Source organism: Dermacentor andersoni, chromosome 6, assembly GCF_023375885.2.
Source record: "Dermacentor andersoni chromosome 6, qqDerAnde1_hic_scaffold, whole genome shotgun sequence".
Lineage (NCBI taxonomy): Eukaryota > Metazoa > Arthropoda > Arachnida > Ixodida > Ixodidae > Dermacentor > Dermacentor andersoni.
This window is the reverse complement of record NC_092819.1, coordinates 9,091,146-9,558,537: the sequence shown is the minus strand read 5'-3', so window position 1 is coordinate 9,558,537 and position 467,392 is coordinate 9,091,146. Positions and strand designations below refer to the sequence as shown.

The 467,392-nt window shown below is 45.8% G+C and overlaps 1 protein-coding gene and 3 long non-coding RNA genes across 5 annotated transcripts; 1 reads left to right on the top strand and 3 right to left on the bottom strand.

Moving 5' to 3' along the window:
* Positions 1–40,553: 40,553 nt before the first annotated feature.
* LOC140218928 (uncharacterized) lies at positions 40,554–43,212 on the bottom strand. The gene is made up of 2 exons (XR_011895077.1): positions 43,038–43,212; positions 40,554–40,720 (listed from the first exon to the last, which is right to left on the bottom strand). It is a non-coding gene; the product is annotated as an uncharacterized lncRNA (long non-coding RNA).
* A 6,140-nt stretch (positions 43,213–49,352) lies between these two features.
* On the bottom strand, positions 49,353–58,619 carry LOC140218726 (uncharacterized). The gene is made up of 2 exons (XR_011894896.1): positions 58,533–58,619; positions 49,353–50,816 (listed from the first exon to the last, which is right to left on the bottom strand). It is a non-coding gene; the product is annotated as an uncharacterized lncRNA (long non-coding RNA).
* Positions 56,508–57,653, bottom strand: LOC129382331 (uncharacterized). Its single transcript, XR_008610410.2, has 2 exons — positions 57,122–57,653; positions 56,508–57,081 (listed from the first exon to the last, which is right to left on the bottom strand). It is a non-coding gene; the product is annotated as an uncharacterized lncRNA (long non-coding RNA).
* A 700-nt stretch (positions 58,620–59,319) lies between the features above and the next one.
* Positions 59,320–442,510, top strand: LOC126521661 (structural maintenance of chromosomes flexible hinge domain-containing protein 1-like). 2 transcript variants are annotated; one of them, XM_055065801.2, is made up of 50 exons: positions 59,320–59,775; positions 60,383–60,458; positions 61,521–61,597; positions 72,482–72,563; positions 73,631–73,713; positions 89,005–89,147; positions 96,278–96,395; positions 98,624–98,743; positions 112,853–113,016; positions 136,762–136,861; positions 137,605–137,815; positions 154,284–154,458; positions 159,441–159,564; positions 162,246–162,440; positions 163,410–163,523; positions 163,759–163,865; positions 171,505–171,587; positions 200,981–201,085; positions 202,401–202,478; positions 213,352–213,471; positions 231,452–231,596; positions 231,833–231,932; positions 232,055–232,127; positions 232,242–232,384; positions 245,337–245,477; positions 246,237–246,399; positions 264,009–264,222; positions 271,646–271,775; positions 272,204–272,284; positions 275,638–275,796; positions 285,157–285,282; positions 292,016–292,098; positions 311,417–311,622; positions 324,705–324,817; positions 324,951–325,006; positions 325,096–325,180; positions 332,065–332,196; positions 340,806–340,958; positions 345,061–345,184; positions 353,937–354,056; positions 364,969–365,054; positions 365,133–365,252; positions 369,420–369,521; positions 375,535–375,614; positions 396,391–396,494; positions 413,601–413,671; positions 421,790–421,961; positions 426,538–426,639; positions 439,888–440,160; positions 440,639–442,510. In XM_055065801.2, the coding sequence occupies exons 1-50, from the start codon at positions 59,656–59,658 to the stop codon at positions 440,752–440,754; spliced, it is 6,168 nt and encodes a 2,055-aa protein (XP_054921776.1). In that variant the 5' UTR covers positions 59,320–59,655; the 3' UTR covers positions 440,755–442,510. The 2 variants fall into 2 exon arrangements, with proteins under 2 accessions (XP_054921776.1, XP_050026335.1); XM_050170378.3 differs by lacking the exon at positions 426,538–426,639 and having other exon boundaries at positions 59,322–59,775.
* The last annotated feature ends 24,882 nt before the right edge of the window (positions 442,511–467,392 follow it).

The following is a 467,392-nucleotide window of genomic DNA, read 5'->3' as shown; positions in this document are numbered from 1 at the left end:
ACGACTGCCCCTACTGGATCTGCGCACGTGTGTGATCGTGTACAGTGCGAACAGACGTTTTAGCACAGACAGTGCCATGCCGCGCAACTGCTGTGTGCCGCTGTGCAGCACCAATGCAAGAAAAGATCCGACGATCCGAAATCATGAATTTCCGTGCGATCCTAAACGGCGGGCTGCATGGTTGAAGAACATGGTTTCGCCATGGTTGGCGAAAGCAGCATTTAACATTCCCATGCAGGATGGTGAAACTTGTCTTGCCAGCTGCCATCTCATCTGCAGCCAGTGAGCTCTCGAGTGAGCTTGAATTCATCACTATGTGGAGTGAGCTAGTAGCTGATATAGAGTTAGCACCGGTTAGCACCAATTGCATGGCCGGCTACGTACGTTGCACGTGCATGTGAGGAAAAGGTACAATTGTTTGACAAGTTTAAAAAATTGAATTAGGCTTGCATTATTTTATCCGTTGTTTAAGTGACTAATTCATACACACACAAACATATATATATATATATATATATTGAAATATGTCTGTGGTTGATTTCATTACGTATATAATAGATTATGTTCTTTTAGTACCGTTTTTCAAGCTAAATTGCTATGCTTGTCCTCAAGTGGCTTGCAATTCCTGCAAACTCCTTCTTCAAGCAGCGAGGCCAGCTGAAGCAATTTATGATTGATCCGCAACGTTGATAATGGATGGCTAAGGTACCCAACAATAGAAGCAGTTGGCCTGTGTAAGCTTGTACGCACCTTCGTCAGCAAGGTCGAAGTGCTCAGACGTGAGACGAACCAGCAGGCTATGCAACACCTTGATGTCAGCACTACTTCCTCATTTCACACAATGTCCGGCGCTGACTTGTGAAAAAGAGGATCGCAACCACGCTGAGGACCTCTCCAGAGTATTTTTGAGCAAGCTCATATAAGACCATTGTTGACGAACTGCGCTAGCAGCCTGAATTCGACAGTGGAAAAAATTTTGCTTACACATAAACCTCTCTCGAGGAAAGTTCTGCGCTTGTAACGCTTTCCGATTCTGTGTACATGAACTTTGAAATATGAAAACAAAAACTGGACTCAAGCTACTGACTTCTGGCTTTATTGTTTTCTTTCCGACCATTGATGCAGGCTAGTAGTGCCCATTTGCAAAGTATTTCCCGCACATACCCGTGAACCGGCTGAACTATAATGCAGTAAATTTCTGCATGTCCAGAAACGGAAAACAGCGTTAATCATCGGCTCTAAATGTGGACCAGACTGAACAGAGTTCGGGCTTCTTAAAACGAGCATTTTTATGCTAACCAACTAATTATATGCAACAAGTTAATATAGCGGATAACCGGCTTCGTGTGTGGATAACCGGCTTCTTGTGCCACAAGGCACAAGAAGCCGGTTAGAGCTGATATCGTACTTGACCTAAAGGACAAAACATTCATTCTGGATGTGGCGGTCGCCTGGGATGCCAGGACAGATACACTGGAGAAAATGTGCACGCACAAGAGGGACAAATACGAACCCCTTGTGTCCGTTCTGAGCGACCTAACATAGGTAGATAGATAGATAGATAGATAGATAGATAGATAGATAGATAGATAGATAGATAGATAGATAGATAGATAGATAGATAGATAGATAGATAGATAGATAGATAGATAGATAGATAGATAGATAGATAGATAGATAGATAGATAGATAGTACTTTTATTCGTATCAATTCTCATACCCAAAAATCAGGCCTACCAAAGCCTCACAAGGGCTTGAGTGGCAGCGCCTGGCAGACAGCGAACATTAGCAAAACAAAGGAAGAATAGAGGTATTGCAACAAACTCGACAAGCAAAAAGAAAAAGAAAATTTAACAACTCAGAGAGACAGATATGGAGACATAACTATTACAACATCAAAATGGATGACAGCAATATGAAATTAGGATAGTAACACTCGATTAAATAATTATGGGGTAGGAAGCAACGCAGAGACATACCGCAAAATTTTTTTCAGGGTGTATTTTGTTCTTATGCGGAATACACTAGGTGGCATACTATTGAAACAGGCAGGTACATAGTATTGACGTGTGCGCTTTCCGTACCGGGTTGAGGAGCGAGGAATGCAGTAACGGTATTTTGGTCTTAAATCTCGTGAAGGAACATATGGAATGGTGAACTGACTGCACCAAAAATGTTTAAGCACAATGGTTTCTGTTAACCCTTTCGCTGTCACCGACGTACCGGTACGTTCTCTATCGTGTGTTCAAAATTTCGCGCCTGAGCGCAAAGCAGGCGCTCCTGGATTGGCCATGCCATCTGTTGACTCTTTCTACAAGTTCGTATATTCGCTCCGACCTGTGTTAGTCCATGTATTGAAGAGTACGGTGCGACTGCCACTCCCCACTTTCTCCTTGCTCAGTGGCGCGGTGGCGCGGTGGCTCCGCGTTCGCTGGATCATGCGTCGCGCACGTGTGGTTATGGGTTCAAGGGTTGTTCTGTAATCTCCGCTGGTTTGAAGGTTTTTATTTTTCTTCTGTTGGTGTGCCTGCTACGGCGCGTCAAGTTCAGGTGCACGTGCCGTTGCCTCTCCAAGAAGGGTGACTCGATTGCTGCTTTTGCTCTCTCGCCGCACCCTCGCTTCCGACTTGCAGCAGTAAACGTAAAGCCCTTCGAACTTTGTTTAGCCTTTTTCCATCTGCCTCTGTCTTCTTGATCACGCAACGTCACATATCTCTCCGTTGCGCGGGCGACTGAAAGCGCATCCTCCCTGCGCGCGGTTACTTTCGGATGGCTCGGCGCGCGGGACCTTCGTCTGCTCATGGGAGCGGTGGCTGAATTCCGATTCAGAATACGAGCTGAGCTCGGATTCGGACTCGGACAAAGTCGCATGAGAGGAAGAGGGTTCCGCATCGTCAGATTCGGATATTGAACGGATTTTATAGTCAGGCTGATGATGATGATGATGTTTACTAACAACAGCTGCAGAACACTGAAATGTGCATATTGCATTGACTATGTTATTTGTATACCAATCATAATCAAAAATAAATTGCTATGTTCATTCCCTGTTATGCTCGTTCCCTGAAACCAAGCCGACACTGGGGGTGCGTCACGGCCAGAAACATCCGACAGCGAAAGGGTTAATAAAGCGTTAAAATTTGGAAACTTTAATCTTCTGAAAATATCAATGTTATTACCGATGGGCAGGTCGTAGGCAATATTCTTTAAAAGTAAACGCAGAAGCGAATTCACCCTGCGCTGCCAGCGAACAGTGCAGTGACCATAAACAGTGATTCCGTATCTTAGTACACTATAGGCTAGAGCGTGTGTAACACATTTACGGACAGAAAAAGGCATAAAATATCTAATATTATACAGGACACAAGATACAGCACGAAGTCTTTGACAAACGAAAGAAAGGTGCGAGTTCCAAGAGAGATCACTGTCGAAGATCAGGTCAAGATATTTGACCGAATGCGCGTATATTACTGGAACACAGTAATGAGAACAGGAGGAAGTGTGCAAATAAACAGGATATGACTCAACTCAAATTTTTTTAAAGGGTTATGAAAACATATAAGTTGTGTTTTAGAAGTATTAACATTAATAAGGTTAGACTTAAACCAGTCCATAGCTTTAACAGCTGCCGTCTGTAACACTGTTACAGCATCAGTGTATTTCTTTGCGCGCGCAAAAATGACAGTGTCGTCAGCATACTGGAACAATGAAACAGGCACATTGTTAGCAAGATCATTAACGTATAGATTGAATAACAAAGGACTCAATATAGAACCTTGCGGGACTCCAGAATTAATTGCCGTGAAATCGCTATGGAATCTTGAAATCGACACATATTGGCGCCTATCTTGTAAAAAGTTAGTAAGTAAATGTAAAAACGAACCTCGAAATCACAATGTAGAAAGTTTATCAAGCAGAAGAACGTGGCAGATGCTATCAAAGGCCTTGCTTACGTCAAGAAAAAGAGAGCATACGACTTCATTCTTATCAAAAGCGGAATTTAGTATGTCAGAGAATTCTTCAAGAAGATCTGTTGTTCCTTTTCCTGGTATGAAGCCATACTGACAGGGTGATAGAACATTGTGCGTATTCAAAAAATTCGTCATGATAAGTAGTAGATGCTTTTCAAAAATTTGGCCAATGCTTGGCAAAATAGAGATAGGTCGGTAATTACTCATCATGTTTCTGGAGCCACCCTTATACAAAGGTATAACTTAGCAGTTTTCATTGAAGTCGGTATTATACCCCTGGAAATGATACTATTAAGGATAACTAGTAGGACACCTTTAATCGCTTCAAAATTTCTGCACAATTCAGAAACAGTGAGGCCGTCATGACCAGGAGATTTGCTGCGTTTAAGACTGAAAAGTATACACCTTAAATCACTTTCGGTAATGTCAGGAAGGAAAGCAGATTCCATCACACTGGGAGGCATAGGACAGTCGTTAGGCGGGGTACCAGATGCACCAGAAACCAGAGAAAATAGTTTGTTAAAGTCATTCGCAATGCTCTGTCCATCTTTCTGGAAATGAGATATAAAATATGTATCATTATAAATAGCAGCGCTCGCTCCTTTCAGGTTATTTACCAATAACCATGTTTTCTTGCTGTTAAAACGTGCGTCTTCAAACTGAGACCTAAAGTGGTTGCGCTTGGCCAGACGGATCATGGCATTAACTCGGTTTCGTTCATGCTTAAACTGCAGTCGTAGTTCAGAACAGTTTGGAGCACGTCTCGTTCGAGCCCAGAGCAGATCTTTTTCTTTAATGGCTTCCAGTATTACGGGCGACATCCACTTATTGTCTAAATTTCCTTGCTTAACGATCACCATGCGTGAAGATTCGGCTTTGTGTGAACGAAAAACCTCGACGAAACTGTCATATAAGTCTGCAGGGGACACATTGTAAATAAAAGAATCCCAATCATACTTTGCTATTCTTTCATCGAAACGCTTATAATCAAGGTGACTTCCGACACAAACTGTCGCTGACAACTGCAGCGATGCTGACGTACTGCTATCAGTAGCAAATCGCCATTTGGCATTACCATTCATATTTTGTGAAACACCGCTACACAGCTCTTTATCGGAACAAATGAAGCCCTGACCGCGCGGCCGCGGCGGGCGGAGAGCACAGCTCTCCCCCCCGCAACTGTCCCGGAGCAGTAGCGCTGCAGCGGTGGCGATGGGAGCTAGGCGCGTCACGCCTCTCTCGGCTGACGTCATAGAGTTTCTCACTATAACACCTAGAGGGTAATCTGGCGCCACTGTCTATGGGAGTTTCTTAAGGGGGCACCGTGCCGTCATGGGAATGACGGTATATGTGTCTGCGAGGATCGTGTTGGCTGGTGTTGTAAGAGGCTTCGTCTAAATCGTGGATATGGCTACACAAATAACGCGTTCTCAAAGTAAAATCTTCATAAAATGTTTCCATTCACGCATATTACATCTTTACTCACCCACGATGCATGACCAAGCGAAGGAAAGCAAGAACAGACGACCAACTGTTTCAAAGCGAGCGCGAACCTTGTCGTCTGTCCTCCAACTTTAGCGGCCCGCTGATACTTCTTACGTAACATGTAGTCGTACACACAATAACAAGTTCTCATAGTTAAACAAAATATGTTTTCGCGTAATAATAAAGCTAAAACAGCTTTTTATGTGCTGTTCTAGTAGAAAATGAATCATTGTGACAGACGGAACGGTACTTGCCAAGCGCGTCTTCAAGGTGTCCCGTCTCTACGAGAACGATGCCAATCCGAATCCACAACATACCGGCATTCCCATGCATACCACAGCGCAGCAGCGCCAGATTTCCCTCTAGGTAATATAGTGAGAAACTCTATGGCTGACGTGACGGGCCGCACCAAGTGCGTTCCATTGAGCGGCCGTGTGCATGCTATACCTATGTATTTACTCCTTTACTTTTGCGTTGATATTATACACCAATCAGATAGCCTCCGTTTAGTTATTTCTACCTGTTCAAAGCCCATTTTACTTTCACTGTCTATTTAAAACCCAAAGCTTTGAATAGTTCCCCGTTACATTCAACTGCAGGGTGAAGTTGTTTACAAGCAAGTATCAGGGGTTCAGCCGTTTCCTCCTCTCCCCACGCCCCGCAAAACAAATCTATCTCCTGGTATCTGGCTAGGTACGTTTTTTTCTTTTTTTTTTAACGCTGCATCGCTAGAGTGTATTCTACCCAGCGGTCGATTAAGGCACCACTGGCTCCCTTGAAACCAGTGCTTGAAACCATAAAGTCTCTAAATAAATACCCTAGAGGGAAATGTGGTGCTAGTGTCTACGGGGGCTCCCATAGAGTTTCTCACTACATTACCTTATGGACGTCAGACTGGAGTTTTGCAAGACGCGTAGCGCTACCTGCCGGTGCGAAGAGAGAGTAATTGAGTAGTGCGAAGCCCGACTCCCTTGCTAAGTTGCCTATGCAGCTAGCGACTGCGAAACCACGATTTAACTAGATTTTGGGTCATATGGCGAGTGTTTTGCGCATTTAACATCCAGACAGAGTGCTATGAATTTCTAACTCTAGTCGGACGCGCCGCCGAACTGCCGTAAAGCGCTTGCTGGCTCACTCATCAGACTGATGACGAAACAACGGCAACCGCGATAGCTCCGCGCGCTACGAAGAAACGCCGCAATCGACGCTACTGTTGTGTTGTAAAGTGGCATGAACGTGAAGGACGGAATAACAACGTTCAGTTTTACCGATTTCCTTCGCGATCGTATGAAGGGGAAAGGCGAGAGCGCTGCATGGATACGGGCCGTTCAACCTGTTGGGTAATCGGATTAATTACTTGCATTCCCCACAACACAGCGGCTCGCATGAGAAAGTGCGACAATTTTGTTCTTCTGTAATTGTGTTGCGTAGCCCTGACGGAGGACCGTACGTGGTAACCAAACGACAACTCAAGAATCTGCAGCCACCACTTCGTTGGTAACAGAAAAAAAAAAACGTTGCGAACCATCCTGCTTATGTGCCATCGATATCTCCGCCTTTTAACAGACGTCCGCCTCCACTTGACTCAACAAGTGGAACGGAGAGATTTGGCAGGTCAGCTTAACCAAACATTTTGGTTCGTTTATGAATTCAAAATCCTGTTCTGGAGCATCGTTGTATCGCGAGCTCATTTCTGCTTTCGGTATTTTGGATGTCCTGCGCCGATACAAGCACGCTTCGCAATTTGCCGAGCCTGCTCGACTGCGTTTTTCAAATGTGAGCAATAATGTTGCTGTAGGAGCACTGGATGAGTAACTGCGAAATAACGTACGTGTGTAAAGAAAAAAAAATGTAGCGTTTATATACATTTATGTGTGCGCGCTTGCTGCTCGAAGCGTCTGCAAAAAGTTCAAATTAAGGTACTGAGCGATGCTGTAGCTCCTGCGAGAAAGAAAGATGCAGCGCGTAGGCACTGTAGGAAGCTTACTTTCGTTATGATCGCACGCAATTTGCTGCCTTGGAAAACGTTTTCTGTTTGCTGCCCTGGAAAAGACTATGAATCGATTTACTCTCTGTAAATAATTGCGAGACAAAATAATACGATAAAATACCTAAAAATATAGGAGATCCTTAATAAGTCTTGTATTCAGGACATATTCAATATGAACCAATTTGAAATGCTTAGATCTTTATGCTGATATGCCTATAGACAAACTTGATGCTCTCTGTACTTGCGAGTTGCAGCACGCCGAAATAACGTCACTTGAGACTTTATTTTATATTGTACACGTACTTCGCCCTGCTGAGCTTCCTTTCCGAAGCGTGGATGGGCGGAAGAAGCTTTCCAGGCCCTTGATTTTAAGAAACCGTGCCTCAACACAAACGAAAGAGAAGGGTCCATTGTGGCCTATGCACCTTTGCTTGCGGACAGCTCTCCTTGCACTACTCAGTTCGCGCCAAGGCTCCGATGGGGGCGCTGGTGACGGGTTTTTTCGCAGCGCCGCCTGGGCAGAGAGAAACTCTATGGGGGCTACCATGAGCATAGAGTTTCTCACTATAGAGATACTCTATGCCCATGAGCGTTGCCTCAACTCATAGAGCTAGCTAGCGTCATAGAATAACTAGCGTCTCGCTATAATATATAATATCGCGAGAAACTCTATGCCTCAAATAGCCACTGTCATAGAGTTTCTCACTACATTAGTTATAGTGAGAAACTCTATGCCTCAATCCATTTCCTACAACCTCAACCTACATGGGAATGATGGGAAGTACAGAATTCGGATTGATTTCGATCTTTAGACTAGTGGCGTTTGCTTGCGGCGCAGTAAAAGAAGCTATACTCAACTATTATAGCGTAAAATCTATTTTATATTGCAGTATGTTATATAATGTACAACACGTTACATAAACTTTGTATGACTTTGAGATGGAAGCACGGTTTCTATGGTTTATGATCAGGACACACCAGGGTGAATCGCACAAGAATGTGCGATTCTGTTCCTGATTTAACGCCAGAGAATAATTATTTATTTATTTTTGCAACAGCAATAACAACCGTGCATGCACTTATATAAAGATACTCATCAAGTATTTATGGAAATAAAAATGTTGTATTGCGAGAAAGTGTTGCGCCCTTGAGAGGAATGCTACATGTGTCGTCTGCTACGACGCCTGCTCGCTGCAAACGCGAGACTTTTCTCGCAGACGACAGGCACTTGCGAACTCTCTCGCTCTTTCGAACGGCTGCGTCGGCTTTCACGATTGCTGAACGTCTTCAAGTACACTTAAGCACATCTGCTGCAGTGCTAGCTATAGGACGTGGCCTCCTACGTGTATGCTTCATTATATTTTATGTTGACGTACCGATCCCGAAGCGTTATGGCGTGGCCTTGCACTTACCCATTTTGTGACACTAGACTACAGCCAGGAAGCAGCAAGCTTTCCTACCACAAGTAAGTTTGTGTTGTCAAAGTCCTAAAACACGCATTTCAATGAGCACGTAAACGAGCAATGTATAATATGAAGCCCTCAATAAACTTTGATTGTCAAGCCACTATGTACAACTGTATATGTCTTGTATCAGTAGTGCCTTCTTTTTCCTATTCTGAAGTTTCTTAAAGCACGTAACGCTACAGAATGCCAACCTAACACACTTAACAAACCAAGGTCCAAACGGTCAAAACATGTTCTTTCAACGTTTACGATGTCGTCGCTTTCTCGTCAGGGCTTCGACACCACACCGCGACACCAACATCGTCCCAGCCGCTGGCCCAGTGCGCTATCGCCACTTCGAGCAGCAGAACAAAGGCAGAGAGCTTTGCGTTGCACTGCCCGACTGCAGGTTATAGCAATTGCGCTTGGAGCGAAACCAAAATTGAAAAAAAAAATGTAGACTAGTTTGCCAGTCAACAGAATGGCAATCCGTAGTTTGTACTTCCCCTCATTCCCATGATGGTTGAACGATCGCAGCGCCAGATTTCTCTCTATGAAACTCTCGTAGAGTTTCTCACTATAACACCTAGAGGGTAATCTGGCGCCACCGTCTATGGGAGTTTCTTAAGGGGGAACCGTGCCGTTATGGGAATGGACGACCGCACGCCAAGTTTCATCCTAGACGCCAGCGCTCGTTTCTCCCCTGGCGGAACGATTTCATCTCCAACGGGTGTAGGTTTCCGCCGCCGCTTCCCTTAGCGGTCGCGCCCGCGTTCAGTTCGCGCTGCGCGCGAAACGTCTCTTGTTTGCGACGGTGCCTCTTCGGATGACCGGAAATTATTATTGTGTTGTTAACTGTCACGACAGCAATGTAAACACAAAGGGTTGATGCCACCAGTGAAATTTTGCCGATTCACAAGAAAATGGTACGAAAAAAGCAGACGACACGCATGGATTACTGCGGTGCGCCGAGCGAAGTAAACAACTGACAAACGAAGCGAGCTCGTTCATTGATCACTCCTGAGTGTACGACGGTTTTTATATGTAACCCACATGAATTTAATAATTACTCGGTACATAATCCTATCATTCATATAAAAACTTTAAGTTGTTCGACGAGTGCTTGTCCTGTCTTCTTTCTCGAGTTTCGTTTATGTGTGCGCTGCCCAAGAATGGAAACCACTTCTGTTGTATGCACTAGTAGTGGCCAAAGTTCACGCGTGCCGAGAAATTGAATATATGCACGATGCATTGAACATGACCGGAGTTCATTCCCGCTTCACCACTGCACCGATCGATCGAGTTACTGGACGATACACACCCGCGTCTTGGTCGCGCCGGCATTGCTGAAGCAGAAATGATTACTAATACTTTCAACTTCGGTCTCTTGAGCACTGTTAAAAAAGGCCAAGCTGTCTACATTGCTGCTTCTATTCCATATTGTAGGGGACGCACTAGTTAAAGTTGTGTGCGCATATCGTACTTGTGCTATGCAGCGATATATCTTGTTTATTTCCGCACAGTGTCGATGGAAGTCCGTTGTCGCCATCAGAGACAACACGGATTTGTAGTAAACATGTTGTGAGAAACTGCAAAAATGACTTTAGCTCGTATGTGCCGTATGTATGTGCCGCATCGTATGTGCTGATGATTTTTCCGGCGGTACATACGATGTCGTTTCCAATCACCTGCTCAGCGTCACTTACATGGTTAAGCAGACGCTGCCCTTTCGCCGCATTGCAGCCATAAAAATAATCGTCAAGCGTACCGAACTTCTTAAAGGCAAATAGAAGCGTGTACAGTCTGTTTCACACTTAGGGGAAAACTCGGAACGTATTGCATCGCGATGCGGCAAGCAATGGAGTCGTGCGGTGGCAGCAGCTCGAGCAGGCGCAGACGCTCGAGGGGCGGAGTCGTGATCTGCGTCGTCTGCTACGGCGGCGCGCGCTGGCCGCATTGTTGCGAAGCGTGTTACTGTCAGGGGCAGTGCACGTATATTTCTTCACTGTGTGTGCTACCGTAATAAGCAGCGACAAGACGCACCAAGATGTGCGCGCAACGTGTTCAGTCTTTGTTTGACTCGAAAGGAAAACAAAGCACTCAACAATGATAACTATGGGAGTCGAACACGATGAAACAAACGAATACGATTAAATGAATGTTTTAGGTTCAGACAATGAGCTGGAAATAATTTTTCTCGACAATCATTTGCTGCACCAGACAGACTCTGCCCGCCGGCGGGGACATGGACACGTCACGCTCGGAACTTCAGTTAGCATCTCGTCATGTCCCCCAGCGGCAGCGATGACAGCGCTCATCCTGGAAGGCAGTGAAGTGCGGAATGACTTGATCAGGTATGAGTTCATTCGCAGCGCGTCTCAGTCGCTGACGATGGTGGATCGAAGCCTATCCTCGGGCGACTGATAGAGGGGGTGGTGCGCCAGCGATACTTTCAACGAGCCCCAGACGTTTTAAATGATGTTGGCGCCCGGGGATTGAGGCGGCCACTCCAAGAGAGTAACTGCGCGCTCTTCTAGCAGTTGTTGCACAACACGAGCAGTGTGGATCGGCGACCTACCGCGTTAGAATATATAGTCGCCTTCCAGAAACTGGCCGTCAAGAATGTATGGAATCAATAAGTCGTCTATGACTGCCCTGCAGCGATGAACTTACCTTCGAGGCGTATCAGTTGGCGTCGCACAACGCATATTAAAGGGCCCCTGAAACGGTTCGGACAAATTTTGTAGGCGCATAGGGTACAGCTTAAGTAGAACATTCGCACCACAACTTAAGTGAAGCGTTACGTATTAATAGAGTTACAAGCGATTAGAAGTTACCCTCCTCCCTAGCCATGCCTTTCCTCCTCAACTCGCTCGCCGAGCGAGCGGCGCTAAGCTCCGCCTTCACTGGTCCTGCGTCACGATGCAACGTCACATCGTCCACTTCCGGTTGTTGGAGCACGCCTCCTCCCGCGCGAGACCTCTCCGCTGGCCGCTTGGCCGTCGACCGAGGGCCATCGAAGCAGCGTGCGTTGCGAGCATTCTGTCGTAGCGCCGAAGGTGGCCGGTATTCCGGTAACCACAGGCAAGCTGGTCATTTCGGCAAATGACTGGAGGCATAAACTCAAGCTGATGAAGGAACTTCAGAGTAGACGTACGTGAGCATGCAGCCTGATCGGTCTGCACGGTCCAGACACTTGTTGGCGCAGCGCTTAACCAGTCAAACGAAGCGCTAATATTGCTCTAACCAAGTGTAAAACATTTTAAACATTTATAAGAACAACGTGTTGATGATTACACTCCTGCGAAAAATACACACCAGCAGCAAAGAAGAATGCACTTCGTTGCTGCTACTGTGTATGGTTGAGCTTTGTGCCACCAGGTGGCTGCACCGTGCAGACCATTCACATTTACCTTTCTGCTCATCTCATGGCTCATCCCGGCACAGTCAAGCGGCCAGACCCTGTCCCCTTGCGCTTGTGTTTGCCCTAATACCGGACTTGCGAAACGCTATTGCGTTAGTAATCTTCCGCTGTAAAGTGACGGCCACAAACGCGCAAACCCTGGCGCCTATCGGATAGCCGCAGTCCGATGCGCAGCAGCCAGTTCGCTCGTATGCTGCCTTGCAGAGGGACACGATTTCGCAACTTCACATCTTTCCAGTCGCTACGTCTGCAGCCCACAACGCAACAAGGGTGATTCATCGTGCTCACGAAAAGACTGATCGACACTGACGGCGGAGCTCTCGTCAAAGACTGCGCACGTTGTAACACAAGCAGACGACACTTGCTGTGTGCCGGAAGTGCTCAAGTGTACTAAAAAACTATTCTTGTGTATTCTCTTTAAGTTATTTTCTTTTTACAAAAACAAAGTAACTAACATTCCAACTATTACGAGCATCATTTGTTCACCATAAAGTTGGAAAAATTATCGACCACGCGCCCTGGTCAGCCAATCAGATAGCTCGCCCATGTGACGTCATATGGGTTATTTGCATCATATGGGTAGGGGCGGCTTAAAATTCCGCCGAGCAGTGCGCTGCGATCGACAGCGATGTGTATTTTTAAAACCTTATAATAAATTACACGCTTTACGCAGAGCACTTAGATGTGTCAATTAATGATCAGAAGGACCTACTCTAACGACTCAGTACGTTTGTAGAAAATCGCCAAAATCGTTTCAGGGTCCCTTTAAAGAATACCGGCTCATTTCACGCCGTAACGATGAGATCGGCGCCCTGCAACTGACAGTAGAACGTTTCCCGACAATGCGGCCAGCGCGCGCCGCCGTAGCAGACGACGCCGTTCAACATCCCGCCCCTCGAGCACCTGCGCGAGCTGCTGCCGCCGCCTGACTTAAGCGCTCGCCGCATCGCGATGCAATGCGCTCCGAGTTTTCCCCTAAATGTGAAACAGACTGTACGCCGCCCTTCGAAGGAAATCTCCAACGCGCACACGCGTAGGCACACACCGCACGCGGCGCGAAACGTGCCCAAACACGCGCAGTGCAGGAGGCAATCAAGGCGGCGCGAACGAGAGATGGGAGAGGGGTACCACCCGCTAATAGAATTTTGCTTCGCGTGCGGCGCTCTCAACGCCGGCGCAGCGGCCGGCGTTGCGCGTACCCGGTGGTTCGAACGGGTGCGTTGCGTTCACCCAAATAGCCAACTAATACTGATTTGGCTTGGCTCCCGTTGGATTTTTAAAAGGCAGCGGTAGTGCGCTTTGGACATTTCTTGTGAGCGACTGTGAAACAGGGTGTAACCTTTCTCTATGGTGAAACCTTTACGAGGTGTTTCTGCGTTGTATTTTCGATTTAAGTGGTCTTCACTGCCGTGGTTAGTTTGTTTGGCTGGTTAGTACATGTGCAAACGCTCTTTTGTGATGTTCTGGAGTTGTGGAAGGTCGTCGCCCCTATTGCAAGTACTTGCGTTGTCGCGACATCATTCGAACACTATACAATCAGAGCAGAAACAAGTGCTATAACGTACCCCGGTGGTCGTGTAGGCGTCAGCTCTCGAAGTATTGGGCAATGCACGGTGGGAGCCCGTTTTATCTGCGGATGCGTGCTTGCACCAGCTCTGACGAAACTCTGATCATTTGGGACCTATGAAAGCAGTGCTGTGTTGTTTTTGTTCCCTGCTTAGTTCGCCTGTTTACATACTCGCCTGAATGTGTGATATTGTGATTTGTAAGTTTTCCCCCGTCGGTCTGTACCAGATACCTCGCATTCAGCTGCTTGTCACCTGTGGTCGTTTTATAACTTTGCTGCAAAATTTTGTCCTTAAGTCGAATAAACTTGGGAAGGAAATCGTGAAGCTTTACTCCCGGAAAGCGCTTGTACGTCCATAGAATTTACAGTTCAAATGCAACACATATCCTCATTTAAATTTTAGAAGAATTTATGATTTCAGTAAATTGAAATTGCAGTTAAACAGAATTCAATAAGTTGAAGATTTCTATATGCACACCAAATAAGTTCTGCAAAGTAAAACGGTTTGTTACATTAAAGTTCAATATATGGAGGTCTAATTGTACAAAATTGATTGATATAGGGGTTGATTGGATACAGGGTGTGCATATTCACACGCCTGCTCCCTTAGTCAGTCGTTACGTGCCGGTCTACTTGGGCAATAAACCAAGCAACAATGTTAATGTTTTCGAACTGTTCATATATCGGGAGCACACCAAGAAGGTGATCTAAAACCTCCAGGCATATGGTGACTTTCTGTTTCAAAAGAAAAAAAAAGTAATAGTAATAATGTGTACAGTGGCATAGCAGAGTAAACAAACAAAAAAGCTGTCTTTTTAAGGCAATGCTACATTTTTTTTTTCCTAATTACAGCAGCCGTGCAAGGTATTCTAGATCAGTTACAATATTTGAAAATTCATTGTGATGGGCCAGTCTGTTTCCCTTAGTGTTATAATGGCCTCATATTCTTGTGAAGTTAATCATATTACTCCTGTATCCTTACCACATTGAACTCCTGAAATGTTTTATCTTGGCCACTCCTCCTCATCCACCATGCTTCTTCTGCTTAATAGTTCTCAAGGCAATTATATTGCCCTCCTCTCCCTATTATTAAGGCAAAGAAACAGATCCACATGGCCATCACAAACTAATTTTCACTTGCACATGCCCTGACGTTCAAAACATTGCAGTTGAGCTAGAAGCTAGAGGGAAGCTAGAATTAGCACTAGTGAAATGTGAAGGTTGTTAGCAAAGGTGCCCACAGTGTGTGAGGCCACAGTTTATGCGAAGATAAAAGTTTTGAGAAAAATTATATAAATTTTGCAGTTGATATTGTTGTTTAATTAATGCTGCTCTTGCTTTAGTTATCTTTTTTTTTTTGTCACCATATGTGTTAAATGTCACAGCATTTGATATTATAGCACTGACATATATCAGTGGGGGGGGGGTCCTCATCTGGATAGTTCATTTCTAATGCATACACTTTGCATGGCTTGTTCGCGTTGCCAACACCTACTGTATTACTTTGCAATTAAAACCTTCACAATTGTTTTTCACACAAAAATAAAACAAGCAATCTAAAAATGTTCCTTTGTATCATGCAATATAGCGCTCCTCTCACCTAAAGCTGTATGTTCTCGAGACACAAGTAAACAGCTACATGTTAGCTGCAAAACCTCTTAAATTTGCAACAATATCGAATATATTGAGACAAAAAAAATACCTTGGTGAACATATTGCTGCAGATGCTGACCAGCACATGAGTAGTGCTTCTTTTATTACAAACATTTAATCACCTTGCAGAGAGTGTCTACCACTTAAATCACAATCATTTTATTGAGATATTTTTGTGTCATTTGCATGTGGCAGAAGCAGGAAATGGTAAGCTGACTCTGCCTTAAAGCAAACATATGCATGAGAGAGCGCTTAAAGCATTACTTGTTCAAACCAAGGCTTTGGTGTCTAGACTTCACGACGAAGAGAGTAAAATGTGAGGTCACTTGCCCTGTATTCTGAAACCATCTATGACTGGAAGCTTCATTCCACTGAGCTGAGCGCAGTGCCACCCCTCGACTGAAGCCGACGCTGTGTTTCACAGTAATTGACATGAAGTTTAATTAAAGCTAAGCAACCACCTCTGTCAAGGAGCGGGGATGCTGTGCATTTGAATCCAGGTGGAGTGGTGAGTGGAGAATACAGGAGTTAGTCATCTTTACCTATCCTCGAGCTTCTTAAGAGATTTCCTACAACATTTAAGCTCAGCCTTTCTGTTTTCTTACAGCATGGTTATTACAGGTGGTACAAAACATTCCATTGTACAGTTTCTATAATTCTTTGGGAAAACATCCATCACCTCACTAAACAGGAATAGGCTCAATAGGTTCACTGGTATCATCTATAGTGTCTCCATCCAAGACCTATTGCTATTACAAGGCATTGCAGACATTCAGTGACGTAGCCAGAAATTTATTTCAGGGAAGGATTCTCCACTGGCCATTACCACTCCCCCATCACCTCTCTCTCTCGCACTATATAAATGTGTGGAGGGTTTTACATCACACCAAGACAAACTCCTAGCACTCCCCGGACAGGAATGCTTTAGCAATGAGGATGCACATTTTTACGTTGTCAAAACAACTTTGCTTAACTTCTGACAAAAGTTTTTCATTGCTAAGGCATGCAGCCACTATGCTTAAAATTATGCTATCATCCTTGTGCTGTTTTTAAAAATGATTAAATTAAAAATAACATTTTGTTTACAAATTGATGTACTTATATAATGTATATTATGACCTAGTTGGTACATTACATAGGAAAGCAAACTGTGCTAAAAACATGACAGCGCTCTGTCTTGTGTCTTCTTGTTTGCAGCCCAGACTTGTTGCAGCCCAAGTAACAGTGGAGGTCAGCGTTATTTTCTTACCAGGTTTGCTAGTGAGTGGTTCAGCCATGGCTGTGTATGGAAGAGAGCGGGCACTATTTTGCAAGTCGCCTATTACTTAATTGCAGACATTAGGGGCATGCTGCCCTGACACGTGGCTATTCTAAAGACTGCAGAGCAGCAAGCACAGCACATGCTATGACAGGGTAGGCGAATCTCGGCTAAGGCAACTGGCCACGGCCATCTGGTGTTGAGCGATCGAGCAGTGATGAGACAATCCCCCTATGTTCCATAATTTTTCACTTAACTTCATTCTTGACTCCCTTAATGCGCATCACCACCCTAGCCCCCTTACTTTATCCACCTCCCACTCCCTGGAGCTCTCTGAAACTCTTTTCAGCTAATCACTGTCGCACTTTTCAACATTCATGGGGTTGTTGAATGACACAGCATTCTCTAACATTCCTATATTTATGTTTCTGTGTGGACATCGAAGCCATTCACCTAGCTCCCCTAGTTTGTTGTGGCGGCTTCTTAGCTTCCCTGGTCCAGCACCCCATCCTTGATATAAATTGCCGCGCGCAAATCAACATTCTGTAGGCCTTTCTTTCTTGTCCTGTTTTCTCTCCATTTTTTCATTCTTAGCAGTGTGTACAAACTAGCCTGAGAGCAAGCTCTTCTGAAGTTAATTAACATACTGAAAGTCAGAGTCAATGGAAAGTAAAAGAAAAAAAAAGGGGGGGGGAGTGTTTTTTATGAGTTTTCTAAACAAGCAAGTTGTAATATAAGTAAGTTGTATAATAGCAAGCACAAAGTATGAAAGAATAAAAAACACATTTGCACTTCTCGTCTGACGAAATTTACTGTGCTTTTACAGAAATGAAAATCATTGAAAAGGAAGTAAGAGTTCACGTTGAGATATGAGCACGTAATCTGTAAGCCTTGTAAGCTTATGTCAAGTAAAACAACATGAAATCCTGAGAGATTGAGCTTCTTAAGTACACGTGTTATAATAGGAACACCAACCTTCTTCAGGATGATAAAAGCACTGTAGATCAAGGTTCTCCACGTAGTGGAAACATTGTTAAATCTGTTAAGATGTGAATGTGGGCAAGTTGGTAACAAATTTCTAACTTGCTAAAGCACATTACTGTCCTCATCGAACTAATAACTATAGTTTCTTGTACATGTGTCTTGATCACATTCAGCACAACATTATGCATTTTTATCTTTCTTTAATACATTCTGCAGCCCCTCAATGGATTCAAGATGCTAGAAATTTATGTTGAACCACAAAGTGCTTGCCATTAGAAAAGACAAGAAGTCAGTTCCTGTGTTAGAAATATGTATTAGTTAGAGAAAGGCTAAAATTTAGTATGAACATTAGCCATGTTTTGAAGTTTTCATCCTACTCATTTTACAGTTGAAGCTAGCTTGCTTCTCAGGTTACTTGTGCTTAGAATTAAAGCAGATGAATGGCTTGCCGGGGTGTTATCCACAGAAAGTGGTCACTTTTCTCACTCTCACCGTAGTGTTTGGGCTACTGCTGGTACTGTTTGCCGCATAGCAGCCAGTGCAGTGCCACTGAGTGTCGTGTGCCGATGTGCCAGTTTTTCTTAGCATGTGGACACTTCTCCCACGAGTTTCTTCGATGTTGTCTTGACGAGGGCCGAACAGTGAATGAGCCAGTTCATCTTGAAATTTTATAATTGGCGTAGAGTTTCCTTCAAGGATGCCATGGATGTTCCACGCATTTATGATGGCTTTTCCAACAAGCAACTCAACAGCTACCTTTCTGTACCACTTGAGTCCTTTTCTAAGGCAGTTGTGGTATAACGTCATTTGTTCACTATAGTCGACGCCCTTTTTTGCTGCATTGCAATCGAGACCGGCCTGATGTTTCATGATTGGTGCGCCGTCCCTTGTTTTCTTCCCACTGTCCACCAAAGTTGCTTCATATTTGGCGACAGATGTGAGTATCAGAACAGGCCTCTTGTCCATCCACTTCAGTGCCTTCACTCCATTTTTGGACTGAAGTCCGGTAACACTGCCATTTGCAACCTTTACTTCAGTGAGATCTTTTGGCAGCCCTTTCCTCACTGAGCGAACTGTGTCACGAATGAAAGTGTCTTCCTTTAGAAGGCGAAGAGTGAGCGGCAAGCTCATGTAGAAGTTGTCTACGTACAGCGGGCACACGACTTCCTTGTAATTTTGCAGGAGTTTCAAGCATACATCTTCGGCATGTCCGATGCCAACTGTTCAGTCACACTTTCCGGCATATTGACACGTGTACTTATATTTATCGGGCGACCACGTTTCGCCGTCTAACAAATCTTATCGCACAGCGCGGGACGCGCTTGCATGTATCCGAAGTTTCTGGAAAGTTATCGATGCTTCTATCCGCAGTCTGTTGTCGCGGAACCTTGTGTTATCTGATTTATTCGCCTGACGCGAATGGTGTAGAACTTTGTGGAAGGCACGCGGGTCCCAACGATTAGTCTGGAACATTCGACGATTCTGTATAAAAGCCGACGCGCTTGACCCGCTGATCAGATTTTCGACGATCGCCGACTGTGTTCGCCGCTTTCGTTGTGCTATAAGTGTAGCCTGTTTTGTGGGCACAGGTTCGCCCAATAAAATCTAGTTTTGCCTTTCACAGTATTGCCACTGTGTTCTTAACGTCACCACCACGTGACAATATACATCAACCTTTAGCCTGTAACCGTCTTTGGTACATGCCTTGAACAGCCCGACTCTGTAAGAACGAAAGTCTGCCACGCCATGGCACTATTGTTTCATCTATCACAACCTCCTTTCCCGGCTCAAGCACAGTGGCAAAAATTTTGGTTCAATTTCTCTACCAGAGGATGGATCTTAAAGACATGATCCTGCAACTCTGCAACCAGTTAATTGTCCGCAAAATGCCGGAACCTCAAAAGTAGGGAAAAGGCGGCCACGGCTCATATTTTGACGAATGAGTTCAACACCATACAGGTTACTTTTTGCCCAGTAGTGACTCAGATAGGAAGATGGACGAGATTAATACAAATTGGTATTCCAACAAATGCTTTCGTTTGTTGGAGATTGGTTTCCATCCAATTTTCCAACTTTGATTTAGATTTGGGAGTAGGAAGACAGAGGAGACCAATACAAATCAGTTTTCGAATAAATGGTTTAATTTCTTGGGCATTGGTTTCCGTCCAATTTTTCAACCGTGATTTAGATTTAGGAGTAGTTGACTTCAACACTTGTTGTGTGAACCTGTTTGTTTCATTGACCATCATTTGCGAAATGTCATCCGTAATAAACAGTGAACATAAAGATGGGGCATAACGGCTAGATGGCAACTGAATGATAGTGGGCGGCCTAGAGTGCGGTGTCGCACTAGGCGAAGTGGTTGTTGCCGGTGTCCATTTCTCTAGGGCCGCCGTTCCTGCGACCCGGTCGACGGAGTGGAAAGGGGGGCTAAGCGTTATAGTGCCCTGGTCGTTCGAACGCTTAGGGCCCAAAAGCGTTAGGTTCACCCAAATAGACGCTAAATAATGGTTTGGCTTGGCTCCGTATATTATTTTTAAATAGGTGGCGCTAAAGCGATGAACGCTACGAGAGCCCTGAATCGGTGCTTCCGTTCTGCCCGTGCGGTCTTCGCCTGTTTCCGTGGCTGTAGAGAAGTGATTGTAGCTGTTTGATGTCGATAGATGTGAGAGCTTGTGGCGAAGTGATTGAGTATGGCCGTAGTGGTTCTGCCCATGTAGTGTTTTGCGGACTTCACCTGTGCCTGTGACTGATCGTGTTGCCCAATAGCTTTGTGGAAAGCGACGTGGTTTAATTGTGTGGATGTCATCGCAGCTTTTGCCAGCTCCTGGGTGGCCCCTGTGCCAGTTATTGATGGCGTTGCCCAGTAGCTTTGTGGAAGTTGATGTATCTTGTGTGGATTTCGTTGCCGCTTATGACTGCCTTAATTATAGGTGGTCACGCTGCTTTTTGAAGCGCGTCCGAGCGCGAGAAACTTCACCGATTTTTTTTGTAAACAACGTGGACGTCTCGAAATGTTAGCTAGAAATCAACTAGCAGCAAGCCAAGTCTGTATTTTGTGGTTTTTCGAGCTTAAGCTCATGCGAGCAGCAGAAGAACAAAAGATCCGTTACATAATGTCAGTTCCATAAAATTAGCTTTGCCGCAATACAGTCATGATATGCGGTGAAGCATACGTAATGTATTGCGGTAAAGTATACGAAAAAGTAGGCAGGGACCACTGCGTTACTGGGGCGATTTTCTTGTATTATGGTCATGGCCGTGCACGAACAAGGAAAAATCACGGTCGATGCGCATGGCATAAACCTTGCCAAAGCTTCAATTGAAAAAAAAAAAAAGAAAACGAATTGGAGTGGGTGATGCCAAAAACAAAGCCTTGACTTTTGTATTATCAAAGCAGTTCCGAGAATAGTCTATCATATTCCAAGCTCCTGCATTATTTGATTGCTTAAAGTATATGCATATATTGTGCACCAGCCTTAGCACCATTTCTAATGTACTTTAATGATGTAAGTTTAATAACACGTGGCAAATATATAATTTGTGCTGTTTATAAGCTGCTGCTTTCATGTGGTAATGTGTACATTGGCTGGAAGAGTTGATGCATCCTCCTTATAGAACTCAGTGAAAGGTGAACCACCTGTCAAGCCATCATTGTTCTTGCGGTTGTACACCAGATTTCACAAACATGGGGATAGTTATGATATAGAAAGAGTAGCTGAGGTTTAACATATCCACATGCATGCACAGGAGTGCGGGAGTCGACCATCTATCTCTCTAACTCAGGTTGAATGTGCATACTTGAGTAACGTGTAACGCTTTTTTGGTGTCAGGTTTCTTTTATTGTTAGCCTAGTTTGTGTGTTTCTCCCATTTGCAGGCTTTAGTGTGTGTTGCTGTGTATGTATATAATTGCTTCCAGAGTGGCTTTCTTGTTGCTAATAAATTTAAAGAAGGCAGCGTTCTTCATTTTGTGCATCAGACAGCAAGTGAGCATGTTTCAAAGGATGTCGGATTTTGTTGCCATAAGCAGCAAAAAGCCATAAGCATATAGACTGCTTGCTGGAGGTACTCTTTATAGCATTAAGGATATTATCATGCTGATAACTCTGTGCACAATAATTAGAAAGATCACATCATGTCTGATATGTCTTCTTTCCACCATGAAATCTTGTCAGATGCATAACGCGGGACATACACCACAGATCTTGGCCAACCATTCTCATTTGTGGTCTCGACCTCCTACCATTGAGCAGACTGGTCCAAGAGACAAAACATGCAACTTTTATCTGATTAAATGTAGTGCATGTTGCACAAAATTAGATGTCAGGTGTTATTGTTGACACAGATACATATCTATGAGCCTCATAAACTAATGTCAAAAGAAAGAGAGTAATACCCATGAAATGCACTCTTGGTAGGATGGCAGGACCATTCTCTTGCAGAGTTAAATAACAACCATGCAGCAGTATAATGATATCAAGCTGAACAATAATTCATTCCAAGAATAGGTTTCTTCATGCAACATTGCACTGATAGTCTTGAAATACAATACCCATTGCTAACAGAAGGCCTTCCAAATTATGCATGACAGGAGGGCATAATTTAGGAAGCAAGAATGAAAACGGAGCCGGTTAACTATGAAAGTTGTGAATGCAACTCTGGAGAAGTTAGAAAAATGAACCAAATGGAATAGTTTAAAAGTAAGCGGTTTAGAGACAAAAGGCCATTTTATTCCATGCCAGAAAAGCAAGCAGAGGTTGAAATGCTTTCCACATACATACCTTCAAGGTGCATGTACAGGGTCTGTCCTGAGAGTAATGTCAGTAAGGCGATTAAAAATCATTTATTGAATTTGTTGTTACAAAAATTTTAAAAATCTTCAAATACTCTCCTTTTGCGTCAATACATCGGCTCCAGTGAGACTTCCAGCTCTCAAATGCGTTGCGGTAGTACTCCTCCAGAATGGCCTTTAATGCTGTGGTGCTAGCTGCTTTGATCACGTCCACTGTCCCAAAATGATTGCCTTTCAGGGGTGTTTTGAGGCATGGAAACATAAAAAAGTCGGGGGGGGGGGAGCCAAGCCTGGGCTGTACGGGAGCTGGGGGATCGTTGGCACCCCTGCTTTAACCAGGTGGTCGGTGACGATGAAGGCAGCACATTATCGTGGTGCAACTTCCAGTTGTGTGAAATGTCCGGCCGGATATGTTGAACCATGCGTTTCAGTCTTTCGAGGACATCCACATAAAATTTGGAGTTCACAGTGGTTCCAGGTTCTTCAAACTCATGATGAACCAGTCCGTGGACGTAAAAAAAAAAAACGATGAGCATGATCTCGATCTTTGATTTGCTCATCCTCACTTTCTTCTGGGGAGGGGACGAGTGTGTGTGCCACTCAGATGATTGCCTTTTGGTCTCCAGGTCATATTCAAATACCCAAGTCTCATCTTCTGTAATGACGTTGTCCAAAAATTTTCGCTCACGTTTGCACATGTTGAGATTTACTTGGCACGTTTCCACGCGGCGTGACTTTTCGTTGTCAGTGAGCACTTTTGGAACCATTTTTGTGCACGCCTTCCGCATGCCGATATCGTTTGTAACAATTTCATGAACTTGAGTTTTCGGAACGTTTAACATATCGGCCATTAAACGAACACTTAATTATTGGTCTGAGTTCAACAGTTCCCTCGCTCGTGTCACATTGTCAGTCGTAGCGGTCGTGGATGGCCATCCAGCGCAGTCCTTGTCGTCGCCCTCTTCCCGGCCTTCCAAAAGGCCTTGTGCCACCGAAACACTTGCCAATCTGACAGGGCATGTTCTTTATAAGCAGTCTTGAGCATAGTAACAGTTTCCGCAGCGGTATTGCCAAGTTTCACTCAAAACTTGATCGCAAATCTTTGTTCTAATGAGCGCTGCATTTTCACTTGCACAAGAATAAAAAACAGCTCTCACGGACAGGCCCGTCCAACACTCTCCAATGTTCGGAGCACACTGAGTGACGGACCGCTGCTTAGCTGGATTCCGTCACTACTAGTTTCAACCAGTTAGACCGCTCTGACATACAGTCACATCACAATAAATTTACTGACATTACTTTCAGGACAGACCCTTTTTAAATATAAATGTTGGGAACCTGGATGGAGGTGAGGGACATGTACAGTAAAAACAAGATGTATAAGGTCAAAAATTAATTCTTTTAAAAACAAGATGTATAAGGTCAAAAATTAATTCTTTTAGTCAGAAATTGGTCAGTGGTGTCTGGCTTCTCTTGATCCCTGGCCCTGGATGGTGAATACAAAGTACATATATATATATATATATATATATATATATATATATATATATATATATATATATATATATATATAATTGTGTACAATCAAGCATAGAATCATGGCCTTCTACCTGTGCTAACGTATGGGGCAGAAACTTGAAGGTTTCTTGGAGACAAAAAAGGACATTGTGTTGTCAAGTTGGAAAGCACTTTTCCGGAGGAGGGTGTGTCAGCCACTGACATAAATTTTAATGAAATTTATACCAATATAGCTGACATAAAATGTTGAGCTGTCACGAAGTTGAATCAGTTTGGTTTGACAACAGTCTCAAATGATTTTAAGATGGAAAAAGGTCTTCTTTTATGCGCCTTCTTCAGTGCAAAACACACAAGCTTAGGGAATCCATTTCAGAACCATTGTGTCGGAATATAAATCATGGCTTCATGTTTCAGAATTTCTGCAGACCCACCTTGACAGGCTGGGAATCAACGACCAATTCCTTGCTGCCAGCTCTCAGACTGTTGTACACTTCCTGCAGGAGCATAATCTGGGAAAATGGACAGGCTTTAGTATAGATGCAGAAGATCTATACAATTCTTTGCCGCAGGTGCGTCTCTTGCAGTTTGTTAAGGACTGCATACACAATCAAACAGGTTAGCTGGAATTTGCTGAAAGGTGTAAAATTCTTGTTGCAAACTTTCTGGAGCTTCTTGATTTCTATTTAAGGTAAATTTTGGTCTAGTGAGAAGGTAAAATATGTGTCCAGAATGCTGGCATCTGCATAGGTTCTGGTGTTGCACCAGTGCTCAGTAATATTTTAAGTTATGTTGACCAGAAAATAATCAAAACCTGAGTGGGCTTGCTCTTAAAATTTTCAGATACCTGGATGATTATTTGTTTTTCATGAGCAAATGATAACTTTCGCAGAGCTGTCATCAAAGTACTGAAGCTATTTAGAGAACAATAGCAAGGTTTCAACTTCACTTTAGAAGTTCCAGAAAAAATATGTGCTGCAACTTCTTATATCAGGCTTACTTTTATGTGGGATCACCTATGCTGGGGATATCAGTCGAGAACTTCTAAGCCCCTTCTTAATTATAGGTCTAGCCATTCAAAACTTATTAAGTACAGTATTGCCACTCACACAATTAGAGATGCCCCAACCAAGAGCTATCCTCACCTTATCCTTGAAAGTGTAAGGAATCTGGTGACAAGGCTTAATGAGGCAGGTTATTCAGTTTCAGTGGCTTTTTTATATTGAAACACGTTAATTAAGGAACTTAAGGTGCAACCAGGGTGGAAGAAGCTTAAGGAGCAAGAGCGGAACAAAGTTGCCATTATCCCCTCTATTAATTGTCGCACAGGCAGAAAAAGGTGGCTTCTAAGTTCCAGGAGAGGATTGGGTTTTCATTTAAATATAAGCTGAAGGGAATATGTGAAGCAATAAACAAGCACATTCTTCACAACGGGTGTCTGAGCAGGGAGGACTGCAAAGTGAAATATAGCATACAGTTTGTCTCTTGCACACGAAATGTTGTTTATTCGATTCCTTTTTCTTGAAGCCTACAAAATATATATCAGTCAGACTGGAAGGTGCTTAAACATTAGACTAAGGAAGTACCATAGTTTCTTTAAGGGTTTTTGCGCATCCACACCTTTCTGTGCATTGTTGCAGCATTGGGCATCATCCAGTTTTTGAAAGTACTATTCTGCTGTTCACACAGGTGTGAAAAGCTCTCACATGAATTAATGGAGGCTTATCACATTAGAAAGAAAAGCTCACTAAGTGTTAGCCAGCCATCCATCTCGCTGCAAGATAGCGAGGTTGCCGTGTTAGATCTTAACTAAAGCCACTGAGTTGCATTGTGCCTTAGGAATTGTTTTTTTACATTGATTAATCAGCCGTGACATGTGTGTTGCCATCAAAACATGTGCATTCGGTGATGTGAAGGTTGTTTTGGTATGTATCTGCATATGCTAGGGGGCCGGGTGTTGGTCACGTGATGTGTGTTATATATTGGTTGTTTTCTTTCAAAAAACTTCATTTGATAGTGCTGTATCCTGTCCCGTTCTATTACTTTTGTCGGCATCTGTCATGCAGTAGCTGCCATGAAGCTTCAACAACTTGCCCAGTTTTCTATCGTATTTTCTATCGTATGGAGCATTAGAGTTACGGAATGGGTGCCATGGTATGTATATGCGAGTGTGTGTGTGTGTGTGTGTGTGTGTGTGTGTGTGTGTGTGCGCGTGCGTGCGTACGTGTGTGTGTGTGTAAAGGTAGAATGGTGGTAAGGTGGGGTGGTAAAAGTAAAATGAAGAGATTTTCACATCATGACTAGTCTTTTTAACACATTTACCTACAAAATTAAACACTCTGTTCTTATTAAGCACCTTGTACATAGGTATTCATATTACTAATAATCTTCCAATGCAAATGCATATCAACTTTTTGAGTAATGCTAATAACTGAACACATCGCTTTTTGTGCTGCAAGTTTTCTTGGACTCCTGCTTCCCTTAAACTTATACTGTATAATATGCTTGTAAGATCAAAACTGGAGTATGCTTCATCAATCCGGGATATACCTACAAAAAACACAACTCTCATATTTAGTTGAAGCCATACAAAACCAACCTGTACATTTTATTGTAGCTGCTTATTCCCATACCGCAAGCATATCAACAATTAAAGGTTGCCTTGATTTGCTAGGCAACAAGAAAACTTACCTGTTTATTTCACAAATTCTCAATTGAAACATGTTTTTATTACCTCCTTGTAGCTCATTGATATATATGTGTGTGCGTGTGTGTGTTCTGAGGCTGCCTTTTACAGGAATAGTAAAGATTGGTTTGGCAAGTTGGCACCTGTACCTTGAGGTTGTAGTTCATTCTCAATGAGATACAAGGAGGTAATAACATATGTTTCAATTGAGAATTTGTGAAATAAATGGGTAAGTTTTTTTGTTGACAAGCCTGACCAATCAATGCAAGCTTTAATTGTTGATAAGCTTACGGTATGGGAATAAGCAGCTGCAATAAAATTTACAGGTTGGTTTTGTATGGCTTCAACTAAATATGAGAGTTGTGTTTTTTGTAGGTATATCCCGGATTGATGAAGCATACTCCAGTTTTTTGATCTTGCAAGCATATTATACAGTATAAGTTTAAGGGAAGCAGGAGTCCAAGAAAAATTGCAGCACAAAAAGCCATGGGTTCAGTTATTAGCATTAGTCAAAAAGTTGATATGCATTTACACTGAAAGATCACTAGCAAAAAATCTGATAGGGCAACCTAATAAAAATTATATCAGTTTTTTTCTATTGCATTATGGAACAATACAACTGATACACTGATAAAATTACTTTTAGTTCTATTCTGGACGTATCTGTGCTATTCTGCTTGTACAAGTCTACTAGTGTATTCTTTTTATTAGTGTAATAGTGTATTCATATTAGTTTGCCAGATCTATAGTCTATCAGTATCTATGTGTGTTGTATAGGTATAATGTGCTTCAAGGAGAAGCAAGCTTCCTCATTTGCCCCAAAAATGAGTCAGAAATAATGCATTTATATTATCACAAAAGACAATACATATAAATCAAATATGAAGCCCAGGATTCAGAAAGGAAAGATTGTTGGAACAAATATACACCATACAACAGCTTAAAAAGAATAAAAATGTGATCATGTTTAAAAGAGAAAAGATGTTTAAATTGGTTCACAACAAAGTTTAGCCTCTTTAAACAGGAGGTTATTGGCAATCAAGCCACCGAATTGGTTCACACGTACACCACGAAGATTATCAGACTTCACAATCTGGAAAGCTAGTGAATGGAAGTGGTGGGTTCTTCATTATTCATTACCATGCCTTCATAGCTTTTTGCCGGATAAGTATGTCAGACATTCCAGTTTGCTTGTGGAGGGTGTCTATATACTTCTACTAGACATCGTCACTTCAGATGACCATAATGAGATCATCTGATCTTCTCTCGGAGTTTGTTGTGAGAGCACAGTCTTTGTATGGATTGGGTACAATGGCATACAATGTACACCAAATCCTGCATCTTCCTAAAAGTGTGGCTAAACTAGGACCTCATTGGTCGCATTGTTCATTTGTATTTGAAGGCGGAAATGAACTTCTTGTGAAATTGGTCAGTGGAGCTAATGATGTTCCTTTACAAATATTGGAATGTTATGTACTTGCTTGTAAGTTACAGGCAGCTATAGCTAGTTTAAATCTTTCACCAGAAGCAGTGAGTTTTTTTGGTGCACAGGAGAGGGGAGCTGATCTGCAGACAGTTTCGTTATGCACTGGAAAGCTGGGCCTGAACTTGGATGAAAGTGAAAAACAGGCTGTAGTCCGCAACCGTGGCTGTGACTCAACAGGTGTCACTGAATATTACCGAATGGTCGTCAACCAACAAACATTCCACTCTCTCCAGTACACTTGAACTATAAAGACTAAAAACAGTGCATTTGTCAGCTTCTCAGGTGCGTTTTCTCTCATTTGTAGAATTCTTACTGGAGCGAATTCTTGTATAATTCTGAAATGCAAGAAACTATTTCCTGTTGAAATTCTCCATGCAAAGCACCTTTCAGTCTGCGTCAGGAGAGAGGAGCCACTAGTTTACGTAACACCCAGCGAAGTTATGCACCTTTATGTGTTTATAGAAATAGACAACAATATTTTTGAATGGACAATACGAAAACTTTATGAAAGAGACTAATTCCCGTGCTCAAGACATGGCAACGATGAACAGTATGTCTTCAGCCATGGTACATGAATGTCTGGTAATAACAGGTTATAGCTTTAAAAAACAACAGTTGGTAACAGTGCATCACGCTTTATGGTGTTCTGTAATAATCAGCTTCTTGATGTTTGAATATATTAAACAAGCCAGAGCCATCAAAATTCTAGAGTGTTTATTTTTTCTTGCGATAGCTTCTTGTTTTCCTAATGAACCAGCTAGCCCAATTTGCCACTCTTCATTATTGTACTCTTGTTAATTAAGTGCTTGGGGAATTGCATGGTCTGCATGTTGGCAGTAGTGACGCAGCTGCTGATGAACAGTTGCAGTAGCCAAAACAGGACAATATTTTACGGGACTTATGCACAGTTTCAGGACGGTGTCCTTACATGTAGCGAAGGGCCCTACTTAACCACGTGACTGCCTTGAGTGGGTGATCACAGTGAACAAACAGTGCTTCACTAGCAGATGGTGAAGAGGTAAAGCTTCTCAGTGTGTATGCAGAGGCATGGAAAGCAGCTGAATGTTAAGTGAGCAGTTATGCTACTTGATACAACAGCATCATTTTCACACCGTGCATCTGTCTTCCTCACTTGATTTTCTCCTTTGACTCAATGTAGCTGGTGCAAGTTTATCCGTTAACTGTGGCGGCATGACTAAGACACTATCTTTTTTCTGAATGAAACAAGCAAACTGTGAAATTTTATTTTAACAGTGTATTACGGTTTGAATCCAAACTCCAAACACTCCAAACACTATATATGAAGCCTGTTCTGATAGTCTTCTTTGCTGTCACGTGCTGAAGGCTACACAGGTTAAACTACTTTTACACATTTCGACGTGCGGTGGTTGAACTAGCACCCAGTGAAGAATTGTGTCTTCTGATTTTGCAATATGTTCACTGATGTTTAGCTGTTTTTGTTCATGAATGTGTGGTTTTAAAAATGGTAAATCCATGTTCTTACTTGAATAAGTTCTCAGATCTGTACTCACTTTTGCTTAAATAATATTGCTGTATTGTCATGTTCTGATATATTGCTGTAGATCTTGTACCAATAGCGATGCTTGTCCTGTTTCCTTGCTTCCTGTCAGTGTGCCATGCCAGTTTGTTCTTTTTGCTCAAGCTCACTTGTGTTCTGTCACATATCACAACACTTTTGGGATGAATGCAAAAGTGCATAGTCTAAAGAAAATAGCTTCATATGAAATTGTAATATGATAAAAGCATGTGCCAATTAGACCTGGCGTTCTATCCAGCATCTGTGAGCACGAATGGGCATGGTGAAGTTGGTACTTCAGTCTGTGTTGTTCCTCTTATGTGTTTGTTTAAATGTGGCTGAAGTTGCTTGCTTATTCTTTAGATAATGGAGTGTAAAATAAACCCTAGTCATGTTTGTAGTCATGTTGCTTGTGTCTTGTCCTTGTTCCTTTGTGGATCGATGCATTAGCATTGTCATAATTTTCAAATCAAGTATGCACCAACTAGCCCAGAAAGTAGCTTTAATGAAATCACGTTGGTAGTGTCTAATTTATGGCATTCACAAACTCAGCCTGACATGTTAGAGCTACAGTTAGTATCCACAGTCTTGAAAGTGCTTTGTTTTGCTTTTGTAAATAAACTTTATTACAACAGTAGGAAGATACCTATGAAGAAAGGAGCCAGACAAGTAGACACAATCTCTGCAATGCTATTCACTGCGTGCTTGGAAGAAGTATTCAAGCTATTAAACTGGGAAGGTTTAGGAGTAGGGATCAACGGCGAACACCTCAGCAACATTCGGTTTGCCGATGACATTGTTCTATTCAGCAACACTGCGGACGAGTTACAACAAATGATTGAGGACCTTAACAGGGCGAGTGTAAGAGTGGGAGATTAATATGCAGAAGACAAAGATAATGATAAATAACCCGGCAGAGGAACAAGAGTTCAAGATCGCTAGTCAGCCTCTAGAGTCTGTGAAGGTGTACGTCTACCCAGGTCAACTAATCACAGGAAACCCTGACCATGAGAAGGAAATTCACAGAAGAATAAAAATGGGCTGGATCGCATACGGCAGACATTGTGAGCTCCTGACTGGGAGCTTACCATTATCATTGAAAAGGAAAGTATACAATCAGTGCATTTTACGGGTGCTGACATATGGCGCAGAGATTTGGAGACTGACAAAGAAGCTTGAGAACAAGTTAAGGACCGTGCAAAGAGTGATGGAATGAAGAATGCTAAGTATAACTTTAGGAGACAGAAAGAGAGCAATTTGGACAAGAGAGCAAACGGGTATAGATGATATTCTAATAGACATTAAGAGAAAAAAATGGCGCTGGGCAGGTCATGTAATGCGCAGATTAGATAACAGTTGGACTATTAGGGTGGCAGAATGGGTAAAGAGAAGGGAAGTGCAGTAGAGGATGGCAGAAGTCTAGGTGGTGCACCAAAATTAGGAAATTTGTGGGTGCTAGTTGCAATTGGTTGGCGCAGGACAGGGGTAATTATAGATCAAAGGTAGAGGCTTTCGTCCTGCAGTGGACATAAATATAATGATGATGATGATGATGACAGTAATCCTGTTTTCGATATGCATTAAATGTTGCACATCCGTCTCGCAAAATTTGTAAATGTAATTTTGTATTAAAAGAACTGGAGCACACCTGCTGCAAAGATGGACTGATACTTTTCTCATGCAACTTCCCCAATGTAGTTTCACAGGCTAAGTAACGCTGCTGTGCTTTGAAAACGTGTGCTTTAATTTATGTTGAAACATTTTTAGGATAATATATCTGCATACAAGCTGTAAAAAGTTATGATAATTTCACAGTTTACACACTTCATTTTTATTTGATACTCTAATATCCCAACTGTGTTTGTTAATCTGTTCACGTGGCAGGCAATGCATTCAGGGTTGTATATTCAGTTCATTTTAAAAACGTCTCTTCAGGCGTGTGGGCATCGGCATGCGTGCTATTTCTAACATGCTTTATCAGTGCCTCAATCAGATTCCTGTATGTCATATGATGATCTCTATCTGGGTTTAAAAGACTGATACATCATGCTATTTGGTCTTGTAGGCAGCACAGTGAGATCTATCTGCTGCCTGCCAGTCTGGTAAAGAGTTCTATGGGTCAGGTAGGAATATATATCACTCTTAGAAGGACCCGTACAACCTATACATATTCCTAAGAGACTTGCAGAAATTTCTATCAGTTTTTTTTTGCTAGGATACTGATGTTAGGTTTTTAACTAGTGATGGCACTCCGGAGAGACATTAGTGGAGACATTGCCCCACTGAGCATGTGCAGCAGCTAAGCCCAGTGGGGAGGGGGGGGGGGGGTATGGACTGGGCGCCGGCTTGCAGCCAGGATGACGAGGCATTGCGGCGGCGCCCTCTCCCCTCACGCAACACCTGGCACGCTAGAGCGACGGCAGATGTACCCTTTCACCCGATCTGCTCCGTAGAGGCACGCTCGCAATGTGGTCACAACCAATGGGATTTGAGGTTCCATTTCGCTGAGACAACAGACGCTGGCTTTTTTACTCAGTGGGCCATTTGTTTAGTCTGTTTGAACAGAAACGAACCTGCCAGAGTTTGGTTGTTTCACGACAAAACACACAGTCATCAACAGAAAGTTTAGTTTTCTACGTTAAGTTCTTTGCAAGATCTAAAATGAGAAAAATCAAGGGCCTAAACACTCAGCATTGTGGCATGCCAGAAGTGACAAAAGACAGATTTGTGAATGGGGAGTTGTTAACATACAAATTGTGTTTAGTCATGAAGAAAGCATTCAGTGAATTTGAGTAATTGCATGTGGATCAATATTAAGTTAGCTTATTCAGGAGAAGGAGGCAGTGGCACAAAGTAGCAGAATTTAATATGCTAAAAGCATCCATTCAACGCAAGAACTAAGTTCAATGGAGGAGATCAAGTTAGTGAACATGACCATATAGTTGTGTTTTTCATGAGAGACAAGGTCTTATGGCAACCATGTTGACATTTGTTGTAGAAGTTTTGTGACACAATTTAGGATTATTATGGAGATTGAAATAAATGATGTTACAGGGAGGCTTGGCGATTGAGGCCAGCAATTGTTCCGCCCAAGTGTCTCTCATAATATTACTGCGGTAGATCACCGCGTGCATTCTGTTCTAGAAGCTGAAAAGGTAATGCTAATCTGTGTAATGCATCTGTCAAATGCCGGCAACAGTATGATGCTGATGCGGTGACAACGATGGCATGATCGACGATGGGATGACAATTCTAGAGTCATCACGATTGAGGCATAACGACTTTGGGATGATGAGTGCATGCATGGCAATGACTGCGTATCTACTACACAGTGTGAAGGCGGCAGCATCCGCCGGCGTGATATTACAACTAATTTGAAATTGAAGACTGTGAATGGTGAACAATGATGCATCCATTTGGCAACTAAAGAAAAACATATGAGCATAGCTAAGTATGTCTTATCTGAGTTGTGATTGCGAAAGCATTAATGCCCAATCGAACGCCGCTGAGCAGTCCTTCGAGTTTTACGCTGCAAGTGATGCTCCCTAGAGCTACATTGGGCCCGAGCTAGCAAGCAGCAGCAGCCTGCGGTGCCAACACTGCATGCCACCGACGTGCTGCACGACCAGAGACCAGGAAACAGCAGTGGCCACCAAGGCCGGCAGGCACGCGCAGCAGCTAAGCCCAATGGAGGGGGGAGGTACGGACCGGGCGGCGGCTTGCGAGAGCAAGGATGACGTGGTGTCACGGCGACGCCCTATTTCCACACGCAACACCTGGTGCACTATAGCGACAGCAGGTGTACCTTTTCACCCACTCTGTTTCATAGAGGCGCGCTCGTGACGTGGTCGCAGCCAATGGGATTTGAGGTGCTGTTTCGCTGAGACGACAGACGCCGGCTTTTTTGCTCAATGGGCCATTTGACGCTTTCGCATAAATAATCACTACAGAATATTGACGACGTGGTTATGTTGAGCTCGCGTTCACGCTTCATCTGCACGGACCGCCCTACCTGTGTACTTTTGGTACTGGGGGCAATTCTGTACCATGCAATACACTCAGCCATGGAGCACCCGCAACGATCACGCGATAAGCAAAAAACGCTGTGCTTTAAACATGCACCCATAGAGTGCCCCAATATTGCAACCAGCTGATCCACGCATAGTGAAGCATCCGCATGGCCGCGTTTGCCACGTGGCCGTGCTATGCGAGTGTGTGGCTGATATATTAATTGAGTAATCAAAAGACTGGTTCCGAATGCATTTACTAACCAATTTGAGTCCGCGGCACTTTTATGTGCTGCTTTGAATAACTGCGTGTGGTACCGTGGTTCCCGCAGTTGCCCAATGCATGCGGCGCGTACTTTACCAGCAGCGCTCGGTGTGTTTTGACTAAAGCAATTCCTTTTAAATTCTGCTCGCCACTCATGGCAGCTGTAGCTGCTTATAGTTATACAGTACTTTGGTTATAAAGTACAGTAAGTCTAGTTAATAAATTTTATTGAGATGTGAGGTTTTATTTTGTTAAATTGAGAATTTCGTCAAATTGAAACCACTTGATTAGATCACGCAACATGCCATAAAATTGATGCAAGAGCCAAAAATGTCGTTTTTGCCTACGTTCACACTTATTGTAGAAGTTGAGCATGTACTCTGCCTTAACGGAAGAAACGATTAAACATTCTTAAAAGCTATATGTCAGTGATACTAAAATCACCAGAACTCAATTAGACCTACTATACCCACATTTTTCTTTTTAATTATGGCAAATCAGACAAGATATTAGTTGATTCTAGGTTTTCAGTGCTCATGAATGTGACAGTGAAAGTATTGAATGTCATGTAGTGTAATGCAACGAAAACAAGGACACAAGAAAAAGCAAAACACAGACATAATTAGGCGCTTGTGTCTGTGTTTCATTTCTTCTTGTGTTCGTGTTTTTGCTGCGCTACACTACATGCCGTTCCATGATGATCAACGAACAAGCCCACATATTGCCACCCCCCGTGTAGAGAACAGGAAATTTCGTTATACAAACCTTGATATAACAAAGTAGGTAAAATCAGCAATTCGCTTCGTTATATAGAAATTTCCTTGTATTGAAATTCGATCTGTTATGCAAATGAGTACAGTCGCCGATCGATTTTTGTTGCACGTAAAGGGGCCATGCAATTTTACGAATTATTGGGCAATAAAAAAAAGCAAGTTTGAATGAGAAAACATTTTATTTTGACGAATTTAGGAGTCAGCGATGAATGATACGGTTTCATGCCACGTTGATATCTCACGACCGGCTTTAGTAATAAAGCTGGTCGTGCGATATCTTCACATCAGCGGTACGAACTATAAGTGACGCCATGCTTTCGCGTGCACTCCGCCCCCAAAGCGTCGTCCGGTCGCACTGCGACGACGCTATCATGAAAAGCGCCGGCAGCTGGGAGCGAATGCTTCGTCTGCTTCTCGTTCCAACGGGTCATCAAAACTCGAGATTGCGCATATGCGCTACCTTCAATACTAAACGTGCCGGAAAACAGCTTACATGATGCCACCCAGTCTTGGCATGCCCGCTCTTTCCACACGCAGCAGATTACCTCTAGAGCAGGGTGCGCGGCTGCGTATGCGCTCAGCCGCGCTTACAGCCACTCGCAGTCATGGCCGAGACGCGCGCCAACTTACCCCCCCCCCCCCCCCTTCAGCTCCGCCCCCTCGCGTGTGCTTGATCGCGTTACCGCGAGCTCGCTTTCCTTCCCCACTTTGCCATTGCTCGCGTGGGGAAGCCGCACTTATGAAGCCACCATCTTTCTTGTCTCACCCTCGCACACTTTCACTCGCACCTAAAGCACAAGTGCGCGGGGCGCGATAGGATCTGATCGCACTTGGACTTAACTTACACGGAACATGATGCGGCTCCAAGCTGTTGTTCTTGTCGCGCTGCACGCAGTTTGAGAGGTGCGTTTGCAAGCAGCCGCTTGTAATTCAGTCATTTGACTATCTGCGTCCGCGGAAGTTACCATTGATTGTCTCAATTGGCACTCCTCTGCGGCAGAAGCGATATTTCTTTATATTGAAATTGCACACAAACACACTTCTTTATATTGATGCTCTAAATGCATGGTGTTCTATGGAGAAGAGGTTATGAAAATTTAAATACTTCGTTATATCGAGAATTTCGTTATACTGAGGTTTAACTGTATAGAGATTTGAATTTATATACCTTGTTGTGCAGCTCCTTGGGTCATGGTTTCTATGACTATGACTCATATGACTATGACTCATATGACTATGACTCATGTGACTGTATCTGTTGCGCAGAAAATCTCTCTCGTCCCGTTTCCCTACCATTCTCATTTTGGAGGAGGCCCCCTCTTGATGCTATCCTTGTTCCACTCTTGGCCCACATCATTTCATAATCGAGGCATGTAAGGCCACAGTTCCTTATGCTATGCAGCTCTGACATCATGCGTACCATACATAATTGTACATGAGCCTAAGCCCATGCATAACCATTCTTCTGATCAAATGTTAATTTTTAGACTGACGTCCTTTCCTCTTGAATGACATTTGTCTCTGCTGTATTGTTGCTGCTCTCTCATGTATGTATACCAATAAATTATCTTAGTCAATTTCTTCTTGAACATTGAGTCCAATCTTTGCCAACTTAAGTGTGTGTTGAATGTTAATTTTTTAAGACCTGTCTTCACAATCTGCCTCCACCTCATCCATTTTAGCATCCTCAATTTAGTCACTTCTCCATCCTGACTTCTAGGTGACTTTATTAAAATTGTTTAGTTTCCATACAGTATTGCTGGTCATGTATTGTCTTATAAGTTTATTAGACAGTGAAAATCTTCAACTTGACTGGAACCTGTGTAACATAAATATTATAATGCATCTTTTCAGTTTTTCCAAGCTATGTCAATTCTGCTGATTCTGTGGGCAGTCCAAATTTTCCATGTTGGTGTTTTCAGTTATCATTGAACCGAGGTCTTCTCTATGGCTTACCCTCAAGGCTTCCCTTTCATCTACTCTGAGAAATTGGCATGCGGCTACCAGATGTGGGCAGCTTGCCTCACAACACATGCACATGCTCAGCTACTTTCGCCAACCTTCGTGCTAGATGTCAATCAGCATGAGTGAAGCAGTGAGAATGGGAAATTATGAAATTAAGGCAGAGGTTCGAGCATTAAGGGAAGTCATACTTATGAGGTGAGTACATGTGAAGAAAAGCATTCAGAAATGTTGGGAGTTTGCAGTTTCCTGTTTATTGGTCTATTAAACTCTCCCTAGCTATTTCAGTTATCTCATCATGTGTTGCAATGTTTAGTTGCAATATGTTTTTCTTAAGTGCTGCCACACTTACTACTAGAAGTTTGAGAACCTATATTTCTTATTCACTTGGTTCATTCATACCTACAAGCAGCAGTCTTTTCACTTTACATCAGTTATTGAATGCAATGCCCAGATATGTTCTCAGTCTACTTCAGTGGGAGTCACTAACACAGTGAATGATCATGAAGCATGTGTGTTCTTAGAAAGTGCCTTCATGTGATGCAGCTGTAAGTTAAGGTAGGGGATGCTTTGGAAAGCATGTTATGTGGCTTACATGAGAATTATTTTATGCCAGAAAGCACACAAATATTTGTGTTTATTTCTGGTGTTCTTCTTACTTAATTACCTTCTTGATTCAGCGCATATATATGAAGCAAGAGATCTTGGCTTGTTCTTTCTTTACATTAGCAAATTACATTAATCATATAATAGCACACTTTACATAATTGAGCACACTAAAAGTCACTTGGCAAGCAAAACATGTACTTGTCTTTTTGAATATCCCAGCTTAATGTTTTAGTGTGTGCAGTTTGGACGTGATTCTTCAGAAGCACTACATCTGCTTCAAGTATATGAGGTATAATTACTTTTGCTTAAAAATAATCCTAATCTTCCTTGATAGCTGTCCTTTTTTTACTAGACACTATAAGCATGGTGCTGAATTCCAAGATAAATATGCCTGCTGTAACTGTATGCATCAGTGTTTGACTATTCGTTACCTACTATTCCTATTAGAAAAATGTATTTGCCAACCTCCAATTATTTGCATTGAAGTAGTGAAGAGTTTGACGGCAGCCTGTCTGGTTTTGTCAAAAGAGGCACGGTAAGTAGTTTAAAATTAGATGCCAACCATAAAAATGAAAAATAAGAACTGGTTCAACTGGAGCTTTGTTCACAATCTTTGTGAACAAGGCTTTCAAGTGGGAGCTGGAACATCTATCTTGTATGCCCGATCTTCATTTGCTTATTATTATTATTTGAATTCATCTAGCCCTAAAGAGGTGGCAATTTATTTCGAATACTACTCTTTGCATTTTGTTTCCATTGCCGAGTTTTTTTTTTTAATGTAACTTCATGCACCACACAAGTACAACTCAAACATTTTCATTCTTTCAAGGACGTCACAACTAGTGGAAGGTATTCTGCACTAACATAATTATTTTGAGATTTCCAGTAAATATGTAGTCCTCATAAAAAGTACCTAAATAATTTTGGCCTAAGCGGTTATACATTAACCATGTAGGCTTCATCAACTTCTGATATCACTTGGTCTTGGCAAACTTGTGAGCTGACAAGTTTGAGCATGCAGTCACTTCCCTCCATATTTGTTTCGATGAAGGCTTGCCCTTTGGTGCTACTCTGGATCCACCCCCGTTTCCTGTGATTACCACTACGGGCTTCAAGGCACACACCCTCAGGAAAACTTTTCATGCACCAAACCTGGTTCTTTCAGACTTTTACTAAGACAGACATTGAAAGCAAGGATGGCATAGCAGGCATGTTGGTTACAGAAGTACTTTATTAAATAGCTTTGTAAGTATTCATCTAGTGGACATGTCCATATCCTGTTCTGCTGAAGTGCAAATTAGCTGGGGGAGCATGTCTCCTTCTCATGCATATGCTAGCCCAGCCAATCAGAACTTCAGGAGCGGATGAAATGGACATTTCCACTAGATGGACACAGAATACATCCCCTGTTCTCTGTCCTATCTTTCCACCCTTCTCCATGTATTTTACTCAGTAATCTACTGGTTCAGCATGTTGGTCACCTTAATCAATCTTCCAGTAGCTCAGCACTTAGAAGGTATACAATACAAATAAGGCACTGTAAACCCGAGCAGTTAGGCTGGCGATTGCTGCTGTTATGCACCATACAGGCTGAAGCAATGGCTTCACCGTAGCTTTCTAAGTTAACTTTACTGAACTTTGAATTTAGAGAAAGCAGAATATAAAAACAGATTAGCATTTTTCTTATGTGCTTCACCACTCTGCTTTTTTGTGTTACTAAAATAAGTATATTGAACCTAAATGAAGTAAAAAGACAAGGAAATTGTGTGACTGATTTCATTTCACTGTCTTTTTAAAAGTATAGCAAGCTTTTTTAATTGCATTACGGGTTGTTACTTATGTTTCGATCTTAATGTTCATTTCTCATGCTCCAAATAGGGCTACAACTGTTCCCTCATCCACAGCTATCAATGCCTTATGGCAACTTTGGAAGCTCTCTGAACTGAGTAAATGCTATGCATTGCATAATTTCTTAATACATTTTCATGGCTGCCTTTAACCTCTATAGTTCCTCATTAAAGCCAGCATCTCTCTTGTGGCCACCTTTAAAGACCTTGTAGTAATGTATGCCTAACAAGAAAGATGGGTGCTTTGTAGTGCTAGTATGCTCTAAGTAAATCATTTTATGCAAAAATTGCTGACATAATTGTCTGACAAATACTGCATCATGTTTGCTATTTTGCCTTCTGTTTCAATTTCACTGCATCTATACATTTTACCAGTGCATGAGTAGGGTTCAAGGCTGTTCTTTAAAATGCTCATGAGCACTTATCATGATCAATTCCCCATATAAGTGGTTTTGCTGAAGAGAATACAGGAATATGAGCAAAATTGACATGGAACCAACATATAGATAACGTCTGCATGACTGCCTATCAAAAGTTATATTTTCTTAGAAAAAAAAACTGGAACGTGCATCGCGTAATGTAAAACTTATTGCATACACCACCTTCATTAGGATGATACTAGAATATTCAGCGTTGTTTGGAGTCCCCATCAAGTGACGCTTAAGAGGAAGTTGGAAAGGATACAGAGTCTGGCGGCGCGTTTTATTTGTTCGACATACCGAAGGAAGGAATCGGTCACGCTTATGTTACAGCGTTGCAACTTCGATCTTCTTGAGGTACGTAGGAAAAAATATAGGCTGAAGGTGCTTTATCAAATAATGCAGGATCAACTTAAGGTTGATAAGCTCAAATATCTACATGCTCCAGGCAAAAGATACCCGCGAACTAACCACGACTACGTCATAAAGCCGGACCATACCAACAGTGATACACATCGATGCTCATTTTTCCTGGATGCGATAGAAATGTGGAACCAATTGCCAAATAGTATTGTTAGCCTAAAGGATGTCACCGACTTTGAAAATGCTGCTGAGGCATATTTATGGGAGTTTTCGATTTAGTTTTGAAGTGCCAAGTGATATGTGCGACTTGATATTCATTGTACGTATTTTGATAAATCTCAGAAGTGTGCTGAACAGCATTCACGTGAACATCTTATTAACTGTGAATTGACAAGTGTTAAGCAACTTTACGTGCATTGACATTGTCCATATTTGATTTATGTAATTGTATTGTCCTCTCTGTTATGACCCTCTATGAGGGTTGACAGTATTAATAAATAAATAGACGAGGAATGTGGGTAAAAACACTTTATTTTCAGCACACATGTTTTTTTCATGAACTGCTGTTATACTGCTAAAATCTGCACATTTAATAAAAGTACACTGCTCTGCTTCATCACTCCATGCTAAGTGCAAGTATCCTGTACCAGGAAGTCAAACCAAGACGTGGGATGTTCAGTCTGTGAAAATAAAAACGAGTTTGAAACATTAACGTGCAAAAACTAAAGCACACTCAAGAAAATAAACACAGCACAGGAACATATCCAATGAATCAGAATTACCTTTGAGAGCAAACATATAGTTTCTATGGCACAGTGAAGAAACCTTATTCCTCCGGCTTTTTTTGTGCGCGAGAAAATATGAAAGTGCATGCGTTCTCCCCATATTGTGTATCTGTCACCTTTTCACACACAACAAAGATGTTGTCTCAATGTGCCCAACTGTCTTTGCATATCCATTTCTCTGCTCTCATACCATGATACCTACAGTTAAAGGCTGTAGCAATGCTTAGCTTGAATGAACCAACACAAGCTACATGCACTGTGCTGTTGAACATGGCATTGTAAGTTAGATTCATGCACAGCACATTCATGTGCCATAAACATTTGATTGTGATTGTAGGCGAGATAAATAAAAAGAAGGTATGTAAATAAGAATATTCCCTAATAAGCTGTGCAGAAGTGCTCTCCCGTTTGGACAGAAGCCGAGCACAGCTGCAGTGAACAAGAAGCCAACTTATACAGCATTTAAAATCTAGGTTCTAAATGTGCTACAGCTTTTTCTGAATTCATGGTCGAAAATGTAGGTGTTAAAGGTGACAAACATTTAAACAGGTCTCTATTCGGACTGGTAATGCTATGTGTCACCTAGTTTGATAAAATATGCCATATCACTGGTCTCCCAAGCTAAGGCTGCTGTCCAGTTGCAAGTGCAAATCACTCAATTATGTCTAGGGCACGTTTGAGAAAAAGGCAGCCAAGATTACTGTGCCATTGAGATCTATTTCCTGACATCTGATTTCTTCTCAGAAAGCTACCTGTCAAAAAAAACCTTCACAACAACATAACCCAAACCTTTCTTGAGTAAAGCCATCACACTGGTCCTTAAACACTTATTACACAGTGGCTCTTAAGATGTGATGTAATGTTATGTACGTCAGCACCTAACGAAGTACAGGAAAATTTAATAATGGCAGCGTGACAGGTACACAAAAAAGTAAAGGGATAAAACATCACACAGGCTGCCATCAGTGTTCATATCTCCATTTCAATGTGGATGTTTTTAGCAGTGAATACATGTTCTCATTAAAATGAGTCATATTATTACAAAAGCGAAGGGCAAGGGTCTTTACATTCTGAACTGACAAATGTGCTTTATTACAATTCACCGCAATACAGGAGGGCGACGGCACTATATGCTGATGCAAAAGCGTCGTTTCGCTTTCGAAAACTACGCTCGACTAAAGAGAACACCTTGACTCGCATATGACCAAAGCAGTTGAACAGGAAACTACGAAATTACGTAGCTATTATGGAAGAAATCAACAGCTCAGAAAAAAAATGGCCGTGTAAACATTAACTGGCTTACGAGGTCGACAAACCAACGGTTCAAAGCATCACAGCCACGTCCGAAATAGCGCTGAAGGCCGGCCAGTACACTTAGGCGCCTCGGCGCACGTAATGTAACAGGAGACGGCAGGTGCACGCGTACATCATTAAGGAACACATATTATTTATGTCGGTGAAAGCGGTCACTCTTCAGTTCTGACATGCTTCAGCGCGTAACACTAGTCTACTGCGGCGAAGCTGACTTCAGGACGCCGATTTCTTCAACTCATCTAGCGAGGCAGGTCCGTTTATCACGCTTGGCAACGTTTGACATTTTCTGCCTTAATTTCGTTTGTTCTTTTTAATTTTCTTATCACAGTGACCCTGTATCACGCAGTAGCAGAGCTAGTGCCACGTCTTAACTGCGTTAGGAAAGGCAAGCGCGTATGCAGCAAGCACGGCGGCATTGGCTCTTGTTTGGAAACTTCAAGAGACGCTCTTCCGCGCAGCGATGTCATTTGTATTATTAAAATAATGCAGGTGATGATTAAATGAGCAGCAGCAAAGCTGTAAAAAAAGCAGTAGTAATGCTGTTCTACGATCCTCTCGCTCGAGCGAGATGGTCTTAGAAAAGAAGCACGATGTAACGCGATCAGACGGAACAGCTCGTCATGCCAGTGTTTTCTTACGTCCTCTTTCTTTCGCGCATTCTCTCCTGAACCAGACTACTGAATGGTTCTGTGCACGCACTGACGATCCTGACGGAGGCAATACCACTCACATGAGCAGCTCCATATAAGATGCCACGGCCCATTCCACATGCCGGCTGCAATTTGACGCGGCCAGGAGGCAAAATATGCGCACAAGGTACCTAATGGTAACGCATCAAACTGCTCACAGCCCCAATCCTTTATTACATGCATATAGCGTGGAAATATGAATTACTCACGCTCTAAGTGGCCACGGAATACGGACCGTTTCGCAGCGCAGCCGGCTCCGTAAGACGGCCGCCATGGAAATGAGCGGATGTGACATCATGGGTTATAGCGGACGTGACGTCATGGGTGAACGTAGACATTTCGGGCACCTTTCGTCTGCTGTGCCCCGGGCACAGCAGACACGGCCTTTCTCTAGAGATGGGCTGAGGGAAATGAGAGCATCGTATCCTGAATCATTCACCTCAGAATCATCAGTCAGGTCTGACTCTCCATTCGACATGCTGGCTAAGGTCTGTGATGGTTCGTAAACACTATCTTTGTCGCTGATTTCACTGTCTGTCCACTGCTGAACATCTGAAACTGAAGCACTTGACTCATCCGCTGGTGATCGCGAAGTTGCTGGTGCATTCTTCTGGCCCAAAACTAAGTTTATTTGTTTCCTCTGCATTGTGCTTTTTTTTTTGTTTGCATCCGTAAGGGGCATGAGGATCTATCTATTAGACACGCTGAAAAGTTTGGGAGTAGCAAGAAAAATGCAGGTACTTATTCCAACGGCACGTATTTCAAAAACTGCGGCGAAAGTTTGCAAGAAACCCAACTGAGAAATGCGCCGCCACTCGACTCTCCGAAACAAACATGCCACCCCGTGTCCAATGCAATAAAAATATATGTTAGTTGCAATTTCAAACCTCAGATGGCAACACAAGAGCGAGAATTCTTGCGTGTGGGTCACTGGAGAGTCACGCCGCATACAGCATAAAAACGTTTTCATTGAGTGCATCGTGGATTGCCAGTGGGTCATAGCATTTAACATCAGACGAGTAGTCTACTGGCTATCTATAACCTCACACAACAAAAATCGTACCTCTGAGTTCAAGTGTCATAATGTTATCGCAGCAGCAAGCAGATGAATGCCCATAACTTTGCTGCTGCGTAGGAGCACAGGCTGTGCTGTGATGTCATTCAGAGTGACACGTGACTTAGATTCAAGGCAGCAGTTATTTGTTGAATCTGTTGCTTCAGTGGACTAATTAAAGTTAAGAGAAATAATGAAAAATACAACCCGAATGTCTGGGTGCTTTTGTTTTACTTCGCACTGTAGCAATATGAATTTCCGTTTCGTCTCCTTTTTCCGACGTTTGCACGCGCGCAGAGAACGAAACTATACGTCATTGTCTACTGTGTTCCAGCATTGCGATCATGCTCCTTCATCCCCTCGCGTTTGCCTCAGTGCTGGGGCACTGACTTATACCGCTAATCACGTGTTCTCGTGTAGAGCGCGCATTATCGTCCGCTACAGGAAACGAGACAAGCGCAACAGCTCGCACGACACCGTCACCGGAAGTGTGCCGGTGACGGTGAAAAAAAGAAGACGGCAGGGTATACCCGCCGCGCGACCCCTCGGCTCCGGTATGGGAGAACGCAGTGAAGGAAATTCGCTTACACAGGCGAAACGGGGAAAGTCGAGAGAGTGTTTATATAGGCGGCGACGCTTGCCTCCTGAAATCATGTGTTCGCGGCACTTCAATCATTCTCTCTCTGCTGTTAATGAACCAATTTGAAAAATGCTTGCGGTAGAACACTTCTTCGAGAGCACGTAACAACTTTCAGCGTATAACCAAAATTTGTTATGTAGCCTGTGAGGGGCCCTTTAAAACAAACGCGGTAAAAATCGGGTGTACCGTGGGATGTTGTTACAGCTGCGTCGAGCTTCACAGCCCCCTACACAAGCATTGCTGTGAAGCCTGTGGCAGAAATAGGGTTTTATTAAATCAAAGGACTGCATAGAGCGCGCTCTCGTGTTGTGCTACGTGAATTAAATCATTCGTTTCCTGCCTGCACAAACGTCTGCATCTCGAGTGGATTTCGAGCACACCGTATAATAATGTACAGTTCCGTCGTGCTTCGCAGCACTATACACAAGCACTGCCGTAAAGCTAGTGGCAAAAGTACGATGTCATGAAACCAGATCAATGCATATACCACGCTCTTTTGGTGCGCTGCGTGAATGGAAACATTGCTTGCCTGCCTGCACAAACGTTTGCATCTCGAGTTAATATCAAACAAACCATATAATATATGTGCAGTTTTGTCGAGCGTTTCACCGCACTGCATGCAAGCATTGCCGTAAAGCCTGTAGTATAAATAGGGTTTCATGAAGTCAAATGAATGCGCAAACCTCGCACTTGTGGTGTACAAGGTAAACAAAGAATTCGTTGCCATGTCTCCACAGTAGTTGGTCACGTTGATTTGTGTGAGCATATAGGTTCATGTGCCCCATCTACCTCTGTGATGAGAAAATAAGCAAGAATATCAGCTGATATATGTGTCGATGCATATGCTTTTTATTACAAGGTGTAGGAGCAGTACATATCTTACTGCATGAGTAAATCACTCATGGAAACAGTACGTTCCTTGAACATTGTAGCTATTTAATAGCCTAGGAAACGCGCTATATTGAAAGTTGCAATTTTTTTTCTGTTCGCAAAATTCAATAACTCAGTGCTTTTTCTAAAAGCAAATTTCGCAATGATACGTGTGCTGCGTCAGTAAGTTAAGTAGGCAGCACATAATTAGGCTAAACCAGAGGAATATCTGCAGGTAGGGATTTATACAAATGTACAGAGTATTTTTTAAAAAATGTTTTCACAAATGTTTTCAGTGTTGATCCAGTTGCATATGCGCCCAGCGCTGATTTCCAGCGCTTAATTTTTGTTGAACCTTGATGTAACAAAGACGTAACACTCAGCACTCTACTTTGTTACATCAAACATTTTTTTTACAATGGAACACTGCATTCTACTATACGTGCCGCTCATGCATGAGCGGCATTTTGGGGCGCATGCGCCCCAAAATTTTGGCCCCTCTAAGGAAGTCACTGTTTTAAGTCACTGTTCTCTAAGTTTCGTCCGAAACTTGAATAACGCTACTTCCAACACTCGTGAAACCAGCAGCCACGTCGGCTTGCCGCCTTTACACCGGCCGCAAATTACTTTTAAAAAAGGTGGCACGCGCGGGCCGTGTATGCACTCTGCTGCGCGCGGACAGCCGTATGCACGCGCACGGCCGGGCAAGAGACTTCGCGCGCTCTCCTACCCTAGCGCGCGCTTGATCACGGGACGTGGACAGCGCGCATAAAGCTGCCATCCTTCTCGGCTCACCCTCGCACCCTTTCATTCGCAATTAACCCCAGCACGTGGGATGCAACGGGGCACTATAATTTTTGTCACACTTGGACTTTAAACCAAACATCAGGGCGATGGCGAAAATTCGCTTAGGGTGTCCAAAAATTGCTATCGCAATAATACACTATGGAGAAAGGTATTATGGAAATTATCTGTGGATGGGTCGAAACCCCCTAATTTCCCAAACACGCACCCATCCACTGGCACGCTGCATCATTCTTCTCTAGCTCTATGATCATTTCTGCAGTAGTCACTTGGCGAGAAGCTTAATTTCCAACCTATGCGCAAGTGTCGTACCTGAATTTCGAAAGTACACGGACCATATATATGTTGGCAAAATAATCGGAGCTCACTATAGACTCGCAAAAATTATACTTAGCTGCTCACTTGAACTCATAAGAATATACTACTCAGCCGAGCCCACTCGGGCTCAAACTCGCCAAAATACTGCTCAGCTGGGCTCACTCAGACTCATGGGATGATCTGAGGGAGTTGACTGATCAGTGAGTTTGCCAGCGTATGATGTGTGCTGAACCACAAACCTGGCTTTCTTGAATAAAAACAGTTGGTTGCTGCAGCATATGGATGCATGCATAAGTGTAATTCAGAGAGCATGGCATTGTAAAGGCTGCCACAGTTACCATGCCATGCTGCAGCTCATTTCAATCATGTCAAATGCAATACCCCTGCCAGCTTTTAGTCAGTCGATCACATGTGATTGCTATTTATCTCATCACAACACCTCATTTTCCTGCCTAAGGCTTTGGGTGAATTTTCCTTGGCATCCATTTTGTTACTCTAACAGGTTACCAGTTATCTGTTGCCTATACGAAATTTGAAGTTGTGCACATTTCATGTGGACTCTATGCCAAACTCTTAGTACTGCATGCGTTTTTGCAGTTAGGTCTAGAGTTACAGAATCGCATGCGGGAGTTACTTTAGTTAGCAACTATAGCTTTGGAACAAACATGTGCATGAGAGGGTGCTTAAGTGTTACCTGTCAAGACTGGGAGCACCAAGGCAACTTGTGCAGTAAAGGCATGGGCAGTACGAGCCCACAGATTTTTTAAGTGTGGCTGAGGTGATGCGTCTAGACTTCACTATGAAGAGAGCCAAATAAAAGGTTGCCTATCCATCATACCTATTCTGGAGCCTTTTCTTGAGCTTTTCTAAAACATTAAGCTCAGCGTGTACACTTTATCACAGCATAATTATTACATGTGATATAAAACATTGTATTGTACAGTTTCTCCAACTCTTCGTGAAGGCATCTATCCATAGATTAAACAGGAATAGGCTCAATGTTGACATATCTCCACAGTAGCATCTCCAGGACCTTGTACTGTCACAATGCATCACAGACATTATTTAAGTGAACTCCAAAAGTGAAGCTCTTCGTTAACATTGACTAAAATTGTATCTTTATATAGCAAAGTGATCATGCATAAATCTGTATGTCATGACAGAACACTTCGTTTCTCACGGACTTTAGTTTACAATTGTTTTCAAGTTCAGGAAAATTGTGCAGTGGGCTAGTTGGTTCAACATACTTAACACTGTTGTGCGGAGTGATGAAGGGACAGGACTTGAGTGAGGAAACAACACACGCCACCTGAGCACAAACTATCAACGTGATTATCACAAGACAATGATTCTGCTGAAAAGTAGGAACCAAAGGAAAAGAGAAGTCGTGGAAGCATACAACCTCAAGGTGGACCCACAGGGCTCATGTGTCAGCCCGCCGTCTATTTCACTCAGCAATAAAGAGATTAGCATAATCGCTGACAATAGAGGGTGTAGGTAGACCGGGAAGAGGACTCCTGTGCATGCGTGTAGGCTTTATGTACGCTTCACTTGCAGAAAAATAAACCAGTTTGTAGTTTGCGCTCAGGTGTCGTGTTGTTTTCTCGCTCAAATCCTGACCCTTCATCGCTCTGCGCAACAGTGTTAACTTTTCAGGTTGTTCACTATGTGATGTAGGAAGGGTAAAATTGATGGGAAATCCCAATATTCTCTGGCATATTGCGAAAAATATGGCCCAAGTCAAGTGTCATTTTAGGCTTCACTGTCCCCTTTTATAGGGCAAATAGTAATAGTTTGAATTCTATGGACGCTGGTTGCTTTTTCTGACTTAACCTAGGCGGTGCTCAGCTCTCAGTTGAAAGGAACAGGTAAACAGGAGGACTTGCCACATAAGCAGGAGGTAGCACTCCACACAGACTTAAGCTTAATATACTGCGTGCTTCCACAGCCCTAGGGGGCTAGTCTGTAAGTGTTGACTAAGTGGACTGTCCATTCCAGTACACGCTGAATGAATAGAGCACGAGAGCCCACGGTGACGATTGCCGCTTGCTCTACCAGCTTAGAGCTCTACCTAAACAGTGTGTGCTGAAATGGTCCACTTAGTGGATCCTCACAGAATCCTTCCCGACTGATGTTTGTGTTGGTAGGTTGCAAGCATTGCACTTTCTTTCCTTTCATGTGGGCAGTTCCCACATATGGATGTCATTTAACATATTGTATTCATATTGCCTTTGATCTATAAATTTCTAATTCATGCTTATAACCAGGCCTACCAGCTCTTGTCCTGCATATTTATATAGCCTTCTCATTTCTGCATCAACACTGCACATATTTATAGCAAATTGGAGTCATTCTCCATTATACCCTCAAGCACTTGAAGTAGACACTGCAATAACCCCAACGGAGGGGGGACAGTAACGCAAAAACCTTATTGGGCTTGTAGTGCTGCTGAAGGATGCACACATACCATGTATGCTAAAATTCTCAGCAGACATTCCAAAGTTTGTACGAGTTCGACTTTAGCTGGCTAAACTGAATGATTCATATTGAAGGCAATTCTTGCAACACTTGGTCAAACTGAATGAAACTGGACAGCACAATTAGCTGTGTTCATCTACCATTTATACGACTGCTGCCCCGAGCATTTTGCCTGTTACTTTGCCTTTCGTTTCTGTACTATCAAGTTCTAGTACACATGTACTTTATCACTGTACACGTAGAATGGCTTCAAGGCTTTTCCTGGGCATTCAACAGTCACTATTTATTCCTATAAACCTTCCTGCATGTGAAGGCAAAAAAAACTTATTAATTCATGCTGGAAGTATAAAAAGACAGGTATTTGCACAGAAAATGTTTATTTTGAGCACCGAGGTTCTTGCTGATGTAGATATGGTGCTCGCTCCCTCCTTGCCCGAAGCATGTGCTTGCTGTACACAGCACCTGATGATGGCTTCCTAGGTCAAAAGATCAAATTGAAATAAGAGGCATTTTGTCTTAGCTCCGGAAAGAGAAAGCAGGATTGAAACATTAACATGTATAAAAAATACTTGCCTAAAGAAAAATTAATACACAAGCAAATTCACTAAAGAGGTTCACTTTCAAGAGCAAAAGTATGGTTACGATGAAAATTACAAGGACGCTTCACTGCTCATTGAGGTTTCGGTTCAGTAGTTGTTGAGCCACAAGGGTTAGCATGCTACATCTTGCATATTATGTTTTGTAGAACAATATTGCACTTTGAACAATGTAGTGCCTATTTAAATGTACTGACAAGGAATGCTTAAACTCCAGGCTAGTTTGGTCTGCACAAGATATGATACAGACACTGTACTGCATTCATTTAGTGTTTTTGTCACTGATCTCATGCACAAAGGTCATTCACACCTATCCTACATGAAATGCAGTTTCTTTGAAGCTTCATCTAGTCCTTGAATTTGCTGCATGCTTATGTCTAAGGGAATTCGTTTGGTTCCTTTTAATGTAGTACATCTAAGCAACTGCTATCAAATGCCCATAGTGTTCCCTTGCATGTACAAAACATTTTTGGCCCTTTCAATGCACAATACTCATTACATTTGACACTTGGGACTCGTGCAAGGCGCCATTTTGTATTATATGCTTGTCCACATCTGATAATACCTTCATAGCTGGGTCATTCCCATGCCAAATGCCTTGGTTATTACTGTGACCATCTCACACTTTTCCTTTAGAATCTTCTTGTCCACTTTTAAGGAAGCATCCCACGACACAATGTCTCCATCCTAGTGGTGCTATGGAGTTAACTTATGTGCTAGTTGTAGCAGATGACGTCAACTGAAGGCCACTGAAGATAAAACTCTCTGCGAGAATTCCTTTTGCACAATAAATGCAAACAATACAGAATAGTCAAAATGTAGTTATCTGGCAAGACTGGCTGCATCCATCATCTTTGTTTGGTGCAATTCTGAGGTGGCTCCATGTTACAAGACGCTTGGCGATTATTGCCATGTGACTGTTCGGGACTCTATAAAACACAAGAATTGCCTTACTCCGGCCTTTCTCTTTGTGCAGCAGCCAACGTTATTATTCGTCCAATCGCACCGTGTACTGTTCGTGTGTCCATAGACTAAATTCTTCACCACATTGTTTTTGCGGTATTTCGTGAGTGACCCATGAACTCATCTTGGGGTGGGACTTCTTTGGCGTCTGCTTCTATCTCTTGTCGTCAGCACCTCACACAACTGGATGCCACTGGCAATTCTTTTCCTAACCATGAAGAACGCATTCGTCTCGTCACCTCTTCCGATTACGTTCTTTGGCCACCTAGAGAAGAGATTATAGGTGTCAACTCCTGTAACATTGTGGATGGCGGCGTACTCATTCTACCCTATGACCATACCCTATCTCGAGCAATTCTGATTACCCCTGGCCTTATTCGCTTCTCTGAGGGGTCTGCATTGCTTACTGCAATAAACCAAACTCTCGAACCCCAACTGTTGCCTCGTGGATCAACTGTCACTTGAGCTGTTGACACTCATGTCGTTGCAATTGTCACGAAGACAGCTCAGTGTGTTCTTGCGTCTATTACCGTGCGCTGAACAAAATCGTGCGCAAAGATGTTTACCCCGTGTCACGGATGGATGATGCACTAGATTCACTCCACGGTGCTGAATATTTTTCTAGCCTTGACTTTAGACCAGGCTATTGGCAAATACCGATGTCCAAATCCGACAAAGAAAAAACGACATTTGCAACCCCTGATGGGCTCTACGAGTTCAGTGCGATGCCTTTTGGACTCTGCAATGTGCCTGCCACATTCAAACGCATGATCGATAAGTCTTGTGTGGCTTGAAATGGAAAACCTGTCTGTGCTATCTCGACGACATTGTGTTTTCAACCATGTTCTCACAACATTTGCAACGTCTTGATGAAGTCCTTGCCTCTCTTGCAAATGCTGGCTTGCAGCTCAACACACGCACGTGCACGCGCACACACACACACACACACACACAAATGCAGTTTCGCCAGCAAGGCCATCAAAGTTCTGGGGCACATAGTCAGCAAAGAAGGTATTCGACCGGACCCCGAGAAGCTTACTGCCATCCTCGAATTTTGTGTCTACTGCGTCAAAAAGACATGCACAGTTTTCTTGGACTTGCTTCTTCCGGCACTTCATATGCAACTTCGCTACGCTTACGTCCCCGCTCCATCAACTCCTCGCCAGTAATGCACCCTTTGTTTCGTCTGACGAATGTGAACATCAGGGTGTCTACCAACCGGGAAAACCGGGAATTCTCAGGGATTTTGAGTAGTCTGGAAAAACTCAGGGAGAACTCAGTGAATTTGTGCCTCTATCAGGGAAAATTAGTTGTAAGTTTATTGAAAGGGTTGAAAGTCGCGGTAACGCTGGCTCGAGTAACAGACAGGAATCGTAATGAATAGTCTTTGACGCCCTGTCGTCGGCTGGAGGAGTTGCCAGTGTACAGTCAACGACCGACTTTCCGGATTCCCGATAATTTGGACGGCTTCGCGGCACCACCGTACCCCATAGAGTCAATGTATCAGAACGTCTGAAATTTCAGACGCAAGAACTCTTTGCCGTCCGATTTTCCAGACGTTTTGCCGAGACAACAGGTCCAAAACGGCATTATTCAAAGCCACGACTACTGCCATTATGATGACCTCGCCGCCTCGAACCGCCGCTCTCACACGATGATCCGCTGGCAGCCGTAGCCCCCACTGCGGCAACGCTAGGCCTAGCTGCTTCGACATTCGCTATGAAGCTTCTTGCCGTTGAGTGCAGCGTTCTTTATTGAAAGAATTTGCTGCTGTCAGCAATGGTACGGACTCCGCCTTTGTGGTCCTCGCAATTGGTTTAGAAGCTTGGAAAGCACGGTGCGTTGCATAATGCCGGTTACCGAAAGTCAGCCTCGCCTCTGTACAGAAAATTACTTGGTGGAGCACATGCAAAAGTATTGCAGTGAAGCATAACAAGCGTGGGAAGGGGCTGTTGCCACGGGACACAGTATGCATTCCTTAATTATACACGCGAGCACCCGGTATTTCCTGTCACAGTACAAGCACCAAAATGCCTAATACGTGTACTAACATGCCTGCAGAGCGTTTTCGAATGTGCCTGTCGCGGATTGAGCCCTTAAGGGCAGTAAATGACATGCATTTATTTTTCCAACTGGCCGATTTTCGGAAGTTCTCGCGGCCCCTGGGGAGTTAGAAAAATCAGACGTGGACTTTGAAACTGGCCAAGAAGATGCTTCAAATGGTTCTTGTGGCGAATGAGTGGCGGAAGGCGGACAAGAACAGAAAGGACCTACGCATTGGGGAATGAACGGGAAAGGAAGCGTGCTGCCGCCGTTTTGAGCTCAGAATTCAGTGTTGGCCACCAGCTGAGATGCGGGTGTCCCTCATCCAAACCAAAATAAACTCTTTAAAGCAGTGAAACACAACACTGAGGCGTCGTTCGCGGGCTGAGAGTATGTCAGGACAGTTTAGGTTGACTTACGAGCTGTTGAGAGAGAATCTCAATTGTGACAATGTTCGGGCCTCATACCACTGAGCTTGCTATCACTTGATAGAAATAGCTCGTATTTGACAATATTTGCTTCTGTATGCATCTCCTTTTTATTTGTATTTGAGAATGTCCGACTCGATTTGCGATTTTTTTCGAAGGCTTTTTATTTGCTGTACATTTTACTAACCCCTCCCTTCTATTCCTTTTTTGAATAGCATAAACACTACTCCTTAGTATTCAAATTTCATTAAGTTGTCTTTTTTAATTTTTTTCATATGCTTACTAGAGAGTGACAGCATCGAGCGATATGGTTTCAGCCCGTCTTGATATAAAACATAGTTCTGCATCACTCAGGGAATTTTGCAAAGGAACTCAGGGAAAACCTGGAAAACTCAGGGAATTTGGAAATGTCAACTTGGTAGACACCCTGAACATGCTTTCCTGCTTTTGCAACATTCCCTGACGTCAGACCCAGTACTGTACGTGCCACTTTGATCCGACCGCGCCCACCATCTTTCATACCGACGCTAGCAGTCAGTCTCGGTGCCATTCTACTGCAACGTGACAACACATTCCGCGAACGAGTAATTACTTATGCTAGTCGTGCACTAACCAGTGCAGAGAATTACTGCAGGAATGCCTTGCTGTTGGGCAGTGCAAAAATTTCGCCCATATCTTCATGGCCGCCATTTCACAGTCGTTACCGACCATAACACACTGTGCTGGCTTTCATTGCTAAAGAATTTATCAGGTCACCTGGGTTGCTGTGTGCTCCACCTACAGGAGTACGATTTCAATGTCACCTACAGGGCTGCAAAGAAGCATCAAGACACCAATGCTCTCTCTTGCTACCCTCTGAAGAATCATGACGATTCACCATAACCTCTCCGTAATTGTGTACGTCCCGAGTCCTCTTCATCGGCTTTACCCATTGTAACCCTCGAATGGCTAAGACACGACAGCCCATCTGTCCTTGTGTCCCACCAACGCATCGACCCATACTGCTGAACTATTCTCCAACGCATGGAAGATTCTTCGTCACCTCCAAACGCCTGACTTTGTCGACAACTTAATCAATTCAAGCTGCACAATGAGGTTTTACATCGCAACATTTATCACATCGATGGCAACAAATGGGTCGCGGTCATACCATGTTCTCTGCAATGTGAGGTGCTTGAAGCCTTTCACGATCATGCGACGACTGGTCATCTAGGCTACCACAAGACTTACAACAGAATATGAAGTCGCTGCTCCTGGCCTAGCCCACCTTCAGCCGTTGCGAAGTATGTTGCACCCTGCGTTCATTGTCAAAGCCGCAAACGACCAACAGCTCCTTCTGGCTCTTTACAACCTCTGCCTTGTCCCGCTTCGCCTTTTGAAGTAGTTGGAATAGACCTGTACGGTCCTCTTCCCACGACCTTACATGGCAATCGTTGGATTATAACGGCCATAGACCATCCAACACGCTATGCGGAGACAGCATCTCTACAATCCGGGACTGCTGCTGAAGTCGCTGATTTCTTTCTACACAACATTACCTTACACCGCAGCGCTTCGCGCGTTCTCCTCAGTGACCGCAGCAGTCTTCCTCTCTTCTATCTTTACCGAAGTTCTGTGCGCCTCTAACAGAATTCGCAAGACGACTTCCAGTTACCATCCGCAGACCAACAGCTTGACGGAGTGTTTTCACCACGGGGATGCAATCCTGCCGTTCCTGACATTCGCCTATAACATGGCTACGCAACGTACTACTGGCTTTTAACATTTTTTCTTCATCTATGGCTGTTCACCAAGTTTCATTCTTTATGTATCATTCCTTTCGACTCCTGTACCCCCATCAGTTCCTTTCTTGGAACAGTTTGTGTCTTGCCTCGCGGAGTGCAGTTGCCTTGCCCCGCTTAACACAGGCGTCTCCCAGGACGCTCGCAAGTTTCGTTACGACTTGACCCACTGTGCTGTGACTTTTTCTCCTGGTGACGAAGTTCTTTGGACTCCTGTGTGCGTTCCTGGCTTATGCAAAAAATTTCTGGTGTTTTATTCGACTTTCCGCGGTCGTTGAGCAGACATCACCTGTCAATTACCATGTCTCGCTTGTTAGAACGCCACCCGATTCCCGTTGCTGTGGCACAGAGATAGTGCATGTCTCCCGCTTAAAACCAAATACTTGACGCATTTTATAGTACTTACGCGCAGCCAGGCGGCCGCTTCCACAGAGAGAGAGATTTAGCATGGGCACAACACATGCCTGACTTTCAACTTCATCATCTGCACATCTTTTTCATCTGCATATATCATCACTAGCAGCACAGTTTAATCCTCGAGGTAGTAGTACGAGCTTGGCTGGAATAAAGCGGTTCGATACATATATATATATATATATTTTTCTTGCACTTCAAGAAACTTCGTTTGACCTCGAAGACTTGAGCACTGAAGTAACGGCGCTAAGCATATACAAGACCTCATAGTAGGAGACAGTTCAATTTCACAGCCTGAGTCCCCTTGCTGGTGTAATCTTCCTTCGTGTAATTGTCGCATACTTGGCTATCACTAAGACTGCTTCGCCTTTCTGCAAAACTGCAGCCTCTTTTTTTTTCTGCTAGTCCGAGCATAAGTGCTGCCGCACATGACTGCTGTTGATTCTGATTTCGAGTGAATCTGGCTTGGCCTCATTATGGTTACTGAGTGAATTATAGAGAGAGAGAAATAGAAGAGAGGAAAGGCAGAGAGGTTAACCAGACGCATGTCCGTTTTTCTACCCTCCACTGGAAAACGGGGTATAGGGACGAAGAGAGAGAGTGTTCCACAGCTATCATGCACTAAGATTTAAAAAAAAAAAAAAAAAAAAAAATACAGTTCCGTTACTCGAAGAAAACCTAGTGCATATTGTTTCCAGTAAAGTGGAGTAGTAGCCAGTAATTCTTTCGTTACTGAGATTTAATTTGGTAATTACAATTATCTAACTCGAGAAGTACTCTCATAATTTTCAGTGTCAATGAGGCATTTGTTGGCATCCCAAAATGACATCTAACTGCAGTGTTTTCAGCGACATACTAATTGCGTACAATTTTACCGACTGGAAAATAACCTCACGAACTATGAAAAATACCATGTGAGTGAACTCTCACCCACATCATAAAGCAGTGCCCTCAAATAAGCTGATTGAAAGCAACTGCATTGCCTATCGCAAACCCAAAGAGACAGCGCACCACCTTGATAATGGTACGGAAGGAGCCCCAACAGCAGTTTCGCAGCTTCTCCTTTCTCGGTACGTCACACTTATTATCCCTCTCTCAAGGCCGACTGATAAATGATAACAAAAGCACCTTGATAACGCAGCCAAAGTGCAGCTCTGACCACACACGAAATGTGAAGAGCAATGTAATAGGCACAGAATGTTTCAAAATCCAGACTTTGCTCGCACCGCATCGAAAGAGTGCGGGCGAAGTTATATTTCGCACCAGAAAGTTGCTTCGGACCAAAGCCAATATAAAGTGAGCGTTTTATTTTTCATGAAAGTGTACACGTGCTGCAAAAACAGGTTCGTGTCAACAAATAAAAGCGAAATAAACACACTGGAAAGCGACCAACTTGTAGAGAAAAGGCAAAACCAATGCGTTCACGAAATTAAATATACCACTTCTGTGAGCCGAACTGGCAATCAGAATGTCGGCACACACACACACACACAGACAAAAAAAAAAAAAAAAAAAAACTGTGTGCTCTTACTATCTATTAATTCGTAAGCTGCATTGAACATCAGCCTAGACGACGTGTTCAAATAGGTCTCCTTTTGCAGCTACGCAGTACTGTCTATTTTATCACACCTTTAGTGGCTTTCTTGATGACCGATGCCGGAATTCTATGGCAGACATCCGTTATCCTTACCTTGAACTAATGTGACGTCCGGCACAATCTTTCACATAACCCCAAAGAAAGAAACTTAACGGAGAGGTCACGTGACCTAGCCGGCCTCTTTACAGGCTCTTGCCTTCCAATCTATTTGAAAAGTAGCACCCAACCAGTTTCGTGCTCGGCTGCTGCTGCATGCAGGTGGCCCATCTTGCTGATACAGCAGAAGTGGAAAATGTGACAGCGGGACTTTGCTGAGAAACTCATCAACCACTCCTTCAAGGATTTCGTTCACATAACGCTGTCCAGTCAGTGCGTGATTGAAGATGGTACTGATTATTGCACTGGCGTAAATTCCAAACCACACATTGAGCGACCACTGGTACTGGCGCCGATTGCACTGTACTTAATGTAGATTGGAGTCCCTCCAATAGTGTGCGTGAATGATAATGAATGTATATATGATGGCACCTGCACTGTTCTTTTGCGCAAACTCATCATGCCACAGGTTCTTAGTGTCAAGATGTAAAACTTACCAGACCCAGCTTGTCAGTTAACAATATACACTATAGAATTAACGTCTAAGGTTATCACTAAGATGAGTGCTAAAACCCCTTAATGCTTACATAGGACCAGAATTCACAAGTGGCTGTAATATCAACGTGCAAGTGCTCAGAGGGTTCCTGAAGCACTCTTGAGCACATGAACATAACTTCCAGCCTGGATATACACGTGCGATGGGAGACAATGACTTGTTACAAAGCCATACACAACACCCTTTCTCACAAAACTCTATGACACTAGTAAAATTTGTTGGCCAAGTTACGATTTATCCTACTTTGAAGCAAGCACATAAAGAGAACATCCCAGTCTTCATCCACGATTAGATCACCAGTATTAAATGGACCCACCTTAAGGGTTATTTGGCAACAGCATGTGTATGTCCATGCTTGTATCGTTTATTGATTGTCCCGCTCTAGTAGAATGGACGACCACGCAGCCTGATCACGCACTTTGTAATGAAGCTCCTTTCTAGAAAATCACAAATACCGACCGCACACACAACCTTTGTCACATCTGCACAGAGCACTCGAGCGTTACGCTGCGGAGAAAGGTTACCAGAGAATGGCTGTTGACAGCGCAGCGATATTGCTATGTAAAGGCTCATATTACTATGTAAAGGAACGCTGTTTCCCGCGCGTTTAATGACGCCGCAAAGCACTCATTTAGCGACTTCATTCACTACCGCCCTTTGTCGGCGGACGGCAGACCTGAACCATGTGTCAGGAATGTGCGTTTACATTGCGAAATAAATGATGAATACTCCTTATTTTCTCTAAACAAGTGCGCGCACATGCCGCACTTGGGTCATCTGCCATTTACACATTCTGCCGTGTAGCAGCACCGTAACCAGGTAATGTTACGTTTAAGTGATTGTGAAAAAGGCTCTTACAAGTTTGAAGGAACCTAAGATAAACAGTGTCGTCTAATATGCGTTCTCGGCGCTAGTACACTGTAGCACTGGCTGATCGGTGCGGCGGTCCGCGGGATGCGTCACAAGGAAAATAAGCTGGTAAGGAACCTGGAAATGAAGTATCAGACAGCCGAAAGCGTAGGTTTGCATAGTAGAGGCACATCGAATGGAAAAGTGAAGTACTTACGATAGCTTACGCTAGCACAAACCCCGAAAAATAAACGATCCACATCTTTGTGCAGTTGTTTGAGTGTAGCTCCTCTTTGAGCTTGCCATTCTGCCGCCAAAACCAAAGACGGATGTGACATCACGGACGCGAAAAACAAAGAATCAATGCGACATCCCGGACGTGACGTTTGGGTGAACCTAACGCCTGCGTTCCGTCGACCGGGTGAACGCAGACACTTTCCGGCGCAGCAGCGCCGCTCTCGGTGCCGTTCTTGTCCATGACGGGATATGCGTCTGCGAGGCTCGTGTTGGCTGGTGTTGTAAGAGGCTTCGTCTAAAACGTGAATATGGCTACGCAAATAACGCGTTCTCCAAGTAAAATCTTCATAAAATGTTTCCATTCACGCATATTACATCTTTACTCACCCACGATGCATGACCAAGCGAAGAAAAGCAAGAACAGACGACCAACTGTTTCAAAGCGAGCGCGAACCTTGTCGTCTGTCCTCCAACTTTAGCGGCTCGCTGATACTTTTTACGTAACATGTAGTCGCACACACAATAACAAGTTCTCATAGTTAAACAAAACATGTTTTCGCGTAATAATAAAGCTAAAATAGCTTTTCACGTGCGGTTCTAGTAGAAAATAAGTCATAGTGACAGACGGAACGGTACTTGCCAAGCGCATCTTCAAGGTGTCCTGTCTCTACGAGAACGATGCCAATCTGAATCCACAATATACCGGCATTCCCATGCATACCACAGCGCAACAGCGCCAGATTTCCCTCTAGGTAATGCAGTGAGAAACTCTATGGAAACTCTATGGCCGCCGCCATCCTTGTCCGTGCGTAGCCAACGCTTGGTGCAAAGCGTCGAAGCCGAAGCCACCGAAGGTCGAAGTCCTAGATGGCGCTTGATTGTTAAACGCGCTAAACGCGTCATTTTTTTATTTCTTCTGAATATCTATGCTACAAACGAAGTAAGTTTTTTAAGCGGTCGTTGACGCCCCAGAATGAGCACACACACTCGCTTCGTGTTGTATTTGCTGTATTTCGGTAGGAATTAGGGGTGTTTAGTTTGCGAAGTGCCGTCCCCGGCGTTTTTTTTTTTTTTCGACGAGGACTTTAGCTGTAGAAAACAATATGGCCGCACCAAATAAACAGTTTTTTGTTTACGACCGCCGAAAAAGCAATACACCGGAGTCTGTGATTGCCGTGGGGCCGAAGGATGACTACCTGGATCTAAGGACACGGGTCATGAAGGTAGATATCAGAACTTTCCGAATTTTGGTGCATGTTGGGACGTTAATCGACAAACCGACTTCTGCAGGAGCATGGCGTGTTCGCGTTTGTGTCAAAGCAAAACGCTGACATGCCTTCTTAGTGACACGATAGAATGAGTCGTAATGCAGTGATCTAAACGCTGTTGTAAGCTTCAAGCTATATCAATAGCGGTGTTCATGAGAAGAAACTTGCCGCGATAGGCTTACTCATGGAGCTGATAGCACTTGCAACTCCGGCTAAAGCTAGGACACTGCTTTTCATTTCTGTGTCGTGGCCGTGCTGCCACAGCGTCCACCTTGGGCGCTTTTCTGTCGGATTTGTACCTGGCCAGTTGCGCTGCTTTAAAATTGTGATCGTTGGCGCCTTGCACGTACTATCACGTGTAGCGAAGTATCAGCGATCATGTTAGCTAGCAAATTCGGTTTTTCGATTGTCATCCATGCTGTCTGACGAACTCGTTCATTGAGTAAGCATTTGTTGTGTGGGAGCGTGCTGCTTGCCGGTTTTTAAAAATGGGCCTGATAGACCGCACGTGCAACTTTATCCTTACTGTTACTTGCCGATTTACGTCATCTCATTTTCACAGCACTATGGAATCGTCTCCGCGGAGTCGTTCGTTATCTGCACAACAAACAGGGAAGAGATTAACAAGGCCACTTACGGTAAGAGCATGATGAATGATTGCGTAATTTTATGGCAAATATATGAATACTGACTTCATAACAGTCATGCATCAGGTGACTATAAATATTAAATGTTTTCTGTTAGGAATCAGTGGGGAGCTTGCACATGTTTATGCACTCTAAAGCAGAGTGCTGCGGAACGATAAGTAATGGGTCAAGTTGTCTGCCTCAGTACTATGTTGCTGCTTTTGCATAAACTCAAACTGAGCAGAAAAGAAAAAGAAAGAAAAAATTATTGTAGAAGTATATTAAAGTGGGCATATTGGAAATCCATTGTGAGCAGTCTACTAAAGGAAAGGGACTAAAAGAACAACTCGTCCTATGTTCTTTCCAGAGTCTCCTTAATTTTCCCACTGCTCACAATGGAGCAAAAATATTGCCTTTGGAAAGATTGGATGCGCTTTGTAGACGATCACAAGGAAGAAGACAGGACAGGCACAAATAAATTTGCACCTGTCCTGTCTTCTTCCTTGTGATTGTCTACGAAGTGCATCCAATCTTTCCAAATACAATGAACCAACTTGCCCAACAACGCATTCTGCTAAATATTGCCTTTGTTGTCTTGCATCGCCTCGCTGAAGCACCAGACAGAAGCGTGGATGTCTGCACGTGGATGCCTGCTACAAAGGCCCACCTGCTGGTTGGCCTCTGCAAGCGATCATACTGAACTTGAAATGTGGCTAGCTGTCATACGCATTTTTTTAAGCAACTTCATCTGCATTATGCAAACGCCTTGGTTTATTTAATACAAGTTATAGTTGAAAAGCAGCTTACCTAGTGCACAAATTTATTGAAAAGTTTTGAAACCTCAGAGGCTGGCAAGTAAGTTGCTGCATTCACATGCTTACTTTCAGTGAACATTATAAAGGGTTTAAGTCTGTGAACACTATAATCCCTTCCACGATCTTGCCCAAAGGAGCCAATTAGGCAGTCGTATTTCGATGGCCTTTGGTTTCAATACTGATTAAAAGCGAGCATGTGACTGCAGTATGAAAAACATTGGATTGGCCACAGACTTGACCAGTGCTCTACTACTTTTAGAAAAACTTGAAGGAGGTGAAACCCTGTATGTGCTCAAGAACATTGACCAGGAGCTCACAGGCCAGACATTTCAGAAGGTGAGTTTATCATGAATAAGCTGATGCCTTCATAATGCAGCTACTCTGTACTAACCATTCATAGTACTAACCAATAGCAGTGTTGTTCTGCATAATATAGCTGGATTCACATTGCAGACAGTATCGCAAACTTAGCTCACAGATTCCCTATCATAAGATTATATGTCACCAGATCTCATGGCACTCACTTCGTTCGCATGAAGATATTCGTAATACACCTGAAACAGAAATGAGCACTGGTATTTTCGTCTAGAAATGCTGACGGAGAAATTTCTCAGTCTGGCAACAAGCAGTTTTAATTTAATCCTGTAAGTGTTTTATTATTTTGACCAAAAGTGTCCTTATTTAGTGTTTTTCTTTTATGACTTATTTTCAAACTTCACTCCATTGCAAACTCTTCTAAAGCTTTTTCAACCAATTCGCTTCATATTATTTTAACTGTGATAACCTCTTTTTGCTTCTTCACTATGCAACATATGTGTACTTGTCATTGCCACGAACGGTACAGTTAAATCTAGGAGAAAGGCACAGTAAGCGTGCGATTCCAAAAAATGCAGTGTTTGAGTGCTGAAATGTTGTAGAACACGAAGACTGAATCAATGTGGGTGAAAAAGCTTTGACATCTATGTAGGAAAATGAAGAGGAGGAAATTAACCACACATTTCAAACACTGGCACTGCAGTCATGTAGTAGAAGATAAACTAAGCGGACATGTTGAGTTCATTCAAATTGCTTTGAAAAACGGGATTATTGCTGCTGGCTGCGCTTGTCCAAAGCAAACTTAGTGCAGTCGTCAGGCTGAAAACATTATGGAAAATTTTTATCAGAATTTTTCGATCTGCAGTGAGAATGTAATCGTTCACCTGAAGCGTGCTGGAAACAGTTATTTGTAAGCGTCATAGTGATTATGTGTTGGCATTGGTGGGAGGCAGACAAGTGCAGTGACAGCTCTGAGAAAGCATTATTTTGTTTATCAAGCTGATGTTGCGTGATTAATGTTTTTCGAAGTGTTACATTATGTCTACAGTAATAGCTATGGGCTTTCTTGGTTACCTGTCCAACAGCTTGTGTCATAAACAAGTCAAGGATGTTTTTTAGTCAAGCCAAGCGAAGTTCTCTAAAGTGAAATGATGCTTTTACATGTGATACGCAATCCACTGTGTTGCCGTAGTCACGTGTGCACTTTTGATTTCCGAAGCATGTCCTCTCATAGAGTTGAGTGAGCTGGAACAAAGGATTTTAGCTCGCATGCATGCTTGGAATTTTACGCACATACAACAGCAATTGTGTGCCACCATCCACTGAGCGATGCGAGCGCAGCTCATTAGCGTGCGCTTCTTTTACTTCGTAATATGCATAGAATAAAAAGCAATAGCCTAATAATATATGAACTGCAATTCTAAGCAATAACTATGTGGTACTTAATGGCAACCGACTTATGTACAGTAATCTCGTATACTACATTCGAAGTAGTAAAGCTTCACTGCCAATTCGTGCCATTTACTGGTTTTTGAGACTTCCTTTGCCAATTTAAAATTATGCTTCCTACTTAAATTGTGAGCAGCATGCTGGATTCTGTCACGATAAATCATGGTCATTTCATTTCCTTCAATGTCTCGCAACACATTCTGGCCAGTTGTCAGTCCCTTTAAAGGGCCCCGAAACAACCCTTAGGTCGAAATTTTTTTTTTATTGTGGCAGTAGTGTACAAGTCTATAGTGAACATGTAGCCGCAAGAATTTTTAAACATGATGTTGTAAAAGCAGAGCTACAGGGGTTTGGTGATCAAGAATGCGGCTGCCACTCGTTTCTCCCTCTCCTTTGCGTCGCTCTCCTTGAGCGGTCTCTTCTTCTTGCCATGTACTCTTCTAAACACCTCTTAATGGCATGTGAACACATCATTCATTCATTGTTTATTTTTTCTTGTTTCAAAACAATGTCCACATCCAGTTACCACGACAGCAGGTAGCAACAGCGGATACCTGCTGTTGCTGCCGTACCAGACCGTGCTGGCCTGTGCTGCAATCACTGCCCATTTTGTTTACTATATATTGTTAAAGGCCCGACAACCCAATGCACAAATGGAAAAGAGAAAGTGCAGCAAACAGATTAAGGATGTCCCACTACAGGCCAGCTCTTTGCCATAGCTGCAACTTGATACCGTACTGCCCTGTTTCGCAGAGATGTGCCTTTGCCGTTTGCAGGGTGTACATCACTAGCGCCTACGAGAAAAACGAGAATTGAAGCATCACATCGTTACGGAAAGAACTTGCATTACATTTCTCTGTCTCTCTTTTGATGTTTTTTTATTGTGTACTTGAAACACGAGTAATCTTGCACTGCAAATTGCAAACCAAAACATGCAACACGTGTGTGCACAAGCAAGCAACACAACTAAAAAGAGCAGGCTTGCGGCTGGCATCAACTGCATGGACAGAGGCTACCAGACAAACCGGAAGTCGTAGGTTTTCGTAGGTCAACTAGTCTACAGCATTTACTCTGTTAATGTCACTTGGAGCGCTCTGTTGACATCACAATGTGCAGAGAAACATCAGAAAGGCCAAGAGAGAAGTGCATGGGATTGTTTTTTGAATTTACGGCATCCCCGTGCTGCAAAGCACTGCCGCATTAGCCAAAGATGATCATCGCAGCATTTTGTATGCTATGTGAGTGCTTATTTGAAATGAGTAAAAAAATGTCTGAGGTTCTTTGGGAGCCCTTTAAGTTTCTTGTCGAGATACGTCCAACAAAAATGCATCAATTGTGCCGCTAGCTGGATTATTCCGAGTGAAAGAGTACCACATTCCATTCAGTTTGCGCTGTCGCTCATGCTTTGGGGAGCGAGAGTAGGGCTAGTTCGTGCGCTTCTTTGTCACGTGAATGTCAGCCGATAAGTGATTCGATGCATGTCATAGATCACACGACTGATTTGCCTACGATCATGTTCGTCTTGTGAATCCTCCTTATTCTCAGTAATCACTTTATGAACCTATGGAAATTATGGTAATGGACAGATCTGCTCTGTGTCCACACTCTTGGGTATGTAGCTTTCTTGTCTGCAGGAAAAGAAAGGTTGAATCGTCATGCTAATATGCGTTAGAATAGACAGGTGGCACCTGTCATTCAAAATTTGGGCAGAGTGCTGCAGCCAGCCTGTTGAAGCTTTGATGATATACATTCGAACCTCGTTATAATGAAGCGGGATATAACAACGTAAATGAAATTTCCCTTGAAATGCCCACAGAGATCCATGTATTTAAAACCTCGTTTTAACAAAGTGAAATTGTCCTGCCAATGGATCCAACGAACTAGATTCGTCTTCGAAACCAAAAAATAGTTGAATGTTGTTCGCTGAGTACATCTCTTTCCGCGGGGTTTTGTACTCGTTTGCAGTTGCAGTCCAAATTCCCGCGTCCCCATTTCGAGTACGTCATCAAGCAACACTGGTCTTTCTCATTGCCATGCTTAGCTGTGCACAAACACGAGCTCATGATCACACTTCTCCACTGACCTCTTTCTCTTATGCATGCCTGTTGCGTGGCTACGCGCAGCAGTGTGAAAGATTAGTACATTCACTTCTGAGAAGAGTGCCGCTCACTCTTCCCAGATGCAGCTGGGCGTGACATCCGAGATTTACCAGGCACAATCTCGGAGGTCATGCGCAAGCCTGCACGAGTCACGCCATGCTGTACGGCTATGTGCGGTGGTGTGAAAGGTTAGTGCATTCACTTCTTTCTCTTTGGCACACCGCACAGACAGCCGCAGCTTGGCCTGGCCTCAGTGACCTTTCAGGTGCAATCTCAGGTGTCACGCCCAGGCCGTGCATTCACTTCTCCCTCTCCCTGCGGTGCACCATACAGGCTGGCAACTGGACGTTGCCTCTGAAATTGCATTGGCATCAGTGCAATCTTGGAGGCCTCGAGCCAGCCAAGCCAAGCCGGCAAGCAGTGAAGTTCACTTGCCTCCTCGATCGCACAGTGAAGCGCAGTGTTGGGTGGCATGTGCTGCTTGACCGCGATGAGTTAAGTTGAAAGCGGACGCGAAAGCTTGTCATAATGGAACAGAAGACCACTATCTAAACACTGTCGCGTCAGGTGCTAAGTTGCATGTTGCACATGCCAAAGATTCTTTTGTTGTTTTATTCCAATTTCATTGCATGTGTGGCTGTGTAGCGCAGTTTTGTGGACCACAAAGCCATCATATTATTTCCATGTTTACAATTGTGCACCCCATTGGGCATGTATTGCATTAAATGGCAATAATGGATATAACGAAGTAACGGATATATAACGAAGTAATTTCGGCCCTCCCTTCAACTTCGTTATAATGAGGTTCAAGTGTATACATTGCACATGTGATCAAAGCCATCACCGACACACATTGGTGTAGCCAGGGGGGGTGGCAGTTTGGGGAGTTGATCCCCCACCCTGAAATTTTCGGATGACCTTCCCTTTCTTACGGAACAAAGTTTCGTGAAGGGGCCTTCAAAAGAACTACATGGGTGAAAGGGAAAGCTTGAATGTGAAAGCAAGGCGAGGGCTTTGGCTAGTGGCGGTACGAAGGGGAGGGGGTGTGTCATCGGGGCGGTCCTCTCTCCCATGCACAGAACATTGCGGCCCCACTCATGGAATGGCTCCACCTCATTCCACATTGTGTTAACCATAACTGCTGAGGGAGGATCAGTGCTTAAAATTATACAAAGAGATAAAGATGCGACGAGCGCATGCGTAAAACTTGGGGGCATTGCTGCTCCCACCAGGCCTTTGTGTCATCGGAGAGCTTCTCATTTCTGGTACTTGACCCAATCATCGAGCACGCTGCACAAAAGAAGAGCATTCCGAAAATATTGAGACTTGCCTGTGTAGGAAACTGATAATAAGCACCTGCCCCCTCCCCCTTTTCTTTCTTCATTTTATTTCTCTTGTCTTTGACTTTCATTATGTTAATGTACTTGAGAAGAGCTTGCTGTTAGGCTAGTTTGTACAGGCTGTTCAGAATGGAAACAGCAAAAAACAGGACACGAAAAAAAGGTCTAGAGAACGCTGATTTGCACACGGCTTCATATGTCAAGTACGGGGGTGCCGGGCCAGGGAAGCTAAGAAACCTAAGAAAATGCAGTTTTCGGAGGAAAACTGCATTTACCGACAGAACTACAATGCCTCCAGCGCGCCCTTGTAACATGATTTCTGTGTTCATTGAGGGTGTGCAAGTTGACGCTGTGGGGAGCACGCGCGCCCATCTTCCCCCGCGCCGTCGTGTCGAGAGCCGGCATAGACAGGGGAGAGGCGCACTATGCCCTCTCCCGATTCTCCCTCGCTCTCGCGACGCGCGCTCGCCCTTCCTCCCCGACTTCCGGGCAGGTAGCTGACGGGCGAGGAGGACATTCCCCTCGCCCAGGTAAAAAGGTACAAAACAGCGCGACCGGGGGAGACCCTCTCTCTTGGGACGCCAACACCTGGACCGCCTGGACGAAAGCACCTGCCACGTCCCATGAGTGATCTCGTTTGTCTGACCCACCCAGACAATGAGGCAAGCCTTTTACTACTATTACTGAGAGGATGTCCCTCTGCGAGTGTTCGCTATTGCTAATAGCAATAAACGTTATTACCGTTGACACCGCTGGTTGCCTTATTCGTTTGAACCCGGCGTAGCCGCGATTCCCGCGCTACGGGTTGGGAGTACCACGAAGCGACTGCGTGGGGCTAAATCCGGAGCTCGCCTTCAGCCCTAGCCGCACGCAGAGTGGAACCCCCACAACGCTTTGGTGGACACTGTTGCCACTTTATCTGATATGCATGCTGATTTGTGTAAGCGTCTAGGGAAAGTTACAACGCCTTATGATGGACCACTGCTGGTTGCAGCTCAAGGAGACTCTATCCGCCCTTCCGCGTTTTATACTGTGCGTGTAATGATCGATGGCATTATCCACCACATACAGTCTGTTGTGCTGTCGCCATGCTCCCTCCAGCTCATTTTAGGATGGGGTTTCCGTGTCTGCTTCTGCTGCTATCTGTTGTGGGCAACATGTCGTAGATATGACCGACACCTCGCTTGGCGATGAAAAGTACAAGCCACTTCGTCTGCTCGCTGCAGAAGATACCGGGCTACCTCCAGGCTGTCGGCAAATTCTGACCATCACGTCCGACGTCATCGACCATAGAGATGCGTTAGTATTGCCTTCTGCGCATTGTTTCACAAAGGGAATAGTCATTGTATCAGGCCTAGTTAGATTTGACAATGGAATGATTCTGCGCTTCTCGCTGCAAGGAACACGCACACGAGAAAATTCTCCTTCCTAAAGGTGCCACTTTGGCTTGCGTTGTTGATTCCGAGCCTCTCTGTGTCATTCCCCTGAAGGCAGCTCCCCCTGAAATCGCTTATGCTGCACATTCTCCCTCTACCTCAACTCTTGCAGCCGTAATCAGCCCCGACTTGACCCCTTCGCAGGCGCAACAGTTCCTTAGTTTGTTGAAGATGCATGAAACTTCATTCGACACCCATTCTTCGACATTGGGTCTGACTTCCGTCGCATTGCATTCAGACAGACTGCAGACCCATCGTATTTCGCCGGCCGTACCGGGTGTCTCTAGCCGAGCGCAAAATTATTGAGGAAAACGTCACCGACATGCTGCAGCATGAGATAATCCGGCCCTCTGCTAGCCCTTGGTCATCTCCCATCATTTTGGTCTGAAAGAAAGATGGCTCCGTGAGATTTTGTCGATTACCGTGCACTCAAGATTACCAGCAAAGATCTATACGCTATGCCTTGCATTGACGATGCCCTCAATTCTCTGCAAGGTGCCAAGTACTTCTCCAGCCTGGATCTGCATTCAGGTTACTGGCAAATTCCGATGCATGAAGACGACAAAGAAAAGACAGCATTTGCAACCCCATATGGCCTTTACGAGTACGTCATGCCCTTCGGCCTACTTAGTTCTGGTACTTACCTTCGGCCTACACAATCTACTTAGTTCTGGTGCTCCCTTCGTGTGGTCACCGGAATGTGAATCTGCCTTTGACCAGCTGAAGGGCGCCCTCACATCTGAACTTGTCCTGTGTCATTTCTATGAGACTGCACCCAAAATCTTGCACACGGACGCTAGCGGCCATGGAATTGGTGCTGTTCTCCTCCAGCTAGACATCTCTTTGCGTGAGAGAGTCGTTGCATATGCAAGCCGTGCACTCGCACCTGCAGAGAAGAACTATACCATCACCGAGCAGGAATGCCTAGCTGTCGTTTTGTCCGTCCAGAAGTTTCGCCCTTATCTCCACGGCCACCATTTTACCATCGTTACGGACCATCGCACATTATGTTGCCTCTCCGCGCTCAAGAACTTGTCAGGACATCTTGGCTGCTGGATTTTTCGTCTGCAAGAATATGACTTTGAGATCATCTACAAGTCTGGTAAGAAGCACCAAGACGCAGACGCTCTTTCTCGCTGCCCGCATCCTACGCACTAATCAATGATTCCGTAACCATCTCCAGGGACGCAATCCCTGACGTCTCTTCTTCGGCGATTTTGTCTTTTGCCACTCTTGACCATCTTACTTTGGACGACAAAGAATCTTTTTCGTCTCAACAACTCGCCCATTCGTACTGTCGACATGTTATAGACCGCCTTCATGGAGCTTCGCTCCTGCCTAACACCAGGCTCCGCAGACAGCTGACACAACGCAAGCTACAAAACTCCATGCTGTACTGCCATATCCATCATCCCGACGGACAATGCTGGGTGCCCGTACTGCCTCACTGCCTTCATGCTCGTGTCCTTCAGGCCTTTCAAGACGATTTGGCTGCTGGCCACCTTGGCATTGATCCAGGAAACTTACGACTGCATAAGAAGTCGCTTCTACTGGCCTGGCCTGTCAGCCTGGCCTGGCCTGCGCCATTTGTCAGCGTCGAAAGCGGCGAACATCAGCTCCTGCCGGGCAGCTACTACCGGTCTCGTGTCCTGCGGGACTGTTTGAGGTTGTTAACATTGATCTCTATGGGCCACTTCCCACGACTCTAGCCGGTAGTCGATGGATAGTTACAGCCGTCGACCACCTCACGCGCTATGCCGAAACGGCTTGTGTCAGTTCTGCATCTGCTTCTGATGTTGCTGCCTTCCTTCTTCAAGCCATAATCCTGTGTCACGGCGCCCCTCGTGTCCTGCTGAGTGACCGCGGAAAGAAATTTTTCAGAACTGGTAGGCGAAGTGCTCAGAGCCTCTGGCACAACCCACAAGACTACTTCAGGTTACCATCCTCAGAACAACGGCCTGACTGAGTGGTTTCATCGTATGCTCTCTGACATGATAGCCGCCTATATTCAACCAGATCACAGAAATTCAATTTCGCCATTCGTCACCTTTGCATATAACGCCGTTCAACGCACAGATGGTTATTTGCCATTCTACCTTGTTTATGGCCGTTCGTCCAATTCCTTTCTCGACGTTTCTTTCTTTTCTGCCCCTGTCAGTCCATCTCCATCTTCCTGTGAAGAATATGTTTCCTGCCTTGACCATTGTTGCCAATGTGCCTGCTTCAACACCGAAACCAGACAACAGGATCGCAAGGATCATTATGATGCATCTCATCGCATAGTTTTCTACCAGCCCGGCGATGAAGTGCTGCTATGGACACCACCTCACACTCCTGGGTTGTGTGAGAAGTTTCAGTCCCACTTTATTGGCCCGTACAAGGTCCTGGAAATGACTTCTGTTAATTATTGTGTGACCCCTGTTGTTCCCTCAACTGACCGTTGTTGCCGCTCTATCGAAGTGGTCCACGTTTCTCGTATGTAGCCCTTCACGCGGCGTTCCCTGTACCTTTAGGCTGCAACCAGGATGGCCGCTATCGCGCAGGGGAAATTAGTGTGGGCATTTATTGTGCACTTCATCATCTGTATATTATCATCATCATGTGTGTGCCCTCCTTCATCGTGCGGGTAGTCGCATCATCATAGCGGACTGTGCCGAGGGTCCTTTGCTGCGTCTGTCAGATCGGCCCTTACTCTGATGTCACAATAGCAATGTTTGGGGCCGCTGTGCTGTTCAACAACCCGGTGAACGTTAGAGTCTGACAGTGACTAACGGAAAAGAATTTTAAGAAGGGGTGTGGTGTGATGGATAAGAGGAGAGGAGCCGATGCACATAAACGGTGTCAGGGACGAAATTGGCAGATATTATGGGCATAGGGAGTGTGTCTTAACACTGCCCGATTCCTCAACACCAGACAGCCATGGCCAGTTGGCTAGCTGAGGCTCGGCTACCCCGTCATAACACGTGCTTGCTTGCTGCAGAGAGCATATCCTGACTAAACATCTTGGCAATCTGCAGAATAGACAGGTGTCGGGAGACACAACACTTTCAAATCTCGGAGCTACTGGCCCTTATTTCACTGCAAACTACGCATGCCGTAATTTTCACAAAGGCTTCTAAACATGAAGCAGCCCTGCTTCAGACTGTCTGCCCAATGAATTCCTGAGTGTGATCAAATAATGAGATGCGTCGCGTGTTGACTACAATACCATCATCACCAGTTACTTCCAAACATCTATTCAAACAAGTCGGACAGCAGGTCACTGAAAGTGAGTGAAACTTGCATCAGCATAATATGATACTATCGTATTTCTAGCGTAAAGCTTCGTTCTTGTATTTTTAAATGTAGAATAATATAGCATGCCGACAACGCCGGAAGCGTGATTAATAGGCGACTTGAAAAATAGTGCTTGCCGTCTTCTGTACGTAGCCGTGGCTGTGCCACTCAAACAATGGTTGTCTCCACTGCTACCTGAGCTGCAACAAGTCTGGCCTGCAAACAAGAAGACCCTTGATAGTGTGCTGTCTTGTTTTTGTTTGGCCCCATTTTTGGCGCTGTTCGTTTTTCCAAGTCATGTACCAGCTAGGTCATCGACATACGTTATATAAATGCATCAATTCCAAAACGAAATTTTAGATTTCATTAATATCATGAGGATAGCACAATCTGATGCGAAGTGGCTGCATGCTTTAGTAAACAAAATCTTTTGTCAGAAGTTAAGCAAAGTTGTTTTGGCAATGCAGAAATGAGTGTGTGTGTGTGTTATATTATGAAGCTCTGGAATAAGGTCGGTCCACTTACCAAAACTGTTGGGTAAATAAATGAAAGAGAACTACGAAGTTGTGCTTCTCATCTCTCTGTGTGCATATATATATGAGAGAGAGAGAGATGGGGGGGGGGAACGCACCTCGAAATTGCCAACCCAATTCTTTCTTTCCCTTTCGTTGAGCAGGCTAAGCAGTTACCAGCTTCACAAATGCTTGCATGAAGTTTGGGGGTTAGGTGCAGCAGATTGTATTCAGTGCATCAGGTATCGATCTGTGTGGGTTAGTTGGCTCACACCACCAGTATGTGGTAGGACATCACCTTTGATGGGTCATCGCCTATCATCGCGTAAAATGTGCATGAAATGGCAAGTCTCGGAGAGTGGACATTTTATATTTAGGTCTGTTGTCTGTAGGTGATGCAACAATCTGCTGAGCATGAGGTTGTGGGTTCGATTCCCAGCTGTGGCAACCGCATTTCTATTGGGACGAAATACAAAAGCATTTCTACACTACGTATTAGGTACCCTAGGTCTTAAAAGTTATTCCAGAGTCATGAGTCACATCGGCGTCTCTCATGTGGTAGTGTGGTTCTGGCATGTAAAACTCTATAATTGAATTCATTTAGTGACGGGGCAATCATCAGACCCTCAAGCTTCTTGCCAAACATGTCTGGTTTGGTGTTTCTGCTGTTTATCACTAGTGTCGTGTTCTGATACTTTCTAGTTTTGAACAGTTGTAGCACTTATTAAGAAGAAATGATGCGTATACTCTACTGTTGAAATCAAAAGAAAATTCTGATTTCGATTCCTTACAGGTGGAGTACCTGCCGCACTATGACACAATCATAAAATCGGGCATGTACGAGTACTATGCTTCTGAGGGCCATAATCCACTACGTGAGTTGAAACAATGCCCATTTGAGTAGCTGTAACATATTCCAAGATACATTTTTTTGCTTCATATTTGTGTGAGATTTTGTTTGTTTTTAAGTTTCGGAATTTATGTCGGAGAGTTCATCCTTGTTGTGCCATCACAGGCTTATGCTTTTTTCATATACAGTCAATTTCTGTTAAATCGACCTTGGCAGAAACGATGAAATTGATCAAATTATTTAGCAGGTCAAATTAAACAATATGCAGAAAAAACTCCATAACAAACCCTATTTATTCCCTTTGGTCCTATTATATGTGTCTGAAGTACAAAACCAATGTAGAAATTACTTTAATGCCCTCAAACAAAATAGAACATGCACTCAATTTTTTAGCACGAAAAATAAGCAAGGTCCTATTGTGTGTTGCACATTGGTGGCCGGTTTTCTAAAGTCAGCTTCGCCGCGATACATCTGTTTTACTGCAAAGCATACAATAGCCACAAAGGCGGTTTTGAGGTGTCAGATTGCATTGTGCAGGCAATTTCTGGCAGAATTTTTCTGGAAAAAAAAGGTCTACATTAATATTGGATAAATACAGCATAATCAAACATTGTGAGCTATGGTTATTGCTTGAAAATCCTCCATGGGCAGGCTGAAAATAGCCATTTTTGAAGGGAGATTGTTTCTTTGTCTGCGTAATGCATTCACTGCCCCTCGAGCTACACTTGTCACTGAAGTTGTTGCTGTCGGGGTCACCATAGGGTCAGGCTCATGCACGTTGACAGGTTAAATTCAAGTTATCCGGCAGAGGCCACTTTAAGGGCCGAAATAACGAAACTTTGGGCCCATTTAAATTAATAGCCACTGGCCGGGACCTTCAGTCGGGATCGAACTAACTGAATTTGAAATAACGGAAGTTTGCTGTATCTTTTGATTCCGATAAAAAAATACTATTTGTAAGGAACATGCTTGTTCTGTATGTTGTTTGTTGTTTTGTTATGCCTTTTTATTTTCCATTATAAACAAAACATCGACCAACAAAAGGCCACCTTGCACTTCTACTGATAGCTTTTGGCATGATTCTTTTTCTAGCATATGCATTTGCAGAGCTCATTGACAATTCCTTGGCAGCTACCAAGAATAATGCTGGCAGCCGGAAAATTGAGCTGAAACTGGTGAGTACTATGCTCTACTGTATTTACACGATTGTAGGTCGACCACTTCTTTAAAACTTGAAAATCTGAAGTTGGGGGGTCGACTTACAATCGAAACCAAAACATGGCACTACAAGCTACAACATAGTTCCAATTTTATGTTTGCTCTACGTCCCCACCCTTAGCTCTCCGTTACCCTGTGTGTTTGTTCACTTTTCGGAAGGGTTTTTCAACATTTTTGAGAGTTTTACCTCGCACACAGCACTCGTGGGGGTGTCGATAGTTCATGGAAGTGCCGCTGTTCCGTTTGCGGCGGCACCCTCAGAACAGTGGTGCTTGCAGGAAGTATTGATAGTTCATGGAAGAGCAGACACTGCTCACAGCTCGCATGTTTCTCTTTCCCGGTAGCTCTTTAGTTTCACGCGTTCGATTTGACTGCCGACCACGTGCTACTTCTGTGCTTCCTCAGTCATCATGAGTGTTCCGAGTGCACTAAACATTCAGTGCTCGTTCACAGCGGCGTTGAAGAGGGCTGCCATCCTTTACACTGAAGAAACAAATAACTGTGTAGCGGGCCGCAAGTTTGATGTTTCTTAATGGGTGGTGTGAGAGTGGCGACGGCAGCGAAGCAAAATTTTCACCTGTGATGGCAAACGAAGAGGTTTCCGCGGGCTGAAGTCGGGACGCGAAGCTTTCCAGAGCTGAAGGCCAAGCTTGCGGCGTACGTCGCCGAAATGCGTGATCGGTCCCTGCCAGCGACGTGCGACATGGTCATGAGACAAGCCTGGATCTTTGCCTTTTAAGGACCTGCTCCGCTGTGAGTACGAGCGGCTGGCGGCAGAAGACCGCGAACTTACGCCAACCGGACATGTCAGAAGAACCTCCCTGATGACTCTGTGTAGTTGGGTGCTTTCGGCGTGGACTTATGTATGTATGCAAATGCACTTATATAAGCAAATGCGGAATTTCGCTGGACGGCAACGTGCTGTGGGACCATAGCAATGACGATGGCAGCACTAGGGAGGAGTAGCAGTCCAGTGACCTTGCCAGCTACAAATAAATTTTCGTTATGGAATGTGCCCGCGGGGATGCTCTTATTTTTCTTTTCCCTGTCACACGCGATATGGTGGGGTCGACTTACATTCAAGTCGACTTATGATCGTGTAAATACGGTATCATTTCAGTCTCCTGTACGAACTGAAGCTTGCTATGCGAACGGCGCTCAAAATTTGTGCTGGTGCTTCTGGCAGAGCAGCCCGCATGGCTCCCGTTTTATGTTAATGCATTTTTCCTGTACTGAAGGGTTTAGAAGAATGGGAAAATTCTGCTAGATTTGCATATATTTATTGCATAATTATGACTTGTAAACATATGGACTGTAACACGGTTTCATGTATAATGTGTGATGGCAACTGTGGTCTCGCACAGCACGCACAGCTTTCCTTACTCATGCCTACATGACATGCACGCTCTGGTCTTGCGCTGATTGATCACCGCTGTTCTGCGTATGCTGAGCCTACATATAGGGTGCCTTGTCGGTGTTTGCTCCATACCCTGTACCGCTGCACCACTGCGGGCGTCTGCTATGCCACTCGAAGCCAGGAGAATGTGAGCGCACACATGCAGCAAGTGAGACCTTAGGCAAAGCTCTCTGGAAAGAAATTTATTAACTGTGGTTAGGATACAATGTAATAGTTAAATGTACAAACGAATTGGGGCCTGAATATTATACAAAATGAACGAAATGGTCCCTGGTGGCCACGAACGGTGCTTTCGGAAGAGAAAACAAAAAGCATTGTAGTGCGACTGCCTATCCTTTGGCCAGCAGCTGGCATCGTACACCCCCAAAGCAGAGGAAATGGTGAGCAAAACATCATAAAAGATGAGACATGGGCTGTTGCGGCGCTGGGTACTTGAGCCTCGACCTACCTTACTGCTGGGTAGCATAACGTTGTCGGCAGGCAGCAGGCGTCCCGAGACGATTTCTAGTGCGAAACTTGCACTGTTTATTCCATGGTTGGTGAAGGATATAAAAGAAGAGAAAAATAATCAAAATACATTGCGGGGCCGCTTTAATAGGCCCGCTAAAATCGTTGGCAGGATTTCGCTCACGTCAATGTCACGTGACATGTACTGAGTCCGTTCAGTGATAGGCGGCTGATCCCTCTCTCCTAGGCGAAGTTGCATATGGCTTGCCTCCGCAGGAGGCAACCTGTGGGTCCAATTTGGCTTGCGGAAAGGAGTCTCCCTTTGAGTCGCACAGTTCGCTGAAGGTGGCCTTCCCTCCTGTCACGCACACACACAAAGGGGCCCGTAATCACTGCGGGGCGCTCGCCAGACTGGCAACCACTTGAGACATCCATAGCAAATTAGGGATCCATTCTCCGTTTCAATTAGGCATGGTCTTTCGATCATCCTTTTTGCACAAGGCGTTACATGCCAACCGTAACAGGGCACAATTGAAAGGCATTGCTTCAGGACATCAAGGCTGAAAAAGAGAGTGTGCGCGCCAAGGTCGGGACTCCACCAAGTTGGAGTAACCACCGGCCGGTGGCCGACAAAGCCATGGTTGGCAAAGAGCATCATGTGCACGCCCTCTGATGCCGCAGTGTGATCTCCCTAGCACATGCCCCATGCATGAGTAAAGGCCCAAATCCTGTCAAAAACTTGGCCAATAAAAGCAGCCCTCTGACCCTCCTTTTCAGCAGGATGACAGCCGCGTGACAGTGTTTTACGACCCGCTGCTATCGTGCCGTAGCAGGGAGGCAATGTATACTGAGTTCTTGGAAACGCAATGGCATCGCGCAACTGTAAAGCAAGCGCCTGAACTCTCGTGCAACTCATGATGGTGTAATGTGCTGTGCGATATGACAGAGTGAGCTCCTAGTCCACAGCAAAGGGGCAAAAGATAGTTTACATCCAGTTGAGTGTAAAAGTTGACTGTTTATCAGGGAAAGTACTTTGTGGACATTCATGTGCAAGGTTTGAACAGTGCAAGTGAATGCACTTGAAGATTGTCAATTTGGACTCCTAGGGTCAGACAAGTTATTCAAATAAAACGAAGGTCAAACATGAGAGAACCCCTGCAAATATTGCACTCAAACATGTGCAGTGCAGTCGCTGACCGATAATTCATATTCTGTGGAGACTGACTGAAAGACCAAATTACTGAAATCTAACACGTCAAAATTGCCAGAAAATAAGTTATTCAGAAAAGCTGGAAAACCTGGAAGCATTGCTGCACAAACATAAGCTACGCACATAGCACACTGCTCCACGCACATAAGCATGCACGTGTGACCTGGTCAGTCGGCATTGCAGCCATTGTAATGGCCGTCGCTGCAGACAGGTGAAAGTAGGGTCTCCAAATGCACCAAATTTCCATTCCCTGCAGTTTAAACAGGTTGACTGGGCTCCAATAGCCATATGATCGTGGCGTTCTTCAGAACAGTCATTGTCTGGCAGTTCCCTCACTTTATCGCCATGCTCTTCAATGGAGACATTGAGGTTGCTGTTGGCACTGTTTCAAGCTGCTTGATAAATTCGTAATAACAGTCAAAGAAGTTGGCCAAGACCGTGTTGCAATTTAAGGGGGGAGGAGGGGATCAGAATTAACTTTTTTGTTTCTTGACAAAAAGGGCTGAAATTTGGCACACACACTGCACATTGCAATAAAGAGACAAATCTAACATTTCATTAGGATATCTGAATTAGTTTTTGTTTTATAAGAATTTATAAGTTCCGTGTTTGTGGAAAGCCTGGCACAGTAAAGAAACATGATAGGGAGCTGGGAATACTTTGCATGTTTGCCCAGATGTCTAATCTACATCAAGACAGTGTTCAATTTTTTTTTTAGTGCGTTAATAATTTTTTGCTCAACATAACATGCACATGACTGTGCTTCACTGCATGGAGTCATGTAGTAATTGTGAAATAATTAAATAATGGAAAGATAAAGAAACATTTCAAGACTGTCTTTAAGTACAGCACAGCTTGTGGATCACAGCAAAACAAACTGGACCAAAATTGGTCCAGCCATTGTTGTGCTACGCTTTCCACGAGCGAGGTGATTGACAAAAAAAATGCAATTGAGAAAACTGGCTGCAAAGTTTTAAAAGCACTGCAAATTTATTAAAAAGCACCAGGGCTATAATATTTTGAATCATTGCTGTCGGGCATCTTCTTACACCTTTTCTTCTTTGTTTGGTGGGCTTTGGATGCCTTCTTCAGGCGTCCTTTATCCTTTTCTTGCGCCGTCTGGAGTAGTGCATGACCACCATTTTCACTGCCAGACCGAGCCTGGTATCGCAGTGTACACCCACAGAACGCTGTTGGCACCTTGGGCACAGAGTTTTAGCGATGAAAGAGTTCATCGCGGAAACAGGCATAATAATGAACTCACAGTCACAAGGGGCCGAAATTTGTTCTTGGCATTGCTGCTTCTGCTCAGTCGCGGACACTGCGCGAAGGGAGTTACGAGTGTTTAGGTGTCGATTATCGCCACCTAAACAAGATCACGCGAAAAGACGTCTACCCACTAACACGCATCGATGACGCATTGGAGTGCTTGCACGGAGCTAAATACTTCTCGTCCATTGATCTTCGATCCGGCTACTGGCATGTTTCAGTTGATGAAATGGGCCGCGAGAAGACGGCCTTCATCACGCCGGATGGCTTATATCAATTCAAATCCATGCACTTTGGCCTATGCAATGCTCCTGTGACATTTGAACGTATGATGGACTCTCTTCTGCTGGGCTACAAATGGGCCACCTGTCTTTGTTACCTTGTTTTTTCTCCAACGTTCAGCAGCCACCTTACCCGAATCCCTACAATTTTTGAAGTCTTCCAAAAAGTCGGCCTTCAACTGAACTCCACGAAGTGTCAATTCCGGCACCGTTGTATCACCATGTTAGGAGACCTCGTTGACGCATCCGGTTTCCAACCAGATCCGGAGAAAGTTCGCGCCGTGCGCAGTTTCCCTGTGCCATGTTCTGCCTCTGACGTGCGCTGCTTCGTCGGCCTGTGTTCTTACTTTCGCCGTTTCGTCAAAAACTTCGCCGACCTTCCTCGGCTTTTGACATTTCTTCTAAAGAAGAGCACGCCATTCTCATGGGGCCTGGAGCAGGCTCACACGTTCGCCGCTCTCATCGGGTTTCTGACCACCCCTTCCGCACTTGCCCACTTTGATCCGTCTGCACCGGCCGAAGTCCACACTGACGCAAGCGGCAATGGCATTGGCGCTGTGCTTGCCCAACACCAGAATGGTACTGAGTGCATGATAACTTATGCCATCCGCCTGCTGTCACCTGCCGAGAGATATTACTCCAACACCGAGAAGGAGTGCTTGGCTTTAGTTTGGGCTGTCGCCAAGTTCCGTCCCTATTTGTACGGCCGCACGTTTTCAGTCGTCACAGACCACCACGCACTCTGCTGGCTGTCTTCCCTCTGGGACTCGACTGGACAGCATGGTCACTGGGCTTTGCGGCTCCAGGAATTTTCATTTAATGTCCATTACAAGACTGGACGCCTCCACAAGGACACTGACTGCCTCTCGCGTCACCCCGTGGATCCTCCCTAGCCTTTTGTGCATGATCCGGTGACCTGAGTGTTGGCTTTGACTGACATGGACCGACATGCGCGCTGAACAACAACGCGACGCATCCTTACAGTCCATCATCATCATCATCATCAGCCTGGTTACGCCCACTGCAGGGCAAAGGCCTCTCCCATACTTCTCCAACTGCCCCGGTCATGTACTAATTGTGGCCATGTTGACTCTCCAAACTTCCTTATCTCATCTGCCCACCTAACTTTCTGTCGCCCCCTGCTACGCTTCCCTTCCCTCGGAATCCAGTCCGTAACCCTTAATGACCATCGGTTATCTTCCCTCCTCATTACATGTCCTGCCCATGCCCATTTCTTTTTCTTGATTTCAACTAAGATGTCATTAACGCGCGTTTGTTCCCTCACCCAATCTGCTCTTTTCTTATCCTTAATGTTACACCTATCATTCTTCTTTCCATAGCTCGTTGCGTCGTCCTCAATTTAAGTAGAGCCCTTTTCGTAAGCCTCCAGGTTTCTGCCCCGTACGTGAGTACTGGTAAGACACATCTATTATACACTTTTCTCTTGAGGGATAATGGTAACCTGCTGTTCATGATCTTAGAATGCCTGCCAAACGCACCCCAGCCCATTCTTATTCTGATTATTTCACTCTCATGATCTGGATCAGCAGTCACTACCTGTCCTGAGTAGATGTATTCCCTTACCACTTCCAGTGCCTCGCTACCTATCGTAAACTGCTGTTCCCTTCCGAGACTGTTAAACATTACTTTAGTTTTTTGCAGATTAATTTTTAGTCCCACCCTTCTGCTCTGCCTCTCCAGGTCAGTGAGCATGCATTGCAGTTGGTCCCCTGAGTTACTAAGCAAGGCAATATCATCAGCGAAGCGCAAGTTACTAAGGTATTCTCCATTTACTCTTATCCCCAATTCTTCCCAATCCAGGTCTCTGAATACCTCCTGTAAACATGCTGTGAATAGCATTGGAGAGATCGTATCTCCCTGCCTGACGCCTTTCTTTATAGGGATTTTGTTGCTTTCTTTATGGAGGACTACGGTGGCTGTGGAGCCGCTATAGATATCTTTCAGTATTTTTACATACGGCTCGTCTACACCCTGATTCCGCAATGCCTCCATGACTGCTGAGGTTTCGACTGAATCCAACGCTTTCTCGTAATCAATGAAAGCTATATATGAAGGTTGGTTATATTCCGCACATTTCTCTATCACCTGATTGATAGTGTGAATATGATCTATTGTTGAGTAGCCTTTACGGAATCCTACCTGGTCCTTTGGTTGATGGAAGTCTAAGGTGTTCCTGATTCTATTTGCAATTACCTTAGTAAATACTTTGTAGGCAACGGACAGTAAGCTGATCGGTCTATAATTTTTCAAGTCTTTGGCGTCCCTTTTCTTATGGATTAGGATTATGTTAGCGTTCTTCCAAGATTCCGGTACGCTTGAGGTCATGAGGCATTGTGTATACAGGGTGGCCAGTTTTTCTAGAACAATCTTCCCACCGTCCTTCAACAAATCTGCTGTTACCTGATCCTCCCCAGCTGCCCTCCCCCTTTGCATAGCTCCCAAGGCTTTCTTTACTTCTTCCGGCGTTACTTGTGGGATTTCGAATTCCTCTAGGCTATTCTCTCTTCCATTATCATCGTGGGTTCCACTCGTACTGTATAAATCTCTATAGAACTCCTCAGCCACTTGAACTATCTCATCCATATTAGTTATGATATTGCCGGCTTTGTCTCTTAACGCATACATCTGATTCTTGCCAATGCCTAGTTTCTTCTTCTCTGCTTTTAGGCTTCCTCCGTTCCTGAGAGCTTGTTCAATTCTATCCATATTATACTTCCTTATGTCAGCTGTCTTCTGCTTGTTGATTAATTTCGAAAGTTCTGCCAGTTCTATTCTAGCTGTAGGGTTAGAGGCTTTCATACATTGGCGTTTCTTGATCAGATCTTTCGTCTCCTGCGATAGCTTACTGGTATCCTGTCTAACAGAGTTACCGCCGACTTCTATTGCACACTCCGCCGAGTTTAATGCAGACTTCTATTGCATCATCGCCGGAGTTTAATTTGGAAGCACCGACGGCACGTGCCGCATGCCGCAAGTACCGCCGCAATATCAACCCTGACGGCCCTGAGTTGCTCCTTGTCCTTCCTCGTCGATCTCGAACGACTTCACGATGCACCGATGGCGGGACACCTTGGAGTTTTGCATACATATGACCGCGTACGACGCCGGTTCTTCTGGCCGGGTCTCTACCGTTGTGTGTGTCGTTATGTCGCAACTTGCGAATTGTGTCAGCGCCGGAAAAAACCTCCCCTGCACCTGTTGAACGACTACACCCCATTGAAGTTCCCTCTCAACCGTTCTTTCACGTAAGCCTTGACCTGCTTGACCCTTTTCCGACAATAACTAGAGCGAACAAGTGTATCGCCGTTGCTACTGATTACGTGACATGCTACGCGATAACAAAGGCGTTGCCGACTAGTTGCGCAACTGACGTCGCCGATTTTCTCTTCCATGATGTCATTCTCTATCACGGTGCACTTCGACAGTTACTCACAGACCGCGGCCGCTCGTTCTCATCTCGAGTTGTGGACGACCTCCTTCGCTCTTGTGCCACTGAGCACAAGCTGTCCACCGCCCACAAATGAACTTTCTTACGGAACGTCTCAACCGAACAATCACAGAGATGCTTTCGATGTATGTCATCGATCGCGCTCACATTGCTCGTCAAGTTGCCCACTCTCGTTTATTAGCCTCGCAGCATATACGAAAAGGGCGTTACGACTGCTGCCATCGCGATGTTAAGTTTGCACCAGGTGCTTGGGTGCTCCTCTGGTCACCATATCGTCGGGTTGGCCTCTCCCAGAAGCTTCTCTCTCGCTAGACAGGGCCTCATGAAGTCGTACGCCAAGTTAACGACGTAAATTACGAGATTTCGCCGCTACACTTTGACGCATCCTCAAGTCAGACGCCTGTCGACGTCGTGCACATTTTGCGGCTTAAGCCATACTTGGCTCACAATTCTTCGCCTTCCATGCGCCGAGACAGCGCTTCGCCACCCGGGGGTCCTGTTACTGAAGGATGAAAGAAGACAGAGAAAGAAGATCGGGGACGCTGGTTGCTGCGTGTTGTTGGTGGTCAGCCATCTTAACTAATCTGACTGCTCCTGTATATATATTGTAAATATAGTTTTTCTATACATCATTCATCATTCATCATTTATTATTCCCTTAAGGGTCCCTTCGGGGACATTACATAAGGGGGGGAGACAGCGATAAAAAGTGCCATACATCAGCTCAAAAAAAGAAAAGAAAGAAAAATGCAAACAAAGGCAACAGAAAAATAAATAAGAAGCTTTAGAAAACATCAGGTATAAACAGAACAATGAAAATATATCAAACTGAGTAGCAATAAATTAAAAGAAAAGTGTACATGTAAATGTTAAACACGCTAAACATAAGTGGCAAAAAAGAAGAGAAGGAAAAAATAGGTGATGATACAAGCAAGTCAGATTGCTGGGAGAGGAAACGTCAGGAAAAGTGGCTATTTTGGGTTGAAATGGTCTGATAGTAACTGTCTAAATTTGGAGGGATTTGACTCTGAAACCACGGCTTCGGGAAGATTGTTCCATTCTTTTATGGCAATGGGGAGGAAGGATTTGTTAATGGCGTTGGAAGAACCATGCAAACAATGTATGCTAAGGGAGTTAAACAAAGTTCTCGCTCAGTGCAGGAAAGTTAAAGTAAATTTATGAAAAAGACAGAGCATTGCAAGTTTCCGGCGGAGTGCTAGGGGTTCGAGTCCGAGAGACAATTTCATGTCAGTAACGCTGTGCCAAGGTGAGTACTGGGAAGTTATGAAGTGGGCTGCCCGGTTCTGAATGGCTTCGAGCGACTGAATCAAGTAAACCTGGTGAGGGTTCCATATGGCTGAGGCATACTCCATTTTAGAGCGGACGTATGTTTCGTATGCTAGTTGCCTGATGGATGGAGGGGACATAGCTAGAGATCTTCAGATGAAACCAAATGTTCTGGAAGTGTTAGCACAAAGTTTCATGATATGGTCCACCCAAGTTAGCTTGTTAGTTATTTCGACTCCTAGGTACCTGTATGAGTTTGTTACTGATAACGCCGTGGAGTTCAGCGAGTATGGGAAAAGGGTAGTGGAACGTTTACATGAGATGTGCATGCATTTACATTTTAAAATATTAAGCTGCATAAGCCAGTCAGAACACTATTTCTGGATTTTGTTTAGCTCGTCTTGTAATGATTCCTGGTCGGTATTATCGGAGATGCGGCGATAAATGACACAATCGTCCGCAAAAAGACAGATGGATGATGAAATCCCAGATGGCAGGTCGTTGATGAAAATTAGGAAGAGAAGCGGAGCAAGAATGGAACCCTGGGGAACTCCAGAGATAACGTCAGTAGTTTTAGACGCATGACTGGAGATGACGGTGAACTGTGAGCGGTTAGTTAAAAAGCAGCGAATCCAGGATAAGATAAGAGGGTCAAGTGATAAGCATGCAAGTTTACACAATAGACGTTGGTGTTGGTGAGGAACGCGGTCAAATGCTTTTGAAAAATCTAAGTAAATGACGTCTGTTTGGAATGAAGAATCTAAATTAAGGTGAAGATTGGTTGTAAATTCGAAAAGTTGGGTTTCGCACGAGAAGCCTGCCCTGAAAACCATGCTGTTTGGGAAAGAAGAAAGAATTGTGATCGAGGTGATTCGCACTATGGGAGTAGAGTATATGTTCAAAGAGCTTGCATGAGATGCATGTTAATGAAATGGGACGGTAATTAGAGGGGTCAGCACGGTCGCCGCTCTTAAAAATTGGCACAACCTTGCTTGATTTCCAGTCATCCGGAATTTGACTGCTATTGAGGGACTGGGCGAAGATGAGTTGCAGGATTTGGCTTGCAGATTTGCAGGAAAATTCGCGGCGCTTGGCGATGAAACCTGCGTCAAGGGTGGGCGATAAACATGCACCTTCCGTTCAGCGTGCTAACTATTTTTTTTTAGGAGAACCCAAAGCACGCATTATTGATAAACTCCGGTAGTAATCGTCACGGAAATGGTTTGAGCACAACACTTGTTCTTGAGCGCTTGAAGTTGTTGCGCTTCACAGCAGCCTCCCACTTAGCTGAAAGCTTCTTGTCTTGCAGGAACTAATGGAACATCGAAACATCATCGCGGCCGCTGGTGTTCGTGCAAGCATAGGCTGCACAGAACGCCGGCATGATCGGCCTATAAGTTCAATTGATGCTGCGCACGTCAACTACCACTCCTATATACACACAAATAAAGGAATGTAGGGTCGAGCGAAGCAGATTAGGACGGCACGCACGCAGAAATAAGCCCGGTCAGGCACGGTCGCGGAGGCTGTGAAGGAGTGGAACACCAGTGTTGACGTCACTACGCTGCCGTTTCCGGTCTCCGCTCGCATCGTCAGCGTCAGCAGCAGCGCGCGGCGCGCGACGGGGGGCAAAGCTACAGCGCAATTTTAACCGACGATTGCGTCGCTCCTAAGTGAAAAATCCCCCCCAAAATTTTACCTTCATGGTTTATAAGGTTCCCGCATCCGTATATGAGCGTCTTATTGAATTCTACAGACTCTTCAGCTTCGCTTTAAGAAAGTGATTTAGCAAGATAGTCAATATGAGCTGTCCAGATCTTATCAGCTGTGGGGAGCACACGCGCCCATCTTCCCCCGCGCCGTCGCGTCGAGAGCCGGCATAGACGGGGGAGAGGCGCACTATGCCCTCTCCCGATTCTCCCTCGCTCTCGCGACGCGCACGCGCCCTTCCTCCGCGACTCGCGGGCAGGCAGCTGACGGGCGAGGAGGACATTCCCCTCGCCCAGCTAAAAAGGTACAAAACAGCGCGACCGGGGGAGACCCTCTCTCTCTGAGGCCGGACCCATAACCTGCCGGACTGGAGTACCTGCTGCTACCCGTGAGTGACCACGTTGCCTGACTATCCCGGGCAACGAGGCCAGACTATTTATTACTATTACGGAGAGGACGTCCCTCTGCGAGTGTTCGCTATTGCTAATAGCAATAAACGTTGTTACCGTTGACACCGCTGGTTGCCTTATTCGTCCGAACCCGGCGTAGCCGCGATTCCCGCGCTACGGGTTGGGAGTACCACGAAGCGACTGCGTGGGGCTAGATCCGGAGCTCGCCTTCAGCCCTAGCCGCACGCAGAGTGGAACCCCCACACAGCAGAAAAGATGATGCCTAGCGATTTATGCTTTGGTACAATCTTGATTGGAGTCTCGCCAAGATAACAGATCTGCTGGTAGAAGGGCGCGTTTGTGTCTACTGTCTACTGTCGGCCGAAAAGTGCACCATCGGTCCTCAAATAGGTTTTGGAGCAAGCCACGCACGCAGCAGGCAACCATCCTCTAATAGTGGGCGACTTCAATGCAGCCCACCCCCTCTGGGGTTATACGTACAGCAACCCCAGGGAAAACCTGCTTCACAAAGTTATTGAGGTTATAGATCTCACACGTGTCAACGATCCAAGGAATAGCACGAGGCTCGGCACAAGTGTTACAAGAGACACGAACCCTGACTTAACCCTCACCAGAACTATCCCCCAAGCTTGCTGGACCAATCTGGAGGAGTACCTATGCAGTGACCATGCGCTGCTAGCCACCACTCTCCATGGGCTCTAATATGAAACCAGGATAGGCATTGCTTGCCTCACGGAATCGACCAAGCTGTGGGAGATAAGAAAACAAAGAGCTACAAATGAACAGCCAACAGCTTCAGTCAATTAAGGACTGGATCATTCAGCTTCACCAGGATGTGAAGGCGCGCACCAAAATGCTTGAAACATCCACTACCACTTCGAGCATCGACGCTCACTTGCTCCACATGTGGGAAGCCCGCCGTAGCCTGCTGAAGCGTTAGAAAAGGGAAAGATTAAATCGCAAGCTCAAAAAGTGAATCGAACTACTCACACAAGAGGCTGCGGGATACGCTACCACGCTATGCTGAGAAAATTGGCTATCCCTCTGCGACAGCTTGAGAGGAAGACTGAGTACTTCCAAGACGTGGAAGTTATTGAGATATTTAATCAACCCGGCCAGCAGCAAAACAGAATCCCACCACAATATGGCCAGAGTAATCCACCAATTTCCAGGAAATGAGGCAGACCTCCTTTTGATTCTCAGAGCCCAGTAATTCCCCACACAGCTATCGGAGCCTCTGCCACCCTACGCCGGCACCCCAAACGGCACCCCAACATCTCGGGGATCCGGCATTGCCTATATGCTGATGACATTACCATCTGGTCGTCCACAGGGTCCATCGGGGCAATGGAGAGCCGCTTGCAGGAAGCAGCATACGTGGTGAGCGACCATGCAAAATCATGCCGCCTCAGCTGCGCCTCCCAAAAGTCAGAGCTACTCCTGGTCTCACCGCGAAAGAAGCACGCATCCGGCTTGCCCACTATCAACATACAACTGGAGGGACACACCATCATTCCGTCTCGGAGCGTAAAGATATTGGGAATAGTTTTCCAATCAGATCGCACCAACACAATATTAATTCACAAGCTTAAAAATAGAACAGCCCGAGTTACCAACATGATCTGGCCAATAATAACCAAGGCAAGAGGCATGGGGGAGGCGGACATGCTTTGGCTTGTAGCCTTCGTCATGTCTCGAATAACTTATGCCATTCCATACGCACTACTCAATGTGATGGAATTTAAGAAAATCAACACAATGATCAGAAAAGCATATAAGCAGGCGATGGGCCTGCTGATCAGTATGTCCACAGTATGCCTACTACGACTAGGAGTGCACAACACGACCGAGGAGCTGATCGAGGCACATTTATCCAGTCGGCGAACAAGGCTGGCGGTTACGGAAGCGAGGAGGTCCATCCTCTTACGCCTGGGGCTCTCTGCCCCTCTCAGCCGTCTACCACCTCACACTGTGAGCTTACCCCATGCCATCTGTAGCAACATCACCGTATGTCCTCTACCTCGCAACATGCACCGGGAGCACCGCGCACAGCGAAGGGGAGCCCGGGCCCTGGCCATACACAAGCAATACGGGACTTTACCCTCTACAGCCTACATGGATGTGGGGCCTTACCCCAGACGCGCAGCCACAACAGCCACCGCAGTCGTCAACAAAGAACATCGGACCAGCATTTCGCTCACACGATACAATCCCCTCCAAGCCAAGGAAGCGGCCATAGCCCTCGCGCTCTCCCAAACAGAGGTTGAAGTCATAGTGACCGACTCCCAACAGGAGTGCCGCAACTTTGCTAGCGGCAGAATTCATACCACTACGCTGCGGAACATCAATCAAAAGCCGCCAACGAGATCAGTCATGATCATCTGGGCGCCAGCTCATCAATGCATTCCTGGCAACGAGGTCGCCAGCTACGTGGCTCGAGATCTGACCCACCGAGCCGACGCCGAGGAATCTGAACCCGAGCGCATGCACCCTTTAATCTCGTACCAAGACATCACACAACACTACAAGCTGACCCGCAGAACATATGCACCCCCACACAAGTCACTACCTAGAGAGCAGGAGCGATTCCTCCAAGCTCTACAGGTTAATACATTGCCCCACCCAACCAGAAATCACCTCATAGCATCTACACAATTCTCTCCGCAATGCCGCTTCTGCGCAGAGCCCGGGTCCCTGTGACACATAGTAGGGGGTTGCAGAGCGGCACATTAAATCCGCCAAACCCTTACCACACCAACGAGCTTTGGGAGAGAGCCTTAACCAGCTCCGACCTCGAGGATCAGCAACGGCTGATTGCGAGGGCCCAGGGCGCGACCCGAGCTCAAGGCATTCTGGAATGAGGATGCCTCTCCAAAGCTTCATTTACCTAATAAAAATTTTCATTCTCTCTCTCTCTTTCTCTTGTGTTTGGCCCTAAATAAGATGGCTTTTGTTTTACAATCGTTGATTTTAAGAAAGTTTTTACTTGACCATTTACAAATATCTGAAAGTACCCCTTGAGCTTTCATGAAAACTTCATTTATCTCCCGGCCGGTTACGAACAGACTTCTGTCGTCAGTGTACATTACAATGGAAATGTCATTATTTACTTGAATAATAGCATTTGCGTAAGCAATAAAAAGAAGTGTCAAGATGTGACAAGATGTGTCAAGAGGCGGGGATGACAATGCATTAATGTTTACATGTTATGCTTGCAGTAAAACTTTGTGCATGGCTTCATGATGAGTCTATCTGAAGGGTATGCGAGGTTTATGTTTATTGGGACACCTTGCTCTAGTGAGGGATGTTCATTGATGTCATGTACTCCTGGTACCTGTGTGGCCAGTGTGCTTGGCAATGCCATGATGGGACAATATCACTGATAGATAAGCTTACTTCACATAAGCTATTGCACAAAAGGTAAATAATATTGAGCTAGATTGCTAGATCACAATTTTGTGAACATAAATAAGGCAATCTTATCGTCGGAGGGAGGCTTATTTACCAGGTAGCAAGTACCAATAAAGATGGGTGGCAACGTTAGTTATAACACAGTCACATCGGCCAGTTATTAAACACTGAAAGTGATGCTTTCAGAATAGCATATATGGTCTTTGTCTTGTACTATCTATCTATGTGGTGGTCTTGTCTATGTTTTCAACAAATATTATGTTGAAATGATGATTTCTCCCCTCGTTGTGACTGTACCTTGATGTGTAACGATGTGCTACTGCTTCTACTACCCTAGTACCTGGATGACAGCTCGCAACAGGAGAAGAGCACCATCCTTGTGTTGGACAATGGTTGTGGCATGACCTCCTGGCAGCTTAACAACTGGGCCATCTACCGACTGTCCAAATTCATTCGCAAGGACAAGGCACTGCAGCTTTCGTGAGTGGGATTACCCTCTTTCTGAACAGGGCTTTTACTGCTGCTAGCTTGCATTTGCAGCTCTTGAGCATTTTAGGCCTTTCTAAGATCGCCATGGAGCCCTTTTGTCATTGTGCACCAGATTCACATGCAGTACACAGAACAGAAATTATAAAATGGCTTATTGCTTGAGGATCTGTTCACTGAGACCTTTTGCTAGTTTGCATTAAAAAAAGGTTGCCTATAGTTGACAGCAGTGTTTCATTCTCAACCAAACATAGCACATAATGCGACTTCAGTCCTTCAACAGCATTGAATTTGTGCAATGAAAGCAGGAATACAGTCGAACCCACTTATAATGATACCGGTTTTAACAGTACATCAGGTATAACAATTGGCAGCCAATGAATCGTCAACTTTTGTGTTTGTTTTGTGGTGAAATACAGTAAAACCTTGTTATAACGAAACAGGATATCACGAACTAATGGATATAACGAAGCAATCGTGGCTCCCCTTGAAATTCCAATAGATGCTCATGTATTGTAAACCTTGTTTTAACGAAGCTAAAGTTTCCTCGCAATTGGTTTAACGAACTTTCTTTAGAGCGCAGCTCTTTGGCACCCGTTCATGCTTGGCCGAATACAAGTTCAAACAAGGTGACTCGTGTTGTTTCTTGAACGTCCGTACTATATGCGAAGGTGATGTACGGCAAAATTTCATCCCACAGCCTATGTTCAACGTCGACATACATTGAAAGCATGTCAGCTGGTGTTCTGTTGAGGCATTCAGTTAAACTGTTTGTCTGAGGGTGGTATGCCGTAGTTCTCCTATGATTAGTATGTGTCATTTGCAACAAGCATTTCATTAGGTCTGCAGTAAAGGCTGTTCCACAATCAGTAATAACAACTATGGGAGCGCCATGCCCGAGCACGATATTGTTGACAAAGAATTTTGCAACTTCGACAGCCGTTGCACTGTACAGGGAATCAGTTTCTGCGTAACGGGTCAGATATTCCGTGGCCACAACTATCCACTTTTTGCCTAAAGATGATGTTGGGAAGAGTCCAAGGGGTCCATACCGACTTGTTGGAATGGCATACCTGCCAACCCTCCCGATTCGCCCGGGAGACTCTCGATTTTTGACTTAACGTTCCGATTGTACGATCACTATCTTATATCTCCCGAAAAGTGCTCTCTGTTTGCGCAATAATGGTTTTTGCGAAACCAGCACCGTGGAATCTACAGCCGCATCGTAATTGTCAGCATCACCAGTAATGGCAGCACTAGCACCATTGGTATCATCGACTAAGCAGCTGACTACAGCGTCTGGTAAGCCGACCAAAGCCAGAGCCAATGTAGTTCTTGCATTTCATGCGTGCCTTCCTCCATGGTGCACCTTGTTGCTGCTGCTTTTGTGTATGATTAGTGTTGGCTAGGCTTTGTGTGCGGTGCACAGTGTAAAGTTAGAATTCTCGTGTGCTTGATGCCATGGCGCTACCAAAGACTGAAAAGGTATTTGCAGAAGTTAATGCGAACTTCTGAATTTCCGTGCTTTTTGACATCAAGAAAAGAACATTTTGCATATTGTGGAACGTTTAGATGCGACGTCAGTGTGTCTCGCGGTGTCAACGGCGACTTGAAACTGCATGTTTCCACGGCGAAGCATCAAAGCTATGTTCATACCGCTGAGCAGCATGGCAACATAGTGAACCTTCTCCGGAACAAGTGCGACGACAGTGTCATACGTGTGGAGTGCCTGTTTACGGGATTCCTCGTCGAACACAACCTACCCCTTAGTGTCAGCGACTACGTTGGGCCTCTTCTACGGAAAATATTTCCGAAATGAGCCGAGGCGAAGCGCTATGAATGTATATGCAACTCTGAAACGCAACTCTGATGAAACGCAATTATGAAGAATGCAGAAGTGGCCAACCCGAAATTTCACAGGCATCACTCTCGAGTCTTCTTTTCTTTATTCAGAGTTTCCCTCAGCTGCTGCCTCGAGGTGCCAATGAATCTGCTGAAGACGCTTTAGATGCTCTCGAAGCTGAGTTTGCCACACTACAGGCGTACAGTCTTCCAGAGGACATTCTTAATGAAGAAAGGTGGGACATGCAGTGGTCTATGGTTGGAAAAAATGAAAAACACTGCTGGAAAACATGTTTCACCGAGTTGCTAAGGCCACCGGAAGTTGAAACAGTGATGCCCCCCCCCGTTGGCGCGAATAGTCTCCCGATTTTTGATCTCGCCAGGTTGGCAGGTATGGAATGGCGCTTTTGGTGGCTCTATTGGCTGGAGGAGGCCTGCCGGTTTTACGGATGGAGTCTTGCAGCTTTGACACTCGCGGCAAGTCTTGACATAGTGCTGTACTGATGCTAATAACTTAGGCCAGTAGTATTTCAGAGGAATCCTGGCGAATTTACGGCTCACGCCCATGTGTCCAGATGTTGGTTCATCGTGACATGCATGCAAAATTTCTTCTCACATAGCTGTGGGTACGACAAGTAAAAACTTTGTCTTGCTGTTCTTGAAGTTTCTCTTGTAGAGGACACTTCCTTGCAGATTGAACGAGGATAGCCCTCTAAAGAAAATACAGTCGCCGACCGTTTATTCGGACCTCACGGGGACTGCGGAAATGTCCGAATAAACAGGTGTCCGAAAAAGCAGATTAAGAAAAAAAAATGAAATCCTTTATTTCCACGCGCTTATTCGGGTTTGGCATTAGGCTTGGAGAAATCGCGAGTGCGCCGTTGCACGCTGTTCCGTTTACGCGCAATCAGATAAGCCTGAATCTCGGAGAGGGTCGCACGGTCACTATAGGCGGCTGAAAGCACAGTCACTGCTTGTGCACGCTCCGCATGCGACGGCAGCGTAGCACATGGTGCGTCATCTTCCGACTCGGAGTCATCGTCCGGCGGTGCAGCATAGAGAATGGGTGCAGCAGAAACCTGACGAATGATCTCGCCGTCGTCGAGTTCTGCGCATGTCAGTACAGCAGTGTCAGCACCTGTGAAACTGTCAAATGAGACGGTGTCCGGAATCGCAATGCAACCACCGAGCAGGTCTCGGCAGAACATTTTCCGCGTCAGTAGGGAGCACATCGGAAGGCGGCAAATCTTAGGCCTCCCGGCACCCGCTTGCCGGCATTCCCCAGCGCAGTCTGCGCGGGCACTGTCGGCGCCATTAGACACTCGACGCGATGTTTCCGTACGCCGCGTTGGAACACCGAAACCTCGACACAGCACACAAAGCAAACACCACCGTGCCGACGCCAGTCGTACAAACGAAAAACGCGGCCTGCTCGCAGCGTCGTGCGCGAAAGAAACAAATCAGCTGCTGGATTGTCTTGTCATGGCTTACTAAGCTGAAACCGGAACTGCTGTACGGCCACTATCGAACCAGGTAGAAACGATGATGATGAGCGGGGATTTCCAGTAGCGCCACTTCGTGGGGCAGCAAGGAGGCTCCGTTCAAAACAAAAATGGCGTTCAGCAAGTCGAACTATGCGCCGGTCAGAGTCGGTGCATGATGCCCTCGATCGAGTTGGCTCAAGGAGTGTCCGAAAAATCAGACGAGAGGTTGCAAGGTGTCCGAACTTTCGGCAGTTGTTATACATTATGGTCTATGGGGAGAACGGCGGTGCCGCGAAGCTGACCGAATAATCGGGCATGTCCGAATTTTTGGAGTCCGGAAAATCGGTCGGCGACTGTATGCGGAAGTTGAACGTTGAGTCCCTCCAGATGCTGTATAAGTGGAAGCAATTCTGGGTCATCTCGTTGTTGTTGAGTGACTTGTGATGCATCAACAATGCTAAGGAATGGGAAATCTTCTTCTGACGCAGTTGTCTCACTGGTATGCGTGACAAGCAGTCAGCATCACTGTGTTTCCTCCCGGAACGGTATACGACAGTAATGTCATACTCTTGAGGCCTAAGGCTCCATTTTGCTAGTCGCCCGGATTGATCCTTGAGATTCGCCAGCCAGCAAAGTGAATGGTGATCACTGACTGCTCTGAATGGTCTGTTATAGAGGTAGGGTCGAAATTTACATATTGCCCAAATGACTGCAAGACACTCTCGGTTGCTGAGTAGTTTGTCTCTGCTTTTGAGAGCTTTCGGCTGGCATATGCTATTACTTTCTCCTGGCCGTTGTCCACTGCACTAGTATGGCACCGAGGCCGACGTTACTCGCATCGGTATGAACTTCAGTGTCGGCTGTCTCATCAAAATAGGCATGGGTTGGAGAAGCTTGCAGGCGTTTCCTTAACTCGTCAAAGGCGTCTTGTTCGCTTTTCCACATGAAAAGTTCATCTTCTCTTGTTAGTATTGTAAGGGGTTCAGCAATCTTTGAAAAGTTTTCCACAAATCTTCTGTAGTATGCGTATAAACCCCAAAAAACGTCGCACTGACTTTTTGTCTGTGGGTGTCAGGAGCCTCGCAACAGCTGCTGTCTTTTCGGGATCTGGCCGAACGCCTTCAGCACTGATGATGTGTCCGAGGAATCGAAGTTCATCAAAGCCGAATTGACATTTTTCCGGCTTAATTGTCAAGTCTGCTGCGCGAATAGCTTCTAATATAAGTCGCAGGCGCTCTAGATGTTGGTCAAATGTTGGGGGAAATACGACCACATCATCCAAATACACTAAGCACGACTGCCATTTCAATCCTGCGAGCACAGTGTCCCTCATTTGCTGGAACGTTGCAGGCTCGGAACAGAGGCTGAATGGAAGTGCTTTAATTTGGTAGAGGCTGTCAGGGGTTACGGATACTGTCTTTTCTCGTTCCCGCTCATCCACCTCTATTTGCCAATATCCACTCTTGAGATCCGGGGAGGAGAAAGACTTTGCACATCGGAGCCGGTCTAACGTATTGTCTATACGCGGAAAGGGTATACATCCCGCTTAGTTACGCTGTTCAGTTTATGGTAGTCGACGCAGAATCGAAATGTGTTATCTTTTTTTCTTAACGAGCACTACGGGAGACGCCCATGGACTGCTGGAAGGCTGAATAACATCATCTGAAAGCATCTTCTCTACTTGCTTCTTGATGATCTCCCTTTCTTTTAGTGACACTCAATACGGGTGCTGGCATACCGGTCTCGTGGCGTCCTCCGTTATAATTCTGTGCTTTGCAACAGACGTACGCGCCATACCTTCGAGGAAGTGGAGAAACAGTCAGAAAAATCCTTTATCAGGGCATACATCTGTTTCTTTTGGGCTTCCGGGAGTCTCTGGTTGACAGTAATTTATATGTCGACACTGCAGCTCCTTGGCAGAGCAGTTGACGTTGTCATTAGGCTGCATAATTTGGTCGTTACACACAACTCGTGGAAATGGGCAATAGCTGTTCCTTGTGTGATGTGTTGGAATTCATTTCCGAAATTTGTAAGTGCGACATTTGCACGGCCATTGCTTAAAGGGACACTAAAGCGAAAGAATAAATCAGTTGAGACTAATAAAGCATTGTTTGACAACCCTGCAGGGAGTCATTTCAAAATAATAGTTTGATTATTAGATGAGAGAACGAAGGGCGAAGTATCAGTATTTGAATTTCGCGCCGGAACCCTGACGCCGGTACGTCAGTGTGACGTCAGGGATTCCAAAGTATGTTTTCGCATTAAGGCCGCGTTGACTGAGTAAAGGTTCCTGAAACTTGCCATGTTTAATATTCGGCTCCTTTAGAACACAATGTAGTCGATCTGTACCGCTATATAATTAAGTAGGTCCTAGAAGATGCCATAAAAACCCATGACGTCACAGCGACCAGGTGCAGGAACTTCAAGGAGGCTTCGCCACCCGCCTTTCGTTCTTGTGCTTTTTCTGGTTTACCAATCGTCTTATCGTAGTAAGAGTGGTGTTTTTGGTGTCATAGAAAGGTAATTTACTGATGCAGAAGAAGTCCTTTTTTTTCTTGAGTGTCCCTCTAATTGAACAAGACCGCAAGCCACGCAAATACCTTTGTTGAAAGTCATCCGCTATGCCTTCGAGGTCGTAAAATGTTTCATTCTCCACAAGAACCATTATACTGCACCTGTGCTGCCACGGCACAGTTACATCATCATCAAAGACGTGCAGTGCAGTAAGACGTTGCTCCTCCGATTCTTCCACAGGTATAGTTTGTTTTGTTGAGAAAGACACACTGGACATATGTAGGTTAATTATGGCGCCATTAGCTTGTAGAAAATTCATTCCCAATATAAGCTCCTGTGAACATTCTGGCAGTACAATAAAGTCAGAAATGTAAGTGAAGCCTTTTACTGCAAGTCTTGCGGTGCATCGGGCAAGGGGCGTAATAACATGACCGCCTGTCGTGCGTATCTGCGCTCCAGTCCACTGCATCTCACAACTTTTTTAGGTGCTTCGCCATCTTGAAGCTTATTACCGAATAATCACCACCGGTGTCGACTGAGGAATTCAGCTCGCATCCGTCTATTGTCAACCGCAAATCTGATGTAATTGTTTCGTTCCTGCACCCGTTTACTGGAATTGTTTTGTCATTGCACTGGAACTGCGTTGGGGGATCTTCGTAGCTTTGGTTATCTAAGAATTCCCAGATTTTGGAATATTAGTTCATAGTACTGAGGCATTGTTAATATCACAAGGAAACTGAATAACAATAGTTATACTGAAAAGTTCGGTATTCTGAAGTTTGCGGTACTGAAATATTTTTACATTGGAACTATAAGAAGTCAGCAGAGGCATTCTGAAAAATTTGTTAATCTGGAAAGTTCATTTATGTGTTAATTAATGTTCATAATTCATGGTAACGAGGTTTCAGTGCAGTCTGCTGCTCGTGCAGCACAGTGTCCAGGGTGCGAAGAGAAAATGGTGTGTAAAGTTCTGTGGCTAGGGTGGTCCTCAACGACATTGAGCTTCAAGGGAAGGCTTGATTGCAGGCCACTTCAAACAGGAATGGGCTAACTGTTGGTACATCGGAGTTGTTGGCTAGGCAATAGTGCTGCACTTTTTTGGAGTGTATGCTGCTGGAATCTTTGAGTCATATATAAATAGCCGATGTGTCTGACCCATAGATTGGATTTCGACGACCGAGTGTAACTTGTCTTTGTGGGAACAGGTTCGCCCAACAAAGAGTTAGATTTGTGACTCACTGTTGTGCGGCTGTCTTATTTTTGCAACATTCTTTTTTGTTTCAGAGAAGACAGTAGCTCTAAAGATGGGACTCAGCACAAGCCTCGGTTTCTCAACAGTGAGATCTCCTACTTTGGTGCTGGGGGCAAGCAGGCTATTTTCTTCATCGGCAACTCAACCAGAGTAAGTCGGTATTGTCTGATCTGATATTGTGTAACACTGTGTAACACTGTGCAAGCTACCACAGCCTACCACATTGTCAGTCTTGCCGCTCAATGCGAGATTAGGATGAGATGGGAAGATCTCTTTCTTCATTGCCCTGAAAATAAATGGCAATGTGGACTTACCGTAGTGTTGTGCATATAACCCGCACCAAAAGTTTAAAAAAGTTGGGGTGAGAATTGTAGGCTAATTTCGCTTTGAGGTGTGGCTTCACGGGAGCGCGCGTAGCGTTGCCGTGAAGCCACACCTCAAGGCAAGGTTTTCCACAATTAAGTTTTATCTTCTAAGGAACTTGACCACCCCTGCGTGGTCAAGCTCCCTTCTTTCCTCCTTTATGGTTGCCCATTGTCTTTTTCATTAGAGGTGGCCATTTTGCTTTCACTAGCTGGCGAATGGCACGCGCTGCACTGGCAAACTCATACGTCACACGTTTCCGCTGATGTAACAGCACTTGCATGGGCAACGGCGAAGGAGCAAATGCAATTGAGCCGAAAGTGTGCAGTTATTTGGCTCTCCGGCGTATCGCAAAGTGCTTCATGCCAACCCAGGGAGCTCCAGGGGGATGGGTGATGTACAGTCGACTCTCGTTGCAATGGACCTTCGTAATCTGCCAAAAAATGCCTGTTTTATCAGAAGTCCGTAATATCCAAAACTGGAGGCCACTGCCAAAACGCCAAAAGATTGTCGAACAGTTGCTGCATGTTTCGACTACCGCGGGAACGCCGCGAAACATCGTCAGATAAAAAAAAAAAAAAGGAACCATTCACGAAAACATGCATGTATGCTTTTCACATGTTTGGCAGCACTGCTGCCCTCACCTATGGTGCTGATCTGAATTAGCTCTAACATATTCATACCAATGCACCTCTCACAATAATAACTTATTCTAATTTGCCAGTGGAATACACTGGGACATGGCGTTGGAGCACTGGAATGCCTCATTTTTTTCACATTTAGCTTGAAAAGAACTTTGTGAAGAGTGATTAGAGGCCACCCCGAGGATTGTTCACAATTGGACTCTCGGTCTGCTTCGATAGTTCCATTGTGTTCGCGATGTCCGCCTGCTTTTCACCGCATGCAACTGCATTCACAATCCTAATCATGTCGCTCAGTGAAATTTGCTTCCTTTTTTTTTTGAGGCCATTATCTCAGCACTTGCAGTCTGGCACAACTGACTAGTATGGGAAGAAAACAATGAAATGGCATCATCAAGCGATAACACACTGTGCATGATGAACATGCCCTCAGACTGGCTTGGCTAGAGGCTGGCTCGGCCAGAGGCTGTGAATGTTGCCAGCAGCAGTGTGCAGACACCAACATGGCCAAGTTTGTTTGTGTCGACACGGAAAAAGTATGTTTTATAGGTCCAATTTCGAAAAAAATTGCCGCTAATTTTGTCTGCTGCAGCTGTTAGTCCATTGTAGTATGGTCCATGAAAAGTGAACTTCGTTGTATTAATAAAATAGGTAGAGTAAGCTAAGGTCGAAACATGGTCCGTTATATCCGAAAGTCTGTTGTACGTGGGTCTGTTGTAACGAGCGTAGACTGTTCGTGTGCTAGCTGCGAAGTAGTCTGATGCATGTTGCATGTCGGGCGACAGATTCGTCCGCTATCATGTCTGTCATGCAACCCAGCTTTATCATCCTCGCCAGAGAGTGGTGGGGAGTACTGAACTTCTGACTGAAGATGCGACATGAACAAGTTGTGCATCCGCAGGTGGAGACTGTTCTTGCAAATATTTGAGTGTTGTTGTATGCAGTTATTTCCGCCAGCTATATAAGCGGATGTGTTGTTTTTCCAGGCTGTTGTAATTGGGGGTGCAATTTATATCTGGTTCCGGGTTATATGCGGAAAAATATGGTACCTACATGAGAGCAGTAACTGAAAAGCATGAAAATTGCAGCCATTCTTAAGTGACTTCGAGGCAGTAAACAAGGGCCCTCAGCTTTTACAGTTTCTTTCTCATGGCTGCAACTAATTGCATTATCTGCCAGTTGGCATGTATCGTACCAAACATAAATAACAGATTGTGTGAACACCGAATGTAAGTAATAGCAGCTTCGTAGTGAAGAAACCTGTTTTTGATTTGGTGATGGGGAATGTTTCTGTACAGTTGGCTGGCAAATTATCTTTGCAACAGTGATTTTCATGCTGCTAGCAATCATGCTCTATCAACTCTCATTTTTCAGATGATTACCAAACCACGGGGTTCAAAGGATGTGCATGAGCTGGTCATCTCTAAGGATGAGTTTGAGCGGCGAGAAAAAGAAAAAGGCCTCATCTACTCGGGCAACATACTGAACAGAAAGGCACGTTCTCTCTCTATTGCAAAATTCTTAGTAAATAAAAAAAAAAGAGGGTAGCCTGCAGCAGGACACACATTTAAATGGCCATGAATACTCTTCGACTGCGCACACTGGACAGGTGAACATCTGGATGAGTGAGGGACACTTGCAATATTTTCCTCCGTGCCTTTTCCTAGGTATCCCCTCCCCCCCCCTCCCACTCTGGCACTTGTCCTCCCTCAATCATCTGTAAGTTCTCTGTGGAATGCGAAAATACGTACATCAGAATACTACATCGTAAAGCCCCTAAATAAAAAAAGTAACGACTTCCTCTGAACTTTGCCATTTTCTCTCTCGCCTGCCATGCCTCTGGAGAGTCGACCCTTCAATTAGGCAAAGCGCCGTGGTCACGTGCTAGAGCGCACTTTTTTTGTCTGTAGCAGGAGCTGCCGCCATTCGCGGGTATCGAAATCGCGCTTCAGTTGGTTTCTGGTATCGGAGTTTTGGCGGGAAGTGTTTCGCTAGCACTGGCACCGTTTACGTATTGTGGCGTTGCCTAGCCTATGTTGTGCTTATGGGTGCAACAACTGAGGAGGCTAGGAGAAAACACTTATCATTATTCCATCGGGAAGAAGCAACGCGGCTCGCCGAAATACTTGGCTGCACAGGATCGGCCAGGCAAACCTTGAAAATGCGCGGGAGCTGCACCTTTGTGAGGAAAGGGGCCGTTCATCAGGAGTCACTCATATTTTTTCAAACGATTTGGTGAGAAGCGCGAGCGTCTGCAGCCTTTCTTCGCATTAAATAATGTTCGGCATGATTGTAATTGGAAACGTTCACTCGTTGCTATAAAAGGCTTGCTTCATGTTTTCTGAGCCTCGCCATTTATGCTTCTGGTTCGGCAGGCTTCATTGTGATGTTGCGCACATTGCTTGGTGTACTCATTTCGTTGTAGTTGAAACCATTGCTCGGCTCAGACACGAAAGTTGTGCATCATATGTTAGTTCGACCTGCCGTTCAGTGACACGTATTGCATACTGAAGTGACGCGCATTGCTAGACATATATATATATATTTTTTTGAATTGGACTCTGCTGATTAACTCATTACTAAAATGGCAGTTCCCATCGTTTGACCCCCTGCTGTTCATGCTACTCGCGGTGCAGGTCTAGCTTTTATGTAGTGCGCATTAGTGGACATATTTTTATTTGCGGGGTTGTTACCAAAGTCACTATCTTGCAGCTATATCTTGAGTACGCCATATCTGCGTGCATAATAAATCAGAATGCAGAGATCTGCTAAACACAGCCGAAATTATATTGAGTTCAAAGGTGTCGTGCAAATCTAAGCCGGTTGAAACATTTTTAACGTGGGTAGTTTGTGTAAAAGAAACCTCAAATGAAGGGGCGCACAATCATCCAGACCATTTTCAATGTTCGACGCTGATAAAATATTTATGGCCACGCCTACGGCAGGCTGACATATCAACAGTTCTTATTTTCGAAATTATTTGAGAAATGTCATGGCGTATATTTTCTTCCGTGCCTTGTATCATTTCTCAAAAAGTTATGCCATACCAAAATTAGTTCAGTCTTCACCAAAGACTAATTTGAAAGCCAAATCCTTCGAAATTACAGCGCCAAGAAATTAAGGCTAGATGCGTTACTAAGCCTTTCTGTAGTACAAGGTAACGTGTCTTTGACAGAATATATTATGGAAGTAGTACACCACCATCAGTTCATATAAAGCCTAGACCGCACGTCTGTGTTTTCATCATCAGCCTGGTTACGCCCACTGCAGGGCAAAGGCCTCTCCCATACTTCTCCAAGTACCCCGGTCATGTACAAATTGTGGCCATGTCGTCCCTGCAAACTTCTTAATCTCATCCGCCCACCTAACCTTCTGCCGCCCCCTGCTACGCTTCCCGTCCCTTGGAATCCAGTCTGTAACCCTTAACGACCATCTATTATCTTCCCTCCTCATTACATGTCCTGCCCACGGCCATTTCTTTTTCTTGATTTCAACTAAGATATCATTAACTCGCGTTTGTTCCCTCACTCAATCTGCTCTTTTCTTATCCCTTAACGTTACACCCATCATTCTTCTTTCCATAGCTTGTTGCGTCGTCCTCAATTTAAGTAGAACCCATTTCGTAAGCCTCCAGGTTTCTGCCCTGTACGTGAGTACTGGTAAGACAGAGCTGTTATAAGCTTATCTCTTGAGGGATAATGGCAACCTGCTGTTCATGATCTGAGAATGCCTGCCAAACGCACCCCAGCCCATTCTTATTCTTCTGGTTATTTCCGTCTCATGATCCGGGTCCGCGGAACATGACCTGCCCTAAGTAGATGTATTCCCTTACCACTTCCAGTGCCTCGCTAGCTATCGTAAACTGCTGTTCTCTTCCGAGACTGTTAAACGTTACTTCAGTTTTCTGCAGGTTAATTTTTAAACCCACTCTTCTGCTTTGCCTCTCCAGGTCAGTGAGCATGCATTGCAATTGGTCCCCTGAGTTACTAAGTTACTAATTTCTCTTGGCGGTGTTCAAATTCAAATGAAGCTGATCAAAAGGCGCCGTTCGAGAAAAACACTCCATTAGCTCACTTGCGCACACCACCTCCACCGTTGACATTGCAATCGAAGTGATCACAGTGGAAAAAGCTTCGATAAAGCAGTGCAACGTGGATCCCTCAGTTATTGGAATAACTCATTTATGAACCTCTCCTGTCATAGACGCAACAATCAAATCCTTCAGGCGCAGTGCACTGCGCGCCAAAGGGGGCGAGCGTTGGGAGCGTCTGCTAGCTATACCCGGCCTAGGTGCCACCGCTGTCAGCGCTTAGGAGGAGCCGAGAGAAGGAGTGCCAGCATAAGAGGAGGAGAGAGGAGATGTTGTGACTTTTAGATCATTTAGAGGCTTTACTACATAGGGATGGCTGGACCTAGAGCTTGTCTTAATTTTTTGTCGGACAGCGCGACACAGACATGCTGCATTTTTTTCTGCAGAAGACGTGTTCTCCGCCATCGTCTGTCGCAACCAGCACAACAAGATGGATTTGCAAATCTAACCTGAGACATGCTAAGCTAAAAAAAATTGTTTTAACACGCTTTTGACAGGTGGTGGCAGTGCCAAAATTCAGATGAAATTTGTTCTGTTCTTTAGGAAAGCTTCTGAATTTTCCTCATGTTCAGTTAAAAAAGAAACCTGCCGTTGAATATGCTGGTCCACTTAACCCTTTTGTGGTTTTTTACAGAGCCAATTTTAGTTCCCAACCACCGTATGTATTTATGAATTTGTGTGGTATAACTTGAGCGATTAACGTATCAAAGCACAGTTGTCTGCAAAATAGCGACATTTCTCGCTAAGAATATTTGTGGTAAAGGGTGCATGGAAATATTGCATAAAAATGGGCAGACATTCAGGGACAGCAGCAGTACTCGACCCTATCGACAGCAAAAGAAAGGACAAAAAAGTGTCCAAAAGTTGGTTGGTGTATGCGGTGAGGTGAGGTTCGCAGGAACAGACCACAACCCCATTAAAGTTCCCAAGAGGTGCAGGTGGTGCTCTACTGCTGGGAATGAGGTGCACACAAAGTTCCTCCATGCAACTTGTGAAGTGCCCCTCTGCGCCACTTGTTTCGGGCCGTTTCATGCCAAAAAGAACTGCAAATTGATTGCAAGATAGTGCCTCCATGAGTCCATGGGACAATGTTTTCCCACTTTTGAAAACACATGGGTCAACGGGACATATGTGTCCCACTTCTTTAAAATGAAGTATTTGCTTGATTTTGATAAAATTTGATTTATACTATTTCTAAGTGGTTTATACGTACAGTGGAACCCCAATTATACGACTTTCTTGGGACTGCGAAAAAGCGTCGTAAAATGTGGGCGTTGTAAAATCCGAACATAAATTATGCCTATAAAAATACTACTCATATTGCGCTACGAATTTATGAGAAACCTCAATGTAAATTACTAACGTACTCTGCAGGGCTTGGAAACCCAAATTACCAAAAAAGTAAGTGCGATAAAAATTAATGCTGCAGTACAGGTACCAATCATGCTTTATTCAAACGAACCTTTACGACACTCCACTGCCCACTGCCACGATTCCCGCCAGCCGGCGCGAACCTTAAGAAAAGTCGGTAAGTTTCTTTTGGACCTTGTTTAATCCGTGAACCAAGAGCTTCTCGAGTTGGGCAACGTCCAAAAAGAGGTCCTCTGCGGTGTCGCATGAACAGATTAAGTTCCGAATGCCGTGAATGTGCTGTAGCACCTCGGCGAACGTGGTAGGCACAGGCACGGCATCTGCGGTGTCGTCGTCGTCCTCGTCCGATGTCGCAGCGGTGTCGGCACTAGGCAAAGCCTCCTCGATGGCGTCATCCAGCGACACCTTGCCGCAGATCACAACATTGTCGTCGGCTTCCACGTACTCTGGGAAAGTCGTGGTGAGGTTTGAACCCTCGAAATCGTCGTTGGCGAAGACTGCATCAGCCTCGAGATTATTGCATGCCCAGCAGAGGAGGCAGTCTCTTGCTTAAAGCCACAGTGCTTGAACGAGTTAGCGATTGTGCTTAGGGACACTGCATTCCACGAACTGGCAATAAAATGCATGGCGTCGAGCACAGTGATCTTTTTTTCTGACTCGCTGTGCTCCATAGCCGCCAGCCGATGCTGCCCTAACCGCTTCCGGTACCCTTGCTTGACGCATTTAATGACGCATCTAGCGACTGCAGCCGGCTTGTGCAGTTGGACTAGAAAAAAAAAAGTAACCTTTATGCTCCTCTGGCTGGACGTATCGGGGGGATGGCACGGTGCGTTGTCCATGAAAAGCAATATTTTCCTCGCCTTAGCACCCATTTTGTTATCCAGCTGCTGCAGAAAATTGCTGAAGAGCGAAGATGGGTCATCCACGCCTTTTTGTTGAAGTTGTAGCTGCACGGCAGCATCTTCAAGTTCTTAAAGCAACGTGGCTTTGCAAACTTTCCAACAACGAGCACGGGCAGCCTCTCGGAACCGTCCTCGTTAGCACAGAATAGTGCTGTCACATGCTCTTTACTACGCTTGCCACCATGACAGCTGTCGCTCTTAAACGCAAGGGTTTGTTCGGGCTGCATATGGTAAAAAATACCGCTCTCATCGGTGTTGAAAACATCGCAGGGCTTGTATGCAGCAATCATCTCCAGCAGCGACTTCATCCACTCGTTCACCGTCGAAACGTCCACGGAAGTGCTTTCTCTACTGGAGCGGCTGTACGCAATCCTGTTTCGTTTCTTAAAGCGATCCAACCACCCGTTTGATGCCTGAAAGTTGTCGATGCCCAGACGCAATGCCACAAGGTCTTAGGTGAGGGTCAAATTCTTAGGTGAGGGTCCGAGAAATTCGCGCGCGATGTGCATGGTCACCGAGTCGGAGACTCCCTATGTGCGAAATGCTTAGCCGTGTGTCCGAAGATTGCGTGTGCCATGTGCTTGGTCACGAATTCCGTAACACTGAGTGCTAAAAGGCTTAGCCGCATGTCCGAGGATACCACGCGTGAATCTTGGTTGTGAAGTCCGCTTCGCCGATGCTCGGAATGCTTAGCCATGAGTCTGAAACGTCCACAAGCATAGGGATCGGCCATGCTACTGCGATGTCCGCGTAGTGCCCGTTTTGGCACGTCGAGATTACGGCGAGTGGAGACTTCCAGGCTCGCGAGGTGCAAAGAGCCGTGCAGACCACGCGAGCACTGGACTAATGGTGAGCCACGCTGGAGTCACGTGGTGGGCGCTGCCAATCACAGGCTCCGGCACGACCTTCAATCATTTGCTTTTTGTGCGCATATTTCTGGTTGGAGGAGATAGCTGAAACGACATATTTGAAGACAGAGAAATGCGCTTTCCAACGAGACCAAGATGGTGGCACGTGGTCGTGCCGTTCCGGAGATATTGTGGCGTGAAAAACGCTGTTCTTTCTTGATTTCCGCGAGTTTTTTCGCCTCCTTGGCTGATAAAACGAATTTTATAGAGCACTTCTATGTGGTTTATAGTGGTGATATTTGGGTATCGGATAGAAAAAGGGTTACAGAAACTGAAAATGTGATTTTCAAAAAATTGATTCTTGGCAATTTTTCTCGGTGAAAAAGCCGCGTCCCCCCTTAAGGTCCCGGGCAATGCTGGCTTTCGTGGCCCCATGCCGCTTTTCCGCTTCCTCGATAATGTTCAGCTTACTATTGAGCGACAGAACTGTCCGCTTTCGGGACATCGTGCGTTGCATTGCTCCACACAACTCAAAACCTCCGCTGAACGCTGGTCGCTAGGATTACGACGAAGTGCACGTGCGATAAGCCTAGGTCTCTCTGCGCTACCTTGTCGGCGATCTGCTGCTGGGAAACTGGAAGGAGAGAAGTGCCTCCCCAACGCGAGGAGAGGCGACGCCGCTGAGAAGAAAGGGAGGAAGTGAGTGTGGAGAAGAAAAGGCGCTATTTCAACACAGCGGGCGCCGCGGGCAGCTGCTTGTGGAGGGAAGAGAAACGCTTCCCCAACATGACGAGAGGCGATGCCACCAAGAGGAGAGGGAGAAAGTGATTGTGGAGAAGAAAAGGCACTATTTCAGCACAGCGAGTTCGCGGGTGGCTGCTGGTGGGGGAGAGAGGAACGAATGATGAGACGATGCTGGGAAGAAAGCTGCGCTGGAGCGAACCGGTCGAGCGGTGTCAAGCGCTCCGCATGCAGAGAGACGGAGCGAGGAAAGAGACCTGTGGCACTTTTCTTTTGTCCGCCGTTCTGTCCCTTATTTCGCGAGGGTCGTTGTATAACGCGGGTCAGGCGTAAAATTGCGTCGTATAACTGGGGTTTTTAATGCATTGCTTCTATGGGGACTTCGCCGGGACTGTGCTAATGCGTCGTAAAACCCAGGTTGTTGCAAAACCGGGGGACGTATAACCGGGGTTCCACTGTATATACCACAGCCGGTTTGGTATTGTCATATAAAAAATATAGACGAACCTACAATGGGTTAATGAACTAGTGCGCAGCCAAATACAGTCAAATCCCAAAAAATTCGAACTGGAAAGGGCCCGAAAGGTTGTTCGAATTAAAAGGACTTGTTTTTGAAGTATTTGTGCACCATAGCATGCTGCCCGAACGTTGGGAGTCGTGAAATATTGCGGCGCAGAAGCACACAGCGAGCGAGTACCACAAAACTGCCCACACAGGCCAACGCTCGCTTCCCGACAACAAAAACGAAACTTCAAGGAGTGGGCTAAGCTGGTGCTGGGCCGGCATGGCTGGCGGTGCTGGCACAGGCGCAGAGGCGCACGTGCGGAGACTGTCTAAGATGAGGAAGTTACGAGGAAGCTGAGAGGAAGGTGAGGGTAGCGTAGTTGCGAGGAAGGGCATGAGGGAAGTGGATTTGCTTTCCCATCAGCTTGCTGGATGGCTCTTATTACCTCGGCAACTACTGCCACCGAAGCAGCAGAGTTGCCAGGGCCAGGACTGGCCCTCCGCTGCTGCTTCCCTCTGCATGCTCGCATGTTTTTTCCTTCGTCTGCTGACAGATTGTTGCCTCATTTACTTTCTTCGTCCTGAATTCTTAACATGAGTCATGTCTTATCAAGATGATGAAGTTGCTGCTGCTGATCATAATCACGTTGGTGTGCTCCTTTCTGTTGCGGCGTCGCAGCGTTCAAAAGACAAGGATAATGAGGTACTTGGTGTGTCTGTCTTGTCGTGCAGAATCGGATATGGTGCACTGCCTCCAATAACCACTCCATCCGGATGTCTCAGTTTAGTCACGTCATTTTAGTCACGTCAGACGATAGTGCGAAACAAGCGGTTCGGCTGAACCAGACGTGATTACGAATAGAATGGTCGGGTGGGTTCGCATCATAGCAGTTTCCCATGCGTACGTCACTGTAGGTGCCACTCTTAATGGTCTCCTCCGCTTGCGGCTTGCTTGCTGTCGCGGAGAGCCATGAAAAATCTGCCCAGGACCGATCCCTCTTGCGGCGTGCGTTTTGCTGGTAGTGTGGTTGGGGCATTATGGTGCGACGGAGAAATGGCAACCTTGCCATTGAGGGAGGGTAAAATTTCCGCCATGCTCTTTTTTTTTCGTGCGCGCGTTGTTCAGGGATTTCTCTATGGCGAGATAAGCGGAATGCTGGTCAGAGGTGCCACTGTGTGATTTGGTGTGATGCTGAGAGTATTGAGAGCAGTGTTGTGTGATTTGGTGTGATGCTTAGTGCAGTATGTTCAAATTAACTGTCGCCGATGCTTGTGCATTCAAATAACCAGGCGTTTTTGCCCATTGGAATACACATAACTTTGATGGGACCATGACGTCAGTTAAACCGGAAGTTCGAATTAACGAGATTTGACTGTATTTCTGAATTAAAGGGGGCATGGTGATTAGAGCTATCCATACCTGTTTTTGAACCAAACTTGATAAATGTAAGCATGCTTGTTTAGTTTCTTCCGATTTTAAAAATGCATTTTTCTGTAGGTTAATTATTTCATAACATAATTAGGAAAACAGTCCTTCGTTCTTACTGCAATAGACAAATAACCACCACACAAAAAATATACAGATGACATGTGGATCAATTGCAGAAAGCACAAGACTCAACAATGGAAGCACTTTTATCGTTGGGTAAATATTTCTTACTTTATAATGCACTGAACTCCAGTGTTTTGAACATCGCCATGCATTGGTCACACAAAACACAAATTAAAAAAAAAAGAACACTGGAAAACTGTCTTTGTCATGCTTCCTACATTGTGTGCTCCTAACATGTAGCTTCATGCTGCAAAAAGAATTATTCTACCTATGACATCTACTGATATGTCACAGTAAATGTCTTGATGGGTGTGCAAAATTAGTATTTAAAGCAAATCAATAAAAACAAATGTTACTGCTATTGAAATAGTGTTCCCCATTTTTCTCATCGATATTAGTGAAACTATCTGGTCTTGTTGACATTTTTGAGCTGATCTCAAATATGTAAGTAGTTTTGCTGTAATTCAACTAGTTCCTAAGATAATTAACACTTCAGTTCCATTGTTTGAGGGAGACATGGGTTATTGATATTGTTATGCGAACAAAGGATTAAGACTGGAGACTATCTACAAAGTATATTTACAAAAGGTAACTGCAGCGCTGGCCAGTTTAGCCAACAGCTCAAGAGCCAGAGAGCGTTCGTCCTCTTCGTCGGGGCGTCCGCATGCATCGGCCACAAGAAACATGCAATATGCATGTATCATTAGCCCCGGCGGCAGAAGCACCGTCCCGGGGCGTCTAATTATTGGTGATAACACGAGAGTAATATGGCTTGAGGCGTGCGACATGCACAACGTCAGTGGAATTGCGGGCAGATGGGGCACTGGTACTGACTGGGGCGATTTCGTAGGTAACTGGAGTCACGGCCCGCAGCACTCGATATGGTGTACTGAGACATGAGTTTTTCTGACAGGCCAACGTGGCGAGTCAGGGCCCACAGGAGTACCAGAGATCCAGGCGAAAAGTGTGCGTCTCTGTGTTGGCGATCGTACAAGTGCCGTTGCTTCTCTTGAGGTCTGGAGGCGAGCGCGGGCAATTTCGCGTGCTTGAACTGCCCTGGTGATGGTGTCAAGTGCATACTCGCTGGTCTCTGCTGCGGCGGATGGAAGGGATGCGTCCAGTGGCAATGTGGGTTCTCGGCCGAACAGCAGAAAGAACGGGGAATAAGCGGCAGTGTTGTGACGCAATGGATTATATGAAAAAGTGACATAGGGTAGGGCAAGGTCCCAATCAGTATGGTTGGACGAGACGTACATTGCAAGCATGTCTGTTAGGGTGCTATTCAGACACTCAGTGAGACCGTTAGTGTGTGGATGGTAAGACGTAGTCAGCTTGTGCGTGGTGGAGCAGGACTGCAGGATGTCGGCGAAGACTTAAGAAATGTCCGACCACGGTCTGTGAGCAGTTGGTGTGGAGCACCATGCTGCAGAATCACATCGCGTAAAAGAAAACCGGCGACATCTGTGGTGCAGCTTGTTGGAAGTGCTCTCGGGATGGCGTAGCACATGGCGTAATGTCACCGCAATGACCCACTTGTTGCCAGACGTGGATAGAGGGAAAGGGCCAAGTAAGGCCAAGCCAACGCGAAAGAACGGCTCCGAAGGAATGTCGAGCGGTTGAAGGCACCCAGCAGGGAGCGTCGACAGTGTTTTTCGGCGCTGGAATTTTTCACACGCCGCAACATATTTCCGGATGGAGCAGACAAGTCCTGGCCAAAAGAAGTGTCAGCGAATCCGGTCGTAGGTGCGGGAGATGCCAAGGTGACCTGCCGTTGGTAAATTATGAAGTTCTTGGAGAACAGCTGACCGGAAGTGCTTAGGAATGACGAAGACTAGGGCAGGACCGTCGAGGCGTACATTGTGGCAGTATAAGCCACCATCCCGGAGAACAAACAGGTGAAGGGACGAATCGGAAGGTGAAGATTCAAAGCCATCAATGATGGTGCGCAATGTAGCATCACGGCGTTGCTCATCGGCAACGTGTAGCAGCTGAGAAACGGAGAAAACACAAGCGTCGGTACTGGGGTCAGGGTTGGCGGGTGGTTCATCCACTGGATAGTGGATAAATAGTCTGCGTCCCGGTGTAATCGGCCCGACTTGTACACTACTGCGTTGGAATATTCTTGCAGCTGTTTCGCCCAGGAACCAAGCCGGCCGGTAGGATCCTTGAGTGAGGAAAGCCAGCAGAGTGCGTGGTGGTCCATGATTACAGAGAATTGCGTGCCATAGAAGTACGGGTGGAATACGGAACCCGCCCAGACGAGAGGCAGGCATTCACGATCTGTAATCGAGGAGTTGCGCTCCACTGCTGTGAGGAGGCGGCTAGCGTATGCGATTACGCGATCTTGACCCTGTTTGCACTAGGCTAATTCGGCTCCGATACCGTGGCCACTGGCATCGGTACACACCTCTGTAGGAGAGGACGGGTCAATGTGGGCTAGTATAGGTGGCGTGGTTAGAATGTTGGTGAGCTGGGCAAACGCGGCAGCTTGAGCGGGGTCCCACATAAACGGCACGCCCTTTTTCAGAAGATTAGTAAGAGGGCGGACAATCGCTGCAAAGTCTTTAATGAAGCGTTGGAAGTGGGAGCAGAGTTCTACAAAACTTCGAACGTTTTTGACAGACTGATGTACAGGAAAAGACGTGACAGCATGAATTTTCTCCGGGTCTGGTTGAATACCAAAAGCGTCGACGGGGTGGCCTAGTACTGTAATCTGCCTACGACCGAAGTGACACTTCGAGGAATTTAGTTGGAGCCCAGCGTCGCGGAAGACTTGAAGAACAGCTGATAAGCGCTCAAGGTGTGTCTCAAATGTCGGTGAGAATGTCCTCTAGGTAGCAGAGGCATGTTGACCATTTGAACCCTTGAGGCAAAGAGTCCATCATATGTTAAAACGTTGCTGGGGCCTTGCATAGACCGAATAGCATCACTTTGAATTGATATAGACCATCAGGGGTGACGAATGCGGTCTTCTCTTGGCCCTTTTCATCCACAGAAATTTGCCATTAGCCAGACTGAAGGTCTATTGATGAAAAGTATTTGGCACCATGGAGACAATCGAGGGCGTAGTCAATGCAAAGCAAGGGGTAGACGTCTTTCTTGGTAATGAGGTTGAGATGACGATAATCTATGCAGAAATGCCATGTGCCACCTTTATTTTTAACAAGTACCACGGGCGACGCCCAAGGGCTCAACGAAGGTTCAACAATGCCTTTGGCAAGTGTCTTGTTCACTTCATGTTGAATAACCTTACGCTTTGAAGCGGAAGCTTGATATGGCCAGCGATGAATAGGACTGGCATCACCAGTATTTATGTGATGCTTAAAAATTGAAGTCTGGTGCAATTGGCGATTGCTGAGGTCGAAGATGTCGTGGTAGGAAACCAAAAGACAGTGCAGCCTTGGCTGCACTGCCACAGAAAGTTGTCGCCAGGTATAATCACCAGGTAATGTCGCTGAAGCCGTGAGGGCCAAGGCCACAAACCAAAACGCCCGGCCATGCATGTCGACACCATACGTCAAAGCCGCAGTCACGCAAATCATGAATCACCTTATTTACTCGATTATAACACGCACCAATTGTAATGCACGCCCGTACAGTACAGTAATAACTAAATTAACACGCACACAAGCAAACGTGAACACATCTCAGTCATTGACCCCAGAAGCTTGCTGTCAAGAAGCTGGAGTGAGGAAGTGTGGCAGCAGTTGCCTCTCGCTTCAACGCCAACTATAAGCAGCGAAAACACAGCGCGCTGCAAACTCTGTCCCCATCGCAGATTGCTTTCAAGATAGGGCCGATGCGATCATATCGCCAAAGTGGATCATTGAAAATACGTCCTGCTTTGGTCCACTGTGTTGCTTTGCTGGCAAAAACCATCTCCTTCTGTTTGTGCCAGTCCTGCATGGAAGTTTCGGGCACTGAACGCCCTTGATGTAGTCCGATTGTCGTCCGTTCCCGCACACATGATCACTTTCCTTTTAAATGCGGCATCATGAACTCGGCACTTCATGCTGATGGAGTGAACGCAGAAAACTGGGAGACAGACGGTGGACTAATGCCTAAGCATACATACTACCGCAAGTGGAGGAAGCTGCAGCAGCTAGGCTCCAAGTGCGTACGAGGCGGCCATTTTGAAATGGCGATGGCGATATGGTATCACAGATTTAGAGTTGTGCTCAATTCTAACATGCCAATTCTAATAGGGCAACCTATATTCGAATAACTTTTTTTTTTAATTCTCGGAGAGCACAATATATAGGGGTCGACCTATATCCGTGTTCAACCTATTTTCAAGTAAATACGCTATTTTTGTGGCAAGACCGCAGTCACATTCACCTTTGCCCACTGCTGCATCACAACTTGCACTTTACACAAAACAGCAGAGCATTTATAAAATTGAGGCTTATGATAACGAAGCGCTTCTCCATCGCATCCGAGCCAGCCGGTGTTGAAGCAATTCCTGAGCCTTCTTCACTTTCTCCAAATCATCGGGCTACAGTAGTTGTGCTGGATTGCTGCATGAACACCGGCTACTGCTGGAGCTGCTTTTGTATGCTCAGCCTATTCGACAGTCACGGGGAGATGGTTCGGTGGTGCTCGGCACGGGTAGCAAACTATTGCCGGTATCTTACAAAGCTAATGGGCACCTTCTAAAATTTAACAACCCTTGTTTCTTCTTCTGTTCGCTGAATTTATGGCTTGCAGCAAATTGAATTTGACATCGTTTCGTGCCAAGTTTTGCACGCCTGAGCAGACGACTGGGAAAAATCTGTCAATGGCATGGTATGGTTACGATCTCGTGTCTTAGTCAACAAATGGAATTACACATCCGGACAACTTTTTCGTGGGCTTTCTCTTCATAGCCATTCAGCGCACAGAGTAGCGGTGGTGCGAAAACTAAATGATAAGAGTGGCTGTTTCAAGCAAGACCAAGATGGCTGCAATCAAAAACTTAACACAGCAATTGCGCGTCAGAATAAGGACCTTTTTTGCACGTTTATCAGTAAAGATACAGCTTGCCAACGTGATATAAAACTCCATTTCAACCAAAATATTCGTCCAAGATGGGTGAACATTTCTTACATAATGCATCAGACACTGTATAATCCAAAAACAGTGTTTTAAAACTGATTTTTTCCCACAATTTCTGGTCTCTAAGACCCGTGTCCCCCCTTAATGATTGCTTGGTGCTATTCAATAATAGCTTTCCTAGCGCTAAATGGTGAGTTCGGATGACCCACTTGCCTAAATAAAGAAGGTTCACATTAACAAGTTTATATCATGTGTTGTGTCTATGGGAGGCATTGCTGTGTGTATGCCCAAATAATTGGTGTTTAGAAGATTACTCAGCTGCTGTATCCTATGGCTTTGAATGTGCATGAATTTGATGTAAGATTCGTAACTGCTGCCTTGGCTGAACTGCAGTTAGCCCAACAGACTGCAGGAATGAGTGGACATTTGTGTGCCAGTGCCTTTTGTAAGGCACATTCACTGCTGCATACCTCGTGACATGAGCATGTTCAAATGAAACAAAATGTTTGTCATCTTCTAATGATGGAGGGTTACATTTGATATTGGTGAATGCACTTGCAGCCTGGGGATGCCAGCCATGTGAGTGCAGAGGAGGAGGGCCTGCAGGAAGTCATTGCAGATGAAGTGAACAAGGATCAGTTTACCTGTGTGGTCATCTGGGGCATCTCAAGCGAGCATGTCCAGTTCCTCAAGCACAACTTCAACACCTGGTGCTCTCAGCTGGCGTGAGTTTGCTCTGCATGTGCACAAGGGGGGGGGGGGGGTGTGCACATTAGCATTAGAATGAATGTTGACACGTGTACTGGTTTATCTTTATCGGGTGACCGCGTTTCACTGCCTAACAAATATTGTCGCATAGCGCAGGATGTGCTTGCATGTATTGGAAGTTTCTCGAAAGTTATCGATGGTTCTATCAGCTGTCTGTTCTCACCGAATCTTGTGTAATCTGATTTCATGGCGCGACGCGAATGGTGTAGAACTTTCTGGAAGACACGCGGGTCCCAGCGATTACTCTGGAACCTTCAACGACTGCCGTATAAAAACCGACGTTCTTGACCCGCTGATCAGATTTTCGCCGATCGCCGACTGTGTTCGCCACTTTCGTTGAGCTTTCAGTGTAGCCTGTTTTTCTGGGCACAGGTTTGCCTAATAAGTTAGTTTTGTCATTCACAATTTTGTTGCTGTGTCCTCAACCGTTATTACCACTTGACATCTGGTGGAGGTGCTAGTGCGTTCATGTACCGAACCCCCCGCAAAGCTGCGATCCAAGCCCGAAACCCGAAGACAACACCAGCGTCGCCAAGGACCAGTAAGCAAGCCTTAGGCAGCAAGGATTGCGACTGGAATACGGACCTTTTCCCGAGAAGACCAGAGGAATCAAGCTCAAGTGAGAAACCGCAATGGCTGCCCCAGCTTCCTTCATTCTGCTGCAACAATCTCGGGACCCACCAACCTTCCATGGATCATCGTTTGAAGATCCAGAAACCTGGCTCGAGACATATGAACGAATCGCGACTTTCAACAGCAGGGACTCCGACGACAAGCTGCGGCATATATATTTTGCCTTAGAAGATGCCGCCAGAACGTGGTTCGAGAACTGGGAGTCAACCCTGGCGCCAATGTATGTATGTGCCAGTGTATTATGTGCCAATGTATACGTTACTGCCTCTCTTCAATAAATGTCTTTCACGCTGACATGGGTCGCTGTAGATGCGGAACTGGGGAGGCACCACTGTTCGAAGAAACTCCTTGATCCTGACAGGAACACTTGGTATGTGCCATTCGGTCTGCTGGCCTTCAATGAATCTTGTTGATCCCAACTTGGGTCACTGTGCCAGTAGGTGTATGTCGCTCTTCAATAAATGTCTTTGATGCCAACTTGGGTAACTAGGTATGTGCCACTGGGAATGTGCCACTCTGCAATAATGAAAAAGATCCCTTAAATTTCTCTGATGCTGAGCAGAATCGAACCTATGCCGAAAAGGTTCTTCAAGGACACCAACCTCGATGTATTAGCAGGCTGTGCCAAAAATGCACTGGGTAGGTGCTGCTTTTCAATAAATGCCTTTCATGCCAACACTTTAGCAAGCTGCACCATGAATGCACTGGTTATGTTACACTCTTCAATAAATGTCTCGCCAAATTGTGTCGCTGAGTATGTGCCACCAAGTGTGTGGTAAGTGAGTGAACAATTATCAGTGTTTGCAGGCACTGGTGTGCCACACTTGTGGTCTCGGAGCCCATTCATGGACTTCTTGGCAGTGCCACTAGATGGCGCAGCCTATCCAGTAAGAAGCGCGAGAGGAGCCGGTTGCCACATTACGTTTCGTAGCATTCACATGCACTGGTGCACCATGCATTTCGGATGCCACCCCAGGCTTTGCGGCAGTGGTGCTAGGTGGGGCCGAGTGTTCTTAAGCAAGCGCAAAAGAGGAGTCTTGCTGTAGTACATGCATCGTATGTAACTTGCTTTGGCGGTGGCAATACATTGTATGACTGTATTGATTCAATGTGAATGCATTACGGTTGACAGTGATTGTGAGATGGGTTCTGCCAAATATTTAACTTTGACAGGGTTCATGCAGGTCCTTGAAACCCTCGAAAACCCTTGAATTTCAAAAGATTGTTTTCAAGACCTTGAAAGTCCTGGAATTTTTGCAGATCCTTGAAAATCCTTGAATTTCCTCCATTCTTATTTTTAATAAACTTCCAGTGATTATATTTGATAAAATTGCAACCCACATGAATTCCTGCTGCGATTTTGTTAAAAATAGGGTGCAAGTTTCGTACAAAGTCAAGTAAGCATGTGCCTAGCTGACGCTCATGAACGTCTGGCCACAAGGACGCTGGCTTGTCCACCGTTTCCTCTCACCCATTTCCTGTGTTACTTTCCAGTTGAGTAGAGAAATGGCCGCCAGTGTGTGTGCGGTTGCACGGTCTAATCGTGACATTTTGTGTGTTTAGCGCTTGCGCGGTTGTATCGTAACGTTTTCTGCACGTGTAACGCTTATGAGTGCGTGTGCGGTTCCATCTTGACATCTTGTGCATGCGTAGCACTGGTGTATGTGTGGCTGTATCGCGAGATTTAGGGCACGTGTAGTGCTTGGGTGTGCGTTTACGGCGGTACTGTGACATTTTGTGCATCTACAGCGTAGTGTGTGCCAGTAAACATGCGTGTCAACAATGCCCGAAAAATGCAAATTTCAGCAGTCGTGGCTGAACAACAACTACCGAGAGTGGCTTGCGCTGGACATGTCAAATCTGCATGCACAATGTAAAATGCAAAGTTTGCTGTAAATGTTTCGACATCACTACCATGGAGGAGTCAGCACTAAAAAGCCACCTAAAAAGTGCAAAGCATAGAGAGCACATGCAAGCCACTGGGAGTAGCTGCATAAGGAGCTTCCTGACGATATATGAATGTCAAGCGAATGAACCACAGCCACCGCCATCGCAGTCGTCAAACTTTATGTATACGTGCAAGAAGTATGAACTTGTGATGGATGCAGAAATTCTGTTGACATTGAAGGTTATAACATCGCACTATTCATATCATTTGTCATCACAGGTGAATAAATTGTTTAAGAGGATGTTTGCAGACAGTGAGGTGGCAAAATCTTTCACATGCGGAGAGCAGAAGTGCTCGTATGTCGCATGCCACGGTTTGAGGCCATTCTTTCTTTCCTCTCTGCTGTGGGAGATAGAGAACAGCGGCTACTATGTTGTCTTGTTCGACGAGTCTCTGAATGAGAATTGCCAGCAAAAGCAAATGGACGTTCATCTAAGGTACTGGGATGCATCACAGTACGCTACTTCACATCTGTGTTTAGGGCCATGATAGGGCTGAAGACCTGCAAGAAAAACTACTTGATGCCTTAGAACCACTTCCACTACATAAAATAGTGCAACTATCAATGGACGCACTCAACGTGAATTTCAAGGCATTCAAAGGCCTGCAGGAGCACCTACAGAAGAACTATCAGGTGATGTGCTTAGACTTGGGCAGCTGTAGCTTGCACGCTGAGCATAATGCCTAAAAAGCAGGTCTTACAGAAAGCAAATTGAGCTTGGACATTTTGCTCTAAAGTACGAGTACGTTGTTTCTTGATGCACCTGCCCAGGGAGAAGACCTTGTAGCTGTCACCGGACAAACTCTGTTTCCTCTTGAGTTCTGTGCACATCGCTGGATTGAGAATGTCCCGGTGATAGAACGGGTTCTGCTTCTCTGACCTGACGTGAAAGAGTATGTGGAAGTGGCAAGAAGCAAGGAAGTGAACTTTCCCAAGTGTGCTTCTTTTCAGAATGTTTGTGACTTTTGCTGTGACCCACTAGTGGTAGCAAAGCTCAAGTTTGCGCTTGCTATTGCAATGACCCTCCAGCCATTTTTGACACACTTTCAGACAGATAAGCCAGCTTGTTTATGGCAAAGGACCTTGAGAATATTGTCAGGAAACTGCTAACAAAGTTTCTCAAGTCTTTTGTTCTCTGTTCATCAGTGGGATTCACTGTCCTCCTGAAGATTGACTTTGAAGATTTAAACAACCATATGCCACTCGAGAAGATAGATGTTGGTCACACAGCTGAGCAGCTTCTTAAAAGCCACAAAGTAAGCGTGCATACCTGCCAACCCTCCCGATTCGCCTGGGAGACTCCTGATTTTTTACTGAACTTTCCGATTGTATGATCACTGTCTTGTATCTCCCGAAAAGTGGTCTCCGTTTGTGCAATAATGGTTTTTGCGAAACCGGCACTGCGGAATATACAGCCACATTGTAGTCGTCAGCATCACCAACAACGGCTGCACTAGCACCATCGGTATCATCGACTAAGCAGCCGACTACGGTGCCTAGTAAGCCGACCAAAGCCAGAGCCAATGTAGCTCTTGCATTTCATGCATGTCTTCCTCCATGGTGCATCTTGTTGCTGCTGCTTGTGTGTATGATTAGTGTTGGCTAGGCTATGTGCGGTGCACTGTGTAAAGTTAGAATCCTCGTGTGCTTGATGCCGTGGCGCTATCAGAGCCCAAGAAAAGGTACTTGCAGAAGTTCTTGCGATCTTATACTTCTGAATTTCCGTGCTTTTTGACATCAAGAAAAGGAAAACATTTTGCATATTGTACAACGTGGATGCGGCGTCAGCGTGTCCCGCGGTGTCAAAGGCGACTTGAAACTGCGTGTTTGCATGGCGAAGCATCAAAGCTATGTTCACACTGCTGAGCAGCAAGGCAACATAGTGAACATTCTCCCGAACAAGTGCAACGACAGTGTTATATGTGTGGAGTGCCTGTTTACGGGATTCTTCGTCGGAACACAAGCTACCCCTTAGTGTCAGTGACTACGTTGGGCCTCTTCTATGGAAAATATTTTTGAAATGCGATGAAACGAAGCGCTATGGATGTGGACGCAGTTCTGAAACGCAACTCTGAAGAATGCGGAGGTCGCCAACCTGAAACTTATTTCTCAGGCATCGCTCTCGTGTCTTCGTTTCTTTATTCAGAGTTTTCCTCAGCTGCTGCCCCGAGATTCCACTCAATCTGCTGAAGATGCTTTAGATGCTCTCGAAGCTGAGTTTGCCACACCACAGGTGCACAGTCTTCCAGAGGACATTCTGAATGAAGAAAGGTGGGACGTACAGTGGCCTATGGTTGGAAAAATGAAAAACACTGATGGAAAACGTGTTTCACCGAGTTGCTAAGATGATGCTGGATTTACTCGTGATACCGCATAGCAACGCAGAGTGTGAGAGGATATTTAGCACGGCGCGAAAAACTAGGACTGAGTTCCGCTCATCAATGCGCAACACAAACCTCCAACACCTGCTGCTAGTGAATGGCCGTCATTCTGGACCATGTTTTGAGCAAAGCTACCTCGACGAATTCTTGAAGTGAGCAGTCTGCTGCTGCAAGGTGCAAGGTCCTGCAAAAGGGCTCATCGAACAGTGCCTGAAGGTTTGAACGAAGCTCCCCCCGGTCCCACCGGAAGTTGAAACAGTGAATTCCCCCCCCACCCCCCTAATTGACGTGAATAACACGTCTCCTGATTTTTGATCTCGCCAGGTTGGTAGGTATGAGTGTGAAAGCTGCATTTGCATTTCGCATGCAGTGCAAGTAGTTTCTTCTAAGTGTCACCAAAAAGATCCTGGAGAAGAGCCCCCTGCAATATCCCATTGTGAGAGGCCTCTCTTCACTAGACCCCAGGCAGATGTCATTGAAGCCGGATGAGTATCTGGAAGGCTTAAAGAAAGTTCTGGATGCACTCATTTCAGCAGAGAGAATCCATGAGCATTCAAGGGATACTGTGCTTGCACAGTTATTGAGCTGCTACAGGAGCGCAAACATGAGTTGCAGCTATTTGAAAGGAGCTCGCATACACTTGACAAGTTTTTCTACGAACTTCTAAAGGGTGGCTCAGCATATGCTGAGCTTTGGAGGATTGTAAAACCACTGCTTACACTTGTTCATAGCCAAGCAAGTGTAGAGAGAGGATTCAGCGTGTGGGAGATACGGGGTTCTCCTCCGTACTCTTGGGAGAAAGGAACGACAACACAGTAGTGCAAACAATCACAAAGGCATTTATTGCACCTTTCATAGATCAATGCCTGCTAGCCGAGTTGCTATCCCCAAAACATGCCGATGGGCGCGCGACAAATCTGGAAGTCCGACTCACCGCGACCAGAAAACGAGCGAATATGTTCGCCCCATGCTGGATCCCAACGCCTGGTCGTTCGCGTGTACGGTCACGCCAACGGTGTCCAAGGCGGCCACGCGAGACGGTCTCGCAGAAGCATGGTCGGCGCACGCGCGGGCGGCACGTCCGTCCCGCTCGCTTCCCGAACCCAAAGAGGACGCGCCTTGTCTCTCGGCGCCCGAGTAACCCCGCCGCGGCGCGACAGTCGCGCCATCTCTCGCACCGCGCCTGTACCACTCCGACCGCCGCGGGCGCCAGGCCACGCGAGCCGTGCGGGAAAACAGCATATCAGGGGATGCGCTATGCGGGAAAAACATCAGGGGACGCGCGAGAGTCGCGCATCCCCACATCCCCCCAACCTTAAATCATTACATATTCCGGCGAAACATGTCACACGGTCTAACATTAACCTGTGCTTCGCGAACAAGATGGTACATGCAACAGTGGCCGCTCCGAGGAAATGTCCACACGCTGTGCATAACATGCGAGCCGACTGTCCTTGGGGTACACCGCTGGCCTCCGCCGGTCACAGCAGCAGCTTTGCGGACTCGACGGCACGATTCCAGGCCAGAACTCTGGAAACGACGCAGTAGTCGGTACGAGCAAGCGTCGTTCGCACCGACGCGCCCTGCTGGCAAGAGCCGCCGTAGCTGTCGATGACCGCCGGCTCTTTTGTCCGCCGCCGAGGGTTGTGAGCTGGATACAGGAGGCCGCTGAAGTCGCCGCGCCGAACTGGCCACAGCATCACCATCGCCCGGGGTGGCTCGATCGTAGTCCGGGGCAGCAGCTCAGACGATGTGCAGGTGACGGCAAACCAGGGGTGACTCCAATGACGCTGCGTAGACTCAACACACTCAGCAAACACTACAGTAGTGCAAGGGAGAGGAATTCTGCATGCGCATCGCCCACGTGGTACGATGTTCAACTCGGCTAGCAAAAGATCGGGCGGCTACTCAGTCGCTAAGTTCACGTGAACGAAGCTCGCTTCCTTGAGTCGAACGAGTAATTTCCAATTCGTGCGAGGCTAAATAGAATGAGGGAAGCAACTTGCAACACCTCAACGCCACGGTCCACCAGGTTGTGTCCCTCCACCTGCGACAGGCAGCTTTGTAAAGCCTTAGGCCTAAAGCGTCGCTACCCTGACAACAATCGGCATCCAAAAACAACACCCAAAATGAGCGCAAAACAGGCAGCTGCGAGGAGACGTCAGCTCTGTGAGGTGGTCCTACTCCGCTCGGTGCACACAGCATCCGAGTTGACGGCGCCCACCGTCCCAGACGGTGTCGGAGCGCCCGGTGCCAGGCCGCAATACCAGTCAGCCCGTAGTGGCACCCGTGGCCCGCGGCCACCCGGCTCCCAGAGCCGCGACTTCATCAGAGTCAAAGAGATAGGAGAGCTATTTACAGAGTCAAAGAGATAGGAGAAGCTATTTACATGAGAAATTCGGACCACACACGAGGCTTCCGTACTCACTCGCTTCAGGCTTGCCACTGCTCCGCGGGCGCTCAGCCTCGCTCTCCCAGGATGCAGACCACGTGGCTCTCGTACCGACGAATGTCATTAAAAAAAAAAACACTTGCGAAAAGGCTTAGCATGTTGACATGTTCAAACACACTACAGCCTCCATCGCCTCGCTCAAGAAAGCACGCCGCCGACGCTAGCGATCAAAATCCACGCTAGGCCTACGCTTCGGTTCAAACAAAGGTCTTGAACGAAGCAACACTTAAAATTATCGTCTGATGCCCCAAGAGCCCCACGTTGGGCAGCCAGATGTGGGAGATACGGGGTTCTCCTCTGTACTCTTGGGACAAAGGAACGACAACACAGTAGTGCAAACAATCACAAAGGCATTTTTTGAACCTTTCATAGATCAATGCCTGCTAGCCGAGTTGCTATCCCCAAAACATGCCGATGGGCGCGCGACAAATCTGGAAGTCTGATTCACCGCGACCAGAAAACGAGCGAATATGTTCGCCCCATGCTGGATCCCAACGCCTGGTCATTCGCGTGTACGGTCACGCCAACGGTGTCCAAGGCGGCCACGTGAGACAGTCTCGCAGAAGCATGGTCGGCGCACGCGCGGGCGGCAAGTCCGTCCCGCTCGCTTCCCGAATCCAAAGAGGACGCGCCTCGTCTCTCGGCGCCCGTGTAACCCCGCCGCGGCGCGACAGTCGCGCCATCTCTCGCACCGCGCCTGTACCACTCCGACCGCCGCGGGCGCCAGGCCATGCGAGCCGTGCGGAAAAACAGCATATCAGGGGATGCGCTATGCGGGAAAAACATCAGGGGACGCGCGAGAGTCGCGCATCCCCACAAGCGTGAATCACCAGGTTTCACTAGAGAGCATGAAAGAAATCTCTCGCATTTCACAGCGCATTATCTGTGATGCTGTAAACGTAGCAGGTGGCATTTTCAATGTGCCCTTCACAAAGGAATTGAGAGCATCTGTGGCTTCTGCGAGGAACCAATACTGTGCCTTTTTGGAAACACTGAAAAAGCAGGAGCGTGAAGATGCGAAACAGAGGAAGAAATGCTGCACTGATGAAGAGATTGAAACTCTCGGAACGAAGAAAAAGAAACTGGAAGCCGCTATTGCAGAATGGACAGCTCCTCAAATGCAGAAAAAGTGGAGGCAACCAGTGACCTGACTTGCATCATGAAATCAAACAGCCTAAGGAAGACTGCCAAGAGCAAGCTGCAGGATATCTTGGACATTGACGTAAAAATTCAGGAGAAGCAAAATGAGGCCACCTAAGGACTGCGTGAGTGTTTGCTTGGTTGATCTTCTTTAGCGAGTAAATGTTTGCACCTTCCAACACACTGAAACTGATCATCCGTGTAACTCTAACAAACAATGATGAGAAGTGGTCGAAAAAGGAAATATCGCTGGAGCCATCGTTTTGTCTGAAAACAGGTTTCCTTGTTAAAATGTTGGCTCCAGCGACAACCCCTTTTTAAGTGAATTCTCATCATTTCAGGCCTCTGTCTACCCCTGAACATCTGTCTTATTTGGATTTCTAACAGGGAATGTGGTCCTTCAAGATCCATACACAGGGCCTTGAAAGTCCTTAAAAACCCCTGAATTTTTGTCATATACACCAACAAGAACCCTGCTTTGAGGATTGTAAAAAAGAGTTTCACTAGATTAATGCAAGCTGGTGGCTAGGGCTACAGCAGCAGCAAGGGCTCAGAAAAAATAGAAAAGGGTGCAGACAGGTGCTCGAAAAACAGTTGATTGAAGATTGCTAATAAAAGTGGAGCTTTGCAAACCGTCCTGGGCTTTCCTGAACGTGGCTTCTGGCTGGGTGCAGCTTGCAGGGTGGGGCTCCTGTGCCAATTGCGCAATTTTGATACAAACGTCAATTCCTGCACCAGACTGCGTCAAACACAGAACACTAACCAAAATTGCGCCATGCTGCGCCAGAACTGCTTTGGCATGTGTGCACAGCGAGCGGATTCGTTCTCCGAGAAAGAGTGCAGCCGTTCATTCTGCTCGCCGTGTGACAGCACGTCCTGCACAGTTTCTGTAATTTTCGTGCTTATAACACTGGACTTTTCGGCACTTCCAGTAAGTGGCCGGCGCATGTGCGGCCACTCCTGGATGTTGTCGCTGCTGTCTGAATGTCCAGGGTGTCAGTATTTAGTGGCGTGGCGCTCCCTAGCTGAGGCACCAATCAACAAAAATTAAACTGAGGGCGCTGCGAGCGAACTCGAACCTTTTCTATCTTTCTTTTTCCTCATGTCCAGTGCTTCATTATCTTGTTGCCACTGTGGCCTCTGGTTTTGCTCTTGTACCGTTGGCGTGAATAGAAATGCGTACCGTAGCAGATGCCTTTCGTGTGTAATTGCAGTCAACTACTGATTTTTGGGACATGCCCAATAATTCGAACACCTTTGCGGAATTGCCACACACCTTAGAGTCAATGTATAAGAACATCTGGAATTTCGGACGCAAAGATTTTCGCTGTCTGATTTGCCCGACTTTCTCACCCTGACTGCAGGTCTGATACAGTATTAATCGAAGCCACTGCCATTCGGATTATATCACAGCCTCGAACTGGCGCTCTCGCATGCCGATTCTCTGGCAGCCACCACCGTGGGAACGCTAGGCTTAGCTGCTTCAGACCTTTGCTGCCAAGCTCCTCGCTGTTCGGTGCCGTTATCTTCATTGAAAGAATTCGCCGCTGTGAGCAGTGGCGCGGACTCCACATTTGTAATACTGACCAATAGCTTCAAGCCCAGAAGGCATGCCACATTGCATAATGCCGATTCCTGAAAGTCAGCTTCACTGCAATAGAGTAGTGTTACGTGGACAAACACAATGTGTTGCAGTGAAGCGCACTAGGAATGTAAAAGGGCAACTGTCACAGGACATGGTATGTACTTCTTAATTATACACGCAGGCACCTGCCATCTCCAGTCAAAGTACGAGCTACGATACGCCTAATAGGTGTACTGGCAGGCTTTCGAAGCTATTTCGGGCGTGTTTGTGACGATTTGAGCTCTTGGGGTAGTAAAGTGCATGCATGCATTTTTTCGTATGTTTCTGGGCCTCTAGGGAGTCCAGAAAATTGGATGTTGACTGGTAGCTAGTTTCTAAGCATGGAGTAGTGCCATGTGTATGTTTCAAAGTCTGAATTAAGCCGCTGTTACAAATGTCGTCAGTTTCACCTTAACTGGAAACGAAATAATGCATTGGAGTAGTCTCGGAATGGTTTGCGTTTGAATTTATGCTGTGTCATATGATTATTTTCTGCGTAAAGTGAAACCACCTCATAGAGTTAAAGCCCATACTTAGAAAGAGAATGATGAAGTATGTGGCTATATGCTAGTTAAACAAGTTGAGGCTAACTAGAACACATTCTTTCTTATCTGTTCTCGCCAATATGTAATGTTGGCGTAATTTTGGCTTCAAGCTTAGTGTGAGCTTTATGCAACCTTTGTAAACTGGATAAGTAGTGGCATGAGATCATGCTAGCGAGTTAATACTTAAGAAAAGTGTTCCACTTGGTGATGTATTATTCACATTTCATTTGTCCGTAATGGCACATCTGCTTACAAACAAAGGTGTAGCAGTAATTACATTATGGACATGAACTGCCTGCCAAAGCTGTGATTTCGTGAGGTGCAAAGGAATTCTGCATTAGGGAGCTGCTGCAGCAGGTTCAGCAGGTGGGTCTCTGTCTCCAGGGCCATTTATAATGTAAAACTATTCCAGTCTGCTTTTGTGCCCATATTAGAGAGGCCTGAGCCATTTTGACCTATCATGAAGTGCTAACGGTGGATTTGGTATAAGAACAGATTGGAATAGTTTTAAGTTGTACTGGCCCATGGTCGATTGCAATTCTGTGGTTCTGTGGTGACATAAGGAGACCTAGAAATTGTTACTGCGTCGACTGGACTGCATAATTTGAGAACATTGACCGCTATCATCATGACTGTTGGCATGGGAATATATAGTTTGATCATAGTGCCACTGATGTTTTTGGCTTTACAGGAAAGCATGCTCTGTGCCACCGCTTGACCCTCTCTTCGATATTCTAGTACGGTATAGCTGCAAAGCATGCTTCTACCACCCTGCGTTCCGATTTACTTGCGGCAAGGTGACACTATTTCTATTACGTAAAAATGGCTTTCAGTAATCTACAGTAGTTCATAACTCTGGCTTCTCTGTACGGTCTGTTCGTGAAGTGCATTCCCAGGCACTTCACCCGCACTGTCGAGACATTAAAGAAAAATGTATTGATAAAAAATGTTCTACGTTACTTTTTGTAATCTTGGACTTGCTATTGCAGAATGCGTGTTTTTGTGATTGCTACCACTAATTGAAAATCTACAGGCACTATCACCAAAATTTGCATGCAGTAGACTGTTTCAGTATCAGTGTAATCTGCTTCAAAATTCAACTTTAGACGTTCCTTGAGACAGTTGCAGTACAACGCTCGTGTTGGTTTATTCTCTGTTCCATCGTGGATTCGAAGTCCACTGCCATATTCCATATTCCATTATTCCGCCAATATTCAGATCGGGCTGCTCCAAACTGCTTCAAAATCAAATTTTATGGGCCCTAACTTGCCCCAAAATGAAACTTATTGTGCTCCAAGCTCTCCAAAATGTATGGTAGAGTTTATAAGCGTGACTGAACAGATACACAGACAGCGCTTCTAACACATTGGCGGGCTAGTTGGTTAGAATCCATGGTAGAGTGTATAGACCTTTTCATTGGGCGAGGAGGAAAGGGCGCACAGCAAGCCTTTCCTCCTCTCTGGCTTCGGCGATCCGGTGCGCCGCTGCTTGAAAGTATTGCTGTCGCGTGCTGCGGAACAATTTCTACATGTTTTAGATCATGCTCTGAAAATTACGCAATGTCCGTTCATATAAGATCGTCAGGGAAGCCTTTCTATGCATTTAACGATGCATAGTACGCTGAAATATCTCTTGGTGGCGCAAACATCTGACGTGCATTATCAGCATTATTATTTGGGGTGCGTGTATGTGTTTTTGCTATATAGCCTTTTTGCCTATATAGGATTTAATTCAACGAAGAGAACCGGTGTCTCTGTGTTACCAGCATGAAATGGTAAATCTGCTCACCATCCTATCACTGTTCGCTTGGCGTACGTGGGGACTAAAAACATGAAGCTTAAGAGCGCATGCTCGTGTACAGTCAACTTAAAGCAACTATGAAACATCTAAGCGGCAGGCACTATCAAATATTTGTTATGCACCGGCATCATTCTCACGCATCTGAAATATAGTAGGCCTGAAATCACTTATGTCTACGCTAGCCTTTCTGCATGAGGCCGATCGTGCTGCTCAACACAGCAATCACTGCGGCTGGTGAACCAGCATGATACATGTATAAGCTATGTGATTCGGCATTGCCTTTTTTTCCTCTAAAGCCATAATATATGAGAGGGATCGCATAAAAAGAATGCAATTTGCTATTTTTGAGGACAAGGTTTCCGTATAACATGTGAATGCTTAGTAGAGAACGGAACGAACACGGCCGAAAAAAAAAAAATTCAGGTATCATCCTCTTTCTCTAAAAAAAAAAAAAAATCAGGAAACGGGCTAACGCCGCAGTACGAGCTCGCATAGTCACGCCGCACAACGTTTATAGATCTATAAATGTTGATGCCGCATGACTATGCGCTATATAGAACAAAGATATCTGTAATCCAGAACCTACCCACTGCTTAGGACGCTCACGCAGTTAGTAAACGGTCGCTTTGCTGGACAAGTATAGTTCACAGTGTAGGGTATGCCATTTTTACTAGCCAAAACTATTTTATTCATGGGTGGAAACCTCATCCATCGAACCAAGTAGTAACGCAATGTAATCTGCAGCTAACAGTTTGAACGCTTGTCAAAGTACAGTGCAGTCCACTTATAACGATACCACATATAACAATATATCGGTTATAACGATGGGTCGACATGAGAGTGTCATTTTATGCATTAGGTCTATGGGGAAAAGAACCATTTATAACGATAGGTTATTCACTGCATATCGGATATAACGATCAAAATTTTGCCGTCTGGACGGCGTTTTCCGTGCCAAATAATCGTAACATTTGCGTTGCTTAGTTCCCTGAAACGAACAATGTCGAGACGAGGCGATGTTTACCTCTGTAAGTTCGTATCTGCCGCCATTACCGCGTAGCGCGTCCCGCCCGCCCCCGCGCACCGGAGAATAGCTAAGTAGGCGCAGCGCGCCACAAGATGGCGCTAGCTGCTTCATGCGCGTCGGCCACAGTCGCTCCGAAAGATGGGGAGAGAAAAAAAAAAAGCGACAAGCAAAGCGGCGTGGTGGCGCCCGTCCCGTGTCTCTCTCTCTCGCGATAGGAGGCTGACGCCACCGAAGCAGCGTGAACCACGCGTGAACGAACGGTTCAACCCAGTTCGAAGATGGTGCCGACAAAGCTCAAAGCTGTGTCGCTTGACACGAAGATGAATATTTTGCAGGACTCTCGATGCGGCTTCAGGTGAGCGCCCTTGTGAAGAAGTATGAGCTCGCCCAGTTAATGATATCAACCATCTTGAAAGCCGGGAGCACCGCGATTGTGAAGGCAGGAGCTATCAGCGGCCATGCCGATCAGCGGAAAAGGGGTTAAAGACCCTTTGTACGGCAATGTTAAAGAGGCGCTTTACCAGTGGTAAAGGCGGGCTTTGTGCGTAAGCACGAACTTCCCCAACCCACTGAGACCAACACGGTGGAAGCCGCTGACATAACCGAGCTCTGGGAGCTCGTTCCTACTGGTGACACAGGTGGTGTGTCGATGGTGGAGTTTTTGACTGCAGACAGTGCTGCCTCGTTCTGCGATGAGGTCATCGACGAGGCGATCGCCGAAGATGTGCTGTCTCGACAGACGGCAAAGTTGTGCGACGGCGGCAGCGACAGTGACAACGAGATTGACAGTGGCTCCTTGACCCCGACCTCGATGTCCATGCAAAGTGCACTGTCGTCGATCGACTCCTTAATTGATTTTATGCATGCTGAAGGATTGCCGCCAGTGTTCGCGCAGCAGCTGGAATCCATGCGCACTGCGGTTGTGACGCTGAAGCAGCCGCAACAGCAAGTGCGATTTCGGACTATTTCGGCGCACCTAACCCTTGACACGATCATTGGCGCTAGAAATAGTTTGTTTTTCACGGCCTACTTTCTACATCATCTATTCTTTAGAGCAAGTAGCGAATTCGAAGCTGCAAAGGTATGTTCCGCGTTTTTTTTTTTTTTTAATAACTGCAGTCCAGATATAGCGATCATCGGTTATAACGATAATATTTTTCGTCTTTCTCGATATCGTTATACGTGGACTGCACTGTATAACAGCACAGCTCCTATCGTAGAACGGTACTCACGCTGTTACGATTGTCGCGTATATTTCATTGCTCCTAAACCGCAGCGTACAACTAGAGGATAATACTCCAATTAAGGTTGCATTAGTGAATGGAACATTCAGAAACGCAGAATTGATCTCCGAGGCTGATTGTAGGCTGAAACATTCGCGCACACATCGTGCTGCGTGCTCCGTCCGCCTCAACGCCAGCAGAAAGTCCGGCCATACCGACTTAAACCATTTGAGCACGTCTCACAGAATTGTTTACCACGTAGAAGACGCATGCCCATACTAAGTGAACCGCACGAGCGAGAAAAGAAACGCCAGAAACTACCGCTGAGCGTATACCTCCCTTGCAAGACTGAGCGGTCGCCCAAGCCAGCATGCTGACTGCCCATAGATGGTGCCACTGCGTAGCAATATGGTGGCGCCCATGAAAAAATGGTCTATAGGCGCGACTGAATGAGGACGTAGAAAGAAACAGATACAGAAACAGAAGCACTATGTCTGTCTATCTGTTTCTTTCTACGACCTCGTTCAGTCGCGCTTATACACTCTACCATGCATTCTAACCAACTAGCCTACCAATGTGTTTTAACCTCTCCAAAATGCACTTTTGTCTGCTCCAAACTGCTCCAAAATGCAACTTGCTCCAAAAATTGCTCAAAAATCACTTTGGGCCGTGCCACCCCTGATCTTGTCTTGCTGAATAGAAAGACAACACTGCCATCTTTGTCCAGGCCGCTGGCCTTGTTTTCTATGGAATCACTCCACCCGCCGTGGTTGCTCAGTGGCTATGGTGTTAGGCTGCTGAGCACGAGGTCGCGGGATCGAATCCCGGCCACGGCGGCCGCATTTCGATGGGGGCGAAATTTCGAAAACACCCGGGTACTTAGATTTAGATGCACGTTAAAGAACCCCGGGTGGTCGAAATTTCCGGAGTCCCCCACTACGGCGTGCCTCATAATCAGAAAGTGGTTTTGGCACGTAAAACCCCATAATTAAAAAAAAAAAAAAAAAAAAAAATGGAATCACTTCATAGAAAACAAGGCCTTTGATAAAACAAATTGTACTTAAGTATTCTAACTTCAACAAATACAGGAGACTCCCAAGCATGTGCAGCAACATATTTTCTTGCTCAAAATTTGCAAGCAATAAATTTTTTGAAAAATTGTTGGATATTTTATATTCAGTTCAATATTCGGCTATTTATTCATGATTCAATAATTGATTTGAAATGTACTATTCGGTATTCACACACCCCTAATAATTAGTGAATTTTTGTTAATCAATAGATCATGCATTTCACTTTCTTGTACAAACAAGGTCTACTTAGAGTAGTAGAGTAGACCAACAGAATAAATCGAATCGTGCTACCTACCAGAGTAGATTTTTTTAAATTAAGAAATTCTTCGAAGAAACACCTCATACACGTCACTCTTGTCAATCTACGACGGCGGTTGCTAGCGCCTTCCTTTCATTCACTGTAAGCGAGCTACTTCAAGTCCTTTCCAGTATGCTTATGCTAAGGAACATGCACATTACGTGTGTGTCTTTTACTGCACTTTTTTGGGGGCTCATTCATTCTTAGCATCACAGCACTACAATGCGAACCTCAGGCCTGTAGGCACTGGATGAGCCATTGTAAGAGCACTGGCTTGTCCACATTGCCGCACTGGTCATGCCTACCTTTAAGGAGTGTGGAATATCGAGCATTCTTGATGGCACAAATGAGTACCTCTGGGTGGACCTCTCTGACAATGCATTGTCCGAGGGAAGTGAGAGTGAGTGAGCAGGCGCGATGGCTTTAATAAAGCAATACAGTGGAAACTCGTTAATTTAAACTCTGTTTATTCAAACTGACACTGTGATTCTGTTAAAGTTTTGTGTATTTATATTTCAAAAATGATGCCCAGTAATGAGAACTGGTAAAGGCTCACTCACATTGGCTGCTGACAGTGGTCGCACGACCAAGTTTGTTGCAAATGGTCGCTTTTATAGAAAAGTCACTATTTTGGGTCGTTTGCTCACTGTGTGATCTTTCAGTTGTGTGACCGTGGTCGCAAAACTGCTAAAAAAATCAGCAGCACGCTGAAAGTGATGTTACTTTCATCCGGCTTCCTCCTGTGTTTTATCAAATACAAAGTCCATGCCACCATGGCAGACTGCGGGCCTTTAATTAGTGTCTTGCCTTGTGATGATCGGCGCAGCAGTTTCAGCAATGTGTCGAATGTATGCAGTGGCATCTGCAGGAAGCTAAACAGCAGCAAAAGAAAGCACAAGAGATTATGCACCGATTCCCATGCAATGTGAACTAGAAATTACGACTGACTTTCGATGATATACTCCTCGTCATGCGCTTGTGTAGCCTGCCACTTCTCGTGAACAGATGCATGGGTGCACCCACCAGTGGGCTTCTTCGATTTTCCACTTCTGGCTACCTGTGGGCTGCCAGAGCCAGCCAGAGCGTCTTTTTCTCGGGTTGCTCGGCCCACCGCGCTACGCACTTCCTCCGGGCGTTCGTTTTGCTCGCGCTGGACGGTTCTGGCTACCCGCGGGCTGCCAGAACCTGCCTGGACGATTTTGGTCTGGCCACCCTGTATACGCAATGCCTCATGACTTCGTGCGTACCGGAATCTTACCGGTACCGGAATACCAAAGACTTGAAAAATTATAGACCGATCAGTCTACTGTCCGTTGCCTACAAAGTATTTACTAAGGTAATTGCAAATAGAATGAGGAACACCTTAGACTTCCGTCAACCACAGGACCAAGCAGGATTCCGTAAAGGCTACTCAACAATAGACCATATTCACACTATCAATCAGGTGATAGAAAAATGTGCAGAATATAACCAACCTTCATATATAGCTTTCATTGATTACGAGAAAGCGTTGGATTCAGTCGAAACCTCAGCAGTCATGGAGGCATTGCGGAATCAGGGTGTAGACGAGCCGTATGTAAAAATACTGAAAGATATCTATAGCGGCTCCACAGCCACCGTAGTCCTCCATAAAGAAAGCAACAAAATCCCAATAAAAAAAGGCGTCGGGCAGGGAGATACGATCTCTCCGATGCTATTCACAGCGTGTTTACAGGAGGTATTCAGGGACCTGGATTGGGAAGAATTGGGGATAAGAGTTAATGGAGAATACCTTAGTAACTTGCGATTCGCAGATGATATTGCCTTGCTTAGTAACTCAGGGGACCAACTGCAATGCATGCTCGCTGACCTGGAGAGGCAAAGCCGAAGGATGGGTCTAAAAATAAATCTGCAGAAAACTAAAGTAGTGTTTAACAGTCTCGGAAGGGAACAGCAGTTTACAATAGGTAGTGAGGCACTGGAAGTGGTAAGGGAATACATCTACTTAGGACAGGTAGTGACTGCGGATCGGGATCATGAGACTGAAACAATCAGAAGAATAAGAATGGGCTGGGGTGCGTTTGGCAGGCATTCTCAGATCATGAACAGCAGGTTGCCATTATCCCTCAAGAGAAAAGCTTATAACAGCTGTATCTTACCAGTACTCACGTACGGGGCAGAAACCTGGAGGCTTACGAAAAGGGTTCTACTTAAATTGAGGACGACGCAACGAGCTATGGAAAGAAGAATGATAGGTGTAATGCTAAGGGATAAGAAAAGAGCAGATTGGGTGAGGGAACAAACGCGAGGTAATGATATCTTAGTTGAAATCAAGAAAAAGAAATGGGCATGGGCAGGACATGTAATGAGGAGGGAAGATAACCGATGGTCATTAAGAGTTACGGAATGGATTCCAAGGGAAGGAAAGCGTAGCAGAGGGCGGCAGAAAGTTAGGTGGGCGGATGAGATTAAGAAGTTTGCAGGGACAACATGGCCACAATTAGTACATGACCGGGGTACTTGGAGAAGTATGGGAGAGGCCTTTGCCCTGCAGTGGGCATAACCAGGCTGATGGTGATGATGCTCTCTGGAAGTTCTCTGGCTACAGATGACTAAAAGAGGCGATGGGCGCTCGCCGCCATCTTTGCGGGGACTTCACAGATTGCAACGCGGGTGCTTGAGGACCTAAATTTACCTCGCTCAGCCAACTGCCTACGGTCATCTTCGGATTTCCTTACTTCTAGTGTTATCTTTTTAGGTGCTTACGCTCCGTTCCGCATTGCGAAGCGGTGTGATACGAGCAGTGGTGAACCGTTTGAAGCTTTCGTGTGTGTATGTGTGTGTGTGTCCTGCAGAGGCTCCTTCGCGGTGGTGGTCAGCGCGCTGCGCTCTCTTGCGTGCATGTTATCTGCATCGTGTTGCACGCAAGTTGTAGACGCTTATTCACACATTGCGGTACATTTTGGGTTCGTCTTTCTCTGGTGGCCTTCCTTTTCACATATATGGCGTACGTATATATCTCATTTTTCTGCAGTTAGCGAAGACTTTGCAGCTAGCCCGCGTTCGCTCCGTCTCTCCGTCGTATGCTTAGGTGGCTGCTCGAAGCCGATATGTGTTCGACTGCAGGCTGTTGATCTAAGAATGCACTGATTGCACTCGGTACATTAGACACACGTACATTGGCTTATTGCTTTCATGATCGCGACCAATAAACGTTTCGCTGGTTACAGGCGGCATGCATTTTCATGCACCAGCCGCGTCCCCAGTGTCTTAGGATCAAAATGAGAAGGATAATCAGCCACAACAAACTTTCTGAAATCGAAGCCCAAGCAGGTCGGCACGAAATTTTATGCGCATGAGACGTACCCGATAACCTGCTTTTTCATGTCTTGTGATGACACAACGCCTACTCATCAATGTCGCCAGTGGGCGATGTGATCGCTGCGAGCAGGGATCCTCGAGATATTGTTTTCGAGTATACAATCATTTACGCGCGATCTCGCGTCTTGTCATGCGCCGCGTCGCTGGCCATCTGTTGCGCTGCGCAAGGTGAGGTTGGCCCAGTGCGCGTCCTGCGCCGACTCACGCGAAAGTGATCGTATCCCTGAATGCAACTATATATTTTCAAGCTGGCAACGCATAAATGGGCCAACTACGCCGAGCGGGCGCCGGCCTCGCCGGGCGCTGCCATGCTGGTAGCATGTTTACATTCGGCCCGCTGTCCCGACGGTCGATTTTGCAAACTTCGGGCAGGTTCGGTTTGTCTTGGGATCCCAGCCCACGTGATTTCCTATCAGAACCGGAACTAGAGGTGGAACTAGCTGGCTGCCATCTGGCTGCCAGCGGGTTGCCAGAACTCCGAAAATCGGAAGAGGCCCAGTGTCGCTTTTTTTTTAGGCTTCCGCACTGCCGCAGCTGACACCACAGCAGATCACATCAGCACGGTGACAATGGGTTCCTCTTCGCTCGAATCTAAATGCATGACTGTTGCTGGAACGCGAAACCAGCGAGATGCGCGCAAACTATGGTCTCTACGTGAATTGTGTAGATTCCTAGAGTTCTCTCTGAGAATTATAATCTCCGGGATTGCGACTTGCAGGCCGCGCTCAGCTGAGCTTGCCGGTGTGAGCATCGGTCGCCTTCAGTTGCTTTTTGGTTGCCAGTCACAAATGGTCACACAACCTCCTCTAGTGTCTGGGGTGATTGGGCCTTAAGTATTTGTGATGGTAAATTTGAACAGACCGTGCTGCCGACCATGCTTTCAGCAGTGCGAACTCACGCAGTCACCCATTGCACATACCATATTTTGGTGAAAAACATATAACTTTTAATATTTAACAGTAAAATCATGGTGCGGGTTACATGTGAGTTTTGCCTTGAGGTGTGGCTTCATAGCAGTGAAAATTTTGTCCAAAGGTGTATCTTCACGCCAGCATGTGCCGCACTACCATGAAGCCACACATTCAAAACTAGTCACTTGTGTAAGCTCAGTGCACATGCGCTGCACGTAAGTACTCCATTCAATCAGCATCCTTTAATTTGTACTTCGTTTAATTCAAACAAATTTTGGACCTTTCTGAGTTGGAATTATCTAGATTCCACTTTACTATCGGGTGGGAATCCTTAGCCAATTGCACCATTTCAATTCTCAAGCAAATTGCTCTGCCAAATTGTGTCGAAAGCGGAAAACAAAACCTGCACCATGCAGAACATCTTTGCAGCTTTGGCTTTGGCAGGCACCAGTGACAGATTGCCGATTTGGTGCAGGGCATTGTGTTGGTTTTGCAGGATGTGTAACTTTAATATTTTTGGTGCCAGTGGGTGCGAACAGCGACACCGAATTAAGCCCCCTCAAAAATATAAAGGTAGCAATATTGCCGGCGACTGAGGAGCTCTGCAGCTTATCCGTGCCTCCCAATTAGTCAAGGGGTTGTGCTAGCGCCGTTTCTGCGGAAACCCATGTACTGCTGGCCTCGCCTTTTATTTTTCTGGTTATTCGTTTTGATTTGTGCTGGCGCCATCACATTCGCTCATGATTGCGATTGCAGTCCCATGATTGCGGCGACCATGAATCTGGATACTACGTTGATCGCATGCGAAGCGCATTTGCCGCGATCAAAAAGGGCAAACTGAGAACGCAAGTGGTGAGGGGAGTCTGAAAATGAGAGCCCAAGAGAGGACGAATGGTGCTCCCTTCATCTTTTTCAGGAGGCTTACACCCAATTATTCAATGTAAGCTACAGATGTCTAAGTGCTTCCAGTGAGTCTAGCGAGTGGCAAGGTGAGGTCAGTCATCTGCAGAATCTTGATTTGAGCTAGTCAGTTTTGTCACATTACCTAGAAATGTATTTGAATAAAACACTGGTGTTCATTAATCCTAGATTCTTCAAAACTGTTGGAAAAGACTTCCAGCCACTTCGACAGCACTTGATACAAGAATTCGGCTGCTCTTCAGCTCCTCTAATGCTTCAGAATGCAAGGTTATGTTACTGTTACCCCACTTAATTATAGTAATAATCTAATTTAGAATTTGGATGCTCGAGAAACCTCCAATAATAAAATACGCTCTCTACAAACTGCTCCAGAGTTTGAATTTAACTGCTACAATCTGCTCCAGAATGAAATTACAGTGGAACCCACTTAGAACAATATTCAAGTGCCACGAAAATTACATTTTTATAACGGATGATTGTTATAACCAGGTTGCATGAAAAAAATAAAAAATAAAAATGGTGTATGCCACAGCTGTTCTGAGAAAACTATAATGGTGGGGAAGCCAGTTCTCCTCCCCGCCACTTTCCTACATCCAACTTCTGATTGTGTTGACTTGTTTAACTGTTCAACTCTGCTTCCTGGGCGCTTCGGTCGCGTGTTAACAAGCCGCAGCTGTTGGCATTCAAGAATGGCACTGCTATAACATCAGAAAAGAGGGGTCACAGGTGGCAAATGACATACGAGCTTTGCCAAGGCATCGCTTTGGTGGCCCCAAACTGCGCCTTTTAAAAAATGCGGGAAGGTATCCGCAGCAGCATCTCAGCTTGAGAAATCCAGAAGAAGCACTGGGACGAGATTATCACTAGCATTTCGTCACATACTTCTCACTGGCTTGCACGAGAAAACTGCATAACCGTCAACCTTGCTTGCTTTTTATGTGAAGCTTGCCGACATCCTTCTCCAAGGCATCCAGGTGCTCCACGTAGTGAAGTGGAAGGTCCTTGGTGAAAACAAGCCCGTGAGGGACTGACTCATCCACAGGACCTCCCGCGGGGAGAATGTTGGGGCAGCCTGCCCTACCGCATCAGCGCTGCCGTTGTGGTCATCACTGTCGCTATCCAGTGCAAGCACGTTCGCGATGATCGCCTCATCAGTTAGAAGCACATTGTTTCCAAATCTACAGCAGTGTGCTTTCTTTTCATCAGCAACGTCGTGCATTGCCGATGATGAGCTGGTTGATCAGCCATCTTCCATTTCGGCAGCAAGCCAAACCAGGCTGAGAAACTACGTGGCCAGGAACAACTTCGACGCAATGAACAAGGACAAGCACGAGCGACTTAATGCGTTAGCATAATTGCACGGGATGAGGGCCCATCCATAGGCCCAGCGAGCCATCTGGGAGCAGCGTTGTCACTGCTGTTGGTATAGTCCGTTCATGTTTCGGATGGTGGTGTGGCACAAAGCTAAGGCGCAGCCTATTCGTATTCGGAAGGGTGGAAGGGTTACGGGAGAGATGTGCGCGACTGGCGTGCATCTCTCAGGGACAGAAGTACGGGGCAGAAGTTGGGGTGGCGGGCAATCATGCAGCGGCTCGCATATCACTTTTTGTTTTTTGTTTTCAAGGATTTCGTATTCCTTTACCTTTCGGCACGGATACTCAGCAGCCAGCTTCATCGTTATAACCGAAAATGCGGCATGGAAACATTGTAGTGAGTGGGTTATTTTTCCCATAGGAAACATAAAAAAGTTAGCGGCGTAGCAGCTTTTCATTGTTATAACCTATATATTGTTAAAACCAGTATCGTTATAAGTTGGTTCGACTGTATATCTGCTCCTAAATATGCTACAAGATGTCTTTGGGCATTCCCACCTCTGTATTATTTAAGTACGGTAAACTTTGTGATATGCGTCGTTTGCTGATAAAGTATTTTTTTGCCCTTTTTGTATTTATTTTGGTTCAAATTTTCTATGGGTGTTTACGGTTTTTTTGCACAAGTGATGGCTGAAGATGCCTGCTCACAGGTGTTTGTTGTGGCAAGATGAGGGCAGCTTGTTTTCATCACTGTAAGGAGTCATGGACTCGCACTCGTGCACCGATTGATGGGAATTCATTGAGCTTGGAGGGGGGTCACGCAACTTCATTTTGGAGCTTTCGCAACACGCTACAGCCCCCTCCCTCCTTTCCTCTTCAATGTAACAAATAAAGAAAATACTATGTAAAAACCTTTGAAACCTCAAAGCTAGGCTCCCTAACCTAGCTTGGAGAGAGCTTTTGAAGAGCATGGGGCCTACATTGCAGATGCGGTATTGTCAGACAGTTTTCTGGCTTTGCTCAACATTTTCAATAGTTTTTATTTTTTACAGGCATATCTATCACTACTACTTGCATGGTCCAAGTGGAAATGTTGCCCCTGATGAGGCTAGCGGCCGTGCACCATCTCCATACCGGCACATCGACATTGAGGTAACCATATTCTGCATTTCTCATTCTTCGTTGGGGTGGGGGGTGAGGAGGAGGGAGGAAGGGGAACAACAACCTTGAATGAATTAAGTGAAGAGGCTGTGCAGTAAACGTGCATTTCTGAAAGTGCTTTGAAAGTAATGACACCATACTGCTTTGTCACGTTTCCACTACCTGTCATAGTGTGACATTTCAAAGTGTGACACTCAATGACTATATTAGCTGAATGCCACTTACGATCTGCACCGCTCACATTTCTCAGACTGAGGCATTGCAGAAAGCTGCTTTCATTTTGCGCTTTTGATAAGCCAGACGGAAAAGTGATTTTGTATTAACGATCATGAATCAACAGTCAGCTGCCTGAGGTGTCGCTGTTGTTCTCGAGACTTGAATGTTATGTTTGAGGGGTGTGCGGAAAAAGTAAGGCTTGTAAGATGTACTTTGCCCATGCACAATGTGAAAGTATAGGGTTTGTGTAAGCCAACAAGGGTTTTGTGAGAGCCTGGTTTCCAGCTGTTCTTTAACCCAGATGTAAAAAAGGGTTTTTTCTAGTAGAGACAAATTTGACCATCAACCAATTCTGACCATAAAAGCCTGCTGCAGACTGCAGTTGGGACTGTTGCTGTTTTTTTGTCTGTTGTTGCCGATCAAGTGTTCAATGTGGTATCGGCAATTTTCTGTTGGGAAATGGTGGTTTGGTTTAAGGAGTAGTTTTTCTTAGAACATCTATTCTGAACTGATTTCAGGTGAGCTTGATCATGAAGAGTGGGCAGCACAAGGTGGCCAACCTACGAGACATTGATACGGATTCTGAGACACTGCTAATCCGCAGCACCTCAGACCGGTTTGACTTCAAAGCAACTGTGGATGGCACACGAGTGGTAGAAGGACAGCTGCGCTACCACCCATTTCTCTATGACCATGAGAGCTATCCATCGGAGCACAATGACCATAGAGGTAGGAGTAAGCTCTCCAGGGTTGTTTTCTTTATTCAATCCCCCTTGGGAATGTTGCTTCGAGTGCATCATGATTAGGTTGATTCATCCTATAGGGTGTTCCAGAAGGAAACAAGATCATAGAATGACAACTGTGTTGACGTTATTTTGAGCACGCATTCAGACAATGAGCTGCTATAGCAACAAAGGAGCATGTCTCATTGCCTTTCCAGGGCCAAAATAGTGAGGAAGCCTGTGTGCGTGCCTAATCTATATAGCTCAGCTGTAATTTTTCATATCCATGACTTTAAGCAGCTAGATAAGCACACAGCGTAGGATTCAAGAACAAGAAGGCATCTAAACTTTCCATGTGGGCCGTCCATAATTGAGCCATACTTTATGTAAAACTCATGACGATTCCCGTGACGTGCCTTGAATGCTGACGATCTGTGGTGTTCTTCCAGAACAGCACAGTATGAAACAAATTCATCGACTTCATTTCTCATTTTGCATCTTTGTTGAGTGCATTCAAGGATGGATAATGTTTTGGAACAATGCCCTTTACTGCAATTAGGTATGCACAAAATACAGTGAAATCTCGATATAATAAACTTTTAGAAACCGTGGCAAATTGTTAGTTATTCTGAAAGGTCGTTATAGTGGAAGCCCTAAAATTAACCATTCTACCCATCAACCCATCAATTCGTCAGTAGTCGCTCTATGAGCTAGCCCTGAAAACGTTACTGGTGGCTCTTGGCCTGCACTGTTGCTATTTTCTATAGATTCCGCTGCCTGGCAACACCCCACTGAAGCACCGTAAAGTAAGAGTCTGAATGCAAACGACGCTGACACTGAGAAAACCACTGACAAAGAAGAAGCTCTAAAATGCAGTGCTTCTTTGTTTGTTTTTACATTCCTTGCAATGGGTGGGCATTGCAGCTGTCTCGCTCGAGGCAGACATCTAAACTATTCCAAAGCGTAAACCTGTGTAAATGACACCGTGCAACTGCGGGGCTCCCCGCGATCACAGAGGTTACATTTCTTTGCACGTACGTCTGCAGAAAGAAGTGCAGAAGGAAGAGACGTGCCTCTATTTCTAGGTGATGTGTCTGAGCGGTGCATGTACTCTCAAAACCTGATGAGTTGTCGCTTCTACAATAGAAGAACAGAAGTCCCTTCATGCGTTTTTATCCCTCAGGGCTGTCTCAGGTATTCCGGACCCACGCGCCCTGGTGCCCGCTTCCTGTGTCTCATCGCCTGCTAGCCTACTGTTGTGGCTGCCATGAAAGAAACGCAGAAATCTAAGAATCACCAGACTTCTGAATACTGAATCTGAATGACTATAGTTATCCTGAAAAATTCCAGTATTCTGAAGTTCGTAGTGCTAAAATATTTTTACATTGAAACTTTAAGCGGTCAGCAAGGGATTTCTGAAAAGTTCCTTGATCTGAAAAGGTCATTGACCTGAAAAGTTTGTTGATCTGAAAGGTTCATTGATGTGGTATTCATAGTAACAATGTCTTACGGTATTGACCTGTATAGGGGTGAGCATTGTGACTAGTGATCTCAGTCACAAAATAGTGGGGAGCCAAGCTCATTGTAACAGTTGATTTCTGTTAATTGAATGCCAGGTAATTGGATCCTCACAAGAGGGTCCCTGCCGGCGCCTATGCATTTCTATGGGCCCAGACTTGTTATTGACTGGATTGATTGGGCTTGACCGGGATTGGTTGAACTTGATCAGTCAGCATGCACGTGCCTGACCCTTATGAAGACCCCAATAGTGTCCCCTTAAGTGGCAGCATGTACTAGTGAAGCTTATTAGGGGACAGTGAATGTGTTGAACAAGCCTTGTCTCCCGTCGAAAACATCTGTTTTCAGCCTGCCCTAGGAAGATTTTCAAGCAATAATGGTAGCTCACAATATCTGATTACGCTAGTTACCTGATTCTAATGCATGTTGTTTTTTGCCTTAATAATTGGATAGAAAATTGTCTGCACAGTGCGGTAGGGGAGGTATTCGGTAAGAGTCCACCTAGTGGACATTTCTAATTCGTCTCCTGCTGAAGTGCTGATTGGTCGCTGCCATGGATGTGCAGACTGGCGGAGCCAATCAGAACTTCCAAAGCAGACGAAATGGACATGTCCATTAGGTGGACTCTTGCAGAATACCTCCCCTGGATACAAAACCAAAACTGCACTCGCAGCATTTGTATGCTTTACTGTATAATATGGTCGTATTATGGCTTTGCCAACTTTAACCCTTTGAGGGTCAATGACGTAAATATACGGCGCTGCGAACAAATGCAAAATGGTCGATTCCGTATATTTACGGCGCCGTCTGTACGTTAAAACGCCCGGCAATGTCCTAACTTTTTCTTTTCTGGCATGTGCTGCCACTATGTGGGAATACAAGGAATTTTTTTCTCGCGCTTCCCCTCCTCGGTTTTCGTTGCATGGTTTGTTTCAGAGCTAGTTTGTTCTGGTGTCTCTATATACTACCGCTCGCGCATTGGCGCGCGCGCAGGCGGACGGCAGTTAGGGTTTTGTTCCGCGGGCAGTTTTTGCTTCTTGTGCTCGCAAAACTGATGGCTATCTCGTTACTAATCGCTCAAAGGGTGACCGCCTGTTTCTTGTTTGTTTAGTGCTCACAGGGGTGCGCATAGGAAGGGTGCCGCAGTGCATGCGTTTTCTTTTTTTTTGGAGACTCGCAAAAACTAATTGCCTCTGGTTGGCGATAAGATGAAGATTAGCGGAAGTTTGTCACATGTTTTGCTTTTTTGATGGGCATGCAACCACAGTTTCCTTGAGCGCGCTCACCTACGCAGTTCGATTATGCTATGGACGTAAATATTAGTGGAAGAGCAGGAACATTTGACACTTGCGAAATATTCTCGCCTGCGCATTTTCTAAGCCTTGAACTATTTGTATAACAATACATCAAATTTTTAATTCTTATAAGTTTATTTCCCTTTTTAGTGTTGTTATTCATGAATAAACAGTACATATATACCAATGCAAAATATTTTTTTCTCACTTTACAGTTACTCTAGAAAAATTACAGTAAATTTTTTTAGAAATATGTCGATCAGAAGAATTGTAATAAAAAATCAACCCTGGGTGGTCGCATATGGCGAAAAAAATTGACCCTCTAAGGTTTAAACGGCGTATAATACAGTTGTGCTATGCGGTATACAGTAAACAATTTGTGGTGTTACGCGGTTGAAAGTTGGAAAGCAGACTTTAAAAACTGGCCATGATTGTGCAACACATATGAGATCCTTGACCATTTTTCTAGCTAAAAAATAGGATGCTTTTTAGTTTTCTACTTTCTTTAGAAGCTTTATTGTCATTTCTGTGTTAGTGTTCTAGTTTATAAACACCTAAAATGCGGGCACACATTCAATTCGGGGGCGTGTTACAATCTGGCAAATACTCCCACATGAATGAGCAGTGTTGCAAATGGGTCGCAAGCCCCAAGGGTAGCGTTGGCCTGGCGGCCTGGGGCACAGCTGGAAGCATCCGAAGGTCCTGGCAAAGGATGAGTCGACTGCTAACAGAACAACTTGTTTATTCTAGCGTCGCAAAAGAGCGGCCGGTCAGGTTGACCGAAGTGGAGAAACGGGAGACCACGTTACTCGACTAAATAAATCGAAGCTTCTCTCTTGGCATCCGGGGGCAGCTGGTTTTATACTCTCGGAGTCGAGGGCAAGAAGGAACGGCTCGGAAGAGGCGCACATGACGGTGGCGCACGGACACGTTGTGACAAGAAGTGACGTATCCGCCGGGCCGGCGATCGGTCAGACCTCCTCGCTTCACAGTTGGGGAGCTCCTCTCCCCGGCTGCTGCGCTTTGACAAGCGTGGGCACCAACATGCACACACACACGCACGCACACACACGAAGACACGTGGCATTGAAACATGCCTGGACGCGCTTGGCAGGAGGCGTTGGGGCAGTGCTGAACTGACCAAAATGTCCGCTGCTGTGAACGAAGCCCCGGCGTCCGTTGCATCCGCGCCGGCTATACCGCACGTCGGAGGCGAAACGTAACAGCAGTGTGTTTGGCGTTTTTTCTGCATCATGTTTAATTCAGTCCACAGAATAACTAGATCAGTTTTGTTGGTCTCGTTGGTCTAATTAACGGAATTCAACTGTGTTTTGTAAGACAGCAAAATGCACAAAAATGGGACAGTGTAGCACTACACCATCCTGCAGTGGTGTTCATTTTTATATTGTCAAGAAACAATCCGAGGGCTTACTCTACATTGAGGGCGTCTTTGATTTGTTGTCCCGGATTGCCTAGGACGCCCCAGGATGCTTCACACACCAATGCACATAGGCTGAAAGCAGTGCAGTCATGGGTGACAAATCGAGGAGACTTTAAGATTCCCTCAAACTGCCTCTACAGCTGCTGACGGATAATTCGGGGCACGATGGGAACCATCATAACATCTGAGTAATTGGGAGTCTAAAATACCAGATTTGTCTGTAAATAAAGTCACTTTATTGCACAAGTGACCAATAGTATGCAGTATTGTATTGTCAATTTCGGCGATACAGTTGAACCCACTTATAATGACCCCAGTTTTAACAATATATCGGTTATAACAATGAAAAGCTGCTGCGCCGTCAACTTTGGTATGTTTCCTCTGGGGAAATAACGTGATTACTACAATTACCCTATGCCGCATTATCGGTTAGAACGATGAAGTCTGGCTGCTCGGTGTTCATGTGGAAAGTAATGGAATGTGAAATCCTCGAAAAGAAAAAGTGAAATGCGAGCCGCTGCATGATTGCCCGCCACCCCAACTGTTGCCGCACGCTCGTCTCCATGAGATGCACGCCAGCCTCGCGTGCAACTCTCCCGTCACACTTCCACCCCTCCGAACACAAATAGGCTGTGCCTATAGCTCTGCACCGCACCATCCTCTGAAACACAAACGTATCGCGCCAACTGTGCTGACAACGCTGCCGGTGCTGCTCCCAGATTGCTCGCTGGGCCCTCACAGTTGGTTCTTTATTCTATGGCCCTCATCCTGTGCAATTATGTTAACTGATTGAGTTGCTTGTGCTTGTCCTTGTTCATTGCGTCGAAGTTGTTCCTGGCCACGTAGTTTCTCAGCCTGGTTTGGCTTGCCGCCGAAATGGAAGATGGCTGATCAACCAGCTCATCATTGGAAATGCACGACGTTGCCAATGAAAAGAAAGCACACTGCTGTAGATTTGGAAACAATGTACTTCTAACTGATGAGGCGATCATTGCGAATGTGCTTGCACTGGATAGCTACAGTGACGACCACAACGGCAGCGCTGATACGGTAGGGTAGGCTGCCCCAACATTGTCCCCGCGGGAGGTCCTGTGGATGAGTCAGTCCCTCACGGGCTTGTTTTCACGAGGGACCTTCCACTTCACTACGTGGAGCACCTGGATGCCTTGGAGAAGGATGTCGGCAAGCTTCGCATAAAGCAAGCAAGGTTGACAGATATGCAGTTTTCTTGTGCAAGCCAGTGAGAAGTATGTGACGAAATGCTAGTGGTGATCTCGTCCCAGGGCTTCTTCTGGATTTCTCAAGCTGAGATGCTGCTGCGGCAACCTTCCCGCATTTTTAAAAAGGCGCGTTTTGGGGCCACCAAAGCGATGCCTCGGCAGAGCTCGTATGTCATTTTCCACCTGTGACCCCTCTTTTCTGATGTTATAGCATTGCCATTCTTGAATGCTGACAGCTGCGGCTTGTTAACACACGACCGAAGCGCGCAGGAAGCAGAGTTGAACAGTTAAACGAGTCAACACAATCAGAAGCTGGATGGAGGAAAGTGGCGGGGAGGAGAACTGGCACCCCCGCCATTATAGTTTTCTTGGAACAGCGACGCCAGCCCTCATTTTGACTTTCTTTAACATAACCCGGTTAAAACAATGGAATTTTCGTGGCACTTGAATGTTGTTATAAGTGGGTTCGACTGTACCTTCAATTTCGTGTGACTAGTTCAAAATGCGTCGGCATTTATGAGCGGCAGCATTCTTGGCGCAATGCCAACAATGATATCTTCCATTGAACTAGCATAAAGCACATCAGCATCTACAAGCAAAGGCATTCTTGACGCTGTCACAACATGCTGTCTTATTACAGTGCAGGAACTCTATTGCCCGGGATGTGTCTCGCACTAGCAGCACAAAATATTGCGAAAATTATTGTACAGTTGAACCTCATTAAACTGTAGTTGGCTGGAGCTCGGAAAAAGTACGTACTAAACAGTAGTACTTAACTGAATAGCATGAGACCGTCCACTTGCCTGTCAAAAACAAAACTCGGAGAGAGTACGATGAAAGGGCAGAAACACAGTATTTATTCGTTTCGCACGACAAAAGTCTGTTTCGTTTGATGTCGCGGCGGCCTAGTAGCGACAACAGCGGCCTCAAACTTGCCGAAGCTGCGAGCCAGCTTTTCAGCCAGCCCCCTGTTCTCGGCAAACACTCGCACGGCATATTTCTCGTTGGCGTTGCATATTCTCCGTGCACGGGCACAGTAGCGCTGAAGAAGTTGCGGGGCACCTTTTTCATTGCGGGTTGCTGATCCCGTCGCGACGATTGCATACGTGAGGCTGATGTAACGTGCAGCTTCTGCCACTGTTGGGCCTGAATTGCTCATGCTGTCGCTTTCCTTGTCGTCCTCATCACTGTCATTAGGCGACACCTAGGCAACAGAGGCAACAATGGCGAAAAATCTAACCTTATAGCCGACATCTTTTCCCAGTCGCAGCAGCGCTGCCGAGGAACTATAGTTTGACAGTAGATCCCTGTCGAGTGCCAGCATCGACTTCTTCGTGCCACGTTCGATAGCACAAACTATGTCCAATTTTTCTTCTATGCTGAGCACCCGGTGTTTTTTATCTGAGGTTCAGCATGACACGGGTCCTTGCTTGCACGATGCCAAAATGATGGTTGATGTTGATGTGGCTTCACGCGCAAACGCACATGGCACTTGGAGGCAATTGTTGCAATCTCTGAGGCTTGTTCTGACGGGCCGCCCGATGGGGACAATGCACTGCCATGATTGCTCAACAAAAAGTGGAAACACTGCATGTTCACCGGTACATACCCACTAAGCTTGTACGGTTTATGCAGGTACGAAACATTATGTTCTATGGCTGCTTAGTCAGGGATTGGACTTTACTACTTTTAAAATGAAACTACTCTTTAAATGGGTACGGTTTAACGAAGTTCTTACTGTAGTCCTTGTTTTCTTCTGCTTCGGCAATTGTGGCTATGGTGTTGGGCTGCTGCGCACGAGGTCGCGGGGTCGAATCCCAGCCATGGCGGCCGCATTTCGATGGGGGCGAAATGCGAAAACACCTGTGTACTTAAATTTAGGTGCACGTTAAAGAACCACAGGTGGTCTAAATTTCCGGAGTCCTCCACTACGGCGTGCCTCATAATCAGAAAGTGGTTTTGGCACGTAACACCCGATAATTTAATTAATTTTAATCTTTTGCTTTGGCGATTTCGCTACCTATGACGCACGCACTTCTCCACATTGTCTAGAGTCGGAGCAGCTTGAGGCTGCAACCTTCCACATTTGCGCAGAAGCACCGCACTAGTGTGAGTGCACCGATCACCTCGGAGAATGTGCGCAAAGGACCATCGTTGCTTTTCTCATTGTGCCCATTTTCACTTGTGCTTGGTACCATATTGGCAATGTAGTCTTCGTTTTGGGCTCTCTCGGGGTGATGACACCATCATCTGCACTCACAAACTCGTCGACCGTTGATTCGTCAATGGTTTCCGGAAATTCTGACAGCTCTCTCCAAACTTCAACCCGCGCGGAACACAGGCGGTACAGCAGAGGGGTACTATAGCTTCGTGCCCTGCCATAACCCTGCCGCGATCTGCCGACGGTGGCAGAGATACAAAGTAACGAACTGTGTCACATTTTTTTATTTTTAGTGACGCCGTTCTGACCCGACTTGGTTAAGTTACTGTAGTGGTGCTGCAGGCAAGCTTTGTTTGGTATGACAAGTATGAGTGCGTCCAGGTGTACTTACGTCCAGGACTGGGCGAATCCGAAACATTGCGAGTTAGCAGCCTGGATTAGGCCCGTTGAATATAACGCGAACACGGCATAGTGTACGCTATTCAGAAAGCAGTTTTCACTGAGCAACATGGGAAGAAGAGCAGTGACAAGTCATGCTGAAAGTAAGAAGCACCGATTTGCTGCAAACGGAGCCAGGACACCCTCTGTAGCTTCAATTCTTTTGCCGCCGGCAAATGAACCGCCGCGCGCTGTTGTGATGAAAGCTGGGCCAGTGGCGTCAGGTTCTGCGCCGCCTTCATCTGCTTCAACCGCTGCTATGGACGTCCAACCCGAGCGTGCAGCAAAGGATATTTTTCAAAGTGACACGGAAGTGATAAATGCTGAGGTGATGTGGGGTCTCAATGCTGTTATGATGTACACATCATTCTGTGCTGCCACGGCATCGGCTTCTCTGTTCCCGTTGATGTTCCCATCATCAGCTACTGCCAAGAAAGTGCAGCTTGGCAAAGATAAGGTGAGATATACTATTGTCTATGGCCTCGCACTTTTCTTTAGAGAGAGCCTTGTGTCGGAATTCAGCCAAGCCTCCCACCTCGTCTTAGTGTTTGACGAATCGTTAAACAAAGTTGCACAAAAAGAGCAAACGGACGTGTTGGTTTGCTTTTGGTCGGATGCAGAGAGAAGCGTGAAAACACGCTACCTGACGTCATGCTTTCTTGGGCGCACGTGAGCTGAGGAATCGGTGTCCGCATTTAAAAATGCCACAGATAGACTCTTGATCGAAAATTCTTCAGATATCAATGGACGGGCCAAATGTAAATATTAATTTTCTCCATGAGATCAAGCAAGAACTGTGTGAATCCAATGACGGCCGCGAAATTCTCGATGCTGGAAGCGGTGGCCTTCATGTAGTGAACGGCGCATTCAAAACCGGCACGCGGCAACACTGTGGCAACGCGTGGGATTTCTCCAGGCCATGTACAATTTATTTAAATGCGTACCTGCCCAACGTGCTGAGTACGCACGCATTACCGGGAGCAACATTTACCCTTTGGAGTTTTGCTCGGTGCGGTGGCTTGAAAATGTTCGTGTAATTTGGAGGGCTCTTGAGGTCCTGCCTTAGCTAAAGGTGTACGTTGAGTCGTGTTGAAATGAGAACAAGCGACCAACCAGCACCAGTTACGGCGTCGTCGAAACATTCATCCACGATCCTCTTTTGTCTGCAAAGCTAACCTTTATGCTTTGTATTGCGGAAGAATTGCAGCTGTACCTGGCTCAGTTCCAGATGGAGTTGCCTATGCTTCCATTTCTTGGTACAGCATTGGAAAATCTTCTGTGATAACTAAGGAGTAGAATAGTAAAGAAAGAAAAGATGATGTCCGCGGACAGTCTGTTGAAGTTGATAAAGGTTGACATGGACCAGCATGCGAAAATTCTTGCGATGCCCAAGATCGACCTTGGCTTTGCTACGAAGAATGTGCTCCAAAAGTCCCCAAAACTTAGATTGTGCTATCTTTGAGTTCAGAAGGGACTGTGTCGCTTTCATAAAGAACTGCGAAAAAGAAATTACGGAAAGGTCGACGTTGAAATTTAAGCTGATGAGGCTATCGTCCTCTCTGGATCCCGCGTGTGCGCCGATTCCCGAGCTTGGGGAAAGGCGTTTCACTGATGCACTCGAAGTTGTGAAGGAACACCAATGGATGACCGGAGCAGAAGCTGATCGGGCTATGTGGTCCTACAAGCATGTGTGCTCCTTTGCCTCGGCGCAAGCAGCGTTGAAAAAATGTGTCAGGAGCACGGATCGGCTGGATACCCTTTGGGCAGGCATCTGTGGTTCAGACAGGGAACTACTCAGTTTTGCCAAGATGATTCTCTCTCTTTCGCACGGAAATGCGTCTGTAGAGTGGGGATTTTCTGTTAACTAAGGTTGTCTTGTCGAAAATCAGAAGGAACAATCTCTGGTTGCCCAACGAATCGTCTTTGACGCCGTGTCATCGGCTTGAGGAGTTGCCAGCGTACAAGTGACCAAAAGAATGCGACAAATGGTCCGTGGGGCGATGCACAGTGGAAGGAGAAGTTAGAAAGGGCGAAAACAGAAAGGGCCGACTAACTGAAGAATGAACGAGAAAGGAAGCGTGTCGCCGCATCTTCGAAGGAGCTTGAGCTAAAAGAACAAAGTGTTGGCTGACGCCGAGATGCAGGTGTCCCTCATTCAAACTGAAATAAACTCTCTAAAACAGTGAAATGCAACATTGAAGCAGTGTTTGCAAGCTGAGCGTATATCAGGACGGTTGATATTGACATTACAGCTGCTGAGAGAGAATCACTTAAAGTTCGGGCCTCAAACCGAAATGGATGCTATCACTTGATAAAAATAGCTCACTTTGGAAAATATTTGCTTCTGAGGGCACCTCCGTTTTTATTCGTATTTGAAGATATTCGACTCAATTAGCAATGGGTTTTACCATTTTTTTAGAATATTTTATTTGCCGTGCATTTTACTAACCCCTTTTCCTTCTGTTTTCTTTTTGAATGAAGTAAACACTACACCTTACTGTTCAAACTGGATTAAGGGCTTTTATTATTGTGGTAGCAATTATATGGACACTCCAGGTGCGTTTTTACTGTCGTCATCGCCGTGAGTCTCCATATGAAGTCCAAGGGCGATAAAATCGTTGGCGTGCCCCGCATGCTGTATGTGCGAGTGGGAAAGCCTTTGTGGCTGAGCCGTTGATAGCGGCTCAATCTCGCGCACTCAAGAGAGAAAAGCGGCGAGGAAGTGTGCAGTCTTCCGTTGCGTGCAAGGCACCAGTGGAACAGATTAGACTTTCATTTGAGGGATCGCGATCCGTATGTGTGCAGGTGCGAGTAAGACCAGTGAGAGAGAGAAAAATCTGAGAAATGGCGGCCACGCGCGCCCGCCTGGGTAGCTGCATCCTGAAAGCCATTTGCCATGGTGACAGGGTCTGCCGTGCTCTGTTTTCCCCACTTAGTTCACATTGAAGCGAGAGGCAGCACGAAGGTCAATTCGCTCGTTGCTTTTACTGCGCTTCCTCACTCCACCGTTGTGACATCAATTTTCTTTGGTCATAAAGTGAGATGTGTTCACGTAAGCATGTGCGTGCATGATACCATGCTTTTTAATTTAGTTACTAAGTAAATGTTACAAATTTATACGGCCGATAAAACTAATAACGTTACTTGGTATAGCTGCCTACTAATTTGCTATCGCTATTGATGGTTTGCTTTTCGGGCGAAACTGCAACTTTTCTTTTTTAATGTGCTTACTAGAGAGTGACTGTATCAGGCTACGTGGTGTCAGCCCGTCTCGACATAAAACAAAGTTCTGTGTCACTCAGGGAATTTAGCAAAACCAATCGGGGAAAACCTGGAAAACTCAGGGAATTTGGAAATGTCAACTTGGTAGACACCCTGGGGTATGAAAATTTCACGGGCAAGCTTCCCGCAATAGCATGCTGCCTGACAAGGCAGGCTGCTGGCTGGGCCTAATAAGCATGCCTTGTTGGGAGTTGGTAGGTTGTACTAGAATGAGGAGAGGGTGGCATGTCTTGTTGTGAAACTTAATAAGAGGTACAAAATGAAGGTTGTACAGGTCTACGCCCCTACATCCAGTCATGATGACCAGGAAGTCGAAAGCTTCTATGAAGACGTGGAATCGGCGATGGGTAGAGTGAAAACAAAATACACTATACTGATGGGCGATTTCAATGCCAAGGTAGGCAAGAAGCATGCTGGAGACAAGGCAGTGGGGGAATATGGCATAGGCACTAGGAATAGCAGGGGGGAGTTATTAGTAGAGTTTGCAGAACAGAATAATATGAGGATAATGAATACCTTCTTCCGCAAGCGTAATAACCGAAAGTGGACATGGAGGAGCCCGAACGGCGATACTAGAAATGAAATAGATTTCATACTCTGCGCTAACCCTGGCATCATACAAGATGTGGACGTGCTCGGTAAGGTGCGCTGCAGTGACCACAGGATGGTAAGAACTCGAATTAGCCTAGACCTGAGGAGGGAACGGAGGAAACTGGTACATAAGAAGCCGATCAATGAGTTAGCGCTAAGAGGGAAAATAGAGGAATTCCAGATCAAGCTACAGAACAGGTATTCGGCTTTAAGTCACGAAGAGGACCTTAGTGTTGAAGCAATGAACGACAATCTTGTGGGCATCATTAAGGAGTGTGCAATAGAAGTCGGTGGTAACTCCGTTAGACAGGATACCAGTAAGCTATCGCAGGAGACGAAAGATCTGATCAAGAAACGCCAATGTATGAAAGCCTCTAACCCTACAGCTAGAATAGAACTGGCAGAACTTTCGAAGTTAATCAACAAGCGTAAGACAGCGGACATAAGGAAGTATAACATGGATAGAATTGAACAAGCTCTCAGGAACGGAGGAAGCCTAAAAGCAGTGAAGAAGAAACTAGGAATTGGCAAGAATCAGATGTATGCGTTAAGAGACAAAGCCGGCAATATCATTACTAATATGGATGAGATAGTTCAAGTCGCTGAGGAGTTCTATAGAGATTTATACAGTACGAGTGGTACCCACGATGATAATGAAAGAGAGAATAATCTAGAGGAATTCGATATCCCAGAAGTAACGCCGGAAGAAGTAAAGAAAGCCTTGGGAGCTATGCAAAGGGGGAAGGCAGCTGGGGAGGATCAGGTAACAGCAGATTTGCTGAAGGATGGTGGGCAGATTGTTCTAGAAAAACTGGCCACCCTGTATACACAATGCCTCAAGACCTCGAGCGTACCGGAATCTTGGAAGAACGCTAACATAATCCTAATCCATAAGAAAGGCGACGCCAAAGACTTGAAAAATTATAGACCAATCAGCTTACTGTCCGTTGCCTACAAAGTATTTACTAAGGTAATTGCAAATAGAATCCGGAACACCTTAGACTTCCGTCAACCAAAGGACCAGGCAGGATTCCGTAAAGGCTACTCAACAATAGATCATATTCACACTATCAATCAGGTGATAGAGAAATGTGCGGAATATAACCAACCATTATATATAGCTTTCATTGATTACGAGAAAGCGTTTGATTCAGTCGAAACCTCAGCAGTCATGGAGGCATTGCGGAATCAGGGTGTAGACGAGCCGTATGTAAAAATACTGAAAGATATCTATAGCGGCTCCACAGCCACTGTACTCCTCCATAAAGAAAGCAACAAAATCCCAATAAAGAAAGGCGTCAGGCAGGGAGATACGATCTCTCCAATCCTATTCACAGCGTGTTTACAGGAGGTATTCAGAGACCTGGATTGGGAAGAATTGGGGATAAGAGTAAATGGAGAATACCTTAGTAACTTGCGCTTCGCTGATGATATTGCCTTGCTTAGTAACTCAGGGGACCAACTGCAATGCATGCTCACTGATCTGGAGAGGCAGAGCAGAAGGGTGGGACTAAAAATGAATCTGCAGAAAACTAAAGTAATGTTTAACAGTCTCGGAAGGGAACAGCAGTTTACGATAGGTAGCGAGGCACTGGAAGTGGTAAGAGAATACATCTACTTAGGACAGGTAGTGACTGCTGATCCAGATCATGAGAGTGAAATAATCAGAAGAATAAGAATGGGCTGGGGTGCGTTTGGCAGGCATTCGCAGATCATGAACAGCAGGTTGCCATTATCCCTCAAGAGAAAAGTGTATAACAGCTGTGTCTTACCAGTACTCACGTACGGGGCAGAAACCTGGAGGCTTACGAAAAGGGTTCTACTTAAATTGAGGACGACGCAACGAGCTATGGAAAGAAGAATGATAGGTGTAACATTAAGGGATAAGAAAAGAGCAGATTGGGTGAGGAAACAAACGCGCGTTAATGACATCTTAGTTGAAATCAAGAAAAAGAAATGGGCATGGGCAGGACATGTAATGAGGAGGGAAGATAACCGGTGGTCATTAAGGGTTACGGACTGGATTCCGAGGGAAGGGAAGCGTAGCAGGGGGCGACAGAAAGTTAGGTGGGCAGATGAGATTAGGAAGTTTGGAGGGTCAACATGGCCACAATTAGTACATGACCGGGGTAGTTGGAGAAGTATGGGAGAGGCCTTTGCCCTGCAGTGGGCGTAATCAGGCTGATGATGATGATGATGACTAGAATGAGGGAGTGGGTCCAGCGCACGCCTTGGCAAGCGCTGAGGGTGATGCAGAAAATTCTAAAATTGTGGCAGCGCTGCCGTCACCTTATCCTAAAGTTCCGGCTGTTTCAGCAGTGCCCATTGGCTGAGGCAAGCTCATGGGCTGAATAGCTGTCGTCTGCTTGATGCACAGTCGTTGTTGTGTCATTTGCATTGTTTCAACGAGAAAACAGGGTTAACCGAGGGGCCTGATTTTTATTAATCATATCTTGAGAAGCAAACAGACAAAGACACCAAGGACAACATAGGGAAAATTACTTGTACTTACTAATTGAAATAAAGAAATGATAAATTAATGGCAATGAAAGTGGAAGAAAAAACAACTTGCCGCAGGTGGGGAACGATCCCATGTCTGCATTATGCGTGCGAAGCTCTGACCAATTGAGCTACTGCGGCGCCGTTGAGCCCGTGCTGGACCCACTCTCTCTATCTAGTGCACTCTAGAGTTGGCGAAAAGAGTTGGAGTTTGGTGCTGAGTTAATAAAATGCGTCGCAGTGACTGTACAGCATTTAGAAAGCCGCGGAGCCACCTCGATAAAGAAATTAAAGGCATGAGTGTCACAGGCAACTCTAGAATAGTGGCAACTTTGTCCGTGATTGCCATGTTTTCGACATTGCGTGTGCATGCAGATCAGTCAGAAAATTAAACAAGACACTGTACGACATCTGAAATTTCGGACGCCATTCTACATTATTTCTGTGGTGAGTTGGTGGAAGTGCTGCACAAAATTCGAATAATTATCCACAGTCTGAAAAATTAGTGGGCGACTTACTTTTTCCCGTGTGTGGTAATAATTGTTTGTCACTCTGTCTGCTTCATGCGAAGACCACAGATCCTCAGACATTAATTTTTCAATGTTAATAAATTTAAACGAATGCAAACATCCCAGTACGTCACAAGTTTCGATTCTTAGGTATGCATGGCTGCTTGCGCATGTATTTCATTGTACACTTTGACAAATAATATCTTGAAACAGGTATCATCCTGAAAATTCATTTCAAGTTGGTACGTCTTGCAAGTTCAACAGCTACAATTAGTAAATTGCAATATGTGCCATAACATAATTAATTAGTAAATTATCTGCGAATTTTCGTTAATTAGTTGAATACGTGTTTTGATTTCTTGGACTAGTTATGACCGTGTCTTCGAATAATCCAGCTCAAGGACAATAATTGTGCTATCTGCCAGAGGCAAAATTTAAAGGTTCCATAAACTTTATATATATATAATGTCATATGTGCTAAGGAGTAGAAACACAAGCAGCCTTCAGCGGCAATTTATCAGTAAATGTGTCACGCCTCTTTGAGGGGAATTCATGATTTGCACCACTTTCACTACATTGCCTCTTCTAGGAGCAAAGTACAGCTGACAAGTGTTCAAAGCAGACCACCGTCAGCTGCACTATACGATATATATATATATATATATATATATATATTTCCGATTTGTCCGATTTTTCGGACAAATTTTGGCCCAAATGTTCAATTTTGTGGACTAAATCGCTCGTTCTGGGTCGCACTACCCGATCATGGTGATTGCCATGTTGAATTTTCCACTGGCTTGGCTTCCAGTGGTTCGCTCGCTAGCCTCCAAGATTAGGAGGCACCCGCTTTTATTATTGAGCACACATCATGTTCCCATCTCGGAGGCGATGCTCGCTTTTGGCTGACCAAGCGCTCCAGGGGACAGCACCTTTTCTTGTTTCTTTTTTTCGGTCAGCACTATCGTCATAATCATTTAATGCAGGATCTATTTTTTTTTTCATGTTTCCTGTGCTAGTTGCACGTGGTGTGTCTTGAAGACGTGGTCGCATCCTTGTGTGTGTGTTTGTGATCGGCACCACCTTGTGTGCCTTCGTGAAACCTGAGTTCTGCGAAGAAACGTGGCTTGTTTCTTCGATCTCCATGGCGATCTCGGGCGATGGAGATTGTTAACGCGGTCACGCTTTGTCAGACTGCATGCGGAGACGACGTCACTCTTGCGCAAATCCAATCAAATCTGATCACCTCCATGTCTAGTGAGGCAAGGCATTATTAAGAGATTTTTTTAAAAGCCGCTCTAAGCCTGATAAATGTTATGTTTTGGGGTGAATGAGTTTTTTGGACTGTTTGATTTTCCGGACTATTTTTCTGTCCTCGCGAGGTCTGGAAAATCGGTCAGCGACTGTGTTGTGATACACATATTTGGCTTCAGTTGCTTTCTGTTTTGACATCTGCATGTGAAAATATTCCACTGCCCTAATTTGATGTTGTGCTTTCTTGCCTGTTTTTTATTTGCGTTCAAGACGGTGATGACGAGGATGAACTGATGACCAACAGCATCAAGCCAGCCCGAGGTCAGCGACCTATCTTTGAATGCTTCTGGAATGGGCGACTCATTCCTTATACCACCATTGAGGAGTTCGACTGGTGCAGCCCTCCCAAGAAAGCAAGAAACATTCCCCTTGAATGCTTCAACAGGTGATTTAAGCTTCCACTCGCCCTTTCTTTGACAGCCAGTGATGATTTATTGGAAAGGACATCAGTTTGTTGGTAACCTAAGGGAACAGGGCACGTCAGTGCACAGGAGATATTTTAGTAGTGCCTTGTTATTTAAGTTTCCACAAACATTTTACAATGTTTGAGTTTAGATACTGTAACAGCAGTTAAAGCACTAAAAGAAAGGCTTTAAGAAGGTCATTTCCGTGCTTCTCAGCTTTCAAAATATTATGCCTACAGATACTATGGAAAAGTGTAATATCCAAGCAGTCAAAAATTTATATTCTTTGATGCAAAAAGTCTGGCATTTTTGGTCTAAATTGCCTTAGAACATTCAGTATGCTTTCTTTCCAAAACTGCAACCTCTATATCATTCTTGCATACACATAAAGTACACTTTCATTAATTTGGCTCAGGTGGTTAATTTAATCCCAGTGGGCATCCATGTATCTCTGTGGGTGCAAACCTTCATTATTTGGATCCTAAAATTAGCCTTCACTGCATAATTTGAACTTGACCAGTCCACATACCCGTGCCTGACCCCTATGGTAAGCCCAATAGTTACTTGGCGTAGGTTAGGAGACAGTGAATCTGTTAAAACACGTTATTTCCCGCCGAAAACACAAATTTTTAGCGAGCCCTAGGAAGGATTTCAAGCTGTAGCTCACAATGTTGGATTACAATATTCACTCGATTTTAACGCGCTCCTTTTTTTTTTTTCTTCCAAGAAAATTTGGCAAAAAATTGCATGTGCAGTACAATCGGACAAGATAGCAAAACTGCCTTTGTGACGTTCAAATGCTTTTCTACATTACACAGCTGTATTGCGGTGAAGCTGACTGCAATAATCTGGCCGCTATTGCACAACATAAATTCGACCTTTGCCCGCTTTTCTTACTAAGCAAGTCAGATTTGTGTTAGGTTTCTACTTTGAACACATAGAAAGCTGGTGCATGTTTGATTCGGGGGCGTCTTAGAATCTGGAAAGTACACTTGAACCTCGTTATAACAAAATTGAAGGGGGAGGCAAAATTACTTTGTTGTATTTATTGCTGTGTTATATCCATCATTGTCATTTACGTCAATGTACACTCGAACCTCATTATGATGAAGTTGAAGGGGAAGCCGAAATTACTTCGTTATACCATTACTTCATTATATAGACTATTGTCCTTTACTGCAGTATATTCCCAGTGGTGAGTGCAACTTTAAACATTCAGAGAAGGCTCTGCGGCCCGCTGAACTGCTACACGGCCCTGTACGTGATGCAACTTTAATAAAACAACAGCAAAAGACTCCATTGTGTGCAACATGCTACTTTTAGTACCTGATGCAACAGCTGTTTAGATAGTGTCCTTATGTTCCTATGTGATGTTCTCTCGCCTCCACTTTCTATTTGGCTTGCTCATATTGTCATGAAACCTGCGAAACAGTCACGTGGTCTATGGGAAGAGCTAGCATGCTGCAATACTAATGAAGTCCTTCGTGTTCGAGCAGCACGTGGCACACGACACGGTGCACCAACTACGCAGCTGGGGTGGTATTCTTGGGCGACCTCCATGCCTTTCGGAGATAGTTTCACTTTTGCGTGATGTTCCGAACTTGTCAAAGTGCACGGCTGAAAGACCTTGGCACGGCGCTAGAAGCACTGTCGGCTATATACGCCGACGTGTTTGCTCGTGAAACTATCTGGTCTGCTGCTCCCTCGTGGTGCCGGTGCTGTCACTTCCCTGCTGTCAGAGTTACGTGTGCTGTGCGAGCACGCCGACCTAGCCGCCTCGTGTTGGTTGCCTGCAATCTTAGAGATTACGCCTAGCTGCACCAGCCAGTGAAGTGTGTTGCAGTGAGAGAAAGAGAAGTGAAGGCACTGGTTCTTTGACATGCCGCGAGCAAGCATCATCATGAATATGTGGCGCGGCGCAGCTAGGCATGACCTTTGCAATTGTGATCTCGGAGGGTGTGCCTAGAGACCTAGCTTTGCCAGCTATGTGCCACAGCAAGAGAGAGGTGCGATAAGATAAGAAAGAAGTGCTGCTTGTCTGCAGCCACCATGCCCATGGCTACTTGCTGTGGTGAGAAAGACCAGTGTTGCTTGATGGTGTATTCGACGCGAGAATTTGGACCACCACGCCAAATGAGTGTGGAACCTGTTGGAAAGTGATACGCTTGGTGCACAATGGCTGGCACCTTTGGTTTTGGAGACGCACCTAGTTTGTTATATCTATTGGTAGAGCAATTTTACTTCGTCAAAATTATGTTTAAAATACATGAATTTCTATGGGAAATTCAAGCAGAATTACATTTACTTCGGTATATTCATTATGTCCTTATATCCCATCTTGTTATAACAAGGTTCAGTTCCCAAAGGGTTACACAGTTGTAAACATGGAAATAAAAAAGACGGCTTTGCAGCCTGTGGAACTGCTACACAACTGTGTGTGCCATGAAATTTAAATAAAACAACAAAATAATCTTCAAGGTGTACGACAAGCGACTTCTTAGCACCTAATTTCGGCAGCCTTTAGAAAGCTGCCTTCATTTAGCAGTGTAGCGGCAAATTCGCTCTCACACATTGCTACAGAGAGGATAAATGTATCCTTGCAGTGCAGCTGCAACATAACTTCACTCTGGCTAAATCTGCTATAAGTGCAGAGCATATACGATCAATATAGTGTTGGCAAAGTCACAGGTTGGTATTGCGAAGCATTGCACAAATCAGTGCAGCATACGATGCTTAAGTAGGCCAAGCTGATGGGACCCGAATTGTTCGAGACGCACTTTGTCATTTTGCCATTGCCTAGTGCTTTAATATCAGCCGCGATGGCGCATGAAAAGCAAAGATAAGTTGTATTCACGGGTGATATTCTTGAGCCATCATATCCGGTGGTGCATCATCTTCAACACATTTTGCATGTCTTTACATTGGGTACGTCAAAGTAGACCAACAAAAGCCTTTCTAACAAAATGCCAAAAACGCTATCAGCAGAAACTACATACTGCATACTGCATTTATGACGAAGGAGAATGCGAAGCAATGGCCACGGTGTAGATGTGGTGGCAAATGCTGCCGGAATGCGATGCCATTGGAGCAAAATGGGCAAAATTTCATGCACACTTTGTGCCAAGCCTCAGCTATACATTACTACAGATGACTGTAGCTGCCTCTTTGGTCTCTGGTAGCCAAGGTCCTTTCCTGGTTGCTTCAATGGGCTAGAACGCATCGTGGCTTTGCTTGTTGAATGTAGACAGCCAGATACAGAAGACTGGCCCTACTCCGAGAAGAATGCTTCTTCTTCTTCTTCTTCTTCTTCTCGAGAGAAATCAAATGTTTGGAAGGTAAAACGCCACCGGGAACCATTATCAGCGATTGGCAACGTGTAAACGAAGCGCCGCCAAACTGTGATCTCCTGATAACGGCATAGTAACTGCCGATTGCAGCATTGCGTGGCGACAGCACGGGATGCAGCATTCTCGCCGACTCAAGTTGTTTAGGGCCGCGTCGAGAGGAGCGTTTGAGTGGCTGTTGTTGCCATGATGGAAAGACATAGATGTTCTTTCCAAATCGTTGAAACAGCCGTAATGGACATGGGGCCATAGGGAAAGTTGTGCAAAAACGAGAGTGATGCCATCGTGGCATCTGATATTGCACTGGTGCACACGTCAGCTCCACGCCATGCTGTTTATGCTGTACATTCCAACCGCTCCATTCCAACCGTCGCAATTGGAATGGAGCGGGGTGCATGCTGTGCTGTGCCCAATTTAATTATTTATTTATTTATTTTTTCAGTATACCTACATCGCCTGCACGGCATTATCGTAGGGGGGGGTTAAAATACAGGGGGTCACAATGGAAAAATAGTCAGCAATATCAAAAGAATACATCGGTAAATGCAACATTGTTCAAGCCCTGAAATTCCCAATGGCGGAAGACAAACTAACGAAGTACAACAACAATAACAACAAAAAAAGAAAAAAAGAAAAAAGAAATGAAATAATGCACACAGTAGCGTATGTGCAGAGATGAATAACAGAAGATTCAAAGAATATGGCTCTTAATAGCATTTTCAATATTAGGCGCTGCCATGACTTCATTAGGGAGCTCATTCCAATCGTTAGTCGTGTTAAGAAAAATGAATACTTAAACAGAGACCCTTCCGTGCTTTGGCATTCACGTGTGCCCTCTTACCGTAACCAGGTTCGAAGTGTTCATTGTAGCAGTACGGTGATAATAAGAAACATTTGTTATAGTACCTCGAAGCAGTTTCCATAGGCAGAGTCAGAAAATCGTAAAAGCACTGAAATGTGGTCATTCTAATTGATAGATCTTTATATCTGGGATTGGTATAAGTGAGTTCGACTGTACTAACTCTATAGCTAGGAGATATGCAGGACCTGTTTGCTGATAGTGGGAATGGTACAAGCAAGGGAAGCAGATCACACAGGCGCTGGTTCTCTATGGTCTAAGTTGTATGTCACTTTTGGTGAGTGGCAATGGTAGCGTTTCTTAATTTTTTCTTTCCAGTTTCAGTATGAGAAATCATTATAATGAACAAATGCTTGGCTCCTGTCACGTTGGGGCAAGCAGACGAACCTCTTGACTTAGAAGACCTTTGGAAACCTTGTGCTTCATTAATGGCACATCGTATGAAGTGAAGCAGTCCACCAAAAACAGGTGTTTGAGGAAAGTGGGCTTTGTGCGTCAGGACATTAAATAAATGGAAAGTTATTTTTCATGATGCTGACCTTGTGAGTAAATGCTTGGTATATGCTGGTAGTGACTTTGCTGCGTCATACTGCACTGCTGTGATCATGCCATTTTGCAAATTAGGGACTTTTACTGTTGGCAGCTATCCTGCTAGCTTGACAAGCTTAGTTGTCTTGTGCAAGAAGAATGTAATTTTGAATGTAAGTGTAGAAATCTTGCATGAAAAGTGAGCACGCCATTCTTTTTGCATTTCCATTAGGATCTCGGGTGTTCTCTGGACAGACGACGCATTCCAAGTGAGCACTAACAAGCTTACTTTCATGGACCTGGAAAACAAGTTGCGGGAAAAGAACACCATATTTGCTCGGGTTGTTAATGGCCAGGCAAGTATAAATTTCCTTTATTCTCTAATTTAGAAGTATGATATTTGTGATGTTTATGCAGAAGCAAAGAAATTTCATTGATTATCTGATTAGTATGCTAGACGTACATGTTTTCAGTAGTTATAATATGTAGGATCATTTAATAGTTTTTGTAGCCGCGTACATTTTACTGTTGTTTAAGTTGTGCCAATGTATGTATGAAGTGTGCACCTGCTAAAGTAAAAGTGCAATTGAACTGCGTGCAGCGCCCTTGTCTACTTTCTTTCCATCTGGCCTGTCATCAATTTTTCATCGTTTAACATAAAGTAGCATTTGTCAGCTGTTAAGAGCATATGTGAGCTGCTGTATGGTATCCATCATGCCTTTGCACATCTTTGGCAGTTAATCAAGGCTGCTCCTTCTTTCTTTTTGCCACTCATTGCAGACATTTTTTTTAGATCAGCCTTTCTAGACTTGCCTGCCACTGTACTTCTCAAAAAGCTATGCTTAGCCTAATCGTTGGCAGTGTTTCACAATCCTTGATACTACGAAACTGTTTTGGGCTAGCGGCACTTGCTAAAGCAGCTTGAAACAGTCTGAGGTATTGAAGTTGCAAGTGCCTGCTCAGGCCTGTGCTATGCCAGCTCAGCACAAAGATGTGTCAATTGCACTGTGTCATGAATGAAAGTTGTGCTTTTTATTACTTTGAACATGACACAAGTGGCTAGGAGATTTTCTTGAAAAATGGTGCAGGCTTCCAGGAACCAAGGGACCACAATCTGCCATGCAGTTCAGGTGTTAGCTTGGCATATATGGCTCTGTGACCATATCTTCTTATCCAGCTGCTGTAGTGGATATGGGGTTTTGTTGCTGGGCACAAGGCCATGGGTTTGGCTCCTTGCTGCAGCGCACATTCTGGTGGGGGACTAAGTGTGCACGTCACACTTTTGTGCATGTCAACTGCAAGGAAAGTTTGGATCACTTAAAAAGCCTAGTTTAACAGAGTATAAGCATTGAGGAGCCTCCGTGCGTGCAAAATTTGTCGTTTGACATATGAGTGTAAGTTTCTGTAAAAGCTAGCAAAAATAGCAGTATTTGATGCCCAAACTGAAAAAAAACACTCCCATTGCTGCTCGATGGAAGTGACACATAACCTAATGCACAGCACCTTGGCGTAACCTCTGAGATAAGCCCACATTACACGTAAGTTTCCTATTGATAGCATTTCAAAATGCACAATTTGGACTCGGCTACTATTTATTCTGCAGAACAAAGGCAGTCCGCACCACGTAGCACTGCCAGACTGGAGCATACAAGCGCAGGCGCTGTAAGAGTTGAGGAGGACTTTGAGATGAAAACACTTGGGAGGTTTATTTTACATTATTTACAGTGAGAGTCAATTAACAGTCATAGCAGTCATTACGGGCCGGCAGCAACTCGGACGCTGCGGCCCGTGGCAAGAAGCTCGAAAGAGATGAATCAAGGAATGCTCTAGGAATGCTCCCTTGCTGCTCCCGGTCTGCGTCTCTTAAGCTCTTCGGTGTCTTGAAGACACGTCACATTCGGCCAATGGGAGAGCCCGCTCAGGTGACGCCATTTTCGGCCAATGGTAGGCGCCCGTGCAATGGAGTCACACCCGGCGAAGAGAGTCGCTGCTCGTGTGTTTGTCCGAGGGCTTTCTTCTCCCTGCGCTCTCACCTTCCTGACTTGCAATGCGCCATCACCATAGAGGGATGGGGCGACGCCGCCAGGTTGTCACGGCGCATTATAGCCGTCTTGCTTCGGGATCCACTCTACCCGCAACAGTGCCAGGCTCTTGCTTTATTTTCGGGAAGAGCCAAGCAGTGAATAGCTCCACCGGCTGCACACGAAGTGGGGTCCGCCAACTTGTTTGCACGTTCCGTGCCTCAGGAATGTGGTATCCGTGCTTCTGCGCTCCTCAATTAGCTGTGGTGCGATTTGATGTGGTCTGGGGAAGTCGAAGTAGGCTGAGGAAACGGTCCCGTATCTAACAGCGCGTACTCCCGTAGTAGTGCATAGCTGTGTGTGCTTCACTGTGGGGCGCCGTGGCAAGCCCTCTTGCTGTCGGGACACTCGGAGAACAACATACTCCAATTGGCCTAATGGGAGGGGGGGGAGGAGGCATATAGGGCATAGCTCCAGGGGTGTGGTGACGTGCACCAGCCCGAGCACCCAGAAGTCTGCAGCACGGTAAAACATTTTGGAGGCAGCGTGTTGGCATTTACGTCACAGTGACAACCATCAGGTGCTCGCATTGTTGGCTTAGGTGTTGTTTAAAGGCTGCTAACAAGAAAGCTATACAATTGCAAGTCCTGTGGCTTTGCCAAAAGTAGTTCAGGAGTGTAAACTACTGATTTGTAACAAATTTAGCAAAGTGAAATTTTGTTGCATTTGGCCTTTGACAAGCCCCTAAGTAACCTTAAACAGCTCTTTTGAGCAGTTTAAAATGTTAATGTTTTGGAAAATTTGGCAAGCGAATGCAAACTCAGGATGGAGCAGTCATAGAAGCTAACTTGTGAGCCCTTGCTCTACCTGTTTGTCTTGTTTTTCATTTTTGCTCTCTTGCTGCTCCAGCCCTTTCCTTTCCACTTCCGTGCTTAGTTCTGGGCCAGATCATCCTGCTGATAAATTCTGTCTCTTAATGGGATGTCTGACCAACACTAGTCTCTTCTGTGATGCAGGCGGTGCGTGCCAGCATTGAGAAGCACTTCCTGGAATGGCTCCAGTCGTGCCATGAGCACAGTGACAAGCAGATCATGTTCGAGTCATTCCAGGAGACAATCAGCCGGAGGGACACCCAGAAATATAAGCAGTACCCCTGGGCTGTGTTCAACACCATTGAATGGGATGGCAAGCGCTTCAAGAAAGGACAGCTGGTGAGTCAGTCTGCAAGGAGACCTCTGTTATTAACTTACATCATGAGCTGACCTGAGCTTGTTTTTCTGCTGGGAGGCAACAACTTTTCTCTCACTGTGTCAACAACATGTATATGGACCAATTGCCGAGCCAATACTGTTCCATTGCTGACACTAGTTTTCTTTAGGGGGCTTAGGGCATTCAAAGGAGTATTGGCATCATAGGAACCATGTACATCGAGAACTTGTGTTCTGTGGAAGGTCATACCGAAATAAGCATAAAATTCATATAGAAATTGTGGGGTTCTCCTCCCCCGTACTCTTGGGACAAAGGAACGACAACACAGTAGAGCAAACAATCACAAGGGCATTTATTGCACCTTTCATAGATCAATGCCTGCTAGCCGAGTTGCTATCCACAAAACATGCCGATGGGCACGTGACAAATTTAGAAGTTCGACTCACCGCGACCGGATAGCGAGCGAATATGTTCGCCCCATGCTGGAACCCAACGCCTGGTCGTTCGCGCGTACGGTCCCGCGAACGGTGGCGCGCTCGAAGGCGGCCACGTGAGGCGGTCTCATAGAAGCATGGGTCGGCGCATGCGCGGCACGGCACGTCCGTACTGCTTGCTGTCCCGACCCCCAAAGAGGAAGCGCCTTGTCTTTCGGCGCCCCAGTTACCCCGCCTGTCGGCGGTGTCAGCAGCGCAACACTCGCGCCATCTCTCGTACTGCGCCTCAACCACTCCGACCGCCGTGGGTGCCAGGCCAGGCGAGCCGTGCGGGAAAACCAACATATCAGGGGACGCGTGAGAGTCGCGCATCCCCACAAAATTAACAGGGAGCTTTCTTTTTGTGTGTGGCACGCGGTAACAGCTACGGTGTGTGGTGTGACTCAGTGCAGGTGTGATCTTGCACTTATGAATGCTGCCAAATTTATGTCAACAGCTGTGTGTATATTAATGAAACTGATTATTTTTTTTGCCCAGATTCGGACACAACGAACAAATCCAATTATTATTGGCTCCATCCGGAGGTTCCTGTTGTATGGCGACTACACTGAAAGCGTCTGTGCAACAGGAGGGGAAGTGGAGATTCAGCAGGTATGTGCATATCGCTTCAGCTCCAGCTGAGCAGGCTTCCTTGCCTTCAGAATATCCTTGATTGATTGTGGTACTGGGTAGGGCTCAATTTTATGTTTATCATTATGAAAACGTTTTGAGACATTGCTGTTGCATGGCAGTGGTAGGCTTTGCCACCACCCCTTCTTTTTCTTATGATGAAAGTTTTGCTCGCTCTGATGTTGCATGTTGTGACCAGCGTGGTTTTGTGCTCCAGGAACCAAGATCACTGTATGATGAGGTGAAGATCTTCCCGTTAGCGAAGCTGGATCGCAAGGTCACAGATTCCATGCTGCAGAAGATAATTGACGAGGAAGAAGGCAGGTGTGTGCTGCTGTGGTGCAAGATCCTTGCTGTTCTTAGGCTTGTTCTGCCTGCAGTTGCCGTGCGTTGTGTCTTTTTGTGCGAGTTAAGCAGCATTTCCATTTACGCTATGAGCTCATGCTAAGTACAAGCTATGATTCTGGATGCACCTCACTAGTGGATCAAAAGGGTGCTCAAAAGTAAGCTATCCAGTTTTGTGTTCTTAGTCTACTTGATGGTTTTAAGAAATCTCCTTTCAATGTGGTGCATGTGTCAGGGATGACTGTCTGCAATTAAAAATAATGGAATCGAAAGATTATTTTTGCTGGGCAAAATTTTTTGTATCAGTAGACAGAAATTGTGCAAATTGAGAGTAAGCTCATTACAGAAACACATTTCATCAGTTAAAGCTTTAAAGGAACTTTCACTCTTAAAGTTGACTGATTATTCGAATGAACTCTTGGGGGACCACCTTAGTCTGAATAATTGGGAGTTGGAAAGAACAGATTCATGAGAAGAAAAGAAAGTGTCTTTACAAGCAGTAAGAGAAATCTGTCACTGCATTGCCGTGTGCATGCAACTAGGTCAGTCTGCTTTTAGGCAGTCTCCATAGACTCTATGAGACAAAAGAGAAAGCGTGCACCAAATCTGCAATTTCTAGTAGCTTTAACTGAACGCTAGTTTTGACACCCTTATAATCATTGGTCAAATAGGTCGACATTTCAGGAACGCTTGTCCTGTCATTCTTAACCCCTTAAGTGTTTTATTATTTCTACAAAAAGTGATCTTATCTTGCCTTTCTTTCCTGGGATATATTCAGGCTTCTCTTTTTCTGAAGTAGCGAAAATTGGGCGAGTTGGTATGCATCTATATGTTTAAGTAAGTTCGAAGCAAGCCCGAGAAGACGCAGACAAATGGTGGAGAAAACAGACCGAACAAGCATTGCGACAGTGACATCTATTTTTCCAAAACACTTCTAAAGTGTTTTCAACCAATTTACTTAATATTTAAAGGGGCATACCTGATTTTACCTCTTCACTAAGCCATATCTTCACTAAGCAGTAAACAATGTATTTGTCATTGCCACTAGCAGCACTGTAGGAAATGAGGAAAATGTCTTATTTTGCAGGGCATCCGAATCGACTGCGAGTGAGATTTCAAAAGTGCCGTTTTTAAGCACTGACAAGGTGCTACCATCTATGTAGTAGAACACAAGGACTGAATAAACACGTCCTTCAAATGCTGAAAGAGTGCCGCGATCTGTGTAGTAAATCACAACGAGCTTAATAAATGCCGTTTTTGAGTGCTGACACCGCAGCCATCTTTGCAGGCAGGCAACTAGGAGAAAAACTAAGTGGATGTGCTCCGTTTGTCCATATTGCTTTGAAAATGAAAATATCGCCGTGAATGAGCTTTGCTTTACCAGTATCATGTTGACAAGCCAGGCTCATCCAAAATGCTTAAAGGGTCCCTGAAACGGTTTGGACAAGTGATCGTTGAATGATCACCGAGTGATCGGGGCTGAGCTCTCTCCATTCACTGGCTCTACGACAGGATGTCATCGATGACGCTACTTGGGTAGCCAGTCGTATGGCTTGCCCAACTGATGTGAATTGGGCTAACTATATCAATTTCATAGTTACAAATAAAGTACTTAATACTTACGTAACAAATTGTCCAGGGGTATCTGAAAACTCGAGGGAGAGGCGCGCTGAGCAATGCACATGTTTAAAACCTTATGATAAATCAGTCAAATTTCAATATAACGAATCACTCGGGACCACCAAAAATTGTTCGTTATTCTGAAATGCCGTTATAGTGAGAGCCCCAAAATTAACCATTCCAACCATCAAACCATCAGTTCATAGGTTGTCACCATTTGAGCTATCCATGAAAACATCGCTGTTGGCTGTCGTCCCGCGCTGTTGCTATACAGTCGAACCTCGATATATCGAACAGCGCGGTGATCGCAAAATAGTTCGATATAGCCAGAATTCGATATATAAAATCACGTAGAAAACGCGTCAAAAACTAGCACAAATCAATCAATGAACCAATCGTGGCGCAATAGATACTCACATGAAGCTTCAAACAAAGTATTTATTTTGTTTGCTGAAAGTACTGAAGCAGCGTAGCCTACTTCATATTGGCAACTGCGTGCTTGACCACGGCGTCCTCAACATAGTCCAAACGGTTACGCTCGAGCCGCCCATCGCCGCAAGCCGCACCGCACGCTTGCGGTTGCGCGAAAAATTGCACGTATCCAGCACTTGTGCACAAATTACCGTTTACACTGTGTGCACAGTGTATACCTTACACATCGTAAACCGAAATTTGTGCACAAGTGTTTGATACGTGCAATATTTCGCGCGACCGCACGCGTGCGGTGCGGCTTGCGGCGATGGGCTGCTCGAGCAAACTCCGCCACTGTTCCGGTGCTGTCGTCACCGCCAACGAAGTCCTCAATGCACATGCTGTGTGGCTCAGCACCGACAAAGCGCTCCAACTGGCTCCACGGCCGCCTCGATCACGCGCGCACGGCGGGGGCAAGCCCCGCCGTGCGCGCGTAATCGAGGCGGCTTGCCCCGCCGTGCGCGCGTGATCGAGGCGGCCGTGCTGGCTCCAAGCCGCCGCGTGTGTACGCCGCTACGTTCAAATGGCGCCCTCGGCGCAACCGATGTGGGCAGCTGTCGTACGCAGCCGTCCGGAATAGGGTGCCTCGATGTCCTCCTCGCCCGGAGCGGCGGGCGAGGAGGACATCGAGGCACCCTAGTCCGGAAAGTCCGGAACGCCCATCGCGCCGCCGCTATCTTCGAGAGTGTTGCGGGAAAGCTCGCCTCCTGTCAACAGAACGCACTTGGTCTGGGGCGGCGGAGTTCGATATATCCATTTTACATCCGGCCCCGTTCGAAATAAAAAATTGAAAATGCATGCGATTTTCCACGTGATATAGAAAGTGTTCGATATACGCAATTATTCGATATATCCGTGTTCGATATATCGAGGTTTGACTGTATTCTATAGATTCTGCCACCATGCACCACCGAAGCACTGTATACAGTGAAACCTCGTTAAACCGTAGTTCACCGGAGCTAGGAAAAACTGTACTAAACGGTAGTGCTGCTTAGCCGAAATAGTGTGACATCGCCCACTTACCTATCCAAAACGGAACTCGGAGAGAGTGCGACGAAAGAGCATAAAACGTTCAGTATTTATTCATTTAGCGTTATTTTCGTTTGATGCCACGGTGGCCTAGCAATGACGACAGTGGCGTCAAAGTACCTCAAACTTGGTAAACACTCACATGAGGCTGATGTAATGCGCAGCTTCTGCCATTGTCTGGCCTGAATTGCCCGTGCTGTTGCTTTCTGTGTTGTGCTTATCACTGTCATTAGGTGACACTTCTGCAATGACATAGGCAATGATGGTGAAAAGTCGAACCTTGAGAAGTTGAACCTTGTGGCCAGCATATTTTCGCAGTCCCAGGAGCACTGTCGAGCATCTTCTCCTTCGCATTTCAAATGCCACCCACCATAGTCAACGGTAGATCCCTCTCGCGTACTAGTGACGACTTCATGCTGCGTTCAACAGCACAAACGATGTCCAATTTTTCTTTTATGCTTAGCACCTGGGTTTTTTCCGACCTTTGGAATGACGCGAGTCGTAGCTTGCACGGGGCCACAGCACAGGCCACAACTAGCCATCCACAATGCTCTCTAGCTGGAAATAATGTTGATTAGTGTGGCTTCACCCTTCCAAGTGCCTTCTGCGTTTGTGCTTGGAGGCCGTTCTTATCTCGGAGGCTCGTTCTGCCTGGCCAACCTACCGCCATGATGGCACTATGAAAACTGCAAATGCTACGCGTTAACCAATACATACACAATAAGCTGGTACAGCTCATGCGAATAAAGAACACAATATTTTCAGTGACTTTACTACGTTTAAAATGAAACTAAGTGAAAGCAGGTATGGTTTAACGAGGTTTTACTGTAGTAAGAGCGATGTGCGCAAAGCAGATGCTTATGCTGAGAAAACTACTGCAAGAATGAAGCTCCATGTCGCTTCCAAAGCGAAATGTTTCTTGTTTGTTTGTTTTCACATTTCTTGTCATGGACACCACAACTGTCTGTGGTCACCTGAACTATTCCAAAGTGTAAGCGTGCATAAACGGCACCGTCCAGAAAGTGCAAATTGTGATCATGTGGAATCTCCGTGAGTATGAACGATACATTTCTCAGCGCGTGTAGCTAGTACGGATGCAGAAAGAAGTGCGAAAAAAAGAGGCATGCACAGAAAGAAGGGTGAAAGAAGGAAGAGATGTGCCTCCGTTGCAAGGCAACAATTGCCCCGGCGGAGCATGCGTTTGCACAGAATTCTCTCCCACGCTTTTTTTTATTGAGCGCCACCTCAGGTCTTGCGAACGTGTGCGCCGCGGCATTCGCTTTCTGCATTTTGACGTCTGCTAGCCTACTGTTCCAGCTGCCGTGAAAGATAAACGGAAATCTAAAAATTTCCAGATTCCGGAATGTTTGTTTGTAGTACTGAGGCGTTGCTAAAATCACAGAAATTGAATAATGATTCAGGGCATCTACCAACCGGGAAAACTGGGAATTCTCAGGGATATTGAGTATACTGGAAAAACTCGGGGAAAACTCGGGGAATTTGTGCCTCTATCAGGAAAAATTACCTGCAGTTTTATTGAAAGGGTCGAAAGTCGCGGTAATGCTCGCTCGAGTAACAGACAGGAATCGTAATGAATTGCCTTTGGCACCCTGTCATCAGCTGGAGGAGTTTCCAGTGTACAGTCAACGGCCGACTTTCCGGATGCCTGATAATCTGAACAGCATAGCGGCACGACTGCGCACACTATAGAGTCAATGTATTAGAACGTCTGAAATTTCGGACGCAAAAACTCTTCGCTGTCCGATTTTCCGGTGCTTTTTGCCGGGACCGCAGGTCCGAAAGGGCATTAATCAAAGCCACCGCCGCTGCCATTTTGATTACCTCGCCGCCTCGAACCGGCGCTCTTGCATGCAGATTCGCTGGCGCCTGTAGCCACCACTGCGGCAACAATAGAGCTAGCTGCTTCGATGTTCGCTATTAAGCTTCTTGCTGTTGGATGCCGTGTTTTTTATTGAAAGAATTCGCTGCTGTCGGCAATGGCATGGAGTTCTGTATTTATCAGCACCTATCGATGACCATGTTTGGCCACAAAATATCGAACATCGATATTTTGTGGCCTTTGTGGTCCTCGTGATTGGCTTAGAAGCTTGGAAAGCACGGTGCGTTGCATAATGCCGGTTCCCGAGAGTCAGCTTTGCCTCTGTACAGAAATGTTACTTGGTGAAGCATACACAAAAGTATTGCAGTGAAGCATAACAAGCTTGGGAGTGGCTATTGCCACGGGACACGGTATGTATTCCTTAATTATACATGTGTGCACCCGGTATCTCCTGTCACAGTACGAGCACTGATATGCCTAATACGTGTACTGACAGGCCTTCAGAGCGTTTTCGAATGCGCGTGGGGTGGTTTGAGCCTTTAAGGGCAGTAAATGACATGCATTTATTTTTTCCAACTGGCCAATTTTTCGGATGTTTTCGCGGACCCTAGGGAGTTCCAGAAATCGGACACGGACTGGGCAACTGACCAAGAAGATGCTTCAAATGGTCCGTGGGGCGAACGAGTAGTGGAAGGAAAACAAGAACAAAAAGGACCTAGTCATTGAGGAATGAAAGGGAAAGGAAGCATGCTGCCGTTGTTTTTAAGGAGCTTGCTCAAAAGACAAGGTGTTGGCTGATGATGAGATGCAGGTGTCCCTCATCCAGACTGAAACAAACTCTTTAAAGCAATGAAACACAACACTGAGGTGTCGTACACGGGCTGAGAGTACGTCAGGACAGTTGAGGTTGACTTACGAGCTGTTCAGAGAGGACCTTAATGGTGACAAAGTTTGGGCCTCATACCACTGAGCTTGCCATCAATTGACAGAAATAGCTCCTATTCGAAAATGTTTGTTTCTGTATGCATCTCCTTTTTATTTGTATTTGAGAATGTCCGACTCCATTTGCGATTCTTTTCTAAGGCATTTTATTTGCTGTGCATTTTATTCTCCTCTCTCTATTATATTTTTTGAATAACGTAAACACTACTCCTTAGTATTCAAACTTGATTAAGTCATTTTTTTTTAGAAAGGTTTTTCACATGCTTACTAGAGAGTGACAGCACCGGGCGACATGGTTTCAGCCCGTCTCGACATAAAACATAGTTGTGCGTTACTCAGGGGGCCGACAATGCCATTTTGCAACTCGGCAAAACAGAGACAAAGAATTCATGGTCAAAACGACACCAAGATAGCACGGACAGGCCGCATGGGCCGAAAAAGGCGCACGCGCGAAGTTTGACTTCATTTTGGCATTTGCCCGTGTTTTGTGAGCAGCAGTGGCTTCAAAAGTAGAGTTTTTTTTTTTACTTTGCGGTTGAACTAAGTGCTGATAAATACAGAACAGGTAGTTTATGGACACAACCCAAAAATATTGCATTTCAAAAATCGACCTTTCCGCGATTTTTCGGTTTTCGAGGGCCACGTCCCCCCTTAACTGCATCACTTAAAGATCAAAAAGACATAGCCAAATGACTGAGTACATTCATACAAAATCGTACTGAGTATGTTTCAGTATGTTTGTATGGAAATCGTACAGGAATGCTAGGACACTTCGTGCCCATTTGTGCTTTTATAGCCTTTATTCTTGAGTTTGCCTCTGCGCGCATAGTGTGTTGTCTCCTTGCCTTCATAACTGCATAGTTGCCATCCATGATTGTGTTGAAAGCGGCCACTGTTTTGTCTTCAGCGGTTGTGGGAAACAGTAGTTTTGTTTTCACGTAATGCTTGCATTGGCTACGTGGCTTCTGGACGACGACCGCATGGTCATGGACGACGACCGCATGGTCGTCGTCCATGATTGCGTCTATAGTGAACCACCGTTTCGTTCACAACAGTTGTGACAAACATTAGCCTTGTTTTGACTCAGTGCAAGGGCTGTGCACGCAATGTCACAAACACAGCAGAAGCTATTGAGGATGAAGGGCACCGGCGACACTGCAATGAACAGACGATCTGTTGGCACTTATCCGACTATCTAAAGAGAATTGGAATGTGTGCATGGCAGTGAAAAGAGTGTCTCACATGAAGACTCGCAGTGTGGCTATGCTGCGAAGGAAGTCGCAAGGCTTTCACTGCCGCATGCAAAGGCCAATCAGTGACGAGAGGACAAAAATTGCAGCGTCTGCATTGCTTTTGGGCAAAATAAAAACAGGGTTTCCTGAGTGATTCAGTAATAAAAGCATTTTGACGTAGCCAGCATTTCGTTATTTTTTTTGTGATACCCACAGTAATTTGGTTAATTCAGACGTTTTTTGCAGTCCTGGGAAAGCCAAATTAACGAGGTTTTACTATATTTTGCATGTCTGCCATTGCTGTGCATGTTGGCTGGCAAAGGATCACTTTCTCTCATATACCCAATTTTTAATAATTTGCGAGTCATTGCGGAAGCACCCTTTATATGTGAAAAACACTTGGCTTGGGCTCCTTTTTGCTCCAATAACGGTGTGGTTTCAGCTAATGCATGTGCATAAATGGTCGGCACTGTTTCTTTCTCAGGTTGCCTTCAAAGCTGTATGTGACGTGGCCTGAAGGAGATCAGCTTTACCCAAACGAGAAGCGGCCAGCTGGAAAGGCGATAGGTGTGTCAAGCATTTTGTAGTTTTTGTTCTTGCTTCCATGTCTGCGAGGATTACTTTCCACACTGGGTGCCTAAGGGAGCAAGAGTTTAGCCTTGGAAAGGTTGCACAAAATATATGTATACTTTAAAAAAGCTCCTTAGTCCGATTTAAAGCTGTGCATAGATTAGAATTCATGATCTTAAAGGCACGGAGACAAGATGAAGAGGACACACAAACATAGACATTTGTGCAATTATCTCTTTTTGGTTGCTTTTGTGTGCATGTTTTCTACATGTGCCTTTAATAATTGGGAATGTCTCTGGACTAGTAGAACTCAGCTTTCAATTGGCATTCGAGCCTATGCTGAATGAAATGCACTCAATGACTGATTATTTGGACACTGATAATTTGGGCATGCTTACTTGAACAGCATTGCGGCACTGCCACTGGCCCCATAGACTTAGTGACACTAAAGGCAAATACTAAGTCGACGTCGACTGTTTTAGGGGGAACGTGGCAATGAAAATGTTCTTTCTTAATTTATGGGAATAAATTCGTTAAATTTGGCACGCAGGTGTGATTTGTTATGCTGATATCAAAACTGAAATTAGTTTTGTGCTATCTATTATAGTTCTCGAGTTACAATTGACAGCCTCTAGTGGTCATCCCCAAATTAATTAATTACACATAAGTTGGCCAAGATTTTCACATCCACATGTTCACAAAGGCCCATTCTGTGCAATAAAGCTATTGGTTTATTTTTTAAATGCCAAAATGAGTAAAAATATTTTTTCAGCTTTCCTTTGCATGTTGTCTTACAATTTTTGCAAAACACCCATTAATAAATTTTTTTATGAGGTGAAGTTAGAAATGGACAGCTTTATTGCACTCATCAATGTGTTTCAAGCTGTACGTGCAAAAGACTGATTTTGTCTTCATTCGTTGTAAAATGGCACTGGGATGACTGCAAGCAACTGCACAAAGAATGAAAGCTGAGAAAACGGAACTCAAAGTTTCATTTGTCGTAAACATTTAATCTTTATTTTGAGCACCTAAAACCCGCCTGGGATGTAGTCCTTTGCCTTTGCGGACACATTTGCTTTGCATTTTGATGTAGTTTTTTGCATTCTTGCAGCAGTTTCGTGCACCTTAAGTGCCTTTTTTGGTCATCGTGCATCCATCTGTCGTGTAGAGGCAGGTGACAGCACACTCAAAACGTCTGCTCTTGTCTCTCGTTGCGCAACCTCTTTATTGGTGGAGTTCGAGCTGAAATCCGAAGTTGAATAGGTCATGCGAATACTTCTGCTCTGCCGAAGGCGCTTTGCTGTCACGACCATACGCGGATGCGCCGTCACTCGCGGGTGCGCCTTCGCCGTCGTTCGTGGTCGTGCCTTCACCGTCGCTCGCGGACGTGACCTCACCGTTGCTCACAGACGTGAATTTACCGTCGCTCGCGGACATGCCTTCACTGTCACTCGACGCGCCGTCACCGCCGCCCACGGTCGTGTAGGTGTTCTGTGGTCGCGTCGTCAGCAGCGCACGCGGGCACGCTTTCCCAGTCACCGACGTGCGCCGGTTGTGCCTCATCAACAAGCTCGGCGGCCTCCACTTCTACGAGTAGTTTTCTCCCTCTTTTCTATGCCTCTCGTGGTCTTCCGTACACGTGGGCCGTTCGGAGCTTTATTTCTTTGGGGCTCATCGCAGAAAACATGCGTAAGCTGCCACAATCGTCAGTCACGTTGATAGGAACGCGCAGCTCGCTGCTGTGCAAATGCGCGCTAGAGAAGTTCGTCAGCAATCCAAATCTACAGCAGCCAATAGGAGCGCACCCTGTGCCCCATGTGACTGCTACGCCCAATTGTTTTGCCGCGTTTGCTGGTTTATTTATTGATGTATAAATGCATCGCTCCGGCTATCTTGAGCTCCGATCCCTCCTCTTTACGATGATACCAAGATGGCGGCAATGCTTCAACGGATAGCCGGTCGATCCATGGTGCGACGGGACCTTTTGAAGCCAGATTTTGTCACAATTTTTGATGACAGCACTCTACGAAATTGCTGTTTTCTCGATTTCTACCGCATATCTTGTTATCATATTTCACTAGGAGGTAAATAAAGGTCCATGGATCGCGAAAAAAATAAATAAATCGGGAAGTAGAAAATTTTGATAATTTGACCACTTCAGTTGCCGCGTCCCCCCTTAAATACCATTCCTGCGAAGAAAAGACTTGGAAAGTGGCTACCAACTGGGAAAACTGGGAACTCTCAGGGATTTTGAATAGTCTGGAAATACTCTGAGAAAATACAGGGAATTTATGCTTCTATTCGGGAATTTTATAGAAAGGGAGAATAAGTCACGGTAATGCTGGCTCGAGTAACAGGAATTGTAAAGAATCTACTTGACACCGTGTTGTCGGCTTGCCAGTGTGCAGTCAACGACCGACTTTTTGGACGCCCAATAATTCGGACAGCTTCATGACACCATCACCTACACCACAGAGTCAATGTATAAGAACGTCTGAAATTTCCAGGTTCGATTTCCTGGACTTTTTACTGTGATCGCAGGGCTGAAATGGCATTAACCAAAGCCACCACCACCGCCATTTCGCTTATCCTGCCGTCTCTAACCCGCAGTCTTGCACGCCGATCCTCTGGCAGCCGTAACATCCAAGCTCAGAAAGCACGACGCATTGCGTAATGTCGGTTCCCAAAAGTCAACTTCGCCTTAGTGCATTAGTGTTACGCTGTGAAGCATATGCGAAAGTACCGCGGTGAAGCATAACAAGCATGCATGACACAGTATGTATTCCTTAATTACACATACGTGCACCTGCAAACGCCTGTCACACTACAAGCACCGATATGTCTAGAAAGTGTACTGGCAGGTATTCAGAGCTTTTTTAGGATGTGCCTGTGGTGATTTGAGCCCTTAAGGGAGGAGGAGGGTATCAGAAATAACTTTTTTGTTTCTTGACAGAAAGGGCTGAAATTTGGCACACACTGCACATTGCAATAAAGAGACAAATCTCACATTTCATTAGGATATCTTAATTAGTTTTTGTTTTATAAGAACTTATAAGTTCCTTGCTTGTGGAAATGGCACAGTAACGAAACACGATAGGGAGCTGGGACTACTTTGCATGTTTGCCGAAATGTCTAATCACATGAAGACAGTGTTCAATATTTTTTTTAGTGCGCTCAATTTTTTGCTCAACATAACATGCACATGACTGTGCTTAACTGCATGGAGCCATGTAGCTATTGTGAAATAATTAAATAATGGAAAGATAAAGAAACATTTCAAGACTGTCTTTAAGTACAGCACAGCTTGTGGATCGCAGCAAAACAAACTGGACCAAAATCGGTCCAGCCATTGTGCTACGCTTTCCACGAGCGAGGTGACTGACAAAAAAAATGCAATTGAGAAAACTAGGTGCAAAGTTTTAAAAGCACTGCAAATTTATTAAACAGCGCCAGGGCTGTAATATTTTGAATCATTGCTGTCGGGCATCTTCTTACACCTTTGCCTCTTTGTTTGGTGGGCTTTGGATGCCTTCTTCAGGCATTCTTTATCCTTTTCTTGAGCCCTCTGGAGTAGTGCATGACCACTATTTTCACTGCCAGACTGAGCCTAGTATTAGAGGGTACACCCACAGAACGCTGTTGGCAACTTGGGCACAGAGTTTTAGCGATCAAAGAGTTCATCACGGAAACCTGCACAATAATGAACTCACTGTCACAAGGGGCCAAAATTTGTTGTTGGCCGTGCTGGTCCATCAAGCTGAACCTCCGCTCAGTTGCGGACACTGCGCGAAGGGAGTTGCGAATGCTGCATGCCTGCGCTTCTGCAGTCACCGCTGACACAAAACGCGGCTCGAGGCGCGCCTGAATCATGCGACGTTCGGGCGACGATTTGTCTGGTGAGCCTTGAGTCACCGTACTGTATGTAGCTCGTCGACGGTTGGGCTCACTCGCAGGCTGCGTGTCCCTGTCGCACAATGCGTCGGAAACGGTACATCGTCTCTGCCAGCGGTGGTGACCTTCGACCTGCGTCGCTTCCAACAACGCGATCTCTGTCTGACTCGCGCGGCCGTACGCACAGGTGCGAGATCCTCTGTTGGCACGTCTTCCGGTGGCTTGGTTATCAGCGTCAATGTCACAGGGCGATTGTCGGCTTCGATCTGGAATCGCACGGTGCAAGCTAACGTGGCACGTTATCCGCGTGTTCAGTCGGGTGCTCCGCTTCTCCCGCTGGCCGCCGTCTTTTTCTCGCTGTAGGAGGCTTGCGCTTCCATTTTCTGAAGGCATGCTTCGTTTAAAATTTCTTTTCAAACGAGCAACGATCCATCACTGACTTGGGAGCTTTCATAAATCCCAGTTCTGTGAGTGTCAAATGAAGAAAGATGCCGGTGTGGTTTTCAAAGCAGACAGCTGCGGTCCGCTGTGGTTTCCAGCTTGCCCGCTTCTGCAGCAGCAACCAATGGCGAGATGCCTTTCAGCACGGTAACCAATCGGAGGCCCGCTTTCATCGCAGGGCCTGTGTGACCAGTTCTAGCAGACCCGAGCTTCGTTTGTGTTTGTGTGTTTGTCACAAGATGGCGACGACCAAAGAATTCAGCGACGGAATAGCGAAACTTCGAGCTTTCAAATGATACCACGATGGCAGTGTTCGGTGGCGGGAAAGACGAGTTAGGGCTCCACGAACTGCGGTGATTTTACATGATTTAAAGCTGTTTTCTCGCCCTACGCACTGATAAATTAATTTTTTTCAGGCACTTTTAGTGCGTTTTCAGCCAAACCATTTTGATACAATGTAGATTAGGCATCGCAGATACCGAAACGTGTTGTTGCCAAAAATCGAACTTTTTGCGATTTCCGCGATTTGATCCCCGCGTCCCCCCTTGAGAGGGGGACGCGGCTTTCGCATTGCGATAAATGGCCAAAAAATGAATTTTTTAAAAACACATTTTCAATTTCTATTACTCTTTTTCTATCTGATTCCGATATATCATCACTATAAACTACGTAGCTGTGCTCTAGAAAATTTGTTTTATCAGCCACGGTGGTGAAAAATTTTGCGGGAATAAAGAAAAAAAAACAGCATTTTTCAAGCCACAATATCTCCGGAATGGCGCAACCGAGTGCCGCCATCTTGGTCTCCTTGGAAAGCACATTTCTTCGTCTTCAAGTCTGCCGCTTCAGCTACCTCCTCCATATGGAAACAAGCATACAAAATTGCAAATGATTGAACGTTGTGCCGGAGTCTGCGATTGGTTGTCCCTGCCACGTGACTCCAGTGTGGTTCGCCATTGGTCCGGCGCTCGCATTGTCTGCTTGGCTCTTTGCACCTCGTAAGTCTGGACTGGAAGTCTCCGCTCGCCGTAATCTCGACGTGTAAAAATGGGCGCTACGCGGACATGGCAGTAACGTGGATGATCCCTATGTTTGTGGCCATCTCAGACCCGCGGCTAAGCATACCGAGCATCGGCGACGCGGACATCACGACCAAGATTCGTGTCCGGAATCCGGACTCACAGCTAAGCCTTTCAGCACTTGGTGACCAAGCACATCGTGCACGCAATCCTCGGACCCGTTGCTAAGCATTTCGCGTATAGGAGTTACCAACTCGGCGATCAAGCACGTCGCGCGCGGACATCTCGGACCCTCGCTTAAGCATTTTGTGCACCGGCGCCTCCCGGCTGCGCGACAAGCCCGCAACTAGGCATTTCGCGCATCGGCAGCTCGGACTGCGCGGCTAGGTACTTCGCGCTTCGGCACCGTGGACTGCGCAACTAAGCACATCGAATGTCGACTCCTCGAGCCCGCAGCTACTAATTTCATGCATCGGCACCTCAGACTGCGCGACTAAGTGCATCAAGTGTCGACTCCTTGAGTCTGCAACTAGGCATTTCGTGCATCGGCACCTCGGACTGTGCGTGTAGGCATTTCGCGCGTTGGCACCTCGAACTGTGCGAATCAAAGGGCAGAGGCTCAAAAAGTCACCTGCAAGCGAAGACAGCAAGAACTACAATCCTGGTGCATTTTGCGAGATGTGAACTGTTCCAAGAACTTTAATAGATGTTTTCTCAAAAGTGTGTTTTGGGCATTCTGCATTGCATGTGGAAAGGGTAGCATTGGAATGCCTAAGCCAGGTTTGATCCTGTTTGTTTTTATGTATACCCTGAAAAGTGTGCTTTAAGGTATGACAGTCTTCAATATCTTGCTGATAGCTTATTTATTTTTCTGCATGCTAATTTCTGTATGCATCCTATTTACTGATTAAAATCAGCATTAATAATATGAGAGCAGGTACTTGAAGGCAGAAACATTCCTAAAATGCATTTTTCTCAAAATCAATTTTTTCTGCCATTTCTTTTTTAACAATTCTAGAAGCTGTGTCACCCCTTAATATAGAAGAACGATTGAAATTTCAGACACCTCACAGCTTGTCTTGCAATAATTCAGACTACGTCTGCGCAACTGTGTAATCTGGCCATGGAGTTGAGTACAAATAGCAATATTTTTGTTTTCAGACGTTGGTGCCTCGGCAAAACCAAAACTAGTGAAGCCGCCTAGTCATTTAGCAGTGGCCAATGTGAATTCATTGACTGCATTGACTATACTTTCATCCATCTGTAGTGACAGTGTGACAGTGGTCGAGATAGGGGCCGCAATTTTGTAGCAATGTCTTACGTTAAATTCTATGCCACTCTTGTCATCCACTGTGCATGGCCGACTGATAGCATTGATAACACATGCGGATAGACGCTCTGACCACTGACAAAGCGTGAAAAGCATGAAAAGGAATAGCATAAAAGGCACTACTAGAAAATCATGGCAACTGTTACGTTTCGCCTACAACGCGCGGTAATGCCGGCGCGGATGCAACGGACGCCGGGGCTTCGTTCAAAGCGGCGGACATTTTGGCACGTGCGACGCCGCCGCAACGCCTCCCCGCCAAGCGTGTCCAGGCGTGTTTCAGTGCCACGTGTCTTCGTGTGTGCGTGTGTGTGTGTGTGCCCCCGCTTGTCAAAGCGCGGCAGCCGGGGAGCGGAGCTCCCGAAGTGAGGGTTGGCGATGCGTCACTACACTCGGTTCAGCAGGTCTCTCGGCTCGACCGTGCGCGCCGTCGTGGGCTCATGCTCCGCCGTCCCGTGACCTTCATCCCGTGACCTTCCCTTTTAGACCGCGACGCCGAGGGTATAAGAGCAGCTGCCCCCGGACGCCAGGAGAGAGGCTCCGATTTGTACTGTTGAGTTACGTGCTCTCCCGTCTCTCCACTTCGGTCGACCAGACCGGCCGCTCTTTTGCTATGTTAGAATAAACAAGTTGTTCTGTTACCAGTCTTCTCTTGCTTTGCCGGGACCTTCGGATGCTTCCAGTGCCACAGGCCGCCAGGCCAACGCTACCCTTGGGGCTTGCGACCCATTGGCAATAACAGGCGTCAGCACCGAGACCCCAACAACTCGTGCCAGCGGTGCGATTCCAACACAACGGAATGTCTAGTGTTCAGGCTAAGGGCAAGCGTATAGGCACCAGGCGCTGGCCAGATGGCATTGCAGATGTTTAACATTCTTACAAGATGTGCAAATGCCAGCCGCTTAAGCTACGACAAAAACAAGGTGATTTTCTGAACAGCAGCAGCTGTTTAATGCCTTGCTTGAACTCTATGCTTACTTGAACCTGATAAGCAAAGCATTGGCCCATCCATGTCAGCATTCGAATGCATGTGGCCTTTGCCGGTCTTCAACGTGCGTTTGCCTACATGTCAGACATACGCCTGAGACTGGCCGTGTTATGGTAGGCACAGTTATACTACACAAGGTGTTTCAGCGAACACTTCCAAAAATTTTTAAAACTTTTCTGTGGGATATAGCAAAATATTAGAACAAGCAAACATGCACAAAAAATTGAAATGCATAATCAACTAATTAACAGAAATTCACAAATTAAGTTTTTGATGAATTACCTTATGGCACATATTGCAATTTAGAAATTATAGTGGGTGAGACTGCAAGGCACATCGTCTTGTGTGGATGTGCCTTGCAGTCTCGCTAGAATTCGTGGATAGTGTGGCTGACACCATTTACGAGATACAGGCCATCAAACTTGTGATAAAAATACACTGCTGTCCCAGTTATTTTCTTAACAAAAAATGATTTTAGGCATTGAAGCACAAAAGTAACTGGAGCGCCAATGCATTTCTCTGGAAAGTTCAGGAATAAACATCTCGAAACTGGTGTCATCAAGAAAATTCGTTCCAAGTAGGTCCACCTTGTGAACTCCCCGGCTAGAATTTGTAAATTGAAATATGTGCCATAAGGTAATTAGTTAATAACTTAATTAGCAAATTTATCTTAGACAATTATGCAATTCAATTTGTTGTGTAATGTCTGCCTTTTTGAGTGGACCATCTCATAGGCAGTTTAAAAAAATGTTGAATTTGTTTGCTGAGACACTCCTGTATATACCGTATTTATTCGTATCTAGGCTCATATTCATCTCTAATCATATTCCAAACTCTAGGGTCGGCTTAGATTCGAGGATATTAAAAAACGCGCCAGTTTTTCATTGAAACTGCTAAATATGTTGCATAGCTAGCGCCATCTAGAAAAGTCAGTATCGCAGCCGCTACTAGCCATGCCAGTAGCCAACCGTACACAAGCGAGGTCGCCATTTTGACCTCTGTCGTGTCGGCCGTATTGGTGTGCGGCATGGCATTATCGCGATGGCACCAAGCAGGAGATGCCACTACAGTGCCACTTTCAAGCGAAAAGTTGTGACAGCCACAGAGGCATCGTCGAACCTTCCAGCCAGGCGGGACTTCAGCACCGACGAGAAAAACATCCGTCATTGGAGGAGACGACAGCAGCTTTTTGCATGCGTTGCAACGAGGATGGCATTTAGCGGACCAAAGAAAGGCCGTCATCACGAAGTGGAGACAGTTTTGGCCGACTTTGTTCGGGCGCAGAGAGCAGCTTCCCTTCCAGTGACAACAGCAGTGCTTCAAGCGAAAGCTAGGGAACTTTCGAGGGAGCGAGGCCTAACGCCAAAGGATTTCAAAGCCAGCCGGGGCGGGCTTCAGAAATTCACGAAGCACTTTGGCTTCAGCCTCTGACGTCGCACTTCAATCATCCAGAAGCTGCTAAGCGATTTCGAAGAAAAGCTGATAGCTTTTCAGAAGCGGCAGGCTACAACCTTGGGCAAATTGGCAACGCTGACCAGGCTGCTGTGTATTTTGATATGCCAGTGGCGTACATGGTGAATGAAAAGGGTGCCAAGGAGGTGAAGGTGCGCTCTGCGGGCTACGAGAAGCAGCGCGCAACTGTGATGCTATGCTGCACAGCTTATGGACATAAACTCCCTCCTTATATGATATTTAAAAGGAAGACACTGCCTGCTTGGGAAACATTCCCAAGAAATGTCATTGTGCGGGCAAATGAGAACGGGTGGTGACGGGTGCGATGGTGTAAGAGCGGGTTAAGATTGTGTGGCGACGGCGTCCAGGAGCCCTTTTTACAAAGAACTCGCTCCTTGTTGTCGACTCTTATCGTGGGCACTTTGCCGACGACGTAAAGGCTGCGCTCGCCCAAGCGAACACGGACCTCGCTGTCATAACGAGCGGTATGACGGGCCAGTTTTAGCCATTTCATGTCTGCATCAACAAACTTTTCAAGGATTGTCTGCGGAAATATTACACGGACTGGTTGACTGACGAAGACCACATGCTCATGGACGGGCCGCATTAAACGTGCATCGCTATCGAAGCTGGCGGGCTGGGTAGCTGCAGCGTGGGAGGACATCCCAGGTACTTTAATCGTGCGTGCCTTTAAAAAGTGCAGCATATCTAATGCACTTGACGGTACCGAAGATAGTGTACTGTTTGAAGGTGACAGTGACAAGGAACACAGCGACGTGTCTAGCAGCGACGACGACATTGAATGAGCTCTGCACGTTCAGATTGAATAAATGCTGTTTGCATTTTGTGAACGCTGTCCTCACTTTTTTGTTCCGCCTACATTCGAGGTAATATATATATATATTTTTTGTTGGCTTCGGGCTTTAGGGGGTCGGCCTAGATTCGAATAAATACGGTATATATACACACAGTCAATCCTCGATATATCGAACATGGATACAGTCGAATGTCGTTATGTCGAACAGTGCGGTGATAGTGAAATACCATATTTACACGACTGTAAGTTGACTCGAATGTAAGTTGACCCCCCCATATTGGATGTGACGGAGAAAAAGAAAAAAGAGGAGCATACCCAAGGGCGCATTCGATAACAAAGATTTATTAGTAGCTGGCATGGTCACTCGACTACTCGTCTTCACTCGCGCCATCGCGCCATCGTCACTAGTGCTGCCATCGTCATCGCTGCTATGGTCCCACAGTGTGTCGTCGTCCAGTGAAATCCCACATTTGGCAAACGACCGCACCACGACATCTTGTGGAACAGCAACCACCGCCGAATGCACCCAACCACACGCAGCCGTCACGGAGGCTCTTTTGACAGGTCCGGTTGGCATAAGTTCGTCATCTTCTGCCGCCAGCCACTCGTACTCACGGCGAAGCAGGTCCTTAAAAGGCGAAGATCCGGGCTTCTTTCTTGACCATGTCGCACCTCACTGGCAGGGACCGATCACACATTTCAGCGATGTATGCCGCAAGCTTGGCCTACAGCTCCAGAAGACTTCGGCACGTGGAAAATTGTTCACTTGCCGTTACAGGTGAAAATTCTGCTTCGCTGCAGTCGCCACTCTCGCACCACCCGTTCAGAAATATAGAACTTGTGGACCACTGCGCAGTGATTTGTTTCTTCGTCATAAAGATGGCAGCCCTCTTGAATGCTGCTGTGAACGACTGCCGAATGTTTAGTGGGCCTGGAGCACTCATGATGACTCATGAGCCCTCATGCTGGCAGTCAAGTTGAACGCATCAAGCCAATGCCTTTGGTCAAACTGAGAGCTACAGGGAAAGAGAAACATGTGAGAGGTGTCTGCTCTTTCATGAAATACTGATACTCCCCGCAAGCGCCACCATTCTGACGGTGCTGCCGCGAATGGAACAGTGGCACTTCTATCAGCTATCGACACCCTCCCACAAGTGTTGTGTGCACTGTAAAACTCTCACAATTGTTGAAATACCCTTCCGAAAAGTGAACGAACAGGCGGAATAGCGAAAAGCGGCGGGTAGGGCCATAGAGCAAACATAAAATTGTAACTACGTTGTAGCTCCCATTGGTCTCGCTTTTCTGGCGGTGCCATATTTTGGTTTCAATTGTAAGTCAACCCCCCACTTGATATTTTCAAATTAAGAAACAAAAATAGGTAGACTAACAATCGTGTAAATACGGTGGTTTTATATAGCCAGAACTCGATATAGTTTGATGTATCCGTGTTCATTATATTGAGGTTTGACTGTACATCGAATTATTGCGTATTGGTGGCGAGGAGTTACGGAGTCGCCATCTGTCGGAAGTGCCTCCCTTGCGTAGTATGAGCGATCACACAACGCGCCCCTCATAGGCTTTGCTTACGGTGCTCAATAAAAACACCACGCGGCAGCCCTCCTGGACATTTATATAGGTACTCTGGAAACGAGGGAAGTTTTTGACTGTCAATATAATAATCTTGGGCAAACTGAAAGCACAGAATAGTTTACAGGCGCTATCTCTTTACCGAATACGTACAGTGAATGCCACTGCGCGCAGTCGCTGCGATGGAGTCTCCCAAACCGGCTTCTTGCGTGAAAGCTAGCCAAATGCTGAGAGTAAACTACGAGAAATGTGTTCTTATAGTGGGCTGTCTGTATAACCAAATGGGGCATAACAGAATGGAGCCTCAATCCAGCGATCGCACGGGTTTGCAGCGACTGACTGTGCGTCTGCATGCATGTCCACGCACAATGTTTTGCTTTCGCGGTTATAGAGACTTTGACGCCTAGCTACAGCGACTGTGATGTGCCGTCTTGACAATTCAATCTTTTTTTGTCTTCTAAATTCTTGGACGTTTCCATATTATTTCTCTAGTTGCGTCGCACTGTATGTTTATCGGTCTTCTCAGCGTGCGATTTCCCTCTGCTTGTTTTTCGTAATCCAGTGCATTAATTCATAACGCAAACATGACCATATGCCGTGCTTTTTTTTAATGTGCGTCTTACCGCTCCCTTTCCGTTCCAGTGAACTTGCCAGTATCTAGCATCAACAAGTTCATAGACCAAACCATCATGACATTAGCCGCTTCTCAGTGAGCGTCTTAGTGCGCGAATTCTGCTACTCACCCAACATCGCGCAGCTCTGGCGCTGTAGCAGAAATGCTCCTCGCGTCTGTGCTTGCTGCATACCCGAGTTGTAGCTGATGGCTGTCTGCCGGTTCTAAGTTTCGCCAGCCAAGCTTCACAAAGCTCCTTGCCCTGCGGCTATGTGTGAATAAGGCTGACACCGGGCTCCGTTGCGTATGTCCGGCATTGCGGCACCGAGCAATAGCCTACCATGCTGCACACCTCCAAAGGCAGCCACTATCTATTATAGTACTTTCAAATGTTGTCAAGAAGACACCCAAGGTGGTAGAGCCTGACCACCTAATCAGAACCGCGGCACAGGTAGGACTTCAAACTTTCGTTTTCAGCTTGCTTCGGCGCTTCTGAAGCAGCCGATGCGGCTGCTGTGTCCACGTGATCCCTCATGCCACGTCACGCCGACGGTGGCACTAGCTTTTCCATTGGTGGAGCTCGCCCCCAATATCGAACACTGTTTATATCACCTGGAAAATAGTATGCATTTTTTATTTTTTATTTTGAGCGGGTCGGATGTGAAGGGATATATCAAACTCTGCCACCCAAGAGTATGGCGCTCTGTTGAAAGGCAGTGAGCGTTCCCCAACACCCTCGAAAGATCCTTCCACTAGTCCAATAAATTCTTTCTTATCATGTTCACAGTGACATTATTGTCCCGATCCACCAGGGTTCGTGAATGAGAGAGGGCTCGAGGCACCCTCTGTTAGACGGACGCTCCGCAGCATGGTGGTGATGAACGATGACTGACCACCGAGCAGCTGTGCTCGTCGGTGTTTATTGCGGTGCAGTGACCAATGTTGCCTGCCAAGCCTGGCAGGCCACAGAGCCTGGCCGGCAAACAAAGATTATGCCTGAGGGGGCGTCACATGCTTGCTACACCCCCTTGTCCCCAGTTTGTTTGTCAACAACAAAAAAAACTTCTAAATTCAATGTACGAGGCTCCGCCTCTGTCCTGGCCGGGTCGACGTTGCCTGCTACTCAGGCGAGTAACGGTCCGGTGGCCTCCGCCGTCGAGTACTCCGTCTGGGCACCGGTGTTGATGGGCCGAGTGTGGCAACGCCGGGTGCTGCCTGAGCCAGCCTCGCTCCATCCGGAGAGTCCGTAGTGGTTCGCCTTGTGAGTGGTGCCGGGCTCGACACCGGTCCAACGGGCGCTGCACCACTGGCAACACTTGCCGCCTCCGAGGTGGGCGGTGCTCTGCTGGAAGTGACTTGCGCTGCTGCTAGTCCTCCTGCAGGCTGGAACTCTGAAGTGGCAGTCGAGGGGGCTGGCCAGGTCCCGAGGTGAGGCCTAACATGGTCGGCGTGTCTGTGCCACGTGGCCCCATCTGGCATGCGGACGAGCAGCGATGAGGCGCTGGCAGGAGACACAACCTGTCCGGTGGACCAGGGTGGGCCATGACGGAAGTTGCTGGCAAAAACTGAAGCTCCTGACTCCGGGAAAGGCCCGGGACGGCACCCTCAGTCAGCAGCCAGCTTCCGCTGCTTCAGGAGCACTGTGGATCGAAGGTCCGGATGCAAGACGCCCAAGGGTGTCTTAACGATTCGACCCAGCAGGAGCTCACAGGGGGCACGGCCAGTGACATCGTGGGGCGTGGTCCGTTATTGGAACAGTATCCGGGCAATCTGCGTCCGGAAATGCCCAGTCTGGCTCTTCTTGAGCTTGTCCTTGATGGTTTGCACCACCCGCTCGGCTGCGCCATTTGAAGCAGGGTGGTACGGGGGAACCATCATCTGGCGGATTCCATTCTTCGTCAGCCAGGCCAGGAACTCTGTGCTGGTGAAAGCAGGATCATTGTCGGGCACGATGACGTCCGGCAACTTGTGGGCAGCGAAGACCTGTCGTAGCACTGCAATTGTCGCACCTGCTGATGGAGTGGTGACAGGTAGAACCTCCACCCATTTCGAAAAGGCGTCCACCGCCACCAGGAAGTAATGGCCCATGTAGGCGGGACCAAAGTCTGTGTGGGAACGGCCAGGGGGTGATTTCCACGTGACGTGAGGCCCTCTGATGCTCCTGGCAGATTTAGGAGCTCTGCACAATTTGAGCGATGTCCTGGTCCAGGCCAGGCCACCAAACATGGGACTGGGCCACCATCTCTGTCTTTTCCGTGCCAGGATGACCCGTGTGCAGCAACTGCAGGACCCTGGACTGGAGACTTTGTGGGATCACCACCCTGGAATCGCACAGTAGGCAGCCCTACTGCAAGCTCAGGTCGGCGACCTTGTGGCTATACGCCTGCTGGACCAATTCCTCTCCACGGGACACTGCCTTGACCACCTGAGACAGGACTGGCTCCCGGCTGGTCGCTTGTGATACCGCAGATCTACAGAGCACCTCCGGGTACGCGTGCTCCAGCATGAGCACTTCAGCAGGATCTGGAACAGCATCAGGCACCTCTGGCAGGGGCAGGCGGCTCAGGGCATCAGCAGGTCCCAGGTTCTTTGCCGAATGGTAAACCAGATGGTAACTGTAAGCTCCCAGCCTCAAGGCCCAGCGTGCCACTTGAGGTGATGCCTGCACAGGAACTGCCTTGTCAGGCCCCAGCAGCAGCTTGTGGTCCATGACCGCCTCGAACTTCCGTCCCCACAGATACTGGTGAAAACGTTCGACACCGAACATGAGGGCCAAACCTTCCTTGTCCAGCTGGCTGTAACGTTGCTCTGCAGCATGAAGCCGACGAGACGCAAACGACAAAGGGCATTCCTGGCCATCCTTGTCCCGGTGCGCCAGGACGGCTCCCACGCCGTACGGCAACGCATCTATAGTCAGGACGACAGGCTTGGCAGGATCGAAGTGTACCAGCACTGGAACCTTGGTGATTAGCTCCTTGCTTCGCTGGAAGGCCCGGTCCTACTCCTAGTTCCAGACCCATTGCTGACCATCTTGAAGCAGAAGATGGAGCGGCTGTAGATGCTCCAACAGGTTCGACAGAAAACTCCTGTAGAAGTTGATGAGGCCGAGGTAGCTCTGAAGCTCCTTCTTGTTCTGAGGCTTAGGCACCTGGAGCACAGCATCAACTTTGCGGGGAGCCGGGGCTAGGCCAGCCTGGGAAATGACATGTCCCAAGTACTCAACACTGGGGCCCAGGAAAATGCACTTTTCCAGCTTGAGCTTAAGGTCAGCGTCCTGCAGCCGTACCAGGACGTTGTGCAGGTATTGCAGGTGGTCCCTGGCGTCGCTGCCAGTAACTAGGATGTCATCCAAGTACACCGCCACGTACCTCATGCCCCTCAAGAGGTTGTCCATCTCCCTGTGAAATATGGCTGGGGCTGAGGCCACGCCAAACGGTAAGCGCATGAACTGGAAGAGCCCCAAAGTTGTCGATATTGTGACATACTTCCGGGAGGCATCCTGTAGCACCAGCTGTTCGTAAGCATCCCTGAGGTTGAGCTTGGTGAACTTCTGTCCACCGGACAATGCTGACCAGAGATGTTCAATCCTGGGCAACGGGTACTTCTCGACGGTAGCGACGGGGTTGATGGTAACCTTGAAATCCCCGCAGATCCTGACACTGCCATCTCGCTTGAGGACTGGTACGATGGGAGCTGCCCATTCGGACGTCTTGACAGGCACCAGGTTGCCCTCTTGCTGTAACCGTTGCAGCTCCTGGGTGACCCTGTCCTTCAGGGCGAACGGCAGTGGGCGAGGCTTTAACAAATGTGGCCGGGCTCCCTCACGTACATAGCTGCTAGCCATCGTGCCGGTGAATGTGCCCACCCCTGGCTGGAACAGGGACTTACTCGGTCAGGAGGCTGGGGACATCTTTAACCACATGCAAGCTGGCGTCCTGGTATTCTGGCAGACGAACGCACAGTGTATGAATCCAGTTTCGGCCCAGCAGCATAGGCGACGACCCCTTGTTAAGTAAAGGGGAAGAGTTTCCTCCCTGTCGCCAAAGCGAACGCTGACCTGTGCCTGACCCTGAACCTGGGAGAGCTGCCCGGAGTAGCTGTGCAGAATCACTCCCGAAGCCTCGACGGACACGCCGGGAAAAGTACGCTTGAAGAGTTTCCCGGACATTACTGACACGCTGGCCACTGTGTCCAGCTCCATGGAAATGGGGTGCCGGCTAATTTCGACAGTCAGCATGTACGGCGGCACAGACGACGGTACAAAGCCTGTGTGCCACGTGTCGAAAATCAGCGGGTCCTCGGCCATATCATGTTTCCAGTGACAGTGTTTTTGTTCTTTGGTGTAACCTCGTATGCGCCCAAACTGTATGCTTTGTATGTATTTATATAATAGTTTTTTTTAGTATAATTAACCTGTGCATTTTTCGATTCATACCGTTGTATTAAGTTTATTGTACCATACTGCTAAAATCACTGCATGGTGATTGCAGTATTTATAAAATTATAAAGTAAGATAGCTGTGGCGCGATGGGTGTCGTGACTGCTGTGCACTATAGCTGCACATATTGATTGCTCCGAGGGCACCATTTAAACGTAGCGGCGTACGCATGCGGTGGCTTGGCTAGTTCGACAACGTGAATTTCGTATTGCATTTGTCGCACTGTCTTCTCCTCGATACCGTGCACTGCGCCTCTGCGCCTCGCGAGGACTGGCAGTTAGCATCCACAATGATGCGCAACAGCGCGCGCTCACTGTGCTCACTCATAGACGCCTTGGCAGATGCCACTTAATAATTTTTTTTGACAGTGTTTCAATATGCTTCGATTGACGGACGTAGAGATTGAAGCAGAAGTAGCGGCCAAACGAAGACGCTGCAGAGGTTGATCCAGCAAGCGCTGATATTGCGCCCCTTCCCAACTTCAACTGAGGTTGTAACTGCTTTGGCCCTTCTACGCTGCTACTGTGGCGTAATAGTGTGGATCGTTTAGGCTATGTTGAGGACCGCATGTTTAATTCCGTGGCTGCCAATAAGAAGCAGGCTACACTGCTGTAGTACTTTCAGCCAAATAAATAAATACTTCTGTGAAGCTTCAAGTGAGTACCGTATTTACTCGCATAATGCTCGCACTCGCGTAATGCTCGCACCCCCCACATTGGCTATCAAAAATTGGAAAATTTTTTTCCCCGCATAATCATCGCACCCCCAAAATTACTGCCGCGAGTCGTCTGCTTGTCCTAGCGATCGCCATGGTTGGGCGCGCGCGCTACTAGGCGGCGGTACTGTGCTATCATCCGCTGCCACCGCCGCTACCGCTCATCCACTCACCCCCGCTACGCCATTTTGCGAAGGTGTCTCCAGCTCTCCGGTGTCTCGTAGGCCTCGTTTGCCTTGTTCGCGTGTTGCACCGTGCTCTTTGTGCCACTTCGCCATGGGACGCTACGCAAGCTACACAGCTGCTTTTAAGCTAAAAGCTATTGAGTATGCGTTGGAACATGGCAACCGCGCCGCCAGCAGACACTTCGGCGTCAACGAGTTTTGCGTCCGGTATTGGAGACGACAGCACGACGAACTCAAGACGACTGGTAAGACGCGCCGGGCCTTCCGTGGACCGATGACTGGGAAATTTCCTGCCATCGAATCCTCTTTACTGGAATATATCAAGGCTCGACGAGCGGATGGGTGTGCTGTGTCGATTGATTTGATACGGAACCAGGCGCTCGTAATCGCAAGAAAGGAGGGCATCCCGGTGCAAGACTTCCGCGCTAGTAACGGGTGGGCCACACGATTTATGCGGCGCAATGGACTCTCGCTCAGGAGGCGAACGACGCTTTGCCAGCGCCTGCCCGCAGCCTATGAAGAGAAAATAGTGGACTTCCATCGATTCGTTATCAGGATCCGGCAGGAGAAAAACTTCCTGCTCTCCCAGATAGGGAACGCGGACCAAACTCCGCTGAATTTCGATATGCCCAGCAGCAGGACAGTCGAACAGACAGGCGCTCGGACTGTGCACGTCAGGACTACAGGTGCCGAAAAACAGAGGTGCACGGTCATGCTAGGCGTGACGGCGGACGGGCGGAAGCTCCCACCGTACGTCATTTTCAAGCGGAAGACCCTCCCGAAAGGAAAGCTCCCCCCTGGTATACACGTGCGCGTCCAAGAAAAGGGGTGGATGACCGCGGACCTTATGGTGGACTGGGTGAAGACTGTGTGGGGGCGGTGACCGGGAGCGCTTCTTTTTGCGTCGCTCCTCGTGCTTGATAGCTTTCGGGGCCATCTTCAAGAGTCGGTTCGGGCGAAGTTCAAGGAACTGCGCACGGAGCTGGCTGTTATACCCGGCGGCCTCACATCAATGCTACAGCCTCTTGACGTATCTTTGAACAAGCCATTTAAAGATAATGTCAGGAGGCTGTACACAAAATGGATGGCCGAAGGTGAACATGCTCTGACGCCGGGCGGCAAGATCAAAAGACCGTCCGTGGAGCTGCTGTGCAGCTGGGTATCAGAGGCATGGGGGATGATTGATGTAAACATGGTGGCCAGAAGCTTCAAGAAAACAGGAATTTCGAACGCCCTGGATGCGACCGAGGACCACCTGGTGTGGGACGACGAAGAAGCATCGGAAGATGAAGAAACCATCGATTCCAGTGTCGACACGGACTCTGATGAAGAGTACAATTGCCTGCAGGACGTACGCAACGCGAGTAGTGACGGGGAGGTTGCGCGCGGCAAATAAAGTGCTTTAGCAGCTTGAGCTTACGTTCACCCTGTACTTTCATAACGAAGGTAAGTTACGCTTGAAAGTAATGTTTTCGTTATATTTACAATTGCGGACCTGACAATCCTGATCTTGCACCCATTCATGTTTACATTTAACACTCCGAAACATTTGCTTGAAAATTTTCCCCGCATAATTATCGCACCCCCAAACTTCGCGTTGATTTTCAGGGAAGAAAAGTGCGAGGATTACGCGAGTAAATACGGTATTTACTGCACCATGATAGGGGCGCAATCGGGAATCGTTGTGTGGAGCGTGCGTTAGGTTAGGCCACACGTGGTTGGTGTAGGCTGCGCTGACTTCGCGTGGCCAACAAAGTCGGCGCAGCTTAGGCTAATTGCGCACAGTGCAACTGAACGCGCTCTCCGAACAATGATCTCCGATCGCACCCTTGATTCATTTGCAGAAGCTTTTATACATGCTTTACGTGATTTTCTGTATTGAATTGTGGCTGTATCAAACTTTTGTGTAATCACCGTGCTAATCGATATATCTAGGTTCGACTGTATACACAGTCGCCGCCTGATAAATCAGACACCGATAATCCGGACATGCTCGGTAATTCGGACAGCTTCACGGCACCGCCAATGGTTCTACATGTTTAATGTGTAAAGACAACCGATATTTTGGACAGCCGCCAACTCTACATTCAATTGTCCAGACTCCATCCGTAGTTTTAGCATACACAGACTCTGCCGACATTGTCCCCTCTGGCAACCTCGACAAGACATCAAGTACGGCCTCAGAAATTACACGTTTGATGGTAATCCCTGAGGCCTTGCCTTGGTCGCATCACTACGCCTCAGATTTAACAAGTGCCGATCTCTGAGGCGTTGCCTGAATTATAGGTCACATCACCATTGGGATCATATCCTATTCTGTCAACCCTACACATGTCCTGGTCTCACTGTTCTGTTTGTTGAGTTTGCCTTTTGGACACCATTCCACTGTTTCGTGCTTGTTTGTTTAGTTTGTTTTCCAGACGGCTCTCTGCTGGCTCCAAGAAGTCTTTCTCGTGAACTTATCGACAGGCCGCATCAAATGGTACCAGCGATGCCCTCGCTGTCCGACTCTGAATGAGTCTCGAGTCGCAGTCCGAATGAACCCACAACTGAAGAGCCTGAACCTGCCGCCTACTACAATGGGCTCAAATGTGGATGTCATTGATGACCTGCTAGGCTGCAGTGTGTTGATTTCTGCCACTGTTACATTTGAAGACTTTGCAGACGTTGACAGCACGGTGGTATGTGCCGAACTGAGTGATGTCGAGTTCTTGCACCATCAAACCTTGACTCTAAATCAGATGATGATGATGTGCCCTGTGCTCTGGAGCCTTCACATGTGGACTGGAGCCTTTGCAGTCCTTGCATTTACATACAGTGACAGCACAAAACTGGCAGAATATAGGTGTATTTGATTGCACGTAAACAAAAGTGCATGCCGCAACAAATAGACCACTTATTTCATGCACAGGGGCCTTAAAACATAAATAAAACTTTTTTTTGGAGACATTTGTTTTTTTCTGACATTCGATACTTCGGTCTTATTTACGTTCCGGGTGGAGTCTGAGTTATCGGTCATTGACTGTATATTTACACAGTGAAATCTCATTATAAGGAACTTCAGGGGCCCGCAGTAAATTGTTCATTATTCTGAGAGATTGTTATAGTGAAAGCCCCAAAATTGACCATTCCGTCCATCAGTTCATAGTTTGTTATCATATGAGCTATCCACGAAAACGTTGCTGTGGGCTCTCAACACCCACTGTTATTTTCCACAGATTCAGCTGCCACGCACCACCGAAGCACCGTATAGTAAGAGTGATGTGCGCAAAACAGATGCTGACACTGAGAAAACTACCGACAAAAAGGTAGCTCCATTTCGCTTTTAAAGCGCAATGTTTCTCGCCTTTTGTTTATTTTTCACTTTTCAACCCCTGGACCCCGTAACTGTCTCGCTCTAGGCTGACACCTAAACTATGTCATAGCGCAATAGGGCTTAAATTACATCTTCTGGAAAGTGCAAATTGTGACTGTGTGGCATCCCCGCAAGTACCGAGGTTACATTTCACCAGGCGCATAGCCAGTACGGCCACAGAAGGAAGTGCAAAAGAAAGAGGTGTGCGTAGAAAGAAGGGTGAAAGAAGGAAGGGATGCACCTCCATTGCTAAGCGACACTTTTCTGGGCAGAGCATGCGCTCGCAAGACGTCATGTGCCTTCGCTCACCTGCATTGTTTTTTCTGGGGCGCCGTCTCTGGTTTTCTGAACCCTGTGGGAGATACGGGGGTTCTCCTCCGTACTCTTGGGACAAAGGAACGACAACACAGTAGTGCAAACAGTCACAAGGGCATTTATTGCACCTTTCATAGATCAATGCCTGCTAGCCGAGTTGCTATCCCCAAAACATGCCGATGGGCGCGCTACAAATCTAGAAGTCCGACTTACCGCGACCGCATTGCGAGCGAATATGTTCGCCCCATGCTGGATCCCAACGCCTGGTCGTTCGCGTGTACAGTCACGCGAATGGTGGCACGTTCGAAGGCGGCCACGCGAGACGGTCTCGCAGAAGCATGGTCGGCGCACGCGCGGGCGGCACGTCCGCTCCGCTCGCTTCCCGAACCCAAAGAGACCAAGCGCCTTCCTTTCGGCGCCCAAGTAACCTCGCCTGTCGGCGGCGTTAGCAGCGCAACACTAGCGCCATCTTTCGCACTGCGCCTCAACCACTCCGACCGCCGCGGGCGAAGCCGCCCTGCAGGAGACGAGCTATGCGGGAAAACTTGACCTCGGGGGAGGCGTGAGAGTCGCGCATCCCCACAACCCTTGCCTTCCGACGTCTGCTCTCTGCACCTTGTCGTCTGCTAGCCTACTGTTCTGGCTGCCGTAAAGGATGCACTTCAGTCTAAGAATCCCCAGATTTCTGAGTATTAGAAACATTTTAAATATTCGGTAACATCTGAATAATTAAAAGAAATGAAAGATATTTGTGGCTGTGCAAAAGCAGATATGGTTATTTGCGTTTGTTTCGATCTGATTTAACAATATGTATCCATTTTTGGGATTTTGTGCTTCATATTGTGGTTTTATGCTACTGTCAGAATTTAGCATACAAAGTATGCTCAGCCACCATGCGACTAAGCTGTGCAGAAAAGTTATTCTATAAGTGGATTGGGGCATGGGTTTTTGTGAACAGCAAGGGTCATTTAGCACAGTGATGCTTGCTCAATGAAGTCAAACTGGAAAAACAATTTTTTTTGGTGGCAGTACAGTTATAAGCAGGGTGTCTACCAACCAGGAAAACTGGGAATTCTCAGGGATATTGAATAGTCTGGAAATACTCAGGGAAAACTCAGGGAATTTGTGCTTCTATCAGGGAAAATTAGCTGTAATTTTATTGAAAGGGAACGAAAGTCACGGTAATGCTGGCTCGAGTAACAAAGAGGAATGTAACGAATCTACTTTGACGCCATGTCGTCGGCTGGAGGAGGTGCCAGTGTACAGTCAACGACTGACTTTCTGGACGCCCGATAATTCTGACAGCTTCGCGGAACCACTACGTAGCCCATGGAGTCAATGTCTAATATTTTGGACAGAAGAACCTTCTTCGCCGTCTGATTTTCCTGACTTTTTGCCGTGACCAAGGTCTGAAATGGCATTAATCAAACAAAGCCACCAACGCCGCCATTTTGATTACCTCGCCACCTTGAACGGCGCTCTCGCATGCAAATACATTTGCAGCCTTAGCCACTATCGCGGCAATGCTAGGCCCAGCTGCTTTGACGTTCGCTGTTAAGCTTCTTGCCGTTTGGTGCCGTGTTTTTCATTGAAAGAATAATTCGCCACTGTCAGCAATGCGACTCCGTCTTTGTGGTCCTCGCTATTGGCTTCACAGCTCGGAAAGCACGGCGCGTTGCCTAACGCAGGTTCCTGAAAGTTATCTTCGCCTTAGTACAGTAGTGTTATGTAGTGAAGCATATGCAAAAGTATTGCAGTGAAGCATAACAAGCGTCGGAAGGGGCAATTGTCACGAGATGCAGTATCTATTCTTTAAAGGGGTTGGGACACCAAATTTTGAAGCTATAAAAAGTACGTTGTAAGCTGCTTCTGTATGCAAGGACACCCACAACGAGGTATTGGACGCTGCAAACATTCCAAAATAATTTTAATTCAGCTCCAAAAAGTCATTAAAAGCTCCTTCTCGTGGTCGAGACCCATCGCTAGTGCAGCAGTCATGACGTCACAGCGGAGGAACAAAAATATTGACGTCATAGCACACTAGCACAAAAACGTGACTTATGATGAGTAGCGATGAAATGACGATTACGGAGCCTGCTGAGCCGAGCGACCGAGCATAGCCTCCACTATGACCGAGCTACAGGCATATAGAAATCCTTTCTTAATGCAAAGAAGGAGTAAGGCGTGCAGACACGGACACAGGAGGAGAGAAGTGGACAACACAAACGCCGCATGAAGGCCCCCGAACGGCAAACTGCGCGCGGCGAGTTGCAATGACACGTTGAAATGAGTAACGCTAGCCGGCTGACTCCGAAAGGGACCAGGATATGCGGCGTTCGTGTTGTCCGGTTCTCTCCTCGCATAGCCGCATGGTTCGGCAGCTCGGAGCGGTCTCTCGTTCGCTTGGCCTTTCTCAATGTGAAGGCCCGTCCACGTTACCGGCACGAAAACTCGCCATTTGCCGTTCGCGGGCCCCCGTGCGACGGCGGTTTTGCTCGCGAACGGCGAGATTTCCTTGACGTAGAGAGTACGGGCCCGGGACCCATTTGTGCGGCAGCTGTACGGCGAAGCGGCCAATCAGCGACCGAGGAGTGGTCACTCTGTCCCCGACGGCAGCCTCACTGCCTCTGCTCGTTCGGCGCCGCCAATATCGTCGCTAGGCCTTTTCCGGTTCACTTCAAAGCTAAAGCTTACGGCGCTTCGGAATGAATTACCGACTCTCACAAGCCGCAATATTTTCTTACCGTTGTTGTCGCTCTTCGCAATATTTATAATAATCGCGACATGCACTTCAAATTGCCAGTTTACCTCTGCTGGCAGAGCACGGGTAGGCGTGAGCAGATGACGCAGCATGGTTTTACGTCACTAGTTTTGTGACCCACGTGACCAAGCCTTGTTGCGTTTCCTCTCCTATGACGTCATAGCATCACCCGGAGCACAGAACCCGAATCCGAAATCGCTCGGTATAATAATGCTATTGTTAAATTAGTTATCGGGTATATATGAATCCCGCGGTGTGTATCGTGCTTCCTGGAGCAGTATGCAACGCTTGAATTGAGCGAAATAACGAAAATTTTCATGTCTCCACCCCTTTAATTATACACGTCTACACTTGCCATGTCCTGTCACAGTACGAGCACCGACATGCCTAATAAGTGTACTGTGATGCATTCAGAGCTTTTTCGCCTGTGCTTGTGGCGATTTAGCCCTTAAAGGTACCTTGAAACGATTTCGACAATTTTGTACAAACGTAAAGAGTTGATAGAGTAGGTCCTTCTTATCATTAATTTACGCATCTAAGTGCTCCGCGTAAAACGTGTAATTTATTATAAGGTTTTAAAAATGTACATCGCTGCCGATCGCAGCACCCTGTTTCGTGGAATTTTCAGCCGTCCCTACCATATGACGTAAATCACACAATTGATATCAGTAGGGCGAGCTATCCTTTTGGTTGCCCAGGGCGCGTCATCGATAATTTTTCCATCTTTATGGAGAACGAATGATGTTTGTAATAGTTGCATTGTTAGTTAATTTGTTTCTGTCAAAAGAAAGTAACAGAAAGAGAATGCACAAGAAACAATTTCTCCCTACACTTAAGCACTTTTGGCACACAGCAAGCGTCGTCTGCTTGTGTTACAATGTGCTTCCATTTTGACGGGAGCTCAGCGGTCAGCGTTGGTCTCAGTCTTTTTGGGAGCATTATGATTCAACTTTGTTGCGTTGTGGACGGCAAGCGTAGTGACTGGCAATATGTCAACCTGGGACATCGTGTCCCTCTGCAAGGCAAGCAGACAAGCGGACTGGCTGCAGCGCATAGGACTGCCGCTGTCCAATTGGCGCCAGGATTTGCGCGTTTGCCGCCGTCACTTTACACCAGAAGATTGCTAACGCAGTAGCGTTTTGCAAGTCTGGTATTAGGGTAAACGCAAGTGCAAGGGGACAGGGCCTGCCTGTTTGACCGTGTTGTTTCGCAGGATGAGCAGGAGTGCAAATGTGAATGGTCTGCACGGTGCAGCCACTTGGTGGCACAGAGCTCAGCCACACACAGTAGCAGTAACGAAATGTATTCTTATTTGCTGCTGGCGTAAATTTTTCGCAGGAGTGTAATCGTTAACACATTGTTTTTGTAAATGTTTAAAATGTGTTACACTTGGTTAGAGCCATATTAGCGCTTTGTTTGGCTGGTCAAACTCTGTGCCTACAGATGGCTGGACAGTGCAGACCGACCAGGCCGCTCACGTAAGTCTACACTAAAGTTCCTTCACCAGCTTGAGTTTATGCCTCCAGCCATCTGTCGAAACACCCAGCTTGCCTGTGGTTACCGGAATACCAGACATGTTCGGTGCTGCGACAGGATGCTCGCAACGCACATTGCTTCGATAGCTGTCGCTTGGGGCCGACTGCCGAGCAGCTGGCGGAGAGTTTGTAGAGGCTTTGCACACGCTCCTAGAGAACTGGAAGTCGACGACATGACGTGCCATCATGACGCAGAGCCCGTGAAAGTGGAACTTAGCCCCGATCACTCGGCAAACGAGTGGAGGAGAAAATGCATGGCTATGGAGGAGGGTAACTTGTAATCGGCTGTAGATCTCTTAATACGAGACGTTTCACACAAATTGTGGTGCGTATGATTAACTTTAGCTGTACTTTATGTGTGTAGAAAATTTGTCCAAACCATTTCAGGGGCACCTTTAAGAACAGTAAAAGACATGCATTTATTTTGTCGAACTGCCCGATTTTTTCGGATTTTTTCACGGCCCCTAAAGCGTACTGAAAATCGTACGTTCACTGTACAACTGACCAAGACGATGGTTCAATAGCTCGTGAAGGGAACGTGCGTCAGAAGGAGGATGAGAACAGAAAGGACTGACGCATTGAGGAGTGAACAGGAAAGGAGGCGTGCCGCCGCTTCTTTGATGAAGCTTGAGATCAAAAAACAAAGTGTATTGGCTGACACCGAGATGCAGGTCTCCCTCATTCAAACCAAAATAAGCTCTTTCAAGCAACGAAACGCAACACTGAGGTGTTGTGGGCAGGCTAAGAGAATGTCTGGAGAGCTGAGGGTGACTGAACAGCTGTTGAGAGAGAATCTCACTTGTGACAAAGTTTGGACATCATACCTATGAGCTTGTAATCAATAGACAGAAATAGCTTATATTCAAACTTATTTGCTTCTGTATGCGTCTCATTTTTATTCGTTTTGAGAACGGTCGACTTGATTCGCAATTGGTTTTACCATTTTTTTGAAGGTATTTTATTTGCTCAGCATTTCACTTGCCACCCCCCCCCCCCCCCCCTTTCTGTTTTCCTATTGAATAAAATAAGCAGTACTCCTTATTATAAAAAGAGGAAGTTGCTCTTTTATTTTTTAACATGCTTAGTAGAGAGTGACATCATCGGGGGACATGGTGTCAGCCCACCTTGACATAGAACAAAGTTCTGTTTCAATCACGGAATATTGCAAAGCCACTCAGGAAAAACCTGCGAAACTCGGGGAATTTGGAAATGTCAACTTGGTAGACACCCTGTATAAGTCCAACGAGCCAATGCGCAAAGCCAAAACCCGTCCACATGGCCTTGCTCAGGGTGTCTATCAACCGGTAAAACCGGGAATTCTCAGGGATTTTGAGAAGTCTGGAAATACTCAGGGAAAACTCAGTGAATTTGTACTTCTATCAGGGAAAATTTGCTGCCATTTTATTGAAAGGGAACGAAAGTTGCAGTAGTGCTGGTTTGAGTAACAGAGAGGAATCGCAACGAATCATCTTTGGTGCCGTGTCGTCGACTGAAGGAGTTGCCAGTGTGCAGTCAACTGCTGACATTCCGGATGCCTGACTATTCGGACAGCTTTGCGGCACCGCCACGTACCCCTTCGAATGTCTGAAAATTTAACTGAAATTTGGGACGGAAGAACCCTTCGCTGCCTGATTTTCCAGACTTTTTGCCGTGACTGCAGGTCCGAAACCGCATTAATCAAAGCCACCACTGCTACCGCCTTGAACCGGCGCTCTTGCACGCAGACCGGCTGGCAGTCGTTGCCATTACTGCTAGGCCTAGCTGCTTCGACATTCGTTATTAAGCTTCTTGCCAATGGGTGTCATGCCTTCATTGATAGAATTCGCCGCTGTCAGCAATGGCACCGACTCCGCTCTTGTGGTCCTCACGGTCAGCTTCGAAGCTCGGAAAGCACAGTGAGTTCCATAATGCCGGTTCCTGACAGTCAGCTTCGCCTCAATACAGCATTGCTACGCTGTGAAGCATACACGAAGTATGCAGTAAAGCATAACAAGCGTGGGAAGGGTCAATTGTCACGGGACACAGTATGTATTCCTTAATTATACATGGGTGCATCCGCTATATGCTATCACAGTACGAGCACCGATATGCTTCATAAGTGTACGGACAGGCCTTCAGGACTTTTTCGGATGTGCCTTTGGCGATTTGAGCCCTTAAGGGGAATAAAAGATATGCATTCATTTTTTCGAACTGCCCCATTTTTCGGACATTTTCGCGGCCTCTAGGGAGTCCGGAAAATCCAACGGTGATTGTTTCAATTGACCAAGACGATGCTTTAAATGGTCCGTGGGGCGAACGCGCGGCAGAAGGAGGACGAGAACATAAAGGACCTACACATTGAGGAATGAATGCGAAAGGAGGCGTGCCATTGCTTCTTTGAAGGAGCTTGAGCTCAAAAAGCAAGATGCAGGTGTCCCTCATCCAAACCAAAATAAGCTCTTTAAAGCAGTGAAATGCGATACTGAGGCATTGTGCCCTGGCTGAGAGTATGTCAGCTGAGGTTGACTCACCAGCTGTTGCGAGAGAATCTCACTTCTGACAAAGTTCAGGCCTCATATACCAATGAGCTTGCTATCAGTTGATGAATATAGCTCATATTTGAAAATATTTGCTTATGTATGCATCTCCTTTTTATTCGCATTTGAGAATATTCGACTGGTTTTTAATGGGTGTTACCATTTTTTTTTTCATATATTTTGTTCGCTGTGCATTTTACTAACCCTTTCCTTCTGTTTTCTTTTGGAGTAAAATAAACGCTACCCCTTGCTATTGGACTGAAATAAGTCGCTTTTTTATTTTATAATATGCTTGTTAGAGAGTGGCAGCATCGGGCTACATGGTGTCAGCCCATTTTGACATAAAACCAAGTTCTGGGCCACTCTGGGAATTTCGCAAGAGCATTCGGGGAAACCTGGACAACTCAGGGAATTTGGAAATGTCAACTTGGTAAACAGGGTGTTGCTATTCAAACCTGGCAGCTTCCCGCTGCATGGCCATGTAATGCCTCAGCGCAGTGTATTGAGTGTCTGTTAAATTAATTGTAGAGTGATTGGGTATCTGCTATCGCGATGAGCACCCAAGTGGGACCCAGAAAACGTGTACAGGTCTCTTAGGCAGTGAGCTTCCATGCTGGGCATTACCATGATGCGTGCGTGCATTGCAATATGCTAAAAAGGTTTATTGAAAGTGAATACTGGTGCATTACGCATGCTTACGTGGAGTTTTAACCATCTTTTTTTAATTGAAGATGAGCTCTTTTTTTCTTCACATTCCACATGATATTTGTGGTTGCGTTATATTCTTGAAAATCCAGTACTTGGACAACAGCGAGTTGGTCGGATGTCTTCGCAGTTTTTTCTAAGCAACGGTCATAGAAAACAGTACAGCACCACTTTGTGTTAGTTGGATGCTGGCACAGCGTTTGCTTCACTCATTTGTCGTTACTTTTGTAGTCCCACGCACATTCCTGAGCTTATTGTTTGACAGCAAATGGAATGAGTGACTCTTTCTGGTGGATTAGTCTCCATTTGCATTTTGTTACTGCATTATGTTACAGCATTTGGTCATAAGGCCAAATGTCTGAGTTTATGAACATTTACTACTGTCTGATAACTCACTGGTTAGCAAGAGCAGACAGATAGGGTGAATGAGTAAATTTTCCAAATTACCGTATGTCAAAGAAGGTCTCACTATAATGGCTCACTAGCATATTTTTTTACCGCCGACAGCAAAATTGCGATGTTCAACATAACGACGTGATCAAGCTTGGCAATGAATGCATAGTGCGTATCATTATTTGATAGAGTTAGGTATCTGTATTCACGTTGGAAAATTTAGATATTTGTACACCCTTACTTGTTGATGAGTCGGATGTGCTTTCATTGGTGCTTATCCTATACTACACAATGTGCAGACTGCATTGTATTTGGTTATTTATGTGGCCTTTTTGTGCAGGTGACATCAAGGTAGAAATTCAGAACAAGAAAGGGGAGAATGTCAGCAAGCTGCCTGGAGCTCAAAACAAGCGCCTCTCTGTCGAGATGAAAATCGTCTGGCACTGTGAGTGGCACTCCTTTGCTTTCATTAACACTCCTTTCAAAAACTGAAATTTCAGGGATGACTGTATTGACTACATGATTCTTAAATGATAAGTGGCTGATTATTGACAATGCATTTTTAATATTGAATTCCCCTAAGCATTTGTTGAACCATATCCATAATGATGTAAATTTGATTAGTCAAAATCACCACTCAGCTTCAAGTATTACAAAAGAATTAAAATCACTTTTGAAATGAAGTTTTCATTCTGAATACTTTTGCACAGTCTTTTAGGATTAGGCATTCCTTGGTTAAAGCTTTTCTGTGGGAATTTCTCATTACACTTATAACAACCTAAAAAAAAAAAGTCCTGAAGATGCATGTATATACACTCAACGTATGATTTTTCGGACTTTCTAGGGGCCGCGAGAATGTCAGAAAAATCAGGCAGTCCGAAAAAATGAATGCATGCCTTTTACTACCCCCAAGTACTCAAATCGCTACAGGCACGTCCGAAATAGATCTAAGAATCTGCCAGTGTGCTTATTAGGCATATTGGTGCTTGTACTGTAATAGGAGACGGTGGGTGCATGCGTGTGTGATTAAGGGAAACATACCTTATCCTGTAACAATCACCGCTTCTCACTTTTGGTATGCGTCACTGCGTAACACAGCCGTTTTGGGGCTACGCCTACTTCTTGAAATTGGCATTATGTAATGCGTCGTGCTTTTCATGCTTCGAAGCCATCGGCGAGGATTACAAAGGCAGAGTCGCACCTTTGCTTACAGCGGCAAATTGTTTTAATGACATACATTGTACTGAACAGCGAGAAACTTTGTAGCGAATGTTTAAGTAGCTAGGCAGAGCGTTGCCATGGTAGTGTCTACGGCTGCTAGTGGATCTGTGTGCGAGAGCGCTTGTTTGAGGTGGAGAGATAAGCAAAATGGCGGTAGTCGGGGCTTAGACTAATGCTGTTTTGGACCTTCAGTCATGGCAAAAAATCCAGAAAGTCAGACGGCAAAGATTTTATGCTTCTGAAATTTCAGACGTTCTTATACATTGACTTTGTGGGGTGGGGTACGTGATGGTGCCGCAAAGCCATCCGGATTATTGGGCATGTCCAAAACTGGTGCGCGGAAAGTCGTTTGTTGACTGTAAATCCATAAGGTATACCATGTGCATTTGTACTTGGCATAACACCGCAGAATCACAAGCAACGACAAAGCAGTGATGCATAGAATGCCTTTCATATGCCGTAAGGTACGTCTGATTAAATCCTTTGTTTCAGGTAGCTCATGTTTTCTCATGTGCCATTTCTCCTGTTCTTCAATGCAGCTGCATCGGGTGACAAAGTGGTTGCACAGTACGTCTCTCCCCACAACAAGAACTGGGGCTACTGGTTTCGGAGAATGGGTGAGTTGCTTCCTTGTTTGCGGAAGTGCTTGCCCTTCTAACTCTGGTATTCAGCCTTTTATTATGAACCAAGCCACAAGTGTTTCTGGTGGATTAGTCTCCAGTTGCATTTTGTTACTGCGTTTACTATGGCCTCTGATATGTGCAAAATTGTACTGAACCTTGGAAGGAAGCCATATGTTTGAGTATGAGGACAGTGAGGAACATCTTGTGTATGCTCAGGAATGGGAATCCTGCACCAATTGTGCCATTGTGATATGAAGAAAATTACTGTGCCAAATTGTTTCCAAAGTGGAAACCACTGAAATTGCGAATGCTGCACCATATTGGCAGCTTTGGCTTTGGCAGGCGTCAGCAAAACATTGCTGGCGCAGTGGAGGGCATTACGTTGTTGGTGCTGGAGCGCATATTGAGGTAACTTTCACAATCTGACCACCACTGGATGCGAACAGCCGCTCTCAGTTAAGCACCCTGAATAAAACTAAAGGTAGTGACACGCTTTTATCTTGCCACTTGAGCCGTAAGAGAGGGTAGACGAGGAGGCGAGGACGTCTGGAGCTTATTCATGCCTCCATGTTGGTGGAGCAGAGGCACATGGTTGTACTGACGCTGTTCCCGTGGAAACGCGCGTGAGCTTCCCACGATCTCTGCGATCTAAATGTGTATATTAAGAGGGTGAGTGGTGAAGAAAGGTATGTCCGGCGAGGGGACTCTCAGGGATGGAGCTACTGCGCCAATTGCGCCATCTTGCGCCAATTCAACGAGCTGCGCCAACTTGTGCCAAACCACTAACTTCCAATGAAGTCGCTAAATTTTGCGAGATTTACGTGTTCAGTGGCAACCACACAGCCATGTTTTGGCTAGCATTTTGCCCTGGAAGCCAAGCTAAAGCAACCCGTTTCAGTGTTGGGGTCTTCGAAATGTGGGTGTGTTTGTGGCGCTAACTTGGCCACAGGAAAACGAAAATACATTGTGCTATACTATGCATTACGAATGTTTTATATAAGTATTATGCATTTGTGTAATACACGGACCAGCTAAGAAGGAACTCACGCTCATGTTATGGGGCAGTCGGGAAAGAAACGTGCTCAGATGAATGAACATGTCTCATGGTCTGTCGTTATACATTTTAGGACTTGCTTGTATGCCCTATAGGTAAATCTGCATCAATTAATAGTGAACACCAGGCATGTAATGCTAAAATATATTTCACCACTGCACCACATCTAGTTACCGGTATGGTAGTGGGGCACGCTGCCAAACAGTCTGCTTGCTTTCCTGAAACTTCTTAACTAGACATATTCAATGGCAACCGTAGTCATCACTTAAATTTGCCCACCAGGTACTCCATATTCTGCACAACCACACCATACAAAATCGGACTTTTGTTGCTGCAAAATGTGAACCAAAGATGTAAAGCTTTGGCTTCAGTCTACTGTAGTGGCCGAATGGCAGTTAAAAGTGCCAGAGAATACATGAATCACAGAAATTGCACTCACGGCAATGAAGTTCCCATTGCAACTTACGCAGGTCGCATTTGAAAATTTTAAGAAACCATTTTTTGCATTCAAAATATCGGTCGCTGTTTTACATTGACTTTATGGGGCATTCCTAATAACCGAGGTCGTGCAAAATATTGAAAGGTGACACTGATCGGAAATCCGCTAAACACTTTTTCTCCCCTTTATTCTTTTCATAAATGTCAGAGCTTATTTTTGTTTGTTTTCACCAAGTTATGTGGAATATTGGCAAACATGCAATGACCAACAAAGTTACTTTGCATTTATTCTGTGGTACTCTGCTATGCCAACTGAACGTCACCAAGAATGAAAAAGATAAGTGAGGGCATTACGTGAATGGCATTCACTTTGTGTTGTGTTGTTGGGTTTTGTTCATAGTTGTCACAGTCATGGGGTATTGTTCATTGTGCACGAATATGCCCAATTAGCTATAAACTTGCCTAATTCATGATATGTCAATGAAAAGGATGTGGAGAATGTTCAAACATGAGCGATAGCTGGTTTTAAAGCAACCTATTATTTGCATTATCCAATATCCTTATCCAATAAGTGAGCTAATTAATGTTAGCAAATAAACTTAAATATTGGTAGCTTGTGCACAATGCAAAAAAAAAAAAAAAACTCTTGACTAGCATTAACGAAAGCTTATCAACATACAATGGGTGCCGTTTGCATAAATCCCTTGGTTATTTATTATTTTTTTGGCCATATTTATTTGGCACATCAGCTATGTACCATATCTTCCCGTGCATAAGACACAGCTTTTCCCCAATATTTCTGGTGCTGTGTTTTATACAACGGTTTGCCTTATAAATTGTTTTTCTTTTTGGCAAATTCTGAATTGATGTCTGCTAGCGATCACCTGGCAATTACTTGCTTCATAATCAGATCGTGGTTTTGGCATGTAAAACCCGATACTTTAATTTAATTTTTTAGTTGGCCTGGTTTGTGTGTATGCTGGACGGAATGGTAAAAGCTCGTATGTGGGCATAAACCCGATAAAACTCGAAACGTATATTGTGCAGCATAGTCCAAACTGACAGTGTTGCTAACTCGAGGTCGCATGTATCTGCTCTTTGTCACAACACGTGACACACATAGCGATGTGTGATGGGAGAACATTAAGGGGGGAGGAGGGGATCAGAATTAACTTTTTTGTTTCTTGACAGAAAGGGCTGAAATTTGGCACACACACTGCACATTGCAATAAAGAGACAATTCTAAAATTTCATTAGGATATCTTAATTAGTTTTTGTTTTATAAGAATTTATAAGTTCCTTGCTTGTGGAAAGCCTGGCACAGTAACGAAACATGATAGGGAGCTGGAAATACTTCGCATGTTTGCCCAGATGTCTAATCTACATCAAGACAGTGTTCGATTTTTTTTTTTAGTGGGCTAATAATTTTTTGCTCAACATAACATGCACATGACTGTGCTTCACTGCATGGAGCCATGTAGTAATTGTGAAATAATTAAATAATGGAAAGATAAAGAAACATTTCAAGACTGTCTTTAAGTACAGCACAGCTTGTGAATCACAGCAAAACAAACTGGAACAAAATCAGTCAAGCCATTGTTGTGCTACGCTTTCCACGAGCGAGGTGATTGACAAAAAAAATGCAATTGAGAAAACTGGCTGCAAAGCTTGGCAAAGTTTTAAAAGCACTGCAAATTTATTAAAAAGCACCAGGGCTGTAATATTTTGAATCATTGCTGTCAGGCATCTTCTTACACCTTTGCCGCTTTATTTGGTGGGCTTTGGATGCCTTCTTCAGGCGTTCTTTATCCTTTTCTTGCGCCGTTTGGAGTAGTGCATGACCACCATTTTCACTGCCAGACTGAGCCTAGTATTAGAGGGTACACCCACAGAACGCTGTTGGCATCTTGGGCACAGAGCTTTAGCGATCAAAGAGTTCATCGCGGAAACGGGCATAATAATGAACTCGCAGTCACAAGGGGCCTAAATTTGTTCTTGGCATTGCTGCTTCCGCTCAGTCGCTGACACTGCGCGAAGGGAGTCGCGAACGCTGCATGCCTGCGCTTCTGCAGTCACCGCTGACACAAAACGCGGCTCGAGGTGCGTCTGAATCGTGCGACGATTCGTCTGGTGAGCCTTGAGTCACCATACAGTATGTAGCTCGTCGACGGTTGGGGCTCACTCGCAGGCTGCGTGTCCCTGTCGCACGATGCATCGGAAACGCACACCGTCTCTGCCGGCGATGGAGACCTTCGACCCGCGTCGCCTCCAACAACGCGATCTCGGTTGCTGACTCGCGCGGCCGTACGCACAGGTGCGAGAGCCTCCATTGGCACGTCTTCCGGTGGCTTAGTTATCAGTATCGATGTCACAGGGCGATTGTCGGCTTCGCTGCTGGAATAGCACGGTGCAAGATAACGCGGCACGTTATCCGCTTCTCCCACTGGCCGCCGTCTTTTTCTCGCCGTAGGAGGCTTGCGCTTCCGTTTTCCGAAGGCATGCTTCATTTAAAAGTTCTTTTCGAACGAGCGACGATCCATCACTGACCTGGGAGCTTTCATAAATCCGAATTCTGCGAGTGTCAAGCGAAGAACGACGCCGGCGTGGTTTTCAAAGCAGACAACTGCCGTCCGCTGTGGTTGCCAGCTTGCCCGCTGCTGCAGCAGCAACCAATGGCGAGACGCCTTTCAGTACGGCAACCAATCGGAGGCCCGCTTTCATCGCAGGGCCCGTGTGACCGCCTTTAGCAGACCCGCGCTTCTTTTGTGTTTGTGCGTTTGTTAAAAGATGGCGACGACCGAATAATTCAGAAACGGAATGGCGAAACTTCGAGAGTTCGAACGATACCAAGATGGCGGCGTTCGGTGGCGGCAAAGACGAGTTAGGGCTCCGCGAACTGCGGTGATTTTACGCGATTTAAAGCTGTTTTCTCGCCCTACGCACTGATAAATTAATTTTTTTCGGGCACTTTTAGTGCGTTTTCAGTCAAACCATATTGATACAATGTAGATTAGGCATTGCAGATACCGAAACGCGTCGTTGCCAAAAATCGATCTTTTTTGCGATTTTCGCGATCTGATCCCCGCGTCCCCCCTTAAGTGCACCCGTAGCCTAAACCGCCACAAATCTTCAAGTATGGAGTATTATTTTAACAAAGCGCAACAATGAGAAAAAGTTTAAACAAGTTTTCTGCTCTGCTGGCGTTATACGAAAAATGGGTAAGGCAATCTTACCATAGAAATGAGCTTTTTTTTGGGCTGCCTGATTATTCAGGCGTTTTTGCAGCCCTATCTATTTCCAAAAGATCCATCTGTTCGTAATTTGTGGCCATTTAAGCCATCCACGAAAACATCACTGTTGGCTCATGGCCCGTGTTGTTGCTATTATGATTCCAGCACCACGCACCACCGTATAACAGACCGTTATGGCATAGCGCACACAGCTATGGCGTACACTACGGTATAGCACAGTGCACACTAAGCAGCGCATATTTATTTAGTTTTAGTTCGCCAGAACATCTTCTGAACTCTGTGGGGATTCTCATTCGTGCTCCTGGGACAAAGGAACGATAATATAGTAGTGCAGACAATCACAAAGGCATTTATTGCACCTTTCATAGATCAATGCCTGCTATCCGAGTTGCTATCCCCAAAACATGCAGATGGGCGCGCGACAAATCGCGCAAGTCGGACTCACCGCGACCGGATAGCGAGCGAATATGTTCGCCCCATGCTCGATCCCAACGCCTGGTCGTACGCGCGTGCGGTCACGTGAACGGTGGCGCGTTCGAAGGAGCCCTCGCGAGACGGTCTCGCAGAAGCATGGATCGGCGCATGCGTCGCACGTCCGCGCTGCTTGCTGACTTCGAGCCAAAGAGGAAGAGCCTTCTCCTTTTCACGCCCAAGTAACCCCGCCGGTAGGCGGCATTAGCAGCGCAGCACTCGCGCCATCTCTCGTACTGGGCTTCAACCACACTGACCACCGCGGGCCCCAGGCCATGCAGCGAAGCCGGATTACAGGAGATGGGAGCTATGCGGGAAAACAATGTATCAGGGGACGCGCGAGAGTTGTGCATCCCCACATCTTCCCAACTTTAAATCACTACATATTCCGGCAAAAGATGTCACACGGTCTAACATCAATGCGTGCTTCGCAAACAAGGTAGTACATGCACCAGTGGCCGCGCCGAGGAAATGTCCACACGTCCATAATATGCGAGCCGACATTGACCTTGGGTACACCGGTAGTCCAATGGTCACAGCAGCAGCTCTGCAGACTCGACGGCACGATTCCAGGCCAGGACTCCGGAAACGGCGACGCAGTAGTCGGTACAAGCAAGCGTCGCTTGCGCCGACGCGCCCAGCTGGCGAGAGCCGCAGTTGCTGTCGGTGACCGCCGGTTCTTTTCTCCGCCGCCGAGGGTTGCGAGCTGGATACAGGCGGTCGCCGAAGTCGCTGCGCCGAACCGGCCACAGCATCACCATTGTCCGGGGTGGCTCGATCGTAGTCCGGGGCCACAGCGCAGATGATGTGCAGGTGGCAGCAAACCAGGGGTGACTCCAATCACGCTGCGTACACTCAACGAACTCGACAAACACTAAAGTAGTGCAAGGGAGAGGAATTCTGCATGCGCATCGCCCACGTGGTACGATGTTCAACTCGGCTAGCAAAAGATCGGGCAGCTACTCAGATGCTGAGTTCACGTGAACGAAGCTCGCTTCCTTGAGTCGAACGAGTAATTTCAATTCGTGTGAGGCTAACTAGAATGGGGGAAGCAAAGTGCAACACCTCAACGCCACGGTCCACCAGGTTGTGGCCCTCCACATGCGACAGGCAGCTTTGTAAAGCCTTTGGCCTAAAGCGTCGCTACCCTGACAACAACTGGCATCCAAAAACAACACCCAAAATGGGCGCAAAACAGGCAGCCGTGAGGAAACGTCAGCTCTGTTAGGTGGTCCTACCTCGCTTCGTGCACGCAACATACAAGTTGACGGCGCCCACCGTCCCAGACGGTGTCGGAGCGCCCGGTGCCAGGCCGCAGTACCAGTCAGCCTGTAGTGGCACTCGTGGTTCGCGGCCACCCAGCTCCCAGAGCCGCCACTTCATCAGAGTAAAAAAGATAGAAGAAGCTATTTACATAAGAAATTCGGACCACCCACGAGGCTTCCGTACTCACTCGCTTCATTCAGGCTTGCCAATGCTCCGCGGGCGCGAAGCCTCGCTCTCCCATGATGTAGACCACGTGGCTCTCGTACCGACAAATGTCATAAAAAAAAAAAAAAAAAAACACTTGCGAAAAGGCTTAGCATGTTGACAAGTTCAAACACACTACAGCCTCGCTCAGGAAAGCACGCCGCCAACGCTAGCGATCAAAATCCACGCTAGGCCTAAGCTTCGGTTCAAACAAAGGTCTCGAACGAAGCAAAGCTGTTAAAACTATCGTCCAATGTTCCAAGAGCCCCACGTTGGGTAGCCAGATGTGGGAATTCTCATCCGTGTTCTTGGGTCAAAGGAACGACAACATAGTAGTGCTAACAATCACAAGGGCATTTATTGCACCTTTCATAGATCAATGCCTGCTAGCCGAGTTGCTATCCCTAAAACATGCAGATGGGCGCGCGACAAATCGCGGAAGTTGGACTCACCGCGACCGGATAGCGAGCGAATATGTTCGCCCCATGCTTGATCCCAATGCCTGGTCGTTCGCGTGTACGGTCACGCGAACGGTGGCACGTTCGAAGGAGCCCTCGTGAGACGGTCTCGCAGAAGCATGGATCGGCGCACACGTGGCACGTACGCGCTGCCTGCCGACTTCGAGCCAAAGAGGAAGAGCCTTTTCCTTTTCGCGCCCAAGTAACCCCGCCGGTAGGCGGCGTTAGCAGTGCAACACTCACGCCATCTCTCATACTGCGCTTCAACCACACCGACCGCCGCGGTCTCCAGGCCACGCGGCGAAGCCGGATTACAGGAGACAGGAGCTATGCGGGAAGACAACGTATCAGGGGACGCATGAGTGTCACGCATCCCCACAACTCACCGGCCATATGCTGTCGTCGTGGTTGTCTCCCGACTTCACCGATAACTGGTGCTGATGTCTCGAAGGTTTCTCGTCGACATCTCGGAACATTTCTCAAGTCGAGGAAGAACTTGGCATATGGCCAAGCAAGGAGTGGTAATATAATGAGCTTCTATGTGTAATAATGACAGAAATACGAAAAAAAAAATACGCAACATGTTCGTTGGAAAGGCAAAAAGAAACCGAAAAGCTGGTGGAACAGGGAGATACGAGAAGTTCGCCGAACGACAGAAAGTTTCCCGAAAGCACGGCGCTATGGGGATACAATAGGTATGAAATGCTCTGAGGTATGCGGAAAGGTGGAATGGTTCCAGGATTTATATTTGGAAATGCGGTTGTGTTCTTGAAATCAGGGGTACAATCGGGACTCGATGGCGACCAAGGGTCAGTGGGACGCCTCGCATTGGGTGCTCACGGGAAGGCTACAAATGAAACTGTGCAGGGTGATATGGGCTGGACAAGTTTGGAGTGTTGGAACCTCACAATAAAATCAATTATGAAGAACGACTGAGGAATATGGAAGAAAGTTAATGGGTTGGGAGAGTGTTCAGGTATTTGTAGAGGAATAATATTGATTTGCAATGGAGAAAAAGAACTAGGAAGCTTACCAGCAAGTATGTGGCCTGTATGGTGAGCAACATAGCAACAAAGAATGTCAAGTGGGAAGTCTGAGATGCTGAGATAATCTCATGGGTGACAGCAGTGGAAAAGAAACCTGCCATGAGTAACTACTGTATTTACTTGCATAATGATCGCACTCGCGTAATGATTGCGCCCCTTAATTTTGTCGTCAAAGTTCTATTTTTTTTAATTTCCCGTGTAATGATCGCACCCCGAATTTGCCGCACTGATTTGTCAGTGTGCCAAGTCTAGCTAATAATGATCACGCTTACCATCTGTCGAATTCTACGCCAACGACTCTTCAAGACTAACCAAGAAGTCTGCACGCACCAAACATTCTTAAGTAGATGCCCCATTTCATTACTTTTATCACTTTCTGCACTTCCATGACAAAAAGAGGTACCACCAAACTTGCCTTTATTATGTGTAGGCTTTATAATGTTTGTGGTCAACAACAAAAAGGCGCCTTTCAGTTCTTCTCTTCTGGACACGTGGGCACGTTTACACTGATACGTTAGAAGTGTACCCTGTTCATACGCCGACGCTTGTAACACAGCTAAGTTATTCACCCATTCTTAGCGCAAGCATGCGGTATTAGGATAGTAGTGAAGACATATGCCGCAGTTTCCGCACCATGCCCGCCATGTGTTTCTATGTCACTGGCAGCTAAGCGCGCCCATCTGTTTCTGCCCCCTCAAAGTGGACATGGCTACGTTATTGCCGCGAATTTGCCGATATTAACGATATTATTCATTACTGATACGGAAGAAACTGTTTCAATGCACGTAATGTACTCACGAGAAGAAAAAAAAATCACGTTCTGCGCATTCAGCTTGCTCCACCAGCCCCCATGTTTGTTTTGGTGTCCCGCACCCGCATCCCGTAGCAAATGCGGGATGAAAAAAAAAATTTTTTTTTTTTTTTCGCGGGAAATTTATTTCACGTAATGATTGCACCCCTGAATTTGCGTGAATTTTTTTTTTTACAAGTGCTATCATTATGCGAGTAAATACAGTACAAAGCGAGATACAACAAGGAAGAAGCATGTGCCTGCTGTGGTAAAGCTAGGGAAAGGATGAAGCATGTTGTATTGGAATGTGAGGATATCTGCCCAGCGGTCGATTTAGGAATTGCTGGCCTCCTTGAAGCCCTTGGGTTCAGCAAGAGCAGGGGGAACGTAAACACGTCCGCAATAAAAATTAGTAAGAGGCGATTGGAAGATTGGTGGAAGAAAAGTAGGGAAACGACAAACAACTTAGGCATACAAAAACAAAGTTCACAATAGGGGTTCAGAAACTTCGGTTATGGGAATTCATCGTGGTTTCTTTTCCTTTTCTTTTTTTCTTTTTTAGCATAGGTAGGACATTAGGCAATAAAAAAAGACGAGATTGGTGTCCACCCCATTCCAAAGGGGACGCTCATAACATCCATCCATCTATTCATCCTTTCTCCCGTTAGGCTTCGACTCGTTCGAAGCGACAAACGATCTTGAGAACTCCACAAGTTCAGGCATAATATTCTGTTGGCGAAGTGGCCTGAGACTAAGCAGAAGCCGTTGACACAGTCATTTGCTACAAACGAAGTGAATTGTACAAAATCAATGCCAAATTCAATTCAAAGCGGGCAGCCAGGACCGCAGCCATGTTTTATGTAAACTACGTAAACCGTACAAAGGCAGTAACGCTAAATCTGAGAAATAACATGCGCACGCTATATGCTATGGGTCGTTTAGCATTCTGCGCTTGCGCAATGACAACTCCCTAATTTTTATGGCATATGCAATGGTATTGCATACATTAAACTAAAATTATCTAATAAGAGTGATGGGTGCAAAACAGACACTGAGAAAAGTACTGAGAAAAAGGAAGCTCCATGTCAATTCCAAAGCGCTGTGCTTCTTGTTTGTTTGTTTTAAACATTCCTTGTGGTGGACACACCGCGCCTGTCTCAATCGAGGCGTACACCGGGATTATTCCAAGGTGCAAGTACGTAACCTGTTAACACCATCTAGAAAGTGCACAGTGCACTAGCAGATAGGCATGGTATCAAAAACACAGGGCTTGCGGGCTGAAGAAGTTATCGTTTCCTTTTCTACTTATATGGCTATTTGTTATCGAAGCTTTATTGTTTGTTTATGTTTAATTTCAATTTATTGGAAAAGCAGTTTTGCACGTTTGTGAGTACACTTGATGGCGTGCTGCTTTTCAGATCATGCTCAGTGCCTTGACTCAAGCCACTGAGCATGATCTCAGAATTCTTAATTTACTTATTGAGAGAAATAAATACTGTGTTTTTATCATTACTTTGCTCTGGAAATGTTCGCATGTGAACGAAAACCGTTATTAACTGTTGCGATAATTTCTTTTTTTTTTTTGTTATGTAGCTGAACCGGAACGAAACTTCTTTCATTGGAACGAAACTAAAACAAAAACGAAAAAAAATGTTTCGTTCCGACACTCTGCTTTAGACAACCTTGTAAACTAAGAATTGTTTTCAATTTAAGTGTGTGTGGGTCTGCATTCACATTAATGCTTTTCAGCATGTTTTGTACAGCTGGTGCAAACATTCTAAATTGGAACACAACTGTATGTCGGCTATTTTCATTCTTAAATATTCCTTCTTGGTGTGAAAAGCTGGCTTCATTCCTTGACTGCAGTAGCACTGACCTTCCTTTTACAGAGAATATCCAGAATTTGGGTGCCCACACACTTACCCTTCAAGCCATGTTGAGTGACTCTACCACAGCAATGACGTCTGGCAAAGAGCTGCCGTCGTTCAAGATTCGTTTCACAGTGATCGGTAAGATTGATTTTCGTGTTTCGCTTACGGAAATTGATAAAAGCACATAAAGGGGAAGATAACAGAAAGGGGAAGTTGCTGTTTTCATTTTACAAAATCCTTTAACCCTTTAAAGGGACCATGAACCTCTTTTTAATGGAAGTCGTGAAATGCCTTTGAAGTTTTAAATTAGACTGCAGTGAAACCTCAGTGATATGATCATGACTGGTACGAATTTCAGGGTGATACAATTCGTACAATTCCACAGCCGAAGCGCGCTGTATATTATGAGCCACATTTCGGATGTCCCGAACGCTCCTCCACGCCGGTTTGGGTGATACAAACAGTGGCATGGTAAGGGGGGGGGGAGTCTTCGGGTGCCAGGTGGAGGAGGGGGGTGGGGTGTCATATATGTCTGAAGACTCCCCCCCCTCTTTCTGCTGGCTTGACTGGGCGTAAATGGTAGTGGAACGTTTCTTGTGTGGTTGCGCTCGTGTCCCACCATGGTTTGTGTGTCGTCGGTATGTATACAGTGTTCCATTTATCAGTTTTCTATAGTTTGTATTAGTCTTGTATCAGTTTCGAGGTGTTGAATAAAAACACTGTCTCCTAGTCATAGCTAACGATCCCTTTGTCATTTTGTTGTTGTCACGGTGGCGTCCCACAGGGTGAGGCAGTCAGCCCTATTCTCTTTAACCTAACTATAGTTGACCTTGCTGAAATATTACCCAAGATAATTCACCTATCAATGTACGCTGTCCATATTTCTCTTTTGTCTTCTGCGGTGACTCGTCTTCAAGTATGCGCAAGAATTCAGCGGGCAGCCACCCGAGCTTGTTCGTATCTGCAAACAAGGCCTCATGTGTCCATCGAAAAATGCAGGTTATTCGCGTTTACCCGCAAACCCATGGCACCATACCCTGTTTCTCTCAATGGCCAGGGTATCAAACATCAGAAGCATCACCGCTTCTCACGTCCGATTATTGACAGGAACCTCTCATGGAGCCCTCACTGCATCTACCTGAAGCGGAGACTAACTTTGATTATACATATAAGGAGGTTCTTGTGCGGAAAAACCTGGGGCACGTTGGTATGGTCCATGCTGCTGCAGCTTTATAGAGTGCTGTTTCTGGGCTTTTTACGGTACAGCTTGCTGGTTTTGGCGAACACATGTAAAAACAAACATTCGTACCCTGGAAAGTTTGCAAGGCCAGGCTCTATGGACATGTCTTGGGTTACCACGATGTGCCTCGATTCACACAACAATCATGATTGTTAGAGACTGCTTGGGTGCAACATATACAACGATTGACAACCTTAGAGCACACATCACCCAGTCACTATATTGCTGCTTTGCCAGCTCAAAGACGTCAAGCCATATTTTCCGCACTTGTTGCGACACGTGAAGGCTACCTTCCGTCGGGCTTTACCCAGCAGCAAGACCACTGTTACCCCTCTGGTGCCTGCGACAGCCATACGTACGCCTCACGATTCTGGGAATTATGAAATGAAAAAGACCCATCAATCAACAGTGGCTCTACGTCAGTGCACACTGTCATTACTGAATGAGACATGAACAAAGAACGCAGATTGACACTGATGGATCTGTCAGCCACCAGCTCCACAGGTCTAAGTCACTCCAGCTCTAAGTCACAATTACATTCAGTGTTCCATAAAACGACCTCTACGGCAACAGAACTTGCCATTCTACGTGCTGCTGTTAATTACGTTGCACAAGCCAGACCTCAAAAGTGGGTTGTTTTTTGCGACTCCAAGGCAGCCCTTCAGAGTCTGCAGTCAGCCTTATGAAGCAAGACCCATGAACAATTGGATTTTGAGACCAGAGAGGTTCTCCGTCAAGCCCTCATAAACGGACATGACATAATCTTCCAATGGCTTCTGGGGCACTGTGGCATTGTTGGAAATGACCTTGCTGATAAATTCTGAAAATGAGCTTCTGGCTTTTCAACATGCTAACATCATTTGATTTTTTTGTGATATGAATTTCGGGTGTCGCGTCGAGAGCCGGCATGGACACGGGAGAGGCGCACTACGCCCTCTCCCGCCTCTCCCTCGCTCTCGCAACGCGCGCACACCCTTGCTCCCCGACTCGTGGGCAGGTAGCTGACGGGCGAGGAGGACATTCCTCTCGCCCAGGTAAAAAGGTACGAAACAGCGCCATCAGGGGAGACCCCCCTCTCTCTGACGCCGGACCCCTAACCTGCCGGACTGGAGTACCTGCCGCAACCCGTGATTGACCTCGTATGCCTGACTATCCCGGGCAACGGGGTCAGCCTATTTATTACTATTACAGAGAGGACGTCCCTCTGCCAGTGTCCTTTATTTCCGGTAGCAATAAACATTATTACAGTTGACGCCGCTGTTTGCCTTATTTGTTCCAACCCGACGTAGCTGCGATTCTAGCGCCACAGGTTGGGGAGTAACACAAAGCGACTGCGTGGGGCTAGATCCAGAGCTTGCCTTCAGCCCTAGCCGCACGCAGTGTTGAACCGCCACACCCTTAAGATTTGTATCACCGAGGCTTTACTGTACTTCAAAAAAGTTCTTCAATGCGTTGAGCAAAATTAGAGTTATACACAATCAAACACACAGTTTGTGGTGCTTCCGCTACTTCTTCAATGCTTTACACCGCAAAGGCTATGGCGGAGTAATATGTGCCCACAACGCTCCACCCACTGAACCTCACTGTGACCTGCGGTTCAAATCTGATTTTGGGTGTTCACTACACTAGATGCCACTACAGTTGCTGACGGATATTTTGGACTCCAAAAATTTGGACTTGATGGATATTGCGGGCTTCATAATTGCACCGTCATGGTACCCATAGAGCTAATGCATCTTCCTGACCAATTTTTCAGACGAATTTAGGCCCCAAAGTTCGGTTTTCCGAACTAAATCGCTCATTCTGAGCCATGCTACCCAATCTTGCATGCCACCATGTTGGATTTTCTGCTGGCTTGGCTTCCAGTGGCCCATTCTATAGCCTCCAAAATTGAGAGGTGCATGCTTTCCAGACATCTTTCAGTTTCGGAGGCCATTCCCAAACTTCCTTGGCTGACGAAGTGCTCCAGGGGCTGGCTGTATTTCTTGTTTCTTTTTTTTTGGTCAGCAGCAACGTCATAGTCACTTACCATATTTACTCGATTTTAATGCGCACCTGTTTTTCCGTGACCACAAAAAAAGGAAAAAAACAAACACCCTCGACAGTAGCGCGCACCCGTTTGCCGTGACCTAAAGAAAGAAAAAACCTTTACAGTACCGCGCACCTCACTATTTCATACGGAAATACAACTCCCTCATTTGGAAAAACAAAGGTTTACTTCCAATGCACTATAGTTATGATAAATAAAATTGCAGTTTCGCTGGAGAGGTGAAACATCGATTGCGATAGCAAATTAGTAGACAGCTATATGAAAAGTAAGGACAGTAGTTTTATTGGATGTATAAACTTTTGAATATTCACTTATTAGCTAAATTAAAGGGAAGCTGAAGAGTTTTCCAGAAAAAATGAGTGAAGAGCTGTATGTAATGGTTTTCAACCCTCAGAATTCGAATATCGCATCGAAATTGAGCGAAAGAAAGCGCAAACAGATTTTATTTCGACGAAAAGTGTAGCAGCAGACTCGGGCAGCTCGTGCGCCTCGTTTCCACCTATGATTGGTCGGGCGCCTTGTGACGTCAACATTGGTGTTTGTCCTGACCGGCCGCTGCTTCCACACATGAAGCACGGCGCAAGGTGGTTTGGCGCTGTGGTTTGGTGAGACGGTAATGGTTAATTTCGAGAGCTTGCGTTTCTTTAAGGAGTTCGGCGTTGCTCCCTACATGTATACGTAGCCGGCGTCTCCAAGAAGCAAAAGATGCTGGTATCAAGCAGTACTTTCGACGCGAACGAAGGCGAAGTGTTAGCATCTCCTCGTGTTAGAAATGTTCTTTGGTGAACATGTTTTTTGCAAAGCTGTATTCAGCGATCCAATGAGTTCGTTTCCGGGCAAACAACTGTACTGTTATGTTCCTGCATGCCTCCTCGTGGAACATAAGGAGGGATGCGATCGTCGGCATTTGTGTGCTGGCCCAAAGCTTTCTCCAATCTACACAGACGGTTTACATGCAGGAAAAGTTCTCCGGCTCTTGTAGCACATGTAATGGCCTTCATCAGCGCGTCACCCGCACGCTACTCATAACCAGAGCCCTAAAGGCGGCGAATTTCGTTGGCTACGTGAGACAGCCGGTTTCTTTCTGTGCGCGAGGGGAAGCGCAGCGTCCTGACGTGCGCCGGCTTTCAAACACATGAAAACTTAACACTTGCACTGCATTATGGTAGCTGCATATTGGCTGTTTCACAACACACGTGCAAATAGAAAATTAACGGCGGTTTGTGACAAAACCTGTGTCAAGGGTGGGAGATGAACATGTACCTTTCGTTGAGCGTGCTAACATGAAGGAGCTAACAATAACTCAAAATCCAGGTTTGGACGAGTTTGTATATTCGTAAGGTCTTCCAATAACAGTTACCATCAGTCCGCCCGCACCCGTCCCGCATTTGTGCGTTCGTTGCCCCGACCTGCTCGCGCTGCGTTTAGCTTTAAAGCCTGCTAGCAGAAAGCCGTACTCTCACTCATTCACGCACTATTGATAAACTCTGGTAGTAATCGTCGTCATGGAAGTGGTTAGAACACAGCACTGTTGTACTTGAGCGCTTGAAATTCTTTCGATTCACAGCAGCCTCCGACTTAGCTGCAAGCTTCTTGTCTTGCAAGGAGTAATGGATCATCGTCGCAGCCGCTGGTGTTTCTGCAGCCGTAGGCTGCACAGAACGCCAGCATGACCGGCCCACAACTTCAATTCATGCTACGCACGTCAACTACCACTCTACATACACACAAACAAAGGAAAGCAGGCTCGAGCGAGGCAGATTATGCAGCACGCACGCAGAAACAAACGCGGTCAGGCACGTTCGCGGAGACTGCGAAGGAGTGGTACACCAGTGCTGACGTCACTACGCCGCGGTTTCCAGTCTCCGCTCGCATCGTCACCGTCAGCAGCAGCAGCGCGCGGCGCTTGACTGGGGGGTTGAGCAAGAGCGCAATTTTAATCGGGGATTACGTCATTCCTAAGTGAAAAATCCCGCCCAGAATTTTACGTGCATGGTTTATAAGGTTCCCGCTTCCGTATATGAGCATCTTATTGAATTCGACAGACTCTTGAGCTTCCCTTTAATACCGCTGTCAAGCGGGCAAGTTAAGTGCACTTACGGGGAGTGTCACTCAGTTTAAGTGCACTTTCTCAAATCTAAATGTCGCAAATAGAGTGTACCTGCAGAAGAGTGTACTCTGGTTGGAGTGCGTTCACAAAGCGCACTTTGCTGGCCCAGTGCATAACTTTGGTGCCAGCGGCATCAATGGAACAAATGTAATGCATAGTGAAAGGACACAGATGTTCATTTTAGTTGTTGAACAGCTCTTAACAAGCTAATGAGAACAGAATTCACTTATATCCTGTTCTTGCAGGATCAAATGTTGCCTTGTTGCACGCCGCCATGTTCTTCTGGATTGGCTAGGCATTTTTCTTGGCCGGGATTGACTTGCAACACTCTTATAATAAAAATTCACTTAGTTTTTTGTTGAGATAAAATAGATTAAGTTTCTTCTTATTTATAATACAACGTAAAACTAACTTTTTGTAAGTTTTCTTCTTTTTAATCTACAGCTTCAAAAACGCGCTCTTAGTCTGTTGCCACTTTTTTTTTTTTTTTTACTGCGAGTGCACTCTATTTTCCCGTTTAGCACTGCGTAGCCTAAAGTGTCACTCAAGGTGCCGAAGTGCACTCCCCGTAAGTGCACATAACTTGCCCGTTTGACGGGGGTATAACGAGCATGGTGTCATCATGCAGGCACCAGCAAACATGAATACGTCTCACTCAATGACCGCGGGAACTTTTTATCAGAACGCTGGAGTGAGAAAGTGCAGTAGCAGGAGTGTACGAATTGAACTTCTTGTGGCCTCTTGCTTCAATGTGAATCAAGCGACGAGAACACAGCCCGGTGCACCTAGATGCATAGACTGTCTCCATCGCAGATCGCTTTGTAGGTGGGGGCCTCACGGCCGTGCTTATGCAGCAGCCGCCAGAGTAGAACGCCTTTCCTGTTTGCGCCACTCCAGCACGCAAGTTTCAGTAACTCTGAATGGCTGTGATGCAGCCCGATTTCCGCCCGTCTCCGCACATTTGATCACTTTCCTTTTAATTGCAGCAGGGCGATGAACACTCGGCGTGTCTTCGAAGTTGGCACTTCCATGCTGATAAAGCGAATGCAATAAACGGGAAGGTGAACGGTGGACTAACCTAAGCACACATACTACAGCGCATAGAGGAAGCTACGGCAGTTAGGCTCGAAGCGCGTACGAGGCGGCCATTTTGAAATGTCAATGGTAATATAGTAACACAGATTTAGGGTCGTACTCAATTCTAATGTGCATGCACTTTCTGGATCCGTTTTATAGGGAAAAAAGTGCACAAATATTTGAGTGAATGCGGTAATGTGGGATCCACTTTTTTGTTTTGTTTAGGTTGCTATTACCATGTGGCATGTCTAGAACAACGCAGGTGTATGTCGGAGGTGTCACATTTTTTTGTGTGATTGGCACCACCTCATGTGTCTTTACGAGAGCCAAGTGGTGCGAAGAAACACTGCTCGTTTCTTCTATCTCCATGGCGATCTCCGGCAACTGAGATTGCCAATGCGGTGACGCTCTTGTCAGAGTGTGTATCGAGACGACGTCTGTCTTGTGCAAATCCTAGCAAATCTGATCGCCTCCAAGTGTTGCATGATGCAGGGCGCTATTAGAGATTTTTTTAATCTGCTCTAAACCTAATATATATATATATATATATATATATATATATATATTTTTTTTTTGGGGTGGGGGGTGGGGGGAGGAATGCGTTTTTCAGACGGTTCGAATTTTCACACTATTTTTCGGTGCCCGCGAGGTCTGGAAAATCAGTTGGTGGCTGTATTTCTGGTTTTGACGCCTATGACGTGCCAAACGGGGTTTTCATTAGCGAGCTGCAGTGTGCTCAGACAGTGAACTTGTTGCGGCACCTACGGTGGCTGCAGTATCTACACTGCATAACAGAACGCAGCTACATGCAGTTGCAGTGCTTGTGCACCACAGGGCAAAAGTGTGTGCTCACGCTCATATGCTCGTTCTGGCTGTGCTACGTGGTGCAGACCGGCTTTGTCCTGCACGTGCTTGGGCAATGGATAGTAGCCATATCCAACTTTGCGCATTTTGAAGCGCTTTTACAAAGCAAAGTCGGCCAAGGTGTCTAACCAGGAGTGGCCAGGGGTGAGCGTGCGCTGAAAAGTGAGTGTGTCTGGCCTGACCTTAAGTTTCGTGGGGTTTGAGGCTAGTTGAGTGTTCAAAACTAGACAGAATTAATGAGACCTGACAGCTACGGCACCAATAGAATAGGGTGGCCAAAGTTTAATTCCTATGCAGGTGGCTGCGGCTGACTGTAAGCAGACGATAGTTTGCTTCTTTCAGAAGTATGTAATTAGTACAGAAATTCAAAAGCAGATCTTCAGCTTACTTCAGCTTGCTTATTAAACTGCGTCAATAAATATACACACAAACAGTAGGAAAAAGCTCACTGACCCAAACTCGCCTTTTGATTGACGTCAGCTATTGGCAAGTAGTAGCTGCATATGGAAATCTGCTATATTATGAAATAAAGTATCCAGGAAAGAGTGGGGAGTCGGCTTCTGTTAAAAAAAAGAGCACTTGAGAGAAAGGGGACTTTGCACTTTGCTTGTGAGATCCACATGCTGCGCACGGCTGCAAAATTTGGCTGAGATGGTTCACAGAAGCATATTATATCTGCGGACTGTGCTATGGATGAGCCTAGCTCCTCAATGCGATACCATACAGTTTTGATTTGCGAGTCGGATGAATCCTTTGGTTATTTGGACTTGAACGATTTGAAAGCAATTTGGACAAACAGCCTGCATCCAGTTAGTTTTTCTTCCACTGCATAGATGGCTGCACAGTTTCAGTGCTCCGAAGCTGCATTTACCCAATTTTTCCACACTGAACCTGCATCCCCAGTAAAACAGCCTGGAAAGAATTAAAGAAAAAAAAAATCCGTGTGTATAGCCCGCAGTAATACTAACTGCATACAACAAGACTAAAATCCTTGCAAAATCTCTTCATTCAGGAATGCACGACTCGTCCACATCGCATCTTTGCTAGCGGGGATGCTAATAAAGCTGGAATCGCACAGTGAACATGATCGCCGACGAATCAGTCACGTGACATGTGACTTGGATTGGATCACTTCGCAGCTAGCATTCGTACGACAGAGGATGACAGTGCAGATGGGCAACGGCAATGGAGCAAATGCGACTGAGCTGTATTGCAAAGCACTTAGCGCTAAGTGAGGGAGCACAGCGGACACAGGAAACGTATGTATGATCACATGATACAGAATCTGCAAGCTCAAATCCCGATTTACTTTGTTGTCAGAAAGCTTTATCATCAGCTTCTGCTGTACTAGGGCAGTCATTGAGAGCAGCTCATCTGAATCCGAGTTTAGTTAGCCGACGCCGCATGCACTAGTCCCTAACTACTAAATGTAAAATGTTGATCCGTAAAGGGGAGGAGAAAAGGTGAATAGGTGAACAGCAGATAACAAATCTGAATGGCGGAGAAGCTGGCCTTAAGTTGTGGCATAAGCGTGCACCATGATGCCGTGACACACATTAAGGCTAATTATTCTTTCCATGATGCCATGAAGCCCCACTTCAAGGCAAAATTCGCATATGATCTACAACCCGTTGTTACTGCTAAATGTTTAGCATTTTTTTGCGGTTTATACAGTCAATGCCTGATTTTTCTGACCCTTTAGGGGCCACGAAAATGTCCGAAAAAATGGATGCATGCCTTTTACTGCCCCCAAGAGTTCAAATGGTTACAGGCATGCCTGAAATAGCTCTAAAGGCCTGCCAGTAAACATTAGGCGTGTCGGTGTTTGTACTGTGTTAGGAGACTGTGGGGGCACGCATGTATAATTAAGGTAAACATACCATGTCCCGTGACAATTGCCCCTTCTCACATTTGGTATGCTTCACCGCAATCAATTGCATATCCTTCTTTGCGTAACACTACTGTATTGAGGCGAGGCTGACTTTCTGGAACCGGCATTATGCAACGTGCTGTGCTTTTCGAGCTTCGAAGCCATTGGCGAAGATCACTAAGATGGAGTCAGTGCCATTGCTAACAGTGGCACATTTTTTCAATGAAAAGCATGGCACTGAGCAACAAAGAGCTTGGTAGCAAACCGCGAAGTAGCTAGACCTAGCATTACCGTGGTGGTGGCTACGGCTGCCAGCCGGTCTGCATGCGAGAGCGCCGGTTCGAGGCGGTGAGATAATAAAAATGGTGGCGGTAGTGGCCGTATGGGACCTGCGGCAATCCCAAAAGGTCCAGAAAATCAGATGGCAAAGGTTTCTTGCGTCCAAAATTTCAGACACTCTTCTACATTGACTCTGTGGGGTATGTGTGGTGGTGCCGCAAATGTGTCCGAATTATTGAGCATGTTTAAATAATTGTGTCTTCCAGAAAATCAATCATTGAATGTATGTGCAAAAATGCGGTATTGTGCTCTGTGTGTTTTACTACTACATAGATGGCAGCACTTCAGCATTTGAAGCCATGTTCTTTGCAGTCTGTGTTCTACTGGCAGCATGTCATCGCTCTAAGACTGCTGTTTTGAAATTGCGCTATTTGGTGCCTTTTGGCAGGAGGCTATTGAAAGATGGTGCGAGCCTTGTGGCAAAGCTTGTGGGAGATACGGGGTTCTCCTCCGTACTCTTGGGACAAAGGAACGACAACACGGTAGTGCAAACAATCACAAGGGCATTTATTGCACCTTTCATAGATCAATGCCTGCTAGCCGAGTTGCTATCCGCAAAACATGTCGATGGGCGCGCGACAAATCTAGAAGTCTGACTCACCGCGAGCGAGCGAATATGTTCGCCCCATGCTGGATCCCAACACCTGGTCGTTCGCGTGTACGGTCACGCGAATGGTGTCCAAGGCGGCCACGCGAGACGGTCTCGCAGAAGCATGGCCCGCCGCGCGCGCGCGGAATGTCCACGCCGTGCGCCGACCCGCCGGGAAAGACCAAGCGCCTTTCTTTCCCGTGCCTAAGTAACCCCGCCGCAGCGCAACACTAGCGCCATCTCTCGCACTGCGCTTCAACCACTCCGACCGCCGCGGGCGCCAGGCCACGCGGCGGGCGAAGCCGCCCTGCAGGAGACGAGCTATGCGAGATAACTAGATCTCAGGGGAGGCGTGAGAGTCACGCATCCCCACATCCCCCCAACCTTAAATCACCACATATTCCGGCGAAACATTTCACAAAGTCTAACATCAGCACGAGCTTCGCGAACAAGGTGGTACAAGCAACAGTGGGCGCGCCGGGGAAATGTCCACATGCTGTCCATAACATGCGAGCCGACTGTCCTTGGGGTACACCGCTGGCGTCCGCCGGTCACAGCAGCAGCTTTGCAGACTCGACGGCAGGATTCCAGGCCAGGACTTCGGAAACGACGACGCAGTAGTCGGCACGAGCAAGTGTCGCTCGCGCCGACGTGCCCTGCTGGCAAGAGCCGCCGTAGCTGTCGGTGACCGCTGGCTCCTTTGTCCGCCGCCGAGGGTTGTGAGCTGGATGCAGGAGGCCGCCGAAGTCGCTGCGCCGAACTGGCCACAGCATCACCATCGCCCGGGGTGACTCGATCGTAGTCCGGGGAGCAGCGCAGACGATGTGCAGGTGACAGCAAGCCAGGGGTGACTCCAATCACGCTGCGTAAACTCAACACACTCGGCAAACACTAAACTAGTGCAAGGGAGAGGAATTCTGCATGCGCATCGCCCACGTGGTACGATGTTCAACTCGGCTAGCAAAAGATCGGGCAGCTACTCAGATGCTAAGTTCACGTGAACGAAGCTCGCTTTCTTGAGTCGAACGTGTAATTTCAATTTGTGCGAGGCTAAATAGAATGAGGGAAGCGAATTGCGACACCTCAACGCCACGGTCCACCAGGTTGTGTCCCTCCACATGCGACAGGCAGCTTCGTAAAGCCTTAGGCCTAAAGCTTCGCTACCCTGACAACAACCGGCATCCAACAAACGACACCCAAAATGAGCGCAAACAGGCAGCCGCGAGGAGACGTGAGCTCTGTGAGGTGGTCCTACTCCGCTCGGTGCACACAGCATCCGAGTTGACGGCGCCCACCGTCCCAGACGGTGTCGGAGCGCCCGGTGCCAGGCCGCAATACCAGTCAGCCCGTCGTGGCACCCGTGGCCCGCGGCCACCCGGCTCCCAGAGCCGCGACTTCATCCGAGTCAAAGAGATAGAAGAAGCTATTTACATAAGAAATTCGGACCACCCACGAGGCTTCCGTACTCACTCGCTTCAGGCTTGCCACTGCTCTATGGGCGCTCAGCCTCGCTCTCCCAGGATGCAGACCACGTGGCTCTCGTACCAATGAATGCCATTAAAGAAAAACACTTGCGAAAAGGCTTAGCATGTTGACATTTTCAAACACACTACAGCCACCGCCGCCTCGCTCAAGAAAGCACGCCGCTGACGCTAGCGATCAAAATCCACGCTAGGCCTATGCTTCGGTTCAAACAAAGGTCTTGAACGAAGCAAAACTGTTAAATCTATCGTCCGATGCCCCAAGAGCCCCACGTTGGGCAGCCAGATGTGGGAGATACGGGGTTCTCCTCCGTACTCTTGGGACAAAGGAACGACAACACAGTAGTGCAAACAATCACAAGGGCATTTATTGCACCTTTCATAGATCAATGCCTGCTAGCCGAGTTGCTATCCACAAAACATGCCGATGGGCGCGCGACAAATCTAGAAGTCCGACTCACCGCGAGCGAGCGAATATGTTTGCCCCATGCTGGATCCCAACGCCTGGTCGTTCGCGTGTACGGTCACGCGAATAGTGTACAAGGCGGCCACGCGAGACGGTCTCGCAGAAGCATGGTCCGCCGCGAGCGCGCGGAATGTCCACGCCGTGTGCGGACCCGCCGGGAAAGACCAAGCGCCTTTCTTTCCCGCGCCTAAGTAACCCCGCCGCAGCGCAACACTAGCGCCATCTCTCGCACTGCGCTTCAACCACTCCGACCGCCGCGGGCGCCAGGCCACGCGGCGGGCAAAGCCGCCCTGCAGGAGACGAGCTATGCGGGATAACTAGATCTCAGGGGAGGCATGAGAGTCACGCATCCCCACAAGCTCTATGTGCAAGTTTTCTGCTTCATTAAATTTCACACACTTTGTGACCTGTCTTAGCACTGGAAGAAGGAGTGAAAAGCTGTCGTGGTGCTGAGCTCTGCTTCGCAGAATACAGTGAAATCTCATTACTACGAGCACCAAATAAACAAACTTTTTCAATTAACAAACTTTAAGAAATCCCCTGCTGATTTCTTATGGTTTCGATGTAAAAATATTTTAGTGCTATAAACTTCACAATACCAAACATTTAAAAAAAACAAAAAAAAAACAATCGTTATTCAGTTTCCATGTCCTGTTAACAATGCCTCTGTACCACTAACTAATGTTTCGAAATCTGGAGATTCTTAGATTTTATTGTATCCTTCACTGCAGCTCATCAAACACTCTGAAATAGCGGAGGAAGTAGCGTTCGCGCTGGCCCTCTAAGAACGGGAATGCGAAGTCGTACTAAGTGAATCGCAAACAGTAGTAAAGAATTATGTCAAAGGTAGAATTTCGAAGGAAGCCCTGTCCATTCTGGCCAAAGATGCAGATCCAAAACCGCGAGCTCAAGGATCATATGGTTCCCCGTGCATGTCACCACAGAAGGTGATGCGCTCCCGAACTTAAACGAGACGGTACACCGGACGGCGTGAGACATGGCCCGCCGCACTGGACAGGCACAGAAGGCGACACGCTCCCGTACCTAAATGAGACGGCACACCGGACGGCGCAAGACATGGCCCGCCGCACTGAACAGGGCAACGCCTCTCGTATGATAGCGAACACTCCTCGCGTTGAACGGGACAGGCTCACCAGATACAATGACATAACCAGTGCATATCTAAATGTCAGAAGGGTACACCCACCACCGTGTCCCAAATTGAACAGGAGGCAGGCCGTCGCCTGGAGACAGCTCCAAACGAACACCTTCCCTAATCCATTCTATCTGAAACGTATCTTCCCAGATAAGCATCAGGACAACACGTGCAAATTGTGCCAGGAAAGACCGGCAACACTCAAACACATGCTGTGGGAGTGCAATGTAGTTATAGGAAGGATGGCAGTTGTTCCGGAGATTCTGTCATCGAGGTGGGCTGCCGCTCTGCGCACCTCAGACCTCGGAATCCAGACGTGAGCAGTTCAGCAAGCCCATGAGGCGGCGCTGAGGCAGGGCCTTGAAGTTCCCTCGTGGGAGACCTGAGCCCGGTTCGCATTAAACCTTGCTGGACGTGCAATAAAGTTGTATCCATCCATCTATTCACTGCAGCTGAAACAGTAGGCTAGCAGATGACAAGGTGCTGAAAGCGGACGCTGCGGCACATGGGTTCAGAAAACCTGAGATGACAGTGAGTAAGGAAAGCTGGGAGAACTTTAAGAACAATCTATTTTGGAGGCAATGAGTGTTTTGCGAGTGCATGCTCCTCCCAGGCAAGTGTAGCCTAGCAATCAGGGTGCCTACTAACCGGAAAAACAGGGAATTCTGAGGGATAATAAATTGTCTGGAAATACTTGCGTGTGGGTGTGACTGGGTGTGCCTGGAAATACTCAGGGAATACTCGGGGAATTTGTGCTTCTACAGTGAAACATTGTTAAATTGTAGTTGGCTGGAGCTCGGAAAAAGTACATACTAAACGGTAGTACTGCGATAGTACTATTGGTAGTAAGCAATCCTGCATCAATGATTATTCAAGTAATCTTTCTCAGACATGAAAAATAAAGGTGATTTCTTTCTCAGGCAAGTTCTTGCTTGATTTCTTTCTTTTTTCTTCACTTCGGTTAATTTGAACATCTGCTTAATTTGAAGAGTTTTCATTGTCTGGCGGCCTTCGAATTATTGAGGCTTTACTGTAGATTCAGGTGTCCGCCTCGAGTGAAACAGTTTCATTGTCCATGTCAAGAAATGTAAAAACAAACAAACAAGAAGCATTGTGCTTTGGAGGCGACATAGAGCTTCCTTTTTGTCAGTAGTTTTCTCAGCGTCAGCGTCTGCTTTGTGCGTGTCACTCTTATACGGTGCTTCGGTGGTGCGTGGTGGCGAAATCTATGGAAAATAGTGACAGCATGGATCGAGAGCCAGCAGCGATGTTTTCATGGATAGCTCAAGTGGTGACAACTTTTGAAGTGATGGAGTGATGGGTGGAATGGTTAATTTTCGGGGTTTCACTATAATGACCTTTCAGAATAATGAACAATTTTTGGCAGTCCTGCGTGATTCGTTATATTGAAATTTGACTATAGTTGATCTTGAAGCACTGTAAAATAAAGTATTTTCCTTATTTCTGACTGCAACTGTTTCTGGCAGTGAAAAATGAATATAGATTCCCTAGTGAAGAAGTAATATGAGTAGGGACGGGCGAACAGTTTAGGCTTGAATTGAAGTTGAAGCTAATAGTGCTTAGGTTGAATAATTTCATATTGAATAGCTTGAATAGTAGTACTTGCATATCGCATATTTTGATGAGGAAAAATGACGCATGCATTTGCTTTAATTAGGATACAAATATTAATTTTTTTTTGGCTCGAAGTGAATAGTTTTGGTCAATGCATAAAACTTGACTCAACAGCCAGAAGTTGACAAACTTTAAAGAAAAGTTAAGGAGGTGGCATCCTACTTGCATACGTTGTATGTTTATTTTCAATGCAGTTAATACAGATATATTCATCCAAAAAATGGAAGTTCAACATTTCTTCACAATGCCAGCAGTATGGTGTTCTTTTGTTTGTACCCTTAGCAAAGAAATAAAAATGAGGGTGTACTATTATGTGGTATTGCGGGTGTAAACCAATCATGAAGTATATGAATAGGGGCAACCAGAAGAAGTTACGCAAAAGATAAATTTCAAGTAAAATCAACAGATGGCTATATTTGATGATTAAAGAAGTGAGAGCACCTCTGGAACCATCATCTTTATTTACAAAAATGCGTGATCATTTTCTGCTTTTTTTCTCTGAAAGTGATCAATCTTCAAGAGCTCGAATGTATTGGAAAGCATCTTTCTCATACTCATCAAAACTGACGAAGAGCTGTACGCTATTCAGTCCTTCCATCATTTGTGATGACAAAGGCCGCATCGGTACTCCCTCTTCCTCATCTGCGTCATCAACATGTTCCACTCCATGGTCATTGCCATTTACTTGGGCGATGATGTCATCGTCTGCGACGGTACCACAGACTGCGGCGCAGCTGTCGAAGTTGAGCGAAGTCTATGCTGCCCAACACTTCACGTACAGACCTCAGATCTGTTAACAACAGTGTTTGAATGCGTGGCCGGCGATACCATCTGCTCCTTCCACTGGCACACTGGCGTTGTCAGTAAGATTATGCGCTGTGCAAGCTGCTGCTCGGGATGCATTTGATTAAGTGCATGGTGCATGATCTTGCTGATAACATTAGTGTGCCAGTTGTGGGGTTCTCACCCGTGCTCTTGGGACAAAGGAACGACAACACAGTAGTGCAGACAATCACAATGGCATTTATTGCACCTTTCATAGACTAATGCCTGCTCGCTGAGTTGCTATCCGCAAAACATGCCGATGGGCGCGCGACAAATCGCGGAAGTCCGACTCACTGCGACCAGATAACGAGCGAATATGTTCGCCCCATGCTGGACACCAAGGCCTGGGCATTCGCGCGTACGGCCACGCGAACGGTGGAGCGTTCGAACGATCATGTTCGTCCATTCCGGGGTAAGCCTCGCGAGACGGTCTCGCAGAAGCATGGATCGGCGCACAGGCAGTACTTCCGCGCCGCTTGTGGACCCCGAGCCCAAGAGGCTTCTCCTTTTGGACCTAAGTAACCCTGCTGTTAGGTGGCGTTAGCAGAGCCACACTCGCGCTATCTCTCGCAGTGCGTTTCAGTCAGACCGACTGCCGCTGGCACCAAGCCACGCGGTGAAGCCGGATTACAGGAGACGGGAGCTATGCGGGAAAACAACATATCAGGGGATGCGTGAGAGTCGCGCATCCCCACACAGTAGAAGGCACAGGTGGTATCTCTGGCCATGAGCTCGTGCATTGTTGTTAACAGATCTGAGGTCTGCACCTTAACAGGAACGTGATCATTCTCCTCAGCTGAAGTATCCTCTGGTATTTTCCATGTGACAGAGACATACATGGCAGCGTGTGCGCAGTGTAGGTCTAGTCGCTGCAGCAGATGTCCCCCAACACAGACAACAGGGCACTGACACGGCAAGGAAACTGAAAAATGAGGTAGCTTATGTCGCTTGATCGGCCTTTGTGACTGATTAGCTGCCTGACAGACCACATCAGCTGAATACTCCATGGTTGATGTTGATGCAACTAACCGTTTGCAAACATAAAAGTAAGAACATGGTGACCGCAAGTTGTTTCCGTTTCCTTTAATCTCTTTCAGCACATGCAGTTCGGCAAGAGTAGGGGGTCAATGACGATGGTGATAAGCATGTCACACCACCTGTTGCTTAGCTGGAAAAGTCAGTACCCCGACTGGTTTGCCTGACACTTGCGCATATGTGCCTGTTGTGAAAGAAATCTGGGGACTGTGCCTGCATACTATAGAGGAGTACGCGCTTTGCTCCGTCCGTCCCTAGCCGACAGCAGTGCGCGTTATGCGAGAACCGGCACTTCTGTGCAAACGGGATCACAGCGGCTGATAGACTCAGTAACAGGGAAGCATACAAAACTAGAAATTCGCAATAACAACATGTCGTTATGTATTGCTCTGCGGCCACTAAAGCGGCATCTACCTCAGCTCCCACCCCATGCTTAGCGCAGGGAGAGCTTGTTTCTGAGTATTAATCTGCGGTTGTGTAGTAATCTGGCATGGAACTAGCTCAAGGAAGCTGTCGGATCAATACAAAGCCCAGGATAATGTCTGGTTGCACTTTGACTGTTCCACTTCAGAAATTTCTTAGATGACGCATGCAGTGGTTGAGCACAGTCGTGCATGTCCTTTAGATGCATGGTTTTCCTCAGACATCCTTCTTTTGCTATCTTTTTTTACTTGCATGAACTGCGGTGAACGCACAAAGACCTCTTGTAAGTTGAAATGGTAGAAGCAGCTTTATAGCACAATATATGTATAGAGAAAGCTATTCTATCAAAAATGAACAATCTAGTCTGGCAATTTCTATCCGTTATGCCACATTGATGTGCATGAAGTCATTTTTCGCTGCATTTATTGATTGCTTGAGTTAGTATTGAGACTATATGGTGCTTACATGTACAGTGCTCACGGAATGAAATGGGACACGGAGCATTTAGTAGAACCCTACATATGTGCAAAGTATGCGAGATTACCATGTCATGTCGCTAGGAATTTGGTCGCCAAAGGTGACGAGGACTCCGATGTAAGTGTACACGCCAGAATTACATCGATGTGACACGAACTGCAGCCGGTTGAAACCAAAGTATGCGCATTAATTAGCCCTAAATTGACGCGTTTCATTCCGTGAGCACTGTACATTTGAGACTGCGCCAGAAGTGCCCATCTCTGTGCCAAATCAGATTTTTTTTCCTGCACCTAGACCTGCTCCAAAGGGTAAAATAGCTGTTCCATCACTGTAGTACCCTGCAGTATGCAATGATCAGATTCTGGTATTCATTTACGAATGCCATGATACATGATGAATGTCATGTGATTCTGTGCTGGATTGCCTCATCGTTTTCTTGTAAAGATGTCACCTCACACATGGCTGTTCTGCTGAATTGCAGAGGCTGCGCCAGACAAGTTCAACGTAGGTTACCTGGAGGGGCCATTTCGTGTTGGCACACCTTTCCAGATTCCTCTAGACTTTCTTGACAAATATGGGAACTCAACCAAGCCATCTTCGGACCTTAAACCGGAGCTCAAGGCCAAGTAAGCTGTTGAGTTCCTTTGCTTACATCGACATTCATTTTCCTGTGTGGGGATTGGGTATCAGTTAACGTTCATTTGCAAAACTGTTTATTGTGTAGGTTAGGTATTGAAATACCAAAGTGCCTTCAACCATGCTGTAGCATAAATATACTTAGCTGGTAAGCTACTTATTTTCATAAGCCATTGTTCACTGTGTGGCTGTTTTGGCATTTGCATTCATCTCTTGCTCTGTCTAGTGGCCTGGAATTGTCCTATGACGGTGTCCAAGCCAAAGGCAACTCTCTGATTATCAAGGGAATTGTGGCTAGGGGGATTGTGGAGTCAAACTCTGGAAAGGTAAGATTTCTTATTTTTTAAGGGTCATGGGGTACATGAACTCTTGATGTCCTCCATTTGTACTTTGTGTGCTTGTAAACAGGCCTTATGTATGCTAATTAGTATTTTTGTTTTATGAAAAGAGCTTCAACTTGACTGTGAAAATTCCTGGCCTTGACGAGAACACACAGACCCTCAAGATCCGTTTACTGCCTGGTGAGTTTATGTGCCTTTTGTGTGCTGGTGGTGGTATTGTTACTATGAGAATAATGTCCTTGTCTAGGTACATTTCACTTTTGTGCGTGTATATTTGATTTACCATCTTATCAGGGCCAGCACATGAACTGCAAGTTCTGCCTGAAGTTGAAGACCAACTGTCATTTGAAAATGGTTCTGCACCAGCTTTTGACCTAGCTGTGCTTGATATGGCAGGAAACTACACCTGCGAACCCAAGTTTGTCGTAATTTGCAAGGTAAGCCTTTAACATTGAGCTGCGCTAGGAAGAGATTAAAAGGGTGTATGAGTACCAGTTTTCTTAAGCATTTGATATAATCATCATTTCATCATAATGCTGGATTTTGTATTTCTGTAGTACAAGGATTCATCTGGCAGATTGTTTGTGTAGAGTGCTAAATGAAAAGCATGCGAACGTTTTTAAAAATTCATTCTTAATTTTGTTTATTTATGTTTCCTAAGCTTTGCAGAAGAATTTAAAAAATTAACAAGGATGACAGATCACTTTTAATGGTTCCCATCTTATACATTCACCATAAGTTCTCTCTATTCAAAGTGTGCACATTCTTCTGCATGCACTCTCTCATAGTCATATAGCAATTCATTTCTGTGCTGCTTTTCTAGAGAGAGAGAGGGGGGGAGAGAAAATTATAAATGAAAGGCAGGGAGATTAGCCAGGACTGAGCCCGGTTGGCTGCCCTACACTGGGGGAAGGGAAAAGGGGAGGGAAAGATCAAGAGAAGAAGAGAATCTATTGTGGATATCACCAACATGGTAACAGCTTTTCATTCTATATCACTGACGGTTATTCATTCTGGATCACAGATGATCACTCAATTTGGTAGCTTTCAAAAATTACAGCTGCGCTTTTGTGGCGTTCTGTAGCTGCGATATGCAAGGCCGTAGTCCCAAGATCTTGTTCAAGGTGAATGGTTTTCTATCTAACTGACTTATAGCTGTGCAGAGGTCATGTCTTTCGTTTTCAAAAGATGGGCAGTAGCACAGTAGGTGTTCTATAGTCCCCTTGGCACCGCAGGCATTGCACTAGATGCTATCAGCCATTCCAATCAAACACGCATATGCATTGGTGAATGCAACGTTCCTCCTTTTCTAGCAGTAACCATACAGGGCAGCAAGTGTAGAAATGCCATACATCCTAATGGAGTACCAATGCCATCTGCCCACCAGAGCCAAGTGCTTATTTGCATCTAGCTTTTATAACAAACAAGAAAGAAAAAGCATCACTGCAGTAGCATTTTGCTTCTTACATAATCAATTTAACTTAAAGGGAAACATGATGGTTGCATTGCAAAAATTGCTTTAGAAATTCATTACAAATTGATTAAGAAAATTACGTAACAAGAAAAAGCAGTTGTTCAGGGAAGCCAAGAGCTTCAATTTCAGCACTAAAATGGGAAGAGTATTCAGAGTGTCTTCATAATTATACAAAGTTGCTGAGGAGCACAAAATGACACTTCTACAACAAGGACTTACTTGACATCCTCCGAAATAACAAAAAAAAAAAAAGTTTTTCACTTTTGTTCACTCCCAACTGTAGTGGTTCGCATAATGTCTCTTTATTATATCGGGATGGTTCTGTCCTTCTGAAAGAGCATCGTTCTGACGTTTTGAATGCGTACTTCACGTCCGTTTTCACCCAGGAACCAGCTGTTAATATTTCTATACCGCTCAGCTCAAGTTCGCTCAAATGCCACTAGTAAGTATCTCGGCAGAAGGAATCTATAAAATAATTGATAATTTAAAGATATCCAGTGCCCCTAGGCCAGACAGCATATCTCCTAAAATCCTTAAAGGCACAAAAGTAATGTCCAGTTGCATACTAGAAATCATTTTCATGCAGTCTATTTCCAGTGGCGAAATTATGTCCGAGTGGAAGGTAAGCAGAGTAGTACCGGTTCTTAAGGCAGGAAGTCGCTCCGATCCGTCAAATTATCGTCCTATCTCGTTAACATGCATTGCATGCAAACTCATTGAACATATAATTTACTCCCACGTGGCAAAGCACCTGGATAATTCCTTTTTCTTCTCAAACCAACACGGATTTCGGTCTGACTTTTCATGCGAATCTCAGCCTTTCGAATTCACGACTGACCTGCACTTAAACCTAGGCTCATCCTTTCAAACTGACATCATTTACCTTGATTTTTCTAATGCTTTTGACCGTGTTCCTCACCAGCGTCTCATGACTAAACTTTCTTGCCTTTCACTGGACCCGCTGATACTTTTATTTATTCACTGCTTTTAACTAATCATTCGCAGTTTACTGTCATCGAAAGTCATCCTTCTGCCCCTACTAACGTTATCTCCGGAGTCCCTCAGGGCTCTGTTCTTGGTCCACTTCTATTCCTAATCTTTATAAATGACCTTCCTGCTGAAATTTCATCATCGATTCGTCTGTTTGCAGATGATTGCATTCTCTACTGACGTATCTCTACTATTAACAATCAGTCATTGCTGCAGGATGATTTAACCTTAATCCAAAATTGGTGTATGACCTGGCTCATGCAGTTAAATGCATCTAAATGTAAGTTTATGCACATGTCTCGTAAAAGATCTAACCTACACTTCTTATACACGCTGAACACTACCGCGCTATCATAAGTGGAATCTTATAGGTATCTAGGCATAGAAATAGCAAGTAATCTAAGCTGGTCAATGCACATCACATCACTTTCTGCAAGCATTTCCAAATCAGTAGGTTTCATTAGACGATCACTCACTTTTGCTTCGCGCATAGTTAGACTAATCGCATACAAAAACTTCATCCGTACCAAACTTGAACACGCATCTCCTATCTGGAATCCACATCGAGAGTACCTTATCCAGGCATTAGAGGCAATACAGAATTGAGCTGCTGATTTTATAACATCAAAATATGATTCTCAGTTGAGCTTTACTAACATCAATGCTTTGATTGGTCCAACCCCCCTGGCATCCCGTCGTAAGATAGCAAGTCTCTGCCTTTTTCATAAGCTATATTATCATTTTCCTCATTTACGTGAGAGCCCAATTCTGCTGCCCATTACAACGTTTGTTTAATTGTCACAGTGTTGAACGCATTCATGGTTGAACAAACGCTTTCAATAAATCATTTCTGCTGACTGCCATATCGGATTGGAATGTACTTCCTGACGGTATCGTCAATGAAACAAATTCTGTAGAATTTAAACCGTTATTATCACACCAATGTACTCCACAGCCCCAGTAGTAAGTCCTTTTATTCGCTTTTTCATTTTCGTGTGTTTACTGTGTTTACCAGTTCTTGCAATCTGTATTAATGTGTTTTATCTTTGTGACCCGTTCTTACCATTTGTTACCCCCCCCCACCCTTATATAATGCCCCATCAGAGGCCCTTAAGGGTAAATAAATGATGATGATGATGATGAAAAATATATTGATATTGGGAAAGCACTGTTTTTCGGCATCTGCAATGCCTTATCTACACTGTATCAAAACAATTCAGCTGAAAACACACGCCTGGGGAAAAAAGAAAGAAGATTGTCAGTGTGGATGGCAAGGAAAGAAATCAATATTGTGCAAAAACACCAAAGTTTACAGAGCTGCAGCTAGTCTTTCCCACTGCTGACCGCTGCCATTTTGGTATCGTTTGAAATGTCATAGATTCTCATTTCTGTTCCGAGCCTTCGACGTTGGTGGCCGCATTTCGATGGAGGTGAAATGCGAGTATGCCTGTGTACCATGCATTGGGTGCACGTTAAAGAACCCTGGGTGGTTGAAGTTAACACGGAGTGCCCCACTACAGTATGCCTCACAATCATATTGTGGTTTTGGCACGTAAAAGCCCAGAATTTAATTCTTTTTCCTGCCTTTCTCGCCTACAATAGCCATATAGCGAAAAGGCAAACATAAATAAATCGGGGGTCAGTTTCACGAAGCTCGTGGTGCAAGGGGCCCTCTTATTGGCTCAGTGTGCCAGCACTCGTGAGAGGCTCTTTTCAAATGGCTGTTGCTATGGCAACTGGTGCAGCGACGCTGCCAGCAAAGTACGCACCAGCTCCGTCTGCTTTGGAAACCTCGTTGCTGTGGCGTTTCTTGATTGCGTCTTGATAAGGGGCGAATCGATGCTCACTTTAAGAAGTTCCAAACCAGACTTGTATACAAAAACCAAATTGCAATCCTCATGGGATCATACGATGAAAACGAGGAGATGCTTACCGCAAGGATCAGACTAGCTGATGATAGGATCGCGTGGGACTGTAAAAGTACCGTATTTACTTGATTCTAATGCACCCTCGATCGTAACGCGCACCTATTTCCCGTCCAAAAAAAAAAAATAGAGAGAGCTCTCGATTGTAACGCGTACCCGTTTCCCACGACCTAAAAAAGCAAAAGTCCTTTGCAGTACTGTGCACCTCGTTCTTTTATACAGGAATACAACTTTCTCTCATTTGGAAAAACAAAGATTTACTCCCAATACACTAAAGTTGCAATAAATAAAAAAAGTCGCAGTTTCACCTGAAAGGCGAAGCGTCGATTATGATAGCAAATTAGTAGAGAGCTACACGAAAAGTAAGGATAGTAGTTTAACAGCCATGTAAACTTTTAAACATTTGCTTGCTAACTGAATTAATAAGCATGGTGTCACGCCTGCACAAGCAAACATGAACACGTCTCATGCAATGACCGCAGAAACTTTATCAAAACACTGGAGTTGGGAAGTGCGATCGCAGGAGCGAGCGAATTGACCTCTCTGCGGCCTCTCGCTTCAGCGCGCACTAAGCGATCAGAACACCGTGGGGCGCCCAGATGCGTAGACTCTGTCTCCATCGCAGATCGCTTTCAAGATAGGGACCGCGCGGCCTCGCCGTACGTAGCAGCTGCCGTAGTAGAACACCTCTCCTGTTTGTGCCAGTCCTGCGCGCAAGTTTCGGGAACTCTGAATGTCCATGATGCGGCCCCATTTCTGTCAGCCTCCGCACGCGTGATCACTTTCCTTTTAATTGCAGCATTGTGATGAATTCTGCATGTCCTTGCAGCTGGCACTTCCATGCTAATAAAGCAAATGCGGAAAACGGGAAGACCGGTAAGACGGATGGTGCACTAACCTAAGCATACATACTGCAGCAAATGGAGGAAGTTACGTCAGTTAGGCTCGAAGCACATGCGAGGCAGCCATATTGAAATGGCGATAGCAATATGGTAACGCAGATTTAAGGTCGTACTCAACTCCAATGCGTGCACAATTTTTGGGCTCGTTTTATCGGAAGAAAGTGCGCGTTAGATTCAAGTAAATACGGTAATCGCATCGTGCAATCCAGTATGGCGTCCGCAGTTTAGTGACAGCAAAGGAAGGCCGCGAGTTGTTGAGTCACGGAATATGTGACTATGCAGATGTTCCGCAGATGCCGTTTTACTTTGGAGAGTGTAGGTGATGCACCGGAACTTGTTCCTGCTCCGCAGGTTCATGCAGTCTAGACCCTGTTTCAAGACTAGGTACATGTCACCATTGGTAGAAACAGTGAACTCGCAGCTCTTAGAAATGTGGATGCGGGACAGTGGCCGAGGCTTGTAGTTCATCTTGAACCCCATGTAGGTCTCAAACGCACGGTTCGGACTGTCGAATGCCACGAGTTTTGTGGCGCAGGTGTGGTTTCTTGCCCTCGAAAATTAACTCTTGACGTCTGAGCAGAAAATTTGTTCATTAAGAAAAATCGTAATGGAGGTACTTTCATGAAAATTTAGAATTGCCTCTTTATAATGATTTGCAATGTGTGTGCCAAAGTTCAGCTCTCTGTCAAGGAGCAAACAAGTACAGTGAACCCCTACTCCCCCCCCCCCTTCAGCAGGCAGTAGAAAAAGATACAAAATGAAAGAAGAAAGCAATGAAATTGCATTAAAAAAGCACCAGAAGAAAAAAAGTACTTCTGTAAACCAACACTAGGTACCCTGGTGTTTTGTAAGGTACAAAAAGAAAAAAAAAAAGAAAGAATTTTGAGTGCCATTGTCTCGAACAATATTTTATGCTCTCAGTCGCGCTTATGAAGCTGATATCTCGGCAGGCATTTTATTGTTTTCTATCCATTTGTTACGCTCCTTCAAGAGTGCTGTGTACCATGACATTCTTATTTTTGTCTTAAATTCATTTGTCAATTTATTATATAGCCCTTTGTATGTACAGTATTCTTCCATATTTAATATGAGTCTTAACGAATGGTGACCACATCACGACGTAAAAAAAAAAAAAAAAAAAAAAGAACTGTGTGTGGCATGCATCTCAGCATATTTAAAAGCGCAACCACACTTCTAGTATATTTTGTAATTTCTCTACATTCCCTGCAAAATTACTAGAAGAAAATCTTCCTTTCGTACTTCAGCAATTGATTGAGACAGGAGAGTGACATTGCCTAGTTAATGTTATAGTAATAGTAAACATATGTGCCAACTTTCATTACAAAGGGACTAAAAATAAAAAAAAAGTTAACGTCGACCCCACATTGTCATGTGGCAATGAAAACTTTTTTTTTATTTATGGGAATAAATGGGTGAAATTCGGCATGCGGGTGTGATTTGTTATGCTGATATCATAACTGAAATTAGTTTTGTGCTATATATTATAGGCTTCGAGTTACAGCAATTGACCGCCTCTAATGGTCATCCCCAAATTAATTAATTCCTAACGACATTACGTTCATCATGTGCCCATCAAAGTTCGTCGAAAATGCAAAAGACTTCCTGTTATTGTGACTATGTATTTTTATTTTTGCCACCCCTTATGTAACACCCCATTTACTGGGGCCTTTAAGGTAATGAAATGAAATTAATTAATGACACATAAGTTCGCCCATATTTTTGCATCTGCATGTTTACAAAGGCACATTCTGTGCAATAAAGCTATTGGTTTATACTTTAAATGCCGAAATGAGCATAAAGATATTTTAACTTTACTATGCATATTGTCTTACTAACAACTTTTGCAAAAAACCCACTATAAATTTTTTTATGAGCTGCCGTTAAAAGTGGACAGCTTTATTGCGCTCATTAATGTTTCAGGATCTAAGTGCAAAAGACAGAATGATTTTGTCCTCATTCTTTGTGAAATGGCACTGGGATGACTGAAAGCAACTGCACAGGAAATGAAAGTTGACAAAACGGAGCTCAAAGTTTCATTTGTTGTAAACATTAAAATCTTTACTTTCAGCACCTAAAACTCGCCTGGGATGTAGTCCTTTGCCTGTGAGGACAGATTTTCTTTACATTTTGATGTAGTTTTTCACTTTCTTGTAGCAGTTTCGTGCACTTTAGTTGCCTTTTTGATCATCGTGCATCCATCCGTCATGCAGAGGTAGATGACAGCACATTCAAAATGTCTGCTCTTGTCTCTTGTTGTGCAACCTCTTTATTACTGAGAGTTGGAGCGGAAATCTGCGTTTGAATATTTGACGCGAAAACTTCTGCTCCGCCGATGTCACATTGCCGTCACGACCACTCACAGACGCACCGACACCATCGCTCGCGGTCGCGCTTTCACCATCGCTCACGGACATGCCGACACCATCGTTTGCAGACGCGCAGTCACCATCGCCCGCGGATGCGCAGTCACCATAGCCCACGGTCGCGTCGTCAGCAACGCACACGGGCGTGCTTTCCCGGTCACCCATGTGTGCCATTTGTGCCTCGTCAACAACCTCGGTGGCATCCACTTCTACGAATATTCTCCCTCTTTTCCACGCCTTTTGTGGTCTTCCATACATGTGGGCCGTTCGGAACTTTATTCCTTTGGGGCTAATTCACAGAAAACGTGCGTTAGCTGCCACAATTGTCGATCGTGTTGATTGGACTGCGCAGCTCGCTGCTATGCAAGTGCGCACATGAGAGGTTCATCAGCAATGCAAATCTACAACTGCCAAAAGGAGCGCGCCGTGGGCTCCACGTGACTACTGCGCCCAATCGCAATGCCGCATTTGTCCTTTTTTTTTCGCTTGTGTTTGCTGGTTTATTTTTCGGTGGAGAAATATGTCGCTACGGCTATCTCGAGCTCCGATCTCTCCTCCTTACGATGATGCCAAGATGGCGGCGCTGCGTCAACGGATAGCCGGGCGATCCGCGGTTCGACGGGGCCTTTCGAAGGCCGATTTTTTCTGCAATTTTTGATGACAGCACTCTAAGAAAGTTATCTTTTTTCGATTTTTACCACATATTTTGTTATAATATTTCACCATGTGGTAAATAAACGTCCGTGGATCGTGAAAAGAAATAAGCAAGAAAATCGAAAATTTTGACCATTTGGCCACTTCAGTTGCCGCATCCCTCCTTAAACACATGAAATTCAAGCAATGTGACACATGTAAGGGGATCTGGTTCGCCATGCTAAGCCGCTACAGAGAATGAGTATTGGGACTGTGATCTGCAAATTGTGCTTGTGGGTTTTGTTGTGTGATCAAAAGTCTTTCTCTTGCCAGTTGTTGCCTTCGAACTCATTTGCCATTAACGGAGCCTGCACATTTTTTATTTGATTTGATTTGATTTGATTTATTGATTTCCATTTACACACACACATGTACAGAGTAGTGGTAAATGGAGGTGGATGAGGGAAAAAAGCCGCACAGACGCGGCTTGAGGTAACCTCACCCCCTTAGGTACAATATGGCTGCATGGGGTAACACATCAAGCGCCATATAAATTACATTTATCTAGTGGCCATAAAACATTGCAGTTATACAATATATGAAAGAACAGTGAAATATTTCCACAATAACAATGCAAAACACACTGCGGCATTGAAATAAATAAATGATATACACTTGGTAACATAGACAAAAAAGAGGAACATAACACACATTATTAATCATTAACAAACGTGCTCTAAAGAAGTGAAAGCAATAGAGTTTTAAATTCTGACAGTGATAAATCCTGTAAATTGAAGCCTGCTCTGTCGTATAAATTCAGTAATCTTTGAAGGTTGTTACACAACATTTGACAACCGTAGTTAGTTCTAGAGCGCGGAACCTTCCAGACTTCAGGTGTACGAGTTGAATAACGGTATGAATTGACGGATAGATTTGCAAGTTCTACAAGTAAAGTATTGTTACGTTTGGTATTAAAGTAATACTCGCGTAATAGTCGGCAGTCATAGATCTTATGGGCTGTCGCAATGTTGTATTTCTTGAACAGGTTTTCAGTATGGGCGGCAAACGGTACATTAGCGATGACACGTATTATTTTCTTCTGCATACGAAATAATTTACTCAAGTTACATTCAGTTGTGGTGCCCCATACAAGATGCCCATAATGTATGTGAGACACGAATAAGGCATTATAAATTAATAATTTTACAGAGACGGGTAAGGTATATCTGTAGCGATTTAAACACCTGTTATGCGGCTAAGTTTTTGGAGTACAAAGCTTACATGGTCGTCCCATTGCATGGTACTCGTGAAGTGTACCCCTAACACCTTTGCAGAAAGAGTGAGTTCTATATTTGTGCATCTGTACACTAATGTTAGATCTGGAGGAAGAAAACTCATGCCTTTGGTATGAAAAATTACGGCCTTTGTTTTCGCCGTATTTACTTTTAGACAGTTCTCAGTGGACCAATAGGATAGGCTGCGCAAGAAGTCATTTGCCATACTAATTAAATTGGTACAAGAACCGGACGAGATGAAAACACTTGTCATCTGCGTAAATGATTAATTTCGCCTTTTCGTAGATAGAAGTAATATCGTTAGCATATAAGTTAAACAGCAACGGGCCTAAAATGCTACCCTGTGGGACGCCACAAAGTATTTCTTTGGTTACCGATGTATTGTGGCCTACGGAAACAAACTGGCGTCTGTTATTAAGATAAGATTTTAATAATTGAAGTGGAATGCCTCTAATCCCATATTTCTCTAGTTTGTAGAATAAAATGTTGTGAATAATATGATCAAATGCCTGTGTAAAGTCGACCAATATGCCTATTGTTAATAGCTTATGTTCAAAATTCTGCAATATAAATTCCTTTTGATCGAGAAGAGCTAATTCAGTCGACCTGTTTTTACGGAAACCGTATTGAGCATTTGAAATTATCTTGTACTTTTCACAGAACGAAGACAACTGACTTTGAATAATTTTTTCAAGACCTTTTGAAAAAACAGGGAGGATCGAGATCGGGCGATAATTTTTTATATCTAATTTATTCCCCTTTTTAAATAATACTACTACCTTAGCAACCTTTATATTTTCCGGAAATACGCCTGTGGAAATGCACAAATTATAAATATGTGTCAAAATAGGGGCTATATGATATATAACAAATTTTATAGGTAGAATCTGAAGACCATTGACATCGCAGCTGCGAGATGTCTTGAGTCTTAGGTACACAGAACAAACATCCGAAGGCATGAGTGGCTGAAAAAATATTGTGTTTGCGTTTGGAGTAATGTGCACATAGTGCCACAGAACACCTATACAAACTTAGAGAAGGGAAACTGTACCTTCCACAGTGCTACGGAAATAAGCGTAGCGGTGGCGTCGTGAACTAAAGTATGTGACCACAGGTGACGCTGTACAACAGGAAACGGAAACGGGGTTTTGCACACGCTTCACCAGGTTTGCACACGCTTTACCAGGTGTTCTGTGGCTTTACTGTGTTTCTGGCTGCTGCGCCTCGATCGTGCTCCCGCCAGTTTAGTTGCTGTGTAGCAAACGTAGCGCCTACATATTTATGTAGGCGCTACGTTTGCCACACAGCAACCAAACTGGCGGGAGCACGATCGAGGCGCAGCAGAATACATGTAGCGCTGAGTCATATCGAGTTAAGGCACACTCTGAACTGACTTTTAAGGGCATCCCGAGTAGTGCCGCCGCGCTCCAGCTGTTGCATTTCGTATAGGGCTACTGACAGAATGCGGTTTCCAGATGGCACGATGGCCTCGACTGGAATAAATGCACACGACACCAAAGATTGAGTCAGCCTGAAAATATTTTATTTGCATTTTACAAGTACAACAAAAAGCACACGTCTCCGCATTCACACAAACGCGGTTACATAGTCAAGAACATAGTCAAGAGATGGCTCATTAATAAGGGTAGCACAAACGCACAAGAAAGAAGACCTAAGCTACAAAACGTACGGTCGGCTGCTAAGTATAATAATTTCCCTGTCACCGTGTGTCACTTTTATACAGCATCTTTACAGCACTACCAGGCCGGGTAGTTTGGCGGAAAGAACGCAACAGCTTATACGGCCGTCAGCTGCCTTTTCCTTACGGGTGTCATAATTATCCTAATCTCCGCATCAACGTCGTGCAAGTTCGCATACAGGTATCTGTATCTGAACCATATGTGCCAGCTTAATACACGTGTAGTGAAATTATGATAACCACTGCGTCTTATCAAACGTATTGGTTTTGCAAATGCGCATTACAGCTGACGGAACGACATACTGTAAGTGAAACACAAGAGAACAAGGACAAAATGAGGATACAACACTTGAAGAAATGAAGAATTAGCAGGCATACAGCAAACAAGCGATGACGGAGAACACACAATGATGCATCGGGTGTTCTGCGACATCGGTTTGCGTACTTACGGTGTTATGGAGATCAACGGCATAAAAACGTACCTTCAAGCGTACTCCCTCAACCTCCGCCGCATTCATTATGATAGTCAACGCCTAAACAAAATGAAGCACTATTCTTTGCCAAGAGTAGACCTTCTTACAGCAAGTCTATGTAATGACTCGCAGACGAAACCAGCATGCTTAATTTCGAAAATGTTTTACCGCCGTAGTATTCGAACGCCAACGGCCAGGAAACACATCGATACCAATAGGCTGTCGGTGGTTAATCGAGCACAAAAACCCTGACGCTATGACTAAAAAGCAGCTTCAACAATTAAATTAAAAGAAAATCAACTGCCTATTTGCCTGAGGTAAAAAAGCATCCTTAGACACCTCGATTGTTCATGTCAATGGTTTGTGTAAATTAAAAAATTCAGCATGTTCAGCGCCCCTAGCAGAGAAAGCACAAATTAAACTATTCGACCAAATTACAGTAGCTCCACTTGCGCGCTTACGCTGAAACGCGCCTCGATTGATTTTTCGCCCTCTGTGGCCATTTGTTGAACTTGAGAGTGTGTGGGGCCTGATAGTGCGGCATGGGATGATTGAGGTCAACGTCTCTGTGTACAAAATAATCATTGAAAGCATTTGCCAAATCCTCCTTTACCAACAATCTACCGTTTAAACTAATTTGTTCAATTGGATCACTCCTCTGATTTCTGTTCATAAGAGCATTTAGTCTATCCCATAGTTTCTTTGAGTCATTCATACAAGATGAAAACATCTGCAGAAAATAAGCATCACGTGCTTTCCGTAGCTCTTTGCTTAATTTGTTACGAAACATTTTAAATGTTTTTAAACCCAGAGGCTCTCGAGTTTTGATGAATTTAGCATATAGTTTGTCACGCTTCTTCATTCTTTTACAAAGAGCATTCGTTAACCATGGCTTTCTGAGGCATTTTTATCTCCTGTTAACTTCGTAAACAAAATGCTTTTTATACACGGTAACAAACCTGCTAAGAAAAATATTGTACGCTAATTCAGCATCATGTTCCTGTAAAACGTCATCCCAGTTAATTTGCTTCAGCTCTGTTTGAAAAGATGTTACGGTATCCTCGGTTACTTTCTGGAAGGTTCCGCTTGTGTCTCTGTGCGAGGTGCTAGCTATTCTAGTTTTGACAAACATGCAAATAGGCATATGGTCACTTATAGCACTACTCAAAACAGCACTTACGATACACTGAGGAGAGTAATTCGTTATAAACAAATCAAGCGTAGTTTCCGTATTTTCTGTTATTCTAGTGCTGGAGTGAATCGTATTTAAACAACCATTTGAAATTAATACCCTTTCAAAATCGGACCGGCGTACTGTATCCGTGCCAATGTTTACATTAAAATCTCCTCCAATAATTATGTTTAGGCGGTTTTCATTAGCAAATGATAACAGATCATCAAAAAAATCAAGAAAATGGCCAAGAACACCATCAGGAGGGCGGTAGCATACAGCAAAAAGGTCTTTCTCTGAATGAACACATAACACTTCGTAATCACTCGTTGTACGGGAAAAATTAGGAAGTATATCACAAGGTATAAGGTCAGACATTAATAGGGACACACCACCCCCGCGTCTTGTTAATCTGTTAAGGTAAATGTCTTGCTTGTCTCCAGTTTCATGCACCTCGTCAGACTGGCCTGCCAACCTACACCGTGGACCTATCGAACAGCTGTAAGGGCACCATCACTGGCCCTCCTCTTATGCTGCGCCAGGTGCAAAAGGAAGAGAAGGTCACTGCCAAGTTTGAAGTTCAGGTAATGATCCGGTTGTTGCACCACTCTGCAGTTTGTTTAGACCGGTGTAGTACCTTTGGTGTTAATTCCCAAATGCTTCCTGTTGTTTGCAAATTATACCATGTTGGCCTAATTTTATGGCACTCCACTACATTAAATAAGCTTGCTCAGAATCTTAAGGGTTCATGTTGAGGTATTTCTAAATGCACATAATCTCGCTTTACCCTGCTTGTTGATTTTAGAGATTAGTTAACGTGATTTGCACAAAATGTAATCTTGTTGCTTGCAAATAAGCTGTGTTTTTGTTCCTCTGACCTGAGTATGATGTTGGCTTTATGTGTACTCTTTGGTGTTGAAGTAAGTTTACTCACTATCCCCAGCAACCTTTGAGCTGATTTGTGGGGTGGGAGGTGGTGGCCGTGAGGACGGTGTAGTTGGAGGAGAGGGGCTAGTGTAGTGACGTCTGCTTTAGAACCTTGAATCTCATGTGTACAGTTGGCTCACTGTAGAACTTCTTGGAACACGAGGATGAGAAATGTCACATGACATGGCAGTTCATATCTAGCCAATTATTGCAACCAAATATTTTGTCAAAAAAAAGGAACTTCCGCTAATGATTGTCCATCGAGGTTTTCTTTATTTTCGACTTGTTTGCATTGTAGCAGCAGTTCAACTGCAGTGTCCATACCCGTGTGTTTTCACGTTATCTTTCGCAGGCCCTGTATGTGTACTTCTTCCCTGTGATGCTGTTTCTAAATATTTTTGTTTGTGTTTCTGCAGAACAATAAGAACATCGCGCATGTGGAGCGAGGGCTGACGCTGCTTCCAAGCCATCAGGCAGCTGCACTGTACCTGTCTTGCACTGGAGAAGATGGAGATGAAATTGAACTTGAGAATGGCCGAGATCTTCCGTGGGTGGCCGGGGAGACAATTACAGGCCTTAGTAAGCACTGCTTCCTTATTCATGTTTAAAAAAAAAAAAATACCAACACTAAAAACTGTCCATTACACATTTTAATACATTGTACACGCACCCTCACTGCTATAGTCAACATCTGGTAATTCGATCCTGATGGGACCAATGAAATTCGCTGAATCACCCTGCGAGTTGAGTTAAGGGGAGGGGGGTGCAGGTTTCGAAAGCAGAAAATCTCGAGAAAAAAAAAAAAAAAGAATAGACATTTTGTGAACTGCGTTTTTGGCAACTTCAATGCCTAATCTACTCTGTATCAAAACAGCAGCATCAAATGGGGGCCGTGGACTGAGCTCCACCCTTGGGAATTCATTACAAAACAACAAAATTTACTACTACTACTACTACTACTACTACTACTACTACTACTACTACTACTACTACTACTACTACTACTACTACTGCCCAAAAATGCACCATAAGTGTCAGAAAAAAATTTTGTCAGCGCAGACACCGAGAAAAGATTCTTAAATCACGCAGCAGCACCAGAGTCTCACGGAGCTATCTCTTGTCTTTCACACCACTGAGCACTGCCATCTTGGTATCGTTCGAAAGCTCAAAGTTCCGCCTTCGAGCTATCCACATTTTTGCCTATGATAGCTGCATAAGTAAAGCGAAAATGTAAAACAATCATCCGCTGATCTGACGAAGCTTGTGGTGCACGTGTCCCTCCTATTGGCAGTGCGCCAGCACGCTGAGTGGTGCCTTCCGATTGGCTATTACAGTCGTTGACCAATAAATCGGGCACCGATAATTCGGACTTGCTCGGTAATTCGGACAGCTTCACTCGATAGCCCCACAGACTTAATGTGTAACGACGACCGATACTTCGGACAGCCACCAGCTCTACGTTCAGTTATCCGGACTTTGTCAGTGGCTGTAGTGTACGCCGTCTTTTCCACCATTATCTCCTCTGGCAACCTCAATGAAACATCAAGTATAGCCTCAGAGATATGAGGCATCAAATATAGGCTCTAAGATTACACGCTAGATGGAAATCTCTGAGGCCTTGGTGGCAGCACTGGACCTCAGAAATCTAACTGCAAATGCCGATTTTGAAGGCTTTGCCCGAATTGTGCGGTTGCATCAACGTCGCGATCATCACATCCATTCCGGCAGCACTGCGTATAGCCTGCTCTTGTTTGTTGAATTTGCCTTCCGGACAGCGTTCCGCCATTCTGGGCTTGTTTGTTTGTTTAGTATGCATTCCAGACAGTGCTCTGCTGGCTCCAAGAAGTATTTCTCGTGACGTTATCGACAGTCTGTGTCAAATGGCACCAACGGTGCTCTCGCAGTCCGACTCCGAATGAGTCTCGAGTCGCAGTCTGAATGAGTCCGGCTCCTCAACTGAAGAGCCTGAACTGCCGCCTACCACAATGTGCTCAAATGCAGACAGACATCATTGATGACCTGCTAGGCTGTGGTGTGTCGATTCCTGCAGTTGTTACATTTGAAGACTTCGCAGACGTCGACAGCGCGGTGTTGTTGTGAGCCGAACTGAACGACGGCGAAAATATTGAGCAAGTTCTCCCACCATCAAACTGCAACTCTAACTCGGATGATGATGATGTGCTGTGTACTCCAGAAGAGCCTTCACATGCAGATCTGACTAGCCTTTGCAGTTGTTGCATTGGCATACAGAGACAACAAAAAACTGGCGGAAATACAGCTGGACTTGGTTGTACGTAAGGAGAAGTCCGTGCAGCAATGAATCAACCACTTCTTCCTTGCACAGGGGCCTTAAAACATAAATAAAATAATATTTTTTGGATACATCCATTGGTTTCTGACATTCGATAGATCGGATTTATTTGCGTTCCATTATTTACGTATTACTGTAAAAACTGGTATATAGGTCGGACCGGAATATAGGTAGATCCCCAAACTAACGAATTCTAAAAATGAAAGAAATCTTTTTCAATGGCAAATGTACAGAAAGACACCCTTACCTTGAAACAAATGCGAATCGTGCACAACAGTGACAGTATTTATTTAAATGCTGCTCGCATGTGCACCCGGCCAATTTTTAACAGTATCGCAGTATTTAACAGTATTTAACAGTATTTAACAGTATCATCCGAACTAGAGTCGGATGACGAGCGCTTCTAGCTGCCCAGTCCGAGGCGTGCGCGATCTCTACCGCTTTCAAACGGATGCATTCGGCAGTCGCAGGCAGCGATGTTACACGCAGCTCCCGGACGAACTCCGCAACCTTGTCTTCCTGTTCTGCGATCTGCTGAGGTCCGCCCTTGAGATGACGTTCTCTGTTGGTTGGCTGCTTCTGCCTCCGCCAGTACCGAATGCTCTTATTGGATACTCCAAATTCGCACTGTGCCGCAAGGTTGCCGCGGGCTTCCGCGCACTCAATCACCTTTTTCTTGAAGGCGACGGTGAATTGTCTGCTTCCGCTCATTTTGAAACAAAATGTGAAAAAGCAGACTTTAACCAAAATAAGTTTGTGACAATGTAAACGCAAATTGGCGATGCCACAATGTCGCCACGCCGCGCTGCTGCTGATGGCGGCTCTTCTTCATCCGCCCATTGTTGCAAGAGTTTCGTAGTTTTTCCGCCAATGTCTGGTATATAAGACGAGGGTCGACTTTTCGCAATGTCTTTCGAAAAAAAGTTCGACTATATTCCGGTTTTTACGGTACAAATAACATATTCACATTATTTACGTAGCAGCGCTCGCCTGCTAGGCCTGCCAGTAGGGCCTGCTTTGAAAACTATTCATCCAATGTTTCTTTGTTGATCACATTGCGAATGTGAGTGGAAAACTGAACTGGACGCGCGCCTACAGAAAGTGAAGCCCAAGTTGTCTGTTTTCTATAGGAAGAAAGAGGAGGTAGTGATCGCAAGGTTCAGACAAATGAATGATAAGATTGCGCCAGAGAAAAGTCACTGCGTCGTGCAATTGCATACTGCATCAGCAATAATGCAGCAGTGAAGCTAACCATTGTCCTTTGTCCTCGTGTGTAGTTTTACTTTGAAGACTGCAGACGATGTGCCAATGCCCATCGATGCGCATCTCGCACATATGTGTGTTCGTGTTGGCGCATTCCTGATCCTGTCACAAGCCTACACGTGTGCCTCACATCAACATCGGTGGAGGCATTTTCGTGGGTTTTAGCATTTCCAGCGTATTTATAATTTCCTAGTTTTGAAGCAAGAAATATAGTGCAGTCCACTTATAACGATATATCTGTTATAACGATGAGTTGATTTCAGAGTATCAATTGATGCATTAGGGCTATGAGAAAAAAAAACAAAGAAAACAAGCATATAGAATGATATGTTATTCACCACATATCGGACGTAATGATTGAAATTCTGCCTTTTGGGTGGCGTTTTCCTTGCAGAACAATCGTGAAATATCCTTTGCTAAGTCCCCCATAACTGAGATGGGTGAAAAGTTTGCCTACGCAAATTTGTATCTGCCGCCATTACTGCACAGTGCGTCCCACCAGCGCGCCGATTCAGATTCGATGCAAGTTGGCACGGTGTGCCACAGGATGGCGCCAGCTGCCTTGCGTCTGTGTCGCCGGCGAGCGTCCAGATAGAGAGAGAAAAAAAAATACAAGAGGCGAATCGCACCTGCAACCCCTTTCTATAATCTTCCTCTTGGGGAGCGCGGAAATGCGCCACTGAAGCAGCGGTTGGTGCGCCGACAAAGGGCAAAGCTGTGACGCTTGGGACGAAGCTGCAAATTTTGGAAGACTCGTGCAGTCGATGATATCGACGATTCTGAAAACCGCGAGAGCCATAATCATGGAAGGCTAGAACCAGTGACCGTGTTGATGAACAGAAATGGCAGACTTTGAGCGCTAGGGTGAAAGCCCATGTGTGAAAACAGCATGGTGGCAGCCGCTGACATTGCTGTACTGTGGGAGCACATCGCTACTAGCGATAAAATAGGTGGTGCTTCGATGGTGGAGTTTCTAAGTGCAGATAGTGCTGCCTCATGTGAAGAATCTCTGCCGGGGTGACCGTTGGCCCGACAGACGGTGGCTTCGTGTGACTGAGGCGACGAGGTTGATAGTGGCCCGTTTGTGAAACCGACCCCAATGTTCACGCAAAGTGCGCTGTCATCGATAGAGTCGCTCATTGATTTCATGCACGCTAAATTATAGCTGCAGCTGTTCGCGCAGCCGCAGGGCGCGAGCACACTGCGCTTGTGAACCTGAAACTTCCGCGAAAGCAAGTGCGAATTTCTGACTATTTCACCCCGCCTAATGCTTGACATTCTTTCTTTCTTTCTTTATTGATTTATTTAAGACAGTGAACAGATTGTCTTAGGGGACACGGCTAAAGGCAAACATTTGCCTGACTAGGCCGTGTCACCCGTACATTGGCAGCGAAATGGCAATGGCAGGCTTTAAGGAGGTCACACATGAAATTAAAATAGTACACATTTTCCAACACTTGAGTACACAATTCGTGTAAGAAGAAAGAAAAAAAGGTTAAAGTTTACACAGTTTTCTAATCAATTGAAGCGCAACAACAAGAAAAAGAACGTGTACGAAATTTTCCATACCTGTAGTTGAACATTTCTATTAGTCTTCGGATAGTAACAATTCTTTTACTGTTTTCTTAAAGCTTTGGTTTAAAATTCCAGAATTTAGCAGGTCCAAAACCAAGGGGTAGTCGTATAGAGGGTCAAGAAGTTGAACTGCTAGTTTTTGATCTCCATATTTTGTTCTGCAACGTGGTTTTCCTATCAGAGTTTTTCTGAGGTTATAGCTTGTCATTCTGCCATGGTATTTACTTTGGAAGGAACATTTGCCTTCCCAAAATTGCCGTGAAATTTCGAGGAATAATTTTAAGTGTGAAGTTTTGATGCTGTTAATAGTATATTATATTTGTTATAGTATGGTTTAGGGGTATCAGTATGTTCTAAGTTACCTATCGCGCGCAGTGCGCGGTTTTGGAGTGTTTGAATTGACCTTAAGTTAGTTTGTGTAGTGGTTGACCAAACTAGAAAACAATAAGTTAATCGAGAATGTATAGGCGCGCTATAAATATTGCGCTTCACATTTATCGGTAGCAAATATTTCTACCTGTTTAGCACACCGACAGCACGAGCAGTATTTTTTCTAAGAACACCTACGTGCGGTGACCAGAACATATTTTCATGGAATATAATTCCTAAAAATCTGGCTGTTGGTGCCTGTTCGAGGTTGACCTTCTGAAATTGGAGTGTTAGCTGAGGGTGGATTATTGTTCCTTTTGATTTAAACACTAGATACTTAGTTTTAGTTATGTTTAATTGGAGTTTATTTGCATTTAGCCACAAGCTTAGTTGCTGTACTTGACGTTAGCTTGCTCAAAAAGATTTCCTATTTCCCTTCCTCAGAAGAACACGTTAGTATCATCCGCGTATAATATAATATTGGAACAGCCTTGAATATTGACAATATCATTAATACAGAGTAAAAATAAAACAGGCCCCAAGACGGATCCATGTGGCACGCTGTACTGAGTGTGCTGAATTTCGGAACTAACTCCATTTATTGTTGTGTGCTGTGTTCTATAGGTTTTTATTAAGGATGATGCGACACCACGAATTCCATAAAGAGGTAGATTTTTCAAAAGGACATCATGTTGCACGCAATCTAAGGCCTTCCTAAAATCTAGAAAGATACCTAGAGTTAACATTCGGTCTTCTATGTTGTCAAAGATTTGTTCTTTTATTTCAAGTAAAGCAGTTTCGGAAGATTTAGTCTTACAGAAACCATATTGCTCCTGAGCTATTATTTTATACGTGTTTAGAAACTCACAAAGTCTTCTATAATTACATGCTCAGCAATTTTTGCGAAGACAGAAAGAACGGACATGCTCTTTAGAGGCATAAATAAACATTTTATTTTACAGCCTTCTTTCTACAACGTCAATTCTTTATCGTAAGTGACAAATTGGGTTTCGGAGCTACGAAGGTATGTTTGTAACTTTTCTTTTTTTATGGCAGTCCAGATATAGCGATGATTGGTTATAACGATTGGATATTTTGTTCTTCTTTATGTCGTTATAAGTGGACTGCACTGTATATATTTTCACACACTTCTTAAGTTTTTGAGCGCAGCTCTTGGGCGCCCATTCCAGCAGTGAGAATCAGCATTATTGCCCTGTGGCGTAACCAAGCCAATGAGCGAAGCATGGAAGAGCGAAGGCAGAATGCTGAGGGAGATAAAACATGTGAGGAGGATAGGGGAGAGGAGCGTGCAGCAGAACCATAGCACGGAGGCGAAGGAGGGTATGGCGATAGCATGTAGAAAAGCGTGGTGTGGCGACGATGGCCAGAGTAACGCGCGTCGTCCGGGAGGTCTTTCGGTGGCGGCTGCTGTGAATTGTGCCCACGTGTCGCCCATGTTGCTGGTTCTCGCAATCTCCAGATCAGGGAAGCAGTCGTGCCGCACTTCGCTCGTTTGCAACGTGCCGCACAAGACAGATTGACCGCACCAGCCAATACATGGAGAAATAAAAACATGTATAGAGCGTCGGCTAAATTTCGCATTAGTCAGTATCGTAATTGTTGGTGAATTTTTTAATGCTTTTATCAGATATAGTTTCTTTAATACCTCAAATTCTGGGATCGGCATCGAGTCCCTTGTACTCATTCAGTTCCCTTCATTCTTTTTTTTTGCCTGAATGCTGGTAAGTCAGAGAGTGCACAATAAAGATTTCAAAATATTGTAGTGTCATAAGACACTACAATATTTTGAAATCCTGTAGAAATCGCCAACAATAATTCACATTTGTAAAGCTGCAACATTACAATTTCATAGCATCAGCTAAAGTACCGATAGTGGGGATTGAGGTATGCCCTGGCACCTTTTCGCAGGCATTCACCTGTACTGTTATGCCTAAGCCTCTCTCCTTTCCACTCGCGGCATTTGACGATGGTCGTGCCCCACTCGCAATGGTTTGTGTTCGGGGCGCTCGCGTCATGACGGAGTCGCTAGTGGCTGCCCAGCTGAGCGCGTGGAGTTCTCTCCGGGACTGCACTGGGTACATACATGCTTTCCTCTTGTCCACTAGCTCCTTTGTGTCTAGAACGTGAGCTTGCATACGGTGCCTTTGCCCATGCGGCGAGCACATACCTTGTATGGATTCTTTTTGGACTCTAAGCCGAAGCGCTGTGCCTAGTGTCGAGGTGCACCGAGCGTACTGATCGGAGGTTGCCCGAGCTCTCGCGAGCAGGCCCATTGGTTATCTCGAGAGCAAGCAGCATAGCCACGGGGACTTTTCCCAGGGGTGTGTTGCGAGAGCCTTTGCTCTCACAGTGACGTGCTTTAGGTGGTCCGCCCGTATTTTCGCTCTTGGCACGATAGCCATTTGGTTCCCGTGAGCCCCTGGACCGGGTGTCTGTGCAGTGTTGGGTGCTGCTGGAGATAACAAACGGTTTCCACCAACTCTGGGCAGTATTCTGGTCTTTCGTGTGCTTAGCGCTCAGTAGCCCTGTAGCGGCCTGAGTGCACACAGCAATGTGCTAGACGGCGGCAGACACGGCCCTGTGGCTCGCCAAGCTTGAACCCGCACTCGGTACTCGTGTGAAACCCTTGGACCCGCACAAGATACAGACATTAAAATGCTAACTTGCACTCTTTAGCCATCCAGAAACATACCTGCCTAATTTTAGCTCTGTTGTTACAGTACATTTTTTGCAAGTCGCATCCCAAATTTTTAACACAGAAAGAACTGTAACTTCCTTTCCTTATTGACTTACAAAAAAAAAAAAAAATAATGGCATCTTTGTAATCAGCACACAAGATTGAATGTTTCCTGAAAGTATCGCGTGTCCGGAGGGAATAACAGCGTTGTTTGTTCCGGATGCCTCCCCAATTTTGTTCTGTTTTTTTGTACTTTTCTTCTCAAAACAGAAATTTTGGGCTGCATCTAATATGCAAGCCTCGATAGCTCAACACAAAGAAGAGATAGAACTAAATTTTTTTTTTCAGAACGGAGCCTAATATGTGCTCTATGAAGTATAGCAAGGATATTTTTTTTTTTTCAATTGAAAAATTATTTTGCTACATTTTGTGCCACATGGTTGCCACATTTTGTGAATTTATTTGTATTCAGTGCGTGGTAAAATACCTAATAATGGTGAGATAAGAAAAGTGCTTGCCATACTTCATTTATTACTCTTTATAATATCCATGCTTTACAATTTAGTTTTATTAGCTCATTTATTTTCCATTGTGGCCTTAGACAGTGAAATATAAATGCTCATTATGTTATAAAATAATTGATCTACAGCAGAACTAACTACACATTTGAAATGAGCACAGAAATCTTAGTAAGACTGGAAAGTTAATTAATATTGTCATTCAAAATGGTGAATATTATTTCAATAGCAGTGTTCCCCCTTAAAGAAGATGCAGAAAAAAATGTCAAAACAAATCGCTGATTCATTTGTCAGTATTTGCCCTATTCTAACATGCCCCCAAATCAAACGCACAGCCACTTTGGTGTCCCAAGTAGAAAAATAGCCTGGAAATGACATTAAACTCCTAAACAAGGTATAAATGTATTGTGCACCTGATTTTCTTGCAAGAAAAAATGTTAAAGGGTCTATGTGTTGCACTATGTAGGTTGGTTTTTTAAGGTCAGCTTAGCCACAATGCATTTATGTGTTATGCGGTAAAGCATGTAAACGCCGCAAAGGTGGTCTTGGTTTGGTGCCTGATTGCACTGCACAGGCAATTAACTGTCCAATTTTTCAGGGGGGGGGGGGAAAGAAAAGGCACGTTAGAATCGGGTGAATACTGTAATCCGGCACTGTGGGCTACATTTGTTGCTTGAGAATCCTCGTAGGGCAGGCCAAACAGAGGCATTTTCGATGGGATATATTTTTTTTACTTGTATTCAATGCATAAATGTCCCCTAGGCCCCACCAAGACGGATGTTGCCACTTAAAAGGGCCGCTATGATATAGTGTACAAACTGATCAAGATTTAATTATTTGGGAAACGCCAATTTTATGATCCAGATGAGGCGAGTTTGGGCCCATAGAAATGCATGGGTGCCATTCAGGGCCAGTAGGCTTCTGCTGTGAAACTGAAAAGAAAGCTTGCGTTACTGATTTTGTTCCGGCATTGCTCCTAAAACATTTGTCAACATTCACTCCTGATGACTTGCAATATATTGTTTAGCAAACCAAGAACTGCAACCAGACATCTGGTTGTTGCAAAATATTTCATTAGTTTCAGATATTATAAAATACATCATTGTAGTTTGTTTTTTAACTTTTGAATAGTAGTTCGCTGACCGAGACATTGTGCGGGATCAAAATAGCCAAAAAATTGAAATTGAAGTAATATAATGGAAGTTAATGGAAAGTGATTTTTCGGACATGCCCAATAACTTTAATTGCCCAAATTTTGACTTGAAATGGCTCCGTTGTAAAGGGTCCGTTGTAATGAGAGTCGACTAATATATAATGTACTGCCTGTACATACATGTATATAATATTCAACCTGTCTATAATTCACTATAAATACAATTATTTTTTGGTGTAACATGCTACTCTTTGATACGTAAAACCTCGTTAAACCGTACCCGCTTAAACAGTAGTTTCATATTAAAAGTAGTAAAGTCAAATCCCTGACTCAGTGGCCATTGAACATAATGTGTTTTCTATCTGCATAAACCGTACCAGGTTATTGCGTACATATCGGTTAACATGGGGTATTTGCATTTTTCTTCGCGCAAACACGGCGGTGCGTCGTCTCCATCGGGCCGCCCAGCAGAACAAGCCTCAGAGGTCAGAACGGCCTCCAAGGGCTTCCCTGTGCGTTTGCACGTGAAGCCACATCAGCATCATTTCGGCGCCGTGCGCCGTGCCAGAGAGCATTGTGGTGTTGTGCAAAGAAGGACTCGCGCTATGCCGAAGCTTGGATAAAAAAGACGCCGAGTGCTCAGTATAGAAGAAAAATTAGACATCATTCGTGCTATCGAACGTGACATGAAGAAGTCGGCGCTGACACGCGACAGGGATCCACTGTTGACTACGGTGTGTGGCATTTGGACTGCGAAGTTGTTGCTCTACAGCACTGCTGTGACCGTGAGGAGATGTTAGCTATGATGTTCGACTTTTCACCATCATTGCCTCTGTTGTTGCCGAAGTGTTGACTAACGACAGTGATGAGGACCACATGGAAAGTGACAGCACGGGTGATTCAGGCCCGACAATGGCAGAGGCTGCGCATTACGTCGGCCTCGTGAATGTACTTGTCGAGACGAGATCAGCACCCCGCAATGAAAAAGGTGCCCCGCAACTTCTGCAGCACTGCCAAGACCATGCACGGAGAATATGCAACGCCAATGAGGAATCTGCCCGGAGAACATGAAACGCTAACAAGCAATCTGCCATGCGAGTGTTTGCCGAGAAGAGGGGGCTGGCTGAAAAACTGGCTCGCAGCTTCAGTAAGTTTGAGGCCACTGTCATCGCTGCTAGGCTTCCGCGGCGTCAATCGAAAATAACACTTTTGTCGTGCGAATTGAATAAACAATGCATGGTTTTTTTTTCCTGTTCATAACACTCTCTTCGAATTTCATTTTTGACAGGTAAAGGGGCGATCTCATGCTATTTCGGTTAAGCAGTACTGCCGTTTAGTATGTACTTGTTCCGAGCTACGGCAAACTATGGTTTAACGAGGTTTCACTGTACTAATATTTATGCCTTGAAAACGACACTAGATACACACGTATATGGTTCACAAGCTACTCACACCAAAAATGCTTCGCATTACGTATATGTCAATTGGAGTTGAGTCTGCCTGTTTCATTTTATAACTATTCGAACAGTATTGAATGTTTGATTGGTCTCATAAATTACTATTCACAGACCCCTATCCTACCTTTATCCCCCTATGCATCTGAGTGCCTGATGACAATGGTGACTGGTGTGTGCTGCTTTTCACCGCGTTTCAAAGCTGAAACAGGGACTAGGTGCACAGTTGCAGTTGTGGAAAGTGTCTTGGGATTCAAACATAATATGAGAAAGGAAATAGCATTGTAAAATATTGAAAAAGCAAGCTTTTTATATGTGAGTTTGTTACGATGATTTATATTCACTGTGACTTTCTCGTTGCCATAAATAACTGTGTTGGACAAAATCGTACTCAACTAGTCATATCACAAGTGATTTTAACTAGATCAAACATACATGTATTGGTTAAGCATGTACTGAACATGTATTGCTTGACCATTTGCATGTAGAGCTGCCAGATTTTATGCATCTTCTGAGATTTACCAATATTTACTTTCGATGTCTTTTAAATATGTAAGGCTAGGGGGAATAGTCCTGCATTCTAAACATGGGGTAATTATTAATTACCGAATGGTTGGCAGCACTGGGAAAAAGCCATATCTAAATTGTGTCACAGACAAAAAGAAAGAATCTGCTCACTAGGCAGAGATGCATAGATGAAATGTGAAATGAATATATGCATGCACTCATGAAAGTTTTTACTGTGGCTGCTCTGTAGATGGGGAAGTGTGGTGAGCTGGTGGTAGGCAGCAGGCAAACATTAGAATGCACTTGAAAGCAGAGGGAAAATGAGTGTACACTTATGCATCGGTGTAACTTGTTTTTGACGTGTATTTTGTTGCTGCAGTCTTTGTTTTTGGCTTGCTTGTGATGATGCCTTGAAAATGAAGAGCACTCTGACCTTTTTAAAGCACTCTTAACTGTACTTTAAATTTTTCTGCACATATTATAGCTTTCAGACTTGCGCTCTTAAGAAAAAAAAAAAACATTCTCTCAGTGTTCATCTTTTATGATGCCTAATCATGTGGTTGCTAGTGTTATAAATTACCAGGGTGTCTACTAACTGTGAGAACCGGGAATTCTCAGGGATTTTGAGTAGTCTGGAAAAACTCAGGGAAAACTCGGGGAATTTCTGCCTCTATCAGCGAAAATTAGTTGTAATTTCATTGAAAGGGTCAAAATCCGCGGTAATGCTGGCTCGAGTAACAGACAAGAATCGTAATGAATCGTCTTTGACGCCCTGTCGTCGGCTGGAGGAGTTGCCAGCGTACAGTCAATGACAGACTTTCCGGATTCCTGATAATTTGGACGGCTTCGTGGCACCACGACGTACCCCATAGAGTCAATCTATTAGAACGTCTCAAATTTTGGACGCAAGAACTCTTTGCCGTCTGATTTTCCTGGACGTTTTGCCGTGACCACAGGTGCGAAACGGCATTAATCAAAGTCACCACCGCTGCCATTTTGATTACCATGCCGCCTCGAACCGGCGCTCTCGCACGCAGATCTGCTGGCAGCAGTAGCCACCACTGCGGCAACATTAGGCCTTTCTGCTTCAATGTTCGTTATAAAGCTTCTTGCCATTCGGCGCTCTGTTTTTCATTGAAAGAATTCGCCGCTGTATGCAGTGGCACTGACTCCGTCTTTGTGGTCCTCGCGATTGGCTTCAAAGCTCGGAAAGTAGAGCGCGCTGCATAATGCCGGTTCCCAAAAGTCAGCTTTGCCTCAACACAAAAGCGTTACGCAGTGAAGCATAACAAGCCTGGGAAGGGGCAATTGTCACTGGACACGCTATCTATTCCTTAATTATACACGCGTCCATCCACCATCTCCTGTCACAGTATGGGCACCGATATGCCTAATAAGTGTGCTGGTAGGACTTTTCGGATGTGCCTGTGTCGATTTGAGCCTTTAATGGCAGTAAAAGACATGCGTTCATTTTTACGGACTGCCGGATTTTACGGACGTTTTCGTGGCCCTTAGGGAGTCTGCAAAATCGGACGTTGACTGTACAACTGACGAAGAGGATGTTTCGAATGGTCCGTGGGGTGAATGCGCAGGAGTAGGACGAGAACAGAAAGGACCTGCACATTGAGGAATGAACAGGAAAGGAAGCCTGCCGCCGCTTTTTTCAAGGAGCTTGAGCTCAAAAAACAGTGTTGGCTGATGTTGGAATGCAGGTGTTCCTCATCCAAATTGAAATAGACTGGCTAAAGCAGTGAAATGCAACACTGAGGTGTTGTGCGTGGGCTGACAGTATGTCAGGAGAGTTGAGGGTGACACACCAGCTGTGGAGAATCTCATTTGTGACATAGTTCGGGCCTCACACCAATGAGCTTGCTATAAATTGATAAAAGTAGCTCGTATAACCTTCAGTCACGGTGTGCACATTTGTAGACGCGACCTATTTTTGCCGTTTCTGTGCAGTGGTAGCAAGGAATAGAGCATGAGCATTAAGCTTATGGCAAATTGAACGTTCTGTTAACCTAAATTACTTCCATTTTGCTTCTGAGTGATATGCATCGTTACAGAGTATCGCTTTGGTGAAGGCACTACCATGCTTTATGCGACTCTTGATGTGGGGCATGTCAGTAGCAACCTTGAAATATATATATATATATATATATATATATATATATATATATATATATATATATATATATACATATACATATTTAGTATTTACTTGTTTCTTGAAATGGTTGAGGTTAGCGAATAACTTGTGCATGTAATTCGAGCGTGGGATTTAATCCTTTTCATGAAGAAGCGCAGCATGACTGACTTGACAATATTCAAATATTTATTTACTCTGTAATTATAATTGCTCATCATAAAATGCTCAAGAGTCATTCTATCACTTTGATTTGCTTTCAGTGGAGTCTCAAGCACCACCTATGTTTCACACATATGTATCGACAGTCGATCATAATTGGTGACTGAAGTGGATATTTGAAAACATTTGTTTATGTATGCATCTCGTTTTTTTTTCATATTTGAGAATATTCCACTTGATTTGAAATGAGCTTTACCATATTTTTCAAAGTTATTTTATTTGCTGTGCATTTTAGTAACCCCTAGCTACAGATTTTTTTATATAAAATAAATCATAATCCTTACTATTGTCACGTGGTGGTGACGTTCAAGAACACAGTAGAAATACTGTGAAGAACAAAACTAACTTTTATTGGGCGAACCTGTGCCCACAAAAACAGGCTACACTTATAGCACAACGATAGCGGCGAACACTGTCGGCGATCGTCGAAAATCTGATCAGCAGGTCAAGCGCGTCGGCTTTTATAGAGCAGTCATCGAATGTTCCAGACTAATCGTTGGGACCCGCGTGCCTTCCACAGAGTTCTACACCATTCGCGTCAGGCGATGAAATCAGATAACACAAGGTTCGGCGACAACAGACCGCGGATAGAAGCATCGATAACTTTCCAAAAACTTCGGATACATGCAGGCGCGTCCCGCGCTGTGTGATAGCATTTGTTAGGCGGCGAAGCGTTGTCGCCCGACAAAGATAAGCACACGTGTCACTATTCAAACTGGATTAAGTAATTTCTTAGCATGCTTACTAAAGAGTGACAGCATCGGGTGTCATAGTGTCAGCCTGTCTTGACGTAAAACAAAGTTCTGTGTCACTCAGGGAATTTCGCAAAGGCACTCAGGGAAAACCTGGAAAACTTGGGGAATATGGAAATGTCAACTTGGTAGACACCCTGATAACTAGTTTTTAGTAAAAGCTTTATATTGCTGGTGCCTTGTTTTATCTACCATCTAAAACATTGAGTAGCACTTAGCCAATGACTATGGTAAAGAGCTACATTGCAATGTATTCCTTCACATGATCAAGTAACCAGTCGTACGATAGAACGGATGTTTACATAAGCAGGGATCAAGATCGGTTCGAGTACTCAAGATCAGGTATGACGAAATTTGTAGTTCTCTGTTACATTGAATGCATGACTCGAAAATAACTTCAGAGATTTATACTTTAACAACGGAACATACAGGAGGGATTGTTATGGTCATGGATTTCTATGCAGAGACTTTGGCTTGAATTGAGGCATCCTGTGTTTGAATACTTGAAGCTCTGAGATGAGCATTCAGGCAACCAGCATAGTGGTGTCATAAATTTTCGAAGCTATGGATTCGGCTCTTCTGCGCTCTCCACTTGATTGTGTATACATTTTGCAATACTTTGTTTCACTCACAAAATCGGTTTCATATTTTGTAATTACCATTTTGTGATCTATGAAGTTACAGCACAATTCTTTTTTCTTGTGGGCAATGAAATGGGATGGCAGAGTAATGTTTTTGTTCACCTGGGATGCCACAGGAGCACATTTATTGGATGAAACCAAACTTACGTGAAGTAAGAAGTCAAAAAAGATCTTGAGCATTGGTTATAGAAATTTGTAGGTGTAAAATGATCTACCTGACTGGCATGGCAACTGCGTGATTTGGAGGCAGGGATGCACTTGGTTAGAAGAAATCGAAAGGGCATGCTGTAATACACCGTTGATTGCTTAACCTGCCCTGGTGTGCCTTGAGGTATAATACGAATAAAGAAAAAAAAATGCATAATTCTGCGCTACCTTTATTATGAGTTTGAAGCATTTTCTGAAGTGCAGTAGATGTAAAGCATTTTGTGTGTGTGTGTGTGTGTGTGTGTTGCATATGGAGGGGTATAGACTGAAATAAACTCAAACTGAAATTGACAAGGAGGAGTGTTGCTTGTTGATTGATGCTTTGTACTTTGTGGGAGATATGGGGTTCTCCTCCGTACTCTTGGGACAAAGGAACGACAACACAGTAGTGCAAACAATCACAAGGGCATTTATTGCACCTTTCATAGATCAATGCCTGCTAGCCGTGTTGCTATCCACAAAACATGCCGATGGGCGCACGACAAATCTAGAAGTCTGACTTACCGAGCGACCGGATAGCGAGCGAATATGTTCGCCCCATGCTGGATCCCAACGCCTGGTCGTTCGCGTGTACAGTCACGCGAATGGTGGCACGTTCGAAGGCGGCCACGCGAGACAGTCTCGCAGAAGCATCGGACGGCGCCCGCGCGGACGTCCGCGCCCGCCGACGCTCTCGAACCAAAGACGCCTTGTCTCTCGGCGCCCGAGTAACCCCGCCGCGGCGCGACAGTCGCGCCATCTCTCGCACCGCGCTTGTACCACTCCGACCGCCGCGAGCGCCAGGCCACGCGAGCCGTGCGGGAAAACAGCATATCAGGGAATGCGTGAGAGTCGCGCATCCCCACAACTTGTGAGGCTTATGCAATTTCAACTACGAAATAATTTTATCTGTTCAAATGAGAGAAGGAAGCTGTTGAGACGAAGCTTTAGCTCAAGGGCTCCTATCTCAATATATGGAAATAGAGAAAAAGTTAAAATATTTTTAATATAGAAAGCATATTTTTTTGTGTAGGCTGTCAGTTTTGTAGTAAAGGTTGTTGAAAAATCACAATACTTGAAAAAAAAAAAAAACACGATTAACTTCACCACTTACAAAATCGTGCAATATGCATTATCACTAACAGCGGTTCTTTCGCAGCTGCTACTCTATTACCTTATGAAGGTAATATCCATGTTGTAACTAGCATGTTCGACTATCATCCTATAATTAAGTTTTATAAGTTACTAAACAGCTTTTATACGAATTGTTGATTCCAGGTGTCTCATTAAATAACAATACCAGGTTTGCACGTAACTCCAATTTTCTACTGCTTATGGTTCACTCTAACTATAGAAAAATAACATCATCATTCGCTGCTATAAAACTGGAATGGTTTACCCAACACCATTAAATCTTCATCCTTTCATGCGTTTAGTCATGCCCTTAAGATTTTTACAGGTATAGCTAAGTTTACATCGTTCATTACACTACCTTTGCCATTTGTATCTTTTGGCAGTATTTTTATGCACTATAGGCTTGTATCCGGACAATTGGTTCTCTTTTCTTTAATTTTTCTATGTTGTATTTTACACGATTGTGTTTGTTTTACCTAGATTGCTCATCTTTCACAAGTTTCTTAATGTTGTTATTAACGTAATGTCTCGTTGGAATCTTCTATTTTTGGGCCCTCATCTGTACATTGTCTCTTACCCATTCACTGTATTTAAAGAATAAGAAACTGATGCTCAGCAGTGAAAAATGTTATCGCAACTCAGTGAAAGAGCGGTGACTCTTGAAAGTGAAACTATCTCCGAAAGTGTTCGTCCGAGAATACCGCCCTTGTTGAATCTTCAGTCTTCGTACCAGTAGCGCTGTCACCATACAACTAACTAGCACTGCCTCGCCGAAAATCTGTGATGAAAATTGTGGCTAGGTGTCAAGTTGATGAAATTCTTCGGCATTTGGAAAGCAGAGGAACCACCTCTACATGAGAGTGACGACGTGGGTGACAGTCTCAATAGCGGCTAGTTTGTTCATGGCCACCATTTTTTCGAGGTTGTGCATGTGGATCAATCTGATAAATCGAGCAAGACACCGTATGGCGTCCATAATTTCGGTTGCTGTTATGCATTGGCTTCATAGAGTAGGTGGCAGTGCCTCAAAAGTCCAAATAATTGAGCAGATCCCTCCCCTCAAAAAATCAAGTCTTCAAAAAATTGGTTTGCGACACATAAAAAAAGAGTGCAAACCAGCAATGCTTGCTTACTGTTATAAGACCCATCAACCGCTCGGCAAAAGTTGCAGAACACGTGGGCATGGACATGGGCATATTTTAGATGTCACTAGTATTCATACTAATGAAAGAGAACTTAGTGCTTTCATGCGATTTTTGCAGGGTTTGAGGTGCGTGATGAGATAGGCAAGCCTATAACACTGACAGGCAGTCTCGTCTCCAAGCTCAAGCTGAACTGGGCATCCGACGTCCCAAAGGACCAAGTCCTGGCGGGGCGGCTACCAGACATCATCTGCCCGTCATCCGTGAAGCAATCCCTTTTTTGTCACATGTCCATCAACTCTGGTCGTGCTGTGGACTTTGCCTTTAACGTGAAGTGAGTCCAAGTCATTTTCTTGCCTTCTCATTAGCTTGTTATCAGCTTGCTTTGGTTGCTCAGTGGCCTTGGCATTGCACTGCTAAGCCTGATGTTGCGAGATAAAACCGTGGCCGTGGCGGCCGTATTTCAATGGTGGTGAAATGCAAAAAAATGCCTGTGTGCCGTACATTGGGTGCACATTGAAGATCTCCAGCTGTTCAAAGTTAATCCGAAGTCCCCCACTACGGCATGCCTCATAAACAGATCGTGGTTTTGGCATGTGGAACACCAGAATTAAATTTTTTAGCTTGCTAGCACTAAATAAAGTGGTGCAATAAACTCAGGCAGTTGGCTAGAGCAAGGGCAGTTCTGGCAGCTCCTTCAGGAGTCATTGCTTTTTTGTATTTAGAGGATCCCTGAAATGGTTACGGACAAATTTTGTAGATGCGTAGGGTGCAGCTATAGTAAATCATTCACACCACAATTTGTGTGAAGCGTCTTGTATCAGGAGAGCAATGGATGATTACAAGTTACCCTCCTCCATAGCCATGCATTTTCTCCTCAACTATTTTGCCTAATGATCGGGGCTGAACTCTGGCTTCACTGGTTCTGCGTCAGGATGGGACATTATGTCGTCTACTTCCGGTTGTCTTGGAGTAAGCACGCAAAGCCTCTCCAACCTGATTTTGGCTTCTAGCGCGAAGTGAAACACGGACACAGAAAGGAGCAGACAGGACGAGCGCTAACTCTCAACTAAATTTTTATTAAAACGAAGAACATATATATAGGTGATTGCAAAAACCGTAGCATAAGAACATGACAAGGTAAAAAGCATCAGTTAAACATATCAGGGGGTATGGAAGTCAAAGAACAAAAATTACTTCAGATTAGTACACGTATTGCGAAGGTACTGAAATTCGCAATCTAACAGAGACAACGAAGCATGACTGACGCAAGTGTCTCCTAATCTTTTTATGTGGAATGCCTCGGTAACATAAAAAGATTAGGAGACACTTGCGTCAGTCATGCTTCGTTGTCTCTGTTAGATTGCGAATTTCAGTACCTTCGCAATACGTGTACTAATCTGAAGTAATTTTTGTTCTTTGACTTCCATACCCCCTGATATGTTTACCTGATGCTTTTTACCTTGTCATGTTTTTATGCTACGGTTTTTGCAATCACCTATATATATGTTCTTCGTTTTAATAAAGATTTAGTTGAGAGTTAGCGCTCGTCCTGTCTGCTCTTTTCTGTGTCCGTGTTTCACTTCGCTCTAGAAGCCAAAATCATGTTACCGTACCAACTCGCCCAACTGTCCATCCTTTTGCATTACCTCTCCAACCGCTCCGCCAGCTGCCTGACAGTCGATTCCAAGTGAGAGCTTTCGAAGCAGCATGCGTTACGAGCATTCTGTCGCAGCGCCGAGCATGTCCAGTATTCCCGTAACCACGGGCGAGCTGGGCGTTTCGACGGATGGGAGGAGGTGAAACCAAAATCCCTCCATAGTTCTACAGTCGGCTTTCATTACAACAAACCCTGATAATCCGACAGAAAACGTCCGTTTTATCCAAAGTTCGGAATATCCGAGGTGCCTCACTTCCGAAACTTTCGTCGCGATGTCTGACAACTTTATTGAAAAGAGAGAGTGACAAATGTCAAAAAACAAAAAAAGTTGCACTTTCACCCGAAAGGCGAAGCATCGATTGTGATAGCAAATTAAGGTAGATAAGCATGGCAGCAGCAGCAAGTGAATTGACCTTCTAGCTGTCTCATTCAGTGTGAACTAAATGTCGAAAGCAGGTGCACACTTTGTCCACATTGCAGATCGCTTTCAATATACGGCGCCCGCGCAGGCGCGCTTTTTCCACATTGCAGATCGTTTTCAAGATACAGCGCCCGCCCGGGTGTGCACTTTGTCCATATTGTAGATTGCTGTCAAGATACGGCGCCCACGCGGGTGCGCCATTAACAGCAGCCATCGGAGTAGAACCCTCCTTCCTTCCCTCGCCTACCCCCCGTGCCTCCCGCGCAAGATACGGTGCACTTTCGCCCCGCTTTTGTCCCTCCCTTGTGCACAAGATATTGAGCTGCGATCATTGGCTGACCCTCTCAAGTCAGTTGCCAGCATGTGTCGACGTAATAAAAGTCCATTTTATATGCCCAATTCTGACAAAAATTGCCACTAATTCCGTCCGCTGTAGCGGATAGTCCATGGTAGTGCGGTCCGTTAAAAGTGTACTTCATTCTATTAATAAAACGGGCAGACCAAACTAAAGTTGAATTGTGGTCCGTTATATCCGAAAGTCGGTTGTACGCGGGTCGGCTGTAACGAGTGTAGACTGTATAGCTGTAAAGGAGGTGCTTTAGCGTAGGCATATGAGAGAGGCCTGATTGGTTTAAAATCAGTCAGCCTGGTGGCGCAGAGCTTAACCAGCCAAACAAAGAGCTAATATTGCTCTAATCAAGTGTAAAACATTTTAAACATTTAGAAAAATATGTTTGCGATTACGTTCCTGCCAAAAATTTAACCACCAGCAAAGTAGAATACGCTTCGTTACTGCCATATTAGTTCTGTGCTTGGTTGAGCTTTGTGCCACCAGGTGGCTGCACCGTGCAGACCGTTCACGTTTGTGCCGCCGCTCATGTTGTGAAACACTGAGGCCCAGTCCACTTGTGCTTGCGTTTACCCGAATACCGGACACACAAAACACTACTGTGGTAGTAATCCTCTGGTGTGAAGTGATGGCCGCAAACATGCAAATCCTGGCACCGATCGGATGCCAACGGTCTGATGCACATCAGCTACTCCACTCAGCTACCCCACGCACGATGTCGCAGCTTGACATATTGTCAGTTGCTATAGTTGCAGCCCACAATGTAACAAGGGCGAACTATTGTGCTAACAAAAAGAAAGCTCGAGACCAGCACTGTCCGCGGAGCTCTCGTCAACACAGAGCAAGTTATAACACAAGCAGGCGACACTTGCTGTGTGCCGGAAATCTTGAGTGTAGTGATAAATTGGCTCTTGTGCATTCTGTTTCTCTTACTTTCTTTTTTGCAGAAACAAATTAACTAACATTCCAACTATTATGTACAACATTTGTTTGCCTTAAAGTATAAAAAATTATTGATGACGCATCCACGACATATATGTAAGTAAAAAATGATCAAATAGTCTAAATGCACTGATTGAAAAAGTGAAAAATCCCGACCGAAAAAAGCAAGTTTCTTTCAAAAGCTGCAACGGCTCTGGTGAACCAACCGACTTTCCGATAAAAGGAATCAAGGCAATGATGAGACCTTAATATGAACAACAGTGTTAGAGAAAACATATTGCCTATGTACTGTGGGAGATACGGGGTTCTCCTCCGTACTCTTGGGACAAAGGAACGACAACACAGTAGTGCAAACAATCACAAGGGCATTTATTGCACCTTTCATAGATCAATGCCCGCTAGTCGAGTTGCTATCCCCAAAACATGCCGATGGGCGCGCGACAAATCTAGAAGTCCGACTCACCGCGACCGCATAGCGAGCGAATATGTTCGCCCCATGCTGGATACCAACGCCTGGTCGTTCGTGTGTACAGTCACGCCAACGGTGGTGCGTTCCAAGGCGGCCACGCGAGACGGTCTCGCCGAAGCATGGATTGGCGCGCGCGCGGTACGTCCGGTGCGTTCGTCACTCCGCCGCTCAAGAGCAAGCGCCTTTCTTTCCCGCGCCTAAGTAACCCCGCCGCAGCGCAACACTAGCGCCATCTCTCGCACTGCGCTTCAATCACTCCGACCGCTGCGGGCGCCAGGCCACGCGGCGGGCGAAGCCGCCCTGCAGGAGACGAGCTATGCGGGAAAACTAGATCTCAGGGGAGGCGTGAGACTCACGCATCCCCACAGTACTCAAACTGAATCAGGAAGGCCGGGAAGCCAATGTAATCTTCGTGGCTTGTCTGGCGATCTCCTTAAATGGGCCAGCAGGTCAACTGAAGTAGAAACATTTAGTCTAATCGAATGGTATTTGCTATTCAGATCGTACTCGACTTCAGAATTCACTATTAAAAATTATCGAATAGCCGTTTCCATTCTAATGTAACGCAGAAAAGCACTTTTGAAGTCTCGAAGGCGAGGGGCCAATGCAAGTTAGGACTCTTATTCCGAGTGGTTGTGCTGCTGGAGAGTCGTGGCTGTTGCGCAGAGGCGCACCAGTTCCTGGGAGGATTAACGCATGGGTGCTAATCGGTTCTGCTGAACAAGTTCCTAGTTGTCATTCAATATAAACACCCTGTTTTGTGGCAGCCTGTTAATCTGCTAACTTGATTCAGCCAAGGAAAACATTTTTTTGACATTCTTACCATGTCTGCAACCCATTAAAACTGGGTGCCCAATGTGGTACCACACTTATTCAACAAACACAGCAGGTCTACAAATATCTCTACGTGTACGTGAGGCATGTCATTCCTTTAATTGCTTCATTATTGTCCTTATGATAGAGCACAGGATAACTTGAAGCATCCATTTATAGTACAGAAGCTGCTTAATTGAACAGACATACCGTTGGCAATGGTATTACATTTAGGTATGAAATATAAGATAAGCGTAATATGTTTTTCTCAGAAATCAGACTCGAGAATAATTTATTTCGTTTACATCCCTAGAAAAAAGCCAAAGCACACAGCTTCCTTCTTTTTTTTTTCCTTTTTAATTAAACGAATCTGGCGTTTTACGTCTGGCGATGATCACGAGGCACCCTGTTCAGTTCTCACCTTCTGGGGTTCTTTAATGTGCACCTCAACAGAAGTACACGAGTGTTTTTCCATTTTGTTCCCATCGAATTCCGCAACCTGGGTTGAATCCATGAGCTCGAGTTTAGCAGCACAACGCCATATCCACTATGTAGCCACTAATGAGGCTACCGTGCCGCCTTTTTTGTTGTAAGCCTAGACTGAACAAAAAAATCTCGCACAGCTAACGGACCAAAGATTAGCATATATAATGGCTACCTCAAACTGTTCTCGGCGCCCGAGGTCTGACCGCAATAAAAGAACCCGTACCAGTTCCTCCACATTTTGTTGGCGAGAAAGACTGAAACATGCATGGAATTTCGCACTGCAGTTTTTTTTTTCTACAAGAATGCTTCCCGTAAATCTGAATACAGGGTGCCGGATGGGTCAGATATGTTTTATTTGTTTGCAGTGGCAAGCATGAAGTTTATATTTGTGTTCTGTCTGCGTTTCGCAAGACCTAATAATAGAAAACTACATGTGCAAGAACACACACGAGAGATACATGCTGCTTGAAGAACAAGACAAACCTTTGTTCTCCAAAAGGGAACCGTACAGTAACTTAATACAATGAAAACCAACACTGCGGCCACAATGCAGGTCCAATGACTGAGTGGCATAAAAAAAAAAAAAATTGAAATAAAGAATAGAAAGAAAGGCATCTATCCTAAGGCAGAAATACATGTCACATTCAATTATAAACACCGTTTTGAGTGGTCTGAATGCATATACCAGCATGCGAAGTAGTATATGAATGACGCTTCCGAGAGGTATCGCACAGCAGTTTGCAATGGTGCAGCCTTGATGCGGCCCAATCCACTTCAATCGCAGCGCCACCACAGTATATTTTCATCGTCGCGAACCTCACTGCAAAGCATGCGCAGCCCTAGCCGCTCACCGCACTCAACCGTATTCTAGTACACTCTACGCTGAAGCGAAACATGATGCCCACATCGCGCTGCTTGCAGTAGGAAACGGCGGTGCATTTGGATTATCGCCTACTAAAAGCGTGCAGTACGCTACCAAGGGCACTACGCACCAAGTGCTGTATTACAAACAGGTGAAGATGCTTATCACAATAGGTTTGGCAGCGATAGGTGTGAATGCGGCATGCGATTGCCCGGGTGGAGATTGGTTGATGCCGAAATGAGAAACTGAGTGCACACAGTCGTTTTCGTGTGAGACATGCGGAAAAGTATTGTGGTGAAGCTGCTGTGGCAACAGCTGTATACTGTTCTCGATCGCACGCACCTCGCACGTTTTCTTGTTTACACGGGATCTAGCGGCTTGAGAACGTATCATACGATTGCATTTTTGCGACACACTGAGCATTGGTTCCGAATAATTGTTTTCTGGGAACGCATTAACCAGTAAAAAATGAGCATAACTCTTTTGGGTCATTTTATTGCGATAGTAATTATGTAGACACTCCAGGCGCATTTCTGCCGTCGCCATTAGGTTCCGTTTAAAGTTCAAGGGCGATAAAATAGTCGTCGCGAACTGTATGCTGTATCTGTGAGTGAAAGCTTGTGAGGGGGAGTCGGCGAAGGCTTTTCAATGGGCCCAATATCGTGTGCGCAAGTGAGGAAGGCAGGCCGAAAGCATCCCTCTCCTGTCGCGGGCGAGACACAGGGGTGAGCAGAGAAAAGGGAGGGAGGGGGAGGGTTCTTTTCTGGCGGCAGCTGCTTACTTGGCGGCTGTGCAGACGCCGAATCTAGAAAGCGTTTTGCGACACGGCCAAAGTGTGTGCCCGTGCGGGTCTCATTTTCAAAGTGATCTGCAATGTTTGTAGAGTGCATGCAGTGTCGGTAGCTTCGCCTGCACTTTACTTTCAACATTTCGCTCACGTTGAAGCGAGAGATGCACGAAGATCGAATCGCTGCTGGTGGCACGATTCCTCACTCCAGCGTTTTGACAGCGACTTTCTGTGCTCATCGAGCGTGGTGTGTTCATGTTTACCTGTTCTCGCGTGACACCGTGCTTGTTAATTTAGTTAAAACACACTGGCAGGCTAGTTGGGTTGAATCCATGATAGAATGTTAGGTGCGACTGAACAAGGACATAGAAAGAAATGGACCCACAGATACAGCACTGTTTGTGCGTGTCTGTTTGATTCTACATCTGCGTTCAGTCATGCTTACACATTCTATCATTGTTAATTTAGTTAGTAAGCAAATGTTTACAAGTTTATGCGGCCGATAAAACTACTATCGTTACTTCGTATAGATCTACTAATTTGCTATCCCAATCGATGGTTCGCCTTTTGGGCAAAACTGCGACTTCTTTTGTGTCGTCGATTGTGAATGTTGGTGCCGGGAAAACGAACGTTATCGGCATATATCAAAGAGTTCTTTCTGTAGTGCCTCTTTTATGTTCTGGATGACGGTAACTGTCCAGAAATGCACCGAGCATGGGAAAATTTCATCTTGAAACCATTCATAATGGGCTACCGATGGGTATAGGCACGGACTGGAAAGTGTTAAGTTGGGACCATCTAAACGCGATGTAGCAACTGGGAAAATGGAGCAGCGAAGAATGTATCAGTGGGATTCCACTGTTATAAAGCAGCTCCTAAAAGATCTTTTCCAACAAAAGGTTTTTGAATGTGCCTTGCATAAGTGTTGTTATCAGTACTTAAATATTGTTGAACTTTTGCATTGACAGGCCAAAGAATGGTGAGCCTGCCATCCTGAAGGTGTCATGTAAAGGGACAACCGATGTACGCATTGGCGAAGTCCACCAGTCTGACATCCTCATCAGTCTCACTGACAAGTACCAGAACTCAATCAGAAAGGTGAGTGCCATGCCAGGGCAAGGAATTGAGAAGTAAAAACAAGAGCAAAAGGTAGCTGAGGTACCATCAAAGATAAATTATCGGCACTTCTAGGAACAGAACAATGCACCATCTCTCACAGTAACAGTAGAACAAAGTGTGCCTTATGTTTCATCCTAAGTGATGATACCATTATTTCATTGCACCTGATCAACAAGTGCATGCTGTTGCATTGCCACATACGATGTGTCTTTGTGATCTATTATGGATGAAACAGGGAAGTCTGCACTCAGATGTGATGTTTAACTGCATTCGCCATAAAATGACAACTCAGTAGGAAATGTGTAAACAAGGCAGTGGCATAGCTATTTCTGCAACACTATAGTGTGCATGTGTTTGATTTAGATGGGGGAAGCAAATTTGCTGTTTTTTTTTTTCTCCACCTCTAGTTGCATGTGAAGGACCTTGCCGAGCTTCTCATCATAGCTGATGGCATAGACTATGGGGATGTAGTGAAGTCTTTAGACCAGGTAAGTGTACCACTTTTTCTTGCCTCTGCTTTCATTTCTGAAATATTTTTGCAAGACCTGCAATGGAGGTTTTGACTTCACAAAGGTGTTTGCTGCTGCTCACTGGTTGTAATGCTGAACAGTATCCTAATGATGTGTCAGTCAATTACAGACATTTAAGAACAATAATGTTTGTGAATTTGACCCTGGAATAATTCCAGAAGGATATTTTTTTGTATTGTATTGCCATCAAGAGATTCAATTTTAAGGAATTGTAAATAAAAACTTTAAACAAGAAAGATATGCCACTACATTCCCACAGCATCATGACCCAGTATGGTCACTGTTTGTGAACTTTGAAAGTGGGCTTGCAATGAAAAGTGGGTAGGCATTATTTAAAGTGGGAAACCTGCAGGAAAGCTTTTGTAACCGCAGCTTTTAGACAAAATAGGACATGGGAGGAATAAATGCAAACTAGAATAATTGATAAAATTTAACTTTTGCCTTGTGGGGTTCTCACACCCGTGCTCTTCGGACAAAGGAACGACAACACAGTAGTGCAAACAATCACAAGGGCATTTATTGCACCTTTCATAGACCAATGCCTGCTAGCCGAGTTGCTATCCACAACATGCCGATGGGCGCACAACAAATTTAGAAGTCCGACTCACCGCGACCGGATAACGAGCGAATATGTTCGTCCCATGCTGGATCCCCACGCCTGGTCGTTCGCGCGTGCGGTCATGCGAATGGTGGCGCATTCGATGGACGCTACGCGAGACGGTCTCGCAGAAGCATGGATCGTTGCACGTGCGGGACATTCGCGTCGTACCTCGACCCGCAGCCAAAGAGCCAGCGTGTTTTCCCTTGCGCCCAAGTAACCCCGCCGCAGTGCATCACTCGCGCCATCTCTCGTACTGCGCTTCAACCACTCCGACCGCCGCGGGCGCCAGGCCACGCAGCGAAGCTGCACTGCAGAAGATGGAAGCTATGCGGGAAAACATATCAGGGGACGCGCGAGAGTCGCGCTTCCCCACAGGCCTCAGCTGCTCCGCCTCCTTAGACAATGTGGGGAAGTGCGTGCCTCGCAGGCAGCGAAATTGCCCAAGCAGAAGAAAATGCAGGACTATTTCATGCGAAACTAAGCTAGTTTCATCAATAAAGTGATTTTATAAGTGGTATGGGCTTTTATGACATCCAATTATTTAGCAAGCTTATATCGAAATATGCTCTGTCTTGAACTGATAGGCGTTTTTTTGCAAGTTCGGTATAGCCGGGTTCGACTGTATTTGTGACCAAAGAATCGGGACCTGTATTCGTGATCAAAGCTAGCAAAAACACCGAGCTAAGGGAGTTCCAATGTGGAACAGAGCCGCCGCCGGAGCTGCAAGGGCCAAGGCCGCAAACCAAAACGCCGTGCCATGCATGTCGATATCATACGACGAAGCTGCATTTGTGCAAAACACATATACCACATTTACTCTCTTCCAATGCGTACCCCTACAGTACAGTACTAACTAAATTAACAACCATGGTGTGTCGTGCATGCACAAGCAAAAACGAACACATCTCACTCATTGACCACGGAAACTCGCTGCCAAAATGGTGGAGTGAAGAAGTGTGGCAGCAGCTGCCTCTCGCCTCAATACGCACTATAAGCGGCGAAAACACAGCGTGCGCTCTATCCACACACTCTATCTTCATCATACATCACTTTCAGTATAGGGCCAAGGTGATCGTATCGCTGAAGTAGATCGCCACAAATATGTCTTGCTTTGGTCCACTGTGTTGCTTTGCTGGTGAAAACCATCTCCTTCTGTTTGCACTCGTCCCGTATGCAAGTTTCGGGTGCTCAGAATGCCCGGGATGCGACCCGATTTCCATCTGTCTCCTCACAAATCGTCACTTTCCTTTTAAATGTGGCATCATGATGAACTCGGCACTTCATGCTGCTAAAGCAAATGCAGAAAATTGGAAGACGGCTGGTGGCCTAATGCCCAAGCACGTGTACAGTGAAACCTCGTTAAACCGTGGTTCACCGGAGCTCGGGAAAAGTAAGTACTAAACGGTAGTACTGCTTAACCAAAATAGCATGAGATTGCCCACTTACCTGTCGAAAACAGAAGAGAGAGTGTGATAAAAGGGGAAAAAACATGCAGTATTTATTTACTTCGCGCAACAAAAGTGTTATGTTTGATGCCGTGGCGGCCTAGCAGTGACAACAGCGGCCTCAAGCTTAGTGAAGCTGTGAGCCAGCTTTTCAACCAGCCCCCTCTTCTCAGCAAACACTCGCATTGCAGATTCCTCATTAGTGTTGCATATTCTCCATTCGCTGGTGTGATAGCGTTGCAGAAGTCGCGGGGCACCTTTTCATTGCGGAGTGCCGTTCTCGTCGCGATGATTGCATTCGTGAGGCTGACGTAACGCGCTGTCGCTTTCCGTGTCATCCTTAACACTGTCGCTAGGCGACACTTAGGCAAAACAGAGGCAACGATGGCGAAAAGTCAAACCTTGCAGCCGACATCTCTTCACAATCGCAGGAGCGCTGCTGAGCAACTTCTTCACATTCCAAAGGCCACACACCATAGTCAACAGTAGACCCATGTCGCGTGCCAGCGCCGACTTCTTCGTGTTACGTTCGACAGCACGAAAGATGTCAGATTTTTCTTCTATGCTAAGCACCTGGCGTCTTTTTTATCTGAGCTTCGGCATGACGCGAGTCCTCGCTTACATGACGCCACAATGCTCTCTGGGACGGCCCCGAATGATGTTGATGTGGTTTCATGCGCAAACGCACAGGGTGCTTTCAGCCGTTGTTCAGATCTCTGAGGCTTGTTTTGCTGGGCCGCCCGATAGAGACGAAGCACCGCCGTGTTTGCGCGACAAAAAGTGGAAACACTACATGTTGACTGATACGTACACAATAACCTAGTACGGTTTATGCAGATATAAAACACATTATGTTCAATGGCCACTGAGTTGGGGATTTGACTTTACTTCTTTTAAAATGAAACTACTGTTTAAGCGGGTATGGTTTAGCAAGGTTTTACCGTACTACATCACATGGAGGAAGTTACGGCAGCTACGCTTGTATCGCATGTGAGGTGGCCTACTTGAAATGCCGATGGCGATATGGTAACACAGATTTAGGGTTGTACTCGATTCTAACGTGCCGATTTAATTGGTCGACCTATATTCGAAATTCTTTATTCTTTTTTGGGAGAACAATATGTAGGGGTCGACCTATATTCGTGCTCAACCTATTTTCGAGTAAACACGATAGTTACTAGGTTATTCTCCCGGTGATGAAAGAATATCCAAGGTGAAGTCTGCAGAGTGGTTTGTCAATGTCTTTGTTTTCTTCTATTGCACAGAATTGTGGCTTTCATGTGAAAGGCCTGAAGTTTATGGACAGCAGCCTTGGTTGCAAAGAAGTTTGCTTCCAGTGGCGAGGGCTCAAAGACTACCTGCGGCTCAACCTGGTACCTGGGCCTCCAGCCAGCCTTGCTTACACAAACTACAACCCTGCGGAGGTAAGGTGCAAGATGAGGATGTCTCATTTCATTTCAAAGGAGTGCAAAGTGAAGTACAGAACACAGCACCAGAAATGCTGTTTTGCAGCTGACCATGTCTACTGCAACTTCAAGACTTGTACTCTAATATTTGCAGCATCAACTTGAGTTTTAGAATTGTGTCTGTACTCTGGCGGTCTTGTTTGACGGAGATAGATTCCCTCAGAAGCTTGCATAAATGTTTCATCTGCATATTCGTGCCTTGTGTTCTTCCCTGAACTTAGCAGGCACGTAGCCATCGGCAATGAGATTTATTCAATACTGCATTTGCTGGCAATGATTGCATGATTGCAGTGGGTATTCTGACCTTGATTAAGACCCCCTTTACCAAATTTAATGAAGCTGCACAGCCTTGTTCAGTTTTCTATGCCGATTCCAAATATGCAATTGTTTTTAAAATATGCCAATTAGTTCTAAAGTTGACTAAATTAATTGGCATTGTTTGTGGGAACAATGGAGCAATAACTGCTCACTATATCTTGCTTTAGGCAAATAGCTGGATACTAGGAACCATAAGCTTCACAATAGTAGGAATAGTTTTTTGGTATAACAGTATTAACAATTATACAGCAAATCAAAGCTTTCTGTTCAAAATGGGTTCAAAGTGGCTGTTTAATGTACGGACAATAAAAAATATTAAAACTGAGATACAAAAATCTGGTCCTACCATTGTGCGCATTATTGATGTAGCTCAGCAGTGCAACAAAAATTACAATTCTAGATGGCCCGATTACTATGAAATGCTCCCAGAAGTATGCAAATATCAAAAATTTGTTTTGAGAAAATGAAAAAAAGAAAAAAGCCGACAAGCTCATTTTTATTCAAATATAACAAAAAGTATTGATATATCCACATATGTAAATGGTCAGTAGCCACCAGGAATGTAATCTGTCTGTCTACAGCTACCCAAATGGCACTTTTTGAAGGCTTGTCGCAGATTTTCTGTAGATTCACGCTTGTGGGCTGATGCTGCTGCTCGCCGGTTATCTTTCTCGGCCATTCTCATGCTGTTCGGTAGCCCCCGGTTTCAAATGAAGCTCCTGGAGTATGGCAGATGAAGCTCTGTCGTTCCCCGAATTAAATTTCATTACTGCCTCAGCCACAGTAGTTTCAACAGCAAAAAGCGAGGCATGCTGTTCCTTAGATGCCAATGCCCAAATCATGGAATGCAAGCATTCTTTATTGTGTTGGTCCATGCTGCGCTGGCACCTTTGAAACAATTTTTCTTCTGGCAGGCGCTCATACCCTGGTAGATGGCCTTCTCAAACATGGATAGGCAAATTATATCGATGCTTTAGGATGGGCTCATTTTTTGCTTGCGCAGCATTTTGACGGCACCAAGAGTCTGGACCAGATGGACCAACACTGGTTTGAAAACCTTGTCGTTTCACGTGATGTGGTTAGGACCAGATGGACAAAGACAGTGGTTCAAAACCTTGTCGTTTGACGTGATGTGTTGGAATACCGCCATCACAGCCTTCTGCATAGGCTTCACATCCCCTATGTTAGATTTTAATCCCCATCTATAATAAGCACCGACTTTGGTGATCAGGTCACCCGTCAATTTTCCTTTGCCACCAAGTGTTTCAGAAGCAGAGCACTTGTGTTCGGCAACGAGAGTGTGCAAAGCAGTCCCCATCCTTTTTTGGACGTGATTCACACAATCTTCCTTCTCGACTGGCACAAAGCCATACACTTTGGCTTGTATGAGAGCAAGAAATGCTCGATTATCACCATCTGAAAGGACTGTGGTGTACCTCAGTTTGTGCAGCTGAAGTGACCTCTGGCACAGTATAAGCGCCGCTTCCATCTTCTATCTCCCCTGCTTTATTTTCTGTATTTTTTTGGCACACACGGCTTGCCTTCCAATCTTGGTAGTCCGGGTCCCCAGATTTCGGGCCATGCACACACCCAGCACAGAAATTGTTCAGGACAACGTAGTCGAATATAAGTCCGGAGAATAGTTCGATGACCGTGCCGACTCCGATGTGTGAGGGATAAGGACAAGCCATTGTAGGATACTGCTATATTGCCGGAGTTCGCAAGTTTCAAGTCATTATAAAATGACTTCACTGATAGCGCACACTGGTCCATCAGCTTTTGGGCAGCATGTGCAGTGGCCGCCGCCAGCTTCTGCTTGATATAGCCTTGTCACGTTTTGTTATGAAGGCCACAAGTGCGAGATATTCATTGCAGCAAAAACGTCGTTCATCGCTGTTTGTCGATTTCCAGTGCTAATCATCGCAAGAGTGGCGAGAATGTTCACTACGAAGGGGTTGAGCGTTTTGCTTTTTTTCATGTGTGGCGAGCTCCACTCGGAAACAACATCGCTGCAGTTTTCACATATGCCGAGAAGCTCGATGGCAAGGCCGCATTCTCGCTCCTCTGAGTCAAAAGTCAAGGAGCCACCACAGAGACTGCACTTTAGACGTGAGACCAAAGCACTTATCGCTTCCGCACTGATAACATAAAAGCGTGACTTCATCTCTGCTAGCCCATCCGCACCGTCGTTGGCGCCCGTAGACATTTCCGCTTCGTTGCCGAAGTCCATGCCACTTGTTGGAGGTTCTCCCCTGCTTGCTTCCGCCGTTACAGCAATTCTGCTGGCTGCACCATCTTTATGCCATGCCGTACGCTGCTCCTGCGATCGCTATCGGCCAGTGACATCGTTAGGCCTAGCTCGCTCTCGTCAGGTCCGTTGCATCCCGCATCGCAGCCGTAGCTTGAAACCGCCTGCGGGTGGTCGTTGCTGTGTTTTTCGGCAAGGTCAGAGCACTTTTCGAAGTTTTAATGCGCTCGCTTTCTTTTCTTGCCAAACTTGTTTCGAGTAGCAAACTTCCGACATTCCAACATCACTACACGCTACGCTAGCGGCTTTCAAAATGGCGTCGCAGTTCGCTTTTCAAGCGCGTCCACAAGCCGCAGCAGACGACGCCAGCCGTCTAAGCCAATAGCAGGACTTTATTTAGTCACGTGCACTGAATGGGCGAATGGGGTCGCACGCTGGGACTTTTTTTTCTGTGCGGTATTTCTAAATAGCGAATAGGGGGACCATAGAGTTTCTCACTATATTACCTAGAGCGCTGCTGCGCTGTGGTATGCATGGGAATGCCGGTATATTGTGACTTCGGATTGGCATCGTTCTCGGAGAGCCAGGCAGGCACCGTTCTGTCTGTCACAAGGATTCATTTTCTACTAAAACTGCACATAGAAAGCTGCTTTAGCTTTATTATTACATAAAAACATGTTTTGTTTTACTATGAGAACTTGTTATTACATGTACAATCATATGAAACGTAAAAAGTATCAGTGGGCCGCTAAAGTTGGAGGACAGACGACAAGATTCTTGCTTTGGAACAGTTTGTTGTCAGTTGCTTTTCATCCCTTGTCATGCATTGTAGGTGAGTAAAGATGCAATTTGCATGAATGGAAACATTTTATGAAGATTTTACAATGAGAATGCTTTATTTGTGTAGCCATATCCATGTTTTAGAAGAAGTCTCTTACAACACCAGCCAGCACAAGCCTCGCAGACACATGTACCGTCATTCCCATGACGGCACAACGCCCCTTAAGAAACTCCCATAGACGGTGGCACCAGATTTCCCTCAAGGTGTTATAGTGAGAAACTCTATGAGGGGGACAAACGAAAATGTGGGGGGAATTGAAGAATAGAAGTAGTTCTTTCCAATGCGACTAAGATGGCCGTGACAGCATACGTCGTTCATCAGCGGCATGGCGTGAAACCCCCCCCCCCTTTTTATGCTTCTTTCTGTCAAACTATAGCTCGCAGTAGTTACATAAATTGATATTGGGGCTAGACTATTGATCCATGATGTGGGAAACTTGGTCAGAATATGAGGCAGTGTTTGTATATTATGAAAACACCACACTAAGAAACACATTTTTAAAAATTTTTTTGGGCTCTTAACCCTTTCGCTGTCGGACGTTTCTGGCCGTGACGCACCCCCAGTGTCGGCTTGGTTTCAGGGAACGAGCATAACAGGGAATGAACATAGCAATTTATTTTTGATTATGATTGGTATACAAATAACATAGTCAATGCAATATGCACATTTCAGTGTTCTGCAACTGTTGTTAGTAAACATCATCATCATCATCAGCCTGACTATAAAATCTGTTCAACATCCGAATCTGACGATGCGGAACCCTCTTCGTCTCAAGCGACTTTGTCCGAGTCCGAATCCGAGCTCGGCTCGTATTCTGAATCGGAATTCAGCCACCGCTCCCATGAGCAGACGAAGGTCCCGCGCGCCGAGCCATCCGAAAGTAACCGCGCGCAGGGAGGATGCGCTTTCAGTCGCCCGCGCAACGGAGAGAAATGAGACGTTGCGTGATCAAGAAGACAGAGGGAGATGAAAAAAGGCTAAACAAAGTTCGAAGGGCTTTACGTTTACTGCTGCAAGTCGGAAGCGAGGGTGCGGCGAGAGAGCGAAAGCAGCAATCAAATCACCCCTTTTGGAGAGGCAACGGCACGTGCGCCTGAACTTGACGCGCCGTAGCAGGCACACCAACAGAAGAAAAATAAAAACCTTCAAACCAGCGGAGATTACAGAACAACCCTTGAACCCATAACCACACGCGCGCGACGCATGATCCAGCGAACGCGGAGCCACCGCGCCACTCAGCAAAGAGAAAGTGGGGAGTGGCAGTCGCACCGTACTCTTCAATACATGGGTTAACACAGGTCGGAGCGAATATACGAACTTGTAGAAAGAGTCAACAGATGGCGTGGCCAATCCAGGAGCGCCTGTTTTTGCGCTCAGGCGCGAAATTTTGAACGCACGATAGAGAACGTACCGGTACGTCAGTGACACCGTGGGGGGGAAGCGCGATGACGTACCGGTACGTCAGTGACAGCGAAAGGGTTAAGATCTGTGTCCCCCCTTAAAGGATAGACATGGGTTCCAAGACCAATTTTCTTAACTTTAGTGTGAATTGGATGATATTTAACAGTATTGTTAATTTTTTTTTGCCGATTGCAAATATCTAATTAGATTTTGTATACCGCATTTACTCGCATAATGATCACACTTTTTTGTCTGAAAAATTGACGCGAATTCAGGGGTGCGATCATTACGCGGGTTAAATTTCCCACGAAAAGTCAAAAGCAAAAACAAAGTATACGGCCAGAACACCAGAGAGTAGCTCTAGCCAGTGATGCCACTTTTGTTGTTCTCAGTGCACTTATAATGCGAAAAAAAAAAGAAGAAACATGTAAACGTAATTGCAATATTCTTGAAAATTTTCATTTGTATTTAGTGGCAGTTAAATACAGTCCAACCTGCTTATAACAATACAATTCCAGATATAACAATGTATCGGTTATAATGACCAGATTTTGGTGCGTTTACATTTTTTGACCCTGCCTATTGAAACTACTTCCAGATGTAATGTAACCTTTTTTAACTCTCTCCACTATTACAACGAATGCTTCGAACCCAGTCACGGTAAAAAGAGAGTGCCTGCGAAGTACAAAAGTATGGAAGCGTGACCAAACCGGGCGCGCACGGCAGCACACTCCCTGCTCCAGTCCAGCTGCGATGACGATGTGGCCTTCAAGATGAGTGTGTCCCACTGCATGCAGATTTCAGAACCTGCGAAGAAGGTGACTTACTTTCAAGGGACAGGGAGGAGGTGTACAGCATTAACAGCATTACGTAGGGCTTGCACTGGTGCATGGACTGGTGTGATATCAGATGCCATGTGGCAGCATGTGCATTAAAGGGCCCCTCACCAGGCCGCATAGCAAATTCGGGTTATATGCTGGAAGTTGTTACGGGTTTTCTAGGGAGTGTTCTGCCGCAAAAAGTTTTCAAATCGGCTCATTAATAGCCGAGATAGAAATATTTCAGTGCTGCAAACCCATGATCTCAGCAGGCAGGCTCCACTGCCAAGCAAGACATTCTCTCCGATTGCCCCGTCTAGCCTATGCAAGCAAAATTCCTTCCCTGCGTTCTCCCATACCTGACTTCGAGGATCGCGTGACCCATACGTAACAGGCCCCACGTTCATTCTTTATTTTTTTGCTGCCTGCTTTTTTTTTTTTTTTCAGCGCTACACACTTCCGCCGACGGCGTCGTGCACGAGCTGTTGTCTTGTTCGCGCAGTGCATGATTTTGCTTGCTCCGCACAAGGAAACATCACTAGCAGTATAATTCAGTGCTACACTATCTGTTATCGCACAGATAACAGATGTTGTCTTGAATAATTCTCGAAGTCTCATGTCACCATGAGCGACGTCACACTGCACACTTTCCTAGAGTGCTGTCATCAAAAACTTCGAAAGAAATCGGGCTTCGGAAGGCCCCGTTGCACCGTGGATCGCTCGGCTATTCGTTAACGCAGTGCTGCCATCTTGGTATCATCGTAAAGAGGAGAGATCGGAGCTAAAGATAGCCGGAGTTACGTGTTTCTGCACTGAAAAATAAACCAGCAATTGCAAGCAAAAAAAAAAGGGAAATGCGGCATTGCAATTGGGCACAGTAGTCATGTGGGGTAAAGGGCGCGCTCCTATTGACTGTCATAGATTTGAATTGGCGATGAGCCTCTCTCGCGTTCATTCGCGCAGCAGCGAGCTGCGCTATCCGATCGACGTGATTGACAATCGTGGCAGCTTAACGTATCTGTTCTGGGATGATCCCTAAAGCAATCAAGTTTCACACGGCCCGCGCGTATAGAAGACCGGAAAAGGAGTGGAAAAGAGGGAGGAAAGCACTCGTAGAAGCGGATGCCACTGAGCTTGTTGACGAGGCATGGCCGGTGCACGTGGGTGACCGAGAAAGCGTGTCCGCTTGTGGTGCTGACGCAATTGTGGGATATGTTGACGGCGCGATCGTGGGTTGCGGTGACGGCGCGTGCGCAAGCGATGGTGAAGGCGCATCAGCGAGTGATGGTAACGGTGCGTCCGCGTGTGGTGTTGATGGCAACGCAACCTCGGCGAGAGCAGAAGTTTTCGCGTCAAATATTCAACTTCGAATTTCAGGTCCGACTCTCACTAATAAAGAGGTTGCGCGACGAGAGACAAGAGTGGACGTTTTGAATGCACTGTCATCCACCTCTGCACGACGGATGGATGCATGATGATCAAAAAGGCAACTAAAGTGCATGAAACTGCTGCAAGGAAGCGAAAAGCTACATCAAAATGTAAAGAAAATGTTTTGTCACAGGCAAAGGGCTGCATCCCAGGCCGGTTTTAGGTGCTCAAAGTTAATATTTAAATGTTTAAAACAAATGAAACTTTGAGCTCCGTCTTCTCAGCTTTCATTTTTAATGCGGTTGCTTTCAGTCATCCCAGCGCCATTTCACGACGAATGAAGACAAAATCATTCTGTCCTTTGCACTTAGATCCTGAAATATTGATGAGTGCAATAACGCTGTCCATTTTTAACTGCACCTCATAAAGAAATTTACAATGGATCTTTTGTAAAAGTCGTTAGTAAAACAATTTGTGCTCATTTCGGCATTTAACAAATAAAACGATAGCTTTGTTGCACAGAATTGGCCTTTGTGAACATGGCGATGTGACAATCTTGGTGAACTTTTGTGTAATTAATTAATTTGGGGATGACCATTAAAGGCTGTCAATTGTAACCTGAAAACTATGGTAGATAGCATAAAACTAATTTGTTAAGATATCAGCAGAACACCTTCATGCCAAATTTCGCCATTTTATTCCCATAAATAAAAAAAAAGTTTTCATTGCTACGTCCCCCCTTAAGCCTATTTCAACGATTTGAATGACCATCTGTGTCCTTCCTCAATGAAAACAACGGCCACTCAAGCGTTGTTGTTACTCAAGTGGCCAGAATTGGCGAGAATGCTGCAAAACGTGATACCACCACGCAATGTTGCAAAGGATTGGTGGTTACTAGGTTACTACATCAAATTTTTGTCACCTGAACCTGCATAGATAACATAATCTTACGGCTCTTGTTTGGCTGATGCGCAATCGTAATGCCGAGACCACAATGTCTGAGACATTCACAGAATGGTGGTGTACGGCAGTAGTTACCGAAATTTATGCTTCCAGCCAGCTAAATATTTGCATTTTAACGCGCACATTTTTAAAATAAAAAGTGCATTGAAATATGCATGCGTGTTACAATCGAAAATAATTCTAATCAAAATAAAAAACAAGACTGATTCATGCTAAAGAAAAAAAGCTCAATGCAAGGTAGCTACTGTCATCAAACGAATTTTTTTTTTTTTTTTTTTCATGCCTTGGTTGCGGTCGCCATTTTCCAGTTTGCTGTAAGTTGGCCTTTATAATGTATTAGATGGAACTGAAGATGACTGTGTGCTCAGTAGACAACGAAAAGGAGGTGTCGTCAGATTACGATAGTGACTAGCCACTAAGATTCAGCTGTGTATGCATCTGTGTGCCTTTGTATGTTCTATAACATTGTTTCAACATGGTGCGTGTCGACTCAGGTTTCTTTACATGATGTGCGCGGTAGAATCGGCACCACATTATCTTATTTTTCTTTAATTTTTTGGCGGTAATATAACTGTGCGTTACAATTGGGAGAGCGATAGAATGATGCAAATACAATAGAATGCTTCACTCTCTTGTGCAAAATAGTCGTGGGCCACTGGTAGTAAAATATATCTGAAGTGCTCGAATAAAAACAGCTGCCGTGGTGGCTTAGCGGGTATAGTGTTGTGCTGCTAAGCATGGGAGGTCGTGGGATAGAATCCTGGCTGCCGCGGCCGCCGTTCGAAGGGGTGAATGCAAAAACGCCTTTTTCCCGTGAATTGGGGCACGTTAAGTGGTCAGAATTAATCCGGAGTCCCTCGCTATGGCATGCCTCATAATAAAATCGTGGTTTTGCCGTGTGAAACCACTCAATTCAGTTGAATTCGAGTAAGAAACGGCGGCTGCGCTTGCAGATTCGAAATGACAAGTGATTGGAACCGGGCACCATTTTCAATTAGCTATATGATAACATGTTTCATTCTTCAGATGTACTATTCTAACAGAAATTTGCGGCTAGGTGTGGAAATGCACTGGGAAACAAGAATGACATTGAAAAATCTGATTTTCGGACCTAGTGCTGCTGAATTGTAAATGCTGACACCAGCTTCATTGTGGTTATATTTTGAGTGTTCTTAAGGGTGAATCCATAGATAGCGAACTACTGATTAAATGACCACTTTTCGCTGAACTATCGAGGTCGTTGTAGATGGGTTTGACTATTAGCTAAAATACCATGAGACTTCCAGTGGGGCCAGGAAGCATGTTAGTTGTTGTGGCCTAGTGGAAGCAATCCAGAGGACTATGCGCATGTGTCTTTGCAGCCCGTGACAGTGACGCCGGATGGGAAGATCCCCAAGCCGCTGGTGGTGCAGCTGCAGGATGCCAGGGGCAATCCTTCCTCGGAGGCCAACATTAAGATCATCCTGGGCACAGATGAGGCTATCAAGGTACAGGCCCAAACTGCATGGTCGTTGGCCATGTCATTTTGAATCTGCCAATTATATAATCTCTCTCAATGGAGCTAAGCAACATTGTGTTTGATCAATAATTGAAGGGAGACCAGATGTGAGCCCTTAATGATAGGATAATTCGCAGGCTACTTTGAACGAGATAGTTGTGGTGTCTCCGGCAGATATTCTCCTCCCTCCTTTGTCCCCTAGCAAACACTGTTTAGCATTGGAGACTGCACAACGCTGTTAGCATTCCCTTGTCTGCAGCTCCCATGCCTGTTGTACAAGAGCATCACCTTCTGTCTCTCTGTAGAATAGGCCTGCAGGCAAAACAAAACCAAAGAGCACTCATAAGATATTGCTGTGGATGGGTGAATACTGTATTTACTCACATGATGAATGCATGTTTTCCCCAAGAAATTTACCCAAAGCATGGGGTGTGTTCATTATGTAAGGAAAAATCCCCCCCCCCCCCCCCCCCACACACACGCACCGTGATTCGGTGTTTGTTGCAGTGTCCGGAGTGCTGGATTAGCAGCGAGATCTGAGGAATTTTGCCGTTCTGTAGGAAGCGTATTGTGCGCCTGGGTTGCGACAAACTAAACAGGTTTTTGTTGTCTGATCCATCTGACCACCGCACCGTCATTTGGCCGCAGGCAATGACAGCACGGCTGATGTGTAACATTTCTCTGCTGTTCTCTGCTAAGAGGCCACACCAGTGGAAAGGTTTCTCATTGCTCGAATCACACTGGTTGGTGCATTCGCCTGTATTGTTGCTCACAGTGTTGTAAAAATTGGTTACAATTTCTTTCTGACACAAAATACAATCAAATCTCGTTACTACGAACCCCACATTGACAAATTCCTCAAATTTATTAATATTTTAAAAATCCCCTGCCAGATTGCCTATATTTTCAATGTAAAGATATTTCAAAACTGCGAATTTCAATACAGCACATATTTCAGAATAACGCACATAGTTTATTTTCCCTTTTATAATCGAGGAACGTCATTGTTACAAATTCGGCTCAAAGTAACAGTGCCGCAACTCTCACGTAAAACAAACCACGAGTGTAGTAGCTATAATCATCATGTCTCGCCCCATTTGCTCGCATAATGATCGCACTTTTTTGTCAAAAAATATTGACGCAAATTCTGGGGTGCGATCATTACGCGGGTTAAATTCCCCGCGAAAAGAAAAATTTTTTTTTGCATCCCGTGTTTGCTGCGGGATGACACCAGGGCAGCAAACAGGTGGCTGCCGCTGTAACAGTGCGGGACACAAAAACAAAAATGGCGGCTGGCGGAGCAAGCCGAACGCGATTCTTTTTTCTTCTCTGGAGTACATTACATGCATTGTAACAGTTTCTTCCATATCAGTAATGAATAATATCGTTATATCGGCAAGTTTGTGGCAATAACATAGCCATGTCCACTTTGAGGGGACAGAAACAGATTGCGCTTAGCTGCCAGTGACATAGAAACACATGGCGGGCATGCTGCGGAAACTGCGGCATTTGTCTTCACTACTATCCTAATACGGCACGTTTCCGCGAAGGGTGGGCGAATATCTTCGCTGTGTTACAAGCATCGGCGTATGAATAAGATACACTTCTAACATATCAGTGGAAACGGCCGCTCGCAATTTGTTGCGTGCCCACGAGTGCAGACGAGAAGAATCGAAAGGCGCCTTTTTTGTTGTTGTATAGTTGGTGAACACAACCATTATAAAGCCTGCAGATAATAAAGCCAAGATTGGTTGTAGCTTTTTTTTTTTTCGTGGTAGTGCGGAAAGTTATGAAAGGAATGAAATCGGCATCTGCTTAAGAATGTTTGGTGCGTGCAGACCGCTTGGTTTGTCTTGAAAAGTCGTCCGCGTAGCATTAGCTCGACTTGGGACACGACATATCGCTGCGGCAAATTGGGGGTGCGATCATTACTCTGGAAAGAAAAAAAAAATCAAATTTTGATGACAAAATTCAGGGGTGCGATCATTACGCGAGTGCGATCATTATGCGAGTAAATACGGTCAGTTGTTATTATCATGACAATGTTGAGTGCCAACTGCTTCACCAAGAATGTCACGACAAAGGTTTGGCGATGTTCGCGCGAGATCCAACAATAATGAACGCAGCTAGCGAGATTGCCAAGAAGTGAAAGCAGTTTTCAGTGCAGGACAAATTGGATGTATTGCAGAAAATTAATACAGGGAAAAAGCAAATCGATGTGTGCAGACAGTGTGGCATTGCCCCATCGACTGTGGCGACCATTTTGAAAGACTGAGACAAGATTGTCAAGCTTCACCGGGAATCCTAACTCCCTCCTACAAGGAAATGACTGCGACTGGGGAACTTTCAAAATGTGGACCAAGCTGTTCTTACGTGGTTCAAAGATGCCAGACTGCAAAACGTTCTCGTGTCTGGCCCAATGTTCGAAGAAAAAGCCCGCGAATTTGCCGATACACTTGAAATAACTGGGTTCGATGCCAGTGTGGATTGGCTTTTTCATTTCCGCCAAATGAACGGAATAACTTGGCAGGTAGTCTCGGGCGAGGAAAAGGCTGCTGACAGAGAAGGCGCAGGTTCCTGGTACAATTATAATTTTCTAGAGGTGGCTGAATCGTTCTCTGAAGACTATATTTTCAACGCAGATAAGACAGCATGTTTTTATCATCTCCTGCCCTACCGGGCGATGCATTTCAAAGGGCAGCAGTGCAAAGGAGGGAAAAAGTCGCATCTTCGCATGACAGTTCTGCTCTGTTGCAATGCAACAGGCAAGAAGAATATTAAACCGCTGGTCATTGGCAAGTACACGAAACCTTGCTGCATGCAAAACATCATGTCGTTACCGTACGACTACCGTGCCAACACACGAGCCTGGATGACCAGAGAACTCTTGCTCTGCTCACATTGTGAATGTTTGCTTGATGCACGTTCACTTGGGGTTTCTACTGCCAAACAACATGTCCTTGCTGCAACCCTGGACCAGGGCATTATAAAGAGTGTGAAAACAGAATTTCGTAAGCACCTTGTGCAGCGGTTGATTTTCAACGTCCACATAAAGCGGCCGACTGCAATCAATATTTCCAGGCAGTGGAAATGCTCACAGGAACTTGGTGGAACTTGAAGGCGTCCACCATCAGCAACTGCTGGCGAAAAGCAGGACTTGTCAAAGCACCTGTGCAGCTTGAAGATGGCCTGGAGGTGACAGACAACAACCCAGGAGACATGTGGACTGAGGTGGACCTGCGAAGACCTATGTGGGTCGCACATTGCCACTATTCCGTGAAGTGCTGATGTCGCATGCGACCTTCACTGTGTCAGTTGTGCTGTGCCAGCAGTTTAGGCTTGGTGCTTTCCACCTATATGCAAACTTAACTTATTAACTTATCAGCTTAACGCATGGTGTAGTTAACAGCTAATCTCCCGCAGACCTTCATGCCGCTTCTGCAGCCATCAGTCTATCCTGCCCGGTGTGTATAATTTCCCCGCACTCTTTACTCTCCAAACTTTGTGCGATGGTTTCGGCAAATTCTTGTCACGGTGACACCAGTGTTGCCTTGCCAGGTGTCGGCGACTGAAGTTGGTGGTTTGATCACCAAGAAATGACATCGTCAAGCAAAGTCGTGATAAGAAGCACAACCTGAATGGCACTGTTTTACAAATTTTATAACATTTGTCACACAAATGATATAAAAATAGAGCAAGACACCGTATGGAATCCAGAACTCTGATCAGCGAAAAAAGATTGGCGCCACAGTGGCCCATTGGTGGCTTCATTTCTGGCATGTCTTGGCTACAAGACGTTTCAATGGCAATGTGACTTCTCACCGAACCTGAAACTATGGATTATAAGCTTTCAAATTGATGTTCATTCATATCCAATAATTTAAAAATTCCAAATGCTTAAATTCACTCTGAAGCAAGTACCAAATAGCATAACATTTGATCAAACATTCGAAAATAAGGAATATTCACTCAGTCCTTGTTTTTATGACTTTATTTCTTTTTGTGCTGGTGCCATCAATTATGTATTGAGATCAGTCTGATTAGCTAACTTTAATGATACGTTCCTTGATTAGATGACTCCTTGTAGCCTTCTTGACATTGTGTGATTAATTATTCATGTTTTCTTTCTTTTCATATATTTTTTTTGCACAGGTAGTTGTAAAAGCCTGTGCAATTGTAATATCAACAGAAATACAGTAGCCGACCGATTTTCCGGACCTCGCAGGGACCGAAAAATAGTCTGAAAAATCGAACAGTCAGAAAAATAAAATTTATTAGGCTTAGAGCGGCTTAAGAAAGTCCTTAATAATGCACTGCCTTCGAGGGCAGAGCATAGTGTGAAGGTGATCAGATTTGCTTAGCTTTGCGCAAGAGTGACGTTGTCTAAGTATACAGTCGACAAGAGCGTCACCGCGTTGCTGATGTCTGTTGGCAGAGATCACCATGGAGATCGAAGAAACGAGCCATGTTTCTTTGCACCACTATGCTCTCGTGAAGGCACAGCAGGTGGCACCAATCACACAAATGCGAAGGCACGCAAACACGCACAAAGATGCGACGTCTCCGAGACACGAAGAAACTACCTACATGTCTTCGTGCCACTTGGTTCTGGCAAAGACACAGGAGGTGGTGCCGATCACACAAATGCGATGCTGCACAAACATGCACAAAGACGCAAAGTCTCCCAGACACACCGGCTTTCTAGCGACCGAAACCTAAAGGAGAAAGAAAAAAAAATTGATCCCACATTAAGTGATTATGACAATAACTGACCAAAAAACAATAACAATAAGATAAGGAGGAAGTGCCATCCCCTGGGGTGTTTTGTCGGCCAAGGAAGAGCGGGCATGGCCTGGGGATTACGTGCGCGTCCCAATCTTGAAGGCTATAGAGCGGGCCACTTGAAGCCAAGCTAGCATAAAATCCAACATGACGGCCTTTAAGATCAGGTAGTGTGGCTTGGAATGAGCGATTTAGTCTGGAAAATTAAACTTCGGCACCCAAATTCGTCCAAAAGATCAGTCACGAAAATGCATTAGCTTTATAGGAACCCTGACGGTGCATTTATGAAATCCGGAATATCCAACAAGTCCGAATTTTTGGGGTCCGAATAATCCGTCAGCTACTGTTTAACAATTTTCTTCTATTGTGATGTGTGTATGTGTTCATTTTCGAAACAGTTCAAAAGGGATGAAAGACATGGGGAGAAGCATATACAGCCGCCGACCGTTTATTCGGACCTCACGGGGACTACGGAAATGTCCGAATAAACAGGTGTCCGAAAAAACAGATTAAGAAAAAAAATTCCTTTATTTGCATGTACTTATTCGGGCTCGGCAGTAGGCGGGAAGAAATTGTGAATGCGCCGTTGCACGCTTTTCCGTTTACGCGCAATCAGATAAGCCTGAATCTCGGAGTGGGTCGTACGGTCACTATGGGCGGCTGAAAGCACAGTCACTGCTTGTACATGCTGCGCATGCGATGGCAGCGTAGCACATGGTGCGTCATCTTCCGACTCAAGAGTCATCGTCCGGCGGTGCAGCAGAAACCTGACGAATAATCTCGCCGTCGTCGAGTTTTGTGCATGTCAGTACAGCAGTATCAGCACCTGTGAAACTGTCAAACGAAACGGTGTCCAGAATCGAAATGCAACCACTGCGCAAGTCTCGGCAGAACATTTTCGCCGTCAGTAGGGAGCACATCGGAAGGCGACAAATCCTAGGTCTCCCGGCACCTGCTTGCTGGCATTCCCCAGCGCAGTATGTGCGGGAACTGTTGGTGCCATTAGACACTTGGCGCTATGTTTCCGTATGCTGCGTTGCATTACCGCAACCTCGACACAGCACACAAAGCAAACATCACCACGCCGTCATGCCGACGTCAGTCGCACAAACGAAAAACTGGGCCTACTCGCAGCGTTGTGCACGAAGAAACAAACAAATCAGCTGCTGAATTGTCTTGACATGGCATACTAGGCTGAGACTGGAACTGCTAAAGCTACAAACCAGGCAGAAACGATGATGATGAGCAGGTATTTGCAGTAGCGCCACTTCGTGGGGCAGCAAGGAGGCTCCATTAAAAACAGAAATGGCATTCAGCAAGTCGAATCATGCAACGGTCAGAGTCGGTGCATGGTGCTCTCGATTGAGTTGGCTCTCGGAGTGTCCGAAAAATCAGATGAGAGGTTGCAAGGCGTCTGAACTTTCGGAATTTGTTATACATTATGGTCTATGGGGAGAATGGCGGTGCCGCGAAGCAGACTGAATAATCGAGCATGTCCGAATTTTTGGAGTCCGGAAAATCAGTCAGCGACTGTAGGACAGGTGCTTCTTCCTGCCTATTGTGCTGTTTCAAAAATGCGTGTTGACAAACCGGCCCAGTTGTCAGTTTTGCTGCAGTGTGTGCTTGTTTTTCCATTTTCCTGAGTCCTCATAAGTACCCTGTCTGATTATATTTGCAGTCACATAATATTTGTGCAAGGATGACAATTATCTGCTGCATGTTTATACTGCGCAGAAATGCACGTCCACAGTGTTGATAATCCGAATATCTATGACAAGCACTGATTTCATCATCACTTCACTTCTCTTGACTGCATAGATGACAGCTGCTAAAAGCAGCTGGTATCTATGCATTGTTCAAGGCTCATTGTTCAAGGCTCATTGTTCGAGTACATAGTTCTGTAGCACTTGAAAATGCATTTCTCTTGCATTGTGTTGCAGGCAATACCTCCTCAGCAGCCAGTGAAGACGGACTCCAAGGGGAAGGCTTCCTTCGGCATCCTCACACTCGCCCTGAAGACCCCGTACGTGCTACAAGTGAATGGATTGGTCTGCCTATTGCAGCCGCATTCAGCACTTCTCTCATATTAATGTGATGATCCTAACTTGTTCAAGCAAACCATGTGTATCATCACTACAGTTGGTCTCTGATACAGTTAAACTTCGTTATAATGAAGTTGATAAAGTCTTGAATTCACTTTGTTATGTGAATATTTCATTGGATTGAAAGTCAAGGTTTTATGCAAGTAAGTTCAGCCGCAGATGGATGTTTCTTACACAGATAGGGCCGTAAAAAGTTTCGAATTATCGGGCAATCGGAAATGTGAATCTCGGGAAGAATGAAAAAATATATAAATTTGAGAGCCAGCGATCAGAGATCAAATTTCATGACGTGTCGACAATATATTCACATTGGCAAACCAATCACAGCTGTGGTAGCAGAAATAATGCTTTCGTGTCGACTCTGCCGCCGCAGCTGATAGTACCGCCCAGCAGCAGTGGGACGACACTATCAGTGGGCTGCTCTTCATACCACCCGACCAAAACAGTGTCAAAACACATTGGACGCAGCAAAGAAAGCACGCCCCCTTGCGCGTGTGGTGAAAGGATGGCACACATTGAGCCAGCATCCTCGGATTACGCTCGCACGTTTTTCCTCGCACTCACAGCACACGGTGCACAAACCGTGACAGTTTCTTATCACAGTTGGACTTTATACAACAGTCATGTGACATTGACAATGACAAAAATTCTGCTGGAGTGCCCGTAGAATTCCTGTTGAATTAGTCCGTTATGTCCCGTGAGCTCCTTATGCCTAGCGGTGCCACTGGCAAATGTGACTAATGGAAAAGCTCTGAAAAATCAGGCGTTCAAGAAATTGGTTCGCGAATTTATTGAAAACAATTTGTACGTGCACTATACTCACAGAAAACACTTATTGCTGTGAAAGTAGTTTGTTAATTACTTCTGTGTGTTCTTGGCCCAGATATCTTGCATGGCATCCTGCTCAGGTAGGAAGCTCGCGTGTTGCCTTAGGATGTTGATCGCGTCAAGGACATCACGACTGTTGCGCATGGGGGGATCGCTGAGGTCTTGAGCATCAATTTCATTCACTGACGTCTTCGAAGTCCTTTATCCCTAGCATACCCCACACGATGGACGCATCAGTAACCTGTTCCGTTGCGAGGATGCAAGAGTCAGCGTGTCGGTAGTCGTCAAGGCAGGGATGGAAGTACTGCGCCAATTGCGCCATCTTGCGCCGTACCGTGAAGCTGCACCAACCTGCGTTGGAACACTAATTTCGAATGAAGTCTCCAAAATTAGCAGGATGCGCTTGTTCAGTGGCAACCACACAGCCATAGACATGCATTGGTTAGTACTTAGCCCTGCAATCCAAGCCTAATACCGGTGTCACACGCACACTTCTGACTGTGATCAGGGCCAATCCGAATCGAGTTTGATCCGGGTCGGGTGTTGCTACACAATCATTTGCGATCATGGTCCTGCGGGATCCAGATATAGGCGATCGCGATCAAGGGGCTTGATCGCGATTGCAGGCTGACGCCTGAGCCCTCTTACGCAATATCCTGAAAACGCTGAAAACAAGAAGTGAAGGCAGCGCAATAAAAAATTTGCAGTTCCACCGGAAAGGCGAAACACCGATTGCGATAGCAAATAGTTGATAGGTGTACAAAGTATAGTAGTTTTATTGGCCATATAAATTTGTAAACATTCTCTTACTAACTAAATTAACAATGATAGAATATGTACCGTATTTACACGATTGTAAGTCTACCTCTTTTTTTTTAATTTGAAAATCTAAAGTGGGGGGGTCGACTTACATTCGAAGCCAAAAGAAAGCCGAAAAAAAAAAAAGCTAGACCAACGGGATATCCGGGAAGGTACAACGTAGTTCCAATTTTATGTTTGCTCTACGGCCCCACCCTTAGCTTTCCGCTATCCCGCGCGTTTGTTTGCTTTTCGGAAGGGTTTTTCAACATTTTTGAGAGTTTTACAGTGCACACAGCCAATACACAGCACTCATGTGGGGGTGTCGATAGTTCATGGAAGTGCCACTGTTCCATTTGCAGCGGCACCCTCAGAACAGCGGTGCTTGCGGGGAGTATCGATAGTTCATGGAAGAGCCGTCTTTCCTCCGCCGTAGGATGCTTGCGCTTCCGTTTTGCGAAGGCATGCTTCGTCGAAAATTTCTTTTCGAAAGAGCGACGATCCATCACTGACCTGGGAGATTTCAGAAATCCGAATTCTGTAAGTGTCAAATGAAGAAAGACGTCTGCGTGGTTTGTGAAACAGACAACTGCGGTCCGCTGCGGTTGCCAGCTTGCCCACTGCTGTAGCAGCAACAAATGGCGAGACACCTTTCAGCACGGCAACCAATTGGAGACCCGCTTTCATCGCAGGGCCCGTGTGACCACCTCTAGCAGACCCGCACTTTTTTTGTGCTTTTGTGTGTTTGTTACAAGGTGGCGACGACCGAAGAATTCAGAAACAGAATGGGGAAACTTCAAGCTTTCGAATGATACCAAGATGGCGGCGTTCGGTGGCGGGAAAGATGAGTTAGGGCTTCACGAACTGCGGTGATTTTACGTAATTTAAAGCTGTTTTCTTGCCCTGCACGCTGATAAATTAATTATTTTCTTGCTCTTTTAGTGGGTTTTCAGCCAAGCCATTTTAATACAACGTAGATCAAGCGTTGCGGATACCGAAACGCGTCGTTGCCAAAAATCTATTTTTTGTTGCGATTTTCGCAATCTGATCCCCGCGTCCCCCCTTAAAATACCTTACAGGCCTCAAAGTGAGGCATTGAGTAAGAGGGGCAGTACATAGAAGATACATAGGATATATCCCATCTTGAAACCTCAGCAGATTACATACATTCGCAGTACCGCAGCAGCGTTGACTGTCCGGCCAATCAGTGCCTAAAAACGGTGCAAAGCGACGAGCTCAGAGTAGCGCATGTGCACAAAGTTCACTGGAAGTGCAAGTTGCGTCTGCTATACATGGCATCACCCCTGTCGTGATTAACTGAACTTCCCTGCTTATCGGAGACAGCAAGTGCGCGTGAACACGGGCTCGTCTTAGGATCTAGAAAAAAATTATCAAAGCCCTTTCTGAAAGAAAGATTGTTGAACGCCACGCTACCCAGACAAACTGTATATATCTGCATTGCATTATGCGCATTCCCAGCCGTCGCCATGTGCAAGCCGCAGGTGCAGCACACGGAAGAAGAGGTGGCCGTACACGAATGTAAGCGCTAGTGCGATTGTGCCCGTAAGGCCGATCCTGTGTATCGGCAACAGCATGCAGAAGCCATGTGGGAGATGCTTGTGCAGTTGAGATGCCTACTGGTCTTGTGAGCGTCAGCGTGTACATCAGACCGAACATGTCTTGTTGTGACAGGGAAACATTCCTGGCAAAAACGATGAAGACCTTAAAGCCACATAGTACACTGATCCTTGTGTGCGGTGACTTTAACATATGATGCGGCAAAAGAGTACGGCAAATGGATGAGTTTCATGCTAGATCATTACTCATTGAAACTGAAGACGCTATAGAAACACATGACGCAACACCTTTCCTGCATTAATCTCACGTTTTCAAGCAAGACCGTGTCACGTTACGATGGCAGGACCTCTGACCATTTATTACAGCGATCATAAGGCAATACTGGGAAAGTGCGAGTGTATGTGTGTAATCAAGCGGCTACATGATCTAAAATATAGGCTATGCAACTTAACTAAATGTGTCTTCATTCAACTTCAACATTCATAATATACAATCCTAAACAAACAATCAAATCACACATGCATAGCATCGGGTTGCTCAACATTTCTTGGCTTCATTGCATGGTCGTTGGCTTCGGACTTTGACTTTGATTCAGTTTGCATAGGGAGAAAACTTTGCATTCAACCATCTTTCTTTAAGAAAGGTGCTTTGATTTTTTTACCGGTTCATACGTTCCCGGAAAAATAGATTTTTCGGCACCAACATGTAGTACGTTGCCAAATTTCGATCGTATGATAACATTTTCTGGCCGCTAGATACCGTGCAAAGAAGAAAATGCACAAGGTGCGCGTGGTCGAGAACAGTATATAGATGCCCGCCAAGGCAGCGTCACCGCAATACAACCCCGCCCTTCCCATGTAAAAATTCCGGCGCACTCTCAGTTTCTCATTTCAGTACCAGCAAATCTTCTCCAGGGTCCATTCACAGCTAATCCCACCAATCCTATTGCGATAAGCATTTTCGCCTATATGTTTCACAGTGCATGGTGCCATCGGAAGTGTAGCGGACGCTTGTAATAGCTGATACGAGCTGCCATTCCCTGCTGCAGACTACGATCGTAGACGTTTTCCTGCTGCTAGATCCCACGTGAACAAGAAAAGGCATGAGGGGCGCGTGATCGAGAACAGTATATAGCCACCGGTCTCGCGTGAAATCGCCGGTGTGCAGTTTCTTATTCTGGTACCAGTAAACCTCTGCCTGGGTCGTCACACACTGCATTCACAGCTATCGCCGCCAAACCTATTGTGATAAGCATCTTCACCTATCTGTTTTACAGCGCATGGTGCGTAGTGCCATTGGTAGCGTACTGCACGCCTTTTGTAAGTGATAATCCAAACTTGCCGCTGTTCCCTGCTGTAAGTGGCACGGCACGATGTGGGTATTATGTTCAGCTTCGGCGGCATCCGGCGTCGCCTACCAGATCGATTTCGTTTCGGTTTCCCGTCGCCATCTTAAAACACCATGCCATAAGAAAACGACAAAATGTGTCTAAGGCCGCAGGAGCACCACCATCTCGACATGCGTCGGCGCCTTGTGCTGCAACAACGATCCACGCGATGCTTCTCATTACGTAGATGTCAACAATATTCAGTCGGTAAAATCTTTTACTTACTTCGGATTGTACGTTCTTCCAGTTAGGAAATTTTTCTCGCGGCTCTTTTTCCCAAAGCAAATGAACGAAATTCTACTGTATTTGTTGCTTGTTCACAATGAAAAAAAAACAAAAGAACTCGACTAGTATTAACATAAGCCTATCAGCATAAGTGAGCACTGATCACGGAAAGCCCTCGCTTATTTTTTTCTTGGCCACAGTTACTTGGCACATGCGGTATGTAATTTAATGGGGGTTTCTGAGAAACCTGTACGGGTTCCCTTTGTAGCTTCATGATACAGTTGGGTGGATGATAATTTTTCCCTGTCATAAATTTTACTCGCCTTACAGGCTTTCGCAGAATTGATCTGCCATAATCAGTAGTATTCTGCAAAGTCAAATAAGGAACACCTTTTTTCATGTGCCTCAATTTCACTCATATTAACCTTTACCAAGCTGCTTCAAAATGTGTATTTACTCCTTGGAAAGGACAATTGCGAAAACCTGCTTCAATGTGCCAAATTTATTGCTCCCAGAGCTGCTCCAAGACTTCCGTGGTTGCTTCCATCATCCCTGTCCAGGTCAACATTCTCTGTAATAACGCCGTCGCTGCGAAAATGCTGCCAGTATTCCTGGAAGGCTACCTCGTCTTCCTGCGTGATGTCAAGCATGGACATTGCACTTACGCCTTGTTCACTGCTGTCATCTTCTGTAAGAGATGTGGCAACGACTTATTGAAATTCTGCTTCTCTTAAACAATTCCCAATCATCTGTCGAGATGTAGCCTTCCAAGACGTAGACAGCATTTTCAATGCTTGGTAAAGGTTTATGTTGGTTGGGCATTCCAACTGAATATCCAGAATGAGCTTCTCACTGAAGCGGTGGCAGTGTGCGCATTTCACACTGTTGATGATGTCCTGGTCGAGCGGCTATATGAGTGAGGTGTAGTTTGGGGGACGGTACAGTCGACGACCGACAATTCGCACTCTACAGGGAACGCAAATAAGTCTGAAAAAATGTCTGAAAGAATGCCAAAAAAAATTAATGTATCTAAAAAAGATTATTTCATTTACGTTTTAAAGCCCCTGCGCATGGAAGAAGCGGTCAATTAATTTTTGCACGCATTTCCACTTATGTGTAACCAAGTCCACCTGCATTTCTGCCAATTTTGTGTTGTATCTGTATGCTGATGCAAGGACTGCTAAGGATCAAGTCAGATCCGCATGTAAAGGCTCTGCAGCAGACGGCACATCATCGTCATCCGAATCAGAGTCGCTGTTTGGCAGTGGGAGAACTTGGTCAATTATTTCGTCACCGTTCAGTTCGGCATACGACGACATTGTGCTGCCGACGTCATTTGAAGACTATCTTCAAATGTGACGGCAGCAGGAATCGGCACACCACAGCCTAGCAGGTCATCAATGATGTCCACATTTGAGCTTGCTGTGATAGGCGATAGTTTAGGCTCTTAAGTTGTGGAGCCGGGCTCATACGGACTGGTACTCAAGACTAGTTTGGATAAGGACTGCAAGGGCACCGTTGTTGCCATTTGATGTGTACTGTCAATAATTTCACGAGAAAGACTTCTCAGAGCCAGCAGAGCACTGTCTGGAACTCATACTAAACAAACGAACAAGCAGAGAATGGCAGAACGTTGTCCGGAAAGCAAATTCAACAAATAAGAGTGGGCCATGCGCAGTGGTGCCGGAATGAGTGATGATCGCGAAGTTGATGGGCCCTCAAAATTGACGCAAAGCCTCCATGATTGGTATTTGCTGTTAAGTCTCTGAGGTGCAGTGCTATGACAAAGGCAAGGCCTCAGGGATTTCCATCTAGTGCATAATCTCTGATGCCATGCTTGATGTTTCGTTGAGGTTGCCAGAGGAGATAATGGTGGCAAAGGCGGCATACGCTACAGCCACTGACAGAGTCTGGATAATCAAATGTAGAGCTGGTAGCTGTCCAAAGTATCGGTTGTGTTTACACATGAAGTCCGTGGGGCCATCGGCGGTGCCGCGAAGCTGTCCGAATTACTGAGCATGTCTGGATTATCGGTGTCTGATATTGGTGCGTCAGCTCAATGTCCTCTATGTTGTCAGGGGTACAGTTATCCAAAAAGAGGCATTCATGTTGGCGAGCACTCCTCGCTTCCTCATTGAATCTCTGCAGCCACCCGCGAAAGACCTCGCACATCATAGAGCGTGAGCTCTGCGGTATTCCAAAAGGAGTGGTGACACCCTTTTTCTTCTCTCCACTCGAGATTGCTTCCAAGATTGCTGCCTTATCCTCAAGTAAGAGGGTTTTTCACTTAGTACTAGTACGGCTGCTCACGTTTACCATTGCTATTGCCACACGAGGCAGTGATTTGGCCACAACAAGAACACCAAACCGGGTGCTGACACCACGCACACTAGGAATACTGAACTACACGCGGCGTAGCATGCCTGATACACTTTGCTGACATGCGTGCCCCCTAGTGCGCTTACTCAACACTGCACTGCGAGTTAGACCTGCAGAAGCAGGCGGCATGCAATACTAGAATTCACGAAGGATTAAGAGGCCAAAACCAGCTGAATTTGCCGTTACTGGCAAAGGCGCTGCCCCACTTCGAGATTGCTCTTTGTTGTGTGGCGCCTGATTGGAGCTGTGCTTGTGCAACCAACATTTAATTCAACTATTTGACCACCTGCATTTGCGGCAATGTTAATTTCTTGTCTCATAATCCATTCATGACGGCAGGGAAATTTATTATATTAAAATTGTATGTAAAACAATTTGTTATATTGAAGTTCAGTATGCAGTCGAACCCACTTATAACAATACAGTCAACGACCGATTTTTCGGACCCTCTAGGGAACGTAAAAACCTCCGAAAATTCAGGCAGTCCGAAAAAATGCGTGCATGCAAAACAACGCACCTTTTTTTCTTTCTTTCTCAGATCTAGAGGTTGTGGGAGATATAGGTTTCTCCTCCGTACTCTTGGGACAAAGGAACGACAACACAGTAGTGCAAACAGTCACAAGGGCATTTATTGCACCTTTCATAGATCAATGCCAGCTAGCCGGGCTGCTATCCCCAAAACATGCCAATGGGCGCGCGACAAATCTAGAAGTCCGACTTACCGCGACCGCATTGCGAGCGAATATGTTCGCCCCATGCTGGATCCCAACGCCTGGTCATTCGCGTGTACAGTCACGCGAATCGTGGCACGTTCGAAGGCGGCCACGCGAGACGGTCTCGCAGAAGCATGGTCGGCGCACGCGCGGGCGGCACGTCCGCTCCCGCTCGCTTCCCGAACCCCAAAGACCAAGCGCCTTCCCTTTCGGCGCCCAAGTAACCCCGCAGCAACGCGACACTCGCGCCATCTCCCGCACTGCGCCTCAACCACTCCGACCGCCGCGGGCGAAGCCGCCCTGCAGGAGACGAGCTATGCGGGAAAACTAGATCTCAGGGGAGGCGTGAGAGTCACGCATCCCCACAAGGTAAAGGGCGAAGTACCAGGCTTCCGAAACCCTGCCAAAGCATCAATGAAGGTGCTATAAAAAGAGGCGTTCAAAAACTCTGTATGCAGCCGACTAACATTTTATTATGTACATGTGCATCGTGGGGCAGCCAGTGTTATTGCTGCAGTGGCTTGAAGAACTCGATTGTTGTTTGGACGGCGTTCCGGTCGCATGCGATCATATTCGCCTCGATCTGAGCAAGGGTCATGTCAGCACTGTACACCGATGAAAGAGACAACAATGCTCGCATCAACTCGGCGCTTGTAGGCGGCGCAGGCATTGGCTCCTCATTTTCAACATCGTAGTCTTCTGAATCCCCCACAACCTGACCGACTATTCCCTTGTCAGTCAGTTCTGCGCAGATGTTGAGCTTGTTGTCAACGTCAACAAACTGTTCAAAAGTTATTTTCGTGGGCACGGTACTGCTTTCCGCGCTTCGATGCCATCGGCGAGGAAGACGAAGACAGAGTGGGGGCCATCGAAGGCAAGCGAAATCCTCAAGTTGTGAACCGTGGAGTTCGCTGACGAGCGTCGAAGCACCTAGGCCTAGCGTCGCAGAGCACGCTTGACACAACAGCACAACCACACACCATGCTAGCCAAAACGTGGCCTGCGCAAACAAACGAAATAGCGCCGCTCCGGAAACTCTGCCGGAGGCGGAAGTGCGGCCATTTGCGGCGATGAACATAGCCAGCGTGGCCAGACCAAATCGGTGTGTGACGGCTAGATTCGGCTAGTTGTGGTTCAAAGCGGCGATATGCTTCGGCTGCAAGTCGGTTTCCTTCGGAAGGGCGCTGTGCGAGGAGCCAAAGGATCTTCCGTCGTGTCAAAAAGTCCGGAAAATTGGACGGCGGGGGGTTCGAGCGTCCGAAACTTCAGAAGTCCGAAATATCAGGCATGTCCGAAAATTTGGGCGTACGAAAATTCAGTCGTTGACTGTACTGGTTTTAACAATATGTCGCTTATAGCAATGAGAAGCTGCTGCACTGTCAACTTTTGTATGTTTTCCATGGTGAAATAGCCCGCTTACTGCAATGCTCCGATGCCGCATTATCAGTTATAACAATGAAGTCGGGCTGCTGGGTGTCCGAGCTGAAAGGTAGTGAAATGCGAAATCCTTAAAAAGAAAAAAAAGAAAACGAGAAATTCGAGCCGCTGCATGACGACCCACTGCTCTATCAGCCGCCGCATGCTCATATTCCAGCCTTCTCCACGCACCTCTCTCCCATCGCATTTTCACCCCTCCGAGCACGCGTGAGCTGCACCCATAGCTCTACGCGTGGAGGGCTGAAGACAGGGAAGCTTCCTTGTGCGGAAGAAGTTATTGAATATGTACGGAACCTGTGAAAGGATGCTGTGCCATTTCGCATAAAATGACCAGGATGCAGGCACGAGCCACGATGAGAAGGCATACAGTCGACGATCGATAATTCGGACTCCATGGGGAACGTAAATAAGTCCGAACTGTCAAATGTCCGCAGAAACTAATGTACCCAAAAAGGATTATTTTATTTACATGTTACCGCCCTTTTGCAAGGAAGAAGTGGTCGATTCATTGCTGCTGCACACACTTCTCCTTACGTACAACCAAGTCCACCTGTATTTCCGCCAGTCTTGTGTTGTCTCTGTATGCTAATGCAATAACTGCAAAGGCTAGAGTCAGATCTGCATGTGAAGGCTCTGGAGTACACGGCACATTATCATCATCATCATCCGAGTTAGAGTCGTAGTTTGATGGTGGGAGAACTTGCTCACTTGTTTCGGCGTCGTTCAGTTCGGCTCACGACAACACCGTGCTGTCAACGTCTGCGAAGTCTTCAAATGTAACGGCTACAGGAATCGGGGCACCGCAGCCTACCAGGTCATCAATGGTGTCCAGATTTGAGCTAGTTGTGGTAGGTGGCAGTTCAGGCTCTTCAGTTGCGGAGTCACACTGCGAGGGCACTATTGGTGCCATTTGACGCGCACTGTCGATGACTTCACGAGAAAGACTTCTTGGAGCTAGCAGAGCGCTGTTTGAAGCACATACTAAACAAACAAATAAGAAAACAAGCGCAGAATGGCGGAACATTGTCATAAATGTAAATTCAACAAACAAGAGTGGGCCATGCACAGTGGTGCCGGAATGGATGTGATGATTGCGATGCTGATGCGGCCTCACAAATCAGGCAAAGCCTACAAGATCGGCATTTCCAGTAAATCTCTGGGGTACAAGGCTGTGATCAATGCAAGGCCTCAAAGATTACCTTGTAACGTATAATCTCTGAGGCCATACTTGATGTCTCGTCGAGGTAGCCGGAGGAGATAATGGTGACAGAGTTGGGGGCATGCCACAGCCACAGACGGGAGTCCGCATAATCAAATGTAGAGCTGACACCTGTCCAGAATATTGGTCGCGTTTATACATTATGTGTATGGGACCATTGGTGGTCCCGCGAAGCTGTTCGAATTACCGAGCACTATTGCCTCCACAAATTTTAAAGTGAGCAACAGGTGGACTGTAGGGTTCATGCGGTGCAACTGAATGCGTTTGAGAAGACACGCATTACTTTGGCAATGCTTGCCTCTTTGTTACTAGGAGGTGATCCTCGCTTTTCACAGATTTGATGTCCACCTGCGAAGGGGGAGAGAGTTTATCCACACACAAATTGGAAATGCTGATTAGATGCCGATGAACTTCGACATGCCGATGAACTTAGTCATGCTGATGAGCAGGACGGTCAAAGAAAGAGGAGCTCATAGTGTGCTTGCCAAAGTTACAGGTGTCGAAAAGTAATGCTTCACCGTGATGCTTGCGATAATGGAAGACGGCATGGAAACAGCTGCCATGCGTTTTCTTCAAGAGGAACAATATACTGAAGGCCAACTTCTCAAAATGCATACATGTGAGAGCCCAAGGAAGAGATTGTATGCTGATTTAATGTATGATTGGGTCCAGACTGTCTGGGGACAATGACCTGGCACCCTGCTTAACCTGTTCCTTCTTGCTATTTTTGCTATTTCGAAAAAACTCCAATAAAGTTTACCCTGTGTAATAAATGAACCCCTCAACTTTGCTTCGGCATCTCCGTTTGTCGGGTTCTCCTTCCCGTGCTCTTGGAACAAAGGAACGACAACACAGTAGAGCAAACAATCACAAGGGCATTTATTGCACCTTTCATATATCAATGCCTGCTAGCCGAGTTGCTATCCACAAAACATGCCGATGGGCGCGTGACAAATCTAGAAGTACGACTCACCGCGACCGGATAGCGAGCGAATATGTTTCCCCCATGCTGGATCCCAGCGTCTGGTCGTTCGCGCGTACGGTCATGCGAACGGTGGCGCGTTCGAAGGCGGCGACGTGAGACAGTCTCGCAGAAGCATGGATCGGGGCACGCACGGCACGGCACGTCCGCACTGCTTGCTGACCCGAAGCAAAGAGGGAGCGCCTTGTCTTACCCGCACCCAAGTAACCCCGAGGCAGCGCAACACTCACGCCATTTCTCGCACTGCACTTGTACCACTCTAACTGCCACGGGCGCCAGGCCACGCGGCGAAGCCGCACTGCAGATGGGAGCTATGCGGGAAAACAAAATATCAGGGGACGAGTGAGAGCCGCGCATCCCCACATCCCCCCAACCTTAGATCACTTCTTATTCCGGCGAAACATGTGACACAGTCTAACATCAACCCGTGCTTCGCGAACAAGATAGTACACGCAACAGTGGCCGCGCTGAGGAAATGTCCACACGCTGTCCATAGCATGCGAGCCGACATTGTCCTTGGGTACACCGCTGGCGTCCGCCGGTCACAGCAGCAGCTTTGCAGACTCGACGGCACGATTCCAGGCCAGGACTCCGGAAACGGCGACGCAGTAGTCGGAAAGAGCAAGCGTCGCTCGCGCCGACGCGCACTCCTGGCGAGAGCCGCATTAGCTGTCGGTCACCGCCGGCTCTTTTCTCCGCCGCCGAGAGTTGCGAGCTGGATACAGGTGGCCGCCGAAGTCGTCGCTGCGCTGAACTCACCACAGCATCACCATTGCCCGGTGGCTCGATCGTAGTCCGGGGCAGCAGCGCAGACGATGTGCAGGTGACGGCAAACCTGGGGTGACTCCAATCACGCTGCGTACACTCAACACAGTCAGCAAACACTAAAGTAGTGCAAGGGAGAGGAATTCTGCATGGGCATCGCCCACGTGGTACGATGTTCGACTCGGCTAGCAAACAATCGGGCAGCTACTCAGATGCTAAGTTCACGTGAACAAAGCTCGCTTCCTTGAGTCGAACGAGGAATTTCAATTCGTGCGAGGCTAACTAGAATGAGGGAAGCAAAGTGCAACACCTCAACGCCACAGTCCACCAGGTTGTGTCCCTCCACGTGCGACAGGCAGCTCCGTAAAGCCTTAGGCCTAAAGCGTCGCTACCCTAACAACCGGCATCCAAAAAACAACACCCAGAATAGGCGCAAAACAGGCAGCTGCGAGGAGACGTCAGCTCTGTTAGGTGGTCCTACCCGCTCGGTGCACACAGCATCCGAGTTGACGGCGCCCACCGTCCCAGACGGTGTCGGAGCGCCCGGTGCCAGGCTGCAATACCAGTCAGCCCGTAGTGGCACCCGTGGCCCGCGGCCACCCGGCTCCCAGAGCCGCGACTTCATCCGAGTCAAAGAGATAGAAGAAGCTATTTGCATAAGAAATTCGGACCACCCACGAGGCTTCCGTACTCACTCGCTTCAGGTTTGGCACTGCTCCGCGAGCGCTAAGCCTCGCTCTCCCAGGATGCAGACCACATGGCTCTTGTACCAACGAATGCCATTAAAAAACACTTGCAAGAAGGCTTAGCATGTTGGCATTTTCAAACACACTACAGCCACCGTCGCCTCGCTCAAGAAAGCATGCCGCCAACGCTAGCGATCAAAATCCACGCTAGCCCTACGCTTCGGTTCAAACAAAGGTCTCAAACGAAGCAAAACTCTTAAATCTATCGTCCCATGCCCCAAGAGCCCCACGTTGGGCGCCAGATGTCGGGTTCTCCTCCCGTGCTCTTGGGACAAAGGAATGGCAACACAGTAGAGCAAACAATCACAAGGGCATTTATTGCACCTTTCATATATCAATGCCTGCTAGCCGAGTTGGTATCCACAAAACATGCCGATGGGTGCGCAACAAATCTAGAAGTACGACTCACCGCGACCGAATAGCGAGCGAATATGTTCGCCCCGTGCTGGATCCCAGCGCCTGGTCGTTCGCGCGTACGGTCACGCGAACGGTGGCGCGTTCGAAGGCGGCCACGTGAGACAGTCTCGCAGAAGCATGGATCGGCGCACGCGCGGCATGGCACGTCCGCACTGCTTGCTGGCCCGAACCAAAGAGGGGCGCCAGGCCACGCGGCAAAGCCGCACTGCAGATTGGAGCTATGCAGGAAAACAAGATATCAAGGGACGAGTGAAAGTCTCGCATCCCCACACGTTAAAAAATAGTGTTTTATTACGTGAGTATATTGTCGCTGACAGGGAGCATTGCATCCAAGGGTGTGGTAACCTTTTGACCAAAAACAAGCTGGAATGGCGTTACCTGAGTGGTCTCTTGCAATGCGGTATTGTAGGCGAATGTTGCATAGGGTAGTATCTTGTCCCATGTACGGTGCTCTAAGTCTACGTAAATTGACAACATATCGGTCAGCGTCCTGTTCAATCGCTCGGTTAGCCCATTTGTTTGTGGGTGATAGGCAGTTGTTTTCCTGTGGCTGGTATGAGTCAGTTTCATAGTGGATTGCGTCAAATCGGCCATGAACGAAGTTCTTCGGTCCGTGATAATAATTGCAGGGGCACTGTGTCGTAATACTATCTTGGTCACAAAGAATTCAGCCACTTCGACAGCCGTTGCACTGATGAGAGTGGATGTCTTGGCATATCGGGTTAGGTAATCCGTGGCTACTACAATCCATCATTTCCCTGATGACGATGCCGGAAAGGGACCGAGCAAGTCCATTCCTACTTGTTCGAACGGGGCTCCTGGGGGTTCTATTGGTTGAAGGTGGCCTGCTGGTTTTAATGGAGGCGTTTTGCGTCTTTGGCAATCCCGACATGTTCGTACATAATGCTGTACTGAAGTCAATAGCTTTGGCCAGTAGTACTTAGCATGAATTCGGGCGAACGTTCTGCTCACTCCGAGGTGTCCTGCTGATGGGTCATCGTGACAGGCTTCCAAGATTTCGGATCGCAAAGCTGAAGGAACGACGAGTAGAAATTTCTCTGTGCTGTGCTCAAAATTTCTTTTGTACAGGACACCATTTCTCATCACATACGATGACAATCCCCGGCAGAAAACTCGCGGAACATGGACGGGGTGTCCCTCGAGGTGCCTGATGAGTAGGAGCCACTCAGCGTCAGACTGCTGGTGTTCGGCCATCTCAGATGTGGTCACGGCTCCAAGAAACGGAAAGTCGTGTCCATCTTTCACAGGAGCAGATTCGACTGGCGCACGTGATAAACAATCAGCGTCACTGTGCTTGCAACCTAACTTGTACACGACCGTTATGTCGTATTCCTGCAGCCTCAGACTCCATCTAGCATGTCGTCCAGAAGGATCTTTCAGGTTTGCAAGCCAGCACAATGAGTGATGGTCGCTGATTGCTCGGAACGGTCTACCGTATAAGTATGGTCGGAATTTTCCTATGGCCCATATTACTCCGAGGCATTCTTTTTCGGTGGCTGAATAGTTGATTTCAGCCCTCGAAAGAGTGCGGCTGGCGTATGCAATCACTCTTTCCTCTCCGTTTTGCCATTGAACGAGGACGGCACCGAGTCCTAAATTGCTGGCGTCTGTGTGGATGTCTGTTTCCGCTTCCTCATCAAAGTGCGCAAGGGCCGGGTGGTTTTGAAGTCGCCGTCGTAGCTCATTGAATGCATCTTCTTGTTCACTTTGCCAGACGAAAGGCTTATCTTCTTTCGTTAATCGCGTTAATGGCTCGGCAATCTTTGAAAAATTTTTGACGAAACGCCTGTAGTAGGCACAAAGTCCTAGGAATCGCCTAACGGCCTTTTTATCAGTTGGTCTAGGAAACTTTTCTACTGCTGCGGTCTTCTCAGGGTCAAGACGGTTGCCTTCGGAGCTAATCACATGGCCAAGGAAAAGGAGCTCATGGAAGCCGAAGTGACATTTTTGATTTTTGTGGCTTTATCGTCAGCCCTGCTGAACTAATAGTTTTGAGCACAGTCCTTAGTCGTTCCACATGCTGAGCAAAGGTGGTAGAAAAAATCACGACGTCGTCAAGATAAACCAGACAGGACTGCCACTTTAACCCGGAGAGCACAGTGTCCATCATCCGCTGAAAGGTGGCAGGTGCGGAACAGAGGCCGAACGGAAGTACCTTGAATTCGTATAGTCCGTCAGGTGTGACGAATGCTGTCTTCTCACGATCTCGTTCGTCCACTTCTATTTGCCAGTATCCGCTTTTGAGGTCGAGAGAGGAAAAGAATTTTGCATCACGTAGTCTATCGAGGGTGTCATCGATCCTCGGAAGGGGATAGACATCCCGCTTTGTGACGACGTTTAGCTTCCGATAATCAACGCAGAAGCGCAAGGTCTGATCCTTTTTCTTTACCAACACCACAGGCGAAGCCGACGGGGTGGTCGATGGTTGAATTACGTCGTCTCTAAGCATTTCTTCGACTTGTTTGCTGATGATCTCTCTCTCCTTCGGTGACACTCGGTGACACAGAACAGAACCCTGACACCAGCGACTTTACAGAGAGGGCCGAAGAAGCACGTCAGCTGGCGCGACATCGCATTCAACAAAGGCAGCGCATTGACGCGGACCGATACAACCTGCGGCGAAGGGAAGTCGAGTATGCCCCAGGCGACAGAGTATGGGTGTGGACTCCCGTGCGGACGCGCGGCCTGTCCGAAAAGCTTTTGCGCCGTTATTTCGGCCCTTACCGAGTACTTCGCCGCATCAGTCCCCTGAACTACGAAGTTACGCCAGAAGGACAAGTTAGCTCATCACGATGCTGGCGTCGCACGGAAACTGTACATGTGGTCAGACTGAAGCCATATTATGACAGGCAGTGAATGTTCGACCAAACATCTATTCTGTGCCATATACCACTTTAGTATGAACAACAGCTTGTGAACAATTTAGTCGCTGTACGCTTCGGGACGATGCGTTTTGGAGGGGGGATAATGACACAAGGCAGAAACATACTTAAACAATGCCCGCAGGTTCATGCGCCTTCTCAAGAGGACAACCGCGTATTGGAGAAAAAGACGAAATGATGGCACGTGTTTTCGCCGCACGCACTTGCATCGTAGATGGCCGTTGTCAGCGTCTACAAGAAGAGGTGAAGCGACGCTCGAGAGAGAAGGCATTCTTGATCTCCTCTTCAGAACGCGGCAGTCCTTTTTATTTACCCCCAGGGCACAAGTTAGCCCACAATAAATAGTTGTGTCTGGACTCCCTTAATTGTTCATTACAATATACAGTAATTGCCTTGGGACCTTTAGCAGTCCACAACAAATTTCAAGCATGCTTGTGTTCACAGCATTGTTAAAAATATCTTAAACTGATGTACATACAGTGTGAATAGAACGGGATCGAACAGTTTTTAAAATGGGACATAGGGAAGACAACAAACACAGTGCCGTGTCAGTCATCTTTATTTATCCCCCTCTTTTGAGCAATTTGGTCCAAAACAGCCCCAGCATTCAGGCCAGTTCAGCATGGTCCTACAATGTACCCTAGAGCAATATTCTACTGAGAAATTGACCCTAATGATGCCCAAAAGACGTTTGGTATTCCGAGGTACAATGTGCATTCCATCTTCAGATTGGTAGTTGCGATGACAGATACCTTGATGTTACCTAACAACGCAAATGCATGTCAAGAGCTGATTAACCAGATGCTCTGTACTGACTCTGACACGCATTATCAGTAATAACAGCTTTTGGCCAATAATACCGTGCAACAAAATGTTTTTCAATTTTATGCTGACTACCTTTTAAGTTTGTCTTTATTTGCATTGTAATTGATGCATTTGTTGTGCATTCATCCCTAAATATGTAGTAAAAATGATATATTATTGAGCCTTCAACATTCTTTAGGCTGCAAAACAGCACGGCAGCCAGGCAATGCTCAGTGTACCTGCGTCAAGAAAATTAGTTTTCAATTCTGTATGCCATGTGATGCATTGAAACAATCCTCTGTGTTGCCGCTTTACTTGGACAAGGGAGAGAGGGAAGGTTCTCAACATAAAACAGTCTGGCTCTGTGGCTGTAAAACTGTGACTGTGACTAAGAGTAACAGTTGTTACCTCTTCTGCCGTGGTGGGCACATTTATGTGTGCCCCTTGATTTTGCAAGTTCCACTCAATTGTGGCAAGGAAAAAGCAGTCATATAAGCTTGGGGTAACCTGAAGCCTCTGAATATTTACTGGGACCTAATTTCAAGTTGTGCTAAGTATTGCTACACATGGCCACCTTGCAAAAGGTACATGTTTGGTGGCATGTTCATCATGGTGCGTTCTGTCGCAGCAGCGAAGTAATACAGTTAAACCTCGAAATAACGAAGTAGGTAAAATCAGTGATTTGCTTCGTTATATTGAAATTTTGCTGTCATAAATTCAACCATTTATGCAAATAAGTACAGTCACCAATCAATTTTTCTTACACAGAAAGAGGTCGCACAATTTTCCATATTATCGGGCAATTGAAAAAAAAAAACAAATTTGAATAAGAAAATAATTCATTTTGATGACTATGGAAGTTTGGGACGAATGATACAGTTTCATGCCACCTCGACGATATCTTCACATTGGCAGTATGAATTAAGTGAAGCCATCCAAGCGTTCGTGTGCACTCCGCCTCTGCGGCTGATAGCGTTGCCTGCATTGAGACGATGCTAACGCAAGAAAATGCCGGCAGCGGGGAGTGAATGCTTCGTCTTCCTCTCGCTCCAACAGGTTGCCGAAACTCAAGATTACGCAACCTCCGATACTAAGTGCGCATTAAGATAGCTTACATGATGCCACGTAGTCTCGGCACACCCACTCTTTGCATACGAGGCAGATTACCTCTAAAGCAAGGTGCGCACCTGTGTGTATGTGCTCAGCGGTGCTTACAGCCATGTGCAGCCACGGCCTCTCGCAGCGACGGCCGTGAGGCGCACCAACCTACCCCCTCCTTGCCTCCTCGCGCATGCTTGATTGCGTTACCGTGAGCTCGCTCCCCTTTCCGTTTGCTCATGTGAGAAGGCAGCACTCCAGAAGCCACCATCTTTCTTGTCTGACCCTTACACACTTTCACTTGCACCTAAAGCACAAAGTGCGCAGGTCACGATAGGATCTTATCACACTTGGACATTATTTAAAACATGATCCGGTTCCCTTTCCGGGGTCGCTCTCGTGGTGCTGCACGCCATTTGAGAGGTGCGTTTGCAAGCAGCGGTTTGTAATTCAACCATTTGACCATCTGTGCCCACCAAAGTTTCCATTTATTGTCTCGGCATTCCTTTGCAGTGGAAGTGAAATTTCGTTATATTGAAATCGCATTTAAACACTTCGTTAAATTGAGGTTCTAAATACGTGGCATTCTATGGACAAGAGGTTATGAAAAGTTAAATATTTCATTATATCGAGAATTTCGTTATATTGAAGTTTGTTATATCGAGGTTTAACTGTATTTTTTCTTGCTCGTGATGCCTGCAATTCATAAACAGCCTTTAGCCAGTAATTATTTGAGCCAGTAATTTGATTTGTTTTATAAAAATGCAAACATGTATACCTACAGTAGTCTACATTACTGTCATTATCAGGACTCACTAAAATATGTGCAAAGCATCATCTGACATGTTGGCTTTCTATGGAGGCAGCAGCACCTTTAGAGTATTGCAACTTTCATAATGTGCATAGCGGCTGCTTAGCTGCTTTATGAATGCCTGAATAGCGACTGATTATTGTTTGCAGGGTCACTCCTAAGCCATGTGAGTTTAACATCTGCTCGACCAACTGCCGAGGCCTCTTCACGCTGGGCACAAAGGCAACCATTGGCCGGACGATCATCAATGGCCCCGTTCTGAAGCTGCACTTGACCTGTGACCCAGAGAAGCCAGTAGAGCTGATAGCGGACTACAAAGGAAAAAAGACCTACACTGTGGCCGAGGAGTTGCCAGGTATACATCGAAACCTCGTCACTATAAACACCACATCAACAAACTTTTCAGAAATCTTATTCTGACTGCTTATAGTTTCAGTGTAAAAATATTTCAGCACTATGAACTTCAGAATACCGAATTTTTTGCAGAACAATGGTCGGTATTCAATTTATGCGTCATGTTAGCAACGCCTCAGTGCTAAGAATTCATATTCCGAAATCCGGAGATGGTGTTTTGTATCCTTTACAACAACTCTGGAGTGGTAGGCTAGCAGAAAAAACTGCCTTGCAATATGCTCCTGCGGAGGCGTGGCATGGTCCGGTGTGGGAGGAGTAAAAGGTGGGAGGGGTACTTATTTTTGGCTGTAGAGCCAACGACTCGTCGGATTTTGTGAGTGCATGCTGTGCCCAGAAAAATGTCACCTAGCCGCAGAGGTGCATCTTTTTTTTTTTTTCTTTTGTCTGTCTGCTTCTTTTTTCGCGCTTTTTTCTGCAGCTGTATTAAGCAGCCTGAATGCACAAGTGGGAAAATATAACCTCCATGCTCACATGCTCACGGAGGGCCGCCTGCCGTTTCAGAACGATGTCATTTACACGTCCTTTCAAATACACTTGAACCTCATTATAAGAAAACGTAATATAGCAGAATAATCCATATAACCAAGTGAAATTGTCCTGAAAATAGATATAATGAACTTAATTCTTCTCCAACACCAGAAAAATACCTGACAGTTGCACGTCGAGTACATCGCTTTCCGCCGGCTTTGCGATTCGTTCGCCGTAGTCATTCGAAACTCTCGCATTGGTGGTGGTGGTACAAACTTTATTTAGTGAAGGCCAAAAAATGAAAAGAAAATTAAGATGCCACCGTTCCGTGGGTGGCCTTCAGGCTGCCGGTCGTGGCCACCAGATCATGCCTGGCGGCGACTTCCGCTGCCCAGATTGTTAGCCGTGGTGTAGTGCCTAGAATATACTGGCTAGTGTGCCGTCCACGGCCTCCCGCGTTGCACTGGATGCGATGAATCCCGACGGCTGCCGCTAGGAGCGCTGCAGTGCAGGTGGGTGCCGCGGCACCATCCGGTCTTCGTAATCTGCCATGTTTCCACAGCACCGGCAAGCGGGCTGCTGCGCTTTTTGTTTTTATTAAGCCGTAGCAGCAGCACAGTTCAAATGTGGGCAGCTGATTACTGATTAGGATTTGTTTTGATTACAACAGGCTTCTTCAGCGCTTGTCGCTTGCGTGAAAAGCTTGTGCTAGCTCAGCTCGGCTTCGAGTGGGGAACCTCATGTGTTTCTATGCTAGCGAAGAGACAACGTAATTTCTAAGGCAGAAAGAAGCCTTAGATCTCCATGTTTCAAGGTCGTGTTGTGAGGTACAGAACATATCACACAATCCAAGGAAGGCCAGAGACGAACCAAAGCGTGTCCAGCCGTGTATAAGAGATGAATAATGATTAGCAAATTTAATTATTGATTAGCGATTAGGTTAAGGTGAATTCGGTGGAATTAGGGGAATCAAGGTGGATTAGAGCGGATGAAGGAGGATTAAGGTGGATTACAGTAGGCTTTACAAGGCGTTCGCCTTCGTGTCTCTTGGGCGGTAGGTAAGGACACTTGTTTTTTTATTCTAGTGATGATGGCACTGCACCGTAAATTTTTAAGGGTAAGCTTTAGGTTGCATTTTTTATTCTAATAAAGTAAAATAATTCTAAGGTTACGTTACTGTTTTATTAATGTTATGTTAATGTGAGTTTGTGAGAGACACCCTTGACACTGGAACGCACAGTGAATAAAGACGTTATTGAAGGCCCTCTGGAATTAAAAGCAGTAGCCATCGAACGTGTAGATAGGATGGGGAGAGCAGAACCTAACAAGATTCGGCCTATAATCTTCAGATTACTAGATTCTAGAGATAAGTATACAATACTGAAAAGGGGGTACAAACTTAAGGACACTCAACTCTCTATTGCAGAAGACTTTTCGAAACGCGTGCGGGATATCGGAAGAAAACTTTGGAAAAGCGCGAAGGTAAACCGGCAAAAGAACGAAAAGGTTTCGCTTGTTTTCGACAAACTATACATTAACAATCGCCCGTATGTTTGGAGCAACGAGCAGGATGACAAAGTGCCGCTTGAAAAAAACGATTCAGAAAGTGGGTCAGAAAATCGCCGTGCCGGCAAAGCAACGAACATCACCGGAAAAGACAAAAGCGGTGTATTAACTCGCCGAGGCGCAAAAACAGCGAACTAACACTTTTCACTGTAAATGCTAGAAGCGTCGTCAACAAACCTCAGGCACTCGAAAACTTGTTAATTGATTATGAGCCTGATGCAGCAGCTATAACAGAAACGTGGCTCACATCCGACATTCTTGATAAAGAGTTCGCGCTGCCAAATTATTCCGTTATCCGAAGAGACCGTCCCACACGTGGTGGTGGAGTGGCATTACTAATAAAATAATGTTTTGCTTTTTCCGTTCTGCCTGAGGTAAAAGACGCTGAGGCGATATTTTGTAAATTGCTTTGCGAAGGTAGATGATGATGATGTTTACTAACAACAGCTGCAGAACACTGAAATGTGCATATTGCATTGACTATGTTATTTGTATACCAATCATAATCAAAAATAAATTGCTATGTTCATTCCCTGTTATGCTCGTTCCCTGAAACCAAGCCGACACTGGGGGTGCGTCACGGCCAGAAACGTCTGACAGCGAAAGGGTTAAGAGTTGAAAGGGGCCATTGTCGCAAAACATTGTACATGTCCCGGTCTGCTCGATGGGGGACCAGTGAGAGATTGCGCACCCGTATGACATAGCTGGTTGCTTGGAGACTATGGATCCTGCCCAGCTCCTGCTACACTGGCTCAACCGTCGCCGCCACTGTTCCTCATGCATTCATATAATCCACAGTGGCATGGCAATGCGTTCGAAACAGCCAATGTTTTTCTTATTCTAAGCAATGTATTTTGACTGGGAAATGTTGCAAATAGGATCACATCAAAATTTGTACCTGCTATGATCTTAGCACTTGGGGTGCGCGAATACTCGAATATACGAATACGAATAAATTGTAACTTCTCGAATAGTTCAATTCGCAAATCGAATCTAAACTATTTGGTTACTTGAATATTCGATAGATTCGGCGAGCCTGGTTGGTGGGCAATATGCGAAATGCATTTCAGTTCTACTGTTCCATCATGGTCTAGCGCACAGACTCTAAGTACGCAAAGTTTGAATGTCACGAACCTGATATCACACAGATTTAATTGTGGTCGTGACACAGTCAAACCATGAAACTCAACTATAACAGCCATTTGTTTGCAACGCTCGCACAGGCTGCATCATATCTCATTTCCTTCACACGCAAAAGTTGTAGATACACTTGAGAGGAATCGGAGACTGCAATTCGCGAGCACAAAATGAAAGCGCGCCATTGCGAACTGCGTAACCGCACAGCATGGCCCCACAGGTGCCACGGTGTGCTGCGTTGCTTTGCTGCATTGCTTTGCTGCGTTGCTTCGCTTCATGGCCTCGCTGCGTGGCCGGCGCGGGCGGCACTCACGCCATCACTAAGCCACAGAGCCAACAAATTTCTTACTTTTGCAAGCAAGATAGAGGTGGTGCCAGTTTCTCTTCCCCTTTTTCCCCTGTGCGCTCTGCATCGTTGGTCGTTGGTGTCGTTTCGCCGGGCAATCCGAAACCACCAAGGCCCATGCTATCGGAACTGAGCTGAAGTGTTCTGCTCCTGTATTACATCTGCGTTATCTGTCGGAAAACGTAGTCCAACGATCCTGCTTTCGGTCAGGGGCGACATGACTGAACGAATGAAAAGTGCCATTTGGAAACATTTCATAAGGAACTCGACCCAAGAGGCAGCGTGCAAAAGCTGTGAAATGAAACTTCGAACGCCATCGAGTATGACGACGCCACTTGCAAACCATCTCAAGAACAAACATTTTTCTTTGCACAGTGTGTTCTTGAGAGACAGCAGGAAGGAAGGAAGACCAGATGGTGCACAGCTGCTCATCAAAACTGTGCTGAAGTCGGGCAAGGACCTATCGCAGCGCGAGAGAACGGCGATAACCACTAGGATTGCCTGAGCGAGCGCTGGCACTTGACCTTCAGCCTTACATCTGTCTCCAAAATCGAGGTTCCAAAGAGCTGATGAACCTCATGTAGTCGTTGTAGAAGATACCCAGCCGCATGATATTTTCGAGCAGAGACGCAGTCACGGCTGTCAAGGAGAGAACGCATGCAGACTTCCAGAAAGGCATAGAGTTGATCTCGTTTACAAGTTACTTATGCAGGGTGTCTACCAACTCGGAAAACAGGGAGAACCGGAAATTCTCAGTGATATTGAGTAGTCTGGAAGAACTCGGGGAAAGCTCAAGGAATTTGTGCCTCTATCAGGGAAAATTAGCTGTAATAATATTGAAAGGGTAGAAAGCTACGGCAATGCTGGCTTGAGTAAAAGACAGGAATCGAAATGAATTGTCTTTGATGTCCTGTTGTCGGCTGGAGTTGGCTGTACAGTCAACGAACGACTTTCCTGTTTCCCGATAATTTGGACGGCTTCGCAGCACCACCACGTATCCCATAGAGTCAATGTATCAGAATGTCTGAAATTTCGGATGCAACAACTCTTCGCTGTCCGATTTTCCGGACGTTTTGCCATGACCACAGGTCCGAAACGGCATTAATTAAAGCCACCACCGCTTGAGTACCGCTGCCATTTTGATTACCTCACCGCCTCAAACCGGCGCTCTCGCACGCAGAACCGCTGGCAGCCGTAGCCACCACTGCGGCAACGCTAGGCCTAGCTGCTTCGACATTCGCTATGAAGCTTCTTGCCAATGGGTGCCGTGTTTTTTATTGAAAGAATTCACTGCTGTCAGCAATGGCACAGACTCCGCCTTTGTGGTTTTCACAATTGGCTTGGAAGCTTGGAAAGCACAGTGCATTGCATAATGCCGGTTCCCGAAAGTCAGCTTCGCCTCCATACAGAAATGTTACTTGGTGAAGCATATGCAAAAGTATTGCAGTGAAGCATAACAAGCATGAGAAGGGGCTACTGCTCTGGGACACAGTATACATTCCTAAATTATACACGCGTGCACCCGGTATTTCCTGTCACAATATGAGCACCGATATGCCTTATACGTGTACCGACAAGCCTTCAGAGCGTTTTCGAATGTGCCTGTGGCGGTTTGAGTTCTTCAGGGCAGTAAATGACATGCATTTCCTTTTTCCAACTGGCCGATTTCTCGGACGCTTTCGCGGCCCCCAAGGAGTTCGAAAAATCGTGCAGCTGACCAAGAAGATGCTTCAAATGGTCCGTGGGGCGAATGAGTGGCAGGAGGAGGACAAGAACAGAAAGGACCTACGCATAGAGGAATGAACGGGAAAGGAAGCGTGCTGCTGCCGTTTTTAAGGAGCTTGAGCTCAAAAAACAGTGTTGGCTGATGCTGAGATGCAGGTGTCCCTCATCCAAACCAAAGTAAACTCTTTAAAGCAGTGAAACACAACACTGAGGTGTCATGCATGGGCTGAGAGTATGTCAGGACAGTTGAGGTTGACTTACGAGCTGTTGAGAGAGAATCTCAATTGTGACAAAGTTCAGGCCTCATACCACTGAGCTTGCTATCAGTTGATAGAAATAGCTCATATTCGAAAATATTTGCTTCTGTATGCATCTCCTTTTTATTCGTATTTGAGAATGTCTGACTCGTTTTGCAATTTTTTTCGAAGACATCTCATTTGCTGTGCATTTTACTAACCCCACCCTTCTATTCTCTTTTTGAATAACATTAACACTACTCCTTAGTATTTTAATTGGATTAAGTAGTTCTTTTTAAATTTTTTTCCAGAGAGTGACAGTATTGGGCGATATGGTTTCAGCCCGTCTTGACATAAAACATAGTTCTGCATCACTCAGGGAATTTTGCAAAGGCACTCAGGGAAAACCTGTAAAACTCGGGGAATTTGGAAATGTCAATTTGGTAGACACTTTGCTTGTGGACGTCGAGGTCTAACCAAAGTTACATCAGCCTCACCTGCCACTACTTAACCTCCAACTTCGATAAGAGTAGCGTTGCATTGGACAACTGGAGTGTGCCTGAGAGCCACACTGCTTGCAACATTCTGGAGCACCTGCAAGCAATGATGGATAACTGTTAGCTGCCACTGCAGAAAGTGCCAGTCTGTGTGGTGACGGACAATGCACAAAACTTCCATGTGGCCCTTAGGGGCATTTCTTGCGTCCCAATGCAGTGTATGGGCCGTACACTGCAACTAGCTATAAAAGATGCCAAGGAAGAAACAGCAGGAGTTCCTACAATTCTCAAGAAGGGTCGTGCAATTGTTGGTCATTACAAACACAGTGCCCCAGCTGCAGCGAGACTGCAGAATTACAAGCGACAAGAGAGCTCTCAGTTTTGGAACTTATTCAAGACATGGAAACAAAATGGAACAGTGAACATGACCTGCTTTCGCGACTTTTTCAGCTTAAAGAAGCCGTCACCTTGCCAGCTTGCCAGTTGTGTCAGAGCTTGCCACCTCTGACACAACTGTGCCCAACCTGACACCATAGGAGTGGAAAGCAGTGGCTGGACTCGTCAAAGCTCTTGAACCAATTGCATTGGCGACCAAAGATCTTAGTGGCCAGAAGTATGCAACTATGTCGTCAGTAGTACCATTTCTCTGTGGAACATAAATGGTCCTGAATGACTGCGTTGCAGCCAATGATAACAACTCGGAGTTTGCAAGAAATTTGCTGAAAAGCATGAGGACAAGGTTTCCAGGGCAGGGCAAGCAAAAGAAGTATGTGTTGGCAACCGCCTGTGACCCAAGGTTTAAGAACCTCTTTTGTGCTCAGACGTTCCAGGAAACAAGGCTCTTGAAGCTTGTAAGAACTGAGTTGCAGAGCTCTCCAGGAGAAGCATCAAGTGACTGTACTAAAGCGTCAGCATGTACAGCTCACAAGGAACACGTCAGCAGTATCTGGGACAGCATTGAGAAGCTGGCAGCATCATCAGAAAGAAGACACTCCTCCAAAACAGCCAACATGAAAGAGTTTCAGGGGTACCTTCGAGAGCCCACTTGCAGTAAGGACCAAGATCCTCTAGCATTCTGGAAAGAAACAGGCGAGCAACACTTCCCAGGACTGTGCAAGATGGCCATGAAATATATGGGCATTCCAGCAACGAGTGTACAAAGCTAAAAGTTGCTTTCTATGGCTGGCAACATTGTTACGACCCGGAGGGAAACGTTGATCCCAGATCACGGGCAACAGCTACTTTTTTTTGCATGAGAATCTGTAAAAATTTGGGCTTCTATTAAATAATTTTGTTATTCGATATTCGATTCGATATACGGCCTTTTTTTTTTTCGTTATTAGATTTGATATTCGATTCGAGATTACTATTCGGTATTCGCACATCGCTACTTATCACCGAGATTTTACTGTGTTGCATTAAATGGCAGTAATGCATTTAACACAGTAATGGATATGATGAACTAATTTCGGCTCCCTCTTCAAGTTCGTTATAATGAATGTAGAGTGTAGTTCACGCGTCCGCCTTGAGTGACACAGTAGCAGTGTTTGCTGCAAGACATGTTAGAAAGAAAAAAAAGAAAAACATGTTGCACATTGAATGCGACGTGGAGCTTCCTCCTTGTGAGTGGTTTTGTCGGCAGCTACTGTACTTAGGTGGTGCGTGGCGGTGCAATTTATAAAAAATAGTAACAGTGCGGGCTCAGGCCCAACACTGATGTTTTCGCAGATGGCCCGTAAGGTGACAGCTGATATGCTGACAGGTTGATGCACGGAATGGTTAATCTTGGGGCTTTCACTATAACAATGTTCAAGAATAATAAATCATTTGTCATGGTCCACTGAAGCTTGCTATATCAAGATTTCACTGTACTTCCTCTATTGGCAGCTTCCTTTCTCAAAAATTGTTAATTCTTGTATGTGAAAGGGGCCTTTTAAGCAGAGCACACTGCTGTACCATCTGTCATGCCGTTGTGATACAGGGTGCATTATTTCTGTGCCCTGCACTCAAATCACCTTGGTGACATGCAGTATGGAGAAACCAAAGTGGAGCTTTATGTTGTTTTCATCATCTTAAGGTCTAATTGCGAAAAAAATAATGAAAAGGAGCCAACAGGAGAAAAAATCCCGGCATGTGACACTACAGCGAGGGAGAAAACTTCTCAATCTTTTTTTGCCTGTAGGAAGGGTAGAAAAAGAGCCTTTACTCTCTTTGACTACCTGTAACAGCCTTTTTCCTTAGGTACCATTTCCTTGATGCATGCCAGCATCACGACAGACTACATGTGGGAAGTGTTTAGTTACATTTTCCCCATGCTCACTTTGTCAAGGAGCAGCATAATGTCGAAAACCAGTTCAAATGTCTTCTGACATTCTCTACCTTATTAGAGTCGGCTGAAGTCAACGAACGTGTCGTCGGCGTGCTCCGCAACCACCGAGACTATGCGACCTTCACCGACCGCCCTTGACCGCCCTTGCCCGGGCCGCTTTCGCCGGGAGTCATATGAGAAGCGGCTTTCTCGCCGTTTCTCACCGACCGCCTTTTCTTCCCGGGAATTTTTTGCCGCTCCCCACACCTCTGCAGCTCTGAAGCAGTTCCAACGCAACTGCCCCTGCTGGGGCCATAGCTGCCTTGGTGTGTTTTCTACACCATGAACCAAGAGCACCAAGCCACCAGCTCTTCCGAGGCCCATGTTCTAAACGGGCGTGCAAAGGGCCTTTGGCCAATTCACCGCTCTGTTTCGATGGAGCATTTATCTACCGCGTCATTTTCCAACGAGCAGAAGATGCAATCAGCGACGGAGAACGCCGCCGCGCGTTCTTCGCGACAACGAAGACGCCCGAGGTGGATACCGCGGGAGTGGCCGCCGATCCCATCGTCGCCAATTTTCCCTCCCAACAACGAGAGGTAGACACTCCAACTGGGGAAAGGATGGAGGAAGATGCTACCCCGAACATTTACGACGACAAAACTGATGACGACACAGGTGGCTGTTGGAAGACAGTCATACATAAGCGACGCATACGTCAAACGCACGCCAAGACGCAACCCTCCGAGAACATCTTGGGCATTCCGGACGCCTCCCAGCCTACCGTACACAAGCGCAGTCGGAATCAGAACCTGCCTCAACTTCCTTTGCACGATGAAAAGATAGTTCTGCGGCCTCACGGAGGATTCTGCCTCGATAAGTGGATGCGCCCAGAACTCGCCAGTGCTCTATGGAGTGCAGCCAGCTTGACCGCCGACGATCGTCAGGACATCATATTCTGACTGCGACCTCAGCAGAACTTGGAAATCATCAGCACACCCCAGTCACACGTAGCCGACACATTGTACAAGGTGAGGGAGCTGAACCTTGGTGAGCGGGTCTATCCCATCACAACATATTTTGCGGCCCCAGACAACTCATGCAAGGGAATTGTTCCTGGTCTTTTGCCTGGTACACCGTCTTCCAAGCTAGTGGATGAGCTTTTGGCTCCTGGAATTCAAATACTTCAAGCACGAATGATGGGTCAACGTTACGTTGGTAACATTTGAAGGACTTAAAGTACCTCGCCACATGCGTTTCCATGGTGCAGAACTCCGCTGCTACCCCGATCGACCCTGCCAACTGGTCTGCAAGATATGTTACAAGCTCGGCCACTGGGCTGATTACTGTCCTACGCCGCACGTGATCATTTGCGCGACGTGCGGGACTGACAGCCCCACCCCGTCACATCAGTGCACCCCAAACTGCAGATCCTGAGACGGGACCCACCCAACAGCGGATCCAAACTGCCCGCGGCGTGCTAGGCAGTCACTGAACAAAGCTTGGGTGTGGAAAGCTCTCGAGAAAGAGCAGTGTGAACTGCAACCCTCCAGCGACCCGACCACTACCACAGATACGGCGGAGACCCGAACGTCGCGCGCCCCTACGAAGGAGACCAGACAAGTCCGGTCGGAGACCCGTTCGAGATCCCGTCGCAAGTTCCGGACCCGCTCCAAGTCTCGGACCCGCTCCAAGTCTCGGTCCCGATCCCACGAGGCATCGGTGCGCCTCCCAGAGAGGCGCCCTCGTTCCCCATCTTCCCAACAACCCTACAAGAAGGCCGTGCAGACCAACGCCCCAGCCAAGGTGACCCTGGTCCTTTCAGGGGTGCAGCGGACCCCGGAGAAGAAAACAGCAATGGAGGCGCCTCGGGAGTTAGCCCGGGCGGAGGTTCCCCCACAGCTCGCTCCGCCCCGTAAATCTCTCCCTACCCGTTCCCCTATTACCAATTCGTTATCAATTCCTGATTCTCTAATAGAAATAGCCCGCCTACGTCGTGACATGGAGGTGCGCTGTGAGCGCCTGCAAAAACAAATGGACGCGCTGGTGGCAGACATGAGCACTAGTATGCAGGTGGCTCTGGACAGGATAGAAGCCAAATGGAGACCCTTCAAATAGCGATTACGGAGCAAGTGAAATCATGTATAGAGTGCACTTTTGCACGCATGCAAGTTCCTGAGCTTAGCGGTAACAACGAAAACGCGCTTTCCGACCAAGGCTCTCGGCCGCAACCTTCAAATGTGGGCACCCAGCGCCCGCATCCCTATGCACGACCGCCTGCTTCCTCTCGCGATGATGATGGCGCCGCGTAACGCGGAGCAACTAGTGGTGTGGCAGTGGAATTGTAGGGGATTCCGCCGAAAACGAGGTTCCCTACAGAAGTATATCGCCACATCCACGAACCCTCCCGATGTCATCCTCATACAGGAAGTCAATTGCACCCCTTCTTTATCCGGCTACAGCACGCTCTCGGGTGTCTCTCCTCTTGTGGGAGCCTTAGTTTCGAAACATGTTCCATGTCGCATGCATACCACTAACATTGACATTCCTCACCAAATATTGGAAATAATTACGCAAGGTAAACGCAGCGAGTGTCTGTTTATACTCGATGCATACAGTTCCCCCCGTTCGCGAACGCACTGTTTTCAGCACCTACTAACCGAATTTGGTAGGTTTGGACGGGTTTGTGTGGTGGCCGGCGAATGTACGGACGACCTGTTGGCGACCAGCTCACTGGCGAAAAAATAATCAGGATGTGCGCATGGTAGGGAAAAGCATGCTTCAAATGAAGCCGCGCTATGGCACCGCTGCGAAGGAAGTCGTGAGTCCGTTACCACTGCCAGAGGCAATCACGAGATGACGAGAATTGCAGCTTCTGCACTGGTTTTATACAGAATAAAAACAGGATTTGCTCATTCATTCAGTAAATAAAAGCGTGTTGACGTAGTGAACATTGGTTGATTACTTTCTTGATACCCTCGATAACTCAACATTTGGTGAACTTGGACATTTTTTTTTATCCTGTGAAATCTGAATTAACAGCGTTTTACTGTACCTGGGTTCTGTCTAGCTATGTCGCAGTAGCATATATAAATTTTGGTGCAAATTACGTAGGACGCCCTAGTAACAAACTACTGATACAATGAGCTCTTTTTGCGAAAATGCAGAGTTCATTATAGATGGGTACAACTGTATCTCGCCGTCTCAAACCAGCACTCTCACACGCTGATTTGCTGGCAGCCGTAGTAGTTACTTTTGGCTATCGTTAGGCCTAGCTACTTCAATGTTTGTTATAAAGCTTCCTACTGTTTGGTGCCATGTTTTTTAGTTACAGGATTCGGCACTGTTGGCAATGCCACCAACTGCACCTTTGTCATAACTGCCAATGGTGTCAAAGTGCGGAAACACGGCAAGGCTCTAGAGTGTTTCATAATGCCTGTTTGCGATAGCTTTGCCGAAATACACCAAGACTACAGAGGGGCCACTATACATGCTTCCATCTACCATCTCCTGTCGCAGTATGAGCAATGAGAGACCTAATAAGTGCACTTGCAGGCCTTTAAAGCTATTTCAGATGCAGCTGTGGTGATTTAAGCTCTTGAAGGCAGTTTAAAGGCATGCATTCGTTTTTGGGACATTTTCGCGGTCCCTAGGGAGTACGAAAATTTGACATTGGCTGTAGATGGATTTCTATGGTGATTTTAAGGGGAATGTCATTTACTTCATTTATGCAGTTGAACACCTCTACAATGTATGCATGTCTAACAAAAGAACGATCATGCCCCTGCGGAAATGATATCTTTCATAAGTATTGTGTACGAATCTAGAATGAAGACCACTGCAACAAGTTTGCTTCTACAGCAAAGAAATTTAGATGTTCCTGGCAGTTGATTTGTCGCTTTACAACAAACACTGTGTAGCGCTTCCACCGCTGTCTTTCGCAGATGCCACCGAGATGTCCTCTGTGCGAGTGCTAATGGCTGTGCTAGCAGTGCACTTGATAAACAGGCCAATGTCAGAAGTATAGTCTTGCTGCACTGCTCCAGGAATCGCTCAACTGCTACGCTGCTTGTTGTAACGCATCAGTGAGCTTGGCGGCTGACAAATACGTCAGAGTTTGATGACATGGTGATGTAATTGTAACTGATGATCGATAACATCTCCAAAGTTATCTAGGGCAAAAGGACACAAATGCCTACGAAGGCAGCAGTGGTGGTGTTCCCTGTAAAAGAACGAAAAATTTTAATGGCAAGGGAGGTGACAGAGACTATCGATTATGTCAGCTTTACTTTCTGCAGCTCCTGCATTTCACCATGGAGTATGCTGTGAACCTTGGTGCAATAAAGTTGGCTGTGATCGCGTGCATTCGTCAGACGAAGTTTGCAAAAAAAAATTTGCTAATTAAGGTTTTTTCTGTTGTTGTTATTGTTGTGGAACGTGCTTAGCCTCCTCTAATATTGCAATAAAGTGACCTGTATAAAAAGGGATTTTGGAGGCCCTAAGCAGTTCGTTACAAAGGCATTAAACCGTATCCTGCTTTTTTTAATGATGTTTGAGTGCATTGTTGCTTTACCTGACGGTACTTTTTGTCTTCTTAATTAGGGGGGTTTGCTGCAAGGTACATGCAGTAAAAAGATGAACAAAAATGGGCATTGAATAAATGCATGCGGCTGTGTGTGATACAGATACTCCACGCGCGTATGTTGTGTGACTGTACTTGTTTTTTTTTCTTCTGCACAGAGACAACTGTGCACGTGGTCGCAGAAGATGGCAATGTAATGTGCTCTGTGCTTGGTAAACAACTGAGCATGAAATTGACTCGTATAGACTGTGCCCCAAAGAACCACCAAAAGGTTTGTAACCTTAAAAAGAAAAAATCTTCTAACTTTGTAGGCAGCATGCCATCTCGTAACTGTGCACCTTGGGAGATCAGTGAACCCTTAATAACATTTTTCTTATGTCTACATTTTCTTTGTTCCAAACTAGGTATTTACAGTAGCTCCAGCTGAAAGCACATCATCCAATGGCTTTTACCACTTCAGGTACTTCATACGTCTTTGCATAAGACCAAAGCTGTACACTAGCAGTGACTGATCACTTGTTTTCATGTTTATTATGCTTCTTATTTTAGGAAAGTGAGGGTGCCAGAGAAGTCTGGAGAATATAACATGCAGTTCCACTTCAACAATGGCAAGCATGCCATCAGCAGTACGATTGTAAGTTACCTTCTCTGCATAGTTGCTTTACTGTAGCATGGGGGTTGCATTCCTGATCCTAAATCATTTGTGATGGCTGTTACTTTTGCCAGACCAAACAACTAATGTGATACGTGAAGTAACGAGGAACATTTTTTGGCATTATGACTCTGTACAGTCAATGTGGTCAGGAGTACCGATGTTTTCAGGAGGTGGTCACATCTGCATACCAGCCAGCTCTCTCACTTCGTCTGGTCGATTCCTGAATTGCGACCAGTTCTCTTAACTGTACGGGCACGCCCATAAATTTCTCGAACTCCTTCACCAACCCTACCGCGAGGGGGGGAAAAAATGTGTTATGCGGCACTGCTACATTGTAATTGCCATCATGTGCAAGGTAGCTAGTCGAAGTTAGATTTTAATCTAAGCCATTTGTTCATAAGCAGTGTAAGCCTAACTCAGCGTTGCATGAGCTGTTGCGTAATGGTTGGTTTTCTCAAGTTAGCTTTGCTACTTTACAGCCATGTTATGAAGTGAAGCTTTTTAGGAGCGGAAGAACGCGACTCATGGCCCATCCTAGGTACTCTGTAATTGTATGTGTGTGTGCACTCGCTGTCTCCAGTGACAGTAAGAACGTTGAGACCTCTGATAAATGTACTCGCAGCTCTTCAGAGCTGTTTCTGACATTCCTGTGGCCTAGAAAAAAATATTTTTCTTGTCCCCTCCCCTGCTCCTCTTGGTGAACCTCCTGAATTTCGATGTCCCAAGTTTGGCAGGTATGCATCTATATCCACTGGTCTACTCAGTGGGTATCTTCGATAATCAATCCCTGACAGTCCCAGACTGCTTGGTACTGCTGTCCCACATTCGATTTTCTCGAGCAACTTCGGAAGCTCCACCCACCAATCTGAAAGCTGCCAGAATCGTGTTCATTTTTCACGTACCGGAAGTTACGGACTGTCCGCGGACCTTCGGAGCTGTCGGCAGATATTTGCTCACGCAAGCGCGAGCAGCTAGTAGACAACGGCTGTCTTAAAAAAGATACGCATGGCGTTTGATGCCGTGTCAGGGTGTCTACCAACTGGGAAAACTGGGAATTCTCAGGGATTTTGAGTAGTCTGGAAAAACTGAGGGAAAACTCAGGGAATTCGTGCTTCTATCAGGGAAAATTAGCTGTAAATTTGTTGAAAGGGAACAACAATTGTGGAAAAGCTGGCTCAAGTAACAGACAGCAATTGTAACGAATTTTCTTTGACAGCCTTTCGTCGGCTGTAGGAGTTGCCAGTGTACAGTCAACGACTGACTTTCCGGATACCTGATAATTTGGACGGTCTCGTGGCATGACCACGTACCCCATAGGATCACTGTATCAGAACGTCTGAAATTTCGCACGCAAAAGCCCTTCGCCCTCCGATTTTCTGGACTTCTTGCCATGACCGCAGGTCTGAAACAGCATTAATCAAAGCCACTACCGCTGTCGTTTTGAGTACCTCGACACCTCAAACCGGCGCTCTCGCACGCAGAACCGCTGGAACCCGTATCCACTAGAGTCACTGGAAAAAATTTCAGAGTACCGCCAAGTTCGGGATTTGACTGGCAATACTGAGGGGCCACCGCCATATACCTTCCAAGCCGACTGCGTCGTGGGAAGGCTGCCGTTTTGGAAGAGCTTGATATTCGATGACACATCGGGTTGAGTGTTTACTGAAGTACAAATACTTTGTTCCCGGAGATAATGATTGCGAAGAACGAAAATAAAATTATGTTGTGCGAAGTAATGCAGCCGGTGGTTATTTTGCACGCCGATCGTACGTTTTTACTGCTGGAACTGTGCTACGATTGTGGGCAGCAGCTTAGCGCTGCTATCGGGAGCTTATGCACGCGTTTTTTTTCCCTTCCGCGGAGCGAGCTACGAAGGAAACATTTCGTCACTTTGAGCCGGAATGAGGCAAGCTTGTGCCTTTGGGCATGAACATCGTGGACTGCCGTCGGCTTCTATTGAATGTTTCCAAGCAGGACGAAACTAACACCTGACAGTGTCACAGGCACGTACGTTCATTGTATAATTTCACAAGCTAAATCGGATACATTTAATTTAGTTTGTAAATGGATACCACGCATTCTCGATTCTGCAGGGCGACTTTGTTCGCCGTATACGCACGACACACTGCAACTGCCGCGTGCTCACCGGTGTTTGGCCGTGATCGTAAGACGATCTGTGCACAGCAGGCGTAAAAACCAACTTCGGTGACCATTTTGCGCACTAAATCTTGTGGAAGGCCACTATGAGCCATTTGCGTGATTAAAGCAACGTATATGTACTTCTGTACACTGATAATGAGCGAGAGTTTGCTACATTGCGATTTATGAACGCGGCTGTCTAGTGCGTTCATAAGTGGCTACTCTTCTCAACTTATTTATGACTGTTTTCTTAGACTGCCAAGATTTGCTGCCTGTGTAAAAAAAAAGCAGGAACGCCCGCTGGTGACGCAGCACTTTTTTTTTCTAAGTTACATAGGCGATGTATGAAATTCTTGTGCTTTTAGAGTGGCTTATGTAACATGCATAGTGACAGAGTGAAACTAAAGCTACTGGGTGTTTTGTTGTTTTGTATTTCTTGTTATGCATCAAGCACAACATTATTTGGGTATGCACCGTAGCATTTCAACATAAAACATAATATGTATGCTGACTTCAGTTCACTGCATGTGCTCGGCTTACAAGCTCAAAATTTGAAGCATGTGTTGTGAATATCACCTGGCCATTGGTTTCAAGCTCGAAATGCGTATGTATAAATGAGCAAAGGATAAGTGGAAAAAAGGAAGTGTCATGGACCTCGTATTGACCATGTTTTTATTGACTGCGATCGTCACGATCTGCGAAAAACAAGTGCCATATGGGTCGAGTGACTCGAGTCGAGAGCGCTCTGCGCGGAGAAATCATGCGAGTACCTGGTGCACGTGAGGACGCGAAATTCTCGCGCGACAAGTGTGCCTTCGCTTGCCACAAGCGTGGAATAACCGCGTGTGTTCAAACGCGTACACTTGTAACCGCGTCAAGTGTGCACGACGTGAACGATCCCTGCAATGAACTCCTATTTTCATAGCATCGCTAACACCGCGTGCACTTCGCTTAAATATCTTCTAAAACAGTGCCGAAAAGCACAAGCGAGGTGTACTTATACCTCGCACACGCGGGTGTCTTTTGTAGGCTTGAAGTTCTCCCGGCCGATTCTGTGTAACCACGCAGAACGACGCTCTTGGTCATTTTTCCCAGTCGGAATCTAGAAAAAAAGTCTTTCCAGACTCAGTTCGGTTGCTGCATCCGAAGGCGCAGCAGCCAGGCATGATTTCCTTGCAGCAAAATGCGAGCGCGACAATCGGAACACACACACGCACGCACGCACGCACAAAAGAAAACATAGGGAACCTGCGCTGCCTGCGCTCTAACTCAGCCGGCCCGCCCGGCGCTTGGAAGGTATATGGCACCCCAGAGGTCACATGGTACGGTTGGGCCAATGAACGCGTCGGCGGTGCGGGGAAAACGAATGCGGTACTCTGAAACTTTTTCTAGTGACTCTAGTATCCACCACTGTGGCAACGCTAGGCCTAACTTTTTAGATGTTTGCTATTAAGCTTCTTGCCATTGGGTGCCGTGTTTTTCATTGAAAGAATTCACCGCTCTCAGCAATAGCATTGATTCAGCCTTTGTGGTCCTTGCGATTGGCTTCAAAGCTCGGAAAGCACTGTGCGTTGCACAACGCCGGTTCTCGAAAGTCAGCTTTGCCTTTGTACATAAGTGTTACTTGGTGAAGCATATGCGAAAATATTGCGGTGAAGCATAACAAGCGTGGGAAGGGACAGTTGCCACGGGACAGTATCTGTTCCTTAATTATACACACGTGCAACCGGTATCTTCTGTCAGTACGAGCACCAATATGCCTAATAAGTGTACCGACAGGTCTTCAGAGCTTTTTAGAATGTGCCTGTGGCAGTTTGAGCCCTTAAGGGCTGTAGAAGACAGGCATTTACTTTTTCCAACAGGCCGATTTTTCGGACATTTTCGCGGCCCCCAGGGACCAAGAAGATGGTTCAAATGGTCCGTGGGGTGAACACGAGGCGGAAAGAGGACGAGAATAGAAAGGACCTACGCATTGAGGAATGAACGGGAAAGGAATCGTTATGTGGCCGCTTTGAAGGAGCTTGAGCTCAAAAAACAAAGTTTTGGCTGATGCTGAGATGTAGGTGTCCCTCGTACAAACCAAAATAAACTCTTTAAAGCAGTGAAGCACAACACTGAGGCATCGTACACGGGCTGAGAGTATGTCGGGACAGTTGAGGTTGACTTACGAACTGTTGCGAGAAAATCTCAATTGTGACAAAGGTTGGGCCTCATACCACTGAGCTTGCTATCAGTTGATAAAAATAGCTCATATTCGAAAATACTTGCTTCTGTATGCATCTCCTTTTTATTCGTATATGAGAATGTCTGACTTGATTTGCAATTTTTTTCGAATACATTTTATTTGCTGCACATTTTACTAACCCCTCCCTTCTATTCTCTTTTTCAATAAAATAAACACTATTCCTTAGTATTCAAACTGGATTAACTCGTTTTCTTTTTTTGTTTTTATTTTCACGTGCTTATCAGAGAGTGACAGCATCAGGCGACATGGTTTCTCGTCTATGCATGAAACATAGTTCCGCGTCGCTCAGGGAAATTTGCAAAGGCACTCGGGGAAAACCTGGAAAACTCAGGGAATTTGGAAATGTCATCTTACTATACACCCTGCGTTTACTTCTGCATACTTTTCGCATTCCATATGGCAAATATTGTGCACTCAGCTATCGCTTCCTTTACATCGGTGCTTTGTGTGCCATCATGCAAGTTTTTCAGGATTGGTCTAATGCCGTTGAGGGAAATCCTTTGTCTACAAGTAGACAAACACAACGGTGCAGCATCTCCAGTTCGGCATCCTATGCCTGGCGTGTCATTGAGTGTCATTCACGTTACCTTGTTGAAAGCGTATCGAACTGGATGGCCTTTCACATTCTTGAGACGGAGTGGTGATCTGTTCTTGCTGATAAGACATAGCGGCAGTTTGCATGAGACCTCCATATGCACAGCGAGCAAAAATGAGAGCACCTTGCTAGTTTTTCCTCCATGCCATGTACTGCCCTTCAGATTAAATATTTTGATTGACAGCATCCACTAAAACGGGGCTGCTTCAGATTTGTCGGCATTGAATGTTTAGAACGATATGAAAAGTTATTGTGTATATGTTAGGGGAAGCGCGCTCGCAGGGGCACAGCGCAGCGCCTGATACATTGAAGGTGGCAGTGAACGGGAGTCAAGGTATGCACAGTACCACAGTATACTTTTGCATGGGATTTTCAAGGGGATTTTACAATTGTTCAATTCAGACAATAGTTCGATTATTCGGGTTAGATATATCTGGTATTGCCTGTACACATCGGAGTTAGAGCATATCACGTGGTAGCATTGCGGGTACGATGACGTATCAAAGGGGATTCTAGACCATGTGTGTCGATGAGCCCCTTGCTGGGACAGGGCTTTAGTGATATTATACTAGGTAAAATGTATGAACGAGAAATGTTTCAGTGAGGCTCTACTGTGTCAAACTATTTAGCAATCTCCTTGGTGTAGGATGTATTTAGGAATGACTGCAAGATCTTTCACAAGTGGTCACTTCTGGGAATGCAAAATTGTAGCTTGTGTTAGTTGTGCTACAAGTGCTTGGTGTTGGACTACTTAAATAAAGTGATTATGGTTCAAGTTTATAATACTTTATCTCATAGTATTTCTAACATGGTTGGATCCAAACAAGACAAAGGGTTCACAATACATACAGCGACATTCCGTCTTGTATATCTCACAGGAGTTACCAACCAGTGGTCATTGAGTCTCAAGGCCGGGTCAGCCATCGCCTTGTGTAATCTAGCGTCCCAATGTGTGTACATGTTCAACCTGCAAAGGAAACCAAGCGTTGAGCGGCAAGAAACACTGTATTGCCCTAAGTTAGCGAAAAGGAAACTGGTTTATTTGCTTCTGGCAACACCCAGCACTGCACAAACTCTTGGTCTCGGGGCAAGATGGGCAGCAAAGAAGCTCCCGCACCAAGGGTGGAAATACAGGTGAATGGCGTTGCTAGCATGCTGCTGTGGGAGGATGGCTTCCCGTGACACACTGCTAAAGTAAAAATGTTCCCGCAGCCATACTGCATACACTAGCGATGACTGAATGGGGCTGCTCACGAGAGCTAGGCAATCTCCGTTAGCTTGGGCCTCTGATAAGTGTGACTTAATGTAGTGTGACCCCACATGAGCACTACACACCACTCTTCGGCTTAATGTTCGGAGAAGGAGCAACACCAGCCGCTTATCGTAAGTACAAGGCACTGTAGAAGGGCTCAAGTTCGAGTGATGCCCAAAGCAAAGAGTCTGGTGGATGAGAACAAAAACGTGCATGCAATTAAACAATTATCAATTCAATTTTCAATTAACATTCAGCTTCTTACAACGAAAACAATGCAACACACCAAGAAAGGGACAGGTGAAAGGAAACAGTGTCGTACGCTCTTTCCTTTTGCCTGTCTCTTTCTTGGTGTGTTGCATTGTTTTCGTTGTAAGATGCATGCACCATGTAGCCCAACGACAAGTGTTATTAACATTCAACTGCTGCTAATGTTGCTGTGTAGCAGCAAAGCCTTCTAGTTGATTGAGCTGCGAGAATTTTCAAGACCATCGAGTCAACAGCCATTAAAAAGTGCCCGTGTGAAGTGGGCATTACAGCTGTAGCATCACAGGGTTGCGTTTGCTGCCCTCGTGTACCATAATTTAATAAAAAAAGCAAGGGAGATGACAACAATGTTCTTGCTCTCTCAGGTTTCTCTTACAGTCGTGCCGGATAGTCCTGTGAAGCTGGCACCCCAACAAGACCCCATTATACCTTCTGTGTCAAACCAATCCAAGTCCTCCTGTCGGAACCTGCTCAAGTACCTCAAATTGGATCTAACTGTGAGTGCATGCCTTGTCAGTTCTTGTCGTAAGAATTTGCCAACCTTGCTAAATAGACTAATTTTAATGTGTTCATAGCATGGGCACATGACGCAATATTCATAGCAGATTCCAGTGTAGTGAGCCTACTGACGCCAGAGCTGTTGGTATGACGTAAACACCTTTTCTGGTTGATTTGGATAGGTAATACATAATACTAAACATTTCTTTTTGAGGTTGCACAGTCTGTTAAGAGACAATGTTTTCAATTCATGTAGTGGTTGCTTATAAAACTCTAGTGAGTTCATTATAATGTTGTGAATCATGACAAGTACAAGAGTAAAGGTACACATAAAACACATGTAGGTGCCATTACTGCAAACTGTGTATTTGTTTCATCGAGGGGATAGTTACGTGCTCCTTTAAGCTCGGGACACATGGAGCGAACTTTCACGGCGAACATAGCCCAGCACAAATAGACGCTGCGGGATGACGCTGATGGTTCGCTGGCATCGCTTACATTCAGCGAGAAGCAGGCGGACGCCACTGCGCGCTCACCGCGTATTTGTCAGTGTTGCCAAAATCTTGGAATGTATTTTTGGATAAGAAAAAAAAAAATACTAAATAGCCTTTTTATTGTATTATTTGTCGTTAATCACTAAACAACTTGGAAAATAGTTTTATAGGGGCGCTTACAAATGATTTCCGCACATTTCATTGAGCTGCAAGTGTTCTAGCAGGCTGGCTTTGCGCCGTCTGGCCACGTTGAACGGTGGCACCATGTAGCGCAGGCGTTGCAGAAGGTTTTGTGGTTCTCTAACTGTGACTTTAGTTTACTTTGTGTAAGAGCACATTGTGGATATTCATGTTTCCTTCAGTTTCAGTTCCTGTTTTAAAGCCTCCTCCAACAACAAGCATTTACTGCTGCAGCCAGAGAGGATAGAATTATGGGTATTTGGCGTGAAATGGGCCTGCCAGCGGCTCTCATTCTCGATGCCCTAGGCATTCTGTGCGCCGCCTGGGCCCACACAGATGCAAACAGCCAGAAGACCAGGCATGGTCGGCTTATAACTATAATCTGTCGTCGCTCTTTTGCCTCAAGGCACTCGAGCAGAAGGGACTTATGGCTGTAGTAGAGCAGGGGTGGTTTCTGATTGAAGAAGCACAAAACCAAGCTTTGCAAGCACATGTGCCAACAGCGAAAAAAAAAAAAAAAAAAAACCCAGCTTCAGTCGCCGTAAACGAGAAACTGCTTCATCTCCTATACCGGAACCCATATAGGCGGCATCACACACACAAAAAAGACATTAATAGGAAAAGCAGTACAATGCACACTATATTTTGCCATGGAACCTTCTGTCGGGTTGGTTAGAAAACTGCACTGCACTTATAATTATTATCTGTTTCGTGAGCACTAAGTTTGTAGACAAAAAATAAGTTTACACAAATTTGTACTCTTAAACATTCAATATCCAGCTGTAATGATCAGTGGTGTCCCTTTCATTCGCAGAGAGCCTGAAAGTGTGCTACCAAAGTAGCCCAAACGCGCATATTTCGTCGCTTCAGCGTGACCGCGTGGCGGATGCTCCGATGGAAAAGCAAAAATACACAAAAACCAACCGACTGCCAGAAGTCGAAGGGAGATTGATTGTTGCGATGCCTAGTGAGCACTCCCGCCACTACTGATGGCGATTTTCGCCAGGTGGCATTTTTCCGATCGGACCGCGTAGCGACCGGGAGTAAAATTTTTGGGCGCCGAGGGGTGAGTGTTCGCCACCGGGCGTATTTCGTCACCTGGACGCCAGTCTTCCGCTCCATGTATCCCGGGCTTTACTCTTGTCCTAACTCCGTTTCACACCGCTCACATACAATGAACAATGAATTATAGACTGCTCTTTGGAGCCAAACATTAGCCCAAATATCTTTTTGCTCCTCTTTGCTCCAGATTAGTGTAGAGCATTTATTCTTGAATAATTTTGCCTTTGCAGTCATCACCACAAACATATTGTGAAATCTGTTTTCTTGTTTTCTCAGAATTTCTGGCAGTGTCACTATTTTAGAATGATGAAATCTCCTATTCTACTTTCCTATTGCAACAATTTTTTCTCAGAAAGGCAGAGAAATAGATATTGCAGTTGGCATATAATATAGACAAATATTGTGAAGATAAGTTTTATATGTGAGTATTCATTACACGATATATAGTTTAGTTGATAGCCTACCTGTAAGCAAGATATAATTTTTCTAAATTTTTAAAACATACTTACTATGCAAGAAGATTTAATGTATATCTTAAATTAGCATATAGAAGTACATTGACTCAGCAAGTTTCATCAAAATCTATCCAGAGATAGAAAAAGTTCTTAAATGCAGGGTCCCTCCAACCACAGACTAAGTTTTGATTGGGCTCATAAGACATTTGGAATGGCTACTCTAACTTTAGTGATGTAACATAGTATAGTTCCATGTTCCAGTTCTTGTCTGGTTCATGTCCTTTGTCTTTTTGCTAATGCACCTACCCACTGTGGTTCCTCAGTGGCTTTGGCGTTGTACTGCTAAGCCAGAGGTCGTGCAATCAAATTCTGTCCACGGTGGCTGCATTTCGATGAGGACAAAATGCAAAAACATCCATGTGCTGTGCATTGGGCACACATTAAAGAACCCCAGATGGGCCAAATTAAGCTGGAGTTTCCCCACTATGGTGTGCCTCATAATCATATCAGGATTTTGGCACGCAACACCCCAGGACTCAATTTATTTAAATTTAGTGCGCCTTTCATGCTGTAATGAAGCAATCCTTCTAACTGAAAGAATTTCTTGTATGGTTACAATAATTAGTGGGCACTCATAACGATGAAAATATGTTTTGAAAATCTGTGACCTTTTACTAATATGCGATAAAATAAATTGCACATGCCATAAATATCTTTCAGAATCTTCTTTTTTTTTTAGGTGTAGACAAACAAGAAGGGGCAGAATTTGTGTGCATTACTTCCATCAATTTTCTAAGCTTGTCATGGGCATGGTCCCTCAAATGCATGGATGCCCATGGGTCTTTAGAAGGAAAAAAACAATTTGATGTTTGCATGTGTGTATGTTTCAGGGAGTTTTAGGGTGATGAAGATTGCTCACTGTGCAAAATGCACATGCATATCCAGACAGTGAACATGTGCACGGCAACACATCAACATCCTGAGTTATATGAATGAACGAAGTTTTTACTGTGCATCAATAACTTATGAATTAACTGGGGGTAGTATAACTGGGTGTAGATGTCTGATGACCTTATTCTTATGCTGGCCTTTTTTGTTTACTGCAAATGAGCTCAAAAGGACTTTCAGAGGGCATGGTTGGTGCATGCTGTAGGGGTTGAGGGACGGACTTCGGGATGAAAAACAAACTTGGGAGGGTTTATTTTACATTATGTACAGAGAGGTGAGACTCAAGTAACAGTCGTACAGTCATTACGGGCCGGCAGCAACTCGGACGCTGCGGCCCGCGGCAAGAAGTTCGAGAGAGGTGAATCAGGGAATGCTCGGGTCTCTCTGGAATGCTTCTTTTAAACCCTTCGAGGACTGGAAGTCGCGTCATGTTCGGCCAATGGGAGAGCCTGCTCCGATGACGCCACCTTTGGCCAATGGTAGGCACCCGTGTGGTGATGTCACACCCGGCGGCTCCCCGCGGTCTTGCCTTGCTGTGGTGCAATGCTCTCTTCAAAGGCGGAGAAGGGGAACGATTGGGCTCCATTGTCCGAGGGCTCACTTACTCCCGGCGGTACGGCCCCGCTGTGGTAGCAAATGCCTTCTCCAAAGGCGAAGAAGGGGGGGACGATTGGGCCTTCCCGGTACATCACAGCCGTCCGGTTGTCACGGCGCATTACCGCCGTCAGGCCGTCCCGGCACAATACCACCGTCTTGGTTTGGCACCCACTTTACTTTCAACAGTGCCGGGCTATCCCCTCGCTTTCTGGAAGAGTCAAGCAGTGAATAGCTACCGGCGGCGTACGAACTTGTTTGCACGTGAACTTGTGGCCTTCAACTTGTTTGCTCGAGCGCTCCTCTGGAATGTGCTTTCGGTGTTTCTGCGCTTCTCACTTAGCAGTGGCGCGATTCGATGTGGTCTGGGGAACTCGATGTAGCCTCAGGAAACAGCTCCATATCTAACAATGCTTGATATAATATAAAGAGCTCAAAAAACACCTCACGAAAGAAAAGGAGTGGAGACAAGGCAGTAGTGTACAGTATACCAATGACCTGTGGAAGAGCTATATTGATCAGTCCGGAATGTGTACAGTGCAGTCCACTTATAACGATATCGAGAAAGACAAAAAATATGATCTTTATAACCGATGATCGCTATATCTGGACTGCAGTTACTTAAAAAAAAAATGCGGAACATATCTTTGCAGCTCCGAACTCGAATTCGCTACTTGCTCCAAAGAATAGATGATGTAGAAAGTAGGCCGTGAAAAACAAACTTTATTTCTAGCGCCAATGATCGTGTCAAGGGTTAGGCGCGCCGAAATAGTCCGAAATCTGCACTTGCTTTTGCGGCAGCTTCAGCTTCACAACCGCGGTGTGCATGGATTCCAGCTGCTGCGTGAACACTGGCGGCAATCCTTTAGCATGCATATAATCAATTAAGGAGTCGATCGACGACAGTGCACTTTGCGTGGACATCGTGGTCGGGGTCAAGGAGCCACTGTCAATCTCGTTGTCACTGTCGCTGCTGCCGTCGCCACCGTCGCACAACTTTGCCGTCTGTTGAGAGCACACCTTCGGCGATCGCCTCGTTGGTGACTTCATCACAGAACAAGGCAGCACTGTCTGCAGTCAAAAACTCCTCCTCCGACGCACCACCTGTGTCACCAGTAGGAACGAGCTCCCAGAGCTCGGTTATGTCAGCGACTTCCACCGTGTTGGTCTCAGTGGGTTGGGCAAGTTCGTCCTTACGCACAAAGCCCGCCTTTTTGAAGTAATTGGTGATGAACCACTGGTAACTCCTGCCTTCACAATCGCGGTGCTCCCGGTTTTCAAGATGGTTGATATAGTTAACTGGGCGAGCTCATACTTCTTCACAAGGGCGCTCACCTTGAAGCCGCATCGAGAGTCCTGCAAAATATCCATCTTCGTGTCAACGATACAGCTTTGCGCTTTGTCGGTGCCGTCAGCCGGCGCGAGAGAGAGAGACGCGGCACAGGCACCACCGCGCCACATTGCTTGTCGCTTTTTTTTTCTTTCTCTCTCTTTCGGAGCGACTGTGGCCGACGCACATGAAGCAGCTAGCGCCATCTCGTAGCGCGCTGCGCCTACTCAAGTACTCTCCGGTGCGCGGGCGGCGCGGGACGCGCAGCGTGGTGTTGGCGGCAGATACGAACCTACGGAGGTAAACATCGCCTCGTCTCGACATCGTTCGTTTAAGGGAACTAAGCAACGCAAATGTTACGATAATTCTGCACGGAAAAAGCCATCTGGACGGCAATATTTTGATCGTTATATCCGATATGCGGTGTATAACCTATCGTTATAAATGGTATTTTTCCCCCATAGACCTAATGCATAAAATGACACTCTCATGTCGACCCATCGTTATAATTGATATATCGTTATATGTGGTATCGTTATAAGTGGACTACACTGTATACACGTATTTATTCGAATCTAGGCCGATAGTATTTTTCAAATAATCATATTCCAAACTCTGGGGTCGGCTTAGATTCGAGGATCTTAAAAAACACGCCAGTTGTTCATTGAAACTGCTAAGTATGGTGCATAGCTAGTGCCATCTAGAAAAGTCAGTGTCACAGCCGCTACTAGCCGTGCCAGTAGCCAACCGTACTCAAGCGAGGTCGCCATTTTGACCTGTGTCGTGTCAGCCGTATCAGTGTGCGGCGTGGTGTTATCGCAATGGCACCAAGCAGGAGATGCCACTACAGTGTCGCTTTCAAGCAAGAAGTTGTGATAGCCGCAGAGGCATCGTCGAACCTTCAAGCCTGGCGGGACTTCGGTGTCGATGAGAAAAACATTCGTCATTGGAGGGGACAACGACAGCAGCTTTTTGCGTGCGCCGCAACGAAGATGGCATTTAGCGGACCAAAGAAAGGCCGCCACCAGAAGTGGAGACAGTTTTGGCCGACTTTGTTCGGACGCAGAGAGCAGCTGCCTTTCCAGTGACAACAGAAGTGCTCCAAGCGAAAACTAGGGAACTTTCGAGGGCGCGAGACCTAATGCCAAAGGATTTCAAAGCCAGCCGGGGCTGGCTTCAAAAATTCATGAAGCGCTTTGGCTTCACCCTCCGATGTCACACTTCAATCACCCAAAAGCTGCCAAGCGATTTCGAAGATTAGCTGATAGCTTTTCAGTGCTACGTGCTGCGAAAGAGTGAAGCCGCAGGCTACAACCTTGGGCAAATCGGCAACGCCGACCAGACGGCTGTGTATTTTGATATGCCAGTGGCGTACACCGTGAATGAAAAGGGTGCCAAGGAGGTGAAGGTGTGCTCTGCGGGCTACGAGAAGCAGCGCGCAACTGTGATGCTGTGCTGCACATCTCATGGACATAAACTCCCTCCTTATATGATATTTAAAAGGAAGACACTGCCTGCTCGAAAAACTTTCCCAAGAAATGTCATTGTGCAGGCAAATGAGAACGGGTGGATGACGGGTGCGATGGTGGAAGAGTGGGTTAAGATTCTGTGGCAACGGCATCCAGGAGCCTTTTTCATAAAGAACTCGCTCCTCGTCGTCGACTATTACCGTGGGCACTTGACCGACAACGTGAAGGCTGCGCTCGCTCAAGCGAACACAGACCTCGCTGTCATACCAGGCAGCATGACGGGCCAGTTGCAGCCACTTGATGTATGCATCAACAAACCTTTCAAGGATCGTCTGCGGAAATATTACACGGACTGGTTGACTGACGAAGACCACATGCTAACGGCAATGGGCCGCATCAAATGTGCGTCGCTATCGCAGCTGGCGGGCTGGTGTAGCTGCAGCGTTGGACGACATCCCAGGTACTTTGATCGTGTGTGCCTTTAAAAAGTGCAGCATATCTAATGCGCTTGACGATACCAAAGATAGTGCACTATTTTAGTGCACTGTTTGAAGGTGACAGTGAGAAGGAACGCAGCGACAACGATGTTGAATGAGCTCTGCATGTTCAGATTCAATAAATGCTGTTTGCATTTTGTGAACGCTGTCTTCGCTTTTTTTGTTCGGCCTACTTTCGAGGGAATATATATATATTTTTTTGTTGGCTTCGGACTTTAGGGGGTCGGCTTAGAATCGGGGTCGGCCTAGACTCGAGTAAATACGGTATATGACTGATTGTAGAAGCAAGCCTTGAGCATTGGAAAGAATGAACACACACATCTGTTGGAAAATGTGAACCTTTGTCGTCATGAGGCATTGCTTTGAAAAGCAAAGATCCTTGGCAAAAGCTGCAATGAGCATGCCTCATTGTTGCTGGAAGGATTTCACATTAAAAAAGTGGGGGAGGGCTGCATGACTGAGCCTTGTGTATTTTTGTATGTGAAAGAAATCGAATTCCTCGAGGCACATATAACATAGCCATACCTTTCTTCTTTCTTTTTCCATGAACGCATCTACACATGCTGATATCACGTGTATATATATATATATATATATTTCATGATGACATTGTGGAATACAGTTGAACCTCGTTCATACGTTCTGGAAAAAAAATGTGCGAGAGAACGTACTAACCAAGAAAACGTGAGATTCGAAGTAACTAAAAAAATGAATGGACTTAACTGTATTTGACATCTGCGTAATGCGAAGCGTTGTGCAAATCATTGTGCACGACGCTCGAGACACCGACGCACGTCGAGCTGGTGGCATGTTCATTTTGTTGTTCCTATTATGTAGTGTTTTAAGACGGCGACGGGAAACCGAGCATGCAGTACATTGCCAACGGCACTACGCCCCACACGCTGTAAAACAGATAGCTGAAGATGCTTATCGCAATAGGTTTGGCGGTGATAGCTATGAATGCAGCGTGCGACGACCCAGGAGGCAAATTGCTGGTACTGGAATAAGAAACAATGTGCGCCAGCGTTTTCACACGAGATGGGTGGGCGAGTATTGCGATGAAGCCACAGCGGTGGGTGGCTATATGCTGTTCTTCATCGTGCGCACCCCGTATATTTTCTTGTTTGCATGGGACCTAGCGGCGGGAAATGTATCATACAATCGCAGTTTAGCGATGTACTGAACGTTAGTGCCCAAAAGTCGTGTTTATTGGGAACTTGTAAACTGGTAAAAAATAGGTGTAGGTCTGTTGGGTGATTTTTGTATTCTCGTTCACGAACGTTGGCGCCTGGAAATCGCACGTAACAAGATTTTAACAATGAGGCCCTACTGTAAACTGTTGACAGTAGTACGTGTCCCCTGTCTACGTTTTTCCTTTTGTGGTGTGTTTGTTTTTTGCACTCTTTAATCACGTCAAATGAGCTCAAATTTGTGTATGAGATGTTTTCATTGATGCGATTGAAGTGTCTTCTTGTGCTTGCTGAGCCTGGCTAGTGGACGCTCAATATTGCTTTTTTCCTTTAAGTGCTATGTGTGGCACCCTTTTTGAACGACTGACTGACTGATGCCTCCTCTTTAGGACCGATTTGGCAACAACACAGCCATGAACATGACAGGCGTGCTGACGCTGCAGGTGATCTCTCCTGACGCATCTGTGAAAGAAGTCCCATACTTTGAAGGAAATGTGAACCAGTACCAAGTGCCTATCAGCAAAGGATGTGCAGTGGTGCAAGTAAGCATGTCTGGTGGTTTCTTTGCAAACGTGTGCAGATAGTCAAGATTAAAAAAACAAAAAATTGTGGCCCATTCCACCCTGTGAAGGTGGTTGGACAGCGAAGCTGTAGGGGGACCACCACCTATGATATGGTGACAAGACAAACAGAAAACTTTGGTAAACATTTTATTTTGTAACAAACGTCACCACTGCTTTGTGGTTACTATTGTCACGTGGTGGTGATGTTGAAGAACACAGTAGCAATATTGTGAACGACAAAACTAACTTTTATTGGGCGAACCTGTGCCCACAAAACAGGCTACACTTATAGCACAACGATAGCGGCAAACACGGTCGGCGATCGGCGAAAATTTGATCAGCGGGTCAAGCGTGTCGGCTTTTATACAGCAGTTGTCGAATGTTCCAGACTAATCGTTGGGACCCGCGTGCCTTCCACAAAGTTCTACACCATTCGCGTCAGGCGATGAAATCAGATAACACAAGGTTTGGCGACAACAGACAGTGGATAGAAGCATCGATAACTTTCCAGAAACTTCGGATACATGCAGGCGCGTCCCGCGCTGTGCGATAACATTTGTTAGGCGGGGAAACGTGGTCGCCCGATAAAGATAAGTACACGTGTCACTATAATATAAGGCTAAATTTTCAGTCGTAACTGCAGAAACGTTCTTTGCCAACGTAAGATGAATGCATGTTCCATGTGTGGATATACCAATTACTGTGGTATGCACTGTGATATACCGTGATATACGGGGCTATGAGGCATTGCATTTTTTGCTTGCTTATGGGGGTATGAGTCATTCATGATCACAGTTTTCGACATGTTGTTCTCGGGGATGCATTTTTTGCTTGCTTAGTGGATGGGAGCCATTGCTGATGGTACAGTTGAACTTCGATATATCAAATAGCTCGGTGATAGCGAAATAGTTTGATATAGCCAGTATTCAATATATAAAATCACGTAAAAAATGCATAGAGAACTTGTACAAATCAATCAATGAACCACTTGTGGCGCAGTAAATACTCACTTGAAGCTTCACACAAAGTATTTATTGCTTTGGCTGAAAGTACTGCAGCAGCTTAACCGGCTTCTTATTGGCAGCCACATGCTTAACCATGGCATCCTCAACATAGTCTAAATGATCCACAGTCAATAGCCCCTTCAGTCACGGCATCCACATTTGTGGACGCGGCCTATTTTTGCCGGTTCTGTGCAGTAGTAGCAAGGAATAGAGCACAAACATTAAGCTTAGGGTAAACTGAACATTCTGCTAACCTAAATTACCTCCATTTTACATCTCAGATATGTGTCGTTAGAGAGTACCGCTTAGGTGAAGGCACCATCGTGTTTTACGTGACATTTTATATGGAGCATGTCAGTAGCAACCTTGAAATATTTTTTTATCTTTCTTGAAATGCTTGTGGCCAATAAATAACTTGCGCCTGTATATCGAGCAGGTGATTCAATTCTTTTTATGAAGAAATGTAGCATGACTGACTTAACAATATTAAAATATTTAGTTATTTTGTAAATATTATGGCTCATCATGAAATGCACAAAGATTCATTCTATCACCTTGATTTGCTTTGAGTGGAGTCTCAAACACCCTGACATAAAATTACCTAAATTTCACACATGTACCGACAGTCGATCATAATTTGTGACTGAAGGGTATAGGTTGGTACCTTCTGCATCGCTGCAGTAGAAGGGCCAAAGCAGCTACAGCATGGGTTGAAGTTGAAAGCGGGGCAAAATCGGGGCTTGGTGAAATCAACCTAGGCAGTGTCTTCGTTTGGCCACTACTTGTGCTGCGATCTCCACATCCGTCAATCTAAGCATGTTAAAACACTGTCAGTAACAAAGTATTTAGTAGCATTTGCCATGGGGTCTATGAGTGAGCCCACTGAATGCACGCTGTCTTTGTGGAAGCAAACTGCCATTCCTCACAAGGCACAGCAGGCGCAGAGCGCGGTACCGAGGAAGAGTCAGTGCGACAAATGCAATGCATCGTTGATATTGTCAAACTAGCCAAGCCACCACTTGTGAATGCCACTACATTCAAGTGGCGCCCTCGGCACAGTCGATGTGTACAGCTATAGTGCGCAGCAGTCGGGAACGTGCCTCCTGCCACCACTGTCTTTGAGGATGTTGCGAGAAAGCTTGCCACCTTTCAACAGAGCACATGTGGTCTGGGGTGGCGGAGTTTGATACATTCATTTTATGTCCGACCCTGTGTGAAATAAAAAATAAAAAATGCGTGCGATTTTCCAGGTGATATAGAAAGTGCTCAATATATGCAATAATTCTATATGTATATATGTTTGATATATCAAGGTTGGACTGTAGTTTTTGCTCACACTTTTCTGTCCACGGTCAAGATTGTGCCTTCGAGGGGTAGCGGTGTAAGCCATTGCTGATGATGACAGTTTTTGCTCACGCTTTTCGGTCTGCAGAAATGATTGTGGCGTTAGGTGCAGCAGTATAAGCCATTGCTGATGATAATTGTTGCTCGCACTTTTCTGTCTGCGGACACAATATTGCCATTGGGGGGTAGCTGTAAACAGCTTCGCTGTGAAAGAAAAAGTATAGATTAGCTTTTCTACAGTTTTCATTTTATAAGAGAATTTGATTATTGTTGTGGCATGGGTGCAGATATTTTCTCCGCAAGTGTTGCTGTGATTTCAGAACATGATTATGTTTTTGGCCAGTCAAACTTGTTTTGCAAGAAATAATTAGTTGTGTGCAGTGTGCATTGGATACCTGCAGTGGCTTTGTCGGTTTGCCTGATTGCGTGACCATATTGTCATATTTATGTGGATGCCCAAATTCCAGAATTATGAATCTCACTGGTGGGCTCTTATCGCCCGCTGTGCAGGCTGCATGCACTGAAATCTCATTACTAGGAACTTTATAGTAACAATATGTTCAGACTAATAAACATTTGAAAAATTACATATCCTATTCCTATTGTTTTAATGTAAAAGTATTTCAGTGATGTGAATTTGAACATTATGAATATTTCTGAAGTGTGTGAAATTCTATGCTTTTTTTGTATTAGCAGTGCTTCAAAATAACGAATTTCTAACCGGAAGTATCACAGACATTTGCGACTTGCGAAAACATGAAAAATTATGAATGCCACTATCAAGAGCAGATATTCCTGGATGGCTGCGATTACAAATCTGCGTCAGCTCTCTCACCATCGCTCGCAGTAATGGCAACCCGCAGGGATAGAAACTACACATGGGGGAAACTACACAAACCAACACTGTCAGCACTGTAAAGACTGTAAAATAACACCCATTGCATCATTTACAATTGCGATAATATTGAAAGATTGAGGGGGAAAAGAACGCTGGCAAAAGGTGGGTTTGCTTAAAATGCCATCTAAACCCAAGATCGATTATTAAGTTTGTGGAAAACACAAGCAAAGTGATCAAACTTGTGGATGCTTTTAAGTATCGTGCTTCAGGGCTGTGGTAATGTTTGACGACAATTGATGTAAGTGGTGCAACATGTACAAATCTTGGATATGCCAACAATGTGCTCGCTGTACACTCTACTGAACGCCACAAGTAATATCAGTGAGCTTTATATGTAGTGGATGCGATGGCTCAAGGCATGCTATCTACACTCTGAAGGAACAAATCGTTGCGTGAATAGTCAGTGACAGTCGGCACGTGCTCAAGAATCACTGTGTCATGACCTCTGTCAGCCTCCATGGTTGTGTTTCATCCTACCGCAGATGGAACTGCCGTGTCTCACTGTCTGGTTGGCACGCGACCATATAGCTGGGCACACATTTACACAGCTTTAGCAAATCTGAGGCTTTCCGAGTTGTGCTCGCACCAGGTGATGAAGACTTAACATGAACATGCGTTCTCACTCTTATTGTGTGGCCTCTTTGTCGTTGGCATAAAAGTGTTTGTGGATGTACCGTTTGCAAATGGAAATGATTCCTCATGTTAAATTGAGTTTCTGATGACAATTTGGCGTGTTTTCGATGCATTTCAAAACAACGAACAATTTTTAGCCGGCCCACGAGATTTGTTTATATTGCACCATATAATTAGTCATGTTGGTTTTTTGTGCCCATAGAACTTGCAGATCCAAGAGAACACTGAGGGAGTGGATGGCTTCCAGTACATTCTGCGATTTACACCCAAGCTGCACAACAAGATGGCCCTTCCCAATTATGAAGTGCCATTCCTTTTCTACAATGGCAAGTACTGACAGTGAACAAGACACCCTGTAACACAGCCCTAGTAGCAGTTGTTACAGTCGGGACAATCGACTCTGTGCGTACGCTGAATTGGAGCAGTGCCATGTGTTGGTGCCATCACCATTAGCAAAAATAGTTCAGGCCAGGTATCTAGTAGTCACAGTCGCCAACTGTTAATTTTAAGGGGGGAGGCTACCCTGGAGTCTGAACTTTTTTAGTTTTTAAGATATCCGGATGAAACTTTCAGGTTACATTCACACCACTAAACTTTGAAGAACTGCAAAGTTTTGTGAAGATGTGTTTATTAGTTCCAGAGTTATTGAGGTCTAACTAGGTGGTTCATGTATATGCCTCAGAAAGAGCCTGGAGAAATCCCAGGACATCGCAGGAAGCTGAAATTCACTGTGATGATCCCTTGATAGATATCCCAGGGGGCTAACAAGCCCTTTTCTTTAATTTCCTCTCCAAAAATTGTTAACGCAACTTTGAATTTGATGTAGCCAGTAATGACCACATTCGCCAAAAATTAATTGCTTATTATAAATTAACTGCACAAGTTTTCAAAAAAACAAGAGAAGCTTGTTATACCCTGGCAAAGTCATTCAAGAACAGAATAAAAAAGAATGGGCCACAAATCTGAAGAGTGGTTCTTGAGATATCTCCTTCCCCAGCACCACTACTAGCGAAAAAATCCATTCTGAGAAAACAGGCCTTAAAGTTGAACACCTGTGTTCTTATTAGAAAGCTCCTGGCTTCTAATTAGCTCTTGCGGCTACAGGCACACTCAATGTGTCGGATTCTCGACTGGTGACAGCCGACAGCACAGTTCCGCCGCTGCAAGCATCTACGCAGTCGGCACTCACTGCAGAAGATCGGAAGTCTGATGTTTGTACAAGTCGCATATCATGCTTCCGCGCACCAAACATCTTGGGCTTGCACCAGTGCATCTTACACTGTCTTGGGCTTCGTTGCCGGCATCGCATGCAACAAAGAACTAGAGAGAAAAAAAAAAAAAGAAGCTGAGAAAATAATTTTAAAAAATAGCGCAGCTCGCAAGCAGACTTCTGTTGAGGCAGATGGAACAAGGGGGCAATCACGGCGTGAGTGTGGCGGGCGCGGTATCGAAGGAAGCAGCCGCCGCCGCCCGTGCACCAGCCAATGGTAGGCATGCTTTAGCTCGCGGGATTTGAATGCGCTGCTTTGGCCAATCAGTGCTCTGCATCGCATCGCGGGAAAACGCCAATAGCGCCTCAACCGCGCCGACGATGCCAAACAGAGACAAAGAACGGTCAAAATGATACCAAGATGGTGCTGGCAGGCCGCATGGGCCGGAAATGGCGCGTGCGCGCGAACTTTGACTTCATTTCGGTATTTGCGCGTGTTTTGTGGACCGCTGTGGCCTCAAAAGTAGAGTTTGTTTTTTTATTTGTGGTTGAATTAGGTGGTGATAATTACAGAACAGGTAGTTTATGGGTCATACAACCCAAAAATATTGCTTTTCAAAAAATGACTTTTTTGCGATTTTTCGATTTTCGAGGGCTATGTCCCCCCTTAAGTTATCCAAAGATTGTCCAATAAAGGTAGCACATTCCTGCAGCGAAATTTTTTGCCTAGGTTGCATTTTTTTGTGTGTTCGGTGATTTCGAAAACCGCTTATTTATACCTTTAAAGGTATAAATAAACATTTCGTTTTTCAGTGCCGTTTCTCTACATCAGTTGTTTTTTATCATAGGTGGCAAATTTGGTTTCAGAGCTACAAAAATATGTTTGGCAGCTTTTTTTCTTTTTTACAGCAGTCGAGATATAGTGATGATAGGTTGTAACGATTGGATTTTCATTCTTCTTGAAATCGTTATATATAGACTGCACTGTAGTTTAGCCTTTATGCATTGCCGACGTCCCTGAATCTAGCACTTCGGTTATATCGTCCTTGCTCTTCAATATCATTGAGAATTAACTCATTGCTATCACAAAATCTTCTGCTATGGATGAATTTTTTCTCCCAGCTTTGACGTGTGCAGTAATCATGCCTTGGCTTCCAGGGATAAAAACTTCTGCTTCTTTGTCAGCTGTGACATGCTTTCTTATGTGTTGGGAGACAATCTCCTATGGCGACGCAATCCTATACTTGTCACATCCTACAGGTGGCGCACCATTCCAGAGTTGTACTTTACTCCGAACTGGCTCACGCTGTTCCTTCTACCATAGTTTCCCATGGCTTCTGCTGTTCTCAGCCAGCAAAAGCATGACTTTCGAGATCTGTGTCTGTCACCCAGGGGAGGCCGTCGCTGCTTTTCAGTTGTACATCGGACCCATTCTCACAACTTTATAACAAATGTGTGAACAGAAATATAAAAGTAAAATTATCGGATGTATGCAGATCGCTTTCTTGGAGCTTGGATGCTCCTTGATAGGAACATGTGGCATCATCATCACTACCAAGGCATGGTGGCTTTCTGTTTTGTTTACGTTGCTTCATGGACCAAGTGGCGTCACAAGCTTGTATTTTTTACGCTATCAAGATTGGTTGTTTGCCAGGGCATGTGACAGCAGTTTTAGGTGAGCTGTAATTTAAATAGTTTCCTCAGGTCTGCGCTATGAAGAAATTTTGTTGAAGTGAAATTGTGTCCGTGAAGTATTTAGTCCTAGAGGAAATTTCGATGCATTATGTTGTGTGCGACATCGACAGGGAATGAAATCTTTGCTGAGGTGATTTCGTTGATGCGGACCTAATTGTGCTGGGGTTTGACGGTACTTCTGTCTGTCAGTAGCAATAGCATGACAGTGGTCAAGATACAAGATGCCTTCCACTTGATTCTATTCCACCCTTATCATCCACCTTTCATGGCCAGCTGTTCCCATTGTTAACGTGCCTGGAGCATCGCTCTGACTACTGACGAAGTGTGAAAAGCCTGGGCCTTGCTAGAAAATCACGACCACAGAATGTCTAGGCCACAGGCAAGCGTTTGTGCACGCTGCAACACATTGAAAAGCTTTAGCCGTATTCTTGAACAATCATTTTTGAAGATGCAGTAGACTTCCGGTAATTCAACTCAGGTTAATTCCATTTTTTGGTTAAATCGATCTTAACCAAAGGTCCCAGCCGGTGCCTATGCATTTCTATGTGTGTTTGTTATTTCAATCCGAAAATTGGCATTTGCTGGATAATTCGAACTTGATCAGTCACCTCGTACGTACCTGACCTATATGGTGACTCCAATAACAACCCATTTAGTGGCAGCATCCGTCTCAGCTTAGGGTACAGTGAATGCATTTAATACAGGTCATCCTCCGTCAGAAACACCTATTTGCTCCCCACCCTGGGCAGATTTTCAAGCAATAACAGTAACTCACAATGTCTAAGTACGGTGCTTACTAGATTCCAATGGGTGCCTTTTGTTTTCCAAGGAAATTGGGCTGAAGATTGCCTTTGTGGTGCAGTTGGATATGAAATCAAAACCACCTTAGCAGGGTTATAGCGCTTGGCCACATAACATGGCTGTATTGCAGTGAAGATAACTTAAGAAATCCGGCCATCATTTCAAAACATCGGATGCACGTTAGATGCTACTTTGGTTAGGAACTTAATAATTTTTACGTTAGTTTTATACTTTGGACACATGGGAAATTGGCATGCGTTTGATTCGGAAGTGTGTTAAACTCGAGCAAATACTTCCAAATAAACCAGCAGTGTGTTCAGGTGTCTTTTTCTGCATCTTGTATGATTAGGCCTGTTGGATGATTCATTCTATTTTGTCGGTCCTGTTGGGGTCGAATGAACAGAAGTCAATTGTACTTTCATTTTGGCAGACCAGGGCTTGTTAAGCTCCTCGGCATTTTACTCTGGTCTCTTTGTATATTGCATTCTGCATTATGCCAGAATAAAGTATTATCATTCTCAGGATGTTTTGCATTACTAGCACTGGATGTGTCTGCCGATGGCAGAATTTCCACACTGTAATGAGGCAGCATGCTTTGCACTGTGTTAGTAATGCTGTCGCTCGTAGATACCAATGCACCTTGCGGTAGGCACGCAACATTGAAGGTATCCTCGAAATTGACGATCCGAAAATACCACACCCCTATTTGGGCACTTGCAGAATAATGTCACTTATTTTGGTGTTAATCTGGTATTTTGTACTCCCTGTTATTAAAACATTTTGGTGGTCTCCATCGAGTCCAAATTATCGGTGGGCACTGTACTTAGATTTGGATGCACATTAAAGAACACTAGGTGGTGAAAAATTAATCTGGAGTCCCCCATTACAGTAGACCTCATAATCGCATTGTGGTCCTAGCATGTGAAACCCCAGAATTTAATTTTAAAACAAAAGGGCGATAAGTGGAATCCAAATTTACTCTGTACTAAAGGATTACAAATCACTATTTCTCTTTCTTACCATCAAAATCTGGTGAGGAAACGGTCAAGAGTATTGCGTTTTGCTTTTCTTTTCTAAGTACGAAAATCAATGCGCGCATTACAATCAAAGCCATTGCATCTTCAATTTCAGGCGATTAGAAAGTTCTTTATATGGTAGATTTTACCAAACTGAGTTGAAGCATTTGCACAGCCTTGAAATTTTTCATGAATGCTGACCAACCTTTCAGGCTCCACAGTGATGGTAAATCATGCAAATTACCAGCAGTCGGAAATACTGGATTTGCCCTAAAATAAATTACTTTATTCGAAAAAAAGCCAAGAAAGGTGTGCCATAGTCACGGATCATCACTTTGAGAGGTGCCTTTAAATTCGCGGGACTATAGCAAAGATGCATCGGCACCTAGGAGTGATGGCATTCGTGGCACAGTACTGAGCATGCTATATTATGCGTGACTGGTGCAAGACGCATTGGCGTCTGCGAGTGACAGCATTCTTGGCACAATGCCAAGCACTCTGTCTTATCACATTGTGAAAATGCTGCCACCCATCGACGCATCTGGTGCTTGTCACGCGAAATATTGAAAAAATGAAAGTACATTTAGAAAGTGATGGTCTAAGATTAAGGCCCAAGTTTGTCAACGCATGTTACCGTGTGCACATACACTTGCCCTTGGCCTAGACGTTCCGTGGCCGCTATTTTCTAGCAATGCCTTTTATGCTATTCCTTTTGACATATTTCAAGTGTCAGTAATCAGAGAGACGCTCCGTACGTGTTATCAATGGGATCAGCCAGCCATAAACAGTGGATGATAAGAGGGGCGTAGAATGGAGCAGAAAACATTGCTGTAAGATTGAAGTCCCTATCTCGACCATTGTCATGCTCTCGCTACTGGTAGGCAAAAGTGCAATCAATGCATGCATTGAATTCTTATTGGCAACTTCTAGATCGACTAGGCTTTTCTAGGTTCAGTTTCGTGGAGGAACAGCGACATGGCCGATAACCATGCTGGCAACGTCTCAGAATAAAAATATCCCTATTTTGCTTGGCTCGGTGACAATATTTGCTCACAATTGTGCAGTCAAAGTCTGAATTATCACACGACTTGCTGTAAGGTGCCCAAAATTTCGGTTGTTCTTATAAATTAATCCTTTCAGATGTCAATTATTTCTCTTAATATCTTTCACTGCATTTCTCACATATTTAGAATAAGCTGCTGAGTGTATCAGGAAATTTCAATTTACTGAGTTTTGTGAAGTTTACAGAATGTGGACTTCATGCAAAAACTTGCTGCAGGAGCATCAGATATGAGAATACCAACTATATAATGTCTAGCGGGCTTGAAATTGCAGCTATCGAGCCACTAAAGAATTATGCCTGGTGCAGCACATAGTGAAAAACAATGAAAGAAGTGAACGTGCTACATAAAACAACATACTCACATAGAGCAAGAATACCCAGCCATCTACCTTCCCACTCGTCTTACTAAAAAAGTTTTGCAAACGTTAGTCAATCTTGCAGCACAAGTCCAGTTGGAAGTGTTTCAAGATGTGCAAAACATTTTAACTATCATTATTTTCATCATTGCTTTTGCTGTTGATGCGCTAATATTGTTGTACACAATTGTGTATACAGTGCCTTAATGGCTAAGTCTATGGGGCTAGTGGTGGTGCCGGGGAGATCTCCTAATAATCAAACATGTCCGAACTATTGGTGTCCAAATAATCGGTCATTGGCTGTATTTAACTGCATAACTTGAGCAGCCAGTGTGCTACTTCCCGGTTAATTAAAAAACTTAGCTGCAGCTTCCAAGCAACACAACAGGACTTTCGATTTAAGAGGCTCTGACTAGCACCTTAACCCTTTAACTGCCAATTTAAATTCTGAAAAATGTACCAAAATTGCCAATTTTTTTAAGTAGTCATAATTTTTTCCATGCAATTCTGATTCTGAAAGTATATTACATCATTGATTTCTCTTTAGAATCAGCACAGAAATTAAAAAACAAGAAAACCGCTGTTGAGGGTGGCTTTCCTTCAATGCATGCCATGGTAATGAGTCTGAGCATACTGAAGGCAGCAAGGAATGCCTCGTTCAGGCTTGTGATAACGGGTCACAGCTTCCATAGCCTGGGGTGCTGCGGATAGGTAGCTTCATCCACGGTTTTCAAGTTGGTGAAATGAAGGCAGCGCATCAATGCACTGAAGCGGTTGTTGCTCATGGTCTTCCTGAACCTGGTGTCCCCAAAACTTCCTTTGTTGACCAATACATCTCAACTTGAGGTTCACCGACAATACCCTGAAATATTATCAGTGCAAGGAAGACCATAATCTCATCGCGTCTACCGGTTTCCATGTAGAACCCCGAGCAGCAAAGTACGCTATCGCATAAGGGTTTGTCTCCATGACGATTAGGCCAATGATGCCCTAGTCAAAAAATACATGAAACCAGCCGAGAATGTCATTCTCGTCAGTCGGCTGCCGCAAGATTCCGAGCACTGAAGGGAAACGGTAGAGGCGTAGGTGGCGGGTTATTGGTATTCACATACTGCCACACACGTGCACTGCTCGGTGCGTCAGTGTCGTTGTCGTCAACATCATCTAAAGCAATATCCAGGGTAAAGACAACGTCTGAGTCGCTGTCGGACACAAATTCCATGTCGTCATTAACGTTGCTTTCTGGACTGCTCCAAGAAGCACCTCTTTTTCTTTTAGTATCGCCGCCTCCGGCATTCTTCTTGCGAAGCGCCATTATGAAGTGTCTGTTGCCAGGCTTAAAACATGTGCGAAAGGCACGAAATGTGGTTTTTCGTAGACTACCGCCATCTAGGGTTGAAAGTTGCCAGCAAAACAATTGACAACCGTGATACGTCTTTGGCACCAGGAGGAGAGGAAAATCAGGCCGGACAAGTGTGACTCATCGTTGGTGATATTGATACAAACTCGTGTGATGAGTACAGCTCGGGGTTGGCGGCTACAGGGTTAAATTCACTTCAGAAACACCAGGCCATGCAACTTTCCACCTTCGATTCAGCTCCAAATATGAGAAATGGCAGTGCGTTCTCAATCCACATGATTGGCGCCATGCATTGTTGGGTCTCATAGGTGGCATGCTGCCACAGCTTTTGTCTGCACATTGAAGGCCATTAGTTTGCACATTGGAAGCTCTGGAAGCAAACTCAGGAGCCAGAAACAAGTCATAGTCTTGTGTCCCATCTATACCATGCACCTAGTAACTGTTTTGATATTGAAAAGTGATGCAAACGCACCTTTGGTGAAAATAAGAAGCTATTATTTGTAGTGATAAAACTGGATATGCTGTTCACAGTTTATGTGGGATTTATAATTTCAATTGTCACTCAAAGTTGCGAACAACGTTAAGTCGCAATGCTCTACTTTGAAACTTTGCTACTTGTGTTGCAGGGCCACCTCGTTACTGCAAATTAATGTACATAAGTGGGCTCTTATGAAACTGCACCATATGTACAGTTAATACATTCTTTATATTTTATTGTTGTTAGTGCTTCATTTTGTGTATTTTACAATTTAAGGAAAGTTTACTCCTGTCAAGCTACACTGCCTTCGGGGTTCTGAGTGGAACAGCAGAACTATGGTGTGCCTGGTTGCATGGCAGCACACATTAGGCCATTTTGCATACCATTTCAATGGATCCAAGTTTTGACCACATATGCTAGCTAAAATTCTTCACTCTAGCTCGCTCAAGTTTCCAAGAAATCACATGCTTCTAAAATTCAGAGCGCACGTGGCTATGGCAGCATGCAGAGCTGCACATGGTCTAAAAGCGTCATTTTGCATTTGAAAAATTAGCTTGTATTGCGTAAAAAGTTGATTTGTAGATACCCTGAGAAATTGGGACAAGAAAGCATGTAGCAATTCTTACAGAAATATCAGCTTGTTATACAAAAGACTACTTCTCAAGGCTAGGGCTGCACTTATCTGCTTCCTGTTCATGCCACATGGATGAACCTTTTTTCTTTCTTTCTTATGGTACTAATATTATCCCTTTATTCTGGTTTTCACGGTACTTCAGGGAGTAGCAGACACAGGGAAATAAAGGTGTGCAGCCTTCATATCATGCTTTATGGCTGATCTTTACATTTTCTTGTTTTTGGATAATTGGAAGTCCTGCTTAAAGATGGGTTATTTCTTGGTTGCAAGACTGAAACAATGAGGTTTTACTCTATTGAGGTTCGATTGTACCACCTTGATATTTGCAAGGTGTAAGAAGTATTACTTAAAAAATGTTCCAGTTTTCTTCTGCTAAATTCTGATTTTCCAATTGATTGATGCACGAACATTCACTTGCACATGTTTTCGTAATGCAACCTCTCTTCTACCTTTCACTTCTTCCAGATGCATCAAAGCAAGAAGAGATGGTGAAATTGACCAAAAAGAGGACAGAGCTGCTGAAGCAGCTGCAGACTTTTGAGGACCTGTTCCAGACAACTGAGAACATCTACATTGAACTTGAAGGTAGGATGCTCTTACTGCTGTTTTCAGACCTCTTGTGTACTTTAATGCTTGCTGTTTGCAATGGCAAACTCCTGTGACTCTAAGGAGGTTTGAAACATAGACACTTCCATGAGTGTCGGACAAACAAAATGCTTCTTGGAGCTTGCGCAGTTGCCTCTCTGAACATGCTTATGCTGGCTGGCAGACTCTAATAACTGTTGCTGTTATCCAGAAATTCTGACGCTGCCATTTCTAACTGGACCTATAACATGGCCCCTGCTACCTGCTGCACACTCCATGTCTGTGCTACTACTACTACTACAGAGATGACAACATTCCTGGTCCCATAGGCTATGATCATGGCAGTCTGCAGACTTGCAGTACTTGAACCAAGCACCAAAAAGTGGATTGCGCAATAAAATCTTGTTGCATATTCACCTACAACATACAAACAGTCGATGCATCCAGTTGCTGACCGGTAAATTGGACACGATAATACGAACATGCTCAGTAATTCGGACAGCTTCGCGGCACCGCCACTGGCCCCATAGACTTAATGTGTAAAGATGACCGATATTTCAGACAGCTGCCAGTTCTGCATTCTATTATCCAGACTCGGGCCGTGGCTGTAGTTACTATACGCCAACTCTGCCACCGTTATCTCCTCTGGCAACCTCAGTGAGACATCAAATATGGCCTCAGAGATTACATGCTAGATGGTAATCTCTGAGGCATTGCCTTGGTCGCTGCTCTATTCCTCTGAGATTTGATTGCAACTGCCAATCTTGGAGGCTTTACCTTAATTGTGAGGTCGCTTCAGCATTGTGATCATCATATCCTTTTCCGCCACCTCTGCACATGGCCCGCTATCGCCATTCTGTTTGTTGAGTTTGCCTTATGGATAGCATTGTGCTATGCTGTGCTTATTTGTTTAGTTTGTGTTCCAGGGACCGTTCTGCTGACTCAAAGAGTTCTTTTTCATGAAGTTATAGATAGGCCGCGTCAAATGGCACCGATGGTGCCAAATGAGTTTTGAGTCGCAATCCGAATGAGCCCGACTCCGCAACTGAAGAGGCTGAACTGCCGCCTACCACAACGAGCTCAAATGCGGACATCATTGATGACCTGCTAGGCTGGGATGTGCCAATTCCTGCCGCCGTTAAATTTGAAGACTTCGCAGACGTTGACAGCGCTGTTTTGTCATGTGCAGAACTGAACGATGATGAAATAATTGAGCAAGTTCTCTCAGCATCAAACAGCGACTCTGACTCACATGATGATGTGCCATGTGCTCTGGAGCCTTCCACCTCCGGATCTGACTGAAGCCTTTGCAGTCCTTGCATCGGCGTACAGTGAACTGAAAATAAGCAGAAATACAGGTGGACGTGGTTGCACGTAAGCTGAAATACGTGCAGCAACGCATCGACCATTTGTGCTGTGCACAGGGGTCTTACAACGTAAATAAAGTGATCTTTTTTTGGATGCATTCATTTTTTCGCACGTTCGATAGTTAGTACTTATTTACGTTCCCCATGGAGTCCGAATTATTGGTTGTGGACTGTAGTTATGTAGATTCACCTGCCCAACTTCCATAGAGCCCAGTGCATTGGATGACCCTTGAAATTTTTTAGAGGTGAACATCTTCTTGACTGAGGAGTGAAAGATACATATGCAGATAAGCTGTTGTCAAAATGCATGCAAGATGTGCCCCAGCTATTTAAATCTGCATCAGTCAATTTTAGTTCTTCCTGTGCGCATGTAGCAGTAGTAATGAGTCAAGGTGCTGGTCTTTCCTCTTTGCTAGCTTTTCTTTTATCATGACAATATGTGGCACTGCAGCTCTCTTAATCTCTGATCTATTTTCTTTATGCTACCAAGATGATGGCTGTTGCAATACTAAAAAGCCACGCAATCCATTGTGCAATGGCACCTCCTGACGCCTGATTTCTGTCTTTTTGTTGACAGAACATTACAAAGGTGTGATTTTCTCATCTTGTACAGTCGACCGAATTTTTGGACGTGCCCAATACTTCAGACGCCTTCACAACACCCTATACAGCCAATGTACAATAACATCTGAAATTTCAAAAGCTGAAGCCCTTCTCCATTCAATTTTCCGGACTGTTTGCTTGGACCTGAGGTCCAAAACATCATTTATTGAAGCAACTACCGTTGCCATTTTGATTATCTAGCAGTCTTGAACTGGTGCTCTCACACTTCGATCTGCTGGCAGCCGTAGGCACCGCAGCAATGCTAGGCATAGCTGCTTCAATGTTCGCTACTTAGCTTCCTGCTATTTGGTGCTGTGTTTTAGAGCGCAGATCTTAGGTGCCTGTTCCTGCGTTGAGCGCTGGCGTTCTTGGCGTAACCGAGCGAATAAGCACAGCGATGGATGAAAGAGCAAGAAGAGTGTGAGGAGAAAAGTGGAGAAGGAGGGTATGATGAAAGCCCGAGAAAGAAAGTGTAGTGCCATGCAAGACTGGCTCTGGGGCAACGAGTGCTACGAGATGGTGCCAGAGTAGCGCGCCATCGTTTGTTCACCTATGACGCCATCGATAAGGCATGCGACAAGCACGTCCGCTGATACTGTATATGAAAACGAAGCGCTGCATAAGCAGAGGTCTGTCTCCTGCAGCTGCTGTGAATCATGCCCTCGCATCGCCCATGTGTCACCCACAGGCTGCCTCTCATGATCTGTCAATTAGCGAGGTAGTCGTATCACACTTCATTCCGTTTGCAATGTGACGCACGATACAGGTTGTCAGTGCCAGCCTCGCTGCTAACAGCGTTCTCTTTCTAATATAAACAGTGTACCTATATAAGCATAATACAAAATATTGACATGCATGCTTCTTTTATGTCTAGAGCTGCGCTCAAATTTCGCATTAGGGAGTGTTGTAATCGTCGGTGAATTTCTTTTTTTCTTTTTTGAGTGGATTTGTCATGTTCAACAATGGTGCTGACTCCGCATTCGTAATTCTCGTTGATAGCTTTGAAGCACAGAAAGCATGGCAGGGGTCAAGCATTGCATAATGCCAGTGTTCACAAGTCAGCTGCGCCAAATACAGTGACGCACTTAAGCAACGAAATGTATTGCAGTGAAGCATACCAAGAGTGTAAAGGGGCCACTGTCACAAGAGACAGTCTGCACTCTTTACGTGCGTGCAGCCGGCACCTCTTGTCACAATGTGATCACTGATACATCTAATAAGAGCACTGCCAGGCCTTCAGAGCTATTTCACACATGCCCGTGATGATTTGAGCGTTCGGAGGCAGTAAAAGGCATTCATTCACTTTTTCGGACGTTTTCATGGTCCCTATGTAGTTTTAAAAATTGGACACTGACTGTACTTCACATTTCTTTCTAATATTCCCTAATGTAATTAACAAAGGGAAAATCAGTCATCCACTCGTTCGTAGCAGTTGCTACAAAGGAAACCGATACGGGTTCCTCGAAAGAAAAAGCCTCGCAGTTGAAGAAAAATTCGTCCTGGTCATTCCCCAATGTGATAAAGAAACACCTGAGGATTGCAGGAAATAATTTTCTGCTGTAACCATCGAAGGTGATCTTCAACGTTAGCAATAGTACTGTGGGACCGCACTATTCAGGAATCATGAAACGTGTAGATCAGCAGGCACACGAAGTGGCAATCTCACTGCCAGCCACAATGCCAAATGATACCGTGACATGGTATATATTGGTTTCACCGTGGTATATATTGGTTTCACAGGACCCTAGTACACCAAAACCCATTTGTTTTAAACTCGATAACCTGCGAAAAGTGGTTGTTGTACAGTGAAACCTCATTACTCAGTACAAACACCACATTAATGGACTTTTCAGATTAACGAAGTTTACAGAAATGCCCTGCTGACTGCATATAGCTTCAATTTAAAAATATTTCAGTACTACAAACTACATAACACCGAACTTTCAGAATAACGATTGTTACTCAGTTTCCATGTCAGGTTAACAATGCCTCAGTACTATGAACTAATACAGTAAGACCTCCTTGGTACGTTCTCGTTACATACGTTTTCCCGCCGCCAACGTTCACATTCGAGAAAACAAAAAATGGCTTAATAGAGTTATGCTAATTTGTTACCGGTTCATACATTCCTGGAAAACACAGATTTTTCGGCACCAACATTCAGTATGTCGCCAAATTGCGATCGTGTGATACGTTTTCTGGCCACTAGATCCCATGTACAGTTAAACCTGGATATAACGAACCTCTATGTAACGAATTTCCGTATTTAATGAAATTCTTTCATTCCCCCACACCACCCCCATAGAAGCCTATGTATTTCTGACCTCCACATAACGAAGGCATTGTGGCAGTTGACCATGTTGTAAGCGTGCTTGTGCTTCACAATATTGATGCTTATTCGCACATAAATTATGCTTAACGAATTTTCGACGCTCATAATTTATTATCATGAGCAGTAGCTCTATCAAAAATTTGGGTGAGTAATGCTTAACTTCTGTAATTGATGAATAAAGCAAGTGGCTCATCGCAAGAGGAACGCATGCAATCACAGCGAGCCAGAGCAGTTGGTCCAGTATGGTCAGACAATTGGTCCAGTGCTGCAGTAATGACGATGATGAAAGTAGCTCCCTTATGCGGTGAAACATATCAGGAGTGAAAAGGGGCCATTGTCACGGAACGTTGTACGTGTCCCTTTATACACGTGAACATGCGTTGTCCCTGGTCATAGTATGAATGCCTAGACATCTAATAACTGCACTGGCAGTTACTATAAGGAAGTTATAAGTTTTTATAGTTATAGTATAAGCAAGTATTAGAAGCAGGAAGCTGTCTGTTTGGGCACATATTCAGTGGGCCATTTTGTCTGCTTGGCAAGACAGCAGCCAGCACATTCCATATAGTGCAGAATATAGGTCGAAGTTTTTTCCAAAACATATTACTAAAAGGTCACCCCTCGACTTACATACCGGCCCTTGGCACAACCTGAATAGTTGTCTGGCAACATGTATGAGCGCCGACCTGTGGGCATCCGCATCGATATCGCCTCCTTGGTGACCGACGCGGTCCAACTTTAACGCGGCCTACGCAGTTGGACCGACGCCATCTTCCCTTTTTGTGCAGCAATCGTTCCTGGCATTGCTAATTTTCCGACAACCCGCAAAATGAGTACGAGTACTCGATGTCAGTTCACTGCGGGGTTTAAAAAGAAAGTCATCGAATATGCTGTAATGCATGGGAACTTGTCCACCCAGCGGCAATTTGGCGTCTTGGAAAAAAGCGTTTGATACTGGCAAACGCAGAAAGTCAAGCTGTCTGCCTGCAACATGCGGAAGTCGTCCTTTCGCGGACGCCGCGTGATGCACCCGGAGCTTGAAGACAAGGTGGTGGATTTCGTCCGCGAGCATCATGCCAGATGTTTGCCCGCGACAGAGGAACTCCTCCGCATCAAAGCTATCGAGATCGCCCGAGAATCCGGGCTGCCCAAGGAACAATTCAAGGGCTCCATTTACTGGGTTCGTCGCAAGGGATTCACACTTCGAAGGCGCACATCAATCTGCCAGAAGCTGCCAGAGGCATACGAGGACAAGCTGGTCTAATTCCAGCGCTATGTTATCCGTCTCCAGCAGCAGCATGGCTACATGTTGGTTCGGCAACGCTGATGAAACGCCGGTGTGGTTCGACATGCCGTCGCCCACCACAGTGTGCGAACGCGGCGCAAAAGAAGTCAAGCTTCTTTCTACAGGGAACAAGCATTCGCGCTTCACGGTGATTCTCGCGTGTACTGCAGACGGCAGAAAGCTGCTCCCATACATAATCTTCCAGAGGAAGATGCTGCCGAAAGAGGCTTTTCCACGGGATGTTGTCGTTCGCATGAATGAAAAGGGCTATATGGACGAGGCCCTCATGCTCAATTTGATCAAGACCGTCTGGAATCGGTGACCCGGCACACTCCTGCGATGTCCGAGCATGCTCCTCTTGGGTGCATTTCGCAGGCACTTGACCGCAAGTATGAAGCAGGCACTCCGCAGCAGGAGGACGGAGCTCGCCATCATTCCAGGAGGCATGACGTCAACGCTTCAGCCACTGGACGTCTTGCTCAACAAGCCCTTTAAAGAACATGTCTGTGAAAAGTATAATCAGTGGATGGCTGGCGACAACCCGATGACCCCAACTGGCCGGCTGCGCAGGCCGTCTCTCGCCACTGTGGCCACATGGGTGTCGCAGGCTTGGCACTCGCTGCCCGACCATATGGTGGTGCGGGCATTCAAGAAGTGTTGCGTTAGCTACTCCTTGGATGGCACCAAGGATGACATGTTGTGGGACACAGCCACTGAGAACAGTAGTCTTCGGACGAGAGTTCAGACAGCTCGAATAAATGAGCAGGTGACGAGTCTTCTTTGCTTCAATGTAAAGGGGTTGACCTATATTCCGCATTATACCGTACCTAGTGACTTGTGTTGACTATTCTCCCAGAAACGGCCAGAAACGCACAAACTGCAAAGTGTGCGGGGGGGGGGGGAGATCCAAATAAAGCTATCACTTTCAAAAAATTGGAAACTTTTGCCAAATCGATACTGTATAGATTCGTGTAAGGGCCGCACTTCTTTTTTTTTTTTCATTTGGACGGGGTGTGCCCTTACACAGGACCAAACCTTTCAGTCCGAATGGTGCCGTCACAGCCGTCGGATCTCCACACAATCTGATATGTTTTTCCCGCATAGCGCGTCTCCTGTAATCCGGCTTTGCCGCGTGGCCTGGCGCCCGCGGCGGTCGGAGTGGTTGAGGCGCCGTACGAGAGATGGCGCGAGTGTTGCGCTGTTAACGCCGCCGACAGGTGGGGTTACTTGGGCGCCGAAAGACAAGGCGCTTGCTCTCTTTGGCGGCGGGACAGCAAGCAGTACGGACGTGCCGTGCCGCGTGTGGGCCGATCCATGCTTCTGCGAGACAGTCTCGCGTGGCCGCTTTGGAACGTGGCATCGTTTGCGTGACTGTACACGCGAACGACTAGGCGTTGGGATCCAGCATGGGGCGAACATATTCGCTCGCTATCCGGTCGCGGTGAGTCGGACTTCTAGATTTGTCGCGCGCCCATCGGCATGTTTTGTGGATAGCAACTCGGCTAGCAGGCATTGATCTATGAAAGGTGCAATAAATGCCCTTGTGATTGTTTGCACTACTGTGTTGTCGTTCCTTTGTCCCAAGAACACGGGTGTGAAAGACCCCACAACCATTACATCAGAGGTCAAAGTGCAGCTCTCGCCATCTAGTAGTGGCACACTAAAGTATGCAGGGCACAAAAATTTGCCGCGCGGCATCAGGGCACCAAATGCGGTTGCTTTACTGTTAGAAATTTCTTTTTCTCCAAGTGGGAGGTGCAGCTTTTACATGGGTGCGGCCCTTACATGAGTCTATCCGGTAATTCTAATTGCTGAGTCTCACTTAGAGGAGCGGGCGATCAAGTGGAGCCGTGGGCGGCATTTCCCCTGCAGCACACCATGAGAAGAAATGGGTACTGACACAAAAATTCTAACTCGAAGTAACTGGTACATTACATTGCTGCAAGCTCACAGGCAGCAGCTTTGAAGTGTCATTATCAAATACAGCTTAGAATACATCTTATTTAATTCTGAAGTTTGTGTGAGCGACAAATCAGAAAGTGCAGCACCTATTCATGTATTTGTCAGCATAGCTTCCACTTTGTAAACAATTTACATCATGAGTTTTGTTGACATGCACATTGTAAGAATATTATGAGAGGTGTGTGAATGGCACCCGTTCGAGCACACTGGTCTTACGTGCACTTCAGGCAGTTTTCATAAGATGGCGCGCTCATGTTGGGCCATAAGCAAACGAGCACAGCGAAAGATGAAAGAGCAAATGCGTAGCGGGAGATCGAAGCCGTGAACCACGATAGGCGGAGACCAATGAGAGCGGCCCCTTTAGTGATGTGTGCGCGGGAAACTGGTGTTATGCAGACCCCCCTGACTGCTTGTTTCATACTATCGTCTGCTCACGCCGCTCGCACTTGTTTTGTTTGGTTGGTTTGGTCTCATTCACGCTTTTTTCTATTGTCGTGGTGAGAAATAAATGGGTGAACAGGTTCACAAAACAATTCATACCGCAAAAAACCGTGCAAAAGTAACGCACATGTGCCAACGCAAACGATGATGTGATGTCGATGAGGCTTCACCTTTTAGAACGAGCTGGTGACCCCTGAACATATAGCGCCGTCACTCGGAGGATGGCAGAAACACATGCAATTTGTTGACGCGCCCTTATCATGGCGAGGTGCCACCGTTTCGCACACCTCTCATAATATTCTTACACCGGGGTGACGTGATGTCATTGGCTTCTCTCGCCGTTCGTGAAGCGCTTCAGCACTGTTTGCATTGGGTGTCTTGTGCTCACTGCACATGAAGTGTATGTGCAGACTTGTTATTGTTTACGGATTACCAGGTTGTAGTACAACGGTTACTACAATGCGTTCAAATTTTTTTGATCACGTCAATGTGATTGCCGAAGGGAATTATCAAATGTACAATATTTTAATGGCTATGTTGCTACCAAAGCTTTACACCAGCAGTTAGGTAGAATATGTAAGTTGCAGTATTAGTTGTGCATGCTCCCTGGTTAGGCACTGTGTCATTAGACATTGCTGCCAGCGTAGTTTCTGCCACACACCTCTCCGGTTACCCAGCTAACCACAAACGATAAATAGTTTGTGGACATGCTAAAGCATAGCGAAACTCGCTAGGGCTAGGAGCATACTGCTCAGTGGACTTCTGTCCAACGAAGAATTATGATGGTGCCCCCCTTCAATGCACAGGTTTCTCATCAAACTACCACATATCACAGGAGCACAGATGGCAACGTAGACGGTGCGCTAGCGTTTGGCACAGGTCTGCACAGTTGTGTAATCATCGCTGTTTACAAGCATGCCTCTTAAGACACGGGCACGAAGTGCTCTGCGAAATTAAAACCACAACTGGTTCTGAGATGCAAGCATACAATCAAATCTCGATATAACAAGTCATGCAGGACTGCAGAAAATCATTCGTTATTCTGAAAAGTCGTTATAATGAAAGCCCCAAAATCAACCATTCTGTCCATGAACCTATCAGTTCATAAGTTGTCGCCATTTAAGCTATCCATGAAAACATTGCTGTTGGCTATCGGCCCGTGCTGTTGCTATTTTCCGTAGGTTCCACCACCACGTACCACCGAAGCACCGTATAATAAGTGATGGACACAAAACAGATGCTGAGAAAACTACTGACAAAAACGAAGCTCCATGTCGCCTCCAAAGCGCCATGCTTCTTGTTGTTTGTTTGTTTTCCATATTCCTTGCTGTGGACACCGCAACCATCTCACTTGTTATGTCTGGTTAAGGCACGTATATAGTCCAATGTAGCGTGTGCATGCACAGATGCTATGTCACATTGGCGAGAACAATGTCTATAGTTTGAAGCACTGGCGCAGCCAGCGTAACCGGATGCAGCCAACGCCGTCCGATGTGGCCGACGTCAAGATGGCTCTTGCTCCATCCACACATTCGTCGTGCCTACCCATAATGCATGGCGCGGAGAAAAGAAAGTGCCCACACCACTTTATCGATGAACACAAATGCAGACAGCTGTTCAAAGCGGCGCGCGGGTTGGGGGATCGTTCTGCGCATGCTTCGAAGGAAGCAGTGCTTAGGTGTGGCGCGCTCATCTAGAGGGGACGGCATTTTGGATGGCACAGCACAAGTGGCGTAGAGTGACTGGCTGCAAGCGACCGGCTGCGAAAATGTCGGACTATAAACGCGCCTTTGCGCCGCTGATGTTCACCGCAGGAACAAGTGCTGCGCTCTAAAAGTGCTGCGCTCTAAAATGCACTCTCGAAATGCACCACAACCTGCTGCAACTTTGGTCTCCGTTGTACTTTCGTAGCTGCACCGGCTGCATGCTGTTGAGATCCACTATACTATAGGTGGCATCCAAACACGTATAGAGGCGACGCTTTCCTTTGAATAATAGCTACAAATATCAAAGGCGATACTTTTTTGGTACTGCGAGTGCCAATAAACGTCATGGCTGCCATTTTTTAGACATTACCTGGTGCTGCTCCTCGGCAGAACACCATGTAGAGAAAGAGCATAGCCTTCAAGATGTAAAATGAAAAAAGCAAGAAAAAGAAAAAAAGCCTTCAGCGTTGCATCCACATTTTTATCTTAAAGGTCTTGAGAGAGGGAGAGAACCAACCTGCAACAGCGGTGTTGGCCGTGCCTGGCCTGGCACAAATGCGTCTCTCCCCAGTCGGTCCTAAAAAAAGGGTCACAGATGGAAAGAGCAAAGCTGCATGGCCCACGCGGCGACAGCAACGTGCTCCCGCGCACTAGCACTCTTCCCATCCACGATGGCGCAGAGTTTGAATTACCGGTGGCGGTGCGAATTTCAGTGTGAATTAGCAGGATGCGTTACATATTGCTTTCAATATTTTGTTGGACAGACTGCGGCGGCTGCTTCAAGTTATCCAAAATATTGAATTAACGAGTTGTGAATTAACAAGCTTTTACTGTACTCCTCTAATGTAATGGCTGGTCATGGCTACCGGCTAGTGCGCATCGTGACATTTTGCTGAGTAAATAAATTATGTGTACCCATGAAATTTCATTAAAAGACTTTTGTGCATAACAAAAATATATTTTTAATTACCATTTCTGCCCCCCCCCCCCTCTCCAAAATGAATAAAGCATAGTGTGAATGATCCATGATATGGTTAAGCAACTTACACAAAAGAAGCGTGAGACATCTTGCTTCATTGTGCATTTTTGGTTGAAGAAAAACATAGTAGTTTGTTGTTGTCTACATATATGTAGCTGGGTTTAGAAACATCAGACTTGTGTAGATTGTGTAGATGGAACATTTGTAGAAAAAAGAATACCTTCTCTTTTGTTCCAGCTGTAATACGTGATGCCCAGGCAGAAGAATCAAAATACAGAGGCGAACTAAGGAGGATAGGTTTCAACAGCAATTTTATCAAGGAGGTGGGTACTGTTGTGGGTGCAGTTGGCTGCTTGCAACTAAAAGAAATTAACATCTTTGTCCCTGCTTTTATATCTAAGGAGCAGCATGTCGGCCCTGCACTAAAGATCTGCGAGCAGCAGAAGCAAGCATTGGACAATAAGAACAGGCGTGCTTACCTGCCTTCACCCTACCCTGATGAGCCTGGTGTACTTGGAAAGGTAAAAGAAACTTCATTGTCTGAGAATTGCCAGAATGTTGTTGCCATCCTGTCAACCAGTGGCTACCAAATTTTTTTCCGGGGTTTTTAAGGGGGGACACGGGTCTTAAAAACCAAAAATCGCGGGGGGAAAAAAAATCGATTTTTGGAAACTACTTGTTTCGGAATCTGCAATGCCTAATCTACACTGTATCAAAATGATTTGCCCAAAGGCGTACCCTAAGTGTCAGTAAAAATTTATTTTGTCAGTGTGGACGGCGAGAAACGACCTCTAAATCGCGTAGAAACACCGGAGTTCACGGAGCTATTTCTCATCTTTCCCACCGCTGAGCGCCGCATATCGGTATCGTTCGAAAGCTCAAAGTTCCACCGTTCAGTTCCTCGCTTCCTCGCCGACGATTGCCGCATAGAAAAAGTGCAAACGTAAAACAATCAGGCGCCGGTCTGATGAAGCTCACAATGCACGCGACCCTCCTGTTGGCTCAGCACACCAGCGCGCTGAGAGGACCCTTCTGATTGGCTGTTGCTATAGCAACTAGGCCTAGCAGATGAGCTTGTCTGCTAGGCCTGGCAGTGGGTTACTTCGACAACCGCTGGTATGCCGTTTCTTTGTTCATCGTATTGCGAACGTAAGCAACAAATCGGCCCTCCCTGAAAAAAAAAAATTTTTTTTTTGAAATCGAACGCGTTCACGAAAAGCGAATTGCAAGTCGTGTCTACTTCCTACAGCAAGAAAGGGGAGGTGGTTATCCCAAGGTTTAGATGAGCTGACAAGATCGCGTCAGAGACAAGTCACCGGGCGAAGCTAACCATTTCCCTTTATCCCCGCGTGTAGTTTATTTTGGAGACCGCAGACGATGTGCCGACGCTTATTCCCGCGCCCCTCACATGTACGCGGGTTCGTGTTGGTGCATTCCAGATTCTGTTACGAGCCTATACGTGCACCTAATGTCTACATCAGCGGAATAATTTTGTGTTTTTAATTATATTTTAATTATTATTTCCCGGTTTTGAAGCTTGAAAGTTGTACTTTCCCAGTTTTTTTTTTCCCCCTCAAGTATAGCATTTTTAAAGTCTCAAATTTTGGGATCAGCACTATGTTCCTTCTACTCATTCAATTCTCGCCATTTTTTTTTTCCCTGAATGCAGGCGAGTCTGAGAGCGCAGAAGAACTGTCACATAGTGTCTTAGGGCACTTAAATATTTTGAAATCCTCTAAAAATCGCTAACAAGAATTCACATTCTTAAAGCTGCAACTTTAGAATTTCAACTTTGGCTAAAGTACAGATACAAACATCCAAGTGGAAACTTGCAGTATTTGAACATCCAGAAACACACCTGTTTCATTTTAGCTATGTTGTTGCAGTACATTTTTTGCAAATGCCATACCACATTTTTAGCACAAGGAGAATTGTAACTACTTTTTTTTTCTTGATCTCGGAAAAAGTCTAACTCCATATTTTTAAGCAGCACACAGGATTGGATGTGTCCTGAAAGTTTCATGTGTCTAGAGCGAGTATCAAAAATGGTTGTTCTGGGTGCCATGTCCTCTCATATTTAATGCTGTTTGTTTTTTGCACTTTTCTCAAAACATAAATTTTGGGCTCCATGCAATATTCAGGCCTCGATATCTCAACACCAAGAACAGATAGAACTAAAATTTTTTTTGCAGAACGGAGCCTAATGTATACTCTATGCAGTATAACAAGCAAATTTTTTGTTTTCACTTTGGAAATAAATTATTTTGCAACAATTTTTGCGACATGGTTTGCCATATTTTGCGGACTTGCATTCAATGGGCTGTAAAATATCTATTAAGGGCCAGCCAAAAAATGTGCTTGCTATCTTTCATTCCTTAGTCTTTATGCTATCTAAAAATGCCTTACAAATAATTTTTTATTGTGCCACTTATTTTTCATTGTGGCCTTAACCAATGAAAGGGTAATGTTAATTATTGTAAAAACTAATTGACCTACAACAAAACTAATTACATATTTTAAATCGGCACAAGAACCTTAATAAGACTGGAAAGTTTCATTAACATTGATTAAAAAGAGGATGAACATTATTTCAATCGCACTGTCCCCCCTTAAGAAATGGCATGGAAGTTGAAATAAATTTGTGCATTCATTGTAAGCACAAATAGAAGCCAGGGCATCACATGTGATTATCATGGTTGGAAAGAGAGTGATAAAAAAAAGCTTCAAGATAAAGGAGCACACACACAGACTAATTTGGATGCTCATGAAAGCTGAATCTGTCATCGGTGAAACAACCCATCTTAGGAACAGACAAGTCAGAATAGTCAGACAAGCAAATTGACTACGAGTGTCATCATTTGGAGGCTGTCCTACAAGAAAGTTTAGTGAAACTGTTGAGCGTACTTGACGACAAGCGTACCCATGTTCGGAGCCGCTCAGCGAAAAGATTGAGTGTCATCCACGTTTCCTTGTGGAATGTGTATTGGATAGGGAACGGAGGCCTTCCATATTTTTGAAGCAGCCTGGTAATCTGCTCATGCTGATAATGAATGTGCACTTCACACAAGCTATCCTATCTTCAGCAGGCAAAACTGGGACATGCACCTTGCTCATTGTTCTTCCATGGCATGCAACGTCTTCTTTTATAGCATCTGCCAAAACAGTGCCATTTTGTCAACATTGAATATTTCCAACAGTGCAAAAAGTGATTACGTCTCTGTTAAAGGTGCAGTTGCGGGGGTGCGATAAATTATGCCTTACATATTGTATTTACATGTAGATACAATATGTTGTATTTGGCAGTGAATGGGAGTTTGATACACACATTGTTCAGCGGTATACTTTTGTATGGGTACTTTTGCATATGATTTCCTAAGGGATTTATGACTGCTCAATATAGACAACAAGTTGACGTGTGTCATTTGGTATATCTGGGATCAACTGTATTTTTCCTAATAAAGAAAGTAAGATTAGTGATTGCAGTGTTGCTACAGATGCACCAATTGTGCTGAACTGGCCCGTGCTGCACCGAAGGGGTTTCTTGGGCTTTCAAAAACGGAAATAAGTCCTCAAGCGCCATTTTATCGCATCGTCGAAAGTGGAATGACATGGACCAACGGTTACACTAGCTCTGCGGTGTACCGAGTCAAGCCTCTTCAATTAGTCCTGAATTGTACTGTTTCTTCCATGGGCTGTTGTCTATGTTCAATACTTTCCACCTTGACATGTGTGGGGTTGCTTAGGCAACAGGACAGCCTTGCTTTTCAAAAGCTTTCTGTAGCAATTACAAATTACACTGTTTTGCTGTGTGGCACAAAGCTGTTAGCAAAAGTAACAAACAATAAAACACAGTGCACATTCATGAAGGGACACTAAATTTGGCAGTCTGACAGGGATACAGATAAGCTTTGTTTGTAAACAGGCATAGTACAGGCAAAAAGAGCAAATGGCTACACTGACTTCTCTTCTTCATAGCTGATTGCCACTTCGAGCAAAATCGTTGGAAAGTAATAAAACCTTAGCCTTGCTAATAACATGTTTTTCTTATGGTATCTTCGACTGGTCGCCTTCATCCCCCGAAGCAGAGTTGGGCAGATCTGGCGTTCCCCGAGGTCAGAGGTAGAGGACAAGCGCGCAAGCCGAACGTGCGACTCGCTCTCGGAGAAGGAAATGGCAGACGTGAAACCACGTGACTACTGCCAACGTCCAATGTTTCGCCTATCAAAAGCTCCCGGCGCTGCCGAGAAAACCGGCGGACACGCCGGCGGCACAAGCGTTCGTCGAGACGCCAGCATGCAGTGGCCTAGGTTGCCTAGGTTACGGTGGGCCGTCGCCAACAGCAGCGACGCGGCGCTGCGATGACGTTTCAATCTCGACAACTGCTCCGACGACAGGGCTCGGAGCGCCTCAGAGCGCTCGAAGATGGAGGAGAGCAATCGAGAAGAACCAGCCGAACGCAGGGCGCGCACCCTCTTTCAACCAACCGAAGACAACACCGCTCGCGAGAGCGCTCCAGAGCGCTCAGAGGCGACCAGCCGAAGATGGCATTAGTAAATTCATGCCACTAGAACATACCAAAATTGTTTTGGTCCACACAGTATGTGACAGCATCATATGCTGCATCTTCATAATGTCACTCTTTAGCTTGTTTATAACCATAGGCCTGTCTTGCTGATTGACTTTCACAGATTGGCCACCTTGCTTGGGTGGAAGAGGATGATGTGTCTGCTGTCCTGTCCTGGCACATGAGAGGGGACATCGATGTTGTTGTCACTGAGACCATGGACAAGGTAAAGGGCGTTCTTCCTACTGTATAAATTATGATATAGGTCTGTCATTGGCGTTAAGTAAATAAAATTGGAAAAAAAAATATTTATGCTCTTGTAGTGCAGTCCACTTACGATAAGTCGACGAAAGGGTATCAACTTGTACATTAGGACTATGAGAAAAAGAACCGTATACGTATAACAATATTTTATTCACCGCATGCTGGATATATCGATCAAACTTTTGCCTTCTGGATGACAGAATAATTGGGACAATTGCATTGCCAAGTTCCCCTGAAACGAACGATGCCATGACGGGGTAAAAAGTTTGCCTATGTGAGTTCGTATCTGCCACTATTACCACACAGTGTGTCGCACCCGCACGAAAGCCACAGAGAGCATTGTGAGTTCATGCAGTGCGCCACAAGTTGGTGCTAGCTGCTTCACCCACGATTGTGCTCCACGCATCCAGAGAAGAGAGAGAAAAAAAGTGAAAAGAGGCACCTCCATCGAGGCACATTCCATCAGAGAGACCCTCTGCAGCGTGGTGGTGGTGAATGATGACTGACCAAGAGCAGCTGCGCTCGTCAGTGTTTATTGGGCGTGATGATCAATGTTGCCCCCTGAGCCTGGCAGGCTTGTAAGGATGTAGCGATTTGTAAGGATGTAGCGGTTTGAGGAGAACAGACTGCAGCTACTAATAGCGTACAACTACTAGCAGTTACTTGCCGTGACGTTAGACTAGTACTACACATGAAAACCAAACATTACTCATCGCGATTGGCACGACTGGTCCCACTCACCATTGTTGATGTCAGAAGGCTAACCGCTACAGTAGATCCTCGTTCGTACGTTTTGGAAAAAGACCGCGAGAAAGAACATGCTAACTGGGAAAACGTATGATCCAACGTAACTAAAATAATTTGACAGACTCAACTATTGTTGACGTCTATGTAATGCGAAGCATTGCACGGATCATTGCAGCACAAGGTGCTGACGCGCATCGAACTGGTGTTGCTCCCGCGGCCCTAGAGGCATTTTGTTGCTTTCCTATTGCATAGTGTTTTAAGAGGGCGATGGGAAACCGAAGCGAAACCGAGCTGGTGGGTGACGCTGGATGCCACTGAAACAAAACATGATGCCTACATCGCTCTGCCTGCAACAGGCAACGGTGGCATGTTTGGATTATCGCCTACTTTTAGTAGGCGATAATCTATGCTACCAATGACATTGTACACCACGTGCTGTAAAACAAATAGGTGAAGATGCTTATCACAATAGGTTTGGCGGTGATGGCTGTGAACAACACAGCGTGTGACGACCCAGGCAGCGATTTGCTGGTACTGGAATAAGTAACTGTGTGCGCTGGTGTTTTCACGTGAGACGGGCGGCTATGTACTGTTCTTGATTGCGTGCGCCTGGCACCTTTTCTTGTTCACGTGTGATCTAGCGGCTGAAAAACATATGATTGCAGTCTGCAGCAGGGAACGTCAGCGCGTTTCAGTTATTGCCTATTAAAAGCGTGCGCTACGCTTTTAACGGCACCACGCACTGCGAAACAGATAGGTGAAGATGCTTATCGCAGCCGAATTGGCGGTGATAGCTGTGAATGCCGCCAGTGACAATCCTGGGGAAGATTTGATGGTAATGAAGGCGGGCGGGCGAGTATTGCGGTGAAGCTGCCGTGGTGGGCAGCTACATACTGTTCTCGATCGTGCACACATCGCGCATTATCTTGTTTACCCGAGATCAAGAGGTTGGAAAATGTATTGTACGATCACACTTTAGCAGCATACTGAATGTTGCTGCCGAAAAATCATGTTTTCCAGGAACGTACGAACTGGTAAAAAATAAGCATAACATTATTGGTTGCTTTTTTTGTGTTCTCGATGGCGAATGTTGGTGGTGGGAAAACGTACTTAATGTGAAGATATCAACAAAGTTCTACCGTATATTCATTTCTGGAAGGTCGTGGAAATGTAGATTGTTGCAGTGCAGTCTAGTAGGGTACAACTATTACAGTGAACCCTCTTTAAACCGTAGTTGGCCGCAGCTCGGAAAAAGTATGTGCTAACTGGTAGTACTGTTTAACCGAATTAGCATGAGATTGACCACTTACCTGTCAAAAACGGAACTCAGGGAGGGTGCGATGAAAGGGGAAAAAAACATGCAGTATTTATTCACTTGGCGCGACAAGTGTTTTTTTCGTTTGATGCCGCCTAGCAGTGACAGCAGCTTCAAACTTACTGAAGCTGCGAGGCAGCTTTTCAGCCAGCCCCTTCTTCTCAGCAAATACTCGCATGGTAGATTCCTCGTTGGCGTTAAGTAGTCTCCGTGCACGCACGTGGCAGCGCTGCAGAAGTTGCAGGGCGCCTTTTTCATTGCGAGGTTTTGTTCTCGTCGCGACGATTGCATTCATGAGGCTGACGTAACGCGCCGCTTCTGCCACTGTCAGGCCTGAATCGCCCATGCTGTCGCTTTCCGTGTCGTCTTCATCACTGTTGCTAGCCGACACTTCAGCAACAACAGAGGCAACGACGGCGAAAAGTCGAACCTTGCAGCCGACATCTCTTCGCGATCACAGCAGCGCTGCCGCTCAACTTCTTCGCATTCCAAATGCCACACACCGTAGTCAGCAGCACATCCCTGTCGCGTGCCAGCGCCGACTTCTTCATGTCAGATTTGGTAGTACGAACGATGTTTAATTTTTCTTCTATGCTGAACATCCGGCGTCTTTTTTATCCAAGCTTCGGCATGACGCGAGTCCTCGCTTGTGCGACGCCACAACGCTCTCTGGCACGCCGCCGAAATGATGTTGATGTGGCTTCACGTGCAAACTGGAGTCCATTGTTCCGATCTCTGAGGCTAGTTGTTCTGCCGAGCCGCCCTATGGAGACGACGCACCGCCGTGTTTGCACGACGAAAAGTGGAAACACTACGTGCTAAGCGATACGTACACAATAAGCTGGTACAGTTTATGCGTATACAAAACACATTATGTTCAGTGGCCGCTAAGTCGGGGATTTGACTTTACTACTTTTAAAGCGAAACTACTGTTTAAGGGGGGACGCGGTGATCAGATCGCGAAAATCGCAAGAAAGATCGATTTTTGGCAACGACGCGTTTCGGTATCTGCAATGCCTAATCTACATTGTATCAATATGGTTTGACTGAAAACGCACTAAAAGTGCCCGAAAAAAATTAATTTATCAGTGCGTAGGGCGAGAAAACAGCTTTAAATCGCGTAAAATCACCGCAGTTCGCAGAGCCCTAACTCGTCTTTCCCGCCACCGAACGCCGCCATCTTGGTATCGTTCGAACGCTCGAAGTTTCGCCATTCCGTTTCTGAATTCTTCGGTCGTCGTCATCTTGTAACAAACGCGCAAACACAAAAGAAGCGCGGGTCTGCTAAAGGCGGTCACACGGGCCCTGCGATGAAAGCGGGCCTCCAATTGGTTGCCGTACTGAAAGGCGTCTCGCCATTGGTTGCTGCTGCAGCAGCGGGCAAGCTGGCAACCACAGCGGACGGCAGTTGTCTGCTTTGAAAACCACGCCGGCGTCGTTCTTCGCTTGACACTCGCAGAATTCGGATTTATGGAAGCTCCCAGGTCAGTGATGGATCGTCGCTCGTTCGAAAAGAACTTTTAAATGAAGCATGCCTTCGGAAAACGGAAGCGCAAGCCTCCTGCGGCGAGAAAAAGACGGCGGCCAGCGGGAGAAGCGGAGAACCCGACTGAACACGCGGATAACGTGCCGCGTTATCTTGCACCGTGCTATTCCAGCAGCGAAGCCGACAATCGCCCTGTGACATCGATACTGATAACTAAGCCACCGGAAGACGTGCCAATGGAGGCTCTCGCACCTGTGCGTACGGCCGCGCGAGTCAGCAACTGAGATCGCGTTGTTGGAGGCGACGCGGGTCGAAGGTCTCCATCGCCGGCAGAGACGGTGTGCGTTTCCGATGCATCGTGCGACAGGGACACGCAGCCTGCGAGTGAGCCCCAACCGTCGACGAGCTACATACTGTATGGTGACTCAAGGCTCACCGGACGAATCGTCGCACGATTCAGACACACCTCGAGCCGCGTTTTGTGTCAGCGGTGACTGCAGAAGCGCAGGCATGCAGCGTTCGCGACTCCCTTCGCGCAGTGTCAGCGACTGAGCCGAAGCAGCAATGCCAAAACAAATTTAGGCCCCTTGTGACTGCGAGTTCATTATTATGCCTGTTTCCGCGATGAACTCTTTGATCGCTAAAGCTCTGTGCCCAAGATGCCAACAGCGTTCTGTGGGTGTACACTGCGATACCAGGCTCGGCCTGGCAGTGAAAATGGTTGTCATGCACTACTCCAAACGGCGCAAGAAAAGGATAAAGTACGCCTGAAGAAGGCATCCAAAGCCCACCAAATAAAGAGGCAAAGGTGTAAGAAGATGCCTGACAGCAATGATTCAAAATATTACAGTCCTGGTGCTTTTTAATAAATTTGCAGTGCTTTTAAAACTTTGCAAACTTTGCAGCCAGTTTTCTCAATTGCATTTTTTTTGTCAATCACCTCGCTCGTGGAAAGCGTAGCACAACAATGGCTTGACTGATTTTGGTCCAGTTTGTTTTGCTGTGATCCACAAGCTGTGATGTACTTAAAGACAGTCTTGAAATGTTTCTTTATCTTTCCATTATTTAATTATTTCACAATTACTACATGGCTCCATGCAGTGAAGCACAGTCATGTGCATGTTATGTTGAGCAAAAAATTATTAGCGCACTAAAAAAAAATCGAACACTGTCTTCATGTAGATTAGACATCTGGGCAAACATGCAAAATATTTCCAGCTTCCTATCACGTTTCGTTACTGTGCCAGGCTTTCCACAAGCAAGGAACTTATAAATTCTTATAAAACAAAAACTAATTAAGATATCCTAATGAAATTTTAGAATTGTCTCTTTATTGCAATGTGCAGTGTGTGTGCCAAATTTCAGCCCTTTCTGTCAAGAAACAAAAAAGTTAATTCTGATCCCCTCCTCCCCCCTTAAGCGGGTATGGTTTAACGAGGTTTTACTGTACAACCATAGCGTAGCTACAGTGGCTGAATTGTAAGCCTGGCAAGAAGCAACTGGGAAAAATAGCTCTGGCCACTGAGTATGCCGTCTCTCTCCGCATGCTTCTACTGCAAAGCCGTGTCCGCAACGTGCCAGCATTGCTCTCTGCTAGAGAGAGGCAGTTTTGCTTTGCACTGATGTTTGAGTTGGACAGTGCCCTACAGCTTTCTAGAATCGCAGTGCTCGACACTTTGCACACCAGCGCTGTCACCACATGTGTGCCCATTAGCTTCGTCTCCCGTTCACCTCTGGGCATATCCACCCACCTGCCCTGTCCCCTTATGCATTTCATTAGGATTTCAGTACGTTATCTACATATTATCTTCAAAAGTGTATCTTCAAGAGCGCCAAGTTGTGACTTCGAAGTCGACAATTTCTTAAAAGTTCTTTTAAAATTTTACGTACACTTTCTGTTTGTAGGTTTGCTTGTACCTTGTTTTTTAGAAAATAAATTTTTCATTATTGGTCTGTGCTTGTGTTGCTGCCTGTCTCGATGCCCCTGCAGTGTCATGCACTACATGATGCACCATGGAGAAGCTGCTGCTAATAGGGGAGGCGCTGATGAACCAGCACACAAGGGACACTAGGTAGCTGTATACCTAGTTGCATGGTCCGTGCGAGCACCTCCTTGCTCTGGCGGCTGGGCTTGTGTTTCAATTGCAGATTTAGAGGTGTCGCTCTGTGCCGTACTGATGTGCTCAATTGTGGAGTTGGTCGTCTACTCTGACTCTGCCATTGGAATTCGACAATAATGTGTAACCCTGCTGAGCATGCGTTCTTTTTAGGCCTAGTGATCATACATTGGGAAGACAATATAGAAAAAACGTGTAGCTTCCAGCATGCTGCTTGTTTGCTCCTCTTGCATCAATTTTGATATGCTACCACTCCAAACTGAATGTGTAGAGACTTTGCTACTACAGTATATTTCATTTTGTTTTCCAGGCAAAGGACATATATCGCAAAACTAATGGAAAGCAACAGGTCATCGCTCTGGACTCAATCTTTAAGAGGAATACAGCAAAGTAAGTTGTGTGGGTACTCGTGATACTAGTGTTGTATTGAACCACTATGAGGTAATTATAATTGTGCATTGTGTCAGTTTCTGACATTACAGGGAAACGAGTGCAAACAGAATGGTTGAAATACTGCTTGTACTGTGATACCTCGTTACTACGAACACATTAACGCACTTTTCGGGTTAACGAACCTTTCAGAAATTCCTTGTGACTTATAGTTTCAATGTAAAAATATCTCAGTACTATGAACTTCAGGATACTGAACTTCTCAGAATAATAATCGTTATTCAGTTTCCATGTGATGTTAACAACGCCTCAGTACTACGAACTAATATTCAGGAATCTGAGGATTCTTAGATTTCCAAGTATCCTTCATGTCAGCCGAAAAAGTAGGCTAACAGACAAGGCTGAGATAGTGAACGTCACGGCACATGTGTTCGGAAAACCTGAGACTGTGCCAGAGAAAAAAAGAATGCGGGCGAGTGGAGGCGACGGTGCATCAGGTTTTGCAAGTGCATGCTTCACCCAGAAAAGTGTCTCCTAGCAACGGAGGCGTGTCTCTTCCTTCTTTCACCCTTCTTTCTGCACATGCCCCTTTCTTTCGTGCTTCTTTTGCAGCTGTACTAGCTACACGCATGGTCGAATGTAACCTCCATACTCACAGGCATGCCACACAGTCGCACTTTCCAGACGGTGTCGTTCACCCATGCTCGCGCTTTGACATAGTTCAAGTGTCTGCCTCGAGCAAGACAGTTGCGGTATCCACGCCAAGAAACATGAAAAACAAACGAAAAACAAGAAACATTGTGCTTTGTAGGCGACATGGAGCTACCTTTTTGTCGGTAGTTTTCTCGACATTGGCGTCTGTTTTGTGCGTATCACTCTTACTATACGGTACTTCGGTGGTGCATGGCAGTGGAATCTATGAATATCCATGGCGTGCCAAAAGCCGACAGCAGCATTTTCGTGGATAGCTCATATGGCGACAACTGATGGGCGGAATGGTTAATTTTGGGGCTTTCGCTATAATGATCTTTCAGAATAAAGTACAATTTGCCGCAGTCCCCTGAAGTTTCCTATATCGAGATTTCACTGTACTACTTATAACATGACCGCTTATAGTGCAGAAGTGACTATAACGTGGCCTTTTATGACTCCTGTTTGCCCATCCATAGGACTCCATGTACAGTCGCTGACCAATAAACCGGACGCCAATAATCTGGACTTGCTCGGTAATTCGGACAGCTTTGCGGCACTGCCAATGGCCCCATAGACTTAATGTATAAAGGCGACCGATCGTTCGGACAACTGCCAGCTCTACATTCTGTTATCAGGACTCCGTCCAAGACTGTTGCATACCCCGACTCTGCTGCCATTATCTCCTCTGGCAACTTCGATAAAACATCAAGTATGGCCTTAGAGACTACACGCTATACATTAATCCTTGAGGCCTTGCATTGCTTGCATTGCTTGCTGCATTGCTTGCATTGCTTGCTAGCTCCAAGAAGTCTTTCTCGTGAAGTTATCGACACTGCGCGTCAAATGCAGTTCAACTCCGCAACAAAGAGCCTGAACTGCCGCCTTCCACAACGAGCTCAAATGCGGACATCATTAATCACCAGCTAGGGTGCGGTGTGCTGATTCCTGCCATGACTACATTTAAAGACATTGCAGACGTTGACAGCGCAGTGTCGTGGTGTGCTGAACTCAATGATGGCGAAACAATTGAGCAAGTTTTCCTTCTGTCAAACAGCACCTTTAACTCGGGTGATAATGATGTGTCATGTGCCCCGGAGCCTTCGCATGCGGATCTGACTCGAGCCTTTGCAGTCCTTGCATGGGCGTACAGCGAAACTCAAAACTGGCAAAAATACAGGTGGAGTTGGTTGCACGTAAGCGGAAGTGCGTGCAGCAATGCATCGACCACTTGTGCTATGCGCAGGGGATTACAACATAAATAAAGTGATAATTTTTGGATACATTCATTTTTTTTCTGACATTCGATAGTTCAGACTTATTTACATTCCCCGTGAAGTCCGAATTATCAGTCGTCGACTGTATACGCATACCGTTTATAGTACAGCCACACGAGATGAAATAGTGGTTATAATGTTGTTTCCGTGGAAAAGTCCCACAAGCAAGCACAGTAGCAAGCATGTTTTTCAACGAGGTGTGCTGCCAGTGGGAGGGTAAAGCAACGAGGGCGATGTGGACGAGAAGACACAAAGCAAACATACAAACAAGGAATGAACAAAAGAAAAACCAAGAGGTGGGTGGCGGCACTTACCTCTGTGTCGATTTTGTTTTTGTTTTTTTACTTTGTCTGTTTCTTGCAAAGACTGCAGGTTCTTGAACATTAACCTTTCAACATTCATAAATTTAAACGGATCCAAACATCCCGTTCACTTACTTCAATCTTCAGATATGTGCAGTTGGTTGGTCGACATGTTTTGCACATGTACAGCCTTTGAAAAATGTTGTTTGATTATAGTGTGGATATTCATGACTCCGGCAACTTACGCTATAAGCAGTCTATGCTGTAGGCCCACGCTGTCAGCCGTTACTCAGATGATGAATTTCAAGACTCATAAGGTTCTCGATGTAGATCTTGGCAGCCTTCTATTTTGCTGTCCTTCCGCCATTAACTTTTCAGCCTATTACAAGTCCATTGTGTGCACAAAACGCAATTTGTCATACCTGTCATTAACTGCATTTACATGAATGCGACAGAAACGTGTTGCATTACCTTTCAAGCGTATTGCATCTCATGTAAATGAGGTAGTTCGCTAGGAAGGCATATCACATCAAATGCACCAAACAAGTAGTTGGAGATGGGAAGTGTGTACTGTATTTAGTATTTCAATTTAGGCCGATAGCTTTTTTTCAGATAATCATATACCAAACTAAAGGGTTGGCTTGATTCGAGGATTTAAAAAAAAGTAAAGTTTGTAATTGAAAAGGATAAATGTGGTGCATAGCTAGTGCCATCTAGAAAAGTTAGTATCGCTGCCACTACTAGCTGTGCCAGTCGCAAACTGAAGTACATGAGCGACGTCGCCATGTTGATCTGTGGTGTATCGGCGTGCGGCGCAGTGCTATTGTAATGGGTAATGGCACCAAACAGGTGATGCCACTGCAGTGCCACTATCAGTCGAAAAGTTGTGCTAGCCGCAGAGGCATCGTCAAACTTTCCAAGCCTTGTAGGACTTCAGCATCAATGAGAAAAATGTCTGTCGTTGTAGGGGGCAACAGGAGATGCTTTTTGCATTTGCTGCAATGGGAAGATGACAGCGGTAAGGAAAATAAGCGCACGATAACAGAGAGCAGTTATTCACCAAGATCACGCTGTCTTTCAATGCATATGAGCCATGCAGCACTGTCTGCACATGCGTGGCCGTGTGGATGCAAGTTTGCGCACATCCACAAGCGTACAAGGCTAGCAGCATGATGACGTAAAATGAACTCTGCATGTTTATATTAAATAAACGCTCATTTGATTTTGTGAACGCTGCCCTCACTTTTTGTTTGGCCTACATTCGAGGCAAGTTTTTTCATTTTTTCGGGCTTCAGACATTCGGGGGTCGGCTTAGAATAGGGGTCGGCCTAAATTCGCGTAAATACAGTATTTCAGTGGCCCATATAAACAGAAGTGTATCATATTGGGAGTTATGGGAATACATTTACTGTGGAATGACAACTTGCCAACCAACCGGCAGCTACCGCTGCCGCACTGCGAGACATCAAAACAAAGTGGTGGCTTATAAAGCAGGCTGCATGTGATTTCTTTTCACTTGTAAGCACATTACGCATGTTGAAACAGCGTCTTCTCTGTAAATAATTAATTAAATTAACATTGAGGAGTTCATTCACGGCATACTGTAGACACCCGTTCATCGGCACTTCATGCGTGAACCTTAGTTTGCCAGAATAATCACCGAAAATCTCTAAAACACTTTTTACAACCTGTGGTTTGTTGCTCTCGTTGTCAACATTCACAAACACAATAAAATCATCGACATCGGACGGGTGTCTCCAATTCCTCGAGCTGTGTTTGTACTTTGGCACAGGGCAGATCTGCTGGTCGTACCAGCCACGCACAAAAAAGGAAATTCTAGCATATAATTCGGCTCACTCAAAATTGGTTAAGAGGGGCATTGCAAAAAATCGCCTGCGTGGTGCTCTCGAAAAGTCCTGCCACTATAAAATTGAGGTTAGTTTGCAGATGCAAGTGCTCCGGTTGCAGAACGCCGGTTTTCTGAAAGATATCGTGATGGCTGTGGCGGAATGCCTCCTGAAAGAAATCAGGGCAGGCGGACGCCCTGGTGTAGCAGCCGAAAAAAGCTGCAAGAAGCTGAAGTGTACAGCTATACCGTACGCCCACCAGCTATCGCACCGGCTGAGAAAAGTTGGAGAGAAGTGCGGCGTGGACGTGATGTTCACTGCCCCCGAAAAGCTGGTGCGCATGTGCAAAGCCGTAAATGAAAAGAAAAAACCGGTCTGCACCATAAAACATGAATGCAAGTTTGTACCCTGCATTGTTGGGGTCAGAAACAGCATTGAACGAAGCCACTGCCACCGCCGTTTTAATTATCTTGCTGCCTTGAACTGGTGCTCTCGCATGCAGATCCGCTGCCAGCCGTAGCCATCACCATGGCAACGAGAGGCCTAGCTACTTCGACATTCACTACCAAGCTTCTTGCTCTTCGGTGCTCTTCATGAACACAATTCGCCACTGTTAGCAGTGGCGCCGACTCTGCCTTTGTAATCCTCGCCACTGGCTTCGAAGCTCAGAAAGCACAACGCATTTCATAATGCCGGTTCCCGAAAGTTAGCTTCACCTCAGAACAGCTTTGTTACGCGATGAAGCGTCCGCGAAGTATTGCTGTGAAGCATACCAAGAGTGACAAAAGGCAGTTGTCACAGGACAGTATATATTCAGTAATTATACAAGCATGCGTTCGCCATCTCCTATCACAGTATGAGCATTGATATGCCTAGTAAGTGTGCTGGCAGGCCTCTAGGGCTATTTAGAGCTTTAGGCGTATATCTTTGTTTTCGTTAGCCTAAAAAATTTTATTTGTTTACAAAATAACGCTCCTTGTTACCCAAATAAAAATGTTCACGACAAAGCGTGCATGGTATACTGTCCAGGGGAATTGGTTGCTGTTGGCTTTGTGTCTTACTTCACTGTTGAAGAGCACAAACTGATTGCGCAGTAATAACAAGCCTGGCCAAATGGCTACAGATTTCTGCTGTACTATTCCAAGTGCTCCAAAAAGACCAATTTTTCTGCTCCGAAACTGCTCCAAAATGCTGGTGTGGCTACTCCTAAACTGCTAAAGAATGACATTTTTTTCTGCTCCAAAAATTTATCCTAATCTTAAACTGACTGGTCCACCACTGAGCATATCAAAAGTAAGAAGGGGCACTGTCACGGGGCCCCTGCTGGCGGTTATGGCTACCCTACACAATCAGCTCAAGTACCTTACTGTGCTGCCTCTTCATGCATCTGAACAACACCAGCCGCCAGGTGGAAACCTCTCTCTGCTACTAATCAGGCTAAGTGACTGAGAACATGGCTTCTAAACTGCAAATTTTACCATGTAACAAGCTTGGCAATGTTTTTATACCCTCGTTCTAAAGTTGTTGAGTACAACCAGGATGCTTCAATGGCAAACTGGATTAAAAACCTCGCTTTAGAACTAGCAAGGATAAATTCAAGACCAAGGAACCCAGATATGCCCTCCAGAACAAAAACTTGAAAGTCTCCTTTCACGTGAGCCCTGTGGAAAGACTTTGATAAGCTCATCAACCAATAGCAATTTCCACTTGCTTATGGCAACAATGTTCACTGCCACAGGCACAGATTGAAAGATAAGGGCATGATAAAATTTTGGGCCAAGATCTATGTGAGTGGTGGTGTAAGCATGGTGCCCGCTGTTGGCTCGACTTGCAAAGACATACCTGCCGATATCAGACACTACAGTAGACTCTCTCTGATATTAATTTCACAGGGTCACGTGAGATATTCGAATCACCCAAACTTCATATCATCAGAACATGCACAAAATTAAGAAAAAATAAATTTATTTTTAGATGAAAAATTCCTAATACAGTGGAACCCTGTTGATACATTCCTCGCTGCCACATTTTCCAGGCTGCTACGTTGCATTTTCGCTGTCCCAACTTAAATCCCATTGACTTCCATGTATTATGTTCCCCTTGATAAGTCTCCAACCTGTAATGTTCTGGCATCTTACGTCGCATTTGAATGTGGCAGTCATGTAAATTTAGCTGTGCAGCCAGCTTATACGTTGCAAGTGACCGGTGCATTGCAACAAGCTACCGAGACATTGTAATAAGTTATCAAAGTTGCAAAAGGCAGGCACTGCACATGTGCACAGAGTAGTTGGTGAAGCACCCAAAGAGAAGTGTACATCATATGAAGCCTACCGGATACCGAATCACACACAGTGGGCTAGATCCACCGAGTACAGCGTTGCATTAACTTTGTAGCCGGCAAGGGTTTTACATTCGTAGCATAATCGCTCGTTCTCTTGAGTCAGCTTCGCTGCAATGAAGCCGTGTTATGCGGGAAGCATAAGCAAAATGTTGCGGGCAAGCATATTAAGAGTTGAAAGGGGCCTCTGTTGCAAAATATTGTACATGTCCCTTAATTATACATACATGCATGCACCCTCCTCGTTAACTGTGGAAGCGCTGAAACATCTAATAACTATACTGGAAGCCATTCAGAGCTGTTTCTGACATAGGTGTAGCGTTTGACGGTTTTCCACACAGTTACATTTTCCAGGCTGTTCAATTTTTCTTTTTTTTGCGGTCCTCTGAAAGATGTTTATGTATGGGGCTCTACTATCCGTGTGCATTTTCTTCTTGCCCAAATCATCAACGATCGCCTTCTGGAAAGTGTAAAAGTGCATGCATGTGACCTCACGAATGTTTTCACATGCCACTGAACATCTCAGCATGTCGAGTGCAAGGAGCGTTTTGGCCCTCGTGGGCTGCCCGTCGTGGCTGCTGCCATGGTCGTCATTGCTAAAACGATCCTCGTCATCTTTCTAACTGGTCAAAGCATCAGGCTGTGATATGGCCTGGTCCTATCAAGGGGGGGGGGGGGGGGGGAGGGGGGGACCAATAAGGGATTATGCAGCCACATGATGTAGCCAGTTGCTTGGAGACTATGGATCCCACTCGCATACCGTTTTGCCAGCTTGTCTCTGCTGATTACTGCACTGGCTCGGTCGCTGCCACCGTTAGTCATGTGTTCGTATGATCCATAGTGGCACGGCAACGCCTTGGGAACTGCCGATGCTTTTCATATTGTAAACAATGTATTTCGGCCAGGGAATGTTACGAATTCGTATAATACCGAAATTTGTACCAGCAGTGATCATATCACTGGGGATTTACTGTAGTGTGTCCAGTGAGCAGCACATTTCGGTGTCTGAAAGAATAGTTACATGCAGGATGGTGTCACTGCTCCCCAAACATGTCAAAAAGCTATCCTTCCTTCATGACAACATTAAATAGTGTCAAGCAAAGGTGTTGTACTAGAGAGCTATGTTCACTACAAAGCATAATTTTCCTGTTTGTTATTTAGTTTGCAGTAAATTTGCTTTTTTTAGGATAAACAGGGGTACCTCTGGTTGGTGAAAAAAATTGAATTTTTTCTAAAGCAATAGCATTCGTATTTGAAAAATATTCAGTTGATTGGCACTGGGTTTTAATTATTCTAATTTGCTTCAGAACTGAAAATTTGATATTCGCACACCCCTGTGGAGAATAGCTACAGAAATTCTGAGAATAGTTTACTAAAGCGCAAGTATTGTTTGGCTCGGCTGTGACTTCGTCATTGCTTAGTTTTGCTTACTTGCTTTTCCTAGCTTATGTATGTCTACCCATGGCCTTTCTGGTGGCAAAGAGTGCTTAGGCTTTAGTATACAACTGTCAGATTTTCTTGCTGGATCTGACCCCCTTCAATGCAATTGTATCAATTAAGTGAGAATGTTGGGCATGAGCGTTCCTCGACGGAGCAGAGCGGTCAGAAGGGAAGACCAGCTGCCACAGTAATGGCAGGTCACTCTTGCTGTTGCTCTTGGAAGCATTTGTTATTTGCACGTTCCTTGTCCACATGAGCTTTCGCCTGCATTCTGACTGTGCCTCGGTAAGGCACAATAAACACACGCCAAGCGTTTCAACGTACTCGCTTGCCCGGGCGATGCTCATAGCTCGAAGGACGCTCAGCAGCATTCAGTTGGACATTGAGCCACCCTAAATTTAATTTTGCCCACCCCAAAGTTCAAGTTGGCCTACTACCATATTTAACTTGGCTTTCTCCCAGATTTCAAGTCAGCCCACCCCCAAATTTAAGTTGAATCCTTCCCCCCTCCCCCCCAAAATGTTGCATTGGCACACCCCCAATTTTTTTTTTCTTTAATTCAGTTCAAATATTTTTTTTCAACTCCAAAATGTTGTGGACCACAAACAAGCCTTTTTATGGCTTAACAAGGTCCGCAGCCCTTTTTAATAGGCAGCGACAGAGCATAACGTAAAGTGTTACATATTCAATTAGTGCCAAGAAAACGTGCACTCGCCAAGAATAAAAGAAAAATAACACGTTTCAGGCCCCGTAAGGGTCCCTTGATCACAATGAAGATATAAGCATGGGCCCGCGGCTATTTATGGGTGAGGTGGCGCAGCGTGCGTATGTATATCTTAGAAAAATTACCCCACATCCTGTTTATTGGGTGTCTAGTTCATTGAATGTAAAATTATTTCAAAAGCAAACGGGCAGGAGTGTTTCTTTTTTGTGATGATGGTTGCCGAGTCCCAGTCAATGATGTGTCCGGTTAGTTCGTGATGTTCCGCCAGGGCGTTTGTGGTTGTGTGGCCCTTGGCGACGTCATTCATATGTTGTTTCAAGTGCCGTTTAAAATTTCCGCTCTCAACACGTCACACTGTGAAAAGGGACCTGTTAAACAATGGTTACCCTCTACAACTGTTCAGAACGCAGGAGCGCAAATTGGCGAAGCCTCACCGAGAAACGGCGAAAGAAACAGTGAAGCACGCGGCGGTACCCTACACAGTTGGAACAAGCGAAGCCCTTGCATGAATTTTTAAGGGCTATAGTGTTCAAATGACCGACGTGCCATCCCGAAAACTTGGCCAACAGCTGGTTCGCGTAAAAGAACATTTGAAACACACGGACTACCCAGGAGTGATATACAAGATACCATGCAAGGAGTGCGAGGTGTTGTACATCGGCGAGAGCGGAAATTTTAAACAGCGCTTAAAACAACACATGAATGCCTTCGCCAAGGGTCACACAACTGCAAACGCCCTGGCGGAACATCATGAACTAACCGGACAAATCATCGACTGGGACTCGGCACCCATCATCGCAAAAGAGAAACACTCATCTGCCAGGTTGCTTTTAGAATCATTTTACATTCAATCAACTAGACGCACGATAAACAGGACCCGGGGTAATCTTCCCGAAATATACACCCGCATGCTGCGCCACCTCACCAATAAGTAGCCGCGCACCCATAATTGTGATCAAGGGACCCGTACAGGGCCCAAAACGTCTGTTCTTTATTTTTCTTTTATTCTTGCCGAGTTCACATTTTCTTGGCACAAATATATTTCGTCACCAGACAAGTTTTTGTCAAACACTTGACTATATTGACTATGTCCCAATAAGATAAGTGACAAACATAATGCACATACATAAAATGAATGCAAGTGAAACATATTGCATTTATAGCACGTATAAAATGCGCGTATGTAATGATACAATTGAAACAAAGAAAAAAATGCAAATTACACATGCACATTATACATATATAAAATTAACAAATGTGTAGCGCGATACATACTGTAGTGCACAATTTGGCAAGTACACTCTAACAAAACTGCAATTTTTTCCCTTCTTCCATAAACAAAGAAAAAAATAAAAAGCACAATAACAAATGTTCACAATGTTGGCTTTGTTTAGACATGACGATAATCTAAAACGCAACATTTGGTAAGTGTAATTAGTCCTTGCCCATGGCATCTCCCAGAGTTCGCAACTGCGCCTATTTAGCTTCCTATCTCTGCATTTTAATTTCGAGATAGTATTTAACATGTTATTATTTCTGTTAATACCTGTCTGATAGTGGTGAATTAGTGTTTGCTCATAAATATCAGGCACAGGAAGTGAATCCACTTTTCGAAAATGTAGATGCACATGGATGTCATGGGGAACGTCTTTAATGCTACTGATGGCCTTTTTTTGTATTCTATGTAGTGTGGTGGTATTACTAAGAGCTGTAGTACCCCAAACAAGATTGCAATAGTTAATTTGACTGAGAAGTAAGGACTTGTATAGGAGAAGCTTGATGCTTTTAGGGAGAAGAAATCTTAATGTGCACAAAGTTCCACTCATACGGGATATTTTAGCAGGGAATAAATCCACATGCATGTTCCATGACATGTGTTGCATGAATGCAACCCCGAGATGGTTAACAGTAGGGATAATTGGAATAATTGAATTATGGAGTTGTTGTAAGGTTACCTCTGTAGTGACATTAAAATTTTTCGGTATGAACAGAACAGCTGTCGGTTCCTTGGTATTCATAGCAAGTGAATTTGGGGTAGATCATGAGGACAGTTTTATTAGTGCCTGATTTGCAATACCGATATCCTCAGTGGAACTCGGTGTAGTGACCAGAATAGTTGTGTTGTCCGCATATGTAATAAATTTTACATCATCAATAATAACTAAGTCATTAATATAAACACAAAAAAGCAGGGCCCAAGATACAGTCGCCGACCGTTTATTCGGACCTCACGGGGACTGCGCAAATGTCCGAATAAACAGGTGTCCGAAAAAGCAGATTAAGAAAAAAAAATGAAATCCTTTATTTCCACGCACTTATTCGGGCTCGGCAGTAGGCTTGAAGAAATAGTTAATGCGCCGTTGCACACTGTTCCGCTTACGCGCAATCAGATAAGCCTGAATCTCGGAGAGGGTCGTACGGTCACTATAGGCGGCTGAAAGCACAGCCACTGCTTGTACACGCTCCGCATGCGACGGCAGCGTAGCACATGGTGCGTTATCTTCCGACTCAAGAGTCATCGTCCGGCAGTGCAGCAGAAACCTGACGAATGATCTCGCCATCGTCGAGTTCTGCGCATGTCAGTACAGCAGTGTCAGCACCTGTGAAACTGTCAAATGAGACGGTGTCCGGAATCGCAATGCAACCACTGCGCAGGTCTCGGCAGAACCTTTTCCGGGTCAGTAGGGAGCACATCTGAAGGCGACAAAACTTGGGCCTCCCGGCACCCGCTTGGCGGCATTCCCCAGCGCAGTCTGCGCGGGCACTGTCGGTGCCATTAGACACTTGGCGCGATGTTTCCATATGCCGCATTGGATCACCGGAACCTTGACACAGCACACAAAGCAAACACCACCATGCCGACACCAGTCACTCAAACGAAAAACGTGGCCTACTCGCAGTGTCGTGCGCGAAGAAACAAACCAGCTGCTGGATTGTCTTGACATGGCTTACTAAGCTGAAACCGGAACTGCTGTAGAGCCACTCTGTCCAATGCCTCCTTTACTAGATGCCTGCCACGTCGCTAGTCTTCCCATTGGAGTGGAGGTTCCCGTAGTTCGGGGTAGTCGCGGAGAGACGGCGCTCGCAGCCGACCCACTTCCTGTTGCGGAGAAAGTGACGATTACTAGGCTGGCGCACGCTCGACCAATGGCTTGACGAGAGACCACGGGTCCAGCCTCCGGTATCTCAAAAGACGCCGTTAAAATCTCGGAGGCAGGGCTGCGTGATTTAGGTTTACAGCAGCCACCGCAGCTAGCGCTCGCAGCCGACCCTGGTGTGGAAGAGCAAAGAGGAGAGGGGTAGGAACCAGCTTCTCGGCTCACGCGGCAGGCATCTAGAAAAGGAGGCATTGCTCTATCGAACCAAGCGGAAACGATGATGACGAGTGGGGATTTGCAGGAGCGCCACTTCATGGGGGAGCAAGGAGGCTCCGTTCAAAACAAAAATGGCATTCAGCAAGTCAAACCATGCACCGGCCAGAGTCGGTGCACGGTGCTCTCGATCGAATTGGTTCAAGGAGTGTCCGAAAAATCAGACGAGAGGTTGCAAGGTGCCCGAACTTTCGGTAGTTGTTATACATTATGGTCTATGGGGAGAATGGCGGTGCCGCGAAGCAGACCGAATAATCGAGCATGTCCGAATTTTTGGAGTCTGAAAAATCAGTCGGCGACTGTACTTCCTTGTGTCACTCCTGTATGAATTGGCTTTATATGTGACATGTATCTGTCTATGACCACTTTTTGCATACTGGGTTGAAGATATGGTTGTATTACCGTATTTATTCACATAATGATCGCACTTCTTTGTAAAAAAAAATTGGCGCAAATTCAGGGGTGCGATCATTACACGGGTTAAATTTCCCGCGAGAAGAAAAAAAAATATTTTTCATTCCGCATTTGCTGTGGAATGACAAGTCAACAAACAGGCGGCTGCCATTGTAACAGTGTGAGACAGCAAAACAAAAATGGTGGTCGGTGGAGCAAGCCGAACGCGCCGAAGACGATTGTTTTTCTTCTCGTGAGTACAATACGCCCATTGAAACAGTTTCTTCCATATCAGTAATGAATAATATTGTTAATATTGGCAAGTTTGCGGCAATAACGTAGCCATGTCCACGTTGAGGGGACAGAAACGGAGATGGGCGCGCTTAGCGGCCAGGGACATAGGAACACATGGCGGGCATGCTGCAGAAACTGCGGCATTTGTCTTCACTACTATTCTAATACGGCTTGTCTCCACTAATGGTGTCCGAATACCTTGGCTGTGTTACGAGTGTTGGCGTATGAATGGGTTACGCTTCTAACGTATCAATGTGAATGTGGCTACTATCGTTGCCGCTCACAATTTGTTCTGTGCCCACAAGTGCAGATAAGAAGAATCGAAAGATGCCTTTTTTGTTGTTGTTGTTGTTTACCACAACCATTGTAAAGCCTACAAATAATAAAGCCAAGACAAGTTTGGTTCTAGCTTTTTTTTTTTTTTTTCATGGAAGTGTGGAAAGTGATAAAAGGAATGATATGGCGCATCTGCTCAATAATGTTTGGTGCGTGCAAACCGCTCGGTATGTCTTGGAGAGTCGTTCGAGTAGCATTCGACCGCATTCGACAGATGGTAAGCACGATAATCATTATCTACACTTGGCACACAAGTTCGGGGTGCGATCATTACACGAGTGCGATCATTCTGAGTAGATTGTGCATGGTGCTGCTGGGAATGTGCGATGCCGTGTGGCACGACCTCATAGTCCAGTTCGCCAATACGTTGGATGATCTTGTAGGGTCCGAAATAGCATCGCAATAGTTCCTCACTGAGTCCTCGTCGGCGTATCGGGGTCCAAACCCAAACACGGTCGCCGAGCTGATACTCGACGTGGCGTCGTCGGAGGTTGTAGTGTCGGCTGTCGGTACGCTGCTGGTTCTTGATTCGTAGGTGGGCGAGCTGTCGGGCTTCTTCGGCGCGCTGGAGTTGAGCGGCGACGTCAAGATTCTCTTCGTTGGTAACGTGCGGCAGCATGATGTCGAGAATCGTCGTCGGGTTCCTGCCGTAAACCAGCTTGAACAGCGTGATTTGTGTTGTTTCTTGCACCGCCATGTTGTAAGCAAAGGTTACGTACGGCAAGACCGCGTCCTACGTCTTGTGCTCGACGTCGACGTACATTGCTAGCATATCGGCGAGGGTCTTGTTCAGGCGCTCTGTGAGACCATTTGTCTGCGGGTGGTAGGCAGTTGTCCTCCTGTGACTTGTCTGGCTGTTTTGCAGAATGGCTTGGGTGAGCTCTGCTGTAAAGGTCGTTCCTCTGTCGGTGATGAAGACTTCTGGGGCACCATGTCACAGCAGGATGTTCTCGACGAAAAATTTCGCCACTTCGGCTGCGCTGCCTTTCAGTAGAGCTTTAGTTTCAGCAAAGCGGGTGAGATAGTCCCTCGACACGACGATCCACTTATTTCCGGATGTTGACGTCGGACACGGTCCCAACGAATCCATCCCCATCTGCTGAAATGGTCGGCAGGGAGGTTCGATCGGCTGTAGTAATCCTGCTGGCCTCGTTGGTGGTGTCTTGCATCGCTGACAGTCTCGGCATGTCTTGACGTAATGGGCGATGTCGGCAGTCAGGCGCAGCCAGTAATACCTTTCCTGTATCCTCGACAGCGTCCTGGAGAATCCGAGGTGCCCAGCGGTTGGATCGTCATGTAGGGTGTGCAGTACTGGATGCAGCGCTGATGGAACAACAAGATGGTAGTTGTTGTGAACTGGTGAGAAGTTCTTCACGAGCAGGTTGTTTCGTACCATGAACGAAGACAATCCATGCTTAAATGCTCTAGGGACAACGTTGGTGTTCCCTTCCAAATACTCGATGAGGCCTTTTAGCTCCGGGTCTGCTCGTTGCTGTTTAGTGAAGTTTTCCACCATTATTATTCCAAGGAAAATGTCGTCGTTGACGTCGTCTTGCGGCGGATGATCGATGGGGGCGCGTGATAGGCAGCCGTCGTCGGAGTGTTTTTGTCTGGACTTGTAGATTACCATGACGTCATATTCTTGTAGTCTGAGGCTCCACCGCGCCAGCCGTCCTGAAGGGTACTTTAAGTTAGCTAGCCAACACAATGCGTGAGGATCGCTGGCGACTTTGAATGGCCTGCCAGGTAAGGGCGAAATTTTGCTGTAGCCCAAATGTTGGAGGCATTCCTTTTCAGTCGTAGAATAATTGTCTTCTGCTTTTGACAGCGACCAGCTAGCATAAGATATCACCCGTTCAAGTCCGTCTTTCCTCTGGACTAGGATGGCCTCGAGGCCTAGGCCACTGGCGTCAGTGTGGGTTTCGGTATCGGCGTTCTCGTCGAAGTGTGCAAGTACCGGTGGCGACTTCATGTGTCGTTTGAGTTTTTAAAATGCGTTGGCCTGCGGCGTTTCCCACTTGAACTCGATGTTGCATATGGTTAGATGTGTTAGCGGCTCCGCGATGCGTGAAAAGTCCTTGACAAAGCGCCTATAGTACCGTATTCACACGATTGTAAGTCGACCCCTTTTTTTAAATTCGAAAGTTTGAAGTTGGGGGGGTCGACTTACAATCGAAACCAAAACATGGCGCCGCCAAAAATGCGAGACCAACGGAAGCTACAACGTAGTTACGATTTTATGTTTGCTCTATGGCCCTACCCGTATCTTTTCGCTATCTCGCGTGTTTGTTCGCTTTTCGGAAGGGTTTTTCAACATTTTTGAGAGTTGAGAGTTTGAAGGGGGGGGGGGGGTCGATAGTTGATGGAAGCGCCACTGTTCTATTTGCGGTGGCACCCTCAGAACGGCGGCGCTTGCGGGGAGCATCGGTAGTTGATGGAAGAGCAGGCATCGCTCGCGGGTTTCTCTTTGCTTGTTGCGCTTAGCTTGACTGCCGGCTACGTGCTACTTCTGTGTTTCCCCAGTCGTCATTAGTGCTCCAGGCCCAGTAATCGTTCGGCACTCGTTCACAGCAGCGTTCAAGAGGGCTGCCATCCTTTACACCGAAGAAACAAAACACTGCGCAGCGGGCCGCAATTTCTATGTTTCTGAAAGGGTGGTGCGAGAGTGGCGACTGCAGCAAAGCGAAATTTTCACCTGTGACGGCAAGTGAGAAATTTCCCACATGCCGAAGTCTGGACGCTTTCCGGAGCTGTAGGCTAAGCTTGCGGAGTACGTCGCTGAAATGCATGATCGGTTCCTGTCAGTCAAGTGCGACATGGTCATGTAACAAGCCCGGACCTTCGCCTTTTAAGACCCTGCTCCGCCGTGAGTACGAGTGGCTGGCGGCAGAATACCGCGAAATTACGCCAACCGGACCTGTAAAAAGAGCCTCCCTGACGGCTGCGTGCTGTTGGGTGCATTCGGCGTGGGCTGCTGTTCCACAAGATGTCGTGGTGCGGTCGTTTGCCAAATGTGAAATTTCGCTGGACCAGGAGGCGCTGTGGGACCACAGCAACGATGACGATGGCAGCACTAGTGAAGACGAGTAGTCCAGTGACCATGTCAGCTACTAATAAATTTTCGTTATCGAATGTGCCCTCGGGTATGCTCTATTTTTTTTTTTTTCCCTGTCACGCGATATGGGGGGGTCGACTTACATTCGAGTCGACTTACAATCGTGTAAATACGGTAGGCACACATGCCAAGGAATCTATGCACTGCTTGCTTGTCAATGGGCTGTGGGAACTTTGAGATGGCGGCTGTCTTCTGCGGGTCAAGGCGGACTCCAGATTTGCTGATGACGTGGCCTAGGAACAGAAGCTCATCATAAGTGAAGCAGAACTTTTCCGGCTTCAGAGTGAACCCTGATGATTGATGGCCTCTAATACTGTCGCAAGCCGCCTAAGGTGATCATCGAAATTTCCGACGAAGACAACGACGTCATCCAAGTAAACAAGACACGTCTGCCACTTCAATCCTGCTAACACCGTGTCCATGACGCGCTGAAACGTTGCAGGCGCCGAGCATAGTCCGAATGGCACGACCTTGAACTCGTAGAGGCTCTCTGGCGTGATGTAGGCGGTCTTTTCGCGATCTCTCTCGTCGACTTCTATTTGCCAGTAGCCAGACTTGAGATCCATCGACGAGAAGTATTAAGCGTTGCAGAGCTGATCCAATGCGTCGTCTATCCGTGGAAGGGAGTATACGTCCTTCTTCGTGATCTTGTTCAGTCGACGATAATCGATGCAGAAACGTAGGGTTCCGTCCTTTTGCTGCACAAGGACTACAGGAGATGCCTATGGACTTTTCGACGGCTGGATGATGTCGTCGCGAAGCATTTCGTTGACTTGATGCCTAATAGCTTCACGTTCTCGCGTCGAAACTCGGTAAGGGCTCTCGCAGAGTGATCGAGTGCACTCTTAGGTTATTATGCGATGCTTTGCAACTGGTGTTTGTCGAATCCTCGATGACATCGAAAAGCAGTCTTTGTGTCGTCTGAGAAGACTTCTGAGCTGTTGCTGCTTACTCATGGTGAAACCTGGATTTACGTCGAAGTCTGGTTCGGGAACTGTGGTCGTCGGGGTAGATGCGGCAGAATCCGAGAGGACAAACGCATTGCTGGTTTCCAGAAGTTCCTGGATGTACGCGATCGTCGTGCCCTTGTTGATGTGCTTGAACTCCTAGCTGAAGTTTTTGAGCAACACTTTCGCTTTTCCTCCGTGCAGTCGAACGATCCCTCTTGCGACACAAATTTCACGGTCTAGCAGTAGCCGTTGGTCACCCTCGATGACGCCTTCTACGTCGGCAGGTATTTTGGTGCCAACGGAAATGACAAATGCTGGAGCGGGGCGGGATTCTGACTTGACTTTCGAGCACGCTCAATGCATGGTGGCTACGAGAGCTCTCCGGTGGTATCGCTTGATCATCCGACAGGGTTATCGACTTCAACTTCAGGTCGATGACTGCGCCGTGTTGGTTTAGAAAGTCCATGCCGAGAATGACGTCGTGTGAACGTGAACATTGTTGGAGGATAAGTCCGGTCGTGAACGGTAATTCTTGCCGTGCAGATACCAATCGGCGTGATGAGGTGGCCTCCAGCGGTCGGAATTTGAGGGCCTTCCCATGCACTCTTAACTTTCTTCAACTGCGCGGTGATATGTCCACTCATGACGGAGTAACCGGCCCCTGTGTCCACTAAGGTGGTGATTGCGTGGCCGTCGAGAAGCACGTCGAGGTCGGTGGTTCTTTGTCTTGTGTTACAGTTAAGTCTTGGCGTCGGATCACGGCTGCATCATGTTGAACCGAAGATGGAACGTCGCGTCGTCAAGTCTTTCGTCAGTGTATTCTTGACTTTATGGCTTCGTCGGGATGGCGGCGTCTCGTTGATATATAGTCGAGATCGTCTTTTCGGCGTCTTTGGCGGCGGCGAAGGATATTCGTCAGTTCGACGAACAGCAACCGCACCTCCATTGGCTGCTGCCTTTCGTTTTCTGGATATGGGCCCTGGGCGTGGCCAGTGTATGGACGGCGCTGCAGCAACAGGTAGTGGCCTGGTGACGGTGAATGGGGTGGTCGTCGAGGGCTCCACTGTGTGGCAGTGAGATAGTCATCGATGTCACATGGGCGTTCGTCTTGCGGGCGCGGTGCATTGATGGCAAACCCTCGCAATCCCATCTCGCTGTAAGGGCATTGGTGGTAGATGTGCTCGGCTTCTTGGCAGTCATAGCTAAGCGGACGGTAGTCAGGGGCATGCCAAACGTCAGTCTTCCTTGGAATGCTGCGTGGTGCGACAGGTTGGCGTGCAGGCGGCGGGGGACGACGGAACTGTGTTGTCACTGGGCCCTGCCATGGGCGCGGAGGGGTAACGTGATGGCGGGCTACATTAGCGTATGCAGCCTCAGCTTGCGGCTGAGGCTGTGGCGATTCAGGGACTACTACGAGTTGCTGTTGGAGCTCCTCAAGTACGACGTCGGCAATGGAAGCCACCTGAGGCTGTGTGAAGGGAACAGCTTCTGTAGCTCCTCCCACACGACTGCCCGGATAGCCTCGCGCAGGTCATCGGTGGCGAGTGACTGAACTCTGGCGTAGTTTGTCGAGTTCATGCGGCGGTTGAATGCCCGGTTCCGCATTTCCAGTGTCTTCTTGATGCTGTTGGCCTCTTGAAGAAACTCGTCGACGGTCTTCAGTAGGGTTCGTACCATTCTGGCTAAAAGTTCCTCCTTCACACCATGCATGAGTAGGCGGAGTTTCTTTTCCTCCGACATTTCCGGGTCGGCATGGCGGAATAGGCGGCTCATTTCTTCTGTAAAGATGGCAACATTCTCGTTTCGTAGGTGCACTCATGCTTCCAATAGAAGCTTGGCCCTTTCTTTTCGCACGATGCTCGTGAAGGTCCGTAAGAAGTTCCTTTGGAATGGCTCCCACGTTGTAAGGGTCGACTCCCGGTTCTCGAACCACGTCCTCGCGGCATCTTCCAAGGAGAAGTACATGTGGCGCAGCTTGTCCTCAGAGGTCCAGTTAATGAAGGCCGAGATCCTTTTGAAAGTCTCCAGCCAGGTTTCTGGATCCTCCGACGAAGCTCCACAGAAGGTGGGTGGCTCTCTGGGCTGCTGCAGAACTATTGGGGCCGCTGCAGCTGCCATTGGGGCGTTCTTCTTGGCCCTCTCTGGACAATCTTCTTGGACAATCTTCTTGGACGATCTTCTTAGTCGTCTCTGATAGAAGTCCGTGTTCCAGGGGCAGCTGCTGTAGCCGGCGGCTTGCTCGATGTTCCGGGACAATGTTGGTGTTGTCTTTGCGGTTCGGGCTTGGATTACGGCTTATCAGGGACATCCGGTACATGAACGTAAAGCACCTCCACCAGATGTCACGTAGTAGTGAGGGTGAAAAAGGCAGCAAAGCTGTGATTAATGAAACTAGCGTTTTATTGGGCTAACTTGTGCTCTCAAAAGCAGGCTACACTCAAAGGATAACAATAGCGGCGAACACACTCAGCGATTGTTGAAATTCTGATCAGCGGGTCAAGCCCGTCGGCTTTTATACATCAGTTGTCTAATGTTCCAGAGTAATCGCTGGGACCCGCGTGTCTTCCACAAAGTTGTACACTGTTCACGTCGTGCATACAGGCAAACAGATTACACAAGTTTCGGTGACGAGACAGCGGATGGAACCGTTGATAACATTCCAGAAATGTCGGATACATGCTTGGCGCGTCCTGCGCTATGCGATAACTTATGTTGGCGGTAAAACGTGGGCGCACGCTAAGCATAAACAAGTACGTGTGTCAATATGACGAATTTCCTGTTTCATATCTTTCAGCATATTTTCGCTCTTCAGGGGACATTGTAGCAAAAGCAAACAAAAAGGCAATAAAAAGAAACCACTTTGGCACTAGCAACAGCAGTACTGTAAGCAACATGAACAATTCGTTCGGACATAGTGTCTAACCTGCGAGGCATAAAAGAGGAGACACAGCGTAAGCTGTGCAGTCCTGTTGCTGCTGCCGCTGCTAACTGATGCCTCCTGGTGCTTGCGTCAGGTTTATATAGAGCTGTCACTGTGGTACGGAGTTGACGTAGGCTGAGACGTACAGGCAGACTTGTGGTTAGTCATGGGATGGTCATGGGCTGCCGATACGCTGATGAGGCCGGTTGGTGATAGGCTATTTGCGAGGCGTAGAAGAGGAAACACAGTGTAAGCCATGCAGTTCCATTGCTGCCGCCACTGCCAAGTGCCACCCTCTGTCAAGTTGGCCCACCCCCAAATTTAAGTTGGCACACCCCTTCTATAAGCTTCCCCATGCATTTTCTAAGGAGCCCTAGGTATATCTATGGGTATCCTCTTTTTCCTTGATTTTTTCTTTTAAATTGTTCCTTATCACTTAAAAAAAGCTACCAATTATCTACATTTACACTATCATAACGATTAAATGTCATTACTTTGCACTTTTACACTTTTTGTGGGGCAGGGCTGTGGAGTTCGCCAAAAAAGCTTACGCTTTAATACCTGTCGAAGTTGTAGGAAATTGAGAATGGTAGTGCATTTTGTAGGGTGCTGCTAGAAGTGTACCCAGCTCGATTTTTCGTTTCTCTCGCTTTCATTAGTCTTTAACGTGAATTTCACATTTTACAAAAAGAATTATTTGTCTAATGGGGTAATATTGAAAAAGTTATATTTTTAAGTTGATGGAGAGACCTTTGACAATACATTGTTGCACTTTGCAGGGCCCTGCCGCACCTGAGGAACAAGTCGTTCACTCCAACAGGAAATCCCAAGTTTGCATTAGATTACTTCATATTTCGTAAAGACCCTGAAGTCTGTCGAACAGGTGAGAAAAAAAAAAGATATGGATCTCACGTGCTATGGGAATTGGTCTTAGTGAATCTTTCATTAACGCTTGCAAGAAATGCTATTCTTGTTTAGCAACCATTTCAAGTATGGAACACACAACCAAGTTACGCACCTTTTCACTGGAAAATATTCCCTCAACATAAACTCGTGTTACCTAGACATGCTGATCCCCCACCCATTTTGACGACGACATGACAACGATGGAATGACAATGCTGAAATAACGATGCACAGTTGAAATTATATATAATGATCCCAGATATAATGATATATCGGTTACAACAACTACATTTCATAGCACTTAAGATTTTCTGACCCTGCCTGCTGAAACTGCATCCAGATATAACAAACATATTCAAATGAATCATCCTTGTAAAACAAACACTTGAACCCCAATCACTTAAAAAAAAAAAAAAAAAAAAAAAGCCGCACTCTGAAGTTATGAAGCATGAAAGCGTGACGAATTAGGTGCACGACAGCGGACTTAATGCTTCATTTAAGTTGATGTTGATAACGGTTCACAATGGCATTCTTTCTTTCGAACTTAGGACTTTTTCCGACAAAGCGGCATAAAAAATAGTAACTTTGAGATTCTTGGCATGCGTGTAGCTGATGCTGCAGTTGTAATAGCAACGCCTTTGCAAAATGCCGGCATGTCGCAGTAGTTTCTGCTTCCAGCCAACAAGAACGCTTCGATATCATATTTACATTTCCCACTGATATTAAAATATATCAGAAGCTCTCAAAGAAGAAATAGCTGTGAATGCGCAGCCGCATGTCGTTCTTTAGATGATGTCTTTAACGGAAACTTTCAGATGCGGAAAAGGGCCTCGAACAAAAATGAAGGTACTGAAAATGCTATTTTCAAACCAAAGTAGTGTTGAGTTGGAACTGCCGATGCCAGCTGCAGTGTCAAGGGAGAGAGATAGGCAAAGAAAGCTTCAGCTTAAAAAGAAGTAGTGTGCATTGCTATAAACATGCAGCTGTAAGAACTTGGCGAGATTGCGAGTGCAATCCATTACTTTTAGGAGTGTGCGAATACCAAATAGTAGATTTCGGACTGAATATCACAAAAGTTTTCACAAAATTTATTGCTTACAAATTCTTGGCTTGAAAATTGGTGCTGCGCATGGTCAGGAGTCTCCTAACATTGCATAGTTAGAATGAAGCAAGCTATCACTAACTTAGGTACGTAGAAATCAAGCTATATATTAAGGTCTACTCTTATTAAAAGGAACTCCGAATTAGTATGCCAGAGCTGATTACAGCTCAGTTCTAATATATGAAGGTCTGGAAAATATTTTTTTATTAATAGAATTTCTGTTGAAAGGGCCCTGAACCACTTTTTATCCTATTGAAGAAATGAAATTGAAGTTTAAATGGGCTGTTTCAGAAATACTTTGCCACAAAAAGTACTTGACTATGTTCGGCAGAAGCAGAGTTATTGGCAATCAAACACCCCCTTTGCGGTGCTTCCACTCTTTCCTCAATGTGAAGGCTACGGAGGAGTGGGACGTGCCCACAACACTCCGCCTATTGGACGTCACCGTGGCGCACAGCCAATTTTGATTTTGGATGTTCACGTGACGCCACTACTTCTGATTTTGGCAACCATGACACACTAAACGCAAGCCAAGCACAGTTGGCCTCAGTGAGCCGCAGTGTGCTCAGCCAGTGGCCTCATCGTGGCACCACGGGGCCGCCGCAGTATCTACGCTGCGTAGCAGACTGCAGCTACATGCAACCGCAGTGCATATGCGCAGCGTTTGCTTTGTGCACGACAGGGCTTGAGTGCATGCTCGCACTCACGTGCTCCAGTCTGGCCGTGCTACGTGGTGCCGATCGGCTTTGTCCTGCACCAGCTTGACCGATGGATAGCAGCCACGTCAAACTTGCGCATTTTGAAGCGCAATTACAAAGTGAAGTCTGCGAAGGCATCTAACCAGGAGTGGCCATGAGTGGGCGCTTGCTGGCAAACGTGCGTTTGGTCTGACCTTAAGTGTTGCACATTTTGAAGCTAGTTGAATGTTGAAAATGTGTCGAAATTGGTGAGATCCAACGGCTACGATGCCGATAAGCAGGGTGGCCAAGTTTAGATCCTACACAGGTGGCCATGGCCGAGCGTGAGCAGACAATAGTCGGCCCCTCCCGGAAGTACATAATTATTATCAAAATTCGAAAACACATTTTCGCTTACTTCAGCCTGTTTACGAAACTTCGTCAAATATACACAGTAACTGTAGGAAGAATTGCACTGATCCAAACAGCCTTCTTGATTGATGTCGGCTGTTGGCCAATAGCAGCCGCATATGGGAATCTGCTATAGTGCGAAATAATGCATCCAGAAAAAAGTGAGGAGCAGGCTTCTGTTGACAAAAGAGCATTTGAGAGAAAGGTGATTTTGCACTCCACTTGCGAGATCCATGTGCCGCGCACGATTGCAAAACTTGGCTGAACTGTTAACAGCAACATATGCTAAACCGTGCTCTGTGTTTTTTCGCCAAGCCTAAGGGGTAGTTCGGCACCTTTTTAAATAGAATGAAGATCTTTCTTTCCCTCTGAATTTAATGAATTGTTGACGTTCTGTTATACTGAATGCCAATGAGGTTCTCAGTTTAATAGGGGACTTGTGTTTTGCGGCAACCTTTTATTTATTGCATAGAAAGTTTTGCTTGTAGCTTTTCTCCAAAATACATAATGGCTATATCAACTCTGTGGCAGGTGGCCTATCGTACGACCAGTCTGGATGACAGACAAAAGGACTGCGCATCACGTGGCTCGATCCCCGCTAATTCTGAAATCTGGGTCCCTCACTCCCCTCCCGTCATTCATCCACCGTCTGCACAAATGCATACAACTTAGTCATGATGCTTCGTGCCCACCCCATAAAACCAAAGCTAGTCTCGTGACAAGTTTCTCGAAGCTACAAAAAGAGTCTGATGTGCGTCTACGAACAGTGTTGGGAACGAGACGCCATGGTACATCATCATCATCAGCCTATCTTATGCACACTGTAGGATGAAGGCCTCACCCTGCAATCTCCAATTACCCCTGTCCTGCGCCAACCGATTCCAACTAGCACCCGCAAATTTCCTAATTTCGTCGTACCACCTAGTCTTCTGCCATCCTCTACTGCGCTTTCCTTCTACTGGTACCCATTCTGTAGCCCTCATGGCCCAATGGTTATCTAACCGGTGCATTCATGACCTGCTCAGCGCCATTTTTTTCTCTTAATGTCAATTAGAATATCGGCTATACCCATTTGCTCTCTGATCCAAACCACTCTCTTTCTGTCTCTTAACGTTATGCCTAGCATTCCTCGTTCCATCGCTCTTTGCACGGTCCTTAAAGGGCCCCTCACCAGGTCTGGCCATTTTGAGCTGACAGGCGCAGAGCATACATTGTGCGATAACGATCGTGTCTGCAAAGTATTACATCGCTACGCGCCGCAGGAAGATCTGAAATTTCAAACCAACGCTGTTTTTCCTTCTCCTCGCGGCCGCCGCGCTTAAAGGGACACTAAAGGCAAATACTAAGTCGATGTGGACTGTTTAAATACCATTCCAGAAACCTCGCAACGCTTGTTTTGCACCAAGAAAAGACTTACTTTACGAGAAAATTGTATCTGAAGGGTCCGAATACCTTTTTAGAAATTCAAATCTGCTGCCACCCAACCGGGGTAGGGTGAAGTTGCATACTCCATCACCGCCCTTTGCTTTCGTCGGTGAGTAAAGCGGCGCCCGACAGACGGCGGCACCAACCCAAGAAAGAGCGGTGGATTCACCACTGCAGCTGCTTTTTGGTCAAGTGGCATAGACCGTTCGAGCATCGCGCAACATCACATGGAAGTTCAATTCTCTGCTACGTGCAGTTTGTGCTAGTTTTGCGAACCAACAAAACCAGCACAGCACTATGCGATCAGGGAAATATTGAAACACGAAAGCATGGGCGGTGCATAGACGAGTGAAAACGAGACCTTTTGACCACCTGCGTCATTGTCAACGGAAACTTCAGTGAGTTCCTTTTTCTAAACATGAAATGGAACTGGACAAGTAGCATCTTATTTCATCTTTTAATAAAATATGAGGATGTTTCTTGCAACTAGTAGTTGAATACTAGTGACTGAATTTGACTGAGGAGTGCTTTCGTCATCAGGCAAGTGCTTAAATATCCCGGGGGAGTCTCTAATAGTGTCATGCATTTACCTCGATTTCTCGATTAATAAGGCTCTGTTCACGATAATATTGACGCCTTAGAGATTCTCTAGCACTAATCTAGCACTTTAGCTTGACTTAGTATTTGCCTTTAGTGTCCCTTTAAACCGAACAGTGATGTAGTCGTGCGCCTGCGTAGTCGCGTCCGCAGTGTGATGTCGTTCGTGGTGACATGTGACTTCGAGAATCAGTCAAGACAACATTTTTTATCTGTGTGATCTGTTGCTTGAATTGACGAATTGAAGTTTAGAGAAATAATAAAACACAAACGGAATGTCTACGTGTTTTTTGTTTTACTTCACACCGAAGCAGAAGAGATGTACTTCTGCTTCGTCTGCTTGCTCCCACGGTCATGCGGTCAAGTTTGCAGGTACCGAAACTATGCCATTTTCTACCGTGTTCCAGCGCGTGATCATGCTCTGTGATGTACTTGTTCTGCCTCAATATTCGTGTAGCGCTGAATTATACCGCTAGTCATGTTTTCTTGTGCACAGCGAACAAAATTGTGTGCTGCGCGAACGAAACAACAGCTCATGTGCAACGCCGTTGGCGGTAGTGCGTAATGCCGGAAAAATAAAGACGAAAAAAAAAATGATGGCGGGGCATGTGACATATACGTCACGCGATCCTCAAGGTCCGGTATGGGAGAACGCAGGGAAGGAATTTTGCTTGCGTAGGCTAGACGAAGTGAGTGGAGAGAGCGTCTTGCTTGGCAGTGGAGCCCGCCTGCTGAAATGAGGGGTTCGCGGCACTGAAATATCTCTATCTTGGCTATTAATGAGCCGGTTTGAAAAATTGTTTCGGCAGAACGATCTCTAGAGGACACGTAACAACTTCCAGCATATAAGCAAAATTTGTTTTGGGGCCTGGTGAGGAGCCCTTTAACTTGTTCTCAAGCTTCTTTGTCAGTCTCCGAATCTCTGCCCCATATGTCAGCACCAGTAAAATTCTCTGATTGTACACCTTCCTTTTCAATGATAATGGTAAGCTTCCAGTCAGGAGCTGACAATATCTACAATATCTGCCGTATGCGATCCAACCCATCTTTATTCTTCTATGAATTTCCTGCTCACGATCAGGGTTCCCCGTGATTAAGTGGCATAGGTAAACGTACTCCTTCACAGACTCTAGAGGCTGACTGGCAATCCTGAACTCTTGTTCCCTTGCCCGGTTATTCATCATTATCTTTGTCATCTGCATATTAATCTTCAACCCAACTCTTACACTCCGTCCTTTAAGGTTCAGTCATTTGTTGTAACTAATCTGGCAGTGTTACTGAATAGAACAATGTCATTGGCAATCCGAAGGTTACTGAGGAATTTGCCGTCGATCCTTATTCCTTAGCCTTCCCAGTTTAGTAGCTTGAATGCTTCTTCCAAAGACGTAGTGAATAGCATCGGAGAGATTGTGTCTCCTTGTCTGACTCCTTTCTTTATAGGTATTTTCCTACTTTTCTTGTGTAGAATTAAGGTAGCTGTGGAATCTCTCTAGATATTTTTGAAGATATTTACTCCTTGATTACTCCTTGATGTGCTCCTTGATTACGTAATGCCTTTATGAGTGTTGGTATCTCTACTGGATCAAATGCCTTTTCGTAATCTATGGAAGCCATATAGATGGGCTGATTGTACTCGACGGATTTCTCGATTACCTGATTGATGACATGCATGTGACATGGATGACTACTGCTATCCTCTCATTAATGCTGTAGAATTCGTCAATGTTGCCCGCTATGTCCTTATGGATTCCTACCCTGTATTGCTTCGTATCTGGGAGACCTCTATTAGCCCCAAGAACGAACTACAAGGGCACTGCGAGTGCCGCTCACGTGACGTCGGGGCACAGAATCGTGCCTGCCGTCCGCTGCAGTCCGCCTCTGAGCGGTGTCAGAGGCGGTTCTCTTGGTTGACTAAAGTCCACTGTTGCCGTTATTCTATTGTAGATTATCTTGGTGAATATGTTATATAATACTGGAAGTAAGTTAATTGGCCTATAATTTTTAAATTCGTTAACGTCTCCGTTTTTGTTGATTAGTATAATGTTTGCATTCTACCAGTGTTCTGGGACCCTTGCAGCCGATAGACACTTCGTATAGAGAGCTGCCAGTTTTCCAAGCATTATGTCTCCTCCACCTTTGATTAATTTCACTGTTATTCCATCTTCTCCTGCCACTCTTCCACGTTTCATGTCTTGCAAGGCCCTTCTGACCTTGTCGCTAGTTACAGGAGGAGTTTGTGTATCCGGTTCATTACTGTTATGAATGGAGGTATCCTGAGTCCTCTGGGTACTGTACAGGTCAGTATAGAATTTTTCCGCTGCTCTTACTATACCTTCGAGATTGTTGATGATATTACCCTGCTTATCAGTGAATACGTTTTGGTTTGTCCTACGCCAAGTTTCTTCCTTACTGATTTCAGGCTGTGTCCATTTTTTACGGCTTCTTCAGTCTTTCTCATGTTATTTTTTCGAATATCACTTATTTTCGCCTTGTTGATCAGTTTTGACAGTTCAGCAAGTTCTATCTTATCTCTTGAGTTGGACACTTTCATTCTTCGTCGTTTCTTTATTAGGTCCTTTGTTACTTGGGAGAGCTTGCCTACTGGTTGCCTTGGTGCCTTGCCTCCCACATCAATTGCTGCCTCTGAAGCCAGCATAGTTACGGTTTCATTCATTACCTCTATGTCATCTTCATCATCTCTCTGTTCTAAGGCTGCATATTTGTTTGCAAGTACCAGCCTGAATTTCTCTGCTTTTACCCTTACTGCCTTCAGGTTGACCCGTTTCTTTCTTCATGACCAATTTTAATCTTTCTCTCTTCAAATTGAGGTGAATCCGAGCCCTCACTAACCTATGATCACTGCACTTTACCCTACCTATCACTTCTACATCCTGCACTATGCTGGGATCGGCAGAAAATATGAAATCAATTTCATTTCTTGTTTCACCATTAGGGCTTTTTCCAGGTCCACTTTCTGTTCCTACGCTTCCTGAAAAAGGTGTTCATTATTCTCAGCTTGTTCGTTTCTGTGAATTCTAGCAGCATCTCTCTAGCGTTCTTAGAATCAACGCTGTAGTTGCCAATTGCTTTTCACCCGCCTGCTTTTTCCCAACTTCTGCATTAAAGTCGCCCACTAAAACAGTATACCGAGTCTGCACTTCTCTCATCGTTAATTCAACATGTTCATAAAACTGATCTATTTTATCATCATCGTGACTGGATGTTGTGGCGTAGGCTTGAACTACCTTTAATTTATACCTCTTATTAAGTTTGATTACGACTACTGCTACCCTCTCATTAATGCTGTAGAATTCGTCAATGTTGCCTGCTATGTTCTTATGGATTAGGAATCCTACCCTGTATTGCTTTTTATCTGGGAGACCTCTATTAGCCCGAGAACGAACTACAGGGGCGCTGCGAGTGCCGTTTGCGTGACGTCAGGGCACGGACTCGCGCCTGCCGTTTGCTGCAATTCAGGCGGTGTCCGGGCGCCTTTTGTGGTGTTTTCGTTGGTTCGTCCTCGTTCCCTCTGCTTGTATACTTGTGGCGGTTGTTTCATATATGTTACACGACATTACAGTTCTCAAAGGCAATGCTAGAGTACCAGATGAAGAAACGCAGACCAGCTCATTGTGGGTTTTTTATACGCGGATCGACAACTGCAAAAACATAGCATATAAGAATCCAGTTATGATACTATACCTGCCACAGTATGTCACAAACGCTGGCTATATATGACTTCCACAACAGTTATCTCGATTTTAATCCGCTAAAACAGGTTTGCTCACGACGAGTATAGAAGTTCATGACATAATATCGAATTTTTTTTTTTTTTCTTCACAGAAAAGCTCAGCAGTAACACAAGGACTTAAGCAGTTTAGATTGTACCAGCACCACTTGATTCTTTAACTGCTTCTCAAACTTAGGCAGTTCTTCATGTGTTTATTTTAAGTGGTGGCAATTTGAAGTAAAGCTAATTGAGGCTTACAGCTGTTTGCAGAGTACGAAAAGGAATGCACCAGTATACCCTTTTCCATGCTACACGTTCAACTCACTTGAGCAATTTACTGGTGCTTGTTGCTTGAGCAATATACATGACGAATCTGTTTGGCGAACTGACACAGGCTGCTGGGCCCAAGTTTTTTGGTGAAATATGATTTTTGGGCCGTATGGCTACAGCCAGAAAGAAGCCGAAGCGTCAATTAGTAGTATGGGACATATTGAAGATATCATAATTCCCCTATGGAGGCTCAAAAATCAAGTGAAATATGTAATGCTTGTGGTATCTTCGTTATGAAGGTTTGCGAGGTTCACTTTTATGTACCGAAGAAGTGAATAGTTCTCCGTTTGTATGAATGTGGTATCTTCGTTATGAAGGTTTGCGAGGTTCACTTTTATGTACCGAAGAAGTGAATAGTTCTCCGTTTGTATAATTAAACAACGCTGGATAGAGACATGGTGAGGCAGAAGGTGCTGAATTTTTCTTATCTAGGCAGCCTAAGCTGCACTGTAGTAACTCAAGTATACTTTAGGCATTGTAATTGGCTCTGTAAAAAGCTGCTTCACCGTTTCATTTTCAAGTCGTAGTTAACCCTTTGAAGGTCAATGACATAAATATAAGGTGCCGCAAACAAGTCCAAAAATAGTCGATGCTGTATATTTACGGCGCTGTCTGTATGTTTAAAAATCGTGCCAATTTTCTAACTTTTTCTTTTCTGTCATGTGCTGCAACAATGTGGAAATACAGGGAATTTTTTTCGCGTGCCTCCCTCTCTCGGTTTTTGTTGCATGGTTTGTTTTAGAGCTAGTTGCACATTGGCGCGCGTGCAGTGGTTTGGGTTTTGTTCCGCCGGCGGCTTCAGCTTCTTGCGCTCGCAAAACTGATGGCTCTCATTACTAATCGCTCAAAGGGCGGCCACCTGTTTATCGCTCATTTAGTGCTCACAGGGGTGAGCATAGGAAGGATGCCGCCCTGCAAGCATTTTTTTTTTTTTTTTTTTTTTTTTTTGAGACTCGCAATATCTAATTGCCTCTGTTTGGCGATAAGAGGAGGTATGGAGGTAAATATTAATGTAAGAGCAGGAACACTTGAGACTTGAGAAATATTCTCATGTGCGCATATTCTAAGCCTTGAACTATAACAATGCATCAAATTCTTAATTCTTATAAGTTTATTTCCTTTTTTTATTGTTGTTATTCATGAATAAAGAGCACATATATACCAACGCAAAATATCTTTTTCTCACTTACGGTCACCCTAGAAAAATTACGGTGAATTTTTTTCGAAGCAAGTCCCTAAGATGAATTGGAATCTGCAATAAAAACAAAATCGACCCTGGGCGGTCGCATATGCCGAAAAAAATCGACCCTCAAAGGGTTAACTGATGGGTTTCGCGAACAATGCCTGCCACGCCGTAACGACATTCAGTTGCTGCCGTTGCGTGAGGGGTGTGCCATATAGTCGATAAAGGGTACTGAGGGCCACCATGAAACATTTCATCATTTGCAATTGATTGGCTATCGATTTTAACCACGAAACTTTTCTTTCAGGTGATTGCTACTATGGTATTTGTGAACTAACTATGTAAATACTCTACAGGACGCGCAGTCGTGTTAGCAGCCATCAGCAATTCGTTTTGTGGAGGTCTGTTTCAGAGAGCGGTGAAAGCAGCAAGCTTTTCATACGAAATGCGGGCCTAACTCTTTTTTTTACGCATTAATAAAGTAGCCGCATTTCACTAGAACAACTCACCTGAGTAATAAGAATCATGATGATAGCTGTGGTGGGCAGTGACTTTCTAACACGCATAACATGTTGACATGAATTACCAAAATTTTTCTTCCATATAAAATGCAATGTCTCATAGCTTAGTACTAAGGGAATGTTAACTGTTAAGCGAAGGATCATGCACACTTCGAGTGTTCAATTTGCAGACGTTCTTATGCAAAATTTATGAATAGACGCGGCGCATATATACATTGCAAAACCAGTAGACTCCTTCAACGCTACATAGCTTGCGATATCCAAGCCGCAAATTTTTTCGACTCACGCGCTTTTGAAAAAGAAACTGTGGTTCAGGCATGGCAGCTGAAAGAAGCTGACATATCCTTAAATAAGTACAGCTCGAGCCACCCATAATGCAAGCATACACGAAGGGAACGAGTGCGCGCGGCAGCTGAGCGAGCCAGAGCGAGTGGCATCCTGGCCGTGATGCCACTCGCTAGAGGTAGCCACTTCAAATTCTCGCCGCTAATAGGAGAGGACATGGCAGTTAGTCACCACTGTATAAGCCTCACCAGTTCTTCTAATCTCGCTAAGGCCAATGATATCCCAAACAATATCTGAAAGTTCCTCAAAGAGTTTTGCTAAGCTAGCCTCACTCGACAGAGTTCGGCTGTTAAAGGTTGCCAGGGTCAGTTTCCATTGGTAGCCTGTCCGGGTCCAGAGATTATTAGCACCCTCTGCTGCGTTACAGGTCTGACTGCCGCCTTGGTCAGATGCTCCGCAGCTGCTGGGGACTGAGGGCCATGGGATAATTGTAGGAATCATGAGGGAGGGGGTGGCCAAATACTGCACTAGGGAGGCCAATTCCTGTTCTGGTGAGGGAGTGTCTGTTGAAGCTTAGTGGGCCTTCCTAATTTGGTTGTACCTGGATCAGTATAGCCCCACTCGCTCTCGGCCACTTTTGCCGGTGTCAGGCATCACTCCAAGCCTGCAGATGTAGTGCACTGGAGGAGGTCAAATTCGGGCATCCCATCATCAAATTTTTTTTTTTTAAATGAAGGGGGGGGGGGGGGCGATTTGAACTTCCTGCAATTGCAACCGAGCATTCGACATTGCTCAGTCAGTTCATACCGTAGGCAGGGAGGCCACCTTATCGCCGAAAAGTACAGCCCAGAGACACCTACATGCCTAAGAGATTCGTTGATTTATCTGCCCTCTACAGGTTTGCTTGAATACGGTAAAGCCTGCCCGTCATTTTTCTTTGTTCCTTTTATACAGAAATTTTGCATCATCAAAGGAAGCCTGTTTTGTCAGCGCGCCTCGTAAGTTGCTGTGGATAAGTACTTGAACATTTGTAGTGTTATGTAGAGTGCAGTGCTAACAGCTATTCAAGTATTAGGTTCCCCGAATACGTTTGCAAGATCTGTATAAGCAAGCTCTCCAAAGTATAAGAACAGTGGAACCCCGGTTATACGTCCCCCTGTTTTGTGATGACCTGGGTTTTACGAATGATTAGCACAGTCCCGGCGAAGTCCCCATAGAAGCAATGCATTATAAACCCCGGTTATCCGACGCTATTTTACGCCTGACTCGCGTTATAAAACAACCCTCGCGAAGCACGGGACGGAACGCCGAATGAATGAAAGGTGCTGTGGGTCTCTTACCTCGCTCCGTCTCTCCGCATGCGAAGCGCTTGACACCGCTCGACCGGTTTGCTCCGGCGCAGCTTTCTTCTCTGCCTCGTCTCATCGTTCGTTTTTCTCTCCCCCGCCAGCAGCCGCCCGCGACGCCCGCTGTGCTGAAATAACGTCTTTTCTTCTTCACAATCACTTTCTCCCTCTCTTCTCAGTGGCGTCGCCGGTACTTGTACTGCCGCATTAATTCTTATCGCATTTACTTTTTTGGTAAATTGGGTTTCCAGGCCCTGCAGAGTATGTTAGTAGATTACATTGAAGTTTCTCGTAAATCCGTTACATTTTTGTAGGCACAACTTATGTTCGGATTTCACAACGCTTTTTCGTGGTCCTGAGAAAGGAGCATAATCGGGGTTCCACTGTGTAAGTGCTGTCCAAAGCTGTAGAAAGGCCGAGGACATTTATGGGAACTGCAAAGGATGCCTGCTTCACTCGAGGCTTAGAGCCGCATTGTTACGGCGGCCAGTCTCACCACTCTTAGTATTTACCCGGGAGCGCTAGTTTCAGACGGCAAGAGGCATGCAGATGTGACAACGAGCAGACAATTCGCGGCTTGGGGCTTCTCAGTAAGCGCTGCAAACTTTTTCCTTTTCTTACTTTTTTCACAAGTTTTAAGCGCTGTTCAAATTCGCCGAAAATATATAGCGTACCTAGGCGCGCTCAAGGCCGCATGCGCGCGTGAGATTTGGGAAACACGTCAGGACCACAGAGAATTGACACTACAGTCGAACCCGGCTATATCGAACTCGCAAAAAAACGCCTATCAGTTCGATATAGAGCATAATTCGATATAAGCCTACTGAATAATTGGATGTCATAAAAGCACATACCATTATAAAATCACTTTATTGATGAAACTAGCTAAGTTTCGCATGTAATAGTCCTGCATTTCTTTCTGCTTGGGCAATTTCGCTGCCTGTGACGCACGCACTTCTCCACATTGTCTAAGGAGTCGGAGCAGCTGAGGCCGCAACCTTTCGTATTCGCGCAGAGGCACCGGACTAGTGCGAGCGCACCAATCACTTCGGAGGATGTAGGCAAAAGACCGTCATTGCTTTCCTCATTGTGCCCACTTTCACTTGTGCTCGGTACAATGTCGGCAATGTAGTCTTCGTTTTCGGGCTCTTTCGTGGTCGCGACACTATCATTTGCACTCACAAACTCGTCCATTGTTGATTCGTCAACAGCTTCCAGAAATTCTGACAGCTCGCTCCAAGCTTCCGCAACACCGGCAACGGCTGCGTTGCATTCATCAGAATTTACAGTCGTCGCCAAGCACACGGAAGCCGGCACGGCTGAAGCAATTTCGGATGAACCACTCATACACGGCCGTGCGTATACGTCGGGCGCCACAGACACCGGGGCGAGAGTTTGGCCGCTTTAGCCCTAATTTCCCCCTTATTCTCCAAGATCGTCCTGAGAGTGTTCCTCGGAATCATTCACGCTGCGGGGACACATCCGAATTCTCACCGCGTTCGACCAGATTTATGATTTCGAGCTTCACGACGAAAGGCAAATTCTGCCGCTTCATCACAGTAGCACTGCGGGAGAAGGCCCACAAGGCACACACACAATGGACCAGAAAAGCACCGAGACAACTTGCACTTTCGCCATTTTGCACGACGAGGGCACAAGAGCCTCTGATTGGCTGTCTGAGCAAGCGCTGCGGGCGGGCCAGGATCACATTTTGCAGGGGGGGTGTCGGCGGCTCGTCCGAAGCAGCGCAGTCACGGTAGGGAGAGCGGTTGGATGGAGCCGCGCCGTCGGGTTTCCCCATAACCGCGAGGGAAAGCCAATTTCTGGGGGCACTTTTCGTCGCTCGACATTCTATATATCGGGAGTCACTGCTATTTTTGTTCGATGCAAGCGTAATTTTTGCTATATCTACTCATTGTAACTATACCGTGCCCAGAAATTGTTCTATATATAGAATAATTCGATGTAAGCGGGTTCGATATAGTCAGGTTCAACTGTATATCGTGCAACCTATGACGATTGGCAAAACCCGCAGAGGGCGGACAAATCAACTGATATCTTAGGCATGAAACCTTTACTAAAAGGGCTTTGCAATACACTACTGACATACCTTGCACCTTCTTTTTATTGACAACACTAGAAAATATAATGCGGACAAATTCCTAACATCTGCACATGCCACAATTCTCTCTTTGTAAGCCGTGGTACAGCACGTTGTAAATAGCGGCCGTGAACAACTTTGTTGTCATTCAGTGCACTCGCCGTCATTCCAACCCCCTTCTTGGTTGATTGGTGTAAGCTATCAGCCAGGAGCAGCTGTCTACGGGAATTTCGCATATGATGACATATGCAAGCGTCTGGTAGTTCCGAAGAAGATTAGGAGAAGGCCTCGTTTGACTGAAAGGAAAAAAAGTGTTTGAGAGTGAGTGAGTGAGTGAGTGAGTGAAAACTTTACTGAGCTCTAGTAATTTGTGGTCAGCTTTATTTCTAGTGCTGACCGTAGCTCAGTAGCTGCTGTGGAGGGCAGTTGCTACACTGCTAGCTGTATTGGTTGTACGACAACAAGTTAGCCATCGGGGATACCTAAATTCATTGTACAGGCAAATTCGTTGTAGTTGTCTTTCCTGTAGATGAAACCTGGTCTGTGGTGCAATTTTAGATGGGACACAGTGAGGTACACAGGACGATTCACTGTAGAGTTGTGCACAATGCACAATAAAGGTAGGCATTTGTCCAGAACATAGAAAATTTTGTTGTAGAGGTAATATTGTTATGCAGTAAAAGCTCATTCATTCGGATTTCATAGGACCAAGAGGAAATTCGAATTGAATTGAATGTCAAATTATTGAGAGTATCGAAAAAACAAGGAACAGATGGTTATCAAACCATCACGCATTTACTTACTGTATAAACAAATCCTGTTTCTATTTAGCACAATAGTGGTGCGGAAGCTGCAATTGTCATCTCGTGACAGATCAGTGCTTGCAGCGACGAAGGCCTCATGCTTGCTTTGCCATGTGGCCGCAGCACAAGACGCATAATCTTCATGTGATACATGTTTTTCTATACTGCATGCACATTCAAATGATACTTTCACTGGTGCATTGGTTAGCAACAGAGCATCCATTTATCGAGATGTGCCAGCAGGTTTGATGCAGCGTGCAGGCTGCGGTAGAATTACTTTCATCCTCAGCAGCTTCCACCATGTTGGTGACGTTGCACTGAGTCAAAACAAAACTACTGCTTGTTGCAGCTGCATCAGACAGAACCACAGTTGCTTTCAATGCGATCATGGTGGATAGTGACTACACTATCTAAAGGTTTGATGTAATAGTTCTGCGGAAACCGTAAGGTAGAGAGAAGTAATTAAGGGAAAATGAGGCATCCACTCAATCATAGCAGTTGCTACGAAGGAAACCCATACGGGTTTCTCGAAAGAAATGCCTCGCAGTTGAAGAAAAATTCGTCCTGGTCCGGGGCTCAAACCCGGGCGTTCCTCAAACCCGGGCGGTACGTTGAAGTGGCTGCCTCAGAAAGGCAGTGGTCCCTGGTTCGAGTCCCGGACTAGGACGAATTTTTCTTCAACTGCGAGGAATTTGTTTCGGGGAACCCGTGTTGGTTTCCTTCGTAGCAATTGCTACGATTGAGTGGATGTCTCATTTTCCCTTATCTAAAGGCTTGTGACTAACACGGTGTCATGTGCCACAGTAAGTGCAAGAGTAAAGGCTATAAAAGCACAGGTAAGCACAAAGTGTTCCAGATGCCTGCTGTTCCCGTACTGTTCCTGCTGATGACTATGCTGAGAGAGAGAACCTGGGCAGACTCTACTGATGCGGACTCTGCTGCTTTGCTTTGGTTGGATGCTAGCACCGCTTTTGTTCATTCACGTCGTACATTTACAGCACTCCACCCTTGCTGCGGTCCAAAAGTTGTCTGAATGAACCGGTGTGAGGCCATGTATTTCCAAATTAACGAGTTTGATGCCATCAAATAATGCTTATGCCTGTCGGGACCATATAACAAGTCTTAAATATCTGATATTCTGAATTAATGAGGGTCGAATTAAGAAACCTTTACTGTAGTGGCATTTGACTATTATGATGTGGTATTCTAATATGTTTTAGTATACATTATGTTACTGTATTATTATGTGCGATATTACGATTTCATGCACTATTATGAGCGATGTTATGTCTTACACTCATGGCATTTTTTAGGGGTGTGTGAATATTCGGATATCGCCAAATCAAATCGAACAGTGTACATTCAGATAATTTGATTTGCAAGTCAGCATCTTACTGTGTTCAATGTATTCACGGCGGGAAGCTCGAAATCATAAATGGAGTCAAACGCAGTGAGGAGCCGGATGTCGCCGGAGCATACAAGATTTCAAGGAGTACTGTCAGAATAATATTGAAGAATAAGGGGGAGGTTAGGGCTAATGCGGACAAATGACTCGGTGCCCGCTGTGCCTGACATGTACGCACAGCCGTGTATAAGGCGTTGAGGCGGCAGTGCACAAGTGGTTTCATCCAAAACTGCTTCAAACATGCCTGCTTCCGTGTGCCTTGGGGTGACTCAAAATCCCAATGAGTGCGACGAATCCATTACCGGTGTTGCCGAAGTTTGGAGCGAGCTGTCAAAATTTCTGGAAGCCGTTGATGGATCAACGGGTCAACAAGTTTGTGAGTGCAGATGATGGTGTCGCGACCACGGGAAAGCCCGAAAACTGACTACATTGCCCACATCGTACCGAGAACAAGTGAAAGTGGGTACAATGAGGAAAGCAATGACGATCCGTTGCCCACATCCTCCAATGTGGTTGGTGCACTCGCACTAGTCCGCCCCTTCTGTGCGAATATGGAAGGTTGTGGTCTCAGCTGCTCCGACTCTTTAGACAATGTGGAGAAGTGTGTGCTGTCGCAGGCAGCAAAGTATCCCAAGCAGAAGATTATACAGGATTGTTTTATGCGAAACTAAGCTAGTTTCATTAATAGAGTGCTTTTGTGAATGGTATGTGGTTTCGATGACGTACAATTCTTTAGCAGGGTTATGTTGAATTAGGCCCTATATCGAACTGAACATATTTTTTTTTTTTTCGAGTTTGATGATATAACCGGGCTCGACTGCATTAGGTACCAACTAGCCTGAACCAAGATTTTCTTGATGTTGCATAATTATTTTGTTGTTGATTTTTCTGTGGAAGTCTTTCAGTGGCTGGTAAATATCTTTTTGTTGCTGTAATGAACATATAGTGCATATGGATAATTGGTACTAGCATATAAAGCATTGTTGTTGTTTAGTTAGTGGTACTTAGGACTTCGTAAAGCTGGTGGCTGTAGCTTTTAGGAGAAATCATTCACTATGTTATCATGGAAAATAAAACTGATGTAGTCTGGTTTGGTTTGGTAGGATTTGGTGTATTGCTCTGTAGCCGTTCTGTAGTATTGTACATTTGATCATTCTTCAATTTTCAGTGTTTGCCAACTTCATTGGGGAGACCATTGTTTTAGACACCTTGGATGACGCCACTAAGTATAGGACAGAGGTGAGTAACTTTTTGTATACTTATTATTATGAATGTACATATATGCAGTCACACCTTGATATATTGAACACGGATATATTAGAATATTGCGTATATCGAACACTTTCTATATCACGTAGAAAATTGCCTGCATTTAAAATTTTTTATTTTGAACGGGGTCAGACGTAAAATGGATATATTGAACTCCGCCACCCCAGACCACATGCGCTCTGTTGACAGGCAGTGAGCTTTCCTGCAACACCCTCGAAGATAGCGGTGACGCGATGGGCGTTCCCTACTGCTGTGCACTATAGCTGTACACATCAATCGCGCTGAGGTCAATATTTAAACGTAGCGGCGTATACACGCAGCAGCCGTGGCTAGTTCAACGAAGCTCGACGTCAACGACGCATTGCATTTGCCGCACTTACTCCTCCTTGGTGTCGCACTCTGTGCCTGCCGCGCCTTGCGAGAACTGGTGGTTTGCATCCGCCAAGGCACATGACAGTGCGTGCTCACTGGGCACACTCGTAGACTCCTTAATTTACAGACGCCACTTGGTTATTGACAGTGTTTCAAAATGCTTCGATTGACAGATGTTGAGATCACAGTGGAAGTAGCAGCCACATGAAGACGTTGCCTGATCCCTCAAGCGCTGATGTTGCTCTGCTCCCTACTTAAAATGAGGCTTTAGCTGCTTTGGCCCTTTTACACCACTACTGCAGCACAATAGAGGGCACCGGCCTATCGCTTGTGGATTGTTTAGTCTATGTTGTGGACTCCATGCTTAAGTACGCGGCTGCCAATAAGAAGCGGGCTACACTGCTGCAGCACTTTCAGCCAAATCGAACTATTTCATGATCACAGCGCTGTTTGATATATCGAGGTTCGACTGTAGTCAGCAACAGATTTTTCGCCCATGCCTGATAAGAGGCACCTTCACAGCACTGCCTCTTACCCTACAGAGCCAATGTATAAAGACGTCTGAAGTTTCAAACACTGAAACCTTTCGCTGTCCAATTTTTCAGAATAATTGCCTGACTGCAGGACCCAAACGATAATAATCAAAGCCCCCACCACTGCCATTTTTATTATCTCACAGCGTCGAACCAGTGTTCCTGCACCCCGGTCTACTGGCAGCTGTAGCCACTGTAGTCACCATGGCCACTTGTACTTGGTGCATGTTTGTGTGGCCGCTTTGCACGCATATGTCGAAATGAAACGATAACAAAAATTAATAACAGAAAATGAAGATATTTTTGACAGGAATGAAAACGCAACCGATAGGTACCTATTATTTTGTTTTGGAGGGAAACCGCAATATTCTTCATCGGTTTTCGGTTCAAGGAGAAAGTCGGCAATCCGAAATAACTTATGTCAGGCAACGTCAGAATTAGCGCGTATCTCGGGGGTCCGCGTAAGCACGTATCTCGGGCAGGGACAGTGCGATAGATACTCGGTCGGGCGCTCCTCTATAGTCAGAGTCTGCCACTCGATGCACTAGTAGATGGTGTGGGAGATATGGGGTTCTCCTCCGTACTCTTGGGACAAAGGAACGACAACACAGTAGTGCAAACAGTCACAAGGGCATTTATTGTACCTTTCATAGATCAATGCCTGCTAGCCGAGTCGCTATCCCCAAAACATGCCGATGGGCGCGCGACAAATCTGGAAGTCCGACTTACCGCGACCGCATTGCGAGCGAATACGTTCGCCCCATGCTGGATCCCAACGCCTGGTCGTTCGCGTGTACAGTCACACGAATGGTGGCACGTTCGAAGGCGGCCACGCGAGACAGTCTCGCAGAAGCATCCGACGGCGCCCGCACGGACGTCCGCGCCCGCCGACGACCTCGAACCCAAGAGACCAAGCGCCTTCCCTTTCGGCGCCCAAGTAACCCCGCAGCAGCGCGACAGTCGCGCCATCTCTCGCACCGCGCTTGTACCACTCCGACCGCCAGGCCACGCGAGCCGTGCGGGAAAACAGCATATCAGGGGATGCGCTATGCGGGAAAAACATCAGGGGACGCGCGAGAGTCGCGCATCCCCACATCCCCCATCCCCCCAACCTTAAATCACTTCTTATTCCGGCGAAACATGTCACACGGTCTAACATTAACCCGTGCTTCGCGAACAAGATAGTACATGCAACAGTGGCCGCGCTGAGGAAATGTCCACACGCTGTCCATAACATGCGAGCCGACTGTCCTTGGCGTACACCGCTGGCGTCCGCCGGTCACAGCAGCAGCTTTGCGACTCGACGGCACGATTCCAGGCCAGGACTCCGGAAACGACGCAGTAGTCGGTACGAGCAAGCGTCGCTCGCGCCGACGCGCCCTGCTGGCAAGAGCCGCCGTAGCTGTCGGTGACTGCCGGCTCTTTTGTTTGCCGCCGAGGGTTGTGAGCTGGATACAGGAGGCCGCCGAAGCCGCCGCGCCGAACTGGCCACAGCATCACCATCGCCCGGGGTGGCTCAATCGTAGTCCGGAGCAGCAGCGCAGACGATGTGCAGGTGACAGCAAGCCAGGGGTGACTCCAATCACGCTGCGTACACTCAAAACACTCGGCAAACACTAAAGTAGTGCAAGGGTGAGGAATTCTGCATGCGCATCGCCCACGTGGTACGATGTTCAACTCGGCTAGCGAAAGATCGGGCAGCTACTCAGATGCTAAGTTCAAGTGAACGAAGCTCGCTTCCTTGAGCCGAATGAGTAATTTCAATTCGTGCGAGGCTAAATAGAATGAGGGAAGCAAATTGCAACGCCTCAACGCCACGGTCCACCAGGTTGTGTCCCTCCACGTGCGACAGGCAGCTTCGTAAAGCCTTAGGCCTAAAGCGTCGCTACTCAACAACACCCAAAATGAGCACAAAACAGGCAGCCGCGAGGAGACGTTAGCTCTGTGAGGTGGTCCTTCTCCGCTCGGTGCACACAGCATCCGAGTTGACGGCGCCCACCGTCCCAGACGGTGTCGGAGTGCCCGGTGCCAGGCCGCAATACCAGTCAGCCCGTCGTGGCACCCGTGGCCCGCGGCCACCCGGCTCCCAGAGCCGCGACTTCATCAGAGTCAAAGAGATAGGAGAAGCTATTTACATAAGAAATTCGGACCACCCACGAGGCTTCCGTACTCATTCGCTTCAGGCTTGCCACTGCTCCGCGGGCGCTCAGCCTCGCTCTCCCAGGATGCAGACCACGTGGCTCTCGTACCGACGAATGTTATTAAAAAAAAAACACTCGCGAAAAGGCTTAGCATGTTGACATGTTCAAACACACTACAGCCTCCGTCGCCTCGCTCAAGAAAGCACGCCGCCGATTCTAGCGATCAAAATTCACGCTAGGCCTACGCTTCGGTTCAAACAAAGGTCTTGAACGAAGCAAAACTGTTAAATCTATCGTCCGATGCCCCAAGAGCCCCACGTTGGGCGCCAGATGTGGGAGATATGGGGTTCTCCTCCGTACTCTTGGGACAAAGGAACGACAACACAGTAGTGCAAACAGTCACAAGGGCATTTATTGCACCTTTCATAGATCAATGCCTGCTAGCCGAGTCGCTATCCCCAAAACATGCCGATGGGCGCGCGACAAATCTGGAAGTCCGACTTACCACGACCGCATTGCGAGCGAATACGTTCGCCCCATGCTGGATCCCAACGCCTGGTCGTTCGCGTGTACAGTCACGCGAATGGTGGCACGTTCGAAGGCGGCCACGCGAGACAGTCTCGCAGAAGCATCCGACGGCGCCCGCACGGACGTCCGCGCCCGCCGACGACCTCGAACCCAAGAGACCAAGCGCCTTCCCTTTCGGCGCCCAAGTAACCCCGCAGCAGCGCGACAGTCGCGCCATCTCTCGCACCGCGCTTGTACCACTCCGACCGCCAGGCCACGCGAGCCGTGCGGGAAAACAGCATATCAGGGGATGCGCTATGCGGGAAAAACATCAGGGGACGCGCGAGAGTCGCGCATCCCCACAATGGGCAGCGTAGCAAAACCCACGGCTTGCTCACTGAAGAGCTTAATGTTTCGTTTTCTACGCGTACAAGGCTTTGTTACCAAAGCTTTACAGTTCGTTTAAGTTTGTTTTATCGGAACGGTGGTCTCACATTTCAGCAAATACACTTGATGACATACTGCTTCTGAGATCATCCTCAGTGCCTTGAGTATGATCTCAGGATTCATAATTCACTTATTGAGAAAAATACTATGTTTTTATCATTACTTTGCTTTGAAAATGTTTGCACGCAAACCCACTGTTATGAACTGTTACGGATCATTATTTTTTCATTCCAGATCAGAACCAGAGTGGAACATTTCATTCCTACACCCTCCTTTGTACTATCGTGTGCTCTGCAATACTAGGCGTAGCTGCTTCGATGTTTGTTACCAAGCTTCCTGCTGTTTGGTCCTGTGTTTTTTATTGGAAGGGTTTGTTGCTGTCAGCAGTGTCACCGACTCCGCCTTCGTCATTCTTCGCACCGTAGAAAGCATGGCAAGGGTTTAAAAAGCGTTACATGATGCAAGTTCCCAAAACTAGCTTTGCCGCAATACAAAGGTGCTATGCAGCCTAGCATATGCAATGTATTTCGATGAATTATACCAAGTGTGAAAAGGAGCCAGTGTCACGGGACATAGTATGTGTTCCTTAATCACCTCACCATCTCTCACACTCAACATCTCCTGCCACAGTACAAGCCCCAAGATGCCTAATAAGTGTACTGGCAGGCCATCAGGTCTAATACGGACGTGGCTGCGATGATTTGAGCCCTTGAGAGTTGTGAAAGGAATGTATTTGTTTTTCCAAACTACTTGATTTTTCAGACGTTTTCATCGTCCTATGGGAGTCTGAAAAATTGGATGTTGATTATATATAAACACAGTAGAATTCTAATAATTCGACCCTGATTGGACCTTTGAATTAAGTGGAAGACAGGGCAGGTCAAAAGGCAAAAGAACATATTGTACAAACGTATTGTCATTTCATTTACCAAAAAATTCCAATATTTTGGTGCTATTTGCACTACTGAATGCTTGAAATGTCATAAAGCTTGTTCATGGCTCATTGCATGCCCCCCCATCCCCCTTCTGTATCTACCAGTGGTTTCTGATAGCATGGTTCTGTGACATTTAGTAGTCCCATTGCTTTTTGTTTAGCAAAGGCCTATGGTATTGACAAGTAGATTTTATTTTCAATATAATGTAGTTTTTCTAAATCATTAATAATTCAGGGTGTCTACCAACCGGGAAAACCAGAAAAACCTGGAATTCTGGAGAAACTAAGGGAAAACTCAGGGAATTTGTGCCTCTATCAGGGAAAATTAGCCGTAATTTTATTGAAATGGTCGAAGTCGCGGTAATGCTGGCTCAAGTAACAGACAGGAATCGTAATGAATTGTCTTTGACGCCCTGTCATAGGCTGGAGGAGTTGCCAGTGTACAGTCATGGTGGATCCACACGACGGACGAAATCCGTCTTTTTCGCGACGGATGGCGCATCACGTGACCACACGTCACGGATTTGTGCCGTCCGTGCGTCGTCCGCGACCCCCACGGACGGAAAATGCCGAGCTATTTTTCGCATCCGGATTTTGGGGGTCGTATGCTGCGGATTTAGCCTAGTATGTTCTACAGTTTGGCAACAGGCGCGGCTTTGGGATCTTTCTGAAACAGCTTCATCGCTGCTGACACCATTCGTGTCTGTTCGTGCGCACGTGACTCGCACAAGAGCGACTGAAATGAACCTGAGCGACGAGGCAACTTCGGTCTTCTTACATATCGTGGAGCAGTTCCCCGCGTTGTGGGACATGACTCTCACCGATTACGCAGACACGAGAGCGTAACAAGACCTTTTTCCATGAAACAAGCACTCGTCATCATCCAATTCAGACAAAACAGCAGCCATTGCGGCCAAACATTGTTTCCTTTCAATCTCCATTTTCATTCAGAGTTAAAAACACGTATGACCAAGTCCTTGTTACACCGATGGCGCCATCTAGAGTGAGTAGAAACAAGCAATCATATTAACTTACGGCCACTGAGATCCGCCCGGGCCGCCGCAACATCTTCAAGGCCATGTTCAACCAATACAGCCACTCTAAGCCTACACGCCGAGAATCTGAGTATCTCTTTCGGAAACGGTGCCCACTCATCACGAATACATTGCTGTCGAAGCTTCTGGACACAAATTTAGACCAAATACAAGCCTCAGTTTGCAAGTTACGGGCCACACAGTGGACGACGACGACTTGACAGGTTCGAGGCGGACAGCAGTCGCTTCGGGCGGTGCCGCCATCTTTATTTTTCCGGCGTGGTCATCTGCTCAGTCCGTCCGTCGTCTGGATGCGCTTCGCAGCCGGACGGGTGGCGGAATAAGCGTCCGCGGCACAGATTTGCGCAGAGCCGTCCGTCGTGTGGATACACCATCAATGACCAACTTTCCGGATTCTCGATAATTTGGACAGCTTTGCGGCACCACTATGTACCCCATAGAGTCAATGTATCACAACGTCTGAAATTTCGGACGCAAGAAATCTTCGCCATCCGATTTCCTGAACGTTTTGCCATGACCGCAGGTCTAAAACGGCCACCACCGCTGCCATTTTGATTACCTCGCCACCTCAAACCGGCGCTCTCGCACACAGATCAGCTGGCAGCCGTAGCCACCACTGCGTGGCTACGGCCTAGCTGCTTCGACGTTTGTTATGAAGCTTCTTGCCATTGGGTGCTGCGTTTACTATTGAAATAATTTGCTGCTGTCAACAATGTCACGGACTCCGCCTTTGTGGTCCTCACAATTGGCTTAGATGGTTGGAAAGCACGGTGCATTGCATAATGCCGGTTCCAGAAAGTCACCTTTGCCTCTGTACAGAAATGTTACTTGGTGAAGCATACGCAAAAGTTTTGCAGTGAAGCATTACAAGCTTGGGAAGTGGCTATTGCCACGGGACACAGTATGTATTCCTTAATTATACACGCGTGCACCCGGTATTTCCTGTCGCAGTACGAGCACCGATATGCCTAATACGTGTACTGACAGTCCTTCAGAGCGTTTTCGAATGTGCCTGTGGTGCTTTGAGCCCTTAAGGGCAGTAAATGACATCATTTATTTTTTCCGGCTGGCCGATTTTTCGGACGTTCTTGCGGCCCTTAGGGAGTTCAAAAAATCGGACGTGGACTGTGCAACTGACCAAGAAGATGCTTCAAATGGTCCGTGGGGCAAACAAGTGGCGGAAGGAGGACAAGAACATAAAGACCTACGCATTGGGGAATGAACGGGAAAAAAAGCGTGCTGCCACCGTTTTGAGCTCAAACAAACGAAGTGTGGGCTGATGCCGAGATGCAGGTGTCCCTCATTCAAACCAATATAAACCCTTTAAATTAGTGAAACTCAACACAGGCATCGTGCGCGGAATCAAAGTTGGTTGAGAGGGAATCTCAACTGTGACAAAGTTCAGGCCTCATACCACTGAGCTTGCTATCAGTTGATAGAAATAGCTCATATTCAAAAATATTTGCTTCTGTATGCATCTCTTTTTTATTTGCATTTGAGCATGTCCGACTCGATCTGCAATTTTTTTTTCGAAACCATTTTGTTTGCTGTGCATTTTACTAACCTCTCCCTTCTATTCTTTTTTTGAATAACATAAACACTACGCCTTAGTATTCAAATTGAATTAAGTCGTCTTTTTTAAATTTTGTTTATATGCTTACTAGAGAGTGACAGCATCAGGCGATACGGTTTCAGCCTGTCTTGACATAAAACATAGTTCTGTATCACTCAGGCAATTTTGCAAAGGCACTCGGGGAAAACCTGGAAAACTCTGGGAATTTGGAAATGTCAACTTGGTAGACACCCTGTAATTCCACTTGCCTCCCTTCTACAGTCATTGGCATAATCTGACATGATGGGAAGCTGCTTTGGGCATTTGAAGGCGGTGTCATCACTTGATTTTTGACTGTCGTGTTGCTTTTTTCCTGCCAAACTACCAGATCTTTGCTCTTTGCGATAGTTGCCTGTTAATGCATTTCAGAAGTGTTATTTTTTTCCATTGTATGTTTCTTGCTAATTGTTAAAAAGCTTCTATAAAAAAAAATTAGGTCAGGGTCTACAGTGTTTCATGTGAAGTGGTGTGCAAAATTGTCTTGCAGGTGACGAAGTTCAGTGCCTGCCCAACCTTGCTGGCCAAGACGGGTGAGCGCATTGCCAGCACGGGTAAGTTCGGTGGTCACCAGAACCGAGCACCCCCCCTTGCCCAGCTGCAAGGCAGTGTGTTTGGTGAGCCCCCCATGAAAGACCTTGACCGAGTTCAGGACCAAATCCGTAAGTTGACACAAGTGCCAGTTAAATTCTCATGAAAGGTCCTTGTTTGAGGGAATGTATTTGTATTCGGAGGCTTGATATATAATGTTCATGAAAAAGTGGACAATAACATGCATGGCAAGACATCCAGCAGTGTGCAGGAGTGCATGGATTTTCACTACTGCACAAAAAGATGCTGTCATATAAGGTTCCGTGCTTCTTAAGTTTAGAAGCATGTTCCAGTGATATGCTTAGAATTTGGACTTTAAGAAAGGAAGCTTTGGTGTTTAATTTGTTACTACTGAAAAAATAAATTAAGGGACCTTGCACCACTTTTTCAACATAAGGAAGTCAGTGCTCTTGTGAAAAACCAAGTAAAATATTGCTCACTTCGATCTTGCGGGGAACAAACAGTACAATGCAAATCACCTAAAATGATGGGATACATTTAGCCATATATTGGTTATAACGATGAGCCAGCTTAATAGTATCAAGTTAAGCATTAGGGCTGTGAGAAAAGAAAAAATAAACTTATAACAATATGTTATGATCACATGTCGGATACAACAAGCAAACTTTTGCCTTATGGACGGTGTTTTTTTATTCAGACTGAGCTTGACATTTGTTTTGCTAAGTTCACCTTAAATGATTGAGGCTGAGATGGGGAAAAGTTTGCGTACATGAGTTCATATCTGCCGCCATTACCATGCAGTATGTCTTGCTCGTGCACTGATTGTGAAAACAATGGAGAGCATCTAGAGTTGGCACAGGGCACCACAAGATAGCACTAGCTGCTTCATGTTTGTGTCACGCGTTGCCCATGATCATGCTCCATCTGCATCCAGAGGGAGAGAGAGAGAAAAAAGAAAGCTCTAAGTGAAAAGTGGCGGCGCAGTGGTGCCCGCCCTTTCTACACTCTCTCTCAGCAAAAGGGGAATCTATGGCAGAAAGGCACTGCAGAAGCAGTCCTGAAGCAGCGGACAGCCCAATTTGCAGACGATGGTGCTGACAAAGTGCAAAGCTGTGTCGTTTGAGACAAAGGTACAATATTGCAAGACTCAAAAAAGGATGAGCTCATGCAGTTGTGAAACCGGGAGCGGCGGGTGATCAAGAAGGCTGGAGCCAGTGGCCATGCCAATCAATGGAAAATGTTGGCTGCGTACGCGAATGTGAAACCTCCCGCTGTAGTGAAACCAACACGGTGGTGGAAGCTGCTGACATTATCGAGCTCTCGGAGCATGTCGCTACTGACAATGAAAACAGGTAGTGCTTCGATAAAGGAGTTTATAAGTGCAGGTAGTGCTGCCTCGTTCTACGAAGAGATCTCCTACAAGGTGATAGTTGTTGCGACAGACGGCGGCGTTGGGTGACAGGGGAGGACAGCAGCAGCAGTGGTGACAAAATTAACAATGGGCAGTCTTTGACCTCAACCCCGATGGTAATGCAAAGTGCACTATCACCGATTGAGTCATGCAAGCCAAAGGATTGCTTCTGGCTTTAGTGCAGCAGCTGGAGGCAATGCAAACTGGGGTTGTAAACTCAAAACTGCCACGAAAACAAGTACAGATTTTTACTTTTTCTGCATGCCTACAACTTGACACACTGTTTAAAGGTATAAACAAACATTTTGTTTTCCACAGCCTACTTTTTACAATGTCAATTCTTTAGTGCAAGTGGTAAATTTGGGTTTGGAGCTAGTACAAACATTTGGTCGGAAGGTTTCTTTTACATCAGTCCAGATGTAGTGCTGATAGGTAAAACTATCAGACTTTTAGTTCTTTTTGATATCATTATAAGTGGACTGTATTGCTTGAAGGATGGCCTTGCTTCCCCACCAGCCCCATAATCCTTCAATTGACCAGATCAGACATTTTTGGATTAAGGTGGTGGCTACTAAATTGAAACATAGCAATATCAGGTTCAAGAATTTCGACTCTATGTACATTTATTGGTGCAATACATAACCAAATATCTGCACAGCGGTAACAATAGTACTGCAACTTGCTGTTGCCAACGGCACCTAGCTCTCTTGCTCAAGGAAGCGCTAGCGCTTCAGCTATTTTCCACCAAATATTGCCTCACAATAACAAGAAATGTTATTAGATGAATGTACAGTCAAATCTCGATAATTCAAACTTGAAGGGGCCCTAAAATTTGTTCAAATTACCAGAAGCTATCAATTTTATGAAGATATAGAATTAGCGATGAGAAAAGTGCAAACTCGGTATACTGTAGTAATGGGCGACTTCAATCAAAAGTGGGGAAAAGGCAGGCTGGTGAATAAGCGATTGGAAACTACGGCGTTGATTCTAGGAATGCTACAGGAGAGATGCTGATAGAATTCGCAGAAAGGAATCAGCTTAGAATAATTAACACCTTTTTCAGGAAACGTAGCAACAGAAAGTGGACCTGGAAAAGCCCTAATGGTGAAACAAGAAATGAAATTGATTTCATACTCTCTGCCGATCCCTACTTAGTCCAGGATGTAGACGTGATAGGTAAGGTAAAGTGCAGTGATCATAGGTTAGTGAGGGCTAGGATTCACTTCAATTTGAACAGAGAAAGAGTAAAATTGGTCAAGAAGTAACAGGTCAACCTAGAGGCAATAAGGGTAAAAGCAGACAAATTTAGGCTGGTACTTGCAAACAAATATGCAGCCTTAGAACAGAGAGATGATGAAGATGACATAGAGGTAATGAATGAAACTGTAACTATGCTGGCTTCAGAGGCAGCAATTGATGTGGGAGGCAAGGCACCAAGACAACCAATAGGCAAGCTCTCCCAAGTAACAAAGGACCTAATAAAGAAACGACGAAGAATGAAAGTGTCCAACTCAAGAGATAAGATAGAACTTGCTGAACTGTCAAAACTGATCAACAAGGCGAAAATAAGTGATATTCGAAAAAATAACATGAAAAAGACTGAAGAAGCCGTAAAAAATGGACACAGCCTGAAATCAGTGAGAAAGAAATTTGGCATAGGACAAATCAAGATGTATGCACTGAAAGATAAGCAGGGTAATATTGTTGCAGGAAGAAAGCAGGCTCTCGAGTGTAAAATAATGTATATTTACAACTGAGGTTAATGCCGTTCAGGCAACTGCCAGACTTCGTCTTCCTCTCGTCCAATGCAACTTCTTCCTTCCCTTGGTAACATCACCCTCCCGGCTGAGTAGCTCCGTCCCGGTGCAAGTTACAGAGCCTCACTTAATGGGGGGGACATAGGGCTTCAGCCTGGCGACGTGAACAACATCGCTGGTGACGTTGGGAGGCACTGAAGGCTGACCGACTGGGGCGATCTCGTATGTCACGTCGGACAGTTGGCGTAAGATCTGGTACGGACCAGAATAACGGGAAAGTAGTTTCTCCGACAAGCCGACGCGACGTGAAGGCGTCCAGAGAAGGACAAGGGAACCAGGTGAAAAATGGGAGTCTCGGTGCCGAAGGTCATAGCGTCGCTTTTGAGAAGCTTGCGAGACTGTGAGGCGATGACGGACGACTTCACGGGCCCGGGCGGCTAAGTCAATAGCATCGCGAGCGTAACCAGTGCTAGGTGATTGTACTGCGGAAGGTAGCAACGTGTCAAAGGGCAAGGTGGGTTCGCGGCCATACAACAGGTAAAATTGTGAAAATCCGGCAGTGTCGTGACGGGACGAGTTGTATGCGAAAGTGATGTATGGTAAAGCGACGTCCCAGTCGCGGTGATCGTCGGAAACGTACATGGCCAGCATTTCAGTTAGCGTGCGGTTGAGTCGCTCGGTGAGGCCGTTCGTTTTAGGGTGGTACGCGGTAGCAATCTGTTGTTCTGTAAAACAGGAGCGGAGCAGATCGTCGACGACCTTCGATAGAAAGTGGCGGCCACGATCCGTCAGCAACTGGTGAGGGGCGCCGTGGTGCAAGATGACGTCGTATAGTAAGAAGTCAGTGACATCTGTAGCGCAGCTGGTTGGTAGCGCTCGTGCGATGGAATATCTCGTGGCATAATCGGTTGCTACAGCAATCCATTTGTTTCCTTTGTTGGAAATTGGAAAGGGGCCAAGGAGGTCTAGGCCCACACGGAAGAAGGGCTCTGTAGGGATATCAATTGGTTGCAGCAAACCAGTGGGAGGCATAGCAGGCGTCTTCCGGCGCTGACACAGGTCGCAAGAAGCGACATAACGGCGCACAGAGCGATAAATGCCGGGCCAGAAGAAGTGTCGCAGCAGGCGGTCGTATGTACGAGTGATGCCCAGATGTCCAGCAGTAGGAGCGTCGTGAAGTTGCTGGAGCACGGCTAGTCAAAGGTGCTCGGGAACGACTAGGAGGAGCTCCGGGCCGTCAGGACGAACGCTACGACGGTATAAAGTTCCATCGCGCAAGGTGAACATCCGGAGGGACGGGTCATTGGGCTAGGAGCTTAGGCGTTCCATAAGTGTTCGAAGAACAGGATCTTTGCGCTGCTCATCGCCAATATGGAGGAAGCCAGAGAGGGATAGAACACTTATGTCCGAGTCTGCATCGGTATCGTCCGGTTGATCCATGGGATTGCGAGACAGGCAGTCAGCGTCTTTATGCAGGCGCCCTGACTTATACATAATAGAAAATGTATATTCTTGTAGACGCAAGACCCAACGTGCAAGTCGTCCGGTTGGGTCCTTCAAAGAGGAGAGCCAGCAGAGAGCGTGATGATCGGTTACGACGCAGAAGCTCCGACCCAAAAGGTACGGCCGAAATTTCGCGACCGCCCATACAAGCGCGAGACATTCTCTCAGTAATGGAGTAATTTCGCTCGGGCATGAAAAGAAGGCAGCTAGCGTAAGCGATGACACGGTCTTGGCCCTGTTGACGCAGAGCGAGGACAGTGCCGATGCCATGACCACTCGCGTCAGTTCGTACTTCAGTGGGCGCAGAAGGGTCAAAGTGTGACAGAATTGGGGAAGTTGTAAGCCGCTCAATCAGGGTAGAGAATGCTTTCTCCTGCAGTGGTCCCCAAGAGAAAGAGACGTCTTTCTTAAGAAGGTCAGTGAGAGGGTGAGCTATGTCGGCAAAATTTTTCACAAATCGCCGGAAATAAGAGCATAAGCCCAGAAAACTACGGACATCATTTGTTGAACAAGGTACAGGAAAATTCTGCACGGCGTGAACTTTCTGTGGATCAGGTTGGATTCCGGCGGTGTTTACGAGATGGCCGAGCATGTTAATTTCACGGCAACCGAAATGGCACTTGGACGTGTTTAGCTGAAGGCCAGCCCTGCGAAACACGGAGTATGGTTGTGAGGTGCCGCAGATGGCTCTCAAAGTTAGGCGAAAACACAATCACATCGTCAAGGTAACAGAGGCATATAGACCACTTCAAGCCGCGCAAGAGAGAGTCCATCATGCGCTCGAATGTAGCTGGCGCATTGCATAATTCAAAGGGCATGACTTTAAATTGGTACAGACCGTCCGGTGTGACGAAGACGGTTTTCTCGCGGTCCATCTCATCGACGCTAATCTGCCAATAGCCGGAGCGGAGGTCAATTGATGAAAAGTATTGGGATACGTGAAGGCAGTCAAGAGCGTCATCAATGCGAGGCAGGGGATAAACATCCATCTTTGTTATCCTGTTGAGGTGACGGTAGTCAACGCAGAAGCGCCACGAGTTGTCTTTCTTTACTAAGACAACTGGTGATGCCCACGGGCTACTTGAAGGTTCAGTGATGTCTTTGTCCATCATCCTGTCTACCTCTTTTTGTATGATGGCCCTTTCTGTTGCGGAGACACGATATGGCTGCCTATGAATGGAGCTGGCATCACCGGTGTTGATGCGATGTGTGACAACAGATGTCTGGCCAAGTGGACGGTCGTCCAAATCAAAGATGTCCCGATAAGATGACAGGAGGTGACAAAGAGCTGCTGATTGCTCGGAAGGAAGGTCAGGGGCGATCATCTTAGAAACATCGTCCGTAGGCGTCGCGTACAAAGGAGTGGGTGACAAAGGTCCGTTGGTACTGAGGAAGGATTCAGAGGTCAAAGAAGAAACCTCAAGTTCTTCCAAAGGAGTAATATGCGCTATGGCGATACCGTATGGCAGCCCATGCGACGAAAATCCAAAATTGAGGATGGGCTTGCGAGTGCAGTTTTCGCGGATCCGGACTAAGGTGCTCGGCAGGGCAATGTTGCGCGACAAAACCACATCAGTAAGCGGCGACACGACGTACCCGCCATCAGGTACGGGAGGACAGGGCGTCAGGAGGACATTTGTAGCCACTTGTGAAGACAGCCTTGCAAACTCAGCAGAACATAAGCGGTGTGAAGCACAAGTTGTTGCATCGGCAGGAAGTGGCAGATCCAACTGTGCAACACCTGTGGAGCAGTCAACTTGGGCAGAGTGTTTCGAAAGGAAGTCGAGGCCGAGAATTAGGTCGTGCGGACAGTGTTCAAGGACGATAAATAGAACAACGGTATAATGGGCCCCCAATGGTCACACGTGCTGTGCACATTCCAAGGACAGGTGAAGTACTCCCATCGGCGACTCACACAGTGCCCAGTACGGCAGGTGTCAGAACCTTCTTGAGCCTTCGGCGGAGAGCAGCGCTCATAACGGAAAGCTGCGCTCCTGTATCAACGAGAGATCTAACAGGAACGCCATCAACTTTCATGTCCAGTAGGTTTCCACATGTAGGCAGGGTCAACAGAGGATTTGTGGGCCGGGTCGTAGTTGCAGCTTCACCTCCGGGAGCTGCACCGCCTAGTTTCCCGAAGCGAAGCGACCGGTTGCAGAAGGGGACGAAGAACGGTGAACGAGAGGCGAACGGGACCTACGACCTTGCGGAGACGGGGAGCGGCTAGATCTTGGTGGAGCACTGTCGGCGTTGATGTTCCTAGTCGGCGTATAGGGCGAGAAAGTGCGATTGTCTGGTACTTGGCGGTAGTGACTCCGAGACGACCACCGAGGAGGCGACGACCAATGGTTGCGGTAATGACGGGTGATGTGTCGAATACCGGAACAATTAAAGCAGATGGGTTTATCATCCGCTGTGTGCCAGTCAGCTGGGTTGCGACGGGGTGGTGGAAAGCTTTGCGTCTGGGAGCAAGTGGCCGGAGAAATCTGGTAGGTGTTTGTATGGCGGACCTAGCTGAGAGATGGAATGCCCAAACTTGCTATTTCCTCCCGAACGACCGCTTGTATAAGGGAGATAGCGGGCACGCTTTCCTGACAGTCGGGACGAACTGGAGCCAGAGCCATGGCCTCAAGCTCACGGCGAACGATGCGCGTGGTATCTTCCGGTGCTGCGGGCTGAACGAACCGCGGCGGGTCTTCGCAAGAAGGTGTCACGGCGGTATTGGGCAATCGGTCGAAAGTTTAAGCGACGCGGCGGCCCTTTACTTGTTCGAAGCGCCGGCACTCCTTTACAATTGCATCCACAGTGGCACAATCCTTACACATCAGGAGATTGAAGGCATCGTCTGCAATACCTCTCAGTATGTGACCAATCTTGTCTGCCTCGGTCATGTTGTCATCAGCCTTGCGACAGAGGGCCAGCACATCCTGTATGTACATGACATAGGATTCTGTGGACGTCTGAGCGCGGCACGCAAGTTCTTTTTTTGCTGCCAGCTGACGACCGACAGGTCTGCCAAACAGGTCTCGCATTTTTTCTTTGCAGACATCCCAGCTCGTTAGGTCAGCTTCGTGTGTGTCGTACCATTGCTTCGCAATTCCTCTTAGATAAACTATCACGTTTGCTAGCATCATTGTTGGATCCCACCTGTTGTTATCGCACACTCGCTCGTACATCGTAAGCCAGTCCTCGACGTCGGCGTTGTCCGTGCCACAAAATGTCCCTGGGTCCCGCGGATGAGTGAGGATGACCATTGGCACGGGCTGCCGAGTCGTTGTCGCTTGTGTCGGTTGATTTGCCATTGTGGCGGCAGGTAGATGACGTCCGCTGCGAAGTTCCGTGATTGTACCCCGCACCTCCACCAAAATGTTGCAGGAACAAAGCAGGCCCACGAGTGTAAAATAATGTATATTTACAACTGAGGTTAATGGCGTTCAGGCAACTGCCAGACTTTGTCTTCCTCTCGTCCAATCCAACTTCTTCCTTCCCTTCACCGTAACAATATCATCAGCAATCTCGACAATATAGTAAAGGAAGTGGAAGAATTCTATACTGACCTGTACAATACCCAGAGGAGTCAGGATGCCTCCATTAGAAACAGTAATGAACAGGACACAGAAACTCCTCCTATAACTAGCGGTGAGGTCAGAAGGGCCTTGCAAGACATGAAACGAGGAAGAGTGGCAGGAGAAGATGGAATAACAGTCGATTTAATCAAGGATGGAGGAGACAAAATGCTTGGAAAACTGGCGGCTTTTTATACGAAGTGTCTATCGACTGCAGGGGTCCCTGAAAACTGGAAGAATGCAAACATTATACTAATCCACAAAAAGGGAGATGTTAAAGAATTAAAAAATTATAGGCCCATTAGCTTACTCCCAGTATTATATAAAATAATTACCAAAATAATCTCCAATAAGGGCAACACTGGACTTTAGTCAGCCAAGTGAACAGGCTGGCTTCAGGAAGGGATACTTTAAAATGGATCACATCTATGTCATTAATCAGGTTATCGAGAAATCTGCAGAGTGCAATAAGCCTCTCTATATGGCTTTCATAGATTACGAAAAGGCATTTGATTCAGTAGACATACCAGCAGTCATAGAGGCATTACGCAATCAAGGAGTACAGAACGCTTACGTAAATACCCTGGAAAATATCTATAGAAGTTCTACAGCTACCTTAATTTTAGACATTAAAAGCAGGAAGATACCTATAAAGAAAGGGGTCGGACAGGAAGACGCAATCTCTCCAATGCTATTCACTGCGTGCTTGGAAGAACTATTCAAGCTATTAAACTGAGAAGGCTTAGGAGTAAGGATCGACGGCGAATATCTCAACAACCTTCGGTTTGCCGATGACATCGCTCTATTCAGCAGCAATGCAGACAAGTTACAACAAATGTCTGAGGACCGTAACAGAGCGAGTGTAAGAGTGGGGTTGAAGATTAGTATGCAGAAGACAAAGCTAATGATGAATAGCCGGGCAAAGGAACAAGAGTTCAGGATCGCGAGTCAGCCTCTAGAGTCTGTGAAGGAGTATGTTTACCTAGGTCACTTAATCACGGGGAACCCTGATCGTGAGAAGGAAATTCATAGAAGAATAAAGATGGGTTGGATCGCATACAGCAGGCTTTTTCAGCTTCTGATTGGAAGCTTACCGTTATCATTGAAAAGGAAGGTGTACAATCGGTGCATGCGACCAGTGCTGACAATGGGGCAGAGACTTGGGAGACTGACAAAGAAGCTTGAGAACAAGCTAAGGACCACGCAAAGAGCAGTGGAACTAAGATTGCTAGGCATAATATTAAGAGACAGAAAGCGAGCAGTTTGGATCAGAGAGCAAACGGGTATCGACGATATGCTAATTGACATCAAGAGAAAAAAATGGAGCTGGGCAGGTCATGCAATTCGCCAGTTAGATAATCGTTGGTCCATTAGGGTTACAGAATGGGTACCAATAGAAGGGAAGCAGAAGACTAGGTGGAGCAATCAAATGAGGAAATTCGCGGACGCTAGTTGGAATCGGTTGGCGCAGGACAGGGGTAATTGGAGATCGCAGGGAGAGGTCTTAGTCCTGCACTGGACATGAAACAGGCTGATGATGATGATGGTAATAATGATGACGGATTGAATGGAGGACTTGCCTGCAGTGGCACATGTGCGCTGAGCTAACAAATGAGTGGGAAGTTTCAAAAGATTTATTCACGTGTATTTACAAATTACAGTCAACATACAATTTTTCGGACCCCATAGGGGCCACAAAACATGAAAAATCAGGTGGTCCGAAAAAACGAATGCATGCCTTCTATGCCTTCAAGGGCTCAAATCACCCGAGGTACCTCCGAATTAGTTCTAAAGGCTTGCCAGTACACTTAATAGGCATATCAGTGCTTGTACTGTGATAGGAGATGGCAGGTGCACGCGTGTATATTAAAAGAAACATACCATGTCCCGTGACAATTTCCCCTTCGAACTTTTGTCATGCTTCACCGCATAACACTTCTGTATTTGGGCGAAGTTGACTTTCGAGAACCAGCATTATGGTGGCGGGTCCCACTCCAACGGCACCAGCCCGCCGTTTTCAGTACTTTTGGAGCAGCCATGGCGGCTCTTCGACTTAAGGTATAAAGTTGTCGTACATACCATAAAGAAGCTTAGTTCTTGTATATTCCAACTATATATAATATAAATAAATTGATTATCGTGATTTAGAAATAAATCTTCAAGAACAAGCATGAGATACATGGTTTTCGTGAACTGTGTCTCAGTTGTGACCATATTTAGAAGAAACTACCGCATCTACTGCATTGCGGCTTGCTCTGTAGCTTTAGGACATATTTATCTATTTCCTAGATGCAGCAAAATAATGTTTAATTTTTACTTTTAGATAATTTGCTTTTGAAGATTGCCAAATATCACAACTTCTAATGTAAACAGCCTGGCTAGTACACGCTCAAGGAAGCTAAATTTTGTGTAAGTTAGAGGTCAAGGAATTTCCATTTAGGACACAAAATTTCATTTATGTACCTTTATTAGCTTTCCTAATAATGCGACCGAAATTAAGCAATATTTAGAATTCTGGTCCTACTTATTATGCCCATTTTTGCGGGAAGGTACTAAAGGTACGAAGCTGCCGTTTTGGATGAGTCAATTAGCAGCTTGAATTCAAAATCTCAATGCATACTTTTCCAATAAAGCAAAAAGAAACGCTGTACGGGTCGCGTGAATTTTACTATTTTTTTCCACTGGTAACATTGATAAAGTCGACGCAATCTTCAAACCGTACCACAATCTAAGGACTCATATCTCAAACATTAGCAGCTATGGTCATTTGTTATTGTAATATGCTATAATCACAGCGACAAACTGCAAATAAAAGAAGAAATTTATACTATTTTTGCACTTACATGCAAAATTTTCACCTAGCGCCATCTATACGACTATCACAAAAGTGCTGGACCGGGAAGTTCACAGTTTCTCCGAATGTGGCGGGCCAAAATATTTTACCTCAGGAACGAACGCTTTAGACTTTTCCGCCGAAGGATTCCTGGGGTGAAATCTTGTAATGGTTCCGAAAGAGAAACGTTTCCCTTGCCCTCACGTGATTGGTCAGAATTGTGGTTGCGTCAGCGGCCGTCAGAGACAGCGCTGCGGTACCGCAAATTTTGAACACGTCACACACCTGTCAATAATTTTCAAAGCGAACCCATCGTCGGTCATGAGTGAAACCAGCGAAGAGGTAGTCTGCTTTGGGTTCCGTTGCTGTGGCTTGAATGTTTGCTTGCGAACATGGCCGCGCCGCTTCGGAGACTCGTGGGTGGAGATTCACCGCGGAGACTCGCACCAACGTATGATGACTCATTCTGTTTACCGGGTACACGCATCCTAGCTAATGAAGCAGACGACGGCTTGTGCACAGCAGACGACGGAAGCGAGATGTGTTTTCAACGGAATAATCGTACGCTTTGAGCTACCTGCTTTATTTTTACTGGGGAGGAAAACTGCTTTGCTTTATCAAGAATGTTAGCTTAGATGCCTTCATTTCAGTTTCTTAGGCAAAACGTCAAGTTTGTGTCACGTTACGAAAGCAAAACGGGGCTATCAGCGTCACTTTGAATGCATCGCGTCAACGTCACGCCTCAATGTAAATGGTGGAATGTCCAGAATAGCGGCCCCGGTTCGCATTTGGAACCGTTATAAGATTGCGCCCCTCGACTCCCCCACAATGCCTGTGAATCATCCTGAATAGTTAGAGGAACCACTCCCAGAGGTATAGCCAAGGCCGCGAGACACGCTGTTGTTTCCTGCTTTTGTTGGGCTAGCAAGTGCATAGCAGTCACGGCGAAAGCACGTGCCAGCCAAGCATGAGAGCCGCCTGTGTGGCCGAAGAAAGGAGGAGGCCTCGCCCATGGTGCGCTAAAATGACTCCGTGAAACTTCTGTTCGGTCTTCGACGTTGTCAGGGTGTCTACTAACCTGGAAAACCGGGAAAACCGGGAATTCTCAGGGAATTTGAATAGTCTGGAAGTACTCAGGGAAAACTCAGGGAATTTGTGCTTCTATCAGGGAAAATTAGCTGTAACTTCATTGAAAGGGAACGAAAGTCGTGTTAATGCTGACTCCAGTAATAGGAATTGCAACGAATCGTCATTGACGCCGTGTCGTCGGCACGAGGTATTGCCAGAGTAGTTAACGACCGATTTTCCAGACGCCCAATTTATCGGACATGCCCGATAATTCGCACGGCTTTGCGGCACCACCACGTACTCCATATAGTCAGTGTATATTGCCCTGACTGCAGGCCTGAAATGGCAATAATCAAAGCCACCACTGCCGCCCTTTTATCTCGCCGCCTCGAACCACGCAGATCCGCTGGCGGCCGTAGCCACCACCGCGGCAACGTTAGGTCTAGCTGCTTCTATGTTCGCTATTAAGCTTCTTGCCGTGCGGTGCGGTGTCTTTTCATTGAAAGAATTCGCTGCTGTCAGCAATGGCACCGACTCCGCCTTTGTTATCCTCGCGAATAGCTTACAGCGCGTTGCGTAATGACAGTGTCCGAAAGTTAGCTTCGCCTCAGTACAGCAATGTTGCGCGGTGAAGCATAACAAGCGTGGGAAGGGGCAATTGTCACAGGACACAGTATGTATACACACATCTTGGCATCTCCTGTCACAGTACGAGCACCGATATGCCTAATTAGTGTACTGGCAGGCCTTAGGAGCTTTTTCGGACGTGTCTGTGGCAATGTTAGCCCTTAAGGGCAGATAGGACATGCATTCCTTTTTTTTGGACTGCCCGATTTTTCAAATGTTCTTGCGGCCCCTAGGGAGTCCGAAAAATGGGACGTTGACTGTACAACTGACGAAGAGGATGCTTCAAATGATCCAGGGAGTGAACACATGGCAGAAGGAGGATGAGAACAGGAAGGACGACGTACTGAGGAATTAACAGGAAAGGAAGCGTTCCGCCGCCTCTTTGAAGGAGCTTGAGCTCAAAAAACAAAGCGTTGGCTGATGCCGAGATGCAGGTGTCCCTTATCCAAACCAAAATAAGCTCTTTAAAGCAGTGACACCCAACACTGAGATGTTGTGTATGGGCTGAGAGTATGTCAGGGCAGTTGAGGTTGACTTCCCAGCCGCTGAGAGAGAATCTTAGTTGTGACAAAGTTCAGGCTTCATACCGATGAGCTTGCTATCAGTTGATAGAAATAGCTCATATTCAAAAATATTTACTTATGTATGCATCTCCTTACAATTCATATTTGAATATGTTCGACCCAATTTGCTATGTATTTTATCATTTCTTTCGCTGTGCATTTTACTAACACCTTCCTTCTGTTTTCTTTTTAAATAAAATAGATATTACTCCTTACTATTCTAACTGGATTAAGTCATTTTTTTGTTTCAACATGCATACTACAGCATCGGGCAACATGGTGTCAGCATGTCCTGACATAAAACAGAGTTCAGGCTCATTCATGGAATTTTGCAAAGGCTATCAGAGAAAACCTGGAAAACTCAGGGAATTTGGAAATGTGAACTTGGTAGACACCCTGGTTGTAGATGGCGCGATTACAGTAGCACAATAGAGGAATCTTCCCTTTATCTTTTTTCTTTGGCTGACACAACGCAGTGGAATAGAGTTGTATTTACACGTGTACTTGTTTATCTTTCACCTGTGATTGCTTTTCACCGGGCGCAGGATGCGCCTACATGTATAGGAAATTTCTCGAACGTTATCGATGCTTCTATCCTTTGTCTGTTGACGCTTATGTAATCTGATTGTATGAGCGACGCGAAAAGCACGCATGCTGTAGTACTCAACGCGCAGTAAGACGAGACTGTAGAGAACAAATTGCACCCCATCCACACCACGTGGTTTCACCCATTGGCCTGGGCCGGTATTATGTAGCGATGCCTTTCCGATGATAATGCCTTTTCTTGCTTTTCGCGCTTAGTCAGTGGTTAGAGCGACAGTCCGCTCACGTTATCAATGGGATCAACCAGACGTGAGCGGGGGATAAGACTAGCATAGAATAAAGGATAACTCATTGTTGTGATCGGCCTTTCGATCCTCCTGGCGAGCCTGGGACTTCGAGCCGGACCTGCGCCTGCTGAGCGGCCAAGGCCTCTTCAATGGGCACTGATGAGCTGCCCCCTTTCGAGCCGGTGGATGGGCTGTTGTGATTGGCCGTTCACTCCGCGACACCCCTCGGTCACGGCTCGCACGATTATGGTGAAAGGGCCGACAGCCTCGACAAAACGGTTCTCGACACGGATGAATTATGACCAGCGCGGGAATACTTTTCATGAGAGGTTTCAGAAATGAGCAATGACACGGCTGTCACCTGTCAGCAGCACAAACTGGCGTGTCCAAGCCAGAAATGCGCTCAGTGCGATGATACTTGAACGTGTGTCCAACAGAATTTCTTCACCATATTTTTTTAGAAAAATATTATTGACTCGTGTGACGCACGTGTCCGCTACTGAAGTCAAAGTCACTGATTCTACACTAGGCCGTACCGGCCGCATTTTTATGGCGGCGATCTGCAATATTACCCTTGTTTGAAGCATTGTGAACCCTGGGTGACATGACAAAGGAAGCACATGTGAAATATGCGCGAGTCATATTCTACTAACAAGATTGTGTAGCCGACGGCTTGTTTCATGCCTGCTTATCTGAAATCGGGTAAGAACACCGCCAAGCGACCTAGCCTTATATATATATATATTACTATGATGAAATTGTGCAGTGTACTATGGGTTTTTTGTTTCAAGTACGCTCTTTCCTTTGTCCTTCGTTTGGATACATAAATTGTAATAGCTGACCTCAAGGTCTAGTTCCCGAAGAGAGAGAAAGAAAATTTAAAAAATGCTGTCAAAAGTTCCACTCTGTCTTATAGGTGTCGTGTTTTAGGTAATAGGGTCCTGCTTATTTCATCGCACGTTTGTAATCGATACATTCTTTTTTGTAATTTGCGCATGTGCGCCCTGGCAATGTTTCGGTATAAAATCGACCTGAGTATGCATTGCTGAAGTGGGGATTGCACACGCCCCACGATTTAATTTGTGACTACAAACGAACCTAACAGACGATTTGCAAATATATGGGAGTTGGCGGCCCTAAAATGCCCTACCTTCTAAAGAAAGCTCACCAACAGTCGACCATTCCAAAAAACGAACGCCACGGAGATCGTATTTATCGGTTACGACATCTTTTGGCAGACTATTGAAACCTGATGTGCAATTTCGCCTTTCAATCTACTATGTGCTCCAAAACCATTGATGTTGGTTACAAAGATGGAGTCGGGGCCATGGCTAACAGCGGTGAATTGCTTCAATGAAAAACACGGCACTGAACTGCAAAAGGCTTGGTAACGAACGTCGAAGTAACTAGGCCTAGCGTTGCCGCAGTGTTGCTACGGCTGTTAGCAGATCTGCTGGTCAGAGGCCCTGCCACGTGATTTGGCGCGCTGCTGAGAGCATTGTGAGAGTGCAGAATGTTCAAATCAACTGTTGGAAATGCTTGCACATTGGAATTACTGGGCGATTTCGTCCATTGGAATACGCATAACTTTGACGGGACCACAGCATCAGTTCAAATTAACGAGATTTGACTGTAGCTCGTGTGGCATGTGTTAGGAGCAGGGTTAGTGAGGTATGGAGTTGTGGAGAACATCCTGCATAAGCCTGTGTACCGGATGCACTAGATAATGTGTATGTAGACTTCCTGATGTACTGCCAGGTTTCGTTTAATTTCATGACTTGCATTGCCACGACTTCCCATATCAGAGGTATGTAGAAGGGTTGCTTGTGATGTGATTGTGTGACAGGGAGGTCGTCGTAAACGAGAAGAAAGGGGGTTAACCGAGGGGCCCAGTTTTTATTAACCCTTTCGCTGTCGGACGTTTCTGGCCGTGACGCACCCCCAGTGTCGGCTTGGTTTCAGGGAACGAGCATAACAGGGAATGAACATAGCAATTTATTTTTGATTATGATTGGTATACAAATAACATAGTCAATGCAATATGCACATTTCAGTGTTCTGCAGCTGTTGTTAGTAAACATCATCATCATCATCAGCCTGACTATAAAATCCGTTCAACATCCGAATCTTACGATGCAGAACCCTCTTCCTCTCATGCGACTTTGTCCGAGTCTGAATCCGAGCTCGGCTCGTATTCTGAATCGGAATTCAGCCACCGCTCCCATGAGCAGACGAAGGTCCCACGCGCCGAGCCATCCGAAAGTAACCGCGCGCAGGGAGGATGCGCTTTCAGTCGCCCGCGCAACGGAGAGAAATGTGACGTTGCGTGATCAAGAAGACAGAGGGAGATGGAAAAAGGCTAAACAAAGTTCGAAGGGCTTTACATCTACTGCTGCAAGTCGGAAGCGAGGGTGCGGCGAGAGAGCGAAAGCAGCAATCGAGTCACCCTTTTTGGAGAGGCAACGGCACGTGCGCCTGAACTTGACGCGCCGTAGCAGGCACACTAACAGAAGAAAAATAAAAACCTTCAAACCAGCGGAGATAACAGAACAACCCTTGAACCCATAACCACACACGCGCGATGCATGATCCAGCGAACGCGGAGCCACCACGCCACTCAGCAAGAAGAAAGTGGGGAGTGGCAGTCGCACCGTACTCTTCAATACATGGACTAACACAGGTCGGAGCGAATATACGAACTTGTAGAAAGAGTCAACAGATGGCATGGCCAATCCAGGAGCGCCTGCTTTGCGCTCAGGCGCGAAATTTTGAACACACGATAGAGAACGTACCGGTACGTCAGTGACACCGTGGGGGGGAAGCGCGATGACGTACCGGTACGTCCGTGACAGCGAAAGGGTTAATGATATCATAAGAAGCCAGCAAACATTGACACCAAGAACAACACAGGGAAAATTACTTGTACTTACTAAATGAATTAAAGAAACTATAAATATAATGAAAATGAAAGTGGATGAAAGAACAACTTGCTGCAGGTGGGGAACGATCCCACGTCTTCGCATCATGCATGCAATGCTCTAACAATTCAGCTACTGCGGTGCCATTTCCCCGATCCACTTTCTTGGGTATTTATGTTTCCTACTAGAGCCCTGGGAGCACCACCACTCACAAACCTTGGTGGCGGATGTGGAACATCCTTTCTGCCACAGGCATCATGAGTATGTGATCTTGTTTTGGGTGAAGGCAACTGGTCAATAAACCCACGCATGCTACCTGAAGGCATGAATGTTGCCGGATTCAAGACCCTCGTTAATAAACGGAAAGAAAGGGGGTAAACCGAGGGGCCCGACGTTTATTAATCATATCATTAGAAGCCAACAAACATTGACACCAAGAACAACATAGGGGAAATTACTTGTACTTACTAAATGAATTAAAGAAACTATAAATTAATGAAAATGAAAGTGGATGAAACAACAACTTGCCGCAGGTGGGGAACGATCCCACGTCTTCGCATTACGCGTGCGATGCTCTACCAATTTAGCTACCGCGGCGCCAGAGGTCATAGTGTATCATTTACAGTGTCAACAGAGATGTGCATAGAGGCACCATCAGCGATTCCTCTGTAGAAAAGTCCAATGAAGGCAGACAAGTTGCGTCGTAGTAATGCAATGTGGTTTATTTTTTATTATCAATCTTTGACTGCTCTTGACCAACCCACACGAAGGAAATCTACGTCAACAATAACTGGCTCGATATTGTCAATGCAATACTAGTGTGCCTGTGCTTCACTCATTTACATCACTTTTGCCCTCTGATCAAAGTTATGTTCTCAGCACAAGCAGGACATTTTCTATTTCAAAACACTGAACAATCATTTTAGTTTGACTAAGTTCCTATTGTGTCCTGATTTTCAGAGCTTCTGAAGAAGCTTAGCGTGGCCATGAAGAAACAGCGAGATGCCCGAACAGAACTGGAGAAGCAAAAACAGAAGGACACCACCTTTGTGATGAAGAAAAAGGACTATGAGCAACTCAAGAAGGAGCTGGCAGGGGTTGACGAGGCTGTTGCGCGCCTCCAGTCTTCAGGTCAGGACGATGACCGACTAGCTGTGCCTGTGCAAGACCTGGTGAGAAATTCACCCAGGCGCCAGTCCCTCCCAGCTGCGTCAATCAACAGGTACCCCCCAGGTGGGTGCACACAAGTGTTAGCACTGCATGGAAAGATTTGCCCATTATATAATGGCATGTATCTTTGTTGAGATGCAACACTCCAAGTGCTGCCAGAAGCAGTGAGCACTTGTGCAGGATCGGAAGCACGCTCACGATGTTGTGTTGCTCATACCCTGACTGCATGCAGTAAATTTCAGCACACTTCTGCACGACGAAAGTTACGAAAACTGAAAAAAAAAAATTTGTTTAAGTGTAGTGTAGGTACCAACTTGTGATGCACTTTCGGTCTGGGCTCATCGGTGAGCCTGTGCTCATCCGTCAGGTTCGTGTGCCAGCAGGCACCCAGCCGCTGTCCTTTCATGTTGCGAGTGTAATTCTTCCCGTAGTGCTACAGCCTGTATCGAAAGCTTAGCTTAATGTTTGTCCCTTTGCTTTCTCACATCAGCAGTGGTCTTTCACTCTTCACTTCAAAGGTTGTCTTCCTTCTTTTTTACAGCTTCACCAAAAACACCCAACGATGGCAGTGTGAATGGCGTTTCTCGAAGAGGACGTGCACCTCCTCCCACACCTGCCACTGCACCTGTGGAGAGGAAACGCAGGAGGATCACGTGATGCACTTTGGGCTCACATCATCATTCCATGCGCTGTGACTTAGCCTGCTGTAGGATACCTCAGATCACTTGGGCGTCATTTGTATTCACACTGAACAGGCTCCCTTCCGGGCCTATTTTATTTTTCTCTGCATTTTTCTTATTGCTTTATATGCAATGCATTGCAGACTCATTTTCTACCTGCTACAACTGTTTGCACTGTCATCATTAGTTATTGCTGCCCACTACTGTTCTCTTTTAATGTTGCCAACAGATGTGTTGGTTCCCCTCGTGTTTGTTCACAGTGAAAAAAAATTTTGATGTTAAGTTTAGTTGAGAATGGAAATATATGAGGCAAGAAAGGTGTAGTATGTGTACATATATATAGAGAGTACAAAGACGCCCGTGTCTAGTTGAAAGCTATTTGTTCCTTGTGGCGGGGAAAAAAGCCTTGTTTTTTTTGTCAGTCACTTCCGGCTTTTTCGTCAGTATCATGTTTCTCTAGAGACCATGTAGGACTTTTTACATTTTCTTGGGATTCAGAGCTGGTGTTGACATAACTGGCCCATGGATAGAGTGAGTCACTGTTTTGTCAAGTGCAGGCTGTCATCACTAGCAGTTACACGTGTATGTATCCCACTGCTGGCCCAAGTTCCACGCAACAAGTTCATGTTTCTGAATTCTCTTGCTCACATTTTTTTTTTCCACCTTATCATTTCTTGCATTGCGTTGTGTTTGTTCCTTATACCTTTCATTTCTTTCCTTTTCTCTATTTTGATAGCACATTATCATTGGCACAGAAATCTGTATCATGCTCTGTGTATCAGACATTTTCAACCTGTGCTAGCCTGTCAAACATGCTGACAGCGCAGACTTCAGCCCCTTGATGTTCAGTGCGACTGCAAATAATTGTTTCATCCGTCACATTTCCCTACTTGATCATACACAGTTCTTTGTGTACTTTTGCTTGTTTTTACATTCTTGTGCCGTTCTGCTACGCATTTCAAGATTAGGATTTCGAAGGAGCACTCTTAAGTTGATGAACTGCTGTGCTTTGGTGAGATGTTAGCTAGAACATTGTCGGATGCGTAACATGCAGAAATTAAAAAATTGTTCTGCTCCACATCGAAAGTCTTCAGGAAATAGATATAAGTACTGTGCAAGCACATTGAACCAAAAGAAATAACAAATTTGTGTTTTTGTAGATCCAGTAAATGTTTCTTAAGAGCTTGTATTATTACATTAATTTGAATAATGAACTCCTGAGGCAAAATGTATCTGTGGCAGTGTCACTATAGCATGCTCTTGGGTGTGTTTTGCCAAATATAATGAATTGATTTTACTAGCGTAAGTAAAGTTTTTAAAACAGATGGATGTCATGATTCACTGTAAATCTGTGGGCAAGCAGTTAGCTGAAGTGTTCAGTCTTGAACAATTGTACATAAGTCATGTCATTCTTATAAATTTGTTTGAAACATTTTATCTCAATCTAGTTGCAAAATTTTCAGGAAAGTTGCCTTGGTGGAAGTGTTTATTGTTGCGTGGTGAGTTGATCCCAGCCACGTAATGCTGTTAACCCACCTGTGTCTGCTACCTGGGAGGTGTCCTGTTACACTGCTGGTTGTACCACACTTTATTTCACTGCAAAGTCGTTTGCTATGACACAGTCATTTCATGTTGAGGCCATTCATCTCCTACAGCCTACCTATGTTTTATGATGACAAAGCTGGAGGCACCTTTTGCTTTTCTGACAATAAAATGCTAATTCAGAAGCCTAATCCCCTTTTTCTTTGTTTTTGAAAAGTTATGCTGCAGTGTACTAGCTTGTTTGTTTTACTGTGGAAGTGGTAGTAACTGCAATTCCATATTTCCTAAGTCCACTTGCTTCACAAAATGAGAGGCCCCAACAACTCTATATGCATTGTGAAGAATGTGACTGTAGCCACTTGTCATCTTTGCTGGGAGCTGGTGTCTCTCCCTGACGTGACCTTGGTTGGTGCAGAAGAGACAGGCTTGCATCCAGGTAATGACAAGGAATAGATTTAAGCAGGTTAGAGGAGGAGCTGTCCCATAATTCCGGGCGCCAGCTCGAGGAGGCTTAGCAGAGTGATGTCTACTGCCCCGCAATACGTGCACGTGGTGAAAACCAAGCGCATGCGCGAGACGGTGCAGGGACGGGCATGCTGTGTGCCGTCTGCTGCCGAACCTCCTCCCTCCCTTCACCTCGTCTGCCTGCAGCCCTTTGGCTAGGCGACCACACCTATTGAACCGCGCTTGCAATGAACGCCATTTAACTCTTTCCCTACCTTGGGGAAAATAGGCGTTTTTTTATAGGTTGCGCCAGATTTCTTTTTTTTTATGAAGGAACTACATGAAGGAACAGCACTCAACATTTTATATAAGACACAAACAAAAAGCAAAATGAACGCACTTTTCATGCATAACACTTTTATAAACGAGATGTATGCCATAAAAAGATTTAAATTGCCAGAACCAAGATTGTGGAATCAAGACGGCTTTTTTGGACGGTTAAGATTTGGATGAGGTTGCGCCACTGTGCATGGGTTATATAAGTGTATTTTCTGAAAATCAAGTTGTCGAAGTTAGCGCATTGTGGTGTTGTCTCCCTCCCGTCCTTGTTGCTGGCGCCAAATATGCTTTCAGTTTACCAACACGCCCAACAAATGGCAATGCTAATAGAGAGTTTTAGAATAGAGGCCCCAATATTTTGGGACCCCAAAGAGCTTTGCGGGTGTTAGCGTTGGGGCACGTAGGAGTGGAGAGTTTTATGTTGAATTCCAATGGCAGATCCAGATCAAGTTTTTCTGCTCTGTATGGAGCAATCCTATTCCAATGGCAGAGTGGGAGCGTGAGCTGTGTGTTCCAATGGCAGATTGGGACCAGCCGCTGATCCCGGATTGCTCCGTGGAGCAAAAATATTTGCTCCGCCAAAATCGGCAGATTTGACCGGAAGTCCTCGTGACGTATTTCCTTCACCCGCCTCTGCTTCCTGTCACGGTCGCCTGTTTCCGGTGGCGGGCAGCTATGGACGACATGGGAAACGTGGACGCCGTTCGCGCCGTGCGATTTTGTTCGCGCTCCTAGACAGCTCCGCTCAGACAGTACAATTTCCAAGTCGACTGATGATTCTTCTGACACGGACAGTGAAATGGGGTGGTGGGTTGCGCTTCCAAGCGCTTGTTCCTCTCTCTATCCTAGCGCCCTCTCGCTTGATTTTCGTGTACTAAGTGCCCCCGCGGGAGCGCACGCATTCCCTTCGCAGATATGGTGTGCGCACATGAGAGCGATCTCAGTCGGAGCGACGCGCTCCGTTCGTGATCCGGCCGAGCGCTCGCGATCTACCATTGGAATTCAACATTAGAATAGGGTTTTACGTTTGCGGATAGCGTCTTGCGCTGACAGCGCCACTACGGCGTCAAAGAAAAGCTATTAGAAATAATTAAATAAAATGTACCATTTTATGATATGAATAGTAAATTCGACTTGCGTGTATTCGGGTTTAATTACAATTTAGAGGTTATTCTTCAAGCAGCAAACAATTAGTTGTGCTTAGTTTTGAGCAACAAAACCAACTTTACGTGCCTTCACCAGCCAAGCTTAGCCGTGTTAGGCCTACGAGCCGTAAAATCCACACTCGAATTCGAAATCAGCGGCGTCTAATGAATCAATCTTCATAACACACGCTAGTTGAGAGAAAGCGATAACTGCAGTCACTTCTCCTAGCTTGCGAACTTCACGCGTTACCGCGAATCGAACCCGGTTTGGTGCTAGGTTAGAGCCGTCGCTTGGATGGGTGCCGCCATGTTTGTTGACGCAAAGCTTTTGGGAACGCTATTTGAGCTCCCGCTAAATCGGTGAAATAGCGTTCCCAACGCAAAACCCAAACGCAGTTTGCGTCTCGCGCATGCGCAGTGGCTTCGACGCTATTTCTTTGGGGCCCCTATTCTAAAACTCTCTAATATCGGCAAGTTTGCGGCAATAACGTAGCCATGTCCATTTTGAGGGGACAGAAACAGATGGGCGTGCTTAACTGCCAGTGACATAGGAACACATGGTGCGCATGCTGCGGAAACTGCGGCATTTGTCTTCACTACTATCCTAATACAGCACGTTTCTGCTAAGGGTGGGCAAACATCCTAGCTGTGTTACAACCGTCGGCGTATGAATAGGATACACTTCTAACGTATCAGTGTAAACGTGGCTGCTATCGTTGCCGCTCTCGATTTGTTGCATGACCACGAATGCATATGAGAAGAATCGAAAGGCGCCTTTTTTGTTGTTGACCACAGCCATTATAAAACCTACATATAATAAAGGCAAGTTTGGTTGTAGCTATTTTTCTGTTGTGGAAGTGCGGAAAGTGATGAAGGCAATGAAATGGGGCATCTGCTTAAAAATGTTTGGTGCGTGCTGACCACTTGGTTTGTTTTGAAGAGTTGTTCGCATAGCATTCGACATATAGTGCGATTATTATTAGCTAGACTTGGCACACGACATATCGCTGCGGCAAGTTCGGGGTGCGATCGATCATTACACGGGAAATTATAAAAGGACTAATTTTGACGACACAATTTAGGGGTGCGATCATTATGCGAGTAAATACGGTATGTCATGGATATATGTCTATGTACCCTTAGGTTTACGTAGAAGTACAATGGTCATCAGCATCTCTCAGTTAATAAACCTGGTTTATTTCACTATAATATTGTTTTCTTTGAGCATTGTCCCTGATCAATACTTCACCAAGAAGCGCGCGTAAAATGACACGATATCAATAAAATTTTCTTGCGAAGCTTCATGTTTCAGATAGTCAGGTTCCGTGGAAAAAATTACGTGTTACATTTAGAAAACGATGTTAAACGTAGCACTTCACCTGGCTAAAACTACAATTGGCACCGGCCGACAAGAGTCTCGAACGCACCAAAGTAAAACCATTAAAAATTGTGCTGCCCAGACTCTGCGAGAAAAACAGCTTCCGCGCAACGAACAAGCGCTCGCTAGCGAACGACGCACTTGACAGCTACAGCAAAATTGAAGATGTCATGTTGTATAACCCGTGCCTCAAATACGTATACGTAGCAAGAAGGTGTCAGTAGAAATTTGTAGTTGAAATAAAGCAACATCATAAGGGCGTATGTGCGCAATCGGTCTCGGCGCCCGCAGCGAAATTACGTTGAATGTGCCGCGAAGCGCGTTTCCGCCGCAATCCAGTTCGCTCACAGCGCCCTCGCCCAATTTTTCCACACGTGGTGCCTCATCAGGAGAGCTCCGTAAGGGCCACTGGACTATTGTGTAGTACACTCTAGCGAAACTTCGGAATAGCGTGTACCATAGTGCACTAGAATACGGTTGAGTGGAACGAGTGGCCGGAGCAGCGCATGCTTTGCATTGAGGCGCCCGACGACGAAAAATACTATGGTGGCACTGCGGTCGAAGCGGATTGGGCCGCATAAAGGTCGCGCCGTTGGAAACTGCTGGCGGTTCTGCTAGGCGGGGACGTTCGTAGTGCTTCGCACTCCTGTTTGCGATCAGACCGCTCAAATGGTGTTCCTAATTATATATGACGTGTATTTATGTCTTAAGAATATGTTTCTGTGGTTTTGCGCCGCACGATGAGGGTGCGCGTGCATTGCGGCCGCAGTATCGGCTTTCATTCCTGAATGAAAATTATTTTGCTTGTTTTCAAGCAGCATGCGTGTCTCGTGTGTATTCCTGTGCATATAGTTTTCCATCAGTAGTTTTTTTACAAAACGCAGAGGGAAAAGAATCCTGCAAGCTTGCTGCTTTAACAAATAAAACATATCTGCCTAATATCATAAAACACATCTGAATATTGCCCTGTTCTCAGAATTACGTAATTAAAGTATACTGAGAGAAAGAAAAAAAAAAACAGCGCGACATTCCGCTCATTTTTACGTCTTCCTCGCGTAGCAGAGTTTGGAGTAATTGGTACGGGGTCTTTTATTTGGTCCGACCTTGGGTGCCGAAAACAGTTTTACTTAGTTATTCTATATGCTAACCTTTGGCCCGTAAGCCGGGGTCACGCATTCAGTTTTTTTTTTTTTTTTTTTTGCTAGTCCATGCTTTTAAAAAAGATGATAAAAGGAACCGGCGAGGTAGCTTAATTACTGGTAACATAATATGGTGACTATGGCATTGCTTGGGCTTCTAAATTGGAGCTTACGGGTTCAATCCAGGCCGCGAAATTCGATGGAGACGAAATGGAGAAAGACTCGTACTTATATTTAGGTGCATTTTAAGAACCCTACGTGGTTAAAACCGAAAAGCCGCGGTTGCTTCATAATAGTATAGATTTGTTCTGCCACTTAAAACCCCAGAACGTTTTTATTTAAAAAAAAGAAGGTAGCTGTCTCCTTCGGCTCTTTCTAGGAGTTTAAACAAAATGAAATTATTTTCGAGTCTCATTTCTCAGAAAAGCAGGTTATGCTTACTTTATATTTAAAAAATGCATGTAATGCCGTTCCCAACTATACGTGCTAAACTGAGTAGCTTTTATATGTAAACGGCCGCTTTCAGGTATCCGGTGCATTATGAGGCAACGAAAAGAACGGTATGCCTCATATACATGTAAATTTTTTTACTTGGATCGATTTACATTTACACGCTGGCCCGAAAGGGGGTGTTTACATTGACTGACAGCTAGGGACGTGTTGAGCAGAAGTTATCATACCCCGTGTGGTAATTCGCTCAGGAATGGCTTGCCTGCCTGTGGGTGCGTTCCAGTCCTGACCAGCATCGGAGACAGTCTACGTATACAACTGAGAGAGGAGGAGACAGCTTTGATGCCAAGGCTGTGTTCCAATACTCGCCGTAGACGGCAAAGTAGACCGCTAAGCGGAGAGCGCCCATCTTAAGTCTGGTTCCAACTCTCCCGAAGACGTCAAAGTAGACAGCTTTGCGAAGACAGCACCGAAGTAAAAAATGATGCAGCCTACTTTCCTATCCAAACGAAATGGCGGCTGAGCAGGACACTTGAAAAGCAACAGGAAGGTTGTCCGCGCACAAGAAAACGTAGACACGTTATCCTACGCACTTAACGTAAGCTAGCTCTTGTTTTTCATAGGTTCGCAGGTGCAAAGATTAAAATACAAAAATAATGTGCGCTTTTCTCAACTTTTTCTTGTCGCCGCAAGGAGGCGTCACGTCGCTGAAGCGTCTTCCATACGTCTTCGAGACAGCTCGAAACGCGTTCCATTACGTGGCCTCGAAGCTTTCTCGGCTGTCTCCTTAGCTGTGTGTGTGTCTCCATGCACGCATGCACCCTTTATTTCTGCATTTTAAGCCTTTGCACCTGCGAACCTATAAAAAGCACGATGTAAGTTGCATTAAGGGCATAGAAAAGCGTGTCTACGTTTTTTTGTGCGCAGACGACCTTCCTGTCGGCTTTCGAAGCGCCCTGCCCAGCCGCCATCCTGTTTGGACCGGAAAGAAGTCTGCAACGTTTTTTACTTTGATGCTGTCAGTCTACTTTGACGTCTTCGTGAGAATCGGAACGAGTCTTAAGATGGCCGCTGTCCGCTTAGCCATCTGTTTTGCCGTCTATACGGCGAAAACACAGCTGGTATATGGGTGTGCGAGGCTTGTGTTGTACGAGACTTCGCCTAAAATGTGGATATAGCTAAACGGATAATGCGTTTTTAGAATAAAATATTCGTAAAAGGTTTTCGCTCGCCCACAATGCATAATGAAGCGAAGAAAAGAAAGAACATACGACAAACAGTTCCAAAGCGAGCGCAAGCCTTTCGTCTGTCCTCCAACTTTAGTGGCCCGCTGGTTCTTTTTACGTTTCATATTTGTACATCCATTTGTACGTATTTGTACATCTAGTCACAAATCCTCATAATTACACAAAACATGTTCTTTCCGTGCTGTTTTAGCAGGAAATGAGTAATGTGAGAGACGGAACGGTGCTAGCCAGTCGCGTCTTCAAGCTGTTCTGGGGCGGAATCATAACGGTTGACTTCGCCGCTTACGTCACTAAATAGGCCACTCCCAAGCCGGAGGTGGAAGGGGAGGACGCGACCAATAGACGAGAGGGTGCCGCCTCTGAAATGCACGTGCTCATATGACGAGGTCGTCGAGGAAAGCATATTTAGCGCCAGCAAACAAGGACGGAAGGGAGACGACAACACAATGCGCTAACTTCAACAACTTGATTTTTAGGAAGTACACCTATATAAACCATGCACAGTGGCGCCACCTCATCCAAATCTTATCCATCCAAAAAAGCCGTCTCCTTATCTAACAGGTCGATTGAAGGGGCACTAACACACGTGTCTCTATTCCGCCAGATAGCCTGCGCTTCAATGATCTCTCGCACGTCTTTATCTTTGTGCTTTGCAAGAACCCGACAGGATTCATAGACCGGCGCACAGCCGCATTCTTGACAGTGGGTTGACAGATGACCGATTTGCTTATTTTTCACAGTTTGGCAATGCTCCCGTAATCGGTCATTAAGACATCTCCCTGTCTGTCCGATGTATTTCTTCCCACAGGACAGCGGAAGCTCATATACAACACTTTCTGCGCATCCCACTGGCGCTTTCCGATGATTCGTAGAGCACCCGGCAGCTGGCTTACGGTACGGGTCTGTCAATCGACATATTTTTGCCAGCTTTTCTGGTGCGGAAAAGACCACTTTTGTGTCCACCCGGCTAGCCATTTTCTTAAGTTTATGTGCCGTTCTATGCAGGTAGGGCACTACCGCTACCTTCCTTCTACGCTCCGTCCTTTGACTTGCCGTGTCCTGAATTGTGCTATCCGACCTGCACCTTTTTAGCAGCCCCTCGACGACCGAAACTTGCACTGATTCCGGAAACCCTGCTGCTGATAGCCTTCCCGATTGATCCATAAGGCTCGTGTAGATCTTGTGGTGGCAAGACTTCTTTAGAGCATTTCCAAAGCATAAGTTGGCAATGCTCCTCTTGACGAGCTTCGAGTGGGCTGACTTATATGATAACAGGGGCTTATTAGCTCTAGGTTTATACTCCCAACACGTGTGCCGTTCCATGAACTCGAGCTGAATGTCTAGGAAGCGCAGCACGTTATTGGAGGGCTCTTCAATCGTGAGAGTAAGTGGGCTAAGGCCTGCAGAAAATACTTCGTAAAGCTTGCCTACCGTAAAACGTGCGTCAGGTTCAAAAAGAACGAGATAGTCGTCAACGTATCTGACAACTTTAACCACCCTGTGCTCCGACAAGGTACGGGACAGGATTCTGTTATGGTGAGCTAGAAAGATGTCACTTAGTATGGGCGCCAAACATGAACCGATGCAAACCCCTTGCTTTTGAATGAATATGTCGTCGTTCCATGCTGCATATGTAGAGTGAAGGTAGCAACTAAGCATGTCTAAAAAGTCTTGAACGGACAAACCGGCTGAATTTTGGAACGGTACCACGCCATACTCGTCTATGCACTCTTCTACACAAGTAATTAGTTTCTTTTGAGGCAAGGAGTAGTACAAGTCCTTTATGTCAAAGGAGCAAGCTGATAAGCTTTTGTCAGAATTTCTTTTCAGGAAATCTACGATTTCTGCAGAGCCCCTAACGAAAAATGGGTCGTCAATATTAAGAATTCGCAGCTTATCTTGCAAGAAAAGAGCGAACTTTTTCTGCCAAGAACCTGTTTCTGAAACTATTACCCTTAATGGGTAATCGGGTTTGTGCGTCTTCGCACTAAACATAATTTGAAGGCAACCAGACTTTGCGTTGTCAATTTCACGAACCAAGTGACTAAGGTCTGCCTTCTTACAAAGACGCTTCGCTTCTAGCTTGATTTTTCGGAGAGACACATTACTACACTGGTCGAACACAGAGGCAATCGCAGAGCAGGCTTTCGTATTAAAATCACCTTCCTTGAGGACAACAAAGCCACCTTCCTTGTCCGCTGGCAAAACACACAGACCATTTTGCCTCAAAAACGAAGTTGCGCGCTTAACCGGTACACGTGAGACCATCGGTTTGTTGCGCGAAACCACATCGACCCCTTCAGAGATACATCGATTCACTTCACCTTGTGGGGCGCACTTTGAAATCCTTCGCACAATGCTCAGAAGTTCCGGTGCGCTCAACCTTGGTTCTACGGCGAACTTGGGGCCAAGTTCAAGAACACCTTCAACGTAGTCTGGAAGACTAACCTCGCCGAAGGTCCTGACGCCACAAGGTCCGGCAGGAACCGCAGAATGTTTCTGCGTGCTAATTAAATATAAAATATAAATTAACTACTATACGACAAGTCCCAAAGTATAAACGTTCGATGTCGGGTGTTTGCGCAATGTTTGAAGTAATGTATTAATGTCATTCTTTTTCATTCTCAGTCGACAGGCGGTATCGGAATCGTAATTGAGTTGGCAGAGTGCAGCGCTATGTCGTCTGTTACCAGGAGCTTCCTCGATGCCCGCACCAGGAATGCACTGCCAGCACTTCCTAAGTAGCGAGCACAACAAAACCGTGAACTGGTTCCTAGGGCCACCTTTACTAACGGACTATGTCAATTTTCTTTTTCTTTTTTTTCGCCCATCATCATCGGCTCGGACATGACTCGATCGCCGCCGCGCTGCCTCTATCGCTGCGATCTGCCTCACGGCGCGTCGCATGATAGAAGCGTTGGAACTTGAAATCGAACATTACGATATACGGGCCATGCACTGCTTGCGCGAAGTAAAATCGACGAGCGTGGTGCTGACCGTGTGCGCTGTGCCGTGAAATCGAGGACGAAAGTGCGGCACTTCTGAAATAGAGCAAAAAGGGCAGCCAAATAAGATATCCCCACAATATATTCCCGTCCTGTCTACGTAGCTTTATCGGCTGAACGAAGGAAGCGTTGGACCAGCCTGGGTTGAATCCTTCTGATTGATGAATGGCGATCTGCGAGCTATTCACGCTGGCGATAGCGCTAGGAATTCCATCTCACTATACAAATATCTCCTTGGCATTGGCTTTGAAGCGGAGGTCACGGGAAAGCTGACCCAGCCCTTCTATCGGCCAACACAGTAATTGCGAGAGTAACTTCGTGGACAGTGACGGCAGCAGAGATCTAGGCCATTCCGATCAATGCTTCGCCTCCGACCAACCTCTGGGAGCTGCAGGCCGGTCGCGATGAACCGCAGCGCGCAATTTCTTCCTCTGCGTGGAATGACCACTGCTACGCTTGCGCCCGAGTCTCGTCCAGTTCGTAGTGTAGCCTGCAAAAGGTCTGCTTAGAAAGCCGGCAAGGGCAGTGCAAATAATTATCCGTCATCTCTTCGAACGCGTATCGCACTTCCAGCCGTGGTCGACACCGAAAAGACGCCCAATATGTCCTCGCGAATAAAAGTCAAAGTAGGAAAAATAAATAAGAACGTAGTTACCTTGGGTGGCTTCAGTGTCTTAACCTGAATGCTTTGGCCTAGGTGAAAAAAAAATTGATATTTTTTTATGTGACATGACGGCACAAATGAACCACCACAACGCTTTGTCTCATCGGATCTCGAGAGCTGCGTGCTTTGTCAACTTGTCTAATAGTGTGTTGATTTGGCTTGTCCCGTTGTATGTTCCAATGCAAGACTTTAGAAAAGTCAATGCACCTTTGGCGTCAAATGTTTATAAGAGCATTAGGCCCACAAAGTTCCGCAATTGAAAATCTAAAGCACTACTTTGGAAATGTCAATGCACCTTTCACATCAAAAGTTTATGAGATTTATACCCATAAAGTTTCGGAATTGATATCCATGCGCTGCGTAGATTCCGCGGCCTCCGCGAGATGCCGCGGTGAGCCCGTTTGTCATCAAAACGCCATTGAAACTTTGTGCTCGGATGGGGCTGCTTGCGTTATGTTACTCCCGGTTCACGGGCGTTGTCAAGAAATCCAGCCCGAGTTGGCAATTTTCGCGGTGAAATGTGTTTTCGAGCATGAAAAAGACATTCTAGACAAAGTCCAGAACGATTTCCGGCGCCGGGGGTTGCTTTGGTCGGCGGTGCATTGACAGCACGACAAAATTTCGGGGGTGGGGGGGGGGAATGAAGCCCCATAAGCCCCCCCCCCCCCCCCTTCCTGGCTACGCCCCTGGCTGGAGATGCGTATTTTAAACCCAAAACTAACACCAGTTCTGGACGAAATGATGTCACTCACATCTTTCAATCGCTCCGTGCGATGTTCTTGCTATCATTTCTTCCTCTCACTTGAAGGGACACTAAAGTGAAAAATGATTTCTTCTGCATCAGTAAATTACCGTTCTACAACAGCAAAAACACGACTCTTACAACGATAAGACGTTTCGTAAGCCAGAAAAAGCGCAAGAACGAAATACGGGTGGCGACGCCTACTTAAGTTTCCGCACCTGGGGGCTGTGACGTCTTGGATTTTTATGGCATCTTCTAGGGCCTACTGATTATATATAGCGGTAAAGATTGGCTACATCGTGTTCTAAAGGAACCAAATATTAAACATCTGAAGTTTCAGGAACCTTTATTCAGCCAACGCGGCCCAAATGCGAAAACATACTTTAGAATCCCTGACGTCACGCTGACGTACCGGCTCTGGGGTTTTGGCGCGAAATTCAAATACTGATACTTGGACCTTCATTTTCTCATCTAATAATCAAAATATTTTTTTGAAATGACTGCCTGCAGGGTTCTCAAGCAATGCGTCATTAGTTTAAACTGATTTATTGTTTCGCTTTAGTGTCCCTTTAAGAAGCCATTTCTAGGCGTTTGTGAATTCAGAGCAAGAATTTTATTCCAGCCGGGGGCGGTCTTACGGTGCTCCGCGCCGGCTGCGCAGTAGCAGGTCAGCATGACGGACGAAAAAGCCGTGCACAGTAGCCTGGTATCACGAAGTGAACAATGCGAAGGGTGCACGACGATAAGCGCGGTCACGGTAACGCGTCGTATCAGCAAGATCAGCGTTTGCGTCGTTCGAATTATGCTGTCTTGTCTGCTCTCCCGGCGACGCACAGTTCGATCACTTAATTTAGTGCGCTTGGACGAAGCTAAGACATTTGCGTGTAATTAGCGGTGAAAGTACACATGTGTGGATTGTACTGAAGGACGGAACGAACTTCACATCAAGGTCACGGTAATTGCAGCATTCGGCTGACAACTGAAAAAAAATATATATATTTTGTGTGTAACTCCCATATTTACGTTCAGTCAGTGTGCGTATCCGCAACTCCTGAGGCTTCGACTCTGCCTCAGTGACATTTCCGGCTTCACATGTTTTAATTACCCGAAAAAAAAATTTAAAAAAATACTTATCGTGAAAACAGTCAGGCAAGGAGACACAATCTCTTCATTTACATTCGTTGCATGCTTAGAAAAAGCATTCAAGCTATTAGACGGGGTAGGATCAAGAACGATGATCAACGGCGAATTCTCAACAACCTTCAGCTTGCCTATGACATTGTCCTGTTCAGCAGCGGCGGGGACATATTGCAACAATTCACTGAGGACGTTAACCAAGAGAGCATAAAATTAGGTTGAACAATGATATGCAGAAGACAAAGGTAATGTTGAATAACCTCTCAAGCGAACAAGTATTCATGATGGGCAGTCCGCCTCTAGAGTGTGCACAGCAGTAACATTGTCTAAGTCATCTCACAGGGAACCCTGAACATGAGACGGAAATTTACAGAAGTATGCAAGTGGGTCGGAGTGCATACGGCCGGCATTACCAAATCGTGACCGGGAGCTCACCGCTGTCGTTGAAAAGTGTATAGTCATTCCATTCTTCAAGTACTATCATATATAGGGCAGAAACTTGGAGGTTAACCAGTAAGATTGAGAACAAGTTAAGGACCGCTCAAAGAAGCGATGGAACGAAAAATGGCAGGCCTAATGCTAAGAGAGAGGAAGAGAGCGGTGTGGATGAGAGAGCAAACGAGGATAATGGTAGTTGAAATTGAGAGGAAAACTAGGAGCTGGGCAGGCTGGGTAATTCATAGGGCAGATAATGGGTGGTTCATTATAAATGGAGTGGGTGCTAGGGGAAAGGAAGCGTTGTCGAGGTCGGCATAAAATTATGCCGGGTAATGATAACAAATTTGCCGGCATAACTTGGAATCAGCTATAGCACAGGTAATTAGAGATGGTTGGGGAGACCTTCGTCCTGCAGTGAACATAAAAGTACGCTGATGACATTTTACAGTATCCAAAATTGGTTCGAAATTTTAACGGACTGTTGCTCTTGAGTCGCAGTTCGCTTCGTATACTACGAATCCGCATTTGCATGTTCACAGAATGGCGTCGACGCCAATTGTCTTCCACCACCTCCACCTTGGCATTGTACTATATGTGCAGTGACTGCTCTGAACAATGTGCTTAAGTTTCGCAAGATCAATGACTTGAACATATTTTTATGACAATAATAATAATAATACAGATTAATTTCCAGAAATACAAGAGTTCTCGTGGATACCATAGCCTAAAAGCTGTTGGAAAAACAGCTTGACTGGACCGATGGTCCCCTAAGGCATGCATGGTGGTTGCATAAAATATAGTAATATTGTTACACACTAAGAATAAATTAATTGCTTACATAAATGCACAACAACAAGACCGAAAATAACATAGAGAGCAAGAGAAAACATATTTTACAGATCAGAATAAAGGAATATATGTGTGTAAGGGTTACAAAAAGCTAACACAATTCGCTGTGATATAGAGACTAGATAATAGAGACTAAGAGAAAACACATTCGATACACCAGAGGATAGAAAAGTATGTGTGAGGGTTACAAGAACGGTAACGCAGTTGGCTCTGAAAAATGATAAACAATCAGTGACCACATGTTTACAAAATGCATTCGAAGTTGCTTGGATGAGGAAGTACATATGACCTTGATATTTATTCAAGATGTTTGGTAGATTATGTTGTAATGGACTGTAGGCTATATTTATTACGAATCCACAGATCATAACATGTATCACTATTTCTTGTATTGGCAGAAAGGAATTTTGGTGTCAAAAATGCAGTAGACACTAGGAAATTTTCGAAGGCAGTATTTGAGACATAAATGAATTTAGAAGGCGAAAAGTGTAAAACTATTATATTTTGATAATTTTATGTCTTAAGAAAGCTGGCCGCGTTGTCTCCAGAAAAGCCATGCTGTCAATGTGGCGAATCATCTTTTGCAAAGAAAGGATTTTCATAATGTTCGTCTTTCCTGTGGCCCGGAACCAGCGAGAATGTTGAACCGTTATATGGGCTTCGTGTACGGTGCTGCGCAGTATTCTGACGCGCACTTGAGCGTGTGTTCTTTCGTGGTTAATAAATTTATGGCAACGTTAATTGGCGCTGAGCAGTGTGGTGGTCTTGACTGATTAGCCTCGACTTCTATGAGGTGTGACTTGGGCTGTGACAGACAGCGTAGCTAGGGGCCCTGACATCACCAACCTGTGATTTATTGCCGGTCTCCAAAATTTATGTGTGTGCGCCTGTGTGCATTTCGCCTCTGTCAGAATGCGACCGCCTGAACCTGCAAAAACAAACTCTTAATTGACCTGGTGCGTGGCATCATCATGTTTTATCAGCTGAGGAGAAGCCAAGAAGAAGCGATGAACACCGATACGATGTCAAAGCGTGATAGGCAGCGAAACTTGTAGGTGTGGATTTTGCGCAGTGAAGTTTTCTGTCAGAATTTGGGAGTGTCGGTAGCCACAGCTTCTTCCTGCATTTCTTTTTTAGGGCTGCTTTCGTAGCTCTCCGTGCCCTCGAAAGTGACCCTGTGCGAAGGGAGCTCGAATATCGTCGTCGTTTGGCGGTCGACGACATCGTCAACGAGCACTTAAGAGGGCACCAGCTGCCGAGGGAGCTGGCATCGAGCCTTGCAGGTGCGGCATTAGAGCCGCAGCTAGGGTGGCTAGAAGGGGAGGTGTGAATACCGGCGGCGCTTTCCTTCGGGCGCGCGTGACCCCCTTGCGCACCGATGCCACCAGGGGGAACGTGGCGCTGCTACTCGCGGCGTGGTATTACGGCGTGGTACTCCCCCGCTGGCCTGCGCCCTCCGCTGTCAGTTGGTCTCGTCGCCTGTTTTGGAGTGTTCCTCCCGCCATTCCGTCATTCGAGGGCGAGATGCTGTGGACCACCAAAGTTATGTTGAGCACCGCAGCGACGCACGGCTAGTTTATTACATTGCAAGTTATGTGGCGATCGAGAAGGCGTGTTTTGCCCACACATTGTGAAGACTACGAAGCACCATAAAGGCAATATCCCCAGAGAGCTTCCACCAGAGGCATCCAAAGAGTGGGACCTTGAGGGCCTTTTATATCCCTCAGAATCGTTCTATAAGCTGGACAATGCCCTTGAAAACAAACTCACTCGTTTATGCAGTGTAACACTCGCCGTGGTTGCTCAGTGGCTATGGTGTTGGGCTGCTGAGCACGAGGTCGTGGGATCGAATCCCGGCCACGGCGGCCGCATTTCGATGGGGGCGAAATGTGAAAACGCCCGTGTACTTATATCTAGGTGCACGTTAAAGAACCCCAGGTGGTCAAAATTTCCGGAGCCCTCCACTACGGCGTGCCTCATAATCAGAAAGGGGTTTTGGCACGTAGAACCCCATAATTTTTAATTCAGTGTAACACGCTAGCATGCCAAAGCTGTGGCCGAGATTTTGTAGTCAAGTGGTTAAATGTCAAAGATTGGTTGCCTAGACCATTCTGCTACCCTGACAGCCTCAGTTATACGTTTTTATTGCCTCACAAGGATTCACTTTTTGCTTAAAAGTTTCAATCAGCAGAGCAGTGAGAAGAAACTGAAACCTTGTGTGTTGTAAATATTTTTGCTCACTTGTAAATAAACGATTTCATGACCAGATCTGTTGCTTCACTGTCTGCAATCATAGTAAATCCCTTATATGAGCGTCAAAATGACATGCTACAGGTCTGCAAGCGCAGACAAAAAGTGGTTTGTAAATACGTCCAGACATTATCAGGTAATGTCTGCAGTTTACAGGTCTTACGGCACGCATAGGGTGATTGACTGCTGATCTCGAGGACGGCGGTCGCATTTTCAGGGAGGCGATATGCAAGGCGCCCGTGTGCCGTATGATGTCAGTGCGCGTTAAAGAACCCGAAGTGGTCGAAATTATTTCGAAGCCCCCACTAGCTCCTAACACCCAAAGCCAGCTCACGAAATGCGCACAGACAAAACGCGTTTGAATCTCGATACAGTGCGAACTGGGCCCGTAAAATCTCACAGGAGTAATGATTTGGCCTGACATACCATTGTTTTCATGATAAAGATTCATTCTTTGACGCTCGCAGAAAGCGCGGGATGCCCGAAACGGGCTCATTTTCACTTCGGTGGTAGAGATGCAGCCGACGCGAGGCTGGCGAGGCGCTCATTTCGGCTGCTCCCGCAGGGAGCAAAGTTGCGCATAACTTTTCCGGCGCCGCTCGCACCGCTATTGGCCGAGCGCGAAAAATGACGTCAAATGATTCGCGCCGCTGCGAAGCCAACTTTACGGGCGCATCGCCGACTCATGCGAACTCGTCGTTTCCGTCGGTACCATCGCCATTGCAATCAGTGGACCGTCGATCGTGCGTTCAGAGGAGCAGCTAGAAGCTCTTGCATCTTGAATCTTTGTCTACTTGCAGATTTGCTGATACTAAATAGTAAGCACTACTAAATAGTAAGTACTACTAAATAGTAATAGTAAATAAAAGTAAGCTTTGCTTAAAATGTGCGCGTGTCAACATTAGAAATGCGCTTAAATCTGTGTCTGCACCGCATGTATCGAAAACGTGCAGCTGTTGTGGACGATGGTTAGCGATAAATGGCGCTCTGTTAACGGTCACTGACATAACTGCAGGCACGATAGCTCTCTTGGCGACGGTCATTAATCGGCTGGTTTCGGCAGCCAAAATGCGCTAAGTGTCCACCTTACGTGTGTGAAGTTTTAAACACTCTTTAAAACATTTCTTGATTTCTGACCATGATAAGAAAACTTCATATGCATGCTGAAAATCATTGCATCGCTTTTTGTGGCAACGTACTGCGCGTTTGCGAGCGAACTTTGGAGCTGTTCGAGCCACGGGAGTACTTTATTTTGGGGAATCGAAGGTGGTCCTACCCCCTATTTGTACGTTCGTGTGTGTGTTTGTATATGCGTGTTTACATAGGTACATACAAAGTTTCGGTTGGTTGGAAGTCCACCCCCTCCGGCTGCACGAATGACTCGTTCGAGCGTAGCCTGTATTAAGAAGTGCCCTTTGCTAAGCGCCTGCGAACAATTGGCGCTTGTAGCTCGCGACCACTAGAGAAAAAGGCGGAACACCGCGCGGCATTTGGCTCCTGCGCGCGCGAGGAGTGGCTTCGCTGCAGAGCTGGATCACGGCGGCTGACCTATGCGCAACTCTGCTCCCTGCGGGAGCATATACAGGAACACTAACCCCGTCTTGGTCAACAGCGCCGCCCCGCGGCATCGGTGCGCTGTGGGGTCACGTTTGCGCCGCCGGTATTCACACCTCCCCTTCTAGCCACCCTACCGCAGCTGCAATCGTGTGCAGCGTGATCACATACCTTAAGTATGAACGTACGAGTGCTGGGCCCCTTGCCTTGAGGCCATACGAACTATATATTATGGAGCTTTTTTGTTTTCATTTCCGTAATCAGTATCTAAATAAATACATTTAGTCGCTTTGTAATACGATGGTGGTGGTTGTCTTGACGTATACAGGCGGGTTTAGCCTTGCAGAACTGGCCGGCTATTGCTCCGACTGAGCGTCTTTCTGTACCAGATATGTCATCGTGTGTCCATCAGTCCTCTCTACCGCAGAAATGTGACAAGTATGCGTGACACTAGCACTGCAGTTCTTTTGACGGTGGCGCCAAGGTATATACCTGGTAGCGAAGCTTCCATAGGAGCCCATACGTTCAAAACATGGCGGTCCATAGGCGGATGGATGGATGGATGGATGGATGGATGGATGGATGGACGGACGGACGGATGTTATGAGCGTCCCCTTTGGTATGGGGCGGTGGGTTGCGCCACCAAGCTCTTGCTATTATACTGCCTAATGTCCTACCTAGAAACAATGAAAAAAGAAAAAAAAATACTATGGACTACCACGCCCAAATTTTCTGATCCGCTTTTGCGATCTGTGGTTTTGTACGTCTCCGTCTTTTGTCGTTTCCCTACTTTTCTTCCACCAATCCTCCAATCGCCTCTTACGAGGCGGTTCATGGGGCTTAGCGCCATCTGTATGTGGTGGGAACACTTCCGGCGGAAGAAAAAATAATGTGACGCCATGTCCGTTAAAAGCAGAAGTGACGTCGTTTTGTTTTCGAAGGCGCGAAATTTGTTTTGTTGTCCTGCCTTTGGGGCTATATATTCAAACGCCCCGCCATTCGACTTGATGGGTGTTTCTAGCTTTCAGTGTGGAAAGCGATGCAGGAAAAGGCCAGCCGTACGGTTGTCGAAATCGAATCCCTGCACAGAATATACTTTCTTTGGAGGCCGACGAAAGCTTTAGGTGTAGAGTACTGATACTATTGTCGGATGCCAAGCCCGTCGGCCAGCGCAGTCGCACGAAAACAACTACACAATTATCTGGCGGTCGTAACTCACTACTTTTGACTGAACAGATTAAGAAGCGATGAAGCTACCCGCGTCACTAAATTCAGACAAACTTCGACAAGCAAGAAAGCGCGAACTGTGAGGGGGGCGTATTTCAGCAGGTGAACTTTACGAGTGCGCCTTTCCGCCCATTTAAAGACTTGCATTGCATTGCGAGTGACACACTCTAAGAACAGTTTACACCCTTCGGAGTGCCCCTTCTGCCACACAACAATAATCGTCATCTGCTTTGATGCGTTTCCGTTCTTAAACGCTGCGAGCCCGGTACTTTCCAGTAACCAACGGCACGCGCGTTATCAGCATGATAGCATTGCCTACGGGAAATGCTATCATGCTGATAACGCGCATGCCGTTCGTTACTTCCCACGGCATCCACTTCCCACGTGATCCCACCCACTTCCCACGTGATCTGTCCTTCACACTTAGGCCCTGTATTCACGATAACGAGGTTATGTTGCTCACAGAGATCTACCATTGACTTCCCGTTGTTGTCGGTATAGCCATCTAAATCCTGTATGTGGGCATTCATGTCACCTAATAGGATGGTTTCGGCATCATTTCCGAAACCCTTATTATCAGCATTTAGACATTCCACTAACTCTTTATTCTTCTCTGTGCAATTTTTTCCGGTCCACAAATACGTAACCCCCAGCCAAGTTTCGTTCCCACTCATTGTACCTGATAACGAAAGATGCTCTTCACATTGTGAATTTACTCTTTTCCATTTGGCTCCCTGATGGATCAGCGTTCCGACTCCCACTCCCTTTCTTTCCGACTTAGTTCTGTTGCACCCTTCCCAAACATAATTCTCAATAACTGGCGGCTCTTCTGAGTCTCTGGGGTGCGTTTCTGTAACCGCATACACCCCTATTTGTTCTCTGTGTAACTGCTCCTCAATCTCTGCCCACTTTTCCTTCTGCCGCCCTGCATGTTTATGTAGCCTATTGCATGGCGAGCTCTTTTTCTTGTTTTCCTCCCTTTTTCTGTTATCGACGGCGATGCTCTTCTGATGTTCCCCTAGGGGACCTTCATTACTATCTACTCCGACCTCCTGAGCGCCCGCGGGCCCCCTAAAAAAGCAACAGCGCGACCACCAAGTCGCCAGCCCACTTCTCGTGCTAGCCTGTAATTGAAGTGGATCCCGTCTCGTTTAAAACCACCACAACTTCTCACTTCCCTGTTTACTTCGACAACCTCGAAGCCTTTCTCTCGGCTCATTTTCCATATCGTCTCATTAGCAGCCACTACGGCTCTTTGTACATGACTGTCACGCACAGGCACCTCCGGCACCGTGCACACCACGATCTGCACCACCGCTACTTTGGATCTGCACCTGAGGGGATAGCTCACGCAAGTCGTCCACCCCCTTCGCCAAGCGCTGGGCTAGTCCTGGCCCTTTCCTGTTTAGGACATCATTTAGCCCACCTGCTACTATGACGAGGTTGCGCACGTGGGCATTTTCCGCGAGCTTTTCTTTTGCTCGCTCCATGACAGAACCCAGTGTGCGCCCTGGAAATGTCCCTACCGCCACTCTTTTGTCGCCTTTCACCCTCTCCACAATTGCTTTTGAGCACCCAGCCAGGTTTGAATCGCCAGCGATAATCATCATTTCGCTCTCTCCTACCTCTCCCTGCTTCCCTTTGTCATTTTCCGCGTGATTCGGAATCGACAAGGGGCATTGTCCCCTGGGCTCCTGCTTTTTCCGCGTAGCGGCCTCAAGGTAGGTGCTGCTCTTTCCAGCTAACCCTTCGTCACCCTGCCTGCGTTCCACGTATTTCCCTGACCCTCCCGCGCCTGTCGCGTCGGGGGTCTGCGTTCCATTGTCACGCACATTCTCGGTCACAATGGCGGCCCTGTTCAGCTTCTCCTCGGCTGCTTCAAGTCTCTTTTCAACTACCTTCCGTGCCTCACGCTCCCTGTTTAGCTCATTTTTGAGCTCTTGCACCTGTTTGAGAAGCTCTTCCTGGAAAACCTACATTTTCTGCAGCCTAGTATCAACATTTCATTGTGTGCCGGTTGATTCGACACCCTCTCCATTCTCACCCGTTTCCTCATCTGCCTTGAGGGACCCCCCCCCCCCCCCCCCCCCCCCCGTACTGCCTGCTTTACCGGCTTCGTCGCCATGTATTGCACGGCTGTTTGCAAATACTATAATACTATATCAATGCAGAGCACGAGCCTTTTAGAAAAAAACCGATACGCACAGGATCCAAATCCTCAAAATGCCGCAAAGCAACTCTCACCACTGTTTCAAAAACAATGCCGTGGAGACAAAAGGTATGACACGCTCTCGCACGCGCTCAACCACGCGGCCATGCTCTCACTTTTCTACCAAACACGCACAGTAAAGCCACTAATAGCTATTTGTCTTGCCACTTCCAAGCTACTATTTAAAGACTACAAACACTCAACGTCCCACTCGGCTGCACTTGTTGGAACACGTGGCACGAAAGGACGCTTTAATCATCCTGCAAAACAAATGTACACGGAGCACACCCGCGCACCCGAAATACGAGAGACAAAAAAAGGAAAGAAAAGAAAAACCCCCCAATTACTATTTAAATGCAAAAAACCAGCAAATACAAACAGAAGCAAGCTCAAAGCATGCACAAAAACATGGTTTCGTCGTCGCCACGGAGCCCCGAAAAGCACGTCCATTCGCCACAAAAACCAAACCACAATCGGCGTGTAGTGGCGTCAGAGTGTAGTGGCGTCAGTGCCCTCTGTAGCGATGGGCGCTGAAAAGAAATGCATTTATTATTAATAATAAAATTAAATAAACTTGTATTTTTCTTAACTCGTCACGAATATATAAAATTGACTAGGAATTTTATTTTCGTGGAATGAATCTAACTGTGTCTCGCTTGAATTAAAAAAAAAAAACGCGTTTTTCTTTCCCAATGTTTGTTCCCTCCAAACATAGTCGCGCTTCAATCGCTGCTCCCATAACCCCTCATGCTGATGTCGGTGACAATCTGTACTGAACCGCTTTTCGCCCGAAGCTTCGCGACCTATTTGAATCGACCTTGGTGGCGCGGTGAACGGGCGACCGCAGTTGCGCTTGTCGGCGCTGTAGCAGAGGCCCGGATAAGGAAGCTGTCGAATAAGGGTGTGCAGTGATTTGCTGTAAGAATATAGCCTCAACTACATATGCATGATTTGCGATCCTGCTATCAGTTGACCACACTTCTTTCATGTCGTTTAATCCGAGCTTTGCTTCCTCCTCGCTCTCATACGACGCCGTAAGTGAAATGCGTTGCCACTTCGGTTGCAACCTTATCTCAGCGTAAGAACTTTTTGGCTAAGAAATTGCATACGAACAGCGCGGCTTAGTGAATGCCCCAGATCTCAACCAACTCGCCCAGCAACATGGTATCAGAAATGCCATGAAGACCTGGGCAGGCAAAGATCTAATGATATTGGAAAGCTCGGACACTGACTTCCATAAAGTCATCCGCGATGGGAGGCCTTAAGGGCTCATTCAGAAAAGTGATGTTAAGCGTTGTGCAAAGACCTTTCCGATGAATGCTAAAGAAGCAGATATCTCGTGTGGTAAAGGAATTATATACGTACTGTTCGCTGATGTCGGTATGAACTTTCTATACTGAAAGCATCTGAACATAGCTTTTTTGTTGTTCGGCTTAGAGAGAAAGTCATGATATTTTTCATCATGCTCAACTTTGGCATTCTATACTGTGTTCTCAAATGCAGCAGCTGCGAACTTATAATCACTCCAGTTACTCGGACTCTAATTGTAAAGGAGGCTTTTCCAAGCGGCTTTTCGTCGTTTATACTCCGAATTCCCCCAAGAAGAGAGAGTACTTTTGTCCATGCTAACATTAAACTAAGGCAATTTTAATACAAAGCGAGGACTCATGGCTTTGAGGTCATTTAGTACTGTTATCTGAGAGTTCGCCGTTTCCAAGACACTCTGAAATTTCTGGTAATTGACTAAAGTGCGCGTCGGAGACTAAAGAAAAAAAATGACAATCATTTTAGCATGGGCTAAACAGGATGAAGGCGCAAGCCAGCCCGCTCACGAGACATTCATTGCATTGCTTCACATTTTCATTCTAATGCGTTCTTACTTCCTACTACTTTTCTCTCACCGAAGGTCGTTGTTCAAGTGTTTTAATTAACTATGTCGTAATCAACTGTACATTAATTATCTTCGCCCTAATTAACATGAAAACTAGTGGATTCGACTATCGACTTTCGCGTTTTCAATTGGAATCCAACTTGCAGATATGGCCGGTTGACCCACATCTCCAAGCAGGTTCGACGGTTCTACTCCCACCAAAGGTCGTGGATTCGAGTGCCTTAATTAACTATGTCTTAACTAAATGTCCCTTAATTTACTTTGCCGTAATTTACACCAAAGGTAGCGGGTTCGACCCCCAATTGTGGTGCCATAACGCCGGACGGCGTATAGGCGGACAGTCAAATTTGCATCCTATGAGCCGTCTCAGGCTTTTGCTTTAATAAGAGGGCATACAATATCAAACGTAATATGAAGACGGTCACTGTTTGAGGCAGAGTCAACAGCAGACCACGAAGTGACGTAAATCCCCGATCTGGAAAATGTTAGATCCAGTGTTGATTTAGAATGACCTTGAATAAACGTAACTATTTTCGTGTTTAAGTACCAGAAATTTTGATTAATTGTTCAGTACGACAGTTGCTTTCCGCGTCAGTCTGTTTGAAACCCCAAGACACATGATGCGAATTAATGCCTCCGGCTATCACAACTTCTTTCCTACAAGATTTGGCAACGTTATCAAGGTAGCAAATGTCGTGAACAGCAGCGGGAAAGTGTACATAAACTATAGAAAATGGGGAACAACCAGGAGTAGTTGCATCTATTACTAGTATCTAGTACTCCGCAGACACACATTTATAGGATATTCTTACTTTGTGGCATATTTCAGTTGTTATCAAAATAAATAAATCAATCAATCAATCAATCAATCAATCAATCAATCAATCAATCAATCAATCAATCAATCAATCAATCAATCAACCTAATTGTTTTCTAAACGCTTTTTCTTCAACAGAGTTCAAGCAAAGAAGAGGGGTGCCCCAGGGGCTATTCTGTCTCCTGTGCTAATTAAACTGTTGATGAGTTCAGTCCCATTGCGCAACGATGTGCGTGTGTATGTATATGCAGACGACATCGCATTTTTCGCGGCACCAGGAGTCATCAAATCCCTCTGCCTGTTTTTGCGAGCGTACTTTTGTACGCTAGAGACGTGGCTTCACAAACTTCATCTGTCACCAAACCCAAACAAAAGTGCAGTCCTTGTCTTTCCGCTTTCTGGGCCGATACAGTTATTAGTATATAATCAGATAACCATATTCCCCAGGCATAGCCGCTTAAGTACCTGGGTATCGCATATGACGGAAAACTTAACTGGTGTTCTCACAATGAAAATAGTGCAACTAAAGGGACACGAGCCGTAGTCATACTACGTAGAATCAGTAACCGTCGTTCTGATATCCGAACTGTCGTACTAATCATGATTTACCGTATGCGTGACTGATTCTAGAATTTGCGTTTCGTTTTCCGGAAGTGCAAAATATAAAATAAGACCACTCATCATTTTAGAGAGAGAAGCTCTTCGACTATGTTTCTGTCTCCCTAAAAGTCGTTACTAATGATGTGTTATACCAGGAAGCGTGCCTACCTTCTCTTCACACGAGATTCCGCATGCTTACAGTTCAAACCTACTTAAGAACTTGTGAATCTCCTCTACGACGTACACAATATGCATTTATTTGTGAACCAAATTCATTTTTAGAGAACACACGGCTACAGTTGCATACCCTAGAAGTTGTCTTTGTGCAGGCACAATTATCACCTTTAAATGTTCACATTAGAGAAATCATTCCGCAGATAGGTCCACGTTGTCATTCAATTGAATTTGCAGACTTTCTTCCCAACGCTAAATTTCTGCCACCAACATATTTTAATGCCTTTCTGCAAGACTATTTGGCCCGTTTCCCAATAAATGTAATAGGGACTGAGGCTTCCTCGTGTGAAAAGGCAGGAAGAAAGCATGGGAGTCTACTCACCATCCCTTCATTGATCTTTTTCGCTTCGCCTACCAGATTACACATTAGTTTTTCAGGCCGAACTCATGGCAATAGTTCTTGCTTTGCGCAAGTTACCCCTTTATGCTACAATAGTTGTTATCGTCAAAAATTATCTTTCTGTGTGCAGCGCGCTTAACGCGTCTACAAATTCGACAATTTTGAACACATTTTACCGATTTGCTCCACCCCACTTAAGTTTAGTTCATCTAGTATGAGTACCAGGCCACCGAGATATTCATCTTAAGGAAATAGCCGATTCTCTAGCACGAGCTTCGTTAAATGGTCCGGTGATATTTGTGCTGCCGGCAACTGCGCATATTACTACGGCTAGGTATAGGCAGTTTTCTTCGACCGAAGAAAGAAAGGCCTCTCATTAGAAAAATCTGCAGACTTTATGCATTTGAATTATTCTTTGAACCAACAATGATGTCCTAACCTACAATTCCAAGTATTATTTACCAGGATACCTTACCGTATTCTTCACTTAATATTTATTTGCACAGACGTGGTCCGGCGGTTTCCCCTTTATGCTACCTCTGCAATGCACCGGACTCCATCGATCACTGTTTACCATCGTCTCGGCGGTTTCCCACTCAACGAAAACGATGTCTGGAAATTCCGTTACGTAATCTAGGTCTGCCTTTAAGCAGTACTGTTCTACTATCATTTGGAGCAACGGTATTAGGATACAGCCACAGGAACGTTTGTCGAGCCATTCGTAATGACCTCTGTGACACAATAAGATTACCTTATTAATATTTCCCATTCTCGTTTATTGAGCGATTTCTCCTTAATAAATTATCAATTTAGAAAATTGTAATAGCACAAACAAATTCGCAGTAATATTATTATTCAAAACATAACTTATTCTTTGTTTACATCTATACCATTTACATTAGGTATTTTTATATCAAGATCGTGTTACTATTCCTGTTTATGCAAGAATACCTGCCGCATGATATACTATATTA

What these genes read in the sequence shown, in the direction of transcription:
- LOC126521661 (XM_055065801.2), top strand. Translation starts at nt 59,656, where the DNA reads ATGGCCGCACCAAATAAACAGTTTTTTGTTTACGACCGCCGAAAAAGC. An exon ending in ACAGCAATTTTATCAAGGAG is followed by an intron (nt 365,055 to 365,132) that starts GTGGGTACTGTT and finishes TTTATATCTAAG; the next exon opens with GAGCAGCATGTCGGCCCTGC. An exon ending in CCGAGTTCAGGACCAAATCC is followed by an intron (nt 421,962 to 426,537) that starts GTAAGTTGACAC and finishes ATATTCTTGTAG; the next exon opens with ACGCAAGACCCAACGTGCAA.